Source organism: Diabrotica undecimpunctata, chromosome 9, assembly GCF_040954645.1.
Source record: "Diabrotica undecimpunctata isolate CICGRU chromosome 9, icDiaUnde3, whole genome shotgun sequence".
Taxonomy (NCBI): domain Eukaryota; kingdom Metazoa; phylum Arthropoda; class Insecta; order Coleoptera; family Chrysomelidae; genus Diabrotica; species Diabrotica undecimpunctata.
This window is the reverse complement of record NC_092811.1, coordinates 25225718-25681619: the sequence shown is the minus strand read 5'-3', so window position 1 is coordinate 25681619 and position 455902 is coordinate 25225718. Positions and strand designations below refer to the sequence as shown.

The window sequence follows — 455902 nt, the reverse complement described above, 5'->3', positions numbered from 1 at the left end:
TGAGTTATAAACAATGGACAATTTAGAGGTGCGCAAGCACTAGGAAACCGTTTTTCAATTTGTATATATTGTATGAAAGTTGTGTGTACGATTGAATGTTTAAGTTATAAGAGATGTAATATTTTTAACAAATTTCTTACTACAAGAAACGTGGGTTTGTGAGTTAACGCCCGAGAAATTATTTTAGTGGTAAATCAGGTATTACAATATATAAATTGTGATTTTTAATATAATTTGTACACAATTTTATTAATTATACGTAAAGATAAGACGTTTCGTTAAATTTGGCAACTGTGCGTCCTCTATGGTAACCGACACAGGTAAACTAAGGTGGCAGTAGAGGTATCCCCTCTTGAAATTATAACATTACAACGTTGCTTATCTTCGATAACTGCCCAAGTCAATGTATATGTTAAATCTGATCTGTTGCTCTCCTTTTGAAGCGCTATATTTGAGATGTCAATTTATAAATTTGGAAAATCAACTCAAATTCCAGCACTATATCCGGCTGTAATACTGTCATCCTATACAAGTGCTACAAAAATCATCTGACAGTCGAAAGCATACTGAGATTTATAAGGCGATGTGTTCACTGTTGCCAAATTTCAATGTTTAGGCCTGAAGGTAAAGAAGGCCATGCGAAAAAGGAAATAAAAGGCTGGTTATAATGTGACAACGTAGAAATTTTATTGATAACAGGTGCACCAGATTTAAAATAAAATTATTTTATTACCTAGTCAATGTAATTAGTTGTTGTGTCATAGATCAGTTGATGGTTAACTCCAATACAACAGTTTTATGTCTTCCAAACGATCTGGATGCAATACAATCCTTTATAATATTCTTTTTAATGATTATTCTCTTAATGATAATTAATGTTTTCCACAGGTTATAAACCGAATCGTTCTACATTGAATCGCATGAAAGAAATGTGAGACCCAATTATTTTTTATGAAATTTTAAAAAGATGCAATTGTGTACTCAATATAATTTTAAAATTATTCACAATACAAAAACGGAGCTTCAAGGATATTGAAAAATACGTTTAAAACAGTTAACTGTTGTATATAAAAAAACGACGTATTGCTTACAAACACCAATAGCAAAGTAAAAACCAAAATGCCACTAAAATAATAAACTTATTATCTTTTTAGACAATATTCGGGTGTTATCTGTACATCGTACATCTCAGAGAATATCTGCCAAGTATTTCTCGTGGTAAAATTTGTTCTTTTATACATTTTCTAATACGAAAAACCACAAGTTTTATCTGTAGTAGTTATTGGAGTATGTAAAAAATAAAAATTTGACCACTTGAAATATTTGGTTTGGGTGTTTCTTGGAATTTCTTGTAGTATTACTGCATTTGCATTTATCAGGTTGACAAAACAAAACTTCCGATCGGCAGAAAGCAAGCTGGAGTTTTAAGAGTAGATTGTTAAAGGGAAAATCGCAATATGTGTCACAAAAAATTATTCTAATGTGTAATTTTTACAGACTAGCGCATCCTTACACAAACATTAAGAATAATATTAGACAACAACAACATTGGTTGTGATAATGTCTTAAAGGAACGCCGGTTTGTAGGAAGTACATGTCGAAGTAAATGTACCAAACACTTAGAACTGATTAATATAAATGTATATGATAAACCAGATATAAGCCATTTTCGTAGTCTGTCACAGATATAAAAAACCGTTATAATTGTACATAGCAACAAGAATCTTCGGAATGAGCTAATACTGTGATGTATCGGAAAATATTTTCTCTATAGACTTAAAACTTGCGTAAGTCATAGGTATCGTTAATCATTATAAATATTCTGCAATATGAACAGATTTTAATAAACTTGCTATATAATATATTTAAAAAATAAATAGAGGAGTTATTTTCCGTCCTTTTGGGAAATATCACAATTTCATTGTCAGATGATTGACTTTTGACAGTTTAACGTCAAGTTTTGACAGTTTAACGTCATGTTTTGACATTTGACAGTTTAACTTCAAGCTTTGACATTGATATATTTCTCAAGGCTCACTCTGTATCACATTATGTATATTAACAATATGAAATATATATTAAGATATCAATAATTTCGATATATAATACAATACTAAATTTCCCTATCCATAAAGGTTACATTATTTTTTTTGTGAAATTTGTATTTTTCTTATTGTAACGTAAACAATATTTACTGTAGAAAATCATCATCTATTGACATATGAAGTTATTGCTAAAAAGCTATAAAGTTTAATGAACATAGAATTAGAAATAAAATAAATGGTTATTTTTGAGGTAAATATTGGTAATCATCGACTTTTAGATATTGTTAGGTAACATCCAAGAAGATCCATGCAAAGCTTACATTACATTGGGATATAATATTAAGGAATTTTTCTGGTTTCATTATAAAACTTCATTTTGACTTAAGCAAACATGGCCGTGTTCTGATATGTAACTTTATGCCTTTATCTATCGAAGTGTTCTTTTCTTTCGAGAAGGTTTTAATAAGACCCTTAGCACTTATCAATATTTTTTTTATTTCCTGGACTATATACAAAATAATATCTTGGATATAGCGCCACTAGGAGTAAATTGTACAGTGAGGACGTTCAGGAAGGAAACAGGAGAACATGCTGTAAATATTATTAGTGTCTACAGATTCAGCGATCCCGTTCAGTATCATTCTTTCGAACGCCTTGAAAAGGTGACACAAAAGAGAGACAGGTCTAAAACTCTTTGTATCCGCCGGATCCTTTCTTGATTTTAAGAGAGCCACCACTCTAGCTTTCCTCCAGATTTTGGGGATTTGGAATGTACGGCATGTAAGCATGTACCCTGAAAACCGTTAACACATTAATCTCTTCTATCGCCTTTTGGTGAGAATTTATACTCATCACTAATGAGAGAGGTAGTGGGGTCGGCGCTTTCAGGAAAAAATTGACTTAGATATATTTTTAAAACTATTGGTTGTATTTCAAAGCGCTTCTAATTGATTTATACAAAACACAGTTTGTCTCTTGTAATTTGCCTTTCAAAAAAATGCATCAGGAACAAAAGCCAGCAATTTTCTTATAGCGAGTTTAACAATTTCTCCCGGCTGAATACTTTTTTTTGGTGGATATACATCGTAAACACTTTTTCCCTTTTGCGCAAAGCTTTTTCATGTTAAAATCCTGTTGCAAGATGGAGCTACAACGTTTCTTTTGATATCCTTAGTGGATTAGTAGTTTTTCGCAGCACTATACTTCTTTTCTCCAATAACAATTTTTGGTGGTTGCATTTTTTTAGTGTGTTTCACATAGAACATCTTGTAGACTTTCACGGCCATCTTTGAAGTCAGCCCTCCACTTCCTTACTATGGAAATTGACGGTGAGGAGTCCACATACACATGTACAAGCTGTATTTTGGTTAATATATAAAACTTCTTTTGCAAATAATTTGTGATACTCGTTTTTTTATTTTTGACCAACTATAGTTAACTCCTGCCTGGAATGAGTTGCAATTTTACAGGGCTCTAGTAAAACTTGTATCAACATAAAAGGAAAAATCATGAGGTCGATAACTTAGTAGACTCACTTGTATGACATGGTAACTGGCTATCGAGGTCTTGACTTTACTCTCTTCTGGTCCACTCCTGGACATAGCCCTCACCTTTTATGAGTTGGCTTTATTTGATGTCCCAAGTATACATATTCTTCTACATTTTCAATCTATCATAAGAGTGATATCCACTTCTTCAGTTATCATTACCTTAGTTTTCGTAATACTCATTTTTAGCCCTACTTTCTTTATTACTTGTTTTTATTCTGATAACTTCTGATATTTCTTGAAACTCCTCTACTCAAGTGCTAATTAGCACAATCACATCATCCGCAAATCATAAGCGATTTAAGTAGCGTCTATCTAAAGCAAAGGCGATATTGTATCTCCTCATCTGACCGTGATGGTTTCCCAGTTTTCAGTTATTTTAACTTTAAATGTTGCTTTTCTGTAAGAGCTTTTTATATCGTGAGTCTGTTCTGGAATTATCTAATGCATGAAAGATTGCCTAATATTTTCAATAATAATTATGCTTGCCAAAACTTGGTGAGATCGTTATCTTCTAGTCATCCTTTGCTTTGATTGTCATCAACATTATTTGTTTAATTTTTTTACATAAAAACATTGTATATATTACCTAGGTATAAAAATATAACCGTAAACAGCTTGCATGGATCTTTTTGGAACTTTGGTAGAGTCAATCTTGCTCAGGCTTTAAAATACTCGATTTTCCTGTGAAATGTGAATGTAGTATACCCATTAACATTAAAAAATGTCAGATCTGTTCATCATGAGTGTACTTAGATAAAAAAAAAAAATGAAAAAAGCAACTCCATCTTCACCTCGTTAAATGAACCTTACTTTTTCTAGGTTAGTATGTACGAGGTGGTTCGAAAAAGTCCTTGTTTAGGCTTGTTATGTAATATCTTTGTTTGCAAAAAGTCGTGATACTTTACAAAACGCGTAATTTAGTTGGATGGATTATTTTATATAAGTCTCCTCTATTTGGTAAATCGGTTTTGTGAAGTTTTTAATTTTTTTAAAGACTAGTCTTATTAGGTAATAAGCCTTTGTGTCTAGTTTTTCGTTCGACTTGTAGAACTTTATGAAAGTTTAAATAATTTAGATTTGTACAATATTTTATATATATTTTCTGTTTTTGCTAGTAGGAAAAGTAAGGTGAAGTTTCATTGGATTTATGATAATATAGTAATGAAGTAATATAATTGTTAGAAGAACAGCTTAGATTAGTCTATTACGCTGTAAAGAGCATTGTTTGCTTTTCCATAAAATACAATTCTTTCACTGGGGATGGGCACTTTATGTTAGTTAAGCTATTGATCATTTATAATAAAATTGAACTCATTAAGTAGGTGTTTTATTTATTTTTCTTACCTCATATCCAGTGTTAAGTATATACTAGCTCTTGAGTGTGCCTCTGGTCTTTATCTATCCAGGAGTAATTTGGCCGCGCTTACCAAACCCAGCCTTCCCAGAAAATTTATAAGCATTTGTAAATCAAAAAGTTAAAATAATTTTACTTAAAAAAAAATAAAATTGTAAGAACCAGGGAGTTTATTTAATATAATATAATTTTACAATATCAATGTACAATATTAGACATCAATGAACAGTTAAAAGAATGGGAAAACTACATTTCTGAATTATTTGAAGATGAGAGAGTAGAACACTATACACCGATTGCTATATTAGGTTCATCTATAACAGAAAGTGAGGTTACACGTTCAATACAAACGGCAAAAAATGGAAAAGCACTTGGCCCCGATGAAGTAAGTGCTGAAATACTAAAGTTTTTAGGAGAAAATGGAAGCTCTGTGTGTAATCTCTTTAACAGAATTTATGACACTGGGATATTACCAACTGATTGGTTAAAGTCGACATTTGTCACAATACCTAAGAAACATCGTCCAGGTGATTATCGCACAATAAGTCTGATGAGTCACGTTTTGAAGATCTTCCTACGAGTAATACACAGCAGAATTTACACGCTGTTAGAGGACAGAATTAGCAATACTCAATTTGGGTTTAGGAGTGGCTTGGGTACAACAGAAGCCTTGTTTAGTATACAGGTGCTAGTACAGAGATGCAGAGATATAAATCAAAATTTGTACATTTGTGCAATCGATTTTGAAAAGGCTTTTGACAAAGTCCGACATAACAAAATGCTAGAAATGTTGAAAACAGCTGGATTGGACGATAAAGATCTACGAATAATTACAAATCTATACTGGCATCAAGTGGCAAGAATAAAGGTTGAACAAGAACTGTCGGATGAAATAAATAAAAGAGGAGTGAGACAAGGCTGTATATTGTCGCCTTTACTTTTTAACTTATATTCGGAGGAAATATTTAAGGAAGCCTTGATGTAGACAATCGAAGGTATTATTGTGAATGGAGTAACCGTCAACAATTATTAGATATGCCGACGATACCTTAGTGCTTGCTAATTGCGGAGAAGACCTTCAAAATCTAATGAACAAAATAAAACAGACTTGTGATCAGTATGGATTAAAACTCAACGTTAAGAAAACTAAATATATGATAGTTAGCAAACAAAATTATATACAGGATGACGGTATAAAAGTCGGAGATGCCACACTGGACAGAGTAGAGAAACTCGTGTATCTCGGCAGTAATATCAATCAGAGCTGGGATCCAACCTCAGAAATTAAAAGCCGAATAGAACAAGACCTTAGAGTTCGAATGACATCTTGCTACATCTTTCCTGTCCTGCTGTATGGAGTGGAAGCGTGGACTCTAACTGAGGCTATCCTTAAACGCTTGACAGCCTTTGAGATGTGGGTATACAGACGACTACTGAAAATAAGCTGGGTCGACAGAGTTAGAAATGAGGAGGTCCTTAGACGGCTGAACCAAACAACACAACTGGTCAATATAATAAAGAAACGTAAGCTGGAATACTTCGGTCACATTATGAGACACCCTGAAAAATATGATCTTTTACATCTGATCATTCAGGGAAAGATCATTCAGATCCAAGGTAATCGTGGTCCTGGTAGAAGAACATCATGGCTGAAAAATCTAAGGCAATGGTATGGAAAATCAACTACATCGTTATTTAGAGCTGCTTTCAATAAAGTCACGATAGCGAATATGGTAGCCAACATGATATCCAACGATCCATAACGGTCATGGAACTAGAAGAAGAAGAATTTTACAAAGGGCAGGATGTTAATATACCTACTAATAAATTATACAACACACTATGCTTTTCTAGCCTTTTTAAGGCAAATAAAACTTTTATAATTGTAACAATGCCAGACACATCTATATTTTCTAAAATATCCTTTTGAATACTAATGGTGGATAATTATGAAAGCCTTTTTGTCTCATTGTGGATCGTAGATAATTTTTTATTATTATTTTAAGTTTCGAAAAGCTTTTTTCCCACTTACTACTGGTACAGTTAATGTTAAGAAAGTTAAAAATGTTCTGCAGGTAAATACATTTAACTAGTATCATGCAAATAATAATGAGATTTCCTTCCTTTCAGGGACTGTGTAAAGTTCATTACCATTGTTCTTGTTTCATCGGTCAATTTATTATGTCTGTTTTTATGTACATCTTTTTTAGCATCGCCAAATTCAAGTAAATTTTTCTTTATGGTTTATTTTTTTATGGCGGTTAGTGATGCTGTGCAAAGACAAAAATGCTTTATAGCAAACAACAGTATATTGTAACGAGCCACTCACATTTACCTAAACTCTATAACTATAGAAAGATTCGTTAAAACTTGCTTTAGCTTCATGATTTCGGCTTCTCCGTCTAAAAACAGGTACAGCCGTGACAAGACCTATTAAATATTTGTTTTGAGCATTGTAGTCCCCTAACTCATTTAAATGAACAATTAATCGTTGTCACTTCATCTTCTTTTGTCTCTACTGTAATTGGATTATTTCCTCTCTCTGCTGTTCCTGTTTCCTCCATCATCCTTTCCATATCTTTTCATCGAAGGCCAACATATCGGCAGCAACTTGGTTTTTTAACGACGATATTCTATCGTCGAGGGCAAACATTTCAGAAGAGACTTTAGAGATTTCCAAAGAGATGTTAGCAGAAACTGCTTTCCAGAAAAGAAATCTCGTTGGAAACTTTGTTTTCTAAAGAAGCGATGCCACCAGAAACTTTCGAAATCGACGAGATGACAGCATCATGTTTGTCTTTTCCGGTAGAAGCTAATTCTCTGTCCTCGAAATGTCTTCTTAAATTCGTAACTGTGAGCTCATAAATCGTAGTCATTTTCACTATTTATTTTATATTTCACTCTGACACCAATGGATTGAGTTTCTTAGTCTAATTTATTTAATATAAAAGGTTCTAACACTAGTTTATTAGAGTCTTTATTTAATTTATATAAAGTCTTACAATAATTTATTTACACTGACACTATTTACACGATTCTAATTTATATACTAAATTTCCGCGTTACAATTCAAACTCGATACAACTATTCAGACTAACTGTTTTCAATAAAAAGATCCTCTGTATATATTAAATAGCCGTTATTTCACAGTTCCGTAGAATTCGGCCGGCGACTCTTGAACTCACTCGAACACCATTGAAAGAAGACTGGTTTTATCGTAGGGGAAACTACTAGAAAAATACTTATTAGAAAAACATGTTTACAGTTTAGGCATGAGTCAGTCATATTTATCGTAACAGTAGGTAACAACCACATTAAATGTACCACTTGTTTAAGGTTTTGGGTTCAAGTTATATACAAAAAAAAACACTCAGTGATATCTATAGACTAGTGATGAAACGAATGTCAGTTTTTGAACATTCACGAATGCGAATATATGCCACCGACATTCGCGAATACGAATGCGAATATTCATTTTTTTTTAATTTGGCAATTTTAATTGTCTCCGGCACATACATATTTACAAAAATCAACTGAAAAAGAAAGGGTCCTATGTGTTCTAGCTGTTCCTCCAGTTAAAGAGGGGTTTGGTAACTTAACAAGATCGTTCCTCGGTGCACAACATTCATCTGCAACATCGGGAAAAACAAATTCGTATCCCGGAGGTTTTATTCTCATGCACAATAGGTCGTAATCATTGCCATTAATATTTATGACTTTAGCAAGATTAGATTGTTCAGAGTCCTCCATGACTATATCAATTTCATTTTGTTTAACTAACACTTGTTTTTCATCTTCTAATGCCAATTTTTTTTAATCTTTTCACCCTTTCTTTTTTTTTATTTTGCTTTTCCTTGTTCTTAGCTCTTTCTTCAAATTATTTTTCTATTTGGTCTTTTTCGGGGGTGTCCGTTAAAATCCGTGTTTTCCCACATTTCCTTCCAGCTTTCTTTTTACGTGGAAGAGCTTTCGGAAATGGCCTTATAACCACAGGGCTTACAAATGCATTTGAATTATTTTGGGAAGTATGAGGGGTAGCCAAAAGTAAATTTTCTGTATCCTGTAAAGCTTGAGATGGATCTGGCCGGTCTGTAATTTCCGCACTGGTAAAATCACTATCTGTAAATACAGCTGGATTGTATGGACAAATACCAGTATGTGAAAACCCACCTATGATATTGGCAGGTGTAAAAGCGCGAACGTAAGCATTTCCCACAAGTTAAGGTATTTCTTTTAAGGATATCAGCTGTGCAGGATTGTTAACCATCCAGTTATCGGTTGATTCATTATAAAATCTTTTAAATGACCCAAATACGTTGGTATCCAAGGGCTGTAACTTATGGCTAGTATGAGGTGGAATGGTGAGTAGTATTACTCCATTATTTTTACAGATGTTAAGCCCTTTTGGCGAAATATGGCTATTATGATTATCTAGTATCAGCAGACACTTGGGATTCATGTCGACTCGGGAATATCTAATGAAGTGCAGTAAATATTTTTCGAAATTCTCATGAGTCATCCAGTCTGATGGGTTAACAGCAGCATCAGCACCAATGGAAAGCCCTCTTGTTATATAATCCTGGATCCTAACCCTCGGATAAATTAAAAATAAAAACTGTTACCAGTGACCCTCTTTCACACGATGTTGCCTTTGACACCTGCTTCTGCCCTTTCTTCGCAATTATTTTTTGCGGCTTATTTGCTGTTGTAACTCCCGTTTCATCTGTGTTATATATACAATCAGGTGTAATCGATTCCTTTTCCATGATGGTCTTTAAATTGTCAAAAAATAGCCGAACGGTATATTTATTAAATGCAGTGGCACGTCCTACACGGGTGGCTTCTGGTGTTCTAAGTGATAAGTTATGATGTCGTGACATACAACCTCTTAGGCAGTCACGCGTAGAAGCTCAATTTTTCTTCTAAGCTGCTGAAATTTTTTTATTATTTCTGATGAAGATGTAAGCAAACTTTCTTACTGCGATTGGAGTAAGTCCATAATGTAAGTCAGCACATCTGAGTAGGTATATCTAGATATAGTCGTTATATCAATAATATATTTTTTAGCGACTGTGCGGATTTTACCATTAGTGCTACATATTTTCCTTACTGCAGTTTTAAACATTTCAGGATCAGTAGGCAGTCGGCCTTTCGATTTCCATTTAAAAGGCATCTGTAAAAAAATTAATATTGTAGATGCCGTAGTGTACATTTTAGCAGAAAAAGCAAACGATTGTGGGCTCACATTTTTTTATATTGAAAAGAAAGAAAACATACTTTAGTTTTGAAAACAATTTTTTATCATGATGGGAGGTTTGAGCCATGTCTCAAGCCTCCCGCATAAAATATGTCCATCCCTCCCCTCGTATCAGTAGCCACAATAAATTACGATTTTTCGTTATAACCTAACAAATAATTAAATAAATGAAAGTATGTTGAATAAGTATCATGTTCATATAATTCGTCTACATATTTCTAAACATAATAATGTAAATAATATACATTTTAACTTTCCTAACATTTAAGACTTCGATTTGACATGGGACTTAGAACGTCAAAGAAACAATGAGTAAGCATCCAAGAAACGGAAAAATAAATTTATTCGTTATGGATGTAATATTTATGGTTCAAACCTCCCACTGGCTCAACCCTCCCCAGTGTCCTCTATATCTCAAGATATAAACATAAACTAAATACTAACGATATTTAACAACAAAATATATTCTACAAGCCACTTAGTATTCTGTTATCAAACAATTCGTAAAATTGACCCTCTAGGCACAGAATAATAAAAAATTATTCTGTGCTCTGGGTGACATCACGGCGACATATTTCATTCTGTCAATGTCAGAGTTACCATGCAACCTGTCTTTAATAACCTTGCCTCTGTGGTTTGTTTAGTTTGTTTAACAAACTTCAGTTTTTATAGGTTGACAGAATTCGCACATGCGCAAAGAAATTTTGATTTGATTGTGAAAAGTGAAAAACCCTTTGAAAAGGCCCTTCGTTTCGTTTCTTTGTATGTGGTGTATTTTGTGATCATACCTCTGACTACGATATTCAGTGTATTAAGAGTTAAACAGATTTTGCAGGTAATAATATTGAAAAATTAATTATTCTACTTTAATTCAGTAGGTTTATAGTTGTAATTGTAAGTAAATTTTCTCTGAAAGGGGAAGAGTATCATAATAAACAGTTTTTTAAACTTGTCTATTGTAAACTGTTCGTTTATTAAACCATCCTTTATTCATGATACTCGTTCCTGACTTCTCTATCAGCTTGTATAGGTCTGGTGGATTGGCAGTATATATTTTTGGAGTCACTTGACTGTCTAAAAATATTTGCTGACTGCAACATTTGTTGAATTGTGACATCTCCATACTAGCCTAGAATCCACCTAACGCCTTCTAAAAGCTCCCATATTCCATTCTTGGCTCCTTCCTTATAATGATGAGCAGAGGAGGTCCAGTAAGGCCTCCACATCTGCTGTTTTTCTGCCCCTCAGAATGCCTGTAATTTAATTTTCATTTTGCTTAGTTATACCAACATTTATTTTACTGGATGTATATGACATTTTTCTTATTAACCCTGGAATACTCTGTATAATGTACTAATAGTCAAAGAATGAATATAATTCAACTAGTTTCCATTAGTAATTGCTTATACTTTCCAGACAATGGCTAAATCTACTAACAACTCTTGGCAGCAAGGTCTTGTTAGAACAATGAAGAATCCTAAAGCAGTAGTCACTTCTGACGATTTAGTAACAGTGATAAATGACCTATATCCCAAAGCAGAGGTACACTTTTTAGTCTTGCCCAAAGAAAATATCAGTTCCCTGACTGCATTAAACCAGGATCACATAGATTTATTAAGACATATTGAAAGAGCAGGTCAAACAGTTATTAAGGAGGAAGGACACTCACATAGAAAATTCAAAATGGGTTTCCATGCCGACCCTAATATGTATAGGTTGCATATGCATGTTATTAGTGACGATTTTAATTCTACATGTTTAAAACATAAAAAGCACTGGAATTCATTTACAACAGACTTTTTTTTGAAACCAGAAGGTAAATATTTAAATATCTAATTGCATTTCTCTATTTTTGTTATTTATTATTATTATATGTTTGTCAAAATTCAAAAATGGGATAAACTGAGAAAGTTATATTATTATATTGTTATTACATATTATTTCTTTGATTTATGGAGAGTGAAAAAATGTATATAACACTCATAAATGAGCTTGTATTGCGGGGAAATAGCTGCAGGTATGAGCTGCAGGGGAAAGGCTTATCCCCTCTCTTGTGAAATCTGTACATGGATAGGCTGATAGCTAGAGTCATCACCTATAGATCTAGGATAAATAGGATATGTCCTGGGCTAATTTTTGCTGTTATAATTTTATATACAACTATCACATCATTGGGTTCATATTTTGAACATTATATTAGTTTGTTTAAAGCTCTTTCTCAGTTTTTTCAGATAGGTAATATCTATTCTTAACTTTTCTTTGCCTCAGTTATTTCTTTTTTTTTTAATTAACCTATTTTGTCTTTTGTATTATCTGTCCTTGCCATCTTTTTCTTTGGATTCTCTTTGTTTGTCCATTAATTGTAAAATCTCTTTTATGTATTCCTGTTTGTTTTTTCTGGGTGTTTCTTTTAGGTAATCAACTTTTAATATTGCTTTTAATAATACTTAAAATAGTTTTTACAATAAAAAAAAATTTCTATTTTTTCTAAATCTAAATCTGATAAATAATTTTTGTTTTGATACCTACTTGTAAATATCCCCAGTTCAGCAGTTGCTCTTTTCATTACTATTTAATGATTTTTAACATGAATTATTTTTTAGATGTAATAGAAAGTTTAGAAACCCATGGAAAAGTTCGCATACCTTCTCCAGCTGAATGTAAGGCTCTTCTAGCAACTCCCCTGAAATGCCACAAGTGTGACCATAGACCAAGAAATATGCCGGATTTAAAGGAACATATTTTATCACACGTATAAATAAATTTTATGAAAACACTTTTATAAATAAAAACTCAATGAATAGATTATATTTTAAATCGTAAAGTATATTTGTTTATTTATGTATCTTAAGAGTGTAGGCGCAAAATTTCGGGCCCATACTTTTTAAATCCATTCATTTTTTTTGAATCCTGGGAAAACTAACAAATATTTTAGAAAAATTAAACGCAGAATGAAAGATTACATTATTACCGAGGGCCGAAAGTCCCTTATAATAAACAAAAAGTTTTTTTGAATGAGATATTTGAAATTAAAAATCACACTAAATTTTCTCTTTTTTTTCACCCCTGTAACTTATTAAAATAAACATTATAGAAGTTTTCAGGGACTTTCGGTCCTCGGTAATAATGTATACTTTCATTCTGCGTTTAAATTTTTCAAAAATATTTATTAGTTTTCTCAGGATTAGAAAAAAAAGAGTGCATTTAAAAAGCATTGGCCCGAAATTTTGTGCCTATGCTCTTAACAGTTTGATTAAGAAATGGTGGTTTGTCCACTAATACTTTTTTCTAGATGTTAAAATTAATCAAAGAAGATATTTATAAAACTTACAACATTACTAAAACTGTTAATTAGTAATAATGCCTGCCAATTTCTATACTGTCATTAAACTAAAACATGTTTTTTTTTTATTTTAGTTATTTGCATTAACTACTAAGAGAGCGACATAAGTTACATTACATTGCTTTACAAATATATTTACATTACAATTACAACTGATGAAATAGACCTACATTCTTCAAAAAGTTTATAACATTTACTGAATTACAGTCTTCTTTTAAAATAGACGTGAGGTTAGTTGCAAGGTTATGGTTAGTTCGTATATAGTTGTGTTTATTTATTTATTTCAATGGTAGAACCATTTACAATAAAATACAACAAATAGTAAAAATTAAAGATCATGTACAATAAACATCAAAACAATAACAAAGAAACAAGTAAACAGTTAAAATTTGTACATTAAAACAATATCAAATCACAAATGTTAATAAATATATATATATATATATATATATATATATATATATATATATATAAATATGACATATCTAGATTAATAATTAGATTCTTAAGTTGCCCTTTGAAAGCATTAATGTTTGGGCAGAAAGAATCCAATAGGAGGTCATTGCAAGAGCTGAGCATTCTCGACAAGGGAAAATGACAAGCATAATCAGTCCTAAGAAAAGGAATATAAAAGAGTGCAGTATGTCGAGTTCTATGTATTGTGTTTAAGTACACATTGGCTAATAACGAGGGACAATTAATAACGTTGTTTAGAATTTTAAACAAAAATATCATATCAGCTCTCAATCTGCGGTTCTTTAATGTAACAATGTTAAATTTAGACATTATTATAGAATAATCTATGAAATAATTTTCAGTATTTTTTATATCAATATGTGCTTTAAAAGCTAAAGATCTTAGAAACTCCCTCTGAACACTCAATACCAATTTATCAAGAAGTTTCGGGATTGCTGATTGAATAGTTTTCCCACTATAATTGTTAACACACTCGCGATTGCCGGATTTATAGATAGATGTAAGAAAACTATTTTTCTAATATTGTGCAAATACAAATGACAATGATAAATTGAAAATTTGTTGTAAAGGTTTACAAAGGGAAAAAATACAGTTCTTAATAAGTGCTGCAGGTATACCATCAGGCACTGAAGAATGTGTAGTTTTTAAACTCATAATCCCCTCGAAAACATCAGTCAGACTAAACTTCAGAATCTGAAAATCCACACTATAGTCCAATTTAAAATTAGGTACATTATACTCACTATCATTATATGTACCTGAAAAATAACTGGCAAATAGATTGACTATTTCATCACCATTCTGAGCTATTACATCCTCACCTTTATTAGACATTACATTAGAATAAGCAATAGATCCATGTGTAGTACTAATATACCTCCAGAAAGAGTGGAGATTACCTGAAAGATTTGCTTGAATATTCTATAAATAGTTCTTATAATATACTGCTTGTAATGATTTACATCTTTCCCTTAACACCGAAAATTCCTCATATGAGTTGCTGATGCTTTAAAATTCCTGTGAGCTATTTTTTTCTGTATGACAAGCTCAATTAATTCTCGCGAAAACCAAACTGGAAAGTTTAATGATTTAAACCGTTTGATAGGAACAAACATATTGATGAGTGAAATTGAAAGAGTGCCCTAGTTACTACCTCTAGTGTTAGTACTTGTTGATCCCCATATTTGACTATGACTGTTAAAGTCCCCTAATATTAAACGTGGAGTAGGAATTTCGTTCAAAATAAGACTATATGCGTCATTTTATTCTTACGATGATTCTATTGATGATATATCTTGTAGCGTTTTATATTTAATATCTATATAATAGTATAAATTCTTTTTTAAGTTTTGTATTCAGTTGTTTCAAAATATAGACGTTTTTGTATCTATTACATTGTCAGGTAGAAAATTATTCCGGTTAAAACTAGGAAACGAGGACGTTTAAAATAATCAATAAAATGCGTGTTGTTTATCTCATAGTAAAGACGTATTAACGCTGAGAATATTTTTTTGTCTTTATTTACATTAAAATTCCCCTATTCTCTGTATGTATTGTGAGGTAAAAAATTTCCAGTTACCCAATTTAAAAGTAAATATTTCAAGATTTTTTTTGTCGGTTCGTTGCTAAGAACGAGGTCAAGAGGGGTATTTTGTTTGTTTAGGTTCGTAGACCACAAACTGGCTGCGAGACGTGAAGGGAAATTATTTGGCGTTGAATTTGTAAAATGTAACGCAGATAAAAAGTCAAGCAAGAGATTTCAGACTAGAAAGATGTTTGGGCGATTTTGAATCCGGAGTCGATTTATTTTTTTTGTGTTATGTCTTAAGACCGGTGAAAGGTTGGATAATACTCTTTTGAAATAATGCAGTTTAGAACAGAGTATCAACCATAAGATTTGTGCAGTACACCGGAACTGATTTTGAAAATGATTATACAGGATGTCCCACCAGTTTTGTTGTCGTTTGCCTGCTTGATCCAACCCCATATACGTCAGATCTTCGTTTCTGAGTATGGAAATGGTTTCCTTTTTGTTCCAGTTGAGAGTTTTGTCCTTGCAGCTCCAATCTCAGAGATAGTAGCAAGTTTTTCAAAGTTAAGTGTCAAAGTTAGTGAATCATTAAATAAAAGAATTTCATTAAAATAAAAGAATTTGTAATATTTAAAGTTTTATATTGTGTTAGAGGCGTGGCCAACAAAATTTCATAATTTATTCTGTCTTACAATGTTATGTTGACATATGACATTTTGGCTTAAATCTGCTGTTGTTGTAAAACAATTTTAATTTGATTATTATATAGAAAAGATATTTCATATATAAGGTTAAATTTTAAGATATTTTCATAAACAAGGATATCTTTAATTTTTAATAATCTAATTTGGCCATATTAATAAATAACCAAGGAACCATTTCGAAAATTTTTGTAGCAATCTCCTTTGTAAACAGATAAGCACGTAAGTTTTTGTTATTATGTTATTTAGTATGCTTCTTGTGCAATCTGTATTTTTGATAACTGTTTGTTTGAGACAAAAATAAACGTTTGGTTTGTTTCTCTGATCCATTTTTTTTTTATTTAGAAAAGTCTCCTAACCCTTGTATGTATTCTTGATTTTAGGGAAGAAGAAATTTTCTTTTTTTCCCAGCAGGAAGTTTTCTTCGAAGCGACTTCCGAATAAAAATAGCTAGAGGTAACCTTGTCTGCCATATCTTGTTTCATTTTTGTTCCAGGAGATTTATGTAAGTATTCCTTTGTTTAATTGTGTAGTTACCCCAATCCGACCCCTTTGCCATTTATTTCAACTTATCCACGACCCAGCTCTACAACTAACCCCTGAGTGCCCGTTCGCATACGTTTCGAATTATTTTGCTTGCCCTATCTCAACCCCCTTAGCTTCTGTCCCCAATTTTTCTACCCCTATGTTCTTACCCTGAGGTAGGCAACATATATCGTTACAATCTGAGTAGTCTTCTATTTCTTGTTGTATTGCTAGTTCAGATAAATTTGGCTGTGACATCAGTGTTGTTCTTATTCTTGTACTTAAACTTTTCATACGTTTACTTTTTTTGTGTGTTTTAAATTACATACATATATGTTTAGGTTTTTAATGTTTTGAGACTGTTGATTATGTTTCTATTGTTTTAGTTTGAGTAAATATGCAGTGGTTGGCGCGTAATTTTCGCATTCTGCATAAAGTTAGGTACCTAATTTTGCACAATCTAGCAAAGCAAAAGAATTTTTTTATGTACTGTGAAGAAAATAAACGTCTATCAGAACTAGGTTTATGCTCAAAAGGCTATTTCTTACATAAATAAATAATATACATATCTAGTTTTTTCAGTACCTTTCAGGCACCCAAAAAAATGTACTTATCTGTAGAAAGGATGTCTTCAATTTCTTAAAAATGAAAATAAAACACCAACATGGTTCACACAACTTTATTCCAACTTCATGTCCTCTTGTCGTCTGTCCTCTGTCATTACACATTGACAACCTTGACAGAACATCAAATTTAAATTAAAAAAAGGCGGCAACAATAAGAAGCCTACAACTCGGCCAACCGACAACAAGAGCGCCCTCGCTCTTCCATATACAAAAATACAACTATTTGGAAGTACATAAACATGACAAAAATCATAACATTCATAAATATTTGTCATAACATGTCATTTGTTATAAACTGTCATTGAAAGTACATAAACATGAAAAATCTTAACATAAATATTTGTCAACATCTCATCTGTCATAAACAAAAATATAACTACACTGAAAGTACATAAACATGACAAAAATCATAACATTCAGAAATATTTGTCAAACATTATTTCTAATAAACATAAGTTATCATAAAAACCTTTCAGGAATTATTCCTCATAAACGTAATTCATCATAAGTATAAGTTCTTAATTGTAGACATAATGGGTAATAATAGACACTAATTGTTTTGCGCAAATATAAATTGTAGTTGTTAAACATAAAGTAAGTAATTTAGTGTGAACAAAAATGTGAATAAAATAAGAACCATAATATAAAAGATTAAAATACTAAATAAAATCTTAAGTTCTGTATGGATAAAACCCATATAGAACTAATAATTTGTAGAGGAAGACTTAGTTTAGTGTGATGATTTCATCCATAATCTGAGATGATCAGCATCAAATACACCTTCGAATGGTTTCTGAGTCACCTGAAACCCCTCAACATCAGAAATTATATATCTGTCATTAGGTAATATTTTCTTAATAATATAAGGTCCCTTAAATTTAGGTAATAGTTTCTTATTTACACCAGGTGTAACATCAATATTAGGTGTCATGACATAATCACCAATATTATAAATTGAAGCTTGTTTATGTCTTGAATCGTAATACAGCTTATTGACTTCTTGGGATTTCTCTATCTTGTCACATGCATTATGTCGTAGTTCGTTAATATCAGATTTGTCTTTGTTAATGGATGACAGAAAATACTTTAAATGATCTTTGACATTACCTACTTGGTTCATTCCAAACAATAGTTTAGAAGGTGTCTGGCCTGTAGTTCGATTAACAGTGTTGTTGACGGCAAATTCAACTTCATTAATTACTTGATCCCAACATTCTGGGCCCTTGGTTAGTTTCGCTATCATTGGTATAATGAACCGGTTGAACCTTTCAATTTGTCCATTGGCTCTTGGTACGCCAGTAGCTACAAGAACATGCTGTATTCCATTATCTGTTAAAAATTCAGTGAATTGTTTGGATGTAAATGCTGAGCCTCGATCAGTGACTATTTTTAAAGGTTTACTGTAAGTAAAGAAGTATGAGTTTAAATACTTAATAACCTCATTACAATTAGTTGACTTGCAAGCATACAATTTCAAGAATTTGGTAAAGCCATCTACAATTGCAAAAATATGTCTATAACCAGTTCCTTTAGATTTTTCAAGTGGTCCACAATGATCCAAATGTAAAATATTAAATGGTTTGTCTCCTTTTGGTATGTTGTGTAAAAATCCTTCCTTTTTACCACTGTTAGGAGCAAATACAATGCACTTCAAACAATTTGTAATATAAGTTCTTACCTTTTGTCTCATATTAGGAAACCAGTAGGATTCTTTTATGGCTTCACAACATTTATCTAAGCCCACATGTCCTAATTCATCATGGCAACTCCGAATCACATTGTTTTCCATTGATTCAGGTACATAAAATAGTAGTAAATTATTACTTTTTCTATAAAGTATGTCATTGTTCATTTCAAACAACTTATGCTCACTGGATTGTAACGTCTCCTTTAATTTACATATAATATCATCTTGCCCTTGTTTAATAGCTAAATTATGTTCAAAAGTGTTTTCCTCAATTATTAAAATACTTCCAAAGCACCTACTTAAAGCATCAACATGCTTCATGCTTGTTCCACTTCTGTGTTCTATAGTATAATCAAAATTATCAAGAATGAGACTCCATCTCATAATTTTAGGGCTAACATCCTTCTTCTGTAAAGCTGTTGTTACACTATTACAATCTGTCAGTATCTTAAATTTAATTCCATATAAGTATACTCTAAATCGGTTAAGTGTGTTGATAACTGCTTTTAGTTCCAAAATAAAACTATGCTGTTTAGATTCTGCTTGAGTAGTTCTCTGGCTGTAAAAGAACACTGGATGAAATTTTTGATCTGCTTGTTTTTGGAGTAATATCCCACCATAACCACTAGAGCTTGCATCACAATGGATTTGAGTTTCAGCTGTAGGAGAATAGAGAGCTAAGACAGGTTTGGACACTAAAATTTGTTTTAAACTATGAAAACTTTTCATTTGTTCTCTTCCAAATTCAAATGAAACATTCTTTTTTAGTAGATCATAAAGTGGTCCAGCAATTATTGAAAAGTTGGAAACAAATTTTCTAAAATATGAAGTAAGGCCTATGAAACTGTGTAACTGTTTAACATTTCGTGGTACTGGGTACTCTTTAATTGCATTAATATGTCTATCACTTGGTCTTATCTCATCACCGTTAATTATGTAGCCTAAATGATTTATTTCAGTCATTAAAAAGGAGCATTTGTCAAGACGGAGATTCAATTTGTTTTGAACCAATAAGCAAAATATCTCTTTTAGAATAGATAAGTTCTCTTCAACAGTTTTTGTTGCTATTAATAAGTCATCAATATAAATTAGTAATTTGTTATGTTCCATTAAGTCCTTGAATATAGTATGAATGTATCGCATAAAAACAGATGGTGAATTGCGCAAACCAAATGGCATTTTCAAAAATTCATATTGAGCACTGGGAGTTACAAATGATGTGTATTTAATTGAAGATTCCTCTACATTGACATGATAAAAAGCACTTTTGAGATCCAAAGTTGAAAAATAATGTTTATCTTTAAGTTGACAAAGTTGATCTTCAATTAGTGGGATTGGAAAATTATCCCGTAAAGTGATTTTGTTTAATGAACGATAGTCTACACATAGTCTGAAGTCATGAGTTTTCTTTTTAATTAAAACTATTGGTGAACTATACTCTGAATTACTCTTACGAATAATATCCTTATCTAACAAGTCATTAATTATTTCTTGTACAGCATTTTTTTCAGCATATGATAACCTACGTGGTTTATAATAAAAAGGAACATGATTTGGATCTACAACAATTTTCATTTCACATTTAGTCATAGGTTCATTAGGTCTTTCTGGATTTACATAATCAGTCATAAAAATATCAACTAACTTTTGTCGATCTAAATTATTTAAATTAGGATTGATATCAATATTAATTTCATTTTTATCTACATAGTCAATATGTAAAATATCATTGTCAATATTTGTATTTTCAATATCTTTAGAAGAAATCTCTACTTGATTCCCTGAAAAAGATACAGTAAGGTTGTTGTTCTGCATAAAATCTCTACCTAACAGACATTTATATGGTATGGTTTCATTTGGTACAACATAAATGAGTAAATCAATAAGTATGTCATTAACTTTCATTTTAAACAACACAGAACCCAAAATTTCTAATCTACTTTGGTTAATACCCTGGAAAGTTTTCTCAGGAATATCAGAAAATTCAAAATTGAAAGATTTTACAGTATCTAAAGTTATTAAGGATATAGCACTACCTGTATCTACAATAGAATCAATATAAATAGAAATTTTGTCCTTCAAAAGACAAATTGGCAACATATACCCACTTGCATTATGCTGTTCCACAAAAAGTGCAGTGTTGCTTTCTACCTTGACCTTGGGTGGATTCATCCTGGACTCATTCTTGGGGCAGTTATTTCTTTGGTGATCCATTGCTCCACACATATAACATGAACCCTTCTGTCTAGCTGGTTTAGTACATTGAACTGCAGAATGTCCCATCTCATTACAGTTGTAACATCTAATAACTTTGCTTCGTGTAGCTAGATTATTTTTAAAAGTAGTTGGTCTTTGCCAGTCATATTTTGAATGTTCACGTTTTGTATTATAGTTTTCCTTTGCATTAGGTTTCTCTTTTCTATCGCTTATTCTACCTTTTCGAGCACTAACAATTCTTTCATAACTCACAATGTCTTGATACAGGGTGTCTTCATCACGATGCTCTTTTGACATAATAAAATTACTCAATTCCTTACTCCACAAACCAATGGCAATTTGTTCTTTTGTTTCTTCAAATGGCAGTTCAAGTGATTTGCATAGAGAAACTTTCATATGGAAATAAATGGACACATTCTCATTTGGATTTTGAGTACACTCTTGCATCTTTCTCCATAAATCTGTTTTATTTTGTGAAAACAGAAACGTTTTCCGGAAAGCCGTTTTGAATTTGGACCAATCTGTGATTTCTTCATTTCTGCCTATAAACCAGAACTTTGCAGCACCTTCGAGATTGCTTTTGGCTGTTTGGTATATAAATGCATCTGGCCAATTGTGTAGTACCGCTGTAGACTCAATTTGCTTTAACCATACTGCTGCTTGGCTGGAATCACCTTCACCACTAAATTTTTCAATAGTTTTAGATAAATCTGGCATTATATTAAAATTTGGTACAGGATTACTTATTGTTGACATGCTGTTTTGTAGTTGTAACATCTGAAGCATCTGTGCATTCTGTTGAAGCAATGAATTAACAAGATTTACCATATCATCATTCGGATTCACATTATTATTTGTGCCGGGGCTATTCACTTGGGGTGTTAACACAGGTGGTGGTGTACCCGGTAGGTTATTTTCGAGGTTATCCATAACGAAACATAAAAAATATAATTTCCTTCTATCCTAACAACACAGGGGGAACATAAGTATAACCCCACACCTGATTCTGTAGAAAGGATGTCTTCAATTTCTTAAAAATGAAAATAAAACACCAACATGGTTCACACAACTTTATTCCAACTTCATGTCCTCTTGTCGTCTGTCCTCTGTCATTACACATTGACAACCTTGACAGAACATCAAATTTAAATTAAAAAAAGGCGGCAACAATAAGAAGCCTACATATCTAAATATTTTACAAAAGTATATGCTTTTAATTTTAAAATATAGATCATGTTGTCCTAATAGATCACCGTTGTGTGGACAGGTAACATTTAAAATATGTACTTCCATATATCGGCTGTGAATTAAGCATCGAGCAAAAAGACAAAAGAGGGAATCTAATCGTTATGAAAAGGAAACCAAAAAAATGGCCTCTGATGGCGGACATATCCGGAAATGCGAATGCGCCAAATTTAAATTTCATGACACTCTACAATAATCATACAGTGGTGTAGGGGTTCTAATTTATCTATTTATTTGTTATATTACATAATATTAATACATAATACACTTTTTTTAACACTAGAACATAATAAAGTTTTAATTAAATAATAACAATAATATTCTAAAATGTGAAACAATTGTTAAAAAACTTCGATAGAAAATACAAATAATCTTTCATGTGGCAGTTGGGACAAACAATAACATCAGCAATAACATAACCCAACTAAATGTGCTTTCTTAAACAAGGAAAGAGTCTCTCTTTCCTTGTTTAATTTGGCCTCTCAAGATGGCATTTCCTGTCTAACAATATTGTTGCCTCCACTACCTTTACATTCCCTCTTTTGTCTTTTTGCTTGATGGAATTAAGTCACGTTTGATGCAGATAATAGCGAAAATAGAAGGCTAAGAAATTTGGGAATTTACTTAATAAAAGAATAAATGGGATTCAGAGCCTCGAGTCAGGTTTACACTCATATATTTAGTCTGCAGTTGCCAAATACGGCATCTCTAAAGATCTAGTAGCTTTAAGTAACGCTGTTGACAAAATGACGTAAAATTCGCCTTTTTGCAGCAAAACATAATCATATGCACTCATTATCATGACAGTCGCAGCCGCTGCGATTTCCATGTCGGGCATGTTGACGTTGGCTCTAGAGGGAACATACTGATATCGTCCCAATACTCAACCCAATGTGTGGATGCCTCACCGAACGTGGGAACACAGTTGACCCAACGTTGGCTCCCATGTATGGAGCCGGCCTAAGAATTCTTATGCGTATATTATACTTAAAGATAAGTTGCAGAGAATCTTCCTGACTGTTAAAAGAGCTTCTGGCTTTTTCAATGTGAGTTTTTATTTCGTAGCTATAATCCCAAGTGCGGTAATAAGTGCTTTTATGCATACAAAGACTTAATGAAAAGTAAGTTACTGAATCGTGAGTCTAAGCTGAGAATATACAAAACAGTAATTAGACCAGTGGTCACATATGGATGTGAAACGTGGACCCTCTCAACCACTGATGAAAATCAACTGAGAATATTTGAGCGCAAATACTAAGGAAGATATTTGGACCAACCCAATGCAGCGATAGTTCGTGGAGAATTAAAATGAACCACGAGCTGGATGAACTAATGCAGAGCGCAGATATTGTCAGATTTGTAAAATCACAAAGACTAAACTGGCTTGGTCACCTAGAAAGAATGCCAGATAATCGAGCTGTAAAAGTAGTTCAGAGATGGAAGCCCCAAGGAAACAGAACAAGAGGAAGGTCCCGTAAAAGATGGATAGACGACGTAGAGAGGGATCTTAAAACCATGAACATCAGGCAGTGGCGAAGGAAAGTATCCGACAGGGCAGAATGGAAGAACATTGTTAAGCAGGCCAAAACTCACAAAGGGTTGTAGCGCCATTAGAAGAAGAAGAAGCTATAATCCCAAGTATCCTTAATATTGCAGCCCAAATAGCATATTTTCTCGACTCTTTCTAACGGTGTATCGCTTATTGCAATGTTACGTTTTTTATTAATTCTTCTAATTTATTGTTTTCATTTATTTATTAAAGGTTCTATTTATAACACTTTCAAATTTATTAAAGTCCTTATTACTAATTTATATTACACGAACAATTATACAATTTATAATACGGGCGTTACATTTTAATTTACGCGGCGCGATCTTCAAAATTAACTGTCGCCTTACAACAGAATTCCTTCTTTAAATATAAAACTCCGTTAGTTTCGGAATCCCCTAGAAGCAGACATGAATTGACTGGAACATTGGGGAAGACCGGTTGTTGGCGGTGTTGACAAGAATTGCCTCGAACAACGGGAACTCAGGCTGGTTTTTCGGCGAAGGGACTAGAGGTTTCTGTCGGAAGGTAAACAAATCTCGCCGAAATGACTAGAACAGAAAAGATATTAGTCATAATATATTTACAGTTTTATAGGCCATGATATTTATTATCGTAACAGTAATTTGGGTGTTTATCTTGGTGTACTTACTAATGATCATTATTTTTGTCTTCTTACAATTTAATTTTAGGCCGTATTTGTTACGTGTTTCTACAACATTATCCATCATCCTTTGAAGACCGTGCGCACTATCTGCCAGCAATACGGTATCGTCGCATATCTAATATTGTTTATAAGTTAGGCCATTTACAGCAATACATTCTGCTGATCTCTTCTTCTTCTGTAAAGTTCTCGTCCAAAGTCTCTCTAAAGATGTTTTCAGAGTATTATTAAATAATGCTGGTGACAGTATGCAACCCTCTCTAACTCCTTTTCCGACCGTGAAGATCTCGGCTAGTTCATTTTCGAATCGTATTGTTATTTTTTGTTGGGGGTATAAATTGGAGATCAGTCTTATATCGACCATCGAGTCCTGATGTCTTTAGGATATCGATTAGTTTCCCATGTGGGACTTTATAAAATCCTTTCTCGAAATCAATAAAGCAAGCATACACATCGCAGATGACATGTTTGACTCTCTGTATTAGAACTTGCAGACTGAAAAGTGCTTCCCTCGTTTCAAGTCCTGCCCTGAATCCAAATTGAACATTCAGGTGTTTTTCTACTTTGGTGTAGGTATGTATATAATAACTCTTTAGTTGTTAAAATGTAACTAGTTTTTTTTGTATTGCTCTATTTATTATTTATTTTTTAGCAGTCTTAGGTAGTTATTACGTTTTAATAAAATAATATTTAAAACCGTTTTTTTTTTTACTTAAAAATAATAAATAAAATGATCCAAATAATGAAATATTTAGATAATTCAACACTTACAATAATACAAAATATACGAATTAAGCAGTCAGGATACGATTGAGTCAGGTGTTCAATAAAAATTTACTTTACCCTCGTTAATTTTTGGATGATTTCAATTTATACACTGAAATTTTTAAAATAAACGTTAAAACAGAAAATCGTAGATTAAAAATTATTCTGTAATAAGTAGTTGGGATAAAAGAATAACATCGACAACATTGATTTTAATTACGGAATAATTTCTGACAGCGTATCTTTTCGTGACAAATCGGATCTTTTTCGAATGATCATCGGATAATCTAGAGAAATGCGGTTGGCAACACATGATTATGCGTCAATGACGCTTGCGTCATCGCGTTATGGCCTGGCTTTTTCGTTGGTCTCGAAATATAGGGCTATCGAAAAAAACCTAATTAGTGTAGTTAGAGAATAAAAAACGCGTTTGGAATTTTAGCCACTTGCACAAATTGACATAATATACTTAACCTAATCTAATTTGTTTATCATTTTTTAATAAACATTTGACTACAAGAACTACAATCTGTTTTGTTTATAAACATATATTGACAACGATATGACAAAACGTCACGTACTGACATTTATAATTTCCAAAATCGGTGAAGTGCCAATCAATCATGGATATTTAAGTGCTGTTTAAGTGTAAAATTCAAACGCAGCCTACATGAAACTACATGCTTCTTAATTATAATTTTCTTTGATGGCTTTATATTTACTGAATATTGTTATTTTTGGTAAAATACAGACAGTCGACAATATATGCATGTTACAAATGAAGAAGAAGAACGTTCAATAAGCCGTCTCTATTCGTATTAAATTACATTTGTGAGTTATTTTCGGTAATATTTGGTAATATACACACAATTATTTAAGTTTGATATGGAGACTAATGAAAATTTGGAAAATTCTATAAACCAACAACAATTAGAAGATGGCAAAATTGAAGATTATTCAAAAGTATGTGTTAAAATAAAAGTTGAACCAGAATTACAAGACTGTGACTTGCAAAGCAATTATATAGAAGCGCCCATATTAGAGCAGCTTCTTTTAGAGGATAGGGATATTAAAGTAGAAAACGATATACTAGAACATGAAACTAGTGATCGAGCCGATATTATTACTATGCAAGAGATTAAAGCGGAAATAAAGGAAGAAATACAGACACTTGATCTACCAATAAACCATAATGAACAAGAAAGTAAGTATTGCACCTATAATCCCATTTAAATAGTAATTATTTACCCATATATTTCTAATATTTTTTTTTATTTTAAAGTTAAGTAAATTTAAATTGTCTAGATTAAAAAAAAGTGCTACTGTAGTATGCGGTCTACCCCGAGGGTGCAATCTACCTGAAGGATTTGCACAAAATAATGAAATGCAAGAAAACTTGTAGAAAAATATTTATTCACAAGTAATAAACATTTGGAGCCTAATTAATAAATAAATAAAAACTTTTGTAAATCTACCAGGTCATTTTATTTGAAAAGAGGGGTTGATGTTTACGCATATCCTGGAAAAAGATTACGGTGTTGTTGCATTTCATTATTGTGTGAAAACCCTTCTGAGAAAAGAATATGGTAATTAGCAGCTCATGTATAAAGTACCAACAAAAACAATCTTTACAAAATGAATAAAACGCATAAGTCACAAGAATATTATTATTTTACTTTTACAAATTAATACTTTGTCACATCAATTTACTATTTTAGTTGGGAGTAAGCCACAAGATAGCTTATTCCCAACTAGAATATCAGATTGATGACAAATTAATTTATTATTAAGTATTAGGTTAAAAAAATACAATAAAAATAAAAAAACATAGATTAGTCATTTATTTTTCTTTATTGCAATACTTTTTTAATTATACAGTGATCGTTACTTTGTATTTCTACTGCATATTTCACAAATTTGTTTTTGTTTCCTGTCTTTTTTTTGTTGGGCACATGTGACACCTTTTCCTTGTTAAAACTGGAGTTTTTTCTAGTTTTTGCTTTTTATTATGTGGTTCAACTTCCTGTAAGCATTTTTCAATACACTGTTTTGTTTCACATTGTAGTCCCCTTGATTTTCTTCTCAAAATTTGAGGCAACACTAGTTGTTCTGCTGTCATTTGTTTTCGTTCCATTTTGGATGTAAATTTGTCCAAGTAATAAATGAGGCTACCCCAGCCACGTCTAAAATATGATAAAAAATGCAAAAGGCCAATGGTTAGTTCATCTTTTGCACATATTTATGAACCATTTGGTGTAGCATATTGACACCACATTTTGTACTATTATAATAGAGTATCATATCTGGCTTTTTGTCAACATCATCTGCACAGTAAGCATTGTGGTGCATGGTAGACAGGACTAGGACACTTCTTTTTTTTTTTCGGGACGTAAGAAACAAGAGATGCTTTTGGAGTGAAAAATTGAAAATTTCTCTAAATGGTTCTTGTTTGGTAGAAATTCCTGAAGAACAAATCTCTTATTTTTTTTCACTGTGCCCACAAGAGTTAGTGAATTTGCCAGCAATTCATGTGCAAGAGCAAGATCAGTGCAATAGTTATCTCAAGTCACATTCCTCTTGGAATTATAATAAGGCTCAACGAGTTGCTTTGCAACTTTGGCTACTGTATTTCCGTTTTTTTTTTCCTGTATATGGTATTCCACCTAAAGGGTAATATGTTTTCGAGTCACAGGCCCACCATATTTTCCTGCCATACTTATCTGGCTTTGAAGGCATATACTGCTTGAAAGGACCCCTACCTCGATACGGAACAAGTTGCTCATCTATCGTTATGTTTTTTCCCGTTAAATAGTAATTCTGAAAGTTTTGGTTGACTTGATTTCCACACATCACATATTGCTACTAATTTGTAGTTCCTTCTTCGTTCAGACTTCTTCTTTGGAGATGCAGTTTATGCGTGGCAGAGAAGGTAATCCCAGAACTTTTTCAGTGTATTTTAGTGAAAATCCAGGTAACTGTTTGTGTTTAATTTCAAAGTAAAGTAAACATTTTTTTATAACAATAATTGCTTTCATAATAATTTAATTAAATTTTTAATAATTAAAAAATTGTAAATTTTAGAGTTTGACTTTAGTTGTCAATTTATTTGTTTTCAGTTTTTAAAATTTAATGTTAATATATGACATCTAGCTTTATTATTTTTGATATTCATTTGTTTTGTTTTTAAAAAAGGTTAACCTTCATTGCAGTAACAATTTCTTTTTAAGTTTTTGTAGTATCTCCAACTCCTAGAGTTTGTAAACGGCTAGGACACATGTAAGTTTTTTTTTGTTATTCTTGTACTCTGTAACTATTAATCTATATAGAAATTTGTGCCATTTATTCTTGTAACTGTTTGTGGTGAGACACAATAAATGTTTAATTTTTTTTTAAACTATTTTGTTTACTTTTCTTAACTAACTCTGTAACCCCTTTTTTGAGTTTCATTTGAAAAGATATATTTTTTATGTTTAATAATTATTTCAATAGTTACAAAAAGCTGTTGTAATGGTTATAATTTGGCACCTCGAAGCGGCGTCCTTTTTAAATTGCTAGAGGTGTTTCCTTTTGTTTTGTTTGTCCCAAGAAATTTATGTAAGTACCCCTTTGTTTCATTTTTTAGCAGTAGCCCCAATCCAAACCCCTGTCATTTACTTATCCACGACCCCAGCTCTCCTAACAAACCCTGAGTGCCGTTCGCACAAGTATCGATTTATTTTGCTTGCCCTATCTCGACCCCCATAATTTCTATCCCCAATTTTCAACCCCATAATCTTACCCTATGGTAGGCAAAATATCTTCGTTACACCTTTACGTGACAAAATTATTTCGACGCAATAGTTTCAAAAATGATAATTGTAACGAAATATTTATGCCTACCACATGGGGTATTACTATTAGGGGTAGAAAATTGGGGACAGAAACTATGGGGGCGAAGATAGGGCAAGCAAAATAAACGCTACTTGTGCGAACGGCACTCAGGGTTTGTTAGGAGAGCTGGGGTCGTGGGTAAGTAAATGACAAAGGGGTCGGATTTGGACAACTACAGAAAAATCAAACAAAAGGTCATGAATCTCTTGGGACAAGCAAAACAAAAAGAAACGGGAAACACCTCTAGTAATTTATAAAGAGCGCCACTTTGAGGTGCCTAATTATAACCATTACAACAGCTAATTGTAACTTTCGAAATAATTATCAGAAATGCAAAACATATCTTTTTCAAATTAAACTCATAAAAAGGTTAGTTAAAAAAATAAACAAAATGTTAAGAAACAAAATTTAACATTTATTTTTGTGTCACCACAAACAGTTACAAAATAGACAGTGCAAAAATGATACAACAATAGTCACAAAATACAAAAATACAAAAAAAAACTTACATGTGTCATCTGTACAAATTTCAGGAGTTGGAGATACTATTATAAACTTACAAAAGTTACCGCACAGAGATTAACCTTTTTTTTAAACAAACAAAACAAATAAATATCGAAAATAATAAAGCTAGCTGTCATATGTTAACATTAAATTTTAAAAACTGAAAACAAATAAAATAACAGCTAAAGTCAAAACCCAAAATTTACAATATTAAATATTACTATTCCTTTTAAATTTTAATGAAAGCAATTATTACTTTTTTAAAAAAATGTCTGCTTTACTTTAAATTTATACAAAAGTTACCTCGATTTCACAAAAAACACAAGTTCCTGGAAACTGGAGTTGAATTCTCTGGACACGAACACACGAACAAAAGGATTGCAGCTCACACTGCGAATTGGATCGACCATTTGAGGCCGATGCCGGCACTGGACACAAAACTTATGACTCTGCCCTTACAAAACAGGTAGAATTAGACTGCATTAACTAAGTAACTGCTACTAAAATTGCCCTCCATAACGCAAGACGAAGATTTCCCTGAAAAGGGAAAAGCAAAAAACAGAAAACCACAAATTCGACGTGAATTTGGACATAACGCTGGAGCCTATCACTCTTGACTTGACCGCAGCTCCAGCGAGAGTGACGAAATTATCTTCAAAAATTGATCGCATAAGTTGGAATAAACAAAGCACTTTGGGTATAAACAAAACATGACGGAAATTTAGACGTAAATTATTAATTTGAAAACGCAATATCGGGCGCTTTGAACAAAGAAATATCGAAGAATTTGCGCCTATGACATAAACAAACAATAAACTGATTTATTATCGACTTGGCGACGTGAAAAGAACGAAATATTATTTGGGTCTTAAATTTAAAGATACGAACTAAGAAACATTGAAAAAATTCTTCGTTATTATAATGCATATATAAGGGGATTTCAATTTAATACATATACGAGGGGATTTCAAGAGATTTACAAATGCTACATAATGAATATTGTAAATAGCTCATGACTATGTTGAAGGAAACATACTTCTAAATAAATTCAGTGATGCATAAAATTCAATAAAATTTTTTTTATCAGTTTATGATAAAAGCATTGGCGTCTCGGGCCCATTGGACCCAACTTGCCCGGATAAGTGTTAAGTAAACGAAATCTTAAAGTAAAACGTAAAGTCATTCTCAAAATATGCCATGACATAGGGAAATAGAGATTCGATTTTATATCGACTGGTCCAACGAAGACTGTAGTAACTCATTTTTTATGTAATTGAGATAATTATAAAAATGTATTTACACTGTTACCAAAATTCATTAATCTATTAAATGGATGTTTTTATAGCATTAAGTGATACTTTTAATAATGATCTTACAAGGGTAAAACAGATTTTAGACAGAAATGGTCATAAGTGACTTTTGAATGAGTTACTATAGTTTTCGATGGAGATATTTTTAAAGTAATAAATACCAGAATTATTTGTTTCTTAACTTTATTTATATAAAATGCTACATTTTGAAGAAGCTACTGATATAATTTGCAGTTTTATATTTTAATTCAATTTTCCTCATCCGACTCTTCTTCGCTCTCAACTGAATCAACTTCGAGCTCGACTTTAGGAGGTACATAACTCTTTGAATTAAGATTTTTATAAAATCCATGGTACGTTGTGGGTATTTTGCCGGTATTACACAGCCACAGTAATCCTTTTAGCTTTTTTTCTTCAATTGGTAATGGTGCATCATACAGTTTCGGTGGAAATTTGATAGTAGTGGAAGGCCGTCCTCTGCATTTTCGATTTAATTTTATGTCACAACCTCTAAAACCATCATCGAATTCGTATTTAAACATTATAGAATTTTGGTGTTCATGCGAAAATTTTATTTCTCGTATTTTGCTAACTTTTATTGATTTCTTTTCGTTGTCAAGTTTCCAATTCTCGGTATCAGTCAGTTTTTTAAAATTAAAAAAATTATCTTGGGACATTTCCGTAACATCATAAACTCTTCCTGTAGTTTTAGCCATTCTAATTAATGTAACCCACTGTTCTGGCACATATACAACCGATTGCCTTTTCTTTGCATTTTCGATAACAGCATGCATACTGTCACCCTCGTTCTGAGTGTGGCCTTTTTCCAGAAATCTGTGAACAATATCAATATGAAAATGAGCAGCAGCAAAAGCAAACATCGAAAACACAAAACGATTCCTATTTTGTCCCCCACAGTTGTCTGAGTAGAATATTATCGTTTTAACACTTTGTTGTGCCTTGAGATCTAAAAATTTCCAGAGGCAACTGGCAATTTCATTAGGACCTCTTTTAGCCACCTGCTCGTGCCATACATAGCAGTAACCCTGATTATTTCCAACATCATAAACTGTAAAGTTATATGTAGAGTATTTGCTTTTGTAGTAAAAATCACTTACGTTAGACAAAGGGGTAGCTAAAACCTTTTGAAGGTCAAAGCAAGCCACACACAAGCTCTTATCATCTAGTGCAAGCTGTTTGTCTATGTCTTTTAAGTTTCTGATAACTTCTTTGTTTTTCATATGGGACTCATATTGTTCGAGCAATTTTGCTTTTTCAGCATCACTAGCCATATTAAAAACAGAACAAACAGTACACTGGTCCTTTTTTGGTTTAAAGAACCCAATATTGAACTGTTCATTGAAAATATCTCTATACTGGCGTGACGTGGCAGCTGTAGTGATGTTATTTTTTTTCGCAATGCTCGTTGTACAATCGGTACATTTTCTGGATAGTTAGCCCTTCTTCAAGGTACATCTTCATCGTATTCTTACGGGTATAATGGGAAGGTACTACAGGAAACTGATTTATGTGATTTTTTACGTTGTCTATAAGTTCTGGTGATAGTTTATGTGGTCTGTTAGTGTGCTTTCCACGTTTATCTTCCTCTAATGATCCACCATCTTTCAGTTTCCTTAATGCTGTAGTGATCCAAGTTTCTGAAACGTTAAGGGTTGTCAAAAACATAGTTTTGCAAACACGTTGTTTTTCATTGCGAATGTAGAAGTAATATTCTCGAGAGTAATTTCTTCGAGACCGTTGTTCTGCAGTAATAGTTACTTGTTTTTTGGCAACCTGTCTCACATGACGAGCAATAAAATCCCACTTTCTCGTATGATCTTTTAACTTCCAAAATTCATTGAAAGTTCTCTATCTTCTTTAGCTATTTTGGTAGCACATTTTAGTCTACATGTGTTTGCGCATGGTGCACCCATCTGTCTTCCTTTAATTTGAATACCTTTTCGATTTTCATGTTCAAGTCCCAGGTTTAGACTTGTTTTAGATTTTTCATCCGCCCACTTACTAACGTCTCTAATTCTTTTCCTACTTACTCTCTCTATATTGCCTCTGCTTCTTCTCTTTCTATTTGTGGTTGCTTCAGTTATATTCTTATTAGGTTCAATTATTACTTCAGGGATGTTTTTGTCTTCTGTCGGAATGTAATCTGGGTCAGTATCAGAGTCTGCATGAAATGGTTCCTCATCGCTTTCCTTCTCAATTATTTCATTTTCATTCCTATTGGCTTCATTCTCTTCTAAGCTTACTAAAATTAAACAAAAATGAGGTAAATGCCTACGTAATATTTTTTCATGCGGAATTTAAACCAACCTGTAGAACATTCAGGATTAATATCAGTCTCGTGGTCATCAGGATCCTCATTCGCCTTTTTGTATTTGCTTTCTTCTACAATACTTTCAGCAATATGTTTACCTTAAAAAATAAGTAGGTTTTTACTTTGCTGTTATTATTTTAAATAAAGTTTATTATAAATTTACCTTCAAAAGAACGATAAGAAATATCCGTTTCAGTGTTTTTATACGCTTTCTCAGCTAATTCCAATATTAACTCACTTCTGGAACACATTATGGCAATTATAACAAAACTAAACTTTTGAACATAACCTTAAACTAACGCAGAATACCGTAGTAACTCATGTTACGATACCTATGCTATCGCCTCAGATAACAACGAAGACTATTGTAACTCAAGATACGATGATTTTCTACGGTTGTTTTTCATAAATCGGAGATACTATAAAACTCTTACACGTAATATTGGTTGCATAACTACGTTTACTGAGATACGATTCTTTCCTGGGGAAGATATCATTATGTTTTATTGTCTTGCGCTCGTAACTCAAAAAGTGGAAAATTTGAGTTACTACAGTCTTCGTTGGACCAGTCGATATAATACATTTTATTTTTATTTAGTATCATTTATTGGTTTATTTGTTTTAGGTTTACCTCAAGATATGAATAGAGTAGAAAATATGACAAAGATGCAAGAAGAACCGTTCGCGTGTACGATTTGTTTAAAATCTTTCTCTCTCAAGGGTAGTTTAAATACACATATGCGAATGCATACTGGTGAATTGTTATACAAATGTGAGACTTGCTTAAAGCAATTTAGCCATAAAAGTGTTTTAAAAGTCCATATGAGAACGCACACGGGAGAAAAACCTTACTTATGTCAGATTTGTTCTAAACCGTTCTCGGCCAAGTATAATTTAAATAAACATATGCGAGTGCATACTGATCAAGAGTTTTACAAATGTGACATTTGTTCTAAACAGTTTACCCATCTAAGTGGTTTAAAAATGCATTTGAAAACGCACGGAGAAAATCCTTTCGTATGTCAGATTTGTTCTAAAGGGTTCGCTCTTAACAGTGATTTGACTAATCATATGCGAATGCATACTGGTGAAAACGTTCACAAATGTGAATTTTGTTTTAAAGAATTTGCCTATCTAAGTATTTTGAAGACCCATTTGAGAAGACACCTGGGAGAAAAACCTTTCGTTTGTAAGATTTGTGGCAAAGCGTTTTATATCAAGGGTACTTTAAATAAACATATGCGACTACATACTGGGGAGGGGTTACACACATGTCAAATTTGTTTTAAACAATTTATCCATGACAGTCTTTTGAAAGTCCATATGGGTACACACAGTGCAGAAAGACCTTTCTCGTGTGAGATTTGCTCTAAACAATTCTCTTTCAAGTTTAATTTAAACAAGCATATGCGACTGCACTCTGAGGAAAAGGGATACAAATGTGAAACTTGTTTTAAGCAGTTTACGCACGAGAGTATTTTGAAAAACCATTTGAGATCTCACACCGGAGAAAGACCTTTTCCATGTACGGTTTGCTCTAAATCGTTCTCTTTCAAACATAACTTGAATACGCATATGCAGCTGCATGGAGAAAGGTCATTTAAATGTGAAATTTGTTTTAAGCAATTTACCCATGACAGTGTGTTGAAAATTCATTTGAGAACGCACACGAGGGAAAAACCATTTGTGTGTGAGATTTGTTCTAAATCGTTCCCTCTCAAGACTAATCTAAATAAACATATGCGACTGCATACTGGTGAAAACCTTTACGTATGTGAATTTTGTTCTAAACCGTTTACTGATGAAGGTATTTTCAATGGCCATTTGAGAACACACACGGGAGAAAAACCTTTCTTATGTCAGATTTGTCCTAAATCGTTCGCGCTCAAGTCTAATTTAAATAAACATATGCGAGTGCATACTGGGAAATACCATCATAGGTGTGAACTTTGTTTTGAGCAATTTACTAAAGCAGCTGATTTGAAAATCCATATGGAAAATCACAATGTAGACCAGTTAAACACGAATTAAGTAGAAGGTTATTTTTAAAGCATTTTAAATGTATGTACTGTTCGTTGCAAGATATTTCGGATTTAATCTTCTAGGTATAGTTGTATACAGGGTAGGACTTATATACTGATACATTTTATCAAAATTACGGCAATCCCACAAAGTAAAAGAAAAATACATATAAGTAGTACTTTTTTATTAAAATATATATTTAGGGTAAGTCCGGGAGAGTTGGACCACATTTCTTTGGACGCTCACTAAAATTATATTTGTCAACTTATTAACATTATTATATAAGCGTTTGGTAAAGAATTTAGTTTTTTACTCTTAAGAGTTTACTTTGTAATTGAATATTATTAATAAAGGCTATATTGCATTTTTTCCAAATTTCTGCATTGTCCATCTTACCCGGACGTGTCTGGGTGAGATGGACCAGTAGCTTGGGAGAGATGGACAGGGGTAAAAAGTAGGATCAATGACTACAAACCAAGTCATCATCATCATAAGTGGCTCGACAATCCGTTGTGTTAAGGGTTTACTTTCTAATTGAATATTATTAATAAAGGCTACATTGCATTTTTTCCAAAACTTTGCATGGTCCATCTCACCCAGACGTGTATGGGTGAGATGGACCAGTAGCTTGGGAGAGATGGACAGGGGTAAAAAGTAGGATCAATGACTACAAACCAAGTCATCATCATCATAAGTGGCTCGACAATCCGTTGTGGATCTTGGCCTGCTCCCAAAGAAGTCGCCACTCCTGTCGATTCCTGGCAACTTCCCTCCATCTTCTAACCCTTAGAATCTGTAGGTCTTCTTCCCATCATCAATCCATCTCATTCGTGGTCGTCCTCTGCTTCTTGTGCCCTCTGGTTTTGAAAATGTTAATCTCTTCGTGTATTCGTGATCTGTAATCTTAGCAATGTGTCCAGCCCATCTAAGTCTCTGCACTTTAACGAATTTCACAATATCTGGATCGGTGTATAACTGATATAGTTGAAAGAGTCCATAGCCCATTTTCATTTACGGCCCCAAAAATCTTTCTCTCAAAAATACCAAGAAATCTTTTATCATTTTGAGATAAGGTCCACGTTTCGGCCCCATATATCAAAACCGGTCTTATTAAGGTCCTGTATATATTAAGCTTTACTGCACGTTTTATATTTTGACTTTTCTAATGTTTATGGAGACCGTGAACAGTTCTGTTTGCTATTGCTATGCGTCTTTTTATTTCGTCGCTTGTCGTGTTTTTTGCGTTTTCTCTGTTGGATATTTCGAGGGTTTTTAGAAACCAACATATATTTGGTTTTTTCCTCGTTTCATCATCATCATCATCACTGGCTCTAGAACCCTTTTTGGGTCTTGGCCTGTTCCAGGATTCTTCTCCATTCTGATCTGTTTCGTGTTTTTTTTCTCCAGTTTTTTATTTTTAAGGTTGTTATATCATTTTCTATTTGTTCTAAGTATCTCAGTTTCGGTCTTCCTCTTGTTCTTTTTCCTACTGGCATCTGTTTGAATATTTTTTTTGGTATTTCGCCTTCTTCCATTCTTTCTACATGTCCTATCCAACGCAGCCGTCCTATTTTAATGAATGTTATAATATCCGGATCCTGGTATATTTTGTATAGTTCAGAGTTGTATCTTCTTCGCCATATTCCGTTTTTTTTTCTCGTTTACAAGTCCTAATTCACTTGCTGCGTCCGCAAACCTTGTACAACACTGCACCATGTCTCTTATACTTCTGCCTACTATAACTATATCGTCAGCGAATGCGATCATTTGCGTCGATCTATTAAAAATAGTTCCATTCATTCTAATATTTAATTGTCTAATTTCCTTTTCCAAGACAATATTAAAGAGCAGACACGCCAACGCGTCCCCCTGTCTTAGACCATTATTCAATTCTAATGCATAAGCTTACGTTTTGCATTGTTAGTTGGGTCAACTTATTTAACTTAGATGGGATCCCAAAGTCTATCATTGCATTATATAATGCAGTTCTTTTCACACTGTCATAGGCTGCTTTGAAGTCAATGAAGAGATGGTGTGTTTCTATGTTATATTCTAGTGACTTTTCTAGAATCTGCCTATGTGCTTGAATTTGATGTGTAGTTGACTTTCCAGCAGTAAATCTGCATTGATATTGACCAACAATATCCTTTGTAAAATGTTTAAGTCTTTCAAATAATACATTGCCGAAGATTTTATACGCAGATTCTAACAGAGTAATGCCTCTATAGTTCTTACACTCCAGTTGATCACCCTTTTTATGCAACGGACATATTATTCCCTTCAGCCACTCTTCTGGTACCCATTCATTCTGCCATATAAGTACTATTAGTTTATGGATTGCTGCAAAAAGTTGATCACCACCTTTTTTTATACATTTCCGAACAGATTTTATCGATTCCTGGGGCTTTATTGTCTTTGAGTTTTAGGATCGCATTTGACACTTCTTCTCTTGTTGGGTCTTCACTGTGTAGTTGACGTTGTATATTTTGTTGATTTTCTATGTTGTACTCTCCTTCAATATCGTTTATATTTAGATGTTCGCTGAAATGTTGTGCCTATCTGTTAAGAACTGAGTTTTTATCATGTAGAATTTCACCGTTAGTGTCTTTACAAGTTTTTAATCGTGGTTTAAATTCTCGAGGGCTAGTATTTAAGGATTTGTAGTATTTCCTCGTTTCATTTTTATCGAATAAACTTTGTATCTCACTGAGAGTGTTCTGTTCGTATTCCCTCTTCTTACGTCGATGGATACGGCTTTCCTCTTCTAAGACGTCTATACTCTTCTTTTTTCTGCGTGTACAACCTGCGTCAATGGTTTTTTGATATGTTGCTACAAACCAAGTATAAAGTAAAAAATATGTATATTTTACATAATAATAAATGTTACAATAACCAAATAAAAAAACAAACAAGTCTTTTTTTTTTGCTTTCTTGACCACAATCTTCCTATTAATGGGAAACTTCCCTTTTTGTGACATTATTTCCCTGGTACCGCAAAAGTCACACTTTACTTCAAATCTAGAGCAACCTTCATGAAACCACCGAGAACACTGTACACACTTCACCCAGTCTTCTTTTTTTGTAGTTTCATTGGAAGCCTCTCCACATCCCACACTTTCATCTTCATCCCATTTTTCTACTGACATACCGTCATCTTGGACTAGATCTGCAGAATCATAGCTTTCTGAGTCTGAACTTTCAAACTGTGTCACTTTGCCAGATGGTTCCTTTTTTGGCTTGAGAAACTTCTTTTTTAATTCAATTTTTTTTCTCAGTTGATCTTGTTTCTTTTTCTTTTTTTGTTTATCTTTCATTGCTTGCTCAACTGCCTTCCTTTTTACAACAACAATGTTCTGAGCTGAATTTAATACTTTTGAAACAGTCGTCAAACATCTCTTAACTTACTGGGTGAGATGGGACGGGTGATATCTTATATACTAAAACGCTAAGCCCTTTTCTTGTCCACCACTTTACTCAAAAACCATATTAGATAATTAAAATGTTTTTTCGGAATATTATTAGTATTACGTATGAGATTGTCAAGATATAATTTTGGTACAAAAATTCACTTCCGGTTTTGAGATGACCGTAAGTTAAAATTTACTTTAAGTTTTAGACCCCACAATGTATATATGGATCGAAAGGTCTCGTCGAGACGAATCTAAATATGTACTTCCGGTTGCGATCCGACACCGGAAGTGACCCGAAACGCGCATAAAACGTCAAGATAGAGCAAATCTGACACCGGATTCGTGATCAGCATGCAAAATTAACTGCTAAATGATATCCATGTCGACATTTGATGAACTAAAAATTGCATTCCGGTTTTGAGGTCGACTTCCATAATCACTTTTTTTTTACTTGCATTATTATTGATGAATGTTTTGTATATTCTTGCTTATATTGTTTGTATTGATCTCTTAATTTTTCTCGCAAAATAAAAATTTCATTTAACAAACTCAATGTCGAGTTGGTCCGCTAGTATGTTCTAGAAGTTTAAAATTGAACCTAATGTAACGAAAGACTAAGGGTGACTATTCGTTACAGTCATTACAGTTAAGGGAGTACAGTCATTTTGTGCTTGATATCGGCCCAGTTTCTTAATCTGGAGAATTCCATCCGAATTATCTTGCAACGGATAGTAGTCTTGAATATTATCTAATTATTTATCTGCATTCATATCATGCCTAGAGAAATGAGTCGTCTATTATCAAAGTCGACAATCTCCTCACAATGACATTTTCTCCAGTGAGGTATAAATCATATCGTCAACTGCTGTTAAAAATTTCTTGACCGGTTATGAAACCAAACGTAGCGGAGATTGCTGTTGTTGATTCCAAGTAATGTCTAAATCTGATCATGGAATATTGTATTATAACAATTATTATTATTTAAGGGCTATAAAATTATGTGTGTGGATATACAATATAGCTGTTCGTTAGAATTGAAAGGCAAAAGTCACTTTGTTGTTGTGCAGTAGATCAAAATTAGTGCTCTTAATTTGTACACCATAATTTAAAATGCCTTTAAAATCATCAAATGATGTTGCAGCTATATGTTTTTAAGGATAGTGGTAAAGCATGCTTTGTATTTTATTTCACACTAACATAATCGGCGTTATGTTTTGTATTGAAATAATAAATAACTTAGAACTACAACCTTGTTTGTTCTGTGGTACTAGATTAATAAAAAGCAAGATAAACGCCCTTTAGCTATGATTTTATTAGGAAAAGAACCTTATAATCAGAACTTAACATTATAAAAATAATAAAAAACGTAAATTAAAAAGCAGTTAATCATCTTCGGAACATGAAGAATTGTCTTCGTTAACGACAACTTTATTTTTTGTTGTTTTTAAAGATTTATAGAAGGTACCCATTCTAGCAATTCCATTAGATGGTTTTATTTTGAACTATCAATTGGGATTGATTTTTCATTATTTATTTGGTCCAATATCTTTGGTAGGAAACCATCGAAAGAACTTCTCATTTTCCTTTATTTGACAGTTTTAAAATTTTTCTGTCTCTTTCGATGTTCAAGTGAACAATTTTAGAGGATAGAAAGGCTTTTTTGTCTGTGTTCCCTTTCCTATTAATGAACGGACTTATCGATTCTTTGCCCATTTTTTTAAAGTTGAAAAAGTCACTTGTTTTCAGCTCATAAACAATAAGCGGTTTTAAAGAACTGCAGGTCCTTATAAACTGGGTCCATTCATGGGGTATAGAAATACTCATAGTAGGCAGTCTTTTCTTCTTCCTCTCAATCAGTGCATGTATTGTGTATGCTTTGTTGTGTTTATGTCCCTTGAGTAATTATCTATGATGAATTCTAACTACTGAGGTGTTATAGGCTGGCTAAATGTACATTCAAAATAAAAAAAATCTTTTTTAGTCAGAGCAATTGTCTAACCAAATTTTTATTAGAAGCTCTTCTATATATAATTAATATGAAAGTTACAGAAAAAACATTTGCAATTTGTTCAGATAGTAAAAGTGCTGTTATCAAAATAAAAAATATCCACCAGGTCAATAGTAATTATATTTTTACCAAAATAATTACTAAACTTCATGAACTACAATCTCAAAAAATTAATTTATCACTTGTTTGGATTAAAGGGATACAGCGATATTTATATTTGTTTTATATGTGTAATAAAAATTTTAAATTTATTATATCAATATACTTTGTGTCGAACATTTTGGCATTTTTTTTATTTCCTTCTAGTTCTGTTGTATGTATTGAACACTATTAAAAGACAAAGGTATTTCAGAACTCACAAAGAACCCTGAGATTAAATTTGAACATTTGTCAGTCGCATATACAGTGCCAGTACGGCACTGTATATGTGACGTTTGCGGTGGAGCTACTTGAGGTGTAAGCATTAATAATTTTCTGTGCGAAATCGTGGAATTCGGTAGTATCGTCTTCTTGTTGTAGGATACTTACCTCCCTCGTATAAGCTTCTTTATTGAAGGTTACTTCTTTCCGATCGATACCAGTTTCAAAGACTATGTATCTGTGAAAAGTGTAGAGGTTATCCTCCAACACATCCCAACCCACAATCTTCCTGGCTTAACTTTTATTCACAAGGGTAATATCTATGTGACTACTTCGACCCTCACTTTTCACAAATGTCATTCTTATTCATTATGTATATAGCAACATCTGCGTTTATATCGGCTGTTCTTCCTTTATTTTTAATAATGTTTTTGTTTGGCTGGGGAACAATAAATGGGTCTACTCCAGTCTCAAGGGCTTTTGCATAATATATCACTTGGTATACCATTTTGACCCTCTCGATGTTAACTTGGAGTCTTTAATCTTTTTGTCCCTTGGGCAGTCATTGCGAAGTCTTACCCTTGTCTTAGATTTTTTTTAGGTCTTCAGAATTTCAGGTGAAGCTAACTTAGACGATGGGATAATAAAGCGGGCGGTAGCGAAGGAGTTTCGTCGGACTCATGAAAGGAGACACGAGGCATATTTATATTCGCCCCCTCCATAACAGGGCCCGGCGAGTTCTCCACCGATCGTGGTGCTTGGACTTGATTTTCATCGGATTTCCGAACTGTTTGAAGTGTAGTCCTGAACTTGGGGCAGTTCGTGGTGGCGCATCACAAAGGACGCACCTAGCCGTCGACTTGCACGATTTAGATTCGTGTCCCATTTCACCGCAGTTAAAACAGGACCCACTCCTGTCTGGCCCCTTACAGTTATCTTGGGTCCAACACCTGGGACATCTAGGCACCCTCAAACGTTTTTCTAATATGCAGCGTACCATGCCTGCGCGTAGGTACTCCCTCTGGAGTAGAATCTCCGCGGTCGTCTTAGACAAAATCGATGAAGACGCCTGCGTATCGCCTCTGAAAGGTCTCATTTCTGAAACCTTCCAGGATTCATCCCATGAACTAGACTGCGCCGTAATAGCTTCTCTTAACTGGTCTTCTGTGGTGTCTAGCTCCATTCCTTTGACGTGGATAGTATCCCAATCTATTTAAGTTATTGAACCTGTTTTAGGTATAGATCATAGAATTAAATTTTATAATAAACCAAAAAGTAAATTAAATTGTGTTTTTATTAATATTTTTGACACATTCGTCTAATCTAAAAACTTAGAGGAGCCATTCCCTTAAATTATTTTCTTATCCTCAAGTCATATCTCCATGACTGGTATTTTCTAGTGAGACATTACGATCACTAGAGTCTAAAGTTCTACAGGGTAGTATTCTGGAACCTGTTCTCTACCTGATAGTTACAGCTGATCTACCTACGAGCAACGATATCATCAGCAATATAAGCAGACGACAAAGCAATTTTAGCTTCACACCCAAACCCCAAAGTTGCTTCTCAGCTACTACAGGCCAATCTTATGAGACAGTGGAGAATAAAAATAATCGAGAGCAAGTAAATCCATACAACATTCACTAAGAGAAAAAACACATGCCCACCAGTGTCTTTAAATAACCAAGAGTTACAACAAAAAGATCATGCCAAATACCTGGGTATGCACCTCGACAGGCGGTTAACATGAAAGAGGCATATATTCATGAAAAGAAAACAACTGGACCTTAAGTTTAGCAGACTTTACTGGTTACTAGGTAAAAGATCACATATATCTCTACATAACAAGGTACTAGTGTTTATAGTAATGTACGCGTCATTACAAATGCACCATGGTATGTACCTAATCACTTCATTACGCATGACCTTTAAGTGTCAAGACTTGTAGAAAAGATCACAAATTGCTCCCAAAAATATGCTCTTGATAGAATAGTCTTGAAATCCTAACAATCTTGCAACGAATCTTGGCGCCACTACTAAATCGAAGACTAAAGCGATACACTCCCAGTGATCTTTCAACAAGATTTTTAAACTTCTTCTTCTTGATGTGCCTATCCGTTACGAATGTTGGCGATCATCATGGCAATCTTTATCTTATCTGCAGCAGCGCGGAAAAGCTGCACAGATGTAGTTGTATTGAACCAGATGCTGAGGTTCTTTAACCAAGATGTTCTTCTTCTTCCTGGACCTCGTTTTCCAAATATTTTTAAACTGAGTTAAGTATTTTTTATATTTTTTGCGTAGATCCCAAATTTACAACTAATTTTTGTTAAAATTAAAATATAAATAGGAAGTTGTCATTGGACAACTTTGAGACGTAGCTCTTTCGAGGTGACAGACTCGGTAAAACAGGTTGAAATAAAAATTAATCTATTAATTTTAACGTATGTACAAAAATAAAAATAAAATATATTCTATATCCCCGCCTGGATCCCGCGAGAGTGAATTCCCCGGCGGACGTCTGTAACAGAAAACTTACTCGCTTCCACCTCAGTCCAGCGGAAGCGCCAAACTCTCCCGCAATCAAAATATTCGATTGTGCAGATCCACGTTATACTCTGAGTCAGAGTTGACGGTAACGTTCAATCCACTATACCCACGAGTTCTGCTTGATTAAGGACAGAGCATAATCCTCACTGCGAAAGTCTTTCTGTCCGGGTTGGCTCGCAGATTCAATGCACTAGCGAGCCAGGGAGCCTAGAGCGTTAGCCACAAGACTCATTTAACTTCGCCAGCCGCTCGCTTTAAATAGCCGCTCCGGACCCCACCTCGTCGTCTTGTCGTGGAAATGGATGCGTGATTATCGACAATCCCACGGTTCGAACTGTTGAACGCTGTTGCTGTAGGACGTTCAGCACATCGTTACAATTTCTTGCATGTTACTTATAAAATAATTACACAATTTACTTATTGTATTATTACAGATTGTAAATAAATGGGAAGTTAAAATAATAAAATGCATCATCTCTTTGCCTTGTTTTATAGAATTTTCCAGCTTAATATAATAAGTCTCCCTTTATAACGCCAGTGCGGCTTTGGAACAGGGCCAGTGCTACGCTTCAACCGACTATTTTTACTCAAGATACTCACTCATTTTATTTAGGCCGAGTCGACCTGGGACCTCTAGATATTTAAAAATATCTAGATATTCTCGCCGGCGCTGATATTCGATCCCGGCCTTCTGCGTGGAAGTCTGATACTCTCGAAAATGTCATTATTATAGTTCATCGATCAGTTCGGAAGTATTTTAACAGATTCATAGAACTTTTATATCTCTGTCAGAAACCTATATATATAACGAGTTTATTACAGCTGCCGCCGTTTCTCGCAACCTAGCTTCCAACGCTTGCGATCGTTCCAGTCATCTACTTGTAGACCCCTATCTTCCATTGCATTCTCTTTGGCCATCGTTGATCATTCATCCTTTCTACATGGCCATACCATTTCAGCCTTTTGCATTCTATAGTTTCCAGGACGTCAATGTCTATGCCCATACGCTCTCTGATTTCAGTATTCCTTACTCTATCTCTTCTAGTGAGTTGGCAACATCTTCTCCAATAATTCATTTCCATTGCTTTTATTTTGGATGCGTCATTTTTATTTATTACCCAAAGCTCTGAACCATATGCAGTAGCAATGCTTTCTATGATACTTTTGTATATCCTAATTTTTGTGTTTCGAGTTTAATGTTTACACCGAGATATTTATAGCTATCAGTATTTTGAATTTGTTTGCTTCCTAGTTCTAAGTGCTTTCCTTCGCCTCCCACTACTACGTACTCTGTTTTTGATGGATTAATTGATAAGGCCCACTTAGTATATTCTTCATCTATTTTTCGTAGTGGATATCATCTTGATCTTCTGCAAGTATTACTTGGTCATCAGCAAAATGCAAGCTGTACAGTGTATGGTCTCCAATTTTAACACCCATAGGTTCACATTTTCTTTTCCAAATATCCAAAACCCCCTCCAAATAAATCTTAAAGAGTGTAGGGGCAATGCAGCAGCCTTGGCAAAGTCCTTTGGTCACTTTTATCTTTCTTGTCACTTTTTGTCCAATCTTTATTACTGTCAGAAACCTACATCACAAAAATTATTACCTCACACTATTAGGTAACATTGCAGATTTCTTTAATTTGCTTTTTTCTGTCCCAAAAGAGCACGCTGGCAGACAGAATCAAACAGCTAAGAGGAGTTGGGGACGTGGATATGAGGCCACTTATGGGTTATTTTAATAAGACATTTTCTCGAAGAGCTAGAAACCAAATGATTTGAGCATTTAATAGATTTAGACAAGATGATGCTTATGAATAAAAAAAGTTTTTAAGTTTTGTTTTTAAATTAGTTGAGCACTTAAAACTTCCGCACCAATTTAATAAAGTAAACAAAATTGCAAGAAAAAAGTTTTATTATGAATTCTTGAGCCGCCATCCCCAACTTTTGTTGCAAAAACAACAGTCAACAAGTCTTCAAAAAGCTGTCGATTTCAACAAACCAGAAGTGGACCTCTTCTTTAACAAATATGAAGCACTGCTATTAAAATTTAACTTTACTACCTCAAAGGTGTTTAACTGCTATGAGACGGGAGTTTCAGTGGTCCATGATAATGTGACAATGGTTCTGTCACAGAAAGGAAAAAAATAGGTTAGTAAAATCACGTCGGGAGAGAGAGGCAGAAATGTAATGGTGCTACTATCTGCCAACGCGACTGGTGATGTATTTTTACCTCTATTATTTGTATTTGGTAGGGTTAAAATGACAAAAGAGTTGAAGAAGGATGCTCCGGAGGGGAATAATTTTGTTGTGAACAAAGTGGGTGGATCACTGCCAATTTATTTTTGCTTTGGCTAAAAATGTTGCTCGAGTGATTCCCACTAAGGAAAGTCTGGCTCGTTTGATATTTTATGGCCACAGTTTTCACAAGGAACTAGAAGTAATTATATATTTAAAGAAAACCTATTATTTATGTCTTTTATGTAGTTTGGGTTTATTTTTGTATGTCTTTTTGGTTGGAAGTTCCCCTACCCCCAAAGCAAAAATGTCTAGATCCGCTACTGCTCACACCACCCACAAACTTCAGCCTCTTGAGCGAGTAATAATGAGACCCTTCAAGGCTGCCTCCAATGAGGCTTATGCAAAGTGGATGGACAAATATCGCCCGTTTAAAATAATCCAAACACAGACATTGCTGGATTGGTTAATACACCTTTCCAAGCAATTTGTAGGATGGAACTTGCAAAGTCTGGGTTTGACTGTACTGGTTTTTACACATTGTACAAGACCATTTTTATAGATATAGACTATCTTGCTGCAGTTCAACTTTTCTGAAGACAATAAAGCTCATAGTGACACAGTTCTCTGCACAACAACGCCTTCATTTCTGAAAAAACACTAAAATCGTGTTCCACAGATCCAGTTTTCCCGCCCCGTACAACTTTGGTATCAATTAGCTCTACTGTGACAGCTCTACCTTTAGTTACTGCCAGCACTTCTAAATCCTACGATGGACTTAAGAGCCTCAAGCCTTAATTATTTCAAATTGTGACGGACAAAGTTTCACATGTAACAAACGAGGATAGGAAGAAAATTATTCAACGAAAGAGACGAAGTGAAAAGAATGAGAATGAACAACGAAAGAATTTTGACTGGATCTCCTTATAAAAACTATGTCGAAGAAATGGTTTAAGGAATCACAAGAGAAGATCAAAAAGGCAGCAAAGAAAAAAGAAAAGAAAATGCAACCAGCCAGAAAAAACCAATCCAAACAGCTTGAACAAAGAAAAAAACAAAAGAATAGTCTTGATGTGAATAGACACACGTCAAAGATACCAAGTAGTCTAAGTTTAGAAATGAACACTAAAGAAGAAGAAACTACCGAGTACAAATAAAGATTGCATACTGTGCACTACATGCAAGGGATAGGCGCACACGGATCAAGATGTGTTTCCAAAAAAATATTTTCAAAAAGCTTTAGCTGGCCGCTATTGGGCAAATCTCCTCTATACACAACAGTAAAAAGTTATAGGCCTTTCTTCCGCAGAAGACGTTTTAATCTGCCAGTTCTTCAGATGAAGAGCTTATGTAAACTTGATTTAATACTCTTCATTTGAAAAGTAAAAAAGAGCATATTTGTGAAAGGTATTCTCTATTATTTTATCAAGGGATCCAAATTCTTGAAACTATAACACTTAAACAAGGCAAGTGATTGTTCGCTTAAGGCATATAGGTATGTTAAATTTTGAATGCTTGGATCTCAAAATATACTTTTAGCAGATATGCCCTTTTAGCTACCGCCTCAATTAATATTGACTTTGGGTACGTGTGATTGGTTTTGTAGTATCTACCAGTCGATGTCAAAGTCACAATTTAATATCTTAAATTCCTAACCTAACACGCTAACACATAGACTTGTTTACATTAATTTATTTACAAGAGTTTTGTAAAATATTAAAATTTAAAACATTATTAGCATACCTAATGGAAATATATTGAAAAAAAAAGCACAGAAGCTTCTTCTAATGATAAATACCTAATCTAAATCACAATTCTGCTGAATTAGCAATTTCTTGTTTAGTATTCTGTCTTCACCTTCTCAGTAATCTATTCTGAGTATCAAGATCTATGTGATTATCCAGTTCTTTGTATCTATTCTTTAATTTTTGCAGATTTACTGAACGAATTGTTTTCGTTAATATACGAACAGTTATTTAAATTCGAAATGAACTGTAGTGAAAATTTAAGAGATCCTGTAAATCAACAACTACTAACAGGTAACAACGCTGAAGGAGATTCTTTAAAAGATGTTAAAATAAAAGTTGAATCAAAATTAGAAGAATGTGATTTTGAAAACAATTATACACAAGAGCCTATATTAAACCAGTCTATTTCTGAGGATGGGGATATTAAAATAGAAAGCCATATACTAAAACATGAAACTAGTTATCCACTGGATATTGTTGAACAAGATCTTAAAGATGATATAAAGAAAGAAGTGGAGGTTTTGGATTTACCACTAAATCAGAACGACCAAGAGAGTAAGTTTTATGGATATGTTTTACTTTGGTAATTAGTAGACATAGGTAAATATACAAAAAAGTGAAAAATATGTGCATAAATCTGCAATACTTTACCCAAAAAATATGCATTTTTTGAAATTATGCATACTGTCAATAGAAACATGTAGGTATTTAATAAAGGTACCTATATTAATTAATGTTTATTTTAATAATTAGAAAACAATATAAATAAATTTAAAAACTAAGTAGGTAATTGTAATGTAGGTACTAATTATTAATAGTAATGAAAATAGTAAAAAAGTAAAATGTTATTCCTTAGAATTATGGAAACAATAAATGACTAAATGTTTTTCAAAATTTTCCAATAAACACTTATGGCTTCTATCTGTGTACATATATTTGTATATTAAGACATTTCTTTTCACATCAACTGGTACTTAATGGAAGCATATTTTAAATTCAAAAAAATATTTAATCTATTTCTCTACAAAATGACAAACAAGAATGTCATCTACCTCAGTAAGTTTCTGAAAACCATTGTTTTTTTGAAAAATTGTTTCAAATTTTTGAAAAATATTTGTTCCAGTGTCACCTTTAACATTTTGACAAGCTGATCTAATTTCTTTTATTAAGGTCCTGCTTTCTACCAAGGACAACTTTGATGATTTTAATTGAATAATAGTTTTTTGGAGCAAACTAAAATTTGATTTTCAGGTTCTATCAGTCTGGAATTAAAACAATTCTATTTTCTAGTCACTGAATATTTCGTCAACTGATTATTGGCTTCATCAGAAGAGCTCTACAAATTTATTAAAACAAAGAGATTAGCAACATTACGATAAAACTACATAAATATTTACTTACAGAGGTAGAACTATTCACAAAAAAAGACATGACAAACATTTGTTTGAGACTTTCACAATTAGACTGACAATTTTCAAAATAAGTTAATATACACATAAAACAACAAAAAGTGTATAGTGGACAAGATGAGTTTCTTTAAATTTCTATATATAAAAAATAAGGTAGCAGGTATATCGTAAATTAATATTGACTTAAATGAATTGTAGAATATTGCTGTAGATGCTGCGTAGTTGATTCGTATCTGCTTTGTAATTTATTACATGTTTTTTTTTAGTAATATAACCCATTTCCAAACAGCCTGTTTTTATAATTAGTTGCTGTTTGTAGGATTTCAACATTGGTATAGTCAAATTTGTGACCTGTGTTGATGGAGTGTTTGACAACAGCGCATGTATTTTTACCTTTATGGCAGTCACTTTTGTGCTGGGTAATACATTGTTTTAACCATTGCCTTGTCTGTCCAATATAGCAACCTTCGCAGCCTAAACACGGTATTTTATAGATTGTATTGGTAGTATACATTATTGGTGTCTTATCTTTGACACGAGAAAATAGACTTTTGTTACTAATACCGCTATATCTACCAATTCTGATGTTATTGTACAGTTTAAAGAGGGCTGTAATCTTATTTGTTAGATTATTAACGAAGGTCAATCTTTTATATGTAAAGTTTTGTGGAGTATCTTTATCCAATGGTCCATCATAATAGTGGGAGTTGTAAATTAATTGTTTAAGGAGTGTCTTTGGATAACCGTTGTTAATAAATATCTCAATTTACTCTGACTATTATTTAGAAAGTGGTCGTCGCATATATTGAGTATTCTATTTTTCATAGCAAGAACTGTATTATATTTCTGGTTTTTTGGGTGGTTAGAAAAAAAGTTTAGAAATCAGCCCGATGCAGTAGGTTTTTGGTACCAATCTAGTATTATATGATTGTCTTCCGTGCTGATTACTTTAGTGTACAAGAAAAGTACACTATTGTTAGTTTCTCTTTCAACAATAAATTGTATTTTGTTATTAAAAGATTTAAACATATTTAAGATGGTGTCGACCTGATCGTTTGGTACCGCACAGATAATGTCATCGACAAATTTGTATAGGAAGGTTAGTATAAATGGGAGGTTGATTGTGGTGTTTTCTATTAGAGGATCTAAAACAATGAGTGCCAATATATTACTTATCGGACTACCCATGGGAGTTCCAAAGATTTGACGATAAAATGTGTTGTTGAATGAAAAGTAGTAGTAGTAGTTTTAAAAATGAATTTTAGCAATGTCAAAAATTTTTATTTAGTTAAGATTGTGTGGGGTTCTATTAGTTCCCATTTCAGACGTATAATTGAATATACTAAGTCTTCCGGAATATTAGTGAATAGTGAGATTACATCTAGAGAGATTATTACATAATTATCAGGTAATTTTGTACCTCTGATCTTATTAACAAATGTGAATGTATCTCTAACATTAAAATCTGTCATATCTTCAACGACATTTTGTAAAATGTTACATAAAAATTTGGATAAATTATAAGTAACAGAGTTTATTGAACTAGTTATGGGACATAGAGGAACATTTTCTTTATGGATTCTTGGTAGACAGTATAATTTTAGAAAAGAAGAATTGTAGATCGTAAGTTCTTTTGCCTGTTGGTCAGTAAGCTGTTTTTCGGATTTTAATCGCTTTATTAAGTTAATGAATGAAGTTTGTATTGATGTTGGATCTTTAGGTAGTCGTAAATATGTTAGAGGATCATTGTCAAACACTTCATCAATACAGGTCACAAATTTGACAGCGTCGATTATCATTGCGCCGAGCTTTCGACATCCTTTTTGATGTCTTCTTCAGGGCATTTTATTTATTGGTTTATTTGTTTTAGGTCTAAAGAAACCGAATAAATTGGAAATGATAGAAACAATACTTGAATGTTCAAGTAATGAAGAACGAGAAGTGAGTTGGTACGCTGAAGAAAAATCGTACAAATGTGAAATTTGCTCCAAATCTTTTTCTCGTGAGGATAATTTAAATAGTCATACGCGACTGCATACCGGTGAAAACCTTTACAAATGTGAAATTTGTATGAAGCAATTTAGTCAAGCACGTGGGCTGAAACTTCATTTGAGAACTCACAAGGGAGAAAATCCGTTCGTATGTAAGATTTGTTCCAAACCCTTCTCTCTCAAATGTAATTTAAATACACATATGCGACTGCATACTGGAAAAAGATCGTACAAATGTCAAGTTTGTTTTAAGGCATTTACTCAGGCAGCTAATTTGAAAATTCATTTGAGAACTCACACGGGAGAAAACCCATTTTTATGTAACATTTGTTTTAAGCCGTTTTCTCTTAAGGGTAGTTTAAGCAGACATATGCAACTCCACACTGCGAAACCTTTCTTATGTAAGATTTGTTCTAAGTCCTTTTCTCGTAAAGGTTATTTGGATGTACATATGCGACAGCACACTAGGACCCTAAAAAAACCTTACAAATGCGAAATTTGTTTTAAACAATTTCCCTATGCAAGTATTTTGAAAACCCATTTGGGAAAACATACAGGAGAAAAACCGTTCTCATGTAAGGTTTGTTCCAAACAGTTCTCTTTAAAGTTTAATTTAAATAGACATATGCAAACGCATACTAGAGAAAAGTCACGTAAATGTGAAATTTGTTTTAAGCAATTTACTCAAGCTTATCTTCTGAGAATTCATTCTAGGACGCACACGGGTGAAAAACCTTTTAAATGTAAGATCTGTCTTAAACAATTTACTCGATCTTATATTTTGAATATCCATTTAAGGACGCACACGGTTAAATACCCGTTTGAATGCAAGATTTGTCTTAAGCCGTTCTCTTCCAAAGGTTATTTGAATACACATATGCGCCTGCATACTGGAGAAGGTCTTTACAATTGTGAAATTTGTTTGAAGCAATTTACCCATGCTAGTGTTTTGAAAGTCCATTTGCGAACGCACACGGGAGAAAAACCTTTCGTATGTAAGATTTGTTCTAAACCCTTCTCTTGTAAAGGTAATCTCGATGTACATCTGCGAATACACACTGGGAAACGACCTCACAGATGTGAAATTTGTTTGAAGCAATTTACCCACGTCAGTATTTTGAAAATCCATTTGCGAACGCACACGGGAGAAAAACCTTTCTTATGTAACATTTGTTCCAAACGGTTCTCTCTCAAATCTAATTTGAATAAACATATGCTAATGCATACTGGAGAAAAGTCATACAAATGTGAACTTTGTTTTAAGCAATTCAATCAAGCATATAGTCTAAAAAACCATCTCAGGACGCACACCAGAGAAAAACCTTTTGTATGTAAGATTTGTCACAAACGGTTCTCGTCCAAACATTATTACAACACACATATACGACTACATAATGGAGAAGGTCTATACAATTGTGAAATTTGTTTAAAGCAGCTTAGCCATAAAAGTACCTTGAAAATCCATTTGAAAACACATACGGGAGAAAAAGCTTTCTCATGTAACATTTGTTCTAAATCATTCCTCCAAAAATCTCATTTAAGCAGACATATGCAAGTGCACACTGAAGAAATACCTTACAAATGTGCAATTTGTTTAAAACAATTTACCCGTAAAAGTACTTTAAAAATCCATGTGAAAACACACTCGGGAGAAAACCCTTTCGTATGTAACGTTTGTTCTAAATCGTTCCCTCAAAAATCTCATTTATATAGACATATGCGAGTGCACGCAGAGGAAACATCTTACAAATGTGAAATTTGTTTAAAACAATTTAAGCGTAAAAGTGCTTTGAAAATCCATTTGAAAACACACACAGAAGAAAAATCTTTTATATGAAAGGGGTTGGAGCAGAAAGGGTATAAGTACGTCTAAGTTAGTTTTGAGAAAATAGCTTTCAATTATTATATTATTAAATAAAACGATATTGCAATACAAATAATTGAAAACTGCAACAAAAAATTGAGCTATATTGAGTTCAGTCACTTTCACTCTAAACATATGCAATGTAAATTCAATCAAAACTTCTTGAATCTGCAAAAGCAATGATGTATTGAACATTTAATTATCACATTCAACATTTGCTGAACATTACATTCAAAGTTTGCTGTTATTGGCTTGAGTCACGTAGTCCTTTATTACCAATAAGTCTCTTTGATTGATAAGATTTTCCTATGGCACATTCTTTAAAAATACGCGTCTTTCCTTCGTTTGCAGTAGGCATCTGACCATCGGCGTAGCTAGCCTCAGTTTTTAGGGGGGGCTGGGCCCCAGTGTACGTTGGATTAATTTTTTTTTTATTTGCCGTGCAATGAAAAAATGCGTTATACTAGTATACTGGTTTTATTTTTTAATATACTTAATACATATAATATACTCTGCGATAAATATTTACAAAAACAAAATATTACTTACAAGAGAAATTTCCTACTCTGTTCACTAAAAGAATTTACAACACTCTCCAAGTCTATGTCTATATCTTTTTCTATATACAACAAAGCCTAATCTGAAGGCCTATCTTGAGTCATTGTCGTTCACAACCAGTTAAAAATCCGCTTCATGGCAGAAAAAGACCTCTCGCATGTTGCGCTTGAAATAGGCAAAATAATCCACACTTTAAAGAGTTGATATAGGTTGGGATATGTTTTTTCTGAGTCAATTAAGTTTTTTTTATATATTCATGACAAACACTTTCGTTAGATTGTAAAATACAATTTTTTAAAACGGTCATTTCTGCTCTTAAGGCAAAAGTGTTTATTTTTAAAATTTTGCGATATTGTTCAATAAATTTCTCGGAACCCTCAAAATCTAACTAAAAAAAATAATCTACTGAATTGGCAAGCGCCATACTTTCTGGTGAGAACCTTTAGTTCAGAAATTCTCTTATAGTATCAATAATTCGGTAAAAAATGTTTGCTCTCCAGTACTCAATGACTCCTACGTTAGCTCTGGAGCATGTGGCGTCTATCAAACCCAATCCTACGGTTGCTTCGGTGACAAAGTCAACGAGCTTGCTACTGGCTTACTTTTTTCTTTTGGATGACGGAATTTCCAATGAAATTTTGTATTCTGTGGGAAAGTTCGATATTTTTGTATGAAGATGGGTATAGCATTGTTTGTTTCTCATTCCATCTAACGAAGTCATAACACTTTTAATAACCTTAACTGCTTTCCCCAGAGTTGCACCTTTGTCCTGGAGGCTCTTTGATAATATATTTAAAATGTTTAGCACCTCGTCCAATACAAAAAGATGAATTATAAATGCTATTTGTTTAATGCTGGATATCCCAACTGTTGTAATTGACTGTTGATTATTTGTATGAGTTGTGAAGATTCCCTCGAAACATCCCTAACAGCGTGGCAAGTCTGTATTTTGTATATAGAACTGTTTCATTTATATTAAAAATAAGATTTTATATTATTATTATTTTATAAGTCTGTACTTATTTATTAAAAATATTATTCTTAAACCAGAATCTTTGTTTTTTTCACTCCTCTCCTAAATATTAATTGTACCTCTCACCTTTCTCTACTTTATATCTGCTCTTTGAGCCTTGTTACAATGTCGAGTACAATAAACCAGCATATCTATGTTTTATAGACCTGACAAAGGCTTTCGATCGCATCCAAGTCGAAGACGTCTTACACCTACTATATATAAAAAACATACCAAACAATATTATCCAAACCATCGAAAACATTACTTTTATAATCGAATACAGGCAAAGATAAATGGAAAACTCGCGGAGCGGAGTCAGACAGAGTGACTCGTTAAGCCCACTTCTCTTTAATATAGGGGAGAGGGGGGCAAGTTGTTACATAATTGATTCTATTATTTATTTGGGCAATAGTAGATCTTTTATATGAAAACTAAAATCGGATTAAGGTAGTTGATACATTTACACAAATAATGTTAATTTTAATTTATTTAAAAAATCATATTTAACATTTTGTTATTATCAATTTAACTCAACTTGTAAATTGTAACAACATACCCCACTATGAGGCAAATTGTTACAGTCCATGGGGTAAGATGTTACAATAGAAAAAAAAAATTCTAAAAACTTCCCATAACATTATTTAGTGGTCACAGAAAGAACCCTTGCTTAGCTACAAAAAATATTATAAACATAACACAAAATGAAATAAAATAAAAAATGAAAATCTGAACAAACCTGTTTACAAGAATGTTAAACTAGTCACTATCGGACGAGCAGTGAATACAAATATAAAAATCATCGTCTTTTCCATAAGCAATATGTGCCCACTTTTGACACACAATGCACCGAATCCATTCTTCGTTTTTGGACTTCGAAAATGGAGCTAAACATACCAGACACGTCGATTCCTCATCCTCTTCCGAGCTTTCAGAATCTGATTTTTTGAAGGTGTTTTTGGTAATGACGGTCCGTTTCTTACATTTTTTAACAGTAGTTTTTACCTTGTTTCTTGATTCACCTGATATGTTTCTTTTGGTTGCCCCCACTCCAAAGTTGATTTAATGGGAGTATCAGTCAAAACAGCGGAAGTTCTTTTCTTCCGACCCCCTTTGGATTTCCTTGGCATTGCTTTTGGATAAGGCTTCAACTCCTGGGGCGTTATATGAGTAGGTGAATCGACAGGTTCATTTATCGCCAAGTTAAAATCTGTGCTTGTAGAAGGTTGCTGTTGGGAAGGAGTTCTATGTGTTTCGGTGCCAATAGGTGCCGGATCTATGACTACTGTTGCGTTTATATTTTCTGTTATTGGCCTATTTGTTACCTCTGCAGGCAAGAATTCATCATCTTGAAAAATTTCTCTGTTGTATGGCCAAATTCCTGTCACACTAAATCCTTTTTGTATATTGAGAGGTGTAACAGCAAGAGGAAATGAATCTTTAAGAACGATAGGTATATCGTAAATGTTCATTACTTTACCGGGATTAGATCTTAACCATGCATCTGCAGCACTATTAAAATATCTTTTAAGTGGGCCAAATACCGTCCTATCAAGTGGCTGCAACTTGTGTGATGTATGTGGCGGGAAACTTAAAAGAACCACTCCATTTTCTTTGCAAAAATTCAACACCGGAATAGACAAATGAGACTCGTGATTATCTAATACCATCAAAACGGGTTTCTCTTTGCTACATCGTACAAACTGGACGAAATGTTTCATAAACAACAAAAAGTTATCACATGTCATCCATCCAGAGGAATGAGACGCACCTACACAACCAGGAGGTCCATTGGCTACCATAACATCTTTGAATTTCTTTCTCGGAAATATTAAAAATGGAGGTACAAAATTTCCAGTTGCGTTGACAGCTAATGCCAAGGTAACAAGTTGACCTCTTTCTCCAGATGTGATAGCACCTACCTGCTTAGTTCCCCTTTTTGCAATGATTTTTGTAGGCCTTTGGACAGTTGTAAGTCCAGTTTCGTCCATATTGTACACTTCTTGGAGCTCAAATTTATATTTATCATAAACTTCGCCGAGATTGTTAAAAAACTGTGACACATTATGACGATTAAACGCGTTAGCTCGACCCATACTAGTAGCTTCAGGTGTCCGGACTGATAAAGTTCGATGCCTCTTCAAAAATCCATATAGCCAGTCTCTGGAAGCTATTTCATTAACCTTCCAATTTTCCGGAACAGATATTTGGTTGGCTGTTGCATATTGAAATGCAAATTTCCGCAAATCAGAAGTTGTAAGACCGTAATAAATTTTAGCAGAATGCTCAGTATATTCGGCAAGTTCCTCTTCTTCAGCATTGTTAAATATTTTTCTGGCCGTAGCGTAGCCGACTAAGTTCTTGTTACTGTTTTCAGCACCTAAGTTTGATTTTCTTTTCATATAGCGGTGCAATGTCATAAAATTAACTCCATAGCGAGTAGCAGCATCCCTAATTGACAAGTGTTCTTGTAAAACCGATTGCGCCGCCCTTTCAAATTGTTCGGTTGGAATAATACCCCTTGTGGTTTTCTTGGTATACGTTCGCACCATGTTAAGCTATCTGAAAACAACCAAAACAATTTCATGATAGAAAAATTTAATAAAACCTAATCTGTGTTTCTAACATGCTTTGCGAAAATAAATGTAGGTAGGTATGCTATTCATTACAAACAAATTACTATCTACAAAATATGTCTGATCATAATATTGGATTTTTAGTGAAATCATAAATTATGGTAACCATATTGTAACCATTGTAGGTATTTCGATATATTCTTACATTAACGTGTTCGGGGCAAGTTGTTACAGTAACAACCTGGCCCCAGATTATTGTATCAACTGGCCCCACGTGTACGAAATGAGGTTAAGTCAACGTTTTTTGGTAAATATTGAGAATCAATTACTAACAATAGCATGCCAATAACGAGAAATATATACGCTTCAAAACTATATAATACACATATTTATACTACTTACCAATTTCTCACAAATAAAAACAAAAGCCACCTGACAACGGTACAGTTTTAGACCCGAAACCACATTCTAAGCAATAACACTATGATGGATGTCTGACTTGAGTATCAATATCCGTTCACAGATGACGGGTCGGTTGACCCAACTTTCCATAAAATATCGGCAACTCATGATACTTGCTGCGTTTTAAAATAATTGTGTAACAACTTGCCCGTGTAACAACTTGCCCCCCTCTCCCCTAATAATGGACGAAATAATAGGGAACAAAGAAACCCAAATATTATGTTATGCAGACGACGCCGCATTAATCTCCGAGACAGAAGACGAGCTCCAAAGATTAACACACATCTTCAATACAACAGCCAAGAAATACAATATGATAATATCAGCAGAAAAAACCAAATGTATGACAACATCTAAATACCCACTACGATGTAAAATCGAAATTGAGGGGAAAATAATAAAGCGGGAAGCAAGGTTTAGATATTTGGGAATAGACATAACTAGTTACGGAGATGTTGAAAAAGAAGTACGACAATAAAGCTTGAAAGCAATTAAAGCGGCGGGATCTCTTAATGACACATTCTGGAAGAACAAACACCTAAGACAAGACACAAAAACAAGAATCTATAAAGCAGCAATTAGACCTATATTAACATACACGGCGGAGACAAAACCTGACACATCTAAAACGAGACGACTACTAGAAACAACAGAGATGAAAATACTTCGACGAATATCAGGGAAAAGTCTGTTGGATAGGGAGAGAAGCGAAAACATAAGAAGAGCATGCAATATAGAAGACATAAATGAATGGGTGACAAAACGGAAACAGGAGTGGAACGAACACATTAGTAGAATGGCAGAGGGTAGGATAGTACGAATAGCACGAGATAAGTCACCAATTGGACGAAGAATTATTGGCAGACCAAGAAAAAGATGGTGCGATAATTTGAAACAATTTAGGAGCCTAATATTGAAGAAGAAACAGGCTTTAAAGCCTACATACAAAAAGGAAGAAGAAGAAGCCTTTTCTACTTTTTAACGACCCATACATTACGATCGGACCAAGAGGCGCGAAGATACATATCTAATGCCTTTATGGCATGATGTTATGTTAAATTTTTCTATACCATTCAATTATATGTATTAAACCATATCAAATAACATCTCGCTCATCCCTCTGCGTTAAGTCGTTTGGGCAGTACTATAGTACTTACCTAAGGCCTTTATGGTCCATCACTACGTTTAATTTTTCTACATGATTGTACCTCTCGGCTTTTCTCCTTTCCAAAGACCCCTCATACATTACGATCGAAATTTGATAATTATATTAATTTGGATAATAGTTGAACTACAAAAATAATTTGTAAATTAATTTGAATTAAAAATGATAAAATTACTGACGCCGACTAGCGGATAATATCAGAGCTCCAATAACCAGCCATGTAGATTCTTTTGACGTTAATATATGAAGAGTACAGGGGAAAAACCAACATAGTCCGAAAATGAAAAAAATACGGTTTACCTTTCCACACTTTCTGTTTGCCGTGTATTTTATTTGACAAATAGTCAAGAGGAACAATTAACGTAGTCCTCAAGGTTTTAAATATTTATCGCATGGGGAAAATCAACATGAAACATGGGAATAACCTACAGAGCCCATAAAATTCGGTATTACTCGCGCAGGTCATCGCAGCTGTGTTTATTAGTTGTTGTTCCGACAGGTTTATTCAAGCTTGTTCGTTAAGTTGTTAAGAAGTATTCAGTATTCTTCAGTTGTCTTTGTTGAAAGTTTTTGTGTTTGTCTGACAATGACGAAAATACATGCGTTAATCAAGAAAAATCAAAACGAAAATAAAACACATGGCCGTCTAAGAGATGTTACTAAGAAGCTACAAGCCTCGACCTGTGAAACCGGAGAAGACTGTCATGCAAGCGGTATAAGTGCTTTCAGAATATTTCTATTGCCGAACAAAGTGATTAATTAAGACAATTTAATAACATTGGCCATGACAATAGTAATGATGCCCAAAATAGTTACCTACTACCTACTTATTTGGACTTATCTCATTACGACTTATGTTTCAACGAAGGCTAAGAAAAAACGAAGATCCTAGATTGAATGAAAGCTCCTACAGCTACAAAGTCAGAGTTATTAGAAATGGCTGTGCAGTAGAGGCAGCAGTATATTTTAAAGCGTTTCAATCACTGTTTGGTATTAAAGCCTTCTTATTACATACAATAAAAACATCTAAGAACAACTGGCAAGGTGCCGCTCGATAGAAGGGGAAAGCATACCAATAGACCTTATAAGGTAGATCAACAAACTCGTGAATTTTTATTGCAGTTTTTTGGCTCATTAAAGGGATGTAAAGCGCATTACAGTTTGAAGGCCTCTAATAGAGTTAACCTCCGGAAAATATGAATGTTAAAAAGCTTCTTGAATTATTTTTGACTAAACATCCCCATATTGGGATGTGTTATAAAACATTCAGGCAAATATTTGTGTCAGAGTTTAACATCTCCTTCGGTTACCCACGTTGGTTTCATGCACCCCTTTACTATCCTGCATGTCTCATTTAGCGCAGTATCAACTTGTTTGGTGTGGGCAGATCTGCCCCAAACGGGGCACGCATATTCAGCAATTGAGAAACACAGTGCCTGTGATGTTGTTCTTAAAACGCCAGGACGTGCACCCCATTTACTTCCCGTTAGCTATGCTGTTCCTAGTTGTTACTTTCCCTCACGATTTTATTCAATGTTGTCTTTAGGTGAGGGACCGATCCAGAGTTATTCCAAGATATATAGGTTGGTTTGTGTGTTCTAATCTATTACCATTCCACGCAATGTGGAATTTTCGCTGAGTTTTCGCTTGACTTCCTTTGCGCGAAGGTGGAAAGCGCAATCTTAAGTTTTAGAGGGATTGGGTCTCAGTGCTTGGTTTCGGTCGGCGTAGGTTGGTCGTTTGTGTGTATATTGAACAGCATTGGTGCTAAAACACTTCCCTGTGGGAGGCCATTTTTTTAACTCTCCACCTACTTACTTTACCCTCCAGCATAACGAAAAAACGTCTGTTTTGCAGTAAGGAATATACTACCTTATCCAGATAGTGGTCATTGAGAGTGTCGTATAATTTGCGGAGCAATGTTTTGTTCTTTACTGTATCATAGGCTGCTGTCAAATCTACGAAAGCAGCCCCTGTTATACATTTTTCGTCAAACCCTCTTTAATGTGTTCTGTTAGTGCGAAGACCGGTGCAAGATTTGCCGGGTCTGAATCCTCCTTGTTGTGGGATGAGGTGCTTGTCGACATTTTTTTCTATTCTGGCGAGTATGAGTCTGAAAAATAATAATAAAATAAATAAATAAATAATAAAATATGAGTTTGAAAAAGTGACACAATAGCGAAATAGGTCTGTAGCTACTGGGATTTTCAGGGTTCTTTCCTGGTTTTAACAAGGCTATTACTTTAGATTTCCCTCATGATTTTGGAATTTCACAGGCTTTGCAGCACGTGTTATAAAGTTGCAAGATCCAGTTTTTTGCTCCTTGGCCATCTAGTGTTTGGGTCCTTATATCGGTTTGTAGTTCTTCCATTCATAAGGAGTTGACCAGCGACTTGGTTTGCTGTAACATTGCAAGGTGGATTATGTTCTTTTTGATCACCGCTAAGTTTTTTTACAAGGTTCCATGCTATTTTGCTACTATGTGTCATGCCCATTTTTTCCAGAGTCTCAATCCACTTTTCCTGTCTGGCTTTACTTAGCTGTTGGAGTAGTACTACTCCGCAGTCAATCGTTTCTTGGCTAAAAGAGTCAGTGGATTCGTATGTTCTCATTAGTTCTTTGGACTCGCTGGACATCCCGGTAACATATTGTTGTCTACATTCTCTGGGGATAGCTTTTCTAGATACATTTTTGAGTACCTCTACAAACTTTTCGTAGCTCTACTTTTGGTTCAAGACGTAGCAGATCAGAATCTAGCATGTCTGCATACTTTTGCCAGTTTGCATTTTTTAAGTTAAAACTCCGTCTGAATGGAATAGCTTGTGGTCTGAAAATTGGAAAGATATTTATAAAAATTGGTCTATGCTGAGTTTTTGGTATGGGGCCATATACTACTTTGTTAGATCGGTCTTTAAGGTTATTACTTGAAAAACAGATATCCGGGTTATATCCTCTTTTCCAAACTTTGCTCTGAAAAGATGGTGGAAGTTTAGGATCATGGATTAACGTGAGGCCACTCGTTTCGGCCCACGCTTTTACTGCGTCTCCATTTGCGTCCGAATCTGCATAGCCCCAAAGTAAACTGTGACCGTTAAAGTCTCCCAGTACAAGCGGATTAGGTTGTGATTGGAAGTTAGTTGGGGGTGAATTGATCCCCAAAAATGCAAAGGCTGAAACCCCAGATTGCTGGAGGGAGGTGATAGAAGCCGCGTGAATCAAGCCACATCCGTTTGTTGTTGTATCATGTGAACAAATTATGTTTAAAGAGTAGGGTACATTTTTGTCCTCCAAGTTCTACAAAAAGAAATTTTCTTTGCCTAATCGGCAACTAAAACAGTTAATGTTTTTTGAAACAAAATACAAACATGGAAACATATAAAGGATCTTTCACGACGTCCCTAATGAAAGATCAACGGGAATCAGAAGGGGAAATGAAAGGTAGCCCATCTTCAAGAACCCAATCAACTCTACCAAACACTTATACCTTAGCCCAAAGAAAAGTGTGCTGATCTAAAAGTTGTAATGAAATTCTGTGTAGAAGAACTATCTAAAGAGTACTACAGACAACTTCTTTCTGCCAATGAGCCAACTTTAGTCAGTAGTTTGTAGCTGGTTTGTTCTTTTAATGTGATGTAGAAATGCCTTACAAAAAAAAAAATAAATAAAAATAAAATTTTTTTATTTGTTCCCGGGAAGAACCAACTCAGTCCACATTTTGTTTAAATAAAAATATCCAACTACGAAATAATAATTCAATTATAACATTATTCCAGCTATTTATAAAAAGTACATATCGAACTAAATGAGGAGGTAACATGCAAAGAGCCTTAAGCCATACAAAAATCAAAATTGAGTTAGATGTGCCAATGCATTGTTCTGTTGTAGATAAATTGGTTTATTCTATCTGATTGATGCACAAAAAATTATTTCCAATGGTAACAGCATATTAAAAACCACCTTTACATGCAAAACAACTTATTTCCACTGTACTCCATCCAATGGTACTACAGCCCAAATCGGGCCTTGGCCTTCTTCAACAAGCTTCTCCAATCATCTCGATTTACCGCTGTTCTTTTCCATGAACGCGTTTCCAGGCAGTTCCTGGCATCCTCATCGACTTCGTCTTCCCATCTCTTTTTAGGTCTTCCAACAGGTCTTTTTCCCCGCATTCTTGCATTTAGTAATTTTCTGGGGATTCTATTCTCATGCATGCGAACCACGTGCCCTGCCCACCGTAATCTCTGCAGTTTAGTGTATGGTGCTAGAGTTGGTTCGCTATATTGCTCGTATATTTCTCTATTATACCTAATTCGCCAGTTGTTGTTTTCACTTATTGGGCCCAGTATCCTACGTAATATTTTTCTTTTAAACACATCTAATGCATTGGCAGATTTCTGTGTCACCACCCATGTTTCACAACCATAACTTACTATGGGCCTGATTATTGTTTTATAGACCCGGAGTTTTGTTTTCCGGTGTACGTCTCGAGATTTGAATATGTGGCCCATCGCGAAATAGGCTTTATTTGCCAGCATAAACCATCTATTAATTTCCAGTTCTTCTTCATTGCTTGCGACCAGATTCCATTCCATTCCATTCCTAGGTATGCGAATCTATTTACATGTTCTATATCGTTCATAAAGTGTTGTTGCGCCGGTCTATTTGATCTGGTTTGTATGAGTAGTTTTGTTTTATTTGTATTTATTGCTAGTCCTACTGCTTCTGCACTCTGTTTCAACTCAACGTAGGTTTCTTCCGCTGCATTCACTGTTCTGCTCATTATGTTTATATCATCTGCGTATGCTGCTAATTGGGTAGACTTGTTTGTAAGTATGTTATTTCCACTCACCGTCAACCGTCTAATTACATATTCAAGAACAAGATTAAAGAGTGTTGTAGCTACTCCGTCGCCTTGTTTCAGTCCTTGCGTTATCATAAACGCATCAGTGATCTGTCCCTGAATACATACCTGTGCTTCTGTTTCTGTCATTGTCATTTGCACTAGTCGTATTAATTTTGATGGTATGCCAAATTCTTCCAGTATATTAGGTAGACTTGTTCTATCTATTGAATCATAGGCTTGTTTAAAATCTACAAAGAGATTGAGAGAGAAAGAGAGAAAAAAAGTTTTTTACTCAGACTACTGTGTAGTTTGTCAACGTATTTAGAAACGATTAGTAATTATGTTATTATTTATCTAGTGCAGATGGAAGTGTAAGTGCAGGATGAGCCTTCCTAAAAGAGCCCTAGTTTTTGTACTGTGTAAGCACAACAATAAACCTTTCAAACGTAAAAATAAGGCCTAATTACATCAAAGCTTTCAAAGAAGAATATTTCCAGTTGACAGGCACATTTTCACCGACGATATGTTTGCTCCCAGTTTGGTCAGTGAGAGACCTAATCCTCCAGACGAAACTTTTCCTGATGAACCTCTAACATGCCAACTAGCTGTAAGTCTACCAACTTTAGAATCTGAAAAACCACCCTCATCTCCCCAAATTTCAAGGGAAAACTTTCAGCAACCAATAGACACTCCATCAACATCAAGCTGCCAAAACTCTACGCCTTTGCCCTCCCAACAGCCTGGCTGTTATTTAAGTCCTGAGGAGATACGAGGATATCCAAAATCGAAACTCATTACTAGCTCCAAGAAACCAAGAGAAAAGGGGAAAAGCACAATAATAACTGACACCCCAGAAAAGCTTCTTCTGGCAGAAAAACAGACCAATAAAAAAACAAAGAAAATGACCAACTCTAATGCTGAACGTACTAAATCTACGAAAAGAAAACTACTTTTTGAAAATGAGAAGACAACTGATGATGAAAATGGCAAAGACTCTGATGATAAAGTATTAGAAGAACCACAGCAAAATTTTGACAGGAGTGTATTGAAAATTGAAGATTTTGTGCTGTTTAAGTTTGGGACTGTAAAACAAAAAGATGTGTACTATGTTGGGAGAATAATTGATAAATGTGATGATGGGGATGCTGAAATTTCATTTTTGAGAATGTCATCTAAAGTAAATTATACTTTTTGTACCCCATCGTACCAGATATCACTACTGCTTCTTTATCAGAAATTATAGCCCTTTTGCCAAATCCTTCTGAGCAGGGTACAAAGCGACAGAAACCATTATTGTCTTTTTCAGTTTCATTGGAAAACTTCAATATGCATTAGGGGTTTGATTAAGTATCATAATATAGTTTTAGAAATTGTAATAAATAATTTCTAAAACATTTATATGAGGTTGTCATTTTTCCAATTGTGTCTGAAGCTGCCCCATTCCCCGTCTGAAGATGCCCTTCAGACAGTGGGGCACTTTCAGACGTTTTTGAAAAGGTGGTTTTGATTTTTTTTACAAGTATAGTATTTACAAGTATTAAAAGCATATATACAGTGAAAGTTTGGTGAACAATGTATTTTATGAATATTTTCTTTCTTTATTTGGTGAGGTATTCAGAGTGATATGACAGTTCAAATTTTTATGTCTGAAGGAGCCCCACTCTCCCCTACCCTTAATATATATCTTTCTCACTCTTACTTACCTCAAAGGTACTTCTCTCTCTAATACATTGGTTACCCCATCTCTATAGTGACACAAACTTTGTTAATCTACTGATACCTTTTGGTCAGAGTGTGCTATCGACAAAAATTAAAATGCATTTCAAAGGTGAAGAGTGCAGCTTTCGTACGCAGTTTTTTTGCCGTAAATGAAGTCAGCTTCTATAATGCTGTTAAATAAATAAACGTTGAGCGATGTTTGCCATTTTTTACGATTCTCATGAGATTAATAAAATGTATCACTTCCATTGACCGGTAGCTATTGCAATATTTATAAGTGATTTCCGATAAAATACAGAAAACAAAAAATACTCCCTATTATTTCTACTGTACAATAACAATGTTTATCGTACAGTAACAGATAACAGTCCGATGCACGGAGTATTAGTCATAACCGTCCTTCAAATGTTCATGTATGTGACGTTTAAAATGCCAAACTTTATATCCGTCAGTTTTCGCTAGCTACTCAGCCGTGCTGCTGCTCATTTCGCACCTCTTAGTAATAAAAAATGTAGTTAAATGTCACAAAAAGTAGTTTTTTAGTAGCGCAAAGTTCTGGTGAAAAATATGTTATTTTTGTACGCGGAATGTGTGATTAACGGTACGTGACAGTGTGCACAAGAAAATACAAGTAATGTTTTATTGATATTTGGCACAAAGTATTTGTTTATTTGTTATTTTGGATTGGCGTATTTAATTTTTTTTATTGTGAACCATGGATGAAGATAGTGAACATTCCCCTGCAAAAGTCCCAGATTCTCCCAAACCACTAGCTTTTACAATAGATTTTGGAAACACCAAAAGTGTTGATACTCAAAGGCAGAAAGCTTTAGCAGAAAAGTTTCAAAAACGGCACAAGAGGGGACAATCACTGTCCAAACTGGAAGACTCCCCTACAGTCACGCATCCGAAGCAACATCCACTAACAGGAAATCTTCCCAGAAAGTTTAGTTTTCAATCTGAAGGGTATTTTTCTTCAGATGAAAAACCAGATAGGGTTAAAAGTGCTAATGCTCGCATTGGTAGTACAAGTGCTAAACGCAGTGATTTAACTCTTTTATTAAAAAATGTTACTACAGACAGATTAAATCATGCAGTTCCAAATGCTGCGGCTGACAGGATGACTCAGTCTTTTCCAACTGCTGCACTTTCATCCATTTTGAGCCCAGAAATCGAACTGAAAGATGTTTCTAGTCCAGAATTAGACCTCATTAGCCCTTTTAGTCCCAAAGAACAAACTAGTAGTCAAGAAAGCTCTAACTCTGGTAAGAAAATTCAGTTTTTAAGTCCTGAATGTGAAAAGCTTTATATTGGTGAAAATAGTGAACAAGAAATATTCGTTGATAATTCTGAATATGATTTTGATAAGTCTGATACTGCTAGTGATGCTGGAACTTATACACTAGATGCTGACAATTACTCAGAGGAACAAAAGGCAAGAATGAGTATTGATAGAGAATTTAAAATAGAACAAATTTCAGTCCAAAAGAAAACTGAGGAGTATGTGAGAAGTTTAGCTACTATGAGAGATAATGTTTTGCAAAATGCTGCTTTAATAAATCAAAGGAATTTTAAAGAAAATGAAATTATGAGAGGTATGCACAGTATGAACATAAACTCAAACAATATTCCCAAATCACCAAAGTCACCTACTGTGAAAAAAATGCCTGCAGCCACTCCTACACAAGCTCATAGTATATTGTCTCCTATAATGTCTCCCACACAGAACATATCTATTACGGATGTGCAGCACATTGAAGAACCCCTTAATAATAGTGACTGTGATTTAAATAATACTTTTACAAAAATTATGTTTCCTAGTCCAAATGCCAAAAGAGATGGATTAAAACAAAGTTATGATCAGGGCTCAGTGATATCTGTAACTTCAAGTGGAGCGTTTAAACCAAAAGTGGAGAAGAAACCAGATAAACTATCAAGTCTTACAAAGTCTGAAGTTCAAGTTCAAGCCTACATAGATGATAAAAATTATTCCGATGTGTTCACAGAGCCTCCAGCTAAAAAAGAAAACAAGAAAGTTGTTCCTAAATTAACAGCCACTATAGTTAATGTGCAAAGTATAGATGTACAAAGTTCTGTTGATTCTAGTGGTGTTTTAAGTGCAAATATTGTTGTCACTCCTAAAAGTGTTAATAATTTACCACCTACTGTGGGAGGATATTCAGCCAAAGTCGCATCATCCAAGATACCTTCACCAACACACATGGTGTCTCGTCCACGCAGCCGTAACAGTGTAAGTTCATTAAATATAGAATTTTCTGACAGTTCTCTGGACACTGATTCAATTTTAAAACCTACTCAAAACTATATCAATTCTTTGCAACAGAGATTGTCATTAGATAGTGATCCTGATAGTGATTATGATGTTCGTGTTCAATTAAATAATACTGCACATTTATTGAAACAAAAAGCTTCACATACCAGACACAATTCTTTAGATGACAGAACTTTGAATAATTCGAACAAATTAGAACACTTCCAGAACAAGAATCTACTTGGTATTGATCAAACTTATTCAAACTTATTAAATCAATATTCACAGAATAAAGTGATGCACAAAATACAAAATTCCCCAAATAATTCACCAATAAGAAGATCTAGCAGTTTTTCTACCAAAAATCAAATTCTTTCATCCAAAAATACCAATGTTAACATAGTTCAGAAAGAATCTAATATCCGTAATTCCCCAAATGTCAGTAGAAACACTACTATACAAAGGAGTTCATCTACAGCATGCATAAAACCAAATTATATTTTAAACAGAAGGGGGAGTACAGAACATCAAAAGATCGACAGGAGTCAATTTGGTGATACAGAATCAAGTAGTGAGGAAGACTTTGAAAAAAATAATCAGAAACGTAAAGACTTATCTAGTATAACAAATACCAGATGCAATAGAGCCTTTAGTTTAAGAAGAGCACGAGCAGACAACGAACCTAGCCCTCTTAAATGTCCCAACACTCCAGAAATGAGGCGAAAAATCTTCCAGCCTGAGTTAAAACACGAACGTGCAATTTCTGTTGATAGAAAACCAATGAAAACTAACGAAGTACAGAGCCGATATTTATTAAATATAACCAAAAAACCCCCCGCGCCAGTGACTCCTAAGGATGTGAAAATTGTGCCAAAAGTTCAAAATGCGACTAACAAATCTATGCCTGCTAGGCCACAAAGTTTCGCCAGGACAGATAGTGGTAGATTTAGTATGCGAACGAGTAAACCGCCCGTTACGAATAGTGCTTCAAAAGGACTTAAAAAAGATGGAAGTGGTAAGTGGAATAATTTTTTACTTTGTGTAAAATCGTTTTTTAACTATTTTTATCAGCATAGCAATAAGATCCTTGAGCAATTTTTTTGTATGATGACTTAACTAAGTTGGAAATCTTTAGGCATTTTATTTTTAGACTCTAATAACTTATTTATATAGGGTGTTTCTTGTTAATCTCCCATTAGACTTTACTCTGAAAATAATAGGATTTGAAATTTGAAAATTTGTACTTTTATATACTTATGTGTATATTACGTATAATATGTACTTTTATATACTTAATCAGAAATTCCCTGATGAGCCAGAGGTTGTGCTCAGGGATTACACTCATTTACACTATTCAAATATTTGTTCTACATTACCATCAAGTTGATGATATAAAATATTATTACAAAATATTATTAATATTATATTATTATTAAAATATTATTTTTTTATAAATTGAATAATTGATTACATATTGTATATTTACATATTACTTTCAACTGCAAATACAAAAATATTACATTTTAAAGAGCTAACTTGATTATTACATGATTATTTAACACATTCTGAATAAAACCCTTTATTTTGACAGACATATACTTTATTAGTAACTAAAACAAATTTGTTTCTAAAAAACAATTCTAAAAAATAATATTTATTAAGAAATGACACTTGATTTATTGGACCAAATTTATTGTTCACAACAATCATTGCATATTTTTTCTGTACATTCCGCACATATTGGCGTATTACAAAATTTACAAGAGAATATAGTTTTCTTGTCTTTGGACCTGGGACACTTTCCACAGCGTTTTATTTTGTTTAAAATGTTTTCATCCATAGCAATGGGCAACATGATTTGCAAGATTTTTCTTATGGAAATTCGGAGTTCTCGTGACACCCGTGTGTTCTCGATTGTTCTAAAAAGTTGAGGTTTTACAAAGGAAAATGCAAGATCTTTGATAAACTGAAATCTAGATTTGTTTTCACTATTTTTTGTGCATGTATATAAAACATATGAATTCACTGAAGAAATGTTCAGGAGCTGCAAAAAAATCGCCATCGGCCACCTTCGAGTTCGTCTGCTTGTCGAAAAAGTAGCACATTTTTGGTCCAGACTATCAACCATACCTTTAGTGGAGTTATAAAAGGAAATTATTTCTTCTTTCCCAGTGTCAGCATCAGTAGCCTTGTTTCTATGCATGGAAGAAATCATTATAACTGTCTTATTCTTTTTTGGAACATAAGACAAAAGTGTTTTATTAGATGTAAATCCATATAAGGATGAGTTTTCAGCTCTATTTTTTGACGGCAGATATTCAATAGGTATCTCCCTTTTATTCTTTTTTAGCGTTCCAACGTAAGTTAACTTTTTCTCTAATAATTTATCAACAACTTGAATGGAGCTGAACCAGTTATCCGCAGTTATATTTCGATTAGAACCATAGATTGGTTTACATAACTGCAAAACAGCTTGAGTTGGAACTGATAATTGCTTTTCATCTATTGTTAGTTCTTGACCATCACTACCTCTTCCCGAATAAATATACGCGTTGAATAGATATGATGTACGAGCGTCACACAAGGCCATAATTTTAATGCCATATTTATTAGGCTTATTGGGCATATATACTTTAAATCTACATCTGCCTCGAAAGCCAATAAGTATTTCGTCATATACGAAATGATATATTATATCATATAATACAAGCTAAATCATTTAAGCAGTAGTTTTCTTTAGAGTTTTCAACAATTCTACTGAAAATCCATGATATTGCTGCTGTCTTATCTGTCTTCTCTCTTTCTTTTCGACTATCAGCACAGTCGAATCTCAAACATGCCAACAAAACTTGAACCCTTTTTTTAGAGTTTTCAACAATTCTACTGAAAATCCATGATATTGCTGCTGTCTTATCTGTCTTCTCTCTTTCTTTTCGACTATCAGCACAGTCGAATCTCAAACATGCCAACAAAACTTGAACCCTTTTTTGTGCAATTGTACACCGAAGAATATCCCTCCCAGTTCCGTCTGTGGTATAAAGACTATCAAGATCTTCGTGGTTCGATTTAAAAATAGATGAAAAAAAAAAAAACAAAATGCCAAAGAACGCTTTTAGTTCTACCATGTCAACATCAACTAATTCAGTTTTTTGTTGGTCCTTGTATTTTAGTGTCAGTATTTCATTTGTCCTTCTCATTATTTCAAAGAGAACATCGTCTGTAAAGATACACTGCCAAAGAATTAGTGGTGTTGAATTTTCTAAAGCCCTCGCACTACCTTTGAGACTAGCAAGTTGCCTGACTAGATTGGCAGCAGGAGTTTTTGTATGAGTTCTCTGAGCAGGTTAACTTGCCCATTTGTATCTTTTCCTCCCATAAAAGGCTGTTCTTTCATTAGTAGCTTGTTCTTCTTCACTACTCTCAGAAGAAGACTGTTCCATCACCGTTATATCCTCATCATTGATTCCTTCACTTTGCTCTATGTCGGAATTAGAGTCGTATAATTCTGCTACATTATTAGTTTCCTCTTCTGTATCACTATCTAAATCGCTAAACCACGTCATAACAATCTCCTCAAAGTTGGGATCGTTGTAGGATACTTTTTTTGGTGACTCACTAGCCATTTTTCTACAAAAAACAGTAATTACATAATTATCTACAAAATAAAAAAATTACACTTACGGTGATGTGGTGCCTTCACATACCCCAGCAAATATTTAACACGAAATAAAAGTAAAATAATAATTCACAAGACTCTCTTCTCGCAACAGCTCTCATAAAACTGCTTGAACGAGGCATTCCTAAACGAGTCTTCTTCTTCTTAGGGTGCCTGTCCGTTCCGAACGTTGGCGATCAGCCTAGCTATGATGACTTTGTTGGTTGCTATACGAAATAGCTGTGTTGAGGTCTTTCTATACCATGCTCTCAGGTTAGCAAGCCAGAATATTCTTCTTCGTCTTGGGGCCCTTTTTCCTTCAATTTTACCTTGCAATATGCATTGAAGTAGCTCGTATCTGCCTTGATTTCTCATTATATGTCCCAAGTACTGCAGCTTACGGCTCTTCACGATGTTGACCAAATCCGCAGTTGTGTTCATCCTCCGCAGTACTTCTTCGAGTCTGGCGATAGATAACCGTAACCTTGAGATATCACCAATATTTGGTAGAGGTGGGGTCGTGTATGGCACCACCTAACCAGATCAGGGTTAAGAAATTTTATAAAAATGGAGTTAATCTTGTTGAATGAGTTGATTTTTCTCATGTAGGTTTTATAGATCTCGGGTAAATAGTTAAATATTCTAGGAATACAGTATGTGAAATTATGTTTTCCAATTATTGATATTAATACATGTTTATTTTTGTATTTAAGCAAAATTATGTTTAAAAAATATAACTGTCTATAATAATATTAAAAATACCTGCTTGCTGATAAAGAGGTTCTGATGAATATAAACGAGATTTTCTGAGCATTATTTTCAAAAATCTCCTTTGTAGTATTTCGAGTTTATTCAAATGAGAAGCATATGTTCTACTCCATGATAAAATGGCATATGTTCCACCCCATGCTAAAATGGCATATCTAAGATGTGACTGTATCAAAGAATAGTATACTTATCTTTAAGTCAGACAAATTAAGGATATTGCTGAGATATCTAAATCTGTATAGTAACATTCTTAGATACGCGATAAAACACCCAATTAAAGATTCGCGGTCTTTGAGGTATATTTTTATTTTTAAGTATGTATGTGAGTTTTCCGAATGCTGCCCATTCCATTTTTACACGTCTGCTTATTTCGGTAGTCTGATTTTCTTTGCTTACCTTGACATTTTGACTCAGATATGTCTCTGTCCCTTGAATGTTTATCATAGGTTTGTCATCTTTGTTTGACATTAGTTTAGTTTTTGCTGAAATTCATTTTCAGTCTTTTTTTTAGGGGTTCTGTGTGTAGCTCCTCAATCATCGTATTCAGTGCATTCCACGTGTCGCTATTAGTACTACATCATCTACGTATCTAAGATGGTTCAAGTATCTTTCGTTAATAGGGATTCCCTTATTTTCCCAGTCTATTGACTTAACGATATCTTCTAGGGCAGCTGTAAATAATTTTGGAGATATTGTGTCTCCTTGTCTTACGCCTCGGTTGATTTTTACTGGTCTTGTTTCGATTCACTACGTCACTATCATTTCAGCTTGTTCGTAAATATTATGTATTAATATTCTGTACCTGGAGTCGATCCGGTTGTTGACTTATGCTTCTTCTATTGCCCACAGTTCTACGCTATCAACAGCTTTTTCATAATCATAAAAGCCAGACATAATAGGAGATTGTATTCGTTAGTCTTTTCTATTAGGATTTTCAAAGTATATAGATGGTCAAGGTGCTGTACCCTTTTCTAAATCCGGCTTGTTCTACTGGTTGATATCCGTCAAATTTAATTGTTAACCTGTTTGTAATAATCTTTGTAAAGATTTTATAAAGTTGTGAAAGAAGTGAATTTGGTCGATAATTGTTCAGGTCTGTGTTGTCTCCCTTTTTGTGTATTAGTATTGTTTTAGCAGTATTTCATTGTTCGGGTATGTTGTCTTCGAATAAACATTTATTAAATAGTATTTTTAAATATGCGAGGGCTTCTTCTCCTCCTTCCTTCAGCATTTCTGCTAGGATTCCATCACTTCCAGGAGCTTTATTTCTTTTTATTTCTCTTATTGCTCTTTCTATTTCTTCGTGGCTTATTTCGGGCATCACTTCTGAGTTGACATTTGTTATCTGTCTTTTCGAGTTCTGATTTGAGGAGTTAGGGGTATCGTTTCTGGCAGAGCTGAAAGTATATTTAGTAAAAAGATAAAAAAAAGTATCTAAGATACTAAAAGTATCTTAGATACTTTTATTTAAGATACTTTTTGGTTCATTTAAAAGTTACTTTTACTTTCTTCTTCTCGTGCCACTCCTAGCGGAGATTGGAAATCATCATGCCCACTGCGACTTTGTTAGCAGCGCGCCTAAAAAGTTCAATCGAACTACACCCGAACCATTCACGTAGATTACGAAGCCACGATATTTTTCTTCTTCCCACACTTCTTTTGCCCTTAATTTTTCCCTGCATGATATTTCTTAAAAGTTCGTACTTTTCACCTCTCACAATGTGCCCCAAGTATTCCATCTTTCTAGTTTTTATCTCATTTAGAATTTCGCATCTTTTGTCTAAAGTTTGGAGTACTTGCGTGTTAGTGACGCGGTCCATCCATGATATTCTGAGAATGCGCCTATAGCACCACATCTCGAAAGCTTCGATGTTTTTTGTGGTCAACTGTTTTAGTGTCCAAGCCTCTACTCCATACAACAGGGTAGAAAAGACATAACACCGCAGCATTCGTATTCGTAACTTTTACTTTAGATACTTCTTAAAAGTATCTAGTATCTTTTATCTTTAAAAGTATCTTTAGATACTAAAAGTATCTTAGATACAAAAAAGTATCTTAGATACAAAAAAGTATCTTAGATACTTACTCAGGAACTGAGAAATAGATACTTTTCATGATCCGACAAGCTTCGACCTGTCGCGCCGGCCGTAGCGGGAGAGACGATGTGTATTGTTCTTTGCATCCCGCCCGCCGGCCCGCAGCATTATTCGTTTATCTCGTTGGGTGTGACTCGTTGGAATTCCATGTTCGATGCTCTGAACCAGATTCTTAAGTCTAAAGAAAAACTGGAATCTCTATACGAAAAATTAAATTTTGCAAAACAAGATCGGCTCAGAGATACTGATCTAAATTATTTAACAGAATTATGCCAAATACTAAAACCGTTTGCTTTGGCACTTGACATTCTTCAAGGCGAACAAAATATGTACTACGGTTTCCTTCCACCATCAATCGTAAGCTTGTTTGTTAAAATTGAAAAGCTTACCTAATAAGTTTAAATATGTGGAACCTATTTTGAACGCTCTGACAGTATCTTTAAACTCCAGATTTGAAAAACTTCTTAAGTTGACTAACCAATCTGCAATAATTGCTACAGTTACTAATCCTTTATTTAAAACACGTTGGCTTACTGCATTTCGAGGAATCAGGAATATCGAAAATGACCTTAGTGAAATTAAGGATTTGGTAATTACAGAAGCTATAAAAATTATGAAGGAAAATGAGGAACAATTAAAACAATTTGATGTAAGTACAAATAACATTACTACTGTAATGAAAAGTAACAAAATGCAAAACGACTTCTTTGAATTTGATATTAACTCCGAATACTCCGATCTTCAAACGCAAAACGAAAACACTGGCTATACTGATTTAGATTATAAACGACAAGCTGAGCTGCAACTATTACAATATTTGGCCGATTCTGAAACCAACATACAAATGTTAAAAAAATATAATATTATAGAACAATTATTTAAAAAGTTCAATACGCCATTACCTTCTTCTGCAGCTGTTGAAAGAATGTTTTCTTTTGCAACTTTTATTAATTCACCCCGACGTCATGCCTTGTCTGATCATACTTTTGAAAATTTAGTTTTACTAAAAGCTAGTGGTTATACTAACTAGTTATTAGCTACCAAAATGTTACTATTTTTTTTAATCCTATCCTATTGTGTTTAAAAATTTAATTATGTTGAATGTTCTGTTTTTAATGCATAATGCATCTTATGCTGTTTTTAACACACGAATTTATGTTTATTTTATATTGTTTTGAAAATTTAATGTTGGATTTTTGTTTTCAATACATAGTTATTAGTTTGTAATAACTTAACGTCTTTTATTTCTTATCTACCCCAAAGCCCAAAGTATACCATTTCAAAGTACCTGCTGGCTTAAACTAAAATTGTATGATAATTTAAAGGGTTCAAATGATGTTTTTAAAACAAAAGTATCGACAATCTACTGTAGAGTAGTAAAGTACCGAGTACCTTTATATTATACCCTAAAAGTATCTTAGTTACTACAGAAGTATCTAAGTATCTTAGATACTAGAAAAGCATCTAAGTATCTTTGATACATAAAAGTATCTTACATACTTAAAAGTATCTTAGATACTTAAAAGTATCTTAGATACTCAAGAGTATGTTAGATACTTGAAAGTATCTAAGATATTTTTACTCTAAATACTTTTCCGGTATTTTTTATCTTTAGATACTTTCACAAAAAAGTATCTTAGATACTTAGTATCTTAAGATACTTTTTGCCTCAAGTATCTTAAAAGTATCTAGATAATTTTAAAAAGTATCTTTTACAGCTCTGGTTTCTGGAACGATACAGATCATCGTAGAACTTTTCAATTGAGTTTGCTATATCAGAATTACTTTTTTCTAGTTGTCCTTGTCCATTTTTAATGGTTATTATGTTTTTCTCTCCTAGTTTCGGTTTGGTGCATTTGAGACTTCGGTTTTTCTCTATGACTTGTTCTATACGGTCTTCTTGATGTTTTTTAATGTCCTCTTTTACCTGTTTTCTTATTACTCGATTAAGTTCTTTAAATTCTGCAGTGTCTCTTTTGTTTTGTCTCAGAAGACCTATTCTTTGTTTCAGCATGTTTTGTGATTCTACACTTATTTTGGATTTTCGTTTTCTGTTAGCGGTTGCCACTTTTGAGATTGCATTTAATAGTTCTTTTGTTATGACTTCATTGATTTCATTTAAGCTAAGTTTATCTAGATTTAATAATTTCGCGGGTTTTAACCTGCTTTTATATTGCTCTGTATTATATTTTAGTTTATCTGTATGTATATTCCAAGTTTTTCTAATTGTTTTTTATTTTTATTATGTTTTCTCTAATTTGGCTCTAACCATTCGGTTATCGCTACTTACTGAAGCCGTATTTATTACTGTTACGTCCTATATGATATCTGTTTTTTGTTACACAGTATGTAATCTATTTCGTTCCGAGTTTTTCCGTCTGGGGATAGCCACGTCCACTTTCTTTGAGGTTTTTTTTTATATGATATATCTTTGAAATAAAGATATATCAGGAATAATCCAAGTTTCGGTTAGACATATACAGTCAAAATCAAGTGGGCTCTTTCGTATAGTTAGTACTGAATACATTCTCAAATGGAATCTCGCCGTTTTTGTATAAACCTTTTCAGTAGTTTCACGTTTGTAGTATTTATCAATGTGGGTTTGTAGATTTCGAACTCGTTTGAGGTTTGAACTTTCTGGTGAGGAGAGATAACATTTTGTAATAAACCGTTTGGTTCGTTGTAAGAGTATGTGCTTCTATTTCGTGAATTTAATATAATAATAGTCTACCGCTAGCAAGTCTTTGGTATTCTAGAGGGTAGTCTGCTATCTCTTGGGCCTATGGTATACGAGGAAGGTAACAGGAAAAGTGCTACATTTCAACCGCATAGCTGGTTTTACCCAAGGTACTCATTTCATTCGGCCTGAGTCGACCTGGAGCCTGTAGATATTTTTAACAATATCTAGATGTTCTCGCCGGGCAGCAAATCGATTTTCGGCCTTTTGCGTGACAGTTAAAACTACCGCCTAAGCTATTTCATGAATTTTTCTTTCTAATTTTGCTTTTTGCATTTTGTTAGCTTCTTTACCTTACTTTTGTTTTTTTGATGACACTATTGCTACCTTTGCTATTGTTTATGGAATATACTTATAAATTGTTTGGTAAAGTAAATGTATCGCTTCCAGAGTCATAAATCTATTTCTTTATTTGACCTGAATGAACTGGGTTTCTTGAAACATTGACAATAATAAAATGACTTTACTTGGCTGTTAAAAATATTAGTTTTGCTTCTTTTACAATGAGAAAATCCCAGTTTTCAATTATATTATTATTTTCTCAGAATATAGATTTTCATTCAGTGTATGGATGAATTATTTCAGTTCTGACAGTCATATCAATTTTATGAGATAAAAGTACCACGAATCATTTATTAAGAGTGATTGGACTGAGTCCAAGTGATATTAGAAATAGATTATCAGGGTGTAACTCGAGTTGACATATATTGAGGATGTTAAATTTATACACTGACAAGTTATTTATAAGAGAAACATGTTTATTTTTATGCGTTTTGGTGATGGTTTATTGAGGAGTTTATTGATTGTTGGCATTTTATATCAACGAGAAGCATGACTAGAAAATGATTAAAAATGTTTGGAAAAATTACATTTCATACAATTATATTTTTTATGTTTCATAAAGATTCAATTGCCTCTCCTAGTGGCAGTGACGCGGCTAGAATTTTCCTGTGGGGAGGGGGGGTTTGGTTGGGCACCGAAATTTTTTTATGCTACCTCTATTTTAAGTCCTTAAATTTTGTGAGTAACAGTGTCGAAATAGTGCCCTGGAGGGGTTTAACCCAACCCTCCGGGTGCGCCACTGCCTAGTAAAGGTTAGATATATCTTTTTGGTTATTTTTATTTTATCTGTTCAACTATACTGGAAACACTCAGCACTTACGCAGTAAAATGTGAGAATGATTCTCTCTCCTGATGCCAACCATAGTAGCTTCGCCTATTTTAAAAAAAATTAAACTGTTTGTCCTTGTATAGTGTAGTGTAGTGCCCAGAAAAGATCTGAGACCATACAATACGATGGAAATAACTAGAGTAATAGAAGAAAACAAAAGCTTGAAAGGACTCAGGCAGAGCATGCCCATTGGAAGAAAAAACGTCCACAAATTAAGAAATGAACAGGGGCAAATCATTGAGGATAGAGTTCAAATTATGAACACGATAGAGAGTTTAAACAACTATACAAAGAACAGCAATGTAACCAGAGTGGATGATTACCAAAGATAATCAATCAGGGATCTGAAATTTTACCGGACGTAACACCTAATGAAGTTCGAAGGTCAGTACAAGAAATGAAAAACAATAAGTCCCCCGGAGGCGATGAAATAGTGGCAGATGCCTTGAAAGTGGCTGGAAAAAGATTATGGCAGGTCCTTGCCAAACTATTCACTAGATGTTTGCAGGAAGCAATAACACCAACCCAGTGGTATAACGCAGAAATTATCATACTTCATAAAAAAGAGGATGCTACCGACCTCAGGAATTACAGGCCCATAAGTCTACTTTCACATATTTATAAACTATTTACAAAAATAATTACGAAACGACTAGAAAATAAATTTTATCAGCCCATAGAACAGGCGGGTTTTAGAAAAGGCTATGGAACAAACGATCACCTACTGGTAATAAAAAATCTTATAGAAGAATGCACTGAATATAATAAACTACTAGCTTTAATATTTGTCGACTATGAAAAGGCATTCGACACCGTAAATCAACAAAAAATGTTGGAAGCCTTGACAAAATGCTGAATTGACTATCGGTATATAAATATAATTAAACACATATACCAAAACGCAACAGCCAGTGTTAGAGTGGGTGATCATCAAACCCAGAAATTCCCGGTACAACGTGGAGTACGCCAGGGGGACACCATATCGCCGAAACTGTTCACTACGCTTTTGGAATATATATGTAAAAGGGCAAAACTGACCGACACGGGCATAAACATAAGCGGAGAAAAGCTTAGCCATCTAAGGTTTGCAGATGATATTGTACTAATAGCTGATAGGATAGATGAGGCCAAAGAACTTTTAAATCAGCTCTACCTTTCCTCGCTAGAAGGGGGATTGAAAATAAATATATCTAAAACCCAGATGATGACAAATCTTGTAGTCAGCGAAGATATATGCGTAGGAACAAGATCCATAGACCAGGTAATGGCCTATAAATACCTAGGTCATGAGATTCGCATAGGAAAAGATAACCAAACCGTTGAGCTTCTCCGTCGTATAAGACTGACTTGGGCAGCCTTCGGCAAGCTGAACCATATTTTCAAATCGTTTGATATACTAATATGCCTTAAAAGAAAAACGTTTAATCAGTGTGTTTTGCCAGTGTTAACTTACGGTGCGGAAACGTTGACCATGACAAGGAGAACAGTTGTTCAAAAGATCCGTGTGTGTCAAAGGGCGATAGAACGTGCTATGTTGGGCGTTTCACTACGAGACAAGATCCCAAATCGCCAGCTACGACAAAGAACAGGAGTGGCTGATGCAGTAGAGAGAGTAGCAACACTGAAATGGAACTGGGCAGGTCACGTGGCTCGAATGACAGATAATAGATGGACAAAGCGGATACTGGAATGGAGACCCAGAGATGATGCCTACCGAAGCAGAGGTCATCCACCAACACGTTGGACTGACGATCTAAAACGTTGTCAAAGGAATTGGATGCAAGAGGCACAAGATCGAAATAGATGGAAAATTATGGGGGAGATCTATGTCCAGCAGTGGATAAGCGAAGATTGAATTATGATGATGATGATGAGTGTAGTGTAATGTACAATTGTATGTTTATGACATTCTATGATTGTTGGATAGGCCAAAATTGACGAAATACCACTGAATATGCTCTAGGAAGCGAAAGTACTTGGGCAAGATTTAATTAATAAATTGTGCTCGATATCTGCCTTTCATTTGATCAAAATCCAATATAGATGTAATAGTCTTAGATCTCTATCATCTATTCCAATCATTTGTAGATACTCAAACAGCCTATCATGTTGGACCCTACCAAACGACTTTTCAAAATCTATAAAGCAGACGTAAATTTGTTTGTGTATTTCCCATGATCTTCGAAGTAATGTTAGAACTGAGAACAAAGCTTCCCTTGTTCCCAATCCTTCTCTGAAACCGAATTGTTTGTTTCCCATTGTTTTTTTCACATTACTGCTTAATTCTACTAAGAATTATCTTGAGAAGCAGTTTGACTCATAAGACTAAATAGTCTAAAACCTTAACATGATGATGTATTAGGTTTTTTGGGAGTGGGATAAATGTAGACTTCAACCATATTTGTGGCATTATTCCAGTATAAGTAGTTATAAATGTTTGTTAGTTCTGAGACATTGTCGTCATCTAGAAATTTGAGCCAGTCTGATGGTATTTGGTCAGGGCCTGGAGATTTCCCATTTTTTACTTTATAAATATATGTTAAATATATACATTTCTACATTTTTATACTATTTCTGTAGGATTTGTACAATTACAAACAAGCTATCGACGTTAAAACATCCTGTAAGTAGAATCAATTTGATCGAATGATTGAAATCCACTGTTACTAATGGAATTACCTAATTGCTCATTTTGCGGTTATTTTCCAGATCCTATTGTCGAGATTATGTGTGCTTTACTGTTTTTGGTCTGTTTATAATTAAAACATTCCAAACTTACAAAAATATTTTTTTGTGTTGTTTATACAATGTACAGTCGTTGTTTTGTTTTTAATTTACTTTTAATTACTATAATTTGTTTGTAATTTAAATTAAATTTTTTTAAAGTTCCTATTTTCAATTAGGATATCGTTCTCAAACAAGTGCAAACAACTTATATCAACAACTGTCTTTTCTACCAATTGTCATGATCATGAGTTATTACCACAGTTTAAAATTTCTAGCTTATAGGAACAATTCTGTCATCTTCTATTTTGTTTCTTCTGTAGAAGCCGTCTTCCATTGACTGTTTATATAAATTCCTACGACTTCGACAGATCTGCTATATCCACTGGATCTAGATATATCCTACTAGATCCGCTAACACTTGTATATTTATTAACTAGCTGATTAACGTGTGAGTGACTGTCACTTTAATTGACATATCTGCCGCCCCATGTGTCATGTTTTGAGCCATGGATAATTATTTGGCACTTATTTTGGCGTCAATACTTTATTAACATCCTAGTCTCCTACATATCCATAGGATGTCCCATATTATGAGGGTTGTCGTTTTAGTTTTGCATATAGGTATAAAGACAAAAAATATATAAACTTAAAGTACTTTATTGCTTTTCAAAATATGTCCCACCAAGATCAATACGCTTTTGCGTACATTCAAACCAATTGGTAAAACAGTTATTCCAGTCTTCAGTTTACACCTGCAAAATCGCTGTTAATCGCTGCCCACGTATTAAATTCTTATTCTTTGGGAAGGTGAAGAGGTCGTTGGGACTTAGGTCGGGGCTATACAGTGGATGTTTTAACAATTCGATGTTTTGAAACTCCAAAAACTCTATTGTCTTTTGTTGTGTGTTTCTTTGTCGGTGTAACTTCTGATATATCAATCAGAAGTAACCGTTCTTCGATCTTCTAAAGCAATTGTTACCACATGATCAGATTTTGACACAAAAGTTGCGACCATTTTTCTTGACACACTTCGAGAACGGATCACTTTTGTTGGTTTTTCCTCATCGTGAACACTCACACACCGAATTGGCGTTTATTTTCCCGTTCGTAAGAGTAAATCCAAGATTCTTTGCCAATAACAATACTATAAACGTTTTTTGAGCTTCATTTGTTGAACCGTTCCAATGTTTTTCGACACCAATTGACGCTAACTGCTTTCTGCTCTTTTGTGAGCAAATGAGGGATCCAACTGGAAACCAACTTCGTAACACCCAGATCTTCATGTAGAATCTTTTGAATCGAGGTCTTCAAAATGCCCAAAGATGTCGCTAGGTCCCGGTATGTTACACGGTGGTCATCCTTAATTAGCTGACGAACCGCATCAATGTTTTGCTGTATGACTGGTGTTTTGGATGAACCTGGCCTGGATTCGTCGCTAAGACTGGAGTGACCACGTTGAAATTCGCAATACCAGCGGGAAATAGTAGACTGGTGTGATGTTTTATTCCCAAACACAGAAACCATTTCAGCGGGACATTGCTGTTGAGATAATCATCTCCGAACATTGAAATAAATATGGCTCGAAAATGTTATCAGCTGAGATCCATTTTTCGACCGACTTGGTAATTTCAAAAATTCACTTTATCTACACGAGTTACGGCCGGTTTCCGAAACGTTATTCAAATCTCCAATCATGTAATCAAGTATCAAATTTGATCAATTGTTAACAAGCGACAGGTTTCCGAAACGAAAATTATGGTAAAATTACGTGATCACCGATTATAGATTATTTGACATACGATTTTACATGGAAACAGTAGAATCGATTGTAATCGTTTATTATTTCTGTACGAATTGTTCTTTATCTTGCTCTAAATTAAGAAAGTAATGTTGCTGTTTCACTTTACCATCATTCCTGTTTATGTGTAATCTGCATTCTGAAAATCAACAAACAAACGTAACCTAACTAACTAATAATTTTATGTCGTTCGTTAATCTTTACCAATTTGTCATTTATCATCTTTAATTCTTAAAATGAACCTTTGTAACAATATTGACGTGACAACGTCTTAAATTAGGTTGTGGCTCGGAGTCATTCATGAAAAAGTGTAACGCCCGCTCACGTCTGTTACAGTGAGTCACCGAACGAGAGAGAGGCCCGCCGGACCGGCGAATGCCTTGCGTCTCTCTCCCACTCAAACATGATCGGTCCGCTGCGCGCACAGCACTAGAGAATTAGGCGCGTTGAATCGGTGCGTGCTTCCGTGCTTGTGTCTCTGTCTTTCTCGAGCGTTCTTGCGTTCATCCTCAACAAAATCACTCAGATAGAAATTAGTTAAGTTTAAGTTTACATGTACAATGTTTTAGTAAACAAAATATATTTCTATAGTTAAAATTTGTGCAATTCTTATTTTCATTCAATTCCTTGTTCCTATTGTGCAATTTAATAATATTCATATCAATAAATATTCTACCGAGAAAAAGACGTTGTCACGTAAAATCTTCGCCCGTAAAACCGACTTTACAGGCAACCGATTTTTTTTTGGGTTCTTTCTAAACAACAGCTTTTTATAAAACACCTTAGGTTTATGTATCTTACAACGTAACCAAAGATTTTATTTTATTTACTTACAACCACCATTAGTACATAACCAAAGATTATAAGATTAATCGTCCAAAAATCTCAGATTACCTGACAAGCTAGTATGACAGAAGTTTGACATAGATAAAACGATAATTAGCGTTTCGGAAACCCAAAATACTTCTGACAGGCTGTTAATCATCGATTATTTGCTTGTTAGATTAGTTAATGTGTGTTATGTGATTGAAGTTTGATCGATGTTTCTGCAACTCAAAATGCATTTAATCGACTGTTAACAGTAGATTACCTAATTTTGATAATGATCAGCCTTTCGGAAACCGGCTGTTATTGTATCGCAATGAAACTCCCGATTTATGTCAAAAAAGGATTAAGGTTACATTTCTGTCGGAAGGTTTTATTGGTGGCGCCCTCTAAGCGGCTATATGCAAAACTAAAAAGACAAAACTCGTAGCCATTGGAATGCACCGTGTCGGGATGAGAACTTCACTACCCAATCTGTGCGTCCGACTGGGTTAACTAAATCTTGGATTGGTTTAATCTTAGATTGGATGTACAATTAGGGAGATGCTTGCTGATCTTTTTTAGAGCCTCACCGAGGAAGGGGATCCTGGATTTGATTGAATTGGGAGAAACAGTTTCAAATGGGCGGCAAAGGTTCAAGAAATGGCAACGAATTTCTGAAGGTTGTTTGAAGGACTTCTAGGGATCTTCAGTAGTTAATTCAAGTCTAAACTTGAATTCGGAATATCCCATTAAACAAAGGTACCTGTTCAGAATTATTGATCTTTCTTTAGCAACGCTAGGAGGGTGGCTGTGGCTATTTCCTCACCTAGGAGAGTTATTGTTGTGTAATCAGATTGGTACCACAGAAAACCAATCTCACTCTCTCTCTCGCGCTCTCTCTCTCTCTCTCTCTCTGTCTCTGTCTTTTGAGTTAGTGAATAAATTGGCATCTTAATATATGGCCGAAAAATAAACAACCTACGTTTTGCAGATGACACAACCCTTGTTGAAAATAGTCAAGAATAGTTAATTAATCTCATACGACTGGTTGAAAACGAAAGTCAAATATTTGGTATGCAGTTAAACATATCAAAAGCAAATATCATGATAGTGAGACTGGATAGACTACATACCAATCATTTACACATAACCACGATTGACCTGTTCATAGTTGTGAGCTCATAATTATATCTGGTATCATTGATCACAAACACAGGGTCACTACAGGAACAAATAAAACCTAGATATGATCTAGTAAAAGTCGCCGTAGGAAAGATGGCCAAAATATGAAAGGACTCTCAGATTTCACGAACTTTAAAAATGAGGTTGATCAACTGCTTAGTATCCAAGTACTGACATACGGATGTGATTCTTGGACCCCAAAACAAGCGGAAAGCGAGATATAGACGCCACTGAAATGTTTTGTTGGAGAAGAATATTGCGAATTCCGTGGATCAACCACAAGTCACATAATTCAATTTTAAATGAGCTAGAAGTCAGCAAACGGCTCTCTAAAATACTTTGGACATGTTATGACAGCAGAAAACATGGAAAGACTCATTATCCGAGGAAAGGTAGAAGGCCGAGGATCACGAGGAAGGTACCCAGCAAGATAGATTGACCAAATTACAGGAATATACAAAAGACCTATGAGTTAAAAATAAATGAACAGAGACAGAGATCTTTAGAGACGGATAATACACGACGTCATGATGACCACTACACTCCCTCCGGGGGGTCAGGACTGAAGAGAGAGAGAGATAGAGAGAGGGATATATATATATATATATATATATATATATATATATATATATATATATATATATATATATATATAGAGAGAGAGAGAGAGAGAGAGAGAGAGAGAGAGAGAGAGAGAGAGAGAGAGAGAGAGAGATAAGGAGTATTTTCGAGGACATTAAGGTACTCTTTAGGAAGTTGTGTGCCGACAGAGGTCAGCAAAATTGAGAAGAGAAAGAGTAATTTTCGTTTGGGACGTCTGAAGTGTAGATGTCCTAAGGATGCAAGTCGGTTGAAGATTTTGTTCTTTATGTTCGCCTCCGAATCGTCCTCAAAAACGTATTTTTTTTAAAGGATTCGATGTGGGAGGGAATGGGCTGAATGACCTGCTTTCAGTGTTTTCATATGTGAAGGATTATTTGTTAGTGGCTCCGAATTCGCCACTTAGCGCTCGCAGAAATCCAGCTTGTTTTCTTACCCTCTGTAGGGTATTTATAATCTGTGTCCAAGTTGAGAGTTCTTGTTAATTGGACTAATAAGTAGAACACTCATGTTTGAAAATCCAGCCTTTGAATACTCTGAATTCTCCAATTACAACACCACCTTTCGATTAAATTAACATGGCGTTAGCGTGATTAAACACCGCTCAATCTTTGCCCATGATTAAGTTTCCTGTCGTCTGCATAATAAAAATTGTCTTAAGGGCAACGAGGGGTGCTAGTATAGACTGTGTAGAGAATTGGGTCCAGAATGGAACCTTACGGCTTCTGTGGTGACTGAGACACTGAGGGATCCTGAAGTTTTGATTCGTACAGTTCTACCGTTAAGCTAGGAGTAGAGTAAATGCCTTTTGGACATCAAGTAATATGTCTATTATTTAGTTTTTTCTGATGTTAATGGTTTGAGTAATATTAATGACGGCTTCAGTAAATGAATTTTGAGTAGAGTGACCTGCTCTAAATCTAAATTGATCCAGGTCTTCTTAAACTCAAAAACTTTTGCTTACTGTCGTTGTCATTGGTTTCTTTGGACTTTGCGGCTAGCATATTCAACGGTAACTCATTTCGTTTATGTAGTTTCCTGCTACATTCATCATCATAGCGTGGTTTCAACTTTTGATTGTTCTTGTTGACTGCAACTTCCATAACTGAGTTAATTCTTGAGATCTCCCCCTTCCATCATTTTATCTTTATTAGTTATTTTTTTGTATTATTTTTCACTTCAGCTAATATAAGTCTATCAGATGTACTACCTACTGATCTACTGCTCATTAATTCCTGGAAAAAAATAGACGAAGTACGATGCGAGAATTATAACTCTTAATTGCGTAATTCTATTCATGCTCGTGCCGTTGTTTTGGCCATCTTTGGTTAATAATATACAGAATGATCAGAACTAAGATTGAGGTTGTCGTCAACAGAGTTGTATGCAATGTACTATTTGTTTCTCTAATTGGTACTAATTGTTTGGCCATGTTAGTAAATGCATACAGATTTTTAAATTCAATGTTGATGATATTATAGCCCTGGAATTTTTGTAGATGTTCTATAGATAAATATTCTATTTTTGCTAGAATTAGAGCTTTCCCTTTATGGATGTTGATATTTTTGCTAAATTTCAATTGATTGATTATCACTTCGCAATTTTCTGGGATACTGATGAGAGATGCATTGTGTACTTCAAAATTTTGGTCTCTCTTGCACTTTGATTGGATTCGTTCAGATGTGGATGGCATTATCAAAATTTCTGACTTCTGAAGAAAACTTCTTTGGTAGAGTGGAAGGAAGAGTGACTTCTGTGGTAAAACATCGGAGTGATCTTTGACCATTGAGGATACTTAAAATGTTTTTTTTTCATCCGCACATATCCTACTGACTGCGTCAATTATAACTTTGAATTGCAAAAAGTAGTTTAAAAAAAATAATTTATTTTGAAAATACAAAATAATAACAACAGAAGTATTATGAAGAAACTTACAATAAAAAATCAAAGCTAAAAATAATATTTTTTAAAAGTTCCTGTACATATAATATAATATTACGTAGTTTCTGATATACTGGAATGCGCCGATTCTGTAGAATCCAGTGTCGTAACTCGAGCGACAGTTACATTTTCGTTTATCGTAAAAATTTAATCTATATTTTGATTAAACTGTATACACTTACGTATCTTTAAAAACATAGGAAATCGATAAAGAACCGATAATTAAAATGTTTTCTAAAACTCCATCATTATTTTTTGTTACTAATTAATTGCCAAACAGATAAAATTCTGTGTGTCTCACACAACCCACATTCTGGGATATTTACTCTGTCGTCGAAATTCAACGAGGATTTTTAGATAAAGCGTAAGGCTCTGTTCTCCTGTGATGTTCTAGTGATGTATTCTGCATAGACATAGAGATAAAATAGGAGACATCACACATCTCCGCTTAACTCCGTGTTGGACCTCCAAGTATATATCTGCTATCAAAGTGAGACCGGACATTGGTTCTTGGGTGTCTGTGTCTTTTCTAAATCCATACTGAGATGTTCTGAGATATTCGTCACATTTTGTTGTGATTCTATTAAATACTTTATTAATATGTCATGTCGGAAAGTATTGTAAGCAATTCTTCTCAAATCTCCTTTTATTTTTCTGGATCTGAAGTTCTTTGCCCTTGTGCTCTGTTTCAAGTTGTTTCAGTTCACTGCACTTTTACCGTAGCCATACTTCCTTTGGTATTTTAATTGTTTATTCAATCTCCCCGTTCAGTTGTGTGTATGATTTTTTTTTCATCCGGATTTCATAGAAACTTAGGACTTTTGGCTCCTAGTTTTCATTCTCTTGTCGTTCTAATCTTCAGCCTAAAGATTCCTCTCCGACATTGCTCTTTGAACGCCTCTTAATCATGCCTGTTTTTGTTTTCCTCTGTGCGTTCTTTCAACTGGTACTCATTTTTTTATTTGCTTAAGAAGTCGTCTATCATCCATTCTTTGGACATAATCATATCAAATAGGTCGTTTGCGTTCAATTTCATCAATAATAGTTATTTTGTCGTATTTGGTATTTTTCCAGTCTTGATTTTCTGGCAGATCTTCTCTAGAAGTCCGTTTTTAAATACAATAAGCGACCTTCTAGTGATTTGTTTAGCTACTATACTTCACATCCATACAGTATACTTTAACGATTAAGTTAGATATTAGGTGTTTTTTTCTAGAGATTATCTTTACACACTATTGAATTTAGACATCCTATAACCTTTTTCTTTCTTAATATTATTTCTTCTTTTTAGTCCGGCCAATATGATTAATTCCTCCTAAAATAAATTCCGGATAATCCGGCCTAAATATTTATACTCTCTACAAGCATTAATTACAGTGTTCAGTGTACTATGATCAGGTTTTCTGTTATGTTGCCAATAATCACGTATTGTGTTTTTGACTGATTCACTTATAGACCCATTCTTGATATTTTTGAAATAACCTTTTAACCATAAATTCTAGGCCATATTTATAATCGGCTATAACCACTTCATCATCCGTGAAATGAAGGATATACAAAGTATTCTCCTCATTCAACTATACGCCCATTTTAGAGCAGAATCTTCTCCACTCAGGGCTTCTTTTAGATATATGTCTCTATGTCCTTCTCTCTATTTGAATTGCCGAATATAGGCCTCTTCTAATTCTTGCCATTCATCTCTGTTGTTTGAAAGACGTTTCCACATTGGTCCTGCAGTTCTTTTAATATCGCCGCTCCAGCGCATTTGCGGTCTTCCTCGTGGTCTTTTGGCTTCATATGGTCGCCAATTCCCGATTTCTTTATTCCATTCTTTTCATGGATTTCTTCCATTCTTTTTCATGGATTTTAGTGCTTTTTCGATCAGTTTTGATTGTGAAAAACGTGAAACCATATAGATGATAATGTAGAATACTTTCCTTTTTCTTAAAGGAGTTCCTTTGAGTAATGTCCCGTCCCTTCCAGGTGTTTATCGAAATAGGTTATATGTTGGTTTTATTGGACGTATCTGTCCGCAGGTATTTTATTACCTACTTTCCATGCTTTGTGATGGTGCCAGATGCTTTAGCCATCGTGCAGCAGGTGGGACGAAAGATCTCCTTACTTTTCTCGTTGACAAACTTACCACATTGCTTCAACAAAATTACTAATAATAACTTAACTAAACATGCTTATATTCAACATACATTCTTATTATACAATGTTTACGGTAGGACGTCCGTCGATATACACACAGCAAATATAATAATGTAGGTCATTTTCATCATCAAATTCGATGGTTTAATAAAAAGGGGTCGTGGGTGTGTAAATAACTAAAATAAACAATTTTTTTATGACAAGACTTGTTTTAAAAAGTATCCTTGTTCCTGATACAAGGAAGCTCGTGCATTCTCCACAGATTCTTTTTGATTTTGTTCCTCCAAAAAAACCATCAATGTCTTTGCAGTTTGCATTCCAAGTTTTCATATTGCCTCTTAACATTTGTTTAAAAAATACCTCTTCTCCCTTATTCATTAGTTGATCTGTTGGATTTCTCGTGCTCATCCACCGTATTATATTTTATTTTGTTCCTGTTCTTTTCTGTGTGCCACCCTTCCTTTATGTCTATTATTTTACTTGTGATCCAAATTTTTTTCTTTTTAGCTTGCCTAATTTTAACTCGAAGAGATTTATTAATAACTGATAATTATTATGTTAATTTTTTTTCGTTTAATCCAAAATATTGAACATTTACGACTCTTTAAGTATGACATTAACTTGACAGCCTTTCAATGAAAATTATGCGGAATATAATCTAATCAACAAATGATCCAATCGTCTAATAGTACACCAGATTGTAATCGTCCCCTATAAACTTCTTTCTTTACTGAATTAGTCTGTTTAAGTTTGGAAATCGATATGAAAAACTGGGATAGGCAGATGAATATTTAAAACGAGGATTATCCCGAGACAGACACTCCCCAGTCTACCTACAGATATGTCAAATATTGAAAATTTATTACAATTTTGTTTAGGTTTTTGTTTTTGCGTAAAGTGTGTTAATTTTCTAGATTCGTTTTAAAATATCCTTAACCTGAAATGCCCGAACGAAAATAACGCTATGAGGGTCAAGTTGATTGTGTCAACTATGAGATTTTTCCTAATAATAGTTATGTTCTTAAAATAGTGTCGTATAATTTTCTTAATAGCTCTAATGAAAAAATTCTTTATTTTCTAAGTTTACGTGGGAAAAGTAAGATGGTTTTATGTCTCGTTGTCTATTTACATGTAAAAAATCCCACATTTATTGTAAAAATTATTTTATTTTACTATTTGTGGAAATGCGATGTCCCTCCTCAATCTTTTCTCCTTCGTAAGGATGTAGTGGCGTCATGTAATTTGTTTGACTATTTCTGTCCAATTATCTCTCTCCTGTGCATGTTGTTTTGCTTCGGGGAATGAGTAACCAGTCATCTCCTTTATTTGGTCCGACCATCGTACTGGAGATCTTCCTCTAGATTATGTACCCTACGTTACCTTCAACTATCATTCGCTTCATGCTTTCTCTTCTTCTAGTTATATGTTCAAAATATCTCAGTATATTTTGGTGGATAGTTGTTATGAGTCTAGTTTTTATGTTAAGTTCTGCTAGAATTGAGTTATTTGTGCGATGGGCAGTCCCTGGTATGCGCAACATTCTACGGTAGACCCACATTTCAAATGCCATTATACGCTTTGAATCGGCTTTTTTATTGTCCAAGTTTCTGAAGCATAGGTGGCAATAGGAAATATCAATGTTCGAACAAGGCGTAATTTTGTGCTTTTTGTGATGCCTGTGTTCTTTCAAATTTTTGTGAGTTTGGCTATTGCCGATCTGGCCATTGTGATGCGTCGACGGATCTCGTCTTCGCATCCTCCACTGTTAGAAATAAAGGAGCCTAAGTAACTAAATTGCCTGACCTGTTCGTAACCTGCCATGATTCTTATCTCTGCTTGGTTGTTTCTGATTCTATCGATGATCATCACTTTGGTTTTCTGCATATTTATTTTCAAACCATATTCCGTACTCACCGTGCCTAGCCTATTCATAATTTGTTCCTGTTCTTCTGGTGATGACGCCAATATAACAGTATCATCAGCATAACATAGGTTTTTGATTTTTCTTCCTCCTATCGTTGCTCCACCTTGTCATTCCTCAAAAACTTGACGCATAATATGTTCACTATATATATTGAACAAGATAGAGGATATTATGCATCCCTGTCGAACTCCAGATTTTAATTTGAAGTTTTTCGAAACCACATTATTAACTCTTACATTAGCAGTATTATTTACAAATAGTTTTTGTAATAAATAGATTGGATGTTCTGGAGTACCCATTTCTCTAAGTATATGCCACATTTTATCCCATTTTACGACATCGAAGGCATTGGAATAGTCAACAAAGCATAAATATGTTTCTATGTTAAACTCTCGAGATTTTTCGATAATTTGTCGAATATTAAGTATATGTTCTCTTGTTCCTCTACCTGGGACGAACCGCATTGTTCTTGGGGAATTTGTGGTAAGAGAATTGTTTTAGTCTTTCATTGATGATGGTTAGAAGTACTTTGCTCGCGTGTGATATCAATGCGGTACGGTACGGTACGGTGTACGGTAATTACTGTAATCTGTCGGTGAACCTTTTTTATATATGGGAATAAACGTGAGTTTACCTCTGTTACTTAGCCACTTTCCGGTATTCCAGATCTCATTGCAAATTCTAAGCATTACTTCCGACCCTAATTCTTCCATTTCTTTGAGTGTTTCAGCTGTTATTCCATCTTCTCCTTCTGCTTTTCTAAATTTTAGCTTTTTAATTGACGCCTCAATTTCTAATTTCAATATTTGAGGTTCTTTTTCATAACTTATTTTCTCTGTATTATTCTCTGGGTCTTTGTTAAAGAATACTATTTCGCAATATTGTTTCCACACTTCTGCGATACCTTCTGGGTTTGTTATGGTATTTCCACTATTATCTTTGATGATCTGTGTCTGCGGTTTGAATTATCTCGCTAGATACTTGACTTTTGAGAAAGGTTCTTTAGATTCTTGATGGTCAACATGTTCCTCTAGCTGTACACATATGTTTTTAATATAATTATTTTTGTCCCTTCTGCACAAGTGTTTTATAGTTGTATTTATGGTGCATATCTTTATTTCTTTTTGTTTTGAATTTGAGGTGCCGTTTCTAAGTTTTCGTCTTTCTTCTACAAGATTGAGAGTCTCTTCAGTCATCCAATGTTTTTTCCTAGCTGTTTTGTCTTTGGGATTAGTATTGTTGATGACTTCAGTGATTAATTACTTTGTGTATTCCCACGTTTTATCAGGGTCTCCGGTAGTCACTGGTAGGTCAGCTTCTGCCAATGCTTCTCTAAACTTTTCCGGGTGTTTTGGAATCATTTTTTGTCTTTTATTTGTGATTGTTTTACTGTGTAACTTAATGTGAAATTTTTGTGTTCCACAGTCTGCAGCTGGTTTTGTCTTCACGTTGATTATTGAGCTCCTCCATCGGTTAGTGACAAGAATATAATCTATTTCATTCTTGTTTCGTCCTCCAGGCGAAGACCATGCCGATAATCTCCGCGGATGATGTTTAAACATTGTGTTTACTATACTAAGATCCATATCGATGTCCAATTGAAGGATCACCTATCGTTCCTTTCAAATGGTCATCTATTTTAGTTTTTCCTATTTTTGCATTCCCATCTATTATAGTCATTAGTTCTTTTTTGGGAATGTTAGAGATGGTTTCATGTATCAGGTGGTATGTTTCTTCTACTGTATCTTCTGCCACTTCGGATGTTGGCCTATATACCTGTATAATATGCATTTTTACTGGTTTAGCGTTTAGAGTTATTTGGATTATTCGATCATTTAATGGAAGGTATTCATGCCCAACGTTTTTGAATTAATATTGCTACGCCTTTTTGTCCTGATTTGTTAATTCCTGACATGAAAACTTTGTAGTGAGTGGCCTCTCAATGTTCTTGGCCTTCCCAGTGTGTCTCAGATATCCCACAGATATCTATTTTTCCCTTGATAAGTTAATTTTCTAATATATACAATTTACCTGTCTGTAGCAACCCCCTAACATTCCACGTTGCGATGCGGTGTTTTTTACGTAATGTTAAGTTTGATCTTCCAGTATCCCATTTCGCAGATATTGCCTGGTCGTCCACAATCGTCTGCCCGTCGCATTTCACAACATTCGACCCGGAATCGATATGGCGCCCGTTGCTAGCCGGATTGCAGAGCACAGAATTTTCTTGTTTAGTCGTCATTTCATAACGCTCTCTGGGAAGATAATCAGGTGGTTTCCCGTTGCCTGCCTTATCGCAGTCTCACAGCCGGTTGAACTAAGATGTAATTGTCGTCTGTGAGTAATTTACACTAGACCTGTATGGATCATACAGCCCCAGTACAATAATGACATAGCTGGTGCCCTATATCATGCCCTCATTGATCCGCGGGTACTTATTTGGTTGGACCTTATTCACACCTGTCCTGCATATCTACAGGAACGTTACGGCATTGGGACGCGCCGTGTCGTGGTTGAGGACTTCCGCCTGAGCGGGGGAAGTACATGTGATTATGTATTTGATGGAAATTCATGTTCAATAATAAAACAAGATATGCTTCAGGGAAATAGGTAAAATTTAACCGTGTTCAGGACATCTCAATAGCCAGGTATTAAACGAGTGTTTCCGTTAATATGTACCTCTAGTAAGCAAACATTTCGGCGTTGTTTTTTAATTATCAACAATTCAGTACAAAAACTGAGATTTTTTCGAATTTATATTTATATATAAACATTTTATCTGTTACGAGATAGAAAAAGCTTCAAATGGTGTATCCTACAACTTTTAAATTAATTTGGTTCTCAAAAAACAGCCAAATAAGGCAATTACTCCAGGCGCCAGAGATGAAAATGCCACTTTGCCTCTAAAAATCATACGAACAAGCTGATTTTTGCCGAGAATGTCAATTTTAGGACGCCAAAAAAGATTACCACTTTTACCCTCGGGCTTTCTCCTAAAACCCACGTCGTGGAGGGGGAAAACGGAAAAAATCAATTTACCAAGAATTTTTACGCCATAAAAAAAAATAATTCAAATAAAAAATATAGCTTTGTGAACAAAAATGTTAATAAGTACTTTTTGCGTAGAATGAACCGTTCTCTATGTTCAAATGTTCAATAAAATTTGTATTAGCTCGACGGTAAAAATTCGATATCTTTTGGTCCGAGTGTCCTATCGACAAAAATCAAGATGCGTTTTAAAGGTAAAGAATGCATACTAATGCATAAAAACATCATCATCACCAACTAGCCTCTAACGTCCACTGCTGAACATAGGCCTCTCGCATGCTTTTCCACTTAGTCCGATTTTGCGCCATCTGAATCCAATTTGTAGTCACTCTTTTTATGTCATCTTTCCATCTCGTTGGGGGTCGACCTCTATTTCTGTTAGCTTGTATTCGGGCTCTCCATTCCAGAATTCTTTTTGTCCACCGGTCATCAACTGCTCTTGCTACATGACCTGCACAGTTCCACTTTAGTGTTGTTATCCTTTCAATAACGTCTGCTACTCCTGATCTTTTGCGTATAGTAGCATTGGGTATTCTATCACGTGGAGAAATCCCTAACATTATTCTCTCCATTGCCCTTTCCGCAACTTGTAGTTTACTCACTGTTGTTTTTGTGAGTCTTAGGGTTTCTGCGCCGTAGGTCATCACTGGCAAAATACACTGAATAAATACTTTTCTTTTCAGACACATTGAAATCTTAGACCTAAAAATATCCTTTATCTTTCCAAATGCAGCCCAAGCGAGGTTTATTCTTCTTTTCAGCTCGATTGTTTGGTTGTCTCGACTTATTCTGATCTCATGGCCCAAGTATTTATAGGAGTCAACTGGCTCAATATCTTTGTCTTCCTGAGATATTTTTGTTGTGGACTAAATTTGTCATAAATTGTGTTTTTGAAATTTATTTTAAGACCCAACTGTTTTTGTGGCAGTATGGAGTTCTTGGAGCATTATCTGTGCCTGATCAAAGCTGTCTGCAATAAGAACGATATCATCTGCAAATTTAAGGTTATTTAAAAATTTTCTATCAACATTGATGCCCTTTTCGTTCCAATCTATTCTAGCAAAGTTGTAAATAATTTAGGAGACATGTTGTCTCCTTGCCGAACGCCTCTTTCAATACGAAAGGTCCCAGTATCTTCATTAAGTCTTACACAGGCTGTAGCATGCTGATAGATGTATCTGATGAGGGATATGTATCTATTCTACATTGTGTTAGAGCTTGGAGCATTTCACTTTGATTGACCGTATCAAATGCTTTTTCAAAGTCGAAAAAGACAACGATGCCCTAATTTAAGAGTTATACAATCTTCTTCTTCGCGTCTTACTTCACAGAGACCCATAACGTCCCATTTTATGTGTTTTAACTCTTCTTATAATTCCAGTAATTTTCTTCAGATGACAGTGTTCTTACATTGTACGTGGCAATATACATTTGTCGTCGTCCGTGGTAGCCTGATCTGACCCGGGAATTCTTCGCACCCTCTGTTTGCTGTCTTTCTTCATCGCTACCTTGACCAAGGATCAGCTCACTGCCGGGGACTGAGGGCCGTGTTTTTGTCGTGTCAAGCATGCTTGGATTTTAGCCATACTCTACCGCGCTGGCCAGTGCGAGTTGGTAGAGGGTAGAATGAGGCATGGTCACTAAACATCGCATACTTGTAATGTACATACAATATTATTTTGAATCTATTTTCTCGTGGCATCTTAGTGTAATTTACTATTTTTGTCGGGAATAAGCCACAATTTTACTTTAAAATTTCAGTTTATTAGACGTTTTAATCTCCGCTTCAGAAATCGTTGATTTCCAGCCTATCATAACATGTTAATACATAGATTAACAGAAATTTCTATGTGAAAAAATAACTTCGAGATAGAATTGAATATCATTAAGCAAATAGTGGTAAATAATGGCTACAACGAACGAACAATAAACAAAATTTTAAACCAAAAACTAAATAAGAAAGCCCTGAAATTAGTCTTTCCACCACCAGAGAAAAAAATGCAGTACCTTCTGCTAGTTTACATATACAGGCAAGATATCAACAATACAGATATCAACATTACATATAGAAGCAAGATATCATCAAAAATAGCCAATCATAAAAAAGATAGGAATAACATAAGCTTTCAGAACAAGCAGCAACTTAAGCAAATAATATATTAAGAACAACAATAGCCAAAATAAAAATCACTTACACAGTGGTGTTGTATACAAACTTAAATGTGAATGTGTAAATTAATAAATTTAAAAATACAGATATAATTCTGAATGACCAACTTGAGACAAAGATCTCTCCCCTCCTCAACTTATTCAGCTAAAGACTACAAAGTGTAGGCGCATAGTAAAAATACATCACTTGAGAAAGGGACTCTATCGAAACAGCTGTAGTGATAATAAATTATAATAAATTTGGTGGAAGTGTTGGAAACAAAAATTTTCTGTGTTTTATAGTTAAATAAAAAGAAACTTTCATCAAGTATAGGTCGAATCCATCAGTAACTTTCAAACTAATAATTGATGGATCGAGCTGAACTTTTGGCACTCTCAACCACAGGAACGACGACAGTGGAACTGATTATGAAAGTGAATAACATAAGTAACATGATATGATGTACCCACAAATGTTTCCTTATCTACTATTCTTAAGTTATATTAGTAATAATACTATAAATAACAGTTTTAAAGTTAAAACAATCCTTATGAATGAATAATAATATTTTAATACGTGTTGTTTCAAACATGCAGTAAACATACATACATATCTGTAATAATTTGACACATTGTAAATCATAAATATTTTTTGGAACATCACTGCTTCGTTAGGTAAGACATTACTGTTCCGAGAAATTCTCGCCACTACATTTCAAACAAGCCATAGTCTTTTAAGAAGGTATCGTTTAATTCCCTTCCCATTAAAAACAAAATATTTTCTTGACTGTGAAGACTTTCGGTATGTTTCCGATTGCACACTGTATAATATGAGGCCATTATTATTTACAAAACTCACTAATCGACAAAAGTTTCGAAAATTGTTTTTTTTTGATAAGTGTATTTCAATTTTAAATAGGCATCAAATGATATAATCAGAATTTCCCAAAACTCGTTCTCTAGTATACAAATGCTGTCAGTTTTTTTATTTGTATGGAGTTCTTCAAAAAAGTTCTTCAGTCAGTAAGAATTTGGATAAACTTGCTAAGTAAGTGCTTCATATTAAAATTTATGATTTTAGACTTCTGCGACAATCGTTTGATTTTTTATGCAGTTTCACTTGTTTTTCGGGTTTTAATGTCGGGTAGGGCTACAGAAAAGTTTATTTAAAGAGTTTTGTTACATAAATACACCAAAAGTACTGCCGGCCTTTACAACTTGTGGTCATAACGGACGACCAGGATTGCCGTATTATTGTACCACACTCACGATGAAACAAGTGATCGGTTTTCATGCCTACCTTTTTCAGTCAAAAGATAAAAGTAAACAAGACCTTCTGATATTGGCTTGTTGTAAGGGACAGAAACCAAAAAGAGAGAAATATAATCATGCTGCAGTGTCGATAAAATACCATGTACGTGTGAGTGAGGGTAAGATGATTAGAGTATGTGCCAAGTCGTTTCTAGGAATCACAAATTTAAGCAAGGACCGCATACAAAGAATTGTAAGAAATTTTATCACTGGGGAGCTACCCAGGGAACGTAGAGGTGGCAATAGAGTGGGTCCAAAAAATGAGGAAAAAAGAAACTGCATCAAAAAATTTAGGTATAGAATCGATAACATGTGTAGAGTCTCATTACTGTAGAAGCAAGACAAGCGTGAGGGTCTATTTGTGAGTTGAATTTTAAGAAAATTTTCGACCATTATCTTCGAAGAGTGCCCCAGCCTATGCATGTGAAGCTCAGTTATTTTCGAAAGTATGTGAATGTTAACTACAACATCGCTTTTGGAACTCCGCTGATTGACTGTTGCTCCACTTGCTTGAGAACAAAGGAGCAGTTGAAAGTAGCAACTTCTTTAGCTGTTCGGCAAAAGTTAGACACTGAGCATCGTGTTCTTAGTCATTGAGCATCGTGTTCATATCGTAAAAGCAAAGGCATTTTTCAAAATCCTTAAAAATCCTAAACCCAACACAACTTACTTTTCGTTCGACTGCCAAAAAAACTTAGCACTGCCTAGAATGCCTGATCAAGCAGCTTATTTCAGCCAGAAAATAAACTATAACAATTTTACAGTTGTTTCTGGAACTTCTACCGATAAACTAAGACCAATAAATGTGTTTTCTTACGTGTGGACAGAAATTGCCGAAATGACGTTGGAAAAGCTTGGTTAAGGTTAAGGCTACAATGCGTAAAGTTGTTTGCAAAGTCGAAATACAGGGCGAACAATCACAGGCATTTGAAACGCATGTTGGGCTGCGACAGGGAGATGCGCTGGCGTGTCTCCTTTTCAACATAGCTCTGGAAAAGGCGGTCAGGGATGCCCAAATAGACAACAGAGGAAACATTTTTAATAAATCATCCCAAATTTTGGCATATGCAGATGATGTTGACCTAGTTACCTGCACAACACGCAAGCTAGAAGAAATGTATACCACCTTGTCAAACACCTCAAAAAATATGGACCTGCAAGTAAATGAGAAGAAAACTAAGACAATAGGATCAACACCCAACAATAGAGCCAGAAACATCGGCCACCAATTCACGGTTGATAACTCTACCTTTGAAGTGGTGGCCAAATTCAAATACTTAGGCTCCCTGATCACCAAGGAGAACGTCATGACGGAAGAAATCAAGCGAAGAATAATCCTAGCAAACAAATGCTACTTTGGATTGAGTAGACATATGAGAAGCAGAAACTTAAGTCAAAAAACAAAAGTAACCATATACAAAACCCTTATACAACCAGTGTTGACATATGGGTCGGAGACATGGACCATTTCCAAGGCAGATGAAAATCTCCTGCTTATATTTGAACGAAGGATCCTGAGAAGAATATTCGATGGCATCTGGGAAAATGGTGTTTGGAGAAGGAGGTACAACTACGAGATATATCACAGATATAAACATATATATTTGGTGGTAAAGACGTAGTATCCTTTATAAAAATAGGAAGACTAAGATGGGCAGGACATCTGGCAAGATCACAGCAGAACAACCCTCCTAGAAGAATCCTTATGTCACAATCTGTGGGAAGTAGAGGTAGGGGTAAGCCAAAACTCACATGGAGCGATGGTGTAGATGAGGATGGTAGACAAATAGGCGCAGCAAACTGGCAACAGTTGGCAATGGATAGAACTGACTGGTGTAATAGACTTGGGAAGGTCGAGGCTCTTTTATAGGGCTGTAGCACCAATGATGATGATGATGACGTTGGAAAAGCTAAAAGCGTTTGTAAGAAAAATGTTTCCCATTCTTGAATAGCTCCTAAGAAATTACCGCTGGGAAATGAATTAAAGGGGGATAAAGGGACTAATAATAGTCTCCTTTCCAAACACTATGGAGAAAATTGGAGAAGTCTTCCTGAACTAAATTTTTACAAAGAACATTTAAAGACAGATTCTACCTCACCAGAAGAAACCGTTGATGGTTTGGAAATTTGCCAAAATGTAGAATGTAGAATGACTGTTTTTTCTTTTAAGACTGACTGATTGAGACTGAATTTGATTTTTTTTCGTTTAAACTTTTTCTTTATACGACTACAAATCTTAAAGTTTTATTTTTATGAATAAATCCATTATGTTTTTATTGAACTAAATATGGTTTGTTATTATTTTATATATTTATTTGCAAAACTGGTTGTTTGTAATAAACATTTTTTTTCCTAAAAATCTGTAAATATTTTAGGCTGGAAACTTCTAATTTCTATTGCTAAACACTCTAGGCAACATTAATAAAATTCTTTACGTTGTGAGCTAAACACTACTCGACCGTTAATCGTTTTTTTCGATTTCCCAAAAAATGACTTTCGGGCAAAGAGCAAGTTTTGCGAATAATGGCCTCATTTAAGTAGGTAAACCGGAAACAGAATAAAGAAAGCTTCTTTTTAAGAAAGGTTATTTCTTGTCTTTAACTGGAAACATAATGTTTCAGTTCCTACCGAATTACTCATCCCTCCAATTGTGTAACTGTAGGACGTAATTATTTTTATTTTATTAACTTCTTTTTGCCAATTTAGCCATCGTTTCCTGAGTTTTGTTTGATTTCATCGTCAATATTTTTATTCTTGAGAGTCTTTAGCTACATAGAATTTTTGCCATAAAATTTTCGCTATTACTTACCCATATTGTTAATTGTTTTGTGTCATATATCATTCAATGCATTGATAAGTAAAATAAGCAATTCAAACTAATGTAGATAAAAATTTCATTGCCAGTATAACCTACTTTTAAACCTACCTCAATACATTAATATTGAAGTCGAACGATACATAGTTCAAATAAAATGCAAGGTGATATCAGCTAATCAACTGTAGACTGTGTGGAGACAGTTTGTTTTGATAAAGCATGAACGGTGTTATTAGGGTATCTTTTCCTACCCGTATTTTCTCACGGTTACCGCTTGGCCGGTACTCGACACCCTAGTTTCAATTTCCTGCGGATATGTATCTGTAAAAAATAGTCTAGTTAATGAATACGAAATCCCGTTGATTAGAAACGAGTCTTAAACCAAGCGATAACGGTGTGAAATCATTGAAAAATTATGAAAATACTGTGTTGGTTGTTGGAAAATCCTAAGAAAATTAATATAAGAAAGTCTTCACCTCTTGAGTCATGAAAAATTGGGTGTATCATTGTTTTTTAACAAATAGATGAAAAATATCGTTTTTTGTTCGTTGCTGTATTTTAATTTGAATTATATTTTTAAGAAATTAAATAAACTATATACAGTGGTACCTCGACATACGAGTGTAATTCGTTCCGTAATCTTGCTCATATGTCAAAGCAATTTTCCCAATTGAAGTTAATTGAAATGTCATTAATCCGTTCCAGTCCCCAAAAAAACACGTTAGTTGTTTTTGTTAAGTGTTTTTACTTACTTACTTACTTAGTCCTAAGCCTTTCTACCATTAGGTGTAAGTCTGGTGGGGTTAAGATTTGCACTGTTGTCTCCATGCTATCCGGTCTTGTGTTAGATTTCGTGCACTTTCCCATGTCAATCGTTTCTTCTCAACTTCTTTTCTGATTTCGTCTACCCACCTAACTCTTGGTCTTCCTCGTTTGTTTTTCCCTTGCATTCTCGTTTCAAACACTCGTTTTGTTAATCTTTCATTCGACATTCTACACACGTGCCCGAACCATCTTAGTTGCCCCTCTACTATTTTTTCGTTTATTGGTTCTAGTTTTAGGTTTTGTCTGATTGTTTCGTTTCGTATTTTGTCTGTCCTCTTTCTGTTTGCTATTTTCCTCAGGAACCTCATTTCCATAGCATTGACTCGAGATTTTTGTCTCCCAGTCAATGTCCATGACTCGCTATTATAGATGATTGTAGGTCTAACTACTGATTTAACGACTGCCGTTTTTACCTTCTCCGGTATTTCTTTTTTCCCCAAAAATGTTGTTTTCATAGTGTTAAATAAGCTTCCTGTTCGTCCCATTCTCTCATTTATTTCCATGTCTTGTTTACCGTTTGGTTCAATTATTGCTCCTAGGTATTTAAAATGTTCCACTTGTTCTAGTTGTTTTCCGTTTAATTGTATTGCGTGTGTCTTTCTCTTATTTGAAATTATCATTGTTTTTGTTTTCTCTGTATTTATTTTCATATTTATGTTTGACAGTTCTTCTTCTAGGATTTTAAGGTTGTTCTGTAGGTCTTCTCTGTTTTCTGCTATCAAAACCATCTCGTCTGCAAATAGAAGCTCTGATAGTTGAGTCTGTTTCATTTGCCAGTATCCTAATGTTAGTTTTCTCATTCTTCTCTTGGCTTTCTTTATTGCCTCATCCAGTACCACTGAGAACAGCAGTGGGCTCAACACGCATCCCTGTTTGACGCCTTGACTTGTAGTAAATTCTTCGGATTCCTCGTTGTTGGTTCTCACCGTATTTGTATTATTATTGTACATATCCTTTATTACATCAATTGTTATCCTGTCAACTCCTCTTTCCTTTAATGTCCTCCATACGTCCTTTCTTTGTATTCTGTCAAACGCCTTTTTCAGATCAATAAAGCATATATGTATTTCTCTATTTTTATTGATTATTTTCTCACTTATTTGTCTTATTGTGAATATGTGGTCTTGCGTGCTTCTGTCCTTTCTGAATCCACATTGTGTATCTTCCATAGTTGGTTCTATTTGGGTTTTTATTCTTGTTTCTATTATTCTTGCGAATACCTTCCCAGGAATACTTGATATAGTAATACCTCGGTAATTATTACAGTTTCTCTTGTCGCCCTTTTTGTGTATTGGTAGTATAATGTCTTTCTTCCAGTCCTGTGGTATTTCTGCTCTTTTTATGATATTATTCATTAGTTCTTTCATGCTGTCCACTCCCTCTATTCCCATGAATTTTATCATTTCCGGGGTGATATCATCCTTGCCTGGTGCTTTGCCTAATTTAACTCTTTCAATTGTCTTTTCTAGTTCCTCTGTTGTTATGGGTTCTACTTTTTGTTCTTCATTAATTTCTTGTATCTCCACTATGTTGTCTACGTCTCTATGAGTTAGCTCTTTGAAATGTTCTCTCCATCTTTCCATTATTTGGTTTTCTTCTGTTATTACCTTTCCATTCTTGTCTTTTATATTCGGCATCATGTGTTCTTTCTTTTGTCTGAGCTGTTTTAATGCGCCATAGAAGAGTTTTTGGTTTTCTCTATAATTATTTGTCATTTTTAGTCCAAACTTTTCCCACGACCTTTCTTTTTCTGCTTTCACAGCTATTTTAACCTCTTTTCTTTTTTCTTTATATGCCTCATAATCTTCAGGGCGCTTTGTACTTAGATATCTCTTCTTCTTAGATATCTATTTTTCTTTTTTGTTCTTTACTTTCCTTCGTATTTCGTCCGCCCAGCATTCAGTTCTCCTCATGCTATTATTTGCTATTTTTGTCTTCCCGCAAGTTTCCTCAGCAGCTATGATTAAGCTGATCTTGAGATTTTCCCACTTTTCTTCTATACTTGCAGTTTTTGCCCTACCTTTCAAAATATTGTCTAATTTTTCTTGGAATATCTTCTTATATCTTTCTTCTTTTAATTTGTAGCTTTTTACTTTTTCATTTACTACCTTTCTCCTCTTTTCTTCATTTTCTTTTGCTGTTCTCATTCTCATTATTACTAGATGATGATCACTGCCAATCTCTGAGCCTCTTTTGACTTTCGTGTCTTGTACTCTTTTCCATTTGTTGCTACTTACCAAAAAGTAATCTATGATTGATTTTTCATTTCTACTTTCTTGTACTCTCGTGTATTTGTGTACTTTTTTATGTTTAAATTTTGTATTTGTTATAACAAGTTTATTCTCCATACATATTTCTATTATTCTTTCACCATTTTTGTTTAGTATTTCTTCTCCTTCTTTTCCCATGCATTCCTCAATTCCATTGTTATTATTTCCGACTCTACCGTTTAGATCTCCCATTACAATTATATTTTCTTCCCCATTGTCAATTTGCATTTGGAGCTCCTCGAAAAATTTATCCTTCTCTTCCTTTTTTGCATCTTCATTTACTCCGTAGGCTGTTATTATTGTCCATATTTCCTCGTCTATCAGTTTCATTTTCAGCGATAATATTTTCTGGTTAACATATGTTTCTTCTATAACGTATTGTAGTCTATTCGGTGCAATTATTATCCCATTAGTTCTTTTGCTCTCTCCTTTGCATCAGCTCCTACCCAAAATAACCAATATCCTTTGTGTATCTTCTTAAAACCTCTTCCTTTCATTTTCGTTTCCGTTATTCCTAATATTCCTATTTTTTGTCTGATCATTTCTTCTACAAGTTCTACCTCTTTTCCATTGATGCTTCTTACGTTCCATGTTCCCATTTTTATCTCTCCTTTTTTCTGCGGTATATCTTTCATCTTCTTTCTATTCTCATCCTTGTTTACCTTTGCATCGTGCTTTTTCCTATCGTTATTCCTATTCGTCGCCCTGGTCGTCATTGTCAGATCCTTTCCGTTGCTTTGGTCGTTATCAATGTTCCTCGTGTGGGTGTAGTTTTCTAGTTTTTTGGATGTTTTTCCAGTTCCTTTTTTATTTTGTTTCATCTCCATTCTTCTTGGTTTACTAACACCTTGTTGTAACCAATTTTGACGTCTTTGCCTTTCTCTTTTTCGTTTTTTGCAAAATTTCTTAGGTGTTTCTGCTTTTCTTTCTCTTCTCTAGTCAAGTCATCATTGATGAATACTTTCTCTCCTACGACGTTTTTTAGTTTATATTTTTTTGCCATAATCTCGTGTTTTTCCTCTTCATTTCTTAGTTTTATTACGCATGTATTCTCGCCTATTTTTTTTACTGTTGTAGGTGTAATATCAATTTGAAGATGTTTATGAAAAAGTCCTTTTATTCTTTCTTTTAGGCTGCTTGGTTCATTTGTATCCATTTTTAGACCATTTATTACAATGTTGTTTTTTCTTCTATTTTTTTCGATTATTTCGACTGCTTTTTTCATTTCTTGTAACTCTCTCCTTATTTCTGATTCTCTTTTCTTATATCCTGATTTTCTTTTTTTAATTGTTCGTTTTCTACTGTCAGTTTTAGTAGAGCTTCGTTTGTTTTGTTTTGTTGGTCTTTAATTTCTCTTATTTCAGTTTTTATTTCTTTCTGTTCTTGCTTCATTTCTTTTTGAGTTGTGTTCATTTCTTTCATCATTATTAATAACTGGTCTAATTTCTCAGATTCAGTTGTTTGGCGTTTTGTAGGGGTTCTTGGTGTTTTTTTGCTGTTTACAAAAAAATCTATATTTTCTCCTTTTCTTTTTCTTCCTTCATCTGTAGAGTATTCGTCGCTGTCCATTCTTACAATATTTTCCTTGGCCTTTTCTTGTTATTTCACTGTTTATCTCCTTCCCTGCCCTACACCGCGAAAAGAGTCGTCGACCAGTCAACCCGTCGAATCACCGACCCTTATCGGTGTTTATATGTGGGTCACTTCTACCGAGTTACTTTTCGTTGTAAGTCCCGTTTTCCGAGTTTTCTTACAACCGAAAATTAAAACGATATTTATTCACCAACGCCATTTTGCCGTCGATTTTAGTGTGTGGACACCTTTGTTGTAGCGAACCGTAATTACTGTTTGGCACAAAAAAGTTACAATATAAAAAGTTAATATGTTAAAGTTGATAATACTAAAACTTTTACTTTAACTTTAAACAATAATTTAAGAATTTTAAACTTTTCTCTTAATTATATGAATTGAATTATATTTCTGGACCGCCTTTGTCTCCAACTCTTCTTTGCATCTATAGGTATAGCGTCTGCCAGATTTTTAATTTAAATATAAAGTGTACATACCCAAATTCACAATTTTTCCGAGAGAGCACTTTTAAACCTACTTGCTTGTGGTGACAGGTGACCACACACTCCCTCCCACACTAAGTGTTTTTAAATAAGAAAAATGTATTTAAAAGAAGAAACATTTATTTATAAATAATAAAAAATATATACATATTCTGTAAAAACATAAAAATTGAAGTGCTTACGGAAGCGCTTAATTTTCGTCAGTGGTCTTTTTTCATCACACTTTGCTCATTTTCATCTGCAGATCGTTTAAAAAAACTGTCCAAGGAGGTTTGTTTCTTCCTCCCTTTCAGAATATTGCGGAAATGACAAGTTCGTTCACATCTCTTTCATCCACCTCCAGACCCATGGATTTTCCAAGTGAAACAATATTATCTACCACTGACACTTCGGGTTCCCGTCCTTCGCAGGCCCTTTCCTCTTCAACCACAGCTTCTTCCATGCAGATGTTAAGGTCCTTGTTGTAACACCTAGCCAGGCCTGCTCAATAATTCTTAGCCATATTACTATGTTAAAGTGGTAACAACACTTTGGTTTAACAACATTAATGACTGAAATTGACCAATCTTTTATAAAAACAAAGTTTCTAACAAAACTTTTATTAAACATTGTTTAAACAGGAGTGTTGTAGCAAAGAGTACTTTGCGTTCCTACTAGTAAAAAAAGTGAAGGTAGTCGACTAAAGTTCCAGCCGCGCTTATAAAAAAATCCAATATAGTTTCTCGGAAACAATGACATATCGGGATCTACTGGACTAAGTTTGCTCTTTCGTTTTTAAAACTGCTAAATCCACTAAAATCATTATTTAAACATCCAAAACAAATAAACTAATGACTACGGGATGTATAAATATTTTCTTAAGCAACCTTTTTATTGTTATTTTTTATTTATTTATTTTTTTAAATTAAAATCTAATTATATTAAATAATTAAATTAAAATTGCAAATTGCATATTTCAAAAATTCATTTGGTATTCTATCTTTACCTGCAGCTTCTCTGTTCTTTGGTTTTACGATTGTTTTTTGTATTTCCTGGTGACTTATGTGAACTTCTTCGTTTAAAAAAAACTGCTTTGGCAAATAATTTGTTTGCAAAACTTAAAATAAAAAAGTCTTTTTTTATAAAATCAACCGTTTTCAAAAAAAAAATATTAATTTTTATTAATTTTAATCCATTTGATTATTGTTCACAGAAAAGCAAATACAGCCGGCAACGTTACGTTCCTTGTTTTCCTTCGTTAATTATTGTAAATCAACTATCATGAATCATCGATCGTTAGGCATAATATGTATTGATACTGATAACAGTGATAGAGAAAAAGCATATTTATTTTTATTAAATATTTAATAATTAAGGTTTGAATACTGTTTTTACTTACATTAAAAATTATTATTACAATAAATGTTCGAAGTGGCCACCATTTGCACAGATACATGCATTTATTCGACGAATCCAATTATTGTTAATATTATAAGTATGTAAATTATGTCAGATTATTTTAGCAGCATCAAAAATTCGTTGTCGCAATTGAGCTTCTGTTTTAATTTCATCCTGGTTGTCGTATACTAATGATTTTCTTCTTCTTCAAGTGCCATCTTCGTTCCGAAGGTTGGCGATCATCAGGGCTATACGTATTTTCGAAACTGCTGACCGAAACAATTCGTTGCTGCTACAGCTATACCATTCCCGTAGATTCTTTAGCCAGGAGTTTCGTCTTCTTCCTATGGATCTTTTTCCTGCTATTTTCCCTTGCATAATTATTCGAAGCAGGTCATATCTTTCGCCTCTTGTAATGTGTCCCAAGTATTGCAGTTTTCGTTTTTTGATCGTAAATATGACTTCCTTTTCTTTATTCATTCTTCTCAAGACCTCGACATTTGTGACTCTCTCGGTCGATGATATTCTCAGGATTCTGCGATACATCCACAGTTCAAATGCCTCTAATTTTTTGGTATCAATCTTTTTCAACGTCCATGACTCCATTCCGTAGAACAGCACAGAAAGTACGTAACATCTCATCAGGCGAAGTTTCATTTCAAGGCTCAAATCTCTTCCGCAGAACACTCTCTTCATTTTAGTGAATATGGATCTGGCTTTTTCTATTCTTATTTTGATTTCTGCTGAGCTATCGTTGTCTTCATTTATAAAAGTGCCTAAATATTTGTATTTGCTAACTCGATCGATAATTTCATTGTGTAAATATAAATTTTGGACATTTTGTGTTGATTTCGATATTACCATAAATTTAGTTTTCTTTATGTTCAAAGATAGTCCATATTCTTCGCTGCAGTCTGCTATCTTATTCACCAATGTCTGTAGCTCTTCAAGTGTTTCTGCGATCAGAACGGTGTCGTCGGCAAATCTCAGATTGTTTAATCTAACACCATTTATTTTAATACCTACGGATTGCTCAGAGAGTGTTCTATTCATTACGTCTTCGGAATAGAGATTAAACAGGGTTGGTGACAGTATACACCCTTGTCTCACACCTCGCTTTATTTCGATTTCTTCAGTGGTATTATTCTCTACTCTCACTACTGCTTTCTGATTGTAGTACATATTTGCTATTAGATGATACTAATGATTTTAGATGTCCCCAAAAATAAAAGTCCATAACATTGCATTCTGGTGTTCTGGCTGGCCACAGAACATGACCATTTCTACCGATCCAACGACGAGGATAAGTGATGTCCAGGAAATTTTTAATATGTCTCGTAAAATGTGTTGGAGCCCCGTCATGAAGATACCACATTTCAGAGCGTATTTGTAACGGAATGTCTTAAAGAAGTATCGGTACAACATGCTGCAAAAAATTTAAATATTTTTCTCCATTCAATCTTCTAGGAAGTTCGTACGGTCCAATCAGATGATTACCAATAATCCTAGAAATGTATACTAAATTGTTTTTGAAAAATTTGTCCTACGTATAGCATACGGGTTTTCATCATTCCACACGTGTGTGACAATTGTGAAAATTAAACACACCATTTCTCGTAAAATAAGCTTCGTCTGCATACAACACTTTGGCACGGAACTTCGGGTTCTCTGGCGATTTTGTTTTGAAACCATCTACAAAATGAAAAAGACAGAAAAGATTTGATTTCACGTACAAAGCGTCTATGTATCTGTTGATACGTATTTCGACTTAATAAGTCTCATCAGAACAGTTATTCATAGCCGTTCTTAACGTGAAAAATAATCTTCTCTGTCTTATTAGGAAGCAACAATAAAATGGCTTCGTTATGGACGCAATAGCGACATCTGATAGAAAAATCGGCAACAAGAAACAAATTCGTTAAAGATTTCTGCTTAGTTGAGGAGACATGTCGTGGAATGCAAATTTTAGATTCCCCATGTCTCTATTAACATCTTTATCAACGTCTGGCTATGCCTTGCAATTTTTAAAAGGCTCCAGATTAAAGCAGAAATCTGAATTTGTTTCGAAACTATCTTACCATCTACAAAATCTTAATCTTCGAGGTAAATCGCCTTGGTGTAAATCTTGCACTCGTTGGTAATGGTAAGGATGTAATAGTTGTTCCGTAAATGTCTTGTGAACAATGTTTTTTGATATGACAATCATTCTAGCCACAGATCGGGTACTTACCGCTAGTTTTTTTAGGTACCACACAACCCGTCTCTAATAACCTTTGGGACACGTTCACAAAACTTCGGACATTAGGATGTCGTCGTTCGGGATAGCGTTCAACATAAAGTCTAACAGTCCTATTACTATCACAGTGAGCTTCAGCGTACGTAAGTAACATATCGTGATACTTGCGAATCCAAAATAGGATAACAATGCTATTTATTCTGGAGCTACGGGTAATTACGACTGTTTACAAATATACCTTCTCTGTATCAAAACAAATTAAACTGTCGGGTTGCCAAATGTAAGTTTTAGTAAAAGGAATTTATTTTTATTGTTTGAGGCAACAGATGAATTTAGAAAAGAAATTTAAATGGCGCATTCTACCCATACCTTTTTGGAGCGCAACGTTGTCGGCTGTATTTGCTTTTCTGTAGACACTAATCAAATGGATTAAAATTAATATATTTTTTTAGAGATTTATATATATTGGAGTAGAGAATGCTTATCTAAATATAATAGGTAGGAGTAAATAGTGCTTAATTGATTTATATCACTCCTTTTGTTCATTGCATTGGCATTCTGAGAAATGAATGCCGTTTCTAAGAACAGTCTTTTAGTATATTTGGACTCTGAAGCTAAAACTCTGACCGATTCATAATTCATTTTATGATGTTCTTTGTTGACATGTTCTGAAGGATATAATCTGCTATCACTCCGGTGACTAATTAAACGATTACCTAAACTGCGTGAGGTTTGTCCTACATATACTAAATTATAGTTGTTACATGGAATTTGGTAGACAACGTTGGAACAATCCTTAAGGCCATTCTTATCTTTAATTTTAGAAAATATAAATCTTGAAGTTAATGAGATTTTAAAGGTTATTTTTAAGTTGGTGATATCTTTGAACAATCTTGCAAGTCTGGGTGTTATGTCTTTAATATATATTAAAGAAGTATATAAGCAATTGGCATTTGGTTCTCCGCTTGTGACAGTAATTTGTAACTCATCATTTTGGCGTACTATGTTAGGGGTCAAACTGAATATCTTGGTGACTATTTGTTTTGGGTACGAATTGTCGATAAGAAGGTTATAAAGAATTCTCAGGTTCTTCTGATGGAATGAAGGATCACTAATAGCTATAATTCTAGCCTTCATTTGCTTCAGCAAATTGATTTTTATTGAATGACGATGATATGACCAATAGTTAAGAAAACGTCCAGAACTATGAGGTTTTCTATGCCAGGCGATTATCAGGGAGTTGTTATGGGTTCTGATGAACCGGGTATCAAGAAAGGGGACTGAGCATAGATCATCCTCATGTTCGATTGTGAACTGTAGTGGAGGGTCATAACTGTTAAATACTTGTAGAATTTCTGTGGAACCATTACTAGGAATAGCAAGGATTAAGTCATCCACATACTTTTTTACAAAAGGAATATAGAAGGACAATTCTGGGATCACCATATGTAGTAAATGGTCTATCACATAAAATATATATATATATATATATATATATATATATATATATATATATATATATATATATATATATATAGCCAGAAAAAACTCATTTTCTGCTTAAATTTACAATTAATTTTTTTTATGAAATATTCTTAACTTACAAAGTTCCGTTGTAACGGTTATAGCAGCTAGATTCTTTTAACTTAAACATTATTCCGATACGATACGTATACCAAGTAATTTTTAAGTTATAAAATGCTTCCGTGCTTAGAGTACCTGACCAACGTTTAAAAAAAAACGATACAAGAAGTTAAGTATTGTAAATAATGAAGACCACCAACTTGGTAATGAATTTAAAGAATGCCTCTGGCAATAATTTTGCGTTGTCATATTATTATATAGCTGGTGTATATACAACGTGGAAAGCAAAAAGTCTCGGCGTGATATAGAACAACAATTTTTTTTTATTTTAACTGTCATTAAGTAAAATAAGTTGATTACTTTTGTTTTAATTCAAATAAAATAAGCCCAATATTTTTTAAACATATTTTAGCTAAAGTTTAATTTTATAAAATCACCCACTTATATAAATTGATGATAATGTAGGACGATAGAAAAGAGAAGTTAATCCTGGAATACTACCAACGCCTGCTAAGAAATGTATAAATACAGTGTATTTTGAGAAACAGTAGATTACCTACAATACGCCATCTACCGATTGAATCTAATATCAACAATTCAAACTTAAAAATATCAGTTACCAAAGACATTACCAACAAGATACAATATCAGATGATTTATTTATCGTATGACATACAATAAGAACACATAATTAAAAATCAATATAAAACACTACATGGAGTATTACAAACGAACATCTGATGTGTGATTAATATATTGTAAAAAATTTTAGGTCGCATTCAGGACTCATCGAAAACTCCAGGGAATCGCCTTCGGGGGCATTCTTCAACAATGTGCAGGACGTTCTGTCGTTGCGCACCACAGTTACATTCAGGAGTAAGGGCTTTCCCCATCTATATAAGCTGTGAGCATATCTACCGCTGCTTGTCCTTATTCTGTTTAGCGTTGTCCACGTATTGCGGGTCAGTTCACAACCTGGCAGTTTCTGATTGATACAGGCCATTTGGTGTGTCGCTCTCCCGCTCTCCGTCTTCTCCAAGCGTTGGTGAGGTTGAAATGTTCCTGATGTAAGGAGTTGACTCTTAGGAATGGAGGATATCTGGAGCGCAGTCTGTTAATTTCGATATCAAGCTTATCATGGAGGATGGGTAGTTGATGGTGAGCCTTGCTTTTTCGATATTCTCTGAGAAGAGAATGACGTCTTCGCAGTTTCGGCGGTGGAATGTGACTCAGAATGGGAAGCCAATAGTTTGGTTGGTGTGGGTGTAGTTGTACATGAGATCATTCGCATTGTCTGATTTAATTGGGTGTCAATAATCTTCGTGTGTTTGCTATTGAGCCATACCGAGAGTTTTTTGTTGGCTTGGGCATTATTCAGATGGAAAGAGCACACTTAGGTTTTCGTTGCATTGGGCCGCAGCCTCCATGCCTCCATTTGCGAAAGTATTCTTCCATAACGGCAAGGTGATCCGTTAGTATTTTTTCTGTAATATCCATGTTATTATGTCTTGCTACAATGGCCCAGTCGTCAGCGTAGCCAAATTTCTGCGAAGTTGTCCCAGGTAGGTCCACGATGTATAAATTAAACAGTAAGGGTGATAAAACAGATCCCTGTGGCTGTCCATTGCTGAGCTTCATTTGGACACTTTTAAAGTTGCCCATTGTGACTTGAAAAAGTCTGTCAGTGAAATGATGATGAAAGCAACGGATTTTTTAGCTTTCTTTGAAAACCTGCTTCTATAGGTGTTGTTAGAGATAGGCTCTGATCTGTGCAGCTGCGGTTACGTCTGAACACTGCTTGTTCAATAGGTATCAATTCAAATATGTTTCTACTAATTCTGTTGTAGATTAAGCGTTCCAACAGTTTATAGATACAGCTCAGCAGTGCAATCGGTCGGTAGTTAGCAGTAGCATATTTGTCACAGATTCTGGATGGATTTTATCGGAGCCGGGTGCCTTTCCAGACTTAATTTCTGATATTGCTGAAATAATTTCTTCTGGAGTAAACTTGTCAGAGTATTCAGATGTAGGCGGGTATGCAGACTTTAGTATTTTTAGTTCTTGTTTTACTTTGGTGGTGTGTTCACGATCTCTAGGTGCTCTTGAGGTTGCTACAATGTGGGGGGCCACTCTGTTGGGAGCTATTGGTACTTTATCTCTAGTTGGGAGTCTGCTACTACCAAGTTTTCTAAGTAAAGACCATGTTTTTTCCTTTATTTACTAAAGTCTAATTTTTCCACAGTTTCCATCCATTTTTGTCGTTTGGTTGCCTCCAAACTGTGCAATAGTTCGTCCGCAATTTGTCGGTCTTGGCTTTCGTTGTATTCTTGATACAATTTCTCACATTTTTCGTCCCATCCTGGGACATACTCTTTACGATATCCTCTGGGTATAGTTTTCTTCGTTGTAGAGATAACCACGCCAATAAATCTCATGTAGTTTGCACGTGTTGGGGTTATCCATCCCAGACATTTGTTCATTCTCTCAGTAAAAGTCGCCCAGTCTGCTTTTTGAAAGTTCCACCTCGGTCGAGGAAAAGATGATATTATTGGTATTTTGATGCCAACTTCTATTACAACTGATCTATGTTGGCTATATGGAAAATCTGGGAGTACTGTACGTGAAGTTGCTAGTGGTTGATTGTTTTCATTTGTGGAAACATACAATAGGTCTGGGTTGTATTCTCGCCTCCAGGCTGCAAATCGAAAAGTTCCCCGATCTTTAGCGTCAAAGACTAAATAAGTGTCAGCCTGTTCGCTCCAGTTTAGCAGAGCCTCGCCGTTTTGATCACTGTGCTTATACTTCCAGAGTTCATGATCCAACATAAACATAAACTGAGGGGTGTGGGTGGGCGTGAATAACATGCGGAGGCCACAGAACTGCTGGGGGTTTATAAATATTGCTGACAGTAAAATCGCCAATTTATATAGTAACCGTATGAATGTTATTTATTATTATTATTATTTAGGTTGCCACTCCATAAGCTGGATGGTAAGTTACATCCAATAAATCATAGCCATGAATTATTCCTCTAGCGAGAATTTGTTCTTCGTTTTCTACATGTGTTTCCTGAATTGCGACCACGTCGATATTATTTTCAATGAGTACCTTTTGCAGGTACTCACATTTACTTTTACTACTACCTTCTATATTTAAATGACAGGTTCGGATGCTTGGTCCGAGTCCTTTTGTCGCTTGGTCCTGAGAAGGTCCATTTAAATTGTTGGTTGGAGGCATATCTTATATTCGTGATGTGTTCTTGTCAGGAGATCTAGAGATTCTAGATTATCTGGCTGCCTATTGTGCTAGTTCATTTAGCATTACCCAGGGTGCACGTGTAGTATTCTACTACAGACGTACTAGCTTTACTCCCCTTTCAGATGATGTGTGGCACAATCAAAAAAATACTTACTCCAAAATAAAACAAGAAAAGAAACAAAAATTAAATTTTATAAAGCAGTAGTCTCCAATAAACGCCGTGTGCCGCTTATAGAGTTACGTCATACGTCGGGTCGGTATGCGTTATACCATAAATAATATATGCGGTCTCTTATTGTACGCTGAACGAAGCGTGCTACTTATAGACATAAGAAGAATAGACTAGCCATCATGAACCAAATAGTGAAACGTGGAGTACTGGAGATTTTGAAAATACCATGGACCCAACGAGTTACAAACGCAGAAGTGTTAAGAAGGCTACAAAAGGATTGCGAGGTCATAAAGCACATCAAAACAAGAAAGCTGGAATATTTAGGCCACATTACCCGAGGTGCGAAATATGAGATATTAAAGCTCATAATGCAAGGTAAAATCAAGGGTAAAAGATCCATAGGAAGACGAAGAATTTCCTGGCTGAGAAACCTAAGAGAGTGGTATAGTTGCAGCTCAGTAGATCTTTTTAGAGCAGCCGCCAATAAGGTACGGATAGCTGTGATGATAGCCAACCTCCGATAGGAGAAGGAACTACAAGAAGAAGAAGGAGTACTCGATCGGTGGTCTATCTATCTCTTTTCGGCACCTATCATAATAAATCCAGCTCCAGCGTTTCATTCTTCTTCTTAGGGTGCCTGTCCGTTCCGAACGGTGGCGATCATTCTGGCTATGATGACGTCTTGGGGCCTTTTTCCTTCAATTTTACCTTGCAAAATACATTGGAGTAGCTCATATTTGCCTTGATTTCTCATTATATGTCCCAAGTACTTCAGCTTACGGCCCTTCACGATGTTGACCAAATCCGCGGTTGTGTTCATCCTGCGCAGTACTTTTTCATTGGTGAATTTGTCTGTCCATGGTATCTTCCGGATACTTCTGTATAACCATAGGTCAAAATCCTAAAGTTTTGATAGAGTTTCCACCTTCAATGTCCACGTTTCTACTCCGTACAGAAGCACTGAGTACACGTAATATTTAAGGAGCCTTATGTTTGTTTCTACGGTGAGGTCATGGCTCTTAAACACAGAGCTCATAGTCAAGAATGGACTTTTTGCCTTTCCGATGCGACATTTAGTCTCGTGGGTATTGTCCCACGACTCATTGATTTTAGTTCCCAAGTAGTTGTACTGTGAGACACATTCAATTCTCAATTGGTTCACATACAGATTTGCTCTAGTTATCCTTACTGATGATTATTAGCTCGGTTTTGCTGGTGTTTATATTCAGTCCATATGTTCTACTTGTTTCCGTTATTTTGTTCATTAAGTTTTGCAGCTCTTCTATGGTATTGGAAAACACTATTGTATCATCTGCATACCGTAGATTATTGAGCTTGACTCCATTTATTGAAATGCCTTCATCAATATCTTTTAGAGCCTCTTTAAAAATGTACTCCGAGTACATATTGAATATCATTGGTGAAATTATGCACCCTTATCTCACTCCCCTTCAGATTTTGACCTGATCTGTATATTCTCCATCTATTCGGAGCACCGCTGATTGATTCCAATACAGGTTTGCTATTATTTTTAGATCTCTTCCGTCAATGCCTGTCCTCTTCAGCACTTACATCATTTGTTCATGCCTCACTCTATCGAAAGCCTTTTTGTAGTTAATCAGGCATGCAAAAACATCACAGGTGACATCTCTATAATTCTGAAACAATACTTGCACACTAAATAAAGCTTCCTCGTACCAACGGCGTTCACAAATCAAAACTGATTGGGAGCAATTTGTTCCGCGCATTTCCGGTAAATTCTTTTGTAGATGAGTTTTAAAAACAGCTTCAGCAGATGGCTCATTGGACTTATGGTCCTATAGTCTTCGCAAACTTTTGCTTCTGGTTTTTTGGGCAATGGTACGAACTCCGATTTGAGCCACTCTACTGGTATTTTTCCTGCCTTGTATATTTCATTAAATATCTCAGTTATCATTTTTATTTGTTCTGCATCTAATAGCTCCAGCAGTTCTGCATGAATTTCATCAAGTCCCGGTGCCTTTCCATCCGTCATTTGTCTGACAGCTGCCGTTATTTCTTCTGGTAGGATTTCGGGACCTGAATTTTCTTCAATGGCGGGTTCTTGGATTGTTCTAAGATCGTGGAAACGTTTCTCCAAGTATTCTTCCCATACTTTCTTCTTTTATCTCATTTGCCTTCATCATCTGTTATTTTTCCGCTATTGCGTTTTCGAAACTTTTCAGCTTTTCCAAAGGTTTCCTTCACCTTTCAATGGACATTGAAGTTATCATATCGACTATCATATGTCTTGACATTGTTCTCTTTTTTGTTTCTCTTTGGCTTCTCTTATCTTTCTTCTGACGATGGTATGTATTCTCTTATATTCTTGGAGATATTCTTTGTTTTTTTTTATTCATAAGTATTTCATCGGCCATCTACGATTTCCGTTTCTCTGTATCTTTCTTCAGGTGTTGTTCGCGTTTCTCCCACTTATATCAGTTTGGTAGATCATGCGTATGACCTGTGCTACTACAAGCTAATGGCAGCACTGGTTTTAACCTATGGTATAGAAGCTTGGACGGTACGAAAGCAAGAAAGTGAAAGACTACAGTCAGCCGAATTAAAATTTTTAAGGAAAACAAAAGTATGCATATTGAGAGACTAAATTAGAAATCAAACAAATTAGATATAAGTGCCGAATGCAATGTATATTCTCGATGAATAACAGAATACAACAAAACACGTTAAAGTGGAGAGAAAATATTGAAAGAATGAACCAATATAGATTGGTCAGACAGGTTTTAAAATATAAACCACGCGGAAGAAGAAACATGAAACAGTACCGAAGAAGATGGCAAGATTGAAAACGGACCAGGCTTGAAGCCTAATCCTTAAAGTGAAGAAAAATCTATATTTAAAAATGAAAAAATAGGCTAATGAAAAATTATACCAATTTTATTTAAATGTAATTGAACACTATCAAACACTAATATTATGCTTGTAGTTGCAGTACATGTTGCAACTATTATACACAGACTCTTTAAACATGCTTGAACGTGTAAATTACAGGCTGGGAGCTTACAGCATTTACCTCATTATGTAGCGATTGTAAGATTTCATTAAAATGGTATGGGTAGTGATTCATCTCGCCGTAGGCGATACAATAATAGCCATGATACGTTCAATACAAACGGTACTTTTGCAACTGTTATTTTGATGTATTTGTGTAAATATGTGATTCTCTTGGAAATATAAACGAGACATAAACGAGTAAATTAACAGGAAAAAAATCGAATTGAATAAAAAAAATGTAAATGACATAAAAAATAGTAAGAAAGAATGAGATTTTTGAGGTCGTGTTTACTGTTTTATTTATGGTTATAAAATGTTACAATCATTCTTTTTAAACAATAATCGTTTTCTGACAAATATACATATATTATAATTTATGCAAGTGACCCATTGTAAAAACGATTAATTGAACAAATAATAAATTAAATGCCTAATCTCTGTGATCAAGATGCAGAAAAAGACGCTTTATTTGTATATCTATAAAAAAAATAAAGATATCTTTTTAGACCAGTGGTTCTCAAACTTTTTTTAATCGCAGCACCCTTGTAGGGCTAAAAATATTTCGAGGCACACCAACCCTTGAAGCGATTTGGGAAATGACAAAAAATGGAAAAAATACTATTCTGAGGATCATTTGATTTCAATATAAACTTTATTTCAATAAAGTACAGTAAATTTGATATTCAAATACCCTTACTTTGATGAATGAAACTGTTTCGATGATGTTTTCATTATACCCTTTATAATTATGGGAATCTTTGTAAGTTTTACCCTCAAATCATTTGATGCTTGAAGTTTGCTTCTGTATTTGTTTTTAATGTAAGCATATGCGGAGAAAGAAGACTCACAGAGATAAGTCGATGTGAAACAGACAAGTTTTTTCACTGCAACCTTGCCAACCTTCTTGGCTTTCTTCACGGTATTTGAGTTTTGAACTGCTATCTTCGCTGATCCTAGTAGATTTTGAAAAACTTCATTTGTCATTCCGACAGGTTTATTTTTTGGGTCGAATACTTTCAACGATACTTTCTTCCAAACCTTGCAAATGAGCAATAACAGTTTCAAAGAAACTCGTTTAAGGATTGATTTCATTTGTTATAACAAATTCCTGTAATCCAGAGAAATTTGTGAGGTTCCTCTTTTCAACACATGCTTTAAAAAATGTAACTTTTTTACCCAAAGCTTTTATTTTATCTAATTGTGCTTCCCCTTTGCCTTGAAGCGAAGTGGTGATTTTATTTATTATTTCGAAGATTTCTGAAAGGTATCACAATTTTAGCAGTAAACTGACATCTTTTAATTCTTGGATGAAAGACTCCTCTGTAAATGTGATAATGAGTGGATCTTTTAGTTCAAATAGTCTCCCTAAAATTGTTCCCCTCAATAGCCACCGGACCTCTGTGTGGAGCAAAATATTGAAGTGATCCATACCCATATCTTCAGCGGTGAGCTTAAAGGGCGGGTTTGAAGCGGAGGGCTCTTCACATGGTTAATTATTTTTTTTATGTTAGATGTAAGAAACAATGACTGCATAAAATGCCACTACCTTTATTCTAGACACCGCCCCTCTAATTTTACCAACCATTGCAGCCGCTCCATCACTGCAAATATCCACACATTTACTCCACTCTATCATTTTTTCTTATAATACTCGTGGATAGCCTTGAAAATTTCTTCACCAGTGGCATAACTTTTAAGTTTTTCACACATAAGAAGTTCTTCTTCTATTTTCATCCCCAATGGAAACTTAACAAACACGAAACAGAACAGCAAGACCAGCAACGACGGTACTCTCATCAAGCTGTAAATTAAAGAATTCACAAGTTTTTAATCTATTTATAAGCTCTCTCTCTACAAAGTCTGAAATAGTGTGAATTATCTTGCTTATAGTGCTGTTTGACATCTGCACATTTTCAATATTCTTGGTCATATCTGGAACTAACATTGTACGACATAATTCACGCAAGGTTTAATCAGTTCCTCGGCAATGTTATGTGGTTTTCCAGCTTTTGCAATGTGCAACCCAACAATAAATGATGCTTCAGTGACGTTTTCGTTTTCATTTTTGCAGACTCTTTCCATCATGCAAGACCCTGTCTGAAGAGATGAAGCACGACGTTTAAAGGTTTCTTCGACCTTATCGGCTAAACCAGGAGGATTACTACTTTCCAAATGTCTTTTTAATTTAGATGGAATCAAGCACCCGTTAGCAACAATTTTGTGACAACTCATTGGCCTTCTGGTGCTTGTTCGTTGCCAACTTGAATAAAGCCATATAACGTGAGATAGCTAAGATCATACCTTCTTAGTTTTCCCCGAACTTCTTTTTGGTAAGGCACCTCCTTTCCACGAATTGAAGGAGAGCAAGTTGGATGAGCTGGACTTGAATGGATCTCGTGGACATTTGCATCTTCTCCATCTCTGCTAGTTGTTACTGAATCAGTTAATTCAGATGCTTCCGTGACTTCACTAAATTTTCTTTTCAAAGACACTTCAGACATTTCAGCCAATTTTCCATTATTCTGGAATGAAAAAAATGTCCCAAATAAAAGAGAGGAAAACATTGAAACACTGAAAGGTATTTTCCAAGCGTAATAGTGCAATTTTTACAAAACTCACTTATCGGCTGCAAGAAATGAACTGTGGAATAAATGCACATAGCAGTCGCGTCAGTCGAATTCGGCTGTTTGTTTCTCGGTCACCATCGAGAATACAAAAGTACAAATAGTCAACATGTTTCGATTGGACAGTGGCGCAGTGGCCGGTTGTTCTACTTTTCTTAAATGTTCCACGTCACCCTTGGCAAATGCTTGAGGCACCCCAGTGACCCAAAGCCGCGTCACCCACTTTGAGAACCTCTTTTTTTAGACTACCATGAGAATATGAAAAATGCACCTTTTAGATTTCGACTACGGAAATCGTTCTTAAAATACCAATAAATTTCAGAAATGGAAATTAAAATGACAAAATAAACTTATTTTAAAGTAAAATTGTGGCCTATTCCCAATAAAAATAGTAAATTGTATTATTATGCCACAAGAAAATAGCTTCAAAATACTATTAAAATTTTAAGTTTACATTTAAGTGCTAGAATGTCCTTTTTCGAGTGATTTAAAAACAATAATCTAAAAATCTAAGTTATTATACAAAGGTTATGGTTAGCGTTCAATAATTTAATGGCTAATATTACGCACATTTCCTGTCTGCTAGATGAAGTATTCATTGTTGGTTCATCCTCCCTATTGGCCAGATTTGCTCCCTACGACTTTAAACTACTTTGATATCTAATATCATCGTAATTTAGTTGGAATTTATTTATTGAAAAAGCTTTGTGTTGAATTACAGAAATTGCAATTTTTCTACTACTGAAAATTTTTTTTCTCCTTTTTTTTTTTCTTCTACTGCCGACAATTGTTCACCTTGCTTCCGTCTGCTGTGTGGTGAATATCACACCTGCTGCTTGGTATATATTGACAAGGGATTTCGACCAAATATCCCGTCACAAAAAATATCGCAAATCCATTGAACCACATCGAACAAAACCAAAACCTCCGGCGAGGACGTGAAAGTCTCGAAGCGGTTCTTGCGGCTTTTTTTTGTTTGGTCGGTGTCGGTTGTTAGCGGCGGGTAATTTAATATGCAGATGGGTTATAAATATTAACACAAGGATAATGATGCCGATGGTATTAGTCATGGTTAATGGTGTGGGTAGATGGGACAATGCGCTCCGAGATGTGAATGCAATAAAATCGTATTCCACATTAGGCATTGGCTGTACTTTGCACTCAATTTGTCTGTCTTTAAACTGATAGTCGGGAATCTTTAATGCATTTCTTTTAACGATAAGTAAAAAGACTATTTCCTTGAAATAAAACGCAAAAAGAGTTAATATTATTTCATCGATTTGTTAGTTTCCTTCGATGTATTGAATATTTTCACTGGTAGTGCCTATTTATTTAATTCTAGAGTGAGTGTTCCTAAATATAGGTGAAAATCTTCGTTTATTAAATTTTTTTGTTTCTATTAATTTTTTAAATTCATCTCTCTATGATTTATTGATTTGCTTCTCATTTTTGCAATTCCGCACTACTGTTCCCGTTCTTGTTCTTATATTATGTTCTTTCATTTGCTTATAATCCGTATAATTTTGGTTATCATTAGTGTATGATCGATGTTAGCAACTGCCTCTGAAACTTCTGCCATCGGCAGTAATAGCAATTCAACCTCCTGAACTACTCAGTCCACACAGCTACACCACTACCTCAGCTGGAGTCCTTATATAGTAAGAGAAATTAAAGTCCAGGATGTGGTGAGATGGATATGGAGATCATGTCAACAGAATGAACCCAGGAAGAATTGCGAAATGGGCAAAAACACATAAACTCAATAAAAGAGACCAAATATCACAAGAGCTGGGTAAAGAAATATCACAAGAGCTGCGTAAACAAAACATTGTCCTAAAAAATAAGAAGAAGAAGGCAACGGGCTCTTGTTTACTTGCCGCTTTCGTATACTTTGTAAAACACTGCATTATCTCGCATACTCTCATAATTCTGTTCACTATAACGATATCATCAGCGAATGCGAGAATTTGTATTTAATATCCTTTGTTTCACTACTCAGCTTTAACTAGTGCTTTATAACATTGTAGTAAAATGTTGGAAATAGGAATACCTGAAACTTTAACATGGAATATCATTAATTTGTATGTTAATCGATCAGTACACGTTAGATTAAACGGAGATAAGTCTAACACACGGTACACATATCTGGGACTACCACAAGGTAGCATCTTGAGTCCTCTATTATATATTCTGTATACTGCTGATTTAGAAAATAAACTTCCTCAGCATATAAAAATCTTACAGTATGCTGATGATGTTGCAATCTATGTAGAAAATAAGTCAATAGATAAATGTAATGAGTACCTTAAATCAGGATTGAATATTATAAAAAAATGGGCGACGGATAAGAATTTAACAATCTCGGAGAGTAAATCAACCATTGTTACTTTTACCAGAAAACGATATTCTCCTCCAAACCACCTACAATTTGATAATTATAAAATTCATTATAAAACTTCAATAAAATTTCTTGGCGTATTCTTAGACTCAAAATTAAATTGGAAAGAACACACAAATTATATATTGCGAAGAACGGAAAACGCAATGAATATCATCAAGACTGTAAGTGTCAGTAACTGGGGAGCTGACCCAAACATCTCAATATTACTATACAGAAATTTAATGAGATCGATCCTAGATTACGGATCTATATTTTATGACTCAGCATCAAACGCTGTACTCCAAAAAATCGAAAGTATAAAAAATAAAGCACTTAGGTTAAGCACTGGTTATCTTCGTAGTACTCCCATATTGGTCATGGAATGTGAGCTTAATGAACCTCCACTTTCATTACGCAGAGAATTCTTAAGTGAGAAATTTATAGTTAAAGTGGCAGTTAACAATAAACTGTTGTTGAGTAAAATTGTACAACTAACCACTACATACTTAACTCATCATTACTGGGAAAAAAAGAAGCAGCTTTTAGTTGTGGAAAGGTTTCTCAACGTTTCTAGTTCAATTGACGACATACACCAAATGGAACAAACCTCATCTCGAAAATTAAACTATGAAGATTATTTATCTCCATTTAACTGCCATTTAAATAATATTCTTGCCACAGATTTTCTTACTAAAATAGATCACCTTCAGTATGTACAACATCATTGGGGGAGTTATCAAAAATTATATACAGATGCTTGAAAAATGGACGGCAAAGTTGGATATGATATATTCTATCCCCAAAAAAGTATAAAGATAAACAACGGATTACCTGACAAAATGACAACTTTCACAGCTGAACTCGTAGCAGTAAAAGAAGCCTACAAAATATGTATTAATCAAAAAGAACTAAACTATGTTATATTTACAGACTGCCAAAGCATTGTACATAAACTGAAATATAATTTACATAATTTTGAAGAAAATTATATTATCAGTGACATCATAGCACTGAATAGTGAAGCTTTGAAATCGGGCAAAAATATCATACTGGATAAAAGCACATATTGGTATAAAAAACAACGAAATAGTAGATGATCTGGCTAAAAAAGCAACAATGAAAGAATCCACTCTGCAAACCTATCAACTTCCTATGGGTGATTTAATATTTGTAATCAGATCTCTTAAACGCACAAAATGGCAGGGACACTACAACAATTCCGACAAAGGCAAATTTTATAAAAGAATCCAACCCACAATTTCCGTCAAGATATGGTTTAAACAAGTTTCCAACAGAGGCTTCATCAAAACTATTTGTAGAATAAGAAGCAATCATTGTATGACTCCAGTATACAAAAGAAAAATAAGACTGACAAATAATAATGAATGTATATGAGGGGAGCTAGCTGATCTACAACATATGCTGTTAGAATGTCCTTTACATTTTATTGAAATATCAAATTTTACCAAGCTAGTTCAAGTTAATGTTCAATTACCTTCTAATCTAACACATCTTTTAGAGTCAAAAAATCTAGATGTATATAAAATTTTATATGGTCATATTAATTGCTTAAAATTAAAGCTCTGACAAAAAAAAACAATAAAAAAAATAATAAAGAATAAAAAAAAATGGAGAACAAAATAAAAAAAAATAAAATAAAAAAAAAATTACTAAGAAGATCTAAACCTCCGAGGTGTCGAATCGGGTTTATGTCTCTTAGCGTAGTAATAAAAAAAAATAAAACAAAATAAAAAAAAAGTAAAAAAAAATAAAAAAAGATACAAAAAATAAAACAGCAAAAACAGAGTAAACTAGTAAGTAAGTTTGTAACATTCCATGTCTTAACTGTCAATACTAACAATATCTTGTGTAAAGATAGAACTAAAAACAAATTGACTGGCCAGTTGGTTGTCAAAACCAGTGCCAATAAAACACACACACAGTAATCTTTGCCTTTTCATTACTTCTGTGCATTTCTATCCCAAGGCATTTAAATGTATACTATGCATACTAAATGTATGCTACTTTTTTAAAATTATACTGATTAATTTTTAGTGGAGGTAATTGGAGTTATCTGTCGAATGTTGAATCTGCTGGTGGAGTTCATTTACCTCCAAAACTTTATATAAGTCCAGTAATTTTTTTTAATTTAAATGTTAGTTAAAGATGTTAACATAACATGTTAAGTTTTTCTAAAACGTGTGGGTAAAATTATTTCCTTAGAATCTGTCTCCGTTAATTTTTAAAATGGTTTTTATATCCCTACTGAAAACCACTGGGATTTTCCCTTTTATTAGCTATAGTCCATTTCCATCATATTGATAGCACATTATGTATGCAAATCCCTAAACTGTTGATACGAGTGACTCAATGAAAAATAGATATTTGTCAACAAGATTACAGAAGTACATAGGAAAACAATTTTAAATTGAGTATGACCACCAGGTATAAAGGTTGAAGCAGAATAGAATACAATAGTTTTAAGGCTTACTAATCCCTAAATAAAGTTGCCAGTGTTGGAGTGATGGAGATTAACAGGTACTAATGAATTTGCAAGAAATGTAAGATGTTTATTTTATTGGTTATATATAAAATAATTTGTGGCTGTAACAGGGGCCGATTTGTAAAAAAATGAATATTATTTTAATCAAAATCCATTTCAGATTCACTGCTTTCTTCAGAATCTAAGGAATCTTCAACTCCAATGTTAATTATTACCGGTTCCAGCATTGCATCAGTCATATTATCCAAATTCCAGATTTTATTTTCTTCCTTGTGAGCATGACTAACAGCATTTTTCCAATTTTCTGGAGTTACTTTTGATCAGGAATGTTCTAATAATTGTTGTAAGTCTTCTAATTTAAAAGTTTTGTTGTTGCGTCCGACTTCACCCTTTACTGGAGACCATATATTTTCTATCGGATTCAGATCACAGTGGTATGGGGGTAAACGTAAAATAATTACATCACGGTTTAATGCCATTTCATCAATTATATATTTTTTATAAGCTGCTTTATGTTGCCTTACAATAGGTAATAATTCCTTTTTTGTCGAATTTTCCTTGTACTCAATTGCGTGTTTATCCAACCATTCGATTATCTCTCCTTTTTTCCATGTGTTGTTGGCAATTTTTCTGCTAGTCTTGAATGGTAACTAGCATTATCCATGACTATGACAGAATTTTTTGAAATTAAATCCAACATTTGCTCAAAATATTCTTCAAAAACGTCAGCAGTCATTTCCTCGTGGTAATCTTTGGTTGATTTTGAGGCAAAACTTAATAATCCACCATTGACAAAACCGTATTCGTTTCCAATATGGGTTATTATGAGTCTGCGTCCTTTTCCAACGGGAATATTGTTTATTCCAGTAGATACACCTTCGATAAATGCCTGACGGGAACTTTTCACACTTGGATCAACCCATAAGTATGGTACAGTATGACCTTCATTTAGCCAAGTTTCGTCCAAATAAAAAATTGTTTTCCCTTCTTCTCGGTACTTTTTAATAGTTCGTAGATAATCTCGTCTCCAACATACAATGTAATCTTTTTCAATTAAAACGGATTTTCTTCTAATCTTTTGCCAACGAAATCCCATCTCTCTCAATAGTCCCCATAATTTCTTGTTGCTTATGATTGGTAACTCTTCGTTTTCTCTAATTAATATTTAAATTTTGTCCAATGTTGGAAATTCTTTGTTAAAAAAAAATGAGAGGACGCTGCGTCTTATCATGTTTTTATGTATTTCTTCAATTTCCAAGGGTTTACTCCCTCCACTCTTCTTGGGAGATGAAACAGTTCCTCCTTTTCTTTCTTTTAGGAATCTATAAATTGTTGCTTCTCCAACCCCTGTCATATTTGAACACATGTTAACGATTTCACGAACATTACTTAAAGGGCGTTGATGTACAAGTGCATCGTGTACATTTAATATTATATTTTTCTCTCTTAGACTGAAGGCACTTTTAAAACTACACTTAACCGGGATAAAACCTGTTGTCGACGTCATTTTTAAATGCAAATAACAAAATATCGACACCAAAAACATAGGTAGGTAAGACATGAACAATGTACATCTACAAACTAAATGGAAGATGCAAACAATTTCTAATTTATATTATTGGCATAAGCTGTAATGTGGCATAAAAACTACTTAAACTATCATTAGTGAAGCCTTATCAGTAATTCCAGGTAATCGTTCAAAGAAGGTATTCTTTTTGTGTCAGGCGATAACTTGTATAGAAAACAATAATCACCTTTAAATTACTGTTTACATTAATTTATTTCGTGAAACATTGAATTCTCTTGTTAATCACCCGTGTATAATTAACAATAATCGTGTGGCATATATACCCACGTTTTTTACGCACAAAAAAGGTATAGTGAGATTAGTGGACACTTATTTTAGAAGATTTTTTAAAAGAGAATGAATTGTTGACGGCATCTTAAAATATTAATTTTTTTTATTTATTTCAAAACAAGTATAGGGTGACGCCTATGGTTTTTTGACCTGTTGAGGATTTGCATACATAATGTGCTATCAATATGATGGAAAAGTACTTTACATAATTATTTTTAGGTACTGGAAATCGTTTTATTCTCGCTAGTATTGTGTGTAACGTGAATTTGTGATCGTATGTTAAAAACCTATTTAATAGTTAGAATTAAACAAACACTTGATTTATTATAATTATTGATTGAGTTTTATCAAATAGCTTTATCAGCTCAAATAAATCTTATATTTGTTTTGTAAAATTGATGGGTTAAAATTAATAACCAACAACAAATCATGCAATTTTAAGTTCATCAACCCTAAACTGCGTTCGTGTTTAAACAAATCGTATAAACACATAAAACCATTTTCGAATAATAACAACAGCACGTATTATTCCACAGTACAAGGTTTGTAACATAAGAATCGATCGATTTACAACGTCATTTTAGATAACAAAATCCGCTTTTCACTCGAATGGCATATATGGGTAAGATACAAAAATTGTTATAGAAGCAAGTATAAAATTGATACAATTTTTAACCCTGTATTACTACCAATCAAAAATTGTCTTATTTCCTTATAGAGTATAGACGTACGTCAAATATATTACTATATTATTATATATTAATATATTACCTATAAAAGTAACTGTAACAACATCGGTTAAGAAAATATGCTCAAACACGAAAACAGCCAAAACATCTAAACTTCAACCTAATACAATTAAATTACTAAAAGAAAGACGAAACAGAACAGATCGAACTTCGGACAGCTTCAAAAGTTTAAACAAAAACGTGAAGAAAGAAATTAGGAACGATCATAGAAACTATACTAACAATCTAATAAAAAAATATAATACAAGATAACTGCAATATGAAAGTACTCAAAGCAAAAAACTCAAACGGCACAAGAAAAATCATAGAAATAAAAAATGAGAAAAACGTCACCGTCCGAGACAGAAAGGAAATAAGCGAGGCCATTGAAAAATTCTACACTAAATTATACTCGGCAAATACACAACCACAACAACGACGTACTGAACGAACAATAACTAACACCGGCTCAGAAGAAATACCGGACATAACCGACTATGAAATAAGAATGGCCCTAAATCAACTAAAAACGAATAAATGTCCGGGAGAGGATAAAATTACAGTCGAAATGTTGAAAATCGGTGGAAGAAAAATAGAACAGGTATTAAATATTTTATTTAATAAAGTAATTGATGAAGGAAAGATTCCTCAAGAATGGTACAACTCAGAAATCATTTTACTATTCAAGAAAGGAGACAAAGCAAACATCGAGAATTACCGACCAATATCCTTGCTCTCACATCTGTATAAATTACTAACTAAAATCATAACCAACCGCCTAACACATAAGCTCGATTTCTATCAACCTATCGAGCAGGCTGGATTCAGAAAACATTTTAGTACCATAGACCACTTGCACAGCGTAAGAACACTGATAGAAAAATGCACCGAGTATAATGTTCCAATTCATATGGCGTTCGTCGATTTCCATAAAGCATTCGATTCCATCGAATTATGGGCAGTGCTTGAATCTCTAGAAAATGCACGTATAGATTCAAGATACACTAACATAATTAAAAACATATATGAAAATGCCACCATGCAGATAAAGACCCATAAGACTACAACGGGGAGTAAGACAAGGAGACACCATCTCTCCTAAACTATTTACCCTTGCTCTAGAAGACATTTTTAAGAAATTAGAATGGAACAATAAGGGTGTCAACGTCGACGGATCATACTAAAACCACTTTTGATTCGCAGATGACATAGTTTTAATAGCCGATAATATCCAAGAACTAAATGATATGTTACAACAATTAAATGCAGTTTCAGGTGCGGTAGGCTTAAAAATGAACTACAGCAAAACAAAAATACTGAGCCGGGACCAGACAAATATAACAATACAAAATCATACCATAGAAAATGTTGAACATTATGTATATCTAGGTCATGTTATCAAACTAGGAAAACCAAATCAAGATGCTGAAATTAAAAGAAGAACACAACTGGCATGGGGCGCTTTCGGCAAATTAGCATATATCTTGAAAAACACCTCCATTCCTGTAAACTTAAAGAAAAAGGTGTATAACACATGCATACTACCAGTTTGTACTTACGGCTTGGAGACAGTAGCCCTTACCAAAAAATCTGCGAAAAAAATTAGAAACAACGCAAAGAGCAATGGAACGAATCATGCTTGGAATATCACTAAGAGACAAGATTAGAAACACCGAGATAAGACGTAGAACGAAGATTAGGGATATTGTGGAAGAAATTGCAAAAATGAAATGGCGCTGGGCAGGTCACGTAGCCCGATATAATGACAACAGGTGGACACGGAGAATTCTAGAATGGAGACCAAGGACGACAACAAGAAGCATGGGAAAACTTTAAAAAAGATGGGTAGATGACATAAGAACAGTGGCAGGCAAACAGTGGATTAGATTGGCGCAAGATAGAGAAAGATGGAAGCAATTGGGAGAGACCTACATTCAGGAGTGGATGGAAAATGGTTGACAAAGAAGAAGATATTACCTATTTGCAAAAAATCAAATGAATCGCTTATTTCAGAAACATCCTAAGTCACATTTTGGCGATTTTGAGTTTATAACACCAGTATGTATTTCTGTGGGTTACACACACACACACACACACACACACACACACACACACACACACACACATACACCTAGGTCCCGTAAGCATAGTTGATTTTATATCGATTTAAAATATTCATATAATTCTAAAACCACCTTAGTCCCGGACTAAGGTTGTTTCTGCACTAAATTGTCAGTTGTCATTTTGCATATTGAAGTTTACCATAATCTATCAAATTCATAGTGTTTCTAATGTTTGTTCTTATTGTTGTTTACAAAAAGTTGTCAAAAGTTGTACGTTAACAGATCTATTTCGAGCTGCTTATCTTATATTATCTTATCTTATATTCTATCTTATTGAATAGAATAAGATGGATCAATGTGGTCGCCAACATCTCTAGAAGATAGGCACATTTAGAAAAACAAAAAGTTGTTTATATATTGGAAGAAAACGTTCATATTTTAATATTTCGCTCCATTTGAAGCCATTTTTACCACGTTGTTTGGTAGGCACTTTCTCAATTTGCACATATTCAATATTGTGTTTTCGTTATTTGTAGCTGATATGAGTTTCGCACGGAATTTCAGAGCTTGTTACAACTTTGGAGCCAGTCTCACTTCTTTGCTGCTGCATTTTATCATCTAGTACAGTCACTGAAGCTTTTCACTCCGATTTCGTTGAACCTCCATTGATTTTCATGAAAATTGGTGAGTAGTTAGAGAATACCTTAAGAAACAAAAGTGACATGGTGTCAACTTGCGCTTTTACCATGGGGTTGGATGCCACCCCTTCTCGGGGGTGGAAATTATTTTATTAAAAATAACCCCAGGGATCGATAGAGGGACCAAATCTAAAAAAAATTATCTTATAAAGTTATTAAATAAATCAATACTTTTTGAGTTATTGAAGATCAAAGATTTTGATTTTTCGTGAAAAAAATGCATGTTTTAAAGCGGTTTTTCATAAATAACTCAAAAACTATAAGTTTTTATAAAAAAGTTGTCATTACCAAAATTGAAGCTAATAAAAAACTATATAAATTTCTTGCTTGAAAAACCGTTTAATATTAATTCAAAGTGAGTTATAGGTAATTAAATGTATTTTTTTTTTCGGCGAGTACTCAAATCTAAATATTCAAGCTTAAATAACGGGAAAACAATGCATTTTATAAAATATACCTAGGTACTTATTGAACAATTTTCAAAGTACTGAGAAATACCTATAAAATGAGCTCTAGAAGAAGTTGATGATTTTGACCGGTTTATGCATATTTTTGAAAAAAAATTTGATTTAAAAAAATCAGAATTTTTCAAATTTTCATAAATTTCATTTTCTTTTGAGAATAACTCCATATATACTTAATATACTTAAAAAAATCGGTTGCCTGTAAAGTCGGTTTTACGGGCGAAGATTTTACGTGACAACGTCTTTTTCTCGGTAGAATATTTATTGATATGAATATTATTAAATTGCACAATAGGAACAAGGAATTGAATGAAAATAAGAATTGCACAAATTTTAACTATAGAAATATATTTTGTTTACTAAAACATTGTACATGTAAACTTAAACTTAACTAATTTCTATTTGAGTGATTTTGTTGAGGATAGGACGATGATAGGAGAAATATGAAATGAAAGGAAGTGTTTCTGCTGTAATGTGTCTTGAACGCCAAGAACGCTCGAGAAAGACAGAGACACAAGCACGGAAGCACGCACCGATTCAACGCGCCTAATTCTCTAGTGCTGCGCGCGCAGCGGACCGATCATGTTTGAGTGGGAGAGAGACGCAAGGCATTCGCCTGTCCGGCGGGCCTCTCTTTCGTTCGGTGACTCATCGTAACAGACTTGAGCGGGCGTTACACTTTTTCATGAATGACTCCGAGCCACAACCTAATTTAAGACGTTGTCACGTCAAAATGATAGAGAACAAAATTTGAGGTTTTTTTTAACAAAGACTTTCGTTTTTTATATTTTTGTAGGATAAAAAATAACTGAGATAAAAGCGTTTAAAACCTAAATTTTACTGCGAGTACCATGTAACCGGGGCCCTTTAACCTTTTATCTTTAAAAAAATAAGGGATTTAGAAGAAATTTAATACAACTTTATAGCCCTTGAAATTACCTGATACACCTGATATAAAAATTAACCGAGTTATTGTAAAAAAATCAATAACATTTTTTTAAAAAAAATTTTAGAGTAGAGATTTTGTATGTACATATAGAAGAAAAGATAGGTAATACGAAATAGACGTGAATATGAGTGAATATCAAAAGATGTGAATATGAGTAAACTACAACGCATCGGAGACCTATCAGCTTATCTGGAACAGATGCGTAACGAGTCCTTTATTAAGGCTACCACAAAAATAGTGCAGTAAAGTTTTCATCTCTGGTCCCAACGGTTGCTGCATTGGATGAACACATCAAAAGAGTTTATTTACAAACCCAGATATGGCTTGGAAACAAAGACATTCGTCCTTGACTGGGGATGGTGCAAAATTGAAAAGTCTTCCAACTAAAAATCCCAATCCACCTGCTCCAAAAGAATGTCACGTAAGCACTGAAATAATTTGTTCAGGAAATGTGGAAAGAATAATATTAATAAAGTTTGGAATATATTAATAAAATTTAAAATAACCAATAAAAAAGTTTCTAAATGATCAAAGCTATTAAAGCTAAAAAAAAAACAAGGAGTAGTTTTTAAGGGTGCAAAATTATGCAATAAATAAATAAATACTTTAATACTCAGTAAATGAGATTTCAATTCAGTAATGTATTATTTAAATAATTAAAGTTTCTTGAAATTAATTTTTTCAATGATTCTGCTTTAAGGGGGTGGTTTTTAAGGGTTGAAATTTTACAGTCAATCAAAAATTATATCATAAACATTAAAGAAACTATTTGGGTAATATTAATATACGATTTGATATTTCAGAAATATAAAAAATGATTTTTTCATTATTTTCGATTTAAGGGATAGTTGCTAAAAGGGTTGAAAAAGGGTTAATTAAAATCATAAATCATGCTTATAAATATTGTAAAATATTTATTTTATTTAATTAATCGAGATTACTTATGCCAGAATGCTTAAATCTGCATTTTTTACCATTTTTAACAAAAGGGGTGAATTTCACCCCTAAAATGCAAAAAGCGCAAGTTAAGCATATATCACTTTTGAAGTTAAGGGTAAAATATGCTCAATCCCAAATTTGCATGCAAATCGATGGAGGTTCACCGAAATCGGAGGTAATAGTTGATTTTTACCTTCATTCACTGTACTAATCATCTTGAAGTTTTTTTTATATGACTAAGTTTCTTATTCTCAAATTTGTTTCAAATGTTTCACTTTTTGCTGATAGATCAAAAAAGCGAAAATTGACCGTTTATTGACCTTAATTTGTTAATAACTAATTAAATCCGATAAATCGACTCCAGGAAACATAGGTTCTTGTTATAGAGGTCCATAATACTCAATACAACTGTCGTTTATCTGGAGACGTCAGTATCACGAGAAAAATCATATTTCCCTGGACTATAAGTAGGGACATACAATAACATTAGGATGTTTTGTATCTGAAAAATTTAACGATTTGACGCTGGCACAAAGATTGGCAAATCAGAATTGAATGGTTCAGCGAGTCATGGAAGGAATATGTGCTGGGCGAAAGTCCATAAGATCGTATACCATACAAACAAACCCAACAAAAATAGAGAATTTAATACCAATAAAAGAAGATAAAAAACTAATTTCTAGAAACTTTTTTTTATTTAATTAATGGCTTTGTATAACTTGATCCGTTCAGCCACGATTATGTATTTGACTACTTGAATTTTTTAATGATGTATTGACCAATTGCATTTCTTAACAAAGTAGTACTTTGCCTAGAGGTACTTAAATTAAAAATATATTGTAAATATCAGTACATATTACAAGAATCAGTAGATTAACAAGAAACCATACTTTAATTTGTTTCATTCAGGGTCCTAACCAACTTAAAGTGAATATTTAGTACCAACAAGGGATTACATAATATAAGGATACTTTCCACTCTAAGGTGCCTTTCATAGCGACTTTATTATAACACAAGACAGGCAACGGCTAGGAGGTAAATATATAACATAAGGATAGACAGAGAGACAAAGCTAGATTTATACATTCAGATTACACATTCCATCCTAAATTTTTCTTTTAATCCTTTTTAAATATCCCCAAAAAATTTGGTTAAGCCTAATATTACGACGAGAGGTATATAATAGAAGATGAGGAAGAGGTATTTGTTCTTTTATCAGATTTTCTAATAGATACTTCATAGGCCTAGGGCTTATAAAATGAGGCCAAAAGCAGACAAACGTAGTAGAGGAAGACCACCTACACGTTGGGCTGACGGCATCAGTCGTATCACCAAAAATTGGCAACAAAGAGCACAAAATCGCAAAGAATGGATAAGTTTAAGGGAGGCCTATGTCCAGCAGTTGACGTGATAAATGAAGGCTGGATGATTATTATGATGACTTAATAGCAGCATCATTATATATCCACTCGAACATCCAATGATTGATATCGTCAGTGTTCCATTACAATCGCAGAGTTCTGTTTCACTTAAATTAAATCTATAAAGATAGGCTTTCACAGTAGCATGATTAACAAGGCATCTAACAAACATTGAATATATTTTTCTATTGGGATGACTTCTTGCAGCAAAAGGTGCAGTAGGTAAAGCAGGGTGAATGTTTGTATAAAGTTTGTTACTTCTGTTACAGAAAGCATTCCATTCAATTTCCCAGTTTTCTGTTAATTCTTGTTTACGCAGCGAGACTAAATCACTTCTATTGATGCAACTCATTTCTAATGCTTTTGAAGCCGCTTCTTTAGCAAAATAATCTGCTTTGATGTTACCCGAGATACCAGCATGTCCCTTTACCCAAATGAAAGAGACTAAATTATTTCTTTTAAATAACTTTAGTTGATTTTCTAAAATTTTGACGATAGTACTGGTTTTGTATATATGCTTATGCGAATTATACAGGGTGTTTCAAAAAAAGGTAACCCCATCTCTAGGGTAGGTAAAAAACTGAAAAATAATTGGGGCTTGCTTAGTAAAAAATTTTTGTAACGCCATCCGTTTTCAAGATACAGGGCGTTGAAGAAAAAAAATTTACGCATTTTTTACGATTTTGCCGAAACTACTGGCAACATTGTAATGAAATTTTATACGAATATGTTTTGGAAGCTGATACATCCCATGAATTTGTTTTTATATCTGATTCTCATAGACGGCGCTAGTTACACAGATCGTACTAAGTATTAGTCAATATAACTTTTTTAAGAGTATAATTATTAATCAAAATTTCAAGTAAATTTAAACATCATTCAATTTTACACGAAAAAGATTGAACATCCTAAACATTCGCCTAAGGTTAATAACATGTCAGTGTATTCAACATTTGAGTACATTTTGATTTGATTTTACAAATAACAAGGTTTCAAAACTCTAATTATTGTTGATTTATCGTCATAACAATCAATAAATGTCAGATTTCCATGGCATACTTGGAGAAAATAGAGGTATTCCTATTAGAACTTTATCATTACTATACTTTTTCCATTGTCAATTTGCCAAGCGTCGGCTTTTGAGGTTCTTTGATGTCGATGCCGACCATTGGCGTGGAAATTAAGAAAAGGGATCAGTTATCAAACGCATATTTCAAGAAAAATCATATAATTTTTATTAATTTTTACATAATTATATTCAGGAAAATTTCTCAATTTTTGGGCAGAAATTGTTTAAACAATTTTTTAAACAAATTCAAAATATCACCTTTTGTGCTCCAAAAAATATTTTTTAGGTTTTTGGGTGACTCTAAATAAGATCTATGTCATTTTTCTCAAAAGTTAATAGTTTTGGAGATATAAGCGATTTAAAATCCGAAAAATGCGATACCTAATATGCATTTTCGAGGCTTGAAAAATATGTAAATGAGTATTTTTGAGATTCAAGAGTATCTAAACTAAAGTATCAACATTGATTTTGGAGAGAAATCGGAGCAATATTTTCCGTAGCAGAAAAAGGTGATCTTTTGAATTTGAATTGTTTCCGGCAAAAATGTCCGGCACCCTTCAACCTTCGATTTGTTTAAACGGGGCATTTTTGAATAGGACTCTTCAAAGGACAGAATCAGTTTTTTTTTCAAATGGGAGCGGGCTCACCGAATAAATAACAAATTAATTCTTTCAAATTAAAGCTTGTTAATTTTAGTGATTTATAAGAATATTGGACTTATTATTTAGTTTTTACATAAACCATAATATTTTTTTACAATTATCTGTAAATAATGGCTCATTCTGTCAGAAATTTTTAAAACATTGTCTATCCAGCAATTAAGATAGTCAACTAAAATTTAATTTTTAAACACGGCCTACTGTTAATGCACAAACAGGGTGAATCTTCAATATTTTGCTTCGAGTTAGAGATATCTGAAAAAGTTATTTGGAAAAGATGTTCCAAATATTATTTTAACCCCACATAACAAAGTTTTATGTCAAAATTCGCACTTTTACTTTTTTCATTAATTGAAGAGCTTATTTCCAGTGTCTTAAATCCAAAATTTCGATTTTTTAAATTTTCTTTTTTTAAACTTTATAGATTTCTTCAAGTCTAGAATAAAGTTATATGTACCAAAACAACTTCTTATTTACCATTTAAAAGTGCATATGAAAATTGTATAATTTGTATGTTAAATTTGTATGAAAATCTGTAATTTCATGGATTTCATTATATGGATGTAAGACACTTTGGAAATAAGCTCTTCAATTGTAGTCAGGCCGCGTTTAAAATTTAAATTTCAGATGACTATCTTAAAAAAATGTGCACTAACAACATGTATGACTGTGCAAAATGTCAAATCTGTATGTATTTTAGTAGCTGATATATAGAGTTGTCTTCATCTTAAATGCGACACACTGTATAATAATGAATACTAGTGTTCAAGATGCATCGCGATAGCTGTAAAGAAATTAATTAGAAGGACTGAAAAGAATCGTCAGTGTGCCTGTAAAATTGTAAACTGTTCGCTGAATAACGTCTTTTGCAGCAGTGTCAATCCTACCCAATTTTTTATTTGGTCGCTTTCGTTTTAAGGAATGATCTGTAACTGTGCCTAATTTAATAATTGTATATATCGTCTTATACCCGATTTTTTTAATACATGAATTCTCGAAACAATTGCATTATCAGCCATCCCAATATTTTCTTTTTTCAAACACTCATACATATTTAAAACTATTCTTTGGGATTGTACGTGCAAATCTTTATTTTTTAATTCAGAGCTGTCATTAACATAATTGTCATTATTTATTGATAACACAGAAGTTGATGCATCTTAAAAAATGCCATCCTAGAAAAATATAATATTACTTATAACTTATATAACCTATAGCTTATACGCCTCCGCCTCTGCAATAGGAAATATTTTATCGTATCGCATAGCCAGACAACAGGTGTTCATTAGAATTTATGGCTTTGCGCTTCGCGCTGTTGCATGAGTTTAAAATTAGTGAATATAACCTTAATACCATTATTAATATATATGCAATTTTTCATGTTTCCAGGTAAGGTATAAAATCAATGAAATTTGGAAAAAAATAATACAATTCTTGAAACCGTTTTTGAGAACTTGGATTCTTAAAAGTTGTCTGATTTCTTAAAAGTCGATCATTATATCTATAAAAGTATTACCGCTAAATTCACCAACAGGGCAACGTCGAACGTTCAAATTCTCTCCAGACTACAATGTTGCCAATATTCGAAAATTACTTAGAATATAAGTAATATATACAAAGTTCACGGTTGCTTTAATTCATTAGTGAAGAGTCCATGTAAATATTAGTACCTAGTTAATTAATTTATATATATATATTTTTGAGAATAAGTTCATATTATTTTTTAAGAGTGTCGTTCGTTGACTAGCAATTGAATAATAACGAATAGAGAATAGAGAATATTTTTTAAATATAACCTTAGGAATTTTAGGAAATATGTCTGACAACCTTGATTTGAAAGGCGGTCTCTTTGATACCAGAATAAGACATGTTTATGTTGGAAAATTATTAGTGGATGTACTAATTATTACTTCATAATTTTCAAATCAAAATATTCCGAAAACGGTACACAGTATCGAGTTTTACCAAGAGTACCTTTTTCGTGTAAAATTGAATAATATTTAAGTTTACTTGAAATTTTGATTATTAATTATACTCTTAAAAAAGTTATATTGACTAATACTTAGTACGATCCGTGTGTAACTAGCGCCCTATGAGAATCAGATATAAAAACAAATTCATGGGCTGTATCAGCTTCCAAAACATATTCGTATAAAATTTCATTACAATGTTGCCAGTATTTTCGGCAAAATCGTAAAAAATGCGTAAAATTTTTTTTTCTTCAACGCCCTGTATCTTGAAAACGGATGGCGTTACAAAATTTTTTTACTAAGCAAACCCCAATTATTTTTCAGTTTTTTACCTACCCTAGAGACGGGGTTACCTTTTTTGAAACACCCTGTATAAAACAGACAACGCAGATTTTGAATCCGACAGGATTACTATTTGTTGATCAGACAATTCCTTCTCAATTAGTCGTCCATTCCAGAGCTTGATAAACTGCAAACAGTCCTGCAGAATAAATGGAACATTGTTGGTTTAATTTAAACATAATGTGTTCTTGATTGTTTTGGATATATTACAACCAACTCCTAAAATGGATTTTGACCCATCTGTGAAAATCCTATATGGCTTATCAAATTTGGCAAGTTTGTGAAGTATCATCAAAAGTAGGGAAATAAACTTTGGTTTGGGAATAAAGAATATTGAAATTGGATTGGAAGAAATTAGTTTCAGCTGGGATTTCTAAGTAGGAAGAAACATTAGGAAATGCTATAGCTAAAGTTGGAGAATTTTTGTTATGCCACCATTTGTCAACTAAGTTAGACACAGATATATCGGATATTTTGTGCAATAGTTAGGATTGTTTATTACTTTGACATTTAAGGATAAACTTTTTAACTTAAAAAAGACGTCTTGAATGTAAGGGAGGTTCCATACCACTCCATAGCCATTCGACTAATACATTTTCAGTAGGTGTAGATTTAAGTACACCTAAAGCATAAGAAGAACCATAGTTAAGAATTGACGTGGTATGTGCCCTATAAAACATTAGATTAACCTTAGGATCAGCGCCCCATTGGTGATGGTTAACTACCTTTCAAACATTTAGGCTTTTTTCGCATTTAATTAAACAGTTATTAATATGTTCTTCCCATGATTTGGTATCAAGTGTGATGCCGCGATAAGTATAGTGTTTTTGGACAGGTATACTTAGATTATCATTTGTAATACTGGATATATTCGGTAAGCAATGACGAGTAAACAACACCAGAGCGGATTTATTCGAAGTAAGTTCCAACCCTTGGTTAAAAAAGTATTGTCTTGCACTGTACATAATCCATTTTATTGAATCAATACATTCCCGATAAGAATTTTTAGAAGTGTAAAGACAAAAATGATCGGCGTAACAGAGGGCTAAACACAGATCCCTGCGGCAACCCTTGATAAACTAACGTTGGACCAATCAATTTATTATTGCACCAAATGAATACTTGTCTATTAAGAAATAGATTAACCAATACCTGTACACATCTAGTTAGGACTCCTATGTGTGTTATTTTCTCGAAAAGTAAGTTTAAAGTAACTTTACCATATGCACCCGAAGTATCTAGAAATAGTGCTGCTAAATAATTATTATTTTGAGTAGACGATTGGATATCAGTAGTTAATTGTGACAAACAATCGATGGTTCCTTTATTTCTCGAAAAGCCTAACTGAGCTACGGGGAATATGCCTTTGTTTTCACAGCACCATTCCAATCTTGTTTCCAGGATCTGTTCAAGTGTTTTTGGTAGACGTGACATCAGAGACATGGGTCTTAAAGAAGTACAATCTTTTATTTTAGGTATAGAAATGATCAGACAGTTCTGAGAACCTTTATATTTTAATTTTCTGTCCCGCAGATATTTCACCGTATAGTGAAAAAGCAGACCAAAAAAAAAATATAACGCGACATTTTACATCAAATAAAAATGTTCTAGCTGTACACGATTAACCAATATTTTCTATTGCGGCTGTATTGCAAAAGAAGAAGTAACAGGTTGTCATAATCAATTAGACTTACTTAATATTCACTAACTAGCATAATCATTTAACAATAGTTTCTCCAACGCATCGGTGAGTCGGCACAAAAACTTATTTAAAATGCGTCATTTTTAACGAAATCGACTTCGACGAAAAAAAAAATAAATAACAAAGCCAATTAAAGTGTCCAACGATGCGCTTGAAAAACCATGGATTTTCTTTGTAGAAAACGTAAATAAATGCGCAATGCATGGGTATTAACAGCAAAAGCTTAAACATATAATTTTTTGATTTAGAATAAGTCACTTAAATTTAAAACCAATTACAAAAAATTTAAATCAATTTTATAAGTAAGATCTTGATCCCAGCATAATCGTCAACGTCCCCTTTTCTTCAAATTAATCTTTCAATTTGGTCTCATTGTCTTTCTTTTGTGTTTTATAATGAAGGCACTTTTTTAACTTAACTAATAAGTAGTGGCTTTGTTTCACTGTGGGCTTTAGGGATAATATTACACAATCCAGTGTATGTACAGTAGAACCTCATATAAGTTAAACTTCAAGGGAGACGCCAAAAAATTCGTGTTTTTAAAGTTTTCTACTTTGTGGATTTTGATTCAACAAAGAGGTGTGATTTATTCTTACTAATTTTGTGTTAGAGAGATGAAATAAATAAAAATTCAAGTTATATACTTAAGTAACAAATATTTTTATTTATTATAAATCATTAATTACCATTTAAATGGGAATAAGCCACAATTAAAGGTTAAAGTACGTTTATTGACGTTTTAATTTCCACTTCGGAAATCGTTTTCAAAATACAAACATTATTAAACATTAGTAAATTAAACAAATTTTGTTTTTTTTTTGTTATTTAGTGAACAATTCTTCTATTAATTTAATTTTATCTGACTCATTTATATTGACAATTCAGACATACATTATACATTTTAAAGTAGACGACTTTAAAATGATATTGCCAATATTGTTGAGTTGCGCTCCTGGGACGACTTTACGTATAAGATAGTTCATTCGATTATATGAAATCAACTTTAACTTGAAAATATCCATCAGAAAAGATCATAGCATGTAATTCGCCTTTTAAAAAGACAAATACATGCCATGATGATAGTAAAATTCTCCTGTTAGTGATTCCATAGTAAATTATGAGGGAAAAACCAGGAAAAAAACCTCATAATACTATCCTGACATGGTAAGTATTTGGTCGTGCATTTAGTTTACCTTCAATAAACACCAAATTCTGATTTTATATGTTTGTTATTTAACAAACATGAATGATGTATGCTCCATATGTTACTGACTTACTAATACTGGTATTTTCTTTTTAATAACTTCCTCTTTCAATATGGGTAACCAGATCCTACTACATTCTGCCGAGGAATTCGCGACACAATTGGTCTCATTTAGCATAATTAGAGCCGCTTCTTTGAATCATTACTTCAAATACCCTTAAAATAAAAAAATATGGCATTAAAAAAGTCAGTAATTTTTTTGATTAGATAATTCGATTATTCCCTATATATAGCATTGTCTAAGTGTATTAATGCTGTTCTTGCCTCTTTAATGGAAACCCATGGAGCGTATGTCGTATTATTCGAGCAAACTAGGTATTTACTTAGGTATACAAGTAATCTAGGCCTTTCTGCTGGTGAAGTGTTTGGGTGCGGTTCTTTCAAAAAACATACAGAAGCTGTTTGTATTATCTTAAAAATTTAAATGAAATGGGCGCCATCCTTTATAGTTTATCCTCGTAAGGAAACGAGCTTAAAGAATATAAAATGAAAAATTTAAAACAAAGTTAACCTTTATTATTTTGTAAGTAACAAAAAGTTATTAAAACATTCTACGTTAAAAAATTGTCATCCCAGAAAAACCAAACACTTGTGTTTACAGGATTCAATTACCATGAGAAGTAAAATTAAAATAAATCACTTCACTGTTATTTAGTTCATTCACAACCTGAATTATACAAAAGCTAGTATTATCCAAATTTTTTTACCGTCTAGGTACTAGGCTGACAGAAACCTTGGATCTATCTAGCAGGAACATGATTATACACCATAAAAATATATAGGATTGTGTTTCAGAACACATACCATAAATCCATAGTTATTTATTTCCTCGGGCCAATAAACATAGTTCTAGTAACTATCAGGGCTTCCGGTAAGGGTCTAAAATAAATATTTATTTAAAAATATATAAGAGAAAAGGAATTTTTCGGCTTACCTCATCAAGAGACCACTCAAACAAAATAACGCCTTGGCTGTTTGACGTTGAATTTCGCTCGGGACTCGAGATGAGTTAACCAACGCTCTCATTTTAAGGTGACGGTTGGAGATTTTAGGAACTATAGTAGGGTTCTTGAGGCAATTTAAATGAACTTGGCGGATAGATGGCGTGAGCAATATTATTTTGAATATTTACTCGGAATTATAATAATAAATTTTTTTAAACTTTTGAAGCGGATACAATCTAAATCATTAGTATCGATTTTCTGTGCCACTGAATAGATAATTTCGTTATCAGATAATGTTCCACCAGTCCTAACTCTATCATCGCACGTAACTAAGAAAGTCCTTAAATGATGTTCTTGATTTAGACGTAAACATAAATAGAAATAAGAAGTACTTAACTTCTTCAGCATTAAACACTTATGGTTGACGACCTAATATACAATACTGATAAAATGGTACGAACTCAAGGTATTCCTAAAAGTAATTCATAGGAGAATTTGGGCGGAAGTCACAAATGTGGAGGAGGTCTTTATTATCTTTATCGATTACCAAAAGGTCTTTGACAATACTAGGCATGTTAGATTCTTGATACAGATGTTGAAGGAGACTGGTCTCGCTTGCAAAGATATGAGGATAATCAGATAACCGTACTGAAATCAAAAGGCAAAATTCTAATCCTCGCGTTCCGAGGGACTCGCTATTATCAAACTTCGCCAGCAATCGACAACTGTGTCGAGTTCGAGGGTAGCGGATAGATACTCTCATAGGACCACAGTATGAGACAGATATACAGGTATAGTTCAGAGATGCGACCCTGTCCACTAAAGCCATGGCTATCTCCCAACCCCCTAAAGAGAAGTCATGTTCCAATTCATTTCCCTAACAAGTACCCACCAAGAATAATAAGTATAAGGTATAAGTATAAGAGTAAGGGCACGTTCTTGTCCTTGGAAAGGCCGGCGGATGAAACTACGTCCAAGTCAACGGCATAGAGATGCAAAAGGCAACGGGAAACAACTGCATTAAGTGTACATATGGACATCCACGGGAAAATCTTTAGCATGATCGAGAACAACCAAACAAGCAGACCTCCGATAGCTCTTTTAAGTCAGTCATGAAAAGAAGATAGCATCATGGAAGAATGATTCCGTGGGGTTCCTGGTAGGTGGTAATATAAAGAGATCCATAAAGAATTTCATACCCATTTCGGACAGAGTGTCCTTCTTCTTTTTTAGTACCCCGTCTCTTGATACCACTCTCGGAACTAGGATGTTCTTCTCCGGCCTGAGCTTCTTCTTCCGGCGATCTTGCCCTGTATTAGGAGTTGTAGAAGGTTATACCTCTCTGGATGTCTCATTACATGGCCGAAATATTGCAACTTTCCAATTTTTGAGGGTGTCCTTGCTCCAGATCAATACAGCTTCTCTAGCAACGAATCTAATACAGGTTTATGCTCCCACTTGCAATGGTTCTGACAATAAATTAGAAATATTTTATTATGATATCACAAAATCATCGATATTAACAAAATCCTCAAAAAAATAGAAGGGAAACGTGATCCTGTTGTATGGAGTCAGAACACGACACTATTTGGGTCCACTTTGGACAAAGTAAAGATCATGCGACTGTTCGCACAAGGCGAATTTAAACAAGAAGAAGAAATGAGGTCGGCATCAGCTGGACAGATCATCACGGCTATCTTTACTTTGTTTATTGCAGCGCGGAACAGTTCAGTGGTAGTCGTGTTATACCACTTTCGTAAATTTTGAAGCCAGGAAATGCGTCTTCTTCCCTGTCCTCTCTTGCCATTTACCTTCCCTTGGAGAATTAGCTGGAGAAGGCCGTAACGTCCTTGATTTCTCATTACATGTCCTTGATATTCCAACTTTTTAGTTTTGACGGTCATGAGAATTTCACATTCTTTCCACATTCTACGCAGGACCTCCACATTAGTAACTCTGTCAACCCAGGATATACGTAAGATGCGCCTATAACACCACATTTCGAAAGCTTCGACCCGATTCATTATAAATACTTATTATTTTGTGCTAGTGTACTCATATATAGAACTGATGGCTAGATCACCTTTTTTAATATTGCCATATTTTATATACCGATTATAATTGAATTAAGGTTATATAAGCTATTCAGTAAATTATAGTTTGAACTAGTTTGTTGATTACGCTGCCAATATTTTTTTGTGAAATCGCGTTACCTAGAACTGAATAATAATCCCGGGAAAATTTGAATTATACTTTGTATTTGTGGTATTGAATCTTTTTTGTTGTACCATTCGTATATTAACTACTATATACAGAGCAGCAATTTGAAAACTTTCCAACGTTTCCCGGCAAATAATATGAAAAATCGGAAAGACTTTCAGTGAATATTTTTAGCCCTCAAGGTTAAGGCTTTAGATGGGAGGGGGGTCAAATGGCACATTATTTTAAAGTGCGTTTCATTTTCTAATTAATGGTAGCCTAATATGATATATTTTTTTAGCAGTTGCCGAAAAGTCGTATGCCTAAAACAAGTGTGCTGTCTTATTTTTACCCCGAGTATTTCTGTAATAAATCCATTTAATTGTTCCTTTTTTGCGAGTTCACTCATTCATCTGTGCATTCTCATTTCGGTCACGTGCTTTCGTTGTTCTTCTTTCTTTTTAACTGCCTAACATTCAGTTCAGTACATCGAAGCTGATCTTATGGCAGTCGTATAGAATTTTTTGTTCTGTTTCTTGGAATCTTTCTGTCGTACAACACACCACTCCCTTCATTCCAATTCATCCGTGCCAACCAAACTTTACTGCATACGTCTCCATCTATTTTCCCATTACTCTGTAATATCGATCACAGAATATTTAATATCTAGATATACTTACTAATTTTTAAATCATTTTCTTCGAGAGATTTTTTGATCATACTCATACATTAAGCACCAGGGAATGTTAACTTGTGATTTCCGTCCATTTTTTTGAGGCATTCGACTGCGTAGAGCGCTGGACAGTAAAACGATCACTACATAATAGTAGCATAGACTACAGATATACAGAACTGTCAGGGTTACGTGTCTACGTACTGTCTCCATTGTTGTTCAGTCAATACTCAGAACAGATTTTTGGAAAGGCGCTAGAAGATCTTACAGAGGAAATCAAAGTGAATGGTGAAGTTATTAACAATATTCGATATGCAAATCATCATCAATCCGCCCTGATTTGTCTATTGTTGAACATAAACCTTCTCTAAATATTTCCATCTGTTTCTGTTCTGCGCCTCTACCATTCAATTGGTCACAATTCTTTTGAGGTCGTCACTCCATCGTGTTGGGGGGTCTTCCCCGGCGTCGCTTGTCTGCCCTTGGTCAACTCAAGCTCAACTTTTTGTGCACCTGTCGTCCTTCATTCTTTTAACATGCCCCACCCATCTCTATGTTTGCCTTGTAATGTGTTCGATATCTTTCACTCCGTAGACTAAGAAACAAGGAAATTCGTCTACGAACTTACTCGTTCCTTAGTCTATTTGTCAATCTGATTCCAAGAATTGATCTCTTCATTTTACGTTTGTGTCCTTAAATGAATTGAGATAGTTTTTAAACACGCTTCTTATTTTTCTGAATGCAGCCCAATCTAAACGTACTCATCTGAGTAGCTCAGATATCTGGTTGTCCCGCGTTAATCTTATTTCGTAGTTCAAATACACATTTCTTTCCAAAACTTCTATGGCGATATCTCGATTTTTATTATATCATTGGGAACGAGATTTGTCATCATTTTTGTTTTTCCGTAGTTTATCTTCAAACCGACTCTCTGTGGTACTTGCTGTAGTTATTGTAGCATAACTCTGACTCATCGTAAGTCATCTGTTATGAGAACAATATCATCGGCATATCGGAGATGATTTAGTTTCTGTTCGTCACTGTTAATACTCTTAGACCCACTCTAATCTTTTAAATACGTACTCCATGACTGTTATAAATAGTTTTGGCGACAAAATATCTCCCTGTCGCACCCCTTCGCCAATTTTTATCTTATCAGTCATGCAATGAAGGTTTACAGTTGTTACATTTTTATTTTTATAGAACAGTGAGTAGGTAGATGGATTTTGTGTTCGTTTGTCAGATTAGAGATCATAGAATAATATATATTGTTTTTACCAACAGCAGTGTTATTATTTTGTTTAAGGGCCCTTCTTAGTTCCCATAGGTAAAACAGACGTTCTAAGTAAAAGTTATCTCTAGAAACAGTAACTATAGAATTGGTAATATCATTCGTAACCCAACTTTAATAGGAGTATTTTGATTGAGACTTTCACATCCTCCGGTTTTTCGGTTTATTTCCATAAAAGTTTTCTTCGCTAATCCATCTATCCTTTTATATTCTATTAAGTTACTAAATGTAGGGTTTTGCTTATATTGAATAAAAAAAGTTAACTTTCTATGTCGACCCGTTTCCTGTCACATTTTATCCCACCACGGTTTTGGAATCTGGTGTTTGTTAGCAGTATTTGTGGCTGAGAGTAGAGGTTTTCAATTATATCGCCATACCTCCCCACTGGGTTTAGAATTATAAAGAGCGATTAGTACAAATTTCAATCTGCTTTGCTGAAGTTCCACATTTCAGGTTTTGTCTTGGTTTCTTTTCCTCTTGGATAATGAATTGAAAAGATTGGTTTGACCCGTGGGGATCTTGTAGAACATTCCATTTCATTGCTGTTATAATATCCTGGGCATATTGTAAGGGCTATAGCAGATGGACGGGAATAAGGGATTAATGGAACAATAGTGGGTGAACCGTTATTTAAAAATGCCAAGTTACATTGCTTAATAGCGTCTAACAATAAATAATATTAAAATGCCACAAGAAACTACCTTCAAAACAATTTTACAACGATAATTCAAAAAAGACTGCTTGTTGTACATATTTTTTCAGTTTTATATAATAAATACATCGCCAAGCTTTGGTATTGCGTTTTGATGATATTGAACTCTACTACATCCTTTTAGAACGTTTGACTGATTATTTCCTTTTTTATTTCAGGAAAAAAACAAGGTGGAATTCGCAGCAACTCTTCCCTCTCCAGTCGAGAAGTAGAATTCCAGAATTGGAAGAGGAGAAAGAGCTACGATCCCATGAAAGCGGCTGCGGAAGGAAAGAAAAAGGAACAGGCTAAAAGACAGAGCCTCGGGATTGGTCAGAATTCCATGACGCAATCGTACACCGAGGCCAACCACAGTCAGGACAGTTCGCCATCACATTCTAGCTCAGTACACAGATCACAGGTGAGTGATACTATTACATTTTCGTTAATATTAAGGTGGTAGCTGTTGATTGTATGACTGGTGTTGTAGATAGTTATTATAAAAACAGAGTTTACAGGATCTTCTATAAAGCATATTGTTATAAACATATCCAAGTAGTTTAATTAATACATTTTAATAGTATAATATGTTTCAATAATTTAGATTAATTAATTTTAATAGTAAAATAAGAAATATATCTTCCTGTTAAAAATTAATAAAATAGTCTTCAGAGAATTTTTAAAAAAATATTCTAAAATGAATATTCCTACATTGTATTAAGATTGAAGATAATCGGTTGTGAAAATCTCGCAATTGATTTAACATGAATTTAAAAAAAAAATGTCAACATTTATTCATCTGACAATTTTTTGTCAATTCTTTCAAAATATAATGATCCGAGTCCCTAACAACTTTGAACTGCAGACAATAATTGAAGCAACTGTATCTCGTCCTATGGATTAGAACTTCCTCATCCAGTCTCTCCTGTTTGAAACATTGGCTTGTACAGACTTGTTCTCAGACCTGCGAGGACTCAAATATGTTACTGATGATTGAGTCGAGCCTTTCTCCATAGAGTGTTTAATACAAATCATACGAGCAGGCATCGTCCTGGATCCTTTTTGGATGGTGTTACACTTCGGGAGAGGGAAGCGCAGTAGTGGTAGTTTGGTGATTTCACACGTGTCCTGTGGTTGTATATCTCATCCTATGGATTAGAACTTCCCCTTTCAGTCTCTCCTGTTTAAAGCTCAGACTTAGTCTCAGATCTACTCGGACTCAAGTTACTGATGATTCAGTCGAGCTTTTCTCCATACAGTGTTTATTACAGCATAGAACAGGGATCCTCTTGGATCCTTTGTTTATTAATTAATTAATTTATTTATTTATTTAATACACGGGATAACCCCATTAACAGTTTAAATTACAATATATAATATCACAGTTAGGGTTCAAAACTTGAAATTACTTATAATATAAAATCAATATTAAAAAGTTTAAAAAAGTTTTAAAAATGAGACTAAAAATCTTACATACTAACAAAAACAAACAAAATATAACAAGAACGAAATTCAACAATCCCAATATACATATCACAAAGCAAAAGATCTTTTTAACTGAGTTATACTCTTCACACAGTCTTAGTTTAGGGAACTAAATATCTTAAAAGCAAGTGATCCCCTTGTAGATCCTAGCATCCATGATGTGATTTATAAAGTTTGCTTAAACCTCGATGTGAAAGAAACAAATAGAAATAAGTTCGTTTATGATGAATTGTTTTATGATTTTCGGAATGGCGATTCTTCTTCAAGTGCCCTCTCGGCTACGGAGTTTGGCAATCATCATTGCTATTCGTATCTTTGAAGCTGTTGCTCTAAATAATTGGTTAGATGTGCACTGGAACCAGTCTCTTAAATTGCGCAGCCAAGATATACGTCCTCTCCCCACGCTTCGTTTGCCCTGAATCTTTCCTTGGATAATTAACTGGAACACTCGGTACTTTTTCCCTCTCATCACATGACCAAAATATTCCAACAATGAATGGCGATTACATTGCGCTTAACAACTTCCTTACTTCCATAGACTAGTAGGTATGTATGGTTAATGATATTGCTGTTGCTACAAAATTATTCTATGAAGTTCTCTCTATAGGAATTGCTTACTTAGTGCCATTGAAGAAATATAGAACTTCAACTTTTCCCAAGTGGTTCTTTGCTGATCTTAGAAGACTGACTCTGAAGAAAAAACATGCTCACTATATTTATGTTAATAATCGTTCTGATGATGACTATATTAGATTTTCTCACCTAAGAGATGAATGTAAACAACTGTCTAAAATTTACTTCGGCAGTTACATTAAAGGTATAGATACTGGCCTAATAAATGACTCAAAATCATTTTAGGAGAACATCAATGATAAGCGATCTAGTCATAACCTACTTAACTCCTTATTTTATCAAGTCGAATCTGCAACAAATGGTCAAGACATAGCTAATTTATGTATGAACTTCTTCTAAACTGTGTATTCACCAAATAACAACAACCTTTACGTACCTATCCATCCATTAAATAGCAACTTTAGTACAAATATTTGTATATTGTAGTGAATTTTGGAGCTCGTAGTGAACGTGAATATTATAGACCAATAAGCTTGACTTCGAATCTAAGTAAGTAAATTAATCGAAAAAATTATAAAATCTCGTCTACATATTTTTTTAAGAAACATAATATATTACCTGAAAGTCAATATGGCTTTAGAGAGGGAAGGTCTACAGAAGATGCAACTGGTAAATTGATAAAACATATTTACAATTCTTCAGATAATAAAAAAGCTTCTTTACGTATATTTGTAGATCTCTCTAAAGCATTTGATACGGTAAACCACAAACTATTGTTGCATAAACTAAAAAATTACGACATCAGAGGTGTGACCTTCAAATTGTTAGAGAGCTACTTAACTGACACACAGCAAAAGGTAAGTGTAGATGGTAAAATCAGCATGACCAGAACTGTGACTTACGGAGTCCCCCAAGGAACGGTGTTGGGGACGCTTTTATTTACTATTTATATAAACACATTACTTACATTACAGATCTCAGGCCAGATCATAAGTTTCACTGACGATACAGCCATTTTTTATAGCAATAATAATTGGAAAAAATTAAAGGGAAATGTCGAAGTGGACTAGGACCATATATTTTTTAAAGTCAAACCTCTACAATTCTGCTTTGCTACAAAATTAATTAAAAAACGTAAATATCTTTTAAACTACCTCGTATAACACTTCAAAATTATTTTGTGGCAAATAGACAGGTTCTAATGCCATCCACTATCTACAGACACACACACAACACTAGAAAACCTTATATTACAAAAATGAGAACATCGAGAAGAGTCCAAAACCGGGTGTTCTATTAAAAAAAAAGATAAGTTTGTCCCACCCTATTAATATGGGTGGCCTTGTATATTTGAAAATATTTTTAAAGTATCGTCCTATCTATTCTGCACCTTTTACCTAAATTATTTTTTTTCGTATCTCTTATGACAAATGAGTAAATGGACTTCCTCCCACTAATGGCGCACCCTGTATATTCATATATAATATTCCAATTTTTATGTACTGTTCACGAATTTCTTTGTTGTATTATTTATATAATATTAGTCATATCAAACTGGTAATGAGAATAATCAGTTATCCTAATCATAAACAAGATTGCATATTATCAATATAATGTTTGTTCGTTTGCGTTGTTTAATTATGAGATATATTCTTGGAACGTTTCAATATCGACCGGCTCTTCCTACTATCGTATTAATTTACAAGTAAAGGGACTAAAGCAACTAAACTGAAATTTACGAAGAAAATGTAAAGCAACTCACTAGTATTTACGATTTTTGTATACCGTAAACCGCGGTTACTTTGCTCCGTTTTTAAAGGTATCTGAAGAATTTTCAACAAAATGTTTATAAAATTTGTTTATAAAATAACGAATTATTGTTATTTTTTTCATTTGAAATGTGGAGCAAAGTTTTCCATAGCCAAAGGTTACTTTGCCCCACATCATAAAATAAAGTCTAATCGCTAGTTTTTACATCACTGGTGCGATGTTAAGTACACATTTTGTTTAATGTTCCCCATCTCACAAAATAAATTACAAAAACACGGAAAAAAAATATTTTTTTAGAATTTATTGCAGAAAACTAAAACAAATTTGGATTATATTAATAAAATCCAAAAAAAATATGATAAGGTACCTCATAAAATGTAACTAGATGTATATATAATTTCGGTTTACAACGTTCTTCGACGTCTTCCGATTTCCAATCTCCATCTCATTCTATCGTTCCATAGATCGTCCCCCAGTTCTCTTTCTCTGATTTCTTTATCAACTCCTTCTCTCCAACTTCTTCTAGGCCTTCCTGGTCTTCGTCTACCTCTTGGTTGCCATTCAAGAATTTGTCTTGGTATTCTATTCTCCGGCATTCTCCTTACGTGTCCGTACCATCTGAGTTGTGTCGTTTTGATGTCATCAACAATATTATGTGTAACCCCCATGATTTCTCGGACTCTCTCGTTTGTTATTCTGTCGCGTCTGGAGATTCCCGCCGAGCGGCGCCAGAAGTCCATTTCTGTAAGTCCAACTAGATGTACCTTTCAAAAACTTAAGAACTAGAAATGCAAATATTCAACGAAAAACAGTTTTTTAAAACTTAATAAGGTTTTAGAAACAAATACCTAATATGTGTATTGAATATAGCGTTGTACCAAAATGTGCAACTGCATATTTAGTCACTGTACGAACAAGCCAGCTCAGGCACAGAAAAAATACTTACCCCTTTTTGTTACTTGTTTGGGAGGTTTAATAGATCCAAGAACATCGGACCAAGAGTATGTAAGTTGATATTTCTTTGAAGGCCACTTCCACATTTTTAGCGATTTTTACATTGCATTAATTGTAACTGCATCAGTGTTAAAGGAAACAATTTATCCAGGATAGACCTGTCCTTCGAAAGAAAAGACCACAAAACATCCAACTTCTCTTACTACCTTATCAAAATGAAAATCATTTGTTTGATAGGATTTATCTTCTACAAAATTTATGAATTCTCTTTCTTTCTCTTGCTCTTTTTCAATTTCATCGAAGTGAAGATCGTCCGATGAATCATCATTTAAACTAAGTGTGTCCTCTCCCTTAAAAGTAGAAGATCTGGCAGCTGCTCGTCATTTGCGGTAGTGGAGGTCGTAGGTTCCTCAATTGATTCATCAACTCACTTTTTCCAGGAGGAATGTTGATTTTCTTTATGCGATTCTTTGTAGTGTTCTCAATATCCTCAACATTCAAAGGAAATATCCCACATTTGCGAAAACCGGATATCAAATTATCTTTGATGGTTGGTGCAATAATTTCCATCAATTTTACTAACAGTGGTGGGAAGTTCTGTTTCTGAATATTTGTATTTTTAATGCCTTCTTCGGTATTTTTCCAGTCCGATAGCACTTTTTTCCAGGCTATTTTAACTGGGCGAAAAAATGCCACGTCCAGAGGCTGAGTTAAGTGTGTGCTATTGGGGGGTAAACAAATTAGGCTTACTTGGTTTTCTCGACATAATTTGGGCGAATGAACTGTCAAATGAGAAGAAAGTTTGTCGCATATTAGGATTTTCTTTCGTTCTAATTTTATTAGCCTAGGTATCATTTGAAGCTCCAGCCAATCAGTAAATATATTGCTATCAAAACACCCAGAAGAACTAGCGTTATATCGACATCCTTTTGGCCCATTTTCTGTCCACGTGGTCCACATCTTGCTGGCTCGATAAACAATATATGGAGGCAACAGTTCTCCAGCCGCATTTCCTGCAAACATGACGGACATTGATGTCTTCGATGCATTTCGAATTAATTCAGGATACTTGCAACCTTTCTTCACGAGTACACTCTTTTTTCCTGGATCATCCGTAAGGTTTGTTTCGTCAAAATTCCATATGTTCCTTGAAGGCACCTCTAATATTTCGGTCGTTAAATTTTCAAAGTAGCTCCTTATCATTGTCTCATTTACTGCGGCTCTCGTACGCTTGACATTCTCAGCGAAGCGTCGGGATATACCTGAATGTCTGTTAATAAACGATTTGGCCCATTCTAGACCAGGCAAATTATTCTGGAAAATCCTACCTTCCCTACCACATCTGTCCAAATAATCTTTAATAATTTGAGAGAATTTATAACACCTTGGTACGCACTATAATGACCTATGGAGCAGAGAATTGGGTAATAAATAAACGAAACAGGTCCAAAATCACAGCAACTGAAATGGAGTTCATGAGAAGAAGCTGCAGAGTGACAAAAATGGATCGCATCAGAAATGAGGAGATAAAACGAAGAATGGTAGTAGAAGAAGACATACTCAGCTACATCGGAGAAAAACGTTTAATTTGATATGGACATGTGAGAAGAACAGATCATACAAGGTGGATAGCAAAGATTTCGGATTGGAGCCCAATAGGAAGGAGAAAAGAGGTAGATCCCGAAGATCATGGAGGGATGAAGTGGACGAGGCCATGGAAAGACGAGACCTTAGAGATGGAGAATGGCAGAACAGAAAGGACTAGAGACGTTGGCTGAAAGAAGGAAGGCGGCGACAGCTGTAAAAATCCTTATATAGATAGATAATGTGACGCAATTCTGTTGTATCTACAGGAAATCCAAACTATCCCAATGCAACAATATACTGAACAAAATCTTCTTCTTCTTGTAGAGAAAATATGGGCTGTTTTCCAGGTTTCCTTAGGTATCTTCCTTTAATTTATTTAAAATTGTCCTTCTTGATATGTTGTACTTTTTCTTTGCTTCTCGGTGTGAAATTTCTCCTGCTTTTATTGCATTTAAACACTCCTGCAATGTATCTGCAGTGTAGTCTGCATATCTTCTTGATCCAGGCCTTCTAATGCAGTTTCTGGGCATGTCTGAAACAAAACATAAGATTACTTTCATATAATATATTGATTTTGGTCATGAATATTTTTATTTTAAAACATCAGTACTCATATAAATTTACTCAAAAGCTGATAAATAATTAACAAAGAGAATTAACACATATTTTGGGGTTACTTTACCTCGGAGCAAAGTTATCCTAACAACGTGTTTTGGTTATACTTTGCAACGGGGAATACTAACCTCGAAATTGTTAAATTTTGCATAGCAAAATATTATATCGGTTTGAACTAATATGTAGGCTTTTAGAATATTTTTTGAGGTAAACAGCAATAATAATACAATTCACTACCAACTTAGCAATACTTACTTGTAAGATATTAAACGAAATCTTCACTAAACTCCAAATTTTTTGACTTAAAATTACAAGAGTTTATCTTCTCTCCGCTGCTGAAAGAACTAGAGTCTAGAGTGCACGTAGACGTAGCACAGCCGGTGTAGCGTTACCGTATAGGCAAATTGTCAACCTTGAATTAACTCGTAGTTGCGTTGGGTATTTTGCGCATATTTCTAGTAGGTAATTAAAACAAACTTTTTTTCGTAATCGGGCAAAGTAACACCGGAGGGCGCAAAGTAACCCCGGTTTACGGTATTGTAGATATGTATATAGACCAGTCGCTGTTTATGAGCTATTACGGGCTATAAAATCGCAGGTCTACGGTCTCCCAAATGGAATGGGGAGCCCCTTTCAAATACTAAAGTCAAGTAGTAGTCATTAATCGATCATAATTGCATTTTTATCTTATAAAAATCAAAACATTATTATGACTTTATAAGTACTTCGTCTAAGTTGACCGAATATGGTAAAGAGCCTTGAAGGAGTCCGTCTGCATGGCAGTTTTGTTACTTGCGTCGAGTACCGTAAACTAAATAAAATTAAAAATGCCGGAAACCTTAATTCAATTCATTGTAACATTCGAATGTTGTAATTAAAATTATAAAAGACAGTAAATACTTGAATTAAAACGAGTTTCAAGACCTCGGGTAATTACATCAAAAAGCTGCTATACAGTTTGTCCTCGGATAAAACAATATTAAAGCCATATATCGGTTTTTACTTTACAAGTCTAACTTGATAATTTTCGAGCAGTTGATAGACTCAGTGATAATAGTCGAAGAGTTCTACACTGGATTATATACAAAACACATCAACAATAACATAAAACAAAACGATATTCAAAAGGTACAAAATCAGGGATCTGAGGATATTCAAGCCAATTTGTCTACCCAATGATCTATACAAACTGTAAACCAGAATAATAACCAAACGATTGGAAAAAAAATTTAAATTGTGTCAGTCAAGAGAACAGGCTGATTTTCGCTCCAACTACGGTACAAATGATCACCTACAGTGCATAACAGCCTTGGTTGAAAATCTATAGAATATACCCACTAAAGTTTATTCATTTAGCAAATTCACATCTGTAAACATAGGCACGTGTTGATATTCGCCCTCTCATTCGTCAAGAGGCTATTAAATATAATTTATTGCCTTAAGCCAGACGGATTCTCATGTTACAGATCCAAACTTGCCAGTCTGTTTAAATTCAAATTGTAGCGTGTTGCTTTTTTGTTACAAATTTTTACTTTGTTATGTATCTCTCAGTTAATGAATATTTTATTTTAGCACATTTTTCTTCAATGGAACAATAAATTTTGCTCACAATGATTAAATTTCAAGAAATTCTTACACTAATAGTTTCAAAAGTAAATATTTTTAAAAACCATATAATATACCTGAGTACGACCCTGTTTGCCTTTCATGTGCGTTTGTTGACAGATGGGAATTTGTAAAACGAATGTAGTTTAGTGCTAACGTTTGTAGACTTCTATGTCAGGAGAGCTATTCGACATGGAGATACTATGTCATCAAAGTTGTTTATCACTACTTACTTCTACTTTGAAGTCACTGGAATAGGAAAAAATGGATAGATATTGATGGCGAGATGCTTAGTCAGGAGTAGGTCTGAATATTATTTACCAAAAGACAAAAATGGTGAATTTAAAAATTGAATTTGTTGACAGCTATCTATACTATCTACTTAACTCAAAATGCGTTAACTAAAGAGTTCACGACTCCTTCTCATTAAAAGGGAACTACAACATACAGAAAATATAAACGTTAAAGTTAATTTTATATAGGTACCGTCACATACTGGAATCGAAGGAAACGAGGTTGCAGACAAAATAGCAAAAAATGCACCTACTAACCCAAACGCAGAAGAGAATACGAAATCTCTTCACACCGACCTGAAAGTATTCTTTAAAGAAAAGGGTAATTCAATATGGCAGGATACATGCAAGAACTCCCCAACCAAGCTGTACGAAGTTGATATTAATCATCAAAAATTCCCAAAATTTAACAATAGAAGAAAACAAGTAACCTTCACTCGCCTCCGGATTGGGCATATTCGGTTAACACACGACTACCTACTAAAACGTGATCATAAACCTGTGTGTGACATGTGTAAAAGTGTCTTAACGGTAAAACATTGTTTATTGCAGTGCCTCAAGTATGATGGGCAACGCAAAATGTATAACATACCATCAACATTAAATATGGAAAATGGACAAGACAGTGATACTAAAAATATTTTCGCCTTTCTAAAAGACTACAAGCTGTTATCAAAAATCTAATATAATCTAATATTTTACTTTGTAACATCATTAAATGTACCATTCGCAATAGTCACTCTTTTATTTCTAAAACCTTTTATATGATGGGAATCCCTACTAAACACTCATGTTGTAGTAAGAAGTCTCGTGTAGAATACTCCTTTTCAAAACCCAGCTGTATTTGATTATGTACAAATCAACAGAATTGAAAAATGGTGCCTCAAAATAGAGATTTTCATTCAATCAAACAGAAACCTAAGCTATAATACTAAGAACCCCGTAACAGCCTTTGGTTTTTAAAATTGTATCAACATATAACAATAATATTCCCAATAATCGTAATGTATTTTTGGATTTAGTTTTTTCTAATTGAGGGAACTTATTGATCAGTTAAACAGTCAGTGTAACAAACAGTGTAACTTATTGATCGACATCGTTGACTTAACTTATATCTGTCTTATGGAAACAAAATGTTTGTCATTTAATAGAAACAGCTACAACTGTAATAAAACTATAATAAGAAATTTAAACCGGAAGGTAAAACTATCGAAAATATTGAAAAGTAGAAAGAACGAAATTTGAACAATTAGCAGTGTGACTTATCCAGGGTTCCTAAGAATACTCTGGAATTAACGACAAATTGTAAAATTGGAATAATTAATTTTACGTTTCCACATCCAGGTTGGAAACTGTGTTGAAAATCTTATATACTAAAACGCTAAGCCCTTTTCTTGTCCACCACTTTACTCAAAAACCATATTAGATACAAAAATTCACTTCCGGTTTTGAGATGACCGGAAGTTAAAATTTACTTTAAGTTTTAGACCCCACAATGTATATATGGATCGAAAGGTCTCGTCGAGACGAATGTAAATATGTACTTCCGGTTGCGATCCGACACCGGAAGTGACCCGAAACGCGCATAAAACGTCAAGATAGAGCAAATCTGACACCGGATTCGTGATCAGCATGCAAAATTAACTGCTAAATGATAACATTGTAACAAAAAACATTGTTTTCGACGAAATATTTCGTGATATTTAATACAGTTTTTACTTGCATTATTATTGATGAATGTTATGTATATTCTTGCTTATATTCTTTGTATTGATCTCTTAATTTTTCTAGCAAAATAAAAATTTCATTTAAAAAACTCGATGTCGAGTTGGTCCGCTAGTAAAGTTTTGAAAAATTAAATAAATTATTTTGCTTTTGTTGTGTTAGAAACAAATTTCTCTATGCTGTCAACTTCTTCAAAACTTGCTTTATTTTATAGCCAATTTTATATAAATCAATAATCTAGACAGTGACGTTTACGTCAATAATGTAGTGGACTTATCAACAATTATCGTTTAACAAAAATTCCATTTTAGCTTTATGCTTTGTTGCATTTCTACAAGAGTAGGTCATGAAATTTCGATATTAAAAAGTTGTCCAGCAAATCCTAATATACTTAACATTTTCAAGAAAATATAGTCTGATCTGGTAAAACAGTACACCAGACATTTAACTTTTTAGCAAATCGACTACTACGTTGAATCGTGTAATAAGGATTTTCACTAGCCCAATACCAACAGTTTTGGGATGAAACGGGACTGCGAGCACCGACGTTTGGATTACTTCCTGACGCAGATGCTCACAGGACATGGTTGCTTCAGGGCATACCTTTACAGATTTGGAAAGGTAAAAAATGACAAATGCATGTACGTCGAAATATCGGACACTGTCTCACACACTCTATTGGTATGCGATAGATGGATAGATGAGAGGAGCCTGCTTGAGAGAGAGCTAGGAAGTAGGGTGCAATCAGTTACGGAAGTGATGCTTAGGTTGTCAAATCGGTGGAGAGCAGTTCAGAGATATCTAAGGAGACGTTCGAGAGAAAGGAACAAGAAGAAAGGTGCTCCGAAGGAAGGCAGGGTGCCCAGAGGCAAGCAAGAAGTAAGGCAGAATGAGAAGGGACGAGATTGAACATGAACAGGGAGGAAAGAGGCAGAGAAGAATTCAGTCGTAGTGTGGGAAAGTGCGTGAATGAGAGATCGGGTGAATGCCGTGCCGATGTTGCGCCCCAATCAGGGCGATCCGGCCGATAATTCACCGCTGAGAAGGTGTTTTTTTAGCAGGTAGGTCTCTGGCATTGACGGCGATGGTTTCCGAACAACCCCTGCGCTCCGTCTCGGATATCATCGTGACCACGCTGGAGGAATTCTGCATAATCGAGGATGGAAGGCCGCTCTGTCCACCTTCTAGGTGTTTCGAACATTTGGACCACCCCCCCCCCCATAAAGGACGGAAAACAGGGATGAAACGGTTCCATTGAAGTCTTAATATTGTAGTGAAAGAATTGGTCATTCATAAGTTTTCCACCAACGATTGCACCAAAGTTACGTCTTCTGTCCTCAGTAACAATATTGGAAGGTGTGAATAAATTTTGGTTTGAATGGATTAGTTTTATCTAATCAACTTTTTATCAAGAATATTTTATAGACATAAAAGTGTATCTTCTTGGGCATACCCCTATCTAATGTATATATATATATATATATATATATATATATATATATATATATATATATATATATATATATATATATGACTTAAATAATCTTGTATGGTGAATTGTATGTAATCACGTTTGTCAAAATGTACGTAAACATATAACAAGTCCTCTTAAATATTAAACTTACGAAAAAATCGGGTAATTAAGGATTAAGAATACTAATTTGATTAACAATGTACATTATTGTCTTATCTTGTCACTACAGATTATGATGTAATTTCATAAAAATACCTTAAAATACAGTATTTTAAATATTCGTCGTATTCAAATAGATCGATATTCTTAAACTTAAGCCAGGCTTTAGGGTATAGCAGAATAGGCTGTAACTTCAGGTGAGTGAGTGAAGAGTTCCGAATTTTGCCGATATTAATGTTCCTAGAACTTAATGGATAAATACCAAATTTTTTTTTTGTATTTTGAGAACGATTTCCGAAGTGGAAATTGAAACGTCAATAAACGTACTTTAACCTTTAATTGTGGCTTATTCCCATCTAAATAGTAATTACTTTAACATGCCACAAGAAAATAGTTTCAGAACAATATTAAGAAATTTCCTCATCTTCAAAAAGGCTGCTCTTGATTGCTTTATTCTCGAGCGAATTTCTGATTTCGGATTCAGATCTTCCGTAATCCAGATTCCTAAGTATTTCATTTTGTCCACTTGCTCAATATCTTCATTTTTTATCTATATCCTTGTAATTACTTTGTCCCTCTTACTGATAACCATGGTTTTTGTCTTCTTTATGTTTGTTGTTAAACCAAACTGTTCCCCAGTATCACAAATTGTGTTTAGTAGCGTCTGTAGGTCTGTCTCACTTTCGGCGATGATGACTGTATCGTCAGCATAACGGATGTTATTTATATTTTCACCATTTATCTTGATCCCTTCTGTACAGTTTTCAAGTGCTTGCGTAAATAACTCTTCGGAATATATATTAAATAGTAGTGGTAAAAGTACACAGCTCTGTCTCACTTCTCTACTTATCTGTTGCGCGTCCGTGCTATTTCCATCCAATGTTACGACAGCATGTTGGTTCCAATACAGATTTCTCACTATGTTAATGTCATTTTTGTCGAGTCCTTTTCACTTTAGACATTCCATGAGAATGTTATGTTTAACTTTGTCGAAAGCTTTCTCATAGTCTATAAACGCAACGAAAAGATCTTTTCGTTGGTCTCGACATTTTTGGGCGAGAGTTATGAAACTATACAGAGCTTCCACTGTTCCGAAGCCGTTACGAAAGCCAAACTGTTTATTACTCATATGATTGTTCGTGATTTTCCAGATAATTCTTTCACTTTTTTATGTAAATTATAATGATCATGCTTTTTCTGCAATTTATCCACTTCGATGCATGTTTCCATCATCCACTTTTCCTTAGCGTCTTTAATTTTATTCCTTATTAATTTATGTTTTTCTCTGTACTTATTTGGGTTTTTATTTCTATATTTTCTTCTTTGTTCCATGATTTCCAGTATTTCTTGAGTCATCCAAGGTTTTCGGCTTTCTGTTTTCTTTTGTAAAGTTTCTTTATGTGTTTTCATAACAGAATCTTTGATTTTGCTCTACATAATGTTCACACGTTCTCAGTGTTTTTGATTGATACGAGTTTGATATTGAGATCAATCAGTTTCTTGATTGATACGAGTTGAAGCCTCAGCACGGATTTCACTTATCTTGAGTATCTCAGTATTCACCTTAGAACTTTTGGATTTTATTATCTTTTTTACCCTCAGTTTAATTTTTGAGACAAGGAGGTTATGGTCTGAAGGGACATCTGCTCCAGGAAAAGTCTTAACGCTTACAATGGAATTTCTAAATCTTAGATTGGTTAGAATAAAGTCGATCTGATTTCATTTCTAATGCAATTTTGTTCATTATCCAGTGGTGCCTCCAGGTATACAGTCTACGGGGTGGTAATCGAAACCATGTGTTCATAATCTTCAGGTTTTTTTCTTGACAAAATTGAGCCAATCTGTCGCCTCTAGCATTCCTTATTCCTAAACAATAATCACCTATTATATTGTCGACTCGGCCTTTTCCTATCTTTGCACTTAAATCGCCCATTATTATAGTAATTTCTTCCTTTCTTGTGTATTATAGAAGTTGTTTGAGTTGTTCATAAAAATGTTCTATTTCAGCTGCTTTGGAGATTTCTATTTTGTGATTTTTTTCGAGAGCCGGAATGAAACACTTATTCCATTCCCTTCTCGTTGTTAGTGTATTGAATATTACTTTGTAATATTTTCGGACTACTACTTCCTGATCCTACTTCCTGAAAAATAATAAATTACCGCTAGCGCAACGAACAATTGCAATTTGGGTCAATACGATTTATGGATTGTTCCGAATACGCCTAATTCGCAATTAATGTTTGTGTTTTGATCTATTTTTACTTCGTGTTTTTATTACAGCGAATGAGTTGCCAAAAACTTTAGGTAGAATCGATTAAGATATAATAAACATATCCAGATGGCTGTAGCTAAGCTCTAAATAATAACCTAATTGAATTTTCGATACCGGTTATTGCATTAGCCTGCTGTTGAACGAGCGTGTTGGGATTATTTGGATCTGTTTGATCGTCGGTAGTTGCCTTGAAAGAATATCAAATATAATTTTAAAAACAAATTAATTTACTGATATATTGTAAAATTATTTGAAACGTGTTATTGTTTTTTAAGTCGATTTATATGGTTTCTATAAATATGATTTCACGGCAAAATGTTTCGCAGATATCTGAAGCTTTTAAGACAGGTGGGGGTTACTAGATGACGAATAGATGAAAAAGTACTCGTATTTTTACCTTGCGTTTTTTTTAAACAACAATTTATGGTCACAATTTGATTTTTTGTCTATAAGTTTTTTCCCTTATATTTTACATAAACAATATTTATATCATTTTTTTATATCAAGAATATATTTATTTTCCCGTTTTTTAAATTAAAATCCATAAATAATTTACGGAGATATTTGCAAAAAAGCAGTTTTTTTGCACTAATTTATAAATTTTATTAATTTTTTTATGAACAAAATAAAATGTTATTAATACATTTTCAAGAAAAGTGACATTACGGTCACTTTTCTTGAACCGCCTTTTAAAACTATTTTCCTGGGATCAGTTCAAACGGAAAGAGTAATAGAAAAATTCTTTTAGAAACTCTGAAAATGAGTTACGATGAGTCAAGCAGTGCCGACGATGATTCTTCTCGACTTCGTAAGAAAGGAAACATCAATGAAACTGATAAACATACAATAATGAAAATACACAAGAGTTTTTGGAACTAATTTCTACTCTACAATCAATCAACTGATCCGATCTTGTTATAAATACGTCAGTGCAAATCGCATTTTGTCTACATTTAAAAATAATTTACATATTGTAACTAGTATTACAAAATATAAAAAAGAAATTAAACGAATGATACAATAAAATTGTAAAAAAAAATGTATATATCCATTACGTGTTTAAAAATATTAACTTTTTTCTATCGGATTAAAAGAATTGCGGGTAGGTACGTTTTATATAGTTTTATAACAATTTCATTTGTTCCACTTTAAAAATTAAGTGTACCAGATCGATAGTGGCCGTAAACAGACCTGAAAATAATAAAATTGTGGAAAGATGAACGCATACGATAAAAATTGTAACATAATATAATTATTCAATTTGTGTATTAGGAAACCGGTGGCTGAACACCATGTCCCCGTTTTGTGAAACTCAGCGTTCGATATCATCTAGCCAATTTAGATAAAAAAATAATTTGACAGAGAGAAAATTATATATATATATATATATATATATATATATATATATATATATATATAATATAAATGCAAAACTTACTATTATGACAAGGTTTCTTCTTGCAAGGACAAGGGTGCTTGTCCGTTCCGAACGTTGGCGATTATTCTGGCTATGATGACTTTGTTGGTTGCTATACTGAATATCTGTGTTGAGGTCTTTATATATCATGCTCTCAGGTTAGAAAACCAAGATATTCTTCTTCGTCCTGGGGCCCTTTTTCCTTCAATTTTACCTTGCAAAATCCATTGGAGTATCTCATATCTGCCTTGATTTCTCATTATATCTCCCAAGTACTGCAGCTTACGGCCCTTCATGATGTTGACCAAATCCGCTGTTGTGTTAATCCTCCGTAGTACTTCTTCATTGGCGACTTTGTCTGTCCATGGTATCTTCAGGATGCTTCTGTATAACCATAGCTCAAAAGACTGAAGTTTTCATAGAGTTTCCGCCTTCAATGTCTACGTTTCTACTCCGTACAGAAGCACTGAGTACACGTAAAATTTAAGGAGCCTTATTTTTGTTTCTAGGGTGAGGTCATGGCTCTTGAACACAGAGCTCATAGTCAAGAATGCACTTTTTGCCTTTCCGATGCGAAATTTAATCTCTTGTATTGTCCCATGTTTCATTGATTATAGTTCCCAAGTAGTTGTACTGTGAGACATGTTCAATTCTCATTTGGTTCACATACAGATTTGCTCCAGTTATGTTTTGCTAGCTGATGGTCATTACCTTGGTTTTGCTGGTGTTTATATCCAGTCCATATGTTCTACTTGTTTCCGTTATTTTGTTCATTAAGTTTTGCAGCCCTTCTATGGTATTGAAAAACACTATTGTATCATCTGCATACCGCATATTGTTGAGCTTGACTCCATTTATTGAGATGCCTTCAACAATATCTTTTAGAGCCTCTTCAAAAATGTGCTCCAAGTACAGATTGAATATCAGTGGTGAAATTATGCACCCCTGTATCACTCCCCTTAAGATTTTGACCTGATTTCTATATTCTCCATCTATTAGGAACACCGCAAATTGATTCCAATACAGGTTTGCTATTATTTTTAGGTCTCTTCCGTCAATCCCTGTCCTCTTCAGCACTTTTATCATTTGTTCATGCATCAGGCATGCAAAAACATCATAGCTGGCATCTTTACATTTCTGATTTCTGAAACAATACCTAAATAAAGGTTCCCTGCTAAATAAATTTACCTGCTAAATAAAGGTTCCCTCGTACCAACGGCGTTCACAAATCTAAACGGATTGTGCGCAATTTTTTCCTCGCATTTCCGGTAAATTCTTTTGTAGATTTCGCTTAGAAACAGCTTCAGCAGAGGGCTCATTAGGCTCATGGTCCTATAGTCTTCACAAACTTTTGTTCCTAGTTTTTTGGGCAATGGTACGAACTCCGATTTGAGCCACTCTACTGGTATTTTTCCTGCCTTGTATATTTCATTAAATATTTCAGTTATTATTTTTATTTGTTCTGCATCTAATAGCTTCAGCAGTTCTGCAGGAATTTCATCAAGTCTCGGTGCCTTTCCATCCTTCATTTGTCTGACTTGTTCTTCTTCTTCTTCAGCCTTAAGTAATCCAACTTTGGACATAGGCCTCCCCCAAATCAATCCAGCGTTTTCTATTTTGTGCCACTTGCTTCCAGTTGTGTCCTCCGATCTTCCTAATGTCACCAGCCCATCTCGTTTGTGGTCTTCCTCTGCTTCTCTTTCCTATCCATGGTCTCCATTGTTGTATTTCGTGGTTTCATCTTTTATCCTTTAGTCGGGCATTGTGTCCTGCGAAGCTCCATTTTAATTTGGCAGCATGTTCTCCTGCGTCTTTTACTTTGGTTTTGCTTCTAATCCATTTGTCTGACAGCTGCCGATATTTCTTCTGGTAGGATTTCGGGACCTGAATTTTCTGCAATGGCGGGTTCTTGTATTGTTATAAGATCGTGGAACAGTTTCTCCAAGTATTCTTCCCGTACTTTCTTTTTATCTTCTTTGGTTATGGCAAGATTGCCTTTATCATCTGTTATTTTTCCGCTGTTGCGTTTTCGGAACTTTCCAGCCATTTTCTTCACCTTTCTATAGAAATTGAAGTTATCATATCGACTCTGATACTCCTCTATTTCTTGACATTGTTCTGTTTTTTGTTTCTCTTTGGCTTCTCTTATCGTTCTTCTGACGATGGTATGTATTCTCTTATATTCTTGGAGATTTTTTTTGTTTTTTTTTTCTCTGATCCATAAGTTTAAGTATTTCATCGGTCATCCACGATTTCCGTTTCTCTGTATCTTTCTTCAGGTGTTGTTCTTTTATTTCTCTCACTGTTTCTTGTATGATGGTCAGACTTTCCTCTATAGTTCCTGCATTTCTGCATTTTAGCACCTTTGTATTGAGGTTTTCACTCACCTTCAGTCGAACATTGGCATCTTTCAGTTTTCTAACATCATAATTCTACATCGACTTACTTGTAACCTTTTTCATTCTGACTTTGAAATTACCTACAACTGGTGCATGATCAGAATTTATGTCTGCCCCGGGTATGTTTTGACAGATGTATAGCTGTTCATATACCTCTTATTTACTAGCATGTAATCAATCTGATTTCTTACAATCCTTCCCTCAGAATCCTTTGGAAATTTCCAGGTGTACTATTTCCTTGGGTGTAGCTTAAACCAGGTGTTCATTATTATTAATTGATTTGCTTCCTCAAAACTCTCCAATATATCTCTCCGATCGTTCCGGTTTCCTAGACCAAATGGTCCAACTGCAGAAGCAAGGTCTTGCTTTTTCAACCTTTTTACGACTTGATTGATGCTATGGTATAGTTCTTCTACCTCTTCTTCTGTTCATTCTGTTGTAGGTGCATACACTTAAATTATATTGATGTCGATTGTTCTTGCTTTCAGTTGTATGAGCATCACTCTTGCTGAGATTGGGATGAAGTTGTCAACAGATTTTGCCACTTCTTTTGTCAATATAATGCAGACACCTAATTCATGTTTGCCGTTATATTTTCCAAAATAGTAAACGCAGTGTTCGCCGATATTTGCGATTCCTGAACCTGGCCAACGCATTTCGCTTATTCCCAGAATATTTAATTTCATGTGTGCCATTTCTTGTATTGCTTTATGGATTTAACCTTCCTGTGCCATAATTTTCAAGTTCCATGTGCCTATTCTGATGTTGTCTTCTTTGCATTTTAATCTTTTTGTTATACTTGTAACTGCTCCTCCCAGAGATCCGATTGAGGAGCTTACTCCGGAATTGAACTTCGCTGCAAGCATAGCCATTTGATTCTACTAGGACTTATCCAATCCGGATCTTAAACGAGGTATCTTCTCCCAATCTTTCTTCCTCATCTCTATGCCGTTGACAGCTTCCACGGTTCTTCCGCCTTTGAAGCCAGTTTCCCAACTCCAGGACAAAGGGGTGCTCTACCGTTTACTAGTTCCTCCACCCGAAGCTATTGGCCAGTAAACGGGGGATTGCTTATACCGGCAATCGCTCGATGGAATTTTCGCCATATCTGGCTACCCTCACATAGTTTAGCCTGCAGACCAACGCAGTTGTCCGGAATGTGGCACGTGGAGCCATCAGTGAGAGTTAGTTGTCTCATGAGGACTAGTTATCAAGAACCATCTCCCGTCTATGACGCTCGATGTGTTCGTTCCGATAAAAGGTGTTACCTCTATAACACAACTCTACACCCTTGACAAGGTTGCTGATGCTTAATGGAGTTTCCCGATGACTTGTATAATAGTTAATGGAGGATGTGCAAAAAACCAATTGACTGCAGTACAACCGATATACAACGACGGCTTCCCGAGAAGAAAAACGTTTCTTCTATACGTTTTTATATAATCTCTTTTTAATCGGATCCTCTAAAGACTGTTTCTTGTCAAAAATGTAGTTTGATTTTACTTTTTTTTATATAATAATGAATTTCTCTCAAGTACAGTTTCCAGTTTTATGGTTTATCCCTTTTGTTACTTTTCCCAAGGAGAAGGAGCACTGTAAATGACATATGCATAACATAATAATTATGAATGTCTTCCTTATTATATTTACCAAAATTTTTAGTTGTGTAGATGCTAGTTTCTTATCTTGAACTACACGTGTTATTTGCCGTCTTCGTCTATATTTTTCAAGGATTTTCATGTTTGATTGAGTGTGGCGGCTCGTCAATAGGTTTGATTTTTTGAATTGATATTGATTCTCAGTTTGCTTTATTAATGCTATGACTGAACCTTTGAGATAATATATAGCTTTTCAAAATATTTTTTTCTAAAACAAAAGAACAACCTTTTATTTTGCGTGTAACCAATTTTCGATGAGATTGTCTCATTCCAACCAGGTAACTACAAAACATGCTTTTTAAATTCATCACACGGTACTTAACGATACCAAGAAAGAGTAACTACAAACACTTTAAACGCCTAAGTGAGTATGCTATCAAAAACATTTTTAATATTATATATAAGTGGAACTTTACTGATATAGTAACTTAAGAAGTCATCAGAGTGATTAAAAATAGTTACACGGTAAAATCAGTGTGTCGAATAAGGTACATACTAAAATATTCAAAATAGTGAACGCAGAAAATATCTATATAATTATTATATTAACGAGACTGAACATTGAAATCTACAAATACGATAGAATTCCACAAGATTGTTCCAAAACCATGTTCTAAAAATCATTCTTAAAATAATTCGTTATCGAATATGTAAAAAAAATATACTTAGATAACGGACTTAGTTTGGTTTTCGAAAGGAAATGGGAACTTCTCTTCTTCACGTTCCGCTCCTATCGGAAATTGGAAATCATTCTGGTAATTATAATTTTGTTGGTTACACGCCTAAATAGTTTAATTGAACTGCATTTAAACCATTCACGGAAATTACGTAGCCACGAAATTTTACGTCTTCCTACGCTTCTTCCACCTTTGGTTTTGCCCTGCATTATATTCCTTAATAATTCGTATTTTTAACCTTTCATGATGTGCCCCAAGTATTCCAATTTCCTGATTTTTATGAAATTTAAAACTTCGCATTGTTTTCCCAGTTGTTTGAGAACTTGTGCGTTTGTTTTGCGATCCATCCATGATATTTTCAGAATACGCTGGTATAGTGAGGGACAAGATCTATGCGAAATTTTAAAAACCGACGTACTGGTAATCCGATATTGATACCTATTATAACACAGACCCCTAGAGAGACATTTTCAGAGTTGTACTAATCTGTATCCAACATTCAAATAAAATTATCGGAGAAAGTTTTGAATTTCGAATTATTAATTTGTGTACTTATAGTCCTTTTCCATCATATTGATAGCACATTATGTATGCAAATCCTCAACAGGTCAAAAAACCATAGGCGTCACCCTTTACTTGTTTTGAAATAAATAAAAAAAATTAATATTTTAAGATGCCGTCAACAATTCATTATCTTTTAAAAATCTTCTGTAAAATAAGTGTCCACTAATCTCACTATACCTTTTTTGTGCGTAAAAAACGTCGGTATATATGCCACACGATTATTGTTAATTATACACGGGTGATTAACGAGAGAATTCAATGTTTCACGAAATAAATTAATGTAAACAGTAATTTAAAGGTGATTATTGTTTTCTATACAAGTTATCGCCTGACACAAAAAGAATACATTCTTTGAACGATTACCTGGAATTACTGATAAAGCTTCACTAATGATAGTTTACGTAGTTTTTATGCCACATTACAGCTTATGCCAATAATATAAATTAGAAATTGTTTGCATCTTCCATTTAGTTTGTAGATGTACATTGTTCATATCTTACCTACCTACGTTTTTGGTGTCTATATTTTGTTATTTGCATTTAAAAATGACGTCGACAACAGGTTTTATCCCGGTTAAGTGTAGTTTTAAAGGTGCCTTTAGTCTAAGAGAGAAAAATATAATATTAAATGTACACGATGCACTTGTACATCAACGCCCTTTAAGTAATGTTCGTGAAATCGTTAACATGTGTTCAAATATGATAGGGGTTGGAGAAGCAACAATTTATAGATTCCTAAAAGAAAGAAAAGGAGGAACTGTTTCATCTCCCAAGAAGAGTTGAGGGAGTAAACCCTTGGAAATTGAAGAAATACATAAAAACATGATAAGACGCAGCGTCCACTCATTTTTTTTAACAAAGAATTTCCAACATTGGACAAAATCCAAACATTAATTAGAGAAAACGAAGAGTTGCCAATCATAAGCAACAAGAAATTATGGGGACTATTGAGAGAGATGGGATTTCGTTGGCAAAAGAATAGAAGAAAATCCGTTTTAATTAAAAAAGATTACATTGTATGTTGGAGACGAGATTATCTAAGAACTATTAAAAAGTACCGAGAAGAAGGGAAAACAATTTTTTATTTGGACGGGACTTGGCTAAATGAAGGTCATACTGTACCATATCTATGGGTGATACAAATGTGAAAAGTTCCCGTCAGGCATTCATCGAAGGTGTATCTACTGGAATAAACAGTATTCCCGTTGGAAAAGGACGCAGACTCATAATAACCCATATTGGAAACGAATACGGTTTTGTCAATGGTGGATTATTAAGTTTTGCCTCAAAATCAACCAAAGATTACCACGAGGAAATGACTGCTGACGTTTTTGAAGAATATTTTGAGCAAATGTTGGATTTAATTCCAAAAAATTCTGTCATAGTCATGGATAATGCTAGTTACCATTCAAGACTAGCAGAAAAATTGCCAACAACGGCATGGAAAAAAAGAAGAGATAATCGAATGGTTGGATAAACATGCAATTGAGTACAAGGAGAATTCGACAAAAAAGGAATTATTACCTATTGTAAGGCAACATGAAGCAGCTTATAAAAAATATATAATTGATGAAATGGCATTAAACCGTGATGTAATTATTTTACGTTTACCCCCATACCACTGTGATCTGAATCCGATAGAAAATATATGGTCTCAAGTAAAGGGTGAAGTCGGACGCAACAACAAAACTTTTAAATTAGAAGACTTACAACAATTATTAGAACATTCCTTATCAAAAATAACTCCAGAAAATTGGAGAAATGCTGTTAGTCATGCTCACAAGGAAGAAAATAAAATGTGGAATTTGGATAATATGACTGATGCAATGCTGGAACCGGTAATAATTAACATTGGAGTTGAAGATTCCTTAGATTCTGAAGAAAGCAGTGAATCTGAAATGGAATTTGATTAAAATAATATTCATTTTTTTACAAATCGGCCCCTGTTACGGCCACAAATTATTTTATATATAACCAATAAAATAAACATCTTACATTTCTTGCAAATTCATTAGTACCTGTTAATCTCCATCACTCCGACACTGGCAACTTTATTTAGGGATTAGTAACCCTCAAAACTATTGTATTCTATTCTGCTTCAACCTTTATACCTGGTGGTCATACTCAATTTAAAATTGTTTTCCTATATACTTCTGTAAACTTGTTGACAAATATCTATTTTTCATTGAGTCACCCGTATCAACAGTTTAGGGATTTGCATACATAATGTGCTATCAATATGATGGAAATGGACTATAAATGTTTTTACCAATTGATCGAAATACTTATTATTTTTAAAGTAAACTACATCGTAATATAGTATTTAGAAAAATTTATCTTCACCTTTTTTTTAAAATTAAGACTGGTAAAAGACTGGTAATTTTATTTAAATGTTGGTTAAAGGTTAGTACAAGTCTAATGTCTATCTGGCGGTCTGTATTACAATAGGTATCAATAGCGGATTACCAGCAGGTTGGTCTTTAAAATTTCGCATAGATCTTGTCCCTCACAATATCACCACGTTTCGAATGCTTGCAGGTTTTAAATATTGGATTGTTCCAGTATCCAAGCCTCAACCCCATACTTCAAAAATTTTATATTTTATCTTACAAAAATTTACATGTTTTTTTAATAATTATTTTTCTTTAATTGTTAGGAATATGTACCTTTATTCAAACATTACACCAGCAGTTTTCCCATGCAAAACATCTTTTTTGTTTTGTTTATTCTCAATATATCGTTTCTTTTCAATTTGAGTTTTTCACAAGTTCTTCCTGATGAGTAGAAAACCACGAAATACATATATGGGGATGGTTACACTGGAATTAAAGAGAAATATCGCGGTGTAAGGTATATATCTTGTAGATGTGTTTGTTTTTAAGCAATATCGTTGAATTTTTTGAAAATTTGATACTTACGCAAATCCGCACAACTCTTTTGTGCATGTCAAGTCGATATGTCTTTTCATATCACTTTTCAATACATGCATTTAATATTACAAAGTGTAAAACTTCAAAATTTTTGTTAAACATCAACAATTTCATATTTTTTAAGTTGCTGTGGAACTTATAATAATGACTAATTCTTTTATATCGCTCAGTGATTTTTTGTATGCCAGTAAACATAGTAAACATAATAATAGCTTATTATCGAGACTGTAAAATTATATAATTTTAAAAGTTTACAAAACTACCAAATTATTTTTCAAACAATGCTAATTTTGTTTGAATAACACTGATAAGTTGGGTTTATTTATTATTAGATAAACATTATTAATTTTTAACAACTACTAATATTTACAAGATTTCTTTATATTTTGAACATTGATAAAAAATTATATGGTCAATCGGTTGAGCAAACAACCTAAACGTTTGACATAGAAGATCCTGTGTACTCTACTAGTTAAATATTGTGTATGAATCATTAGATTTAAAATTATTTACTAAATTTATTGTAAACTGGCATGACATTACAAATTGTAAATATGCTGTGTTGTTGGTTGTTTATTGTTGTCGATATATTTTTTAGCAGTTTTATGACAATAACTGACTACCTGGAATAGGCATAAACATTATACATAACATAGCTGGATATCATATATGACAAGAATACTAGTAAATAGGTAGTAATCTTTTAACCAAATATTTCTTTTTTCCAACCCTTTTTAAAGACTTGTGAAAATCAGGTACCAATAGAAAGGTGTGAGGATAACGAAGTGTCCATTTTTTAAATTTCCCGCTAAGATATTTGCTACTCTTTGGAGTGGGAATATGTAGATACGTTTATGTAATTTTAACGAGTATACGGGACACCTTCTTCAACCGTAAATCTGTCATCATTTTTTGTTTCAGTCTCAGAATTCTCAAGTGGAGATCATTTTTTCATTATGGATAGATTCGATTTTTGTAAGTTACGTTCAACTTTATCAGATGAATAACAAGGATTCAGATCTGGAAGATCTTGCGTAGACGCCGTATTTGTACTAAGACAAATCACAGAAAAGGCCATCGAGTACAATAAACCGGCATATCTATGTTTTATAGACCTGACAAAGGCTTTCGATCACATCCAAGTCGAAGACGTCTTACACCTACTGTATAAAAGATACATATATATTATATCAATCGGTTTTAAAACGTCTTGCGACCTTGTCCGATGCCTAATTTCCATGACACTCTATCATCCCATTGGCCCTCTCTAAGATCTCTTGCGCTCATCGCCTTCGTTACTCCCTGCTCCAAGATTTCTTGGGTCTTCCTCTCTTTCTGCGGTTTGGTGGTATCCATTGCATAATTATTTTTGGGAGTCTTGAGTTATCCATCCTCTGGACGTGTCCGTACCATATCAGCTGTTTTCTTTCTATGTCTGTTGTTAGAGAGCCGTCAACCACCATTCGCTGTTTTATCTCATCATTACGTATTCTCTCTCTGCGTGACACTCCTACTGATCTTCTAAAAGCGTCCATTTCTACTGCCTCCAGTTTTCTTCTGTTGTTTTCGATTATTCTCCAAGTTTCCGCTCCGTACAATAGACTGCTTTTAATAAGAGATTCGTAGATATTGTGTTTTTTTCTTTTTCCTATTTCATGACTCCACAGTACGCTGTTTAGACAACCTATTGTTTTCCTGGATTGTGTTATTCTTCTCTTTATTTCTTCATTATCTTTCCCCGTTGTGTCAAAAACGATTCCTAGATTTGTGTAATGGTCGCAGGGCATGATAATTTCGTTATTTTCTAATGTGATGTTCGATAGTTCAGTACCTATTGGTAGGTATTTTGTTTTTTCTGTATTAATTTCCCCACTTTCTATATTCTTCTTGTAATTTCCTTGCCATGTACTCCAGATCATCTTTATCGTTTGCTATAACAACCTGGTCATCAGCAAACTGCAGTGTATATAAGCAAATCTCTCCAAGGTATACGCCCATGCCTCTGCATTTTCGTTTCCACTCTTTCAATGCTTTTTCAACATATATTTTAAACAAGGTCGGTGATACACAACACCCCTGACGTAGACCTTTATTAACCAGGAAGCTTTGCGATAGTCTATTTCCATTTTTTATTTGTGATGTTGACCCTTCATACAAATTTCTTATGGCTTTTATTAAGGTGACACTAATATTCGTCTGTCGTAACACGTTCCAGAGTTTGTTTACAGGAACTGTATAAAAGAAACATACCAATCAATATTATACAAACCATCGAAAACATCTACTTCCATAGTCGAATACAGGCAAAGATAAATTGAAAACGAACACACTGTATATCAGTACAAAGTGGAGTCAGACAGGGTGACTCGTTGGGCCCACTTCTCTTTAATATAATAATGGACGAAATAATACAAGAAGTATATGTAAAGGTCATGGTTACAGAATGGGGAACAAAGAAATCCAAATATTACGCTATGATTACGCAAAGATTAACACACATCTTCAATACAACAGCCAAGAAATACAATATGATAATATCAGCAAAAAAAACCAAATGTATGACAGCATCTAAATACCCACTACGATGTAAAATCGAAATTGATGGAAAAATAATAAAACAGGAAGCAAGATTTAGATATCTGGGAATAGATATAACTAGTTACGGAGATGTTGAAGAAGAAGTACGATAACAAAGCTTAAAAGCAAGTAAAGTCGCGGGATCTCTTAATAACACAATCTGGAGGAACAAGGACCTAAGAGAAGACGCAAAAACAAGAATCTATAAAGCAGCAATTAGACCTATATTAACATACACGGCGGAGACAAGACCTGACACATCTAAAACGAGACGACTACTGGAAACAACAGAGATGAAAATACTCCGACGAATATCAGGGAAAAGTCTGTTGGATAGGGAAAGAAGCGAAAACATAAGAAGAGCATGCTATATAGAAGACATAAATGGATGGGTGACAAAACATAAACAGGAGTGAAACGAACACATTAGTAGAATGGCAGAGAATAGGATAGTACGAATAGCACGAGATAGGTCACCAAATGGACGAAAAAGTATTGGTAGATCAAGAAAAAGATGGTGCGATAATTTAAACAATTTAGGAGGCTAATATTGAAGAAGAAACAGGCTTTAAAGCCTACATTCAAGAAGAAGAAGAAGACGTCCAATATTCCATTTGCAAATTATGGGCATAGCAAAGTTGCTGAAATGTAGCTACAGTTTTAATTACAACTGAAGCCCTGTCATAATAGTTGCAACTGTCAGTAATAATTGCAACAATATCTAAGTCTAAATTAAGGTCAAACTGTCCAAAGTAAATCGTTGCCGTTGATCTTTGAAAGTTTCTGTGGCTCTCGATTAAGAACTATTTTTAGGTGATAGATATAATAAGGTGATAGTTAGTAAACAATATGTTCGTATTCTTCGAGCAATAGTGTTCATAGTATTAAAATTTAACTATTAAGTAACTTTATTACCAAAAATTTTGTCTATAATAAATTAGGTTATGTTACTGCCAGTCTATAATAAATTAGGTTACGGTTTTGTAAAATTAACTAGCGAAATATTACAAGAGAAACATCAAACACAAAATATCTACCCAAAATTATATATTATGTGGTTTTTAATCATAAAACCATAAATTTAATCATAAATTATATGTTTTAAATTTATCATTCGGTTTTTTCATGACCTTAGTAAAACAATTTCAGGACAGGAAATATATAATTTTTTGTGGTGAATTTTATTACTATTGCAAGTATTAGATTACATCGTTTAAATTTTAATTATATCTTTTTTGATGTATAAAAAAATTATTACGGATTAAAAAATAAACTTTAATTCTACCAACCAGTAGAGTAGGTATGCGCAAAGGGAACAACATCTGTAACCACCCTCTTACCACCAAAACCCTTATCGAAAATATGACAGACAAAAATTTTTATTAAAAAATCTTTTATAAAAAATATATTTATTTAAAAGAACCCTTTCAGGCTAAATCACATAACCTTTTGGGGATAGATATTCCATCTTTAGTGCTGCTGCTATGTATACATGTTTAAAGCCATTATTACATGGTTCAAAACCCTTTAAATGTTATTTAGTTGCTGGTAGTAAATTACATTGTTGCTGATAATTTTATAGGATATTAAAAATTTTAAGTAGATTAACATATGTTAAGATCTGTTACTGGTCCGAAGAAGTAGTCTCTAAACGGAGTTTAGGTAGCAACTAAGCAACAGTGAAGGTGTCTTTTATAGCTAAGGTGTGAGGTGAAGTAGAAATCAGATTATCAAATATTTTATATTTATTTAGAATAAAAAATTAACAGTCAAGCATGTAAAATGAAAGTATGTAAGAAGAATACATGAAATGCTGCCAAAAATATTAGAACTGAACCTTGAGTAACCAAAACGTTTGTGCTTCATTGTGAAAAATATAAAAACAATTTTTACTTTTAGTCAAACATAGTCGTATGTCGCATTTACTGCTTGCTATAACAGTAGGCCCAAATATACATTATCTACACCTGCACTTGGTGATATGTTTGGGCCAATGAGCAACTGAATCCTGTGTAGTGGCTTATCTGGTATCAACGCAAGAGGAGATTGAATTTTATTTTTGGGCTGCAGCGAAGGTCTATCTCTGTTACTTTTTTTTCCTAACGTAAGAGAGAACTTGCTAGCTGTAGTCTAAATGTTTTCAAACGTATGGGATTTTCTTTCAGAGCAGTGCAATCATTTTTATAGAGAATCCATGCGTTTATGACACATATGTCCAATATCCAAGTCAAAATGGGAAAGTACCGTGTCTTGGCTCTACTTGGACTTCCATAGAATCCAAGTAAAGAGTTTGCCTTATCATCCCCTCCCATGTGCTTGTTATATTGAGTAATTAAAGAGGGACAGGGTACATTTACTTTTTTTTCAGTTTTACAGAGTCTTTGTACATAAGTTAGGGGTTGAATCCCAGTTTTCGGTATCAGTTTTATACATATATGATCCTCTGCCACGTTTCAACATTATTTCTTCGCTTTCTATTATACATCCTTTGATTCTGTTTTGCCTTATTTTTCCCAAACTTAGTATCCCGTATGTTTACTTTTAATTACTGAATTTGAGGGATCAGAAATGTTCTTGCTATAACTTATAACAACGCTATCACCTACACCAAAAGAAGTTTCTTCTTCAGTAAGCGAATTTAGAGTATTGTACAACTCAGGAAATGTGAAAGCTCCTTGGTATGCAATAAAATCGACAATGTAGCTATATACGCCAGCTCGAACAAACATTTTGTATCCCTATTTATGAGGCATCTTCAACTTGGGAGGTTTTAGCATATTTAAAACAAATCAATCAATTAATAAAGCAATCCCTAAAATCAGGGGATTGCCACTTCCGCCATCCATGCCGTACCGTAGCTATTCTTCTCCGCCATGGCTGCCGTTGTGGACTTCATCCGTGACCCTGGATAAGGGACCCTAAGCAGGTACTAGTTTCCCAGGTCAAGAAACCCCTGAAATCTTCGGAGGACAGGGATTGATTTATTTTCCCTGATAGGACTATCCAGTGGAGTTCCTACCCGCTACCCTACTACTCTACTACCCGAGACCAGACAAATATAACAATACAAAATCATACCATAGAAAATGTTGAACATTATGTATATCTAGGTCATGTCATCAAACTAGGAAAACCAAATCAAGATGCTGAAATTAAAAGAAGAACCCAACTGGCATGGGGCGCTTTCGGCAAACTAGCATATATCTTGAAAAACACCTCCATTCCTATAAACTTAAAGAAAAAGATGTATAACACATGCATACTACTAGTTTGTACCTACGGCTTTTAGCAGATTTTTTGGTAGCCCTTACCAAAAAATCTGCTAAAAAATTAGAAACAACGCAAAAAGCAATGGAACGAATCATGCTTGGGATATCACTGAGAGACAAGATTAGAAACACCGAGATAAGACGTAGAACGAAGATTAGGGATATTGTGGAAGAAATTACAAAAATGAAATGGCGCTGGGCAGGTCACGTAGCCCGATATAATGACAACAAATGGACACGGAGAATTCTAGAATGGAGACCAAGGACGACAACAAGAAGCATGGAACGACCTCAGAAAAGATGGGTACATGACATAAGAGCAGTGGCAGGCAAACAGTGGATTAGATTGGCACAAGATAGAGAAAGATGGAAGCAATTGGGAGATATCTACATTCAGGAGTGGATGAAAAATGGTTGACAAAGAGATTTATGAGGCTTATTTTGAATATATTGCCTGAGATTCCCTGAAGGAGTACCTTTATATGCAATTATAGTTTCGTCTATGGAATATTGATTTTCAAATTGATGTTTCTGACAATTAAATCTGACAACATCCAGAAGTGGTCTAATTTTGAAATACCGATCTTTGGTTTCGTTTGTAACTTGGCTGTTGTCATTGCAGTGTATAAATCTTCTGAGAAGTTGAAATTGTTTTAGTGGCATAATATCCGTAATTTTGGATATTCTAGAGAATGTCGCCCAATAGTCTTCTACTGCTAGTAAATTTATTACTTCCATCAATAATAAAATGGATAAGAAATCTGTAATTTCACGGGGAGAATATTAATGGATTTTCCTCTTACCTGTGTACTGTATAAATTAAACTGGTACACGATATTTTCAATAACGTCAAGTGAAAACAACTTGGTAAAATACTCCGAAGGCGTAGCTACCTCTCCACTGAAAAATCGATCTAGATCAGAAATGGAAGTAGTTGTAATATCATCTTCTGTCCAATTAAAAGGGGTAGGATCTCTTTGTTTTTTTTCTTTGTACAACTTCCGCTTCTTCGTTTGCTCCTTCCACATCAGCTTCTCTATCTTCATCTATTTCTTGTTATATCCATATTGTTTGGACCTGTTTTATCATCAGAGTTCATCAGTTGTTCACTTTCGGTCATATTAAAATAAAAGTTCTTGTAATTTCTTGTAATAGATGGTGCTGCCAGCCTTAACACTAATAAAAGACGTTGTATTTTAAAGGCATCCTTTCTAGATAGGGTATGTAAAGCACTATGCTATTGAAATTATCGTTCAAAGGTGATGTAGTCAAAAAGCTGCAGGACCAAATACAGGGTTAAATAAATAAACCTTTTATAAAAGATCGTTCTTCGTACTCCCGGCGATAGTTCCCGAGGTAGTTTAAAATGCCCTCTCGTCGCCGAGTCTACGCCGAATGCCTACCTGCTAAACCAGACCCTCGTCTGTCATCCAGCGATCCGGAAGCGGAATGGCCGCTGTAAGGCCGGCATCACTTCCGAAGCACTACCTTTATTCATTAATTCTCCATTCATACACATCCACACTACATTCATCAGCAAGGAGGCTCCTTGTCTCGTTCCAGGTGACGCGTAGAAGACCCTTATCGCTCCTAGTACGGAATCATTCCCAGACGGGCATTTTCTCCTTCCCCACAGTCTGACTCACGCCTATCTAACTCATACAGTGTGACCCACTTTTCTAGCTTCAACTTCCAGCATCTTTCACTCTTACCTTTGCCGTTGGTCCGGTTGTCTTTCTTCCTCTTCCTTTTTCTTGATCACTGCACGGATATAGCTGTGTATGTTAGTCCAACCTGATTTATTTTCAATCATTCTCTCAATCATTTCTCCCACTGTAACAAAATTCACACCTGTCTCTCTCTCCATTCTGTTATACAGTGTCCGAGTATCCACAGTATAGGCATTCATCTGTATCAGACTTTCCGAACCTAGAGAGGTAGGCCCTAAAACACCCGTGTCCTGTGACCACTTGCGTCAGGAAATAATCCAGTCGCCTGTGGTCACAGTCCACCCAATTTCTTATGTTCGGGATCAGCATTTTCGTCCACTGTGCCACATCCTCCGTGTCCACCATTCTTCTTGCCATTTTTCAGTTGACCTTTCCCTTTTCTGTCTTCTCTCGGCGACAGTAAGGTTTGGACCTCTTCTCTCATAGAACTCTTTTCTTTCCACCGCCAAAACATGCAACGGAACACATCCAGTGATGGTCCACAAGGCTGCCGCAGACACAGTCCTGTAGGCGCATCTCACTTGCAACAGACTTGTTCTATCCACTTGTGTCATGAGTATCCTATAGACTGCTATATATCCTATATCCTAGGACTCTATCCTATAGAGAATGCGAAGGGGGTTGTACCCTCTCCGTATTCACAGTGCATAACCCCATCATATGCCAGGTTCCATAGCGTCGGGTCCAAGACAGATCCCTGGGGTACCCCGGCCGTCACGTCCACGATCGTGCCCTTTTTCACCATAATCCTTCTCTCGGACAGATACTCCGCCACCACATTCATCAGGTAACCAGGACATTCTCTCTCCTCCATTGCCTTCATTACCTCGTTCTACTGCAGTGTATTGAATGCAACATATGGCTTTTGTCGACTACGAAAAAGAGTTCCACTCCATCGAACATTGGGCAATCATGGAAGAGTTAGACAATGTACGCATACACTATAGATTTAAAACTTTCATCAACTATGACAAAGGAACTTCAGAAGCTAGACATTCACGAGAAGACCAAACCATTCACAATAAGAAGGGGTATGCGACAAGGAGACGCTATGTCACCAAAATTGATCAACTTAACGATGGAAAAGACTTTAAAAAAGCTGACCATAATTTTATTTGCAAAGATCTGAAAACAGTGATAACAGAGTTAGAAAAAAATCAAAAATGATGATCTAAAGATGAATGTGGAAAAAACAAAAGAATCAGCTTACATAATAAAGAAACCATAAATTTGGAAAATATGAGCGAAAAAAATTTGGACCATAAAATAATAACAGGAAAAGAAAATAAGTATATCGAACTAGAGACGTGAGCTGAAGAATTCTTAAATTTTGAACACCCTGTAAAGAGATGTTTAATACTCAATAATGGAATACATTTAACAAATGTCCAACTATTTAGATATAAGAAAACATTTTCGTATATTTGTTTAAATAAGTTGAGAATGCCTCTTCTTTTACAACTTTATATTTTAAGAAAAGTCGACATAACTAAGAACCCTCTGTACTTAGGTATATGGAACCCTTACGAAACTATACCTTATTTTTGCTGACAATTACAAAATTTAATAAAATAGAGGGTGTCTCATAAGAAAAAATATAATTTTGATACGCCGCAATTTATTGGAACTCCCTGTATATTTTAAAATAATTTTAAAATGTAGCTTTTATCAACTTACAAACTATTAATGTAAACAAATGTTTAAATCTTTTACGCTTTCGCTGTAATCTTCCGTCCCGTTAGTGATGATTCACCCTGTATATATTTCCCTCTTCATAAATTAACGAAATTCTCATTAGAAACTAGAGGCGTATATGATTAGGTATAAACTAATATTCGAAAACAAGTTACCATTGACAAAACGATTATTTTAATCTATATACCATTATTTATGAAACCAGAAAAAGTGTAAATAGAATATATTCTATTGTCACTGCGATGAATAACAACCCGCATGATGTATCAAATTTATATATACAAAAAAAAGGTTTTTATAAAGTGAAACAGACACGGTCGTTGATATTTTGTGTTTGAAATGTTTTTCCTCTATAAATATAAATATCTATTATACAAGGCTCACTATGATTACATGTTACGAGAATGTGTATGTATTATATTTTTAGACATTTTTATGAGTATTTTTAGTACGTTTTAGCATGTTATTTGCTTATTCAGGTATCCTCTTTGCTAAATAATATGGTTGGTGGTGACTTCTGACAATCGACGCTTCTTCGGCTAATTCAAGTTTAACTCTGTAATGTTCTTCGTAAGTTAGATTTAAAGTGCACTTTTACTACACTTACTAACACGAATTATGGTCCAGTGAAATTTGCTCGTTGTTTTATAATATAAACATTATTTTACGATTCGTCATTTAGTACTAGCTATATATTTTTGATGATGCATCATAATTTGTATGTCATTCATGTTATTAAAAAATATCTAACGGTATTTGTAGACAATTTGTCTTGTGTTCCTTCTATTTTTACTACTAAAAGCCGGTCCAGAATATTTGACAGACACAGAGTTGTTTTCCGCTTGTTCATTCGGTGCCAAACATTGTTTGGGGTGACTCATTTCGCTTTAGACATCGCTTTGTTATTTGTGGTTCAAGCCGAGTGTTTTAAACTTCGAAAGCGGTACCTATTAACTAAGGATTAATGTTGGTTAGATTTGCATCATATGTAAAAATTAGATTTTGATTGATATAAAATATTATATCCAAAAGTTTTAAAAGCAAATCTCAGTTATAGATTGATTTTTATAAGTTTTAACTTCATTTTAAGTCGACCTGTCACACTCTAGTTATATGTTAGGCTATAATACACTACAATAGAAGGGGTACCCCCCGTTAAAATAGGCAACGTGCCCTCACTACTAGAATTTAGGTTTTGTCATTTCCTCCTTCCCCACAGTCTGACACACGCCTATCTAACTCATACAGTGTGACCCACTTTTCTAGCTTCAACTTCCAGCATCTTTCACTCTTACCTTTGTCGTTGGTCCAGCTGTCTTTCTTCCTCTTCCTTTTTCTTGATCACTGCACGGATATAGCTGTGTATGTTAGTCCAACCTGATTTATTTTCAATCATTCTCTCAATCATTTCTCCCACTGTAACAAAATTCACACCTGTCTCTCTCTCTCCATTCTGTTGTACAGTGTCCGAGTATCCACAGTATAGGCACTCATCTGTATCAGACTTTCCGAACCTAGAGAGGTAGGCCCTAAAACACCCGTGTCCTGTGACCACTTGCGTCAGGAAATAATCCAGTCGCCTGTGGTCACAGTCCACCCAATCTCTTATGTTCGGGATCAGCATTTTCGTCCACTGTGCCACATCTTCCGTGTTGTACCATTCTTCTTGCCATCTTTCAGTTGACCTTTCCCTTTCCTGTCTTCTCTCGGCGACAGTAAGGTTTGGGCCTCTTCTCTCATATAACTCTTTTCTTTCCACCGCCAAAACATGCAACGGAACACATCCAGTGATGGTCCACAAGGCTGCCGCAGACACAGTCCTGTAGGCGCATGCCACTCGCAACAGACTTGTTCTATCCACTTGTGTCATGAGCCTCCTATAGGCCGTTATCTCTACCGCCTTGTTCCAGACTGGTGCCGCGTAGAGGACGATTGACTGTACAACACCGTGTAAGACCCTCCTCCTTTCGGATTTGGGTTCCCCAATTTTGGGCATCACCCTCCCCAACGCAGCTGCACTATTCGCAGCCTCACTACTAGAATTTAGGTTTTGTCATTTTTTTACGTTCTACGTGATTAAAAAATAAGGCTCAGCGCAATTTTAACCTTCCACCCTCCTCCCCCCACCACCCAATAACGTAATTTTTTCGTTAATATTTTTTTTGGTGGGTTGCAATCAATTCTTTTGTCATTTGAAGAATCAGAAATATATCTTTAATCTTAACTGTTTTCTAGCTGTCAACGGAAAGGTAAAAAATGCCGATAATGCAATATTTATTATAAAATTACATTATGAAATTTTTTTTAGAAATAGGTTTTTAGAACTGCAGTTTTCTTCTAAAAATAAATAAAAGTATTTGCATTTTGCGACGTCGCTGTTAACAAATAAATGTTTAGCAAATACCAGAAGTGTGCCCTTTCTGTTAGTTACATGTTACATCCAGCTATGCATCCGGAGGTGATGAATTATAAAAATAGGATTTAGTGGATTCGTCCGTATAGGACTGCGATCATTTCTCGGAGTTTTATTGCAGTAGATACATCGGTAGTCATATAAATACATAATAATATGAAATAGAATCGGAAAACTGCAGCAAACCAATCCCAAACTTTCTATATGTTTTATAGACTCTTTATGTACACCTTCAGAATGTATACAGGGTTTCCCACTAGAAATGGACATAACTAAATATTCTCAGCTTCAACAAAAAATTAGGAGAAATAGGAAGCTATCATAAATTGGTATTGTGCAAAATCCGAATGAAAACACATATATGTGATAACAAAACACCAGAATACACCACAAAGATAAAAGTCGAAAGTTTACAGAATGACACTATAAGATACCTATTCCAAAAAAGAATAACCGAAAAAAGCAGAAACACATAGATCACAGTAAGTGAAGGAGTAGAAGAAAGCTGGGGAAAAATTAAGTCTAATATCTTAGCCTCGGACAAGGAAGTTATTGGTGAAAGTAATATAAATAAAAATAAATCGTTCCCAAGGCGAAGAACTCCATGGTTTTGTACATGTACAGGTGTGAAGGAAAAATGTAACGAAAAAAAAAAGCTTACCTGAAATACATGTCAACCAAAACACAAGAGACATACCATAATTACAAGACAATTAGAAACAAAACACACGCACTTGTAAGAAAAATAAAAAATGATTACTAGGAACGCTTTTCGAAAGAAATGGGACATGATTTTTACGGTCTGCAAAAGGAAATATGGCGCTTTATTAGAGGTCAAAGAACGGAGGTAAAGGAACTAATAGAACCAAAACACATAGAAAAGGATAGTCGGTTGACTACCCAAAAAAGCTCTATGCAGAGGAAGAACAAACGACGATGAAACCGGAAACACCAGAAATTACCACAAATGAAGAACTTAATATAAATGTACTGGAAGTTCGGAAAATACTTGAAAACCTGAACAACAGAAAAACAGCAGGTAAAGACGGGATACCAAACGATTTACTGAAATATTGTGGAGCAGCAATGATAGAACAATTAACAATATTAATTAATAAAATTATAAAACACAATAAAATACTAGAAGAATGAAGAACAAGCGAACTAATTCTACTATTCAAAAAACGAGATAAAAAACAGCTAGAAAACTACAGAGGTATAAACTTGTTAAATACTCTAAAACTTACAACTAAAATTTTACAAGTGCTAATAAATCAGAAGATAAGTTTAGCAGATGAACAGGGTTCTCGTAGTGGAAGATCGTGTACAGATGCAATATTCGTTATAAAGAAAATTAATTAATATTTAAATGGGAATAAGCCACAATTAAAGGTTAAAATACATTTATTGACGTTTCAATTTTTTTTTCAATTCAATTATAAGTAAAGTCGTCCCAGGAACGCAACTCAACAATATTAGCAATATCATTTTAAAGTCGTCTACTTTAAAATGTATAATGTATGTCTGAATTGTCAATATAGATGAGTCAGATAAAATTAAATTATTAGAAGAATTTTTCACTAAGTAACAAAAACAAAATTTGTTTAATTTACTAATGTTTGTATTTTGAGAACGATTTCCGAAGTGGAAATTGAAACGTCAATAAATGTATTTTAACCTTTAATTGTGGCTTATTCCCATTTAAATATTAATTAATTTAAAATGCCACAAGAAAATAGCTTCAGAACAATATAAAGAAAATTACTGAGAAATCACTAGAGTATAATAGACCAGCATTTCTGTGTCTGATTGACCTAAAAAAAGCGTTTGGTAGAGTAAGACTCAGAGATGTAATCCATCTTCTCTATAATAGAGAAGTTCTCTTAAATATTATAAAAACTATCGAAAACATCTACCAGAACAACAAAACGGAAGTCAGAATCGATGGACAACTTACAGAACTTATATAAATGGCAGCGGAATAAGACAAGGGGATTCATTGAGCCTCATGCTCTTCAATTTAATCATGGGTGAAATCATCAAAACGTTAACAAAGGAAGAGGATACAGAATGAGAAGCAAAGAAATAAAAATACTCTGTTACGCAGACGACGCAATATTGATAGCCCAAGATAAAGATAGTCTGCAAAGACTGGTCCACAGATTTAACATAAGAGTGAAAGAAATTAATATGACAATCTCATCTCACAAAACTAAAACAATAGTAGTCAGCAAAGAACAAACCAGATGAAAAATAGAAATTGATGGCATCAGTATTGAACAAATAATGGAAATAAAATACCTGGGAATTAAACTGTCTAGCTATGGAGACCTGGACAAAGAAGTGATAGATCAAGTACAAAAAGCAAATAGACTGGCAGGATGCCTTAATAACACTATATGGCGAAACAGACACATTAACACTGAGATGAAATCAATAATTTATAAAGCCAGTGTAAGGCCAATAATGATATATGCGTCAGAAACATGACCCGACACAGCCACAACGCAAATACTGCTAGAAATGGCAGAGATGGGAGTACTGAGAAGAATTACAGGAAATACGCTGATAAATCGAAAGCGAAGTGAAGACAGAAGAAAATGTAACGTACAGTATACAAATGAATGGACACAAAATACAACAAAAGAATGGAATAACCACATAAGCAGAATGGAGGAGACCTGTGTCGTCAAAATAGCATTGATAAGCTTTGTGCCCTCCAATTTTTTAAAAACTGACAGGACCCTGGTCTTCCTGGCCTTTCGGCTATACGACCATTAACGAATACACTGCCCCTACGAGTCCGACACCAAAATGAAGGTGCCACGTCACGTACGCCAGGCACGTTTCGTGGGGCTCCACCTTCCCCGTACTACCTGTGTTGCGATTACCTCACCTACCCGTTATCCCCTCCCACGGGGGGATAGGTGACGTAGGCAGAGGAATTTCCACCTCACACGTAGACAGGTCGCCGCCGAGGATCTCTCCTCTACCACTCTTAAATCTTCTGACGGGTACGTGCCGGGACACCAACACCACGCTTGACACAAGGCCAAGAGAGGTGTGTACTGGTCCAGCTCGTTCAACCTCGCCTGGTTTTCTTGGAATGAGAGTAGAGTGGTCCCACGAGAGTCTTGTCTCGGATACTAGGAGTGTAGGCCGGTGACCGTGACGCCTAAGCGTCCGTGTGCGTTTCTACAAACCCGACACCTCAAGCGACGGCTCTCCACCTCTCAATTCCTGCCCATTAGTCGCCTCTTACGACAGGCAGGGCCTTCTGACCTCGGCCGTATTCTTATGTCCGCGAGCCGAACGGAGGCGTTATGTCAAAATAGCAAGAGGTAAGTCACCAATCGGCAGAAGAAGTATCGTAAGACCGCGCAAAAGATGGAGTGATAACCTTCCATAGAGGTATTAATCCGCCAATGAACAAGCAGAATTGCTTATAAAGAAGAAGAAGAAGAAGAGACAAAAAATTCTCTGATTGTACCATTCTCTTCGTCTTTACCTACCCCATCTGATTACATCTTGTATGCTATATTGTTTCCTGATGATGTTGTTTCTTATGCTGTCAAATTAAGGAAGATTGTACCGGGTAGTAAAAAAAATATGGCCAATGGTTTTTTTTCATTTTCAACTTTAACACCATTAATTATGGAAACAAACAATATTTTACGTAGGTAATTATTTTTTTGTTCAAAAGTCTGATTTTGTGTGAAACATCTGTACAATGTAATCGCATACAATTTTCTTCGCCTTTCGCATTATCCATGTTAGTTTTTTATGCATTAAAATATGCAAGAATTCACCCAAAAGTGTGGGGTACATACGATTTAGTGTTAGACAAGTACTAGATTATTTAAGTTAAACCGTATTACATTTTTATATTTATTGAAATTAAAGACTTTTCTCAAGATCTTAAAATTACAATCTTATGGGTAATTCCCGTTGAATGAGCATAATTTCACTGGACTAAAAATACTAATTCACCGCTTAAGCATACCAAAGTAGCTAACAAAAGTATCACTTTCGTTTTATATGAACAACGCCATCGGAATTTTTATTATTATTACTTACTCTTCGGTTCAGGCATTGCATTGTTCTTAGTTTCAACTGGACGGACATACTTATCGTGATTTTATAAGGCTACTTAACAGTGTTACATCCGTGATATATAAACAGTTCTCTAAGTGGGCTACCCATTGTTCTAGAGGTTATATTTATATCTGTAATAAATTAGAGACGGTGTTTTATTGAATGGATGGCGTGTTCCAGGACAGTTATAGATGTATTTAGTTCACCTGAAAAATAGTCGTAAAAATTAGAAACTGTTAAAGGTTAAAATAATACCAAACATCAATTAATGTATGATGTATGTTCACTGTGAGAAAAATCTTCTTTTCTTCATGTGCCACCTCTGTTGTCATGTATGTCATAATTCTAATGACCACTCCAACTTTCGAAGCAACTTTTAAATATTTATTTTGTTCTGGATTATGAGCCGCAAGATACCCTTCTTCTTCTTCTTCAAGTGCCCTGTCCGTTGCGAACGTTGGCTATTTAACATGGCAATTCTGATCTTGTTTGCGGCGCTTCTGAATAGTTCGACCGATGTGAGCCCGAACCACTTCCTCAGATTTTGGAGCCACGAGTGTCTTCTCCTGCCTGGCCCTCGCTTACTGTCTATTTTTCCCTGGACAATCAATTGCAGTAGACGGTACTTATCGTGTCTCAATATGTGGCCTAGATATTCAAGCTTTCTTTGTTTAATTGTATTCACGATTACTTTCTCCTTTCCGATTCTTTGGATTACCTCTATGTTGGTGCCATGTTCGGTCCAGGATATACGAAGAATGCGTCGGTACACCCACATTTCGAATGCTTCTAGTTTTCTCGTGAGCGTCTCCGTCAGCGTCCAGGCCTCCACACCATACAGTAAGATCGGAAAAATGTAGCATTTAACTAGACGTAGTTTTAGGGGAAGAGACAAATCCCTGCTTATGAGGAGCTTTTTCATATTGCTAAATGCTGCTCTAGCTCGTTCTATTCTCGCCTTAATTTCTGTGGCCTGTTCCCATTTTGCATTTACGTTGGTGCCAAGGTACACATAAGATTCTACATGGTCAATTAGTATGTTACTTATCCGTAACTGTCGAGCAGGCTGTTGCTTCCTGCTTATCAGCATCCACTTTGTCTTCTTGAATTTGAGGCTCAGGCCGTATTCCTCACTAACTGAATAAACTCTTTCCATTACCTGCTGTAATTCGTCTATGGTACTGGCAAGGATCACCGTGTCGTCGGCATATCTTATATTGTTCGTTAACTCGTTCGTTTATTTTTATGCCTTCATTTGCATTTTCCATACATTTGTTAAATATTTCTTCGGAATAAATATTGAATAGGAGTGGGGATAATATACACCCCTGACGGACATCTCTTTTGATCTGCACACTTTCAGTGAGTTCGTTGCCAATTTTTGCTCTTGCTGTTTGACCCCAGTATAGGTTTGCCACAATTCGAATGTCCTTGTCGTCAATACCTGTCTTTCGCAGAATATCTATCGATTGTTCATGATTGACATTGTCAAATGCTTTTCTAAAATCCACAAAGCACAAATACACGTCCTTATCAACGTCTCTACACCGCTGTATAAGCACCTGGAAAGCGAAAATTGCTTCTCTAGTTCCAAGTGCTTTCCGAAAGCCAAACTGCGATCTATCAATATTTGACTCACATTTATCATATATTCTTCTATGAATGATCTTAGTGAACGCTTTAGTGACATGATTGATCAAGCTTATAAGCCGGTAGTCATCACAGATCTGGGCATTTGGTTTCTTCGGGATTGTAATAAATGTTGACTGCAGCCAGTTCTCCGGGATTTTACCGCTATTATATATGTTGTTAAAAAGTTCAACTAGATTATCAAGGAACTGTTTGTCTGATTTACATAGGATTTTTAATATTTCGCAGGGTACATTGTCCGGACCTGCTGACTTATTGTTTTTAGATACCCATTTGAAAATATTCGAGATACAGTAGAACCTGGGTTATCCGTACTCCATGGGACTGGACGTGGCACGGATAATCCGAACATGTATATCTTATACAGCGTGTTTCATTAATAATTGGAAATATTTTAACTGTAGATTCCTACTAAGGTTTAACCCAAATCACTTAACTAAAATGTTGCTTTTTACTGAGTTACAGGGTTTTATTTAAAAATTTAAAAACTATTTGTAACCAGTACTTTAAAACTATTTGACATATCCTTGCCATACTTGGCAAAAAGTGTAGGTATTGTACACCCTATTTTCAATCAATCAATCAGTTTATTACGTTCTACGCCGTCTTCTGATTTCCAGTCTCCATTTATCTCGGTCGTTCCAAAGGTTTTCTTCAACTCCCCTCTCCCTTAAGTCTTTATCGATTCCTTCTCACCAACTTAATCTCGGTCTACCTTGCTTTCTTCTTCCATGCGGTGTCCAATTCAATACTTTCTTTGGTATTCTGTGTTCATCCATTCTCTGGACGTGTCCATACCATCTTCGTTGATTTATTCTGATGTCCACTGTTATATTGTCCTTTCTATGTCCTATGTCCTTTCAGTTGCCATACCTCACTTCCATATGTAACAATGCTTTTTATAATGCTGTTATAGATTTTGTGTTTGTTTTCTTTGGAGATTGTTTTATCCCACAGTACAGTGTTTAATTGCCGGATGGCTTGTCTTCCCTGGTTATTTCTAAGTTTAATTTCTTCGTCTAATTTGTCATCGTTGGTTATTTGCATGCTTAAATATTTGTATTTTTGACAGTGATTTATTTCTCGCTTCAGTTTTCTTGATATTTACTTCTAGCTCCCATAGTTCGTATTCTTCGATAAGTTTACGGGTCATATATTCGAGGTCTTCATAGTCTTGGGCCATCACTATCTGGTCATCTGCAAAACTCAATGTGTACAATATTGCGTCATTTAGAGGAATTCCCATGTTTCTGCATTTTCTTCTCCACGTCTTCATCGCTTGCTCCGAGTAGATCTTAAACAAAGTAGAAAACACGCAGCATCCTTGTTTGAGTCCTTTGCTGATAGTGAAACCCTTGGATATCTTCCGACCTTTCTTTATTTTACTTGTGTTGTTCTTGTAGAGGTCTTGAACAGCCTTGATTAAGGTTACACTAATATGTATTTGTTTTCTCCAGAGCTTCCCAGAGTTTTTGTTGTGGCACACTATCATAAACTTTTTTAAGATCTACGTAGAGGAGATGTATTGGTTGATTTCGTGCTACTTTTTTTTCGATTAGCTGAGTAACAGTAAACAGATGGTCAATAGTTGATCTACCTGCTCTAAAGCCAGGTTCTTCGGCCTCCAGATCACAGAATTCATCTTCCATTCTCTTTTTGATAAGTTTTCCGTAAACTCTCGAGCCAAATTCTATGCCACTGGCAGAATTGCTATTTTCGCGCAATTTTTCGCTTTACGTTGCTTCAAATTTGTACATACAGGGTGGCAAAATACAAAAATTCGCACGTGCGTCCATAAAGTAACGCATCAATTCATTATTAGCTAAATACCACCTTCGTATGATGACATCATTACCATTTTTTTAAAGGACCTCTTTTTTTTTCAATCTATATTATTTCCTTTGCCGAGTTGATTCCAAAAATGTATAAAACGTTGCTACAAATTGGTGCAGGGGCAAAATGCAAAAATTCCAAGTTAACTATCACAATAATAAATTAAGGATAAACGTAATAAACACATTAACTTAAATTACATATTGTTATACGCTACTTTACTATTATGCAATTACTGTGATACATTAACAGAAATAAACAAACGAAAATTTACAGTAAATGTTCAAATAATTGTTCTCCATTGATCGTGAGACAATGACTGAACCGGTCATTACTTTCGTCTTTAACATTCTGTAGCATAGCGGGTATTATGTTCTTTATTTCTTGTCTAATTCAGTATTGTAGTTGACGGATATTATCAGGTCTGCTTGTGTAGACTTTAGATTTTAAATAAGTCCATAAAAAGAAATCTGATTGGTTCAAATTAGGTGCTCTAGGGAGCCATTCCACTGGTCCCCTTTTTCCTATCCACCGTTGTGAAAAAGTTCTGTTCAAAATGCTCCGCTAAATGTGGCGGTGCACCATCTTGTTGAAACCAGATTCTGCGTTCTAAATTAGTGGACATTTGAATATCAGGAAAAAGCTGGATCAGATCAGGAAGTAATGATACTTCTGTTAAATTTTCATAAAAAAATATGGACCAATAATTATTGTGTTCCTCACAATACCAGCCCATACGTTCGTTTTTTGTAGTCTTTGCGTATGGGACACTTAAATCCAGTGTGGATTTTCATACGACCAATAACGGGTGTTTTGTCGGTTAACGTGACCGTTAAATGAAATATTGCCTCGTCCGAAAATAAAACGTTATCAATGAAATTTTTAGGTTGTTTCATCAAATACTCTCAGAATTCAGTTCTTCGGTCAAAGTCGTCTTCAGCCAATTCATGGATAAGACGTACCTTATAAGGATGGTATTTTACCTTATTAAAAACATTTGATACTGAAGACTTTTCAATACCAAAATCCCTAGATAATTCTCGCAGTGTACAGTGTTAATTTTCTACTGACACCAAAATTATGTCTTGTTGAATATTTTCATTAATTTTTGGCCTACCATGATTTGCTGCATTCCTCATATGGCCTAATTCTTTGTATTTTCGCTCTTTTCTGCTTACCTTAGATTGTGAAATTGGTTCAGGATCTGGGTGTCTTCCATGAAAAAATCGGCATACTTCTTGTTGAGTGCGCATCTTATCGCCAATACCAATCATCATTAATATTTCAATCCTATCACTTTCGGTTAAATGCATTTTGTAAAAAAAGTTGCAAATGATTGCTTGAATAGTTTTCACGTAAACGTACCTTCTGTAAAGCGTAAACAATACGGATTTGTACTTTAATATTGCTGAGAGTTTTTAACGTCAAATTAAAAAAAAATACTGTAAACATTAAAAATATTTTTATGGTTCAGGGGCTTGGATTACTAATAACAGCTGCTAGAACATATAGTAGTTAGTAGTTGTATAACGATATGAAATTTCATTTAGTGTGTTTAATACGTTTATTCTTCATTTATTATTTGGAGAGTAACTTGGAATTTTTGCATTTTTCCCACTCTGTACCAATTTGAAGCAACATGTTATGATTTTTGGAATCAGCTCAGCAAGGGAAATTTGTAAATTGAAAAAAATGGGAGTTTTATTAAAAAAAATGGTGATAACGTTATCATGCGAAGGTGGTTCACCGTGTATATTAGATTATAATTTGAAAAAATAGTAAATTAAAATCAAAAATCGACCTGTTTCGGTAATTTGTAATAATGTTGTTTATCTATAATTTTATGCGTTACTGTATGGACGCACCAGTAGCGCACCTAAAATTTGTCTCTGGAGGGGGGGGGGGTTTTGGTTAGGCATCGAAATTTTTTTATGATGCTACCTTCATTTTGAGTCCTTAAAATGTGTGAGTAACAGGGCCCTGGGGGGAGTTTTAAACCCCCAAAACGCCCCTGGGTGCGCCATTGTGACGCACTTGCGAATTTTTGCATTTTGCCGCCCTGTACCAATTTGAAGCAACGTGTTATACATTTTTGGAATCAGCTCAGCAAGGGAAATTTGTAAATTGAAAAAAATGGGAGTTTTATTAAAAAAAATGGTGATGACGTCATCATGCGAAGGTGGTTCACCGTGTATATTAGATTATAATTTGAAAAAATAGTACTTAAATTAAAATCAAAAATCGACCTGTTTCGGTAATTTGTAATAATGTTGTTTATCTATGATTTTATGCGTTACTGTATGGACGCACCAGTAGCGCACCTAAAATTTGTCTCTAGAGGGGGGGAGGTTTTGGTTAGGCATCGAAATTTTTTTATGATGCTACCTCCATTTTGAGTCATTAAAATGTGTGAGTAACAGGGCCCTGGGGGGAGATTTAAACCCCCAAAACCCCCCTGGGTGCGCCAATGGGACGCACTTGCGAATTTTTGCATTTTGCCGCCCTGTACCAATTTGAAGCAACGTTTTATACATTTTTGGAATCAGCTCAGCAAGGAAAATTCATCAATTGAAAAAAAAAATGGTGGTTCCATTAAAAAATAAGAATGATGACGTTATCATACGAAGGTGGTTCACCCTGTATATTATAATTTGAAAAAATAGTAAATTAAATTAAAAAATCGACCTGTTTCGGAAATTTCTAATAATTTTGTTTATTTGGCTAATAATGAATTTATGCGTTACTTCATGGACGCACGGTATAAGACTAATATAATGTGATGGGTAGCTCTTTCGGGGCGACAGACTCAGTAAAACACAGGTTGAAAAAAAAAATAAATCTATTAATTTAGCATATATACAATAAATAAAATAAAATGAATTCTACGCCGTACGTACAATAAATAAAAATGAAGTGAATTCTACGTCCCCGACTGGGTCCCGCGATGAATGAACTCCCCGGCGAACGTCTATATAAAAAAAGAAATTAATTATTACTAATAAAGAAATGAAATAGGTGAAGTCGATCACACGCAGACTTATGCTCGTTTCCGCTTCAATTCAGCGGGAGCTCCGAACGCACTCGCAAATAAAATATTCGGCTGTGCAGACCCACGGTAATGTTCAATTCACAGTACCGATGGGTTCCGCTTGATTAAGGACAGAGTACGATCCTCAATACAGAAATCTCTCTGTCCGGGTTGGCTCGCAGGTTCACTACACCGGCGAGTCAGGGAGCCTAGAGCGCTAGCTACAAGACTGTCTAATTCCGCTACTCACACGCCTTAAATAGCCGTTTCGAATCCCACTTTCGACACTCCCACGGTTCGAACTGTTAAATGATCAGAACATCGTTACAACAAGTAATATATGCATTACAGCAACTTGGAAGAGTATAAGAGTTTTCCAGTGCATGGATTGTCGCTTAGTTTCAACATCGTATTTGAATATCCAGGTTTCATCGCAAGTGATGATGTTTTCCATTAATTTAGGCTCTTCATTTAACCTCTCAAAAAAATCTGAGCTGATCTGTTGACGGACGAGCTTTTGGTCAGGGGTCAAATTTTTTGGGACCAACTTCGCACAGACTTTCTTCATGTTCAATTCGTCATGTAAAATTTTTCTGACAGTTTCTTTATCGGCGTTTACAGTCTCAGCAGTCATCCGAATGCTCATACGACGACCTCCGTGCACAATTTCATTTATTTTGGTCACTGTTTGCGGAGTTGAAATAGAGACAGGTCGACCTGGACGTTGGTCATCTTCGGCGCTCTATCGGCCTTCAGAAAACCGTTTATACCATTCAAAAACACTCACACGAGATAGAGAATTCTCACCATAGGCCTCTTTCAACAAATTATAGTACTCAGTCGGAGTTTGTTTTTAATTTAACGATAAATTTCACATTAATACGTTGCTCATGTTTTTCGTCACACGTTGTTATCGGCACCAGAAAAAAAAGTTCTTTTCTAACCTCTACAGAAAAAGTACTACAGCGACAAAAACGTGTTTTCGTACTGAAAGAGTAGACACTATCTATTCCAGCTATCCATATCCAATACTACATTCGTTTGACACTCTTCTCCTCTAGGATGCCTTCTGCAGGCGCAGTCTCGTTATTTAATAGCCAGACCTCGTACACCCTAACTTTTTTTCTGTACTCTATACAATATTTTAGATCAGTTACTGAGGGTTTTTACCTACGAATTCTTTATAACTAAATCGATTCATTTGAAATTTTGTGTGTTGGTAAATAATTACTTAAGGAACAAAAGTTATATAGTGCCGATGTGCGCTTCCACCCTGGGGATGTTTGCCACCCCTTTTCGAGGGTGGAAATTTTTTCACTCAAAATAACCACGATATTCGATAGAAGGAGAAATTTCAAACAAAAAATGTAGTAAACATTTTTTTCGCTAGATCAATACTTTTTGAGTTATTCGCTGTTGAAAAGTGTCATTTTTCGTTAAAAAAAAAAAACATGTTTTTCAAAGGTTTTTTAAGAATAGCTCTGAAACTAAGAGTTTTATCAAAAAAGTGTAAGGATTAAAATTAAAGCCCATAAAAAAACAAAAAGATTGGCTTTTTAATAATATTTTCAGTTCAATAGTAACTGAGTTATGGCTGTTCAAAGAAGGTTTGTTTTTGTTTTTGTCTTTCAATACGAGTATTTAACGTTAAATATCGGAAAACGGGTACATTTTTCGACAAAAACTCATATAATATTTTTAAAAGAGCTTGAAAAGACCTTTAAAATGAGTGATGGTATAGTCCTTTGCACCAACTGTACGTGGGATACGATCAAAAAACGATGGGTTTCTCAAATTTTTGTAAAAAAAACGCAATAAAACTAACGTCATGTTCACTAGGATCAAAATAAATTGTTTTCCTTATATAATTCACTTTATTTTAGTGTTTTTTTGTATGATCCAAAAGTTTAGCCACTTTAGAATACTCAGTTTATGAATAAAGTATGATTACATTTTTTATTTTTTTGTAAATATTTAAAAATTTTTTTTTATAATAACTTCAAAACTATAAAAGATGACAAAATACAAACAATAGGTTTTTTTTCAACAAAAATTTTCATTTTTTAATTTTTTTTGTAGCTTAAAAAATAACGGAGATATAGTTGGTTGAAGTTTGCTGTATAGCGCATGAACCACTGGTCTCCGACCCTTTGACCCTTCACCCTTTAAACATGAAGGACTTTAGAATGTTTTAACATTCCTATACTTATAGCCCGTTAAATTACCTGTAAAATCGTTTTTTTATGCATGCAATAGTACTTTTTAGAATAAATTTTGGGGCATGGATTTATTAAAAATTTTATAATTTGGAGCATTGGATTTATTTTTAGTTTTTTAGAAAATAAAAAAATTGTAATATATTATAAACTAAATTTTTTCTATTTCTGTCCATGTCTAAGTTATGGGTTTAAGGATTTTATTTTCATCAAAAGGGATGCTTGTAAGGGTTGAAAAAAGTAGGCTCATTTTATAAGTAAAAAATTAATTTTTGTCTACAAACAATGCACTCTAAAAACGTTTCAAATCGTTAAAAATATTTTTTAATTCATTTTTGACAAAGGGGGTAGTTGTGAGGGTTGAAATGTTAAAATTATAATAAAATGATATTTTATCAGCAAGAAATTAATTTTTGTTTAATAAAATGCACTCAAGAAATGTTTCAGACCAATAAAAATATATTAAATTAATCTTTTAAAAAAGGGGTTGGTTTTGAGGGTTGAAATGTTGAAATTATCATAAAAAGTTATTTTATATGCAGAAAATTAATTTTCGTTAAATAAAATGCACTCAAGAAATGTTTCAAACCGATAAAAATATTTTTGAATTCATTTTTAATTCATTTTTGTCATAACGGTGGTTGTAAGGGTTGAAAATTTCCAATAAATAAAATATTATTGTATAGCTAGGTTATTAATTTTTATTTGTATTTAAATACATAATTGAAATGTCTCAATCTGCTACGACTTTTTTTTATATTATTTTTATAAAACGTATTAGCTTTTAAGGGTTTTTAAAGGGTTTTAAGGGTTGAAAATTGTGAATAATTAATTTTCATATTAGAGAACACATTAAAATGTTAACCTTATGCGAATAAACAAGATTTAAGTGCATAAAATAATTAAATCCGTGTTTTTCCCAGTTTCTTCAATAAGGGGTAGTTTTCACCCCTTAAAAACAAAAAGCGCATCTAGAGCGTATATAACTTTTGAAGTGGAGGGTAAGATAAGCTTAATTTGAAATTTTCAAAGAAATCGATGCAGTTATAAAAAATTCGGAGGTATTACCATATTTTAAGACTCAGTAACTGGACTATTTCTTCTATTTCTCTTTTGTTCTCAAACGACAAAATCGCCATCGTCATCTTAATATTTTATTAAATAATTTAAATTATAGATTCAAATTTTGATATATCTTTTAATTGTTTTGAATCTGAGTATTCCCATATATTTTTAATGTGTCCATGACAGTGATACTCTGACATATTTATGATACATAATATCACCTGTGAATAATACAAAAACTACTCCTTTTGTGACCAATGAGTATCAACAAATAGACTCACGATTATAAATATCACTTCCGATTCCCACATTAGGCAGGTCGTTATGTTAATGCAAGGTGAACAATTTTATATAATAGACGCATAATTTTTTAGATTTAGCAGCGAATTTATTATCTAATCAATATATTAACGTCATTGACAAACATATAAAAACAGTAGACAAGCTTTGTTGATCGTATAAGGTAAACATAGAGTCATGCTATCTGTGTTTGAATACAAAATTTGAATTTTCCGTGCTATTATTATAAAGCGATAAATCAGTCCTAAATCTCATCTTTTATACGAGAACGGAGTGAGTTCTCGCCTGGCCGTAAGCGGCGGTGTCATATATATATGAAATTAGTGTGTCGTTGTCGTTTATTGGCACACTTCTAACAAAAATGTATACCAAATAATAATTATGACACATAAATAGTTATGTGTGGTTTTCTTTTATACAGGGCGAGTCATAACTATTGGGACATAGACTAAGGACAGGTTATTTGAACCAAAATATGGCAATTGGGCCAAATATGCCTTAATAAAATGTTGCTGAGAAAAAAGATACAGGGTGTTAAAGTTAATTTTTGTTTTTCGTTTTTTGCTAATAGTTTCCCTGTATATTTATAAATTGCTATCAAAATTGGCACAGAGGCATAATCTTAGACAAGAAATAGTATTTTATTTACAATTCCACTATCAAATACCAAACTAATAAACAAAGTTGCAACTAACGTAAGGTTTCCGTTTTGACGATAAATCAAAACTAAACACACTTTAACTTAAAAGAACTCACAAAAACTCAAACTAAATGTTCTACATGGTCTCCTCCTATTTCTATGCCTTTTCTAATTCTTTTTATAAAGGATTTTCGGACGTTAAAAAAATATTATTCTGTCCACTTATAAGATTAGCTGCATTTTGAATGTATCTTCAAAGTTCGTCTCGTGTATTAATTTCATTGGCATAAACTAAGGACTTCATATGTCCCCAAAAATAAAAATCCAGCGGATTGTACTCAGGACTTCTTGGTGGCCATTGAAAATCACTGCCTCTGCCAATCCATCGTTGAGGAAATACGTCATTAAGATGATTTCTAACAGCTAATGAAAAATGAGGTGGCGCTCCATCCTGCATAAACCACATTTTTATTTTTACATCCAGTGACAGATCATCTAAAATATCACTAAGAGTATTTTCCAAAATGAATAAATAAGAATCTCCATTTAAATTCGAAGGAACAACATAAGGCCCTAGTAATTGGTCGCCATAATGCCACACCAAATATTCAATTTAAACTCATGCTTTAATAGCATGCGGGTTTTCTTCTTCCCAATAATGACTATTTCGCCAATTAAAAACCCCTCGTCTGGTAAAAGTTGCTTCGTCGGTGAACATAATATTCTTAATAAAGTGTCTGTCATTGCGATGTTTATTCAGGATACGTTGGCAAAACTGTAACCGTCGTGGAAGATCTGTTGGAAGTAAATTTTGAACAGGAGTGAAGTGATAAGGATGGAGGTTCTCTTTTTTTAGAATTCTAACAATAGACGACTGACTTACTCCTGTTGCTGCTGATAGATGTCTTGAACTTATTTCAGGATTTTCATCTACTCGAGCCAAAAGTTCATCTTCTTGATTAGGTGTGATTTGTTTCGGTCGACCACCCCGATTTTTAGTGTGAAATGACCCAGTTTCACCTAAACTACGATATAATCTTGCAAAAGTTTTGTGATATGGTTGCCTTCTGTTTGCGTATAACATTCCATACCTTCTGGCTGCCGAGCGACCGCAAAAATTTTCTTGTGCGTATACGCAAATCATATCTCACATTTCTTCATTAGTAAAATGATTGTGAGGAGGCATTTCAATCAAAAAAAGTAATGATTACTTTTAAAAAATGCAACATTACACTACACTGTCACATCAAAAATAATTTACTCTGAACAAATGACATTTACCAACAACAATTATCTGACAGTCCAAAGCATACTTTTCATAAATGAAATAATATTTGAAATCCTTTTTTAAGACTCTAAGCAGTTCGACTGCGTTTTTATCGAAAACGGTTGAAATTATCATGTTTAAACAAGAGTACCAATTTTACGTAAAAATGATGTTTACGTCATATTTTCTAATAAAAATTACTAAAAAGTTTCATCAGAAAAAGTTTAGACTCAATTTGATCATTAGGAATGATCCACGTGGCGCCCTATATGACAAATCGTAAAATTGTAAATAAAATACTATTTAATGTCTAAGATTATGCCTCTGTGCCAATTTTGATAGCAATTTATAAATATACAGGGAAACTATTAGCAAAAAACGAAAAACAAAAATTAACTTTAACACCCTGTATCTTTTTTCTCAGCAACATTTTTTTAAGGCATATTTGGCCCAATAGCCATATTTTGGTCCAAATAACCTGTCCTTAGTTTATGTCCCAATAGTTATGACTCACCCTGTATACAGCTGGATAAGGAGGCAAAATGGTCGTTTTGCTTCTTCGCTTCACGTATTAGGCACCGTGTTCGGCTATTTTCTTGTGGCATTTTAATGTTAACCTTGTGCCATTTTACTATTATTAACTACCTTTAATGGAAATTATTATCTGTGGTATAAACTTATAATATAGCATTTTTATAGAAGATTACAGAAGAAGTGAACTTTGTATGGATAATAATCCTGAAATAAAACAAGAACTTATGTAGCAAAAAGAGACAGAGTTAGTAAGATGCAAATCTGTACTTACCAGCACAACTATAGAACATATATCACAGTAAAATATCAAGGAATTTATCAAAATATATATAAATCTTTATTAACCATCATATTTGTCAATACATTTCGACAACTGATATGAATAATATTGTAACTCTACTTACAATGTTTTTCAATTATGGATTAACTAACATCTATAAAGGATAACGTTTATGTTGGTCTAATAGACGCTCCAAAGGTACAAGTTCATTATTAAATATGTCTGTTAAAAAAAAACAATACCCTAAGAAGAAAAATCTGGCAAGGGGGAGGCAAAGGGATCCAAGTGTTTGGAAAATAATTGTCTTGAAGAAACTGTGGCCTAGAATATACAAGTAAAACTGGAAAATTAAGGAAAATGAGAGAATTGGGACCTGGATGTAATGATAAATTGAAAATTTTTTTTTTATTTATCTAAAAAAATTTATTTATTTATCATTTAAAATTCATCGTTACATCCAGGCCCCAATTCTCTCATTTTCCTTAATTTTCCAGTTTTACTTGTATATTCTTGGCCACAGTTTCTTCAAGACATTTATTTTCCAAACACTTGGATTCCTTTGTCTCTCTCTTGCCAGATTTTTCTTCTTTGGGTATTGTTTTTTTTTTTAACAGACATATGACAGACATATGTTTTTAACAGATATATAATGATGAACTTGTAACTTTGGAGCGTCTAGAAGTTTCCGCTGTTGATGTATCTTGAGTATCTCTATGAGATTTAAAATATACCTCGAAAGTGCTTTAAAAATATGGAAACAAAAATGCAGGACAATGGGGATACCGCTCACCAATACTATGGTATATACGCTTAACTTTGGCTCAAGACTATGACGATTTAAACTATATGGCACGAAAATTAATTGAAGAGTATGATATATGGGGTCTAGAAGTAAATAAAAAGAAAACCGAATACCTGTGCATTGGAGCAGAACAAAAAGATCTCATATTAGACGATAACACTACGATAAAGCACTGCTGTGACTACAAATACCTAGGTATCACTATTTCACAAGATGGAACATTAGACAAAGCCATAAGAGAGAGAAATACGTCAGGGAGAAAAGCCATCACAATGTTAAACACCATTTTATGGGACCAATCCATCAGCAAAGAAAATAAAAAGAGGATATATGAGACTATAATAAAAAGTATCACTTTATACAGCTGTGAGGTATGGCCACTGAAAGAAAGAATACTGTCAACGCTGAAAGCGACGGAAATGGATTTTTGGAGAAGAACCGCAGGAAGATCTAGAAGAGAAAGGATTACCAACGAACGCATTAGAGAAATAATGGGAATCAAACGAACAATCACAGATGACCTAACAACAAAACAACTTATCTGATTCGGACACATACAAAGAATGGACGAACAACGAATGCCAAAAGAAATACTAAAGTGGCAACCAGAAGGAAAGAGAAAACGAGGTAGATCGAGAAAAAGTTGGAGCGAAGGAATAAATAAAGAACTGAGAGAGAGGGCCATAGAAGAAGATCTATGGAACAACCGGTCTAAGTGGCGATTGAAAGTCGGAAAACGGCGGAGAACGTTATAAACCGACAAGTAGTAGTAGTATGTAACGATAAATGTAACAGAAAATGTAAATCGAAATTGTCTGAAAATGATAGACTTAATTTATTTTATAATTTTTGTGAAATGGCTCATCATGACAAAGCGAATATTTATGTAGATATGTTCCCAGACAAGAGAGAAAGATTGCAGAGTTAAAAGAGTTCAGAAGAAACTCCACATATGAATATAATTTGCAGTTAGCAGAACACCGACCCTAAGTTTGTTACAAAACATTTTTGGACACTTTTAACATAACAGATATGTGGTTAACTCTACGCTATTCAAAAAAATTGATAGTCAGGAAGGTGAAGGCTTTATACCTGAAGATATGCGTGGTCGCCATAAGAACAGGCAAATGCTGTAGATGAAAATATTATTATTAATAAAATTATATTATTATTAATATTATTATTTATTATTAATAAAATATTATTAATATAAACTCTATTCCAGCAAAAGAATCCCACTACGCACGAAAAATAACAATCAATATGTATTTCGATGAGTCTTTAACGTTTCCCAAATTGTATTCACTGTATAATGAATGGAGATTAGAGAATCACCTACGCGATAAGCCAGTCACCAAAAGTCAGTACAGACACATATTCAATACTGAGTTTAATATCAGCTTTTTGCACCGAAAAAAAATCAGTGTCTCACTTGTAATTTACATAACACTAAAGCAGGGAAAGGTCAAATAGAAAAGGAATATACTTTACATATTGCAAACATGCGGATGTAAATCTTGGACCCTACGACAAGCGGAAAGAAGAAAGATAGACGCCGCTAAAATGTTTTGTTGGAGAAAAATTTGTTGTTGTACGAATTCCGTGGACCGACCACAGAACCAATATTTTAATTTTAAATGAACCAAATGTTAGCAAACGGCTATCCAGCAAAGATCCATCTCCAACAATTAGAATACTTTGGAGATGGTGTGGAGAGCAGACACAGAAAACATGGAAAGACTTATTATCCAAGGAAAGATAGAAGGCCGAAGATCGCTAGGGAGATCTATAACAAGATGAGTCGATCAAATTACATGCACATGCAAAAGACCTATGCATGAGTTAAAAGAAATGGCCAGAAACAGAGATCTTGGGAGACGGACAATATACGACATTAAAATGACCACTACACTCCCTACGGGGGGTCAGAATTGAAGAGAGAGAGATTGCAAACGACTTGCAAAAGACCTATGCATGATATAAAAGAAATGACCAGAGACAGAGATCTTTAATTACTATTTAAATGGGAATAAGCCACAATTAAAGGTTAAAGTACGTTTATTGACATTTCAATTTCCACTTCGGAAATCGTTCTCAAAATTAACCTTTAATTATGGCTTATTCCCATTTAAATAGTAATTAATTTAAAATGCCACAAGAAAATAGCTTCAGAACAATACAGAGATCTTTGGTGACGGATAATACATAACATCACGAAGACCAATACACTCCCTCCTGGCTTCAGAAATAAAGAGAGAGATAGAGATTACAAACAAATGTGTTGCACGTGAAGCCAAAAATCGTGATAAAGAGGTTTCTAAGAAAACAGCAACCGTTGTAACTGCCTGCTTTGATTTGCAAAAAAAAATTAACTACATTTTATTATAAAATTTTATTATAAAAGGAAGTTTAAAGGTTATAATTTTAAAATCTTTGATAATGGATCTGCGGAAAATATTGTTATGCAAATATTATTAACTCTTTTATCACCCAATCAAAGAAACATAGTTGGTTAAAATATCATTGTATAAACCACTTACAATGATCTTCATCTAAAATTTTTGAGAAACTTGGTATTGTAACGACCTAAATCAGGACTAGTAATTTTAATAACAATTTATACTTGAAAGTGAAAAGCTGAGGAAAAGTTGTAAAATATGAATTAAGAAAACTACAAAAAATATTAAAACTGACGAAGTAAAAAAATAAAATATGGAAATTTGTATAAATCGTTCTCCTCTAAACTAAGCAAAAGTTAGTTACAATGTTTTCTTATCAAGTGTCGATTTAAGATCAAACTATGTTGTGTGATAGCATTTGCTGACTTTAGCGTTCTTACGTCAACGATACTAAAAAACATGTACCAAAGTCCATTTTTCAAACATTTTGCAGATACAATGTAGTTTCCTAGGGCTTTTTGAGTTTTCGGATAGCTCTTGACAATTCTTTAGTGTTGGATCGTTTACTATGGTTCCCGCCTTAAGACACACATATTTCTGCCTGGCTTCATTTACCTGCACATTAAGCAGCTCGTTCCAGGTTTCTTTAGCTTCCCCGTAAACAAATTACCTTCGTGATTCTTCATGAAAGCCATTGGTTGAAAGCCATTTTTTTATTTTTTTTTACTTCTCGAAAGAAATGTTGTCTACTCCTGCTATTCTTCTTCTTCTTTTTATGTATACATGACTCTGTCTGTTTTTCAATGTGCCTCCAGTAACTTGTCTTCCTATTGGGGAACCGTCTCTTGCAGTCTTTACTACTTTATTTGTTGTCATTCGGCTTATATGATCGTTCCATTCTACTCTTCTATTTCTTACCCAGTTCTTGATGTTTTCATCTCTGCTGTTTCTAACATCCTTTTTGTCCTCTCTGTGCCAGGTCGTGTTTCTGCCGCGTATGTCATTATTGGTCTGATGACTGTTTTGTAAATTCTGCCTTTCGTTTCTTTAGAGATATTTTTATTTCTCCATATTGTTTCATTTAGGCAGACTGCGGTTCTGTTTGCTCTATTCACTTGATTTTCCACTTAAGTTTTGAGCTTTCCGTAGTTAGATAATAACGTCTGTTATTCATTCTATTAATTGTAATTGATAATCTATCTTTAAATAATTATAATAGAGATGAATCGACAGATCTTAGACAACAAGAAAAATGTTAAAAACACGATCAATTTGTTATATGGAATAACTGAAATTCCAAATTATAAAAATATTTTTTATTAAAGATTTAATAATTCGAAATTGAAAAGATCACTCTGTATATTCTTGCAAGTACTTATGACTAATATCTCGGACAAAACATAGTCTTTTCTTTAATATCCGATTAATAATCTGCAAATATGTTTCTTTCTGGTTGGTTTACTCCATTATTGCACAGTATCTAAGGCTAATTTACATATAAAGTAAAAAAACTGGTATTACCGCTGACAATGGAGGAACTATGGTTAGTTCTTTTAGATGTCGTGATCGGCTTATATAATATTTCGATTTAGCAATTATGTTAGACGATGAGTAACATTTAAACCAACCAGAACAAGTATTTCATGTTTTTAATATTTATATAATTGATCGATTTGATCTATGACTAGATCCGGTTTGAAGTTTCTTGTTTAAAATTTCTTTTCTATTGTCATATAGAAAATAAATCGTTTTCAATTGTAGAACTATCAAAAATGGATATATACGTGGGTGATTCAAGAAGTATTAGGCAAATCAAAGAAAACACAAAAATTTTGAAAGTTTGAAAATTCAAAATCCTATTACATTGCATAGTTCTTTTCGAAAAAAAAAAAAAAAAAAAAAAAAAATGTTAATTCTACATAGTAACTTTTCTATTAATAACAAAAATTAAATTAAATTATTATAAGAACTTTCATAGTATCTTGGCACGAGATTAGTATCCAATAATGGTTCGATATTGGTAATTTTCAGAATTATTGATAAATCTAATACTTTTGATGTCACCGGTCTTGATAACACTACCATTGACATTTTTCTTCATATTAAAGCTCATGTTCTCTTTAAGTGATTTTAAATCAAAGAAATCGTTAAAGTTCATTTCATTTACCACAAACGGTTTGTCAGTCTTTTTGGCTTCACGAATTAGGGAAATGTATTGATCGGGAACGAAAATACATCCATCATTTTTGGGTCTATTACTGAGATTTTTCTATTACTGAGTGAGCTGTATCACCTTCGTTCTACGTGTGGCCTCGAATCAAGTAGTTGTGTTGAATGGAGTTAATATTTAAGCAACTCAATGCATAGTGGTACATTGCAAAACAAACCTATTTTTTTGCTGATCACAGCAATTTTCAGAGTAAATAATGACATCGCAACCTGGTTTTTCAAATGCAATCTGGTCTAAGTATTTATACACTCACGACCCTATTTCGATGGCTCTTCTATTGCCCAATCCTTCATGCCAAAAATAACAGGCTGTGTCTTGCTTGTTTGCATTAGATATCGTTAACTTATAACAATTCAGTCGTGATTTGTAGTAAAAAGAGCTTGATTTCCCAACAGGACATGTAGTCCAGTTACTGTGGCATTTTCCCTTTAAATTTTTTATAACTGCACCGATTTATCTGAAATTTTTACAGTGGGTAGTAAATTACTCAAAAAACATAAGTTATATGGTGTCGATGTGTGCTTCTACCCCTGGGGTGGTTGGCACCCCATCTAGGAGGTTGAACTTTTTACACTCAAAATAACCCCGGGAATTGATATAGAATCAAATTATAAACAAAAAATGTCATGTACATTTTTTTCGCTAAATTAATACTTTTTGAGTTATACGCACTTGAAAAAGTAAACTTTTCGCAAAAAAGAACATGTTTTCCAATGATTTTGTACGAATAACTCAAAAGCAAAGCGTTTTATTGAGAAATCTATAATAAACAAAAATAAAGCTTATAAAAAAACAAAGAGAATGTTTTTTTATTAAGTTTTATAAGTACAATACTAAGCGATTTATAATTGTTTGAAGATGACTTTTTGTTTTTGGGATACTATACTCGATGCATTTAACATCAAATATCGGAAAATGGACATCTTTTTTGATAAAAACTCATACAACACTTTTTAAAGAGCTAGAAAAAACCTTTAAAATGAGCTATGTTAAAAGCCATTTCGATTAAAACAAAGCGAAATACTGTTACGATAATTATCCTGGCCTAAAATAACCGTATTATATTATGACTAATGCTGTTCTGTTTTAGAATATACGAGACCTTTCGAATAGCTGGCATAAACTCCAAGTAATAAAAAAAACTGGTTCCATTCGAATCTTCCGGAATTAGGCCTGTCCATTCGAGGCGAAACCAGGTCAATTGATGTCAAAATCCATGGGATTCTAGAGCAGCTGTTTTCGTATAAATATAAGGGAACTTTTATTTTGAAAACAGTTAGTTAATAAAGAAGATTCGCGCTCGTGGTATTATTGTTACGCTCGCCTACTGATAAATTATTGTATATGTAGTGATAAATAAACTTATATAAATGATCGTGCCTTTTAATAAATTAAAGTAGGAACAATATAATAAATTAGTAAAGACATTATAAATTAAATAGACATTGAAATAAATTCACAACAAATGGTGCCAGAAGTGAGATCGAACATAAATTAGACTTATAATAATAATACAAGTGAATATTTATAAATTGTGAAAATGACGACGATTTATGAGCTGACAGTGACTAATTTAAGAAGACATCTTGAAGACAGAGAATTAGCTTCTACCGGAAAAAAGGCTGAGTTAGTCCAACGACTAAAGAACGCTTTGCTAGAAGAAGGACTAGATCCAGAGACTTATATATTTGAAGATGCTGTCCTCTCGTCGATTTCGAAAGTTTCTGGTGACATCGCATCATTAGAGAACAAAGTTTCTGGCGATATTTCGAAAGTTTCCGGCGACATCGCATCATTAGAGAACAAAGTTTCCGGTGACATCGCATCATTAGAGAACAAAGTTTCCGGTGACATCGCATCATTGGAGAACAAAGTTTCTGGCGATATTTCGAAAGTTTCCGGCGACATCGCCTCATTAGAAAACAAAGTTTCTAACGAGATTTCTTCTCTGGAAAGTAAAGTTTCTGCTAACATCTCTAAAGTCACTTCTGAGATGTCTGCTCTTGACGATAGAGTGTCTTCATTAAAAAACCAAGTTGCTGCCGATATGTTGGCCTTCGAAGAAAAGATATGGAAAGAGATGGAAAGGAAGATGGAGGAAACAGGGACAGCAGAGAGAGGAAACAATCCAATTACAGCAGAGACAAAAGAAGACGAGACGAAATGTAAGTTGGAAACACGGCCGAAATTTGAAGGAAGTGGAGGTTCTGTCCATGTGAAAGTCCCAACTTTCGATGGAAAATCGTCATGGAACAACTACATGAAACAGTTCGAATCAGCCGCAAGAGCAAATGGATGGTCTGAAAAAGAAAAGGCTGTAAACCTGACTATCGCTCTTCGAGGAGATGCCTTAGATGTGCTTCAGACCATAGCCGTAGAGGAGACCGATGATTTCGAACAACTGAAGAAGAGATTAAATATGCGATATGGCCACGAACATTTGGAGCATGTATATCAGTCACAGCTTAAAAATCGTAGACAGAAGAAAGATGAGGCTCTTCAAGAATATGAGGTAGATATTGCCAGATTAGTACGATATGCTTATCCAACAGCTCCCGAAGACATGATGGAAAAATTGGCCGTTCAAACGTTTATTGATGGTCTTCGTGATCATGAAATGCAGAGAACACTGCGATTAGCTCGTCACAAGACGCTGGTTGATGTTTTATCCGCCGCCCTCGAATACGAGTCAGCTACGCAGGCCTCTGGCGGTTACAGTAAAGTTAGGACTGTAAAAGAGGAAGGAGATGAAGATAAACTTGACCAGCTCTTTAATTTGATGAAAAGCATGACATGCAAGAAAAAGAAGACCATAAAATCAAGAAACTCACCATCAGGAAAACCAGAACGAGTCAACCTTAGGGGGGCAGCTTCGACCCGGAACTCTTCCAAAGACCCTCTTATACTAATAGCTTCTTTGAAATGTCGTGAAGATAGTGTATATGTAGATGGAGACATAAATGGTAAAAAGCATACGTTGTTGGTGGATACCGGAGCGACCAGAACCATTATACGCCCAACAGTTATAAACAGCCGTAAGAAACTGTCACCAACGAGGTTGCGACTTCGGACCGCTACAGGTGAAAATGCCAACATTCATGGAGAAATCCAGGTACAATTGGGAATTGGAGCAGAAAAGTTTGTCCATACTGTTATAGTTGCTGACATCGAAGAGGATGTTATATTAGGAATGGACGTAATGAATATGCATGGATTCCAATTGGATTTTAAGAATAAGGTAATCAAAGTTGGCAACGAGGAGGTATTTCTCCATCCACATAATGACAACACTGTGCAAGCAGCCATTAAAGAAGATACAGTCGTGCCTGCGAGAAGCGAAACGATCATAGTAGCGCGACTACAGGGAATTGTAGACGAAGGGAGACCTGTTATGATGGAGCCTTGGAACCACGACGATGAGGTTGGTCGTGGAATCATAATTGGAAAGGAATTGGTGACTTCGGCTAAAGAAATTCCTGTGAGACTTATCAATGTCAACGACTACCCAGTGACCATAAAGAAAGAGACAAAAGTAGGAACTTGTGTACCTGTGACATCCATAATCCGTCAGGCGACAACATCTGATAATTCCAACGACAAATTCGACCAAATGGTTGCAGTTGCAGGACAGTCTCTAAATCAGATGGAGAAAAGAAAATTAAGGGAATTTCTGCGGCAGTATCGTGATATTTTCGTACCGAAAGGAGGAAAGACGGGAAGAACTACCGTTGTTAAGCATAAAATTGATACTGGTAATGCTAAGCCAATTCGTCAAACAGCTCGACGATTACCACAGGCGAAGAGAGAGGAAGCTGAAACGATTGTTCAGGAAATGAAGAAAGACGGGGTGATAGAACCTTCTACGAGCCCATGGGTCTCTCCGGTGGTCCTGGTTAAGAAGAAAGACGGAACGACGAGGTTCTGTGTGGATTACCGTTTGCTGAACAACGTTACCAAGAAAGATAGTTATCCTCTGCCTCGGATCGATGACACATTGGACACATTGGCTGGAAGTAAATTGTTTTCTACTTTAGATTTGAAGTCTGGATACTGGCAGGTAGAAATGGACCCAGTCGATAAAGAAAAGACAGCCTTCACCACAGGATCTGGATTGTGGCAATTCAACGTTATGCCATTTGGACTTTGTAATGCTCCTGCGACATTTGAGAGGCTTATGGAAAATGTGTTGAGAGGGTTATCTTGGAAAACATGCCTGGTTTATTTGGATGACATAATCGTCTTGGGGGAGACATTCGAAGATCATTTGAGGAATTTAGAAAACGTTTTTAATCGACTTAAAGCTGCCCAATTGATGCTAAACCCCAAGAAGTGCCAGCTATTTCAAGGTAAAGTCAATTATCTGGGTCATATAGTCAGTAAAGAAGGAGTGGCCGTGGATAAAGGAAAAATCGATTCCATTAAGGAATGGCCAAAACCAACTGACAAACATCAAGTGAGAAGTTTTCTTGGACTATGTACTTACTACCGGAGGTTTATTAAGAAGTTTGCAGATATCGCTAAGCCATTAACGCGACTTACGGAGGAAGCAAGAGATTACCGCTGGGATACAGACTGCCAAAATGCCTTTGAGACCTTGAAAAAGCATTTAATAACAGCACCAATTTTAGGGTATCCACTGCCAGAAGGAGAGTTCATCTTAGATACAGATGCAAGTAATGTGGGAATTGGAGGAGTGCTGTCTCAGATTCAAGGAGGACAGGAACGAGTCCTCGGATATTTTAGTAAAGTTCTTTCAAAACCTGAGCGGAATTATTGCGTCACGAGGAGAGAACTTCTAGCAGTAGTTAAATCAGTAGAGCACTTCTATCAATACCTCTATGGCAGAAAGTTTCTAATCCGAACCGACCATGCCGCCCTTAAGTGGTTGATGCAGTTTAAGAATCCAGAGGGTCAGATAGCCAGGTGGATCGAACGACTCCAAGAATACGATTTTAAGATTGAGCACCGGGCCGGAGTTAGCCATAGAAACGCTGATTCTCTTTCCAGAAGGCCATGCCCAGTAGAGTGTTCCCACTGCAACAAAACGGAATCCAAGGAAGCAGCAGTGCTAAGAACAACGATGGTCAACGACGACTGGACGCCTATTAAGATCAGAGAAGAACAAGAAAGAGATCCAGTTATACAGAAAATTCGAAAATGGAAAGAGGAAAACCGTCGACCACCTTGGCAAGAAATATCAAACCTATGCTCAGTAGTTAAGACGTATTGGGCCCAGTGGGACTCATTTATCATGGAAGATGGCTTGCTTAAACGAGTCCTGGAAAATGATGACGGTTCAGAGAAGAGAAGACAGTTGGTGATCCCAAAGAGCAGAATAGCCGAAGTACTTCGTCAGTTACACGACAGTCCATCGGGAGGGCATTTTGGTGTAAGGAAAACCCTTCAGCGAATTCGGGAACGGTTTTATTGGATGAACAGTTCCGACGACGTAAAAGACTGGTGTAAGAAATGTACTATTTGTGCTACGAGTAACGGGCCTCACCGGAAAAGGAGAGCTCCTATGAGACAATATAATGTTGGAAGCCCGTTTGAAAGAATAGCTTTGGATATCGCTGGACCATTTCCAGAAAGTGAAAATGGAGGCAAGTACATGTTGGTAGTAATGGATTACTTTACTAAGTGGGTCGAGATTTACGCACTTCCCGACCAGAAGGCCGCCACCGTTGCAGATAAGTTGATCCAAGAATATATCAGCCGATTTGGAGTGCCTTTGGAGATACATAGTGACCAAGGCAGGAACTTCGAAAGCGATCTATTCCAAGGAATATGTGATAGACTAGGCATGAAGAAAACAAGAACTACAGCATATCATCCGCAATCTGATGGTATGGTAGAGCGGATGAATAGGACAGTCGGCAAGTATTTGACGAAGATGGTGTCCGATCATCAGCGAGATTGGGACCAATACCTTCCGTTCTTCACAATGGCCTACAGATCTGCTGTTAACGAATCAACAGGTCAGACACCAGCCAGAGTCCTATTCGGACGCGAAATGCGACTACCTTGTGATCTAGAATTTGGGTGTCGACCTGGAGAAGGTGTAGCAGGTGAGGATTATGTGATCGAATTACGAAGAAAAATGGACGATATACATGAGTTGGTCCGTTCCCACCTTCAGATCGCTAGCGACCGAATGAAGAAACGGTACGATACACAAGCCGAAAAGGGTTGCTTTAAGAAGAACGACAAAGTCTGGCTGTATAATCCCAAGAAGCGAAAAGGTTGTTCTCCCAAATTGCAGCAGTTTTGGGAAGGTCCATACCTCATCATGGAGAAGATCAACGATGTCATCTACCGAATAAGCAAGATTCCGAGGGGAAAGCCGATGATAGTACACCATAACCGGCTGGCGTCTTTCGAAGGTGACCACGACGTAGATGAAGAAGTGGAAGTAAACCAAGTCCAAGACGTGTCTGACCTCACGTTTGAGGAATTCATGGGTGCCTATGGAGGTACCGGTAAAGCAAGACATGGTGTTACCACTGAAGAAAAGCAAGATCTACTCGCGCTCCCCGATGACTACTCGCTGGCCCTTACCATCCCGGCCAGTATCAAAGACGCACCAGGGTTGGCATCCGTCTTTCGAAGGAAGTTTGGTCGAGTTGCAGAACTTCAATGCCAGGTGCCAGCTCCCGGTAAAACCTTGAAACTCCAAGATGCATCACGTTACCTTTTCTACCTGGTAACAAAAGACACTGCCCGTGACCAACCTACCTACCGAGATGTGTGGGAAGCTTTACTTCAATTGAGAGAGCACGTACTAGAGTCCGACGTGCAAAAGTTAGCCATGCCAAAGTTGGAGTGCCGCCAATTAGATTGGAGGGTCATCCGAAATATGGTGGAGGAGATCTTTAAAGACACCGAAGTCCAGGTGTTAGTCTGTTGCAATCCGCATAGTTACTGGTGCGGAGAGAAAACCGTCCCTTGTCATTTTTATACAACTGGAAGTTGTAAAAGAGGGTCCAGTTGCCGATACCAGCATACAGTTCCGGTTCCAGTCCCGACAAGGTTCCAGGAGGAACCATCTTTTAAGAGGGGGGCAATGTTACGATAATTATCCTGGCCTAAAATAACCGTATTATATTATGACTAATGCTGTTCTGTTTTAGAATATACGAGACCTTTCGAATAGCTGGCATAAACTCCAAGTAATAAAAAAAACTGGTTCCATTCGAATCTTCCGGAATTAGGCCTGTCCATTCGAGGCGAAACCAGGTCAATTGATGTCAAAATCCATGGGATTCTAGAGCAGCTGTTTTCGTATAAATATAAGGGAACTTTTATTTTGAAAACAGTTAGTTAATAAAGAAGATTCGCGCTCGTGGTATTATTGTTACGCTCGCCTACTGATAAATTATTGTATATGTAGTGATAAATAAACTTATATAAATGATCGTGCCTTTTAATAAATTAAAGTAGGAACAATATAATAAATTAGTAAAGACATTATAAATTAAATAGACATTGAAATAAATTCACAACAATACGAAGGAAAGAATTTGAATTACTCTAGCGTTTAAAAAAAACGAGCAGTATAAGTAATACTATTTCGATCAGAATTGAAATTAAACGTATATCTTCTACAATTCATTTTATTTTAGTGTTATTTATAAGTTTTAAAAGTTAAGCCTGTTTAAAAAGGCGTATTTTTTGAAAAAATCATGTTTAAATTAAAAAATCTTTTTTTTTAATTATCTAAAAATTTAAATTTTTTCAAAATAAATCTAAAACTATAAGAGATACGTGAAAAATGGTTCTATACCAAAATGTAGTTTTTTTCTTAACAAAAATTTTGATTTTTTTATTTTTGTTGTAGCTCGAAAAATAATAGAGATATAGCCAATTGAAGTTTGAGATACAGCGGTTGACACACCTGTAATCAGCACTTTGGCCGTTTACTATTTAAAAAGAAAGAATTTTAACATATTTTAATCTACTTAGTCTTGTAGCTTTTGAAATTACCTTCAAAATATTTCTTTAATTGACACTGTAGCTTAAAAATTAACGGAGTTATTCTAAAAAAATTTTGGAGCATGTTATTTATATTTTGGAGCATCAACTTATTTTCTGTATATATAAATGCTTTCTTCAAGTATATTCGAAAAACTGGTAACAGACACACTAACACTCACACAAATATGTATATAATACATACATACATACATATATATGTTATGTATATAATATAGGCACTTCTAAACTGAACATTTGCTTCAGAGAACTAACGAACACAGAGAACCGACACTCCTTTGAAGTTGCGTGCGCAAGCCGCCAATGAGTGCCAATGACAGGAGTACTTCAGATCTCGAAGACATTTTAGAAGCTGGGAGATACTGTACAATTTTGCTGTATGGCCTTGCAAAAGACACCAACATGAACAAAATGAATAAGGTCGAAGATTATTCATCATTACTTGAACAAATGCTATACGAATCGTTTATTAAAGCCACAACTAAAAATAGTGCAGTTAAATTATCATCTCTTGTACCAACTGTAAGTGCCCTGAATGAGCATATCAAAAGAGTTTATTTACAAACTCAGATATGGCTTGGAAACAAAGAGATTGATATAACGGATTGGGGATGGTTCAAGAGTGATGATATTTTACAACCAATAAAAATGACAAGTTCACCTGCACCAGAAGAAATATTGAAACTGATTTTTTGCAATTGCAAAAAGGGTTGCGGCTCAGCGTGTGGCTGTCGTACACTAGGTCTATTTTGCAATGCTACGTGTGGAACATGCTCTGGCGACAATTGTCAAAACTGTCCTGCAATAGACGAAGAGGTGGAGTTAGAACACGACGAGAATGACGCCTCAGACAATGAATAATTTGATATATTGTAAATAATTTTTATTTTTGTAAGTATATTTTGTATACTTTCTAATGTAAAGTATTTTCATGCATAATTTTTTACAATAAAAACAGCATGAGTATACTTAATTTTTTTATTTAGACATGTACCAAAGGGGAATTTGTTTGATGAGCATAGAGGTGGTTTTTAAGGGTTGAAAATAAGCAACCAATCAAAAAATATATTATTGATAAGAAAGGAATTTTTGAATATAAATGTACATTAAAAACTTTTGAAGTTGTTTAAAAAGATTTTTTTATATATTTTGATATAGGGGGTAGTTTTTAAGGGTTGAAGTGTTGCAATCAACCAATATTATTTTATATAAGCAAAGAATTACATTGTAGATGATATAAATGCACTACAAAAGCGTTTGAACCTGTTAAACGATTTTTATAATTATTTTTATTAAAAGGGGTGGTTTTTAAGATTATTTAAGGGTTGAGAATGTACACAATATCCATTAATATAATTGACAATATTTAAATTACCTAATTTAACACGATTTAAATTCATAAAATGCTTTAATATAAATTTTTTTCATTATTTTCAATAAGGGGTGATTTCACCCCTTAAAAATAAAAAGCTCACCTATCGTATATATAACTTTTGAAGAGGGAGGTAAGATAAGCCTAATTCCAAATTATTAGCAAAATCGATTCAGTTATAAAAAATTTAGAGGTATTGACCTCTTTTCCTCCACAGTGACTGGAGTAATGGTAACACCGCTTGTAAGTCATAGGTGAAAACAACTGTGTTGTTGTCAGGTTGATAACATCTTTACATATCCCTGTCTTTCTCATGTCTACTTAAGGTTTTTTCTTCCTGGTGCAATTTGAAATTGTTTTTTCTTCTTCAGCAGCATTTTCGTAAGCTATGTACTCATCGCACCGATCTTTTTAGACCTTATCCAGAAGGTTACACGAACTTTACTTTTACCGATCTTTTTTGGGGTTGAAAAAACCAATGTTAAAATCTTGGTTGAAAATCCTTGAGTAAGCTTCGTAGTTCACAATAGGTTTGTTTTGTTTTTCTGAATTTCGGAAACTTATGTAATTCTGCCACTTTTAAACCTCCATCAGTGAATTTTCTGTTAGTACCAGCTCTGAGATAGTGACTCTCAACCTTTGGAATTGATTCGATATGATCCTTTACTGCTTGTATAACTTCAGGTTTCAATGTACATCGTGTTCCGTGTTTTCCTCATTGATCAGGCGCAATAAAACCATCATTCTTAGCTTTGCCGTCGATAATAGTCCTTATAATCCGTTGTGCGATACCCAAAGTGTTGATCAGAAAAGTTTTACAGACGCAGATCTCTTTATTCTCATTAAGCAAGTAATATGCAGTGTTTTATTTTCTGTCGTACTTTTTGTTAGTCTTTATGCGGCGGTAAGCACATTTTAGTGTTCTTGTATAAGCGTTTAAAAACCCCGTTGCCTCTCTATACTCTCCAAGTTACAGTAAGATTCAAAGATTGTCCGTCCTTTTTTGTTCAGAAAATTTTGCAGCACAGGACAACCGACATTTTGAAGTACATGTAGGTCCCATCGTTTTACCTTGATTTAGTTTTTTTGTCTTTACTGAGATATACGTTTGACCAGAGTTTTTCAATCGCTTAGCAACATTCTTTTTCCAGGTTGTTGGATTACGCATCCGCTTTCTGCCTCTCGGTTTGGTTATAGGTTGCGCTGGTTGGTTATGCTCGTGAATAAGACTCCCATTATTAGAATTATTATTTTCTGTAGGAGTATCACTGGAACTGCTACTGCAGCTACTGCTAGAACTGCTACTGGAGCTACTGGTTGAAGACGATCTTGAACGAGGATCAGGCCTGTATTTATCTCCTGAATCAGTATCGGAGAAATCGCCTGTTTGGAAGGCAATACCCTCTTGTTCATACGTTCTATTAGTTGCAAATCAAACAGAATGAGAGTTTCCGGGGTTCGCTAAAGTAGTAACATCCTGCTCTGGAGTAGTTGTTGTTGGGTCATCTAGGTTGAACAGTGATACTTGATCCTAGGAATTTGTATTATGAGACGATGTATTTTTTGGATTAGAATATGGTATCCTTGTCGAGTTGGCTAAATTTTCAACTTCAACCGAGTTTTAAAGTGCAAGTAGCACAAGGTTTTTGCTACGTTGGTTCATTCTGAAAAAAACAAACAAAATACAAAATAATGATAACAAGTAGGTAACCAAAAAATATGATATCAAAATAAATGATTGACTGATTAATCACCTTTATGGATTTTAATTACCACGAAATTATTACTTATTAGATTTCTTAACAGAAGTGGCGGCTGTCTCTTTAGTGCTCTTGTGAGTCAAACCACCACATTAACAATACTAATACTAATTATAATAAAATTTCAAACAAAACAAATGATTACTTAAAAATGAAGAAAATTAATAAAATAAAATTTTCTTAAAATTAGCGAAAAAAATTGCCCGTGTAAAGTGTAAAAACTAATTTTTTCAATTTCTTTGCACAAATTCTGATCAATTTTTGCGTGGGCACATCTTGATCCTTATTCTGGGGCATCTCACCAAGGCTGTCGCCTCTTATTATCATACTAATTTTCGCTACTGTCTTTAACGTTAAACTAAAATACTGTTAGTATTAATTTATATCTTTCAACTCTTATTATAGAGTCTAGTCTAGACAGTTAACCGGATATGCAGTCAAACCAATCTCTCGATTATTAGTTGTAGAGGATTTTATTTTGCACCTTAAATTCATGATATCCCTAACATTAACGAAGCATTTACATTTATTTAAATGGTTTACCACTTCTTTACTTATTCAAATAGAGTTTCGAAACAGCTATAATTTTCACGACAAAGTTCATTTCTTACTTTTTGCTATTTTTAAAAACGGAAATTTATATGAAAATATCCGAAGACCGATTTTAGAGTATTTGTTTACTTTTTTCTAATAACAGGAAGTTGAAATTAACACATCTTTTTGTCTAAAAATAACTACTTTAGACTCTCTAGGTACACGGAAATTATTGAAAGCACTATACCCTAATACTTGGTCAATTATGTTTGATAAACATAATGGCAATAACAATATTTGAAAAAACATTAACATTTTTTTGATTACAGAAAATTGGTTTTATTTAAAAAAAAACGTGAAGAATTTTCAATTCGGTATTTTATTTCTTCGGCATGTATTGAAATCAGCTATATCAGAAATATATCAGCTAATGGAAGAATATGTTTTGACGGAATTTTGATTAAAACACTAAAGAAATATTTATTAAAATCGTTTCATCATCATCATTCTAGCTTTACTTCTAGCTTTCGGCCCTAGCCTCCTCAAAAATTTGTCTCCAGTCGTCCCTATCCATCGCCTTCCTTTTCCTAACACGTATTTCCATATTTCTCATGTCTTCATCGATGTTATCAAGGAACCTTGTTCTTGGTATTCATCGCTGAATATCTCGATATAACTGAGGATTTAAGAAAGAGATTAGGCCCAAAATAGTACCTGTTGGTCGTGAAAATTCTGCGGTAGTATTCTTTTCATTGTTGCCAGGTATACAAATTCGTTCACTGCTTCGATGACGTCGTTTTCTATAACAAGTGGCCGTAGGATTTACGTAACTTCCCGGAAGGGATGTTGGGGGTTAGTAGAAAAAAGAGGTTTTTATCAGATTTCCGTGATCTTGAAAAAAAGTATCTTAGCCTTAATCTCAAATCTTCGGCGCTTACTTTGGAATCTAAGCCGACCTTTTCGGCCTCGTGCTGTAATTCCTCTTTGGACAGGCGGTATATCCACGACGTACCTTTTCTTCTGATCGGGTGCCAATTTGTGTCGCTTTACTTCTGCTCTCGCTCGCCAATTTGTGACGGGTAACTCTTTTAGATAGCAGACTCGGTAAAATACAGATTTAATTCAAATAAGAAATTGAAAATCGCCCATCGATTGAAGTGGAATTTAGCGGTGGGAGGGCTTGCGTGCAGACCGGCGACGATAGCTGATGGGAGGCAGATGGAAAGAGCTGAGGGAGACCTATGCTCAGCAATGGACGCGTACAGTTTGATGATGATGATGAAGGTTGTGATTTGCGATATACGGATTACTTTTTCCAGAGCCAGATTGAACAGTCTACAAGAGAGAGAGGACTCACTGGCGCAGCGCGTTATTTGTTTTAAAAAGTTTTAAAAGGTGATAAACGAATACAACAAAAAACTAACTGTTTGGCAAAAATTTAAATTGTTTGAATTGAACAGCAATTTTTACATAGTTTCTCGAGAATATTGTATAAAGTAATTAGAGAAGCATAGCTAAACTCTATACTATTGTATAATATTTGAGTGATGTCATAATTTGGACAAAATAACAGTCGTCAGGGAGTTGACCACTACAAATCATACGAACAAGCTGAATTTTGCAGAGAATATTAACTTTGGAACCCCAAAAAAGTTTGCCACTTTTACTCGCGGGCTTCCCCCTAAAACCCCCCTGACAGGAAGGAAAAACTTAAAAAAATCAATTTACCAAGAATCTGTACACCACAGAAAAAATATTTCAAATAAAAAATGTAGCTGAGATAATTTTACACAAAACTGTTTATAAGCATTTTTGTGTAGAATGAACCGTTCTCTAAGAAACAACGCATAAAGCGACCGTCGATTTTGCATGTCAGTTACGCGCGCGAAAATCAATGTTCGATAAAATTTCTATCAGCTCGACGGTAAAAATTTGATATCTTTTGATTTAAGTGACCTATCGAAAAAAATCAAAATGCGTTTTAATGATAAAGATTTTAGCTTTCGTATGCAGTTTTTGTATCTAGCCGCAAGTAAACCTAAATTTTATGCAGGTGTTAAATAAATAAACGTGGCGCGATTTTTGCCATTTTTTATGATTCTCGTGAGATCAATAAAATTGATCACTTTCATTGACCAGTTGTAGTAAAATTTTCATTTTTAGAGATCAATCTTTAAAACCTATGACATGAAATTTTAATTTTGAGTTGTGGTAACAAATATGAGGCATTTGAATTATGAATAAAAAATGCAGAATTTTATATTTTACATTACAAACGATCACACGTCACGGGAAATGCATTTAAGAAGGCGGTTTTGGGTATAGTTTATTGCAGAAGTTTTGTTCTTTTGAAAAACGTACTAGTTTTATTCAAAAAAAAAGTTTTATACAATCGCGAACATAAAATCCGGGTCACCTTGAAAATTTCAAAGTTTCTTGAATATTTTTGCATCTGGTGCAGTAATAACATTTTTTTTAAGCTAATGTATTTTTTATTTGTCATCAATGTTTGTTGTGAAAGAAAAAAAAAACAGTTTTTTTATTGTTTTTATTGAAAAAGCAGAAAATAAACCAAATTGTTGAAACAGACATACGAAAGAAAAAATGAAAAATACAGAACGTGGTAAAACAGTGGAATTTCAATGACTAATATCGTGTATTGCCTCCCCTTGCTCTAATAACCTTTTGCAGACGACGGGGCATATTCTCAATTTTTCTCCGGATTACATGTTGTGGTATGTTATTCCACTCTCTCACTAACGGATTCTTAAGCTCCTGTGCGTTGTTAGGAGAAGGTGTATGGGTTTGAATACATTTTTTCAAATCGTCCCAGAGAAGTTTGATGGGATTCAGGTCCGGAGACCTAGCTGGCCAGGGTAACCTCTTAATTCTAACCTCGTCCAAGTATTGCATACTAATCCTGGCAACGTGCGGTCGCGCGTTGTCCTGCATAAAAACGGCGTCTTCTCCAAGCCCTGCCATGGTGGGCACAACATGTTCTTCCAGAATCTTCGTAATGTACCTTCGTGCAGTTAAGGACCCATTTTCGTTGAAGGGTAATTTTGTGCGGAAGTCAGAAGATACACCTCCCCAAGCCATGACCGAGTCTCCAGCAAATGGCATTCTTGGAGCAATGCAAGCTTGTGAAAATCGTTCACCGGTTCTCCTCCAAACTCTTACACGTCCATTGGATCCAGTTAGGCAGAAACAGGATTCATCTGAGAATAACACTTTGCTCCAATCATTAATTCCCCAATGTGCGTATTCTCGAGCAAAAGCTAGTCGTGCAACTCGATGCGACCGGTTAAGTGTCGGTCCTGTAGCCATTACCCGAGAAGATAGTCCAGAAGAACGAAGTCTTCTCCTGACTGTTGCAACGCTAACATTGCGATTTCGTACTTCCTGTGGGCAATTTCGATGCATAACCGCAGTTGAGGTCCGGTTTCGTAAAGCCTGAAACACAAGGAAACGGTCATCCGTGCCGTGGTCGTTCTTATTCGTCCGGAGCCAGGTCGTCTGGTTAGCAAACTCGTCTTCTGAAAGCGTTGAAGCACTCGTTGAACCGTAGAAAGGCTTACGCCAACAGTTCTTGCGACTTGCCGTTGAGTGTGACCGTCTTCCACAAACGCAACAATGCGTACCGTTTCAACAACAGTCAAGGCTTTTTGGCAAAAAATAAACACTAATAATGGCATTCATAAACACTAATGGCGGCAATAATAAACGTTTGTTTGTTGCGTTTGAACAGAAAGTCGAAGCACAAATGAGACATTTAAAACAAGCGGCAGTTACAGGTACCGTTCATTTTGGGAAGTGTACAGTTTTCCGCGCAATCGGCATTATTGGAATCCTTTGTTACAAAGGAAACCGCTAAGCTGACAACAATTCTCAGAAACATGCATTAGTTTGTATTTGTGTTATTATTATTTACGATAAAGCTCGTTAAAAATGAAATAACGGCGATTTTCAAGGTGACCCGGATTTTATGATCGCGAGTGTATGTTTTAGATCGTTTGTTGTGTGAAAATTTAAATCCAGCGTTTTTTAAGCATATTTAAAATGTCTCACAACTTAAAACTAAAATTTCATGCTATAGGTTTTTAAAGTTAGGCTCTAGTAATCGAAACTTCATAGTGGCTAGTCAATGAAAGAGATAGATTATATTGATCTCGTGAGAATCATAAAAAATGGCAAAAATCGCGCCACGTTTATTTATTTAACACCTGCATAAAATTTAAGTTTATTTGCGGCAAAATACAAAAACTGCATACGAAAGCTGAAATCTTTATCTTTAAAACGCATCTTGATTTTTTTCGATAGGTCACTTAAATCAAAAGATATCGAATTTTTACCGTCGAGCTTTTACAAATTTTATTGAAGATTGATTTCGCGTGCATAACTAACTGTGCGTGCGTGTGTAAAATCGACGGTCGCTTCAAGCATTGTTTCTAAGAGAACGGTTTATTCTACACAAAACATGCTTATAAATATTTTTGTTTAAAATTATCTCAGCTACACTTTTATTTGAAATATTTTTTTCTGCGGTGTACAGATTCTTGGTAAATCTATTTTTTGCATTTTTACCCTCCTGCGAAGGAGGTTTTAGAAGAAAGTCCGGGGGTAAAAGTGGTAAACTTTTTTACATCTTTTTTGGGGTCCCAAAAGTAATATTGTTGGCAAAATTCAGCTTGTTCGTATGATTTTTAGAGGTCCAGTGGCATTTTCGTCTCTGACGAATGGAGTACAGAAAAAATTACAATTTGAAAATGTAATGAAACGAAAATGAATGAATGAAATGAAAATCGACGTATTTTTGTGTTTTTTCAAACTCTATTAGGAAATAAATTATGAATTGTATGCCTTACTTTTGGGATACGCATCAAATAAGTTTTTAAAAACATTTTTTTTTTAAGATTGAGTTAAGAATGTGCTATATTAAGATTTCTTGTCCAATTTTCCGTATCGTCTATTTCTTGACCATCCTCGTAATATATATTTGCATATTTTGTAACTACAGGACAATGTCTTGTGTAACTGGTATTGTAATGGACATTAACTTTAAGATATCTTAATTTCAAGCTCAATGTTATCCGCGTAGTTTATTTATAGAATGGAAGTATCGGAAAAGCCATTAAATTCTAATTATAATCGGCTATTATTCCGAATTTTATAGCTTTTAGACTGAATACATCTCGTCTACTCTTTCGGAGCCGGTTTATATGGACATTCTCGCGTGGAAAACAATAAAAAACAAAAACAACGACTGCGTAGATAACACGTTTTCTTTGTTTTTGTTTAATGAACGACGCAAAGTTTAAAAATAGTCTGATTCACCGATCTAAATTGTAGTGTAAATCCATTACTGGTTCATTTTTAGCCAGTAAATTCCTTATTGTCATTTTATAGCCCTCTTTCGGTGGTATTACAATATTTAGCAAGTTAACAAGTTCATTAAAATGAGTCTCTAAAATTATCCTGCCATAATATTCCTCTTCTTTATTATTGCACGGGTTTTTTCTAGGTCCGTATCCAATATGTTGAGGTCAACCGTTCATCTTCTTCATCGCTACTTTAACAATTTGAGGGTATTAGTTTCTGTCTAGCGAAATATGTGCAAATTCCACGATAGTCTTGAATATTACGTAATTATGAATTTTGTTTTCTTCCAGTTCCTCTCTTACCGCCTATTTGACCCCTAAGTATGAGCTTTTGTATGAAATATCCTGAATCTCTCAACAAGTGAGTCAAATATGTTTTTTGTTTGTCTAGTAATATTCAAAATCTGTTTCTCTATACCTGCTCTTGTAAGTACTTCAACCTGACCTTCGGTTACCATGTTTCTGCATAATAATAACAGTATACTAGACAAAACATTTAATAGCCGTGTTTACGTATTTGAGATCTTTTTAATATCAGATTGATGTTCACTTATTCTAACATTTAATGGCTTTGATGTTTCACCTAAATAAAAATGTTCGCATTCATAAGGTATTGTATAAATACAATTCTTTGTTGCCGCAAGAAAATATCTTCAGAACAATATGCAGGACAATGTTCCAATTTCAACTCGGCGTCATCCAATACCTACAGCTTCATAATTTCAGATTTTTAACATCACTTTATACGCCATTACTTTTAATCAAAACTTGTCGCGCCCTGTATAGTGTACAGTAAAACCTCGATATAACGGACCTCTATTTAACGGACTTCGGATATAACGGACAAAAAATCCGGTCAAATATAAAACAAAATAAAAACGTACTGTTAATATTATACATGCTTAACCCGCCCCATACTACTGTATTTTACAAAGAATTTCAGCAAAATCTAGCGTAAGAGTCATTTCTAATAGTAATATGTATATATTTTTTTGCTGAAAAATAAATTTGTTAGAGAAACAAAAAATACACACATGAGATATAAATTTGCACATTTGTAGCCAAGAGACAGAAAGTGAGATTATCACATATCATTAGGGGATTCCCTGAAATAATAACACGTAGGTTTTTATGATTATATGGGTGTTACTAAACTAACACATTTAGTGTACGCCAGTAAGTTAAAATTTTCGCAATACTACCCTATCAAAAAGCAAACTGTTTTGGACATAAAAAAAAAACAAAAACAAAATAAATAAATTTGCATTCATGTGTGATGTAGGAGAGAACAGCAATCTCAGAAAACGAATGAAATTGGCTTGTCAAACTTCACTAGAAGAAGCAATCTTAAAATGGTACGGCCAACAACTTTCTAGAGGGGTCCCAGTCCGGGTAGTTGAATTGAAATCTGATGCAATTAAATTAGCAAATCATATGGACATACCATTCAGAGCAAGTGATGGATGGCTCTAGCGCTTTCGCAAAAAGCACGGAATCACGAATAAAAGAATTTACGGCAAAGCTTCAACTGCCCCAAAAGAAGAAATAGAACCTTTTAGTTAAATATTAATAGAACATTATAAGTAACGAAATGCTATTAGAATCTCAGATTTACAATATGTACTGACGAAACTGGTTTGTTATGGCGTACTTTGCCTGAAAGCACACAAGCCCCCAAATATGAAAAATCTAATTCTGGAAGAAAAATCAGCAAGAAGAGGATCTCGGCTTTGTGCGTACGCCGATGGATCGCATAGATTGACTCCTGTAATGGTTGGCAAATCTCGTAAACCTAGCAATTTTAGCTGTATGTTTTTGTCAAAACATACAACATTGCTTATTCAACAAATGGATCAGGGAATAATTTTGGCAACCAAACGAATATATCGCAGAAAGTTTTTAGAGGATGTAATAGTTGTATTGATCGATGGAAATAATGTAGAAAATACAAGAGGGCAGCGTACCTTGCAAATTACAATTTAAAGTCAACAATTTTTAATTTTGCTGCAGCATGGGAGAAGGTGAAACCATGAAACATGGTTGGAAGGATTTGTTTGATGGCCTAGATGCATACACAGATTTAGAAGGGTTGGAAGTTACTGATATCTGTAGGACAATACATAATAATGCCGGAGAACATATAGCTGAGGAAGGTATAACACCATGACTGAAAGTGAAATAGCAGATGAAGTTATGAACCTAAAAAATGAGGATAGAAGTGATGATACCGAAGAAGGTGACAAAACAAGACTACTAAAAATTAAGTTATCAGAGGTAAGATCGCATCTCGACGATCTATTAACAGTTATTGATTATTCATCAGATAAAGAACTTCAACTGTGTTCTACGAATTTTCGTAATTTTAGAGAGTTGATCATAAAAAAACAGCAAACATCGAAAGTGCAAACGAAACCTGGTTTCTTTTTCAAAACTGGATTACCGACAGCAAGCGCGTCGATATCAACAGCAACGTCACTTCACGACGAATGTCCGAAGTCAATTAAATAGAATTTTGTTTGTATTTTGAATTTTTTATATACATCTAAATACGTACATATTTAAAAAAAATGTTTATTCGATTTATTTTAAACATATTTTTATATAACGGACTTTCGCCTTTAACGGACACTCCGTCCCCCCAAGTAGTCCGTTATATCCAGGTTTCACTGTACTTAACTATATTCACACAATATCCATCTATTCTATAACGTGCGTCGGTCGAATTGTATTTTCAAAAAAACTAACTTTGTTCAATATCTACGGAAATGTTTGTAGCGTAAGTCTAAAAACTGGGTTGTTAATAAAAGCTTGTCTCTTAACCTTATCTTGTATTTTCACAGCTATAATAAAATTAAAAGCTTTTTGAAACACCCTGTTTAACACTGTATTAGAAGTAGCAACAAATCACTGAACACATTCACATGCTTTTTTCTAACAATATTAACACAATATTAACCACCGCACATTTAACTAATAATATAAATTATAAGTAATTTTAAGATTTGAAATGTATTGATGAAACTAACTTTTTGAAATATCAATATTAATATTTGTTTTTGAAATCTTTATTTTTTTATTTTAAAGTTTCTAAAATATTGTGTTTCTGTCCGTAAACTGTCCAATTTTTTTAACTGCAAAAAAAATTTCTACTGTTACATACTTCCAGGATAGGATCAAATTAAAACATTTTTAAAGATTTTTGTAATTCTGTATTTCCTTTGTTTTAATAGGGTTTGTGACTCTCAAGTTACAATGGGAAAAAAAGTTAATTTTTATGAGAGTCCACAAAGCAATTAGAATTAGGCGTAAAGCACAAATTTACATTACATTTTTCACATATTACTTTTGGCACCCATTTCCATTTTCTTTCATGGGAAAGCCTAAAGAAGAAGCAAGTAAGTGATGAACTGATAGAAGCAACAAGGAGTATATACATGAAAACAACAAATATAGTAAGAATGTTAAATCTACAGTCAGAAACCATTTGAAACAACTCAAGGAGTTAGACAAGAGGGAAGTCTCAGCCCAGTGCTATTCATAAATGTAATAGATGACTTAGTGAAAGAATGTAAGAAAACATTCAAGAAATACTGCATCGGTTGGAACAGAATGCAAATGATAAATGCTGAGATAGGTGTATATTTGCAGACGACATAGTATTAATTGCGGAAACTGCAGAAAAACTGAAATACAACTTGGAGAAATGGAACTTAGAAGCAAGCAAATACAACTTAAACGTATACAAAGAGAAGACTCAGATAATGAAAATATCAAGGAAACAAGTGACGGAAAATCAAATGGAAGTAATGATAGACCAACAAAAAATAATACAGACAAATAAATTCATACAAATACTTAGGAACAGTAATCAACAACAAAGGAGACATCGAGGACGATCTTAACAACAGAATGGAAAACAAAGGAAAACTATTCCAAGCACTAAATAGAGGATTCCTTAATAACAAAGAAATATCAACAAAGACCAAAATGACAATATACAAAACAATATATAGACCTACAGTGACATATGGAGCACAAAATTGGATATGAAACAAAAGACATCAGAGCAGAATTCAGGCAGCAGAGATGAAATACCTCAGAAGAACGATCGGAGTAAAAAGAACTGATAGAATCAGAAATGAAGAAATAAGAGAAAGACTCAAAATCAAACCGATACTCGACTCAATCAAGGAAAAAAAATTGGCATGGTTCGGACATCTAACCCGGATGGACAATAATAGACAAGTAAAAAGAGTGTGGGACGCCAAACCAATAGGGAAGAACAGAAGAGGAAGACCCATTAAAGAATGGAACAGTGACATACTGCAGAGTAAGGGTAAGACTTGGCAGGAAGCAACACATATGGCATCCAATAGGAAGGAATGGAGAAAGTTCGTTAAGAGCTAGGACACCTCAGAAGACTGTAAATTATTGTAATTTAATGAATTGTATTATAAACGGCCCAACACCGAAAGGTACAAATGGGTCTACTGATTAAGTAAAGTAAAGTACTTTTGGCACGCCTAGGCATCCCGGTTTCTTACAACGACCTCGCTGTTCTGAAAATTTAGGCCAATGGCCTATTTCGTCTTTCCATATGTTTTTCTCCGGTAGAGAAGCGATAGGTCATATTTTCCCTTTCTGCTCTATTGTTCTATTATAGACAGACTGAGCCTTTCCCTCTTCTTGAGCCTTTCTTTACCCTCTTGACAAAGACAAGCGGCAATAGATGCTTTGAAATCTAAAACACTTAGTTCATCGTTTTTTCTTATACCAAGTAACTGGGTGTCTCTTCTATCAAGTAACCAATCATTCACAACTGTTAAATCAGATATATGGAACACAATGCGGAGGTACCGCTTTTTAGAGAGAATCCTAGTTCTATATAAAGCCCTCAACAATGGACTCGTTCATACACGACGTTCATGACCACTCCGGTCATACATTTATTGTAAACCGTTACAATGTTAAGACATTCCACAATAATGGTTCCTTTCTTTGCTGTGTCCCATATTCCTTTCTTTTTCATATCTTTGTCGCCAGAAAAATAACATCCTTTCAATCTGTTAGGACGCACCGTACCTAAAGAAGGAATATCCAACTTGTCCAGTTCAATTTGCAATTGCATGCTTCTTGGAATTATTGTGGCCAATCTAAGAACCACAATTTCCACTGACTCCAACATTTGCATAATATTCTGGATGCTTTTCTTTACTAGTATACAGTTCAAAATTATATACAATTCCGTTGGTATCGTATAAGAGAAACGCTTTATAGCCTCACTTTTTTGGTTTGTTTTTTATATACATTTTAGACTATGTTTTCATTTGAGAGGAATAACTTGTTCATCCACTTATAGTTTTTCTGTCATTGGAATTTTCTGAAAATTTGCTATAACTGGTTCTAAGAGCGATTTGATTTTGCATAAATTTATCTCCGGTAATTATCTGACTATTGTCATTGAAGTAGATATTGTTTTTTATTTGTTCCCAGCGATTCCGACTCCCAGTCGAAAAAATCGATTGCAGGAAACATATTGGTTCTTGTTATAGAGGTCTACAGTACTCAAAACAACTGCCGTTTGGCTGGCGGAATCAGTGTCATAAACAGGATACTTTTTTTGCTTATTTTCCTGAACTAATAGGCTTTGTTGCCCTTTATTGTCTTTTTGTGTTTCGGCTTCTTATGTTTCCCCTGTATTTAATTCGACCAGATTTACTCTAATGTTTTACTTTAATAGATACCTTTCATTGTATAAATTTACTCAATTCTTTATAAACCACAGTATAAAAATACAAAACTTATAGATTTAACAATGAATATTTCTGCCTGGCATTCAAATGAGTGGTTGTTTTGCAACGCCATTTAAAAAACAACTATAGAAACATGTAAAGTAATATTGCTGCATGTTTGTTTTTATTGTTGTTTCTTTTTTCATGCAATATAATGCTTTATTGATACCAGATGTTACGAAACAAAATGTTTATTTTACTTTGTTCTATAAATGATCATATGAATTCATATTTATACCGGTTTGTTGTACAGAGAAGTTCTAAACAGTTACTGGTTGAAAAATCAACGGAGATAATGTACAGATTCCGGCAAATGTTTATCGTCAACATACAGGCGCTAAGGAAATGAGTTTGAAAGGCGAAATTTTATAGTAAAGATTTACTTTTTACAATCGGTTTCTTCTTCTTTTGGTGCCTATAATATTGGCGATCATTCTGGCTATAATTATTTTATTACCTGATGCTTTAAATAGATTGGTTGTTGTTGTGGAGAATCATTTCCTCAGGTTTTTTAACCATGATATTCTTTTTTTCCCAATTCCTCACTTTCCGAATAATTTGTCTTGAAGGATTATTTTCAGTAATCTGTATTTAGTGCCGTTTCTCATTATATGTCTAAGTTATTCTAACTTTTTCCTTTTAATCGTATATATCACTTCTTTTTCTTTCCCCATTCTTCGTAGTAGTCTCGTTGGTTATCACGTCCGTCCATGATATCAGGATTCTTCTGTATAGCCACATCTCGAAGGCTTCAAGTTTATTCTCCATCGCTTCAGTGAGTGTCCAGGATTCAACTCCGTAGTATAATATCGAGAAGAGATAACATCGTAGGAGCCTTACTTTTATCTCCAGATTAAGGTGGCTTTTAAAGAGTTTGGTCATGTTATTGAATGCACTCCTAGCCTTCTCTATTCTACATTTTACTTCTTGTGAGTGATCCCATTGTTCGTTTAATATTGTTCCAATATAGATAAACTGTTTTACTACACGATTCCATGTTCGCAATTTTGCAAGGCTTTGCTTAGTATTTCCCCTGAATATAGGTTGAATAATATAGGTGAAAGTATACATCCTTGTCTAACGCCTCGCAGAATCTGGATCGCTTCCGTCGGTTCATCTCCAAGATTTGTTCTTATTGTGGCTGATTGGTTCCAGTATAAATTTTGTATTATATGCCGGTCTTTATCATCTATTTGGGCTTTTGTTAGAACATCCATCATTTTTCGGTGTTAAACTGTGTTAAATGCTTTTTGGTAGTCCACAAAGCAGGTGTAGATATCGCAAGTCATATCTCTGCATCTTTGGAAAAATACCTGTAGACTAAACAGTGCATCTCTCGTACCTACGCCTTTCATGAATCCAAAAACTGTGTGTCTTGTATTCTCTCTTCGCAGAGCTTGTATATTCTGCGATGTATAATTTTAAAAAAAAGTTTTAGTGTATGGTTATAGCGTATTCCATCAGCTGCAGAATCTCTGTCGTCATCCATGACTTATTCTTACCTTCTTTATTCTTTATAACATTGTCTTTAATGTCGTCTATCATTTTATTAAGGGTTCTATCTTCTCTTCTGTGCTTTCCATTGTATTATCGATTTCTTTGAATTATCTATTTATTGTTTTACTGACTATTTCTTTTACTTCACTACATTTCAATTTTCTCATGTCTTACATTCTCTACATGTCTTCTCTTTTTTTACAATTTTTCCGTTTGTTTTCTTTAACTTGGTTCAATACACGCCTACTAAAGGATTGTGCTAACAATCGGTTTAGAACAATGATAGTAAACAATAAGTAAGATTTACTCACCCCAGAGGTGAAGTCAAGACATGTCATATATATATATATATATATATATATATATATATATATATATATATATATATATATATATATATATATATATATATATATATATATATATAATTGGGAAAGTAGAAGTAGGCCAAAACTCAGATGGAGGGATGGTGTAGCTGAGGATGGTAGAAAAATAAGCGCAGCAAACTGGCAACAGTTGGCAATAGATAGAACTGACTGTCGTAATAGACTTGAGAAGGTCGTGGCTCTTTTATCGGGCTGTAGCACCAATGGTGATGATAATATAATAAAATTAGTAGGTATCGGCATAGCTCGCAATAAAGGTCAAAAAATATAATAAAATATGTGTATACGATGGAAGGCAACCGGAATTTCTGGCAATAATGTTAGAAGACTCTGAGGATTCCAGAGCAACAACTAACAGATCCACGGCGAAAGCTAAGCTACCTGAAAAAGGCTAGTGTTACCTAAGCTCCTGTAGTGATATGAAGGATACACATATAATTTTAGTCTGCTTTCGTTTATAGTTAGGGAGCTGCTAGCATATATAAACTAGGACTGCTCAAGATCATAAAAAAATTGTAGAAAACTAACATATAAACCCTTAGCATTTATATAACAAATAAATAGATATAGGTACCATTAAACTCTGTGTATTATTTATCGTATGATCATACTTAATTAACCTCATTCTAATTAAACCTACAATCGACGATGTTTTTAATTCGTTTGTTTTTTTTTAGAGCTTTCACGGTACAGCTGCCCTCGAGCAACTGATCAGTTCGGAGGAAGAGGAAGAAGACTTGACCTTGTCAGCCGACGAAGGCTTTAGTCCGCCGACGCCCAGCCCCTGCGAGTTGAGCCCTGCTAGAGCTTCCTTGAGGCATACCCTATGGGAACGAATACGACATTAAAGTCCATGACCATGTTGTTTATGTTACGATTGCGATTTTTCGGTAAAAATGATATTCAGCGGGCAATATATGAACTTTTTGATACGTTTCGAAACCGAGAGCGTCAACCAGGTTTTTTGATCTTATACGTAAAAATAAACAAAAGATTGATCTATTCTACGTTGAAAATGCACTACCGCTATACTAACGTGATTTAAGATACGCGCGCTTGACTGAACCGGCGAGCTACGGAAGGCACCGCTGTTGCCCGAAGTTATAATATTAATAGAATAAAGTAAATTGGTTACTTTATTTCCTGATTTAATTGATAATAAGACAAATTTTATCTATAGTTCAAAATTAGTTACGAAAAATATCAAAAACTCTTATCTGTTGTAAAAACTGGTTTCACAAAACAAAATATACCATTTAGAAAGTTTATTTCACAAGGAAAACGTTTAGTAGTAACTCCTAGCTGAGTATTTTACATTTTTTGGTTTACTTCGTTGTGGTAGCGCTCACTAAGTCATCAGACAAAGCATTGATACACATTAACCGCGAGAATATTCCATCCCGAGTTTTCGGCGTGATATGTCCGAGTTTTCTTACGTTTTCGTAAAGTTCGCGCGAAATCATTTAAATAGGCAAATACATTAGATCATCGTGGTGCGTTCCGTTGCCGGTCGCTTCAGTAAAGTGCGCACGTACCTTTAATCTAAATTGCCTTCAATTTACTGATAACGAGGGCATTTTATTACATATTTAATACATTATTATATTGCAATTATTTCACAGTCAGCAGCGTGTGACAGGAATCGATTTTGAAGCATTTCAAGTTATAATTGAGTTTTTCTTGTAACTCTTGTGACTTGTTAAATTTACGTATGATTTATTCCCAAATAATTCAAAGGCTCGCTTGAAAGTTCACTGACGGCCAAACTTTTTTTTATCTATATGTAGTGCAATAAGCAGCGACTTCTTCCATTTACTTATATTGAGACTAGTGTGAGCAAATCCCTCACCTAATCAGAATTAGTTTCAGGATTATAAAGCTTAAGCTGCTGTAAGTCCATAACCTTTCATATTGTTTGTCATTTTTGATGTTCTAATCAAGAGTGATGTCCAGATAATTTTACACAATATGTTGAAGTACATAAAATACCGTTTGAGGTATTAGTCATTTTAGAAATTCTTGTTAGTTTGAAGGAATCAAATTCCTCAATACAAAGTGTTGAAAATTTTTTTTTATAAATCGCGAATATCATTTTTATCCATTGTTACCTTGTTCCAAAAGGTTAATTTAATGGATAAGTTTATGTAATTTATTTTTATGTGCATAGGTGATGTCTATTGTCAATTTGAAAACCATGTAATGGTAATTGTGGTTTTCCCTGTAAATACATTTCGTTTTCAAAGTTATCTTAGCATGCAGTATTTCAGGTATTTAAATTTACTCGTATGTGATTAAATAGTGGAAGCTTGAATATCAAATCAAATTTGTTGTTTAGGTAATTTAATCAAGTATACAATTTTAAAATTTAGTTTTGGATACTAACGAATTTGTAAAGACTAATAATATTGTGCAATAGTCTGAAAAACTGCTCGAGATAGTCTTTAAAATACCCTTAAAGTTCAATATAATCCTCGTTTTCTCATTAAACTCATAACCATCTTCCCTAAGGTCCGAAAAGTTACAAATTGTCGAGCTATAGTCAAAGAGTTATTCAACTTTCTGATCTACAGTGACGTAGAAAAAGAAAATAACCTTTTAATGTAATTTTATGATAGTTTTTTAAAAATTTATAGCAAGTGATATTAATCTGGATACAAAATGGTCAATGATCAGTAGTATGAAACAACGATAGTAGTTTCACGTGATAATGAAATTTGTTCCTTTTCTTCAACATCATAAGTAATTACATACAATTACATTACGGCGACAAATTATGAAAAAACATACATTAAGTCACATTAGTTAAGATCAGGTGAAATAAGTGGATGATTTAGCCCTCTATAAAACAGTACTTCTTGTTTTTACTTTTCTTGTAAGTTGAAGTGTTTTAATTGATGTAATCTTATAGAAATTTTTTGTTATATAGAAATTTTGAGGTGAAAACTTGAGGTGGTTTCCCTTTTGACCACTGCCTTCTAATCCCTAATTAATTATTTATTATTATTGTATCAGTGAAATTTTCTTCACTAACGTCACTTTCTGCCTCCGTTCCAATTAGTGTTTGTGTAATATTTCTGACAGGTTTATGCCAAACATGTCTTCATGATGGACGTGCAATAGGTTTACGACAAAGAATCGAAATAAACTTGGCAGATGTTGATTTTAGCCAGTCTGATGGTCCACTATTCTATAAATACTTAATTATACAAATTTGAAAGTATTCCTTAATATTTATCGTTAAAGTTGTTACTCTCTGAAATGTCTAATTTTTATGTAAAGCCTCTGAAACTACATAAACAGTTCGAGGACAGTACTCGTGACAGGTGATGGTTAACTATAAGACCATTTATGGTGTCATGCATATACGCAGCAATATGTAATCATATCTAACTAATCGTTTAGAAAACCAACTAAAGTCATATAATGGAATGAATTAAAACACATTTCAGTAATTTTTAATAGCGGTGGTCATCATGACGACCACTGTCCTATAAAGGATTAAGTCAGACCATAAAGTCACCTTTAATACATTGTTATATTATACTTCCACATGTGATTTCTGACTACAATACAAATTCCAAAGTATTCGTTAATATTTACTGTATTATTATATGTATGCACAATACCCGTTAGAGGTGGTTAACTATGAGAGCACTTGTAGTGCCATGCATATACGCGGCTACAAATGGTCGTACATAAAGTCATTAATCGTTTAGGAACTAACCTAACGCCATTTATTAGAATTAAAGCACATTCGAGTGATCTTTAATACCGACTGATCGTCATAGCAACCACTCACCCATAAAGGCTTACGTCAGTTAGAACTACCATAAATTTACTTTTTCTACTTCCACGTGCTCTTTCTGAATTTCATACAAATCCGGAAGTATTCTCTAATATTTACTATCAATGGTGTTAGTTTCTGTAATGCCTGATTTGTATGTCATATTATTTAAACTATATAAATACTAGTTGGAGGACAACATTCTTGCACACAATAGCCGTAACAGGTGGTGGTTAACTATGAGACCACTTGTAGTGCCGTTCATATACGCGGCATCAAGTGGTCTTATATAAGTTAATTACTCGTTTAGGAATCAACTAAAACCGTATACTCGAATTACACATTAAAATGCTCTTTAATAGCGGGTGGTCACCATAGCGACCAGTTAAAAGTCAATATGAACTACAAAAATTTATTTCAAATAGGGGTCAGCTGCTTATTGGATATCTATATATTTAAATGTACCGAAACATCCCTTTCAAATTTCTGGGCAGGATTTTTTCTTATCGTGTTATGAGATCCGCGGTCGAATTTTATCAGTAGAATTTAATTAATTAGTAAGATGGCAAGTAATTGATAAATATTCCTCAGCCAAAAATAAAAAAGAAGCAAATCGGTAATTATTTTTTGTTAGAACACCATGACCATTCTCTATCCTATTTAAATATCTTAGTTGCTAACGCTGTACTATAAACTGCTTTACTTTTAAAGTTATAAACTACGTGTAATATACCGTTTTCTGTGATAATATCCAACAATGCTTTACTTCTATGTAAAACTTTGTGCCAAATAATAATGTAGAAAGTTTTCTTTTGAAAAGTTTTTAAAAATTATTATAAATTTGATCTTATATTATTGTACAGTGTGAAAATAACACTAAAAAATTATATATAGTCTAGTATGCTTCAACTAAAATGATTTTGTAATCAAAAACTTGCTACTGATAGCAAAATGTTTTGGATTGAACCAACATAAGTAAGTGCGCACTCCAAAAACTGTCATAACATTCAAATAGTTTACATTTTTATTTAAATTCATGTAGTTTACATTAATATAGGAAATAAGCGATTCTTTGTAAAGACAATGATGCCAACTTTACACAGCTAGAAGGCATTTACTCAACAGCCTACACAAAACATCTCGATAAGTCGTGGTGCAGAAAAACTGCTACAGAGTAATACAATTGTGTTCCACATGTGCAATTTCAGATTTGTAGAGTAGGTAACATAAAACTTGTTTACATTTGTTAATATCACACTGTATATTCAATACTTGGGGTATACTCCAATATCGTAAGTTTTTTCATCATTTTAAATCCACTTGAAGTCCCTAAAATCAAATTATATTGAACTTTACAGGTTTAGCCACATATTTTAGGATAACATTGTAACTTTAACATGACAATTTGATTTTATCAACATTGTTTGCTGTGATATTTGTTCTATTTATGATTATTTAACTAATGATAGGGAATAAGAAGTTGTTCACAACGAAACGTATATGAAAGACAGTTTTAGATCGATGGTTTCGATAATAGTTGATATTTCATAAATCAGAAAGAAAGGAATTGATTGATCTTTTGTAGAATGTAGTAATTTGACTTTCAAGACCTATATTGTCATTTCTAATTCATATTTTTAATAGTAAACATACCACTAGGAACTTGTCAATTTTGTCTTTACTTAAAATAATGAAGATTCTATTATAATACCAAGATAACTGTACAAACAGTTGACACTTTGAAACAATTGCCACCTTTAATCTGAAACAATTAAACTATCTTAACCAAATTATGTTTCAAATATCTTGAAAAAACTAATGAAAGTATTTTTCTCCTTTTCTGCCCAAAAAAGATAAAAAAAGAGTATTTTTCTTCATATTGACACTAATTATACAATTATCTTACAATATGCAGACCTTTTTATGGGCGCATGTGCAGGTAGATTTGTGAAAAGTGTCATGTTTCACTCTATTGGAAACTAAAGGTCCTGATCGACCGGTGAGTAAAACTGCGGTTTTGTGGCTCGTCGGTAAAGCTCGCCAGTGTATCACTGCAATACCGCGGTTTTATATACCGACGAGCCTGGCTTGTGGCTCGTCAGTTTGTTTTATTTTTTACTTGGCTCGTCATTTAAAACCGCGCGTGTATCACTACTGGCGAGCAAAACCGGCAGTTTTCAGCGACCGTTGAAGTGAAAAAATCAGTTTTTAATCATGAATATGCGAACTCTCAGCCACGACTTTTTATTAGAATTTATATATTGTTTACGAGACTGTGTTTGTTTATGGAAATGTACATCGCCAGAATACAAGAACAAAACAACTCGACTTACCGCATATGTTAAACTTTTAAACACCCAACATCTAGGGCGTCTCCGCTTTTTTTTTGTAATTTCGTAATATGCTATAGCGAAGTAACATAAAACTTCACTTTCAGTTGAACACGACATGTTAGCTGTGGACGGTGGACAATGACTGTTTTGCTCGCTAGTCGATCAGCACCAACGAGCCGCGAGTAAAACCGTCGTTCTTAAAACCGCGGTATTATGGCTCGCACGTCGATCACCCACTTAAGATTGGTAAAAGTTAGCGGGGAGTCAATTTCGTAAAAGAAATCTCGGGTGTTTGATCACTAAACAAAATATTCTTTACGTGTACAATGTTGCCAAATGTACAATCATTTTTTGCTGAGGAAATATATTGAATTTAAATTTTAAGTATATAGTATAGTCTAACAAGCTATCTAAGAGAGGCATGAATGTTCCGCTCAGAGGATGTTATTGTTCCGAGGTGTGAAATGCCATAAACAAAGGATCTACCGGTTTCATGAAATGATCTTCTTCTTCTTCTACGGTACTACAGCCCAAATTGAGCCTTGGCCTCCTTTATTTTTGCCTCCACCATTGCTTGTCTGTGGTTGATCTTTTCCATAAACGGACTCCTAAAAGGGCTTGTGCGTCGCTGTTTACTGTGTCTTCCCAGCGCTTTATTGGCTTTCCAACCGGTCTCTTTCCCTCCATTTCCCTGTATTCCCTTCTAGCATTCAGTGTTCTTTTTGGTAGCCTATCCTCTCCCATTCTTATCACATGTCCGGCCCATTGCAATCTTTGTATTCTAATGAAGTCTGACAGTGGTGCTTCCTTGTAAAGTTGATAAAGTTCGTGGTTGTATCGACTTCTGAAGAGTCCGTTTCCCTCACAGGTCCTAGTACTCTGCTGAGTACTATCCTTTCGAATGTGTCGAGTTTGCTTTTGGATATTTCTTTCAGGGCCCATGCTTCACTGCCATAGCATGCTATTGGTCGAATTAAGGTTTTATAGATTCTCATCTTTGTATTTCGGGGGACATCTCTAGACCGAAATATATGGGAGAGGGCAAAATAAGCTCTGTTTGTTTCTGATCTGTCGGCATATATTTCTACTCCCAGATATGTAAACTTTCCAACCGTTTCAATGTCATCTTCATGAATAATGTTTTGTGGGACTATATTTCTTCTCGTCTGTATCATTATTTTTGTTTTTTCTGTGTTAATTTCCAGACCTAGCCTTTTTGTTTGCATTTTTAACTCCGCGTATGTTTCCTGTGCTTCTGTTAATGTTCTACTCAAATATTAATATCATCGGTATAGGCGGCCAGTTGAACCGGTTGGTCAGTAGGTTTCCTCGTCCAGTTTTCATTTGCCTAACCGCATACTTCAGTGCCAGGTTAAACAAAGTTGGGGCCAGCCCATCTCCCTGCTTTAGTCCCTGCGAAATTTGGAAAAAGTCTGTCCGGTGGTTTTGTATTCGTACACATGCCTGAGTTTCATCCATTGTGGCTTTAATGAGTCTAATTAGCTTGTGTTGCATTGCCAATTCAGTCAATATATTGTAGAGTTTGTTCCTTTTTACTGAGTCGTATGCCTGAAGTCTACAAACACGTTTTGAACATCAATGTCATGTTCCCATGACTTAATCAAGATCTGTTTAACTGTAAATATTTGATCCAGTGTCGATCTTCCCCGTCGGGTGCCCGTTTGATACTCTCCAATAATATTTTCTGCTAGTGGTTGGAGCCGCTAGTTTATAATATACGTGAGGACTTTATATGCTATAAATAGTAGAGAAATTCCACGGTAGTTTTTGCATTGGAATTTGTCTCCTTTTTTATAGATCTCGCATACTATACTTTTCTTCCAGTCGTCGGGTATTTTCTCTTCTTGCCATATGTCTTTGATGAGCGCGTGGATGTGACTTGCTAGATAGTCGCCACCTACCTTATACAATTCTGCTGGTATTTCGTCAATTCCCGGGGCTTTATTGTTTTTCTGGGCCTTAATAGCTTCGAGAATGGTTGCAACTTGTACTCCATTCTCTACTTCATTCTCTTCTACGCAATTCGTACCTTGTTCGATCCCTTGTTTTTCATGGGGCATTTAGATAACTTAGGCTATACATATGAGTTACTACTTATCGGCATCTCTTGTTTCCACGGGCACCAGAAAGCATTTAGTATTTTCGTAAGACTCGGTATTGACTATTTAATAACAAAATAAAACGTAATGTAGCCTAACACCTAATCCAATCAAAACTAAAATTTATATAACAAGTTCATAGCCAATGAAAAATACAAACTCATATTCATTATTCCCTTATAACTGTACTCGAGATTGGTATTTTTGCAGGAAACAATTTTTGAAACTGTGGCAACGTTGGTTAAAAAATCTAGGCAGCACGCATTCATACGTCGTTGACAGTTGACAGCAGTGATGCAAAATGCAGTTTATAAATTGATTGAGTGTTTTTTGGCACTTTTTTATATTGTTTATCTCAAGACTTTTATAAATATAAGCATAATTCTTTTGGTGTTTGGTGGTCTGTTTGTTATTAAAACTATGTGGTCTTGGAAGTCAAATAAACTGAAGTTTGATGTTAATGTATTGAGCAGCATAAATATAAATACATTACAGCTTATTCTTCAAAAACAGCAGCCAAATATATTTAATTCTTAACGAAATAAAGTAATTTGTAATATATTAAGTAATTAATTTAAAGATTAATATTTGTATTTTTGGATTGTAACAGTTAGATTTTAGGTTTTAGTCGTAATGCATTACCTATGCACATTTATATTAGTATTATTTAATATTTTACCCTCTATTATGCATATCATCACATTATTTATACCACCAAGTTTATAAATGATTTCTAAAAGATATATTTTTCTCAGAATTTCAATTTTTTAATATATGGTGATTAGGTTTTGCTAATGTCAAATTAGGGTTTGTATTTTCCTGGATAGAGAATGAATTGTGAAGTATTATGTGACATGTTTAACATAAATATGACAAATAAACAGTTCATTTTCGTTTCACGCATTAGATCGGAAGAATTTTTTGAGAAAAAAACGTTACTTGTACAATTTTTTCCGATATGTAAGCGTAAACGTTAATAATATTTTAATTTGCTCTACTTCTGTCTCCACATAATTATTTCCACAAAACAGGTTCCAAATACTTCTTCTGCGTACTTTTATATCCCAGAGCTTGTAAATCAATATAAAGAAAGGCAGAAAGGAGATAAAATTCTACTTCAAAAACACTAAATATATTTCTTTTTATTATTTTAATTTTTTCTGATACGTATACGTAGACCTTTTTTTCTTAAGGTACTAGCTTTCTATTTTGGCCTAATTTGTCATCTCACTAATTTTTTAGAAATATTGATACTATTAATCTTTATTTTCTTTCTGTTTTTCCATTTCAATAATGCGGTAATTTTTTTCATATTTTCCTTATTTTTTTTTTAATAACGAAGAGGAAAAACTTAAAAAATATCATCTGACTTGTGGCGGAAAACACATTCTACTACTTAACCACGCCCTCTCCATTCCCTCATTGGTCGTGTATCACATCTGATCTACTATATCATTTTCCTACGTTTTTAAATCCAACTAGGCTACTAGGCCCTTCAGTCTCTCACTCTCCTGTCATTTAACTCTCGCACCAAAATAGAGTGCTCCACATATTCTGTTTTGTCATTTACTTACATACCTTTTGGTGTTAGCTATACATTTAAAAACTGCATTTTCAATTTTTTTTGTTTTGTTCAAATAAATCTATCACTTAGATTTTTGTAAATGTTAAGATTAAATCAAGGAATAGTGCCAAAAATATACTTTTTATTATTAAGTTTCATTATTCTATGTACTTAGTTCAACTCTATGAGGTTATTCGTTTAATATTCGAAGAGGAAAGGTTACTCGGTAGTAGATAAAGTTTCTGGATGAAAATAACTTATGTGAAGCAGTATATAGAAGGAAAATTCCTCCTATATACTAGTTGCTAGGGGCTTCCACGCATTTATCCCTTTAGAATGTTTACTTCGATCCAAGAAAAATAGTTTTTCACTTGTTTGATTACAAACATAGTTTTTCTAAAGAACTTTTTTGATCGCTGGAACATTTTCTCCTATATATTAGTCGCTAGAGGGCTTTTACACATTTGTCGCCTTCGTTCGCAGGAGTAGTAGCAGAAGCCATCATTCTATCTACATACTATTTTAGTGAATTATCTAATTTGTATTCTAGTTTTGTTGGTAGGTAAAGATAACCGAATAAGCCATAAATTTTTGATATCTCTTATAGTTTCGAGTGTACTCATATCCGAAACATATAGAGCGATCATACAAAATCAAATCGATTTTTCCCTTGTTTGATGTCAGGTATGGTTTTGCTAAAAGAACTCTCTTAATGCTTCGATTCGACTTCTCTATTTAAGACATAAATTATCTCTTCTTGGTATTGATACTTATAAATACTTGATATGCCAAAGTAAATATATTTTAGATTCCAAAAACCTGGAATATATACTTGAGTACAAGCATAATCCGGAAGATACAAACTTTAGTGAAATTACATTACTGAATATTTCTAATTTCTAAAAAGTAGCACACATACCGTTTTATTACCGAACTATGTTAGAAATATGTGTGGTATTTTTGGTAAATGTTAAACTTAGGTGTACATGATAAAGGAAAATTGTGATTTTATAATCTGAGATTACTAAGTGTGCTGATAGTTTTTAATTGTCCATTAATTCATTAGGTTTTGCTATATATTCTAAAAGCTTGTTATTTAAACTGCAATTATGAAATATATTAGATAATATATGTAAACGATAAGCATTTTTTAAAAATACATAGTATGTTTGTACTTTATCTTAAGAACGTTTTTGTTAGCGACCTGATAAACTTTATGTGCTGCTCATGTTTAATATTTTTGCTTTATAAATACATTCATTTCCATTTATTTTCTGTGTTTTTAGTTATTTTCCTTTAAACTCTATCAAAATGTTGTCTTTTCTGACTGTGCAATAATATAATATATCGTCGGTATACTGCGAAAACCAGGTAAATGTCGGAATACCGAAATCGAGAAAAAACGTTTTTAAAGTTTAGTTTTTTATTGTGAATTAAGCAGTCAGCCTGTTTTTGATATTAGGTATTCTAGTGAAAGATGCATATATCTGAAATGATATTCTATCATTAGTTTGGCACCTATCTGACTAATCCTAAATTTAAGTTGGAAATGCTATCATTTACCTGGTTTTAGCTGTAAATCTAAATAAATCAATTACTCTTCAAATAACATATTTAACACAAATATAATAAACCAAGTATAATATTTTCCAGTTTTGTGATCGAGATATGAGGCTTTTACTAGGTAATAGCAATGTTTTAAGGTATTAGTCGATATTTATGACATTTAACTGGTTTTCCCTGAAATTTTTGTTAACATCTATGTGTAGATATAGTTATTATTTATATGAATGATAGGCAGTTTTATAGAAAAAATCAAATTTATTTCGAATATAATAATAATATTATTATTATGAGGCTTCCTCGTCCGATTCGTCACTGAAAGCAGGCTCTGGCAAGATGTCTGTTACATCATTTCCCGTTTTCAAATTACGATATCACCCGTGATATTCCTCTGGTATCACTCCCTTATCCCATAGCTCTACCAAATCTCTCTTTTTTGCTATGCTAATTGGCAAATGTGCATCATAAAGTCGTTTAAGTTCTTCAAGATTGCTTGTATTAGTTGATAACTTGGCGTGCTTTTTTCTTTTTGACTGCCGTGCAGTATCAGTAAGGAAATAATTGAAGATTGTTGACATGTCATAATTAAAATAGATTCTGTTTGTCCCTCCTTTCACGCATCTCATTATTTTTATCTTCAACCACATTATTTTTTTGCTGTTTTGGTCTTTTGTCCGGTTTTTAATTAAAGTGTGTGACAAATTTTTTAAATCATAAAAGTCGTAGTATTTAACTTCTTTACATTTGTATGGTTCTATACATACTTTTTTATCAACAACCTTGATCTTTTTAGTTCCTCTTGCATTTTTAAAAACAGACAAGTAATCTGGCATCGCATAGATAGATCTGTGTTTTTTAGCGGTTTCGATATTACTCTGCATAGAGTCAACTTCCATATAGGAATGTCCAGACTCCAGGTCCATGTTTTGAACGTCCCATAATAGTAAGGCTGCAATATGCTGATTACGATTCTGTCTTCTGCAGGTATCAGAAAATAAACTTATTTCACTTACATATTCTGGAACACATTTTGATAAGTAGTGGAGTATAATGCTTCCTATTTCAGAACTTCCTTGTCTACCGTTAATTTCTGACCAGTCAAAACAGTAAGCTGCATTTGGTAATGCGGCTTCATATACACACAAATTGTAGACACATAATTTTCGAGAATAATATAGTTTTCCAGTCAACCCACTTGGAATCTGTAGTACGGCCTGTAGATATAAAGTAATTGAAACAAAATACCGTTGTTCATTAGATCTTTTCTTATCATTTTGTTTTTTAAGATTACATACTTCTTTTCTTCTCTGATGTTCTCTGTAACTGTCTTCTTAATCCGATTTGTCAGTTGGATTAGTCCTATCATATTTATTACAAACTAAACATTGATTGTTTTTTAGCAACAAAAAAGCTTAAATTATAGTCGTTCGAAAATATTATTTGATATGTAATTTCGCTAACACCTTCCAGTTTCTTCTGCTCACAGTCATTTATAAAAAGTTGGTACATTTTTCTTATATTTAAATTTTTGTCCAAATATCTACGCTTTGAACTTTGGCGAATATAATGTGGGCCCATGGTTGGAAAAGACTCAATATGAGCCTTCACGATTTTTCGGGTTTTACTGCTTGTTTTATTTGGCAGTGTATGCTTGCCTCTTTTATCCTTATCTGCATAACAGCCTAGAATATCAGTTTTTCTTACAACACCCTGTATTAACGACGCTGATATACAAAGTGTCTTACAAAAAAAATTCTCACATACCTGTATGTCTTGACCATTCAAAGAAAAGTAACACTTTTTGGAAAATGCACGTGGTTTTTTAAACTTCAACGAACTGCAACGACTCTCTTTGGTGGCTCCGTTTTAATACGTGCAATAAGAAAATGTTTCAGGCCTACATATTCTAACTTTCAATAATCACGACATAGTCTTTGTCTGTAATCTTCGCTGAAATAACTGGCACATTTGTAAAAGCACTCTGAACAATTAACTGGTTTTGGCAATTTTGCTGGTCTATGGTCTTTTTTTTTATCTCATAAGGCAAACCCTCAGCACGCCTCCTTTTTGCGACCTTTATTACCCAATCTTTGGGGTTAACTTTTCTCCAACGTTTTAGTGGACGTACGTCTTTCCATACTTTGTCAAGAAGTAGATTTAACATCCAACTAGCAATTTCAGTTGACACTAAATTGTTCGTGGGTGCACCTATTTCAGTATCTTTTTTCTCATCATTTAGGCTATCAAAGACAGCTGTGTGTAAATCATATAGACTTCCTAGAGAGAGCGATCCCTCTTCACTTGGCTGATATGTGGGGTCTACATCTGAAAAGTCACTATCAAAAATGGATTCCATCATTGAAACTATATTGTTCTCACAATCATCAAGAATTGAACTGCTGTCTTCAGTTAGTCTATCTGTGTATGTGTTATAAAGATCATTTATGGGTTTAGCTTAGTAACCGTTTCTAAATTTTAACTCAACCCGTTTTCAGGTAGAATGAAGTAAGTGTACTTAAAGGTTTTTACTAGTCGATATGAAAGAGAAATTTTAATAAATCATACACGTAAAATGTATTAATGACACTTATCACCTTTTTACTGAATATGGTTTGCAGTAGTAGAAATATATTGTTGTCCGGCATAATAGTATATGTGGGCTTACTTTGTTTTACATGCAACAGAACTTTAATTTTATGGAAGTAAGTAGCGATATATTGTTTTATTTGAAAATGAAAAGTTGATTAGGTGTAACTTATTTGTTTATTACACAAATTATCTGCTGAATGGTAAGTCGTATCATTTATTGGGTTTTACCTGTATGTAGAGCGGAAAAAGCTGAGAATTTTGGTATACTTAACTCAATATTTTAAAATTTGTCATTTATCTGGTTTTCGCAGTATACCGACGATATAGTATTTTTCCTGTTAATAGAATTTATGATTTCATAAAGGCTTTATAGATAAAGACCGGAAACAATATCGATAAATTTCGTGTTTTGAGAGATTTATAGCGTCAGCATCCTGAGTGTATAGCTGAATATGGCCGCTGGGGCCGGTAGGAAAGATTGATCGTATATCTTTGTGGTATATACTATAGAAGTATATGTTAACATGTATATATTAACGTGTATATGTATGTCTATGGTATATACCACAAAGAGTTATCTACTCTCGTATCACTGTCATACTCTGTCAGTGAATGACACCTGTGTTGAATCAACACGTTAACAAATTATTATTCATGACGAATGTGTTGGCGTTGACAGCATGTCAGGCAACATGTCATGCATTAGGTCTTCTCCAAAACTATGTAAAAGGTGCTAAACAAATAAGAAATAAACAGATTGCTGTGATTAATCAGTGCGTCGACGACAACATCGCAACGAAATTTTCGCGAGACTAACGACCACGGCAATTAACGAGAACCAACACATTGTTGCGATGATATATCGCAGCGACAACGTTAGTACTGCGTTATATTTTGTTAACGCAGCTGGCTGCGTTTTCTCTCGTTTATCGTTGCGAATTTTGAATGGTTCCAACAGAGAAATTAATAGAATTGGTAAAAAAAATCCAATGCTTAATGATTTGTCACACGAGGATTATAAAAACATCAGAAAGAAGGATAAAGTATGGGATGAAATTGGCCAAGAGATAAAAGAATCCCGTAAGTATTTTAATTTAAGAGTTTTTATTCACTTTAATTATTTTATTAATTTTATATTATATTAATTTTATATGTTCATTTAAATTATTAATATTTAGAGTTTTTATTTACATTTCAAATTTCAAAGTTATAATTATTTATCATCCGGCTCGAAGGACCACATGTTTTGTATAAATCTTAGAGGTCGCTGGAAAACCCTTTGACAAAGGTGACTAGATCAGCCAGCAATATGGCTGCCAAGAGTTCCAATCTTGTCGATTTAGAGCGAGCATGAAAATTGGACGAGACTCGTTGACAAAGGTGACTAGATCAGTCGGCAGTATAGCTGCCAAGACCTCCGATCTTGCGATAGATGTTCTTGTATAAAAATAACACCAGAAATGTAACACATACAAGTACAAGGTCAGATGTATCTGTTCAGATGTTTTATCATCCCAGGATACATTGAAGTACCACTACGGTTGTAGAAGACGTTTGACTGGCAAAAAGACATGGAAAAAGAATAAAAACAAGAGGATAGCAACAAAAATACGACTGATTTACAAACGAATAGCCCGCTTTGTACAAGATTTGTCAAAGTGACGAGAAGAATAAGAAAAAAAGTCAGTCGTAGCCATTTTAGGCCCAGTACCGTAAAAATTGAAGGTTCCCCTTTGTCAGCGAACAACATGTCAAAATGTCTAAGCCAAAGATTGAAAATAAACGAAGATTTGTGCTGTTGCAGAAGATGGTTGCTGTTGCCGAAGATGGAAGTTTGGTGATGAGCTTTGTCTTTTATTCATGTTGATTGAGGTAGTGTTATTTAAAGTACATAATATCGTTTGAAGTCATATTTCAAGATAGTTCCTGTCGCCAGTTTGAAAACTGGTCCTCGTTCCGGATACAAACCTGTTTTATTTTTCTGCATTTTGCAGGTTATATTTCTAATAATATTGTTTATAATAATGTAATTTCGAGTACTCACGTCACTTCAGTCTATATTGGTGAGCACTAGTGTTGCACTATAACTTTATGCACAGATGAAACAACAATTTTTGAAAGGTAATTTACCATTCAAAACAATTTTATTTTTGGACGGCTTTAAACATGCTATATTGTACCTTAGTCAGGACCGTACTGGCCAGAGATTGTGAGAGTCATCGACTTTGTTTCCTATTTTTATATATTATCTTCTTCAATACGTTATTAATTAATATGATTTACATATTTCGTCTAGATGTGGTAGACAGAAAGTAAAAACCTCATACAAAATTTTATAAGACAAGAGCGCCATCACAAAATACCTAAACCTGTACGTGCTCTTCTAACTGAAAAAGTTTAGGAAAAACTGGTCTCGAAGATAAAGCTTCATGAAATATCGGTCAAAATTCATAAATTAATTAAAATATATATTCCTAAACAAAAAAAACGGCCCATTGTACAATTCATAAAAGATTTTATTTCTTTTTAAAATTTAACAAAAAATTATTCATATTTAAACTTACATTTTATTAAAACTTACAGCTTTTGGTCAAAAGAAGTACCATAACAGTCAAAGACACAATATGATTGTTCTAGAATGCATTGTACGTGATTCGAAAAGGTTTGCTTGTTGATACTGAATTGAATGATTCAAGAAAAACATGTACGTTGTTGAAGGTAAAATTTAAGATAAAAAAGTAAAAAACTTGTTTTTAGTGTCATGTACTATATTTGTAGGTAAAATAAACAATAGGAAAATAATATATTTTTCACTATTTATTATTGCTGATCTATTCTCTCATACTTATATGTATTTCTTACAGTAATCGATTTTTTTTATTTCGAATTAACGTGTCTCGACATCTTTGGTCATTGACACGGGAGCAAAGGTTTACAATAATACCTACAAGTACATACAGACTTTAAAATAGTAAAGTATAACAATATTATGTAAATTATATTATATTAAACAATTGTGTAGTCTTTAAGAAGTCTATTAGGCTCTTGAGTCGACTTGAAAAGTTCAGAAGTTCTTTTAAACTGTTGGTTATATTGTTGGCAATGCGAGTGGTCTGATTTTTAGTGTTGACATTATGTGAGGATGTGCTTGACGGTAATAGGAATCTCGTTGCAGTGGGAGTGTGGGAGCATAACTCTTGGTCTGTAGAGGACATAAGATGAACGTGTGTGTCCTATCCTCAATCTTCATATTGCTATCTTTCTCTCTCTCTCTCTCCAATGGCGCTACAGCCCAAATCGGGCCTTGGCCTCCTCCAAACTATGCCTCCAACCTTGTCGGTCCCGCGCCGATCTTCTCCAAGTTCTCACGTCTAGCAAATTTTGCGCGTCCGCTACCACTTCATCCTCCCATCTTTTCCGTGGCCTTCCTTTTGGTCTTGCGCCCTGCATTTTACTATCAAGGACTCTTTTCGGCAATCTTTCCGTCTCCATTCTTACTACATGACCAGTCCAGCGAAATCTCTGAAGTTTAACGAATTCTGAGATCGGTGTCTCTTTGAACAGTTGGTAGAGTTCATGGTTATACCTGGATCTCCATATTCCGTTTTCGTTAATAGGTCCAAATATCTTTCTTAGGGCTTTTCTTTCGAAAACTTCCAGTTTTCTTTTTGTCTCTTCTGTCATCACCCATGTCTCGCATCCATAACATACTATTGGTCTGATAATAGTTTTGTAGATCCTGATTTTCGATCTCCAGTGTGTGTTTTTGGAGCGAAACACATGATCGAGTGAAAAATAAGCTTTGTTTCCCTTTACTATTCTTCTTTGGATTTCTGGTTCTTCTGTTCCATCCGTGTTTAATGTAACTCCTAAATATGTGAAACTTTCTACCGTTTCAATATCGTCCTCTAATTCCGTTAACATTTTTGTCTTTTGAATATTTATTTCTAGTCCGGTCTCTTTTGCCTTTGATTTTAATTGTGAATATATTTCTGCCGCCTCTTCTGTTCTGCGAGACATGATGCTGATATCATCGGCATAGGCGGCAATCTGTATTGATTTATTTGTTAGGAGATTACCTCTTCCTATATTCAGCTGTCTTATCACATATTCCAAGATCAGGTTGAATAGTGTCGGTGCCAGCCCCTCTCCTTGCTTTAATCCTTGGGCTATCGTAAAGTTTTCAGTGAGCTCATTTTGGACTATGACAGTTGCTATTGACGAATCCATTGTTGTTTTTACCAGTCGGATGTATTTTTGGGGGATATTAAAGCTCTGCAATATTTGATATAACTTTTTCCTATTAATTGAGTCGTAGGCTTGCTTGAAATCTATGAATATATTGTGGACGTCAATGTCGTATTCCCACGATTTGTTTAAGATCCGTTCAGGGATGCTAGGGATAAATAGCTGTTAACATTAGGTTGTATTTCTCTGAGCTTTGTATCTTTGGTGATCCAAAGTTTCTGCTACTTGCCTTGGATATTCCTTTTGAATTTTGGTTTCATATCTTCTTAGAGCTGTATATTGTAGATGAGTAAGTTGGATGTAGATGCTTCTTTTGCAGCGCTGTCACTCATCTCATTTCCTTAGATGCCGATATCAGTAGGCACTTATATTATTGTTATTGAAGTCCCTCGGGAATTGTGGAGATGGATAGATTCTAGTATTTTTTGCACTAGGTGATTATTGATTGAAAATATTTTTTAAAGAATGATTTGCGGGTCAGGAGTCGATGCACAGAGCTACACTTTGATGATTATTAAAAGGGAACTCGACAGCTTTTGAAATACTGAAGAGTTCTCCTGAAAACACGCTACATTGGAAATTTGGTATTGTCCTAATACTGTATCAACTGTAGTGACAGAACAATTACCTTCATCTGCGTTTCGGGATGCATCGGTATAAAGAACCTTATCATAGTGGGATGTATTCACAATATCCTTGAAAGCTTATCGAAAAATGATATTATTTGATATTATTTGTTTGTTGCTTATTAAATTTACAGAGGGAAGTGTTTAGGATACTGATTTTATAGATGCAAGTGTTTGAGATAATTTTGTGTCTTGGCACAAGGGTTGTAGGATCTGTGGGATTGAAAGTATACATCTGGGCGAGTGTACGAGTCCAGGTCTTGGCGAAGTCAGAAGATTAAATTCAGGATTAGTTGGATTCGATAAAATTCTGAAAGTATAAGAAACGAGTAGTCGCTGCCTCCGAAGGTAAAGGGGGAGTTCATGAGATTCACAAATGAGACTTTCAGGGGGACTGGATAGTAATCGATTTTAAACGTTTAAAAAATACAGTACACATACGAAACATTCTTTAATTGAATATATGTAGACGGTTGCGTTTGGATTTAATTTGAGTCTCTTACCATTCTATTACACGTGTTTCTGGGTTTACCCGTCATCAGAGAGACTTGTAAGAAGACTCAGACCAAATCAAAATACATCGAGTAGTATGGCAATTATAGGAAAAATATTATATTATAATTACCAGAGTATGCTTTTAGCAACCCAGGTCGACATGACGTCATTTTCGACTAGAATAACAGCAGCTCCGTCATCGCCAGGCGATGGTGGAGTAGTGATCGAAGCGATCAAACTAGTGGAAATAAAATTATCCAGGCTTTGGCCGAACTTTTGACCGAATGCATCTACAAAGGAAAAACTCCTAAATGGACCAATGCAGTCATTATTTTATTACACAAGCAAGGAGACATAACAGATTTAAAAATCAAGAATCAAGAATGAATTTCATCAGATAATGTTAAAAGCATTGACAGAATGCCGAATAGAATAATCAAATAAATTCTGTATACAGAGAGGAGTACGACAAGGAGACACAGTCTCTCCAAAGATTTTCACGACGCTTTTAGAACATACTTGTAAGAAGGTACATCTCAACGAGCATGGTATCAACATAAGTGGAGAGAAACTCAGTCATTTGAGATTGACAGATGACATCGTCCTTATAGCCGATCGTATGTATGATGCAATAATAATGTTTGAAAAATTATATCCCGCTTCCTTGGAGGTCGGACTAAAGATTAATATGAACAAGACGCAAATAATAACTAATCTGGTTCTAAATCGAAATATTACTGTTAATGGAAGGGATATTGCGCAGAATACATCGTATAAGTACTTAGGACATGAAATTTGGTTGGGCAGAGATAACCAGCCATGTGAGCTCCCACGTCGCATAGGATTAGCCTGGCAGCGTTTGGTAAATTAAACTATGTGTTTAAATCGGATCTACCCATATGCCTCAAAAGGAAAATCTTTGACCAATGTGAGTTACCTGAACTCACTTATGGAGCGGAACAAAAAAGGTAGTGAATAATATTCGCGTGACTTAGAGGGCTATGGAGCGCCAGATGTTGGGTGTCTCTCTGCGGGACCGCACCCCAAACCAAGAAATACGTCGTAGAATAAAAACGGAAGCCATCAAAAAAATCGCGTCGCTAAAATGGAATTGGGCAGAACACGTCGCCAGATTACCAGACAACCGATGGACAAAACGTATTGTCGAGTGAAGACCACGACAAAAACCAATACGGAGCAGAGGACGCCCACCAACCAGATGGACTGACGACATGAAGCGTCTTAGCAATAACTGGATGCAAGCGGCACAAGACAAAGACAGATGGAACGCGCTGAGGGAGACCTGTGTCTAGCAGTGGACGCATACAGGTTGATGATGATCATGAACAGCAAGCGTAAAGTACACACGCGCCAAAGCTTTTTTATTTTTGTAGTAAATATACAACAACCTCCGGGTTCGATTCGCGGCACTGACACCAGAAATTTTTCAATTTCTAATTTAACTGAGCTGCTACCGTTCTTCGGAGAGCATGTAAAGCTGTTGGTGCTGGATATGTAAGTGGCCGATAAGTCATGTCAATCTGAAAACCCTAACACTAGACGTTAGCCAGAAGATTACACACACCTTACTTACAGTATGAAAAAAATTCTGTCACTGAACGTACAATTATACAAGTTTTCTTCTTTAATAGACATTGCTAACAGAAATATTACACGGGGGGATTCAGTTGTTTACATTCTTATTTCCAATGTATCCAAATCTAGTTGGGAATTGTCTGTCTGCACAACTATTCATAAAATTCTACAACAATCATATGATATCAACAATTGACTTTAATATTATAAGCAATTTTGTTTAAAAAACAGGCACTTACAATTACAAGAACAAAAGTAAAACATTCATATATTCTCACAATATAAATTTTTATATAAATTATTTTAAATATTGATTACTGCTTTACAACCAGATCTTTCTCTTTTAGTAAAATATGATATTAAAACAAGGCAGTGGTTTTCGGTCAGAATTATAGTCGTTTTTTTTTATTTTTTTAACGATATTTCAGGATAGCAAGAATTGCAAATACCACATGCGCAGTAACCAAACTCAATAAAATAAACAAAGGCTATTTGTGAGTTACTCATCAACACGTGTTGTTAACTTCGGTTCACTTCCAAACTATTTGAGTACAGTGTTGTCATGTAATAAAAATATGTAAAGTAATAATAAATACAGAATCGGCAACTTATAAAACACTAGCGTTTACCAGCACAAGCATTTAAGGGGTTACATAGGTCTTGTTTTTTTTTAATCGATTAATTTTTTATTCCATATAAAAGTATAGTATTTCAAGAGTATTCACACCAAATTTGAAGTAAATTCGAGCAATATTACCGAAGTTATAGAGATTTGAATGCCGCGCGGTCGGTTGGTGAGCTCTCAGTTTAAAAAGTTCAAACGTGTTTTTCTGGAAACTTTGCATTTTCGAGATTTTCCTGAAACTTAGCACAGTTCATCTTTATAGTACTGTTTCGAGATTTAACGATGGGATTTTCAATCGGTCGACTCGTTCTTGTTTTATACGAAAAACATGTTTTAAAAACGATGAGAATCGGAAAATACTAAAAAATATGAAACGAAAATTAATTCAAACTTATTTAAAAACTTTAAACTTCATTTTTTAATCCCTTAATATCAAACCCTCAAGTTTCAGCTCACGTACCGATCGCGCGGTGTTCAAATTTCTATAACTAACGGTAATATTGTGCAAATTTACTTCGAATTTGGTGTGAATACTCTTGACTTTTGTATGTAAAAACAAAAATAAATCGATTTTTAAAAAATACAAGACTTATCTACCCATTAACATTTAATTCTTTTATTATACAACAAATCTAAGTCGAGCCGCTAGTATTAAATAGGCGTCAGCAAGAACGGTCAATGTATTGATGAATTTCAAACTATTGGTTTTATAGCATTAGTGTAGAAGTACTTGTGGGTAGTTACAGTATTGTCAATTCTAGAAATATGTCCAAAAATCTAGGAGTTACGGTGCAGTAAGTCTTACGCATGCGTTTTACGCAAGCAAAGATCGTGCATTGAATGCATACGACAGAACAACCGGTTGTTAACTTATACAAACGATCATATACAAACAAGTTTATTTATCTTAAAAGAACAAGAATTGGATAAGATGATTTTGAAAATTTTGTTTGGTAGCTGCTAAAAGACTAAAACTCATGAAATATCGTTAAGAAACTATAAAAAGAGCTACATTTCCTAAGAATACTCTTCTTTTTCTTCTTCTTTTTATGTAGACATGACTCTGTCTGTTTTTCAATCTTCCAGTAAGTTGTCGTTCCATCATTTTCGTGGTCTTCCTACTGATCGTCTTTCTATTGGGGATTCTCTTTCCGTCTTTACTACTCTATTTGTTGTCGTTCGACTTATATGATCGTTCCATTCTACTCTTCTATTTCTTACCCAGTTCTTCATGTTCCTCACCTTGCATCTACGTCATTTATCTGTATTTCTAGCTCTCTCCCATAGTGTCTAACCATCAATTTTTCTAAGTGTTTTCATATCTATTGTTTCTAACTCAGATAGAATAATTAACCGAAAATCAACAATAACGCGTGATAAAAGAATAGAAGTCAAATAACCACGTCTGTTTCTCGATGGCAGAAGGTCACGGTTGAACTCAGCGTTGTCTATAGTATATAAAAATAAATTTATAGTATATAAAATAATATTATAAATTTAACAATTATTTTGAGCGAAAAATGAATTACATTATCATTCTAAAATTCACTTTAATGTAATAAATAGCTGTGAAACTGTATCTGGCAACAGCGCTAGGATATTTACATTTTAAGCAGTAGATAATTATCTAAACCATCCGTCTTTGAACACTTATAACCGTCACAGTTCTTCATTAGTTCTCGTTTTTCTAGAAAACAAGATACTGGTGCGTCATGCATGAGTGAGGGGAGTAGGCAGATTGAGACCCTGAACTCGAACATAACCATATCCCTCTTGGTAATGGCTCCAAAATGGGTGCCCTGGGCGAGTTTATTAAGTTCTTCCCGAGAACTTAGTTATTTTTCATTTAACACTCACATGCGTGGTAAATTTAGTGTTGCCATATTTTGGTACGTTTAGGAACGTTAAAAAACGTTTAAAGGGATATTCGCCATTTCCTAATGTTCATACATTTCATATAAACGTTTTGATTTACATGATATACATTGAATGATGAAAAATGTGCAATGAACCAACATACGGAATTTAACAGGCTTTCTTTTCGTAATCTACATAACAAATTTAAAGCGTTACAGTGTTGCCCTATTCTAGCTTGTAGTATTTCCGGTTGATTAGACAAAAAGAAGTCATACAAATAAGCTATTTTAAAAATAACTATGTATTCTGACTGAAACCTCTGCCTCAAAACAAATCGTGTACAATAAACAACAAATTTATGTACAAATAAATAAATCTGATAAAATTTACCAGTTACTCATATCAAAAAAACAAGCATAAAAAAATAATATCAATATTAAACAAAAAAAAACAGTTATAAAACTAACACAGATTGTGAACTTGTAAAGCTACGGGACAATAGTTTTGTGCTTATTAATTAAACGTAGCAGGAAAGCTCATGTCTACTGTTCGGCTTATCACAAAAAGAATTCGTTGAAAATTGAACTAGAGAGAGACTACGTTATCTACGATTCGAACAACGCTATTTTCGTTAAATATTAAACTGCAGAATGCCTAGAAACGTTATAGGTATATAAAATGATTAACATTTGCTTCTAAAAAGCAAATACTAGTCAACCCTTTTACTCAATTTTTGTTTATTGAATACATTTAAAATATGTGCAAATATTTTAACAGTACAATTTTGATGTTACAATGATGATAATTTAGCGCAAAATTTCTTTCGAAATAAATATTGATACGGCTCGAAGGACCAATGAGTAAATTGTGGATATATTTTAAACTACTTAAACTTGCTGGCTAAACATATTTAGCCAAAAACTTCTTCAAACTGCACCATAATTGTAGTAAGCTCAAAATTTTTCATTACATTAAATGTATTCTGTTTTCTACTTTTTGTCGTGTTATATACCCTGAACAGTTTGAGGTTGGATTTTGAATAGGTTGGCCACTTCTTTTTTTATCTCTCCCATATTTTCTTTACTGTAATCGTTGTGTTTAAGGCTTTTTTCCTCATTCAGAATTCATTGAGGATTTGAGATTGTCTTTAATCGATGGATTTTCGTACAGTTCGATAAAATTATTTAATGGACCTTCTCCGACACCGATTTCCCAATGATTCCTTCTTGTTAAAATCAATTTCTACATTTTCTTCGTACTGCAAGTGCTACCTCTAAACCTTTTATGTTTAGATTGACTTGTTAACTATCCAGGTTTCATTTTGCTATTGTCTTGATACCAATTCAGTTATTTTAACACGTTTTTCTTAACATACTTCTATCTGTCTGCTTGGAAGGAATTTTATGATCGATTTTGATCCAACTTCCTGATGAGCTAGATACTTGAAATTTCAAACATAGCATAAAACTGAATGACAATGCAATATTGTATCATGCAGATTGGAGAAGAATGTTTCCAAAAACAAAAAAATGTGCAAAAGGGTTAAAATTCTACAATTACTCCCTCTCGATCCTAATTTTTATTGGCGTCATCCAATTTTTGAAATAATATACATATACTTTAACAATTATATATATACGAAAAGTATTGTCTTTTTTAATTTCGTGATTCCAAGAATGAACTTTCCTGCTGTAATATTAAGTATCTCTATAATTTATAACACTACCCAATAAAACTGCAGATGTTGACCAGGCCGAGTAGATTAGAAGAATGAAAAGTTCTTGTCGGTTAGTGGATTTGTAATGTAGGAGCTAAAAAGAATAAACATATAATTAGTGGTTGAGGTAAGAATAACTTCTAACGGTTATAAAGCAACAACAGACTTCTATTCTACACATAACAAAAAAGTACAAGGCGTTTTTTTCAGTAAATTAGCTATTAACAAGCAATAGACGTAATTGTTGAGAAAATCGATCGTTTATACATTTCCTCTTTGCATATTTAAAATTGCTCTCCACTTTTTTCGCATTAAAGACGTGAAAACAAATGAAATTCACCGTCAAATTTGTGACAAACCGTTTTGAGTGATGTAATGGTACATAAATGGGTAAAAACGTTTTAAGATAACCGAAATAATGTTCATGGAGAACTGAGTGGACTTAGTTATAATTGTTATTTGATGCAGAAAGCATGATTGCTTAGTTATCAGAGAAATTCCCTCAAGTTTGGCAAATGCTTAAGCTATCAAAAATTATTGAGGGCAAAAAGAATTTTTTTTTTTATTAGAAAAAGATGTCGCATCCACCAAAAGGTTATTAGCGACGGAACAAAATATTTATAAATAACAAAGTTAAACACCTACAGATTATACAAAATGTTTATGGATCTGAGATAATTCACTATATTGTCATTGTCACAGGAATAGTTTTGACCTAGAACCTGTGGTAGAGCGTTTGGGATCTTGTAGCGCTGTCTTTCTTGGTCATATTTACTACAAATTGTTAAAAAGTGTTCGACTGTTAATCGGACGTTCCACCGATCTCATATAGGTGGATTTTTCTTTGTGAACTGTTAGGAGTGCGTTAATCTGGTATGTCCTAGACGTAAACACGCAACCGCAATTTGTTCTCATCTATTGCGCGACGATGGAAACCACTGAGACACATTATTTTTGATTTTATTTAAATTGGAATTAGTTTGAGACCACTCATTTCGCCACAAACACAACACTTTATTTTTAAAATAAGCTTTTAAGTCACTGGAAACACACTTGTCTATCGGCTCCGACAAATCACTTAAAATTGCCTCTCGTGCAATCATGTCAGCTTCTTCATTTCCTGTTATTCCGACGTGTGAGGGAACCCATAAAAATTGGACGCTTCTTCCATGTTCATAAGCTTGGGAAAGCTAGTATTTTAGCAACTTTTCAAAAAGATGGTTCGGAAAAATGTGTTTTAATGAATTTTGACAGATAAAAGAAGCTGTAGCATAGGGAGACGATGGAAGAATCCATCAATGTCCCATTGAAGTATCGAGTTGAATGTTGTTAACAGATTCGGAGTTAGATGATACTGAACGATTGTCTACAGAAGAGTCACTATCTAAGTCAGAAATCTCTTTCCCTAAGTGGTTGTGTAGTTTCTTTTGAAGTTTTGTAAACTTGCTTTTTGTAGATCTATCATTTGCATATTGATAGCTGCTTTGTAAAAGATGAAGTAAACCAGCCATATCAGTTGTAAATTCTTTAACGACGCTAATAGTGTCGGGGGAGCCTTGGACATTATCAATCAGTAAGGACAATTGGTGGAAATTTAAAACGAATGGTGGGGTATGATTATCAATGAAATTTTCAAGAGTTTCCCGTGTAGATTGGACTTTAGATGAGCGCGGTTTTTTTGGTTTAGAGAGTTTGGGTTTTGCAAACAGATTTTCTGATGAAATTGCTGAATCTGAAGGAGGCGTGTCGATCTCACCAATACTGCGTTTTATGGAAGAACTTGCGTTTTCGCAATTGCTATTAGAGTTTTCACTTAGATGATGTGGCTTTATTACATTTGGAAGTACTGGAGCAAACTCATTGGTAGTGACAGAAGTCGAGCTTGTAGTTTTATTTGTAAGATTGGTTGAAATGGTTGTTTCAAAAAATTGTGGTGATGTATCAGTTTTATTAGAACTTTCTGCAGTTGTATCTAATGGAAAAAGAGCTGATAGATTGGAAAATATTGCTTCCGAAGTTTGTGAAAACGGTATTGCCGCTGAATGAGGTTGATTAAAAGTGTTGCTATGAGTAGGAGTATTAGTAGTTTCTTTGTCGTGGAGATTTGTAGGTGTAGGTGATATGCTCGGATTTGATAATGGATAACTTGATGACTGCTGGGTGTTTGGTACCTTGTGTAGTATACTTGTTGAAGCTGTTTGATTTGGTACTTCATTGTTTGACTCGATATGAGTTGATTCTGTTACTGAACTGTTTTTGCATTGGGATGATATGTGTCCTGTATTTTTGCAAATAAAGCAGGTGAGTGTACCTTGTGACAAAAATATGCGGTAAGGTGTTTGGTCGAAATTTATTAGAATAGAATCTGGAATTGGTGATGTTATAGGGCTTATATAAACTTGCCTCCGAAAGCTCAATATGTGACTATATTCGGAAAGAGTCGAGCTAATTTTCAGAAATGTTATTGGGGAAATAAGCTTTAAACCGATATTCTGTAATTCTTCAACTAATACTTGATGAGGAATTGACGGGCAGACTCCAGACAAGACTAGTCTTTCTGCTGGAGAGACAAGTCTTCGTGCTGTTACAACTTCGCCGAGTACTTCTATAGAGCCATGTTGTGTCATGAAGTTATCTACTACGGTTTTGTTTGCCAAATACATGCAGATTCTATTATGAGATAATCTAGATGAAAAAATAATATTTTTTGGGTTGATGATTATACCCAAAGGAATGAGATAATCCTGCAGTTTAGCATTATCGATACAACTAAATACAATTGCTTGGTTCTTACTCGGAAAAGAATGTGAAGCGGCTGAAGCATAACTGTTTGTGATATTCGAACGTTGATTTACTGGACTGGTTAGATCGGAAGGTGTGTTTACATTGTGTGAAGTCATTTTAAGCTGCGGTGGCGAAGGCCTTACTCCGACTCTGGTAAATGAAAAACCAATCGCATGCTACTATAAGCTACTTATAGCAGCTAACCTCACAAAATGATTGTACGGTAGTGTATATTTATTATTTGACGTTTTCTTTTCACAATAATAAAATAATAATTACGTATAGATGACTTACGTAGTAGTATCTAGTAGATAAACACTTTAATTTTAAAAAACTATTTAGTAAAACCACTTGTTTTTATTAAAAACCTAGGAGTACGATATCAGTACAACTTAACCGTACCTTGCCAGGGCCGGTCTCTCGCAAAAAGAATTGTTTAGGTCGCCTATTGGCTTTTCCTAAGCGTTACGGTACTGAGAGTGAGGATTGAATAAATATGAGTAGCCTACGATACAACCTAAACAAAACAAGAATCCACGGAATGAAGTCATTCACAATCGCTCAAGATTGAGCCGTGCAATTCAAAACAAAAGGCGTGGCATTCTGAGTAAAGTGATCGTTTGGATGCATGATAATGCTCGTTCATATGCGTCCAAAGGAATATTTGATCATCCACCATACATTCCCGATTAGCCCCCAGTGACTACTACCTACTTCTATAATTGAAGAAACATCTCGGAGTTTACAACCACAATAAATGACGATAGTCTCAAAACGGTCATGTTGCAGTGATTTTATTAAATGGGGCAATAAACTTATATACATCGAAATACTAGGTGTTTGATATGATAAATGCCTTAATATTGGTGGTGATTATATAGAAAGATAAAAGTGTAGGATTTCAATTAAAAAATCGTTTATAAAAATGTATATTTATTTAAAAGATTATCATTCCGAGCAGAAGATTGTGGTGGAGACTGGTGTGATGGTGGATGTAACGGCTGGAGTCCCGCAGGCATATGACGGGGTCTTAAACTGCGAATACGGGGAGGGTGTTACCCTCTTCGCTTTCGCGGACGACCTCGTTATGATTTTAGGATTCATTTTTTTTTCGGGCATGCGTATTTCCAAGGGAATTGAAATTTTGAAACATCCCTAGGCAACGTATTGTTATGGTTTTATGTTGGTACACCTGAATGTTATTTAGAACTAATTCGGACATTGTACATCCATATAGAAAGAGAACCAAACATTCTAAAGTCAGAGATAGAAAAAGCAATCAAAAAAGCAAGAATATCGCAAGAAGTTTTAAAAGAGACTGGAGATGGAGTAAATGTTATGCATATGATCTGCAAAAAGATTTGGGAAACTGGAGAGTGGCCCAACGACTGGACAACATCCACTTTCATCCCTATATTCAAAAAAAGAACTCCGCTAGATTGCAGCAACTACAGAACGGTAACCCTAATATCCCATGCAAGCAAGGTTCTACTTTATGTAATACATGAAAGACTAAAAGCTTTTCTATTGCCTCAGATATCAGAAAACAAGCGGGATTTGTCCCAGGAAAAGGCAGAAGAGAACCCATCCTTAATGTCAGACAGCTAATCGAAAAAACTCGCGAATTCAATACTCCTATGCTTATATGCTTTGTGGATTACACAAAGGCCTTCGATAAAGTCAAATGGCAGCAGCTATGGTCCATACTAGAGGAAATGGGAACACTCCACCACTTAATTCAACTAATTAGAAGTCTATATGAAAATAATAAGTGCACAGTAAAAATAAACAACACCCATTCCGATCATTTCAGAACAGAGGCAGGTGTCAGGCAGAGATGCATAATCTCGCCAACTCTGTTTAAAATCTACACATTCTGCGAAAGGTACTAGACGAATGGAAGGGTGGAATATCAGTAGGAGGTCAAAAAATCAGTAACTTGAGATATGCTGATGACACTTTAATAATCGCGGCAAATCAAGAAGAAATGGAAGACATAATGACATGTCTGGAGGAGAAAAGCAAAACATATGGACTAAAGCTAAATAGGAGTAAGACAAAGATCATGATAGTAGACAGAGCTCGGAATAATCTTCAACACATTAAAGAAATTGGGGGCTTTGAAGTAGTAAATAGTTTCATGTCCCTAATAACAAATGACGGAGGGTGTGACAGAGAGAGACGTAGAAGGTTGACTATTGCTAGAACAGCTATGACGTAACAATTTAAAAAAATTCTAGCATAACAATACACACAAAACTAAGGCTGGTAAGGACACTTATTTTTCCCATAGCCACATATGCATCCGAAACGTGGACCTTAAAGATAAAAATAAACTAGACGCTTTTGAAATGTGGGTATTCCGCTGCATGTAGAAGTCATCGCACTAACGTATAGATATTTGAACAACTTAAAGTAAAGGATAGATTGCTTCAACAAATACAACAGAGATACTTGCAGTATTTTGGACACATTGCTAGAAGAACAGGTACAATGGAAAAACTGATAGTCGAGGGTAGAGTTGAAGGAAAGAGACCTAGGGGAAGATCTCCAAGCCGTTGGGTAGATCAAACAAAAATATTGATTAACCAAGGGTTACATGAAGCCGAACAGCTAGCCCAGGACATGGAACGATGGAGAGAAATCGTGAAAAAACTGTAAAGGCCTGATTGGTGTCACCACAACCCAAAAGGGATTATGACTGAGGAGGAGGACATCCATATACGTCATCATCAGTTGTATCGACATGATAGTGTTAATATACTAGCTATACTTGCTAGACCTAACCTAACCTAACCTAACCTAATGATGCATTATGCTCTGTTTAGATTAAACATATTGTGAAGATGATGTTTTTTTTGTTCTGGTCGATATCCCGATACACCATCCTTGACATCTGCTAAGTCTTTCTATTCCTTATAAATCTCCGAAGATATATCGTCTTTTCAGATGCCGTTTTTGCAATTATTTTGCTTAAGATCTTTCGTTTAATGATCAGTAGATGATTTGCGCCTGTTTTAAAATACATCGTACCCATATGTAAGTACTGGATGAGTGTCAGCTATATCATTAACATGGTTTTTGACTTGAGTTTCCCTTTAGATGTTTGCATTGGACTCATTTCTTTAGTAATCATTGGTAATTTTCCACGCTAAAGTGTTGACCATCATTATTATTTGGGTTGATTTTTTAAAGATCTTCTTCAGATGCCCTGTCCGCTGCGAACGATGGCAAGTATTATGGCAATTCCGATCTTGCTTATGGCACTTCTGAATAGTTCGACAGATGTGAGGCCACATTGGGTCCATATATTCGAAGATAGTTTCCCTATTATAATTATAACGCGGCATCTTACAGTCTTCTTCGGCAATTTATTAAAAAAACACATGCTAGAGCGTTTCCTTGAGACATGACATCACCCGTGTTTCTAAGCCTTGCGAAAAATTTCCTTGTCCGTGAACTCAATCACTTTACTCATTGTCAATTTTATACTAATGATTTCATCGGGATTATATTGATTCTCTCTTTCATATATTCTTCATAATGCTTCATATATTGAATTAAGACGAAAATTTATTGAAGATCGTCTATTATGGAGTATTGTATTAGAAAACATACATGCTCTATGATAAAGACATCTTGTAAAGTCAACAAAGTCTTCAATTCTTATTATTATAATGAAGATGTTAAGTTCATTCATATATTCAACTTGGATTAAGACAAAAATTTCTTGGAGGTCGTCTAAAATTGGCAATTGTGCCAGAACAAATAAATGCTCTGAGATAAAGTAATCTTGTGAGATCATGTGATGTAAAATGATAATGAGGTATGCCTCTTAATTCCACTTGTATATATTTAATAGCATTTAATAGTACGCGAGCATTTAGGTCAAAAAAGACTGGTATCGATTAATGTATAGAACTGTTAACGAATTCAGTGCGGTACTTCAAAAAGTCAAAAAGGTTTATAAGATAGTGACAGGTGACGAGTCGATTATATTGGCGAGGTTTAGCAATAAAATAATGCAGAATCATTACGCCACAAGTCCGTCTGCAGATGAAGGTGGCACATTAGCCTCAATGTAGGGTTCCACCTTACGCCTAGTCCCTGAATTACACAACGATCCTTCAGCGTATGAATCCCACTGGGCGAGTTGACAGTCGCAAGTGTGAATCATCATAATTGAAACATTTGACAGGTCAACGCCGAGGAGTGCAGTCTTTTACCATTTGGCTACTCTGGTCGGCGTCCAAACGGAACGCGTCACGCTTGGGCAGGACACTTATGCTTTCAGCTTTTCCTACCAGAGGATATGTGGACTGAAAGTAGAATGGTCGCACAAGAAACTCTTCTCGGATTACAGAAACGTAGCCCGGTGACGGCAGTATATCTAATGGTCTCATCTCGGATACTAGTAGCTTCTTTCCGTCTACCAATACTTCAAATAACGACCACATTACAGCCTTCTACCAAGGGCTCCAGCAAGATGCGTAATGTGTGCGTTGTTGCATTTTTGATACCTCAAGTGACGGCTCTATAACTCTCAGCCTATCCATTGGTCTAGACGACCTACGACGTTTTGTGGCCGACGCTAGACAGCCGTAAGGGTAAAAGCATAGCGCAGTAACGAGAGTCGAAAGAGAAAGTGATTCGACTACAATCGCAAAGATAAACATATAACACGTTAGAGCGATTCTCTTCACTTTTGGAGAACGAGGATGAGGATGAAATTCTTGTGCTATGTGTGAGGAGAAAGTCTAGTGCGTCATTGCGAAATTTGGTTTACAACAAGAAGATTACTATGAAAAGCACAAAATTTGTAACTTGCTACACTCTGTTCAGAGAACTAAAAATATCCCAATAGATTTTTTAATTATATTACAATGGTCTTATCTACATTTTAGTAAATCCCAGAAAAAGTGATACAATATCTCGGAAAAAATGCAATTTTTTACTACTGTTTTCTGTTACACCATTAAGAAATTGACGAAAGAATGGAAATTGTCGCTGCACGTCCTATAAATCAATAACAGTTTAAATTTAATTGCTTCATTAACCTTTTCGCTATGTTACAGTAGAACACGTATCGCTCCATTATGTAAATATGAATTCAAATAACATTCGCTATACATTATCCTAATTATAGTCGACATTAGCGTTCTGCTAATTTCGTCGATTTTTATAAGTTTTCGTTAGTAGAAATTAACAATAATTGATCATAAAATAAAAAGATAAAGCCCTTACGAAATAAACCCTTAAAAACAACAGCCACAAACATCTTCATGCAACATCAAACGAAACACGCACATTAACATAGAACTACGTTGTCAAATCAAATCTTACCAGTTAGTCGCTCAACACGGGTAGCATAGATCCATAGAAACAAATTAAATTAGATATAGAACAGAATAGAGCAAGATTTAAGGCTGAATAGTAAACTGTTACAAACAATTCTATTTTAATTGAATTCTTCTAAACCATATTCATTTTACAAATTCCCAATTGTCAATAGAAGCACGTGAAAGCCAAACAGGGTCGTACTGATGTACGACCTATGTATCATATGATTTTCAAAAATATTTACTTTTGAAACTGTTAGTGTAAGAATTTCTTGAAATTTAATCATTATATCACAATTAAACTAAACTCTAAAAAATAACATGACCAGTAAATAACTTAACAATAACTATAACATAAATATAACACAATATATTAACTTAAAAATCAACACGATACAATTTGAATTTAAAATACTGGCAAGTTTGGATCTGTAACATGAGAATCTGTCTGGCTTAAGGTAATAAATTATATTTAATAGCCTCTTGACGAATGAGACGGCGAATATCAACACGTGCTCATATTTACAATTTGAGAATATTTTATACTTGAAACCGCAAGGTATTGTATTACTCACTTAAACAATAAATGAAATTTGGTTTTACAAATATTGTTCCATGTTTAAAACCGTAATTATATAGTCACTAGAGATATACAAAAAAAAGATATCGATTATTTTCGAGAATTTCTAACCACTGGATTACAACGAAAAATAGTTTATTTGTAATTAATTCTCATTACGCTTTCCAATCTTATAAAGAAAGATGCAAATAAGCGTAGTGGTGCAGGCTTAATTGGACCGTATGGGAAACGAAACCTTTTGTATTTTTTTTTAATTTTATAAAAAAGAGTTACTTCTTTATAAAAAGTTCTGAATGTTCTAAAACCTAGATAAAATCATCAATTATTAAAGGTTTTAGTCATATACACGGTGTTTAAAATATGAATTTTATGTAAGAGTTAAAAATATCCACAATTCATATTTTTTGAAAAACTGCGTATACTGTAGCGTTTTAAATTTGTTAATATTTAATATCTATATAAAAATATAAATTCTGTTTTAAGTTTTGTAGTACGCCCTTGAGTTGTTTATTTGCGTTTGTCTCTTATAAAGGAATTTTAAAACGATCAATATATTCTGGCATTTTAAGTTGATATTCTTAATATCAAGTTTTGTATTCAGTTGTTTTTGTCGTTGAAAACGATTTGTTTACATTCGAGTCCCCTAACATTCCGGTTGAAAAAGAGGTTCTTAAAAAAAATATTGCAAGTCAGGTATTCAATTTTTCTAAAACGTAATAAAGCTGGGAATATTTGAAGGTTGTTACGAACGAGTGTCGAGGGTATTATGTTTGTTTTAAGTTTGTAGGCACAACTGGTTCCGGAGACGTGAAGGGAAATTATTTGGTGTTGAATTTTGTAAAATGTAACAGCAGATAGGAGTCGAGCAAGAACATTCAAACGAGAAGGACGTTTGGCGGATTTTGAATCCAGAGCCACTTCTTTGTGTGTAATGTCTTAAGACCGGTTAATGGCAGTTTAGAACAGAGTAATCATCATAAGATTTGTGCAGTACACCGGAACTGATGAAATTTTGAAAATGATTATATAGGATGTCCCACCAGCTTTGTTGTTGTTTGCCTGCTTGATCCAACCCCATCTACGTCAGATCTTCGTTCCTGAGTATAGAAATGGTTTCCTTTTTGTTCCAGTTGAGAGTTTTATCCTCTCAGCTCCAAGCCCAGAGATATTAGCAAGTTTTTTTTAAATTAAGTGGCAAAGTTTGTGAATTAAGGTAACAATTAACATATTAATTTTTCCAAATTAAATAGACATTATTTTTGATAATTGATAAATTGCTTTCATTAAAATAAAAGAATTTGTAATATTTAAAGTTTTATATTGTGTTAGAGGCGTGAACAACAAAATGTCATAATTTATTCTGTCTTACAATGTTATGTTGAAATACTGACATTTTGGCTTAAATCTGCTGTTGTTGTAAAACAATTTTAATTTGATTATTATATAGAACAGCTATTTCATATATAAGGTTAAATTTTAAGATATTTTCATAAACAAGGATATCTTTAATTTTTGGTCTAATTTGGTCTATTTTTAATCTAATTTGGCCATATTAATAAATAACCTAGGAACCATTTCAAAAATTTTTGTAGCAATCTCCTTTGTAAACAGATAAGCACGTAAGTTTTTGTTAATTTTGTTATTATGTTATTTAGTATACTTCTTGTGCAATCTGTATTTTTGATAACTGTTTGTTTGAGACAAAAATAAACGTTTGAGTTGTTTCTCTGATCCATTTTTTTTGTTTTTATTTAGAAAAATCTCCTAACCCCTGTTTGTGTTTCTTTATTTTAGGAAGGAAGAATCTTTCTTTCCTCCAGCAGGAAGTTTTCTCGAAGCGGCGTCCCATTTTAAATAGCTAGAGGTATTTCTTCTTGTCTTTATTTGCCCATTTGTCCAGGAGATTCACGTAAGTAACCCCTTTGTTTAATTTTTTTTGTAGCTGCCCCAATCTAACCCCCTTGTCATTTACTTACCCACGACCCAGCTCTCCAACTAACCCCTGAGTGCCGTTTGCACAAGTAGCGTTTATTTTGCTTGCCCTATCTCAACCCCCTTAGCTTCTGCCCCCAATTTTTCTACCCCCATGATCTTACCCTGAGGTAGGCAAAAATATTATCGTTACAATATGATTAAAAAATATTTTATTTTATGATTGTATTTTAGGCTTTAGAACATGCAGAATTTTTTATATATTTAATAAAACTAAAAATAAAAAAAAAATCCATATGGTACCGACCTAATTGGACACCCTGTATATTGTATATAATAATATTTTGTTCTGTTTGTAACAGTTTTCAAAAGTGAAATCACGTGAAACTATTTAAATATACTTACAGCTCAACGTTGTGGATGGTAGACGTTGGACAGTTGTCATTCACTTTCACGTGGCAGTGTTTGTGGCATTTTATCAAACAATCCCTACACTCGTACCCCTGCTTACCGAATCTTCTCGCTATACTTTTCCCGCAAACTTGACATACGGTACCACTGAAATATAATTGTTCAGTTATTAAAAACAACAAAAACAAGTCTGTAGTTTGTGAAACTACAGAGTAGAGATGAGTTTAAGTAAAAGTTAACAATGGAAGAAATCACTACACTACAGAGAAAATGATTTTTTAACTTACCCTTGTAAATGTTTGGCAACAAACGTGTGATCATTGAAGATATGAAGTTTGGTTCCTTTTTTTCTCCATTTCGACTTTTGTGCTAACGACAGCGGTACGAGGTAGTGTTTCTTTATTCCGTTCTCTATAGTTTCTAGCACCAAAGTACTGGCTTCGTTAATGTACGTCCTCGTGGAAGCACTGCTCATCCCCGAGGCCTCTGAGAGACTAGACCTCCTTGAAGTCTCGTCCATTGATCGTTGGCCAGGTACGTTCAGGCGATAACCTAAAAAATTATGATTAGTTTAGATATTTTTTTATTAAAATGTCTTTTTATTTTAACTCACTACTATAATCTGTCTTCTATATCTGATAATTATAACAAACACAACTATAAATAACTAGCTTATCCGCTATTTAGAACTGATATGTAAGTATAATCCAAATAGTCGGAGTATAAAGGAAGTCCTAAGATAAAATCTGTTGTAGGTTAAAAATTGGTAATGTATATGATATATTTCTTTCACAGTTCTTAAGTTTATCTTTAGCACTACTCAAAATATACATATATACAGGCAGTCGTAAAATTTTATTATTTTCTAACATTTTTTTCGGCGTGAGAGATGACATAAATGCTTCGCGCTGATTAAGGAACATAAGTGTTTATTGACTCGACAAAAAGTGTACGTACTCAAAAATACAATAAGGAATAAGACATAATAACAAAAAGCATCCTCAGTAGATTATATATAAAAATAATAAATTAGATAATATGCGAGGGATAACACTCGTATGAATCAGAAGAAAAAAACGACTTTAGAGCAGGCAAATCAATTATTGATAGAATATGCTGCATATAAACACAAAACATACACAGTCCCGAGCCTAAACATGAGATGGCGACTCTAATGAATTATCCATTATGCCATTTCAATAGTGACAACCTTCAAAAGCATACTGTCAAAATTTCATGTTATTCGGATTCACGGTTCATAGACTTACTACGGTTGCCTCTTCCGACTGGGGTGGGGATGCTTGAGTTACGTCACCAGAGTACACAAGAATACAAAACCCATTTATTATCACAGTTTGTTCATGGTAATTATCTTTCAGTTTATTATTTGCTTTATTATTTATCGTTTCTTAAATATCTCCGTTTACTTTATATTTTTGTATTTGAAATTTTGGTGTTGTTTTCTATAAAAACTTATTTTGAATTATCGAAGAAACGTTATTTATTGTAGTTGTACATCGTACCTATCGTCTTCGTATCCCTTTATAAGGTAGGTTAAAACTTTAAAATTTCATTGTGTATTAACGTAATAATAATGTTGATGAAATTTTAGAATGCCAGGCACAGGTTGTAGTGTGACCAATTGTAAAAATAATTTTAGATATTAAAAAAATGAAAAAAATAGTTATGTAATTCGGTAATTCATTCAATAGTTAATCCAGTATTGATGGAAATTCAGTATACGCGACAAATTTTCAGTGTAAAATGGAGATTGAAGTCCTAGATTTACTTAAATCTAGGACTTTTTTCATAATTAGGTATTATAATCCACTAGACATCTTTATTTCATAACTATCTTTACTATTTTCCACACATCAAAGACATAAAAACGACGATTAACAATGTTACGATTCAAATTACTGTACTCTCGTGACATAATTTCGGGCTTAATGTTCATTGGTTAGTCGGAAGAGGCAACCGTAGTAAGTCTACGAACCGTGATTCGGATTATTTTTTACCGAGTTAGAGTGATTGAAGTGTCGCTTAGTTTATCACTGTTATTGGATGGGAAAATATACCGTCCAAACTGAGCATTGGCGCAAAAAAGGACTCTGCTCCATGGATTACAATCTTTAAACGATGGTTTTCTGAATTAAAACGCGGTCGTACCGATACCAACAGAGGTCTGGAAGGGCAAATGAAGCAGTTATTTCCGAAAACGAAAAATCTAAAAAACGCTGATGGTTATTATGGAAGACCGCAAAGTGAAGTAGCAAGAGATAGCTGACTCTAAAGGTGTCAAAGGGTAGCATTTTCACTATTGTACACGAACATTTGGGTACAAAAAGTTGTTTACAACAACGACTTGATGAGTCTAGGCGTTGTTGGGACATAAAATCGGAATAAATCAGGATTTTTTGTGTCGGAATATCACAATGCATGAAACATGGATCCATCACTTTACTCGGTAATCTAATTGGCAGTCCAAAGCGACCAAAGACTCAACAAACCGGCCGGAAAGGTTATGCCCTGTGTATTTTGGGACGCGCAAAGTATTATTTTCATTGTCTATTTGAAACATAAATAAACAATCAACGGAGACTACTACATTGGTTTATAGGAGCATTTGAAGACAGAAATTGCAAAGAAAATGGCTCATTTGTTGAAGAAAAATTTTTTTCACGAAGACAATGCACGGTGTCACAAGTCGATGAAAACGATGGCAAAAATGTAGGAATTGGGCTTTGAATTTCTTCCGCACCCACCGTATAGTCCAGATCTGGTCCCCAGCGACTACCAAGCACCTTTTTTCGATCAGAAAAATGCTCCATGGCAAGCGATACCGCTCCGATGAGGAAATAATCGCCGAAACTGAAGCCAATTTTAAAGACAGAGATAAATCGTTTAGCAAGGGCTGTATCGAAATATTAGAAAAGCGGTGGAATGATTGTATCGACACTAAAGGAGATTATTTTGATGAATAAAAAAAAATGTTTGCAAACAATTTTGTTTACTAGTTAGGTCCAGGATTTATTGACCGACGTATTAAATGTCACCGTAATAAATGATACTAAAGAATTATATAGAGGTGCAACAGCCAGAATAAAAAGAGACAATAGATAATCACACGATTTCTGACAAAAAAAGGGAGACAAGGCAAGCAAGAGTTTTTCTATTGGAGATATAAAAATCTATATGCTGCAATGTGCACAAAAATATACCGCACAAGAAAAAGAGTACCTAGAATACATGTTCAGAAAAATGATAGAAGAATATCGAGATTGTCAGGATCGAAATAAGCAGAAAAAACACAATATATAAATATATATGCATAAGAAATACAGAATCGCCTAGATATCTCGACTTAAATTTACACTGAATGTGTATACCTTGACATAAAACTAATAACAAAAGAAAGCTGTGAAGAGACAATCAGAGATCGAATTACCAAAGGGAAACCGATAACACGAGCATTAAATTCTACATTATGGCAGAAAAATATTAGACCTTAAACAAAAAAGAGAATATTGTGATCGGTTATTACGTACTGACATTCAAAATTGACAGTCGCTTCAAGCGTTGTTTGTGAGAGAGCGGTTCATTTTACAGAAAAAGTGTTAATACACATTCTTGTTTAAAATTATCTCTTCTTTAATCTTTAAAATTATTTATGTAAAATAAAGTTAGCGCGGAACGACACTGGTTTGACAAATTTTAAATGTATGTAGTGTCATCGAGTGCCATAGACTGAGGACTAGTAGTCACTCCGATGCGCATCTCCCCGCCTCGAATTTCCCTATTGGCTGCTAATCTGGAAATACCTATTTGTCGCTCGTATAAAGGTCGATTCATACATATTCGTACAGTGTCCGTTCCGTATCAGTGCCGAGTTCGGGTGTTTTTAATGTTATATTTACATTCAACCGCGTTGTAGCAATGGGCCTAACGAGACGATTAGAGAGAAAAATGTTATTACATTTCTGTGTAAAAGATAGTTGAAAATATGGCGGCTTGGATAGAAGATCTCGCCGTGTTGGTATTATTAATTGATGAAGAGAAAGAGCAGAAAAGGCAGAAACAAGAAGATGCAGTGTGCATCCTATGTGGAAAAAAGACAAACCGAAGGAGAAGTTAAAATATACAAAGAATTATTGGACGATGAAACAAAATTTCACGAATATTTTAGAATGTCACAGTACTCTTTTTTTCTTTTTTTTTTTTTCGTTAAAATATTATATATAAAACAATAATATACTAACCGCACAACATCTTCTGCTTTGGGTTTACCAGCACTTGCGTTCACAAAACAATAAAATCGTGTTTATACAAGTCCGTACGGTCCATGTCTTTTCCGTGTATCGTCAGTGCCGGAAACAAAAATATCGTTTGGGATTAATTTCAGACCGGGCACGGACGGGCCCGTCTGGAAAACGTCAATGTATAAATATTGTCATCCTGGTGCCTTTAGTGGCGAACTAATACGCACCCTGATGCGCATCGCCCCGCCTTTTACACATTTCTTAATTTTCCATTGGCCGAGAGATCCGAAAATGCCATATAAATATTAAAATACTTTTAAATATGCGCATTCTTCGGATCTTGGCATCAGTCGATAGACCACGGCCTTACCTAGAGCACTTCTGCTCTAGGAGGCCGCCGGTCGGGGCTCTGCTCCATTTTTGCCAACGCAAACCTTAAGACTCTGTAGGTAGTCTTCTTCCTGCTCCAAAAAATTGTTTTATTTCCAACGATGATCCTACTAATAGCTCATATAAGAAAATTCACGCCAAGTCTTTATGAAGACTTGGTAAAATAGCATACATCCAGAAGTTAATATGGATAAATGCTTAGGGGTATTTCATACATTATACCTGAAGCCCCTAAGTAGAGCGTACAGCAAAGTGTTTAACACCATAGACACCCTCTTGCTGCGACGACAATATACTCACAAGAGTACATTATTGGTTTATTTTGCTGGGCACAACACAGAACGGACACGGCACGGATATATATATAAATCGACCTTAAATATTACAGCATAGATAAATATAGGTGAGTGGTGTTTACTCAAACACTGAACTGGAGGACCGACCTGGACATAGCCTGTAACAAGGCTAGGAGTAGCCTCGGACTACTCAATGCTCTTTGTGGTAAATTCGGAAGAACACTTCCACGATCACTCATCCACACATATAAAACATTTATTAGGCCGGTCATCGAGTATAGATCTAATATCTATATTATGGTGCCCGGCCATCTCACACTAAAACTGCTGGGATTGGAGAGGAGAATCCTGCTTAGAGTGAATAACAAGCGACACGATTACCCTTCTGCCCTAATAAATCACCTGTCGAACGTCCAGCCCATTAACGAGAGGCTTTCCTCTCTGAGCAAGGGTTACACAATCAGCACCATCCATGGCAAGAACTGCAGAGCCCAAAGCATTTTAAAAACTACCTGCTCATACATCGGCAATGTATTCAGAACAAAACCTAAACCCAAAATCCCTCTTCCCTCAATTCTACTGGCTCTTGCCAGCAACGATCTCCCTGACGAATACATTGACATACAGGAGGCAACTCCCCTCTATTATCGTCGTCGCAAGTAACTTTTAAATAATCACTTCGAGCTTGTCTAGACAGGGGGGGATCGGTTTTCTGTGGTTTACCAATCCCATTGCGCAATGATACCTATCTATTGCAGAGGATACAGCTACAGCTGCCCTCACGCGATCGCGTTTAAACACATTTATTAATTACAATTTGTAAACTTATACATTCACATATATACTAATTTATTTTTTTAGAACAATAATTTCTGAAAAGGACCGTTTAACCAATGCCCCATTCGCCTCTGATTGTCCAGATACGCTCCTCCGACGACAAGTCAAAACAAAACAACAGTGGAACCACGAAGCCAAAAAGAAGCAGCCAACACAAAAAAAAACACGTCCTGAAGAGGTGGAAAACTTAAAACAGGACAAAAAAATCTCCAGATACAAAGAAAACACCCACAGAGAGTATCAACTGACAATGAATTATAAATATAGGTGATTTTCAGATCAGCCAGGCAGTCCTTCACGGGCTCTACTAGAGCATAGCGCTCTAGGGGCTCTGCTTCCTGTTTCTAGACTCTGTAGCTGAGTTTTATTCAACTTTAAACCGAAGTTTTATTTCAACCTCAGTTGTTATATAAGGTAGATCTTGTCTTTATCAAGACAAGAGTTTTTAACCCTTATTTTCCACCCCGAGGCGACAGTGAGTTTGATTAACTACGTTATCAACGTAGCGATCCTGCAGTGGGATCTTAGACTATAATGGGTACAAAATGTATACAACCCAGACTATTGCCAACAAGTCAAGAGACATTATGCCAAAAAGATCACAGGCTTCATTTGCGAGTTTACCTTCGGATTGTTTTTAATTTGGGCCGTCAAAATACACGAAAAGAAATTTATAGATTATTCATATTAATTATTAAACTCATATAAGATTTTTGAAAAAGATTCAAGAAAATATAGCAGTTAATATGAAATTAGATTGATAAATAACCTAGAGATGGTCCAACAAAAGAGAAAAAGTAAACGATTAGCATTATTGGTATTAATTACACATATTTATTAATAAATAAAAACAGTTCCAACGATTTTTGAGAATTAGTTTAGTAAGTACTCCGAAGATGGTATGACAAAAACAAACCGGAAAAAAAGAAAACTAAACATTAGCAAGATTGGTATCACCAACAAATAAAGATGCTCATAGAAGGCAGCCTCTCATATCCATAATGTTCTCAGTTTTAAATTTAAATAAAAAACATTTTGAAACCCGGTCGATAGAGGCGCTGATAATCAAATTGTTTGTGCAATTTATACAAACGTCTGGCAATTAGTACGAAAACAAGTTTTGGTCGAGTGGTTTGACACGCGGCTATTATTCTTATAGATATGGATCCAAACCATACCGATTTTTTTGTAATTTCTAATTTTTGTTAATAATACTGAAAAATAGAATATCAGTCAAAAAAATTTAAAAAAAAATGCTTGATATCAGACTTGATCCTACAAATAAAAATTGCCAGACGAGTGCTCTATCGCTCGCCCAAGCTTCATCTCACAATAAGTACCAAACGTTTGCACATAACTTACGAAAATAATTATTATCAGTGTCACTACCGACCGAGTTATAAACCTTGTTTCTTTCCATTCTGTCAACGTCTAAATCAAGAGACATCTTTTTGTTAAGGATTAGCCTTCTATGAGTGTTTATATTCGTTGGTATTTCTTACATATTTACTAGTAAATAAAAACAATTCCAATTTTTTTTTTTTGGTTACCTATACTTACTATATCTTGTGAAGACTTGGCAAGTCTAATTGTTAGTAAATTTTGATTTTATGAAGCAACTATTAATAAAAGAAGTTAGTGTGTTTATTTATTTCGTACTTCTTAGTTCGATACATCATCCATTAGAAACATTGTTTCAACATCGCAAAAGTTGGTCTTTGTTAGTAAGGTAAAACTAATACAATAAATTACAGTTTTATTTGGAAATTAGTATTTTTCAAACTTAGCAAAGTACTACACATGCACTTCCAATGAAGCAAAATATTTCTGAGACATATCAAGTCGCGATTTTATGTTTTTAACAATTAGAAAAATATCAGTTTTAGATAGCTAACACCTATTAAGGCCGTTTAACATGCTTGCGAAAACAAAAATTTCATAATTCGAAGATTTGTCAAAACTAACTTCAAGTGGTATCTAAGAACTCATTTTAATCATAATCTAGACATCCCATAAAAATCAAGATTCAAAACTGACCAAGTGATAGCCAGACTATTAAGTTTACTCTTGAATTGGAATGTAAATGAAGGGTGAATGAAAAAGAGAAAGATCCTCGTTTTGGGATTCTTTTTAATTTTTTGGTCTTTCTGCAGTCAAGAGCGTGGAAGGTAACTGTAGTTATATCCGCTCCTAGGACAGGTATCATTGTGCAATGATCTTGGAAAACCACAAAAAGCATCTCCTCTTGTCCTTTGTATTAATGGTTGCGGTATTTTTAAGGAGTGTTTTCGAGGGCTTCCATTCTTCAGGCAATGTGTTGCCTGAACATAAATGGGGGATGTGACCTAAAGAGTGGATGTCATCTATGGGCAAGGCGCTTTGAGGACGCTTCGAGTTCCAGTATTAGGATAGGTATAACGGCGATTTAATTGCAGATTTGGCAGACAGTGCTAATACTAGCCGACGTGGAAATTGGGTGGCCATGAATGTAGTGGGCAACTTCGGTACAAAATTAGCAAGAATCCAAGAGCTTAGCATTTGCAGACGAATTGGTAATCTTAGCTAGAACTGATAGAAGCAGTAATAAAACTCGTAGAGGTGGCAGCGACCAAAGGATTGTATATAAATAAAGGAAAAATAAAGTATATGGAATGGACAAATAAGCAATTCATTCGGGGGCAATATATAATAATGACAACAACAAAGAAAACAATATAAATTCAAAGAAGTTAAAAGATTTGAGTACTTAGGAACTCTCGTCACAGGAGAACCCAACTGTAAAAAAAATACAGAAAAGAATATGCTCTCAATGGGTTGTTAAGAAGCAAAAATTTATCTCGAAAACTAAAATACAGGACCTACAAGACCGTAATAAGGCTGATCGTGACGTATGCTTCTAAAACATGGGTCACAACAAAAGAACACCAAGAGTGGTTGTTGATTTGGGAGCGATAAGTACTGCGCAAAATCTTTGGTAACAAAAACTTAAATGGATAATGGATAAGCGGAGTCAGGATGCTCGTTAAGCCGACTTCTCTTTAATATAATAATGGACGAAATAATACAAGCAGTACGTAAAGGTCATCGTTACAGAATTGGGAACAAATAAATCCAAATATTACGTTATGCAGACGTAATGCCGCAATAATCACCAAGACAGGAGACGAGCTCCAAAGATTAAAACACATCTTCAATACATATGTTAATGTATGAAAAGGCTTAACATCTACGGAAGCTTTTTGAACCACTAAAGTTTTGCAGATGGTATTTTTTTGATAAACACAAACACACATTGAAAGCTATATTTGATGATAAGCAAACTAAATCATATCTCAAACTGATAGGACTGCAAATGTATCTACATAAAACCAATACATTAAGCAATAGTCCGAATAACAGAATCATTGATAACACACTAATAGAAAATGTGCAATACTATACCTACCTTCGGCATATCATTAAGTTTTGCCAGGAAAACCAAAGTGATGAATTTGTCCAAAGGATTTAGCTAACATATACTGCCCTTGGTAAACTGAACGTCATATGTAAGGATACGGAAATTTTTATTAACTTCAAAAGAAAAGTCTATGATTGCTGTATATCACCAGAAGCCACAAATGGACAAGAAAGTATGGATCTGACAAAGAAGTAGAAAAAAAAACAGATCAATGGAACGAGCAATGTTAAAAATATCCTTAACAGACAAAATAAGGAACTCAGACATAATAATCAGAACAAAGGTTACTGATGGAATAGAAAGAATGGTTGGTCTTAGGGTATTAATAAACTGGCAAGAGCAACTGTTGTGTGAGCTAAGTAATGCGGTAATAGAACCAATGCATTACAATATAGCAAAGTAATACATAAGAGTTAGGCTCACAAACATCCACTCGTCTATTTATCATATTCAAATGCATTGGTTCTATTTATTGCATGAACTCCATTGTGCAACTGACTCTTCTTTACGTGCCTTCTCTGCGACGGAGGTTGGCAGTCATCATGGTTATTCTGATCTTGGATGCTACCGCTCTGAATAGTTCGATTGATGTGCATCCGTACTGATTCTAGGCCTGACTAAATAAAGAAATGAGCCAGACACGTGGTCAGGCAGAAATGGGTGATAAAATGTAGAACATATATGACAGAGATAAATGTTTGAAGATTGCCACTACGACGTTCGATCATATTCGAAAAAGAGTGAGGAAAACCTGAACAAAAGTCGCAGAAAAGTATTGAAGAACTGGTAAGAAGCTTATATCTAGCAATGGATTACCGAGGTCTAGAAAATGTAAATAGATACTAAATTTGAAATACACACGTTATTAAAAATTATAGATCTCTGCAATTTATCACCCTAATGTATCATATCCCTTAGATGTAATCAAGGACCTTCTCAGCAGTCAACGACTTAGAGCTAGTCTATATACAAGTCAATAAATTATTAACCCAACAAATTATATACTTACTTTCATCATGTCGCCCTCGATCTGCAGAAACAGATCTATTCAGGGAATCATCACGTCCTAGATCGTTTTCTGGCCCAGCAGATTTTGATCGGTTCATCGACTTGCCAAGTCTTCTCTTAATTGTTCCGAAGAAGTCTCTACGTTTCCTAGACCTACCTCTAAATTCTAGATTTTGTTGAGATTCGTTCGGCAGCTGTGATGTATTTGTAAAGCTATAGTCACCGGGCTAAAATATAACATACTATATTAACAGAAGTAACTGAAGATGAAAGAGTTATACGGTGTGCATGTAAACTGTTTCCCTCGTAACATATTTTCTGAACGACAAACTGAAATCAATAAATTTCGGAGTAATAAATCTACTAAGGCATATGTTCTTGATTTTTATCACATTACAATGGACGTAATCATTAAAAATGGTGCACAGGTACCATTTTGTAATTGGTTTAATAGTTTAACCTATTTAAAATTCCTTTTTAACGATATCTAAACGACTAAAAACTTGTGGTGTTATTTACATTTTTAGTAATAACGAAGAACAACAAAAGTCTATTAGTTTTTGGGGTGAAACTCCAACTTTGTGTAGATATTGTTAAAAATAATTTACCATATGATCTCGTTTAAAGTTACCCTACAAATGGGGTCTTTCCGCCATTTTTAATGATTACTCGTGTAATGCCGGTCCTGCATGACACCGCAGAGTCTACCGACAGTTCAAAATTGCCATGAAAACTACACGATCAACAATCAAATTAGCAGAGATAAACCGTAGAATTTGCACGGCCAACAGATGCTATTTTGGGCTCAATCTCCTCCTTAAATCCACAATTATATCGAGAAATACAAAAATAAAACTCTACAAATCAATAATACGCCCAGTCCTAACATTTGGTTCAGAGACCTGGACTCTAACAGAAGTAATGAAAACATGTTAGGATGTTTCGAAAGAAAAGCACTAAGGCGAATCTATGGAGCAGTGAATTACAATGGAGTGTGGAGAAGACGATACAACTTCGATCTTTAAAGAATATACCAGGAACCAGATGTCGTAAAACATATTAAGATATGACGTCTGAGATGGACAAAGAATATCCTGGCTTGCAAACCTGAGAGCATGGTATATAAAGACCTCAACACAGCTATTTCGTATAGCAACCAACAAAGTCATCATAGCTATAATGATCGACGTTCGGAACGGACAGGTACCCTAAGAAGAAGTCTAAGGTGGATAGGGCATGTAAGGCGGATGGAACAAAATGATCCAGCTAGAAAAACGCTCCTTGATAGACCCATTGCACACATTAGCCCCACACAGTTCGGTTTCAGACAAGGATTTGGCACAAGAGAAGCACTTTACAGCTTACCTGTCCTACTTCAGAAATGCAGAGATCAGCAAAAATATGTCTTCCTATGCTTTATAGATTACCAGAAAGCGTTCGATTGTGTTAATCATTTAGAATTAGTAAGATTGCTCCAGGAACGTTCGATAGATGAGAATGACCTTAAGATCATAAAGAACCTTTATATGAATCAAGTGACATCTGTGAGAGTAGGACTGGAATCTACATCATATTTCTCAATCGAAAAAGGTGTACGACAGGGCTATGTTCTGTCACCCCTCCTTTTTAATCTTCACTCTGAAACGATTTTCGATAGAGCCTTAAGTGACACTGAAGATGGAATCAAAATCAACGGACAGACTATTAGTAATCTTCGCTGTGCTGATGATACAGTCATAATAGCTGATAGCCAAGAAACGCTACAACGACTAATAGATAGAATAAATACTGAAGGAGAACGACTGGGATTGAAGATTAAAATAGACAAGACGAAGGTAATGGTGGTTAGTAGAACACGAAATATACAATAAAATATAAGAGTAAACAATAAGAACATCCATAGAGATACGTAGCAGGATTGAGCAAGCCAGAAGAGCATTTACTAATATGAGAACCTTGTTAAGCAACAGCATAACTGGTAGATACGACTAAATTAATCAGCTAATCGAGCGTTTTCCTTACTATTGAATGGAGAGAATGTTAATTTTACTCTAAGTATAACGAATATTATAAATTTATTATCTGAAATCGATTTCTTTTACATCATCGTGTGATTTTATCATGCCCTGATGCTTTATTAATATTAGCATTCTAATTACTGTTTCATTGTATAGGCTTCTTACTAATATAGTTCTTAAAATTCAAATAAGAAACGTATTTTTCACTTTTAAAGAATGCCATTGCTCTAATTTGATCATTCAGTTTATCGACTAGTTCTAGCACTACGTGAATTTCTTTGTAACAAATATTGTATGTTTTAAAACATTATAAGTAATGTTTTAAAATATTCTTTACAAAGAAATGCCGCACCTGAAACTGTTTATGGTTATTAGGCCAAAAAGTATTATTAGTATGATAAAAAAATTAAAAAGCCAAACCTTGGATACAGCAATGTCATTTTTCGCGTCCTTACTTTCTCCATTGGCGGTACCATTGGCTTCGTTCGTAATGTTACCGTTGGTTTTTCCATTGCTCTGTTCCATACCATCAACGCCTTCGTCGATCTCTTTATCTTCGGTGTTCACTTCGATTGTTTCGATCTCTTTCCAGGCGCCGTTATTTAGCTCGACCTTGTGTTAATTGAAAAATAAAACCAAAATGCACACAAAAAAATTAATAAAACAAAGCTATTTGGATCAAATTTTAAACTTATAGTCGCTATTACTGTGTACACAAAAAATGTTTTGAATATAACACACCAATGTACTCTCTGTATACCGATATCAAACAGGTGTTCGATGGAGTAGAAAGCAATTATCCGTGCTGCTAGGTATACCCAAAAAGTTAGTTAAAGTTATATAAATGACCTTAGATGTTTCCAAGAACGTGGTGCGAATAAACAGGCATCTAATAGAGGTATTTGATATTGAAAATTGAATTGGCCAGAAAAAGTACTGGTATAGCTACTATCTAACTTTAAATTACCGGCTGCATAAACACACAATCTTCTCAAATATGCAGATTTACAGATGATATTGCCACAACAAAAGAATGTTATTCTGAGAAAATATAGATATATTATATGATTAAGTTTCTCATCCATCGGGCGACTTTTATTCTGAATCAGACAATCCCAAACGGGAACTTTTCTCCTCTTCAAGACCTTGAAGATCTAGAAAAGTTACCTAAGTTTACAATCCAAAAGATTGCCCATCGATTACTAAATTCCTCTACACATCCACATGAGTAGTGTGATAATGAGGACACGACTACCAAAATAGGGAAATCAATGTGTTAGAGAGAGAAGTACCTTCGTTACATGTGTAAGAGTGAGAACGACATATGTTAACGTCACATTGCGTCAGAGGAATCAACATTACCGACTGTGATAGTTTAACTATTATCCGCTAGTCATTATCCATTAGTCATCCGCCATTTTTAATTCAAAATTAAACTATATATTTATATACAGTGCATTTGGCATAGGGAATCTATATTACTTACTGTCATAGTTCAACTATTATGCGCTAGTCAGCCGCAGCCATTTTAAGCTCAAAATTCATAAACATTCTCCATAAAATTAATATTTACTGATGTAACGAATCTAAACGATCTAAACAACCGGCCAGTATAGAAGACAAATGGAATTGTATTAAAAAGGCTATCGTAATCACCACCAAGTCTCTGATCGCTTTCCAAAAGTACAAGAAGAAGAACTGGATGACTGAAGAAATATTATCAATGATGGACGACCACAGATCATTTAAAAACAAAGACCGAACCAAACAACAGCAGATTAACAGACAAATACGAAAAGAGTGTCGCAAAGCTAAGGAACAGTGGCTGCTAGACACGTTTGCAGAAATGAAGGAATTGGAAGAAAAACATGACCACTTTAACATACATAAACTCGTTAAAGAAGTGACAAGTCATACAAAACCTTGCAGTTTTAACAGTATTGTGAAGGACAATAAATTAATTACTGATACTAAGGATCCACTTCAACATTGGAGAAACTACACACAGCAACTATACTCAGACAACACTAGAAGAAACTTCTGAAAGTGAATATAAAAGTGAACCCTCCACCAAAATATTGAAGAAGTCAGAAGTTGTAAGGGCAATGAAACAGAGCAAATGGGGAAAAGCACCAGGCCCAGACGACATATACATAGAGGTTCTAACAATGTTGAGTGAAGACAATATAGACGACTTGGTAGATCTTTTTAATGACAATTATGGGTCCGGTCAAATACCACTGGATTGGCTTCAATCAACCTTTATACCAATCCCAAAAAAGCCAAACGTTAATAGTTGATCAATTCCGAATGATCAGCTTATTGAGCCAGGTCCTAAAACTCTTCTTAAAGATAATTCACACAAGAATATACAACAGATGTGAAAGAGACATTAGCCCCACACAGTTCGGTTTCAGACAAGCATTTGGCACAAGAGAAGCACTTTATAGCTTAACTGTCCTACTTCAGAAATGCAGTGACCAGCAAAAAGATGTCTTTCTATGCTTTATAGATTACTAGAAAGCGTTCGATTGTATTAATCATTCAGAATTAGTAAGATTGCTCCAGGAACGTTCGATAGATGAGAATGACCTTAAAATCATAAAGAACCTTTATATGAATCAAGTGGCATCTGTGAGAGTATGACTGGAATCTACATCATATTTCTCAATCGAAAAAGGTGTACGACAGGGTTGTGTTCTGTCACCCCTCCTTTTAAATCTTTACTCTGAAACGATTTTCGATAGAGCCTTATGTGACACTGAAGATGGAATCAAAATCAACGAACAGACTACTATAATCTTCGCTATGCTGATGATACAGTCATAATAACTGATAGCCAAGAAGCGCTACAACGACTAATAGATAGAATTACCACTAAAGGAGAACGACTGGGCTTGAAGATTAATATAGACAAGACGAAGGTAATGGTGGTTAACAGAACACGAAATATGCAATTAAATATAAGAGTAAACAATAAGAACATCCAAATGGTCCCCAAGTTCAGATATCTCGGTAGTTAGATAACTGAAGATCTAGATCCAGAAATAGAGATACGTAGCAGGATTGAGCAAGCCAGAACAGCATTTACTAATATGAGAACCTTGCTAAGCAACAGCAGCCTTAACTTAACGCTTTGATATCGCTTTGTAAAATGTTACATTTACTCCATACTGCTATATGGTGTAGAAACCTGGACCATAAAGGCCAATGTGATGAACCGATTGGAGTCCTTTAAAATGTGGGTATTTAGAAGACTACTTAAAATTCTCTGCGAAGTATTAAATCGAATGGGCAGATAACGAGAATTGCTGCCAATAATAAAAAGAAGAAAAACTGCTTATCTGGGTCATATATTTCGAAATTTCAAGTACCAGTTCTTAAAGCTTATTATGGAAGGGAAAATAGAAGGAAAACGGGGCATCAGAAGAAAGAGATACTCATAGCTTAAAAACATAAGGGATTGGACAAACCTCGGTGCCCATGCACTCTTTAGAGCCACACAAGACCTAGAGGAGTATGCCAGAATTGTCGCCAATATCCACTAATTGGATAGGGCACCATAAGAAGAAGATGTAACGAAATGGTAGTTTGTTGAGTGGTAGATATTCGAATACTTGACAATAGATTGGCACTGATTTATGTAAAGCAGTGGAAGTTCTAAAAAGACCTTGGTTGAGCGGTGGAAAAAAAAATAAACTAATAAATATATTTTCTCTAGACCTTGTGGTTAGCTGAAATTGGCTGCGAAGTGCTTTCATAACAAATCAATTACCAAACTAGAATTACGCTGGAATTACGTTTTTGGTAAAATAACTACTTATTTTAATACCTCATAAATCAACCAAGTTTAATCATAAATCAATCAAGTATAAATAAATTAAACATTTCTTTAATTTGTTTAAAATTTCATCCACTATTTTCGTTAGATGTTAGACACACAAAAATGACATATTAAAATAGTCGACACTAAATCTTACCTTCACTAGCCTTTGGGAAGGTTGCTAAAATCAAAAATAAAATGATTGGTTAGTTACAAATGGCAGTAGGTGAATACAAATGATATACAAAGTTATATTCCTACTCAAAAATGTAATGAGGTTTGCTATGAGTACTGATTGTTGGGGTATAATAGAAGTAATAGTTTCTTACCCGTTGCATACTGTGAATCACCAGGGTAGTTGTGTTCGGATTTTGCCTATTTCTATCTAAGTCTCTATATCCCATGTCTGGTAAATGATTGCCGTTTGTAAGGGCATCTGTAAAATATGTATTGGTAATTGGATTTTTTATTGATCATCTATATTAAAATACAGAAAGTTGATTAGTAAACTCTATTTTCTTTCAGAACAAAAAGAAATGTAACCACCACTGGTCAAACTAACCGAAGAATTCAAAACAGAATCTATGAATATTCATTATCTCCATATAAGTCACAAAATTGATTCTAAAATTTCTAGAACTATAGCCCTTATCCGCTTTCAAATCAAGAATTATTTGAGAATCCATTGAGATCCAAAAACGTTCTAATTGTCTCAATAAAAGAGATGACGGCACCTGGTTACTTTCAACATGGAGACCTCTCCCCAATCACAACCAAATATGTACTTTCTGCTTCGTCCTTCGCCAACTCTCGCGATCAAAAATCTTCGCTCAACCATTTACCCGAACACCTCGAAAGACATTACCATCGACGGTGACGTAAACGTACTGTTTCTAAATGGAAGCAAATAGTAGTGTAAACTTAAGTTGGAAGTAGCAGTTGCAAACTGACTTTGCAAACTGAGGTTTAAGAGTAAGTCAGCACTCATTACTCACATTTCCTTCATTTGACTTTCCTAATTTCGAAATAACTCAATATAGAATATTATGATACTTGTCTCTTTATAGTTACAAATTGACTGGTCTGTTGTATTTTATTTTTCATCGGTAACTATCGAGTGTAAACTTGAAGATGATCAGAACGGTTTTACTCCAGATTCTTGTTTTGATAACTGATACTCGGTCAGCAAATAATGGAAAAGAAGATCAAAAGAGATCAAGACCAATTTAACCCTGAAATATACTATTGCGGACTTGCTTTACTATAATTTATAAAAAAAGTACTTTTTTCTTACCATTTTGGAACGTTGAAGTAGTCATAGTATTAGTAACATTAAGCCTATTAGTAGCAGGAGATGGACTCCTTAAGGTTTCCTTAATTTTATAAGGTTGGCTACCACTTATATTTGGTATATCAGCACCCTCTATGAATAAGAACTGCAAAAAATAAATGTTTAAGTATAAGAGTTAAGTTAACATATGTTTATATAATATATACACTTTTAATACAAATAAAATAAGAAAAAGCAGTTGATGATAGAAAATTGATAGAAAAATATTATAATTTAAATTGCAAGAGTATTGAAGAATTAAAGAACTAACTATATAGAGAAAGGTTTAAATAGAGAAGACACGATGAACAGGAAGAAGAGTACATTGAGTCGGTCGCGACCCTAAAAAAGGGAAAAGCCGATGAAGATACAAATCAGCACTGACATAAATTAAAAATATATACAGTGATGAGTGCCTTAAGAACCGGCAAAATAACGCAAAAGATAGAAAACATAACACGTTGTGAAATAAAAAGAGATGAAAGTAGTAGAGGTGGGAAATTATCGATAGAAACCTCTAATTTACATTAAATTACATTAGGACTATCGATAGTTTCCCACCTTTAGACGTTAGCTTATGAGCTAGTTGACTTCAGTCATAATATTACAAGTATGACGTCGAATATTTACATTTTTTAAATTTCGCATAAAATAAAAACTGATTGAAGGCAATAAAGCAAATGTAAGTAAACAGTTTAATTAGTAGTAATTTGATAATTAATTCTATATTGACGAATACAGAATAACAAGCTATGATAATTTTGTATTGAGAAGAGTGTATGCGACGTCTCAAATCATAGTTTATTATTGATCAATACTTTAATTTTGGATAAAAAAATACTCCTACTTAAACTGTTTTTACTTACATTACGTGATACGTATTACTATGACTGAAGTCAACCAGCTCATAAGCTAACGTCTAAAGGTGGGAAATTTTCGATAATTCTATAGTGTATTTTTATGTATGAGAGAGTAATAAAACAATAAATTATGTATGCAAATCCCTAAACTGTTGATACGGGTGACTCAATGAAAAACAGATATTTGTCAACAAGTTTACAGAAGTATATAGGAAAACAATTTTAAATTGAGTATGACCACCAGGTATAAAGGTTGGAGCAGAATAGAATACAATAGTTGTGAGGGTTACTAATCCCTAAATAAGGTTGCCAGTGTCGGAGTGATGGAGGTTAACAGGTACTAATGAATTTGCAAGAAATGTAAGATGTTTATTTTATTGGTTATATATAACCAATAAAAGTTTAATAAGTACCTACCTATTTGCAAAATAAAGTTTAATTCTTTAGATAAAATAAAACGTTTTATTTTATCTATTTGCAAAATAAAGTTTAATTCTTTGCCTATTTGCAAAATAAAGTTTAATTCTTTAGATAAAATAAAACGTTTTATTTTATCTGAAATGAGTGCATTCCACGAAGTAAGGGTTTCAACAATCAAACATTTAATTCTTTAATTCCAGGAATCTACGACAGTAATTGACTAGATAATTACCTTCTAAACTTATTCCACAGAAAATGTGATAGTGGGTTTTTCCATTTTGTATATGGGAAGGTCCAAGTGGCGTATTCAAAATTCTTAACAGTTCACTAAAAGTAGGTACTTCAGTTGCAAGGTGCAGTTTATTGTGTATACTAGTGTTATGGAAAATTTGAAAGTGCCGTGTAAACGCCGAAAAATTGGTCCTCTAACAGTTAATGAAAAAACATTAATATTTAATTGTTTTAAATCATTTACAGACAAACGTTTATGTGAAAGTGTTGATGAGACCGTTGAGTTAGTTAGCAGTACACTTGGTGTTGGGAAATCTACGATTTACAGAGTTATTAAAGAAGAGAAATGTGGAAGTTTTCAAATGCCACGTAATGCTCCAGGGAAACCAAAATTTCAAATAGAATATCATTTTAAAGAAGGACTTCGACGGAAAGTGCATGAATTCTTCTTTAGACAAGAATTTCCAACATTGGATAAAGTTCTTGTCTCAATTCGAGATGATAAGGATTACCCAGAAATGAGTCGAAGTACGTTATGGAAACTTTTAAAAGAAATAGGCTTCCGCTGGAAAAAGAATCCCAGAAAGTCTATTTTAATAGAAAGAAGCGATATTGTCATATGGAGAAGACATTTTCTAAGAACCATAAAGGAAATGAGAAACCAAAAAAGAAAAATATTTTATCTTGATGAAACATGGATCAACGAGGGTCATACACCAAATAAATTTTGGCAGGATGAAACTGTTACAAGTCAAAGGCACGCTTTTGTAAATAACTTATCTACTGGTTTAAACCCACCATCAGGAAAGGGACGCAGGCTGATAATAGTACACATTGGCAGTTCAGACGGTTTTGTTGAAGGTGGTTTATTAACTTTTGAATCAACTCGTACCGGTGACTACCATGAAGACATGAACGCTGATGTCTTTCAAGAATGGTTCGAACAAATGATAGATCTTCTTCCTAAGAACTGTGTAATAGTAATGGATAATGCAAGTTATCACTCCAGACTTATAGAAGGACTGCCCACAACCAAGTGGTTAAAAAAAGACTTGCAGAATTGGCTGAGTTCAAAAAATATTACGTACCATCCCGGATCTATAAGAAAGGAACTTTATTCGTTGTGTGCCCTTCATAAAGAAAAATTTAAAAAGTACGAAATTGATGAAATTGCCAAAAATCGTGGAATGACAGTACTTAGATCCCCGCCATATCATTGTGAATTAAACCCGATTGATCTGGTATGGGCACAGATAAAGAGTGAAGTTTCAAGAAAAAATACCATTTTTAAAATTCATGATGTTAAACAGTTGTTTTTGGAGGCCGTAAATAATGTAAAACCTGAAAACTGGGAAAAGGCAGTAAATCACACTATTAAAGAAGAGGAAAAAATGTGGAAGCTGGACAATATTACTGATAAAATGATCGAGCCAGTTATTATAAATCTTGGTTCTGAAAGTTCATCTTCTGAATCTGATTTGGATTTGTAACAAGTAGCTGTAAGTTTTATATTAATATTTTTATTCATCTATTTAACATACCTTAGACGGTTTTAAAAACTCTTTTTCTCTTTTGTAATTTTTAAAAATTAAAAAAAATGTGAATTTTTTAAAACCCTTTTTAATGTAGGCCAGTCAGTTCTAATATAGTGTGTGATAAAAGAGGTCACTTTTGTTTACATACACATAACACTTTATAACACTGAAATAATTCATTTATTTTTTACAATTATTCGAAGTAATTTTTCAATTAATCTTGAGCACGCCCATGGAGTGGTCGGAGCTACCAGTTAAAATTATGCTAATTACTCTCTCGTTCATAAAAATAATGTAATGTAAAGTAAATTATAGGTTAATATCGATAATTTCTCACCTCTACTACTTTCATCTCCTTTTATTTCACAACGTATTATGTTTTCTATCTTTTGCGTTATTTTGCCGGTTCTTAAGGCACTCATCCCTGTATAGAAAAGAAACGTCGATTTCACGAAACATTTTAGAAGTATTATGGGATAACTAGATCAAATAAAATAGGGAATTATATGTACGAAAGTGAACAAAAGTTATTTTATATAGAGTGATACATAGAAAAAAGACATTTAGGCAAACAAGAATATAACAAAGCAGGGAAGGAAAAATATAAATGTATAAACAAAGTTTATACATTATATATGTACAGTTATATATTTGACATTGCTGTTATAATGTATATTCCTAAATCATAAGTAATTTGTATCTATTCGTAAATATAGAAACAAATATTCTACGAAAAGATCAATGTAACTTACCTCGACTGTCAGAGTTCCTGAAACTGGATCGCTCTCGTATGGTCGACTCTGCAAAGAAATAATCTGCCTTTGAGATGGATTTACCAGAAGTTCTTCTACTCCTACTATACCTAAACCTAGGAATTTGTTCGGTTTCACTGAGTGATCGTATATTTCGAACAGCAGTTCCGCTGTAGTTGGGGATAAATCGCTAAAAAATACATAAATTATTAATATACGGTCACATAAATAACAGATGTATGTACAACCTCCACAATACTATTAAATCTAAAACCCTAACACGAACATCAAAGATTAGAATATATAAAACGGTGATTAGACCGGTGCTCACGTATGGGTGTGAGACGTGGACCCTGACAAAAGAAACTGAAAGAAAACTTAGATGTTTTGAGAGGAAAATCCTCAGAAGAATCTTTGGGCCTTATCACGGCATTAATAGCAACCGATACCGAATGAGAACAAATTCTGAGGTCAAGCAGATGTATAGAGCGAGCGATATAGTCCGAAGAGATTAAATCCCAACGTCTAAGATAGGCTGGCCATGTCCATAGACTCCCTAATAACCGCCTTGCCAAGTTAATATGGGAAGAAAGCCCTTAGGACGTCCACGAATGCGATGGGGATACAATATATGGTCAGATCTAAGAACAATGAGACTACCCACTGACCCAACTATTATGGACGACCGTTCAAGATGGAAGAAAGTTGTGCAGTCAGCCAAAACCCACCCCGGGTTGTGTGAGAAGAAGGCCATATAAATATTTTACAAATAATAGTATATATGATTATAATGAAAGTAAAAACGGAAATCGAAAGTTGCATCAATAATCATGAGAGAAATATCAAAGACGCAGCCCATATTTTACTCAATGAAAAAAAGTCTATCAAACACATTAATAGAATGTAGCATGCTCTGGTTACCAATACTGAAAGAAGAAATCAGCTACAAGAATATACCAACATTAACATGTTGACTTCCATGTGCACACTATCATATCCATAAGCTTGTTTGGGAAAATCAATATATCGGTCATGGGGACCACACCGTATTGTTTGTTAAATCGGCTTTTTATGTAAATATTTGATTATGGATATATTATTTTGAGTCTTCTATAGTATTTTTTTGAAATATACAACAAATATAGTATGTGCACCAATGTGGTAGTCATGGCTTCACAGACCTGACAACTAAGAAAAGCTGCTATTCCTATAAATAGTTCAACAGAGTTCAACACTGGCAAGAGCCGACCGCATCAACTTCGTGCCGAATCGGGATGGACGAAGTTCAAATTGAATTAGTCAGGTCCTGACGGTTCAGTAAAATGGATGACTGAGAAACAGAACGTGTGTTACGATTATACAGAGAGATTTCTACGCCTTTTATAGGAAGTGAAAGCGAGTTTGATGATATTGATTTAGGCCCCAATTTTACAGCGAATAATGAAGAGGCGTTGAGTAATACAGAGAGTGATGACTCCACTGACTCCGCTAATCTACCTAGAGTAGCAAATACACTGCTCTTGCCAGGTAATTTTTATGAAATCATTATAAGTAGAATATTGTATGACTTTTTTTATTTGTTTTTTAGGTACTGTATCTGATTGGAGCAGACCAGACACCTCAAAAGTTAAAAATATCATATACAATAAAAACAATGACGTAGGTAAAAATTCCGATATTACCGAAACTTTACACAATGGAAATCCAATTGATTTTTTGACCTATTCTTAGATGATAATGTTGTTCAAGAAACCAATCGCTACGCTATTCAACGGCTAAATTTTAGGAATTTTAAAAGATGTTCTCGAGTACAACAATGGATTCTCATTAACAATGAAGAAATCCGCACATGTCTTGGATTGGTATTATGGATGGGACTTAACCAAAAGCCTTCAATTTCACATTACTGGAAAAAAGATAACTATTTGTTGACCAGTAAAGTAACTGCGACAACATATCAAGAAACCGATTTAAACTTTTACTTAGTATGCTACATTTCTCTGATAACTCAAAAGCACCTGAAGGCGATAGAATATATAAAGTCCAAAACTTAATTGATATGATGACAAAGAAACTTCAATTTGGCTCACAATTCCTTTTTGGGCAGTATTTTTTTCCGTCAATACATTCAGAATAAAAGACTGCTTCAAAATTCTACTCATTTAGTTGGGACATTACGTGTTAACAGGAAGCAAATGCCATCTGAAGTAGGAAAAGAAAAGTTAAAAAAAAACGAAGTTGTTGCTCGTCAAAACGACTGTGGTATCACAGATCTTAAATGGAAAGACAAAAGAGATGTTTTGTTATTAACCATTAAATATACATATCAAGTTACAAAAGTGCATACTCGAAGTGGCATAAAATCTAAACCATGTGCCATAATAGAATATAATATCGGCAAATCTGCTATTGATTTATCTGACCAGATGGCATTCTACCATTGAGTTTTAAGAAGATCTGTAAAATGGTATCGAAAAGTTGCATTCGAGATTATTCTAAATACACCTGTAGTAAATGCAATGTAGCTGTATAATTCAGAAAACAAACAAGGGAGATGCCAAAATTGCTGTAAGGAAGTCGCCAAGAAAGAGGGGCGAAAAGAAGCACAATAAACTTCTAAAAAAGTGTGGACACGTTGTCCGATTTGTTGTAAATATCTTTTATTGATTGTTTCTTTAAATTGCATTAATCCGTATTTTTGATTTATGTTTATTTGATGAATAAACTATTTTTCTTTTCACTTAAAATAGTGTTTTATTTTGAAACATCCTTGCCAAAAAATAACAGGCTATATTTCCAAAATTGGTCTAGGAGACCAACTGATTAAAATTTTCACATAAATTATTAAGCTTGTGGATCTGTACAGGTACATACAATGATTGACTACATCAGTATGCTGTACACCATATAGGTACACACTTTTCCGTTAGCAAATAGGGCTGTGTACCAATATGGTTCACAAATACATAATGGCAAATAGTACTAAATCAGCTTGACAGTCAACCTGTTAAAAAAGAGGTAATAGCAAGTCAGAGACACATCAACTACAAACAGAATTTGATATTAATCCCAGAGTACAAAATCACTTCTCAGAATTTCACTCAAAATATGGCTAATGCCTTCAAGATCGATGCCAAATAAATAAACTGTCAAATTAGTATTACCATTCAGCGCTAATTAAAAACATTTACAGTCAATAACATGACTCTCATGTTATTGCATTAACGATGAAGAAGAATGGTTAGTACCTACGGGGCTAGAAGCTTTCAACAACCAACATATTAAAAAAAACCTCTAACATCGGCAACGAAATATAAAAACTTTGACACTGTAAGAGATCAAATAGAAATATTTCGGGACACTGTGTAGTTGTAGGAAATATTCGTTTATACGATATTTATAAAAGTGCAATAATTAGCATATAACTTTAAATAGTAAAAATCACTTACAATAAGAAATGTTCATCCCACTGAGGCGAATCCGTATTTTTCGCCACGGCGGTCTGGTTCTTCTGTGGCGGTTCGTCCATTTCCACCACACAGTACGGTTCTGCACAGCCTTGGGAAGCACCTAATTGTGCCGCTCTCACTACCTTCACTAAAAGTCGTTTTTCTCCTGGAATTTGCCGCACGCCTGACGTCAGGTGATTGGGCGTTGAACTAAAGGTCGGGCTAATGTTTCCCTAAAAATCAAATATGTTTTGAATAAAATATTGCATAAATGAGGATGGACGTGAAGTAAACCTTTCGTGAAGCTACCATACCATAGTTTGACGTGAAACTACCGTACCAAGCAAAAACATATTTCCATTATATTCAGAATAATCACCCAACACTCCCACAAATTTGAGACAGTATTTGTATATCTGTGAGCGCTCGACGACACTGAAAATAACACTACACAAACAGGTGCCATTTTCGGCTCAACCTCCTTCTTAAATTGTCAGTTATATCGAGAAACACAAAGGTAAACTCTACAAAACAATAATATACCCAGACATAACGTATGGTACGAGGATGTTTCGAAAGAAAAGTACTAAGGCGAATCTATGGAGCGGTGAATGACAATGGAGTGTGGAGAAAGAGCATATAACGCGGATGAAACAAAATGACCCAGCTAGAAAAACGCTCCGTGATAGACCCATTACTCAGAGAAGAGGAGGAAGACCCAGAATAAGGTTCCTTAAAAACATCGATGAAGACATGAGAAATATGAGAATACGAGCTTGGCGCAGGAAGGCGATGGATAGGGACGACTGGAGAGAAATTCTTGAGGAGGCTAGGACCCATACATGATTGTAAAGCCAGGATAATGATGATGATACAAATATACATGACATAATATTTAATAGATTTTTCCGTCGACTGTCCATTTATGATCAATTTTAACACCCTCAAAATCATTGATTAATGACCCCTATTAATGAATGATTTTCTATTAATGAACGATTTCATTATAGGCAACACAACATACATTGCTTGCATAAATTAATTAAACGCTCTATGATTGGCAGTGACCTGTGATGTAGGCAACCAAACATATACCTATTTATATTCCCAATAAAAAAATTAAAATGAAGTAGCCGCTGTTAGTACTAGCTGTCATTGTATGTCATTATTTACTTTATTGTTTAAAATTCTGTGTATTTGAAAAATCAAAAGATGGATATTGACGAAGAGTTTAATTTAACTCCACCAGAAGTGGCAGAAACAGCAAATGAAATATCTTTAAGTTTAATTAAAAGTGTATATTAATTCATTAAAGTTAATGAAAGCTAAAAAAATTTTGTTTATCGTTAAGTAAATAAAAATTTAAACTAAGATATCATTATTTCTGAAAAGTACGGTCGACGGAAAAGTTTTGTAACGAACTTGTGAATTATCTCGAACCTCGAACATTAACGCGCTCGCTTCGCTCACGCGTTAAAATATCTCAATTGTTAATCGCCCTTATTAATACACTTGTTGGTTAAATAACTAAAAAACTTAAAACTTAAAAAACTTGAAAAAACTAAATGACATTCACAGATACTTACCATACCCATACTATCATAATGTACAGGCAACATTTGTCCTGGCACAGCAACATGTCTCACTAACCTTGGGCAGGTTGGATATTCGGCCAAATTTAAGTCAACGTCTGTATTTCTTAGTGCGTCCGTCAAAATTTCTCTAAAAATGTACAAAATGTAATAATTAATTCCTTTCTCCTCCAGTGACAACTATTATTTTAAACTAAAGTTATACACAACATCAATAATAAAAAACAAATTACAGATTTCGCTACTTTCCGCGAAGAGGACCAGCAAGGCGAACTGAAACTGGTATAAAAAAGGAAGAAAAGCAGTTTCCAGTCCAATTCACGTGAGAATACTTACGATGAGGGTGTGAAATCTCAAATAAGGAAAATTTTCCATAATTTTTTTTTTTGAAACATCACCAACCAACCTTCTTCTTCTTCCTATGCCGTCCCCATTAACGGAGGTTGGCGACCACATTTTTAAAAGCTTCTCTGTCTTTTGCAACGTGGAATAATTCGTCTACAGTCATGTTTGTCCAGTCTCGAATATTTCGCAGCCATGACTTCCTCTTTCTACCTATTCCCTTTTTGCCATCGACTCTACCCTGCATGATGACCTGCAGAAGACTATATTTATTATTTCTTAGTATGTGTCCAAGGTATGCAGTCTTGCGTACTTTTATCGTTCTTAAAAATTTTTTGTCTCGATCCATCCTTCTCAGCACTTCCTCATTGGTGACCCTGGCAGTCCATGGAATTCTCAACATTCTCCATCCGTCGATAGCATAATGAACAGAGTGAAGCATTACGAGGACCTACCTGCTTTTTTAAAAACCACATTTCGTAGACCACTAATAGGTTTGGAATATGGTAAAAGAGGTCGAGATTCGGTAATGATGGAAAGAAAAGATATCATATCCTGGAGGCATAAGTACCTTAGACAAATAAAAACATTGAGGAAGAAGGATCATGTAAACCTAGTTTATATCGATGAGTCTGTCGGTGCTTCAGTCAAAAATGAATGTAGGGACACAACGATCAAGAATCCACTTGATGCCTTCATAAAAAGGCCCTCTTCTGGACTGAAAGCTTTAACCCAAAGAGGTCCTCGGTTTGTTCTTCTTCATGCTGGAAGCGAAACTGGTTTTGTGGCATGCGCCGAATTAACTTTCTTGGCCAAGAAAAGAACCACTGATTACCACGACGAAATGGACGAGGATCTATATGAAGAATGGTTTGAGAAGAGGTTAATTCCAAACTTGCCGAGAGACAAAGAAAACGTTGTCGTTGCCGTTTTGGATATCGCGTATCCAAAACGGCAACTAATTTTATCTAATCACTCTCGTAAGTTTGATTTCCCGAAAAAATTGTGGAACAAAAGGCAAATCAAGGATTGGCTAATCGAAAAGAACATTTCTTCGAGGAAGATTACCTAAAAAGTGAATCAGTGAATACTGCGGCTGCATTTAGAGACGAGTAGGACAAGTACAAAATTTTAACAATTGAGAAAAAATATGGCGTTAAGATTTTGAGACTACCGCCTTACCATTGTGAGCTGAACCCGAGTATTTAAGTATTTAAGAGTAAGTATTTACGAGGTATTAAATATATTATGTATACAGGCTTTTTTATACAATTAATTTTTTTTTTGTTTATTCTCTTATTTAACTTAATTTACTATTATTATTTATAATTATTACTTATTTTAATTTATAGGTTTTTAAATAAATATATCTTTTATAAATTATTTATTACTAAATTTTCTACAAATTTTCAACAATAGAAGAGTTATTAGAAGGGGCATTATTTTTATTACTTTACCATCATTTTTAAGAGGCCGTTATAATGATGAATGCACTATATTTGTAAACGTTCTTTACTTGTATATCTATATGAAACATATACTAATAAGAAAGTATGAAAACAATACTTACATTATAACTTCCTGCAATTGCGATTCGTCGAGATTATTCTTAATATTTCCCACAGGAGCGAGGGCAATTTTGATTTCAGGCCATCCGTCGCACTTCACGTTGGCTTTAAGTTTTTCCGAGACGCAAAAGATATTAAGTCTAGCCCTGAAGCGGTTGACGTTAACACGGTAATGCGACGTTTCGGCCTTTTCACCCTTCTGTCTGAAACTTTTCAGCTGGAAAGCTGGCGTCGATTCGCAGTCGCAGGTTATTGTCTGAAAAATAAATAGAAGCAATAAGAGACTAAAACAATGTTTGAAACTTTTTACACAATTTAATAAAGCCACAAGGAGTATCGTCACGATATAATCTTTTTAAGATTTTGATTGTAATTGTTTTTGTTTTTATATATCGAAAATATTTGAAAGGAAGCGAATGAGATATGAATGAAATCGTCTACGATAATCCAAACGCAAAGGCCTAAGAGCACGTGAAGCTCTTTTTTCACTTAATATACTGATACAAAGATGCCTAGACGTCAATCAAGATATATACGTCTGTTTTATTGACTATAATAAAGCATTCGATAAAGTACGACATAAACAATTAATGAATGTCCTGAAATCAAAGAAGATTGACTACAACGACCTTAGGATCATATCAAATTTATACTACAAACAGCGAGCAAAAGTACGTGTTAACGAACAGCTCTCAGAAGAAATTGAAATAAGATGTGGAGTGAGACAGGGATGCGTATTGTCGCCAATTCTTTTTAATGCCTACTCCGAAGAGATCCTGAAAAACGCTCTTGAGGGTGAAACAGCTGGAATAAAGGTAAATGGAGTTCTAATTAACAACATTAGATATGCGGACGACACTGTGATCTTAGCCGAAAATATTGAAGATCTTCAGAGACTGGTGACCAGAATAGCGGAGTATGGAAAAGAGTATGGTCTAACAATGAATGTCAAGAAGAAGAAATTTATGAGAATATCGAAAACTCAAAGAAATAACGAGAATCTTCTAATAAACGGAACCAACGTCGAACAAGTGGACAAATATGCATATCTTGGAACAATGATTAACTCCACAAATGATTATACTCAGGAGATCAAAATCAGAATAGAAAAGGCTAGAGCAAATTTCAACAAAATGAGAAGAGTGCTATGTACAAGGGATTTAAAATTGGAACTAAGAGTTAGGTTGGCGAGGTGCTATGTTTTTTCGACTTTATTTTATGAAATGAAATATTGACCTTGAATGCGACATCAATGAAAAAACTGGAATCATTCGAGCTGTGGGTGTATAGAAGAATTCTGAAAATATCGTGGACAGAACACGTAACAAACAAAGAGGTTATGAGAAGGATGAATAAAGAAATAGAAGTTTTAAATATAATTAAAACAACTGATTATGTAGGGAAAGATCCAAGGAAAGAGAAGCATAGGGAGACGTAGAATGTCATGGCTGCGCAACCTGAGAAAGTCGTACGGATGTACATCAAATGAACTTTTCAGAGCAGCCGTCTCAAAAGTCCGAATATCTATGATGATTGCCGACCTCCACCGCGGAGATGGCACTTGAAGAAGAAGAAGAATAAATATATGACAACAGTCTGGTACACCAAGATATTGTGTTGATTTTGTAATATCAAAAGTAATTGAAAAGCGATATTACAGAATATTGTTTCAAATATAATTTAACTGTGTTGTTCATAATTAATTATTATTACTTTTGTGATGTATTCATTTATTCATGTACAATTAATAAGAAGTGACCATGAACACCTAAAAATATATATTCCTATTACCAACTCGAACCTCCATTATGACGTGGATTGTATAATGCAAAATTGACCTTTGCATGAGAGAAATTCAAATGTTAAGGCATCCAATCATTGTTAATTAATTAGAGAAGATGAGTAATAAGAACAATTGAATAATAAATCAAATAAAAATAAGAGAAGAGATAAAACATAAACAGCTATACAGAAAAACAAATTTTGTTTCATTAACGCATATACCAACCACACACCACACTTCTTTATCGAAAAATGTATTTAAATTAAATAATTTTGTGATTAATATGCGGAAGTGGACACATTTTTGCTTATAAGTAAAAAAAACATATAATTTTATTATTTTTCATGTCATGTCAAGTACGTTTGCAATAAGTTTGCAATAGAATAACAAAGATTGCCTAGCAAACTATCAATTGATTTATAACAAATGTTTGGTCTGAAAGCTATTTATATTTTAATACCACTGTACCTACATCACATAAAAGAAGTGTCTAATATATCTAGCCCATAATATCATTCTGAAAATCTAAAAAAGATATTTTACAACAAAATAATGCCACAATTTTATAATCCCCGAATTATTGTTCATAAAAAATGTTTATTATTTATTATACTTTCTTTGTAGAAAAACATGTAACTTTCAAATTATAGAGACAACTTGGTTGAGAAGCACATTTTCAATGGTTGCATTGCATCATTATGGACGCTATTAAAATCATTGTGATTCAGATAGGAAAAATATTCACGAAGGTGTAGACTTACTAATATTGCAGTAAGCAACTTTATTTTTAAGAAACATGGATCTTCCAAAATGGAATTATAGGTTGTTTATGGAAAAATGAAGACAAAATAAGTGTCAGAACTACAAAAACAGAGGGTAAAAGGTTAAAGTGCCGTCTGTTTCCTTTAAAAAGGTTGGCTATCATTACGGCTATCTTTACCTTTGATACTGCTGCTATAAAGAGCTCAATAGAGTTAGGATTGTACCATTGTCTTAAAGTTTTAGCCAGGATATACGTCGTAACCATTGTTTAGCCAGGATATACGTCGTAACCATTGTTTAGCCAGGATATACGTCGTCGTCATCGGCCTATGCTTCTTTTGCCCAGTATCTTTCCCTGTATAATGATCTGCAGCAACGCATATTTCTCACCTCTTATGACATTGTAACCTCGGAAACCTTTTTTGGATGGTGCTAGAAAGGTCACCAATGGAGACACTGCGGACGGCAACCAGATGGTTGGTGGAGAGCGAGTCGTGGGTTCGAAACTAGCTTTTGGAACCGGGAATGGGTCCAACGGACGAAATGAGTAAAGATCTGACAGGATAAGACGTATTAGAAAAGATACCGAAATAAACAAAAAGATAGATGGGTAAAATTACCAAAGATAAGATAAGATAGGAACAGGGCGCCACTTAATTTTTTGGACTTTAAGGAGAAAATTAAGAAACCTTAGATAAGAAAAAAGATAAGGAAAAATATTTTGGTTCTGAGACCAAATCCAAGGAAAGATACCAACAGTTAATTATTAAATAAATTTGGTCAATACACTATATAAACAAATAATAAATATATTAGGTGGACTCCGTTCACCTACTTACCTACGAAACTTAATCACCCTGATCCTTCTTCTGGTCGAAGGTATAATAATAATTTAATATAATAAGCAAATATTCAGAGTTATTATGTTATCAGGAAACTTGTTAGGAGTCGACAAATAAAATTCATACATAAAACAAAAACAATATATTCAACAACACAATGATGTAGGCGGCTGAATGTACACTCAAGTAATAAAAATACACCATCAATTATTAAATGGTGGTATACATATAAAAAATAAACAGTATTATGATTGATAAATACCTTTACAAATACAATATAATGTAATCATACACAAATTAAATTATCAGCGAAGACAGTCTGATGGTATATAAAAATATTCAACTAAAGTTGATTACAGAAAGTCTCTCTTTGCTATAGTAAATAAAAAAAATGAATAACAAATAACACAAAGTTAATTAAAGTTAAATTCAAAGAATACGACAAGATTACAGAAATAAAAATTTAACCAATCCGCACTGGTTAAGTTAATTATCTGTTCGCACTGTTGTTTAAGGATTAACGGAGAATTAAATGTTCGTAATCTAGAAGTTCTTAATATCTGATGGAAAGTTCGTAAGAAAATGTTGAATGTTCTTTAAATTGAATGCAAAAATCAGTAGTTACTCTTAACTACAGGTGAAGACATGGATGAACGTAGATTCGCCCAGATAATTGAAGATAATATGATACCATAACCATACCATATTATTCGCCCAGATAATTGAAGATACTATGATTACTTACAGTAAATCTTGATGACTGCTACACTGCACTGAAGCTAATACTATACTTGTATCAACCACTGAAGTTATTTAAATTAAAAGGTACATTATACCAATATTTAATCTAATATGATGTTAGATTAAAAGAACTCAAATATAGAAGTGTATACACACTTAGAAAGAAAATGCACAGAGAACAGAGACGATAAGATATGGAGAACGTCCTTACGCAAAGACTGTCCCGCCAGAAGTAATGTTCCTCTCAAAATTTCACAAGCTTCCCCCAAAAGTAAGGTGTGATATCCCCACTTAAAAATGACAGGCCAGCCTGGATGGATTTCTAAGAAGGTAAAAAGATTCTAACGATATCGAAAATAACGGTACTCTTCTAACTAGGAACATGATGAAAGATAGATCCTTTCGGATTAAGTTCTCTCAGAAAATTCTTATAACGTGCCTTCGACGATATTTACCAAATTTATCGAAAAGAAATAGCCTGAAACCGGAAAGAATTAACCGACCATTAACGAGGATAATAAGTCGGACCTTCCGTCTTTTGAGATAGTCGGTAAATTCCAATAAAATTTCCTAATGGTCACACGACCAACCGCGTATATATTATTTGCAAATACGGCCATCGGCGTCTCAGTAACAGGGGTAAAAGGATTAAAAATTATAATATTTTAATTATAAAAAAAATGTTACAACATGATTCATCCCCCCACTTCCAAACCAACTCGCCAACACACACTACCCAACCGTGGCGTTTTAATGGCTTAAAACCCCAAAAGTTATTTTCCATGAAAGACGAAACTATCAGAAACACGAAACCTCGGTCTCCGGCGGCTCCAACACCCCCAACCAAGGTAGCGGTTGGAACAGGTTTGGAGCAGAGGCTGCTAAGAATCCCCGGAAAAATCAGGCTACTACAAAGAGCGACAAATGCATATTTCTTCATGGTACTGGAGGAAGAGCTGAAAAACATAAAATGGGACATCATCGGCCTCAGTGAAATAAGGCGGGGAGGAGGAGCCCAAATTACTCTTAAATCAGGACACGTATTTCATTTTAGAGGTGAAGAAGACACTTCAAATGATGGAGTAGGATTCATTATACATAGAAAGCACACACAAAATATAGTTGAAAATATCAGCATAAGCCCCACGATTGTATATCTCATCTTTAAACTAAATACAAGATATAACCTTATGGTAATCCAGACATATGCTTCAACGACTATCCACTCGGATGAAGAAATTGAAAAATTTTATGAGGACCTAGAAACAGCGTTACATGCCACACCAGCATATTACACAATAATTATTGGCGACTTTAATGCGAAAATGGGGTTTCAACAAGATGATGTAGAAGTAGCAATGGGTAAGTATGGCAATGGCGAAAGAAATGTACGGGGGCAAAGATTGCTGAACTTCTTACACCAGGAAAAGTTATTCATGACGAACTCTTTTTTCGATAAAAAGCCTCAGCGTAAATGGACATAGATCAGCCCAGATAGCAGTGTCAAAAATGAAATAGATTATATCATAACAAACAGAAAATAAATAATCAAACACATCGAAGTACTCAACAAATTTTCAATAGGAAGCGACCACTGATTAATCCGAGCTAAGATACTATTAAATGTCAAATTGGAAAAAACAAAGGTGATCCAAAAACAATAAAAAAATGGATTCCCCCAGAAAATAAAGATTTGTATGAAGATACACTAACCAGACATAGATAAGACTTGTAAGACGAAATAGAAGATGTAGATCAAGCAAATGATGGCATAATGAAGGCTCTAAAAGAAAAGAAAAGGGAGTGCTGCCCGACCGTTCTGACCCATGAAAAACTAAGCCAAAATAACAAAGAGCTAATAGGTAAAAGAAGACAGCTGACGGAAAAATACGGCTCCAACTACACAACAATGAAGAAATTAAATAAAGATATATACCGGTCAATCCGAAAAGACGTAAGAGAAACCAATACAAGAGAAATAACTAAAATAGTTCAAGAAAACAAAAGTATAAAAGTTTTGAGGCGAAATACGAACCACATAAGCAACAAAAATATGTACAAAATAAAAAACAAAGATAAAAACATTACTACTGATAGAACCAAAATCCTTGAGGTTGTCGAATCCTTTTATCGCGAAATGTATGAGAGCACCGACGAAATGCATGATCAGCCCCTGCCCAAAGTCACGAACTGTCCTCGAGTGCGACTAGTGCGCACTACGAGGCGCATCGGCCCGCCTCGAATTTTCCTATTGGATCTTGACCTGGAAATCCTTATTTATCGCTCGAACATCGAAATCCCTATTTATCGCGCCAGGCTTCTTCGAAGTTAGAAGCCCCAGATGCCGATGGAAGTCCCGGAGTAGACCCAGTCATCGCCCTCCCCCCCTACCGAAAGTGGTCGGGAGACCACGTAGGCTTCGGCAAACTGGTACCCTACGAAACCCCGTTGGATGTGGCAGATGGGATCCGGACGACCGAGAAGAAGACGAACCCGTTGGAGGAGTTGGCTCGCCGACCGAGGATGGACCTGTAGGAGCTTGAGATGCCGTCATCACGACCTTCCACTGTAAATAGTGCAGTGTTCTGTGAATTTTTTGAACATTTTACTTGTATTTTATGCATATTTTCTTGTGTATTTTCACATGTATCCTTATTGTATTTATTTTTCCCAGCCGCAGTGTCTCCAGAGGAGGGGATGTCCTCGAGCGCGAGTGCGCACTCCGAGGCGCATCGCCCCGCCTCGAATTTTCCTATTGGCTCTTGACCTGGAAATCCCTATTTATCACTCGAACAGCGCATATAAAAATTGGCGATTTTCAAGTCAGTCCCTCACCGGCTCTCCGAGAGCTTGGGGCGCTGCTTCCTACATTTTTCCATACTCTGAGAGTTATTATTCAACTGCAAATTTGGTGTTATTATTTCGACAATCCTTTGTCATGTAAGAAATATCTTGCCTTTTTCAAGGCAAGACACCGAAGACAGGAATATTTTCAAGTCCATACCCTGAAAATGGACCTAAGTAGAGGAGCTCTCGTCAGTATATTCGAAGCCCAATACAGAGCACCCGAGGATATCAGAAGGTGGTTAGACCCTTATTTGTTCCCCCGAGGTGACAAAACCAGGGATCAGAATTAACGCCAGAAATAACTCTGTACGAAATCAAAACGGCACTTTTAGAAATGAAAAATAACTATAACAATAGCTTCCAGTACGATTTTCTCAGAGAAATAGGGGTTCGATAATACAGGTGACAATATAATGTACGTACAATAACATTGTCGAACTCCCTTTATAATTATGAGTACTCCGTTTATTTCACTTTCACGCCCAATGTTTTCTGCTCTTCGCTGATTATAGTAGAGGTTTGATATTAATCTTTTATCTCGTTATCTTTGACGGAATAATTCGTTATTTTCAATACGTTCTTTTGAACCTAGAAATAAAACTGAAAGTTTTATGTGTCGAGCTGTCATTTATGCTATTGGAGGAAATATAGGTTATTAGAAACACTGGTTTAAATTTCTGTTTTTCATACATACATTGCGACTATAAGAATTTCAATTAAATTGGCTTTTAATTAAAATAAATTACAGCATTTATCTTTCCTTAGTATATTTTGTCAAAAGGAAATCATCTGTGCTCCTTTTAAACATTTTTAATTGCTTTTAATTTGTCATGAACTATCCTACTATATTGTTGACTACGATTCTTTGAACCATGTTTCCAATTACAAAACGATTTAAAAACAAGTTATACTGAAAATTGCTACAGCTTCACTATTATTAATAACGATCTCCTAGCACTAACTTAATTGTGGTAATTAACTAAAAAATCGGTATAATTTATTTCATGTCTAATTTATCTAATTCGTAATTGAAATTTATAGTTAATGGAGTCCATAAATACTTAGTTATTAAAAGTACAAGCAAATCATTACAGTTACAACACACTTATTGTGACTTTAAACATACTCTTATGGCAAAAACTAAATTATAAAATAATTGACAAAGTTAATGGATGAAAGGAGTAACCAAACAGTTGCTAATAATAAAAATTCGGTATTGTTTTATCGACTAGAAAAAAACTGATATTTTCGTATTTGTTGTTATGAAACGGAAAATAAGAGAAAAGGATGAAAACACAACAGAATGTCCACTCCAAATGGATAGAAAATAGTAAAAATAGCAACAGAAGGAAGAACCACCAAAATAGTATCAGCCTTCGTGGGATCATACGTTTCAATCCAAAACGTACATTTAAATGCTGCCCTGGACACATAAAAACCAACCAAATGCTCGTCACGTGCAAAGGCGTGCTTATGTTTTGACGAAGCTTATCTTGAAAACGGACACAGTATAGTTAGTTGTCAGTGGGCAAGTACATATAAAAGTATAAAAAAGTGCTATTTAGTTATGCGTCAACTGTATAGAAGCAAAGGCATTTTAAACTTTAAATTGCGTAAGTTACTTTGTGAAACTATGGTTATGTCAATTCTTAATTATGGGCTCTTGGTATTTTACCCTTGCTTAGATCAAGTTACGAAATTGAGGTTGCAAAAAATTCAAAATAATTGTTGCAGATTTGTTTTTGGCATAAGAAAATATGATCGTGTATCATGCAAAATTAAAGAACTTCAATGGCTAACAATAGATAATTTATACAAATATCACCTCGTCTCATTGATATATCGAATTATTTCGTCGTCAAATCCTATTTATTTAAGGAACAAATTAGTATTTCGTGAAGACGCTCATAATCTGGATCTGAGATATCCTCATAGTCTTATGCTGCCAAGATATAGACTAGCTATTTTCCAGCTATCGTTTACTTACAATGCTGTTTTAGTGTTTAATAGTTTAACAAAAAATTTAAGAGGTAAATCTCTTGATTTCATGAAGCGGCATTATAAGAATTTTTTACTACAATCGCAGTAACGTTATTATTATTATATAGTATATTGTTGTCGTAATTGTTACCATTAGAATTTTTAGAATTTTTTTTTTGTTTTTATTTATCATTAATATCATTTATCACATAACATCACAAATTATTTTCTTTATCTTATTTTTCTAGTAGCCACATGACTATTTCTACCATTTCAATATTATATTATTATTTATGTCAATTTATAAATAATTTTTTTTTTCATGTTCTACTTATTTCAAACTGATTTTGTAAACTTGAGGTTAAGTGGAGTAGCTCTAGCTAGACTTCGCCTCATGTATCTCTTGTTTGTAAATTTTTACAGACTAAATAAAGGCAATTTATTATTATTATTATTATTATATACCTACATCATTGGGTAGTATTAAGTGTGTCTATAGTTATTAACATTGTATGAACCGGACAAAAAAGTTTGCAAGAGCTTTTGGAATATTGTTTTCATACAAAAACAGTGATGTTAGTGTTCGGGATAAACATTTTGAATTAGGTAGATGATGAAATAAGTATTTGTTCTTCGTTAAATGAAAGTGTTCTTGAAAGTAAAAGACCAACGTAATTTTACAACGTAATTTACAAAATGTACCTTTAACCTCACAAAACTCAAGAACAGTAGAAGACACCATTGAAAATGGTATTTCCCAGTAATGACTGCTGGATGACCATAACACACTATGGAAGAATGTAGATGGCCAGAACTTAAAAAATATTACATGCAGTGTTCAAAACTCGCTTATCAAAACGTTTTTTGAGATGTATGATAAAAAACACCTCGATTATTTTAAACTATTTGTGAATGACGATATTATTGAGGCACATATGTATATAGCAATAATTAAAAGGCATAAACGGAAAAAGAAAGTGCAACGTAAATTTAACTTTGAAAAACTGCGAAAACTTGAGGTAAAGCAGGACTATCAAAATGATATACAAGAAACCTACGCTAAACAAGATAGTACTACTGTGAGTAACATACAACAAAAGTTCTTGAAAATGACAAACACTATAAAGGAAGCTACGTCGAAGAACATACCAAGAGCAAAAAGATTTAGAAAAATCCACTGGTTCAATGACGAATGCAGAACAGAGTTAAAAAAAAGATCAGATTTGAGATTAAAAAGTTTACGTTCGCAAAAACAAGACGACCTAGAAAGGTATGCCGTACAACGAAAAAAAGTAAAGAGAATCCTAAGGGAGCGGAAACGAAAGTATATGGAGAATAAAATTAAGCGCATTGAAGAAAATTACAAGAAAAATGAAATAAAAAAATTTTTATAAAGAAGTAAAATACATTAAAACTGGGTACCAGGGAAGAACGATGAATGTAAAAGATAAGCAAGGAAACCTTATAGTGGATGAAGACCAAATATGTGAAAGGTGGAAAGAATATTTCGAAGAGATACTAAATGACGAAGTGACTACTGAAGAAAATTGTTATGTTCCTAGACCTCAAATAGTAATAGAAGAAATACCAAAGCCCACAAGAGAAGAAATTGAAGAAATAATAAAAGATATGAAAAACCAAAAAAGTCCCGGGGAGAGCGGCATTGTGGCAGAGAACATAAAATATGAAGGAGAGGTCTTAATAAACAAACTTGGTGAGCTAATACTAGAAGTATGGGATGCCGAAGAAATGCCTCAAGAATGGAATAAGTCGATTATAATTCCTATACACAAAAAGGGAGATAGAACTGAATGCACAAACTATGGAGGAATATCCTTATTAGAAGTAATGTATAAAGTACTCGCCATACTAATTAAAAAACGATTAGAAATATATATAGAGAAGAATCTAGGAGAATACCAGGGAGGATTTCGGAAAGGAAGATCAACAACCGATCAAATTTTTATGCTAAAACAAATCCTGACCAATTGCTATGAATACAACATTTCAGCACAAGTACTTTTTATTGATTACAAAGCTGCCTACGATACAATAAACAGAAACAAGTTAATAGAAACACTAAAAGAATTCCAAGTGCCAGAAAAAATAATTAGATTGGTAAAAATGACAATTAGACAAACCATTTGTGCTGTGAGATGCAACGGTACAGTCTCAGAAGAATTCGAAGTGAAAAAAGGTGTTCGCCAAGGAGACCCGTTATCTACATTGCTATTCAATATAGTTCTAGAAAAAATTGTAAGGATTAGTGGGATAAATAGGTCCGGTACTATTTTATACAAGGAGCACCAATGCTTAGCATACGCTGATGATGTGGTTCTCATTGCAAGAAATGGAAAAGAACTATCAAATATAACAAAAAGACTGATTCGGGAAAGCTCTAAAATGGGACTGAAAGTTAATATTAATAAATCGAAGTACATGGAGATCTCGAGCAAAAAAAAGGAATAAGCACCAGGGGATTCTTTAAATTGGAGGTGGAGAATGGATCAGTTGTAGAATTCGAGAAGGTGGATGAATATATGTACTTAGGTACTCTTATTGATCAGACATGTAAAGAAGAAACTGAAATCAACCTGAGACTGACCAAGAGCAACAGGTGTGCTGGAGCCATGAGCAAAATAATTAAGGCCAAAGATATATCTCGTAATACAAAAATAAGAGTATACAAAACTATAATTAGACCCACAATGCTATACGCTGCCGAGACATGGACTATGAACAAAACCGTACAGAATACATTGGAAGCATGGGAAAGAAAGATACTTCGCAGAATATTTGGTGGAAAAGTAGTAGAAGGAGAATGGAGAAGACGAACTAATGCAGAAGTGTATCAGTTGTATGCTAACCCTACAATAACAAATGTGGTGAAAAAACGTAGACTAGAATGGCTCGGCCATCTAGAAAGAATGCAAGGTAATAGACTAGTCAAGAATATTGCTTGGAGAGTACCTAAGGGCAAAAAAAAGAGAGGAAGACCAAGAAAGAAATGGAGAGATGCAGTGATGGAAGATGTCAGAGAGATGGGAATCAGAGATTGGAAGCTGTTAGCTAAGAATAGAAAACGATGGAAATTGTCCATCCAGCAATGGGCCTAAAAGGCCTGTTAACGCTGTACATACATACATGTATATACCAAAGAAATAAAGACTTGAAAATTCTTGTGTGGATGGGATTGCAAAGATTACCAAACTTGTGTTCATATTGTAGCAATAATAATTTCCTTTAAAATGCAAAGTACAAAAATTTTCTAATAACTCCTGTAGTATATACATAAATCTGTTTGTCTTTATTTACATTCAAATCCCCCAAAGAAAAAATCGAGTTACGAAGTTAAAATAATCAATATAATACGTGTTATTTCTACGAATTTAAAAGAGTTGTTTTGATTCAAGTTTAAATCCCCTGTTTGTCAAGAAATTTTGTTGCGAGAACAGGTAGGGTGGCATAGGTAGCCGACCGAGATACAGAAAAATCGGCTGAGGGGAATTGAAACAGGTTGAAAGATTTGGTCAAAGGGAACGGTCGTTATGCAGTTTTGCCAAAAACCGGCAAATTTGTCGAAGAATAAGTGATGTACACCCAAGTAATGTGTCAACTCTGATAGGGGTAATCACTATTTTGTTTGTTTGTAAGCCGTCCCTCATATGAGACATTTGTAATACGGCGAGTACAAAAAAACATGTTACATTGTTGAGTTTTACGAAGCCCAGTCTGAAGTCTGTATCCAGTGCCGTCCATTTCAACCTCACTTTATTTGTACGTGGTCGTCGTTCCAGACCATAGAAGCAGTCCTTTTATTCGTATGACAGAGAGTTTAACCCCAGTTCTACCCCAGAAAATTTATTAGAACCAGTTCTCGACTCCAGAAGTTTCAGTGCAAAATTTTATGTGAAAATCTAGGTAACTTTTTTTGTGTTCAAGTTTCAAAGTAAAGACGGACATATTTTTTAAAGTAAAATTTTCTTTCATTAAAATTTAAGAATTTATAATAATTAAAATTATATGTCTTAAAGCGTGGTTGTCATTTTATTTGTTCTGTTTTAAAATTTAATATTACATATTATCCTAGAAGCTCTTGGAGAAGTGGACCAAAAATACACCCACCAAACTACGAAATTAACCGAAGACATACTAACATGCATAAAAGAGAAAAAAGAACTCCATATAAAATGACACAAAAAGAACACAAAAAACTATGAGGACTTGGAACTATACAGGAAAAAAAAATAAAGAAGTGAAAAGAAAAGTGGCAAATGAAAAAAATGAAAGATGGGAAAAACATGGACAGAGATAGAACAGCACATAGGAGGAACGAGAAACTCAGAGTCATGGCGCATCTTAATGTCGCTCCAAAGAAATAAGACAGAGAAAATCAAGATCGGTCAAATCAAAGAAAACGAATGGCAAGAATACTATAAAAAATTGCTAACCGAAGACCGCCCCGAATTCAAAGAATCAGAAATAGACGGAATAGAAATCTACACACATGACGAAATCGAATTAAGCCTAGCTGAGGTAAAAAGAACGATCAAAACTCTAAAGAACAAAAAAGCAGAAGGTCCCGGCGAAATACCAAATGAATTGATAAAAAACGGATCGGAAAAGTTGTTCCGTATGATACATAAAATGTTTGAGAGAGCACTGAATGGAGAAGACTTACCGGCAGAATGGACCCAAGCATATATGACATCAATATACAAGAAAGGAAATAGAAAAAACTGCGAAAACTATCGGGGAATCAGCATTATATCGTCTATAGGCAGACTGTATGGAAAGACCATAAAGGAAAAATTAGAAATATATATATACAAGATAAAATCGGAGAAAACCAGGCAGGTTTCATAGCGGGGAAAGCATGCTTAGATCACATTTACACGGTCGAACAACTAATAAAAAAAGAAGGCATATGACTCAATACCTAGAACCAAGCTATGGAAAGCAATGGAAGACATCGAAGTTCCACGAAGATTAATAAACGCGGTAAAAGCACTTTACAAAAATAACGAAGTAGCTATCAAAACGGACAATAGAATATGCAGTCCATTTAAGACGACAAAGGGACTACTACAGGGTTGCTCCACATCCCCCATCCTGTTCAAAATATTCCTGGAAAAAACCTTGAAACCATGGAAAAGAAAGTGCGAAGGAATGGGTATACCAGTAAGGAACGAATATCTATATACGCTAAGTTTTAAATAGGGATACGACCAAATAGTGATCGCACAAGACGAGGATGACCTCAGTTTTATGATGGAGCAGGAATATACAAAGAATGGGATGGAAATAAACCTAAAGAAAACTGAATACCCAACAACAGAGAATACAGAAATAAAACAGCTGGAAATAGACGAAGGTAAACAAATCAAAGGAACAGACAAGTATAAGTATTTAGCTTTCATAATATCAAACAAAGGAACAACGGAGGAAGATATAAAAAATAGACTAGGACAAACAAGAGACTGCATACGAAAATTGAACCCGGTACTATGGGATAAGAACATCAGCATGAAAACAAAGAAAAAAATATATAATACCATGACAAGAAGTATCCTCACTTATGGGTGTGAAAATTGGACAATAAATAAGAAAACCAAAAACAAAATAAGAGCAACAGAGATGGAATTCCTAAGGAGAAGCTGCAGAGTAACAAGAAGAGATAGAATAAATAACATGAAGATTAAGAGGAGAATGGGAATGAACTCAGACATAATAGACTACATCGAACAGAAGAGGTTAACCTGGTACGGACATGTCAGAAGAGCAGACCAAAATCGGTGGATAAATAGAATAACAGAGTGGAGCCCGATAGGAAGAAGAAAGAGAGGCAGACCCCGAAGATCTTTCAGAGATGAAGTTGACGAAGCAATGAGTAGAAGAAACCTACAGGAAGGGACTGTCTAAACAGGAAAAATTGGAGAAAACGGTTGAGTGAAGGAATACAGTGAAAACTGTGGAAATCCTATATTATATATATATATATATATATATATATATATATATATATATATATATATATATATATATATGTTAACATATGACAGCTAGCTTTATTATCTTTGATATTAATTTGTTTTGGTTTTTTAAAGAAGGTTAAACTGTCTATGAATGGTTTCATTTTAAAGATATTTCTTTGTTTGTAACAATTTTTCTTTGTAAGTTATATCACGCAGCCTAAAATACACTAATGCATGAGATCTAATGGTACTTCTCGTCACGTCTGTCAGTTCAGTGTATGAGGTGCACATTTGCTTCTCGTGGCAGTTAACGTGTTAAGGTTCCATTATATTTTAGAAATAAATGAATATCAGCTATTTTAAGCCACCAGTTCTTTTTATAGGTAATTTGTTTATAATAATAGCTAAAAATATAAATACGTTGTATTAATTTGATTATTACGTAATATATACATTTATTATGGAGAATTCTCTTATTATAATGAGCAATTAATATCTACCTTTTTTAGAAACATACACCGCATAACCTTCATTCGATTCAATCAAATTATATAAATAAAAAAATAATTTTTAAACATTGACCCATTTTTTTTTAATCAGAAAATTGGTATTGGTAATGACTGGTCAATTAAGTATTATATTAAATTTAAGTGTAATTATTGTATAATATGTACCAATACATTTTGTACAGAATTTAAAAAGTAATGGTAAACGGTTTCATAGAATTAGTTTTACTAACAGGTCTTTTTTTATTATTTTTGCGTTAAGGATAAAATAAAATGAAATATTTTGGGTTATACCTAATCTCAAACAATTTTAAATTTTTTTATCTCTTCTTCTTCTTCTTTTTATGTAGATATGACTATCTGTTTTTAAATGTGCCTCCAATAAGTTGTCGTTCCATCGTTTTCGTGGTCTTCCTATTGGGGAAATGTCTCTTGTCATCTTTACTACTCTATTTGTTGTCATTTGGCTTATATGATCATTCCATCCTACTCTTCTATTTCTTACCCAGTCCTTGATGTTCTCCACCTTGCATCTACGTCGTATATCGGTACTTCTAGCTCTGTCCCATAGTGTTTTACCATCAATTTTTCTTCACCATCTTTATTCTACTATCTTATTGTACGCAAGAGAGATACCTCTAGGAATAATCAAAACGATCGAAAATATCTACCAAAACAACACAATAAAAGTAAAAGTAGAAGAAGAACTAACTGACCCTATTGAATCTGGCAATGGGATAAGACAGGGAGATTCCCTGAGTTCTCTATTGTTCATCCTGATTATGGATGAAATAATAAAAAAGTAAGAACTAAAAAAGGATACCAAATGGGAAAAAAACAGTTTAAAATAATCTGCTATGCAGACCACACAATACTCTTTCTCAGAGTGATGATTATAGATGATAGATGAAGAACGGAAAAGCAACTGGCCCAGATGCTATCCTGCCACAGCTGATTATGATATTTGCTCTGTTTCACGTAAGCACTATACGCAGTGATATGAGCCATACCCTCAGAAGTCAAGAGACACCAAGAGTGCACCACCTCGCATAGATAGTAATAATAAGTAAAAAGGGGAAGCCTACAGAAGATCCAGGGTCCTACAGACCCATCAGTCTTTTTAACTGCATATCAAAGTTCATGGAGAGACTGATGGCGAAACGACTACAGGATGAGATAGATAGAAAAAATTTAATCTCGAAAATCAATATATACTAAATTTTATTAATAATTGCAGTGGAATCTGAATCCAAATGGGGCATTGAGCATAAGGAAAACCAAGCACTAAATCGCGTGAATCAAAGACAGATATATTCTTCCATATAGATACTAGTGCTTGAAAATACTATTGGACAAAAATCTTACTGGTTCATCACGCGGCCGAGAAGAAGGGAAAAGAAAAATCCTTGCTCTGAGCAAAATTATGCCTAATATGAAGGGTCCTTTCTTTTATAAGTGCAAGGTCCTATTGGACGTTGTACACTCTTTACTTCTGTATGAAGCCAAATTTAGTACTCCATTTTTGAGGTAACTAAGTATAAAGCGGTACTAAATATGATATAACGAAGCGCCCTAGTCAGAGTGTGCAACTTATATAGGACCGTGTTCAGGTTGTTGCAGGAGTCCTGCCTATTCACTTCATCGGCTTTGAAAGAAAGATACTATACACCAGATTACATATGATAGATTGAAGGAAGAATGGACAGGCGAGACAAAGAAGATCTGGACCAGAAGGCTAATTCTCAACTCAACAAAGCTAAGGAGATGGTTATATTTCCTACTTCAAAACCCAATTCCTTACGGGACACGGGTGGTTTAGATAATACACTCATGGGAGACAGAAAGCTGCTAACGATATATTCATAAACTGTGCCGAACAAGGTAGAGCAGAACATACGATTAGCAGTTGCGAGATGTTTGAAGCACTGCAAACAGGTACTGTTATAGACCCAAACACCTTCCTAAATGATGTATAGCACTAAAAATAGCTTCAACCTTATCTACATCAAATGTATAACATTATCAGGGTTAAATATCATGAAAATAGGATATGCGGACGATATAACCATAGTAGCAACAGATAAAAGGGCATTAAAGAAAATCTACCAAGAAATAGAAAACGAAGCCAAACTGAGAGGACTGGAAATTAATAAAAATAAATAAAACATGAACGTAAGCAAGAAAAAGAAGAGACAAATGACAGAACTGACAATAGACGCACACAACTTCGAAGAGGTTGAAACGTTCAAATATTTGGGAGTACTAGTCAACAGAAGAAATGAAAGTGTAGATATGAAAAGAAGAATTCAAGCGAGAAACAAAGTGTTCTACAGAATTAAAAAAATGTTTAGAGACAAGAAGATAAGCCGAACCACAAAACTGAAAATCTACAAAAACGACCGTAAGACAAATAGTAGTATATGCTTCAGAGACATTTACATTAACAACAAGAGAAGTTGGGAGAAAGATTATGAAAAAAATACTGGGACCAAAGAAAGAAAACGAAGAAGATGCAAGACAATGGATGGATCACGAAATACAAGAATTGATGGATCAAGAGAACATAGTCAGAGCAATAAAAGCACAGATAATTGGATTTTATGGACACATCAGCAGAAGATTTTCAATTAAATCATCGACGAAACCGTACAGTAGGTACACCGGTTATGTCTGGAAGTAAGTCTTTACAGGATGTTTCCGAAAATAACCGGGGAACAAGAGGAGTCTTTTCGTTGTAGGTCACTGGCGTTGGGGCGCTCCACTTTTTCTGTTACCGTAAAGGTCGCCTCGTGTCCTTTGATATCCCACACTACCCTGCCCGCCTAAAGCTTGTTTTGGCGGCTTAGGGTGTTTTTTGAAGATTGAAAAAATGCTTTGGAACAAGAAATGAAGCTGCAGACTCCCCCCCCCCCCCAGTACACTATTCCAACACTGTTACACAAATTTTAAGGACTTAAAATGGAGGTAACGTAAAAAAAAATTCGGTGCCCAACCAAACCCCCCCCCACAGAAAAATTCTAGGTGCGCCACTGGCTGCAGATGATATGCTGAAATTAGCAACAGCTGCTGCATATATGGCGATTGACAATACATTCTTTCAAAAGAGAGAAAGTCAACTTATTAGATACAAAAGTGGGTCTCACTCCCAAATAGATTACAAAATATATAAAATAGACAAACGAGAGCAAAGAAAGCAGAAGCTTTTAATCAGATTAGATGTATCCGAGATGAAAATAATAAAAGACTTTTTCTTCTTAACATGCCATACACCAAAGTGCGTAGGCGACTATCTCATTACTAGAATTCTGTTCTTGGCGGCGTGACACAGCTCGCCTGTATTGTGTATTCCTGTCCATTCTTTAATATTCCTTAACCAGGATAATTGTTTGCGGCCGGCTCCTCTCCTACCTTCGATCTTCCCTTGTAGGATTAACTGTGGTATTTCATATTTTGCTCCTCTCAATATGTGCCCAAGGTAACCAATCTTGCATTTTTTAATTAATTCAAAGAGTTCTCTTTCCACGCCGGCTCTCTTAAGGACGTCATCGTTTCGAACTCTATCCACCCAAGGTATGCGCATCATTCTTCTCAATCCACATTTCAAATGCTTCAAGTTTGTTGATAGATGTTTTTTTCAAAGTCCACGTTTCCATGCCATAAAGCAAGATGGACCATATGTAGCACTTGACCATTCTGTAGCGTATTTCGAAATTTAGGTTTTGATTACATAGGAGCGGTCTGAATTTCACAAAAGCTTGTCTTGCCATTTGTATTCGGGTTTTTATCTCTTGTTGTGGATCCGATTGGTCATTGATTGTGGTGCCAAGGTATTTAAAAGTTTTCACGCGTTTTATGCGATTGTCACCTATGCATATTATCGGGTTTTCTGGAGGGTTTCTGCTAATGACCATACATTTCGTTTTCAAAATGTTGATTTTGAGGCCATATTTTTTACCTATGCTATTCACCCTATCAAGTAATAACTGCTGATCTTCCAAATTATCAGTTATAATCACTGTGTCGTCCGCATAGCGTAGGTTGCTAATTGGTATGCCGTTCACCTTAATGCCTAATTCCGTGTCTTCTAATGCTTCCGCAAATATATTTTCAACATATAAATTAAAAAGCATCGGAGAGAGTATGCAGCCTTGGCGGACACCTTTCCGGATTTCAAATTCATCCGTATATTGGTCTTGATCAATCCTCACCTTTGCCATTTGGTTCCAGTATAGATTCTGAATAATTCTGATCTCCTTCTGGTCCATGTTGGCCCTATGTAGTAGTTCCATCATGATATCATGTTTAACATTGTCAAATGCCTTCTCGTAGTCGATGAAGGTGAGGTAGACATCTTTTCGTTGATCTAAACAGTTTTGTATTAAGGTGTTCAAACATAAAATTGCCTCTCTTGTTCCTAGTCCTCCCTTAAAACCGAATTGTGTTGACCCGCTAAGTTCTTCTAGTATCTTGTACATTCTTGAGTGTAATATCCTAAGGAAGAGTTTCAGCAAGTGACTCATTTAGCTGATTAAGCGGTGTTCATTGCATTTTGTGGCATTAGCTGTTTTTGGGATCATCACAAAGGATGACTGCAGCCATTCTCGCGGAATGTAACCAGTATCATAAATTCTATTGAACAGCTTTACCAAGATTTCGATATTCTCCTCGTCTAGTAGTTTTATTGCTTCTATATTAATTTCATCTGGACCTGTTGCTTTATGCATCTTTGTGGTTCTAACTGCATATTCTATTTCACTTCGCATTATTGATGGCCCTGATAAGTTTTCGGAAGGAAGTTTGCGCGTTGGTTGTGTTGGTCTTTCCTCATTAAAAAGTCTTTCTGCGTATTCTTTCCACGCCATTGCTATCTCCTCTTCTGACTCTATGTATTCGTTTCTGTCGTTGCGTATTCTTGTTCTGTGGTGGCTTTTGTGTATATTCGATATTTCTTTGATCTTCTTATGTAGTCCAAAACTATCTCCTTTTTCCTGCAATTTTTCTATTTCGTTGCACCTTTCCACCATCCAACGTTCTTTTGCTTTCTTAATTTTCTGGCGAATTTCTTTGTGTATCTGTTTGTATTTGTCTTGATTACGATGTTGTTTATGTTGCCTTCGCTTTTCCATTAGATCCATAATTTCGTCCGTCATCCATTCGTTATGCTTTCTCTTTCTGATCTGTGTTTTAACTTCCCTGTTTACTGCCAGAATCGTTCCTTTAATATCATTGACCATCTCTTCGATATCATCATTTTGTTCTATTATTCGCATTCTTTCATTAATTTGATTTGCATAACTCTTCTTCAGATTTTCGTCTCTCATCAGTTCTCTTGTATTTATAGGCGTGCTGGTGTTTGTATTTGTTCTCTTAATTTTTGCTAGTTTTAACCTCACATCTGCTATTAGCGGATTATGATCGGATGCAATATCAGCACCTGGATATGCTGCGATTCTTTTGATAGCGTTACGAAATCTTCTGTTTATTAAAACGTAGTCAATTTGGTTTCTAATTATTCGATTTGGACGGTCTCCTGGTGATTTCCAAGTATATAACTTACGAGGTGGGAGCTGAAACCATGTGTTCATGACGACAAAACCGTTCTCCTGGCAGAATTCACACAGCAGGTCGCCTCTTTCATTTCTAACTCCAAGGCCGTACTCTCCAATTATGTCTTCATATCTTCCTTTATCCACCTTGGCGTTAAAGTCGCCCATTATTATGTTTATGTCCTCTTTCTTTGTTAGTCTTATTGCTTTTTCCAGATCTTTATAGAACTTAGTTATTTCTTCTTCTGACTTATCTGCTGTTGGTGCATATGCTTGTGTCACATTTATGTTTACTGGTTTGCCTGTCATTTTGATCAACATGACTCGTTCGGAAATTGGAACAAAATCTGTCACCGATTTACTGATCTTCCTGTCAAGAGCAATAGCCACTCCATGTCGGTGATGTCTATCTGTTGGGTCACTACACGAGTAATACATAGTAATCTTATCTTTCGTAAACTGTCCAGATCCAGTCCATCGGACTTCACTGACTCCCATTATATTTATTTTTAGCCGATTCATTTCCTTTATAAGGTTGTGTAGTTTTCCTGGTTCGTAAAGACTATTAACATTCCATGTTGAAATTCGTTGGATATCATCTATTTAGCACCGGGAGATTCTTCGCACCCTCTGACCATCTAAGGCCTGCCCGGGACTGAGGGCCATTGTTTTGTTTTGTTCTGCCATAATGAGATGAGTTATCCTGGGGAAAAGGTAGTGTTGTGGTATCCCGTTACTTTCAACACCGCAGTACCACAGCCATTCAAACTGTCCTAGTCATGCCTGTGGAATTCCAATAACAAGCCGGTCCAAGATAATTTCTTTTGCGCCTTGCGTTGGTACTGGTGATCGCTGCTGCCCTTCACCAGGGTTGAGGACTAGGAGGGATAAATATGGAGGGTGTAGGATAAAGGTTATGGGACATGAGATTCCACGGTGTGGGATGGTGGAATATCATGAGCTAGCGTGGGCAGGGTCGCTAATCCCTGAAGTAGGTCTGTTTCCACCGGGATCGTGAAAAGTACCCACCCGCTACCCCCAATAAAAGACTAGTTCACACGAAATAGATGGAAAAAAGCAGGGGAAAAAGTACTCTGACAGATTATTAAATGAACAATTTGACAGAAACCAATTGCGCTAACGAAGACAGTAACACCAGTTAACAGGATATACCTAATAGATTTTAAAATAAGTTAAGAAGTAAAGAAAACATCAAAAAGTAAAGAAAACGTGAATTTTCCTGTCCAAGCAACAATTTTAGCTCATCAAATTAGTTTGTTTCATTTCAGTTGTCCAATTTGTTACTCATCGTAATATTGCTTATGTACACTGTAAATTTATTAGCATACTAATAAAAATAATAATAATAAAAACGAAGGGACACTAAAATAATATAAACATTTATACACTTACCACGTCGTCTTTGGAGTCGGCTTCGGCGAAGATATTGGACAAAACAGGCGGATGTGTTTCCGGTAATATCCTTATTAATTCAACGCCAATTCCTTGCTGCAACAAATAAAAAACCAATCAATACACTATGTACATAGAAATAATTTTCCGATCGTAGAAAAAATACGACCGACTCGACTGTAAAAATATCCTTTCAACAACATTTATATCACACGCACGATTCTTTTATAAAAAATATACGAGCGACTTAAAACTGGAAAAATAAATATCTCTTTAATAAAATTGAAGGGAAATGTAAAAACATCTTATCATCGATGAGATCAATGCACTTTTGAAGTATTTGGACAGCAGTTTTTGTATACTATTGTCGTGTATGTTACGCTCTACCTCGTGTAACTACTTTTTCAGTCATTATGACGTCCTTGTTAAAGAAAAACGAATGAAAAATAGCGCAAAGAAGGTCTTCTTCTTCATGTGCCATATCCGCTACGAAGATTGGTTATTATCATGACAATGATGTGCTCATCGGGACGGTTGAATAGAACTGCAAACTGAACAATTCCCTGAAGTTTCTTAAGTTGATAATTATCTGCGCGCGTAACATGTACTGTAATTTCTCATTTGAATAGTCAATACGGCCTCTTTTTGTTTGCTATCCTTTTTTCTCCTTGGTTAGTTCTTTTGTTCTTCCAGGAGATTTTTAACATCCTTGGATATGCCAACATCTTAAATTCCTCCAGCTTGCTCATGTATGGCTACCTTTTCGTCCACGTCTCTACACCATACAACAAGACTAAGAAAACATAACATTTAGCCATGCGTACTTTAAATTTTAGGCTTAGGCTTCGATTACATGTTGTTAAACGCACTGCGGGCTGCCTCTACTCTTATTCTTATTTGTAGGGTGTATTCATTGAATATTCATTCAGTGAAGATGGTGATCCTCGTAAAGCGAGGTGTAGAAATAAGGTGAGCGAGACCCAATATTACATCCAAACGAGACAAGCAGTTCATGAATCATCCAGGTGTTACAGGGTCTGGTTTCTGGACCACAAGTAATCGTTCGACTCCTGTAGTTCTTGAATTTTAGCCTTCTTTAGGGTCTTACAATACAATATATAGCAGAATTAATGTGAATCCCGTTAATTCAGAAATCGACTAACAATATCCCTTAAATTAAAAAATATGGATGGATTTGCTTTCCTTTCTTCATCGCGGTTGTCGGTACAGTCTTTCTTAATCGTCCTTGCAATATGACGATTTATGACTTCGAATCCGTTAATTATCAAAGGAGCGCGAGCGTTTATATAGATCATTAGTGCCAACTTTAAAAAATATCGGTCATTTATCAAAATTTTTTTATATCATATTTATATCAAAATAACGTTTATTCTCATTTGTTTTTATTAAGACAGCACATTACTCAGAGAGTTTACTTTATAGAACAATGGAAGTAGGATAACTGCCATGAGAATGGAGAAGCAGTATAGATAGATAGATTTAGAGAGGTGGCCTTTTGGCCTATTCCACTGCGACCTTTTCAGATATATTGTGGTCCTCTAGTCCTAGATAACATTCTCTAACCTGACCCTTTTTATAAAGTCTAGTAGCTTCGAGACTGTACCTTCCATGTAGCTATTTGCCGGTGGATTTTCTTCTCCTAATGCAAAGAACCACACATTTGCCAGACTGTCACACTGGCATAAAATTGACCTCTACAGAATTGCCTTAAGCGCTGCCTGACTATCTGTGAAGATGGCAACTGAACAGAACGTTCTTTCCTGCCTTTCTATTTCTTCCACGCAGTGATGGATTGCCGTTATTTCCGCCAGGAAAACTGTCACATCCTTAGATAGACTTACCGGGAAATGTATCCCTTGATTTGTCCCTACTATGCCGGCTTCCACACTCTCCGATGTTTTTGAGCCATCCGTGTACCAGGTAGCAGCAGCTTGTATGGGTACACCTTTATTCCAGTCTTTCCTGCCTGGTATCTTAATTGTGAACTTATTGTTAAAGCTATATCTCGTAGCTGTTGCATCGATAGGTTTCCCCATCACAATATCGGCTTTTTGCTCCTCGATTAGCTTTCTGTTGTCAGTACCATGCATCTGGCTTATATGTCGCTGACTATGGATTATTCTGTGCGTCACTCATCTGGCATCAGTCATGCTAGCCTTTGTGTATTACCTAGCAGCCTTATTGCTCCCACTTGCTACGTCTTTGTTCACTACGTCACCGAGACATAGGTTATCATGGGTCTAATAACAACCATAGAGTAATTTTGGGGTTAAGTCCCCAATTTTTACCGCACATTCTTCTACATCTGCCCAGGGACATAGTAGCTTTCTGTGTGGTTTTCAGAATGTAAGTATTCCATGTAAGCCTATGATCAAAATATACCCCAAGGTATTATGTTTCTTTGGCAAATATAATCTCTGTTCTTCCCAGCACCGGTGGTTTTAGGCCTTGTAGTGCTGTTTTTTGGTGAAGTTGACGATTTGTATTTTCTGAGCATTGACTACCAGTCTCTCTTGTTTACACCAGTCGTCAACTATATTTAGGGCTTCTTGCATTCTCTCAGACACCACCTGAGCAAACCTGCCCCTGACAACGATTGCTATATCGTCAGCATATCCTAGACAATAAAAGCCTTCTGTGGACAGATAGATTTCTGAGGAGATCATCTACCATGGTTACCCAAAGTAGAGGGGATAGAACTCCTCCTTGTGGGAAGTCTCCACCTACGTTTGCTTTGATGGTTGCTTTACCCAGAGTGGACATTACTGTCCTATTCTCCAGGGATGCCCTTATCCATTAGAAGCAGTATACTAATACCTATTTACAAATACAAAAGAGATGGTTCACAATGCACAAACTACAAGTCCATAAAACGACTTAATCACCGAGTCTATAGAGAGAGTAATTGATAGACGGATACGTGAAGAAACCGAAATATCTAAAAATCAGTTTGGATTTATGCAATGCAGATCAACAACAGATGCAATGTTCATTATAAGGAAACTGATTGGACTAAAAAACATGAAAATCTTCCAAACAATTCAAAAAAGCAAGCTCGATTATCTAGGTCACGTAATGCGAAATTTCAACAGGCATGAGGTGAGTACACTAATAATCCAAGGAAAAATACCTGGCAATAAAAATCCTGAAAGAAGAAGAATCTCCTGGTTAAAGAACCTGATGATTATGGTTTCAAACAAATACTACAGAACTTTTCCGCGCTGCTGTCAATAAAATAGGAATAGACACAACAATCGTTAATATTCGGGAAAAATTCAACACACAGAAGATTTTACAAATAATATAATACCCTCTAGCTCAGAAATGACCAATCTTAGACCGATTATTGTTAAGTAAAATATTATTGCTTACTTCTGAACAAACATTTACAATTGGTACATTCTTTGATCTATTCACTCTGTACATGTGAAAGCCCTTAACGTTATAAAACATCGTAATGAATATGGATATCACAAATAAATTAATGTATATAATATGTAAATGTTATAAATTAAATAAAAACTTTTATATACTGGCTTATTGATTACGCAATAAATTTATAATGTCTGCATAAAAGATATAGTAAAATTTATCCCTGCTCTGCTTCTGAAGGTTAGAAGTAGTATATTTTTACGACTTAAAAACACGAATACGAAAATCACGTCACCTCTTTTTTTAAATTCTTCCCTACACCTTTTAGTGACTTGTTCAAACAGCCTGATTTGATAAAGGAGGCGTATTATATTTACACGCAAATATTAGTTCTCATAAAAAAGTGTATTTCTATTTTTTTATAATAAAATATAATGCACGATTATCTTTGCAAAAACATTATTAACCAAACAGCGAAAAAAGTATGTGGCACACAAAGATTTTAAACAGGAATCAGAGAAATTTTGCTATAAATTAATCCAAAGTACTAACCAAATAGATGGGCGAATCATTTTGAAGAACTGCGTAATTGCAATCGTGAACATGAGTTGCAAGCTCCCATAATTCAAATTAATTAAAATGATTAGCAGCCACTCCCTACAGAGAAGGGAAATAAGATTTTTTTCGTGACACTGAACCGGCCAAGCAAACGACAGTTGTTGTTTTGAGTAGTATGGACCTCTATGTTTCCTGCAGTCAATTTTTTGGACTCAATTAGTTATTAACAAACTGTCAAAAAACGGTCAATTTTCACTGTTTTCGCCTATCAGCAAAAAGTGAAGCATTTTGAAACAAAGTTAAGAGTAATAAACTTATGTCATACAAAACCTTTCAAAATTGCGTTTTTAAAAGTTTTATCGTTATTTGTTGCTTAAAAATTTGCGAAATAAGTTCGAAATTTTGGTTTTTTATAAATGTTAATAACTTCTTCAGCTCCGGAGCTCTTCGTCAGTTCACGTAGGCGAGGCGAGGAAAAGTAGACAATAATAATAGTGAAAAAAAAAAGAGAGAACGATTGGCTCGCCACGTGTCAAATTAATAAATATCTAGATTTTAGTAACTACCTCAATGGAGCGTGTCTCATAGAGATCGAGGGTTTAGTTTATTTTTGTCTGTTGTACGCCACCAGCGTTGGCGGTAAAAATTGTTGAAGTTGGGTAATTTATACTATGATAAAAATTCTAACACAACTTCGTTAGGCCACTCCATATAAAATTAGCACTACACTGGCCGTACCAGAACCTAGCCGCATCAGAAGTGTAAGAAGGGTAATTACGTGTTATGTATCAGCTTCCAAACGTCCTTTGAACCATTTTGATTTATTGACAAACGACGGGACAGCACGCGCAAACTGTAGACAGTTTTGCCCTATCCCAATGATCGTCAACCACTAAATTTTGGTTCTCGTCTTTAGATATTATCTTTTTCTATTACGTATTTTCTGTTTCTCTTCTCCGATGAAGAATGTCCCTCCACATTCTGTCAGATCCCGGCTTTTGACTCTTTGTATCAAGAAAGGTAAACAAGCAGTCTGCATTGTGTGTTATCGTTGTTCGTATCATAAAACAATCAACATCGCTTCGACTATCATTAAGTCTTGATTTCACATACACTAACAAAAATTTCGAAATATTTTTAACTTTAACTCGCAAGGATAATATTGGAGAAACAAATCAAGAAAATAAAATTGTAATGGTGTAATAGTAATAAACGGGACTTGTGGGAGTCGCCTTGGCCAGGTATTCGGATCTTACGGGCATTTTGCCAACCTAATCGTCTGAATCGCTTTGTGAAAATGTTATTTACATACAACAGGTATTTAATGAGGAATTCTTATGCTCCAAGTGTTGAAACAATTACATTAAATACTGTTTTTTAGGTTAAATCGGTGTCGATATTTGATTCCAATAAGTCAAAAAGGAGATTTAACCAAAAAACCAAAACATGTGATACATTATTATAAAATAGTTGAAACTTCGAAATGTAGATAATGATTTTTGTTACTTTCGTAGTGATTTCAAATTATTTATTTTTAAGATATTTCCGAACAATAATCCCTATCAGCCTTAAAAAATTTTCGTCCAATAGCGAAATAAAAAAAAAAGATGCGAGGGAACATTTTGAGCAATTTCTAAATGGAAAGCGAGAAAAAGTAGCAGAAAAAGACAAAAAAATGAGAAGATACAAGGACAATCTTGGTAACACAGAAGTTATAAAGAAGGAAGAGATAGAAGGGACATTAAGGAAAATAAAGATTAAAAAGAGCTCAGGTAACGATGAAGTCCTGAAATGCTGAAATATATAAGAGAAAACAAACACCGAGATAATGGTCTTCTTCTTCTTCCTCCTCTTTATAAGCAAGTCTGCTTGTTCATTGGCGGATTAATACCTCTATGGAAGGTTGTCAATCCATCTTTTGCGCGATCGTTTGATAATTCTTCTGCCGATTGGTGACTTATCTCTTGCTATTTTGATGACACGGATCTCCTCCATTCTGCTTATGTGGTTATTCCATTCTTTTTTTCTATTTTGTATCCATTCATTTATACCCTGTACGTTTCATTTTCTTCTGTCTTCACTTCTCTTTCGATCTCTCAGCGTATTTCCTGTCATTCTTCTCTGCCGTTTCCAGTAACCTTTACGTTGTGGCTGTGTCGGGTCTTGTTTCTGAGGCATATGCCATTATTGGTCCTCAATGGCTTTATAAATTCTTAATTTAATTTCAGTGTTAAGGTGTCTGTTTCACCATATAGTGTTATTAAGGCATCCTGCCAGTCTATTTGCTATTTGTACTTGATCTCTCACTTCTTTCTCCAGGTCTCCATAGCTAGACAGTGTAATTCCCAAGTATTTTATTTCCATTACTTGTTCAATACTGATGCATGCCATCAATTTCTATTATACATCTGATTGGTTCTTTGCTGACTACTATTGTTTTAGTTGTCTGAGATGAGATTGTCATATTAAATCCTTTTGCTCTTATGTTAAATCTGTGGACCAGTCTTTGCAGACTATCTTCATCTTGGGCGATGTGTGGACCAGTCTTTGCAGACTATCTTCATCTTGGGCTATCAATATTGCGTCGTCTGCGTAACAGAGCATTTTGATTTCTTTGTTTCCCATTCTGTAACCTCTTCCTTTGTTAACGGTTTTGATGATTTCATCCATGATCAAATTAAAGAGCATGGCACTCAATCAATCCCCTTGTCTTATTCCGCTGCCTATTTCTATAGGTTCTGTAAGTTGTCCATCTATTCTGACTTCGATTTTGTTGTTTTGGTAGATGTTTTCAATAGTTTTTATAATATTTAGGGGAACTTCTCTATTATAGAGAAGATGGATTACATCTTTGAGTCTTACTCTGTGAAACGCTTTCTTTAGGTCAATCAGACACAGAAATGCTGGTCTATTATACTCTAAAGATTTCTCAGTAATTTGCTTTATAACGAATTTTGCATCTGTACGCGATCTAATGGTAATCTCGTACACGAGATAATGGCAAAACGCAATAATTGTACCAATACACAAGAATGGAAGAACAAGACTTTGGAAATTGGCAGCCAAAATACGAAAATGATAATAGAAAGGGAAATCACAATAGGAAAAGAACATCAATTAGAGGATACATAAAGCAGATTCAGGAAAGGACATAATACACAAAACCATTTATTCACCATATAACAAATTAAAGGGAAAGCCATAAAAAATAATAGAGAAATATACCTATGTTAGTTTTATAAGCATGGAAAAAGCTTTCCACTTATTCAAACGAGAAGAGCTGATCAATTGACAAAAAGTATCTACAGGAAAACAACAACCCACTAATAATGCAAAATATGCTATCAAAATAAGTCGAAACAACAAAAGAAGTAAGACAAGGAGGACATTTTAGACCAATACTCTTTATAAATGTGATATACCGAAAAAATGTAAGAAAACATTTCAACAATATGTCATTGGATGGACTAGAATTCAAACGAAATACAAACAAATGCAGAGGTATGGATAAGTGGCGTACATTCCTGACCTTAAGGGTGTACAAGAAGTGATCGACAATGACCAGAGGGTTGTAATAACTGCCCACTTATCGCTTAATATCTTCTTCTTTCCTGGAAGAAGTGATCGACAATGACCAGATAGTTGTAGAAACTGGTCGCTTATCGCTAGATCTCTCCCTCTTTCCCAAAGAAGTGATGGACAAAGACCAGACGGTAGCTGAAGAAGTGGTGGCCCCTTCGAGGGAAACAAGAAAAGATCTAGCGATAAGCGACCACTTCTTACAACCCTCTGGTCATTAACCACCATTTCTTTAGCTACCCTCTGGTCTTTGTCCATCACTTCTTCGGGAAAGAAGATATCTAGCTATAAGCGACCAGTTTCTACAACACTTTGGTCATTGTCGGTCACTTCTTCTTCGGGAGTGGACAATTCTTACAACCTCTTTTCATTGTCATCACTTCTTCGGAAAAGAAGAGATTAAACCATAAGTGGGCACTTCTTACAACCCTTTGGTTATTATCGATCACTTCTTGCACTTCTTGTACACCCTTAAGGTCAAGAATGGACATAACGTACGTATGTGGCAGACCCTGATGACATGCTTACCATTTGATCGTGCAAGTCCGCCAGTTATACTACTTGCATAATTGCGGATTACATAGTGCGTACAAGAATGCAGTACAAATAATAGGATATGCGGACGATATAACCATAGTAGCAACAGATAAAAAGGCATTAAAGAGAACCTTAACCTTAAGAGACCGTAAGCAAAAAAAAGAAGACACAAATGACAGAACTGACAATAGATGTACACAGTTTCGAAGAGGTTGAAACATTCAAATATTTGGGAGTACTAGTCAACAGAAGAAATGAAAGTGTAGATATGAAAAGAAGAATTCAAAAGGAAAATACAACATTTTATAGAAATAAAAAAATGTTTAAGAGATAACAAGCCGAAACATAAAAATGAAAATCACAAAACGACCATAAGACCAATAGTAGTATATGCTGCAGACACATTTACATTAACAGCAGGAGAAGAGCAATTGAAAGTTTTTAAGAGAAAGATTATCAGAAAAATACTGGGACCAAAGAGGGGAAACGAAGAGGATACAAGAAAATGGATGAATCACGAAATACAAGAATGGATGGGTCAAGAGAGCAATAAAAGAATTAGATGGTATGGACACTTAATGAGAAGAGAGAATAGCAATCCGTTAAGAGTTATAGCGGAATGGATGCCGGGTAAAAGAACCAGAGGCAGAGCTAAACTGTGATAGAGACAACAAGTGGAAGAAGAGGAGTATGGAAATTAAAAATAGAGAAAGGGCAATCAAAGAGAGAGATGAATGGAGAAAAGTAGTCACAGCAGAAACCGTAAAATCAAATCCAGAAGTGCTGATAATTTTGTGAGACAGTGTATATTAGCCAAAAATGAAGTTTGGCATTTGCAGGACGTAGAGATATAATTGTAGAACTTCATCATCAGACACAACAATTAATTATATATTTATGACGAATGAGGCTTCCATTCAACGTACGCCTCTGAAACGTCACACTGTATGTGTATTTAAAATTTCCTGCTCTTCCTCCCGCTCGCCTATGAAGATTTAAACGCGGATACAAACAAAAGGTGAATTTAAACGTTGCCAATATTACATCATATACATGACGTCACCGATTTATTTTTAAAAATTTTCCACAACGTTAGACAATGAGTTAGTCACTATTTTTAGTTCGAATACAAAAAAAAACTAATTAAAATGTTATGTGTAATTATTTTAAATATGTTTAAATACGATAAACTATTTGTTTTGCTTGCATCTTTTGGAGTACAAACTGATATAAAATTAAATTGGCAACGGTTTGTTTAATTTAAAATATTCTTTATCAGTAACTATTCTAATTTTAAATCAAGGTTTGTGTTTAATTAAAAAAAAAATGTGCAAACTATTTAGATTCATTATCTTCCTATTTTTTCTGTTTTTTTGGACCTTCGTATATATGAAAATATCTTTCAGAAACAAATTTCTGCAATTCGTTTTATAGAGAGTAGCCAATTATGCACAAGAAAGCAAGAATGTCTGTCTTTTCGCTCAGTCAGCGAAGGAATTGGAAACATCCCAACCATAAATAGTCCAGAACAACTAGAGGCAAGAGTCCTACTAGATTTTTACAACATCGTACGAGAAGCCATAACAACAGGACAACACAGGTAGATTCGGAGATATCAGCATAGAGCTAAGGGAACTAATTAGGGAGAAGAACACAGCAAAGAAAAGAGATAGAAGAACAAGAGCTCAAGGAGACAAGATCAAATGGGACAACCATGTGAAGGAACACGAAGAAAACAGCAAAAACATGGACCATGTGTGTACAATACAGAAATTTCTAAGAAACGACAGGAAGACACCACCGAAGACAAGGCCAAAGTCATAAGAACCAGCCTAGAAAGACAGTGGTTCTATGAACTACCGTCAACAGGAAGACTCTGACTTTTGAAGAGGAAGTAGTAAAAGACCGGCGGAAGCAGAAGAGCCACCACTGAAACACACATCTCCAAAAGAATTGAGCGACATGATCCGGAAAACCTCACCAAAATAAACTGTACCTGGATCGGACGAAATAAACAACAAGGTTCTAAAATACGTGCTAGCGAAAGCAGTCGTTTAGCTAAACAACATAATAGACGAGACTGGTGAGATTCAGAAGATTCCCTAATCATGTGATTACAATCCATAAACCAGGAAAAACAATACCAGACTACAGAATACCAGAAAAACAATACCAAAACCAGAACCACATTCCAATAAGCTTATTGCCAGAAGTCAGCAATATTGCTGTAAGAGTGATATTCTCTAGGCTCGAAGAGAAAACAGAAAGACTACAAGTGTTACCAGAAGCATAATTCGGATTTAGAGCCAAACATTCAAGAAGCTGACACCAGGTAGGTGAGAGTCGGCTATTGGTGCGCACCTAAGGCTAATTCAGGATATTGCAAAAACTTAAAACATTTCAGTTTCCAAATTTTTTGAAGATATACTTGAAGGGCCTAGGTATATTGCTAGGGACTTCTTCTTCTTAGGGTGCCTGTCCGTTCCGGATATTGGCGATCATTCTGGCTATGATGACTTTGTTGGTTGCTATACGAAATAACTGTGTTGAGGTCTTTCTATACCATGCTCTCAGGTTAGCAAGCCAGGATAGTCTTCTTCGTCCTGGGGCCCTTTTTCCTTCAATTTTACCTTGAAAAATGCATTGAAGTAGCTCGTATCTGCCTTGATTTCTCATTATATGTCCCAAGGACTGCAGCTTACAGATGTTGACCAAATCTGCAGTTGTGTCCATCCTCCGCAGTACTTCTTCATTGGTGACTGTCCATGGTATCTTCAGGATCCTTCTGTATGACCATAGCTCAAAAGCCTAAGGTTTTGATAGAGTTTCCGCCTTCAATGTCCACGTTTCTACTCCGTACAGAAGCACTGAGTACACATAACATTTAAGGAGCCTTATTTTTGTTTCTAGGGTGAGGTCATGGCTCTTGAACGCAGAACTCATAGTCAAGAATGCACTTTTTGTCTTTCAGATGCAACATTTAATCTCTTGGGTATTGTCCCACGACCCATTGATTATAGTTCCTAAGTGATTGTATTGTGAGACACCTTCAATTCTCATTTGGTTCACATACAGATTTGCTCCAGTTATGTTTTCCTTGCTGATGATCATTATCTTGGTTTTGCTCGTGTTTATATCCAGTCCATTTTCTACTTGTTTTCGTTATTTTGTTCATTAAGTTTTGCAGCCCTTCTATGGTATTGAAAAACACTATTGTATCATCTGCATACCGCAGGTTATTGAGCATCCATTTATTGATATGTCTTCATCAATATCTTTTAGAGCCTCTTCAAGAATGTGCTCCGAGTACAAATTAAATATCAGTGGTGAAATTATGCACCCCTGTCTCATTCCCAATCTCAAAGCCAATCAGTATTGAACGAGGCGTAAGACAAGGCTGTATACTATCTCCCACCCTCTTTAACGTGTATTCTGAGAATCTATTTAGGGAAGCTTTAAAAGATCAAAAAGGAATTATCATAGGAGGAGAAATAATTAACAATATACGGTACGCCGACGATACTGTGATTCTAGCTGAAAACATCGAAAATCTGCAGGAGCTAATCAATAGAGTTGACATGGAATGCACAAATTGGGGACTGTCGATAAACATCGATAAAACTAAATACATGGTGACCAGTAAAGTGGATATCGGCGCAACCCAACTGATATTAAACCAACAACCGCTGCAGAGAGTTCAGAGATTCAAATACCTTGGATGTTGGATTACCCAAAATCTAGATCCATCCTTCGAAATTCGATGTAGAATTGAACAGGCAAGAAACTCATTTCAAAAATTCAAGCCTCTATTATCCAATAACTCATTAAATTTGGAAATCCGTGAAAAGTTTACAAAATGTTACGCGTGGTCTGTACTTTTGTATGGATGTGAAACTTGGACTTTAAACGCCGATATCATGAATAAAATCGAGGCGTTTGAGATGTGGTTGTATCGAAGGATACTAAAAATTCCATGGACTAGCAGAACTAGAAACGAAGAAGTTCTTCGAAGAATGGGACATCAACGAACTCTATTAAATATTATTAAGAGGCGTAAACTAGAATATCTTGGACATATAATCAGAGGACCAAGATATGAGTTCCTTCGGCTAATTCTCAACGGTAAAATCGAAGGAAAGAAATGGATAGGACGGAAGAAACTCTCTTGGTTGAGGAATTTGCGGCAGTGGACAGGTTTGACAGCGGACCAATTGCTACACGTAGCGCAAGACCGAGATCAGTATAAAAATATTATAAGCATGGTAGTCGCCGACGTTCCGTAGGGATATGGCACTCTAAGAAGAAGTCTCATTCCCCTTAAGATTTTGACCTGATCTGTATATTCTCCATGTATTCGGAGTACCGCTGATTGATTCCAATACAGGTTAGCTATTATTTTTAAGTCATATCCGTCAATCCCTGTCCTCTTCAGCACTTCCTTCATTTGTTTATGCCTGACTCTATATCGAAAGCCTTCTTGCCAGGCATGCAAAATCAGGCATGCAAAAACATTACAGCTGACATCTTTACATTTCTGAAACATTACCTGCACGCTAAATAACGCTTTCCTCGTACCAACGGCTTTCACAAATCCAAACTGATTTGGCGCAATTTGTTCCTCGCATTTCCGGTAAATTCTTTTGTGGATGACTTTTAAAAACAGCTTCAGCAGATGGCTCATTAGGCTTATGGTCCTATAATCTTCACAAACTTTTGCTCCCGGTTTTTTGGGCAATGGTACGAACTCTGATTTGAGCCACTCTACTGGTATTTTTCCTGCCTTGTATATTTCATTAAATATTTCAGTTATTGGTAATATCAATAAATAGTTGAACATTAGAACAGTGTGAAGCGAGATTTTCCTTACACTGTGAGCGCACAATTACCCGACCTATTTGGCTAATGGTGCGCATATGTCGGATAATTGTGCGCAATAATAGAACTTATAGAACTTAAAAATGACCCTCGAAAATAAATATAAAAGGTACAAACAAATATATGGAAAAAGATAAGAAACCAAGTTAAAGATATATTAAAAAAAATTGAAGCATCGTAGAAGTCACAAATATATCCTTCTGGACTAACCTTTGGACTCCTCTGGACTGAAATACGAGCTTTGATGGGCCTACTAATATATACCGCGATCTTTAAATGTAATTATAAAGATATTGACGCCATGCTTACTGCAGATGGAACCGGAAGACAGATTTTTAGGACTGTTATGAGAGGAAAACGATTTAGTGTTTTGATAATGAGATGTTAATCGGTTTTAGGGGTTGGTGCAAATTCCGGATGTACATACCAAATAAGCTACGAATATATGGCATAAAACTGATGTTAATAACTGATGCTAAGACTGAATTTGCCTTTAATGGCTATATATACTGCAGAATGTTCGGATGGTTTTGGTCTTTCAAATTCAGCAAAAAAAATTAACCAATCCCACACAATCGTGACAATCGGTAATTCGTCATTTTTTTTTATATAATACTTATATACCTCTGTATAAAGAAAATAAAGTGTCCATTAAAATGGGAACAAGCATCATAGGAGACTTCACCACAACAAAAGGGCTCCTGCAGGGTTGTTCCACATCTCCAACCCTATTCAAAATATACTTAGAGAAAGCCTTGACTACATGGAAAAGAAAATGCGAACGCATGGGAGTACCGGTACGGAACGAATACCTATATACATTAAGTTTTGCAGACGATCAAGTAGTGATTGCACAAGACCAAGACGACCTCAGCTACATGATGAAGAAACTACAAGAAGAATATACCAAGGCTGGCCTAGATATTAACCTCGCGAAAACAGAGTACCTATCTACAAGTGAAGAAGACATAGAAGATCTACAGATTGATGACAACGTAACAATCAAAGGAAAGGATAAATTCAAATACCTGGGGTTTATAATCACGAAAAAGGCAACAACAGAGGAAGAAATTACACAAAGATTAGGACAAACAAGAACAGCAATCCGACAACTTAACTCAGTATGGTGGGATAGACACCTAAATATGAAGACAAAAACGCAGATTTATAAAACATTAGTGCGTATTATGACATATGGGGCTGAAAATTGGATCATAAACAAGAAAAACGGCAGTAAGATAGTAGCAACAGAGATGGAATGCCTGCGAAGATGCTGCAGAGTAACAAGAATAGATAGGAGAAGTAATGACGAAATAAAGCAAAGAACATCAATAGAAACAGACATACTAACATATATAGAACAAAAAAGACTAAAGTGGTATGGACATGTAAGAAGAACTAGCGACAGCAGATGGATAAAGAGAATAACCGAATGGAGCCCCATAGGAAGGAGGAAAAGAGGACGACCCCGAAAATCCTGGAGGAACGAAGTAGACGACGCCATGAGTAAGAGAGGACTAAACGATGGAGAATGGAACAACAGAGAGAGATGGAAACGGTTGAGCGAGGGAAGGCAGTGAATACTGTAGAATCCCTAAATATATATATATACTTTATATACCTATAAGCGAATAAAGTTCAGTGAAATTTTTTCAAATACAAAAACCTTTATTTTTATTTGCTAAAAAGGAGTCTGTAGGACTCCATATCACGTTGAATGTAACTGAAATTGCACCTCACCGGTTACGGCTTATATATGATTGTATATTCGAACAAATAAAAATTGTGTAGAATAGTATAAAAAAAAATAAATGGATCAGAAAAAACAGAAAAAAATAGAGTTACTGATAACTGGCTATGTTATTATAATTCCAAGATAATATTTTGATATTTTATGCTTAGCTAATAATCTTTATTGCTGTTTCTGTAATCTCTTTAACGTTTGTTGATCTAATTCAGTCGAATCGCATATAAAATCAGATTATCATTGTATATAAGTGAATCAGCAGTGTCTAAAAATACGCCGGGTATAATAACCGAGAACGAGCTAAAAATAATCATCTTGAGTGAATTTCCAAGTTATATGATTCAATATTTCTATATTATGGATGTGTAATTATGTATAAAAGTCGAAATTTATTAGAGATTCATTCAAATTTAATAGATTTCTTCCTCTTAACCACAAAAATACTTTCGAAAATTGAATTCCGGCCAATTGAAATGTATCTATTTCGCGTTGAAGTTTAGGCAATTCACTATTAGAAAACTTGAAATATTTATAAATTATGAGTAGGTATTATACGAACTTAAGATACTAAATAATAGAGTATTATACACTTCCTTTCATTTGGTTAATTTCTCGTCAAAAGCTAGACTACAACTATTTTTACAATATAATACACCCAAGACAAAGACAAAAAAGTTTCCAGAAATTAAAAGAAATAGGTTGCATGATAAATTACTTTGAATATTTGAAAGAAATTCATACAAAAGCTTAAAAAAACTGGTCCATATTTCTATTCGTTTTTGTGACTATTTATATTTATGTATATCGTCTCGATAAACAGGAAAAGAGGGAAACCTGTTTATTGTACTAGTATTGTTGTTGAAAGTAAACTAATTGTTTAAGAATTTCGTCTACAGGTGGATGTTTTCCTAAGTTGTCTCGATCTAAGACGTGTTGAAAATAGCTTAATTTTCAACGTTTAATATCTTTATTTCCGCAAATAATATCAATAATTTGAAAGAAAGATCAATTTTGTTTTTAAGACGGAGACTTTCAGTGAATATTTTTAGCCCTTAAGGTTTCACCCCCTAACAAGGGTAAATGTTACCCTTACAATTTACGGAAGGGAGGTACATTATTGTAAGCAGTCCAAAACATACGATCTGCTTTATCTACTACTGAAGCAAAGGAGTTCGTTAATGTAGATACCTCTATTGCAATTTGTGCACCAGCTACGAGAAGTTCAAGAGGAAAATGACGAACATTAAGATTATTTTTGTAAGTCTAATTTTTTCATATGGATATTTCTGTTCACGTAATATGTAGTCCAAATTTGTAAATTCACTAGGTAATCGATTTCTTGTCGGTGCTGATTATAATGCAAAACATGTAAGTTGGGGTTCTCAACTATCTTTATCAGGTAGAAGTAAAATAATTTTTCAAGTGATGCAGGAACTATAGCTCAAACACTTACCTAGGTACACACCTACTTACTGGCCCATTGACCCCAGCAAACTTCCTGACTGTCTAGATTTCTTTGCAAACAAAAGCTTTGGAGAAGGCTACCTACATATTGTATTTATTTATGAAATTGTTTCAGACTATACCTCAGTAATAGCGACCCTAAATTCAAGATTTGTTGAGAAGTGATTGTGCGAAACTGCACAATCACAAGACCGACTGGAATCTGTTTAAGGAAGAAATACATCAAAAAAATAAAGCTTAATATTTCCCTAAAAACAAAAGATGAACTTGGAATGGCCGTATGCGATTAACTACACTAACAAGAAGGTGTTTGGAATGCCACTCCAGAATTTAAGGCTATAAATAAGCTGCTATCATTATTAGAATCTATGGAAATTAACAAATTAAAAAATACCGATATAATTCTGAATGACCAACTTGAGACAAGAGTTCTCCCCTACTTAACTTATTTATTTATTAAAGACTACAAAGTGTTGGACGCACAACAAAAATACTATCGAACACCCAGCCCATCGATGAGAGGCTCTCCTCTCTGAACAGGAGTTATACAATCAAAACCATCTGTGGCCAACTACCTGCTCATCCTTCGGTAATGTATTTCATAGATCTCCCAAACGCAAACTCCCCTTTGTACCCACTAAATTGCTGGCTTTATCCAAAAACGAACTCCCTGATGAATACATTAATATCCTGGAGGAAACTCCACTTTTTTACCGCCGTACCAGATAAATAGATCACTTCGAGCTTTGCTACGGACAGGGAGAGATCAGTTTTCTGTGGTTTTCCGATCCCATTGCACAATTATACCTGTCTATAGTGAGGATAAGCAGTTAAACGAGATGCAAGAAGAGACAAAAGAAGGTGGGCTCAAGAACTGGCAAAACAAGCTGAAACAGCTGCACAACACAACAGAACTAGAGACCTATACCAAACTACTAGACGACTAACAAAAAATGGGCTCAACTGTTCAAACATTGTAAGATCCAAGACAGGCGAATTACTTACTACAACAAATGACCAAGTAGAGAGATGGAAAGAACATTTTCAGGAGATGCTAGGCACGCCCAGGGAAAACGCAGATGAAATTGTCGAAAATCCGCAGAATGTAGACTTGCGTATATCTTGGGAAGCCCCTTCCAAAACGGAGATAATCTCTTAAACAGCTATCAAATCTCTGAGAAATAATAAGTCTCCGGGAATCGATAACATTGTGCCGAAATACTTAAAACTGATCCGCATCTAACTGCTGAACTTTTGCTCCCTATAATCCGAGAGGTGTGGGAAACAAACCGCATTCCTGCTGGAAAGGGGTAACATTATTAAGCTTCCAAAAAAGGGCAACCTCACACTCTGCAAAAATTGGAGATGAATAACCTTGCTTACCGCAATAAATAAAATCTTAACGAGCAGAATCCTCCTGCATAGATCACATTAATACTGTGAGGGTAATAACGGAATAAACGGTTGAATGGAACACACCCCTATACATGGTTTTTGTTGACTTCGAGCGTGCCTTTGACAGCTTATCTCATGCCGCTTTATGGAAAATTTTAGAGCTAGAAAACATCCCGTATAAAATAATTTCCATTATAAAATGTCTCTGTTCTCTCCAAACTAGACTCCGACACAAGAGGGATACGGCGATGATATCTGCCTGCTAGGACAAAGGTTCCAAGATGTGGCTGATCAATTGGAAACACTTTCCACTGAAGCCAATAAAGTAGGTTTGAAAATCAAAATTAGTAAAACCCAATCCATTAGAGTAAATGCAAGAAACAACACGCTATTTACTATCAACAACATGCAGATTGAAAATGTGGAAAACTTTACGTATCTTGGAAGTGTCATAACAGAAAGCGGAGGTATAGAGGACGATATTCGTATGAGAATACGAAAAGCTCAACAAGCATTCAGCATGCTCAACCCTGTTTGGAGATCTGGTGAGGTATACTACAAGGAAAGATCCGCATATTCCAGTCAAATGTCATGTCTGTTCTACTCTACGGATGTGAAACCTGGAAAGTGACAAAACCCTTACAGATAAAATGCAGGTCTTTATTAATAAATGTCTACGACGAACTGTTCGTATTTTCTAGTCTAACATCATCAGAAACGAAAATCTACTACACCTGACCGAACAAAAAAGGGTATAACATCAAATAAAGTCCACAAAATTGGATTGGATTGATCACACACTGAGAAAAAATAATTCCAGTATTGCAAAAATTTCCCTAGAGTCGAATCCCCAAGGAAGAGGAAAAAGAGGTCGCCCAGTACAAACTTGGAGAAGATCCATCATTGACGAGATAAGAGGTCAAGGCCTTAGCGCAAAATAGAACCCGATGGCGCGTTTTCACTGAAGCTCTATGCTCCACTTAGGAGTTCAAGAACCTTATATATAGTGAGGATACAGCCACAGCTGCCCTCTTTGCGATTCACATTATTTTATACATTTATTAATTAAATTCATTCACAATTCATAACTATATATTTTTTACTAATAATTTCTGAAAAGGGCCGTTTTAGCTCAAACCTTTTGGCCTCTGACCACCCTGGATACCACCTACTCCGCAGGACTACATCCACTCAAATCACCATTGAGACATAACCCACAACCCAGCCACGTAATGCCGACATCCAAAACAAAACAAACCATGTCCTGAAGCGGTGTCACACCTAAAACAGGACAGCAAACCCCTCCAAAAGAAAAGACAACCAACCGAAAGAACAAGACAACGATGCAACAAAAATAGCTTACTTGAGAAAGGCTGTCGAAACAGCTGTAGTGATAATTGTTTATAATAAAAATTTGTGGAAATGTTAAAAACAAAAGCTTTCAGTGTTTTATTGATTGATATTAATAATTGTTCGATTGAGTAGAAATGGCACAGCAGGCATTTCAATTTGTATACAAGTCCGACATTTCACATTTTATCAAAAGTTTTATCAAGTTTTCTCTAATGAAAATTGTTGAAATATTGAAATTAATGTTGAAAAGTAGTACAAAATGTGTAATTAGGCGCATTTTGCTATTATCCTTATACTCACTCATTTATGCAAAATAGTAGGTCGTAGCAATGATGTAAACAACAATTAGTTACCATTTTGTATTGTACCGAAACTAAATTAGTTTCACGTAAAATAATTTATGCAGTTTTGTGAATTGTATGTTACATCATTATTATCGAAGGAAGGTCAACATGAATCAAAGCGATCAAAGTGGGATGATTGTTCGCTTGATACAGTAAACGCAAAAGAAACATAAGAATCTAAAAGACTCGATAATAAAACTCTCTTTAAACCTTTCTACAAAATGCAGATTATAATAACGAATGAAGAATATTAATGTCAACAAACTTAAGCAACTATGAGAAGCTATTTGCTTAAATTAAGAAACAATTATGGAATTAGAATAAAGTAACTTTGTTAAGGGTGCCAATGCATAAAAAAATTGTTTGTATCGAAATTATTGGCAGACTTGCTAAAAGAGTTTTATCGGATTAGAGCAAATCTACAGTTTTTTGAAAACCCGCAACGTTAGAGATGTTCGAAAATTAGTGAATGAGCTTAGTGCAGCCTACTGGGAAAATATTTTAAGCCGAAGGCAAGCAAGAGTATTTTTGCAATAAGCAAAAAGTGTTTTTACTAGATACTGCTCACTCAGATACCATCTTTATGATCTCATCATAAATTGGGCAAAGTGGAATACCATCTTTATCATCTCATCATAAATCATAAATCATATATATCTATTGAGGCTCCAGATAGTAACATCTTAACTGATGAAGACTCTGCAGATGAAGGGTTTAGCAGACAATTTGCCGGCAGGACAACTGAGTGCTCCAGCTGAGATTGTATTTGCGAACAAAGACAAACTGGGACTCAACCTTGATAATATTGTTGTTTGATAACCTTTTCAATCACTTTCCCAAAAGTAGAGACAATGCTTAAGGGTCTGTAATTGTCAGTTTTTGAGGAATCACCTTTTTTGTAGATAGGTAGATGAGTCTTCTTCTCCTTCTTAACATGCCATACACCAAAGTGCGTAGGCGACTATCATTACTAGAATTCTGTTCTTGGCGGCGTGACACAGCTCGCCTGTATTGTGTATTCCTGTCCATTCTTTAATATTCCTTAACCAGGATAATTGTTTGCTGCCGGCTCCGCTCCTACCTTCGATCTTCCATTGTAGGATTAACTGTGGTATTTCATATTTTGCTCCTCTAAATATGTGCCCAAGGTAACCAATCTTGCGTTTCTTAATTAATTCAAGTTCTCTTTCCACGCCGTCTCTCTTAAGGACGTCATCGTTTCGAACTCTATCCACTCAAGGTATGCGCATCATTCTTCTCAATGACCACATTTCAAATGCCTCAAGTTTGTTGATAGATGTTTTTTTCAAAGTCCACGTTTCCATGCCATAAAGCAAGATGGACCATATGTAGCACTTGACCATTCTGTAGCGTATTTTGAAATTTAGGATTTGATTACATAGGAGCGGTCTGAATTTCACAAAAGCTTGTCTTGCCATTTGTATTCGGGTTTGTATCTCTTGTTGTGGATCCGATTGGTCATTGATTGTGGTGCCAAGGTATTTAAAAGTTTTCACGCGTTTTATGCGATCGTCACCTATGCATATTATCGGGTTTTCTGGAGGGTTTCTGCTAATGACCATATATTTCGTTTTCAAAATGTTGATTTTGAGGCCATATTTTTTACCTATGCTATTCACCCTATCAAGTAATAACTGCTGATCTTCCAAATTATCAGTTATAATCACTGTGTCGTCCGCATAGCGTAGGTTGCTAATTGGTATGCCGTTCACCTTAATGCCTAATTCCGTGTCTTCTAATGCTTCCGCAAATATATTTTCAACATAAATTAAAAAGCATCGGAGAGAGTATGCAGCCTTGGCGGACACCTTTCCGGATTTCAAATTCATCCGTATATTGGTCTTGATCAATCCTCACTGAATAATCATTGAATAATTCTGATCTCCTTCTGGTCAATGTTGGCCCTATGTAGTAGTTCCATCATGATATCATGTTTAACATTGTCAAATGCCTTCTCGTAGTCGATGAAGGTGAGGTAGACATCTTTGATGTCTACCTCACAGAAGATGAGTAACATTAACAAACTGAAAAGAAAAAGACTACATCCACGAATGAAATGGATGGATTTTTTGATAGAATTTAATCAAGGGACATGCTTTGTCACAACTATCTGATACAAGTAGTGCCTTGCCTGAGGTAAGAAGAACTCGAGGGAAAATGTGTTGAGCAATCAAGAGACTAAATTTAACAAAAAAAGTTTTTTATTAGGCCACTGTTATTTTGAACAGTTTTAAACGATTTTAGACATATTATTCACATGAAATATTGCAAATGTGAGGTGGCACAGATAAATAGCACTCAAACAAGAGTTTACAAAATATAAAATTCTTGAAAATCCGATTTTCATATAAACAAACAACGTTTTTAACACTTGTAGTTATTTTATTTGGCAACTCTGGTTTCTTGCTCGAATGCTATTTCCGTTCCATTATCTTTATGTAAACTAAGGAATAAAACCATTCGTTATTTTTATAGTATCATAAAAAGCTGCAGATTTCACTTTCCATTTGTTTGAAAAATATTTAAAAAAACATGGATTAACAGTGTTTACTTTATTGGAATGAACGCAATGATAATGCGTTGTTTTTGTTAGAACAATGACTAATTTGTTTTTAAAATATACAGCTAATTAACGGTGTTCTACTTTTAAATATAAATGAAGGATATTGTAAGTAGGAGCTATTTATTTAGTTAGCCACGACCGGTTTCGACTACTGCAGTTTTCTGGTCATCATCAGGTCACCGGTAAAGTACAATCTTTGGAATGCTGAAATAATTACATATTGTAATTCTAACAATTTGAACAAACCTTTCATCAGGTATTGCACAAAAGGTGCCAATATTACTTAGGTTTGTTATAAAAGGGAGGATTTTATTTTATTAATGAATATTAAAGTAAAATCTTGAAAATGACTATACGGAAACCCAAAAACCCCATAACTCTTTACTTTAGTACATGCCAGAAGTCTACTGTCCGAGGAGAGATTCACAGAAATAGAAACTAAAATGAATAAAATTAAATCTGATCACATAGGTATCAGCGAAGTTAGAAAGAGAGGTGAAACTTTGAAAACACTGAAATCCGGACATATATTCATTCAGATTGGCCCTGAAACTACATCAGTTGGAGGCATCAGTTTCTTTGTCCATAAAAACTACGCGAACAAGATAATAAACATCCCAAGTATATCATCTAGAGTGGTATATCTTATTCTGAAGTTGAACCGTAGATATCAACTCAAAATTATCCAAGTATACGCTCCAACAACAAACCATACAGACGAAGAAATCGAAATGTTTTATGACGATATATCTACTGCGCTTAATGACTCTCGTACTCAATTCACAATTTTATGTGACGATTTTAACGTAAAAGGATGTGATACAGTCATGTAAGACGAATGGATGAGAATAGACTCCCAAAAATTGCCCTAGAAACCACCCGCCCGGTTCAAGACCTCCCGGAAGACCACCTAAAAGATGGAGGGATAGTTGGCAATCTACCTCCCAGGAAATTAACCAGAGACAGCTTCAGAATTAAACAGATCGAAAGATCTCCAAGAAGAAGAAGAAGATTTTAACGCAAAAATAGATGTAAAAGAAGCAGAGCTAGAAACAACCTTGTAAAAATTCGGTTCCCCAGGAAGAAATGACCGAGGAGAAACGCTACTAGGATTCCTACTCCAGAATAATTTAACCAACATGAACAGCCTCTTTCATAAAAAGATGAACAGAAGATTGACCTGGGAAAGTCCAAACGGTAGAAGAAGGAACGAAATCGACTACATTATAAGTGACAAAAAACAAATTATTAAAGATGTAACAGTACTCAACAAGTTCACCACAAACAGTGTCTACAGAATGATACGAGCAAAAGTCTAAATCAACATAAAAAAGAAAAGAACATAATGGTTAAAAATAAATCTCATGGTATCTGGACATCTCCATTAGATATCAACCAATATCAGGCACATATCAATAATAAGCCACTACTGCATGAAACCTCTGAGAACGATCTTAACGAATTGAATAATTGCATCATAAACGCCTTACAAGAAAGTCACCGAGTGCACTATAATTGCCTCATAAACGCCTTACAAGAAAGTCACCGAGTGCACTGTCCTAAAAGAAAATCAGATAGTAAAATAAGTCCATATACTAAAAGTCTTTTTTCAGTATATGGAGTTTTCTTGAAAGAAAACAAATGAAAAGCGATAAGAATGCAGACAGCCACACTCTAAGAGAAATGAATACAACTGTTTCGAATGCAATCAGGAGAGATTTAAGGAAATTTAAAACCGATAGTATTAAACGACCTATAGAGGAAAATAACAGCCTAAAAGTTCTATGTGGAAAGCTAACGAATGGGAAATGCTAAATTCATAAATTAAGAAACAAGCAAAATGAAATAATATCACGTAGAGACGAGTTAATACAGGTCGTAGAAGAGTTTTACGAGGAATTATATGGAAGTAGAGAAGATCAAACAAATAGTTATTTCAAAGAAGATCATAAATCAAGGTTCCTAACTAATTCCAGGAATAAAGGCAGATGAGATTCAACAAGCATTAAGAAAAATGAAAAATAACAAAGCCCTAGGAGAGGATGGAATTGTAATAGAAGCTATCGTAAATGGAGGAGATATGTTATTAAATAAATTAAGGAAACTGTTTAAACTATGTTTGCAGCAAAGAGAGGTGCCCAAACTATGGATCAATGCTATAACCATTCTTTTGCATAAAAAAGGAGATAGAACGGACCTAGAAAATTATAGACCTATTAGCCTGTTGAACCACAAATACAAACTCTTCACTATGTTAGTCACATCAAGATTGGAGAAAAAATTAGATTTCTATTAACCGAGAGAGCAGGCAGGGTTCCGTTCAAATTATGGTACCAAAGATCACCCCCATACAGTAAAGACACTCATTGAAAAATCTATAGAATACAACAAACCTCTTATCCTCACTTACATAGATTTTCAGACAGCGTTTGACACGATTGAAATAGACAGCCTTATAGAAGCAATGAATGTTAGTAGGATTGACCATAGGTATAGTCAACTTATTTACATATTTACAAAAATGCCACTATGACTGTTAAAATACACGATAAAACCCGACCAATAAAAATAAAACGTGGGATAAGGCAAGGAGATACATTGTCACCGAAATTATTCATAACGGCATTAGAGTATGCCTTTAAGATGGTCAATTGGGACCACAGAGGAGCAAAAATAGACGGCGAAAAGTTTAACCATCTCTATTTCGCAGATGACATTGTCCTTATCACAGATAATTTAGGAGAAACCACAGATATGTTAGTTGAATTGGACTTGGCATGTTCGAAGGTGAGAATGAACAGTTTGGTCAGAATGAACTTGACCAAACCTATGACAAATATGGTCCCCAATATCCATTTAACTATTCACGACAAAGTGGTAGAACTGGTGGAAAAATATACGTATTTGGGTTATGAAATAAGAATCAGCAGGGATAACCAAACATGCGAAATCCAAGACGAATTACTTTAGCTTGTTTAGCCTTTGGAAAACTGCGAGATACACTTACGGCCAACATACCAATTAACCCCAAAAGAAAAGTATTTGACCAATGCGTATTACCGGTGATGACCTATGGGGCGGAAACTATGACTCTAACAAAGACTACGGCTTCGAAATTGAGAGTGACACAGAGACGAATGGAACGAATAGAATGGAAAGCGGAACTAAAATAGAACTGAACAGGCCATAGTGAGAATGCCCGACTCACGATGGATGAGCAAAATTACAAATTGGAGGCCAAGAGCAGAGTAGAGGAAGACCACCTACACTTTCGGCTGACGACATCAGGCGTATCACCAAAAATTGGCAACAAAGAGCACAACATCGTAAATAATGGAGGAGTAAAGGGAGGCCTATGTCCAGCAGTAGATGTGATAAATGAAGGCTGGATGATGATAATGAAAGTAAAATCAGTATAAAATAATATAAACAGTACTTACATTAAAGTACAAGGTCTGTTGTTAAGATGGCTCGTTTCAATTGTGCCTATGGGTGTTCAGCTTATTATACATCGATCTAAACTCGGGGTATGTTACTTAAGGTGCTAATCTAGAAGCTAAGCTTAGCTTCTAGACTAGCTCCTTAAGAAACATCCCTTTTAGGTCATTGTATAATAAGCTTAACTCCCATAGATAGCTGATAGAAGCTGTGCACATTGGATCTGGTGGAATTTACTTCCTTAATGCTAGGGATGGACAGAAAAAGAGCCTTACTAATTTTATTGCTATTGGCAAGGATCATATCGTAATAGCCCTAGCGTTGGCCTTATCTGGAATATCTGCAACTTTATTGGAAGGCGGAGGAATTGCAAATTTTGCCTTGAAAAATTACCATTAACCATACAAATTAATGAAACAGCAGATTGCAACATCGCCAAAAATAGAGCAATGGCGAAGATTGTACAGGTATGCAAATTAATCGTTTGTGATGAATGTACATTCGAATGAGAGTGTTTTTTTTTTCAACAAGATCAAAGTGCAATTGTGTTCTCGAAGCAGTTAGATATTGACACCTCGACCGGATCCATTACCAGGAGATTTCGGTTACTTGACAGACTCGAAAGAGGAGCTTATGGAACTTGGTGGTCCGCTAGTTTAAAATAAATTTTTATTTTGCAAAATTTTGCTTTCCTCTTATTATTATTAGTAGAAAAGGTTATAAAATGATATGTAACTTAAATATTTATCTATTATAGTTAGGAGGAGTTCAAGTATCACGTAAGGCAATTTTTGATGATTTTTGAACAAAATGTTGGTATTGGACTCACAACCCGCGAATCGAGGGCATCATAGTAAAGGTATACAACAAGTAGTATATACTTTTGGATATTAATTCAGCTTTTTAAACAATACTAGTAATTTGTTACACAGTCCGGCCATTATCAATAAATTTATGAACGAATACTAGCCCCAGAGTCCAATTTCGTCAATTCTCGTCCCACAGAAAAGAACGTCTTTATTTACATGCCAGTGATTTAGGAGTAGGAGAAGTTTTGAAACAAATACAAGACAATGGTGGCCTATTTTTCAAAGAAATTCAGGCCATCACAAGGCAAGAAATAAGCATTCTATTTAGAGTACCTCGCAATAAAAGAAGCGCTACGTTTTTGGCAGCATAGGCTAATAGGGCTATATATATATATATATATATATATATATATATATATATATATATATATATATATATATATATATATATATATATTAGAAGAAAAATAACAAACATGTGAAGGTTATAACGTTTTTTTAAAGCCCTTCTCTCTATTCGGATTGCCGAATATAGGCTTCTCCTAATTCTCGCCATTCATCTCTGTTGTTTGTAAGACGTTTCCACATTGGTCCTGCAGTTCTTTTAATATCGTCGCATTTGCGGTCTTCCTCGTGGCCTTTTGGCTTCATATGGTCGCCAATTCCCGATTTCTTTATTCCACCGGCCATCCTTAAGACGCTCGTTATGTCCAGCCCATTTCCATTTCAGTTTAGCTGCGTGTTCGACAGCATCTTTTACTTTTCTTCTATTACGAATGTCCTAGCATCTGTCGCTCCATAGCTCTCTGAGTTTTTCTGATCTTCTCCATGTTTATTTTAGTGTCCTAGCATCTGTCGCTCCATAGCTCTCTGAGTTTTGCTGATCTTCTCCATGTTTATTTTAGTGAATGATCAGGTTTGAGCTCCATATGTTAGTACAGGTAGGATACAGGAATTAAATACTTTCGCAGCACTTTGAGGTATATTTTTAGTTTTAAGTACGTATGATAGTCTTCCGAATGCTGCCCGTCAAATTTTTACACGTCTGCTTATTTCGGTAGTCTGATTTTCTTTGCTTACCTTGACATTTTGACCCAGATATGTATATTCCTCTATGTGTTCTATCTCTATCCATTGGATGTTTATCATAGGTTTGTCATCTTTGTTTGACATTAGTTTGGTTTTGCTGAAATTCATTTTCAGTTCTTTTTTAGGGATTCTGTGTGTAGCTGCTCAATCATCGTATTCAGTGCATTCCACGTGTCGGCTATTAGTACTACATCATATGTGTGTCTAAGATGGTTCTTAGAAAAAAAAAAGAAGGAAAATGAAAAATTATAAAAAGTTGCTAAAGAAAAATGTGAAGGCCTGTCATCATTTAGTAACATAACATGTTATCAACAATGTTATTCACAATGTTGACGAAATTGTACTAAAAATTAACATGTTGCTTATTATTTTAACAAGTTAATTGTTACCTGTCCGTGAGTGGTAAAGATGAAAGGATGTTGGTAACAAAGTTTTTGCAACATGTTGGCGCTGTGTCCTCACTTAATGTTTTGAATCTATTCTTCAGTTGCATCATAGCTTTATTTTTTGTCATTTATTTCAAATTTTGAGGAAAAATGGAGTGATCAAAAGAAGCAGCTTTGTACTTACTAGATTTATTTATAGAAAATAGCGTGTTGTGAGATTGCCGCACAAAGATTATAAAAATTGTCAAATTAAGAGTGATGCATTTACTCAGCGATAACAATAGAAATACAACAACAGGTAGCCGAGAAAGAAATTAAAAGCTATTAGTAGGACAGTTACAGAGTGAAGTGAAGAAAACTAAATCTCATTCAGGAGAAGAAGTTAATGATATTTACGTGAACAAGTGTTTTGAATTTAAGAATTTAATATTTTTAAAGGATACGGACAAACCGCGTGTCGCCCGTGAAGGTGGAGTTAAGGTAAAATCTTATAAAATTTAATTAAATTATAAGTATGTGGTGATTTTATTATTTCTTTATTAAAAAACTAAAATAATTCAAAATATATTTTACTAGTTTCTGTCATGACAGTTTCCTTCATTTCGGGAGGCGACCACATTTCTAAAAGTTTCTCTGTCTTTTGCAACGTGGAATAGTTCGTCTACAGTCATGTTTGTCCTGTCTCGAATATTTCGCAGCCATGACTTCCTCTTTCTACCTATTCCCTTTTTGCCATCGACTCTACCCTGCATAATGACCTGCAGAAGACTATATTTATCATTCCTCAGTATGTGTCCAAGGTATGCAGTACTTTTATTGTTCTCAACAATTTTTTGTCTCGATCCATCCTTCTCAGCACTTCCTCATTGGTGATCCTTGCAGTCCATGGAATTCTCAACATTCTCCGGTATATCCAAAGTTCAAAGGCTTCAAGCTTCTTAACTACTTGCGCTTTTAACCTCCATGTTTCTACCCCGTACAATAGTTGTGACCAGACGTAACATTCAACAAACCGCAGTCTCAGCGCAGTATTCAGATTTTTGTCACAGAACAATTGCTTCAATTTTAAGAACGCTCCCCTTGCCATTTCTATTCGTACCCTGATCTCTTGGTCTGGATCTAATTCTGTGTTGATGTAAGCTCCCAGATATTAATATTTTGTCACTCTCTCTATTTGCTGTCCACCAAGGGATAGTTGTTCATTATTTATTGGGCTCCTTGATACTATCATAAATTTGGTCTTATCTGTGTTGATGATCATAATTACAGTGTCATCTGCAAATTTCATGGTGTTAACGATTTCTCCACCAATTCTTATTCCCTCTTTTCTTTCCCATAAGGATTTTCTGAATATGACCTGTGAGTACACGTTGAAAAGCGGCGGAGACAAGACGCATCTTTGCCTGACCCCTCTCGCAATCGGTATATTATTTGTTTCTATAACTGTGTACACTAAATACATCAAACTGTGGTAAGATTCTCCTGTGACTAAAAACCTAAGACTAACAGCTAGTCGTTCTTGTGTAGGTATAGCGTCCCTGAATCGAGTGTCCTTCTTAAATATTTTATGAGCCACTTGACTAATCAAAAATTCAAAATCGAAGTTAACCGTTTATTGAACTATAGTCATCAGCTTTTAGGTTATATCACTACCACAATACTTATCCCGTGAACATATCCAAAATCTCCCCTTTTTCGTTTTAACTTTGCACGCTAAAACTACACAAGCGACAGCCGCGAGAAGTACCTACATCATTTTCGTCAGACATGTTGAAATATACTGGGCTATAAAAATATTACTAAATCGCCTACATCCCGAATAAGGACGTTCAACGATCAACACAAAAGCTAGCAACATGTTATTAGAAACATGTTGCTCTGTAAAATACAGTAGACTCCCTCTATAACGAGAACTGAAATGGCAGACTAATTACCTCGTTATAAGCGGATCTGGTTATATCCAACAACAATAATACTGTGCATACATATGAACATGTAGTTTTCTAAAACATTAACTTTGTATAGTGGAACCATTCGGAGCAATATAAGATGCTAATAAATATTGTTTGAATGGCGTTTTTGAAAAAAAGTTGTTTACTTTTATTGTCAATAAAATACATTAAAACAAAAAAGAGTTGTTTACTTTTATTGTCAATGATATACGTTAAAACAAAAAATCTGTATTCTGTATGTCTGTATAAAGCGTATTTTCAAGAATAACATAAACTACTGCGTCTGCAATTGGAAGAAGTCTGTCATTTTTGACTGCTTTAAATTGTCCAGCATTCTATCTATCATATTTTCTAAAGATGTGAAACAATTTTATGCTTCTTCATTTGCGTTTTTTCTTTGGAGAAAGTTTCTGACAACCTTTAAAACACTTTCCACATCTTGTCTATTAGGACCTTATTAGGTGTGAATGGTCAACCCCCTACAATGACACTTGTTGGAAATTGTAAATTTCCAACTAAGAATCATAAATTGTAAGAATTTTATTGCGGGCGGCGCAGTTTAAGAGGGTATTTATTTATAGCTACGGCCGGGCCAAAACGTAAAAAACACGTTTTTCAATCTTATTTTATCTCGTTATAACCAAATTTACCTCGCTAGAGGGTTATAGTTCAATAGAAATTTCACGGGACATCTAATGTACCTCGTTATAAGCGAAACCTCGTAATAACCGTGTTCGTTATAGAGGGAGTATACTTACTAAGTGAGGACGGGCCTTTAAACTAACAATCTTGAAACTAAGTTAACAGACCTCGCATCGTATGTCAAACTTTTATTAAATACCATTTTTATAGTATAATGAACCATGATGATTATTTGGTTATTACTGCAATACCTTACATTTGATTTCTTTTGTGTCCTAAATTAATGAAATTTTCCAATTTAATGTAATGTCGGTGTAACCACGTTTTTTTATCTTACCGAGCCAATAGACCGACATAAAAAAATGATAGGGTTGTTGATTTCGGTCAAAAACAAATTTCTATAACTCGTTATTAGTAGCTATCCACAAAACCACATCCTCTCTGGTTGCAATCAAATCACGGTTATAAATAAAATGAAAAATAGTGACGGTGAGTGCGTTCGTCCTTGAATTATATCTTAAATAAATTCGGTAACCAACCTTGACAGTATTTAAATGTTCTTCTAGTTGTTCCGCTCTTTTAATTTTTATTACGAGTACAACTAATAAAGAGTTGGTATAATTTTAAAATATTATGTTGTATTTTTTGATAGTGTATGTTTAAAATTTAAATTTTTATTAATCCAATCACAGTTGATCCAGTTTTATCATATTAATTATATTTATCAGATTTTATTTATAAACAAGGCGAATTCATTTACTAGCAATGCTGAAACATATGATAAAAACTAAAATAAAAAAAATTAAGTTATTACAAAATTGGATGAACTGTAGGATTTTTGCGAATGGTTTTCTTCCATTTCTTTCTGTCTTAGGCTAGGTTTCTCCAGTTTTGTACTAACAATCCCAAGTCTTCTCTTACCAATTCCATCTATTTTCTTCGTGGTGTCCTCTTTTATTTTTTGTGTCAGCTTCAGTATTTAATACTTTGGGGACTCTTCCTTCTTGCATTCTAGCTACGTGTCTGAGCCGTCTTAGTTTTTGAACTTTCGCAATGTTTGAAATTTTTTGTTGTCCATATACTTGCATAATTTCATTATTTCTTCTTCTCCAGATATGCCCATCTTTTATAACTCCAACCCTTTCAGGCCGCCCCTAAACGATCGAGTAGTGAATACTACTGCCCAAAAATCGTTCGCACTTGTTCCAGTACAGTTCACAAGTGGATTTGGTTTCGCAAGATGAACAGCCTATAACGCAATGAAGTAAATAAACTGATCACTCTCAAATACAGCGGACCCTTTTAAGAAGTGAGATTCCCGCAATAAAAAAATTACAAGCAGTCCTATAATTTCTTAATATTCCACTTTTTTTATTTATTTTAATTTTTTATTGTTGCAGAAGTCGAGTCAACAGATGAATTAGTTCTGCAGCTTATTGGTGAAGGAGACAATTCAGAAGTAGAAAGTATAGGTGACCTTGAAGAAATAATAGAAAGTACTAAACCGTTGAAAAATATTATTTACACCGAAGAACCCTCTTGTTATTCTGGCAATCTAAACGCTATTGTATTAGGAGACAATAGTAGTCAAAGACCTACTGAATCAAAACAGAACAACAGCGTGATCAGTCGTAGAAGCTCTGGAGGCAAGTACCATTTATTCAAAGAATCACAGATATTCAGTAGGACAGTCAACAGACATCAACATCAGAAATCCTATGTGTACTAATAATTACCACCTCCGAAAAACTGGTCGTGTGCTGAATACGAATGTAACAGAATTTAAAAAACTCATTGGGGTACATATCAATATGGGTTGTATCCCTTATCCACGATTATACATGTACTGGCGTGACGAAATGCGTTTGCCGTTTTTGCAAACGTAATTTCAAGAAAAAGGTTCACATTTTTACGTACGGCATTTCACGTCGTAGATAGTGCTTCAGCTTTGCCAGGAAATACGAATTCACTTTGGAAAAGTACAACCAGTATTGGATCAAGTTAAGAGAACGTGCGAGAGATTAGAAAGAATGCCGGGATACATTTAGCAGTACGTGCCCTCGTGGATTGCGACAAGTTATCAAAACTAAGCCTAGGCCTCAAGGTTTAAAAGCATTTGCAGCCACTACTCATGATCTGATGATTATTGAGCTCATGATTAATTTCGAGTTATACCAAGGTATAAGAACTCCATTAGGGGACAAGTCTTTAGGTGTCGGAGCTTCAGTGGTCCTCCATATTTCAAAATCTATTCTTCTAGAAAGCTGCATTTACTTGACCGCTATTTTGCTTCCGTGCCACTATTGGAACGTTTAGATATAATGGGATTGCATGGTACATGTACGATAATGATGACCCGATTGCCAGAGCGGAATAGTATGGATTTTAAAGCAGATCGAAACATGAAACGTGATGAATGTCAACATTTTCAGGCGAAAATATTAACGTGAAACGCTGGGATAAACAGAGAGCAAAATATATTGATGTTACTGCGCCTAAATTGATTGCTAACTACAACAAACATATGAGTGGGGTTGACATACTAGATCAATCATTAGAGTATTACCGGACTTATGAAAATCACCAAATGGACTCTTGAAGAAATTGCTCCATTTTTTCGCTTTAGCAGTAGCAAATTCTTGGAGATTGTATAAATTAGAATTGAATCTTCTGCAGCTCCTAAAAAAAAATCATGGATCTTTTGGAGTTCATGATGCAAGTAGCTGAAGGGCTTGTTAACGAATCATCTAAACGAAAAAGAAATCACGAAGAAACAGAAAGTAATGAAAACGAGAATCCCAATTCCTCTCCTAAATACAACCGGTCAGCTTACACCCTCAGAGGTTAAAAGGTAGGATGGGTATAACCATTTTCCCACTTTCGATGAAATCGATAATCCCCGTGCATGTAGAATAGAAAACTGTCACAGTCGGTTAAAAATACGTTGAAAAATATAATGTATACCTTTGCTTATCCCGAAAACATAACTGTTTTGCGATATATCATATCTGCCCCATGGAGAGGGAAGTATTTTTTCCATATTTTTTGTGGCCTTAATGTAAGGTCCCTTTAACGGTACTAAGATTAAAAACTAATATTTTTACAAAAAGAAGTCAGGCCTGAAAGGGATAAGGATTCTTTTGAGTATCTTTCGCTCCCATCTATCTAGCTTCAGTTCTATGGTTTTGCTTAAGATCCAGGTCTCGCCAGTATAAAGCACCGTTGGTCGGATAATCATTGTATATATTCTTCTTTTTGCTTGTCTGGATATTTTCTTTGATCTCAGCATCTTATTTAGAGTTCCAGCACTTTTACTACCTACAGCCATTCTTTTTTTCGATTTTTTGAGTCTCTTCATTTCTATTTGTTAACGTTACTCCCAAATAATCGAACTGTCCAACTATTTCAAAATTATATTTCTTGTCTAGGGCAGATACTTTCCAAAACCAAAGTCCTGTCTTGGCCTGGAAATAGTCCCGATCTAAATCCAATAGAAAATTTATGGTTAAGGCTGAAAGTGTTAGTATCACGCCGAAACCGAAGTAACAAGATAGAACTAATAGAAGCCATTATTCAAAACTGGTTTAGAGTTATTACACCAGAAGATTTGGCTCGTCTCTTGAACTCCATGCCTCGCAGAATCGAGTCCGTTCTAAAAAACAAAGGTCATCCCACCAAATACTAATTTTCTTGATAATAACCATTGTACCATTTTTTTAAAATATATCTACTAATAGCTAACGGCTGTTGTTTTACTTATTTTTAAATTTTTAGAGGGTGTTTCCTCTTAAAATGGATGTCAAATATTAATTAGAAGCATAAAACGATGCAATAAAATTAAAGATAAACTTATAAATAACATAAGTCTTGTGAAAAAGAGGAATGCTGATAACCAAACCAAAATTTTTGTAAAGTTTCCAGAATTTTGGCCACTAGTGAACAGGGTGTCCCAAATTATATGTTTTACAGGGTATACCGAAAACTAGAGAAGATAAAAAAAAAGTAGTTAAGATGTCATGACATTAAAGTAACGATTGCCCAATCAAATCATCAATAGCTCACCACATTAGCGAGATAAAGGGCGATTATTTACGAAGAATTTAATTAGAAAAAACTAAATTCCTACGGAATTCAAGCTATTTCTTTTTATTGGTTCCAATCTTACTTGAGGAATAGGAAACACCTAGTTAGAGCAAATGATACTAACTCTAGTCACAAAAGCATTGTTTGTGAAGTACCACAAGGTTCGTCGGCAAAAAAATTATACAACCATCTCCCTTTGCAACTTCAATCTACGACTTCTTTCTTTAAGTTCCGTAAATTGACAAAAGCCTATTTATCTGAAAGACCATATTATTCAGTGGAAGAGTTTTTTAACGAATAACTAAGAAATTACAGTAGGTTTAGGTACAAGCAACAAAGTATTTTTATATATATTTGGGTATCACATTCAGCAACTTAAACTTATTCGTAAACTAGTTCGTAAGGTTTTATTATGCAATTTGCAATTTATTTAATTTTTGCAATGGATTGTATATTTTATTATCTTTTATTTTGTGATATTGACGATTTATGTAATTTTAGTAAATTTTAATTGTTATTGTTATTTTTTTTTACTTTTTGTAAGCTTTGTCCATAAAAGTGTACACTTTTCAGTGACAATAAAGCATATTTCTATTCTATTCTAATTCCGTTTCTCAATATAAAGTTTCAAATCAAAGGATTTGTAGAAGGGTAATTTTTTCTGTATCTCTTCCATCTACTTATTTAAATAAGAATTTTCGTTCCGAAACTCATTTTTGCTGTTCAATATTCTTTTGGTGTGAGTAGTTACAAATTTCAATTGTTCTAAATTCGTAGTATAATTTTTTTTAATTGTTTTTCTAATCTACCTAACCTCTATGTGCCCATACTTTCATTCAACTTTAATAAAGGTATAATATGTAGCTAGAATATTTTATTTAATTTATTCTAATTCGAACAATTTGTTTTAATAATTAAATTCACACATATTTGTATAATAATGATAATTTGATTGTCCTTATTCAATATAAAAGATTTGTAACGGTATAAACGTCACATCTCTATTAATTTATATTTAAATAATTATTTCTTTTTAATTTCTTTATTAATTTATTAATTCCTTTATCTTCAGTTTAATTAGTACTATTTTTTGTTTACAAAATAGTTGGCGCCCTCTGTTTTTTCTTTTCTTCCTCTGTCTTTATTTTCACTCTCTTTCTGTCTCGTAGAATAAATATTCGCCCTCTCACTTTTTGTACGGCAGACTATTCTGTTCCGTATTGACAGACAAGCTAGTTTCATGATATCTATAGCAACATCTTATGACATCTGTGCTAACTTCATTTAGTCTCCCACTTTCCACTTTCTGTCAAAACAACTTTTCTGTGGTGGGATTATTTTTTGCCTCTTTTTGAAAATTATAAAAGAAGGCAAAAATTACTCATTTTTATGGTCTACAAATTCTCTTGGGCTTATTGGCTTTATTGGCATATCAAAACTTTATTAGACATATCAAAACTTTATTGGCTTTATTGGCATATCAACAACTTAATTGGGTCATTTGGATTTATTAACCAGATCGAATTGATTGGCCATATTCAATTTTAACACCACAACTTAGTCAGGACATACAGCCACGTGTGAGTGCAGCTCTCCAGAAGCCACAACTTCTAATTGGAGGACCTAACAGCTAGAACACACAAGCAGCCCATCGAAGCAATAAGTAGCACTTATTAACTGTTAAGTATTGGCAGGGTTAATTATTGTTTTTTATTCTTTTAAATAAATATGTTTGGTTAAAATTTGTCTTATTTGCTATCAACTGAGAACTCAGGTTCAATCCCTAGTTTAAGACAAGACGAACGCACCCTTGAGATACTGAGCTAGACAAGGTATAGACGATAAGCTCCCATGGTTGATTGAAGTATTATTTTTACAATAGTACTTCAATTCTCTTTAGTCGTCTTATCTTTACAGATTCTTTTTTATAATCATTAATTTTATTTCATATTCGTTCGTTTTATTGTACTTAATATAACATTATGTTGTATTTTAGTCAATTTGTCTACATCTAACAATGTAACAATGTTTTATATCCAATCAACTCATTTGCTATACTTATATTTAGAAAATTATTCAATCCGTTTTCTTTGTTACAAAGTTTAAAAAATAAAATCAATAAACCAAGATTCAGTACACGCAAAAGCGATGTTAAAAATCTATACTTGAAACAATAAAGTTGTCTTTAACGACCTCATGCAATGGAAGCAATTATTTTCTTATGTATTATTTATTCAAAAATTGTTAAAGGCTTATAATTTTAAGAGACAATAAAAATTTACAATTTTAGAAAAAGTCAATATCATCATCAATATTATTATAAATGGAATAAGTGACATTGGATTTCAATCATCATAATTTCTCTTTTGAATGTATATTTATAATAGGTATCTAATTAGATTTCTGCATTATGTTTCTATCTCAAAAATTACAAATTGGAGGCCAAGAGCAGACAAACCTAGTAGAGGAAGATGTTCCTACACGTTGGGCTGACGACATCAGGCGTATCACCAAAAATTGGCAACAAACAGCACAAAATCGTAAATAATGGATGAGTTTAGGGAGGCTTATGTCCAGCAGTGAACGTGATATATGGAGGCTGGATGATGATTATGTTTCTATCTTGAGTTATATGAATATTACCTTCTCCAATCATCAATATCGGTATTGACCTTTTTATAGATAAATTTATATATTGTAGAACTATCTGCCACTAGGTATTTGTTGACCTTCTTCAACATCATTCAGGAAAGGGGAATTCCCGACCCGGTTTACTGGTGGGAAAAAGGGAAATAAAATACCTCCTGTGTACCAACAGGTACTTGTCAACTCGCCTGGCCAGCGTGTAAAATTAAGGCTAAAACACTCCTGATGAAATGTCTATCCGAAGCGAATTACCCCATGCCAGCGTCTCAGAATCTCGCATGCGAAGAAATTAATGAAGCAATGATGGCACACAAAGCAATCTTAATCTTATGTAAACTTAATGGGCGATTTCAACACAAAAATAGGGAAAGAAGAAAACCACAATAAAATTTTAATGGGACCCTAAGGATGAGGAGAATGAAATAATAGAAGAGAAATACTAGTAAATTGTGCAAAAGAAAACAACTAGGAAAGCAAAAACTAAATATCTAACAAACGAATATCAGTGAGGATATAATCCTGGACAATAATAATATAGAAAAGGTTCAGACGTATATATACTTAGGGCAAAAAATAGAACTATCAAAGCTCAACCCAAAGGCTGACTTAAATAGAAGATGTTCCTTAGCGTCGGCAGCATTTGGAAGATTACAAACAGTATTTAAATCAAACTTACTAAATACTTTAAACGCAAAAACTTTCGGTCAGTCGGATCAGCCGGTCCTGATGTATGGAACTGAAACATAGTCAAAAAACAAAGTCGCTCAGAAGAAATAGATCTGAAGAATAGGTCTGTAATTTTTTACATCATTTATATAACCAGATTTAAAAAGAGAAACTGTAATGGTATGATACATCTTTATATATATATATATATATATATATATATATATATATATATATATATATATATATATATATATATATATATATATATATATATATATATATATATATATATATATATATATATATATATATATATATATATATATATATATATATATATATATATATAAGAATAAGAAAAAAAGAAGTACTTGTGACTCGTTTGGAACAAATATAAAACTGTTTTGGATGGGTTGGAGTCAATAAAAGGGCTATTGGTTAACTATTTTTTTATTCTCGAGCTTTCAATTGTGTTTACAATTATTATCAAGAGCTAAAAAAGACAAAATACTTACAAGGTTGAACTAAAAAGAAAAAACAATTTTTGTTAACTTACCAAATAAAAATTAGTTTAGTAAGTAAAAATTACTGCTTACATCTTCAAAATATTTAATACAAAAATGCTTTAATCTAATAAATGTTTCTCCGAAAATTTTTATAATTTTGAAAACATTTTTTTTAATACAAAAATAATTGAATTTATAAATAAGTTCAAATAGCAACCAATTACAAATAGCCTCAATGTCATAAATGCCAACATAAAATTTTTATTTTTGACAATTATATTGCCAAAAGTAAAATTTCGTTTAAACATTCTTTTTTGTTTAGTAACAAAAAGAAGAAGATTTATTCACCGTTGACAGATGTCTGAAAGAATGTAACATATATGGAGAATTAAATATGACATTTTACAAGTTTTATATATAAATCATTTTATTGTTTTTTCTTTTTAGTTCAACCTTGTAAGTATTTTGTCTTTTTTAGCTCTTGATAATGATTGTAAACATAATTGAAAGCTCGAGAATAAAAAAATAGTTAACTAATAGCCCTTTTATTGACTCCAACCCATCCAAAACAGTTATATATATATATATATATATATATATATATATATATATATATATATATATATATATATATATAAGCAGGTAGATTATGTATTCCTGTACATTTCTTCTTCTTCTTTCTCTAGTGCTTCTTTACACTAGCTCTAATAGCTTCTTCAGTTATCTCATCAAACTCTAAAATACCGTGAAACTTTGGTATCTTCATATCAGATGATATGTTATAAACTGACTTAAAGTATAGTGCAAAAGCATTAGCAACTCCCTCAGAATCAGTGTAAATACAGGGTGTCTGGTTTTAAAAGAATAAAACAAACTTTCAAATCATTGTAGAACAATTTTAATACACCTGTTAGATACGTTAAAAATGCTGATTTATTGTTTAACATTTAAACAAAACATTGTTTAAATGCTGGCCATTTTCTTCATAGCAGGCTGTTAGTCTACAGCGCAAGATGCGGAAAACTCGCTGGCACATCTGAATGAGTATGTCACGTATAGCATTGCTAATGCGGTATTTCGATTGCTGGATCGTTTCTGGTACTGGATCAGTGTAGACGATACTCGTTAGGTTGTAACAAAAAATTTCTGTGTACCACATTGAGTATTATTATAAGGGGTAGAAAATTGGGGACAGAAATTATTGGGGCGGAGATAGGGCAAGCAAAATAATCGATACTTGTGCGAACGGCACTCAGAGTTTGTTTGGAGAGCTGGGGTCATGGATAAGTAAATGGCAAGGGGTCGGATTGGGGCAACTACAAAAAATGAAATAAAGGGGTACTAACGTGAATCTCTTGGGACAAACAAAACAAAAAGAAACAGGAAATACCTCTAGCAATTTAAAAAGGACGCCGCTTCGAGGTGCCAAATTATAACCATTACAGCAGCTAGTCCTAACTATTGAAATAATTATTAAACATAAAAAATATATCTTTTCAAAAAAAGGGTTAGAGAGTTAGTCAAGATAAACAAACAAAATGGTTTACAAAAAATTAAACATTTATTGTGTCTCACCACAAACAGTTACAAAAATAAAGATGGCACAAAAAATTACAGTATTAGTTACAGAGATTCATACCAAAATAAATAAAGAAGGAAAAACTTACATAATTATGTCTTTTTCGTTTACAAACTCTATTGCTACAAAACTTACAAATGTTACTGAGCTATAAACTGTGACAAATAAAAAATTATCTTTTTAAATAATGAAAGCAATTATTATTTAAAAAAAAAATGTCTATCTTGACTTTAAAATTTAACACAAAAAGTTACCTGATTTCACCAAAACAAAAGCACTAAAGTTTCTGAGGGTTGAAACTGGAATCATACTGGAATCTTTTAAACAGGAACAAATTCATCTCCAAACTGCCAAAAAGCCTGGGATGACAACCAGAGAGAAACAAAACGAGAATGGAAATAACCATTCTTCCAAACCTCACTTAAACTGCAACTGAACCATCAAACTGATTAAACTGCTACACATTTTCCATGAAAAGGAACAAAACATGAAACAATACAAATTCGAAGAAATATTTTTGACTAACACTATAAGCGACTCTAACCGACAGCCGCCTTAGCGAGAGTAAACACTTACTTTTAAAATTCATTCGCACAATCTTGGTATAAACAAAACGTATAAACTGGAATATTTATTTGAAACGCAGAATATCCTAAAAGAGGATTCGATCAAATAATACCGACAAAATACGCATCTTGTGAAATATAAACAAACTATAAAATGGTTTACATTAACTTCGGCGACGTAAAGATGAATTGGAAGAATTCGGTGTTTTAATACGTACGAAAGGAAACAGAAATACACTAAGATTATTCTTTGATATTTTAACAAATACAAGGGGATTTCAATACATATTCCAAAGAATTTTCAAATGCTACAAGGTACCCCCATAGAAAACAATCTAAGGGGGTCAGGTCTGGAGATCGTGAAGGAACATCTCCATTAATGGAAATAACCGTGCCAGGAAACTGTTCTATAACTGTGCTGATCGACATTGCTGTGGTATGTGCCGTGGCATCATGTTGTTGAAACCACATTCCGTTGATAACATAGCCAAGGAACTGTAGCAAGGATTGGCGTAAAAATTTATGAATCATGGTGGAGTAGTGAGCGCTGTTCACAGTAACCGTACGTCCTGCACCATCTTCGTCAAAAAAGTACGGTCCGATTATGCCCCAGGCGGACATAGCACGTTCACTTTTTATAAGTGTAATTATTGTCGTTGATGTTTTTGCCGCGGTTGAGCTTGAGTCCTATATCGGAAATTGTGCCTGTTCACATATCCATATGGAAATGGGCTTCATCACTAAAAATAATGTTTTCGATACCACCTTCATTCCAAAAATTTGCTGAATTTTTTGACAAAGCTGAATTTCATTGGGGTGAAAGTTTAAGTCCTTCCGCAATAATATTCGTTGAATACTAGGGCGTAGAAAACATCAAAAACATTGAGGCATTCGAGATGTGGTGTTACAGGAGAATGTGGAAAATACCATGGACAGAAAGAGTAACAAATCAAGATGTTCTGCAGAAGATGGGGAAGGAATGCGAAGTCATAAAAACCATACAAACGAAAAAACTGGAATATCTGGGCCACATAATGAGAGGAGAAAAGTACTCTCTGCTTAGACTCATAATCCAAGGAAAAATCTCGGGAAAGAGAAATGTGGGACGTAGGAGGATTTCCTGGTTGCGAAATTTAAGGGAGTGGTATGGGTGCAGTTCAATACAGTTGTTCAGAGCTGCAGCCAACAAAGTAAAGATTGCTGTGATGGTAGCCAACCTCCGATAGGAGACGGTACTGCAAGAAGAAGACTAGCGCGTGTCAATTGCAATGATTGCGCATGTTTACGAACCGACTGCCTGGGATGGCGATTTACAGCGAGCCCTACCCTGTCAATATTGTCTGGCGTTCTTGTGGTTCTCTCTAAATGATTTATGACAGAAACTGTTGCTTGGAATCTTTTCACACATAGTTTCACCAAAGCTGCCGACGGTGCCTCGCCTAAACGTCTGATATTGAAATGTGCACAAAAACGTAATGTATAAGAATCGTTTGACTTAAAGAACGATTCAAGTATTAACGCCCGTTCAAATTTTAAATACATTACGAGACACACTGTATTGTTGTCAAACTTAATTTCAGATGGTAAACTTCTGGAACTACTTCTAGATTTCACAACTGACCAAAAACGAGATGGGTCCATGTTATGATATTTTATATATTCAGATTTTTTTCGTATTTTAATGGACTTTCTAAGAGATTCTTAATTTAAATAAACATATCCCCTATATTATTATTTCAGAAATTATTTAAGATTATTCGACATTACTGAATGGTACGAATGGCGTTCGAAAAATTTGAGCTAATACGACCCTGAGTATACAATAAAAATTGGAAATGTACATTTACTTTTATGTAATTTTTGCTCGTAGCTCGTACATGCTACTGATTCCACCAAACGACGATTACAGCTATGTCATAGAGCAAGCAGTATTACATAAAGCAATTTAGTGGGTAACATAGTAGTAGGTCACAGACAAACAGCGCCATGAATTTTAATTTTACTACAGCCATTCGAGATGTTTATGTAAGCTATTTGAGAACCAGTCAAATTGGACCTGAATACATTAAACGATTTATATTTTATGGATATAATCCACCGGTATTAAAGTACAACTTTATATTCTTGTGCAATAACACAAGGAAATGTAACTAAGTATTACATTGTATTGTAACAGCAACAGCTAAGGAAAATAGTTTTTTTCTTCAAACGTCAAATAATGATGACATTACTTATCTAACTTGATCCTGTCAAAGTTTGATGTCTCCGCCGGCAGCAGTTTTTTTTCCCATTTCTTTACGGCGGAGGGAAAAATATTGTCATGGCAACAATATGAAACATGTCACAAAGCAACAATACAAATGTCATTAACAACAATTAAACATCATTTTTATTTATAGTAATATTAAAAGTACAATTAGCTAATGAGGCATTTTCAAAATTGAAACCGTGCAAAATGGTTCCCGACTCTTGATACGCATTGGTAATTGTTGATGATACTGATGGTCGAGAACAACTTTCAGCAATCATTCCCGATGTTGGCGGCTTGCGAACAACAATAAGCTGTCTTTAATAATTGCAAACAACTGTCAAACAACTGTAACCAGGGAGACGCAAATCCCACCGACGACTTAATTATTTTAATTTCTAACATCTAGACGACTTTGATAGTTGTCACAGTTAATTTCGAGTAAAAATAGCGTATGAATTGTACTATTTATGGTTGAAAATTGCTACGTTTGAAGAAAAAATAGTATACTTTATTTGGCAAAGAAGCCTCACTTCGTTCGGCGCGTAATATCGGGCGCGTCAAGAAAAGTCATGCTTCTCCGCCTCATAAAGTAATATACTATTTTCTTCAAACGTCAAATAATGATGACATTACTAATCTAACTTGATCCTGTAAAAGTTTGATGTCTCCGCCGGCAGCAGTTTTTTTCCATTTCTTTACGGCGAAGGGAAAAATGTTGTCATGGCAACAATATGAAACATGTCACAAAGTAACCATACAAATGTCATTAACAACAATTAAACATCATTTTTATTTATAGTAATATTAAAAGTACAATTAGTTAATGAGGCATTTTCAAAATTGAAACCGTGCAAAAATGTTCCCGACTCTTGATACGCATTGGTAATTGTTGATGATACTGATGGTCGAGAACAACTTTCAGCAATCATTCCCGATGTTGGAAAATCATGAGGGTTTAAAATTTTTTGAGCATTATCGTTCTTATTTCTTATTGAATCCTCTATATATCCTTCGGCAACCGTGCTTGATTTCCAGCCCCCATGTCGTTTGAGGCATTCTAGATTTCCGCCTCCATCAATTAAAAGTGTTGCTGAAGTTCGTCGTAAAGAGTGACCCGTGTATGCGCTTGCATCGTTTAAATTTAAATAACTAGCTACTTTTTGGGCTACTGCACTGATCGAATGTATTCCCATGACGCTTCGGTAACATTCTCCATTTTGGTACTTGATAAAAAATAGGTTTTCTGTGAAATTTTCAAGCCGCAGTGATGCATACTTTTTATACAGTTTAATGTAGTTTTGACCAATTATCGTAAAAGATCTAATTTGTCGTGTTTTACTGTCTGGGATTTTGATAATTATTACATTTTCTTTATCCTCAATGTCCACAGTCTTCATTTTTACCATTTCGTCGCATCGACAGGCGCTGGTAACCCCAATTAACAAAACAATCTGAAATATTTTTATAATTTAGTAGAGTATACTACATGCTTTGCAATATAATTTTTTTTACCTTTAATCCTAAATACAACTTATCTGGCGCTTCAAACAAAAATTTATCAAACTCGTCTTTAGTGAAAACTTTAGACTTCTTTGCAGTATATCCTTCGCTTGTTTTTTTCAGAAAGGCACGTAACTTTAAAAATGTGCTTATATCCACATTTTTTCTAATAACTAACTCGGATTTTATCTTAGAGTATCGTGACCACATTGTAGAAGATTTCCATTTATTTTCATTTTCCGTTATATTAAAATATGCCAGTAAAACGTCTTCGGTAACTTGCCGTACTCCTCTTGTATCGCACCACTCTTGGAAGTGCTTGTACGCTAACCGATACTTTATTCCGGACTTGGAGGGCCCCAAACGTGCTACTGCATCATTAGCCGCGGACTCAATTTCGTTTAGGTTTTCCATGTTCGCACTAAATTTGCGCTTGCGGTTGCAACAACAATAAGCTGTCTTTAATAATTGCAAACAACTGTCAAACAAATGTAACCAGGGAGGCGCAAATCCCACCGACGACTTAATTATTTTAATTTCTAACATCTAGACGACTTTGATAGTTGTCACAGTTAATTTCGAGTAAAAATAGCGTATGAATTGTACTATTTATGGTTGAAAATTGCTACGTTTGAAGAAAAAATAGTATACTTTATTCGGCAAAGAAGCGACTTTTCTTGACTTGCCCTCTATTACGCGCCTCACTTTGTTCGGCGCGTAATATCGGGCGCGTCACGAAAAGTCATGCTTCTCCGCCTCATAAAGTAATATACTATTATGATTATTCGGAAAGGAAATTAATTAATAGTTTGACAAATACTGACGTATTATTACTTTTTAGTAGTATCGCTGTTCGCGCTAAAATTTGAAAAGTTCGAGTCGTAAATGTCAATCAATAAATCATCATCATTCTGGCTTTACAACCATGCTTAGGTCCTAGCCGCGTCAAGAATTTCTCTCCAGTAGTCCCTATCCATCCTCTTCCTCTCTGCCAAGCACGTATTCACATATTTCTCATGTCTTCATCGGTGTTATCAAGGAACTTTGTTCTGGGTCTTCCTCTTTTTCCCTGACCAATGGGCCTATCAAAGAGCGTTTTTCTAGCTGGTTATTTTGTTCCATCCGCATTCCACGCCCTATCCACCTCACCTATCCACCTTAATATGTTTTACGATATCTGGTTCCTGATCTTTTCTACAAAATTCGAAGTTGTATTCTCTTCTCCACACTCCATTGTCATTGACTGCTCCATAGATTCGCCTTAATACTTTTCTTTCGAAACATCCTAACATGTTTTCATTACTTTTTGTTAGAGTTTAGGTCTTTGAACCATATGTTAGGACTGGACGTATTTTTGTTTTGTATTTCTCGATATAATTGTGGATTTAAGGAGGAGATTTAGCACAAAATAGCATCTGTTGGCAGTGCAAATTCTGCGGTTTATCTCTGTGGTAGTATTATTTTCAGTGTTAACGAGCGCTCCCAGGTATACAAATTCGTTCACTGCTTCGATGACGTCGTTTTTTATACCAAGTGGTCGTAGGATTTGTGGTTGCGTGCTTATTTTCATATACTTCGTTTTGTTGGTGTTTATTATTAAACCCATTTTTGTAGCTACAGTTCGTTCGCTGTTTCTTTGCACATGTATGAAATTATTCACGAACTAGTTTTAAATTTTGTCTCATTTCTACTCACAGAATATAAAAAGTTGAAATTAAGCCGCTTGTCCAACATTTAATAATACATCAGACAAAGACAGTAATATAACAACAGTCTGTGATAAATTCTCATCATTGAACCTGCTTATTATCAACTTCACAGCGTTGTGGTGTTTACAAGAATTATATTCGTATTGTTTAATTTTCCATTACATTTTCGTGCCTTGAGTTTATAAATTTTCTCAAAAAGAGTTGTTATAACGACTAACTGTTCACTTAGTGTTGGATTCCTTGATGTAAGTATAAATTTTGCAGTTGAATTTTCTTATCTTTAATTTGACGTATCATTTTTGAATCTGGCTAAAACTCTGTCTAACGGATCGATATAAAACATTATTTGTTGTCATAAATATCAAACAGAATATTTTTTCAAGGTTTTTATTTTTAGAATATGCCTGGAAATACATTAAATTATCAATCCCAGCAACTCGTGCTGAATTTATATGAATATTTTGAGTTGGAAAAAAGGAACGGAGGACACGTTTTTAATTATTTTTGTAATATTCAGCGGGATCTCTTAATTATACAAGAGATGTATTACATCTTTAAGTCTTACTCTGTCAAATGCCTTCTTCAAGTTGATCAAACGTAGAAATGCAGAATCTCTCTTTTAACCAGAGCTTCTTTAGATGAGTCTCAAGTCTTTTTATAAGATTGAAGGCAGCTTTATGTAGTAGATACTTATCACTAAAGTTGTTGGGTACTTTGTAAACTTGGCTATCAACCGGTGGCCTCCGCCAACACCAGAGGTAACGGCAAACGAAGAAATACATACTGAGGAGGAAGAGTTAAAAGGAGCATTAAGGAAATTAAAGAATAGACAATCGCCAGAAGAGGACGCAATACCGAACGAACTCCTAAAGTACGGAGGACCAGATCTGACCAAACAATTACTAAAAATAATTCAAAAAATAATTTGTCAAGAACGAAGATCAAGCATCCTAATACTTCTGTTCAAAAAGGGAGACAAAGCGGACCCGGAAAATTACAGAAGAATTAATTTATTAAACAACACTAAAATGAACAACCAAAGTGATAACTAATAAAGTGAATGAAATTATAAAGGTGGGTACACATATGCGAGCCGAACTGTTTGCGAACTGCTCGTGAGCTGTTCGCGAAGGGTTCGTTGAAAATATGTTAATGTTCAGGCTATCCAATACCCTAAGTATCTAATAACAAACCGAGAATTAATTTACTTCGTTATTCTAAACATTTCGGTATTTTGTTTAGATTATCTGTTATTAATTTCTCTCGTTACTTTTGAATAAGCCGCGCTCGTTCAGCAATTTTGTTTAACCGAATGATCTCATCGCACACTTAGCAGAAACAATTTATAGTTCTGCGAACATTCTTTGTGTTCGTCCCAAAAACCGACAGGCTGTGGTTCCTGACGAGCAACGAACGAACAGCTCGCAAGCGGTTCGTCCCGTCGTACAAATTAACGAATATAGCGTTCACAAACGGTTCGCGAACAATTCTGCTCGCATCATATGTGTACCCGCCTTAACACTAGCAGAAGAACAACAAAGTTTTAGGTCGGGAAGATCATGCACCGACGCTATATTTATAATGATGTATAGCGAGAAGCTAATTACGAATTAAATTTTTGTATTCAAAAATTAAATAAAACAATCTCATATTAAAATTTACATTTTCGCAAATGGTTTATATACATAAGAAATAGAAATGTGATCTTTCAATGTTTATTTACTACAGATATTAGATATGCTCAACACTTTAATTACTTATTCATTTTGAGTGCGTTGCATTTATGGGAAATTAATATAACGACCAGCCCTATAATAAAAGTTTATGGCCTGGCTTTTAAAAACAAAGAACGCGTGATCTGTGTTGAGTTTTATGTAAATTGGAGCTGGAAGGTCAGATAATAGAATAAGTGATGGAGTTCAAATATCTAGGCATTACATTATCTAGCTATGGAAAGCTCGAAACAGAAGTGGAAGATCAAGTAAATAGAGCAAACAAAGCCGCAGGTTGCCTGAATGAACCAATATGGAGAAATAAAAATATCGGGAAAGAAACGAAAGGCAGAATTTACAAAACAGTAATCAGACCAATAATGACATACGCAGCATAAACAAGACCGATATACGACGTAAATGCAAGGTGGAGAAATCAAGGACTGAGTAAGGAATATAAGGGTAGAATCGAACCATTCTATAAGCCGAATGACAACAAATAGAGTAGTAAAGATGGCAAAAGACGGTCCCCCATAGGAAGACGATCAGTAAGAAGACCACGAAAACGATGTAATGACATCTTACTGGAGGCACATTGAAAAACAGAGTCATGTCTTCATAAAAAGAAGAAGAAGAAAATGTGGGTGTACACAAGAATTCTGAGAATATCATGGGTTGACATAGTTACTAATGAGGAGGTGCTGAAAAGAATAAGAAAAGACAAAAAGTAGAAACAGCAGTCAAAGAAAGCAAGCTGCAATACGAGTACTTGGGACACATACTGCATGGTGAAAGATACAGCATTCTATGACTTATCATGAAAGGAAAATAGTGGGCAAAAGAAGTATCGGGAGAAGACGTATATCCTGGGTCAGAAATTTGAGGAAGTTGTTTGGATCCAGTTCAGATCCTGTTTCTAAAATTAAAATAGCTAAGTATGATGATTAGCGAAGATGATACCTGAAGAAGAAGAATTAGTCCATTTATATATTTTTGAAACAACTAAAGCAGGGAACTATTACAGAATAATTTGATTATCTCCATAAATACAGATACAAAATAAATAAATACGATAAATTACTTAATATATCAATTAGAATTATACTCAAAAACAAAACAGAGATTCGTTCCAGCAGTTACAACATCTTTGAAGTGTAGACTATTCAAGTTATTAAAGTATAAAATAATTGAAATTGGTCCAAACACTGACCTTTGAATAATGCCCATGGTCTGATTAAAGCACTTGCAGTAAAAATTGGCAATTTGCCATTCGAATTTCGAAAGGTTTAGAATTCATATCGAATTTTGCAGGGCAATTAGTATCTGACATTCCCTTTCAAAAAAAGATTAGGATTTTAGGAAATGTATGTGAATTGTTATTAAACTGTTTCTATACAGAACTCTAAATCGAGGGATGAAAATGTTCTGTATATAATGGATATTATTTTGTTTAGACAGTAAGCTCCCTAAAAAAATTAGTATATATTATACTTACATACGTATGTAGACCAAAGAAAGGAAAGTTCGAAAGACGAAGGAAGTGGTTAAAGAAAAATTAAACTCAACAATTATCGAACTGAAAACGATAAGAACTAACTACCTCGGATATTCATAATTACTGGAGAAACAATGGAGGAATTTTAACTAAAGTTACAAACGAAAATATTCAACCAGTACCAAAAACAGCAAAAAAGGAATGGATGACTGATAATACTTGATAATACTGATAATACAAAATATGGAGAAAAGGAGGCTAATGAAAGGCTAGTGCCAAAAACATATATGTTTTTGGTACCAATAAAATGTCCTATAAAAGGTGATCAAATTATTAGGATCAGTCACAAAAATTTTAAGTTTTTCACATTTGTTTGAAAGTTTTATAGTAAAATCATACGCTTCTATACAATTAAGGTATGCCAATATGTTTTGTCAATAATAACTTACAAATTATGTCACAACATACACATTGCTGTGAATTTGGGCTCGGAAGTTGGAATTGAATTTGTCTGTTTTTATTTTGTTTTTGAAATATTAATATCGTTTTATCTTTGTAGTATGTTTTAGTAATGTATTAGTGGTGATTGTGGGTGAAAAAAACTATCCGTTTGAATTTTAAAGACATTTTAAAAAAATATCGATTTTTTAGAATAAAATCATAGTGGGTAAGGCTAAAGACTTCTCTGAAACTAAAATAGTGGAGATAAATACACTTTTATCGTACACAAAACTTTCCCAACGTCAGATAGCTCAACAGTGGCAAGTAGCGCAAGCAACAGTGGGCAATATCAAGAAAAAAAATTGATACCAATAAACCCCTGACTTATCAACGTGCCCAAAAATGTAGTCGAAACCGTGTCACTACACATCCAAAGACGAGAGAAAAATGAGAAATATCTTCGTAAACAACAGAAAGAAAACATGAAAAATCCTCATTCGTGAAGCGGAGATGCCAGTTTCTGACATCACAGTCCGCAGAAGGCGGAGGTTTCAAAGTTTCAAATAATGTTGTCCTGCCAAAAAAAAACAAAGTTGACCGCCACAATGATGAAAAAGGAGACTGCAATGGACCAAACAGTTTAAGCCAAGAATAGGGAGCTGTAAGGGTGGAGAAAGAAATATCCTAAGTGATACGGCCTCACGAAAAAGAAGAATTTAATAAGAAACACGACACATAACCTATATAAGAAACTCCAATGGAAATCTCCAATTATCAGAAGAAGAAAAACAACAAACTGGGGAGAACTACACCAAGGACTTATTTACAGATAATAGGGAAGAAATAAATGAAAAAATGAAACTAATGAAAATATACAAACTCTAATATCAGAGGTGACACAGGCAATTAAAAAAATTATTATTTTCAACAATAAAAAAAAATTCACTAAACCTTGGCGATGCATTCACTTATGTCAACATATGTTGATTTTTTCATAATTATTACGTTAAATCTAGAGATAGCTATGGAAAAATAACATCAAAACAATAATACATATTATCAGTTAATGTCAATAATGTATTTTGTAGTATTGTAAAGCTTTTTGCCGTTTGTGGATTGTACAATGGGTCGAGGTAAAGTTATCGATGAGAAAAATTGTTCAATCATTATTAGATTTTTTAATTGCTTTAATTCTGGAAAATCCAATTCGGAAATCGCGAATATGTTGCAATTGTTACGCTATAGTGTAAGAAATATAGTCAGAAGATACAAAACTACAGATTCGGTCGTCACAAAAACTAGAAATGTATGAAAAAGTAAAATAACCGAAGCAGATCGAAGGACATTAAGACGCATTATAGTAAAATTCGATGAGCAAATTGACGTTATTGGAAGACACGTTTCTAGATCAATATGTCACCGAAAGGCCCACAAATTAGGATTTGGTACTTGCAAAGTAAGTTTTATAGTTGAATAAATTATTACGAATTGTTTTTAATATATTTCATTTTATTTTAGGCTAAGGAAAAGCCACTTTTAACATTACAACAAAAGAAAAATAGACTAAGATGCTCAAAAGAGCATAAAGATTGGACTCAGTAGCAATGGGATTCAATATAATGGAGCGATGAATCCAGATTTGAAGTGTGTGTTGGAGACAGTAGGAGTCGCGTCATTCGCAGAAAAAATGAAGCTTTCCATCTCGACTGTCTGAAGAGAAAAGTCAAATTTCCTGCATCTGTCATGATCTGGGGTAGCATGTCTTCTAAAGGTGTGGGAAAGTTACATTTTATCGATGGGATTGTAAACAAGGATTAATATTTGAATATTTTAGAATCTCTTTTACTGATTATGGAACACCGTTTAACATCAGCGGAAGATTTTGTCTTCCAACAGGACAGCGCAGGTTGTCATAACTCAAAAAAGAGTTTAAAATGGATTGAAGAACATGGCAAACCACTTCTGGAATGGGTTTCTAACAGTCCCGACTTGTGCCCGATAGAGACTGTGGTGCGAAACTAAACTCAATAAGCTGGTATTGATTATAAAATCAACACTTCAAAATTGAAAAAAATTAGCTCAATAAATATCAAACAATGTTTCAATAGTAGAAATTATTTAAAAAAAAAATACAACTCACCTCAGCACCAGATTTCTTCGTATACTCATTCAGAGCGGCTATCCAAACACCAAGTAACTCGTTAACGATGACAAAGTCATTATACAACCACTGCAGCACATCATTGACCCACAACACACACACATTATCAGGTCCGGTGCACTGAGGGGCCGGTATGTACCTCGGCTTCCGGCTCTCCGGAGCGGGGCTTTGTCTCGTCAAGCGTTTCCTCACCGGAGGTGTCGGAGGAACATAACCTCCACCACTTCGAGCAGCCAAAGGAGCTGCCGACACTTTTTTCACAACCTTCTCCGCGTCGATGCTATCAGTTGTTTTCGCGGGAGCTTCTATCAACTTAGCTTTGGCTTCCGACTGAGTCTTTTGTCTGTTCTGGAACTTCTCGTAAAGTAATTTTCCCAACCAGAGAATGAATAAGGCGGCTAGAATCCAGCCGAAAACGAACATCGCTAAGGTATCCATGGTAGTATCTCCTGAACCATCAAACGTGCAAATCAAATCTTCAACCACTTCCGCTAGATCCATCTCAAGGCGGCCATATTTCTTTTAAACTGTCTTGTGCCCGGCTATGCTACTCACGCCATACGGTTGATTCTGTAAAAAAGTTTAAAGTTATAATACTGTACGTTGGATTGCATTGGTGTAGTGGTAAGGTGCTTATTTCGGAGAGTTTACTAAAAATAAATTCTCCCAGATCTCCACATAATTATAAATATCTCTGCTCCAGTTTAAACCAGAGGCGGAGATCAAGTATATTAGACAGGAGTAAACGCGAAGAAAAATATCGATATTGTTGTTATATCGGAGCAAGTTGTTTATTTCTTAGAACGATATATAATTTGTGGATTGTCTAGTGTATAATTTTCTTCGAATATAATATCAGATTGTGTATGAAAACGCATTTTTTTATAAAAAACGAGTCCAAAGCGCAAGTTTTTATCGGAGTATATAAAACATATGAATAAATAAAACCTCGAAAATTATGTTTTACCAAATGTTTACAATAGTTGTTAGGAAAGTGTTAAAACACGATAAAAACTATATCACTTTATTTTTACATATAGACTGCGATATTTCTGTGATTTTAATTTATTAATTTTCAGCCATGTTATATTAATAATAATAATAATAATAATATTAATATATAATATATTGAAGTGAAGAATATAATACCTTGAAGTTTCTGACAGTTTTATAAACAATTTCTTTCTTGTTAGTTTCTGTGCTTATTTTAGATATCAACAACTGAGGAGGTGTCAATCAAAATCAATCATGTCCACCTTAAGAAGTTTTAGGGAAATCGCAAAAAACGTATTAGTAAATAACCTTACATGAAAAATGGGATAAATTAGCATATATCATTTTATTTATTGAAATTAACTGACTCTTAGTAAATATTTCAAATCTGAAGGTATAAATAAACCTGTAAATACATTTTAAAAAAAGGACATGTTCTTATTTGATTGGACTTCATGGACTTTGATAGAAGGGGTTGATAAAAAAAACTCTTAGACTACTTAAAATATCTATTGTATTGTTACAAAAAATATCTTGAAAAATGGCTAACATTTACCAACGACACTTTCCACAAAATATAAATGTTTAAATGTGTAGTCCAATGTCAGGTTCTAGACAATCACAGGATTCGTCCACTTCGTCAGCATCAATTTCTTCGTCCTGGACTTCCACTATTATGGTCTTATACCAAGATAAAAAGTCATGTTTCTGCCAGTCATCACCATACATTTTCACAAGTAACGTCTCCACGTCCTTCTTCTTAGCTGCTTTCACTATATTGCTCAGTGGAAGTGACTCTACAGGAGTTGAGAACGACCTTGCAGAATGCCAGCCTTTTTTTTGAGGCTTGTTGTAGGTTTCAAAATCACTTTCAAACCTAAAATTCTGTGCCGATTTCACTTTGATAACAGTAAGTTCTTGTCCATTGCGGTTGACAGCTTTCTCTTTCCTCACAAAAATCCTCTTCTTTTCAGATATCATTTCAATGTTTTTAAATCGTGTAGCCAAACTTTTAGCATCAATCAATCCCCAATCCTCTCCAAGTTTCCGTACTTCTCCAACAGAACTATATACATTGTAGTACTCTTCCTTTGTTGCAATGGTAGGCTGCTTCCTGAGTAACTTTTCAACCCTTCCGAACACCCGATCAGCGGGGAGGAAGCTATGCCCGCGAACAGGGTATGTTAGAACAATCTCCTCTAAAGCATTTTGCACTGATCCTAAGTAATACACTAATGTGTGAACAACGGCATTGTTTTTGTTTTGACCGGCACACCCATCACAGAACAGATGCAGTCTTGTTACATTTGAAAAATTAGCGGAGTTCAAGAAATTTATAAGTGCAGATGAAACTTCGGTCGCACCCCTTCCTGCAAGTTCTTCAGTCCATACGTAAAATATGGGGTTTTGTGCGTTTGATGCTACAATGCAAAAAGAGTAAAAACTTAATTGTCTTTTGTAGAACGCGTCTTGAATAGGAGTTTTGGGAAGTGCTTGAATTTGCTGGAGATCAAAACAGAAAGTAACCTCATTTTCTTTGTTTTCCTTTAAGAGCCCATAAAAAGCATTAGCTCTTAATCTGTATATTCTTTTCTCCATCATAAATTGGTTGACCACTACCAAGTCTTTCACAGCTTTAGCCTTCTCAATTTTCAGCTGAAGATCTATTTTATTGCATGTACTGCAAACGTCAGAAGCTGGTAATGAAAATCTGATATTTAATTCATTGAAAACTCTCCTAAACATAGATTTCTTAACTTTAAGATTATCAAGTACAGAATCATTGAATATTAGCCACAACTTCTTAATGTTTAAGTCTGCACCAAGATAAATCCTTTTCGATTTTTTTCGATTATAGTGGCTTTCTTTTCCTCTTAAATTTCTCAAAAAAAGGCGGACTGATTCCTTGTTCGCAGCAGATTTGTGACTCTTCCTATCGCCACCCCTCTGATCCTTAACAGCCTTTCCCTCTTTCACCTTTTTAGAAATATTAGTCAATCTTGTTCCCTTCACCATGGTAATATGCATGAAAAGTTTCCTACACACAGGTATAACTTTACCGGTTGATGAAAGTATAGAATATTGTACACTAAAACTTTTAGCCTTTGATTTTTCAGAGGTAGGCCTAGGCCTTCGTCGCTTTATGTTACGTTGATTTATCCAACTGGCAATGGTGTTATCTTGCGTGTTTTTGTCAGGTATTTTGTAGAGGATATTTCGAACAAAAATAGCATCTATAGGCCTAACTAATGCACATTTCATACCTTTGTTCATGTGTTTACATGGAAAAAACACACGACATCCCACTGGAGTACTGTATCGCTTAAGCTTGGCTCTAGTTTTTTTATCCACAGTCTTTTTATTTTTACGAGATCCTTCATTGGCATCGCCCACTCTCACTAAGTTTTCTTCATCCATGGAAAATTTCAATTTTATTTAATAAAAACTACTATAATAATATTAAAATTAAACCACAGTGCAATACAAACTCAATACTCGCTATCGACATAACCTAGAGGGAAAACACAGACAATGTGTTGACATGGTCAAATCGGGGCACTCCTATTAGCTGAATGGACATGTGGTGGTATGATTGAAACCAACTGTGGACATGATTTCATTTGATTTGGGAACCTAATATTGTGTTTTCATTTTAAACAGGACATGATTTTTTTTAACCGAAACCGAAAACACCATAGAATAGGATTCACTCTTTATATTATGAAACAGCTGCTAACTCATTTTTTGATTTTTATGGACATGATTGATTTTGATTGACACCTGCTCAACTCATGGTCATTGAAATCAACATATTCCAGGACAATATAATTAATCGATCTTCGATTTGTAGTTAAAATATAATCGATCATTTTAGTATCAGGACAACCAGTATTTAACAAATTACACTAAAGGCACCATTACAATATAATGTTTCAACCCACGGTATAATATCAGATAGGATATTCTCAAACCAAAAAATGTCTGACATTAAATTTAGGAGGTTTATATACAACACACAATCGATATGATTTATGATGTACGGATAATTCCAAGCGAAGGTGTTTAATATTGTTAAAAATGCCACACCTCTCCCAATTCCATTTCTAGCTTTTCTTATGACAGTATACCCATCTATAGTTCTTATATCCTTATCGGTAATGAAATTTGTAAATGCTAGGCTAGGATATTAAAATTTTTTCCGAGAATACAGTTTTGGAATTCAATAAAATGTGGTCAGCGATTTTACATTAATATGATCAAAAGTAATCATAATACAGTAGAATCTGCTTAATTCGAACTTCGTTAATTCGAAATCTTCTTTAATTCGAATTTTTATTCTGGTCTGGCATTTCCTATATAAGTAATGTTAAAAAGTCGTGAATAATTCGAATTATATTTTGGATAATTCGAACTGTTCTATAAGTTAAAAAGTTAAAAATGCCAATTTCGTGCTGGAAATTTCTGCTAAAAGAGGTAGTATTCTTTTCTGTTCTAACGTGCCACTTGTTTCAAGGCATTCAAGGCCATTGTACATTGTACCCGTACCTGTCACCTAAATTCTACCCCATCTGGCACGCCCCTTCAGTTGAGATGCGTTGGCGTTGCAATTGCAATCACCGCAAATCACTTCGTATTGAGTAAAGATGTCGTCGCATGGTAATACGAAAACATACAAAACTTTAACGTTATCGGAAAAAATAGCGGCAATTAGAGAAGTGGAAAAGGGGACGAAGAAAAAATCTGAGATTGCCAGGGACTTTGGAATTCCTCCTAACACATTATCCACCTACTTGAAGAATAAAGAAAAAATTCTCAACAGTGAAAGTGAGTGCGGTAAAGATTGAAAAAGGTTAAAGGAGCCAGAAAATCCAAATTTAGACAGTTGTGTGTTAAAATGGTTCAAACAAGCTAGGGAGAAGAAGATTCCCGTGAGTGGTCCTCTTATAAGAAGCAAAGCTGAACAATTTGCTATTGAAATGGGGAAAAATAATTTTAAGGCGAGTACAGGGTGGCTAGACGGCTTTAAAGAACGCAACAAAATTTCTTTCAAATCCATTTGTGGAGAAAGTGGGACCGTTAATCAGCAAGAAGCCAACCAGTGGAAAAAAAAATTGGAAGAGATGATTCAGGGTATAGATGAAAGAGATATCTTTAATGTTGACGAGACGGGTCTCATTTTTAAATGCACTTCTGACAAAACGCTAGCATTTAAGAACGAAAAATGTCACGGAGGAAAACTAAGTAAAGAAAGAGTAACTCTCCTAATTGGTGCAAACATGGACGGATCGGAAAGACTGCCTCTACTGATGATTGGCAAGTCGGCTAATCCGCGTTGTTTTAAGAAAAAAAATTAGACAAAAAGTTCATAAAAGAAAAAAGAAAAGTTATTTTGTTTATTGACAATTGTACGGCACACACCACTATCCCACTGATGGAAAATGTAAAAGTTATTTTTTTCCTGCTAACATGACTTCAGTTCTCCAGCCTATGGACCAGGGTGTCATAAAAATTTTTAAACATTTTTACAGACGTTTTTTGGTTGAAAACATATTGATGGAAGATTGCGACACCCTTAAAATAAAGTTAGACATTCTACAAGCATCTCGAATGTGTAAGAAAGCTTGGGACCAACTAACACCTGAAACGATCAAACACTGTTTCAAAAGAGCTGGTTTTATAAAAAAGGAGGAGAACACAGACGACAATTTAACAGAAGAGCTGCTTTCAGTTAACTGCTGGGGGGGATCATTTCCGATCCTGCCATCTCTTATGAACATTTTGTCAACGTGGATAAAGATGTTGTAGTATGTGGTGAAATAACCGATACGGAGACCATCGCTGAAGTGCTTAAGGACAATGATGAAAAACAAGAGAGTGATGAAGACGACGCATCATCAGTGGCGGGAGAAATACATGTTCCGAGTGCGGCCGAAGCAACACACCATATTACGCAACTTAAACGGTACTTTGAAAGTAAAAAAGTCACTCTATTTTTAGTTCACTGAACATCTTAGAATCGTTTGTCATTACCGAGAAGTTAAATTCTAAAAAGCAGCTAAAAATTTCGGATTTCTTTGGAAAAAATTAGTCTATTTTCATTAATTGTAACAAATATGTATTCTTATTTTCAATAAATTTTTTGAGACAAAATGTTTTATTTTTTTTACTGATGCGTTCTCACTGGGAATTTTTTATCTGCCGATTGTTTCGGCCAAGATTTGGCCAAAAATACCAATGAGAAAACCTGCAAATGGTAAAAATCGACAATAATTGACCATTTGTTATAGCTTGCAAATGCTTTAATTGGTAGGGGAGAGTAGGGCAAGTTGTTACACAATTATTTTAAAAGCAAGTATCATGAGTTGCCGATATTTTATGGAAAGTTGGGTCAACCGACCCGTCATCTGTGAACGGATATTGATACTCAAGTCAGACATTCATCATAGTGTTATTGCTTAGAATGTGGTTTCGGGTCTAAAACTGTACCGTTGTCAGGTGGCTTTTGTTTTTATTTGTGAGAAATTGGTAAGTAGTATAAATATGTGTATTATATAGTTTTGAAGCGTATATATTTCTCGTTATTGTCATGCTATTGTTAGTAATTGATTCTCAATATTTACCAAAAAACGTTGACTTAACCTCATTTCGTACAAGTGTGTAGCTTGCCCCGAACACGTTAATGTAAGAATATATCGAAATACCTACAATGGTTACAATATGGTTACCATAATTTATGATTTCACTAAAAATCCAATATTATGATCAGACATATTTTGTAGATAGTAATTTGTTTGTAATGAATAGCATACCTACCTACATTTATTTTCGCAAAGCATGTTAGAAACACAGATTAGGTTTTATTAAATTTTTCTATCATGAAATTGTTTTGGTTGTTTTCAGATAGCTTAACATGGTGCGAACGTATACCAAGAAAACCACAAGGGGTATTATTCCAACCGAACAATTTGAAAGGGCGGCGCAATCGGTTTTACAAGAACACTTATCAATTAGGGATGCTGCTACTCGCTATGGAGTTAATTTTATGACATTGCACCGCTATATGAAAAGAAAATCAAACTTAGGTGCTGAAAACAGTAACAAGAACTTAGTCGGCTATGCTACGGCCAGAAAAATATTTAACAATGCTGAAGAAGAGGAACTTGCCGAATATACTGAGCATTCTGCTAAAATTTATTACGGTCTTATAACTTCTGATTTGCGAAAATTTGCATTTCAATATGCAACAGCCAACCAAATATCTGTTCCGGAAAATTGGAAGGTTAATGAAATAGCTTCCAGAGACTGGCTATATGGATTTTTGAAGAGGCATCGAACTTTATCAGTCCGGACACCTGAAGCTACTAGTATGGGTCGAGCTACCGCGTTTAATCGTCATAATGTGTCACAGTTTTTTAACAATCTCGGCGAAGTTTATAATAAATATAAATTTGAGCTCCAAGAAGTGTACAATATGGACGAAACTGGACTTACAACTGTCCAAAGGCCTACAAAAAATCATTGCAAAAAGGGGAACTAAGCAGGTAGGTGCTATCACATCTGGAGAAAGAGGTCAACTTGTTACCTTGGCATTAGCTGTCAACGCAACTGGAAATTTTGTACCTCCATTTTTAATATTTCCGAGAAAGAAATTCAAAGATGTTATGGTAGCCAATGGACCTCCTGGTTGTGTAGGTACGTCTCATTCCTCTGGATGGATGACATGTGATAACTTTTTGTTGTTTATGAAACATTTCGTCCAGTTTGTACGATGTAGCAAAGAGAAACCCGTTTTGATGGTATTAGATAATCACGAGTCTCATTTGTCTATTCCGGTGTTGAATTTTTGCAAAGAAAATGGAGTGGTTCTTTTAAGTTTCCCGCCACATACATCACACAAGTTGCAGCCGCTTGATAGGACGGTATTTAGCCCACTTAAAAGATATTTTAATAGTGCTGCAGATGCATGGTCAAGATCTAATCCCGGTAAAGTAATAAACATTTACGATATACCTATCGTTCTTAAAGATTAATTTCCTCTTGCTGTTACACCTCTCAATATACAAAAAGGATTTAGTGTGACAGGAATTTGGCCATACAACAGAGAAATTTTTCAAGATGATGAATTCTTGCCTGCAGAGGTAACAAATAGGCCAATAACAGAAAATATAAACGCAACAGTAGTCATAGATCCGGCACCTATTGGCACCGAAACACATAGAACTCCTTCCCAACAGCAACCTTCTACAAGCACAGATTTTAACTTGGCGATAAATGAACCTGTCGATTCACCTACTCATATAACGCCCCAGGAGTTGAAGCCTTATCCAAAAGCAATGCCAAGGAAATCCAAAGGGGGTCGGAAGAAAAGAACTTCCGCTGTTTTGACTGATACTCCCATTAAATCAGCTTTGGAGGAGGAAGAAAAGGCAAGACAAAGAAAAAAAAAATGTGGGGGCAACCAAAAGAAACATATCAGGTGAATCAAGAAACAAGGTAAAAACTACTGTTAAAAAATGTAAGAAACGGACCGTCATTACCAAAAACACCTTAAAAAAATCAGATTCTGAAAGCTCGGAAGAGGATGAGGAATCGACGTGTCTGGTATGTTTAGCTCCATTTTCGAAGTCCAAAAACGAAGAATGGATTCGGTGCATTGTGTGTCAAAAGTGGGCACATATTGCTTGTGGAAAAGACGATGATTTTTATATTTGTATTCACTGCTCGTCCGATAGTGACTAGTTTAACATTCTTGTAGACTAGTTTAACATTCTTGTAAACAGGTTTGTTCAGATTTTCATTTTTTATTTTATTTCATTTTGTGTTATGTTTATAATATTTTTTGTAGCTAAGCAAGGGTTCTTTCTGTGACCACTAAATAATGTTGTGGGAAGTTTTTAGAATTTTTTTTTCTATTATAACATCTTACCCCATGGACTGTAACAATTTGCCTCATAGTGGGGTATGTTGTTACAATTTACAAGTTGAGTTAAATTGATAATAACAAAATGTTAAATATGATTTTTTAAATAAATTAAAATTAACATTATTTGTGTAAATGTATCAACTACCTTAATCCGATTTTAGTTTTCATATAAAAGATCTACTATTGCCCAAATAAATAATAGAATCAATTATGTAACAACTTGCCCCCCTCTCCCCTATTCTGGCCGAATTTTGTTGGCCCATTTTTTTCGGTTGGCAAAATTCGGGCAAAAATTTTAACGAAAATATCTGCAAGCGATAAAAATGGTCAACTATTGTTGATTTTTATCATTTGTAGATGTTTTCTTAGGCATCTTTGTTTTTTGTGGATATATTTTTAATTCGAATTTTTGGATAATTCGAATTTTTTTAACGGTCTCTTGAGATTCAAATTATCCAAGTTTCACTGTATAAGAAGAACAATTTATTTATATTAGAGTAATAATTATATCGCACTAATAGATAGAGGCATAATATTTAAATTCGTAGAACTGTACATTTATTTTTACAATAATAATTACAATAATAAAACAATTAATAAAAAAACAAAAAAAAAACTATAGAAACTCTACGTAAAGTTCGTGTTTTTGTTTGTCAAAAAAAGCAAACCAATATATTTTTACTCACAGATTATTTGGTCTAAATTAACGATTTTAATCTCCCATATCCAATCTGGTAATCTGTTTCTTCGCACCACCTACACTTGCAAAAATTTGGCCTTTCCACGACCAACAGTACTTGTAACCGAACTTATTACGCGGGAATTTATAATGAGCTTCATTTTCTCTTGTAAGAAGTTATTTTATAACAAATCCACTACGCTTCAATTTCGATTAATTTGACTAAATTCCGTTTCCATTTGGTTATAAACATAACTGCCATTATTGGTCGTGCTGTACTTCGACGGACAACCGACAAGTCTATCTTGTTTTTTGCCCATTCGATAACAATAATTATTGTCGTTTTCGGATATTTGTATATTTGTAGTAATGTATTGTTAATGCTTTTTACTACCTGTTGATTTGTTTGATTTGTTGATGTAGTTGTTGTCTCACTCTTAAGCATATTGTTAAACACGAGGCCGTTTATGTGATAATGGTGTTCCATCCTTTTCTCAAAGGAATTACAGAGGTCTTACTTTTTCTATTTCGCTTTTAATACTATGAAGGAATTTTTGAAAAGTTTCTTAGAACACTTTAATTCCGTCTAAGGGGTTATTACTTTTGGTATTAAATCAAGCTCGCATCCGTATTTTGATCCTCGATAAGCGACTTGAGCTGCTCAATGTCACATTTCACGTCGGTTTTTAGCTGCTTAACCTGACTTTCGAGATGTTCCGGACGTATTTGGCTTGTGTTGTCGACGGGTTTTTCTTTTTCATTGATCATAACTTAATGAAGAATAAACACCATAAATTTTAACTATTAACGAATAATTATCATTATTTTTCACAACTATATACACGACCCAACCTAGCACAACCTACACTTACAGCGCCATCTTTGACATGAAGTATGAATATTTCTTCTTTATCTTCTACAAATTATTTGCAGATAGGATCTAAAAGTTTACATCGAGCATATAGGAAAGGTTTTTGACAACGTTGTGGCTAAATATCCGCCGACAGTATAATAGTGTCATATCTACTTTATTAAATAAGAGTAAACTACAATTTTAATTCAAAATAAAAATTTAAAAAGTTATTTTGTTTCGTTACTTGGAAATAATAACAATTATTCTAATAGTTTAATTTTATCTACCTCATTCATTTTGACAATCAGATAATAGCCCAGTCTGGTTAAAAAAAATAACAATTATAATTAATATAAGGAATATAATAATATAATGTGTAAAAAATTACCTGAAATTTAATTTATAAAATATATAAGTATTATTACATCATTGATATAAAATGAAAAAAAATATATGTTGATTTTCCGGGATTTTCCGAGATTTCCGGTGGGGTGAAAATTATGTCATCATTATTAATACTGCGGCAGACTATTCCAGCCAAATTAAAAAAAAAGTAAGTTTTTACGGTGATTTCAAATGGACTAAATTTTCCGAGGTTTCCCATATTTCCCAGCCAGTGAAAACTATGTAGTTATTCATATCTGCACGAGCTACCCCAGATTAAAAAAAGGGTCTTCTAGCTGCAATGGAAGTCGAGATAATGTAAAATTTTCCTACGTGTTTCAATTTGAAATTCCGATCTCGAAAAAAAACGGAGCTGAAACAGTGATCCCCTCCACTTTCCTATGTCGATCTTTCAAAAGTACCTTCGTTTCGAAGGGCTGTAAGTTTCGAAAAATTGGATGAATTTTATAGCTATAAGTTTCAATATAAAATGAAAAAGACAGAAAAGATTTGATTTCACGTTCAAAGCGTCTATGTATCTATTGATACGTATTTCGACTTAAAAAGTCTCATCAGAATAGTTATTCATAGCCGTACTTAACGTGAAAAATAATCTTCTGTGTCTTATTAGAAGCAACAATAACATGGCTTCGTTATGGACGCAATAGCGACATCTGATAGAAACTGAATCTGTTTCGAAACTATCTTACCGATTTCAATATAAAGTTTAGATTTTCATTCCAAATTTGTGCAAAATTTTACTTCTTAATGTTTATAAACAATGGAGATATGATTTTTTTAAAAAATAGTCCCTAACTTCGTTCCTATTGGTCATAGGTTTTTTTAAATGTGGGTTTTTTACCAGCTATCCAATAGTTGTACGTACAAGTCTCTAGCTTGAAAAATATAGAAGTTATTACAATTGTTTATAAGTAAACAACATACCCCTTTTTCAAACGTTTATTTTGTACATAATTTCGATGAAAATGCAATATGCATTTAACTTCTGAGATAGTTTAAGTCTTAAATAATCCTGAATGAAATTTGCTAAATGTGTCATTAATAGAGCAAGTTTAATAGTTTAAATATTTGGCGTCAGGGATAAATAAATTAAATAACTTGTAGCATTTTATTTTGAAGTCCCCTCGTATATGTGTTAATTGAAATTCCCTTATATATGCATTATAATAACGAAGAATTTTTTCAATGTTTCTTAGTTCGTATCCTTCAATTTAAAATCAATATAATCTTTCGTTCTTTTTTTAGGTCGCCGCCGTCGATAATAAATCATTTTATTGTTTATTTATGTCACAGGCGCAAATTCTTCGATATTTCTTTGTTCAAACCGCCCGATATTGCGTTTTCAAATTAATCTACGTCTTAATTTTCGTTGTGTTTTGTTTATTTTAGCGTTTTGCTTATTCTAGTTTATGCCATCAATTTTTTAAGATAATTTCGTCACTCTCAGTGGAGCCGCTGTTAGAGGCAGTGGTTTCGGTGTTGGTCCGAATTTTCATCTAGTTCGTAATGGTTTTTCCTTATTGTTTTTTTTTCATCGGAATTAGTGAAGTTTTTTAGTATGTAGCAGTTCAATGTGTAGTTACAGAGGTCAGTCAATTTGTTTAAATTTTGTGTGAACATCTGAAAAGTAAATAAGATGGTTCCCGTTTACAAGATGTGTATAAGTGCCCCACTTCAACCTCGTTTTGTTCCTGTTCTGTTCCTGGAGCAGTTTTGTATTTGAATGTGCCAGTTTCAACTTTTAACCTCAAATAGATCCAGTTTTTCTTCAATCGTGTCCAGATAGTTCCCAGAAATATTAGTAATGTCCAGTATCCCGTTTAATCCTCAGAAGTTTCAGTGCAAAATTTTATGTGAATTAAAGGTAACATTTTGTGTTTAATTTCTATAGTTAAATAGACATTTTTTAAATAAACGTAATAATTGCTTTCATATAAAGAAAAAAATTGTAATATTTAAAGTAGTAAATTTTATGGTTTGTTTTTAGCTGTTATTGTATTTGTTCAGTTTTGTTTTAAATTTAATGTTAATTTATGACAGCCCGTTTTAGCATTTTTGATTTGTTTTGTTTTCTTTAAAAGAAAGGTTAGCTTACATTTAAGTTTTGTAAGTTTTTGTAGTATCTCCAACTCCTGGAAATTGTAAACAGATGACACATGTAAGTTTTTTTTGTATTTTTGTATTTTGCAGCTATTGTCATTATAATTTTGTATTGTCTTTTTTGAGCATTCTTGTGTTCTCTATATTTTGTAACTGTTTGTGGTGACACAAAAATAAATGTTAAATTTTGTTTTTTAACATTTGTTTTATTTTTTTTTAACTAACCTTTTTTTTGAGTTTCCATTTGAAAAAGATATGTTTTTTATGTTTAATAATTATATCTCCAGTTACAACTAGCTGGTTGTAATAGGTAAAATTAGGCACCTCAAGTGGCGCCCTATATTAAATTTCTTGAGGTGTTTCCGGTTTATTTTCATTCTGTTTGTCCCAAGAGATTTATGACCCTTTATTTCATTTTCTGGTAGTTACCCCAATACGACACCCTGTCTTTTACTTATCCACGACCCCAGCTCTCCTACCAAAACCTGAGTGCCGTTCGCACAAGTAGCGTTTATTTTGCTTACCCTACTCCACCCCCATAGTTTCTATTCCCCAATCTTCTACCCCCAAAATCTTACCCTATGGTAGGCAAAATATTATCGTTACAAACTTTTAAACTATTTGACCGATCGGGGGGAAATTTCGCACAAATTTAAAAAACGGTAATTCCTCAATGTTGAAATGTATTAATAACATTTTATTTTGTTAATAAAAAATTAATAAAATTTATAAATTAGTGCAAAAAACTGCTTTTTTACAAATATCTCCGTAAATTATTTATCAATTTTAAAGATGTTCTTGATATAAAAAAATGATATAAATATTGTTTATGTAAAATATAAGGGAAAAAACTTATACACAAAAAATCAAATTGTGACCATAGATTATTGTTTAAAAAAAAAGCAAGGTAAAAATACGAGTACTTTATCATCTATTCGTCATCTAGTAACCCTCACCTAGGTCTTAAAAGCTTCAGATATCTGCGAAAAATTTTGCCAAGCAATCGATGATTTTTGCATAACCAGACTGGGCTATATATTATATTATATATACTCAGAATATATATTATTATATTATTGGGCTTATTTGCCATTAACTGTCATATTAACCGTGCTTTACTAAACCATCGTGAAAATGGTTTTCAAAAATACAAAGACTAAACATTGCAAAAAAATATGCCAGAGAGCCTTGACAGTTATATCAATAGACAAACAACTTGATTCTTTGGATTTGAACGCCCAGACGGCGTTGTAGAAACACCAATCCACAGTGAACGAGTTGCTATTTGGTACGAGGTGTCTCGACATGGGATTATTGGTCCTTATCTTGCTAAGATCAGAACGAGCATCCAGTTATTGTTAAGGCCCTGATCGATAGGCGAGTAAAACCGCGGTTTTATGGCTCGTCAGTGTATCACTGAAATACCGCGGAGCCTGGCTCTCGGCTTGTCATGTTTGTCATATTTTTACTTAGGTCTTGATGTAAAACCGCGAGTCGATCAAGAGCGTTACAGAGAGGACATATATATTTTCGTTAGAGATTTACGAAATTTTTGCCTCGTAAGAAATCTGCAGATGTACAGACAATGGTTTCAACCGGATTTCGCAAGGATACGCTCCCTAACCTTACTTCACAAACATTTTAAAAGAATCAGTATTTAAGTTACAAGTACCGTCAGCAGATATTGAACTACGACAAAAGATAATAACCTGTTTTCAACAACTCCAGCAACCACTCTTTACGTTGGATAATCTACAAAAACGTTCTGAAGCTTCTTTGCGCCGCAATAGTGTACTTTTTGAACACATAAATTAAGAAATAAATACAATATTCATTGCCAGTACTGTTTATTTTGGTGAATACTATATTAAGACATATACTATAAAGTCTAAAGTAGATGACTTTAAAATATTCTCAATATAATTGATGGATTCGACCGTTACTTGATAAAAATTCATTTTATGTAACAATAAAACACTGAAAACTTCCACAAAATTTATTATAAAATCTTATCACTACAGCTGTTTCGGTAGAGTGCCTTTCTCAAGTGATCTATTTTTGGTATTTGTGGTATACGTTTACACCTTATAGTCTTTAATGAAATAGGTTGAGGAGGGGAGAACTGTTTGTCTCAAGTTGGTCATTCAGAATTATAACTGTGTTTTTTAATTTGTTAATTTCCATAGATTCTAACAAAGATAGGTTAAGGCCTTTATTTAAAAAATGATTATGATCTAGAACTAACACGACTATACACAATTCATCATCCCATCCCACACAACATAAACTGGCAGCCTATCATAATATGTTACATAGATTAACAGAAATTCCGATGCGGAAATACAACTTTGAGGCAGAATTAAATATTATTAAACAAATAGCAGTAAACAATGGATACAACGAACAAACAATTAATAAAATTTTAAATCAAATACTACACAAGAAAGCCCTGAAATTAGTATTTCCACCACCAGATAAAAAACCCAGTACCTTCTGCTCGATTACATATACAGGCCAAATAGCAACAAAAGTAGCCAAACATATAAAAAAAAAGGAATAAAACCAACTTTCAGAACAACTTAGGCAAATATATTAAAAACAACAAGAGCCAAAATAAAAAGCACTTACACAGTGGTGTATACAAACCTAAATGTGACGACTGTACAAAAATTTACATCGGTCAAACTGGTAGAAATTTTAATAAACGAAAGCAGAACATAAAAAAAGGGCTTTCAATAATAGAAAAACAGATTCTACATACGGCACTTCACCTTCTAGATCATAAGCATTCTTTTACTCATAACCAAAAGTCCTTATTTATTCTTCAAACACTTTAAAAAACCAATATTTCCAAGTTCTTATGGGACAAATACACACAAATTAGAAATATTTGAAAAGGTTTTTAAAATTCCCGCTCATTGTGACATCAGATCTTAGGTGGTCAATAAATAAACGTTTCGCGACTTTTGCCATTTTTTACTATTTTCATAAGATCTATAAAATTTATCACTTTTTTAGCATGAAATTTCGATTTCGAATTTTTGCATTTGAAGCAACAAATAACAAGCATTTGAATTATGCCTAAAAAACGATAAATTTTAAACAATCACATTACAGATGATCTAAAATGTTTAAAACTCCTGCTTTTCGATTGCACAAGTAGGTACATTTTTCAAAATTACACAACTTCAGCTAAAAATTTCACGTAATGCCGTTTTCCTGGAAGCATTGCCCGTGACGTAAGATCGTTTGTAATATGAAAGTTTAAATTCAGCGTTTTTGGGTATATTTCAAATGTCTGATATTTATTGCCAAAACTTAAAATCGAAATTTCATGTTATACTTTTCGACATTAGGCTCTAGCAACGGAAATTCTATAGCGACCGGTCAATGGAAGTGATACATTTTATTGATTTCATGAGAATCGTAAAAAGTGCCAAAAGTCGAGTACTATAGGAATGTGAAGATCTGTGCTTTCTCTTACATGTTTCCACCATTTGTGTGAGTTTAAATCGGTTCCTCGATTTTGGCATATTTCGTTGGTTTACGTAGGCTTAAGTCGGAAATATTTGGTGTATAGATACGTGGTTTTTGGTGAATATCAGGTCTGTTCCTGATAGCATCTTAACGATCGGGTGATAATTAGAACAGTACCCACTAAAAAGTTGAGTATCGACATACCGTGTGTTCATCCATACGCGAATACAATATTTCGCTACAAAATATACAAGCGCCATCGCTAAAAATCGCAGAAAAACAAACGGGTGATCCGCAAGTTGTCTCAGAAAATATGTGATTAATATTATTTCTCATTCTCAATTTGGCAGAAATCTTTCGAGATGTTTCTTAAAGGAGAGGGTACGGTCAGTTCTAGCTATTTAAGATATATATTGATTATTTGGGAGTGTTTTGGCTTAAAACGTGATGCTTAAGTATCTGTGTACTATTTTATTATTGCGATGAGATATTTATTATGTACAGTACCAATAATAAAATATGTGCGAAATCAGAATAAAATATTTAAAGTGTCAATATCTTCATTTAGTAGCCAGATCTCGTATTAAGAAATAATAAGAAGAAGATAATAACCAATTGGATCTCTATACAAGAAAAAATAACCAAATAACCTCGCAGGACAAGATTGCAGAGTGTATTATAGGATGGCATGATGCAAGATTTATTTTAGAAGGTACTCCATCGAATATATTTTTTAATAATATGACATTATTTATAAACACAATCATATTACATTAATGTATAGCACATAATGTATAGCATGTTAGCACCAGAGGATAAAATGGATATTTTACTAAATGAATTCAATAACTTTCACCAAAAACTAAAATTTACATTAGAAATTGAAAAAAATCATCAAATTAATTTTCTGGACCTGACCTTACATAGAGAAAACAGCACTATAACTACTTCATGGTACACCAAAAAAACCTGGTCATCGAGATATCTGAATTTCAACTCTCATCATCCCCTGTCTCAAAAGAAATCAGTAGTTATCGGACTCGCCGATAGAGCTATTAGATTATCCGATCCTATTAATAGACCTCAGGCCATTAAAAAAGCAAAAACAGCACTAACACTTAATTCATACCCACACCACCTTATCGACAACACTTTCAAATCGCAACTGCATAAATTCTACAATAACAATAATAACAATGAAACCAACACGGTAAAGAAAAACTATATGTCTCTTCCCTATATAAAAGGATTATCAGAACAAATTGCAAATCTTCTGTCCAAACATAATATTATGGTTGCTCATAAAGGGCACAATCTTTTGAAAAAGAATTTTACAAGATTAAAAACAAAAACCCCTCTATTAAAAAGATCGCATGTTGTATATGAAATTCCCTGCTCGAATTGTGATGGAGTTTATATTGGACAAACCAGTCAGCTACTTAACTCAAGAATACGTTCCCACAAATATGACAAAAAAAACTCAACCGCCCTCACAAAACATGAAAACGAAAAAAAACATAAATTTGATTTTGAGAAAACCAAGATCCTAAAAAGTGAACCCAACAGGAAAAAGAGAGAGCTTCTAGAGTCTATACAAATAAAGAAAAATAATAATGCAATAAATGATAAAAAAGATGTCAAAAATTTAAACAAAATATATTTTAACTTAATTTAAAAACACATAAAAAGACAATCTCAGAACGCCTATGATAAAATAACTGGTTGTTTAAACGATAAACTAACTTCAATAAACAACACATTAGATCTAAAATATTTTACATGTAGTGACTTAGTGGGTATGTCCTATGTTTTTAATATTATTTTAATTGTGACGTCTACTTGTTAGTAACAAATTTTTACATGCTTGGTAAGTCAAAAGTTTAACTTTTAAATCGTATTATGTCTGTCATAAAATGTTTTTTTAGTCAATATTACTTCTTGAAAAAGGCATGGATTTCCTGCCGAAACGTCGAAAAAATATATGAAAATGCCTTAGTACCAAATCAAATTTTTTTATGAACCTAAGCCCAAGAAAATCCACTAAAAATATATATTAAGGTTCAAGAACTAAACTCAAACTATATATATATATATATACATACATATATATATATATATATATATATATATATATATATATATATATATATATATATATATACATACACAACCTAAGCCCAAGAAAATCCACTAAATATATATATATATATATATATATATATATATATATATATCAATGCGATCATTTTTTTATTTATAGCTTGCCATGATTAGACACGTTTGATAACCTCTTTTTGGACCGTTTAACGTTTGATTAGTTTGTTCAAGCTGATAGACACTACACAGTCTCGATTGCTTAATATACATACATCTGTGTACTAATTTACTGAACGACAATTTATGTGAACTTAACTTTTTGGTTTCGTCTTTATAAATTGTAATTTTCTGTAAATTTTGACCAATGTTCTTGTTTTGGAAGCTAAGCAGAAAGCATGGAAAACGTATTATAGAGTTTCTAAGTCTTTACGGAATTTGTATTTCAGGTCTTCGTAGTTTTTTTTTTATTCTGGATCGGTTTAATAGGTTCAGCAAAGTTCGTCTGCTTTCAAGGTCACTGTACTTCGGGCAATCACGTAATTAATGTTAGGTCATATTAGCGGCTGTGGGTCTGGCTTGTGCTTCTATTGTTAATTTGTAGTGTTTTTTTGACGTTTTTGATCTTTATGCTGGTAAATAAAGAATGTAAAGTTGGTTCAGAATACAATTTACTGTTTTTATTGGGACAAAGCCTTAATTTTACTTTAAACAAACACACGTCACAATTTTACTTTGAAATTTAAAAATTGTGGCTTATTCCCAATACTCCAGTAAATGACTGTTTTGGAGTGTAATATTTTCCTCACCATCACGGATTTGCTTGAAACTTTGGATTCAGGTTCCTCTTACCCTCTAATTCACTTTTGGACTTAAGCCACGACTTGCTTTTACTTGGGGGGTGAAAGCCACCCCTGCTCGGAGGTGAAAAAACATACGTTCAAAATAAGTCAGGAAATGGATAAATTGACTAAGCAAATTTTATTCTATAGAGTTTGTTCACCAAGTCAATACTTTTTGAGTTAATTGCGAGTGAAAATGTTCATTTCTTAAAATACAAACCACGTTTTTAGACGGTTTTTCACAAATAACTCAAAAAATAAGTATTTATCGAAAAAAATTTCTTAACAAAAATATAGCTTATAAAAAAACAAACAAAAATCGTGTACTTTTGAAGTCTGTATACCCAGTATAAGGAGAGTTGTAGCTCCTGAAAAGCAGGTTCTTATTTGTCAAATTCCACATCGAATATTTCAACGTGAAATAACCAAAAAATGAAGTACTTTTCAGAGAAAACTGGTCAAATTTTTTTGAACAAAAAAACTTTATTTTTGTTTTTTTTTAACTTTCTGGCATCGAAACTAAGCGAGTTACGCTTGAATAAAGTTGGTTCCTTTTTTTTGTAAAAAAAAAAATCATAAAAATCACCCACTAATTAGTACCTCAAATAAAATTAATCGTTACAGCTTTACAATTTACTTTATTTATGTATTTTTATATAATCTGTTTAATATGTTCAACGTGCTTATTTTTGATAAAGCTTGGTTTTACAGTTAAAGGAAATTTTTTTGAAATTTTGAAAAAAAAATACCTTTTTTCAAAATAACTTAAAAAGTATTATTGATACGAAAAATTTTAAGAAGTAAAAAATATAGGTTTTGCTTTTCTGATCATTTCGACTGGTCCAACGAAGGCTGTAGTAACTCAAATTTTCCACTTTTTGAGTTACGAGCGCAAAACAATAAAACATAATGATATCTTCCCCAGGAAAGAATCGTATCTCAGTAAACGTAGTTATGCAACCAATATTACGTGTAAGAGTTTTATAGTATCTCCGATATATGAAAAACAACCGTAGAAAATCATCGTATCTTGAGTTACAATAGTCTTCGTTGTTATCTGAGGCGATAGCATAGGTATCGTAACATGAGTTACTACGGTATTCTGCGTTAGTTTAAGGTTATGTTCAAAAGTTTAGTTTTGTTATAATTGCCATAATGTGTTCCAGTAGTGAGTTAATATTGGAATTAGCTGAGAAAGCGTATAAAAACACTGAAACGGATATTTCTTATCGTTCTTTTGAAGGTAAATTTATAATAATTTATTTAAAATAATAACAGCAAAGTAAAAACCTACTTATTTTTTAAGGTAAACATATTGCTGAAAGTATTGTAGAAGAAAGCAAATACAAAAAGGCGAATGAGGATCCTGGTGACCACGAGACTGATATTAATCCTGAATGTTCTACAGGTTGGTTTAAATTCCGCATGAAAAAATATTACGTAGGCATTTACCTCATTTTTGTTTAATTTTAGTAAGTTTAGAAGAGAATGAAGCCAATAGGAATGAAAATGAAATAATTGAGAAGGAAAGCGATGAGGAACCATTTCATGCAGACTCTAATACTGACCCAGATTACATTCCGACAGAAGACAAAAACATCCCTGAAGTAATAATTGAACCTAATAAGAATATAACTGAAGCAACCACAAATAGAAAGAGAAGAAGCAGAGGCAATATAGAGACAGTAAGTAGGAAAAGAATTAGAGACGCTAGTAAGTGGGCGGATGAAAAATCTAAAACAAGTCTAAACCTGGGACTTGAACATGAAAATCGAAATGGTATTCAAATTAAAGGAAGACAGATGGGTGCACCATGCGCAGACACATGTAGACTTAAATGTGCTACCAAAATAGCTAAAGAAGATAGAGACTTTTTTTCAATGAATTTTGGAAGTTAAAAGATCATACGAGAAAGTGGGATTTTATTGCTCGTTGCTGTCATGATGTTGTAAATAATCAGGGTTACTGCTATGTATGGCACGAGCAGGTGGCTAAAAGAGGTCCTAATGAAATTGCCAGTTGCCTCTGGAAATTTTTAGATCTCAAGGCACAACAAAGTGTTAAAACGATAATATTCTACTCAGACAACTGTGGGGGACAAAATAGGAATCGTTTTGTGTTTTCGATGTTTGCTCATTTTCATATTGATATTATTCACAGATTTCTGGAAAAAGGCTACACTCAGAACGAGGGTGACAGTATGCATGCTGTTATCGAAAATGCAAAGAAAAGGCAATCGGTTGTATATGTGCCAGAACAGTGGGTTACATTAATTAGAATGGCTAAAACTACAGGAAGAGTTTATGATGTTACGGAAATGTCCCAAGATAATTTTTTTAATTTTAAAAAACTGACTGATACCGAGAATTGGACAACGAAAAGAAATCAATAAAAGTTAGCTAAATACGAGAAATAAAATTTTCGCATGACCAAAATTCTATAATGTTTAAATACGAATTCGATGATGGTTTTAGAGGTTGTGACATAAAATTAAATCGAAAATGCAGAGGACGGCCTTCCACTACTATCAAATTTCCACCGAAACTGTATGATGCACCATTACCAATTGAAGAAAAAAAGCTAAAAGGATTACTGTGGCTGTGTAATACCGGCAAAATACCCACAATGTACCATGGATTTTATAAAAATCTTAATTCAAAGAGTTATGTACCTCCTAAAGTCGAGCTCGAAGTTGATTCAGTTGAGAGCGAAGAAGAGTCGGATGAGGAAAATTGAATTAAAATATAAAACTGCAAATTATACCAGTAGCTTCTTCAAAATGTAGCATTTTATATAAATAAAGTTAAGAAACAAATAATTCTGGTATTTATTACTTTAAAAATATCTCCATCGAAAACTATAGTAACTCATTCAAAAGTCACTTATGACCATTTCTGTCTTAAATCTGTTTTACCCTTGTAAGATCATTATTAAAAGTATCACTTAATGCTATAAAAACATCCATTTAATAGATTAATGAATTTTGGTAACAGTGTAAATACATTTTTATAATTATCTCAATTACATAAAAAATGAGTTACTACAGTCTTCGTTGGACCAGTCGATTTGTTTTTTGTTTTTCTGTAAGACAAAAATTGGTTAAGATATGGCGGTTCCTATTTATTCTACAGAACTTAAAAAAAAAAATTTAAAATAACTATTTTTGTTAATAATTAATTAAGTATAGAAATATTCATGAAAATCTCTGTTTTTTTCTTGTAACAATTTTAAGATAAACGAAACAATGGCTATTAAATTCGAATTATATTGCAGTCCAATATTCATTTGATTATCATTTTTTTATGCTGAGATATTAAAGTTGTTATTAAATTAATTTGCGTATGAAGTTTATTTCAGTTATTTAACGGTTGCAATCTGCTTTATTTATAACATTATTTACAATAATGTTTTTTATTGTTTATTTTTTTAGAGTATTTGAGCAGGTGGCGTTCAAAAAAGCATTTGTCACAACTAGAAAAATGTTCAGGAAATCAAAAAAATATTTTTTTATTTTCCATGTTTGTGGTTATGACAATTTTTTTCTAATGATAGAATTTTGGTAGTTCTGGACACTAAAAATAAATATACAAGTAACATATTATGTGCTTATTTTATAAAAAATAGGTTTATTCAATGGACTAAACGCGTTTTCATCGACCGGTATGGACCAAAATTCTTTTGAATAAACTCTATGAGGACTAATCCTCTTTTGATTGATCATGTAGATAGGTATAGGTCAAAAAATGAACTTATAAAACAATAAATTTGATATAAACAGCAATACCTTTATGACTTATGAGTATAAAATCAAAAATTAAATGTAACTTCAAAAAATTCAAAAGTCAAACATTGTAAAATTCAAAACTCAAACGTGCATCCCAACATCTTCCTCTAGACAGTCACAGTTTTCTTTATCATGGTCAGCTTCTTCTGTTCCATGGACGTTGTTAGATACAAGGATAAGAAGATATCAATATAGTGTTTGAACGTCCTTCCATTCTTTCCCAAAGATCTGCGTCAAAAGCTTGTCAACATCTTTCTTTTTGGCTGGAGGTATGCTGTGACCGAGTGGAATCTCATCTATCTCTAATAAGGCGCATTTTTTAGCAGGCCAACGTTTCTTTTAAAGAGATTTCCATGCCTCCGTCTCACATTCAAACACAAAGTTCATTAGGCCTCTGATCAAGAGCTTAATTTGTCGATTAACAACTTCTCTTTTTATGAAAATTTTCTTGCAGTCTGAGATACCGTCCAGACGCCGAAAGCAGTTCCAACTGATTTGTATACATCGATGTAGGTTTCTTTGTGGATGATAGTTGGCTCTTTACGCAACCGTTTTTCCACTCGTCCAAACACTCGGTTGGCAGGCAGATGTCCTCTCACCGGAAATGTAATTGTGATGTCTGTTACTTTGAACTTTGTTTTGATCAAAAAGAGAATAAGTATACGCATCGAAATTGTTTTATTTTGAGCACCACACCCATCCCACAAAAGTTTGATTGATGTAACATTTTCAGGTAGATCCAGGCTTTGAAGGTGTTACAAAAGAGCTGAAGAGGCCTCAGTAGAACCTCAACAACACAGAAACAGTATAATCCAATTTGCCTAGAGTAATATGCTTCTTGAATCGGTGATTTTGGTAACGGTTGAATCTGCTGTAAGTCGAAGCACATAGTGAGTGAACCAGACTCTTCTTTTTTCATAGCCTAATAAAATGCTGCTGCACGAATCGCGTCAACTCGTTTGTTAGTCATGTACTCAATCTTCTTAGCTGGATCCTTTGTGGTTTTGATGAAATGTTTCATTTTGTAGCAGTATCTACACACATCAGACGCTGGGGAGCGAAATCCAATATTAAAGGTTGGAAAAATTCTTCGAAACATCGTTTTTGATACTTTGTTCGAGATCTCATCTTGTAAATTATTATACATTTTCCATACTTTTGTGATGTTCATGTCCTGATCCAAATAGATGCGCTTTGATTTATTTCTAGAATAATGTGTTTCTTTACCTCTTAACCTTTTTTATGAAATCTCTTACACGCGCCTTTTTGCCAGCTGTCTTCGCTGATTTGCGGTCGCTCCCCCCTATTCTAATTTAGATGTTCCCCCTTACAAATACATTTTATAATGTTGCTTAATCTGGTAGGTTTGACTATCATCACTGACATAAAAATCTTCTTACATACCTTGATAATTTTTGTGTTTTGCTTAATCAAAGTGTACTCAACAGAACAAGAGTTGGACCGTGTCTCGTTGCTTGTATTTTGTGGCGTTCTTCTTTTGATGTTTTGAAGGGACACATGCCTTGAAATGAAGTTGTCCTGAGCTGTTTTATTGGGCACAGATAGCAAGTTTTTCCTTACATGAGAACAATCACTGGGAGTAAAGCTTTTACACAAAAAATTTTTAGAGGAATGTGAGCACAGGTTGAAGGTATTGTAACCTTTAGGTTGGGTTAGTCTTATCTTCTTTGCCAATTATCTCTTTCATGGATTTATAGTCCTCTTCCTAGAGCCATCATTTCCATCTTCCACACTTACAAAAGAGTCATCAATAACTCCACTCATCCTAATTAATATTAAATTAAACACTACTAGCTCTGCGACACGGTAAGAATGAAGCTGAACAAAACACTGTGATAACTCCTAACCTCAAACAACAGAGCATCATGGGTAGGGCGAATGCTGTCCTGTAACTAAACCTTTTGTGATTAACTACTTATAGTGGACAAAACTTGTTTTGTACCGCTAACTATATTTCATATGTGAAAAATCATACAACAAAATTCGTTTTGACAAACTTTTATTTACTAACATGTGGGGTTCAAAATAAATTTTCAAATGACACCAAAATCTCAACATTGATTTATTTTGACAAATCCTTTTTTGAACGCCACCTCCTCATTTAATAAATTCATGTTTGTTTAAATTTGAAAGTTTAATAAACATACATTTTTTTATTGTGGCGTATTATTTTATTCTTGTAAAGACGATATAAATCTTTTGAAGTATCTTATTGAAAACGTAACTTTTTTTATATCTTATGGGTAAATACATGGACCTATAATGTCAGTTTTTATGATTTTTGTTGACTTATGCTTTTCTGATATCTTTGAGAGAAATGTCATTGGTGCCCATTTTGTTTTGCAGTTTAGCTTTAACGTGGTCTTCGTTAAGTATTCGTGAACGAGAAGCTTTTTATTATCTACTTTTGTCAGCTTTTTCGCAACAAGCAATAAGTAAAAAAGTTAACAGATCACATTATAGTACTGGATATATTTTAGAAAAGCTATAATACAGTTTCATACTAAAATACAATTTTATTGTACAAAATTTTATCAGTTAATCCTTGACCCCTTGGATTTTAGTACTTTAACCGAAGAATCTGCTGGGTACTGAATTTTAGTAATGTTGATTTTAAAATCCGTTAAAACATCCTTCATGGCGTTTTGGGGAAGGGTAGGTTGAAAAGTGCCTGGTTTCCGATAAAATGAAGAAGTAGATAAAGCAAATTTTGTCTTTTTCTTACTCATCAGTCTCGATTCCCTTGCTGCTATAATTTCTTCCCGGTCCTTTAACCTTTTTCTAATATTTTTTGTCTATAAAAAATCATATAATTTATATAACGTGTATGGTATCTCCGAAAACACTCAAAAACATTAACAGAAATTAATATTTTTGTTAACCCTTAACTAGTGACCATGCGTCTCACAGACTCCGCACACGTTTATTAACGCGTCTGCGTTTCTCGCCACAAATACGTAGCAACCTGTAATTCGGTGTACCTTCCTAGCTTTTAGAGTATATTTGAACGTGTTAATGAGAGGTACCTCGAACGTCCCGTTTTCGAAATATTTACGTCGCGGAGTCTACTAGACGCAAGGTCACATTAGTGTTATTAATATGGACAGTTCTCGTAAAGCTCGTAAAGAATTTAAACACTAATATTGAAGAGGAAACAGGCTTTAAAGCCTACATACAAGAAGTGACATATACTCACATTCGCACCTGTATTCTACAGTATGAGCAATACATAACATTTTAATGGGTAATGTTACCCATTTAAATGTAAGAATTAGTTTCGATTGCTACAAAGATAATTAGCCTGGTATTGTTTGTTTTGTAAATGCTATGAAACTGTTACCATGGAGAGAGGCTGTGTGATGTACTCAAGATTGCTGAGCGCAACAAATTGGACTATAAATACCGAAGTACTCTTAGAACTTAATAGCAGACATATAATAAAAAGAAAAAAAAGGAAATACGTAAGTTAACCAGTAAGACCTACAACGCGGTGTATATACTCGATTTCATCGTTCTTGGCGTGTGCCTGAAATAAGCTACTACGGAATTTTTAATATTCGTCTCTTTCTGATACACAGATGCGTAATTCAATTGTGCGAGTCACGTTCGTCATGGTAAAGTGCAATGAGAAGGGAATGAATAGACCACTCACGTCTCCCGGTATTGTAGCAATAACACCGATGCGTTTGGCCGATACGGTGTCGGTGATAGGTTCGGCCTCTTTACGAATACAGATAGCTGACAGTGACGTGTTCTTTTTAACATGTTACCCTGATCTGTGCAGGTTTGAAGTAGCTGATGAAATAGTTTTTATAAGTAAACAGTTTTTAATTAATTATAAGTTTGAGCTCTTACTGTGTGGAATTCCATTACATAAAATAATACTCTCGACACCTTAAAAATTCCAGTTTATTATAAATTAACTCTCTCTCTTCCGATACCCATTGCAATAATGACTGGTGGCATTGTTCTTGAATGAGCTGGCTAATAGGTTTATAATTGTAGCAATTACCATTGATATTTTATGTTGTTTTAGTCGATTTTAGTCAGTCATTGTTGGAATTTGTTCCGAACAGTTTTACTTATTATTTTTTGTTGTGAATAACCAATTGTTCTATTTAATAAAAAAAAATGCCGGGAAAAACGATAACAGGAGAAATGCGACAATGTGTAGTTCATTTATTGGAGTATTTTAAAAAAGAAAAAGAAAACAACCGACCTTTGCTTTCGTTATCATCGGTACATTAACGAGTAGCGGACGCTTTGAAAATCAGTCTTCGCACAGTGACAAGAATAAAGAGTGAATACAAGACAGGGGCAGCTCTTACTATACCAGGAGAGTCACGTAATGTACAAAAAAAAGACTAATGATGTCAGCGATACTATAAAAGGAGAGATTAGAAATGTACTGTATGGCATGAAAGCAAAAGGAGAGCACGTTACAATTAAAGTTCTAAATACACAATTAAGAAACAAGCATCTCTATGACGGTTCTGATACAAGTTTGTGGCGTCTTATGAAAAATTGTGGGTTTTCATACAAACTAGAAAATAGTAGACGAGTGCTATGTGAGAAACCATGTATTGTCTCCAAACGACTGTATTTTTTGAGGCATTATATGAGAAATTTTCCAAAAAGTCCAAGCCCACTTCAGTTCGTTTTTTTAGATGAAACATGGATATTCCTAAAAGGGGCATATAAACGTACTTGTCAAGATGACTGTGTGAAAAGCATCAGAAAAGGACACGAAAATACAGGTAAACGCTTTGTTGTTTTACATGCCGGAAGTAGGCAAAGATTTGTTAAAGATGCTGGATTACTGTTTTCTACGAAATCGAAGAGTGCAGACTATCATGATTCTATGGATAAAGAGTCTTTTAAAAAGTGGGTCTCCGAAAAGCTGATACCAATGTTGGAGGAACCATCTCTAATTATTATGGATAATGCCTCATACCATAGCTCTTTAATAGAAAAGTTACCGAATGCCAGTTGGAAAAAATCGGACTTACAAGAATGGTTACGAGCGAAAAAAATAATTTTTGACGACAATTCGGGCAAGACAGAGCTATTGAGTCTTTGTCGCCAGAATAAACCACAAAATACCAGGTATGTTATAAACGAGCTACTCTAAGAACATGGGCATCAGGTTTTGAGATTGCCTCCAGATCACTGTCAATATAATCCGATTGAGTTGGTCTGGGGCATTTCTAAACAATACTATGATCGTCATATTGGAGAACATGGACGTGGAGATGAAACAGTGAAAAAAGTTTGGGGCGATGCATTAGCTGAGGCAACACCTGCAGTGTGGGCGAGTTGTGTTAACCATACTGAAAAATTAATTCAGGACGACTGGGCAAAAATGGTCACATATGATGAAAATGAAAGTTGGATTATTATCGATTTGGCGGAAGATTCCACTGATGAAGTCAGTTCCAGTGAAGACGCTGACTGATTAGCTAATTAATCAAGGTCAGTACGTTGTAACAGTTCAGAATTCGCTACAGTGCTTAAAACTTAAAAAATCTGTATCATTTTTTAATTAAAGTGGGTTAAATAATTAACACTTTGTATTTCAAAATCCTTTTAAAATGTACTTTTCGTTATATCCTGTCCTATTGTACTGCAAGCTAGAAAAATACTTCTCCGCAATTTATACGTATATTCCGCTATTAGAAATTTAATGAAAAATAATTTATAATTTTCTTTTATAACTATTATTTCGTTTGACATGCTACATTTTGCTCCGCCACTGGAGGAGGTAAACGAATCGAGCTTAGACAAGGAAAGACAGATGAAACAACTTATTGCAAGTGTTTTTACACGCACACGCCAAGAACGATGAAAACGATTATATCATATAAAATAACATGAGATTCAAAATAAGCATCTGAATTAAAAAACATTTTCCACTTAGATTATTTTCCCCATAAAACTAAAAAAAAGTATCAGAAAATTTAACCTGATTCATGCTCAGTCTGTATCCTTCCCTCAAATATTTTAATTTCTTCTTCAGCTCCTCGAATTCTTTCTGGGACTCTTTCATATCTGTCACCAAATGGGGATGTGACAACAAACCAGACTCTTCCTCCAATTTCGTTCTTAACTGTCTATATCTGTCTCTTTCGTGTTTTGTGTCGTTGAGGCTACCCCGTATTACCTCTTTATTTCTTTCCAAGAAGGAATCTTCTTCGATGGCGTCTTGAATATCCGATTGAAATGCGCCGATTTTTTCTCGGATATGAGCTAAAATCTGAATGGTTTCTTCAGACTTCTTTCTGTATTTCATCAACTCTACTTCCTGCTCTTCGATTTTATCCGCTCGCAATCGATTTTCTGCTTTTAGTTTTACAAAGTGGTGTAAGTAATGGCCTTCATCTACTTTGTCCACAGCTTTAATTGCGTTTTCTTTTTCATTCACCATTTTTGTTAAACGAATCCATTTTACCACCAATTTGTACTTTTCTTCCATATCTTTCTTTTGGCGACTGAGCTGGTGGTCAACATACCTACGAAAAATAGATTTTGGGTGTGGGTATAATATGGAGAAAGAAGATCAGCCTTTTGGAGATAGGAAAGCGAACACACTAGATCCTATAAATGGAAATATAACCTACCCATCTGGCATTTCTTTTCCTGTTTTCGTATTAATCAAACCACGTCCAATTTCCTTTTCTCGTGCCTGAAGATCGGAAAACATCTTATGCAAATGAGCGCTTTTTTCCTTCTTCGTTTGTCTAAGTCGGCTAAATTCATTAATAATATTTTCTCGTTGTCTCGTAGCATTCGTGCAAACATAATCTAAATTGTCTAAAACACGCTTGTACCTTTTAATCGCCAAGTCTGGAAGGTCCTCTGGCACGAAAACATAAGGCATCTTTCTTCGTCTATAAATTATAATTGATAAATGATTAAATGTCTAGTGATCATCAAATGAAGATTTTAATTAAATAAAATAGTAAATTTCTATTTTAGTACTGTATATTTCTATTTAATTTAATATTGGATAAAAGGCAAATAAGCATGGAGCTTCTTTTTTGCAGAATGAATCTTGAAAATGCATTGGATAGCAAGAATGTCGAATAAAGAAGTTCTACAACGATTAAACAAAGGGATACTCTTATCAACGACAAAAAACTGAACCGAGTTATATACTTGGCACATCTGTTGAGATACGAAAAATACTATACAAAGTGCGCGGTCAAATTGAGGTTCCATTGTAAATTCAACCCAAGATAGTGCTCATCTCATTCGTCACAACTGTACTCCCACCCCACTAACCTCCTAATTTCATCTCCCATCTTAGTTTTTGCGCACTATTAACAAAACTGCTTTTGTTTTGCGGGGCAATCAAGTCCCTTTTAATTCTTCTTTTGTTTTATCCACAGCCACGACTACAAGATCATCGGTGTAGTCCACCAGACGAATGCCCGTCGGTCCCTCATTTTTGCATCACCAAAATTGCTTCTACTTATTGCTCTTCAAACTTGTTTGCAGTGTCCAACTTGTTACTACTAGCATAGGTGTCACTCCTATCTGCCAGCCACCAGCTCGCAACTTTAGATGAACCAGTAAAACAAGATCCATCCTCAGCATGGGATGGATGCATCCTCAGGATGCATCCAAGACCCATGAATACAATCCAAAGTGGAGTCTAAAAGACCATAGAACTAGAGTCAAAAGTATACTGATATCAAACCCAATCTGTATACAGAGAATTTTTCAGTTCTTTAGGCATGATGAAAGCAGAAATCAAAATTTAGAAGGACTGATTTAGGCCACCGTGGCCTTTTCAATTCTGATTATTAATTTCCATTTTTTTAAAGAAAATTTTAACTTCAAGTGTGTATCAAATAAAGATAAAGTAATTTAACAATTTTTTTTCTGAAATTGTATAAATTAAGCTTTAAAATGAGACTTTGTAAAGCTCAGTTGCATGGGAAGAAGCCGAGTTACGATCGAAAAATACTTATTTTGCAACCATATTGCACTAATTTTATAATATCTGAAATTCTAATTATTGGAAAAAAATTAGTAAATGCCATTTTATTTGTTTTTTTTTTCATGGAACAAATTTAATTGAAAAAAAAAATTTCTAGCTCTTTTAGTTTACGAGCTAGAATCTTATAAACAATTAAACTGTTTATAAAAATTTTTTGACCACTCGGATCGAAATCCACCACCGAAATTCGTAATCAGCAGCCAAAAATATATAAAATAACTTGGGTGGAGCCATCAGAATTGAAAAAGCTACGGTGACCTAACTGGCTCTTAGACTAATTGTCTTCAGAAACCCAGGAAAAAGAACAAGGGGACGATCACCAACATGGTGGACTGACGAAATCCGGCATTGGCATCCAACGATTCTGATGGGTAGTTCAAAGGTTACAAACTGGCCGTTCATTCTGGACCAATGGAAGCATCTTCTTCTTCTGGTTCCTATCCGTTTCGGATGTTGGAAATCATATTGGCAATCATGACCTTGCTCGCTGCGGCTCGAAACAGCTCCGTTGAGGTTTTCTTAAACCATGTTCTTAAATTCCGCAGCCATGATATTCTCCTTCTACCGGGTCCTCACTTACCTTTGACTTTACCTTGCAATATAGACTGCAGCAGGGAGTAACGGTGCTGATTTCTCATAACGTGTCCCAGATATTGCAATTTTATGCGTTTGATCGTAAACACAATCTCTGGTTCCTTCTTCATTTTTTCTAGAACTTCCTTGTTCGTGATCCTTGCTGTCCATGATATTCTCAGCATACTTCTTTAAAGCCACATCTCAAATGCTTCAAGTTTTTTAATAGTGGTGTCTGTAAGCGTCCATGCCTCCGCCCCGTACAACAACACAGAGAAAACATAGCATCTCAAATGTCTCATTTTTGTATCTAGGGATATGTTGTGACTTTTGAAGATGGCGCTCATTTTGTTAAAGACCGTTCTTGCCTTTCCTATGCGGCACTTTATTTCCTGTACATTGCTCCACTGTTCGTTTATAATAGTTCCCAGGTAGCAATACTGTTTTACTCGGTCTATCTGCGTCCCATTAATGTATAGATGAGCCCTATTTATATTCACCTTGCTGATAATCATTTGTTTCGTTTTGTGGGTATTAATGTTTAGTACGTACTGTTGACTGTACTCGTTTATTCTGTCCATTAGCCTCTGAAGTCCCTCTAAACTATCTGCTATCACCATGGTGTCGTCGGCATATCTAACATTGTTTACTCTTTCACCATTTAGAAGGATGCCTTCGTCTATTCCGCAAAGAGCTTCGTTAAAAATTTTCTCTGAGTACATATTAAATATCAACGGCGATAGGATACATCGCTGTCTAACTCCACGTAGTATTTTTATGTGATATGTTTCTTCTCCGTTAATTTTCATGTATGCGGTCTGATTCTAGTAGAGTTCTGAAATTATTCTGAGGTCTTTGTCATCCAGGTCTGCTTCTTTTAAAATGTTTATCATCTTTTGATGTTGAACTCTGTCAAATGCCTTTTCATAGTCGATCAAGCACGCGTATACGTCGCAGTTAACCTCCCTGCATCTTTGAATCAGTACCTGTACTCCGAAAAGTGCCTCTCTGGTACCCACTGCGTTAATGAAGCCGAACTGTCTGTCCGATATTTGTTCCTCGCACTTCTTATAAATTCTTCCATGGATGACTCTAAGAAACAGTTTCAACATGTGGCTCATTAGGCTGATTGTTCGATATTCTTCGCACTTTTTAGCCCCCTGTTTTTTAGGTATCGCTATGAATTCTGATTCTAGCCATTTATCAGGGATGATTCCTGTATTGTATATTTTATTGAAGACAGCCGTGATCCAATTTATTCCTTCTTCCTCCAAGAGTTTTAAAAATTCAGCTTCGATATTATCAGGCCCTACAGCTTTCCTGCTTCTTCTACCTCGGATTTAAGTATGTCTGGGCCCGTCATCCTCTCTGAAAATGGATGCCTATAATCCGTTCTTTGATCTTGAAAAAGTGTCTCCAAATATATTCTCCTAATGTCTTTCATCTCTTGGGTGTCAATGATTAATTTTCCATTGGTGTCTATGAGTTTCATTTGTGTTCGCTTTTTAAAAGTACCCGTTATTTCTTTCACCTTTTTGTGTACATTAAAATTGTCATGCTTGGCTTGTAGTCTTTCTATTTCTTTACATTTCTCTACAGCTTCTTTTTCTTTAGCTTCTCTTATTTTTCTTCTGATGTAAGCCTGCTTTTTTTTATATTCATCTTTATTTCCTTTAATTAACCTTCTGCGTTCCATTAAGTGAAGGATTTCTGGAGTCATCCAAGATTTCTTCTTTGTTTCTTTGTTTGGTTTTAGCAGATCTTGTTTAGTTTTCTTAATTATTTCTTCGAATTGATTGATTTCTCGTTGGATGTTATTTTCTTCTTTTAGTTGTTTAACTTGGTTGTTAATATATTCCCCCACTTGCTTTTTAACTTCCGGATGTTGCAGGGCTGTCATGTCGTAGTTAGGTCTAGACTTTTTCTTTATTGTCTTCAGTCTCACATCCATGACTCCCACTAAAGGTATGTGGTCAGATTCAATGTCCGCTCCTGGATATGTTTTGACAGATTTAAAACTGTTTCTGAATCTTCTATTTACCAATATATAATCTATCTGGTTTCTAATTACGTTATGGGGTTTATCTGCTGGTGCCTTCCATGTATACAATCTCCTCGGTGGTAGTTTATAAAATGTGTTTAGAACCACTAGCTTGTTATCTTCTGCGAATATTTCTAGTCTGTCACCTCTTTCGTTTCTTTGTCCTAACCCAAAAGGTCCGATTAGAGACGTTTTCCGTTCGGCCCCAAGTTTTGCATTGAAATCCCCCATTATGATGCTGACTTCGTGTTAAGGTATTCGTTCTAATATATCCTCTATGCTTTGGTAGAGAGTCTCTACTTCCTCGTCATCTTTATCTGCAGTGGGAGCGTATATTTGTATTATGTTTACATTCACTGGATTGGCTCTTATTTGCAGTAGTATTACTCTGTTGGACACTGGGACAAAATTTAAAATACATCTACTAATTTTTCTCGTTATTATCACAAAAACTCCATGCTCTAGTTTTCCATCTAGTGACCCTGAGTAGAATATTCTGTGATCTTTTTTGTCAATGCTTCCTGTTCCGGGCCATCTCATCTCGCTTATTCCCATTATGTCAATGGTCATTCTTTCCATTTCCTGAATGGCATTGTCTATTTTTCCACTCCTTGCCATAGTTTTCACATTCCATGTGCAAATTTTTAAATATTGTGGTTTTGCTGCTTTTTCTTTTTCATAGGTACTCATAGGAACACTTCATAGGAACTGCCCCCCGGAGATCCGATTGGGGAACTTACTCCGGAATCGTATTTGGTTGTGAGCATTACCATATATGATTTTATAGTAGGACTATTCAATGGAATCTTTAATGTAGTGGTTGTCCTCGGCCTTCTACATCCTTATGCCGTTGACCTCTACTGAGGTTCCTTCGCCTTTAGGGCCAGTTTCCCAACCCTCGGACAAAAGAGTGCCCTGTCACTTACCAGCTCATCCGCCCGAAGCCATTGGCCAGTAAGTGGGGGATTGCTTATACCGGTAATCATTCGGTGAAATAGGTGGGGGGGATATAGGGAAGGAATTTGGGGTTCGGGTAGGATAATATTGGGGTTTCGACCTGGTTTCCTCTAAGTAGGGAATGGAGGAAAACCAGGAGCTCGCGTGGGCAGGGACGCTACCTCCCTGAAGTAAGTCTACCCTCTATCGGGATCATAGAGGGGTACCTACCGGCTACCCTTAAGCATCTAGTTGTCTGTATTAGGGGAAATCACGATTCTCAGTAATGCGGAAATTACAAGAGAGATAAACCGTAATGAACACTTTTAGAATAACACCGAGCAAGATTATTAGGGACAGACACAATAAGGAACGAAGAGACCAGAAATTATGTGAAATAAATGACACAGATAGAAGAGAGAGACGACAACGATGTCGTTTCCAGTAAGAACATATAAAAATGGAGAGAAGTATTACGAAAACGGGTGCTTAACTACTTTTTAATAAACAACAAATTTTGTAAAAAGTATTATTAAGTATATATTAAGAAAATCATTTCAACACGAGTGGTAATGGAAAAAAAAATTAACAACTCTTTATTATGCTGAACAGGAAAAAACTACAAGAGTTAAATATTCTATTATGTACATATAAAAATATTAAATCTTTGAAAAATCTGTACGTTGGAACACATACCTAAAATATAATGCAAGTTTTCTCTCCAAAACTAAGTTAATAACTTTCGATCGATTCAATTGTTTTGCAATAAGATGATACCGCTCTACGTGGACTGATCTAGGAAGAGAAGATTCTGATTCTTCGCTAATGACTGATTCTTCTACCTGTTCTTCTTTTTCTTCTTCTTCCTCCTCCCACATCTCCATTCCTAGCGAGGGTACCTGTTAGACCGATTTTAGTGATTATACAAGATGAATCACGATTAACCAAACGAAGCCCACTCGCAAAAAAATATTAAAAATTAAAATGAAAAAGACAGTAAAGATTCCATTTCACATACAAATCGTCTATGTATCTGTTTATACGTATTTCGCTTTAATAAAGCTCATCAGAACAGTTATTCATAGGCGTTCTCAACGTGAAAAATAGATCTTTCCTGTCTTAAGAAGCAACAATAAAATGGCTTCGAAACGGACGCAATAGCGACATCTGATATTAAATCCGTAAAATAGTTTCGAAACACAATTCAGATAACTGCCTTAATCTGAGCCTTCTAAAGTTTATTCGTTTACCAAATTCCCATCAGTAAACATGAGCACGTGTTGATATTCGCCGTCTCATTCGTCAAGAGGCTATTAAATATAATTTATTAGACAGATTCTCATGTTACAGATCCCAACTTGCCATCATTTTAAATTCAGATTGTATCGTGTTGATTTTTAAGTTAATATATTGTGTTATATTTATGTTATAGTTATTGGTAAGTTATTTACTGGTCGTGTTATTTTTTAGAGTTTAGTTTAATTGTGATATAATGATTAATTTTCAAGAAATTCTTACACTAACAGTTTCAAAAGTAAATATTTTTAAAAATCATATGATACATACATCAGTACGACCCTGTTTGGCTTACACGTGGTTCTATTGACGATTGGGAATTTGTAGAATGAATAGGGTTTATAAATTGCAAGGCATAGCGAGACGTTGATAAAGATGTTAATAGAGACATAGGGAATCTAAAATTTGCATTCCACGACATGTCTCCTCAACTAAGCAGAAATCGATTAAGGCAGTTATCTGAATTGTGTTTCGAAACTATTTTACGGATTTAATATCAGATGTCGCTATTGCGTCCGTTTCGAAGCCATTTTATTGTTGCTTCTTAAGACAGGAAAGATCTATTTTTCACGTTGAGAACGCCTATGAATAACTGTTCTGATGAGCTTTATTAAAGCGAAATACGTATAAACAGATACATAGACGATTTGTACGTGAAATGGAATCTTTACTGTCTTTTTCATTTTATTCGGATCTACTCTGTATGAGTACAAGAAACCAATTCGCTAACGATTTCTGCTTAGTTGAGGAGACATTTTTAAGGCAGTTATCTGAATTGTGTTTCGAAACTATTTTACGGATTTATTAAAAATTAGTTTGCAATAAATACACAGGTTAAAAACGTCTGTGATTCTTAAAAAAATATCTGTAAAATAGAGAACTCTATTAATATAAAAGAATATCAGAATGAAAATAATAAGCACTCTTTAGCTGTAAGACACAACCACACAGAAATACAGAGCAATAAATACGGAAGAAAAATGAGAAGATTGTAAAACACAAAAACACGATTATGATTAAAAATGCAATAGAAGAAAATAAAAGTTTAAAGGTTCTATACAGAAAAACGCAAATAAGGAGGAAATACGTGCAAAAAATAAAAAATTTAAGCAGAAAATATTGTCACAAACAGAAAAGGATCTTACAGGAAATTGAGGTATTCTACAAACAACTATATTCGTTAGATGGGAGAGTATCAGAAATTATGCATGAAAAAACTTTACCAAACGTCAGAAGATATCCCAGACAAAGCAAAAGATGAGATTATGAAAAAATATCATCAGAAAGAGATGAAAAATAACCAGGCACCGGATGAGGATCGCATTGTAATTGTAAAAAAAGAGGTCAAGGACTTATCGAATCCTTAAAAACTCTCGAAGATAACTCAGTTAAAATAAGAATTGAAAACCAGCAATCTGATACCTTCAAAACCAGCAGAGGTGTACGACAAGGGTGCATACTATCTCCAGACCTGTTCAATTTATATGGAGAATACATAATGAGGAACGCACTCGATGGATGGAGAGGCGGCATCTCCATTGCAGGAAAAAAGATCTCAAACTTAAGATTCGCAGACGATACAACACTGATAGCAACATCTGAAGAGGAGATGTCGAGACTGATAAAGAGAGTAGAAACCGAAAGCAACAAGTGTGGGCTCAAGATTAATAATCAGAAAACAAAAATCATGATTGTGGACCACGCGAATATCCTCCAAACAACAGGCGCCCTAAATCAATTCGAGAAAGTAGACGAGTTCACGTATCTAGGATCTTCCTTAAGCAATGCAGCCTCCTCCCATATGGAAATTCGCAGAAGAATAGGGATGGCCAAGAACGCGATGAGTCGACTGTCAAAAATATGGAAGGACCGCTCTTTATCCAAAAAACTCAAAATGAGACTGGTACGGACACTCATTTTTTCAATCTTCAGTTACGGTGCCGAAACATGGACAATAAAATCAGAGGATAGGAAAAGGATTGACGCATTCGAAATGTGGTGCTGGAGACGAATGCTACGCGTCTCGTGGACGGAGCACAGATCCAATCAGTCGATTCTCGAAGAGCTAAACATTCAGACCAGACTCTCCTCTCAGTGTCTTGCAAATGTTTTAAAGTTTTTTGGCCACATTGCGAGAAGACACAATGACAACTTAGAAAGACTAATTGTGTGCGGAAACGTAGAAGGACGTAGAGGCAGAGGACGCTCACCTATCCGATGGTCAGATCAAGTACAGAAAGCCACTAGAGAGACGTTTTCCGAGTCCATGAGAGCAGCCCAAAATCGCAAGAGATGGAGAGAATTGAGGATGGAGAAAAGAGAGCATTGTAGGAAATCACGATCCTCAGCAATGAGGAAACGACAAGAGAGAGAGAAAAACTCTATTTTATAAATGCGTGTTTGTATGGCCGAAATACGAAATCTTTTACACATTTTATACAGCTCAAAAAAAAAGAAAACGATAGTCGTTTTCGTTTAAATCTACCAAAATAGGTGACGAGTTTTGCAGCATTACACTGTAACATTTTTTTTTATAATTAAAATATTAATTAATTTTTAATCCTTTTACCCCTGTTGCTGAGACGCCGATGGCCGTATTTGCAAATAATATATACGCGGGTGGTTATGTTTACTATTAGGAAATTTCATTGGAATCTACCGTCTATCTCAAAACACGGAAGGTCCGACTTATTAAAGACGCCGGGTTGGTTAATCCTCGGTTAATTCTTTCCGGTTTCAGGCGGTTTCTGTTTGATAAATTTGATAAACATCGTCGAAAGCACTTTATAGTATTTTTCTGACAGAACGTAATTCAGAAAGTTTTATTTTCCTCACGTTCCAAATTACTGGTACCGTAATTACCTCGAACCTTCCGATGTTCGTTAGAAACTTACTTTCCTAGAAATGCATACAGGCTGGCCTGTCATTTTTAAGTGGGGGTTATCGTACCTTTCTTTTTGGGAAGCTTGGTAAATGGGAAGAAAATGAACATCACTTCCGCCAGGGCGATCTTTGAGTAAAGACGCCTGCCTATATTACCGTCTCTGTGTTATCTTTTCTTTAAAGTGTGTATACACTATAAATATAAATATACACTATAAATAACATTATAACAGTCCATTGATACTAATTCATAAACGGAAAGTTTGACGACTTGTGTTCCTTTCGCCGTTTATTTTTATATATTCGGCGCTTGAATTCATCAAAGCCGTAACAAAGGTCTTGCTAAAATTTGTAAATTTTTTACATTTTGGTTTTGATAAAAACTGAAATTATGCGACCTTGCCGAAACATCATCAAAATATAAGTTTTTATTAAAACCAAAATTATTCAACGCAGAGTCAAACCCGGAAACCACAAAAAGCACATATAGCTGCTGCGGAAATTTTAAGAATATATATATATACACTCGAGATCATAAAATCCGGGTCACCTTGAAAATCACCGATATTTCATTTTTAACGAGCTTTATCGTAAATAATAATAACACAAATACAAACTAATGCATGTTTCTGAGAATTGTTGTGGTTTCCTTTGTAACAAAGAATTCCAATAGTGCCAATTTCGGAGTAAAGTGCACACTTCCCAAAATAAACGCTACCTGTAACTCCGCTTGTTTTAAATGTATCGTTTGTGCTTCGACTTTCTGTTCAAATGCAACGGACAAACGTTTATTGTTGCCACCATTAGTGTTTATTAGTGCCATTATTAGTGTTTATTTTTTGACAAAAATGCCTTTGACTGTTGAAACGGCACAAATTGTTGCACTTGTGGAAGACGGTCACACTCAACGGCAAGTCGCAAGAACTGTTGGCGTAAGCCTTTCTACGGTTCAACGAGTGCTTCAACGCTTTCAGGAGGCAAGTTTGCTAACCAGGCGACCTGGCTCTGGACAAAGAACAACGACCACGGCACTAGATGACCGTTTCCTTGTGTTTCAGTCTTTACTAAACCGGACCTCAACAGCGGTTATGCATCAAAATCGTCTAGACGAAGTACGAAATCGCAATTTTAATGTTGCAACAGTCAGAAGAAGACTTCGTTCTTCTTGACTATCTTCTCGGGTAATGGCTAGACGACCGCCACTTCGCCGGGTGCCTCGAGTTGCACGACTAGCTTTTGCTCGACAATACGCGCGTTGGGGATTTAACGATTGTAGCGAAGTGTTATTCTCAGATGAATCCCGTTTCTGCCTAACTGGATCCGATGGACGTGTAAGAGTTTGGAGGAGAACTGGTGAACGATTTTCACAAGCTTGCATTCCACACAGAATTACCCTTCATCGAAAATGGGTCCCTAACTGCACGAAGGTACATTACGGAGATTCCGGAAGAACATGTTATGCCCAACATGGCAGGGCTTGGAGAAAACGCCGTTTTTATGCAGGACAACGTGCGATCGCACGTTGCCAGGATCAGTATGTAATGCTTGGACGAAGTTGGAATTACGAGGGTAGCCTGGCCAGCTAGGTCTCCGGACCTGAATCCCATCGAACATCTCTGGGACAATTTAAAAAAACGTATTCAAACTCATACACCTCCTCCTAACAACGCACAGGAGCTTAAGGATCTGTTAGTGAGTGAGTGGAATAACATACCACAACATGTAATCCGGAGAAAAATTGAGAGTATGCCCCGTCGTCTGCAAGAGGTTATTAGAACAAGGGGAGACAATACACGATATTGGTCATTGAAATTTCACTGGTTTTTTACCACGTTCTGTATTTTCCATATTTTTTCGTATGTCTGTTTTATCAACAATTTGATTTGTTTTCTGTTTTTTTCAATACAAACAATAAAAAACCATTTTTTTTTTCTTTTAAAACAAACATTGATGACAAATAAAAAATACATTAGCCAAAAAAAAGGTTATTACTGCACCAGAGGCAAAAATATTGAAGAAGCTTGAAATTTTCAAGATGACCCGGATTTTATGATCGCGAGTGTATATATATATATATATATATATATATATATATATATATATATATATATATATATATATATATTGTTATGTTTCTTCTTTCCCAACCAAAGAAAAATAAATAAAAAAATCCATCGAAATAAAATTTTAAGATAACAATATAAACAAATTGTATATAGTAATTTAAGATAAGATTTAGTGTAGATAAGAATAGAAATTTGTTTTTTCCGTTTCAAACAAAATTATCAAAAAACCTTTGTTTAGAATTAGAAGACATTTTACCTGTAAATTAATCTTTTCATTGTTTATATAATCGAGTATTAAATGACCATATTCTAATCTTTTGAAATATGTATAAATTGTGTATTGACAAAACCAATTTTAAAGTAAGCTATTTAGTTTTTCTCTGAAACCGAAATTAGGCTTTTCCAAAATCATGGTAAACACAATTTGAGCTTTTGATTGGACGGTCGTTTTTAAATGGGAATTTGTGAGCCGATCATGAGAACCGGAGAAGTCAGTTATAATTTGGTCATCGAAGGAAACAGTCGTTTGTCTCAAGATAGGGTGTGGTTCGTGAGTTGGATACCGGCATTGTGAAAAGAATTGAATAGTTTTGCAGAAGGAGATAGCAAGTAGATTGAAAGAGGTCCTTGTATCTACCGTTGGCATTTTGTGAAGATTTGTGAAAGTAGTTTTACGGCATCAAGTTGACAAAAGGAGGTCCTTGTGTCATTACTAAGTAGTTGAGTTTTTGGAGAAGTGCATCAGGTGTTTTTGGTTAGTGCAGCAGGTTTGCAGAGACGTTAGGAAGGAGCCTAGGTGCCAAAAAGGAGAGATCACATCGTTGAGGAGACTGGATTTTTCTGGGTATGTTCCAAAATACAACTCAATAAGAAAATAAGCTGTAAGTGTTTTGTACAATTGAATTTTATATCTGAGAAGGATCGGTTTGACATCATGGTCATTAGCATTCAAATTTAAAAACTGAGGTCTTGTTAGGCTAATCAAAAGTTTTTAAAGTTTTGTTGTTTCTTGTTTCAAGTAAAGAAAAATTTAAGTAAAATTGGTTTTCACTTAATATAAATGTATGTAGATTTAAAATCTTATTATTATAAAAATTTGATTTATTTTCTTGTATGCTGATTGATAAAACAACGACAGAATTTGATAATTGTTTTATTCGTTCATATAAAATAAAGAAACGTAAATTTTTGTAATATAATATTTTTTTATTCTTATCCTTTCTTCTCTATCCCGATAAAAGACAACTAGAAAATCTTTGAATCCATCGAACACAGGTAATATAAGGAGTTTATTTTACTTTTTATAACAAATAAGTTATATTTTTTTTAATGGCTCAATAAACTAAGATTAAAGATTAAAGTCAAAATAAACAATCATAACAATATATATATATATATATATATATATATATATATATATATATATATAAACAATATATATATATATATATATATATATATACATATATATACATATATATACATATATGTGCTTTTTGTGGTTTCCAAATATCCAAAATAACTATCAAAAATGTTACCTTCATTTCATAAGTTAATGCTTCCTTAAATCTATGCTCATCTAGAGAATCGTCATATCTCCTATCAAAATCATATTTTAATGTATAAGATACAATAGATTGACGAGGTCGTTTCTGTTCTAAAATCAAATAAATTTAAGTCGACTCACGAAATCAAAACAAATGTATCAAAAAACCAGGTTGAGCATGTACATGAGATGAAGGGAAGTTGTAAATGGAAGATACTACTAAACTATTTGATAGATAAATTTTGTAATCTCTCGTACTGAGAAAAGTCTCAATGTCATAAAATACTGTAACATGATCGAATAAGTAACTGCAGCAGAATTAAAGCATGTTCAAACTATCCCACAATAAAAAACTAAAATGTAAAAAGTTTCACGAACAAAAAAAAAGAGGAAGAAAACAAATTAAATCGAATACTGTGGGAATGATAATGCAAACATTTTTACCCTCATATTTGTACTCCTCATCAGTCAAACTCTCTTCCGCACTTTGATCTGCATCTTTATCGTCATCTAAATTGTCAAACAATCCAGAAATATCATCATCTCTGTCCACCGACAGCAAAACTCTTCTGGGGAACTCGTAAGCAGGAGCTTCCAAAAACGAAAAAGATATGGATTTGAGTGGATCAAATCCTTCCGGAGGGTCACTAGTTTTGGCATCTGCACTTATTTCTTTGCTATCTAACGATTTTTCATCCAAATAAGTTTCGTCTAAGGAATAAATTTTATTATAAATGTGATATATTATGGAATTAGGCTTTTGGGTAACTGTGAGGTGGCAGTACGGTGTAAGTCATTGAATTTAATATACTAAAAAAACTGTCATATTTTAAGATAAGAATCTCTTATTGAGTTTTAACCAGTGTTAAGAATATAAAAAAGAAATATGCATACTCTTAATTCGGTCTTCTAACTCTACTACTGTTTGCAGTTTCTCATCATCTAAAACTGTGTGTTTCGTACCAGGGGCATCCAGATGGAATTTTTGAGATTCTTCGGTCATGATTTTTCAAGAACAAACATTAAAAATATAAAAAAAAAATAAAAAAAAAAGTTTAATGAATTTGATAAAATATCATAATAGTGACAACATAATATGTCACTGACAATTATGTCAGAATAAACAATGGCAATTCATATTTCAAAATTCTTCTCTTACCAACTTTCTCACTGGCCTTCACTCCACTGATTTCTACTTTCTTCTAGCATATTTTAAAGCTGTGAAGAATAATAAACTTGTAAATACTCTACTCTTACTCTTTTCCGTGCTGGTTCTAGCTTGCGTGGGGGAAGAGCTCTGAACTGAGTAGGGGCTTTTCAGTACTTCACGAAAGACGGACTGGCCGGGGAAGTCCTCAACCCCGACACCCCTGTAGATATGCAGGACAGGTGCGAATAAGGTCCAACCAAATAAGTACCCGCGGATCAACTGAGGGCATGACATAGGGCAGCAGCTATGTCTTTATTGCACTGTGGCTGTATGATCCATACAGGCCTAGTGTAAATTACTTACAGGCGACAACTACATCTAAGTTCAACCGGCTGTGAGACTGCGATCAGGCAGGCAACGGGAAATCACCTGATTATCTTCCCAGAGAGCGTTATGAAATAACCACTAAGCAAGAAAATTCTGCGCTCTGCAATCCGGCTAGCAAAAACTTCAAATTAAAATCTGGACTTCGACAAGGATGCATAATATTCTATTCAAAATATATAGTGAACATATTATGCGTCAAGTTTTTGAGGAATGGCAAGCTGGAGCAACGATAAGAGAAAGAAAAATCAAAAACCTACGTTATGCTGATGAGACTGTTATATTGGCGTCATCACCACAAGAACTGGAACAAATTATAAATAGGCTAGGCACAGCAAGTACGGAATATGGTTTGAAAATAAATATGCAGAAAACCAAAGCGATGATCATCGATAGAATCAGAAACAACCAAGCAGAGATAAGAAACATGGCAGATTACGAAGTGGTCAGACAATTTAATTACTTAAGGCTCCATTACTACTAACGGTTTAGGATGCGAAGACGAGATCCGTCGACACATCACAATGGCCAGATCGGCAACAGTTGAATTCACAAAAATTTGGAAGAACACTGACATTCCAAAAAACACAAAAGTACGCCTTGTTCGAGCATTGATATTTCCTATCGTCACCTATGCTTCAGAAACTTGGACAATAAAAAAAGCCGATTCAAAGCGTATAATGGCATTTGAAATGTGGGTCTACCGTAGAATGTTGCGCATACCATGGACCGACCATCGCACAGAACTTAACATAAAAACTGAACTCATCACAACTATCAACTGTATCAACCAAAATATACTGAGATATTTTGGACATATAACTAGAACAAGAGAAGGCATGGAGTGAATGATAGGTTGAAACAAAACAAACAAAACAACACGCATAAGAGAGAGATAATTGGACAGAAATAGTCAAACAAATTACATTACGCCACTAATCCTTACGAAGGAGAAAGGTTAGAGGAGAAGGAAATACTCTTTCCCTCATAAGAAGCTTGTTTCTCCTAATTTTATAACACCAATAAAAGAAACAGAAAGAATGTAAATAACAGAACAAATAGTTGGTTACTTAGAGCAGGGTTTTCGAAGAAATGGTCGCGAGAAAAGATACACGGAAAACATTGTCGCAACCATTTGTATGGTTCTTCTCAGAGCATTTTTTCTAATATCAACGACGTATTAATGCGTTTTAGGCATTAGTATTGGTATAATTTATATTTTTACCAACAAACAACAATTGTAACATTCCACTTTTTCGTCTTTTTGCATTGATTAAGTAACTTAGTTAAGTAACAAGTTAACTCTTGGACCTGAAGATTGGCTGTATTTGTAAAGCCGGAAACCGATCGTCGTAGTTACAACAATCGACCAATTTTGTGTCTTTGTTATTTTTCTATTATTTGTCCTTTAATAAATAATTACACTGTTGTGCATTTTTTATTTTTCTTGATTTCTTAAATTTATTCGGAACTCTTCAACTATTTTAAGTACCTGTTTTTATCTGATATTTCCGGTACAAATTAATTTTTGCAGCTAATCGTCATCATGCAATGGGATAGGTTGCATGTATAATACACTCCTACGATAATTTTTTTATAGTATTGCGTGTTGATGGGATTGGACTATTACGTATTCGCTAATGATTTCATCACTTTATTTAGACAGCTATTTCCGCCCGTAATCAGTGTGTCTGTGTCATGTATAGAACGACGAAAGGATGAATAATTGTTATATATATAATATGAGTGAGGTATAATAACGATCATTAATAGATAGCGATATATAGATTATTTAAATATTTAATGCTAAAGTATTATAAGTAAATAGACTAGCAATTAATAAAACAATTTAAATTGGTAAACAGCAAGCTTAACTGTTATCAGTCTAGTTAATCGAAGTTATTTTTCAATTGTTAACACTTATAACCCTAGCAAAATAGTGCTGATTACAGGAGAGAAATTAGCAGGAAAGTTTGAAGTATAAATACTAAATAATTTGGGAACCAATATAGAGCCCTGTGGCACAACTTTGTTTGTTTTAAGATAGTCCGATACCTTATCATTGTAATGATTAGCTTGACTTCTATTATTATATATTATATCTAGATAACTAGATAGCATATTAGATGCCTGCTTAGACATACCAATATACACTGCGCGTCATTAAAAAGAGACCACCTAGAATTCTATAAGAATTTTTCAATAATTTTAAGTTTATGCAATTTATTCTATTGTAAATGAACTCTCAGAATGCAGAAACCCTTTTAAGCACCGCCAATGGGTGCCAACAGATCATTTTTAAGGGTAATCAGTTCGCAAAATTGATATACGACGTCGGAGAATGCACGTGTTGTTTGTACGTTGTTTTCCTTGGAATATGTCTGTTCTGTTTTTCAAAAATCTTTCAGTAGTGTACAGTTGTTCAAAGAGTGAACTTGTGCAATTTTTAAATTTAAAACTATGACTGAAAGATTTGCTAGATCTGTTCAAATTGTTACTTTGATTGATAATGGAATGAGTCAAAGAGAAGTGGCCAGACAGCATGAAGTCAGTCGTTGTATGACCCAAAAAACATACCAACGATTCGTAGAGACTGGATTTCATGAACGACGACCAGGATCAGGCGCGAGAAGAATCAAGACGGCCAGAGAAGACCATTGTTTATAACGCACTTCTTTGCAAAATCGTTTTTTTACGGTTAGAGCAATACAAAACCGTTTTCAAAATGCTCACGGGTGGACCTTAAGCACTTCTAAAGTGAGAAGAAGCTTGAGGGAATCTTGTTTAAGGGCTCGCTGCCCAGCAACAGGACCTTTGTTAACAGCAGCACATCGACAGCGCCGACTTGAGTTTACTAGAAACCACGAACATTGGACGATAGAATATTGGAAAAAGTTGTTAGATAGAATATTTGTTTAGTGATGAGTCCAGGATGGTTCTTTATTGATCAGACGGTCGCATCAAAACGTACAGAAGACGTGGGGAACGATATGCTGCTTGTGCTCGACGAGCACGTGTTGCTTTTGGAGGAGGCCCTGTAATGTTTTGGCAGGCATTTCATTCGAAGGCGATACATTACCTTTCTAGATGAGCATGCAATGTCTTTTGCTGGATTTGTGGGCGAAAACTTTATTTTCATGCAAGACAACGCGTGGCCACACGTAGCCAGAATGGTAACGCAATACCTGGAAACCGGCGGTGTGCCAAAAATGAATTGGTCGGCTCAAAGCCCAAATTTGAACCTGATTAAGCATGTTTGGGACCAACTTAAACGAAGAATAAGAAACAAAATACCTGCTCTAATAAATCGTGAGCAGCTTCGATTAGCGCTCAAGGAAGAATGGGAAGCTTTTCCTCAAGACAACATCTAGAATTTGACCAATGTCAAGTCGAATGAGGAGTGTAATTCAAAATAAAGAATAATGTAATACAGAATAATAAAAATCACGACTTTATTGTAATTTTTATAAAGAAATCAGAAAAAATTTACAATGTTAATTTTTACAATTTTCCATTAAAATCATTATTTTGGGAGCAGTTTTTTTTATTTAAGAAATAGTTGCGTACTGCTTTAGAACATATTCTTAAACATTACACAAATCAATACATTGAAATCAATAGAGAATGGTTAAGCTTATCAAAAGCTTTGGAATAATCCAAAAGAATCAACACTGTAATTAATCCATCATCGCAGGCACCAAATATGTCATCAGTTGTTTCTAAAAGGGCACTAGCACAGCTGTGATCCTTTTTGAAAGCAAACTGATTTTCTGGCAGAATGTTATGTTTATCTAAGTGAATCTGTATGCGCCGATTTATAATTTTCTCTAGGATCTTTGAAACAGTAGGTAGTATACTAATTGGTCCTATTTCATTAAATCCTGTTGGGTTATTCGGTAACGGTCCAATTTTATCAACTTTCCACATCGATGGGAGCTCTGCTCTTATGATGAAAACATTGATAATATGTGTCAACACTGATCTACGTCTTGATGTAAGCACATTGTTTGAAAAAAATCAGAAACAATTCTATCTAACGCACTTTATGGAATTTGGGCGGCCTCAGGAATGTTTTAAAATTATAAACAATTTTTTGGGTTATAAACAAATAAAATATCTCGGTAACTATTAGCTTTAATTAAATTTAGAAAAAGACGTTGGAAGAGACTCGGCAAGACGTTTCTTATAAAAGAATGAAGGCAGCTTACTTAAAGAAAGCGTCCCTTCAAAACGATCAACCACTTTTAATTGAAAATTAAAATCAAAAACAAAATGGCGGACATTTCAAGGTAAAGTTGAAAAAAATCGATTTTTTACCAATTTTGCATGTCAAAATTAATTTTTCGATTTTTTTTTCTAAAAAGTGGTTTATTGTCTTGTAAGGGCCCTTTTTTAAGTAATCCCATTGAAATTTGTTGTTTAAGATGTACGTATCCTGATAATTAGTGTCCGCCATCGGACACCTTTTTTGAGACTTGACTGAAACATCCTTTAACAAACCCTCTAGCGCACTCTTTTTAGTACATGGAAAAAAAATATTTTTTATTTAATTCAAAGATAATAATAATAATATTTAAAAATCATGTTCAATATTGTCCTTGATTCTAAACACCACTTTACTACTATTCTTGTACGAAATGAGCATCTTACCTTAAATCATTGCGGTCCTCAACTACTATTAGCTTCCATTCGTGAAAAATTTTGGCCCGTTAATGGACGTCAAGTGGTTCGCAAAATCGTTCGCGATTGTATTATCTGTTGTAGGGTGGCTCCTAAATTAGAAACCTATCTTATGGGTAATTTACCCTCGTCACGTCTTGTTCCCTCTAGGCCATTCTACAACTATGGACTTGACTATGCAGGACCTTTTTTGCTAAGAGATCGACACACCCGAAATTATAAAACTATCAAGGGTTACATAGCTCTATTTATCTGTTTAGCAACTAAGGCCATACATTTAGAAGTCGTGAGCAGCTTGACCACGGAAAGTTTGCTATCAACGCTAAAACGCTTTATTTCTCGACGCGGAAAATGCACTTCCATCCGTTCGGACAATGGTAGTACCTTCGTTGGCGCAAAAAATGAGCTTGTCAAATTTTTTGATACCTCTAGTTCAACTATTAGGGACAATTTAACTACCGAAAGTATCAATTGGCAGTTTATTGCGCCACGATCACCTCACTTTGGGGAAGTTTGGGAGGAGGGAGTAAAATCTGTCAAATTTCACCTAAAGCGTGTCATTGGCAATACAATTCTTTCATATGAAGAATTTTCCACTGTTTTATGTCAAATTGAAGCTTGCCTAAACTCACGACCACTCTCACCAATGTCTAACGACCCTTCCGATTTACTTCCTCTTACTCCTGCACACTTTTTAATTGGATCCACATTGACCGCAATACCTGAACGGAATTTCTTAGATGTCAAGGAAAACAGCCTTAGCAGATTCCAAAGGCTTCAAAAAATGATCCAAGGTTATTGGACTAGGTGGTCCAAGGAATACATTTCATCCCTCCAGCAGCGAGTTAAGTGGAAAAAACATTTTAACAGTCTTCTTAGAATTGGAAGTCTAGTGAGGGTGAAGGAAGATGGGACTGAACCCTTAAGATGGTGCCTGGGTAGAGTGACTCAATTACATGCGGGTAGTGACGGAATAGTTCGTGCAGTGACAATTAAAAATAATAGAGGTTGTTTCAAGCGACCAATGACAAAGGTGTGCGTTCTACCCACAGGTCAGTGACTTAAGCTTCAGTGAAACAAACGGTGAAACAAACTTTTAACTCAACCTCGATTACTTGTTGAACCCCTGCAGGTGTTCAAGGGAGGCGGCTTAAATGTTAAAACTTTCGAGCAACCCCGTATAATATACTTTTAGTTAAATTTTACCCGACCTTTATCTTACACCCCGAGAGAGGGGCTACAGGTAGTTGCGGACAGAAAACAGTCTCATCACAACATCGTTACAATAGGGACGCTAGTTTTAAATTTATCGCTTACGAAATATTTTACATGTGCCTTTTTTATTTCTTCAATACAGTTTAGTTTAAGTGATTTGTTTTTGTATTACTCTGAAATTCTAATGAGATTTAACTTACATCCCCTACAATGTACGTATCTTGAGAATTAGTGTCCGCCATCGGACACCTTTTTTGAGACTTGACTGAAACATCCTTTAACAAACCCTCTACTACTCTTTTTAGTACATGGAAAAAAATTTTTTTTTGTTTAATTCAAAGATAATAATAATAATAATATTTAAAAATCATGTTCAATTCCAACAGTTCGTATCTAATAAAGGAGCTAAAATTATTTATTTATTTTTTGAAATATACATTTTTTTAGCTTTCTAATCTAACTAGTACCTTAAATATCTCTAATAGTTTAGGAGATACAATACAATAAAAGTGCATACTCAACCCCCACTGGCTCCTAGACTATCAGTAAATATAAGACGTGTCACGTCTTACATTCATCGATAATCTTATGTGTCATGTCATATTCGATATCATATCACCAGTCCCGCGTATTTTGTCATCTGCGAAACATGTCTGTTAACCCCTCGTAAAAACTCCCACAAAAAATGCAAATAAAAGTGAAACCGTCGATCGGTTTTGTTGTCGCTCGCATTTCCATTTTTGGGTTAAAGGTATTGACAGTAACGGCTAAAAATAGAATCTTGTGTAATTTATTATCAGTGATCACATTAACTTCGATTAAAAGAACGAATTACCAGCATTGATGATTTTTTGTGTTATAAAGAGTTACTATAATATGGTAATAGGTAATGAGTATTTCAATTGAAATGTAGATTTACGATAATTTATTTCTTTGAGGACAAATTTACATATGTTTATTATAACCTTCGAATATACGAGGTTCACTCCAGAAGTTTTTAGTACTGTGAAAACAACAACTACACGATCGACGTTATTATCCCCGCTATTATTCGATTTAATTACTGCTTCGTTACATTCAGTTACAAGAGAAATAGAACTAATCCAATACGCAGACGACTTTACTCCGTTGGTTAGGGCCATGCAGAACATAGGTTTAAATATTGCTCCTGATAAATTCAGCATTAATATTTTTACCAGGCACAACACACCGATAAGTCAACATATCGAATTAGATAACATAACACTATCATACAAGAAAGAAGTGAAATATCTAGGTATATTAGATAAAGAAATCACATGGAATGCATTGACTTCTTACTGACAAATTGCAGAAATGCAATTAATACCAGATAATAGTCGTTCTTTATTTCGGGTCCACGTCTCACTCTTCTAGTGACGGATCTAGACATTTTTCTAGGGGGGGACTTCCAATAAAACACCAACCAAAAGACATAAAAAAGATAAACTCAAACTACATAAAAGACATAAATAATAACTTATATGCATTCTTCTTCATTTACCTTGTCCTTTCAGAAGTCTTTTTTCTTACTGGACTACGTTTGCTTGCTATTTTTCCTTGCATAATATTTTTTAGCAATCCATATTTGATACCTCTCATTACATGTCCGAAGTACAGCTTTCTCCAGTAAATAAAACTTGTACGTCAAAATGTTTCACTATTGTGGAGGAAGATACAATAGGTACCTTGAAACTGGTAGGAAATAAGTATTATTAAGACCAAAAGGAATAAAGGAACGAAGATTTTTTCTTACATACCGAAACAGTCGATGCACTGTCCAACCTGTTAGGTAAACTAGGTAAGGTACTGCAAAATACCTTAAATTAGAAAATGCAAATGAATACACTATTCTCCGTTTATAAATTGTTGAGAGCACGAAATGTGCCTCAAACTCATAAAACGGTCGTAAACCATAGGCGTTCCTGAGGTGTTTATTCATTAAATAATAATATAATATTTTTTAATACTGTTATATATATATAATATTAATAATATTTTAATACTAATATATTTAGCAAAAAACCAATTAAAACTTTCACGGCTAATGTTATGTAATTATATTATATTAATAAAAATAAGAATTTAACCATTAACAATTTTGTAAATAAGAATACCTTATCTCTTTGGATATTTCAATACTAATCTTCGCGTTTAATCACTTTACTAGAAAACCTGGAATTCATATCCGAAGGTACTATTCGTTGCAAGATAATTAGGATGGAATTCCCCAGATTTTTAATAATACAATGGGTATGCTTTGGCCACGTGCCTCGTTTGTTCAGTTTATATTCGAAACTTAACTTAAAAGGGTGAAGTTATTACGAACGAAAACAATTTTTTTGTTTAGTACGTTTTTGATCGCATGTAATTTACGGCTCGTCGGTGTGTCCGCGTCTACGGCAGTAATTAGTGTCTGGAATATTTCTTTTGCGAATTATATGCAGTGCGTGAGTGATTTTTTATTCCATATACCTACGAACATATACGTACTTTTCGCTCGTGCTCGTTTTGTTGGATTGTTTGTGATGGCTTCATCATCAAGTTTTACACCGGTACTGTTGCGTACAGTCAGTAAGTCTGTCTATTCACCAAGAGAGAAGACTATTGTCGTGAATGTTCACGATGCTCTGGTTTCTCAGAATCCCACAAACACTGTTCGCAACATAGTCGAAAGTTGTGCCAACATGACTGGCGTAGGAGAGTCAACTATATATAGGTTCCTATCAGAAAGAAAAAAACACGGTATAGCTAACCCAAACACAAACGAACACTTAAAGAGAGGGAAAAAACCTATTGAAATTGATGAATTTGCCAAAAATGGTATTCGAAGGAAAATTCATGGATTTTTTTTCAAAAAAGAAATACCAAACCTAAACAAAATTTTACAAGAAGTTAGAGACGACCCGGATTTGCCTCATATCGGACGAACTAAATTGTGGCAAGTTTTAAAAGAATTAAATTTCCAGTGGGAGAAATCAGACCGAAAATCACTTTTGATTGACCGGGAGGAGATAATATGTTGGAGTAGAAATTATCTAAGATCCATACGAAAATTCCGGGCAGAAGGAAGGCCCATCTTCTACCAGGATGAAACGTGGGTAAACTCAGGTCATACTCTAAAAAAAATTTGGTCAGATAAAAATATATTAAGGCAAGCCTTTATGGAAGGTTGGTCTACTGGTATCTCCCCACCTTCTGGTAAAGGCAGTAGATTAATAATTTCCCACATTGGCAGTGAAAAAGGATTTGTTAAGCATGGTTTGTTGGAATTTCAGTCCAAAAGCACAAAAGACTATCACGAGGAGATGACAGCTGATGTTTTCGAAGAGTATTTTGAGCAAATGATTGAACACATACCACCAAATTCAATTATAGTATTAGATAATGCACCTTATCATTCACGACTAGTAGAAAGACTTCCAACGACTGCGTGGAAGAAACAGGATATTCTTGACTGGCTGCGGAATAAGTATCTGCCTTACGAAGATGGAATGGTAAAAGCAGAACTTCTAAAAATTGCCCGGCAACACAAATCTAAGTTCAAGGAATACGTAGTTGACAAAATGGCGGAAAGGCGAAACATTACAGTCCTTAGACTTCCACCCTACCACTGCGAAATAAATCCAATTGAACTCATTTGGGCACAAATGAAAAGTTATGTGGCTAGAAAAAATACGTTATATAAAATACAAGCTGTACGTGAATTATTGGTATCCAGTTATGGCACCATATTGAAGGATTGTGTAAGAAGCTCGTCTCACAGATTTTTGCCATGCGCAGATTAACTACTTCTGTGAGTCGAGATATTCTTAGCTCATTTTATTTTGGTATGGTTCATTATATGCTGACAGATTGCATAATTCTTTGGGGAAACTCATCCTATGCATATAAAATATTCACTTTTCAAATAAAAAAACCAGCAATCCGAATCATTGACTCAGAACATCGCGCCAGCTGCAAACCCTTGCAAAGCCATGCTGATCGACATCAGTACAATACAAGAAACATAAATCAGTAAAATTAGCAAAACACTGCTTGCTGGAACACTGTTTCTATAGTATACAGGAATTTGTTTTGTTTGAGCTCCTAATGTAATCGTTTTTATGAAAACTATTTTACGCCTAACTGAATTGTTTTTTTTTATATTTTTATATTTCTATTTTTCACTGAATATGTATACATAAGTGACTTATTTATATTGTGACATGACATCTAGTGTTTACTATGTAAAAATTGTCAATAAACGTATCTATCGATCTATGTATCTCTAACTTTTCAGGAAAGTTCGAAAGTTGTACTTTCAATATTTATAAAGATTGTTGAGGTTAAAAACTGTTAGCTCTATAATATTTACTCCTTTGAAAATTGTTTAAAATAAAAAAAACTACGATTCATAACATTCGCTTTTTTTCTTATACACTTTACTACGCCCTAGGATATAACAAGCGTTTTTATGGCACCCGTATCCAAGGTAATATAAACAAATAATATGAAACTCAAAAATAAAAGTATTTAAACTTTGTTGAATGATGTGTGAATGAACAACAATTTTTTGCCAGTGTTCTAGTATGTTACAAAATAAATCTAAATAGGTGTCTTACGATTATATATATATATATATATATATATATATATATATATATATATATATATATATATATATATATATATATATATATTAACAACCCTCGTATAACACTAAGCTTCTTCCAATTTGCAGACATTCAACTTTTGATACAAAGAACTTGCCATTGCGTAACAAACATTTAACAGAAAAAAACTCGACTTGCCGGTTTATGAGATAATGATACTAGCAGAAGTCAGTGTTGAAATTTTATTAAAGAACTGCTTTATTCATCTAGTCAAGATCGGAATAAAATAGCTATAAAGATCTCTTTTATATCCGTTGATTAGTTAACACGCTCGAAAGACCATCGAAAAATGCCAACTAGTAATAGTACATCCGTCAAAAAAACTTTAATTAGGATGTTGGTACAATTAAGAGTACAAGGATGGTCGAAAAGTCCGCGGTGCGACATCTATATCAGTTAAAAAAATTGTAATAGTATTAAACGTACCTATTCTTCTTTCCCATCACTATATATAATCGCGAAAGAGAAAAATTCACCCAATGCAAATTTTAGATATGCGAACTTTAAACACAAACTAGTTCTAGTAACGGTTATGAATCAAAATAGTACCAAAACATGAGCTACAGAAAATCCCTGAAAAAAATTCAATGAGGAATAGAATAGAACAGAAATATGCTTTATTATCATTGAATATTGAGATGCTACGTGTTCTCCGCTCTGTTGTATGGGGTTGAGGCCTGGACAATTACAGAGACGACAGAGAAAAAACTCATTAACTTTGAAATGTGGTGTTATCGAAGAATGTGGAAAATATCTTTGACACAACACATAACAAATGCGGAAACGCTACGAAGAATGAAAAAGATAAAGAAATACTCAACACTATAAAGAAAAGAAAAATGAGCTACTTTGGTCACATACTAAGAAACGAGCAATACGAATTGATGCGCGGCTGGTCATACAAGGAAAGGTGGAAGGCAAAAGAGGACCGGGGAGAAGACGCACGTCCTGGCTGAAGAATCTGAGACAATGGAGTGGGAAAACGTCAATAGAACTTTTCAGAACGGCTGTAGATAAAGTCAAATGGGCCATGATGATCGCCAATGTCCTTAGGGATGGGGCACGTTAAGAAGAAGTAGATCACTGACAATTGTAATATTTTATGGACAAACCTTACAAAAAGTCAGAAAATAACAATAACAGTTTCAATTTACTAAAAATACATAAAACGTCATTATCACAAAATAAAAGATAATAAAATAAACAATCCATTGCACAAATTTAAATAAATTGCAAATTGCATAATAAACATTAAGAACTACAAGGATAGATTAAACTAGCGTTTGATAGATGGCGCTACTTTATACCGAATTGGTTTCGGTGTTGACATTTGCCATTCATGACATGACGTCTGTCAAAATTTTTAAAAGTTTTAAAAACAATTAGTTTGGTTTTTACAGCCGCAAATTTTGTGTTTTCGGAGAAATGGAAAAAGTCGAATATCGTTCGGTGATTAAGTTCCTCCACAAAAAAGGTAAAACGAATCTGCAAATCAAAGCCAATCTGAACGAAGTTTATGGTGAGGTTGCACCTTCGTTAGCAACAGTAAAATTTTAGAAAACTGAATTTGTTCGTGGTCGTACGAGTGTTTTTGATGATGAGCGTCCCGGGAGGCCAAATGAGGTCACCACACCGGAAATGATTAACAAAGTTCATGACATGATTATGGCAGATCGTCTAATTAAGCTCCGCGAGTTAATAGAGGTCCTAAAGATTTCCTACGAACGCGTACACAACATCATTCACCATCATTTGGATATGAAAAAGCTATCCGCACGATGGGTGCCGCGTTTACTGACAATCGATCAAATGCAAAAACGTGTGACCACTTCGGAGACGCTTTTGGCGATGATACGGCGCGATTCGAAGGATTTTTTTCGCCGATTTATCACCGTTGATGAATCCTGGGTGCATTATTACACACAGAGAAAGACAAAGAACAATCAAAATGGTGGCGCAAAGACTAGTGGCGAAGGGCTCCGAAGAAGGCAAAGAGTGCACATTCGGCCGGCAAAGTGATGGCGACTGTTTTCTGGGATGCGAGGGGCATCATCCACATCGACTACTTGGAAAAAGGAAAAACAATCAATGGTGAGTACTACGCAGCATTATTTGATCGATTCGATGCCGAATTGCGTCGAAAACGCCCCGGTTTGGAACGCAAAAAAGTGCTCTTTCACCAAGACAATGCACCGGTTCACCGATCGGCTGTCGTCATGGCAAAATTACACGAATTGGGCTATAAATTGGTTGAACACCCACCGTATTCCCCAGATCTTACCGCCAGCGATTTTTTTCTGTTTCCAAACCTAAAAAAATGGCTCGGAGGACGCCGTTTAGCAACAAATGATGAAGTCGTCGCTGAAACTTCGGCCTATTTTGAAGAGCTCGAGCAAAAGTCCTATTCGGATGGGATAAAAAATGTGTATCGAGCTAAAAGGGGACTATGTTGAGGAATAAATCGATTTAATTCCAAAAAACTTGTTTTTTCTATCAAAGGCTAGTTTTATATCAATCCACCCTCGTAAACATAATATTTAACTTGGAATAAATAGAGCATTATCATCATCATCGTCAGTTCGTTTTAAGTCCCCTGCAGAACATTAGGCCTCCTCTATTTGGATAAAGAGTGCAAGTTATTGTATCTTCCTCTGTTTCGTGTATCTTTTCCACCAACAACGTCGCATTGGGATAAATTCAAAGAGAATATTACTCTCAGTATTATTGTGTGTTATACAGGTATTCAGTGTTATCTTACTTCATTTCTGGTTAATAATTATATGAATGTTTTGAGGAGATAGTTCATATAAATAACATTCCGTTCGTTGATTTGCTCTTAATTAGTTTATAATAAATATATTTGAAAATAATGTACTTTTTTTTACTTCTTTTAATTTTCTGGTACAGTTTACATTAAATATCTTATCGTAGATCTTAATAAACCAGTTTTTGTATTATACTTTTGACAGATTTAAAATCTGGTAAACATTTCAATTTAGTATGAGAGTGTTGGCACGAAACAATGTGGTCTTGGCAAAGAAAAGATCTTTGTAATCGCTTAGCTTGTGAAAGTCGGGGTAAATTTATTATTAGGCGAAGCTACAAGAAACCGTTTTTGTTTTACGATATTATACATCATCTTGATTAAATATGTCAAGAGATTTGTGTATACTTAAGCATCTCAAATTTATTTTACCCAGTGGTAAAATCAGATTCATTTTTACATATTTTTTAAATTTGTTAATTTGACTTTCTTTAGCAAAAATCTAACATAGAAAAGATTACCGAACTGTTTTAACTGATCAATTAAAATATTTAATATTCTAACGAGAACAATTGGAGCTAATGAGGCTAGAGTTTAATAAGGATCATGAACGTGTAAACTGTTTCCAAAAATTATTGGAACTCGTCCCCAAATTTTCGTTGTCCTCGGTTTCACTAATGTTCATGATGTTCGGCCAAAGTTTGCGACAGGATTTTTTAAGTGTTTCAAGAAAAACTTCATTCCATGCTGAAGCTACTGTATACATTACATTTTCGATCATAACTTTTTTTTATTTTTCGATCATAACTAGAAAGCGAAGAAGAAAAAACAACAATCTTAAGAAACAAATACAAACTTAAGAATGTGAAGATCGAAAAAATATGGATTACAGAGGATCTCACAAAAGGAGAGAGAGAGAAAATGAAAGCTTTAAGAGATAAAGCAAGAGAAATGAGGGAAAATGGAAAAATGGTCAAAATAGGATACAATAAAATCACAGTAGACGGCAAGGAATGGAGATGGTGCTATAAAGAAGAAAAAGTAGTGGAAATAGCGAGTTCAAAAAACTACCAGAGCAACATAAAAAGAACCAAGGAGAGGTCAAGCAACGAACAGAGAAAGAAGAATTACAAAATAAACCGGACAATGATGATAAATGTTTAGTTTTAAGTAGTAATAGGAATAGAATTAGAAATGTAAATGATAAGTATCCCATTAGAAATATGACTTGTGATAGGAATATGGGTATTAGGCATACTAATAGTATTGATAATATTAAAGTTGGGGGGAATATCAATAATGGGCATAGCATTAGTAATGAAGGTAGGAAAAAATAAATATTAGCATTAAAAATAAAAACGGTAATAAAATAAATAACGGATATAATGTTAATACAAAAAACAGGGAGCATGAAATCAACGTTAACACCAATAATGGAGAAGAAGAATATAGTAATAAGGAAATACATCTTAATAAGACAAATCATATAGGAATAGCGACATGGAATGTGACATCTCTGACCGACAAGGAAATAGAAGCTACGGAAGAAATGGAAAAATTGAAGGTACAAATAATGGGAATAAGCGAGACAAAAAAGATAGGGAAAGGACACATCAATATCAATGAGAAATATAGTCTATATTATTCCGGAGTACCACAGGGTCACAGAGCAAAAGAAGGAGTCGGTATAATAGTGAATAAAAGAATAGAATCAAGAATAACAAACTACGAAGCAGTAACATCTAGAATAATCACAGCCCAAATAGAACTAAAAGACAAGATAGGAATAATACAAATATATGGACCAACAGAAGGTAATGAAGAAGAGATAATGATAGAATTCTACAACGAACTCCAAAAAGCATTAGACAAATTAAGAGAGACAAGAGAAAAAATAATAATCTTAGGCGATTGGAATTCAAGAGTAGGTAAGGACATTAACAGGGGATTAGGATGCATTGGACAATATGGGGAAGAAACATTAAACAGAAATGGAATTAAAATGCTGGAATTCTGCCAAACCAATGACTTGATAATAGGAAACACATTTAGTGAACAAACCATTAACGACAAATATACATTTGTGGCTGAAGAGAGAAATGCAAGAAGCTTAATCGACTATATAGTCTATACGAGAAACCTAGAACAAAATATAAAAAACATCTTAACGGAAAAGGAACCGGAACTGTCTACACAACACAGGATGGTCACTGCAAAACTGGAGGATAAAAAAATGGAGGAAGTGGAAAGAAAAGAGTACAAGAAAGTAAATGGAAACAAACTAAAGATAGAAAGTGTGCGAGAATTTTACACGGAGGAAACTAACAAAAGACTGAGACAAATAGAGTGCCAAAAAGAAACATGGACAATGGAAGAAAGATGGAATACATACAGTGAAGTATTAAAGACAACAGAAACTGAAGTGTGTGGAATCAAAAAATATAATAAACAGTTGAAAAGGACAAGATGGTGGAATAAAGAAGTGAAGATAGAAATAAAAAAGAAGAAAATAGCATGGAAAAAATACATCGAAACGGGACTAGAAGAAGATAAAGAAAAATACTATAGGCAGAGACGATTGGTAAAAAAGACAGTCACACAAGCAAATGCAAAAACATGGAAAGAATTTGTAGAAGAACTTCAGGAAGAATATATAACAAATAATAATAACTTTTGGACGACAATACGACACATAAGGCAAGGAAAACGAAAGGAAATAAACGCAGTAAGAGATACTTCAAACCAAATACAAATAAGCCCAGAACAAGTAGCTAGGGTGTGGAAAGAATATTATGAGAAAAAATTTGATACCGAAGTGATAAAGGAAGACGATATAATCAATGAAGGCGAAGAAAACACAGAGCCAGAGCAAATAAGTACAGAAGAAGTAATAGAAGGATTATCAAATATAAAAATAGGCAAGGCAGGTGGAGATGATGAAATTGAACCGGAAATGGTAAAATACATGGGAGAAGAAGGAATAAACTGGCTATGGAAAATATATAACGAGGCGTGGGAAAAACAAACAATCCCTAAAGACTGGCAGAACAATATCATCGTGCCAATATACAAAAAAGTAGAACATGTAAACTGCGACAACTATAGAGCAATATGTCTGTCATCGGTATGCTTTAAAATATATACGAAAATAATAGAGAAGAGACTGAGACAAGAAGTAGAAATGGTATTGGGAGAAGAACAAACGGCATTTAGACCGAGAAGACAGACAAATGACAACATATATATCATTACAAACCTAATAGAAAGAAGCATAGAAACGGGGGGAAAACTAGTATTAGCATTCATAGACCTAAGAGCAGAATTTGACACGATAGAAAGACATATTATAGGGAAATGCTTGAGGAAAATAAACGTACCTAATGCTTTGATAAAAATTATAGAAAGTACTTACAAAGAGGTAAAAGGAAGGGGATAGATCGGAAGCATTTAATTGGAAGAGAGGTATTAAACAAGGAGATAGTCTCAGCCCTTTGCTATTCATAATAGTAATGAACGAATTGATAAGAAACACTAGAGTCAGGACCAATCAACTACAGACAATAATAGGTTACATCCGCAGATTACAACCGGTAACAATAGAGTCCTTAATGTATGCAGACGACATAGTACTAATAGCAGATTCCGAGAATAAAATGCAGAAACTAATGGATATATGGGTAGAACAAATAGAAGAACTAAAAATGGAGATAAACGAGGAAAAAAGTAAGATAATGATAATCAGCGGCAAAGGAGATAAAGAAGATAATCAAATAAAGATAAAATGTAAAAACTCAGAATTGGGAATGGTAACAACTTACGAATACCTGGGAAGTATAATAACTAATGACGGAAAAATAGACTGGGAAATAACAAATAGAGCAAAGAAATCAAACAAATTATATTATGCGTTAGTCCTAATAATGGGAAAAAGAGAACTTGCACGAGAAACAAGAATAAAAATATATAACACAATAGTGATACCGACTGTGCTCTATGCAAGTGAAAACTAGACAATTCTGGAAAAACATAAGAGCAGGATAAACGCAATGGAGATGAGACATCTAAGAAGGATAGTTGGAAAGACAAAATGGGATAGATTAAGCAACGAGACTATTAGAAAAATGGCCAACCAACCAGGAACCGATAATGAACAAAATAGCAAAGAGACAAATGAGCTGGTATGGGCATCTGATGAGGATGCAAACCAATAGAATAACAAGAAAAGTTTATGAAGCAAAAAAACATCGAAGAAAGAAAAAGAGGCAGACCAAGAAAAAAATGGATACAGCAAGTAGTAGAGGCGGGAAAACTTAAACAAAAATCACTCGAGGAATTGAAAATAATGGCAGGAAACAGAAAAGAATGGAAGAGGTGGGTAAATGGAAATTAAAATAGCTAGCCCAAATCCGACACCCTGATAGGGTAAAAGGAAGGGGAGAAAGATAGAAAGAAACTTTTTTTATTGCCTGTATCAGATCGCTATCCTCCTGTTGCAAAATGGATCCAACGAATTTCCTCTGATATAGTTTTCTGCGATACTGAATTTTCTCCGATACTTCTTGATCCATAGATAGAATTACTAGGGTCACGTTCGGCGTTAAGAACAGCGATTTTATTTGTCCAGGTCAGATCGTCGCACCCAGATTATTTCATCTGGATGCGACGGTGCGTTGAGAACAAGCTAAACTGCTTTTTGATGCAGATTTTTTGATTTTAAAAATTGATAAAAACAGTCGAAATGAATTCATTTTGAAATCACTCTTAGTTTTACAAAAACTTCTTCGTCTTCCATATTTGCTATAAAGGTTGACTATCATCAAGGTCATTTTAAAGTTTAAAAGCTGCTCCAAAAACTTGACTTGAACTACATCCACGTCAGTCTTTTAAATTTATGCCAGATTCAGGATATGTCTTCTTCCGATACTTATTTTCTATGATATTTTTTTCAAAAAACAGCATTTTTGGAACATTGTTTCCAAACTGGAAACCGAAATCTTAAAATAAGGAATTTAAAATTTTGGTTAATTCTCAAATAGTATTGCTCAAATTTCTTAATAATAAAACAGCTTATCCATAATTTTTATTTCAAATCTTAATTGCTAATACATACCATGAACAAAATAAAAACGAAACAGACAATCTCTTGCTGCCTGCATGATTCTGATAAACTTTAAATAAAATAATTAAATTTGCAGCGACCAGGAACGATATTAAAATAATCTACATGCCCTTCAAATCAATTATGACCGTCGTCGGCTTTTGTTATATCGCATATCTAGATCTGATTTATGAAGTTTCCTGTTTATATATTAAATATATGCTTTCAGTATCCAGGTCGACACACACAATATCCAAAAATATGTCTAATAGGTCAGGAAAACTACATTTACACCAAACAACAGAATCATTACTGAGTCTAGTATATTAAATCGGCGAGATAGGCAACTCTAACTCTTCCGAGACATTTGGTTTTTATTTCTTGGATTTTACTTTTTGTTTTTTGGTTATAGTCCAGTCTTCAGGGGCGAAAATGCCACTCAGCCTCTAAAAATCGTACGAACAAGCCGAATTTTGCTAAGAATGTCAATTTAGGGACACCAAAAGAGATGCAAAAAAGTTTACCATTCCTACTCCCAGGAAAACGGAAAATACAGATTTACCAGGAATCTGTACTCCGTAAAAAAATGTTTCAAACAAGAAATTTAGTTGAAATAATTTTGAACAAAAATGTTTGTTAGTACTTTTTGTGTAAAATAAACTATTCCACAGAAACAACTATTTTAGATATATTAAATGTCAGTTACCAGCACGAAATCAGTTTTTTAAATACAATGTGTATCAACTCGACGGTAAAAATTCTGATATCTTCTGATCAGAGTATCCTATCGACAAAAATCAAAATTCGCTTTAAAGATGTTTAAGATATATATCTAAGTGTATACCAAAGGTGCAATATTGCAGCTATCTACAATTTTGTCAATAAAATTTATTTAATATTCCATTATATTGTATACCGTGAATTTTACTTCTTTCAAGCACTTTTTCTTTATTATCCCATAATAATAATAAGTTATTATTAATAACTTTACTTGAGTGTAATATGACAGCCTAATTTAACTGAACTATTATAAACATATGTTTATCTTGTAGATTTAGTGGGCAATAAAAATAAAATGTGAAAAAGGATGTATGATCTGATAGCTGTGTTGATCCGATAGCAACTTGTAATATTTTAACGGTAGCATGATAAGGAAACAACTGATTTAGGAAAAAATTGTAATTGTTCTGTTCCTTCCTCTAGCGCTTAGTTGGATAAGATCACATAAAGAAAATATTGAAGAAAAAATGTATTAAAAATCTGAAATGTGAGAAGAAAAAGAATAGAATCAAAAATAGCATGACCTTGAGCTTATATAATAATATGCAATATTGGTACAGAAGCAATTAAGAATTATCTTCAGAGTCAAATGATTTGGAGAACCATGCAGTAGTGGTAGTCCCTATTATTTTATTTATTCATCAGTCAGGAGGCCTCTTCTGTGCTACTACCATGCTCTCTACATTTTATTCCAGCACATTTCTACAGATATTTATTAACAAATGTAGAATCTCTGATTAAATTTAACAAAACAAAAACCATGGTACTTGAACCTACAAAACCAGTACTTAAACCATTTTTACATCCACTTTAATTTACAAATTATTTAGTGTCAAATCTTCTTCTTTTCCGCAACCGTCAGCTGTCAAATCTTCTCTCCCGCACCTGACAAATCTTCTTTTTCCGTCTGTCAAATCTTCTTTTTGTTTGTTATGTCTTCTGTCATTTTACATTTATAGAGTATTTCGAAATAATTTAAGTCAATTAAAAGCATAAGGCTGATTCCTAGTTGCATACTATATTCTTACCACCTCCATACAATACCTACATTGTCTTTATAGTACAGTAAGGGCCGCTTCGGCGAGACGGTTAAAGTACAATTCTGACGTCACTGTTGGTAAGCGTTGAATCTGCCCGGCCGAGCATGAACCTTAGCCAAGACCGAAACCCTCATCGCCAGTCATCTGACGCGCAGCCGCTTCGCGCAGGTAATCATTTTTAATTCATACTACAATGGAGTACCTAAGACGTCACAATGGGTGAGGATTTTAGAAACCTTTCCAAACATGTCTAATGTGTCTCTATTTGTCCCATAATAATTTCGAAATATTGTTTTTTTTAATTGTTTGAACAATAAATTGAAGAAGGACTTTTGGTTACGAATATTCATTCTGTGCGATTGGAATTATTTATTGTTCGTGAATTTGTGAGGTAAGAATATCAAAGTATTAAGATATATCCTATGAATGTTTTAAGGTTATGTTATGGTTTGTTTAAAACTTTAATTATTTTTTACTATATTTCAAGGTATTTTGTTGTTGTTTTTATCGGGGTTATTTCAAAATTATTCAAAAAATCATTGAATTTATTTACGAAGTTAAAAAATATTTCAATTAATGTTTTAATCTTTTTTAAGTGCTAATGATTTTATCCCCTAAAAGACTAAATATATTCGTTTTCTAGTAGTTTAAATAGTTAATAGTAGTTTGTTGTCATTACTGAAAAATTCAGTAGTACTGGATATCTTCAACACATGTTTACTATCCATTATATGTTCAGATCTAAAAAATAAACTACTAATATAATACTCAAAAACATTTTTTTAAACACTCATTATGGCAATTTGATAAAAAGGCTTCCACATAATGTTATACAGTAGACTCCCTCTATAACGAGAACTGAAATGGCAGACTAATTACCTCGTTATAAGCCGATCTCGTTATATCAGACAACAATAATACTGTGCATACATATGAATATGTAGTTTTCTTAAACATTAACTTCCTATAGTGAAGCCATTAGGAGCAATATAAGATACTAAATATTGATTTTCGCTTACCTCGTTATAAGCGAAACCACGTAATATCCGTGTTCGTTATGCAGGGAGTATACTGTATTACAACTTAAACTACGAGAAAACGTATATCTTTAGTATTTAACAGGATAAAATTACTGGCAACGAGAAAACAATAAAACATTAATCCAAATATTTTTCAACTCCATAAATAAATTCAATAATTATTTATTGTTTTATTTTGGAATAACCCTGATAAAAACAACAACAAAATATCTTGAAAGACAGTAAGAAAATAATTAAAGTTTTAATCATAGAATAACATAACCTTAAAATATGAATATTCATAATAAATATCTTAATACTTTGATATTTTTACCTCACATATTAACAAACAACAAATAATACCAATTGTACAAAATGAATGTTCATAACCAAAAGTCCTTATTTACTCTTCAGACAATTAAAAAAACCAATATTGCCAACTTTTAATGGGACAAATGCACATACATTAGAAATGTTTGGAAAGGTTTTTAAAACCCCCGCCCATTGTGACGTCAGACGTAAGTAGTCCATTCCCACGGTTCGTAGACTTACTACGGCTGCCTCTTCCGCCTAACCAATAAACATTAAGCCCGAAACTGTACTCTCGTGACGTAATTCTTACCCTTCAACCAATCAACACTGCAATCGACCTGCCCTCTACATTCAGTTTCAATCGCGAATAAATGGGTTTTGTATTCTTGTGTACTCTGGTGACGTAACTCAAGCTTCCCCACCCCAGTCGGAAAAGGCAACCGTAGTAAGTTTCCGAACCGTGGTCCATTCCAGCTAGACGTCCGCCATTTTTAATCCAAATGGACAGCCGGAGTGTGACGTCACGACTGTCATATTGTTATTATTACCACCGAACAACGGTGTTCGGTGTTATTACTTTCCAAACAAAAGTTGAAATGCCCAATCTCAAGACTTTTTAATTTCTATAAAGTTATGTTTTTTACGATAATACCATCATAATTCAGGGTTCTATTTCTATGAAATATAGTTTTAAAGTTTAAATTAAAGAAATTCTAACCTTACTTTATTGATACATGCATTATATTGCTATTTTTATAAAACAACATGCTTTATTATTTACACAACCTTGTAAAATTGTTGTAGTAACTATTAGAATACTTAGATATTGCAAAAAGCTGAAGGAATCTGTAAAAAAAATTAAAAAATAACGAAAAATACAAATTATTCACACTAAACAAGTTTTGTTTGGAAAGTGAAACTGACAGATGTCAATAAAATCTACGTCATCCCAACAGCAGTCCATTAATATTATAACAATTCCGCCATTTTTATATCAAATTATTATTAACAGAATTAATTCCGCTATTATCCGCTAGACATCCGTTATGTTCAAAGCCACATTAATTTAAATATTATTTAGTTAGTTAATTTGTGAATTGTTTATTTAACCATTGGTTGTTTAACAATTGGTTGTTTAAACAACTTAAACAAATATTTATTTTGCAAAGTTTTACTTTTGTCTTATTATTCTTAGGAGAAGAGGTTATAATAGATCATCATCATCATCAGCGGTGCTACAGCTCTAGTTGAGCCTTGACCTTCCCCAGTCTATTTCGCCAGTCGTTTCTGTTCATCGCCAACCGTTGCCAATTTGCCGCGCCGATTTTCCTTGCGTCCTCGTCCACACCGTCCCTTCATCTCAGTCGTGGTCTGCCTCTACTCCTATTTCCCACTGGGACCGATAATAGAGTTCGTCTGGGTGGGTAATTTTCATTTGCTCTTGACACATGTCCAGCCCATCTAAGCCTACCTATTTTTATGAAGGATATTACATCTCTACCATTTACTATTTTTTTATACTTCTCGTACAATTCGAAATTATATCGCCTTCTCCAAATACCATTCTCACAGAATGCGCCCATTATTCTTCTTAGTATCTTCCTTTCGAAGACGAGCAGAAGATTTGCGTCTGTTTTGGAGATGGTCCATGTTTCTGACCCATATGTCAGCACTGGTAGGATGAGTGTTCTATATATTATTAGTTTGGTTTTCTGGCTTAAATTTCTGTTTTTTAGCTGCTTCTTCTTCTTCTACGGCACTACAGCCCAAAATGAGCCTTGGCCTCCTTTATTTTTTGCCTCCACCCTTGTCTGTCTGTGGCTGCTCTTCTCCATACACGGACTCCTAAAAGTGCTTGTGCGTCGCTGCTTACTGTGTCTTCCCAGCGCTTTCTTGGCTTTCCAACTGGTCTCTTTCCCTGCATTCTGGCGTTCAGTACTCGTTTTGGTAGCCTATCCTCTCCCATTCGTATCACATGTCCGGCCCATTGCAATCTTTGTATTCTAATGAAGTCTGACAGGGGTGTTTCCTTATACAGTTGATAGAGCTCGTTGTTATATCGAATTCTGAAGATTCCGTTTTCCCTCACAGGTCCTAGTATTCTCCTCAGTACTTTTCTTTCGAATGTGTCGAGTTTGTTTTTGGATGTTTCTTTCAGAACCCATGCTTCGCTGCCATAACATGCTATTGGCCGAATTAAAGTTTTATAGATTCTCATCTTTGTATTTCGGTGGACACTTTTAGACCGAAATATATGGGAGAGGGCAAAATAAGCTTTGTTTGCCTGCGTTATCCTTTTTCGTATTTCTCCATCCTCTGCTCCATCGGCATATATTTCTACTCCCAGGTATGTAAACTTTCCAACCGTTTCAATGTCATCTTCATGCATAATGTTTTGTGGGATTATATTTCTTCTCGTCTGTACCATTATTTTTGTTTTTTCTGTGTTAATTTCCAGACCTAGCCTTTTCGTTTGTGTTTTTAACTCTGCGTATGCTTCCTGTGCTCCTGTTGATGTTCTACTCATAATATTAATATCATCGGCGTAGGCAGCCAGTTGAACCGTTTTATTGGTCAGTAGGTTTTCTCGTCCAGTTTGCATTTGCCTAACCGCATACTCCAGTGCCAACACACACTGTTATGAAACCTAAACATTTTTAGCTGCTTGCTTAGTCCAAAATAACATTTGTTTGCTAGCAGTACCCTCCGTTTTACTTCTTCAGATGTGTCATTATCGTTTGTTATGAGAGAACCCAAATATGTAAACTTATTTACTACCTCAAAATTATATTGGTCTATACTGAAGTTTTCTTCGGCGTTTCTAGCTCTATCTCTTTTATTTGGAATAGATGCTAACATTTTGGTTTTTTCCTAGTTTATTTTAAGGCCCATATTTTGTGCGGCTGTCAAGAAGGTGGAAGTCATCTCTTTAAGTCCTCGTGTAGTACGTGCGATCAAATCCAGATCGTCAGCGTAAGCCATAATCTGTGTTGATTTATTAAAGATTGTTCCCCTATTGTGTAACTCGGCATCTCTTATAGTCTTTTCTAACACTATATTAAAGAGAAGGCACGCCAGCGCGTCTCCCTGCCGTAACCTGCATATGTTTCAAACGCTTGTGACATATCGCCTTGTATTTGCACTCTCCAGATCACTTTACTCATAGTTGTTTTTACGAGCCTTATTAATTTATGGGGAATGTTAAGTTCATTCATGGCTTCGTATAATTTACCTCTTAGGACGCTATCATACGCTGACTTAAAGTCCACAAAGAGATGGAACGTGTCAATATTAAATTCATTGGTTTTTTCTAAGATTTGACGTAGCACAAAAATCTGGTCAATTGTTGACCTACCTGGCCTAAAACCGCTTTGATATATCACCAAGGATTTCTTCCACGGGTATAATAGTTAGATAACTTAAATATTTATGTATTATAGTTATAAATAATATCTTTTAACAATATCGTTTCAAAACAAAAAATTTTTAATTTGAAAATCAACAAAAATAGTAAGTGTAGTTTTTATAGGTTCCCAAAGATTACATATAAATTAGAGAAAAGAAAAAGATGGATCCGTGCTATTAATATGAAAAAATATCACATAACCTCATTTTTATGCAATTGAAATAGGAAATATTTAAATAATTTACCTTAAATGATATTTTATAAGACTTCAAGCTAACTGCAGAGTGCCTGATGACTTTAGCTTTTATATCATACCTTTTACTATTACTGTTTTTAATTATATGCTCTTTCACGTGAAAAACTTGATTTGCCAGTACTAGATTTTTCCCTTTCTTTTCCGTTTGGGGCTAAAAAGATATATTATGATGAATTTTGAGAAACCCAGTTTTTAATACTACATTTATTTTGTACATAAACTGAAAAAATATAATTAAAAAGTTAATTATTATTAATTGTTAATTTCGCCTGTATTTAACAATGTCAAACATATGTCATATGTTTAACCTGAAAATTGGTAGGTCCAAAACAGTCAGATAAGGCGGTAGGTGTCGCGTCAGTCACGCACGGAGCGAATAGATATGCAGATTAATTCTATAATTTTTAAGTATAATTATACTAAGTTTATAAGAATTAATTTGTGTAAAATATATTTGTGATGTTTTTGAATAAAGTACATAATTGTAAAAATAGTAAGTATACTTCAAGAAAAATTAACACGTATAGAGTTGATTTTCAAATAAAAAAATTATTTTTTATTAAATTATTAATAAATTATTAAATTTTTTTGTAAAATGTATTGATAAAAGATATTATTTATAACTCTAATATATAAATATTTAAGTTGCTTATCCTTTTATAACGTTTTCTACTACTATTAATACGAGAAAAGAACAATTTTGCAAAATAAATATTTATTTTAAACTGTATAAACAAATTACTCGGTTAAATAAACAATTCACAAATCAACAAATTGCATTTTTAAGATCTATACAACAAGGTTACCCAAATTTAAAAAAAAAACATCAATTTTCGTGGATTAGAACCGGAGATATTGCGACTTTTATAAATTTGAAATTATGAATTCAGGTTTTGAAATATTAAAATGGCTTCCCCATTAAACCATTTATCGTTGTCTCGTTGGCACAATATAGACGGCTTATTTTTAAAGAAATCGTTTTGATTCTTTTTGTCAAAACTTTTAATCTCCTAAACGGTGCTTTTAAAATGTATTATTGTTTATAAAAAAAGTCTCGGTGACTTTTTGAAAAAAAAGTACTAATTCGTGTTCTAAGCGTCATAGGACATTGCATTTTTATTAAAGTAGAAACCCTCAATTTAGAAGAGTGATATCATAGTTTAAAGGCGGAATATCCTCAAATTTAAATGTACACATTTACGGTCCTCGAAAACTGCCTGTTTTCTCGATTGCAATTTGCGTTTCCTCATAAGAAATTACAGAATATATAAAGTAGTATATTTATTTGTGCTTCTCTATAGTAGACTTGACCAGAAGTTGTCGTACAATGTAGCCAATTCTTGTTCACAAGTAGTAATTATGGTCATACAAAACCTGTATTCTTCCATACAGCGATTATTACCGTCATACAAATACAAAAAAACCTGATTTTTTCAATAGTAAAAATTAAGCACAAAATTGTAATGAAATAAATTTTATTTATATGTTCCGTTTCGTTACATATTTAAATTTATAAAATAAAAATCGATATTTAAAAACAATATTTTTCAATCATTTGGCAACTTTGGAATTAGAGACGGAATTTCGTTTCAATTCAGATCCACAGAAAGCCGTAAGACTAGTTTTTGTCGAGCGAGTGCCCATCAACAATAGGTTATTTACATTGGCGTTTCTGAGGGTAGGGTATTTTATGCGATAAGTTTGTGTTATTGATAAAACGTGTTATTGATAATACGAGTGTTATAGTTTGTCGTTTTATAGTAAATTTTTAGTTATATTCTGTGATTATTTGGTTTGAGTTTTATTGGAGTTGGACGAAAAACCGAGTTGTTTCAAGAGAAGACTGCAAAATTCTGATGTTGATTACAAAAATGAAATGCCACAAAAGAGACGGAAAATGTTAACGTCCGAAGAGAAGGTAATAATACGAAACGTTTATGAAGGAATTGTCGGCAGAAAAATAGAATTAAATGTTAGCCAAGCGGTCGACATTTGTAGCAGTTTAACAAAAGTATCCGTTAGCTGTATTTATCGTGTACTTAAAAATACATCGGAAAATAAAAAGCAACAAAAAGGTAAAACTAGAGGTAGGAAAAGCATTGTTTTGGATGACGAGACAAGGAATATTATACGTCGAAAAATTCATTCATTTTATTTTCGGAGTGAAATTCCAACACTGAAAAATATTTCTCAAGAGCTCGAAAACGATTACTCCTTACCCAAGATATCTCGTAGAGTCTTAACCAGGACCATGCGTGAAATGAACTTTCGATATGTAAAACTCAACAGAAAAAGTATGCTATTAGAAAAAAATAAAATTATTGTGCGGAGAAGAAAATATTTAGAAGAAATACGCAAAATTCGCAGCACTGGACGCAAAATATGTTATTTGGATGAAACCTGGATTAACCAAGGTTGGAAAAGGTCATACAGTTGGAAAAGTTTGGCAAGATTTAAATGTCAAAAGTAAACGCGAAGCATTTATAGAAGGCTGATATACGGGATTAAAAGCTCCATCAGGAAAGGGACGGCGTTTAATCGTCACCCATATAGGAAGTGATACAGGGTTTCTTGATTATGGTTTTCATCAATTTGAGTCGAAAAAAACAGGTGATTATTAAAGAAATTGAAAGGGAGGATTCAACAATGGCTTACAGAAAAGGGGATTGCATACGAAGAATCAATGCTCAAAATTTAGCTCCTTGACATTGCACGGTTAAGGAAAATTGAATATCTTAAATATGCTGTAGATGAAACTGCAAAATATTATGGTGTCAAAGTTCTGCGTCTACCACCTTATCATTGCGAACTTAATCCCATTGAACTTATCTGGGAGCAAGTGAAAGGAGAAGTAGCACGCAATAACAAAACGTTCAAATTAAACGAAATTAAGAAACTTTTGATTCAAGCAATCCTCCATGTACCTCCAGAGAAATGGGCTAAATGTATAGGCCACATAATTAAAGAAGAACATCGTATGTGGGAACTTGACACTTATATAAAAGTTTTACTAGAGCCAATTATAATTACACCAGATGGTGAAGATAATGACAGCGATAGCAGAACTGCATCTTCAGGTTTAGACAGCGAATAATATTTTCTAATAAAAGAGGTTAGTCTTTGTATGTGGGTATATTTTATTTTATAAAATAAATATGTTTATTTTATAAATATATGGAAAACGTTCGTGCTTGTAATGTTGCCCTTTTAAGGGTTTTTATAAAATAAAATATACCCACATACAAAGACTAACCTCTTTTGTTATACGTGGTATACAGCCAGCTACAGGAATTATTTTCCTTGTGGATTTTATTTTCTAATAGTTTAATAAGAACATCAGCATAAAAAAAAACCAAAAACAAAAAAAAACGAGAAGAACATAGTAAGTGTGTATAGTGTTTGTGTTTAAACACATCAAACATTATTTTTATTTTGTTTTTATAGAATTTTATTTTGTTTTATAGGATTTTATTTTGTTTTGTTTTATACTGTTTAAGTGTTTTGTTCATTTTATTTAATAAGACAATATGGCTCTTGGCGAACACCCATTTAAAAAAAGTATCGCGCCACAAGACATACCTCTGGGGTGGTGTGGAAACTGTCTTAAAATTTGTTTTAAAAAAATTTCATTGTGTAACTCTTTAAGGACGGGTCACGTCAAAAGACGTTTTAGCGTGACTTCCGCGACAGCCGGTTGGTATCAGTAAACTTTCTGCAAAATTATTTCTTTTTTATAGCTTTTTGTTTGTGGCATTCTGTATTTTTAGGGGAATGTAGGGAATGAGCCACAAAATATTTATTCATATGTTTATTTATTGACGTTTCGATCTCTATATCCAGAGACCGTTTTCAATTATACAAATGATAGTACTATTTATTTTCTATGGCTTTTCACTTGTCGTTCTGTATTTTTAGAAATGATGTTGGGAATAAGCCACAATATATTTATTCAAATGTTTAATTTACGGACGTTTCGATCTCTATAAAGAGACCGTTTTCAAACATACAAATGACAGATATATTTATTTTTCTATAGCTGCTTGTTTGTGGCATTCTGTATTTTTAGGGAGAAGGTTGGACATAAGCCACAATATATCTATTTACATGTTTAATACATTGAGGTTTCGATCTCTATTCCGTTTTTAAAGATAGAAAAAAAAACAATATAAGATTATAAAAATATATAATAATAAACAAATAAAATAAATATAACTATCATTTATATCTTTGAAAGCGATCTTTGGATATAGAGATCGAAACGTCAGTAAAAACTTGTAAATAAATATATTGTGGCCTATTTCGTACATTAATATTTGAAAAATAAAATATAATTAACGTTAAAATAAAAGTAAGTGTACGTCACTGGATTTCCAAACAGCTTTCCGCATTTCTGGGCCTTTAAACGATGACTCACTCTCTGAAATAGTGAAATTATACCATAATTCGTGAAAAAATACCAGCATTTCGAATATAAAAAATTAACAAAAAATTATTATGTGACACTTCTTGACATTTTTATAGTTGAATCTTTGTGATATTGTCCCTATTCTCACACGAAATTAAAGTTTTTTGTGCATTTTTAGAAAAGTTATTCATAATTTTCAAAAAATCGACCTTTAAAGCTAGTTTTGCAATAATTCAGCAACAAATTAATAAAAAAAAAAACTTTGCAAACTCTCAATTTAAAGGATTTTCTATGATTTTTTGTCTCAGTTTTCCATATAAGTCACCGTCTTCTCATTTAGTAGTTAAAATCAAAAAGCGATTTATATTGTTTAGAAGTAAAAAATTATTTTTAATCTTTTGCATATTTGTTTTATCAATATCGTTTTCAATATTGTATATTGTTATCACCAAATTTATCAAAGACAGTTTTTCAATACCTGTATCAAAAGAGTGTCACGAAAAAGGCTATTTTGTTAATTGCTCTAGTCTACTGATGTACCTATAAAAGTAAAAATGTTTGGGAGTATTTTCATTTGAAAGTAATGTCACAATTTTTGTAGGTCCATAAAAGTTAAAAATATTTTTAACAGTAATTACTCACAAAATAAAATGATATACAAAACAAGTAAGATCCCTTATTCAATTTCTAAAAACAAGGGGGTTGTTAGGAATACCTGAAAAATTCGAAGAAAGGTCAAATCACATTTATGCGATTCTAACACATCAGAAATGTTTTCCAGATGAACGGATATTATACAGCAAGTACAGAAATATTTATTATCTATACATTGAATTTAAAATAAACATTTTGTACAGCTACGAAATTGCTTCATGTCATTATCACTCTACGTAATTCTTTTATACACTAACTGTGCAGTGTGCACTAATTTCTTTAAACTTATTCAGCAATTCCATTGAATCCATATCCTGTACCAAGAATTTGTGAACGAATGAACTGGACTATTAATGCGGAAGATTCAATTCAGCACTGCATAGTGCCCTATTTACCTTTGGACCCACAAGCTACCCCAATAATTTTAAATACAACTTATACATATAGTACACAAAATTTTATTTAGCCGATCATTTCACAGAATCCATTTGAAATGTTTATTACATTATTTCTAATTTAAACATCAACAGGAACCATGAGTTTTTGTGGTTATCAGGTAGATGAAATTTGTATATAAATTTTCGCAAAGGATGCATTAATTTGTTTTAAATGTGTGTTGCAACTTATTATCGAAAACGGTATGTTATTTCCTTAATCAATATCAAATAATACATATAACAAATCCAAATCTAGGTTAATTCTACTGCAAAAATTTGTATTAATGCAGATCAATCGATGCAATAATCTGCAATTATATTCTCACCGACAACCTATAATTTATTAAGAGAAAGTAACGTATTATCGTATTATACAAACAAAAACAATAACAAAATCGATACGTACCTCTGATGATGAAAGATTTTCCAGTAAACTAGGATTTTTAAATGGTAACAGCAATGACAGTGAATAAAATTGTCACTTGTGAACAATACACTATATTGTTTATTAATTATAACACAAAAGGACGACTTTAACCGTTACAATAGCACAAACTCAATCGCAAAAGTCGTCACCACGAAACGAACTGACAATCAGCATGCACGGTGGTTAGTTAGATTATGAGTTGCCTACTGGCTTACCTTTGCCTTTAAGTTTGCGGTGTTGCCGCAAATGTGTTATATCGTGGAAGTATTATTCGTGTCTTATACAGGCATGGAATCATACAATTTTTTTCTAATATAGCGCACCTTTTTTTTAATTCAATGAACATTTTTAATAAAAAACTATAATGTTCAATGTTGTTTTATTTTAATTAAAAAGAAAGTATTGTTCAATGAAATACTTATATTGTAGTTTGTTAACCAAGGAGATAAATCTAATAAATCATTGTAATTATTAAGTTTACTGTGCTTGGTTTGTTCACGGTATTATACATCAATATTGCGGTATTTGCAGGCAAATAGCAAGAGTGGTTGTTAATGAATTTTTGTTTTTAAGATTGCTGTTCAGAAATTATTAATTACTGTTCATAAATTCTATTAAAAAAGAAGTCATTACAATAGTAATGAGGCACTTTAATACTAAAGTCGGGAGAGAAAAAGTTGACAAATATGTTGGGGAATTTGGAATAGGTGACAGAAACGAAAGAGGGGATAGACTTGTGGATTTTTTCAAAATGAACATTTTGCAATGATGAACACATTGTCCCAATTACCCGACAGAAGATTATACACTTGGAGATCTCCTGCAGACAACAAAGACCGCATAGTCAGAAATCAAATAGACTATATATTAGTCAAAAATAGATACAAAGATAGCCTTAAAGCAGTAAAAGCATACCCCGGAGCAGACGTCAACTCAGACAATAATCCGCTGATAGCTAGAATGCACGTGAAACTCAAAAAGATTGTAATATCTAAAAACAAACCAACGTTTGATTATACAAAATTAAGAAAAAGAAAAATACATCAAAAAGTGATCCAACAAGTCAACTCAAATCTAACAACATTAGTAGGAGAAGAAATCTTAACATTAGAAGATGTCAATGAAAAGTGGAGCAATATTCAGAAGGCATTAATAAAGGCTACAGAAGAAAATTTAAAGCCTGAAAAGACAAATAAAAAACAGAAGTGGATGACTTCACAAATTCTAGCACTAATGGAAGGGAGGAGAAAAGCCAAAGGGAGAAATGAGCCAAGATATCAAGAACTACATAATAAAATTAAAGTAGAGATAAAAAAGGTCAAGGAAAAGTGGTTAACAGATTAATGCATAGAAATAGAAGGGTATGACAGAAAAAACGACAGCTTTAATATGCATAAAGAAAATAAAAGAACTAACAAATACCAAAAAGCGAGCAAACTATGGGATACTCAAAGATGATAATGGTAAAATCATTGCAGACATCAAAGATAAACTAAGATTTTGGCAAGAATACATAATCTCACCAAAGCTATTCACACTTGGACTGGAAGACGTATTCAAAGACATTAACTGGGTAGATAAAGAAATAAATGTTAATGGAAGAAAAGTGAGTCTTTTGAGATACGCTGATGACATTGTAATATTCGCTACAAGTTTCGAAGAAATACAGACCATGATGACAAAACTATTTAAAGCTTCGGAAAAAGTAGGACTAAGATAAACTTGGAAAGAACAAAAATAATGACAAATACACCGAACATTAGAGAAATAACGTTAAACGACATAAATTTAGAAACAGTAAGCGAATACATCTACCTGGGACAGATAATGAAAGTTAACAAAGAAAATCAAACTGCCGAAATTACCAGAAGAATAAGGTTAGCATGGAAAGGATTTGGAAAACTGAGTTGGATCTTGAAAAGCACTAAAATAGAACAATATTTGAAAACCAGAATTTACGATCAGTGTATTGTTACGATAAATATACTGGCCTAACTTTTATGACTAATTATTCTGTTTTATTGTAGAAATTTCGGTGGAAGTCTAGATTCAAATTATGGTGAATTCTCCAACTTGATGTTCTCGACTATTCCAGTATATCAGGATTTCGTATATAAATACAACATTTTTATATGGAGAGTGAGTTAATTCTCAACACCCGCGCTCGCGAATTTGTTATGTACGAATATAATAAATTATTGTCAGATAAGTTAAAATAAATAAAGAAATAAATTAAATCCGTAAGTGTTATAAATATTGAACCTTTTAATAAATTCACAACAAATGGTGTCAGAGTGAGATCGAACATAAATTAGACTTATAATAATAATACAAGTGAATATAAAATAAATTGTGAAAATGACGACGATTTATGAGCTGACAGTGACTACTTTAAGAAGACATCTAGAAGACAGAGAATTAGCTTCTACCGGAAAAAAGGCTGAGTTAGTCCAACGACTAAAGAACGCTTTGCTAGAAGAAGGACTAGATCCAGAGACTTATATATTTGAAGACAAACATGATGCTGTCATCTCGTCGATTTCGAAATTAGAGAACAAAGTTTCTGGCGATATTTCGAAAGTTTCCGGCGACATCGCTTCTTTAGAAAGCAAAGTCACTTCTGAGATGTCTGCCCTGGACGATAGAATATCTTCGTTAAAAAACCAAGTTGCTGCCGATATGTTAGCCTTCGAAGAAAAGATTAAAGAGATGGAAAGGAAGATGGAAGAAACAGGGACAGCAGAGAGAGGTAACAATCCGATTACAGTGGAGATAAAAGAAGACGAGACGAAATTTAAGTTGGAGACACGGCCGAAATTTGAAGGAAGTAGAGGTTCTATTCATGTTAAAGTCCCAACTTTCGACGGAAAATCATCATGGAACAACTACATGAAACAGTTCGAATCAGCCGCAAGAGCAAATGGATGGTCTGAAAAAGAAAAGGCTGTAAACCTGACTATCGCTCTTCGAGGAGATGCCTTAGATGTGCTTCAGACCATAGCCGTAGAGGAGACCGATGATTTCGAACAACTGAAGAAGAGGTTAAATATGCGATATGGCCACGAACATTTGGAGCATGTATATCAGTCACAGCTTAAAAATCGTAGACAGAAGAAAGATGAGGCTCTTCAAGAATATGAGGTAGATATTGCCAGATTAGTACGATATGCTTATCCAACAGCTCCCGAAGACATGATGGAAAAATTGGCCGTTCAAACGTTTATTGATGGTCTTCGTGATCATGAAATGCAGAGAACACTGCGATTAGCTCGTCACAAGACGCTGGTTGATGTCCTATCCGCCGCCCTCGAATATGAGTCAGCTACGCAGGCCTCTGGCGGTTACAGTAAAGTTAGGACTGTAAAAGAGGAAGGAGATGAAGATAAACTTGACCAGCTCTTTAATTTGATGAAAAGCATGACATGCAAGAAAAAGAAGACCATAAAATCAAGAAACTCACCATCAGGAAAACCAGAACGAGTCAACCTTAGGGGGGCAGCTTCGACCCGGAACTCTTCCAAAGACCCTCTTATACTAATAGCTTCTTTGAAATGTCGTGAAGATAGTGTATATGTAGATGGAGATATAAATGGTAAAAAGCATACGTTGTTGGTGGATACCGGAGCGACCAGAACCATTATACGCCCGACAGTTATAAACAGCCGAAAGAAACTGTTACCAACGAGGTTGCGACTTCGGACCGCTACAGGTGAAAATGCCAACATTCATGGAGAAATCCAGGTACAATTGGGGATTGGAGCAGAAAAGTTTGTCCATACTGTTATAGTTGCTGACATCGAAGAGGATGTTATATTAGGAATGGACGTAATGAATATGCATGGATTCCAATTGGATTTTAAGAATAAGGTAATCAAAGTTGGCAACGAGGAAGTATTTCTCCATCCACATAATGACAACACTGTGCAAGCAGCCATTACAGAAGATACAGTCGTGCCTGCGAGAAGCGAAACGATCATAGTAGCGCGACTACAGGGAATTGTAGACGAAGGGAGACCTGTTATGATGGAGCCTTGGAACCACGACGATGAGGTTGGCCGTGGAATCATAATTGGAAAGGAATTGGTGACTTCGGCTAAAGAAATTCCTGTGAGACTTATCAATGTCAACGACTACCCAGTGACCATAAAGAAAGAGACAAAAGTAGGAACTTGTGTACCTGTGACATCCATAATTCGTCAGGCGACAACATCTGATAATTCCAACGACAAATTCGACCAAATGGTTGCAGTTGCAGGACAGTCTCTAAACCAGATGGAGAAAAGGAAATTAAGGGAATTTCTTCGGCAGTATCGTGATATTTTCGTACCGAAAGGAGGAAAAACGGGAAGAACTACCGTTGTTAAGCATAAAATTGATACTGGTAATGCTAAGCCAATTCGTCAAACAGCTCGACGATTACCACAGGCAAAAAGAGAGGAAGCTGAAACGATTGTTCAGGAAATGAAGAAAGACGGGGTGATAGAACCTTCTACGAGCCCATGGGTCTCTCCGGTGGTCCTGGTTAAGAAGAAAGACGGAACGACGAGGTTCTGTGTGGATTACCGTTTGCTGAACAACGTTACCAAGAAAGATAGTTATCCTCTGCCTCGGATCGATGACACATTGGACACATTGGCTGGAAGTAAATTGTTTTCTACTTTAGATTTGAAGTCTGGATACTGGCAGGTAGAAATGGACCCAGTCGATAAAGAAAAGACAGCCTTCACCACAGGATCTGGATTGTGGCAATTCAACGTTATGCCATTTGGACTTTGTAATGCTCCTGCGACATTTGAGAGGCTTATGGAAAATGTGTTGAGAGGGTTATCTTGGAAAACATGCCTGGTTTATTTAGATGACATAATCGTCTTGGGGGAGACATTCGAAGATCATTTGAGGAATTTAGAAAACGTTTTTAATCGACTTAAAGCTGCCCAATTGATGCTAAACCCCAAGAAGTGCCAGCTATTTCAAGGTAAAGTCAATTATCTGGGTCATATAGTCAGTAAAGAAGGAGTGGCCGTGGATAAGGGAAAAATCGATTCCATTAAGGAATGGCCAAAACCAACTGACAAACATCAAGTGAGAAGTTTTCTTGGACTATGTACTTACTACCGGAGGTTTATTAAGAAGTTTGCAGATATCGCTAAGCCATTAACGCGACTTACAGAGGAAGCAAGAGAATACCGCTGGGATATAGACTGCCAAAATGCCTTTGAGACCTTGAAAAAGCATTTAATAACAGCACCAATTTTAGGGTATCCACTGCCAGAAGGAGAGTTCATCTTAGATACAGATGCAAGTAATGTGGGAATTGGAGGAGTGCTGTCTCAGATTCAAGGAGGACAGGAACGAGTCCTCGGATATTTTAGTAAAGTTCTTTCAAAACCTGAGCGGAATTATTGCGTCACGAGAAGAGAACTTCTGGCAGTAGTGAAATCAGTAGAGCACTTCTATCAATACCTCTATGGAAGAAAGTTTCTAATCCGAACCGACCATGCCGCCCTTAAGTGGTTGATGCAGTTTAAGAATCCAGAGGGTCAGATAGCCAGGTGGATCGAACGACTCCAAGAATACGATTTTAAGATTGAGCACCGGGCCGGAGTTAGCCACAGAAACGCTGATTCTCTTTCCAGAAGGCCATGCTCAGCAGAGTGTTCCCACTGCAACAAAACGGAATCCAAGGAAGCAGCAGTGCTAAGAACGACGATTGTCAACGACGACTGGACGCCTACTAAGATCAGGGAAGAACAAGAGAGAGATCCAGTTATACAGAAAATCCGAAAATGGAAAGAGGAAAACCGTCGACCACCTTGGCAGGAAATATCAAACCTATGCTCAGTAGTTAAGACGTATTGGGCCCAGTGGGACTCATTTATCATCGAAGATGGCTTGCTTAAACGAGTCCTGGAAAATGATGACGGTTCAGAGAAGAGAAGACAGTTGGTGATCCCAAAGAGCAGAATAGCCGAAGTACTTCGTCAGTTACACGACAGTCCATCGGGAGGGCATTTTGGTGTAAGGAAAACCCTTCAGCGAATTCGGGAACGGTTTTATTGGATGAACAGTTCCGACGATGTAAAAGACTGGTGTAAGAAATGTACTATTTGTGCCACGAGTAACGGGCCTTACCGAAAAAGGAGAGCTCCTATGAGACAATATAATGTTGGAAGCCCGTTTGAAAGAATAGCTTTGGACATCGCTGGGCCATTTCCAGAAAGTGAAAATGGAGGCAAGTACATGCTGGTAGTAATGGATTACTTCAGTAAGTGGGTCGAGATTTACGCACTTCCAGACCAGAAGGCCGCCACCGTTGCAGATAAGTTGATCCAAGAATATATCAGCCGATTTGGAGTGCCTTTGGAGATCCATAGTGACCAAGGCAGGAACTTCGAAAGCGATCTATTCCAAGGAATATGTGATAGACTAGGCATGAAGAAAACAAGAACTACAGCATATCATCCGCAATCTGATGGTATGGTAGAACGGATGAATAGGACAGTTGGCAAATATTTGACAAAGATGGTGTCCGATCATCAGCGAGACTGGGACCAATACCTTCCGTTCTTCACAATGGCCTACAGATCTGCTGTTAACGAATCAACAGGCCAGACACCAGCGAAAGTCCTATTCGGACGCGAAATGCGACTACCTTGTGATCTAGAGTTTGGGTGTCGACCTGGAGAAGATGTAGCAGGTGAAGATTATGTGATCGAATTACGAAGAAGAATGGACGATGTACATGAGTTGGTCCGTTCCCACCTTCAGATCGCTAGCGACCGAATGAAGAAACGGTACGATACACAAGCCGAAAAGGGTTGCTTTAAGAAGAACGACAAAGTATGGCTGTATAATCCCAAGAAGCGAAAAGGTTGTTCTCCCAAATTGCAGCAGTTTTGGGAAGGTCCATACCTCATTATGGAGAAGATCAACGATGTCATCTACCGAATAAGCAAGATTCCGAAGGGAAAGCCGATGATAGTACATCATAACCGGCTGGCGTCTTTCGAAGGTGACCACGACGTAGATGAAGAAGTGGAAGTAAACCAAGTCCACGATGTGTCTGACCTCACGTTTGAGGAATTCATGGGTGCCTATGGAGGTACCGGTAAAGCGAGACATGGTGTTACCACTGAAGAAAAGCAAGATCTACTCGCGCTCCCCGATGACTACTCGCTGGCCCTCACCATCCCGGCCAGTATCAAAGACGCACCAGGGTTGGCATCCGTCTTTCGAAGGAAGTTTGGTCGAGTTGCAGAACTTCAATGCCAGGTGCCAGCTCCCGGTAAAACCTTGAAACTCCAAGATGCATCACGTTACCTTTTCTACCTGGTAACAAAAGACACTGCCCGTGACCAACCTACCTACCGAGATGTATGGGAAGCCTTACTTCAATTGAGAGAGCACGTACTAGAGTCCGACGTGCAAAAGTTAGCCATGCCAAAGTTGGAGTGCCGCCAATTAGATTGGAGGGTTATCCGAAATATGGTGGAGGAGATCTTTAAAGACACCGAAGTCCAGGTGTTAGTCTGTTGCAATCCGCATAGTTACTGGTGCGGAGAGAAAACCGTCCCTTGTCATTTTTATACAACTGGAAGTTGTAAAAGAGGGTCCAGTTGCCGATACCAGCATACAGTTCCGGTTCCAGTCCCGACAAGGTTCCAGGAGGAACCATCTTTTAAGAGGGGGGCAATGTTACGATAAATATACTGGCCTAACTTTTATGACTAATTATTCTGTTTTATTGTAGAAATTTCGGTGGAAGTCTAGATTCAAATTATGGTGAATTCTCCAACTTGATGTTCTCGACTATTCCAGTATATCAGGATTTCGTATATAAATACAACATTTTTATATGGAGAGTGAGTTAATTCTCAACACCCGCGCTCGCGAATTTGTTACGTACGAATATAATAAATTATTGTCAGATAAGTTAAAATAAATAAAGAAATAAATTAAATCCGTAAGTGTTATAAATATTGAACCTTTTAATAAATTCACAACAGTATCCTCACGTATGGTTCACAGACGTGGACACTGACCAAGTCTAATATGGATAAAATAGTAAAAGCACAAAGAGCGATGGAAAGATCAATGCTCGGGGTGAGACTTATAGACAAAAAAACAAACAAATGGATTAGAAGCAAAACCAAAGTAAAAGACGCATAAGAACATGCTGCCAAATTAAAATGGAGCTTCGCAGGACATAATGCCCGACTGAAGGATAAAAGACGGAACCAGGAAATACAACAATGGAGACCAGGGTTTGGAAAGAGAAGCAGAGGAAGACCACAAATGAGATGGGTTGATGACATTAAGAAGATCGGAGGACACAACTGGAAGCAAGTGGGGCAAAATAGAAAACACTGGATTGATTTGGAGGAGACATATGTCCAAAGTTGGATTACTTAAGGCTGAAGAAGAAGAAGATGCTCTCTCCTCGCACCAACGCATCAAAGTGTTTGCAGTCAATATAGCATCATCACAGTTAACGGTGAAATATTTTTCAGCCTGTGCTTCCTGAGTCACGAGTTCATCAGATTCTGTCATTTTTTAAATTATTTCTTCATCTGTTAATCAGCATTGAGATTGTCATCTAAAATCCACTCTTGTAAAGCTTCTCTTGATTCTGATGAATTAATCATATCATTACAAATTTGAAGGTCAATAACTAGTACAACTTGCACAGGTTGGTCATTGGATTCCTTGTTAACTTCTATTGGAAGGAGTGGATTGTTGGGCCAAATATTCTTCCACGATTTAATCAGTGTAGTAGACTTGCTGCTAGGCAAACGCAGCATTGATAATCGCATCTTTGATGTTAAAGTTTTTTAAAATTAAAGTGATGTCAGCATTAGGTTAACTTAAAATATCCACAAGGAATTGTTTCTTGTAGTGTCCCTTGAGAGTTTTAATAACGTTTTGATCCATGTACTGAATCAATGCAGTAGTATTTTTTGGTAAGTACATTGCCTCGATATATCCATCGGCTGTTTCGATTTTTAATTTGTTCTTATCAGGATGTTTCACTGGCAGTTTCTTTTTTCTTAGCTCATCTTTAAGTTGTGGGACAAAGCTATTCTTGTACCAATTCAAAACTTCTTTTGTCACCAAGGCACGGCTTTGCCACATATACGTAATTAGTAGCTCCCCAATTTTAACATTTTTGAAGACACGAGGTTTTTTGGCCTTCACATGATTAGCAATTTTAATTTGTGGGATCCTGATGCAATTAGGTCTAATTCGGTGATCTTTTTTCTCAAAATCTAAATAAAGTCAGATATCTCAGACTCAGCTACATTCAACTTCTCTCCACTGATCGGCAAAAATCGTATTCTCTACAGTTTTTTGAAGTTTTCGAACCAACCTTGATCAGCACGAAAATCAGTTTTCTTTGTTAATTCCTGATAAAAAAACTGAGCTTTATTTTTTAAGATGTCACCTGAAATAGGAGCTTGTCTGCTTCGTTGTTCCTTAAACCAGATATGCAGAGCTTCTTCAACATAAGGAAATTCACTCATATACTTCAAATACACTGTAGCTCGTCCAATATCATAGAATCTAGATATCACAGTCGGAGTTTCACCACACTCGCATCTCTTAATAATATCCCATTTATCTTTAAGAGTCAGCGTTTTGTGCTTTCGTTTTTAACTTGTGCTCGCCATTCAACTGAAGTTTTTAAACGAATTAAATAAAAGTTTAGCACTACGTATTATTCTATCTAAAAACCCTATCGAACCGAACTGCTCACGGAAAACACACGAAATTAAGCATCCGGTAAGAATGAGATTCATGTCGCGACAGGTTTTAGTACAAGCAGATACGGCGACGACTTTGACGGGAGGTGCGTCGGACTACCGAGCGTGTCGGATTGCAAAACGTCTAAGTATCTAGGGTGTACTGTAAATATAAATTCACAAATCAAACGAATAAGTACCATGATTGATTATGAATTCTAAAATTAGAAAAATAAAAGAAAAATATTGGCAACTAAAAAATATAGAAATAGAAAGCAAGGGAAAATGTGTAGAAATAAAAAGAGCCTTCCATCGATTTTACAAATTCTACCTCGAAAAACACTACTTGGAAAGATTACTTTCCAACCCTATATAACACATAAGATGATACTAAAAATGCAAGAAAAAAGATTTTTCGCGTGTATAAAATTTAAAATCTAAAGACTGAAAAATCTAAAAACAAAAAATTTTTATGCCCAAGCGGAATAACTAACAAACAATTTAAAACCAGCAGACAATAGCTGAAAACTCACAATATTCTTCAACGAAATCTTAAAATTGACGGTAGTTCCTGATGACTGTTACAAAAGTATTTCCATGTCTGTTCTATTTGGATAATCGAGAGCTAGATTATATTAAAAAATTATATTAAAAGAATATTATTAATTAAAAAGATTATATTAAAAGAAATAAAAATAATAATAATTACTATTTAAATGGGAATAAGCCACAATTTAAATAGTAATTACTTTAAAATGCCACAAGAAAATAGCTTCAGAACAATATTAAAAAATAATAATAAAATAAAACAATAATTCTACAAAAAAATCAAAACAGCAAAAAACAGTCCTAGCACCAAAATAAGGAAGGCATTTAACAACGCGAGCTGGGGAAAAATCATCAGATTATTAAAATAATTTGAAATATCCCGATACCTGGAGAACTTGGTGAGGGATTATGTCATAGACAGTGGCATTGATATAACTAAAGACGACACAATGAAGACATCTACGGGAGTGCCACAGGGCTGCTCTGACTATAACGACATACTGGAGATAAACCTAGGAGAGGGATTACAGGCAATTGCATACGCAGACCACCTGGTCATACTAACGGAGCACTTCAAGAATGGGCTCAACAGCTAGAGGAAAGAGAACTGACGCTAGCCACACATAAGACCGAAGCCATAATCTTCAAGTGCCCAGAAAGCACAGAGCACATTAGAAGGAGAAAGTATCCTACCTGTCAAGAAAGTTAAATATCTGGGCGTGATACTGAACACCAAACAGAGCTTTGATGAACAAGTAATATATGCCGCGAACAAGGCCGATCAAAGAACAGCGGTGCTAACAAAGGTCATGCCAGATGTAGGAGGTCCAGGTCCAGGTAGAAGAACAATTCTTATGGAAGTGGTCCACCCCGTCATACCATAGGTAGCATCAGTATGGTAGCAGGTAATGCGTAAACAAGAATACAGGAGAATTCTATAGAAAGTCTCTGTTCAGGGTCGTCTGTCGATATAAGACAACTTCGACTGTTGCCTTACAAGTGATAGTAGAAGTGCCAACAATTCACCTCCTAGTGAGGGAGAGAGCACTTATGAGTGATGAGTAAAAATGAAAAAGTAGACGAGAGAGGGGTGATTAACGCGAAATGGTAATAAGAGTAGGCAAACGTACGTAGGGCTGAATGGACAAGAACACTCACACCGGACGTGAAGCCTAGCTAGGACATGGCCATAGGGAGACTAACTATTTTTTCATACAGTTCCTCACGGAACACGGCTCCTTCAGAGCCTACCTTGTAAGAATAAGAACGCAAAAAGACTGCGATAATATTATTTTCAGTGATAACGAGATTCCCAGGTATAAAAATTCGTTCACTGTCTCGATGACCTCGTTTCTTATAACAAATGGTCGTGGGATTTGTGGTAACGTGCTTATTTTCATGTACTTCGTTTTGTTGGTGTTTATTATTAAACAAATTTCTGTAGCCGATTCTTTCAGTGCTACATACGCCTCTTGTTCAACGTTTTCCGTTCTCCCACCAATATTGATATTATCAGCATAGGCAAGGATTTGCACTGATTTATTATATATTGAACCGGTAGTTGTGATTTGTGAGATATGTATTACTTTTTCCAAAGCCAGAATAAACAGTATACAGGAGAGAAGATCTCTCTGGCGCAGTCCGTTATTTGTTTTTTAAAATGGTTCAGACAGTTCCTCTTGGATTCGTACTCTACATTCGGAATTCGTCGGGAGAAACTTTTCACCTAGATATATTTAGAATGGGACACTTGTCTAGATGCATATTGTTATTTTTGATGCTAAAGATTCAGTGGAATTCAGTAGATGTAGTAGTTTCAGTTTCAATATGGTATTGATCTGGTATTTGAATGTGAAGTTTAGCCCTTCGATTTGTTATTACGTGTTTAAAAAGTGTCAATAATAGTATGGACTTTATTTGTAATCAAATTAATAATCTTATGTTTTAGAAATAACTTATAGTAGCTTTCGTTAAAGATAAGTAACGGACGAGAATCGGCAACATAGCTTAAAATAAAAAGTCGATAAGCACGCATTGGCAGTTTGACAACAAATCTAAGCGGCAAAATAATTTTATATCAAGGCAGTCTTAAAAATTTAAAGGGAATTAGAATGTAAGGAATAAATGTATTATAGGTAATTTGGTAATTAGGCATTAATAAATGTATCATACAACAAGCGATTTGGTTTGGTTACACTTCACTAATACTTGCTAATACAGTGTAATCTCAATATTATGAAACTGAAGGAAATTAGAAAATATTCCTTATACAAATATAAAGGTTAGATTGTCTAGGTTTTATAAAGGTAAAAAAACTTCAACTTTATTTATATTTTATTTAAAAGTGACCTATTGAGATATTCAGAATATACCAGTGTTCACCAACGAATCGTACTCATAGTATATTGCCATATTGCTT

At 34.4% G+C, this 455902-nt stretch overlaps 7 protein-coding genes across 14 annotated transcripts; 5 read left to right on the top strand and 2 right to left on the bottom strand.

The window, feature by feature from the left end:
• The first annotated feature begins 10829 nt into the window (after positions 1–10829).
• Aptx (aprataxin) lies at positions 10830–13030 on the top strand. The gene is made up of 3 exons (XM_072545411.1): positions 10830–11041; positions 11623–12022; positions 12810–13030. Exons 2-3 carry the CDS (start codon positions 11626–11628, stop codon positions 12962–12964), a joined length of 552 nt encoding a protein of 183 aa, XP_072401512.1. The 5' UTR covers positions 10830–11041; positions 11623–11625; the 3' UTR covers positions 12965–13030.
• A 12853-nt stretch (positions 13031–25883) lies between these two features.
• Positions 25884–41261, top strand: LOC140449700 (uncharacterized). The gene is made up of 2 exons (XM_072542999.1): positions 25884–26740; positions 34178–41261. The coding sequence occupies exons 1-2, from the start codon at positions 26422–26424 to the stop codon at positions 35581–35583; spliced, it is 1725 nt and encodes a 574-aa protein (XP_072399100.1). The 5' UTR covers positions 25884–26421; the 3' UTR covers positions 35584–41261.
• Positions 41262–47824: 6563 nt separating this feature from the next.
• Positions 47825–54658, top strand: LOC140449699 (uncharacterized). Of its 2 annotated transcripts, none has more exons than XM_072542997.1 (2): positions 47825–48445; positions 51170–54658. In XM_072542997.1, the coding sequence occupies exons 1-2, from the start codon at positions 48130–48132 to the stop codon at positions 53125–53127; spliced, it is 2274 nt and encodes a 757-aa protein (XP_072399098.1). In that variant the 5' UTR covers positions 47825–48129; the 3' UTR covers positions 53128–54658. The 2 variants fall into 2 exon arrangements, with proteins under 2 accessions (XP_072399098.1, XP_072399099.1); XM_072542998.1 differs by lacking the exon at positions 51170–54658 and adding an exon at positions 49566–49957.
• Positions 54659–65942: 11284 nt separating this feature from the next.
• Positions 65943–240862, top strand: LOC140449698 (uncharacterized). 2 transcript variants are annotated; one of them, XM_072542996.1, is made up of 4 exons: positions 65943–68776; positions 147081–147322; positions 180808–180898; positions 230469–230608. In XM_072542996.1, exons 1-3 carry the CDS (start codon positions 66205–66207, stop codon positions 180847–180849), a joined length of 2856 nt encoding a protein of 951 aa, XP_072399097.1. In that variant the 5' UTR covers positions 65943–66204; the 3' UTR covers positions 180850–180898; positions 230469–230608. The 2 variants fall into 2 exon arrangements, with proteins under 2 accessions (XP_072399097.1, XP_072399096.1); XM_072542995.1 differs by lacking the exon at positions 180808–180898 and having other exon boundaries at positions 230469–240862.
• A 13396-nt stretch (positions 240863–254258) lies between these two features.
• LOC140449695 (uncharacterized) lies at positions 254259–443385 on the bottom strand. Of its 6 annotated transcripts, XM_072542988.1 has the most exons (16): positions 443174–443385; positions 367959–368549; positions 316517–316612; positions 294124–294377; positions 292206–292341; positions 290620–290852; positions 287171–287360; positions 283337–283478; positions 282372–282478; positions 282200–282223; positions 278640–278831; positions 276203–276428; positions 266242–266506; positions 265949–266101; positions 263036–263066; positions 254259–255002 (listed from the first exon to the last, which is right to left on the bottom strand). In XM_072542988.1, exons 2-15 carry the CDS (start codon positions 368478–368480, stop codon positions 263039–263041), a joined length of 2568 nt encoding a protein of 855 aa, XP_072399089.1. In that variant the 5' UTR covers positions 368481–368549; positions 443174–443385; the 3' UTR covers positions 254259–255002; positions 263036–263038. The 6 variants fall into 6 exon arrangements, with proteins under 6 accessions (XP_072399089.1, XP_072399087.1, XP_072399088.1 ...); XM_072542986.1 differs by lacking the exon at positions 263036–263066; XM_072542987.1 differs by lacking the exons at positions 263036–263066; positions 443174–443385 and adding an exon at positions 377583–377843.
• On the bottom strand, positions 393597–411602 carry LOC140450472 (cilia- and flagella-associated protein 184-like). Its single transcript, XM_072544116.1, has 7 exons — positions 411389–411602; positions 410939–411205; positions 410487–410605; positions 403400–403602; positions 397768–398038; positions 397114–397707; positions 393597–393946 (listed from the first exon to the last, which is right to left on the bottom strand). Exons 1-7 carry the CDS (start codon positions 411495–411497, stop codon positions 393686–393688), a joined length of 1824 nt encoding a protein of 607 aa, XP_072400217.1. The 5' UTR covers positions 411498–411602; the 3' UTR covers positions 393597–393685.
• Positions 416611–417768, top strand: LOC140450471 (uncharacterized). The gene has a single exon (XM_072544115.1). It carries the CDS (start codon positions 416611–416613, stop codon positions 417766–417768), a length of 1158 nt encoding a protein of 385 aa, XP_072400216.1.
• Positions 443386–455902: the final 12517 nt, after the last annotated feature.

What these genes read in the sequence shown, in the direction of transcription:
- LOC140449695 (XM_072542986.1), bottom strand. Translation starts at nt 368,480, where the DNA reads ATGGATCTAGCGGAAGTGGTTGAAGATTTGATTTGCACGTTTGATGGT. An exon ending in TGGGATGAACATTTCTTATT is followed by an intron (nt 287,361 to 290,619) that starts GTAAGTGATTTT and finishes TGTATTTTTTAG; the next exon opens with CGATTTATCCCCAACTACAG. An exon ending in ATGACATTGCTGTATCCAAG is followed by an intron (nt 276,429 to 278,639) that starts GTTTGGCTTTTT and finishes GTTATATTTTAG; the next exon opens with CCCGGTGACTATAGCTTTAC.
- LOC140449699 (XM_072542997.1), top strand. Translation starts at nt 48,130, where the DNA reads ATGAACTGTAGTGAAAATTTAAGAGATCCTGTAAATCAACAACTACTA. An exon ending in AAATCAGAACGACCAAGAGA is followed by an intron (nt 48,446 to 51,169) that starts GTAAGTTTTATG and finishes TATTTGTTTTAG; the next exon opens with GTCTAAAGAAACCGAATAAA.
- LOC140450471 (XM_072544115.1), top strand. Translation starts at nt 416,611, where the DNA reads ATGTTCAATATTGTCCTTGATTCTAAACACCACTTTACTACTATTCTT.
- LOC140449700 (XM_072542999.1), top strand. Translation starts at nt 26,422, where the DNA reads ATGGAGACTAATGAAAATTTGGAAAATTCTATAAACCAACAACAATTA. An exon ending in AAACCATAATGAACAAGAAA is followed by an intron (nt 26,741 to 34,177) that starts GTAAGTATTGCA and finishes TATTTGTTTTAG; the next exon opens with GTTTACCTCAAGATATGAAT.
- Aptx (XM_072545411.1), top strand. Translation starts at nt 11,626, where the DNA reads ATGGCTAAATCTACTAACAACTCTTGGCAGCAAGGTCTTGTTAGAACA. An exon ending in CTTTTTTTTGAAACCAGAAG is followed by an intron (nt 12,023 to 12,809) that starts GTAAATATTTAA and finishes ATTATTTTTTAG; the next exon opens with ATGTAATAGAAAGTTTAGAA.
- LOC140450472 (XM_072544116.1), bottom strand. Translation starts at nt 411,497, where the DNA reads ATGACCGAAGAATCTCAAAAATTCCATCTGGATGCCCCTGGTACGAAA. An exon ending in CATTAACTTATGAAATGAAG is followed by an intron (nt 403,603 to 410,486) that starts GTAACATTTTTG and finishes TCGGTCTAACAG; the next exon opens with GTACCCTCGCTAGGAATGGA. An exon ending in GAAAAGAAATGCCAGATGGG is followed by an intron (nt 397,708 to 397,767) that starts TAGGTTATATTT and finishes CCAAAAGGCTGA; the next exon opens with TCTTCTTTCTCCATATTATA.
- LOC140449698 (XM_072542995.1), top strand. Translation starts at nt 66,205, where the DNA reads ATGGATGAAGATAGTGAACATTCCCCTGCAAAAGTCCCAGATTCTCCC. An exon ending in ACTTAAAAAAGATGGAAGTG is followed by an intron (nt 68,777 to 147,080) that starts GTAAGTGGAATA and finishes TTTTTATTTCAG; the next exon opens with GAAAAAAACAAGGTGGAATT. An exon ending in GCTCAGTACACAGATCACAG is followed by an intron (nt 147,323 to 230,468) that starts GTGAGTGATACT and finishes GTTTTTTTTTAG; the next exon opens with AGCTTTCACGGTACAGCTGC.